This window comes from Pleurodeles waltl, chromosome 5 (genome assembly GCF_031143425.1).
Source record: "Pleurodeles waltl isolate 20211129_DDA chromosome 5, aPleWal1.hap1.20221129, whole genome shotgun sequence".
In the NCBI taxonomy this organism is placed as follows: domain Eukaryota; kingdom Metazoa; phylum Chordata; class Amphibia; order Caudata; family Salamandridae; genus Pleurodeles; species Pleurodeles waltl.
The window spans coordinates 1,702,424,004-1,703,000,719 of NC_090444.1; the positions used below are offsets into that span (position 1 = coordinate 1,702,424,004).

Below are 576,716 nucleotides of genomic sequence, written 5' to 3' on the forward strand. Positions count from 1 at the left end.
ATGAGGCTGGATTAGTACAATGATGGATGGTATGATAATAATGCTGCAGGATGTAATTGTTAATATATGGGTTTATTTGAATTCCTTTATTTTATTGGAAATGTTCCTACGTTCAGCTCCGCGGCAATAATACATTTTTATTAACGATATTAAGGAGAGTATGAGATTATGGCTTGTTTTTTCTTTGCTTCCAGCTTGAAGCTTTTTTATAGTATCTGTGCATAATATTTGCACTGGTCAGGTGGGCAGATGTGCCACTCTAACATATCCAAGTGCCTGCGGTACTCACCACTTTCATCCACTTAGACAAGGGCATGAGTATGCCAATCCCATACATTTGTTCAGCTCTTCTGCTGCCACTAATTAGCCTGCAGTTAATTACAATATCGAAGTGCCACAAGCAGCATTGAAGGATTCTCGTTGCAGAAGTACCTCCTTGTAGCAGGACTCTCAGTCATCTATGCTCTCTATTGCCAGTCCTGGCATCTGCTCTTTAGAAAGTGCAATCACATAAGCACCACCACACATCTATGCCCTGGGAGAACACACGCCTTCGTTGTATGCCTCCTAATCATCAGTTTGTGCTTGTGCGCTCTATTCGGATTATAGCAGATGGTCAGATTACATGTTTTAGATTAGAGCGTGCCAGCGCTCTAGCCTGCTTTAATCTCTATGTGGGCTTTTAACCATGCCCACTGTACGCCCATCAGTTTTGTTGGTTCGTGGACTTGCCTTTTAAAAATCGCTTGATTTTATTTGTGAAAAGCATGCATACGTCATGCCTTTTCCTGGTGTTTAGCCCTCCTCGAGTGCACTGGCCAACTACTGAAAACATACGAGGCTCCATGTTTTCAGCATGGTTTCTGGACTATTTTTTCTTTTTATTTCCTACGCAGCACGATCTTGCTGCACATTTGCTGCTACGTTTGACTGCAGTGAACTTCTGTTTCATTTTGTGTGCTCCTTCACGCTCATGGCGTGGCGCTTTAATTCGGTTTCCTTATGTAAAACTGTATTACTTTTCATTTTTATTTTATGTGGCAATAAAAGTCCGGGTAGGACTTTACAACTCTAATAGCTCTAAGTCGAGCAAATAAGAGACCAACTGTATTGCAAATGCTTGTTTTAATTAGCTGCTGCACAGTTTAGGAAATGTGTCCTAACTGAGATTATGGCAAAAGGCTTTATTGTACTCTAAGGCATGCAAACCTTCCCAAAGTGTGCATTACCTGACAACAATCTCAGAGGGCGTGTACGCAAGTCGGTGATGGTGTGCATCAATTACAGTAAATCAATTTGAACGAAGGTGCATAAAGCCATTTTTGCACAGGTGTTGTAGATCCTTATGTGGCTTTTTGGCGAGGAATGCCCTATGCAGACTGTGCAGATGTGACGCAGAAGAGCCCTAGCACCAACAAACATCTTCCCTGCACATCCCTGGCTCGAAGGCGTGTGTAAATTAACGACCTAATAATGAAAGACCTGAAGAACAATATTCGAACGAAAAGGGGCGATGTCATGATCCTGGAAATGGATTCGAAGAATAATGATTATTATGACCTACATAATTATTTTGAGCTTTTTTTTAATGGCCACAGCACAATGCCTGTACAGCAATTAATTGCGATTGCTGGAGGGGAGGCTTAATGAATTATGGTTAATGTAAGTGATAATGTTCATTGGGTATCAAAGTTGAATTGTTCTCGATTATTTATTTCCCCGAAAATGGTAACATACATTCGAGTAGTGTTCTTTTGGGAATTGGTAATTATGTATTCTGTTTTCATGTATTTTAGAATGTGTCCTTCGGTTTGGTAATTTATTATGTGTATTGTGTAGGTTTTTGACAGCTGTAGCATTAACTAATATGTCGAGCTCCTGCCACAAACCCTGAAATGTGGCCCCATATTCCATACAAGAGCAGTGCACTGGCAGAGAGTACATCTTCCTGCCTTTTTCAAGGTTACTGCACAGAAAAGCTAAGGTTTCAGATCTCATTACACAAGGTCAGTATTACTGCCAAAGTGAAATTCATCAAGCTTCATTTCCATTTTTTCTCAGGAAAACGGACCTGATAAAGGTCAATGCCATCCCACGGCGGTAAAACAACCATGCCATGCGCAAAAAAGAATGCAGTATATCAGATAGCTCAGGGGGCCAAGTGGTGCTCAGAGGCTGCAGCTCACAAGTTTATACCTTAGCAGGTGTGGCTTAGCTTTTGTCCGAATGAGGGCTATTGAGTTATGCATGCATCCTGAACATTCATTTTTCTGAAAAGAAAGGAATAACGAAAGGTGCATCTTCTGGCTTTAGCCAATCCCTTTGTTAGCTCATTAGTTTTGACCTCCGGATTTGTGCCCAGACCCCCTTTTCCACCACTATAAGTTCTGACCCTTGTTTTGCTCCTACTATTGTGTTCAAGATCTACCAGGCCCTCCTCTAGTCACTCCCTGCTTTGCTACCTTTTCTGCTTCTCCACATTTCCTTTTTAGCTTCATTGTTCCTTAGATACTTTCCAGTGACCCTTTCTCCCCTTCCCCTAGCCTTTTTTGCCACTTTGCTGAAGCCCTGGATCTTGAGGCCATCTTGAAGTATTTTTGGTATACTTTACTGTTAATTTACTATTGATGGCTGACTACCATTGTCAAAGAGTAAAGTATAAAGCAAAGGTGGGGTACCACCCACATAGCCACAGGTGAATTACCCTGGAACAGAGTATCGCTACAAGGAACTTGAAGAAAAAATATATAAATAAACGAAAAATAAAGCAAGCAGAAAAGGGGTTGAGGGAGAGGATCAGAAAGTGAACAGGTAGCTGGAAGCAGAAATAAACACACCAAGGGTCAGTTAGGTGGAGCAACTTTTCACGACTATGCCTATAGCAATGTATCTTCCTTAACATCTGACCATCTTAGGGACCCCTTAGAAATAGCACCTCAAACATTATATTACCCAACTCTGGCAATTATGGCCCTCATTCTGACCCTGGCGGTCGGCGGAGAGACGGCGGTCGGACCGCGAACAGACCGGCGGTATTAAAAATGGCATTCTGACCGCGGCGGTCCCCGCCGCGACCGACCGCTACTTCTCCACTCCGACCGCCGCGGCGGTCATGACCGCGGGGCTGGAGTTTGCGCACTCCGGCCCGGCGGTCGTCCCAAGACCGCCAAGGGTATTATGACCCTGCCTACCGCCGCGGTTTCTTGCGGGCGGGAACCGCCGTGCGAACCATGGCGGTAAGCACTATCGGGGCCAGGGAATTCCTTCCCTGGCACTGATAGGGGTCTCCCCCACCCCCCACTACCCACCCGAGTCCTCCCCCCACACCCTCCACCCCCCTGCCACCCCCCAGAGGTGGTACGAACCCCCTCCCCACCCCCACCCCGACATGCACATACATGTACCCCGACATGCACACACCCCCAACATGCACATATACACACCCCCTACACACACATACACAACGGGGACACATACCCGCACACATACATGCCGACATGCGCACCTGCCGAACAGCACACATTACCCATAGACACAGCAGCACCCCCCGCCCGCATACACGCACTCACACACCCCCTCTACACACTCACACGCACACCCCCATGCACGCCCACATCACACAACACCCCCCCACCCCCTCCCCTCACGGACGATCAACTTACCTTGTGCGTTGGTCCTCCGGGAGGCGACGGGAGCCATAGGGACGTGACCGCCAACAGAAGACCGCCAACAGAAGACCGCCACACAGAAATGTGGGTCGTAATTCTGTGGGCGGTGTTCTGCTGGCGTGGCGGTGGAGGTTGACCAGTCTCCACTTTCCCGCCGACCGCCAGTGTGGCTGCTGGCGGTTTTCCGGCGGAACGCTCCCAGCGGTCAGAATGCGCACAGCGGCACACCGCCGCGGTCGGCGGTCTTCACCGCGGCGGTAACTCAGCGGTCTTGCGAAAAGACCGCCAAGGTCAGAATGAGGGCCTATATTATTAGCCAGTCTTTATTAAAAGCTGCTATAGCTTTTTCAAAAAATTACATTTTGAATTTTTGAGCTGTTTATGGTGAGTTTTGCTTCTACTGCATTATGATTCTACACCACTCAGCTAAGAATGGAATTCTGTCAGGGTTTGATCTAAGATTAATACATCATTGACATAATAATATGCTGTACATTCACTCCTGGTGGGAAATCTTGCTCCGCAGAGAGCGGTGGGTACATTAGTTAAGCATAACAAAAAAGAAGGGAAGGATGAAGGTTTCTTTCACGTACTTTTGACATACTATTTGTACTAGAAAGCTATCATTCATCCCATAACTAAATCCTTGTCTAGTTTCTCAAAGTAAACAGTTTAACCAGAATCAGTAAGGGGAAATAAATACTGTGAGAAAAGGGCCTTCTGCATGGTCACTTCCATTTTTTTGCTGAATTTTATTGCTGATTTTAGGTTTTGTTCCCTTGGCATTGCTGATCCCTAAAACACGTACAAATTAGTTAATCTCTAATTGGCTTTTAATGTTTCTATTAGGCCATAGTATGTAGCACAAAAAGACACCCACAGCTGGAAAATGTAAATGTCACATGTGGACTGCAGCGCTTTTTGGTCCATCCACTAATGTTACTAAGGAAAGGCTTCAGGCATAACATAGTAATCTTACTGCTGCAGTATAAAACCTGCAGTAAGCCTGTTAAAATAACCATTTTTAACAGGTAGGTATAAACCTCCCTTTTAAATATTAGTAAGTCACCTCAATGTAAACTTTGTAGCCGACAAGGTAAGATTCATGGTATTTAAAAGTGGGACATGTAGAAAATGTATGTTACCTTGTCTCTACAGTGGCCAGGCTGGCAAGGCTGCTATTTTAGAAGTGGGGCAAGCTGAAAAAAAAATTAAACCACTATTTTGAATAGTTATTAAAAATCCAGTTCAATGGTTGTCAGATATTTATGAAATATTGAGGAAAATAAGTTTTAGAAAGTTACTCTTTACAGGCCTGAACTGTCAGCAGGCTATTTAGCATAGGCCTTCTGCCAGCTTGTGCCCAAGTCTGGGAATAATTATGGAAGAGATGTGAAAGGCATACCAGGAGCAACAGTAGGTTGACCTGAATGGGCAGGAATGACTCATCTGAGGGCAACAGAATATTCAGAGCGGGGGCTGTGAGCATCCTCTAACACCACACAGTCAAATCCAGCTTGACGGTTCTATCCAGCCACCCTAACACTTGGGATGCAGTGGAAAGAGAGAGAACAAAATGTCAAGATACTTCTTGTGCTTTCCGTGCCTCGTTGCTGACGGACCCTGCTTGTTTCGTACTATATGCCTGCTTCTGGGTTTGTTGTCAGCACAGTGCTTGCTTCACTCTGGATATTAATGTTAGTTGTGGGAGGACACTGGTGGTTTTATATGTGACACTCCAACATGCACCCTCAGCCCTCCAAGTCCATGTTTTGTGTAGACAAGGACGTTCTTGAAAATTCCCCATTAAATGGTATTTTGGGCCTGTTTCCAAGCAAATGGGAACTACTTCAAAATGGGTACGGTACCCCTCCCCCAGGAACGTTTACCCCAATCATTAGGGAGTACTCAGGAGTCCCACTTGCCCACTAGCTGACTAGCTGGTGTCATGCATAAATGTAGCGCCCCAAGGCACCTTTATCAGTACACTGCTGGACATGTGAAAGATACCAGGTGGACTGGACCTGCTGTACTTGGCTTCTGTGACCTGTTAGGAGGACCTCAGGAGGTTGGACCCCCTTCTAATTGAAATCCTAGGACAGAAAGATCTCCATGGATCGTAATTTGATCCCATGCGTGGCTCCAGAAACATAAAAAAGCTGAAGAGAACATTCTTGTGAAGACTCCCACCTGACCAATGGCAACTGGACCAGGACTGGGATTTGCTGTTGCCCTCTGCCTGACACCCTGAGAGTCTGTAGGTACTCCCCCTGAGGGCCTTGGAAATCTACTACTATGATTGTGCTGGCATCAAAAGAAGTTTTGGAACTTTTTCAAAACTTCAGAGCTTCATGGAAGCTGACCTCAAAACTAGCCAACTGGTTGTTCCTTTTCAGAGGGGGACCTAGAAACATTTCAAAACTTCTCTACTTCCAGACCCTAGCTTGGCCAATCTGCATTGTGTCTCTCTCCTGCAGTACATAACATTAGGCGTCAAATCACCACTTGGTTCCCATCTTCCAAGGCCACTGACTGCAATTGGCACTTTTAGAAGTTTTTTTTACTCAAATGTTTTAAAGTCATATATTTGGTTCCCCTTATTTGCTTTTTGTCATTTTGTTCATTATATGTTACTCTACATTTTATAAACTGGAGTGATATTTTTAATTTGTTGCGATTTCAAAATTGTAACTGTTTGGTACTTCTAAATGCTTTACATTAACCTACAGAAAACGCTTTACACATTTTCTGTACATGAAGCCTGTCTACTCTGTGCCACAGCTACCCGTGGTTGAGCTCAAGTTTCAATTACTGGAATTAATTACTGACACCTTTGATTGGACTTAAGAAGATAGCAACTTTATTACATGTGGTGGACACCCAGCAACCTTGACTAATTAATCATATTTTCAGAGATACCAAATGATTAAAGCCCATTCCATGCACTATAGTGATCCACCAAACCAAACATTGCCTGGATGTCCACACACCGCAATAGAGGATTCTCCTCTAATGTGGAGATTCATACAGGATACCATAGCAAAGATGATAAGATGGCCCAGATTCTGATTAGAATCAGAGGTGGTGGTATTAGTAACTTATTAAGCATACAGAGGCATACACAAGTCCTCAATAAACTGTTTTTAAATAGGTTGAGAGTCTATAGGTGGTATAGATGCATTTATAATGAAGATTGTTTGTAGACAGAACCAGTCATATAATATTTTGACCAAATGTAATTGAAGACTTCTTAAGATACAGTTATAAGTTCTGTGGCCAGATGTATATATAGTCAAACACTTCTTGGAAGAGAGTTACAGCCTGGTTCTGATCCAAAGACCCCCAAAACTCATAGATCCTTCCCCCAGTTGAGCAATGAGGGGCCCTTGGCACTACATGTGGAATTACAGTGGTTCTATTGTAGTGACTTCCAGTGCCCCTTCCTCAAGATGAAGACAATGAAAGCCCCAACAAGGGTAGGTGAGGTCTGTCAGCCCACAAGGTTTAGTGGAGCAACTGCATATAAAAACAGAACAGCAGGTGAATCACCATTTTGTGTTTCTATGCTGGGGTATCTGCAACTCTAGGATATAACATATACACTGCAGGAACAAACTGCCCTAGCAAGCACAACCCCAATCTTTGCTGGGCACTTCGTGCTAACACTAGCCCAAGATGTCCTGTGGTCTAGTGAAACTAGGTTTTCTACCTATGCCCTTCTGTGTGCAGTCCTCACAGTGCTGGTAAACCATGACAAAGCTAGACAATCATCAACTCTGTGAGGGCCATTGCGTTTTGTGGAGCAGTGAAGATGATGGATAGGTACATTCGAGTGAGTGCATCCCAAAACTAAAGCAGGCATATTTGCTTTGTTTTGCTTTGTAACCTATCCCAATGCATGTGTGAAGTTAGAACAGTAAATACACACTCCATCACAGTTAATGACCAGTCCTCATAGGTATGTCATATTTTGTGTTTGTATCCATCAGCAATGGGTATCTATTGGTAGTGAAGCACTTTATAAAAGACAGGCAACATTAAAAAGCCTAATAACTTGTTTTACTCTACAAGGAGTGCAGTCACCGACATTGCAACTTCATTATGTGGTATTATCAGCTGTATTATTGCTGCAGCAAAAATGCAATTGGTTGGTCGCATTATTTTGTTCTTTTCACCATCTATCATACTGATTTTCTTAGCACTCACTAGAGACCTTTACCCAGGTGATCAGTTCAGGCAGTGAAAGCTGCTTCTGCTTTTGACATTTAATCCATATTTAGAGTTGATCTTATTTCTCATAGTAAGTACATCAATTTTTGGATAGTCATATTTCATTTAATGGAAATCGCTGTGGCAATGCAATTACCACCAACAGTAATTTTTCACATAGCAGCAATCTGGTTTTATTTCTGATGTAAGGCTGTGAGAGGTTTTCACTTGTAATTAATTGGAAATGGCACTATGGGGGTTATTACAACTTTGGAGGAGGTGTTACTCTGTCCCAAATGTGACGGATATACCACCAGCCGTATTACGAGTTCCATAGGATAAAATGGACTCGTAATACGGCTGGTGGTATATCCGTCACTTTACCGTCACTTTTGGGACAGATTAACACCTCCTCCAAAGTTGTAATAACCCCCTATGTTACTGTTGATGATATTTTTAGCATCATTCTGGATAACAAGCTAACCACGTCGACTGAGGTCTACTCCATCTTCTTCTCCTGGATCTTCATTATCCACATGCTTCTAAAGATATTGAAATGGCTACCCCAAAGCTCCAGACACGGCATCACCCAGGCAACATCTCCAGCCAATGTGCTCCAGCGCAGGAATCGCAGCTCACATCCTCTTCAGACCATACAGAATTCTGCAGCCAGACTCACCCTGGAACTCCCTAGACTAACCCACATCCCCTTCTACCTCAGGGAACTCCATTGGCTCCCTGTACAGGCACTCTTTCCTGTGGGTCCCTCAGAAACTCTCAGGGTGTCAAGCAGAAGCCAACAGCAAGGTCCAGTCAATGTCCAATTATCACAGGTCAGCTTGGCCCTTCAGGGAAAAGGCCTTTTGCAGCTTGTTCTGTCCCTGTAGCCACACAGTAGTCAACCAACTGACTCTTAGCATCTACTTGTTTGTCCTTGGCATAAGACGGGCTCCTTTCAGGTCCAGTCCTCTCTGATCTTCTGCAGGCAATGTAAGTGCAATGCAACTTTAACGTCTGGCATCAGCTAGTGGGTGCAGGTGGCTCCTGGTAAATCCCTAACAAATAGAGTGAAAATTCCCATGGGGCAATGCTACCCACTTTTTCAGTAGTTCCTATTTACTGCACTGCAGAAAATCACACAATGCCCCTCACTTTCAAAATTCAAGACAAAGAAAACATTTCTCCCTTGTACCTAGCCTGTGTGCTTACTGGAGGTATTGCCAGGATAAAGCCCAGTCACCTTCTCTGTGGTACCTTAAAATTGGTCTGGGTATTTCTTTCCTCCCATTAGGTTTGGTAGCAGCCTGACTACAAAGACCAAGGTTGGGCTAACTATAAATTGCTAGTAACGGGGCAAGTTAAGGGAGTCCCTAGGTCCCCCTATCTGATCTTGTTTCAAGGTGAAGAAAATATGTCCCCACATCCAGGTTTTTGTCTCTGTTCTGGGAGCAGTTGTCACACCTCATTCAGGCAAACTACAGACTGGGCAGATGATGGGGATCTAATGCAAATTATCCTTCAGGAGTTTTAGGCAGAGTAGGGATAACTTTCTAAAGGTTACATTTCTGATATATTTATTAAATATTCAAGTTCATCATTATATTGGATTTATTATAAATAAAAAAATATTTGAATGTAGTTTGTAGTTGATACATGTCAAAGGTATAGATTAAAATATATATTATTTTTAGTTGACTTTTGTATGTACTAGTTACAGCCTGAGCTGTGGCAATGTTATTTTGGGCCTAGTCCCTTGTGGCACAATCAATCTCTAATATCACATATGTTCTACTCTAAAATAATATGCAGCATACCTTGTAGGTAGCAAGGTGCACTTTGGGGTGACATTTAAAATTGAATTTAAGGTTTTTCAACCTGCCTATAGGGTGATTTCGACAGATGTTTGCAGCAGGGTTTCAAACAGCTGCTGTCAGGCTGCACAGTGTAGGCCTGAAGCCATGTTTTTACTCCCCTCACTCTGGATGGCACAATAGGTGCTGCAGTCCACAGGTGGCATTTAACTTGCAGAAAAAAAAGTACACTTTCTATACCATATACTAGGGGCCTATAGACAGGTTAATTGGTCAGTTTGGAATACACCAATTTAAACATGTTTAAAAACCAAGCACAGGCACTTTACTCCTGTTTAGCAGCAGTAACAGTGCACAGAGGTCTACATCCAGCACAATGTCCAGAAAAAGATACAGAATATAGGGTGATGATGCAGAAAAAACAAAAAGATTACTGGCACTTAACCTACTGGCATCCTGGATTAAATATTGTATTTTACACATCAAGTTACATTTTAGCAGTGATTGTTTAACTCACTGAAACAAACTGCCTACCATAATGGAGAGTCTATAGGCAAAATATTATGAAGTGGACATTATGCTATTTTAGCCAGTGCTTGTAACTTTCAAGGTGGGGCATTTGGCTTTAAATGCACCAGCATCTGTTGACATATTTAAAATAAACAGCAGAACATAGCAAGATAGCATACAAAAAGCAATATAACACTTCACTTAAACATAACAGGGCACAACACAACAATTCAAACAAAATAGAATGCATCACAACATTTACAATAAACTACAATATTACATTTTAAGAATGCAGCATAGAATTGAAGCAGTACAAAAAATAGAACACACCATCACCACAACAGAATGCCACATACCAAATATGCACAAATGTTCTTGTCTTGTCAAAAAGTTATATATTGCACTGCCTTAAGTTGCCACTATGCAATAAGAGCTAGTCAAAATGTTTTGTAATCCAAGAGTATTGAACCAGCGGTGTACCGCAGGACCTGCAGCCCCTTTGCCACTAGGGGCTCCCCAACTCTCCAGGTGGCCGTCAACCATTCAAAGGATCCCATTCAGCCCAAGACCAACAAATAGCTGTAGGTTGTTGGAGATTCTACCGCCCCCTCCTCATTCTGCAGGGAAAGTCCATAATTTTGTGTCACGCCACTACAGTGAAATTTACATTTCTTCTTCCACAAATCAGAAGGATTCAGGCTAAATTGCGAGGTAACCAGCCATTTTACCAGGAATGCAGAAAATGTTGATAGTGACATTGCTTCTTTTTAGGGCTCAGACAAAACTCACCAAAAACATTTTAATAACCCAGACGACTTCTCCCTTGAATTGCACAGTTGATGATGTGTGGCAATCTGCAACACCTGTTTGCATCACATTTGTATTGGTTGACATGAGAAATAATAGTTACTTAGATCTCCCTCAGTTTCAGCACGCACTAAATCTAATTCTGCCATGTGAACCAGGCTAGCTTCTATGTTTCTGTAGCGTAGCAAAGATAAACTACTCTTCACTCCTCTTGAATCAGAAGTGCCCTAGAGTGAATATAGTGCAAAAGCAAAAAAATAACCCGTTGCACTCAGTGGCGTAATGGAGGTCCCTGCAGCGGCGCAGGGGGCCCAGCTCTTCAGGAGACCCTATTTAGCCCAATGCCACTGAATATCTATGACATATGATTCGGTGGTGGAGGGGCGGCACTCATCACATTTTGCAAGGGGGCCCATCATTTTGCCCTATGCCACTGGAAGCACTAATCAGAATTAATTCTACAATGGGACTGCACTTGGTGTCTTTCTTAATTTCAGTTCTGCAAATAGATATAGCTAGAGTTTCTGGTGAATTTGCACATGTTTACTACAAAATATTCAGGAATCTAAAAATTGCGCTCTAAAATGTTCTAGGGGAAAGCAATCTATTTGTAGTAGAGAACTAATGGTAAACACAGAAAATGCAGCCTAGAAGGAAATTCACATTTGACAGTGCTCAACGAGCTTGCCTCTTCAACATGAGACCTTTTCAGGTTTTCCAACAAGTTTTTGCAAGTTTTCCTAATAAGTAGGTAGTCCATCCATAAAGTTTCTAGGCGTGATCTAAATATTCATTATTCCAAAAGCAAAAAACAAGAATCTGGACTTTCCTAATACATTTATATGAAACCCATGTAATCTAATCAAAGCTTGAACTACAACACATTCTAAAGTTACGGTGCAAATTATTAACAAAGTCAACTGCGTCAAAGTAATCACATGGATTAAGTTTAGCAGAGAAATTCATCAAGCATTAATTCTCTGTTAGCACAATTTCATTAGTGATGATCCTTAACTAACACCACATTAGCATCAGCATGTTGGGCTTCATGCAAAACAATTTAGTAACACAAATTTGGAAAAACATCTAACTATGGCTCTATCAAAACAATGCGGATGGTACCTAAAAAGAAAAAGCAAATATGCATAATAATCTACAGTCTACTTTATTATACCTATCCTCAATGTGGATAAGCAAGCAGAGTCAGTCTTCGTCCTCAGGACATCAGTCGATTAGCAAGGCATCAGGATTCAGCATCAAAGTTCAAAAAACGCATGCAAAAAGTCTTTAGGCAACTCGAAAGAATGGAGGTAAACCCTCCAGAAGAATAGAGAAAATGGTGAATCTTTCCCCTGTGCGGTGTCATTAAATTAAACTCCTAAAACTACTTCCCAAATCCCTATTGGTCATTTAATCGCATGTTCATACTTTGTCCAATAAAACTAAAACTCAAAATCTATGAATTCTACTATTACTCCGTTCACATGTCGTTGATTGCTTTGCCCTGCAATGTCCTCATTATCTGGCTTGACAGGTAACAATATTGTTGCAGCTTCCACTCCAGTCAGTATTTCCATTGTTCTCCTCCGGAGAAAATCAGTCTCACATGCATTACATCCAAAATGTTACATTGAAAAGAACAGCATCTTCTAGCAGTCGTTTCTCATGAGAAAGGTCTCTCATCTACGAGCACATAATGCAAAATGGAAAATCACAGTTTAACTCTCTTGGCCAGCCATTTATTAAACGTCAAGAAATACATCTTTGACATAAGCCTGGCAAACTAGGCCAAGACATTTGCTAAGTTAAGGCCTACAGTTAATAAAGCTAGAGCATAATGCATAACCCTCAATATGACATACTAATACATTAGTCAAACATATATTCAACATTTCACAATATTATTTAACTAGTAAGTACACTTTGTGAACATTGACGGCCACTCATCGTAATCACATTTTCAAATGCGTACATTATTTTTCTACGCTATTACATTTGCTACACAGATCATTTATTCGGAATACATGAACAATTGTTAATAATTTTTTATTAAAGCACCTGCGCTAGCACATTTAAAGGAATCATTAGGTTCAAGGTTGCTTCTGTAAGCTTCAGTCTTATAGTAGGAACCTCTCACTTATACTGTCTACTGCTGTGCAGACAGGGTGAGCTGCCACATGTAACTCGAAGCTGCAACTATAAAATATGTTCCTTGAAAATAATTGAAACATTTTGTTTAAGTTTTGCCAGCACAGTGATTGTGCTGTGCTTGAGAAATCACTTGTAATTAAAAAGGGACTTACAGCCCATCCATCAGTTGCCTCTAGTAGGCTTTGCGGTCCCTCTCATTTTTAGTGTCGAGCCTGCAAGTGCATGCACTAGCACGTACGTCACACTTGCTCAGTAAAGGGCTTTGAGCCCGCCTGTGGCTCACCATTTGTTGGTTTGGGTGGCACTCTGCTATACAGCCTCGTAATTGACCAAAGCACACCTGGCATCATATCCGTTCCTCTGTGTGGAGCAGGGATCAAGCACTAATTAATTTCAACTTAATTAGTTCCCGTCCGCTGCTCCTTACTTGATCAAGGTACTATTTTGTTCTTTTTAACATTCAGTGCCCCGCAAACAGAATGCTTGTGATTGGCAAAAACGTGCCCAGCAGGACATACAAAATTGCAAAGTTTTAGTTTTTTTAAATGAACTTTCTTTCATTTTGTTAAGTCGTCTTTTCTCATTTTCCACTCATGTTTTCTTTTGTTTTTGCTCGTGGGAGCTCTTCTCAAAAAATTACAATTGTTCGAAATATGCAAGACCAATTGCATGGCAAATGCTTGTTTTGCTTCTCACTGGTCAGCAGCATCATGGTCACATTGTTAGGTTTCACTTCCTCTTTCCTCAGCTGTTCCCTGGAGCTTGGATCAAGTACAGTTTCTGAATGAAGGCCAGTGGCTGGCCACTACATATTAGCGTATGTGTTTGTACTCTGTTGTCTTCCTTCACCACATTGCCTTTTAACTTTTTATCAGGGCCTTTATTTATATGTATTTATTTTTAGGCACATTTATGTACCATAACCAACCCAAAGGGATTGAAGTGCTCTAAATGAGGAACCCTTAGTGAGCACTCTATAAAAGTGCATCTGCAGCCCTCTTCTCTTCTTCATGGCATGTTAACCCACCACCCCACCCCTGCCTGCCACCGTTGTTCTGAACCCTCCTGCTTCAGCCACCTCTTATGACCTCCCTCATGTCCACCACCCTGCTCCCATGTGTCCACTACCCTCCTTCCTCATGACCCTTTTACCTCAATTCAGGGCTTTTTATTTAATTAATTATTTGGGCACTTGTATGTTGCACAACCTTGACTCAAAGGTATTCAAGCACCACTTCCATTCCACAGGTACACTCATTTTGAGTTTCTTTTGTTTTGTTGGGGAGATTAAGTGATTTGCCCCAAATCACAATATGATAAGCAGATGCCGAGACTCTGACTGTAGTGCCACATCCTCTCACCATTTTACTTGAAGCCATATTGGACAGCAGCTCAGTCTACTGTACAACATGTCTGAAACACATTGACAAAACCAATAGATCTTGCGTTTGCGAAACCAATGCTTGTTTACTATAGAACACCAACATCTTTCTTTTGGAAGTCTAAAATAAAAACACCGTCAAGGTACTCAGCTTCTTAAAGTAGCACCAGAGGAAGGCATTGGGGTAGCTTGGCACTGCTGCGGGTCCTAAGGTTCAGTCTTGTGTCAGTGCACTAAGAGGTCAGAAGGACTAATCAAAGATGACTTTACATAAGAGAATAAGGTCCCTATTGTAACTCGGGCATTCATTTCTAGCCAGCTGTAAATGTCAGTGTTTATCTAAGTCCGCATTATGAGTCGTGTGCAAATTGTACACCAGACAGACTTTTAAAAGCACACTTTTTGCCTGATAAAATCTCGTGCAAATCTTGGGACACATAACACCGATTGTGGACTTTAGAACAGTGAAAAATACACACTCGCCAAGGCTTCTACCGCAAATTGATGTGAGGAAGAAGGTGGGATGAAGTAATTTATCTTCTCATGATCGGTTTCATGGATTGGTCCTAAAGTGGTTTTGCCTTTCCATTGAATGTTGTTGCTGGTTTGTTGATTTTTTCAAAGAAGAAGATTTCCTGCGCATCCATTTTAAGTTGTTGACTAAGATCATCCTCACAAAGTATCTACAGGAAAGTTAGCATGCCCAGGTCAGTCAGATCCGTATTTTATAGAAAGCAGTACAGAGGCATGCTGCATATCCTTAAACGCTTACTTTTCCATTTTAACCAGCTAATTAATGCTCACCATTGACAAAATATGGTAGCCTGGAGGTGAGGAATCCCGGCAAGAACATTCATTCCCTCCTCTTCCTGAATGAATGTCTGTCATTTTAGCATCATGAATTAGTTAACAGTAACATTTGTTAGTTACAGTGCTCACAAATGTCGGGAGCACAGTAACCAACTATATATAAAGGAAGAAATTCTCACGGGTTTAAACAAACTCTCCTTCTTGAACTGTGAGCTCTCATTAATTTATGTCATTTGTCCACACTCTGCACACTTAGCATTTTGTAACCTAGGTACACAGCCTTACGGTCCTTCGTGAAAAATTATAAAAAAAGGAATTTGACAAGAATGTATGCCTTTCTGACGCAGGTGAGGCAAGAGCATGGCAAACACCTTGCCATACTGGGCATACATATTGCCTGTAACCATACTCTCCGGGGCATCCTGCAAGACCACCTTACTCCTGGCACACAGTGTCAGTCACATAGAGTGTAAATTGGGACATAAATCCCTTCTATGAACATCCTAGGGTGTTGCAACCTCTGCTTCCTGCAAAGTGCCACGTCCAAGGGTGTTGCAACCTCTGGTTCCTGCAAAGTGCCAAGGAAGTTATGGATCTTTCTAATTGTACTACTACTTGTTTGTACTGTTAGCGTTGGAACAGGATGTAGGAAAGAGTCACTGCGTCCCAACTAAAGACATTTCACTGAGCACTGAAAATCCAACAATGCCACGGTCACTCCAGCAGAACAGAACATTCCTGCTTGGCAACCCTTGCCTCTTTCCCTCACACATCAGATATGCGCCAAATCATTTTCTATCATATCGAAGATGGACCCTTCATCTTATGCCCCACCCACATGGCTATAACATTATTCACCTATCAGAACAACAAATCTTTTGGCAGCCTCGATATCAATCGTCATTCACAACTTTCCCCTTTCAAATGTTTTCTAGAACAACAAAGGTCCTGAGGTTCTGTTCATGTGTGATTTGTTGCAGTCTTCTGGTCGTGTCTGCATACACATTATGCGGTCTGACCTTGAAAAGCATTTAAATTGTGATATAGGATGTGAAGACGGTGGAGTGAAAATTCTTCATAGTCTATAACATAGCATAATAACCCTCCCACCAACACTGGTAAGTAACACTGGTGAGTAAACACATATCCAGAGACCAGGGGCTGTGGAGTGTTGTCATTGGTCAATAAAGGAATGAAAGGACTTAAGGGATAGGAGGAAGTGCTTAATTTGTGCAGGTGGTGGCCAGTGACCTCCACCAGCATTTATAATTTTAGGACTAGGGCTCTTTATAGCAGTGCTTAATTTTTGCCAATGTTTGCCGATGTTCAGTACTGGCATTTAATTCATAACACTGTCACTTTTTTAAGACAGTCCATTAGAGCTGTCTTCCGTTTTTTCAGCAGAATACATTAATTTAGCAAATTATTATACAACAAAACATAAAAATAGTAGCGTATCTAGGCCACTGTATTGGTCTTTAGTAGCACTAGCAGGGGCAGTGGGTTCTGCAAGCTGCAGTGGCGTCCTAAGCAATAGCTTAGGCCCTGGCACTGATATCTTTACAATGAACTCTTTTTATCAGCTTCATAGGTGGCAGTCACAATTGTACTCTTTCAAAAGAGGAAAATAACCCCAGAGAGTCTTGGTCATGCACTCAGAGACAGACACGTAGTCAGGAGTTCAACCCAGAGACAGCAGCAGAAATAAGCGCTGAGGTGAACAACATAACTCTGTCGACAAGTGCTCATTACAAACCATACTTGGACTAAAATAGATTCAATGGATGCAAGGCCCTTAAATCATGCCACTAGTGCCCACAAGTTTGGAAAATAGTGCCTTGAATGGGGGGTTATTCCTAGTGGCTGCAGAACGAACCCTCCCTGCCTCGGTTGATGATCCAGTGTCTAATCTGGACGTAGTGTATGTGTTCTGTCTCTGTCTTGCATTGGAAAAAAATCTTGGGGGTCATGTTGTCAAACATGACTGGGATCATGTGGCACCCCCTCCCTCTAGTGTCAAAAGGTCTGGCCCTCCAGAGTGGGGAGAATGCAATGATTGTGTACATGGCGAAGGGGGTGTTACCATCCCTTGGGACGTGACACAGTTATCCCAGGTTTTGAAGGTGATGCTCATGGGGTGCTGAGGTAGACATTGATGAGCCTATGTTGTTTAACCACCTAGACTAGATCCCAGAGAGGTCAGCAGTTTACGGCTTGGTGCATCTGGCACCAATGCTTCTCAAATTTGAACGTAGACCATTCTGTTTCGATTCACAGGTGGGTGGCAGCATAGTCGTGAGGTATACTGAATGATGTTATTCCACCCACTAGGCCACTGGGTTGGATCAGTAGCCTTTGAGGAATCCTAGGTGCTCTATTCCTTCAGATAAAGCATAGCAATTGCTGTTGGATTTGTTTTAAGTGCACCCTATCTAACCAGATCAGGAGAACTTGGACCATATATAGTAAATGCAGTAGAGTGGACATTTTTATGTCACTATTCCTGCTTGTCCAGGATGAGTTTACCGCATGATTCCAGGTCCTTCTTTGTACTTACCATCACTGGGAGGAAATTAATGGGAAACAATTCACCGGGGGAACTTCGAAATTCTGACTCCATGGTCTTTAATGGACTTTTTGGCCCACTTAAGGGGGAGTAAAGCTCTGAGCATCAGTCAGGGTTAAATACAATGCCTCAGATATTTCTTAGTTTATTTTATACCCAGATACCACCTCAAAAGAATGCAAGAGGGCTAATATGATTGGCAGGGATGTGCCAGGGGAGTCCAGTTACAAGAGCACATCATTCGCATAAAGTAACATTTTATATTTTTATGCCCAGAACGGTACTCCAGCCACTGACTCGGTCTCATAAACCAAGCAGGCCAAGTGTTCAACAAAAAGGGGAAAGAGGAGTGGACAGAGGGGGCATCTCTGACTAGTACCCTTTCAGAAAGTGAAGGGTGCAAAAATCTGTCCATTCAGGGTAACTTTCACTGTCAGTCCTGCATAATTGGAGGAAATCATTGAATTGAAAACAGGGCCTATTCCCATTATTTGTAGTGTAAGGTGCAGAAATGTCCAATCTACTTCGCCGCAATTTCCTTTTGAGTAAGCCATTTCAACCAGGTGACTAGCAGTACGGATATTATCATGAATCTGGGGTCCCCTGACAAATTCACTTTGGTTTTAGTGGAGAAGGGATGGGAGCATTTCATTGGGTGAGTGGCTAACGTTTTGGTATATCATTTTGAATCTTTGTTAAGCAATGCAATTGGGTGATAGGACGCACAAACCTTGGGGTCTTTGCCAGCCTTCCAGAGACCTACAATGATGGCTTCCTTCATGGTAGATGTGAGAGAGCCAACACCAGAGAAACCAATTTAGAGGACAGTTTAGATGCAAATGTCTTATAAATAATAGACAAACAGCCCATCTGATCCTGTACCCTTTCTATCTTTCAAAGATTTTATAGCCTGTTTACCATCCTCTAATTGGATTGGTTGCTTCAAAGTTTTCCTCTGTATTTTTGTGATTTGGGGGAGTCTGGTATTTTGCAAGAAGCTCTCCTGTCCTAATGTGGAGACTGGTTCACCAGTGTAGAGGGCAGGGTAAAAGTGATCATCAGATTTATCTGAGTCATTAGTACGTTTTTTGCCACTGCTATTAGACATTTATTTTAGGTATTATTTATCTATTTTGCTTCTGAGTTTTTTGGCAAGTTGAGTTCCCCCCTTAAGCCCAGGAATGTGTAAGCGTTTTGTAATGTCGAGAAGGGGGTGTAATGCATACTGAGTTGTCGTCTTGCTGCAATGAGCTTGGCTTTGGTTTAGCAAGAAGGATTCAGTGTTCTGTCTACCAACTCCTTGAAGGTATTCCAAACTCCAATAATCTATACCTCTCCGCCCTTGTTAATTTCAAAATAGTCGTCGATTTGGTGACTCATTTCTTGTTGTAGGAGCGAGTTGCGCATTATTGAGAGCTGCAGACATCAATCCCCCAGTTGCTTTGGTTAGCCAAGAATGCAACCAGTTCTCATTGGTATCATTCCAAGAAACCATAAATTATAAGAGGTCAATTAACCTCATGCAATTAATGCTTATATAAGAGACCCATGTTGTACTTTTTTGGTAATTTGGTTTTGGTTTTCTGTAAATACTTGCTATTTTGTGTCATGTATAAACTCGTGGCTTACATAAACTCAACTGTTATAATAACTATATTTATATGGTGGTTGCCTCTTATATAAGCATTCATTGCATGAGGTTATCTAACCTCTTATCATTTATGGTTTGTTGGAATTATACCAATGACACCTGCTGTTGCAGATAAAATACGGATTTCCCTGGTTCTCATGGGTTTAGGGGATTGTTTTTGTTGCATGTTAAGCAGGCTGCAATTAGGTGGAAACTGAGATTACTCCAACGTCTATCTAACCGGCCCATTTGGGTAGATCCTACAAGGTTTTCCTACAGAAAATAACAGCTGAATTAAAAACATATTGAAATTGAGGTGAAAAAAACAACCATTTCTCTCCACATTTTACTCTGTAACTTTTTCCTGCAATGTCAGATTCTTTAAAGCAATATACGGTTATGTCTGCTGGACTCTTCTGGTTGCAGGGGTATATAGGGCTTGTAGGTTCATCAAGAACCTTAGGTACCCAGAGCTAATAAATGAGCTGCACCTTGCAATGGGTTTTCATTCTATACCGGTTAAACAGCAATTCATTTACTGAAATATAAAGAGTGAAAAATAGGTATCAAGAAAACTTTTGTTTTTCCAAAATGGGCACAAGATAAGGTGTTGAGGAGCAGTGGTTATTTGCACATCTCTGAATTCCGGTGTGCCCATACTAGCATGTGAATTACAGGGCATTTCTCAAACAGACTTCTTTTTTACACAATGTCTTACATTTGGAAGGGAAAAATGTAGAGAAAGACAAGGGGCAATAACATTTGTTTTGCTATTCTGTGTTCCCCCAAGTCTCCCGATAAAAATGGTACCTCACGTTCGTGGGTAGTCCTAATGCTGGCAACAGGAAACACAACATGGACACATCACATTTATGCAAAGTGCCTACCTGTAGATTTTGGCCTCTAGCTCAGCCGGCACCTAGGCAAACCCACCAAACCTGCACATTTTTTAAAACTAGACACCTAGGTGAATGTAAGATGGGGTGACTTGTGGGGCTCTCACCAGGTTCTGTTACCCAGAATCCTGTGCAAACCTCAAAAGTTGGCAAAAAAACAAACACTTTTTCCTCACATTTTGGTGATCTGAGAGGAGCCACAAATTTCCTTCCACCCAGCGTTCCCCAAGGTCTCCCGATAAAAATGGCACCTCATTTGTGAAGGTAGGCCTAGTGCCCATGACAGGAAATGCCCCAAAACACCACATGGACACATCATATTTTCCCAAAGAAAACAGAGCTGTTTTTTGGAAAGTGCCTAGCTGTGGGTTTTGGTCTCTAGCTCAGCCAGCACCTGAGGAAACCTACCAAACCTGTGCATATTTGAACTTTAGACACATAGGGGAATCCAAGATGGGCTGACTTGTGGGGCTCTCACCAGGTTCTGTTACCCAGAATCCTTTGCAAACCTCAAAAGATGGCCCAAACAACACTTTTTCTTCATTTCTTCACATTTTGGTGACAGAAAATTCTGGAATCTGAGAGGAGCCACACATTTCCTTCCACCCAGCATTCCCCCAAGTCTCCCGATAAAAATGGTACCTCACTTGTGTGGGTAGGCCTAGCGCCTGCGACACGAAATGCCCCAAAACACAACATGGACCCATCACATTTTCCCAAAGAAAACAGAGCTATTTTTTGGAAAGTGCCTAGCTGTGGATTTTGGCCTCTAGCTTAGCCGACACCTAAGGAAACCTACCAAACCTGAACATTTCTGAAAACTAGACACCTAGCGGAATCCAAGATGGGGTGACTTGTGGGGCTCTGACTAGGTTCTGTTACCCAGAATCCTTTGCAAACCTCAAAATGTGGCTAAAAAACACTTTTTCCTCACATTTTGGTGTCTCAAAGTTCTAGAATCTGAAAGGAGCCACAAATTTCCTTCCACCGAGGATTCCCTCAAGTCTCCCGATAAAAATGGTACCTCACTTGTGTGGGTAGGCCTAGGACCTGTGAAAGGAAACACTATCTGGACACATCAAAATTATCAAATACAAATCTATCTGTTTTTGCGGGGCGGGTCACCTGCGTTTTTGGTCCTTGGATCAGTAGCCATCTAGGGAAACCTACCAAACCCAGACATTTCTGAAAACTAAAACACCCGAGGGAGTCCAGGGAGGTGTGACTTGCGTGGATTCCCCAATGTTTTCTTACCCAGAATCCTCAGCAAAACTCAAATTCAGCTAAAAAAATCAAATTTTTCCTACATTTCTGTGTGGGTTCACTGCACCAGGACCAATTTCCTACCACCCAACATTCCCCTCAGTCTCCCGGTAAAAAGGATACCTCACTTGTGCAGGTGGGCAAGTGCCTGTGACAGGAAAGAGCCAAAAAAATGTTGAAATTGAGGGGGGAACCAAAGTGGGTCCAAAAGGGCAGTTTGTAAAAAAACATTTTTAGGCTGACAAGTGCAGCAGAATTTTTACCGGTATAGATGAGACAATGCTGGGTGGTAGGAATTTTGTGGATTCCACAAAAATGTGGGAAAAATGTGTGATTCCAGCAAAGTTGGAGGTTTGCAGAGCATTGTGGTTAAGGACATGGTGCTGGGTGCATGTGAAGCATTCCATCCAGGAATGACCCAGATGTTTAGTTTTCATATGTGTCTAGGTCTTGTGGATTATTCTACATGGCAGCGTCCCAAAGTCCAAAAAGTGCAGTCCTCACCATTCCAAGTCTAACAATTTTGAGAGTTAGCCAATCTCTCATTGCCCAAATGTAAAACCAAAACCCCAGATAATCAAATGTCCTCTTGCTTACTGCGGGATAAGATGTTTTAGTGTGTGGAGGGAGAGCTGAAAGACTGTTACCCCATTCAGTTGGGGTGGGGGCATAACCAGGCCCATACTGGTTGGTAGCCACCACCCCACTATTTTATATATATTTCTTTATTCCCTGGCATCTGGTATGCTTTCTGCCCCCCGGGGAGTGGATCCAGGGTAATTGCCCCATCTGCCCACCGGTGGGCAGAACAACTTTGGCCCCATTTATTTGGGATGGGGGTATGGCCATACCCCACCCTTTTATTTTGAAATAAAATCTTCCCTGGTCTCTGGTGGGCTTTCTGCCCCCCAGATGGGCCTTCCAAAAATAGGCCAATCTGCCCCCGGTGGGGGCAGATATGGCCAACAGTAATGTGCCCCCCCATGGGGAGTGACCCTTGCCCCACCAAACAAAACACACACATACATACACACCAATCCCTGGTGCCTAAGTGGTTTCTGCCCCCCGGGGGTAGATCGGCCTAATAGAAATAGGCTGATCTGCCCCCAAGGGGGCAGAAATGGCCTAAAATAAATTTGTCCCCAGGGGAACAACCCTTGCCTAAGGGGCCGCCCCTTGTGTGAAATTGATGCAAACAAATAAAAATCCCTGGTGTCTAGTGGTTTCTGCCCCCCTGGGGGGCAGATTGGTCTAACAAAAATAGGCCGATCTGCCCCCAAGGGGGGTAGAAATGGACTGAAGACAATTTGCCCCCCAGGGGAGCCACCCTTGCCTAAGGGGTCGCTCCCCATATATAAAAAAAAAGTAAACATAAAAAAATATATATCCCTGGTGTCTAGGGGTTTCTGCCCCCCCTCGAGGGGGCAGAAAAGGCATAAAAATATTTTGACTCCCATGGGGAGCGGCCCTTGCCCAAGGGGCCACTCCCCTTATGTATAAACATAAATAAAAAACAAAACTCCCTGGTGTCTAGTGGTTTCTTCCCCCCTTGAGGGCAGATCGGCCTAATAGAAATAGGCTGATCTGCTCCCAAGGGGAGCAGAAATGGCCTAAAATAAATCCCCCCCCCCCAGGGGAACAACCCTTGCCTAAGGGGTCGCTCCCCTAACATAAAATTGGTGCCTAGTGGTTTCTGCCACCCTTGGGGGCAGATCGACCTAATAAAAATAAGCGGATGGGGCAGAAAAGGGTCTAAAATAAATTAGCCTCCTAGGGAACAACCCTTGCCTAAGCGGTCACCCCCCTTTGGTGAAATTGACGCAAAAGAATAAAAATCCCTGGTGTCTAGTGGTTTCTGCCCCCCTTGAGGGCAGACTGGCCTAACAAAAATAGGCCGATCTGCCCCCAAAGGGTGCAGAAATGGCCGAAAAACAATTTGCCCCCCCCCGGGGAGTGACCCTTGCTTAAGGGGTCGCTCTCCACATGCATAAAACCAAAAAAAAAAATGATCCCTGATGTCTAGCGGTTTCTGCCCCCCTGGGGGCAGATCGGCCTAATTATAATAGGCGGATCTGCCCCGGGGGGGGGCAGAAATGGCCTAAAAAGAAATTGCCCCCCTGGGGAGTGGCCCTTGCCCAAGGGGCCGCTCCCCTTATGCCATAAACAAAAAAACAAAAAACATCCCTGGTGTCTAGTGGCATTTTTGTTGCCCGATCGCATCGTGATCGGGCAGCAGAAATGCTGAGAAAGACATGAAGGGAGAGGAAAGGCCTTTCCTCTCCTTTCATGCCTCTCTCGTCCCCTCCACATGATCGGAAGAGAAATGCTTTTGCATTTATCCTGTGATCTGAGCTTCCAGCATGATGTGGGCAGCCTCTGATGAGGTCAGCGCGCGATCGTGCGCTGACGTCATCAGATACCACAGGGGGCCAGGGGGGTGGGAGTGGAAGGGTAAGCGATTCCCCTTTCCACCCCTGCCCAGGGGAGGGGAGTGCCATTCCCCCGGGGGGAGCACTAGCGCTTCCCCCGTGGGCCCCTGTCTGGACGTAACGGTTACATCCTGGGCACCTGAGCAGTGCTGCCCAGGACGTAACCGTTACATCCACTGCACCCGAGGGGTTAAAAATTGTTGCTGGGGAGCGAGGGTGGAGAACTCATCAATGAAGCACTTGCATGCCAAAGGATGAACAATGAGTAAAAAACTGCCTCTTTGAGTGTGACAATACAAGATTTGCTGAAATGTATTCAAAAATGAATCTGACAGAGAAGTTTTATAGTGATGGTACAGATATGCAACATCCAACATAAATCAGGACAACGTAATTTTGAATATTTTTTGTCAGTGTTGCTGAAATAATGGTGCATGATCTTTACTTAAATTTAAGAAAAATGTAACAATGTCCTTTCTGGCAGAGTTATAACAATTGCATTTTTTTAATTTATATGTAACTCAGTTAGAGAAATATTCAAAGAAACATCCTTGTCCATATTCTAGAAAGCAATGCTCTCAGAATGACAGTTTCCAAGTAAGATGTTTACCTTGGCTAATTGGTGCTCCAAAACTCCATTTGCTTCAGGCCTTACAGAGTACTGTGCTGAAATATCTTTCAAAATGTGATCTTTTTTCTTAATCCTTCCCAGCAGGGTGGAAATTGAAAAGAAACAGAATCTAGGAGGGGGACTCGTTTATCCAGCTCTGTTCTCTTAATCTGCAGACACATGCCATTATCAGTGCTCTCCAGATACTCCAGACATTACTCAGAACCAGTGCTTTTCAACTGCCTATTACTGTTAATTGGAATTCTTTGGAACCTGCTTGTTTAAACATTATTCAACTTTTTCAAAAGGAGGTTACAAACTTAGAAAACAAATTATACTAAACACCCATCTGTTCAATTAGCCCTCTGCAGCTTTGCGCAAGCTCTCCCTCTGTTTTCCTCACTGATCTTGTTACCGTAGGACAGCACAAGTATATCTTGACTGACATGCACGTTTATGCCATTGTGTGCCAGGGCTCCTCAACACTCTCAGTGCTAGTGAATAACATTAAGCACTGAACCCCTGCACATATACCTTATATTGTACTTTGGTATGTCATCAGTGATGTCACGTGAGATCATGCGCCCTGCATATTGGAAGAGAAAATCTGGTTTTCCATAACTTTATATAAGTGGTGTAATTCCAGAGATTATGCTGTTACACCACATCACATAATTACACTTTCTTTGTAGTCAAAATGTACCGCCAATGAAAATGAATAACATGATAACATGAACGATAGAGTATGAGCGACTGTTGTTCGCGTGCTTTTATTTTTCTGCTCTTCTTAGCACATCCATAAAATACAGTGCCAAATGCCAGTGTTGCACATTGCTTAGTTATGCATACATTTTCTGAAATTCTATGTAGTTACAGAAGAGCAAATTATGCAAATTTCCAACAACACTAGCTTTTAGGTTTTGCACTAGAGCCATAACATCATTTTCCATCATTTCTTTTCTTATAAAGTTTGATGTTTTTGAAAAACAAATATTACTAGGTTATGAGCTAAGCTAACCACACAATTCTCCAGCCAAGGAGACTCTGTGGCACTCAGGTGGCTGCTAATCAAATTTATTTGATCTATCATCAGAGATTATATCCAAAGTAATTTGACTGTGGCTCTGTCTTGCATTTCATTTGTGCACATCTGGTGGTGGCCCTTGGGCTTGCACCCAACTATCCGCAGGGAGCCAAGGTCCTCTCATGTAAAGTTTAGCATAAATCTGTTCAGTTGTTTTTGCTGTAGGCACAAGCAAACTTTCCTTTGACAGCTAAAATGTGAAAACACAACTTTATTCACCAGTCACCTTAACTGGTTTTCTTCTGCACAGAAGTCCACAAATATGGCATGCCAGACCTTAACTGACTATGCTGCATGATTGCCAAATTTGATGACATATTTGTTATGGTACTAAAATGAATGCAATTATGTGGTCCATTTACTAGTTAGTTGGAATAGCTGTAATAATAAACATGAATTCCCACCTTTACTACCACAGTGCAAAGGGCCAGATTTACTGATTGGTACCTTGCAGATAACACGTTGCAATTAATGTACTGAGGTAAATACCTTGTTTCTCACAGCATAGATTTAAGCCCATGTGCTCTGATTTTGGTTGAATACCATTAGGAAACCAGGTTGTGAAACTATAGAGGAGAGAGGCTTCAGTCTTGATGCAAACTGTGAATGAGCTCCAACACAGTTGCACCAGTCAAGTACGTAGAAATAATCACTAGTTTATGTAAGGAATTCTACGCTCACCATTAATAGCTTGTCAGAAACAGCAAGAATTTCTCTTAGTGAACATACACCTTCTGTAATATAAAGTACTCTAAATAAATACAAAAACAAATCCAAATCAATTTTGTTAACGTTAAATACATTTCATTATTAAAATAAAAAAATCCTAAATTATGCCATCGGGAACCATGGTCCTAGGGCCGAATGGGGGGTGGGGGGGTTGACAGTCATTTGGTGCTCCGACCCCCAAAGTCATAATTTGGTGGTCTGACCGTCAAACCCACGGCGGTCCGACTGCCTCCGCGATTCTGGTGGTCTGAAGATCACCAGACTCGTAATGAGGCCCTTAGCCTTTCATCAGTGAGACCTGCAGATAACTAATACTTATCAATTCACAAAGAGGGACTGACCTTAGGAAGGTAGTTGTCCTAGGAGAGACACAATTATGTTGGCCATTTACTCCTCTCCCCTCTTTTGGTCCTGTTGGGAAGTGTGATTAAGTCAACATAAAACAGACTAGTGAAGCGCCCAAGTAGGAGCTGCAGCTGGTAAATTGCTTTTAAAAAAGAGATGAGAAAGACAGTAGTCTAACAGCTCTTCTAGAAAACGACCTTGTGTAATTTATAATACAAACAGATGTTTACCAAGTATTTTTATTTATCTTAATTAGCAAAATGTCTCAATATAGCTAAAAATAATAATTACATCTGGGGAGGCGTGCCCAAGAATATTGCTGCCTCACCTGCAAGCTCTGCTATGCTGCTACCTTATACTCCTTTTCCTCAACACTCACCAGCTGCTAACCCCAGAAGAAGGTGGACCACTTGGGGTGACCGCACCTCTCTGATTACAAAATGCCAGACACAAGGACATTGCAATACTTCTTAATACAAGCCAAACGATGGTGCCCCTTGGCTGAAATGACGAGACCAATGCGTACACCTCACCAGCTTACTCTGAACTCAAGGGTGGGCAGCCTATTCCTCCCATTTGTTCCTGCAATGTGTTATTGTCAGTCTGCTCTGAGGCATGGAGTAGTAACACGTGGCAGTCAACTACTTTTAAATACTTGGCGTTCCAATGGCAGTCTTTACGAAAAGTTAGCTGGAGTTTTGGATAACAAATCACCACACCGTTCATCATTTTATAATTGTAAACCTGCCTTGTCTTACAAAAAGTAATCTTTCCTTGTACTAGACTAGTTGCTGTTCTACTCTGCTACCGCAGTGTTCAGCCTAATATGCACTCGTCGCCTTCTCCATGAGTGCCTTAATCATCACGCATCTCCAATTTTAGAAGCACCTGCAATTTTTCTATATCTCATTTCCCCTATATTACATGATACGGTAACCTAGAGTATGTTGTGACTGTTAAGGACGCTATCACTGTCACTAATACTGCCTGCTGAGAATACTGCTTTTTTACCAGCACTTTATTCCACAATGGGTGATAAAAGACCTCATGAGTTTAAAGACATCAAGGCGGGTTCACAAGGATTCAACCAGGGAAAAAAGAGGTCTAAACAGAAGCCCCCAATCTCACCTCCATAAATTGAATCTAAGCTGCACAATAGTCCCTCTCTGGATCTCATAATGGAAAAACTTGAAGCACTCCAAGTTCTGGCACAATCCACAAAATCAAGCAAAGACGTAATGTAGTGCGACCTTGAATGCATTAAACAAGACCTTCACTGAGAGGAAGAATGTCAAATCTAAATCACACATAAGCATTCCCGAGGGTCACAGACAAAAATCATCCAAAAACCAAACTATTGTCACTCATATAATTGCACAACTGGAAAGAAACATCACAGAACTGGAAGATCAACACAGAAGGGGGACTCTCTGCATATTTGGGCTTCCTGAAGGCTCTGAAGATCGAGCCGTATTCTGCTCTTCCTTTGTGGAAAAATGGATCCCCAAAATCTGGGAACTCATTTTGAACAAGACTTTGAGATAACTTGTGCTCACAGGGTTTGAACATTTACATTTTTGAACCTCTCATACCCTAGAGCCCTTATTTTCAGACCTCTCTACTACTCACACATGAAACAGATTATCTCTCATATATAAAAAGCTCAGAAAATCATCTGGCAGGGTGCTTCAATAGAAATTACTCAAGAATAATTCATAGACACAATAAGAAGAAGGAAAGCATTCCTCACAAAGAGAAAACTCCTCAGAGACATGGCTGTACAATTCTCCTTCATTGGTCCTGCTTGTCTAAAAATCATTTTCAGTGTCAAGCAAACAATCTTTGATGAACCTAAAGATCTGGACCCATCATATCTGAAGTACTAGACTACCTGATATTTGATATCTGCTGTCAGTACATGAGCCTAATATCCTAATTTGGTAAGATACTAGTCACACAATCCTTACTAACTACTAATAGAGAAGGGGACCTATTTACAAATGTTGGGGAGTGCAATTTCCTAATTGTGATTCTTTGCGAATTGCAATTCCTGATGCATGAAACCCATTAGGTTTCATTTAGCAATTGCTAATAGGGTTTCAATTGACCTAATTTCTGAATATTAATGAGGTAGGTCACAACTTGTGATCCATTAGGAATCGCAGCCATCACAGGGATGGTGGCCTGGTTGGGTCAGCAGACCACCTTTTTAATAAAGCATACTTTTTTTAATGCGGCTAGTTTTCCTTAAAGAATTGAAAAAAATGAAGCTTTGAAGTTTCATTTTTTAAGAGTAGCCAATATCCCTTGAGCCACTGCCTGCTCTTAAACAATATTTGGTTCAACAATCACAAAGGGGAAGGTGTTCTGTGGCGACCCTTTCCCATTTGCAAATGGTTACCACCTCCCTTGAGGTGTCTGTAAAAAATGAATGTATAGCAACTGTAATTTGGTTGCAAAACATTCTTGCATACCACTGCATTTAGGTATTAGGAAGGGACGCCCTAAACACTCCCCATGCCAAATATCAAATTGCTAAACACAAATTGCGATTCGGTTTATGTTACCAAAATACAATTGTTGCTCTGTACATATGTAAAAGCATTTTTGCTGTTGGAAACAGCCCAGTTCTGAAGATCAAGCCATTACTGACTGCAAAAATGCTTTAGTTCCTGTGGCCTGAGGTCTGTAGTGATTCCTCGTCAATAACCTCAGAAATGACATATCTGATATTCTTACTTCACATATGCTCTACCAGTCACCATGTGGTAAGCATAACTAAATTCAACCTAACACAACTCAACAAATACTACTTTACTCCCACAAATAGCTTTTTCCCTAATACTTCTACTGCTGTAACCTGGAGACATTATCTACTGTCACCTATCGGTCTTCTCAAACTGACTCTTTAAACTAAAATCATACGATGTATCTTCCTCCAGAAGTATAGCCTGCTTATTTCCAGTGTTGGTGCCCCAGCTACCTACCCAATTGTGTGGAAGGCTCCTAATATGCTAGCCTTCTAATACTAAACTACTTATTACATCTCCTACTGAACACATGGAGTTGAGTTATAGCAGTATACATACCTCTCACTAGACTTATTACTACACTTTCTGTGCTTTTGTATCTGGCATTAACAATGCAAACATAACTGTTAGACATGCCATCCTTATAATGGTTTTCTCCAAAACTTTTTGCCTGCTTGCCTCATATTTTTGTTGATTCATTTTTTTGGCCTTAGTGCTGTGAGCACTTTACCACTGCGGATCAGTTCCAAAGTACATGTGCTTCCCCCCTACACATGGTAATATTGGTGTATCCACAATTGGCATATTTAATTTAGGTGTAAGATCATTGTAAAGTGGTAGACGATATACCCAGGGCCTATAAATTAAATGCCACTAGTGGGCCTGCAGCACTGATTGTGACACCCACTGACGTAGCCCTTTAAACATGTCTCAGGCATGCCGCCTGCAGAGCCTGTGTGTGCAGTTAGACTGCCATAGACTTGCCATTTAAAACCCCTCACCAAGCCTGAAGCTCATCTTTTATTACATAGGTCACTCCTAAGGCAGGCCCTAGGTAGCCCACTTACTACTGTGAGGCCTACTTCTCTCATAGGTTAACATTTGGAATTCCTGATTAAAAGGAGTAGCTCTGTCATGTTTCAGAACTCTGGAATGGTAATGATAAATCCTCTTTATTGGTAAGGTCGTATTTAACATTACTATTTAAAAAAAAGCCACATTTAGGAAGTGGGCATTTCTCTGCTTTAATATCTCTGTGTGCCTGCAGTCTGTCTCCAATACACGTCACAGCTACACTTAGTGCAATTCTTCTAGTCAGCCACAAACAGTAAGATTAGGTATTTCTGATTGCTCGTCTTTAGTCATCTGCATTCTGATGGCTCTTCCTGGGCAGGAAGGCGGAGAGGGGATGGCACACAAGAATAGGCAACGGCTGTCCCCGCACAAAGGATTGATCACCCCTCAGCCAGGGCTGAGGAAGAAAGGATAGTTGTGCAGTTCAAAGTCCCTTCTTTGAAGTTACCACACTTCAAAGGACCATTTGGGTATAAGTACTGGGTCTATGACCCCACCAAATCAGGCACTTCTGGACCTACAGCTGGACTCTGTCAGAATAACTGGTGTGCTGCATCAAGGACTGTCAATCTGCTGGACTGCTGAACTGGAAGGACTGCTTTTCTGCTGTGCTGCCCTGCTGCCTGATGCTCTCTGACCTTGCTGAGGGAGAGCTGGATGCTTGCATCCCATAGTGATCTCCAAGGGCTTGTTGGCATGCCTCATGTTGCCAGAGACTCAGGCATATCAAAATCTCTACCCCTGCTCCTGTGCCTGGTTCTCTGGAAGTGGACCCAAATACTTGCACCAGCGAAATCAACACACCCCCTGCCTGCTGCAAGCAGCAACCAGTGCATCAACTCTGTTGCAGGAGTAGAACTGGTGCATAGCACTCTGAACCAGTGCTTCGCCATCGCATCATCGCTGCATTGGAACAACTGCAACTCTTCACTGCATGGAGAAAACCCGGCGGATCCGCTTGGGAACCAGTGCATTTACATTGCATCGAAACCATTGCATTGCCGCCACTCCTGAAGGAAGATTGATGCATCCCTTCACTGCGTGAAGAAACCCATCTCATTGGCTTCGGAACTGCATTGCAGCATCACCGCTTCTCCTTAGGAACCACTGCATCGCCAGCACTGTGTGAGGAAATCAACGCGTCTTGTGACTGTGAACAGGATTAAGATACTTTGCTCACTGGGCTCCATGTGGATCCTGCAGCCAGCCTCCCGTCTATCGCATTCTAGCGCATTCTATCGCCGGCAGCTTGAACTCCTAACGTCGTCCTGTCTAGTGCGACCTCAAGTAACCATTAAAGCGCTATTTGCTTCTAAGCATTATAGTTCTTTTTATTCATTATAAATTCAGAAATTGGCTTCTACTTATTTGATTTTTTGTCATTTTGGTTTATCTTGATTTATGTATACAAATATTGTCTATTTCTCTAAGCATGTGTGGAGTCTTTTTGTGGTGTTTTTATTGTGTTATTGTGTGTGTGAGCTTCAGAAATACTGTACATATTGCCTCTTTAAATAAGCCTGACTGCTTTGTGCCCAGCTGCCAGAGGGTGAGTACAGGTTATCTTTTTTTAGTGTGTATCCGATTTACTCTATCTGGAGTGGTGGTCCCTACTTGGACTTGGTGCATACCCCTGCCAACTAAAGACTCCATTTCTAAAAATAAGCTCTTCATTGGAGTGTCTTCCCATTTCCTTCACACTATCACATCCTTATTTCTTGCGGCCAGTCTCTTATCACTACCATTTACTCCTATCTCCCATACATAATGAACCTCAATTCAGAAAAGTTGAATGCCATTATCCTAGTGTTAATCCTCACCATGCCCACCACTCTAGACACTACTTATTTAACATAACAAAGATTTGTCCATTCTCTCTCTCTTACCTCCATAATCACAACCAAAAACAAAATCACTGAACCCTCCTCTATAGTCCTCTCTGGTGCATCCCAAACCCTTCTGAAAGTAGACAACAAACCGTTAAGTATTATGAAATACTTCACACTGGCCTCAGTATGATACATAAATATCAAAGTGTACAGAGCGTTTATTTATTGTGAAGACTGGACAAGGAGAGATATCAATATTTAGGCACTAACTCATACCCTCTTGCCTTCTGCATATTAAATGCAAATTCAACCATTTGACTATTGACCTCTATAAATTTCTGGAAATCAGTCATTCTTTCCAAACACAAACCCTCAACATCCCCTGACCTCCCTTCTTTAAGCTACAAACTGGCTGTCGGTGGACATATAATGGGCCTGATTACGAGTGTGGCAGTCTTATGACTGCCGCACAACATTTAATTGGCCTGATTACGAGTGTGGAAGTCTTACGACTGCCACGCTCATGGTGGCAGTCTGTACTATTGCCTATATGGCTGTCCGACCTCCACATAACAACCCTGGCGGTCGGACTGCCAGCTCCGCTAGTATCTTGTATTCCAGCAGTGGCAGAGATCCTAATCTGCCAGGGCAGCGCTGCAAGCAGAGCTTCCCTGAGGATTGCGATCTCATTCTCCACCAGCCTTTTCATGGCAGTAACACTGCCATGAAAAGACTGCTGAGAACAGGTGCAGGGGGGCGCAGGGGGACCCCCTGCAATGCCCATGCACTTGGCATGGGAAGTGCAGGGGCCTCCCTGCTGAGCACCATGGCAATGTTTACTGTCTGCTTTGCAGACAATGGACATTGCAAGGCTGCTGGTGCATCCTGCTGGCTATAACATTGCCGTCGGCTCGATTACTAGCCAGAGACAAACACTGTAGCTTGTTTCCCGCTAGGCCAGCGGGTGGAAAACTGGGTTTCTGCCTGCCAAACTAGTGGGAAACTCATAATAATTCCGGCGAGGAGGTTGTCGTGGATGCAGCGGCCACCCTGTTGCGAGTTTGGCAGACGGAGTTTTCCATTCACCAAACTCAAAATGACCCCCTCAGCCTCTAAACTTCACTCCATACTCTCACCCAAATCATTTAACTTTATTAAAACAATCCGGGAGAAATTGGATTCTGTTATTTACACTATCTCTAATCCCTTCCGCACTACCTTAGACTGGCCCTCCGTTTGGACGAACATGACAACTAATAAAATTGCCCCTTCCCTTGCACAAGGCAGACTGCAAACTGCGAACATTTCATACTGGAGCATATCCAAACTCTTTAAACTAGGCCTTGCAGACTCAGACTGCTGTTGGAGTTGTAGAAAATATATCAGGGGTCCATGGCAAATGTTACTGCACTGTAAGTTTCTAACAATTTCTGTACTGAAGTCAGCAAAACATCTCACACACTAATTGGTCTGCCAAAATGCCTCTATAACTTTAGGTGCTCTCTCATACAAAGTAAACCCTTGTTTTAAGTAGAGAGAAACTCCTATTGTTAGGTATGCTACTCTTAATTTGCCTTAAATCCATTTTGTCAGAGTGGAAGACCTTTCCAAATTACCAGTTGAGTCATGGTGGTTGTGGCCACAATTCATTAGAGGTGCTGACAACTTCTTTAACACTTTTATGAAAAATACCCCACGGAAAAAATTGAAAATTTGGGAAAGATTAGACAAATATGTATCTGAACCTATCCCCCCTCAAAGCTAACTTCCTCCACCAGTTGCCACTTAGCTCTTACATACTCATTGCACACACCACCTCCTGAACCTAGATTTCATAATGATATCAATCATTACCCCCTAGATACTATCTAGATGCCCACCCCTGCCCAACCCATCCCCTTTCTCTCTCTCCCTCCCCAAACCTGCCTTCAGTACCCTACCACTTCACTTTGAATCACTGACACAATATTATGGAAAACAATATAATTGACAAAAATATTGTGTCAAAAATATTGTACTCCTATTCTTGTAATGGTAAGTACAACAATATCCGAAAAATATCGTTGACACTATTGTCAAAAAATAGACAAAAATATTATTTAATATAAATGTAGAGTTAAAAGAAGTAAATGTTATTATATAAATGGAATATAATATAAATTAAATATATTCCACTAAAATATAGAGTACATAATTATACATTTATGTAACATACACATATAATAGTGTTTGTAGTGCTATAACACACATGCACATACATATATTTATATATATAGTGTAACATAATAAATATAAATATGTATTTTACATTACATTACGAAGTCTAATTTTAGTTTTTAAATACTTTAAATGTGTATATATAGTCATCATATTGTCATATTACATTTCAAAATTAAAATACAATTAATATACACGATTAAATAAATATTTGTATTAATTACGTATACATATATATATATATAGATTCTCACTACTTTCTCCTGGCTTTATTCCCCTGTTTTTGTATGCCTTCTCCTTGCTTGTCCCTCATTCTCCCTGCTTTCTCCTTGCTTTCCTCCCATTTTTTTGAGTGCCTTCTCCTTGCTTTTCCCTGGTGGTGTGGAGTTGAATGCATGCAAGGGGGTTGGTTGCTGTGGAGAGGCCCTGCGGCCAAACCCCTACAATGCACGGCAAAAGGCCATGGCTGGCTGGTGGTGGATGGACATGGGGGGTGGTGTCAGGCACTGCTGCCAATAGCCAGCTGCATTAAAAAATCCCATAGAAATTCACACAAAAATATAAAGGTTACAGGGAAGTTATAGTCAGACATTAGGTTTCAAAAACCGTAGAAATTCACAAAAAAAACTAAAGGTTACAGGGACGTTATAGTTAGGATCAGAATTTACATGCACAAAACCATGGAAATGTGTCTGTTATAGTTAGAGTTATCTCAAGTAACTATAACTTGTGCCATAAGGTAAATATAACTTGTGCCCTCACCATGCACTGCTAATTACCCCACATATTAGATCAGTAACTGCAGCTTCTATGACATCATGGATAATATCATTACAACTTTTACAGTAAAATTATTGATCTGAAAACTGTGAATGGAGAGGGCACGAGTTATAGTGACCATGGGGAACAAGTAATATTTACTTGAAATAATTATAACTATAACAGCTGAATATCTATGGCTCTATGGTTTTGTGCGTGTAAATTCTGATCCTAACTATAACGTCCCTGTAACATTGTTTTCAAGGATATATACCGTATATATATATATGTATATATATGTGTATATATATATATATATATATATGTATATATATATATATATATATATATATATATATATTTATGTATGCATATATATATATATTCTCAAAATGCCATAGAAGCAGTCACTTCCACCTGCGTACGGGTGCTCCATTACCAGTACGGCCTCCGATCACAAAATTATCCTCACCCACTCACAACATCCCAGTGGGAAATACGGGCACTCCTAGAGATATAGAATAAATATCTTTGTTTCACCAAATGCGGACCCAATCACTCCGACACGTTTCGGCTGTAACAAGCCTTTCTCACGGCAAACAACGTCAACTTCCCATTGAAAATAAACCCAGTGTTTCACCACCATGGAAGAAAGACTGTTACCATTGTCACAATTATTTCAAATTATAACATTAACATATTAGCAAGTTCAAAATTGTCTCTACCCCAACTAAATTTAATCACAATTTGGAGGTTTTAACTAATTCTAAATTAATCAAAAAAAGAATATCAACATCAGCATAATTATTATACAAAAATATAAATATATGAAAAAATACATACATCCTTAATCACTATAAATCTTACGAGATAAATACAGGGCCAGTGCCCAAATCAGAACTTAATGATAAGTTCCACTAACTCAGAATAGTTCATTTCCACCCCTCATTGTTTGTGGAGAGCCTTATCACAATGTCTAATTATAGCCATGAATTCATTAATTCAGATGACATTATCAAAAATAGGAACAATGTCATACAAAACCTTGATCTGAAACTTCACTGAGACTAACAGATCCGCATTAACAAAAGAGGTAAATGTTTTCACCATTAACAAACATCCCTTAAACACAAATCCCTAGGAAAAACAAATCCCTAAAGAAAATACAGCATACCTAAAATAAGATCAATATCATAGGAGTTATCAACTACCCCACGTGTACCTCCATCTCCCAATCCTTATTTAATCCAAATGGAAATTTAGTATGCAGATTAAGAATATATGTGGACTCCAGTTTTCTCAATTGTTCTCAATTACCTGACTCTATCACCATCCCGTACATTTTTCTCCATCCGGTCTAAGGCAAAAAATCCCCAAATAAAACATCTTTGTGATGACTTAGGGAAAAAGGACTTGCCACTGGATAAGTGAAAATCCAAATTATGTATAGCCCATTAGTGCTCCAATATACACTTACGCAATGGAAAAATAGTGCTTCCCACATATAGGAGGTGGCACGTACAGTGGAGCACATATACACAAAAATCAAATTAAGTTAGACTCTTAGATATTTTACACTTATGTCCTTCAAAGGTATGAAAATCAGTTGTGTTACCAATATACTTGCATGCCTTACAATGGGCACAAAGAAAAAATCCATTCCTTTTAGTCAACCGTGCAGTAACACTTTGTGCCCCATGGTAGCTGTGTGTTAAATAGTCTCCAAACGTCTTACCCTTTCTATATGTAATAGCTGGATAGTTAATTAGATCCGAACCAATGACCGAATCTGTTTTGAGAATAGCCCAATACTTGGACAATATTTTCTTGATTTTATCCGAGACAACACTGAATGTTGTGATAAATCGAATACCCATCACCTTCTTCTGGGAGCGTCTATTAGGATGTAACAATTGTTCACTCATCACAGAACTCGCTTTCTTTTGAGCCCTATTAAAACATTTTGGTCTGTACCCCCTACAACACAATCTCTTTTTCATTGTGTCAACTGGTTCCCAAATTCCTCATCCATACTACATACTTTCTTAAAGTGTAATATTTCCCCATAATGAATATTGCCTTTGAGGACTCTGGAATGATGATTCCTATAATGCAAAATAATATCCCCAGCTGTGGTTTTGCGATAAATAGTTGTCTGTAATTTTCCCCTATTTACCCACAATCTCACATCTAAGAAGTTAATTTCACTATCACTAATTGTGGTGGTAAACTTCAAATTATAGGGATTACCATTCAATTTTCGTACAAAGGACTCAGCTTTTTGCTAGGACCATTCCATAATATAAACAAGTCATCAATATATATTGTCCATATTAGGACATGTTGTATATATTTATAGTTCACCTCTGCCCATGCCACCTGCTCCTCCCACCAGCCTATCATGGGTTCCCATTGCAGTACCAATCTTCTGGCAATGCAAGGTACCATTATATACAAAAATATTTTCCTTGAGACAGATTCTTAACATCTCTACAAGTGCCCAATTATGTTAAAAAAAACCATCATAGATCTCATGCGTAAAAAATGGCCACAGACACGTATCCCAAATTCTTGGTCTATACAAGTGTATAGTGACACCACATCCATGGTGACCATCAGGAATGTATCCTTCCAATTAATATCATACATTTTGGTTAAGAAATGACCACTATCTTGACAATACGAGGGTAGTGCTTTAACACAGGGGACAAAAACTGGTCAATATACATAGCTGTATTCTCCATGAGGCTTTCATTAGAGGAAACAATGGGGCACCCAGGGGGGTCTGATACACTTATATGAACCTTGAGTAGGACATAAAATGCTGGCAACCTAGGGTGGTCTTTCCTAAGAAAGGCATATTCATCATCCTCCAACATACCCTGATTCCTCCAATCTGCAAGTAACTCATGATAAGTAGATATTCCCTGCCTGTATCTATCATAGGACACAAAATCATAACATTCTATTTGGTTTAATTGCCTCAAAACCTTCCTCTCATACATCTGTACATCCATCACAACCACATTACCCCCCTCATCTGAGGGCTTGATTGCAATACCTGAATCTGATTGCAAGGTCTTGAGGGTTCCCTCTGAGGGACTGTTAGATTATCCTGGCGATTTCGTGATATGTTCCGTAATGTGACTTACTCTTTAACCAGAATGCCATGAAATACTTCTATGCTATCATGCGGGAGAGAAGGGATCAGTCTAGATCTGAGTTTAAACCCACACCCACTCGGCACACTCATGTCCACACCCAAAGTTTCCTGCATATTCAAGATCTCTCCATCGCTCTCCTACCTATTGGCTTCTCTTTGTAAAGATTTCAATGCCATCAAGCCCTTCACAACTGCTATTGATAATTCAGAAAGGGTGACCCTAGGACTTCTCTGGGTCATAATATTTTTTGAAAGCTCATGCAATTTCTTAAATTTAAATTTTGTTATAAACAAGTACACATCAGTCCTAGTTTATGCATGATCCCAAGTCATGGTGTGGCACATATATGTCTAAATATATACATAAATAAATATAAATTATGTGTTTGTATTAAAATGAATTTTGCTTTTCCTTGAATCCTGAGTGTGCGAATACTTTTTATTTTTGTGTTTATGAATTACCGGCTTGCTCGTGCCGGTTCTCGCACCACCCCTCTCGGGCCGATTGTGTTCTATTTTTCGAGCACTTGGATTTAATTAAAATTAATATATATATATATATATATATATATATATATATTCCATAGGAAAAGCATTTTTTTTACTTATATTGTGATGAATTCATTTTATTGGGACTCAGGAGTTTAGCTTAGCCTTTAGCTTGCGGACCTCTGCCCCATTACCTTGTGACTTTTAACCTACTTAGCTTGCTCTGTTTTAATTCATTTATTTTATTATTTCTTCAAAGGTGGCTGCCATTGTTTATAGTTTATAAAGATGTTTTGATTGGCATTATCAGTGCCACTCTGAGAAGGTGTCATTATCAGCGTCATGATAGTGATGTTGTTAGGCATTGTTATCATGTCTCTTTCTCATTTACGTGTGACAGGAACATAATGTACACTTGTTGGGGATTGTTTATATAATTACAGCCACAAGTCTGCCTCCTTATCAGTTGTTTAGGAACATACCTGCGTCAGGGATCCTACATGATCTGTATAAATACATCTCACGTGGACAAGGTCATTAGAGAGGTTCCTTCCAGATGGCATCTACACTGCACGCCACCTTGCTGCAGAACTCAGCCTTTTTGTCACCACAGAGTCTGACCTAGAGACCTCATTCCACGTAACAAGTGTTGGGTGGTGCTTCTCGTGTACATGGTACTGGCAGATTAGGTTTATCAGAGTTACTCTCTTTAGGTTAGAGATTAGGTTCTTTTTGCTAGGAATTTTACATCTCATTCTGCTTTGTTTACTGTTCATTATCCTAATCATTGCAGCACATGCATTTTTATCATATATTAGTCTTTTCAATAAATATATTGAAAACTCTCCTGCATCTTCTTCATTGCCTTTGTGTGACTGAGACTTGTTGCTAACGTGAGAAAAGGGTAACTTCCGTTCCCCCAGGACTTCCCTGAGAGGTGTTATCTAGAATCCATGCGTAAGGCTGCCAGAAATCACCTTTTTTTTTAGTTTGGTGAGGTACTGCTTGTGAGCCTGAAGCGTTGGGTCGACAGTTTTGACTTCTAGGAGTGACTTAGTCACCCATAAACAAAAGTGCTGTCATCCCTAAACCATCAGTCTCGCTTAGGAGTGAGAGTCCAGCTGCCACAAAATCTTTGGCTCACTTTGACAGATGTTCACAAAATGTTCAATAAAAGTATGCTGGTGATTCTTGTTTCACATGAAAAGTTTTGGGGTGATCCGTCAAGTGTCAAAAGTGTGTTTCCAGTGTCAATTGCCGTAGGTGTTTTGAACACAATTACAGACCGAACCGATGGACAGAATTAAATTAGGCAGAAAGCTATATTTTATATATTGTACTTTTTGATATTTTGTGCAAATCCATTCCATAGTTTTCAAGATATTAAAGGGGAATTAAATGTGTAAATCTAGGGCCGCGGATCAGTCACGCTTTCACAATTATTGTGGCAAATTTGCTAACAGGAATGCTGTGATTGGCTGGCTGCAACCTGACCAGAAAGTTGCAGCCACCGTTTTAGGCCGCGGGGCATGGTCCCCGGGGCTGAAAAATAAAATAAATTAAAAAGTGGTATAGGGCATCAGAATGAGAGTATTTAACCCTGAATGAGATCTGAAAACTGCTCCCTGAGCAGGAAACAAAGGCTTGGGTATCAGGAGTTGTTTCTATTCCTCTGGCAGGAAGACCATTAGCGTAGTGCCCAGGAAATTAAATACCTTCACAGGGGCTTCCTGCATCATAGGCAGATGTCAGATAACACCTGTCCATGCTCCTTTTCTGTTCCCCCAGTCAGCTAGGCTCCAATCATAGTGGGGAGATAGCTGTCCCCAGAACTGGCATGAAGTGACCACAAAGGGAGAAGTTGCTCACTTCCCTGGACACACCTCTGGGGTGGACACATAGCTTCTAGACAGGGAAAGAAGGGTTTCACTATCCTGTATTTTGGCAGAAATTATCTGGGGCTAGTGTCAGGCATAAATGTGGCAAGCCCTTTACCCTCTTCAGAATACTCCTGGATCTGTGTAAGAATCAGAAGAGGACTGCCCTGGTTCTCCAAAGGTCCACAAATCGCAAATCTCAATATGATGTAGCTGTTGTAAAACCTGCTCTTAATCTCTTCATAGAGACGACTCACAGGGTCTGGTGCAATCCACTCCTATCAGGGCATGTTTTCCCCTAAAGAATATGACCTTCTTTAGTCCTTTTGCCCCTGACAAACCCTTTTTTATGGCTCTGGGAACAGATTTTCTCTCAGTGGGAGGACAGACAAGGTGTTGTCTGGGAGGGATCTCAGTTCAAAGGCCTTATTCACACCAAGCCCTTTTTAGTGTAAACATGTAGCAGGACCTGGCCAGATTAGTCGTTTAGGATGCCATCTGTATTCTTGACAACTCACAACTTCTACATTCCAGAATAACTGGTGAGTGATAACTCCCTCACTGGCTGCTCCCGGAAGCAGCTTACAATGACAAATTTCACACCTTGGGCCTCATTACGATCTTTGTGGATGGGATACTCTGTAACAAACGTGGCAGATATCCGGTCAGTCATTTACAAGCTCCTTAGGATATAATGGACCTTGTAATACGGTGGACGGGATATCCGTCACGTTTGTGGCAGAGTATCCCAATTGTCAAGGTCAATGCAGTCCTAAATACCGTCAGCAGGGGAGCCCAGCATAACTCTGTGAATTACTGCTAGGGATTAGTAAGGTAAAGTAGGTTTTTACAAAGGTCACTTTACTTATATTCAAAACTGTACTTGATTTTTGGTAAATATTAAAAAGAAATGTGTAGGTAGCCACTATAGTGACATAATTATTATAATATTTTGGCATAACCCACTTGTATTCATGAAGCGTCTAACCTTGTGGGTTACAGGGAATGCTTGGGGTGACTTAACTAATGTATGATTGTAGGTTGCCCTCAATGCAAACCCAGTTTCTTTTTTCATGTTCTACTGCAATCCATTAGACTGAGGCTTTCAGGCTGCACATTTGCCTTATTTTTCACTTACCCTCGTAGGTGGCACTAGTGCACACTGCAGTCTACATGTGACATTTAACTTTCATACTACATGCACATTTCCAGTACGCTTTACTATGACCATACTTTAAAGGCTAATAACCTGGGTTTAGTCACATGTGCTTCATGTTTAAGAATCATACAGCACACACTGGGAGACTAAAAAACAGTATTATAGTGCCCAAACTCAAAATGTGAATGTGACAAGCAGGGGCCCTCGTATATCCCTCATAACCTTAAACAAACAAATTGATCCAACAGTGAACAGTGGTTCTTTGGATTGATTTTGTGAGTAATTTTTATGGTTATTTTATGAGTAACTTTCAATTGCAGGACCATACAATTCGAGACCCAAATATCTGGAGTAGAAGTGGGCTAGCCAACATATTACCAGTGAGAGATGAGCTAGAGCCGAGCTAAGGGTCGGATTTGGCTCTTGGAGCACGAGCTAATCCTTGAAAATATTTGGCATGTAAATCATGCAACAAACATCATGATAACATTTGATAAGGTGTCTTTAAAATTCAAAAAAGGGTAATTCTTTTACATTCAGAAGTGTTTCTCCCCGTACATCTGATTATGTCTGTGCATTGAGATAAAGTGTTTATTGGAAGTGAGAGTATTTAAAAATGAATGGAGAAATATTCAAGCCCTTGCCCTGACAACTATCTATTAGGGAACTAAGAGGCAAGTCAGTTGTCAAGTGGAACTTGTATGTGGCCTCAGTACTTGTTATAGATGGATCAACATTATAGGCTATTATATAAGTGAGGTTTTTGCAAAGCACACATCCTGAGCGCTCATATTTGGAGGTTCTCTCATATGTGAGAAAGAACTAAAATGAGACTCAGTGAAATAAAGTATTTGCTTGCGATCATACAACTTATTCAATTAGGAATCGTTCCCAGATTTTCCACTACACAATTTAGCTACTAAATGGGTATCTCATCCTGATAACAAAGGTTAATGCTTTCTCTTAATTCTTAGAAAGTGCGACTAGAGTGTGTGACAGGCAGAATCAAAATTTTGTTTTTGGAAGTTTTACATAACTCAAACATTGCTCATGCCCATAAGAGCACTACACATGTGGCTCAGGCTAGTTACATCTCTTTTTTCTGTACAAAGATGACAGAATGCTGAGCTGAGGCACGGATTCGAACCTGGTTCCCCATGTTGCATTGTCAGAAGGTGTAGCTACTAAGCCACGCCTTCTCCGATGAAAGCTCAGCTTGTTTGGGCTTGAGGTTCGAAGAGGACCACAGGCTATGCCAGAGTTCTGGCTCAAGCCTGGCTTGAGCTTTCAGGGGCTTGCACACCTCTTCAATTATGATGACAATTCTGGTTTATCCTAGATAGAACATTGGCCAATATTCTATCTCTCAAATTGTACTTGTTAGACCTGACAGCCTTAGGGTTGTCATCCCCCAACTTTTTGCCTGCCTCCCTCCACTTTTCTGACACTGATTTTGCTGGTTTTAGGACTCTGCAAATTAAATCCTGCTAGTGGGCATGCAGCACTGATTGTGCCACCCACATAAGTAGCCCCTTAACCATGTCTCAGGCCTGCCATTGCAAGGCCTGTGTGTGCGGTTTCACTGCCACTTCGACTTGGCATTTAAAAGTACTTGCCAAGCCTTAAACCCCCCTTTTTCACCCCTAAGGTAGGCCCTGGTAACCCATAGGGTAGGGTGCAGTGTAAGTAAAGGGCAGGACATGTACATATGTGTTTTGTACGTCCTGGTAGTGAAAAACTCCTAAATTTGTTTTCCACTACTGTTTCGCCTGTTCCTTTCTTAGACTAGCATTAGGACTGCCCTCATCTATTTTTTGAGTGGTATATTCTGATCTGAAAGGGGTAACCAGGTCATAATTAGTATGGCCAGAATGGTAATGGAAAATCCTGCTTATTGGTGAGGTTGGATTTTATATTACTATTTTAGAAATGCCACTTTTAGGCAGTGAGCTTTTCTCTGCACTTAAAAACCATCTGTGCCTTACAGCCTGTCTCCAGTCAACGTCTGGGATGGGCTGGTTGACAGCTCCCTGGTGCATTTCACCTAGACAACCACAAACACAGGACACTCAGTCACACCTGCACTCATCTGCATATTGAATGGGTTTTCCTGGGCTGGAATGGTTGAGGGCCTGAAACTTACATTTCAAAGGCTAGTGGCTTGCCCTCACACAATGGACAGCCAAACCCCCTACTGGGATCCTAGCATGCAGGACTGCACTGAAAGGGGAACTTGTGCACTTCAAAACCACTCTTTGAAGTCTTCCCCACTTCAAAGGCATTTTGGGTATATAAACTGGTTCTCTGACCCCACCAACTCAGACACTTCTGGACCTACACCTGCACCCTGTCAAGAGGAACTGCCTGGCTTCCCAAAGTACTCATCTGGACTGCTTTGCTGAGAAGGACTGCTGCCCTGCTGTTGCCCTTCTGCCCTGGTGGCCTTTGACTTTGCTGAGAAGGACTCTGCCTTCCCCAATTGTCTCAGGGCCAAAAAGACTATGCCCCTCATTACAACCTCAGCGGTCTTCACAGAAGACCAACGAGGCTGCGGGCTCCAGAATACTGCCAGTGCTGGCGGTATATCTGGCTCCCTATTTTGACATTTCCGCTGGGCCAGCGGACGGTAACAGTGTTACCGTCCGCTGGCCCAGCAGAAAAGTCACATCAACATTGCTACCGGCACGTAATAGAGCCAGCGGCACTGCTGATGTGCAGCGGGTGCAGTAGCACCCGTCGCCCATTTCACTGCCCAAAATTCGGTCAGTAAAATACCAAGTGCATGAACAGTGCAGGGACCCACAGGGGCACGCCAAGTCCCCCTTACCGCCAGCCTTTCCATGGCAGTGTTTTACCGCCATGGCCAGGCTGGCGGTCGGAGACTCATAATCCCCAGGCGGAAGCCTGGCGGTATAGTGGAGGGGCCTGCGTTATGGCTGTGGCTTTTGCGCCACGGAAATAATAGCTGGCGGAACACTGCCCTTAATCTCTTCAGGAAACTCCTTGTGCGTCGAAAATCAACACACCACTTGCCAGAATCAGTGCGAAGCCTACATTGCGACCAAGAAATCTTTGCACAGCCAAATGGAACAACGCAGCATTACTTCCCGAGTGGAAATTCTACACAGCGCCTGCCTTGCAACATACAATTTGATGCATCGCCTCCCGGATCAACGCAGAGTCATGCCTTCTTCCAGCACGTCAAGGATCTTTCTCCGCTTCATCCCAAGGCATTAAAAAACCCTCATCGCATTGAAGAACCAAGACTGCGCGCTGAAAAATGAAGCAAACCTCTTGCAGCGTGGAAAGAAAGAATGCATCATCTGTGCGGCGTTGGAGAAATCGACGCGCCACCGTATTTTTCCACGCATCTACTCGTCTGCGGTCTCCGTGCGTCATTATTTGTTTACGCATACCAGGTACTGTGTGTAACAAAGAGACACCTGTTTATTTCCAAGGATTAAGACTCTATTAAACATTATAAAAGTGATATTTCAACTCGTGGATCTTTGCTGTTCTGATGTTATTTTATTTAGATAAATCTTATCTATTTTTCTGAACCTGTGTGGTGTATTTTTGTGGTGTTTTCATTGTGTTACTGTATGATTTATTGGACAAATACTTTACACATTGCCTTCTAAGTTAAGCCTGACTGCTCAGTGCTTAGCTACCAGAGGGTTGGCACAGGATAATTTGGAATGTGTGTGACTTACCCTGACTAGGATTGTGGACCCTACTTGGACAAGAGTGTATACCTCTGCCAACTAGAGACCCCATTTCTAACATTGGTGATCAGCGGTGAGGATAGGACTTGTGTATGTGCAGTACCATACAATAACTACGTGTACACTACCTACCCACAGTTAAAGGCCAATTTGATTTGTTTTTATTTTTGTTTCAATTTCCCTGCTTGTCATTCTAATCAGTCCTATACAACATATCTCTGGCTGGGTCCACAAGTGGAGCTGGACAGTTTGACTTAGCCAAGCTGAAGGCATACACTGTCAGCCAGCTGAAAAGGTTCTGCAAGAGGATGGGAGTATCTGCCCAAGGAGTCTCCAAGAAGGAGGAGTACCAAAAGGTGCTGAGGGCCTGGGCAGAAGCCCGTTCACAGGAAAATGTTGAGTTGGGAGAGCCAGTGGATGGCTCTCCCGACGATTTACCAACAGTAGTGGGGGGTGACACCTTTGAATTTCTGCCCCCTGAGAAAGCAGGGAGCAGTGTCTCAAGTCACAGCCTGACTTCAGAGGAAAGGAGAGAGGAGAGAGAATTCAGGCTACAGCTGGCCAGATTGCAAATGGAGGCAGAGCAAAGGAAGGCTGAGAGGGCCTTGGCAGAGAAGAAACTATTGCTAGCTCATGAACTGAGTTTGAAAGAGCTGGAGCTCAAGTCTAGGCAGTCTCAGTCCAGCAGTGATTGTGTCAGCATACAGACAGGACCTGTTGGAGACAAAAAGATTTGTATGCGCAAGGATTTGGTGCCAAGTTATGTGGTGGGAGATGACATTGATAAGTGGTTTTCAGCATATGCAGTTGCACTAAAGGCTCAGGGGGTTCCTGAAGAGCAATGGGGGGTGGGCTTGTGGGAACACAAGCCAACACTTGGGAGGGACACACTTCTCACATTAGAGGTTGGGGACCAGACCAAGTATACCAATGAAGGCCATCTTACTTCCCAAATTTGGACTGACCCCTGAAAAGTATCGCCATAGATTCAGGGACAGTAGCGAACTCCCCAACCAAACCTGGGTAGACATTATTGAATTTTACATTAAGGCGCTGAATGGCTGGGTACGGGGCAGTAAAGTAAATGATCACATGGGGTTGTACAATTTGATCCTGAGAGAGCATATGCTCAGTATTTGCTTTACAGAGTTGTGCCAGCACCTAGTAGACAGTAAGCAGACTGATCCCAGGAAGCTTGCTGAGGAGGTGGACCTCTAGGCTAGCACTAGAGTGTCCAAAAAGGTTTCTCGGGGGGACACCCACGAAGGTGGCTAGGGTCCTCAGAAGAAAGAGGGGGGAGAAAAACTTTAAATAAAGGCTCCCCAAAAAATTCTCAAGGGAATAGTGGTAACCAGTCCCATTCTGAGTCTAAAAAGAAAGGGTTCTTTGACAATGGGACAGGGAGGTTTGTACCGCAATGCATAGAGTGCACTAAGTATGGTCACTCTAAGAGTGACTCCAAATGTCCAAAGAGAGCACAGCCTCCACTGGAGGGCAGACACCTGGGTTGGCTAGTGTAGCGCTTGGGAAGGAGGTAGTCTCAGTAAGTTTTAGGGAACAGATAGAGGTAACCCTAGTGTCCCTGTGGGAAGCAGAAATGGTGTCAAAAGCCCACATGCCTGCTAATGCTTCCAGGTATAGGCAGTGGGTTACTATTAATGGGTAATGGGTGGGCGCTCTGCGTGACACAGGAGCCAGCATCACTATTGTTGGTGTCAGCATAGCAGGTCCTACAAAACACATTCCACCAAGTCACAGTTGCTGACAATTGTGAGAGCCACCTACCAGTAGCTCTGGTTCCCTTTAAGTGGGGGGTCTCTGGTACTCTGAAAGTAGCTGTGAGTCCTTCCATGCCTGTAGATTGTCTGTTAGGAAGTGATCTGGAGCACACTGCCTGGAGGGAGGTAGAGCTAAGGTCTTACTTGGAGATGTTGGCTTTGCCTGAGTGGGTCTGCGTGACCACAAGTTCCATGGCTGCCCGGGAGGGACGTGAAGGGCATCTGGAGCCTGGAAGAATTGCCCATGTTTCTGCCAAGGAGAGGGGCAAGAGGTGCAGGAAACCGGTTTCAGAGGTTCCCTCAGTGGTTTACGGATTCTCTGAGGAGCAAGCCCCTGAGCCAATTGAGGAGGACATTCCTGCCCTCAGTGACTTACCTGAGCTTGCTGGCTGGCAAGTTGAGGGTGGGCCAACCAGGGAAGAATTCTGCAAGGGGCAGAAAGAGTGTCCCACTGTTGAGAGCTTGAGGCAACAGGCCTCATCCCAAGCATCTAGTGAAGCCTCTGGTGATCAACTTATCTATTGGGAGAATGATCTCCTTTATAGTGAGCCTAAGGTACCGGAGGCTGGGCAGCACATGTGCTGGTGGTCCCCCAGTATTTCCAGGCCTTCCTACTGGTCCTGGCTCATGACATTCCTCTGGCAGGACATTTAGAGCAAGACAAGACCTTTGCCAGGCTTGCACCCACTTCTATTGTCCCCGAATGTGGATGGCCTCAGATGCATTTTGTAGGTCCTGTCCTACCTGCAATGCCAGTGGGAAGACAGAGAAAAGGCTCAAGGCCCCCCTGATCCCACTGCCCATCATTGGCACCCCTTTGAGAGGGTGGGCATCGACGTCATTGGTCCTTTGGACCCCAAAACTGCACTAGGCAACAGGTTTATCCTGGTTGTGGTGGACCATGCCACCCACTACCCAAAGGCAATCCCTCTTAGGACGGTGACTGCACCGGTGGTGACCAGAGCTCTGATGGGGCTCTTTACCTGTGTGGAATCCCCAAAGGAGATTGTGTCTGACAGAGGTACAAACTACATGCCTGCATACATGAAGTCCATGTGGGATGCATGTGGGGTGACCTACAAGTTCACCACACCCCATCATCCTCAATCCAATGGTCTTGTGGAGAGATTCAACAAGACCTTGAAGGGCATAGTCAGAGGCCTCCCTGAGACCATGAGATGTAAGTGGAACTTCCTCTTGCCAGGCCTTCTCTTTGCTTATAGAGTTCAGTCCCTTTGAGCTTCTCTTTGGGTACCCTGTAAGGGGACCCCTAAGCATTGTCAAAGAGGGGTGGGAGAAAGCTCCCAAGAACCTCCCCAGGATGTGGTCAGCTACATGTGGGCCCTCCGCAACCAGATGCAATGCTTCTGGAAAAAGGCCAAAAGCAACCTCGAGGCCAGTCAAGAAATTATGAAATGCTGGTGTGACCAGAAAACCACCTTGGTGGAATTTCAGCCTGGATACAAGGTTTGAGTGATAGAGCCAGTAGAGCCTACAGCTCTCCAGGACTACTGGACTGCTCCATTTGAGATAAAGGAGCGCAAGGGGAGGCCACCTACTTAGTGGACCGCCAGTCCCCTAGGAACCCTCTAAGAGTGCTCCATGTGAACCGATTAAAGCCTCATTTTGAGACGACTGAAGTCAACATGCTTCTGGTGACAGATGAGGGTGTGGAGGAGGGTGTCAATCCCACTAACTCCCTGACCCTGGACCAAAGAGGGGACTGCTACCAGCTACTGGGTTATATTACTATTTTAGAAATGCGACTTTATGAAAGTGAGCATTTCTCTGCACTTAACAAACATCTGTTCCTTACAGTCTGTCTCCAATCAACGGCTGGGCTGGGCTGGGCTGGTTGAGAGCTCTCTTGTGTGTTTCACCCAGACAACCACAAACACAGCACACTCAGTCATACCTGCACTCATCTGCAAATTGAATGGGTCTTCCTGGGCTGGAAGGGTGGAGGGACTGACACTTGCATTTCAAAGGCTAGAGGCCTGCCCTCACACAATGGACTGCCAAACCCCCTACTGGATCCCTGGGAGACAGGACTGCACTGAAAGGGGAACCTGTGCACTTCAAAACCACTCTTTGAAGTCTCCCACACTTCAAGGCATTTTTGAGGATATAAACTGGGTCTCTGCCCCACCAGCTCAAACACTTCTGCACCCTGTCAAGAGGACCTGCCTGGCTGCCCAAAGGACTCATCTGGACTGCTTTGCTGAGAAGGACTGCTGCCCTGCTGCCCTGCAGGCCTCTGACTTTGCTGAGAAGGACTCTGTTTGGGTCCTTGAGGTGTCTACAAACTTGATCCAAAGTTCCAGAAACTCTGAGTTGCTCCTTGGAAGTTTGGACTACAGTTTCCAGAATGCACCTGGTCAAAATCCTCAAATGGCCACTGGATGCTGGGCAGCTGGGCTCTTCTTGCAGGACTTGCTGCAGGGGACTCTGGTCAGCTCATGTGTACCTGTAACTTATAGAGAGTCCACTCCTGGAGTCACAAAAGCAAGACAACATCATTTTTGTGGTGAAGCCCAAAGTGTGAAGCTGGTGCAGTCCTTGTAAGTGCAGTCTCCAGGTGCAGGCCTGGGATCCAGCAGGGAAGTCCTTCTTCTCCAGTATCTTCTTCCAGCAGTGATCTGAATTGTGGGGCAGCTCTGTCATAGTTATCCATGCTTCTGGGTTGGGAAGCAGGGGGTGCTCCTATCTAATGGGGTGCAGTGCGACACCCTATGGGGTGACTACTTCCTGTAAAGTGTGGCAAAAAACAATCCCAGAAAGCAACATTCACTAAAAATCCAAAATGGCAAAAATTCACCCTTGAAGGTTTGATCTGGCTGAGTCTAACCACTGGTGTGGTCGTCTCCCTTAACACACCCACTCCAGCCCCTCTTGTAATCTAATCAGTGGGGATTGGTTTCGGGGTATCACCCCTCATCAGCCAGGCTAGGTTGAATCCAGTGGCTCAGTGAGTCTGGGACCCATATCTGTTAATACCCGGCTGTTGGAAAGTGGGTTATTGGTAAGGGCAGGTACGTACCAACATTTAGCAATAGGCCACAAACCCCGCTAGGTCCAGTAAAGGTCTCAGTAAATTAATCCTTGCTCAACCTTTGGTAGCTTGGCCCACAAGCAGTTATTCTTAACTTAGGAGACAGGTATGTAATGGATTTAAAATCTACAAAACAGTAAATAAGTAAAATACAACACACAATAAAAATCCAACACCAATTTATTAAAAAAAGGAAATATTTTTATCTTTAAAATGACACCAAATTACAAAGGTCCAATGTAGGCAACCAGAGATATGAATTTTAAAGGATTACATGAAAGAAATGCCTTCTAGCGCCTAAAAACCAAAAGCACCAACCGGGGACATCTGGTCACATTCGTCCAGGACAAAGTCAAAAGTTGAGGCTGACCGTGAAGGAGCCCAAATACATGCAGCGGGAATCCTCAGTCAAAGTTTTACCTTCACACTTATAAACTATTCTCAAGCTTTTCTTCCTTGATGTCGTGTGGTCCTTCTCAGCAAGCCGATTTCGATGTGACGTCATCGTATTGTCTTTCTGCGAGCCCCCGGTCAAATCCTGGAAGTCTGGAGCTCTGGAGCTTTTCAGTGGGACAAACCTGAAATTTAGGTCTTGAACTGAAGGAACAGATGCATTTTGAGCAAGCCGTATCCCTCAAATTAGTGCACATGGGACATGTAACAACTAGGCGTCGGTGGACATCACAAAGTTTCACTCTGCTGAATTTTACAGAGTTACATAAAAACTGTGTGGGAGAGTCCATCGAGTTCCGCCAATGGAGGAAACTATACACTTTGCATTGCTGTTGCTGCTTTTTAGCACCAGTTGTGCAAGCAGCGCTAAAAAATCAGTGTGAACTGCATCATGTTGTGTGCAAGAGCATGCGGCAATGTGAGTTGATTTAGCTGCTGCTTGAGTAGAAAATCTACTTGAGCTAAGGCAAATCTACTCAAGAAGCAGCCCTCTGATCGAGACCATCAGCAACTCCTTGTGTAAGAAAATGGAACTAGTGGACTCCAAATCTCATTCGCGCTTGCATTTCTAAAGCTTTGCTGAAAAAGATCCTGCCATGACATGACTAGCAGTATTTGGCCAGAACTTCGCATTCCAAGAGTAACGCAGGTCACCAAATTCTGCCAATTCCACCCCTAGTAACAATCTTCAAGAAACTGCCAGGCATATTGATATCATTGTTGTTGTATGGTCTACATCCTTTACCCACAAGTACATATACACAAGAAAACTACACTGTTTTTTTTCAAGCAATGTTCTGCCGGATAAATGTAACATAATAATTTCAGAAATCAATATTATTATAGATAAGTTGAAGGCACATATTATGAAAGCAGAAATTACACGATGCATTTCAAAGCTCCATGCAGGCTAATGTATGAGCATCAAGGGTTTGCCATAACGAGTGCTCAGTATGTCGACAGTCCATGCACATTCATAGCTAAATGTCATATGTTTTTTTCCAGTGTGTGGGCCCATCTGAGAGTTCAGTATTTCGACAGTCGGCACACATTTATACCTGAATGCCATGTTTTTCTATTCTATGGGCACCTCTGCAGACAAGGCCAAGTTATATCTCTGCAGGAAAATGTTATGAGACAAATGGCACAGATTACAGTGGTGTAGCTCCACTGGGAGCCACACTGCTCTGCTGTCTGAAATGTCTTTGAAGTCGTCCTCGCTTTCACACAGACTATGAACAACTCATTTATACCATTCGAAACATGTATTTTCAGAAATGCAAACATTGTGATAATGATGTCAAGTGAGAGAAATGATGTGAGAATTTTCTTGCACACTCATGTTAAAGCCTTGGACCCCTATGTATTTTTCTAAGCACTAGATAATCAAAAAGATATATAAATTAGAAGCATATTATCTAATCACACAAAACGGAATGCACATTATTGTTATTGTCAATGAAAATCAACTTCTATGGGCTTGGGTCTCAGTGAGAAACTAGGCAAAAATATAACATAGGATAGGCCCCAAGACACACATAAGACCAAATATGTGAAAGCCCTGGAATGCTAGTAAGATTTGTAGGGAATATATGAATCATATTTCACCACATTGTAAGCTAATTATATATCACCAACCTAACATACCCATTGATAAAAGATTGGGCAAGCTTTGACCATACAGCAAGGGGCAATTGTTTACAAAAATCAGGTGAGAAGCTGGAAGCAACAGAGAACAACAGCAATCCCTAAACATCCTTTTCCTTTTTACATGGCTGTATGCTATGAAGAGTTCTAGAAGCTCCAAACCCAAAGTGTCAAATGACGGGAGGCGATAGAGAGAACCATGAAAGAAGCTGGTGCTACAGTAGACTGTGCAATCAGCAAGCAATGTCTGAAGCTTGCAATTAAAAATGCTGCAGGTTAACAAGGCATCTGATTGGTTGCAGATGTTGTTGGTGCTACTGAAACAACAGGAGCACCAGTAACCAATGAGTACAATTGAGATGTCCAAGCCATACCATATGTTGGTGCTACATAAGTCAGAAGCAAAGATGCACTGCAGGAAGCAGATGTGATGATGATAAGTAACACAGCTATACACAGTAAATTAAGAATGATCAGCTCCAGCAGATCAGGATGCACAGCCAGATGTTCTCATGTAATGGTTAGAACAATTGTATGAAAGCAGTTGAGGCATTGGAAGAGAAGTCTTTCAGCCTCTAGAAGATGGATATGTAAGGACAGAGGTCAGTGCTCCTCCAAAATTGAGAGTAGCTCCACTTTCAAATAGGAAGCCATTGCATGAAGCAGAAGGATACTGCAAATTCATCTTCTTAGCAGGATGATTAGGCTGACTGCACCTACAAGAAACAAAACTGTTATATATCTGCTACATATATGCAAAACTATGTGCCCAAACAGGAAGGTCTACCTCCAAGGGTACTTTGAAACCAGTTAATAGTCTACAGCCCACTCTCTTGAAAACAGTTGCAATGCCGGTTATGTTAGAAGTAGGAAACAAGGCACCAAACGCGTTGGCGAACTGTGTTAGAATGCTTGAAAGGCATTGTAGCTCCTCTCGAAAATCTGCTGTGTGAAAGTCAAAAGTCAGTGCTGCTGAAGTTAAAAGAAATTATATGCATGATATTATTGCTAAAAGCTTATTTATTTTATCAAAGTGTAACTGCAGAAACCCTCACTTGAGGAGGGTACAATGTAACCCCTCAACATTTTCTATTACTTTGCACAGTAAGTAGATAAACATAACCTTGAATCATTTCACGGCATGGGACTATGACTCTGAAAACATATCTACAATTGCTGGTATGAAGCAATAACAGAGGTGGGGCAACAAGTAATGTGCTGGCAATGTTGGGCTCCTGAGAATTATCTGAAATCATGTGTTGTGATAGTGTCACACAGCAATGAATGTCCTAAAGACTTAACACATAAGGTACATTGTGGACAGAAGTTTCATCGTGTTATAAATGGAGTTGAACGGACTATTCATTGTGCATAAGCTCATACCAGTGCTTAATTTGAAAATAAAAATGTGCAGGTGCCCAAAGCTCTCCTTTGAAACACATGGCTACTGCAATTAAATGTAAGAGCACTGAATTCTGAGGCAGCGTAATCATAAGGCCATCTCGGGCCTCTTTAATCCATTTCCAGCCACTCCCCACCCCTTCAGCTCACTCTTGTAGCTTTCTGCCTGCTCCCTTTGTGAATCTTTTCCATCTTTCTTTGCTCCATCTTTCCCATATATGTCTTTTGCTTGCAGTAAATGCTTGATGCAAAAAACTAAGTCCCGGCCCATTGAAGTTTGTGTGTACAGCCATAATGGTAAGAAGCAGTGATGGGCAAAGAAATAGTTTGGTATGTCAATCACATTAGGTTAGAATCATCTGCAGGATTAAAAGGCAGCCAGTCTATCTGTTGGACAAAAAGAAGAATGTAGCGTGGGCCTCTTTTAGGCGAAGTATCACTGACAGAATGTAACATTGTATGGTACAAAGAGTGCAGCTCCATTAAGAAGGGATCAATGCACCCTATGTGATTTAAGCATTTGCAGATCCCAGTAAACCTGAGTAATACCACATCTAAACTTTGACCTGACAAAATGTTTATGCTTTCTGTAATTAGCTTTAGAGCTGATAAACTGGTAGGCGAGAAAGAAAGACCTATTTAGATATTATTCTGTAGCACTTCCTTATTATATCCCTAGTAAGGAATTCAGCAAACAAAATATATTTGTTCTGGTTGACAATTGACAATGGTCCAATATGCCAAAATGCTTAAGGTGTCCTTGAGGAAGGTGATACGAGAAGGTCTATTAAACATCATCAAAGATGTAGGAGTAGAATATTTCATTTGTTGGTAAATGACCTGATTAATTGGAAAGATGTGTATCTTGTATTCCAGATATAAACAACATAGGAATATTATCCTCTGTCAAAAAGTATGAGTTTTTAACAGGGAACCCTTCAAGACGTTTAGCATCTTTAACTATTGCTTGTATCACTACCATGATATCTTCATCAGTCGTAGTTTGAGAACATGCAACAGCAACAACCATCCAGCTGACTTTCCTGCTAGATCACTTACACAGTTATGTTTAGCTTGAACTTTGTCACTTTTTTGGGCTATTGTATTTTGTGAATGGCCAAAGGAAGCCTATCCCTAAGGACAGCCTCCATTCTTCCAAACTGTTTGGCCTTTATTGGTTTCATCTTTGAATTTCTGAATCTGTTTAAGCTCATGTGGTCTAAGTCAATATGGTAACACTGAAAGCAGAGTCCAGCAAGATAAGTGTGCAAGTGACGCGATTTGTCATCTAAATAGCTAGGAGGTGGTCCTGAATCACAGCTATATGTGGAGTGAAATCAGCTGATATTTTACTGTGTCTTTAGCTGCTTGAAATCTCCATCTTTGAACACTACCTGTTCATGACCGCACCCACGATGTGAAAAGATGCAATTACAAATGTCATGAATAATCTTTCAAATTAGATCACATATCATGACATTCTTCACACCAGGAAAAGTGAAACATTGAATCTAGTATTTATAGGTTTGAGTATGAGTTGTTTAGTGATATATTTGTGGTGCTATTACTTGCTGGTATAAATATTGTGAGGTTATAAACATTGAACCCGGTGTCAAAATCAGCATTGTTTTTATTTTTCAACTCGGGTCCTGTTGTTGGCACCCCATCCTTGCCATGGGGTTAGAGTATGCTCCTGTTACCCCCTCATGGCTCCATCATTTTTATCTTTTAGGATGTGGGGACCGAGTCTCTGTGTTTAGTATTGTCAGTCACAACATTTTTCTTTAAGTTGCGACCAGCGAATCAGAGAGCTACAGTCATGAAATAGGCAACTGGAGAAAAAGCTCCCCCACCTTATCACATCGCAATATTTTTCAAAATATGGGCCTTCAAAAGGTCTATGAACCCTGCGTCCACCTCAGCCGCAGGCACCCAACCCATCAAAGTGGGTAACCCACCCAACCCCCGTGCGAATGGCTTAAGCATCTGCACTATATTTATCATTTTGGTTACCACGCGACTCCTGCTGGACAACTTTCCAGATACACCTATATTTTTAACACCTTCGAACCCAATCCTAGTACCTCTTTAAATGATAATTTCACAAAAATTGCGGCACAGTTTATATAACATCACAGAAAACATGCTGTCTGAGAAAAGTTCTGATGTTTGCCAAATTTAGTGCAATTACAGACAGCCATTTTTTTGTATCGAAGAGAAAAATTTCCATTTGATCAAGTTCTGCTTGAGAAGATTGCATTTGGCGAATTTAAAATGTATATAAAACATGATTGGGAATCCTATAGGTCTGTGAAGAAGGAGGATGGGGAAGACCAATTAAATTAAAATGATTGGCAGATGTCTCCTCTGATACACAGATATACCATACTGTTTGGCAGACTCGACTTCAAAAGACACTATGCACCGTATTTTACACTCCCTGTTATATTTACAGATAGAATTGCAGTGCCCGAGATCTCAAAGAGTGTGTTCGACAAACAAATCTTTTGGTATATTTACAATGTATAGGTGATATTGTGCCTCACAATATTCTCATAAACCAGAGTGTAAGTATGTGTTTGGCTAGTCATTTGTAGCATCTGCGAAGTGCATGACGACTGGATGGACTCCACTGGGCTTATGCTCAAGTTGTGTTGCTTGGGTTGACTGCCTACAGTTTTCACTACAGTTGGACATGGATGTCACCTGCTATCCTGATTTGCTATTTAGCTGTCTGGGACTACCATTTCTTCCACTAGCCTCAGAGATCACAAAAAAGAGAATGCTAAGATCATTAAGGGTTTCCTCATGATCCACCAGAACCGAGGCTGTTGGCTGCCTTTTTTGTAACAGAAATGAATTATGAAGTGTGATGTACACTCTGTTGAGTAAGAAATGTGCTATCCTGCATGCTGATAGGGATGTAGTTCATTATACAGTATATGGAGTGGAGCACTGAAGAACATTGCTATGGAAACATAACATTGGTTTTACGTGTTTAGAAATCATGGTTTTGTTTTAGGTCACCATTTTCGATTCAGTTTTTCACATTTTTTTGGATGGAGAGTGTGCAAGTGCTTGTTCCTTTTCCTCCGCCAACTCGGCTCCAAAATGAAATGAGACAAATTAGCAACTTTTTTTAATGAGAACTCTATGAGCCGATGTTGGCCTTGGGGGAGAGTTGTGTTGACCTCCCTATTGACTGATAAGAAAGCTGGAAATTAGTTTGCATCTCCACTTACCTCTTGTTCCAGATACATTACACCAGTTTTCCCAAGCTTGAGCCAGATTTGCTTGACAAGGAACAAGGGTAGCTAGAGAGGGGCCGGTTCCATTTCCATACCTATACGGCTCGACGATTGAGGGGAACAGCCAGAGGAAGTCACACAGAAAAAAAGATAAAACAATAGTACCTTTAATGTAGAAGGTGCTTTTAATGATGTCCATTCAGTTATTCAATGCGTTTTACAAAATGTTTCTGAGCACAAGCCTAGGATCTATGTAGTTAAAATTAAAAAAAATTCACAGGCTGGAGAGTTTAAGCAAATAGTTTAATGGGAGAAATATGCTCCGCGGCATTGCATTATGGACACTGTGGTCCAAAAAAGTATGGGAGAATGGAGAAGCAAACTATCAGTGAAAACATAGATTTAATTGTTTTTGTGAACTGTGAATAAAATCAACAGAGTTATGATTAGTTTTATTGAGATTATTACCTCTAAACAGTGTGTATATTCAATGATTCTCTATATAACAATGTCACTAGATTGCCAATGATGATTTGGTGTTGAAGTCACCTCACCTTCAGTCTCTCTTCACTTTTTATACATGTTAACTTTAAAAATGCAAAGTAACTCACCTGTTCTGCATTGCCATATGATTAAGACCTGAGAGGGGTTGAAACGTGTTATGGAAATGGACTCTTCACCAATAAAAACTTGCGAATTGTGAACGGATGGAGGGATTGTTTCAGGTTCTTGAAGTATTGCATATTTTCCTTTTGGAATATGTAAGTGGTGACGATCTGCTTTACAAGCCCCGACTCAAGTGGCTGGGTGTCAATCTTTGTGTCATTGTTGAATGGAAAACATATATTCATTGAAAAAAACAAATGTTACAGGGACATTATAGTTAGGAAATAGAATTACAAAAACCTTAGCAATTAAATAAAAAAAATCAAAGGTTATAGGGATGTTATAGTTAGATTCTGAATTTACTAGTACAAAACCATAGAAATTCAGCAGAGTTCTTTCAAGTAACTATAACTCACCCCCTAAGGTAACTATAACTCATGCCCTCACCATGCACAGCTTTTTCTTCAAAAACTTTACTCCTAATGTTTCATTTATAGTTTTAAGGATGGTATAGCTGTTGTCATGACTGCTGTAATATCTGGCGTAATTAGCAGTGCATGGCGAGGTTGCAAGTTATAGTAACCTTGGGGCGTGACCTTACCTTGCTTTTTTCAGTAAATTTCAATGTTTTTTTAATGTTAAGTAATTTTCATTACTATACGTTACTCCAAGCACCATCATGCATTTTAGCCTGGAGGGGCTCCCATTGGGACCCCAGCACCAGAGCTAAGGGGTCAAGGTGTCCGTAGCCTGGCCCCTTTTGTTTTTTTTTATTCTTTTTTTGTGGAACTCAACTGAAGCGAAGTCCCAACATGGCTGCCAACATGGCAGCCAATCAGATCTCAGTATGAGATCGGGAGGGGTCGCAAATTCTTTGCATCCCTATATATGCAAACTTGGATTTCCTTTAATTTCTCAAAAACTACTGAACAGATTTACACCAAATAACAAAAGGGGATCCCTTTCTGCCAAATTTGGTGTAATTTCATCAAGTGATTTTGGCGCTATCACTGTTCAAAATCCCTATGGAGAAAACGTGTTTTGAGACCCCCCTTTTTCTTGGACCCACTTAACAGGTCACCCCAAAACTTTCTAAACAGCAGCTGAAGTTGTAGTTTCTTGGAAAATTTCATGGCGATTCATCAAACGGCGCCAAAGTAATTAGCGAAGCAAATAACGATCGGTCCTAACTAGAACTACCTATTGGCGACCGCCTTTATGTTATTATATATATATATTTATTACCTACTGGTGGTCGCCAGTACGTAGTTATAGTCAGAACCATGTTGCCATAAAAAAAGCATTTTTTGACTTGCCTATATCCATGGCAACATTTGATGAATCTTTACAAGATTTTCCCCAGAAAATGGGCCGGTAGTTCTTGTTGCGCACAGGAAGTTTCAAGGTGATCCGTCAACCACGGGCCAAGGAAAAAGGGGCTAAAAAAACACTGCGTTTCCCATGGTAATTCTCATAAGACCGATCAACACATTTACAGCCCGAGCCACTGGATGAAATTACACCAAATGTGGCAGAAACCTAGCTGACTGTACGCAGATTGTGCTTTTTGTTTTTTGTTGTAAATCCGTTCAGTAGTTTAGGAGATATTTAGGGGGTAATTCATTTGCATATCTCTGGCTGTGAATCTTTCACAAAAATATATATATATTTGTATTTTGTGCTGAGCTCCAAAAAAGGGAGTGGGGGATATTGCACATTCTTGTCCTCTACCTGCTCTGGGGCACAAGCAGCAGACTAATGCCAATGCAGGCACCCTTAAGCCATTGAACAAGGGTGCCCACGTTACAGGGAGGATTCTTTTGTGCAGGAAGGGATACCTTCCTACACAAAAACAATCCTTAGATGTGCGTTCTCCTTTCTAAGTGTGCTGCAGAACGCACACTTAGAAAGAGGAAACAATGAGGAGGAATACAAATATTTCTCCTTGTTGCACGTCTGGTAGTAAGACATACAATGGGTGGATACTTGTCCGATTCATTCAGACTATGAATGCTCTTAGTCTGGAGAGAGTGTTGATGGCTGCCAAAGCTGAGGAACTTGCCAAGAAACAAGCTGCTGACATGGAAGCCGAGGGTGCCCAGAGCGAGTCAGTTATGAGTGTGAAAAGTAATTTGAAAGAAGACAAAGTGACGTCTATACGTAAAACGAAGTTGTGTTTCAGATTTGGATTTTCATTTCCACATAAAGGAAAGTGTCCCACCATTAGACAGATATGCAATGGCTGTGGTAAAGAGAACCATTTTGTGATGTTGTTTAAAGCGAAGGGAAAAGTAAGTGTGTCACAGCAAGAAGACAAAATGGCCACCAGAACGTTCCAGAAGCAATGGTCTACGCATGCCCGCAAGGCCAAGTGGAGACATCAGATGAGGCCAATAGATACTAAATGAAGTTGCTCATCATCTAAATGATCGTCAAACAGTTTTTCCTCCTCAATAATAAGTGAAAGTAAAGAAAATTATTGTGCCATGTCAATGTTTACCATAGGAAAACATGGAAATGATGGATTGTTTGCATGTGAAGAAAAACGTCAGTCAAAGAAAAGTCAACATGTCAAAGCAACAAAATCATACAAACACAGTCTAAAAATTACATTCAAAATAAATGGATGTTCAATACCTTTCATTATCGATAAATATAATGCCTGAAGAGAAGTAGAATGAACTGTCTCAGTTACCGTGGCTTATGCCGTCACAGACCCAGGTGTAAACGTGGGCTGCATCGACACCCATGAAGAGTGTATGTTCATTTGTAGTGACATTGAAACATAAGAAAACAAAAGTACAAGCACCGATCCATGTGCTTCAAGGTACAACAGCAAGAGTCTGCTTACTCATCTTCAACACGTCTGCTGACATGGGACAGATTTATGTGAGTGAATGCTCATAACAAAATAGTAAGTCCATTCCCTTCATTAATTTGTGCTTTTAGAAAGTTAAGGCTCATATTAGTGAGAAAGTCTGTTCTATTGCTCAGAGGCATAGATGAGTTGCTTTTCAGTTACAAGAAGCTGTTGAAAAAGAACTTGAACTTGAGAATGATAATATTGAATGTTCCACTGGTCGAATGCCATGGTTTTCTCCATAGTAGTAGTGTCCAATAAAGATTGTGAAGGAGCAGTGTGCATATGCATTGACATGCGCAAACAAAAATAGCAACTTAACAAGAACAACATCCAGGTCCGCATATTCCTGACATGATAACGAAATCGAATGGCGCCAATGTCTTCTCTTGACTTGATTTGAATAAAGGTTATCATCAATAGAAAGTTGAAGAAAATTGCAGGTATATTACAACCTTTTCGACAGATGTTGATTTGTTTAGATAGAAGAGACATAGGCCCTCATTCTGACCTTGGCGGTCGGCGGAGAGACGGCGGTCGGACCGCGAACAGACCGGCGGTATTAAAAATGGCATTCTGACCGCGGCGGTCACCGCCGCGACCGACCGCCACTTCCCCACTCCGACAGCCACGGCGGTCATGACCGACGGGCTGGAGTCTGCGCACTCCGGTCCGGCGGTCGACCCAAGACCGCCAACGGTATCATGACCCTGCTTACCGCCGCGGTTTCTGGCGGTCGGGAACCGCCATGCGAACCATGGCGGTAGGCACTATCGGGGCCAGGGAATTCCTTCCCTGGCACTGATAGGGGTCTCCCCCACCCCCCACTGCCCCCCCGAGTCCTCCCCCCACACCCTCCACCCCCCTGCCACCCCCCAGAGGTGGTACGAACCCCCTCCCCACCCCCACCCCGACATGCACATACACGCACCCCGACATGCACACACCCCCTACATGCACATATACACACCCCCTACACACACACATACACAACGGGGACACATACCCGCACACATACATGCCGACATGCGCACCCGCCGAACTACACACATTGCCCATAGGCACAGCAGCACTCCCCGCCCGCATGCACGCACTCACACACCCCCTCTACACACTCCCACGCACACCCCCATGCACGCACACATCACACAACACCCCCCCACTCCCTCCCCTCACGGACGATCAACTTACCTTGTGCGTTGGTCCTCCGGGAGGTGACAGGAGCCATGGGGAGGTGACCGCCAACAGAAGACCGCCAACAGAAGACCGCCACACAGAAATGTGGGTCGTAATTCTGTGGGCGGTGTTCTGCTGGCGTGGCGGTGGAGGTTGACCAGTCTCCACTTTCCCGCCGACCGCCAGTGTGGCTGCTGGCGGTTTTCCGGCGGAACGCTCCCAGCGGTCAGAATGCGCACAGCGGCATACCGCCGCGGTCGGCGGTCTTCACCGCGGCGGTAACTCGGCGGTCTTGCGAAAAGACCGCCAAGGTCAGAATGAGGGCCATAGTTTTGGTGTGTCATCAGATGCAGAACTTTTCCAAGATGTCATTTGACATGTCATACAACCCGTTGTGAATGCATTCAACTATAGTGATGACATATTTGTTCTCAGAGCTACACAGAAGGAGCATGATAAAGCTCTCACACAAGTATGTCAATTACTCAGTGATACCGGTTTGACTTTGAATGCGGAGATGTGTGAGTTCAACAAAACAAAACTGAAATTCTTTGGCCTTATCTTTTCTGATGAGGCATGATGCCTGTTCCTGCAAAATTACAAGCTTTGACAAATGCTGAATCCCACAAGATACTTCAATGGTATGTTTCTTGGAATGACCAGTTACTGCTTACTCACAGCATGAGAAAGAAAGTTTGTTTGTGGTGTTGGCTTGTGAACATTTCCATGTGTTCCTGTATGGAAAACCATTTACGATGGTGACTGATCATCAAACTTTGCTGACCACCTTTGGCAATGCAAAAGCCAAGATGCCTCCTAAAATTGAACAATGGGGATTAGGATTGCAAGAGTACGATTATACAACTGTGCATCGTCCAGGAAAGGATCAGAATCCTGCTGACTACTTTTCGAGAGTACCCACTCAAGGTCATGATACTTCATCCAAGACGGCTGAGGCCTACATCAATTTCATTGTCAAGTACACCAGCTGCTATATTGTTATCCCAGATTGTCATTGCTACGAGTCATGATAGTGACCTGCTGAAGTTAAAAGACATTATTACATACCAGTCATGGAACAAACACATTCGATCTCTCACTGATAATGGTGAAAATTAAAATACAAAAATTTCAAAGATTAATTGTCCATAACTCAGGAAGGAGTTATATTGCGAGGATCCTGACATCGGGTTATTGTTGCAGCAAAGATAGCTCTCAAAGACTGAGTTTGGTTTCCATACCTAGATGAAGAGTTGAAAAGGAGCTCAAGGCCTCTTACATATGCAATTATCTGTCAACCAAAGTTACTCAACATACTCTAAACATGTCTGAACACCCTAAACATGCTTGGGAGAGAGTAATTATCAATTTCTTTGGCCCATTGAAATGGATATCATTTAATGGTGATTGTAGATGAATACTCAAGATTCCCTTTGGTTGAAGATCTCTCATCCACGACTCATGAATGAGTAATAGAAAAGCTTGGTGGCATCTCCACAACATGGGGCATACCAACCATTGTGAAGTCTGACAATGGTCCTCCCTTCAACAATAAAGAATTTAAAGAATCGTTGGAGTATCTAAACACAAAGCATCAAAAGAGCACACCTTTATGGCCATAGTCCAATGGACTTGTTGAGCGTTTTATGAGCACACTAATGAAAGTGGAGTGTGCAACTCTTGAGAAGCTCAATTTGAAAACAGTATTGAAGTCTACTCTATGAGCTTATCGCTCGACACCTTACTTGACCACAGCTGAAAGTTCTGCGACCTTGCATGTTTGTGAGAGCAATGACAACCAAGTTACCCCAATGAGCCATCGTAAGAGATAAAAATGAAAACATGCTTCGTAAAAGGGACTTGGTTATAAAAAAGAAAATGAAAGTTTATGGAGACAAGAGCCGACATGCAAGTGACGTCTAGTTCAGAAAAGGAGATGTGGTGATCGCTCAACAGATATGCAAAAGAAAATCTGATGCTTCTTATGATGCTGAACCTTTTCAAGTGGTATCTACCAAAGGACACATCAGGCCTCAAAAAATCATAAAAATTTTACTAGACCTGCAGGTCGAGTAGCTTGGATAATCTACACGACCTAACTGTAATGTACTTGACCCAGAAACGGGTCTCAAATTGTGTGATCCCGATGCTAATATTGCAGTTTACAGTCGCCTTTTTCTTCATTCTCACATATGAGTGCACCTTCAAATATGAGAGCTCAGCATTTCTGCTGTAAAAAAAAATCCTCTTTTGTTTGATTAAGTACACTAAACGTTTGCTCCATATATAATAAATCTAGTCCACAAATAAGTTACACATGATCCATGCATGACTTGCCTCTCAGTTTACTAATAGCTTTGCCATCAGGGCAGGAGTGTTTCTCAGTTTATGTTTAAACACTCACTTTAAATAAATATATTACGAAAACATGATGCGGTAGTGCATTGTCATTTACAGACAGTACATTTCAACGAAATGTCCAAAAACATTCCCACTAACATGCAGCTTTACTGACAAAACTATAGAGAGTATTAACAATAATCTGTGAAAATTGGGTTTCAGAAAACATTTATCATTTTCACATCACCAAATAAAGTGTTCTCACTTTTTTTCATCCTATTAAAATATTATTTTCATCACACAGAAGTACAAAAAATGGTCTTTCACAGTTACTGAAATATATTTTTAAATGTTTGTAAAGTTGACTTAGTTATATAAATGTGTGTTAGGAAAAACCTGATACCAAAAGCCTTTCATTTCACATAGGTCAGACAGTTCACCTTACAAAATGTTGGAACTCTGCAGTCACAAGGAAAATAATTTGCAATACAAGAAGACAAACTGACTTTTGACCTCTATCTCTGAACACAGAGCAAATGTGCCAAGAATACAATTTAAAGGCATCTTAATTGCTAATTCAGTTTCTGACTGAACAGAACACCTATTCTTTGTCCACTTGCCAGAAGGGTGGGTTGGTGGAGTGCAATCTAAAAATAGGTCGACCTCATTAAAAAAAACAGTGGTTGAGTAGATTTTTGGAGCCCTGCACATGGTGACTGCCCAGGGCCCTGGGAAGTCGATTACCAGAGACTCTTCTTACTTCAGGCCTGTGTTTCATCAGTATTCAACTCAAGATGGTGAAAGAAAGACTGAATCTGAAAGCTCAGCGACTGTTGCTGAATCGTTACCATCTTTAATATTTTCTGACTCTGAAGATGACAATCTACAGCTTCCAGTAACCAGATCGGTTTGGACTGATCAAAGCACCAAAAAGATTGATGGAAAAGATATAATTGTATATGTTTTTATTAAATATATATGTATGACTAATAACTTTCTAAAAATGTGTAATTTTTCATTTAACAGAGGGGGATGTAGTGTCTTGCATGATTTAAAGCACAACTTTACTGTCTCCCAGCAGACTCTGTGTCAGTGTGAAGTGGTCGCTCCAATGGAATTTAATGAAAGCTTTGTTTAGAATGTTAGAGTTCACAGGTACAGGCAAAGAAATAAAGAAGTGTGATTTACAGCTCAGTGTGTGGCTTACTCATTGGTGGGTTCCCAGGCTGGAGAAGACGCTACAGCATTCAACATATCAATCGCTGTAAGGACCTAGCCAATGCTAGCCTTTGTTGTTAATTGTTTTGTTTTATAAAAAAAAATAAGTTGTCGGGCTTTGGCATGCTGCTGCAATGGTTAGTTTTATATATATTTATTGGAAGCATGCTACTACTTAAATGTGGCCACCGTACGCGTTCATTGAAAAATTTGCAAATGTATACATTTGTGCTGCAATATCCTCTTCAGAAATCAGATTGATTTTTTGTAATTACATAGCTGTATAATGTTGAGAATTAACCATCCTCCACTAATGACAAATTTTGTGACCACAATAGTTGGTGTACAGAGTGTCATTTTAGTGATTTTTTATGTGGGCATTCACTGTGATACCCAGGCTTTGACTGGGAGTGGAAGAACTGTAAAAAGTCTGAATTTGTTGATTTTGTAGAAATCACCAAATTACTTTTTAATAAGGACCTGACTTGTAAAGCCTCTCATCAGTCTCAGACAGTTCCTGTTTCCTCAGAATGATGTTCATAATACATAGCCATTATTACCATTCAAAAGTGTCTTAAAGTACTCATAGCACTCTCAAAGGTAACATCAAATTCCCCATGTACAGTTGAATTTCCCTTAAACACTTCCTGATGAGGTAGGGATTTCATTTCTGGATGCTTGTGTTTCGCTGTAGAAGACATATTCAAATTCTCACATATCAATTCCGAACTATCTAGGCGAATTTGGGAGAAGAAGGTATTCAGACTTTATTGGTCAAATTTATTTTTGGTAAGCTTTGGTCAAGAGTGTCTACAAAAAATGGTTTTACTTTTAGGATATATTTGTTTATAGCCCTTTCTGCCTAATTTTAGGGTGATCATCCTCGAGAGCAAAGGCCTTTGTCACCAAGCCTTTCCCAATGCTCTCAATTACTTACTTTCATTATTGCGTTTCATCAAGAACCACAGATCTGAGTTTTTTTCTATTGACTGGAGCAAGCTATCAACTAGTGATAAACCAGAAATAAGGAAGAAATAGTGGAGCCTCTGCCATGTGTGAGTTATTGCTGTATTGTTTATGATTATGTTAATAGCAAAGTATTTTAAATCAATGCAGAAAGCAAAACAAGGTAATTTATTCTGCAAATAATCACAATATGTTCATTGCATGAGAACATTACATATGCTCTGCAATTTATTTTTTACACACTAAATTAATTTCATTGAATTATCTCAACGAGAAAGTACTATTCACACAAGCCAAATATTCTGCATAGGCCACAACAATCTGATAATATTTCATTAGATGTGAAGAATTAGTTATGCTGGGTATGGCTACCGTTGTTAACCATTAGCTAGATAGCCAATTTAAATTCCAATTATTCACTGCTTTTACATCAAAAAGTGAAAATCAGATACTTTTAGCGATATGACATCGCCTGGGGAAGCACTTGCTTTCTTTTCTTGGTTTTCCTTGCCTACCTTAGTGGCTCAGCAAGCTAAGTGAAGCAGTAGAATAGCGTGTGTCATTTTATCCTTCCCTGCATTACCTGCTCCTCTCTGATCCTTATAGACCTGATTGTGGTGAGGGAATGTGGGCTGCACTCTCTTGCTGTCTTCCCTGTGAGCCGCATGCCTACGTATACTAAGGGCTGACACAGAAGGCTGTGCTACTGAATATCAACCCCCAGAATATCATGGAACAAGAATGTCGAGGGACAAAATATCAACAGGTAAGTGTACATAGGGAAGTAAGGATTTACTTTTCCCAACTCCACATTTAAATACCTTAAAGATATATATTTCGCCAAGGTACATATATGTGGAGTTAGGCATAGAAAATATAGAATAGACTTACCTCTTTATATTCTATTTTTGATATTTTGTTCTTGATATTGTGCCCATCGATGTCTGTTGTCCATATTCACAGTGGCTCTACCCCAAGATTATCTAATACATCGCCTGAATAGACCCCTCCTTAAAGGTGGAGGAGTCGCAATCATTTATAAAAATTCTAGCAATTGCACTTCCCAGCCTATTGCTTTACCTGATAGTGAGAGTTTATTCTTCTCTTTGGCAATCAGCACTACGTGTACATTCTCTGGAATTCTATAATACCATCCCACTGGTCCATATGGGAGGTTTCTACAGGCTCTTCCAGAATTGGTTGCAGATTTGGCCTGCAAACACTCCAACTTTACTATCCTAGGTGATTTTAACATTCATATGGATAAGATGCACAATACAGCTAGCATAACTCTTTTGATGGATATGGCATCGTTAGACCTTGGACAGTTGATCACTGCCCCCACTCATGCCAGAGGTCACACCATTGATTTAATTTTAAGCAACCTCCAAACGCTATTTGTACATCCCCCCCTTCCTTTGGTCTGGTCTGGTCATTTCTTATTTCTCTTTAATATTACACTCACAAACTGTACACCAACATACCACCCTTTTAGGAAGCTGTCTTTGCCGCAGTGGTCTAAACTTAACTGTAGGGATTTATCAGACACCCTAAAATATTCCCGCACTTTTCCAATAGAATCATGTTCAGCAGAAAGATTTAATGAATGGATTTCTAGTTCCTTAGACATCATTTTGCAGACCAAGACGATGGTTAAAAACGGGGACTACAGAAAGCCACTTTGGTTCTCCCCTCAATTGTGCCTTTTAAAAAAGGAGTGTAAAAGACTTGAAAGGAAATGGAGGAAAACCTACAATGATGTTTCCAAATCAAATTGGAATACAGACAATCGGTCAGATTATATCATATGGAAATCAAATCTGTGCAGGCAGTTTATTATGCTTCTAGAATAGAACACTCCTCTAATTCTCCTAAGGAGACCTTCTCTATATTTAAGGAAATGACTCAGGAACCTGTTGCCTCCAGTCTTATGGAAGCTTCCAAAGACCCGAGCAATAATTTAGCTTTCTTTTTTCGTAATAAAATTTCTGAGATCCAGTCAACCTTTTCTAATGACTCCTCTAAAGAGCCTAAAAAGTTATCTCAGACTGAACACCATCACTCCAGACCCTCTCTCTCAGTCATCCAACCAATGACAGGAGATCTACTTGGAAATTATTTGTTAAGAATAACATCGGGATCTCCTTTGGATCCTTCTCCTCCAGCCATTTTAGTTCAAGGTTTGGATGTTATAGCGCTGATTTTAACTAATATTTTCAACTATTCTTTTATAGTTGGGAGGTTACCCCAAATTTGGAAAGACACTATTAATAAACCTCTACTGAAAAAACCTAAGCTGAATGCATCTCTACGAAGCAATTATAGACCTATTGCTCTTCTTCCTATAGCATCCAAAATAGCAGAAAAGGATGTTAACAAACACAGTTCTGGCTTCTTAGAAGAACATAAGCTCCTACATCCCACTCAGATGGGTTTCAGACCTCAACATAGTACGGAAACTGCCCTTTAGGCAGTGACAGAAGAAATTCAACAACGACTAGGTACTGGTGGCTATGCAGCAATTATTTTATTAGACTTAAGTGCAGCATTTGACACAGTCGATCATAAAATCCTTCTTCAAAGAATTACTCAAGTGGGATTCGAAGGTACTATTTTTAACTGGCTTTCTTTCTTCTTATAAGGTTGGTTGTTTCAGGTTTTGGATAGGTCTTTTTTTCTGATATCCATTTCTTTAGCTGTGGGGTTCCTCAGGGCTCCTCTCTAAGTCCCACTCTTTTTAACATCTATATGTCTCTCTTGTCTAAAATTGTGAAACCCTATGGTCTCTCTCTGATATCTTATGCTGATGATACCCAGCTGGTCTATTCTTTTAGCACCAATGTAAACTCTGATCAAGAAGCTCTGTCCTCCTGCCTTACAGACATCGCTAACTGGATGTCAGATAGTAAGCTCAAGCTAAACGATGAAAAAACTGAAGTAATGTTGGTTGTCAATTTTTCCCTACTTAAATCTCCCGTCTCAATTCCTGAAGAATTGATAAGACTTCCTCCCCCATAGGAAACCATAAAAAGCCTAGGAGTATGGCTTGACTCCCATCTATCGATGGAACAGCGTGCAAAAAAAAGTAGCGGCTTCTTGCTTCAATCTTCTAAGAATGCTTAGAAAATGTTTCAAATCTCTCCCCCTTCTTGCCAAAAGACTCATTATTCAAGCCCTCATATTATCCCGCATAGACTATGGGAACATGCTTTTCCTAAGTTCTCCCATCTGTGTATTAAGGAGACTGCAGATAGTGCAGAAAGCGGCAGCCCGGCTACTCATGGCCATCCCCAGAACTGCATCGGTCAAACCAGCCTTAGCCTCCCTCCATTGGCTTCCTATCCAGAAAATGATTAATTTCAAAGCTTTGTGTATCGTACATCGAGCTCTTCATGGTAGGGGACCTTCTTTTATCAAGCGCATGATCACACCCCACACCCCCCAGAGATCCCTTAGATCCTCATCTACTGCTCTAATTAACACCTGCCATGTTAAAAAAACAAGATTCGGAGGTAGGTCCTTCACATTCAAAGCAGCAAATCTATGGAATTCCCTCCCCCGTCACTTTGAATGGACAATTCTGAACTGTCTTTTCGAGGTAAATTGAAGACTCTACTCTTTCCAGCTTAAATTCTCACTGTGATGCCTTCGTCCTCTTTCAGTACTGGGAGGCCTTCGGGTAGCCATGAGCTTTATAAATCTATTAAACTAAACTAAACTAAACTAAACACAGAGTCACTCTTAGGGGCATATTTACAAGCCACTTGCACCACCTTAATGCCACGATAGCATCATTTTTTTAATGCTAAAGGCTGCGCTAAGGTGGCTTTTCTGCTGTGCCATATTTAGAGTGGCGCAATGCTTGCATTGCACCACTTTGAAACCCCTTACACCTCATTATGCCTGTGTCAGACATAATGTATGCAAGGTGGTGTTCTGGCACAGGAAGACCTGAAAAAATGGTGCAGTGAAATTTTCAAGCTATCACTGTGACATTTTTTCCGTCATTTTTATCTCCTGCTCAGAGCAGCCATTAAAATGATGTACCAATTATATTCAATGGGCCTCCCTGTGCTTTGCTGCACTAGCATCAATATCTTTGACACTACTTGAGCAAAGTGCCACAGTAACGTCAAAAAGTTTGACACTATTGTGCTAACGGCCGCCATAGTGCGTTGTATTTTAAATACAGCACAACCATGGTGTTGTTAGGTGCCAGTAAATGGGGGGGTGAAGGCACAAGAAAAGTGGCTCATCATCCATGATGCGCCACTTTCTTGTAAATATGGCCCTTAGTCTTTCTGTTTGGTGCTTCCCCTCTGCTGTTGCATTCACAGCAGAGATCACAACTATCGGGTCGGAAGGAGAAAGGAAGGCACAGAGCAAGGTGGGGCAATAGTGTCAGGATAGCAGGTATTTTAAGTAACATTTGGGTGACGAAGAGTGCTAACATTGGCCATGGTCGTGGTCGCTTGCAACGTGCTTTCTTTTATATTTGGATGAGGAGAGAGCGCTATCATTGGTCGTGGAGGAGGGTGTTAGGTATTTAATTTTATTTCTTTTTAAAGGTGAAAGTGTTGGCCGAGGGTAGCTGGGTGATGGACAAGGTATGCGTATATAATAAGGTTCAGCTAGGAGTCTGAGCCTGAAGGAGGCAAGGTCATGCTGTGTAGGGCTCCCCGTGACTTCTCTAACTCTGCCAGCTGATTTTAGGAGAGTGGATTTTGAGGCCATAACCAAAATAAAATTGGAGAAGAGTAACTGTTAATAGAGTATAGTATCCTATCTCTGCGTTCCAAGTACAATCATACACAACTTGAGTTTAACTCCTGTTACATATTGAAACCCCTTAAGACTCCTTAAACCCTTTATTTGATGCGATGCAATGTAATGCAATCCTATGTTGAGTATTGTGCTGTTATGTTATGTTTACTCTGCTATCGATTTTAAAAGACCTTGCATGCTATTATTTACCAGTAGTATAGTAACACACCTTGTAGTTTCTAGGCCTGGGCATAATTTTAATTATGCTGGCATAATCTGAGTAATTTTGGTAATTCTGCATTGCTCTTTGTTGCAAAATTACCAATAACAAAGCAATTAGGCTGCTCACATACTTAACAGTAATTTGGGAGAAAACAATCCTACCATGAGAGCACATGTAGCGATCGTGAGTGGCCACTTGAGCTCACTATTTGTGTTCTAGTAATTTTGCTCTATTTCTTAATGCAAATGCATCCTCATGTCCATTTTTGACACAAGGGTTAATTTTGTGCCAAGAAAATAGCACTAGATGCCAGAAGTCAGTTGGTGGGAATATTCTATACCACTAGCAAAATTTTGTACTATTGCGCACAAAATGCCTTCTTGCGCCCATTTTGGATTCAAGGAGGGCATTTTGTGATACAAAATAGCTTTAGATACTGGGGTAAATTGTGTAAAAATCCTACCTCAATTGCACATTTAGCGAGCGGCTGTTCATGCTTGCAAGTCGTGTTCTTTTACATTAATCCCTATTTCTTAGCGCATAGTGCATGCTTGCACCCATTTTGGACTCCAGGGAGCATTGTTGCATCAAAAAATAGCACTAAACACAAATACTTTACGCCTGGTCTCTGAAGTTAAGCCTCCCTGCTCGTGCCAAGCTACCAAGGGGTGAGCGGGTGTTAACTGATGGTGATTATGCACACCTGACAGTACGTTCAACAGACATTCATCTTATACTAGGAGAAATGGGCTTTGAGGTTAAAACTGCTGTTGGTTTCAAGTGGGTTGGCAGTTTATATATTGATGGGGCTATCTCACACATATCTCTTTGCTTTGTAAACAGCGTCCTTCTAGCTTTCTTACTAAAAGAGTTAAGGAACGAATATCTGTGGACCTATAAATGCTTGATCATTGCAACAAGACCTGCACTGATATTGATCCTTCATACATCCTTAACGTTTCTGCAAGTATATAATATTTCCAGGCCTGTGTTACAAGACACGACATGGAGGAATGTCATGAAAGCATCATAGGGTCTTACATCATACATTTAAAGATCATAGACATATAGATGATCAATTCTAACAAATAGATGATAGACGATTGGTGCTTCAATCTTCAATAATTTTTTAGCTATAATACAGGGCTTAATTCACAAAGTTTGTAAACTCCTCACTATCATTAAAAAACGTATATGTTGAATTGTATGGTCATAAAGTACACTGATAATAGTGAATGATCCACCTTTGTTGCAGATTTCTCACTGTTGTAAACGTAGGGTAGGAGACAGGTCACTGTTTCAAGGAGGGCAACCGTGCAGAAGCAGGTGAGCAGCCACAAACATGTATGGTTGCTAGCGGGTACCTACTTCTTGCAGGTAGTTTACTGCTGAGGAAATGCATGCTAAGGACAAAAGTGGGCATAACTAGACCCGCACACCTTTTTATACTTGTTGCCATTCCTAAACTCAAATACAACTCTTTTTGTTGAAGACCTGGTCCCCTTCATGAGTGGGATGGGGAGCATGCCACTCCCAGCTCTGTTATTTGTTGTGGTATATGCTGATACGGGTTATAAGAGGGAAGGATTTTTTCCCACTGCCATGTTAAATATAACATGCTTTCTGAAACTGCATGTTTGGGGTGTGGCTGGAATGGCCAAGATGACTTGTGCTCATTCCTGAGGTTCGAATCGGGTCTAAATCCTGCCATAATTCTACTCATCACCAGCTCATCGAGCATCAAACAGTCATCCAAATCCTGATAGAGTGCTGACTCTGTACCTAGGGGCTCCCTACAGGAAATATGACCCCTTTCACAATCGTGAGGGAGATCAGACATATGCAAGCAAGTTTGGTATTCTGTAATGGTATTCTGTATTTTGTAACATCATGCATTTATTTCTGTTCTTGTAATGTTCCATTGAGTGCATCTTGCAAGTGTGTTCCAAAGTCTGCATTCCTGCCCTGTGGCACAGTTGTCAGTTAGGCAGTGAAAGAAGGATTGCAGAGCTAGAAGGACACTGGTCGATGGGCTCTGTTATCTGGCTTGCTTTTACAAATAAAGCAATTTCTTTCAACGCTTATTTGCTTGGATTATTTGGGAATTCACTGCAACAGCAAGTTCACCGTAGTTGTGGAGGTCAGGCAAAAATTGCGCTGAACTGTGTTGCTCTGTGGTCGCCAGGAAGTGTAGGTGGCAACACCACAAACAGGGAAGTGGATGGACTAAAAGGGGTTTGTCATTTCATCGCACCATCTCTCCATAGAATAAATACCTGATAAAGAACAGTCACACTAAGTTAATTTCACCTTCTTGGCAGGACTAGGGAAGACAGTTTAGTCTGGGGGAGCACCCTTTCCTGAGAGAAAGAGTGGGCTACTATGGCCCCAGCAAGACCAGGTGAGGCCTTCACCCTGCCTGTTTGTCCTAGGTAGACAGGACATCTTTTGGAGTGGCAACTGCACACCTTGCCCCTATCCACCAGCGTCCACGTTGATTGGGAGTCCAACCAGGTTGACTCTGCAACACAAGCAGCTCAGACCGGGATGGGTAACCAGTAGTCGATCAAGACCCAAACCTTTCTGAATAAAGATAGGACATCTCCCGGGGCGGCAACTGCACCCTTTGCCCCTATCCACCTACATCCATATTGATTGGGTGTACAACCAGGGTGAGACTGCATCACAAGCAGCTCAGACAGTTATGGGTGGCCAGAGGAGGATCAAGACAAAACCTTTCTGAACAAATACAGCCTTCATATTGACACCAAAGTGCAAGGACATAGAGCTGGGAGGCCTGGTGGCGAACACATGGTGCCCATCTTTCAGAACAGGGTCACTGCTGTCTCAAGAAAACGTATCAACACACTTGAAATATGAGAACATCCCACCCTTAAAACTCAGGAATACATACCATCTGTAGAAGTCATTTTTTTGTTAGAAAACTACACCAATTTGATTGCCACCACCCGATTCACAACTACTACCTCTTTCATTTTCCTACCCGAACCCTAACATACTCGTGCAGAAAAGTGAGTTGAGATCCAACAACTTTCTTTGAATAAAGAAGTGGATTTCCACAAGTAAATCCTCCATTAGTCAATGAGGTGTTTGTTCTCTTTTAGCTGCAAATGTAACAACCGCAAACTACAACTTCATGTACATAAAATTATATAAACCGAGCTCACAGTAGTGACCCATGTGCACCATGGAGCCCCTTAGCGCCCCCCCTAATGCCACCATGTGTTCACCGTATTTAAAATACTGCGCACCATGGCGGTAGTTAGGGGACTCGCGTCTGAATTTTTTGCAGTAGTCCGGAGCTTTGCAGGATTAGCATCAAAAATGTTGACGCCAATCATTCAAAGCTCATTGAGTCCCATTGTAATCAGTATTGTGCCTCCTTTTAACGCCTGCTCTGAGCAGGGGTTACAAGTCCCGAAACAAATGACGCATTTTTTCGGCCCCCCTAACAGGGGAATGCCCCCTTTGCATACATTATGCCTGTCGCAGGCATAATGTAGTGCAAAGGGTTACAAAGTGGTGCAATGCATGCATTGCGCCTCTTTGTAAATATGGCGTGGGGATTTTTGCCTCGCTGGGCCACAGTAACGTTAAAACAATGACGCTATTGTGGTCGAAGGAGGCACTAGGGGCTCTTAAACATGCCCCATGTTCATCGGGTGACTCCTGGGCAGGGAGGGGTGGCGCCACATGCATGAACACTTGCCCTGGCTCAGGGCTGCTTAATGAGACTCAGACGGGCACTGGAAGAATATCTTATAGGAAAGGTGGGGCGAATCAGGACAACCCTATTCACCTGATAAAATCTTAGGGCTGGTACAGAGTCAGTCACGTGTTGCCTAACCCCACTAAGCCTACTATGCTGGGAGCACAACCAGCCACGTCAGCCAGAGCCTGAAACATGACTGCCTGTGCCACAGCCTTGTCAGTCAGTTTTAGAGACAGTTTTTTTGGCATAATCCTTTTATAAGGGCCTTACAAGGGCCCATTCTTGTAGTTTGTATTCTTCCTTTATAAGAGCAAACTCCCCTGTTACATATCAGCCAGCCTCATGCATCACTGCCTTTACACTCCACAGTGCTTCACAGATAACTGTAGAGTGAATACACAGGGGCACAGCATCATTGGCACTCTTATCTAAAGGCCTAACCTCACAGTAATGAGGTTTTCTATGCACACACCCTTAGTGTTGCTGGCTGTGTTTATTAGGCAAATTCGTTCAATTAGAAGGCTAATTGGCAGATCAAAGTGTCAAAAATAATGAAGCAAAACAGACAAAGGGGTGCTTGGCTACTCAGTCCTGTTCTCATGCAGACCCTTTCTCCAGCACCAGAAGAATGACATACTTTTCTTCTGGGAGCTAACTCGCAGATTCAATTATTAAGGTGTGATTTCATTGACCTGATTTCGGCACCTGACATCATGAGCTATTTTTAGCGCGCTCAGATCAAACGGAACATCATTTGCATCTCAGAGTCTGACGAGGCTATTTCCATCTGTGCAATAGACTCCCCTGCCCAGTTTCAATGCCATCTGTCACTCTCATGTTAATCTAGGTGTGTTTTGGAACTGATTAAGGTATGACTTTTCGGTGATCACCTCCCTGCCCCTCCCATGAGAACGTTATTTTCTCGACCCTTCCTGTAAGCGTGGTAATAGGAAATGCTTTTTACAGTGACTGATATTCAGTTGCATTAGGTTCCATCTGCAGACATTTAATTTCTGCCGATTCCCTCCTAATAAGAGAATAAAGTTTAAGATTTATTCCCTCTGACGTTACTTTTTTCGGGCAGAAGTTGGATTTAGGTGCCCCAAAATGTTGTGCATTTGACCCTTTGTATTTATTGCTGTTGCCAGCATTGTGTCTCATGAAGAATGTTTCCATGACAACTACAGGCAGGTTTTCTTGTCCCCCATTTTCATTAACTTTCTTATGTACAAACAAGAAAACATATTTTTCTCTCTCGGCATACTTGTAGAAATCAGCACAAAAAAAAAACTGACACAATTGAGCCTGAAGCATAAATGTCATCATAGCTTTGAAATTCCCAAAGGGTTATATGTGCCTGTCATTGTGATGTGTTAGTTATGCCGTTTGGACTAGGTAACCCTTCCCATCTAGCCCCTTCTGCCTACCTTGACATTTATATAAACCAATAAAACTCTGTATCTCCAGGATGTAACTACCGTGAGAGAACATAGATTTGTTTCATGCTAATTCTCCTATGACTAACCGATTTTTGTCCACCATGTGCTCTTGGTCTCATGCAATGTTCACGTAGCTCATTGTTTAGGACAAGACGATTTTTTTTGTTGAGTGACTTCCCTTATATTAATTTATAAAACCAATATGAAACGTCCCCTGTCTCTTTGTTTTTGAACAGTGTTGTGTGGGGCCCCAAATTTTTTAGCGGCCAGTAGAATTGCAAATTGTGCTCCTCAGGGTCACTTTTTTGGTGAGCCTTAAAAGGAGAGACCCCCCATTGGTCTCCCTCCCTATTCTCTATTGGGAACAAGTATTTTAACCGTCTCTGCCCCGCCCTGGCCGATGGCAGCATATTTGTAGTTTTCAGGGTGAACAGTTTCACCCACGGAATCTGCCCACTGGCCTCCTAGTGTAAGTTCTAGATGCCCAGGGCTGCTGGCTTCCCCTTTGCATTCATTAGGATGTGTCTAAAATGTTTGGGCACATAAGGAGACATAATCTGTGCAGTACTTGTTCATGATCAATGGAGCAGGTGCACGTGGAACATGCTTTGCAAACACTATGATACACCAGTCGTTAGGGTCACCAGTAGCTATTTGCGAACATTGATTTTACATGAATAAATGTTGTAGGTGGAGCATAACTGCTCCCTACAATGCACATCCCATCTTCTTCCTCTGCTGTTCTTTGTTTTGCGGTGTGTGCTGCCTAGAGGTGATACACATGGTTTAACCCAAGGTTGTCCCCCAGACAATGTGTATTGTATGGTCATCTGCACACACAGCGTGACCAGTGCATCCACTCTTATGTGGTGGCCTCTCAAAACCACTCTTTGGTGAGGGAAACTGTGCTGCTGTCTCACTGACTAGACCCTTGAACTTGAGGATGCACTGACTCAGCAACTGTGAACTGCTGCACGCCGTCCTATACTTGTAGATATAAGCAGGAGCTACCCTTCATCATGTGGAAGACCTCAGGATAATTGCATTGTAATAAGATTGCTCTTGTTACTGCCAGAATCTGCCTTTTAAGATAAGGCTGCTAAGATGCAGCTAGAGTAAAGGGCCCTGAGCTGGTTACATATGAACATGTGTACACATATGTGTAAGCCCTTGTGTGTTTGCACGTGGGTCTATAGTTGTGTGCAGCCTGCTAGCTGCACAGAGGCACCCTGCCTGTGGCAGCTTTATGTTGCAAGTTTGATTTGTCAAAATACCCCTTTTCACCAGCCTAGACCTTCTTTTTAAATATTATAAGTCACCCCTATGTGGGCCTTATCGCCCATCAAGGCAGGGTACAGATATTTAAAAGTAAGACATGTAGAAATTGATGTTGAACCTTTCCTTATACTGAAATATCTCCAAAGACCATTTTCAGCTTCAGCAGACTGCTGCTATAGAGAATGAATGGGCTACATTGTTACGTTTATTAAATTCTAGATTCAGATTGGTAGCAGCTAAAGAAATACTTCTTTTACTCATTCACATTATAATTTTAAATCCTTTATAGTGGTATGGTGGGATTCTAAATTGATATTTTAGAAATGCTACATTATAAAGTCAGCATTTCCCTGCCTAAAGTTTCTGTGGCCTGTCTGAGAGTTTCCTCTGGCCTAGGCTGGTGACAACTCTCTCAGTGGGAAATGTGCATTGAAGCCATACAGTGAAAAAAGGGATGGGGTGTAGAGAGAAGTGTGTCTTCTTGACAGGAAGGCTAGGTAGGGGTTTTACCCCTCCCTGACTATACTTCAAAGGAACCTATCTCTAGCACACACAAAGGAACCTGGCACCAGGTCTGTCTTTGCCTTTGTTTTACCAACCAGCCCAGAGAACAACTCAGGGAAATGGAGAAACCGACCAGATTAAATAATAATGGGGCTTCCCAGGTGAAAATATTGTGGATTAAGAACATCAATAAACTTCATTTTATTTTCCTAATTTAGCTGGAATTTGTAGGAAATCAAATTGTTAAGCTGTGTTGAGACAGACCATGGTTTTAAAGTGAGCTGTGAATGTGTTGTCATACATTTCAAGAAATCTGACAAATGTCAAACTGGCTTCTATAAGAAGTGGCTAGTTCACACAAGGCTTTATTCAGAGAAATGTATGTTGTACATGAACATGGATAACGAGTTATGACAAAATTAATTCTACCATTAAAAACAACGGAAAAGTGAAAAACCAATGCTATCTTTGATGTGCAATGGACCTAATCTTAGGCACCTTCCATGGTCAATTTGTGCTTGATAACATTTGAGGAAAGTCTGTGGTGCATCTCAATCAAATGGGTTGCCTTTAAATGTAGAGCTATTTCTAAAAGTCAGAAACATAAGTAGGGTGTGTTTGGAAGCTGTAGTTTAGAATAGCTTCATTAAGATAGATACTTTTGATGAATATAATGTATTTAGCCTTGTAATTTGTGTCAAAAATTCAAAGAAGAAAAAAACACTAAGAAAAATCTGCTGTTGTCACAAGGCTTCCTCAGGTATGTGGGGCACCTTGCCAAGATGTTCTAGTGATTAAATCTGTTCTAAGAATTTAAGAAAATGTTCTCTAATTTTAGTTTCTGGATTCCAAAGTCTTCAAACATTACCTAGCTGTAGGAGAGCTGCTTACAACTCTAGCTCAGGTCTGCAGCAAAATGTCCCGTTCCAACATGTTATTGGGATTTCCCTGCAGCAACTCCATTTTCTGTTTCACATGAGCAGAAATGTCCTGTTGAAATGGGTGTAATGGTTTTATTTCAAAAAGTCTAAAGCTTTGTCTGTTTCAAGTTCTTCCTCAGCCACAGGAGAGAAGAACCACCACGACAAACATGCCATACTGGAAGCAATTTGGCCATATGTTATTGCGGCTCGGAAAAGGCTCTTGCCACTAGCTATTATAGGTATGTCCTTCCTGAGAGTGGGTCAACACTAGCCCTTTAAAGGTTAAAATCATTCAGCCTTGGTGATGACTTTTAATACAATCAAATTAAAATGCCCATTCTCCCTAAACCCGTTTTGTGCAGCAGTTTGCTCCAATGTCTGGTTTAGCGATACACATTTGAACAAACGTTATCTCATAGTCCCCTTGTTCACTTTAGCTCACTTTTTGCTTTTTCAAACTCAATGGCTAATGGCAACTAAATAATCCTACCAAAGTTTAATAAAAGGTTTACCACCAAGCCCCCATCTGACTATCTGACACTGCAGTGCTCATACTCCTCGACCTTTCAGCAGCCTTTGACACGGTCTCCCACAGCACGCTATGCAACAGACTCCACGACATAGGAATCTGCCAAAGAACCCTGGAACGGATCCACTCCTTCCTCTCTGGGAGGATGCAGAAGGTCAGACTCCCGCCCTACACATCCAAACCCACTGGAGTCAATTGCAGAGTCCCCCAAGGATCCTCACTGAGTCCCACACTGTTCATCGTATACATGGCCCCTCATGCAGCCATCGTCAGACGCCACAGTATGAACATCGTGTCATATGCCGATGACACACAACTCATCATTTCCCTCAACGAAGACTCGGACATGGCCAAAAGGAACTTTGCCACCTGGGTGAGAGAAAGCTGCCTCAAGCTCAACTCTAACAAGCTTATCTTCTTCGGAAACGCTACCTCAGCTTGGGATGACTCCTTGTGGCCCACATCCCTCTGTGCCCCCCCCCCGCACCGACTAAGGACGCCCACAACCCAAGCATCATCCTTGACTCTTCCCTATCCATGACCTGCCAGGTAAACTCAGTCACCTCCTCCTGCTGGCACACAGTCTGCAAACTTCGGGAGTTCTTCAGATGGATCCCTGCCACCTGTCGCAGGATAGTCACCCATTTCTTAGTCACAAGCAAGCTCGAGTACCTCGACTAGAAACATAAAAAAACTACAACTTATCCAGAACGCCGCTGCCAGACTTATCCTGGACCTCCCATGCCGAGAACACATCTCCCAACACCTGAGGACCCTACACTGGCTCCCGGTCGAGAAACTAATCATCTTCAAGCTACTCACTCACACGTACAAGGCCAAACACAATGTAGGACAAGCCTACCTGAACCACCGAGTCTCCTTCCACACCCCCACTTCCCTCCGCTCTGCCCAGATGGCCCTGGCCACCATCCCTCGCATCTGCAAAACCATCGCCGGAGGATGATCCTTGACCTACATTGCAGCAAAGTGCTGGAACAACCTCCCCCTGCACCTCAGACAAAGCCCATCGCTCACCATTTTCAGGAAGAACCTCACGAAGTGGTTCTTCGGATGAGGCCCCTCTCCTCCCCCTGAGCGCCTTGAGACCCTAACGGGTGAGTAGCCTCCCTTTACAAAGGCTGATTAATTGATTGATTGATTGATGATTGATTTATGACTCTGCTGGCTCTAGAATGGCCTCCCACCTCAAAAGAAATGTGTTTTACAAGGGCCATTCTTAAACAGATGTGGCTTGGGGTGACTTGTGGTCATTTTGTCTGACTGGATAGGTATTCTTCAACATATCAATTGAAGGTTCACTCAGAAAACAAATTGTATGTGAACAAGAGGAGGTCAGCCAGGATTGTGGATGGCCTCTTGTTAAACACTAAAGCTGTGCATTAGGTAGACGACGTTTATTATGTTACAAAAATATAAAGTGTTATAAGCAAACAAAACCGGATTTTTCATTTGTTTTTCACATATTGGTTTACCGCTACTCTGTAAATGTAATTTTGATAGTTGATCCTGTCAAAGGTGAGTACAAAATAATTGTGTTACTCGGTGACGAATAAAATGATGCTGCAGCCTCGCTCCAGAAACCATGCACATCTAAAAGCGCATATTACGTTGTAGGTGCTGGTAGAAATGTGTTTGCTTATCTCTGACACCTATATCTGTGATTAAAACTTTAGCTCACATACAGTTTATTTATCACATTGGCATGTATGGCACAGTTAGACTAAAAAGGGGTATTAAAAGAAGCAGAGCACATTTAAATGAGACCTGGTGATCAGGCATCAGCGACTTGTGGGGTTACAACTTCAGAGTTACAGAGGGAAAAATGAGAACAGCAAATGGAAAAGAACGATTTCAACCGTTTTCAAACTGATAGGCGTGATGAAGTGCGGTTGCACTTACACCCCTGACGTGGAAGATGAAGGCTGACCATAATAAACTACTTGGCATGATCTTGATGTGCCTAAGGGTAGCAGGGAGTGACGTATTTATGAGCACGTATGCAATCGATAGCAAACAGCCGCGGGGGTTCGGATTCTTGAGACAAATGTGTGAGATGCGAATGTTTTCACGTGTGAAGAATTTCATTTTCTGTTGGGGAATATGTTGAGGAAAATTGCTGAGACAGATTATTTTTGAGTGCTGTGTTCTAATCCCGGATTATACACTTCATAAAGGGCATGGAAAGACAGTTTGTTAGTATAAAAATGTTCATCCCTTTAAATATTGGGATTACGCACAAGAAAACGAATATATGAAAACATTTGCATTAATGCCTCAAAAGCACATTGTAAAGAAACCGTAACATTATTTTGAAAATCGCGTGAATATAAATAAGCATAAAAAAGACAAATTTAGCAGATTAATTAATTTAAACGTGTTTATCGTTGAGAAAATATTCTCATTTGTGTTACATTGATGAGGGCATGATCGCGAGTCCAGTGGTGGCATGATGGTTTACAGTCTTTAAACCCTGGTAGTGGGGTACTGTACTTTGTTGGACTTTCACAAAGGCCATAATATCACGCTCCACTGCCATGTTACGGTCAAGGAAAGAAGAATCGTCATGTCTGGGTTGTCAGCAGAATTGAGACTTCCAGACTTACAATGCCAAACGTCCATTATTGGAGACCTTTTTCGTCAAAGCTCAACACTTGGTTTATACACAGTCTTTCACTCAGCAACACCTGAAATTTTTTTAAAAAGCTGACAAAGCCATGTTTATAGCAGAGGTTAGACACCTATGACTCACTGCAAATCATGGAATTTATAGGTTTTTTTTTTCTTCATTTTAGTGGTCTTCCCCTTAAGGGGCGTCATTGAGGTATGCATTCACTTACTGTCACTTTGTGGTGCCTAAAGAGAGTGCAGTAGCTCATCATCAGGCTCAAAGCTTTTGTACTAATAAGGCTGTTTGTATTATTGAGTCATTAAAAAATTACATCATAATCCGTTTTATGGCGTAGCCCGTAGGCAGGAAGATCTTCATATAAGAGCCAGTACAGTCTTAGTTTGTAACTTGGTTCATGATGTCTATGACTCCTCTTCCTCTGTCTCTAAAAGATTCTCTTGGGTAGCAACATTTATTGGTAACTTTAGCTCCTTTTTTAACCCATTCCGGTTCCTACATTGTAAAACATTCAACATAAATGCTATGGCAAAGGCAGATAATAAACTTGGTGTGAACTGTTGCTGAGGCCCAATAACTGTCCAAACACAAGGAAGCACAAGACTGAGACAATTTCAAACTAAGTGCACTCTTGCATGCCCTTGGAACCTTCTCCTGAGCAGCAATACAAACACCTACTAGTGCATGACTAAAACATAAGCAACAACAACAATTGATGCAAGGTGGTCACTTAGAACTCAGAGGTATAGAAATCTGTAGATGTTTCTGGCTAAAAGTCAAAGTTTTTTGATCCGAAGAGTCAAAATTAGTCTGAACATTGACAACACTCAAATTAAGGGAGTCTCATGAGAAGAATATTATTTCTTTAATTTTTTTCTCAAATGGTTCAAGAGATTGCAGTCCACTTCAGGATAGTTGTAATCCTTCTCCACAATGAGGAGCAATATTATGAAATGTTTCCTTTACTCCAACAGCGAAAGAGGATTTCACGAATGAACCACAGACGTCTACTATTCCAGGTCCGTGTTCAGATGCAGCATTCAGATTTCTCAACAGACCAAGCCTCTGTATTTCTGGATGTCTGTTGAGAAGACTGTTTGCTAAAATCTTTGACACATATCTTTTTCAGGTAGACATTCAAGGTCAAGGTTAATATAACATTCCTTGAATTAGGCCCCGCAAGGACACTCCTTCTCAATCATTACCAACTTGAAATGAACAACTTTTCACTTTGTGTTGGTTTTTATAGTGTTCAAGCTAGACTTTCATTGTGTTCATCCCTAACCCAATACCTTATTATTGTTTAATTGTCTGACTTCCCTTTTATCAAGAGTAGGCGGAAGCTTCATTTCTGTGAAAGTTTCCTTACTATTAACGAAACATGTAGGGCATAACCTCTAAATTCTAACAGCGTGTATGCCTCCCTTTTTGATGTGGAGCACTGTGGCACATCTCCCGTTCCCTTTGTGCAATTAAGGCCTACCTCATAGCTGGTTGAAAACGTGAGACAAATAACCAGTGAAAGAGCAGGGATGGAAAGAGCAGAGTATAAACGGGAAACATCCATTGCAACACATGTGTTTCCACGGATTACCTTTACCACGCATGCATTACAACGCATGCACCATTACCATGAATAACCTTCACCGTGCATACCATTACAATGCATTATCTTGTAAAGGCATGCATGTTAAGGCCTATGCATGGTAATGGTGGTAAAGGCTATCAGTGTCGTTATGGGAAATGGATAGATGCTTCCTTTTCCCCTGAACAACCTGCGCCACGCCCCAGAAGGGCTGGCTCTTCGTTGTGGAGAGGGAGGTAAGGGGGGATGGCCCGGGGGCACTATTTTAGGGGGTACAGGTTTAGGGCAGGGAGTAGGGACGGCTGGAGACGTTTTTTGGGCTTGGGGTGGGGGGACGGTTTTAGAGCTCAGAGCGGGTGGGTACTGTTATAGGACTCAGGGCATGGGACGGATATTTTTTAGAAGGGCTGGGGAGCAGGGGTCTGGTTTTACGCCTTAGGGCAGGGGTCGGATAGTTTTTAGAAGGGCTGGGAGTTGGGGGGTCACACCGGGGACCACGTTTAGGACTCAGGGCAGGGGTCAAGAAAAACCCTTACCAAGCATATGTCTTTAACATTCATGCTTTTACAACATAATTCATTGTAAAAGCATGCGTGGTAGAGGGTATGAGTGGTAAAGGCATTACACACATGTGCTAATGGCATGCGTTGCAATGGAATGCCTTGTTCTGGCATACAACCAATATAAACACATGTTCACATCTCGTTCAAAGTGTGAGATAAGTACCAGGAAATCTATTCCCGGATGATTTCTTTATTGCGTAGAAATCTATAAAACTACAGCAAAGCAGCTGATTCTTATTCAAAGCAAAGCAGCTGCTAATCATTAATTTTACTTTGTTCATTTAAAACTTCTGGGTTTTATAAAGGTGTATGCAGATATACATAATATAGATGCTGATAATGCTACATTCACATTTGTACATTTTCTCTCATATGTATTGTATCTAAAAGTTCCACAGTAATCTTACATGACAGTGTTCTCACTTGGCTGCCATGCCAAGCCTGCTTATTGTATTCAGGTAAAACATAATTCATACTATTATCTTTCGCACCAGGAAGTGCTGCCAAGATGAAGTCATGGGTTTCTGTAGCAAAGACCTCAGAAACATATTGCAAATTTGGGAATAAGTGTGAACATGAAATCACAAAATAATTTAACCTTTAAACCTCACCTACTTTAGAGTCAGCTACACACTAGAGGATACTTCGTAGGGGCAAAGTGAAATATTGCTATCTTTTAATGTTTCACTGTCTGATTCTGCTTCATAAATGAACCTCCATTAAAGCACATGTTGATGAGCAAGTGATGTAAATCGCTAATATTGTACGTCAATGAAAATTACACATACAGTTTTCAATATAATTTCAGCTATTATTCAATACCCTTACGCCAAAAAAGTGTTGCAATTTTTTGATCAGTCATTTACAATTCCTTATATAATTAAAGTTAGGATCCCAGACATTATTTTTAATAACATTTGGAAAGTGTATTCTGACATGAGAAAATAGTTATAATAGCATTTTCTCCTTGCATTCTGATCTTGCATTCTGTCATCTCGGAGTTATGCTGGACACTATTCCACATGCACATCCTAGTTATCTGTTTATTATAACTATGGCAGAGATTTTTATTTCAAGAGCCCTGCCCAGTTAATTCCCCTCCATTTCCTTCTCATGAAAAACATTCTCAGACTTTCTTTATCCCTAAGAGGAGGGGCGTGTGTGTGTGTGTGTGTGTGTGTATACGTGTTTGCAAGTGTGGACGTCTCTCTTCATCCTCTAATCTAGAGGCCTCCAAACTTCTTTATGCCAGACCCCCTTGAATAAAAAAATATAGTAGTTGGGCCCCAGGTGTAATTTAGGCCTGATGTAGAATTTGGTGGGCAGGGTTACTCTGCCACAAACATAATGGAAATCCTGTCCTCTGTGTTACAAGTTCATTATATCTTATGGATCTAGTAATACGGCAGACATGGCATCCCTCATGTTTGTAAAAGAGTAATCTGACCACCAAACTCTAAATCTGGCCCCTAATCTGCCAAAATGTTTAATTTCAACATTAGCATAGTGCATAAGAAGTCAAATGACATTTGGGGCTTAACCCCAAGATACATAAGTAAGATATTAAGGGGTGCATGCGCCCAAGTTCCTTCTAAGAGTGTGTCAATATGTGCAGCAACTGCCGGCAGGGCAAGCTTTTTTTTACACACATCCATGCACAGGCAGTGAATATTTACAGCACAGGAGGCTGTGGTGTAAAGAGGGTCCTGCCTGTCATGAGTGCTGCAGGTGACAGTACACTAAAGCCCAGAGGTTTGTGGGGCCCGTTGACCCTAATTCAGACCAGCCAATTTATACTTTTATTTCACCAGGTGAGGAGTAGGGGGTGAAGCCAAAGAGATGGTGGGGCCTCAGGCCGAGAGCTACACAAGAGGCACTGTGCCTCACACCAAGCCTCCAAGACAAACTATGAACAAAGTGCCTCTCAGGCTCTTGCAAGGCCCCTGGATCGTTTTCACACTAGTTAATGGACATCGGCTGCTCAGAGCTTTCAAAGAAGAGCTGAAAAGCCACCTTGTGCAGTGGATTCCAGCTTTTTTTCTCTGCCACCTGGTGATTTTGGCTACCCACCAGGTGACCGTTTGAAGGGATCTGAAATAGTGCGGCACATGGTGGCACAGTGTAAGTTGGTAGGTCTGCTAATTATAGCTGCCTTTTACTACCAACTGGGGACATCAGTCTCAATTATTTTTCTTTCACCAGGGTGCTTGGTGCCTTTAATACACTACTGAGTAGTACAATTATACAGTACGACTGATTCGGTCACAAACAAAATAGGTACACAGTTATATCTCTTGTGAAAATGCATTGTCTTGTAAATGACTTGTAATTTATTAGCCAATATCCCTTGTGCAACACTGCATGTAATATGCAGAATACCTATTTTAATTCTAATGAGATAGCTGGTAGGGTTCATGCATTTGTTTCAGAGATCCTTCTGTACCGAACTGGCCACAAGTTTAAATCCTGGTGCATATTTCAGTTTGTTAGGCACCTGCTGCAAACCTCCACATGTGGCCTGCTTGGCAGAGGTTTGTGTCTTTACAGGGATTATTAAAAATCATAACATTAATTCATTTGAGTATGTTAGGAATTTGTGTGACTACTGTTAGAAATTGGGCCTCTAGTTGACAAAGATTTGCACCCTGTTCAAAACGGGACCACAGTCCTAGTCAGGGTAAGTCAGATACACACCCTAAATCATCTTGTGCTCACCCCCTGGTAGCTTGCCACAGAGCAGTAAGACTTATCTTAAGAGGCAATGTATAAAGTAATTGTGCAACACTTAATTACAGTAACACAGTGAAAGACACCACAAAAAGACTCCACACCAGGTTAGAAAATGTGAAAATATTTATATGAGTAAAGCAAGACCAAAACAACAAAAATTCCAATAAGTAGAAATTGAGATATGATTTTTTAAAGATTCAGGTGAAAATAGTGCATAGAAGTGCAAAGCACAAACTGGGGTTGTCTGGTCGTACTGGACAAAGTCACAAGTTCAGGTCGACCTCCTTGGAGTGTGGGCTGGCAACAGGGACCCACTTGAACCCACTGAACACAGAATCTCAAGTCCTGGTATTTGGTCTGCGTGGTGTTACTTTGCAAGGCTTCGTGATGGTTCCGATGAAAGTTAAAAAAGGCAGAGCACCTTAGGCCCACTTCCTGCAGAGTCCAGGTGCTGTAGCAGGTGAGTTGAGAGCAGTCTTTGATGGCCCTGAGACTGCAGAAGAACAGGGGCAAGCCAACAAGCTCTTGGAGAATCTTGGGTTCAAGAATGTAGAGACCAGGTCTAGTCCTTCTCACTGCAAGCAGGAACCAGCAGGCAGAAGGCCAATACAGCAAAGCAAGTAGCAAGCAGCCAAGCAGTTGGCCAGCACAATAATACAGTTGCAGAGTGGCAACCCCTCCTAGCAGTACAGCAGTCCTTCTTCCTGGCAAAGCGTCCGTGGTTCCAGTAGAGTTCTGAGTTGGTGGGGTTTGGGATCCAGTATTTATACTTTGATGCCCTGGTTTGTTAAGCCCTATTGTGGGTACACAGGACAAGTCTACTCAGGTGTAAGTGAGGCAGTGCTAAGCTCTGCCCCTCCACCAAGCCAGTTAATGGCCCGATAAGGTCCATTAAGGCCCATCAAGTCACACCTAAACTTCCACCGTGAGTGGCTGTCTAGAGGGAATGCACAAAGCCCAGATATCACCCAACCCAGACGTGTATTCACAAGCAAGCAGAGGCACAGAATGGTTAAAGTAAGAAAATGCCAACTTTCTTAAAGTGGCATTTTCAAAAGTGGAATTTTCAGACTTACATTTTAAAATCCGACTTTACCATAAGTTGTGATTTTAAGTTGTGAGTCAAGAGACACCAAGCTGTACATTTCTATATTTTCCCAATTGGGAGTTACACTTAGATGTTTTAGAGTAATCCCAATGTTACCCTATGGGAGAGATAGGCTGTGCAATAGTAAAAAATGAATTTAGCGGTTTTTCACTATCTGGACATGTTAAACTTAAAAGTAAATGTCCAATAGCATTTAGTTTACAAGGACAGGGCACAGGTAGTGCACTTTACTAGGGACTTGCAAGTAAACTAAATACACCAATTGTGGTTAAGTCAATGTTACCGTGTTTAGAGGAGAGATCACATGCACTTTGGCACTGTTTAGCAGTGGTAAAGTGCCCAGAGTTCTAAAACCAACATACATAGGGTCATAAAAATAGGAGGAAGGCAAAAGGTTTGGGGATGACCCTGCAGAAAAGAGCCATTTCCAACAAGTTTTCAGTGCTTGGTTTGTAAAAGATTACATTTAAATAGAGGAAAGCTATTTTTTGCCACTTTTTGCTGTGCCTGTCATTTCTTGTAAACTTATGTGACAAAACCACAGTTCACATAGCTCTCACACTTAACAAATGTCTCCACCTCATGGAAATACAAACCCATATATAGCAAAGAGTTTTAAGCTGCTGTCATTGTGAGTCAGATGGCTAGAGAAGAGGACATTGGAAAAGCGGAGGGGCCTTAGACACAGGAGGAGTGAAGGCATTGTTAGGCAATGGAGGAACTCTGGTGTGTGTTTTCTATGTGATCACAATAAATGCTAGGGATTGTCTCTCATAGGATAACGTTGCTCATGTGCTGGAAATTCGTTTCATGTATCTGTGTGCAAGTGTAGTTTAAATCACCTGGAGGGATGTTTGGGCAGCTGCACCATGTCGGACGATAGGAAATATGCATACTACTGGACTCCTTCGCCCAGTTCCTTTGTTTCTGGGGAAGACGTCTTGATTCCGTGCAGGTGGGCAGTGACAGACAATAGGTCGAGGCACCAAATTAAAAGTGCCCCCCCCACCCTTGGGAATCAGGTAGATAAAAATATGTCCCACTTTCCACAAATGGGGGCAATTATGTACTTGCAAAGACAGGCTCCATAGCTGTTTTGCTAGGTATGAGAGACTGTGCATGTATGCTTCCTACGGGAAATGTTTGTGGTAACATCTTGAAAACCAACAGTAAAATAAACGGCTTACCAGATAATAAAACAGGCCAGAAACAGCCAAAAAACTGGCCCACAGACAGACCTGTCAGATCTGACCTTCAGACATTGCCAGATTGCCCTATATGGCAGTTCAAATCTGATCCTGTGAATTTTCTGTTGAGAAGAGTTACTTCTGTATTCTACTTATTGGGGGAGGTGGAGAGGGCAATCCTGGGCTACAGTTGAAGAGTGGAAACACAGCCTGTACTGCCACAAAAAGAGCATACACTCTGCACAGATTTCTTTTCGTTTACAAGTGTGGCTCCTCCTCCTAGGTGATGCTGTGACTGCCGCAGGCCGCTTGCTCTGAAGTTTAAAGATAACTGTGACAGCAGTCTGTCTGTAGCATGCTTTCAATACAGCCCACAAGTCTGATCAATTATAAACATTACTGGGAGCCTAGTGGGGCAGACTCCTCAGCAGCAAAATGTTTGCTCTAGAACGCTGGCTGCAGGGACGTAGCTTCAAGGGGGTGTTTGCAGTGTTACACCTCCTTAATAAATTTGGCTGTGGTAAATAGTTGGATACAGGTGCTTTCAGTCGGTTATGCCGAAGTGTGTGTCAGATTTCACCCAAGGTTTTGCATTCATACAAAGCCTAAAATACAGACACACACACACACACACACACACACATACCTCTGTTTTGAAGTTCTTAGAAACTGTTGGGTATTTTAGAAAATATTTTGTTTTAAGTACCGCTACAAATCTACACTGTTCTTCCTTTCCACTGCCCCTTAAGCCCTCCTCATGTCCGCTTCTCTGATAATTTATTTTACCATGATATGTGATGACGCAGAAATGAAGGTTTTACATTTATTAGCGCATAAACGTAGTGCTGCAATAATCAAGTGTGACTTTAACCGAACTAATAAAGATTGTACGGGGACAAATGTGCCCTCAGAGTAGTTCGCCAACATTTATAAGCGTGCTTTATATAACGTGAGGTATTAGAATTGTACTAATCTGACATAACCGTAAACGTGTGCCATGATTTGCTTGTTTGAAATGTTTTAACTTAGCATAACTTTAGTGGAGGCTTTGGCCTAGTTGCCTTGTCTCACGGTTTAGATGCTCGTGTTTTTCTAATATGTTAATAAAACGTGTATTCCTGCTTGAAGCTGTACTTTTCCAGTGAGATCGGTTCACATGCTTATCTTTAAGGTTCCGTGCCAGCCTGGCATCTTCTTCTTCGCTCCAAGGTCAATCTGCAGGTGCAGACAATGGAAGCTCTGAAAGTGAGTTAATTGGTAAAATATGTTGCAACTTACATTCCCGACTCCAAGGATAATGTATGCCTAGGTAGAAGCTTGTGAATTGTAGTTTTTGATTGGACAATTTGAAGCCAACCTATGAACCCTCCAATGGAAGACCCTACTGGATTTGAACTGTTGTTTATTTAAACGCGATTACCTATTGGGCATCAGCCATTAGCCATTCTAGCCATTGCAGCCATTTTAGCCATTTTTTTTGACATTAGACATTGGACATTAGCCATTTGCAGGACATTGCAGCCATTATGGCCCATCTTGCCGACTTCGTCATTTTGCCATCTTCTACGATGCCAATTGATGTTCGACGTCATTTTGAATGAGACTTTGATGCTTTCTCTAATCGAGAGAAAGAGACTTTAAGTAATTCTCGTCCTAGAGACTTTAACTTTGATCTGCCCCTTTGCATGAAGTAGTAGTTTTTTCCTTTTATCTTGCCGCTGTGAGGCAATTGCCCCGTCCACCCTGCCCCTTTGCCCCCGTCCCATGCTGATCGGAAACCGGTACCTGTGAGACGAAGACTTCCTTGAATGCTGATTGAATTTGGTAAATATGAAAGGAAATTGTACAATTGCATTGTGTTTCTTTTAGGTAACCAACTGCTGATTTTTGATAAGAGCCCTAGTTAGGAGTTTTCCAAATCAATGTTGCTAAATTGTTTTCGCATGAAGTCCCACATGCAGATTCTAATTTGAGGTTAGATGAGGATCCATTTGTTGCACGATGCAATTTGAGACCTTGTTATGCTGACTAATATATGCAATTAGCTCATTACAGATTATAGTTTTAGTGGTTTGCGTTGCTATTATCGAATGCATTGTTATTCAAATGCTGCATAGATTGCATCTTTTTCGCCGTTATGGACAGCTATTAATGTTCATTTACATATATCATTTGGTGTTGAGACACATTTATATTGTGCTAGCTTTGTTAATATAGGGAAATAAATTCATTAACTTTGAATAAACTGGTGTGGTTATTCATGGCCGAAAGGTCATGGTTCGCCGAAATGTTTTCTGGATTAATTGTGAAGTGTTATGTTGATCAAGGCATTGCTTATGTTCGTTATTGATTATTGATTTGATTAAATTGATTGATCTCGAGTGAAGAGAGCCCCACTTGGTCAAAAGATTCATCGACCCAAGAGCGTCCAAATACAGGTAATTTATTAGTACGGAACGCTCTATCAGTAGATGGTAGCAGAGGACGGTTTCGACTTTGGGACCCCACTCGAAAGGTATATGGTGTTGAATTAGATTTTTCTTGGGTAAAACAGATTGAGAGAATGATGATGCCCTAAGTCCCCCGCGACTTTCCCGGGATCTCGGAGCTTGCGAATGGAGAGAATGGAGGTGTGAAATCGGCGTTGGCGGTACTAGTGACGGTATGAGTGAAGTCAGGGTTTTGTGCTTGCACAGCTTATTGCCGCAGATTGTTTGAAAAGGTTGCGAGGATTTTTAGAGAATAGCGGAGGTGCGACTCCGAGTGTGAGAGTAGGGAAGTCGTCGAACTTCATGTGCATGTGGCGCTTTGTGCAGAAAAAGGTCCACGTGGTTGTTGTTGTTGAGACGGGCCCTGCGAGGTCAAGAGACTCCGGAGTATGTTGAAAAGTGTATGAGACACTTGTTTTATGTTGTGGTCTGGTCGGTTTAGTAGGTTGACCGGGCGTGGTCAACGAGTCGGTACGTGTGTTAAGGGAGTGAAAGAAAACTTCGACTTCGGGCTTTGACAAATTCTAAGTGCACTAGAATAGATCATTGACAAGTTGAGAGCAGAGTCTGCGGGTCAGGATTTGCTTGCGAAAGTGGGGACCGAGAAAGATGGAATAACTGCCGAGGCTAGTGAAAAATCCCTAAGGTCCTGAAGCGATTGTGTTACCCTTCCTGTAGTAAACCGACAGATCTGTTTTATTATTATTTGGTTGCTCGCGATACATGCCAGAAGTTGTTACGAGAGATGCTGAGTGAAGGAGGACTAGCCGCAAGGCTTTGTCAGCCGCAGTGTGTGTGAGTGTGACGTCACTAGGAGCCGCGCTGGGATAGGTTGGTTGCAGAGAAGGGTCGTGCACGGATTGGACGCAGTCCGTGGGGCTCGATTGGAAGGGGAAAGGCAAGCGAAGAGTATTCCGGGAATTAAAGTCACTTATTGATTACAAACTTTGTGAAATAAAAGACGAGAAAATGAAATTTTTCAAAGCATTAAAGAGTGCGATGAAGGGGGAGTCTTACATTAAAGCGAGCGTAGGAGAGGAGACGCCACCCGAAGGTACACCAGCTTACATTGTAATGGAGGAAAAAGGGGTAGCTCCGTGCCTTTGGCTAAAGCAATGGCACAAGCTGACAGAGAAACATGGGAGCGTAGCGTTCCCGATCCATGGGACATTCAATATAAGGATCCTAGAGAATTTGAGATTCGCGATGTACGACATGAAGGTACCTCCAAGGCCAGCACAGTTTGAGGCTCTAGCGATTTGGGAACTAATGGCTAGACAGCAACAGCAAAATAAGTTCGAGACCAGGATAAGAAAGGTAGAAAAGACACTAGCGGACGCTAGGTGGGATAATGCACAGAAGGTGTGGAGGTCAGATGTATTGCAGGGGATAAAATTGTTTCCCGCAATTGCTAAGGAAGAAGAGGCGACAGGCAAGAAAGTTACCTGTAAGACAAACAGGAGGTGTTCCAAAGATAGAGAGGACGAGGAAGAGTTAAGGAGAGAAGAGGAGTTAGAGGATGAGGAGTTAATCATGCAATTGCTGAACGACCGTCCACCACCTTATGCAGAGAGTGGACAAGGTCCAAGTACCAGTTCTGCCCCTCCGGCACCGGTACAGAATAATGAAACTCCTAGTTCAGAAACGCCATCGGGATCTAAGGACCCGAGTTTACTGTTCACCCCGCAGATACCGCAGGTTAGGAGAATATATCCAGATGTGCCTATATTGAAAACAGCATAAAATTATCAGCCGCAGGTCCCAAGGTACTACAGCAGTGACAACAGTACGGGAGTGATTCTAGATCCAACCGTAATGGGAGTACAGAATGGTCGCAACCCAACATTGGCACAAGCTGAATCAACCCAGTTTTTGATGCCTCAAAAGCAGACGCAGGGGGGAACCGCACATGCTCAGATGACGGGGAGTCAGACGGGCATGCCAGCAATGATGACCCATAGTGTGGGAATGAACATGCCTCAGAACATGGGGAATGGACAGAACCCAGATGCGATATCCCTACCTATTACTGTAGGTCCACCGGTACCTTTGTACATTCAGCCTAACTCAGGTATGAGCGGTCAAGGATCAATGGTGCAGAGTGGGACGGAAAGGAGGTGCATACAAAACACTCCAGAGACAACTCCGATAGCGGCCCTGCCAACTGGATCTGGGTCCTTGATGGAGTTCAGTCCCATATGTGCTCAGTCAACAGTGGTGAGGTCGAGTCCCCCACTGATGATACCGCTATCATCGAACACTGAAAAGTTGCCGCAACCATCAATGGCAGTCGATGTGAATGCTACACTGATGGGGTTGAATGCGCAACAGCTGACACAGTGGGTCAACAGTCTGAATTCCACACAAAGCTCAGCCAGTGGGAAGGGAGAAGACTATCTGAATAGGGTCAGGTTGAACATGGAAGCAGAAGAATTGGTGGAAGGGACTATGGGTTTGAATAGGTTAGAGTGCTACTCGGAAGAAGAGCTGAGGTATCTATGTCCCAGGATTACGAGAGAAGTGAACAAGGTACATAGAAGGTTGCAAGAAATAGCTGACAAAAACGGGGTTGAGATAGACAAGACAAAACACTTGAGCAGGAGCTATAGATTGGATTTTGGGACCACAGACTTTGAACACATGAGGTCAGCAGGCATGAAAACGCACCTTAGAGAATTGCTGCAGAGTGCGCAAGTGTGGAGGTGCTTAGACAAATGGGAAAGCAGATGGGCAAAGAAACAGGAAAAGAGGAAAGACAGTGTCCCAGAGCACAACGAGAAAAGACCGCAGAGTAGTGATGCAATAACCATGTTACCAATGAGGGAGACAGCAGGGGGAAAATGAATACATGTACCGTGGCACAGAAGCGACATTCAGTCTTTTACGGATGATTTTCCCAAACTGAGAGAGAAACCGATTGAATGGTATCAACAGACTGATAGGTTTGTGAAGCTTGCAAAATGTCTTTGGGAAGACCTGAACACCCTCTTTGAGATTGTGGTTCCGGCAGATTTGTGGGAAGATTGCAAAAGGGCTGTAGGTTGGCCGACAAGTGAACCAGAGAGAGACAGGGATACGGGTGCACCATCACCTATGGTGATGAGCTTGTACTATAAGGTGATTGAGCATTTGAAGACGAAGGTTGCCGCGAAAAATGTGGATTGGCAGAAGATTGATCGAACTGCCCAAGAGGCTAAAGAGTCGATTCACGGTTACTATGAGAGGTTGTTGAAGGCGTTCAAGAACTACAGTGGCACGGAAACAATAGAGGCGAAGGACATGCTTCATTTTGTGTTTAGATTTGTGGAAGGGGTGAGACCAGAGATAAGTCAGATGATAAAGACGCATTTGATTTGTTGGCAGTCGAAACCTATTGATGAGGTGTTGAATTATGCGAAATACTGTAGCGACGAAATTGAAGTGAAACAGAAAAGGTTGAAGGAGAAAGTGATGGTGATGCAACTTAAAGCAGCTCAGACAGGTCTGCAAGGGTTGCAAGGGTTCCAACAGCAGATACCGCAGCCGCAGCCGCAGCCGCAGCCGCAGGGAAATATGGTGTTTCAGCCACAGGCGAGAGGCAGAGGCAGAGGAGGTTTTGGGAGTAATGGTCCGGATTTGAACACTGTTGTGATTCCGAATGGTGTGCAGGCAATGAAAAGGGTGATGCCGTGTCATGTGTGCGGAATCGTCGGTCATTGGAAACGCGAGTGCCCGATGGTGGTGCAGGAAGTTGCAGGTGTTGGTCAGCAAAACAATGATGTCAATGCATTCCAGACAATGAGGGGACCGAAAATGAGAGGTCCAAACCCAAATTTTCAGACCATAAATCAGCTGCAGGGATTACAGCCCATGCAGCCGCAGCAGATGCAGATGCCCCGTATGCAGATGACGCAAATGCAGCCAATGCAACAGCAGTTTCCCATGGTACCTAATCAGCAAATGCAAATACCTTTGGCACCAGTGAGTCAGCAGCAAGTGATGGTTCCTCCACAGGTCTCGGGTCAGGTGATGAATACAAATGGCACCGTACAACAGTTCCCATTACACAGTGAGAATGGAATAAACAATGTATGGGAGAGTGAAAGTTCAGATGAGGAGGGAAATTGTGTGCTTGCAGCATCCTTGGAAGTTGATCAGAAGGGTCCATATGTGGAGGGAAGAGTTATGGGTCATAGTGTTTCATTCTTGGTTGACACAGGAGCCACACGTTCAACTGTTAGGAGCATTGAAGTACCAAATTTGCCACTCTCAGGGAGAACAGTTCAAGTAGTGGGAGTAGCAAACAGACACCTGACGAACCCAATCACAGATCCAGTACCAGTCAGAATTGGTAACTATCAAGGGTCCCATAAATTTGTGGTATGTGACTCAAGCCCGATAGCACTGTTAGGGAGAGACCTATTGTGCAAATTGGGATGTTCGATTATGTGTTCAAACGATGGAATTAGAATTCAGACGAGCAGTGATGGGGAAGAAGAGGACAGTGTAGAAGGGGAGGAGATGGAAACTGTCGATGAAGAATATCCTCTGATTAACCTTTTTCCGATGATAACTGAAGAAGATATTCCAGCTGAATTACGGGAAACAGTCGGAAAGGAAGTGTGGGATATGACAGGAAAAGAGGTGGGATTGATGAAAGGAGTGGAACCAGTGAAAGTGACCGTAAAGCCCAATGTAACCTTTCCCCAGACCCCACAATACCACATGGCACAAGACACCCTCATGAAAGTCGCCCAACTCATTGACAAGTTTGTAAAACAGGGAGTACTGAAAGAAGTGTTAAGCAGTCCATGTAATTCACCAATCATGGGACTAATAAAGCCGAGTGGAAAGGTCCGAATAGTGCAGGACTTGAGGAAAATAAATGACATCATAATTAAATGCTGCCCTGTAGTACCGAATCCAGCTGTGATAATGTTTCAAGTCCCTTGCGATGCCGAGTGGTTCTCAGTCATTGACTTGTCACAAGCATTCTTTTCGGTGCCTCTTCATGAGGACAGCCAATTTCTCTTTTGTTTCAAATTCTTAGACAGAGTTTACAGTTGGTGTCGAATTCCTCAAGGGTTTTCGGAGTCACCGTCAATCTTCAATCAGATTCTAAAGAAAGACTTGGAAGCGTTAGAATTGCCATTCGAGTCAACTCTAGTACAGTACATCGATGACTTACTGATTGCATCTAAGACAGAAAGTGGCTGCACAGCCGACACCATTGCCCTACTGAACCATTTGGGAAGGAATGGACACAAGGTGTCTCCTTCAAAGTTGCAGTTCTGTCAGAAGAAAGTAAAATACTTGGGTCATCAAATAGAGAAAGGGTCACGGAGAATAATGAAGGAAAGAATAACAAGTGTGCTTCAAATGAGTCCACCAAAGACGAGGAGGGAGGTGAGGAAGTTTTTGGGGATGGTGAGCTACTGTCGCCAGTGGATTCCCAACTTTTCAACTCTAGCAAAGCCTTTACTGAAACTGACCCAGAAGGATGCCTTGGATCAAATTGAGCTGAAAAGAGATGAGATGGATGCTTTTATTGAATTGAAAGAATGCATGTGCAGGGCTCCAGCTTTAGGTATGCCTGATTACACAAAGCCTTTCACATTGTTTTGTCATGAACGTGATGCATGTTCTTTGTCTGTCTTGACTCAAGCCCATGGTGGCATAAACAGACCAGTAGCGTATTTTTCAGCTACTTTGGATCCGGTCGCAGCAGCACTGCCAGGGTGTTTGCGCGCCGTAGCAGCAGTTGGTATCAGCCTCACTCAGAGTGAAGGAATAGTGTTGGGACACCCATTAACAGTCATGGTCCCTCACTCAGTTGAGATACTTTTGACCCGCTCCCGAACGCAACACATGACTGGAGCAAGACTCACAAGGTATGAAACAATAATTCTGGGCTCACCGAATGTGCAGCTGAAAAGGTGCACTACGTTGAATCCAGCAACCTTGCTTCCCGGTGAAAATGCTGAAATTGAGAACGCTGAAGACGTCGAGCACGACTGCCTTCAGGTGACTGAATTTTGCACAAAACCCCGACCTGACATTAAGGATACTAAGCTTGATGAAAATGACCAAATTGTTTTTGTTGATGGGTCATGTTTAAGAGATGCATTGGGAATTTTGAAAGCAGGATATGCTGTATGTACTGTAACAGGTGTCTTGGAAGCATCCTGGCTTCAAGGAGTCTATTCCGCACAAGTAGCAGAGCTTGTAGCCCTTACAAGAGCATGCCAACTGTCTACATTGATGAAGGTTACCATTTACACTGATAGTCAGTACGGGTTTGGAATTGTGCACGACTTTGGGCAACTATGGTCACAGAGAGGTTTCCTGACCTCTTCAGGGTCCCCAGTGAAAAACGGGGAGAGAATAAGGGAATTGTTACACGCCATTCAGATGCCAGCCGAAATTGCAGTGGTAAAGTGTAGTGCTCATACAAAAGGACAGGACTATGTTTCTCTGGGAAATGCATATGCGGATCAAGTCGCAAGATTTTGTGCCTTGAACTGTATATTGCTCAGGGATGAATGGAATTTGATAAGTGAACCAGAACTCGAACCAGCTGAAGCATTTGCCTTGAAGGTCGTGGATACAATGGATGAACTAAAAGCATTACAGAATAGCGTCAGGGAGGATGAAAGAGTTTCCTGGATTAAGTCACAATGTACAAAGAGACCAGATGAGTTATGGGTTTCAAATGAGGGAAAATTTGTTTTACCAAATAGTCTCTTATCGCAGCTAGCGCGGTTCTATCATGGGCAGGCTCACCTAGGGAGAGATGCCATGATAAGATTGTTCAAAACTGATTGGTTTAACCCCAGATTCCGTCAAGTTGCAGAAGCAGTTTGCCATCGATGTGTCATTTGTCAGCAGATGAACCCAGGAAAGGGAACGGTTGTGAACGTGAGCCACATTGGTGGAGGCCCGTTCAGCAGAATGCAGATGGACTTTATTGAGATGCCTGTGCATGGAGGTCTGAAGTATGTGTTGGTGATTGTGTGCATTTTTAGTCACTGGATTGAAGCATACCCCACACGTAGAAATGACAGCCTTACAGTTGCAAAACTATTGTTGAGGGAGTTGATACCACGTTTCGGATTCCCGATCTCTTTAGAATCAGATAGGGGAAGTCACTTCAATAACGAGGTGATAAAGTTACTTTGCGCAGCGCTGAACATTGAGCAAAAACTGCATTGTAGCTATCGCCCAGAGGCCTCAGGACTGGTGGAACAGATGAATGGTACACTGAAATCAAGAATGGCGAAAATATGTGCATCGACAAATTTGAAATGGCCTGACGCATTGCCTTTGGTGTTAATGTCAATGAGAAACACCCCTGACAGAAAGACTGGACTGTCCCCGCACGAAATTCTCATGGGCAGGGCCATGAGACTTCCTGCAGTTCCCGCAAACGCGCTTTTGAATATTACAGATGATATGGTGTTAGACTACTGCAAAGGTCTGGCTGACGTGGTTCGCTCTTTCTCTCACCAGGTGGAAGCAACCACCTTGCCACCGATCCAAGGGCCAGGACACACACTGAAAGCAGGTGACTGGGTCGTGATAAAGAAGCACGTGAGGAAGTCGTGTCTGGAACCCCGTTGGAAAGGCCCTTTCCAAGTGATCCTGACGACCACTACCGCTGTGAAGTGTGCGGGAGTTCCCAACTGGATTCACGCCAGTCACACAAAGAAGGTGTTGTGTCCCACAGATGAGGAAGTTGAAGCGCTGAAACTGCCAGTACCTGATAACAAAGTGCCGAGCACTGAGACAGAGCAAAACAGAACTAGAAGCGAACAGGCAGAAATAGAAGAGAGAGAAATATTCTCTGAGGACGAAACAACCGATTCACTTGGGGAAGACCAAGGAGAAACCTCAGACAGCGACGAAGCAGCTGAGGGTGACAAAGAGCCTGAAGCAGCTGAGGGTGACAAAGAGCCTGAAGCAGCTGAGGGTAGCAAAGAGCCTGAAGCAGCTGAAGGTAACAAAGAGCCTGAAGCAGCTGAAGGTAACAAAGAGCCTGAAGAAAGTAACGGTGACAAAGGGCTCGAAAGAGGTGAAGAAGCAGGAGAGCCTGATCAGAGGAGGGCTTTCCCAGAAGCAGACGGTACAGAAAAAGAAAAGAAAAACCTGATTGACTCCCCAGAAGGAGGGGACAAGGCAGAACAGAACAAAGCTGTTCAAACTTCCTCAGAAGAGCTCGCAGGTCCATCAAGTGGACACAGTGCAAAGAGGAGACCAAGTGTATCACCAGTAAAACTAAGAACTAGAGAAAAATTGAACGACAGTGAAAGGCCAAGAGTGAAAGAGAAAAGAAAGGAAGTGTCTGTCGTGGTACCAACATCAAGTGAAGAAAAAGACTTGGCCAAAGAGGAAAGTACCAGTGAGGCAGAATCGAAGAGAGATGCAAAATTGAAAAGGAAAAGGATACCAAACAGGAGATATTCCGGTCCAGAATGGGCATATGTAGTCAATGACGATTGGACTGACGAATTTGTATCTCTTAGCCTCGAGAACGAAGAAGAAGAGATACCAATAGAAAAGAAAAGTTTTATGGACACTATTGATTGAAAGGGTGATAAATGACATTGCTTGCTATAATCTAACGTGATACAACCAGCTGAGACATTGCTAAACCGGATGAGACATTTGCTAACTTGATAAGACTTTGATAACCTGATTGACTTTTAAACCCGATTTGAGACAACGTTGCTAACTGGAAAAAAAAAAAAAAAAAAAAAGACTGAGTTATTGCCGAATTGAGACAAATGCTGCTAACCGATAAGTGACTGGGCTCCTGAAGAAAACTGTGTGAACATTGTGCTCGTTCAGCTTTGTAACTAATTGCTAAATCGTTTCTTTATAGGTGCTTCTAGCTCTCTGATTCTATACAGATCATGGCTACACAAAACAGTAGAGTGAAATATTGTAAATATGCATGTATAGGCTTGATAACTGCATGTGTACTAATAATAATGGCAATAGTGCTTGCAACACGTGGAAAGGGTGAGAATGAGAAAATTGATGCTTCTACTTCTGCTCCTGTTATTGTCACTGAACTAACCGCATTGAAAAGACTAGAATTAGATGAGAGACACTTGCATGATAAGAAGGAACTTTCGTATAATGTTTTCTATCGCCTACTAACAGAATATGTTGAGACTATGGATGCGAAAGATTGTTATGTGTGTACACAGATACCGACATCGGTAACGGAAGGGGTGACTTATCACCACATGCCTCTTACATATGGGATTACATGTAGTATAGTAACTTCTAGATTTTATGGTCAAACTAACATACAGTATTTTTATTCAAATTATGATGTTACCTTTGCATATGTTCCTATAATAACGCAACTAAGCCAGATTGCTAAAGATTGGGATGCTAAAATAATGAGGGAATTTTTCGAGCCAATGCAACCTTTTGAAACAGCTCACGCACATAGGGAAAACCTTACATGCTCGCTCACTGCAGTAGAAATAAGCTTTTTAGATCGCACAGATGATAGAAGGACACAAATGAATGCGAAATTAGAAAAAGAGCTAAGTAAGAGGACTTCAGTAGATAATTATGCTTTTGCCGCAATAAAAACACAAGGGAGAATAGCTTTAGACGCTTGGCATGTAGGGAAATTTTGTATATATCGTGGTGAATCCTATTATGATAACATTTTCGTGGGAGCGAGTGAATGTAAACATACGTTTATCTTTAAGGCCAAATGGACATTCATGCTGAACGGACTAGACCCTGTCATACCTGGTGTATATTACATTTGTGGGCATAATGCCTATTATCGTCTTCCAAAGGGATGGTGGGGGAGATGTTATTTGGGTATAGTGTTCCCAAAGGTTTATCAACTGGATGACCTATCGGTGATTCCAAAGACGTCTGGATCTCATCATATCCAGAAAAGAGAGACCGCAGCTGCTGTGGTAGGAGATATATTTGGAGCCATGATTCCTTCATTGGGAGTTGTGTTGAATTCCATCAAAATAAGAAAGTTGTCTACTATAGTGGATAACATGTTGACAAAGTTTTCAGGTGCTATAATCCTGATGGATGCTGAACTTGCAGCAGAAAGAGCTATGACTCTTCAAAACAGGCTTGCCCTAGACATTTTTTTAGCAAAGGATGGCGGCGTTTGCAAAATGCTTGGTGCGCGTCACTGTTGCACGTATATACCAGACAACAGTGTGAAGATTAAAACAATGCTTGCAAATCTAACAAAAGAGAGTGCAGACTTGAAGGAATTGAAAGAACCAGGAGTTTGGGAGAAGGTTGGAAAGGGAATTGCTTCAGTGGGAAATTGGCTTGGTGGCATTTGGAATGGAATATTACTAAAAATAATACAGGGAATACTAATAGTACTAATTTGCATCTTTGGGATTTGGGGAATAAAGAGGGGAATACTAATGATCATGGCAAGAATTAAGAGAAGGAAGGAAGAGAAAATGATGAAAAGAATGGCAGAAGAATACAAGGCAAGAACAAGGGGAACCAAAAGGCAAAGAGAACTGACAGAATTTTAATGGAATAAAATTTGTGGGAATAGTTTTGTGTGATGACAAGTAGTCATCAGAGGAGGGATTGATGACGCAGAAATGAAGGTTTTACATTTATTAGCGCATAAACGTAGTGCTGCAATAATCAAGTGTGACTTTAACCGAACTAATAAAGATTGTACGGGGACAAATGTGCCCTCAGAGTAGTTCGCCAACATTTATAAGCGTGCTTTATATAACGTGAGGTATTAGAATTGTACTAATCTGACATAACCGTAAACGTGTGCCATGATTTGCTTGTTTGAAATGTTTTAACTTAGCATAACTTTAGTGGAGGCTTTGGCCTAGTTGCCTTGTCTCACGGTTTAGATGCTCGTGTTTTTCTAATATGTTAATAAAACGTGTATTCCTGCTTGAAGCTGTACTTTTCCAGTGAGATCGGTTCACATGCTTATCTTTAAGGTTCCGTGCCAGCCTGGCATCTTCTTCTTCGCTCCAAGGTCAATCTGCAGGTGCAGACAATGGAAGCTCTGAAAGTGAGTTAATTGGTAAAATATGTTGCAACTTACGTTCCCGACTCCAAGGATAATGTATGCCTAGGTAGAAGCTTGTGAATTGTAGTTTTTGATTGGACAATTTGAAGCCAACCTATGAACCCTCCAATGGAAGACCCTACTGGATTTGAACTGTTGTTTATTTAAACCCGGTGCACAAGAAGAAAGCAGCGATTACCTATTGGGCATCAGCCATTAGCCATTCTAGCCATTGCAGCCATTTTAGCCATTTTTTTGGACATTAGACATTGGACATTAGCCATTTGCAGGACATTGCAGCCATTATGGCCCATCTTGCCGACTTCGTCATTTTGCCATCTTCTACGATGCCAATTGATGTTCGACGTCATTTTGAATGAGACTTTGATGCTTTCTCTAATCGAGAGAAAGAGACTTTAAGTAATTCTCGTCCTAGAGACTTTAACTTTGATCTGCCCCTTTGCATGAAGTAGTAGTTTTTTCCTTTTATCTTGCCGCTGTGAGGCAATTGCCCCGTCCAACCTGCCCCTTTGCCCCCGTCCCATGCTGATCGGAAACCGGTACCTGTGAGACGAAGACTTCCTTGAATGCTGATTGAATTTGGTAAATATGAAAGGAAATTGTACAATTGCATTGTGTTTCTTTTAGGTAACCAACTGCTGATTTTTGATAAGAGCCCTAGTTAGGAGTTTTCCAAATCAATGTTGCTAAATTGTTTTCGCATGAAGTCCCACATGCAGATTCTAATTTGAGGTTAGATGAGGATCCATTTGTTGCACGATGCAATTTGAGACCTTGTTATGCTGACTAATGTATGCAATTAGCTCATTACAGATTATAGTTTTAGTGGTTTGCGTTGCTATTATCGAATGCATTGTTATTCAAATGCTGCATAGATTGCATCTTTTTCGCCGTTATGGACAGCTATTAATGTTCATTTACATATATCATTTGGTGTTGAGACACATTTATATTGTGCTAGCTTTGTTAATATAGGGAAATAAATTCATTAACTTTGAATAAACTGGTGTGGTTATTCATGGCCGAAAGGTCATGGTTCGCCGAAATGTTTTCTGGATTAATTGTGAAGTGTTATGTTGATCAAGGCATTGCTTATGTTCGTTATTGATTATTGATTTGATTAAATTGATTGATCTCGAGTGAAGAGAGCCCCACTTGGTCAAAAGATTCATCGACCCAAGAGCGTCCAAATACAGGTAATTTATTAGTACGGAACGCTCTATCATATGCCAGCGTGATTGCTGGGAAATCTGAAGCTCATGTCCCGCCCTCCCAAAACCTTACTGACCAAGCTGCCCCCCTGACTGGCTGCATAGTCTCTGCTGCCCTCCAAACAGGGCGTGCCTGGGTTTATTCATGGCCCATTATCGCTCTCTCGAAATCTGGACTCAGTAGATGTATGTATAACTTGGGAATAATACAGTGCCTGTCCATGCCAGCAACCTTATGTGGCATAGGTCTGAGAACGCACCAGTACGGATCTAGGGAATAAACTGATAGCATAAGTGGGAACAGTGGCGTAGCGTGGGTTGTCAGCACCCGGGGCAAGGCAAGTAATTTGCGCCCCCTAACCCGTGGGTTTTAGCACTCGCGAGTGCGAGCGCGCCCCCCCCAGATGTTGCACCAGGTGCGGCCGGCCCCCCCTGCACCCCCCACGCTACGCCACTGAGTGGGAATACACCTCAGGGGGGTGGGGCAGCATGCGGTACCGATGTAATAAGGAAAGTTCGGGGTACAATGACACAGGGTGACCAAAACACTGATGTGGGGACAGTGAGAAGCATATACTGTAGTCAGATGTACAGGCACTTGATGATAATAATAATGATAATAATAAAATTAATAATGATGATAATAATACGTTATTATTGGTATTATTATTATTACTGTTATAGTTCTTGCTCGTGATATTCTTTCAAGCCGTGGACTATCCATTTATAAATCCTAGTTATTAGGTCAGTCCAATTAAACCACGCCCATCAATGAAGTAACTCAGTAGCCCCAGCACAGCTCAGAAGTGGGAAGAATTTCTTTCAATAAACAAATATGAAAAGTAGAACACTCGCGATGCCCATTTCAGTCTGGAATGGGGGGGGTGCATTAGCAGGTAAATCAAGTCATCTCCTTCTGTTAGGTTTCCCTCTCTTTCCATCACTTCCCCAACGGCTGCAACTATAAGCGTCTTTAATGTGCACAATTATCAGCAAACATGAGCTCCTTTAATGTAAAAATCAGCTGGTCATAATGAACACATTAGCACCTAACATGCAGCTATTCATATATCCTGTTTTTTTTTCTTTTCTTTTTAGTGCTCTAGCTATTCGCATTCGCTGTACCTGCGTCAAAAACTGTCAGGCTCATAATGGACCTTTAAGGTTGGCCACAGCAGAGAGCAGCAAGGCAGGACATACTGAAGAACTCCATTGATTGGCCACACATTCACACAGCACTGAGCAGCAACTTTACCTGCAAAGCGATAAACAGCTTTTGGAAACCTTTCCCTTTGTAACATGCATTTCTTTTAGAATTTAGCGTGTCCTACTTTCATTTCTTAGGCACCCAGCCCTGCGAGATTGCAGGGCACTCTTTGGGACGATTGAGCTACTGCATGAATGTAGTTGAAAAATAGAGGAGCCCGCAGGTTTCCTGTGTGTATGAATGTTTGTGTGTGTGTGTGTGTACGTGACAATACTGCACAACTGGGAACCTGCAACTCCAGAAGGCAGGTGATCCTCAAATCCAGTCAAATGCAAAGTTATGCAATCAACATGTGACAAAGATACAGCACCATAGGTGACCGCCTATGCAACCTATGTATTGCAGCAGAAATTGTTTCATCCATAAAAGATTCAAAAGGCTTTTGCAAATGTGGTACAAAGAAATGGATGGTAGTAATTCATGAATGCAAAAGTATAAAAACAAATGGATTCCAGGCACAACCCTCAGAAAACTAACACAGATACATTTGGATAGATTTAATCAGGCACCTCTTTATCTGTCTAGTCCAATAGTCTAAACTTTGCATCAGATCTATGAAAATGAATACACCATTAACCCTAAATAATAATAGACATAACCGTGCATTGGTCACTCTCAAACAGCAGTTTCATCTTTGGGTGTCATTCACATCTTGGACCACCCAACAGCACATCATACACAGAAGGTGTGCTAGAGATCAGATTATTTATTTGGAAAGGTGATAACCTTACCAGTTTGGTAAACACAATATGGTTGGGCCACAACATAGTAAGAAATTCTGTGAAAACCCTGTAAGTCTGGCACAAGCAGCAGCCCATTCCCCAAAGAAATGTTCCTTAATTTCAAGTAGTACTAAACTTCCAAGAAAAACACAATAACATACTGATCCCAATTTAGGAAAATAACAAGAACTTTGATATGAAGAATGGCACAAATTTAGTGCAAAACATATTAGAAGAACCAGAGGTGCATTACTAACGTTTTACAACAAAAAGTACCATAAAAACAGCAAAATGCCAATCAAAGACAATGTTTATGGAAAACTGGTCCTTGACGTAATTTCAGGTCAGACCCAAATGAGTGGGGCTCAGGTAAGCCTAGTAGGTCACACCGATGGGACTTTGTTACTTTTCTGGTTCTCAAAATCTTTTACCCGGACAAGACAGAATGAGGAAACACTCTCCATCACCCTGACCTGATAGTTAAAGACACCTGGACATTGTAGGTGGATGCAGAATAATTTAATGAGATCAGCAGTAACAACCCCTGAAACACATCTTCTCTTCTCAGCAACTGCCTGCCTCTGCCACTGGAATCTACACTCTAGAATCCGGCAAAGAAGCATCCAGTTGCTAAGATACAACTGATAGGACCTTCCTATCTTGAGATGGGCTGGGAAGAAGATCAGCGGGACCTTGCTGGAGAAAACTGTTTCTGTTACGTGAGTCCCTGTTGGACTTTTGCTTATGCAGGGTCATCCCCAGACTTTTTTGCCTCCTGCCTCCTATTTTTTTCTGACATGTTGCTGTTGGCTTTTCAACTCTGAGCACTTTACCACTGCTAACCAGTGCTAAAGTGCATATGCTCTCCTGTTTAAATTGTATGTAAGTGGTTTATCCATGATCGGCATATTTGATTTACTAGTAAGTCCCTAGTAAGGTGCACTAGAGGTGCCAGGGCCTGTAAATCAAATGCTACTAGTGGGCCTGCAGCACTGGTTGTGCCACCCTCATAAGTAGCTCTGTAATCATGTCTCAGACCTGCCACTGCAGTGTCTGTATGTGTAATTTTACACTGTAAATTCGACTTGGCAAGTGTACCCACTTGCCAGGCCTAAACCTTCCCTTTCCTTACATGTAAGGCACCCCTAAGGTAGGCCCTAGGTAGCCCCAAGGGCAGGGTGCAGTGTATGGATAAGGTAGGACATATAGTAATGTGGTTTATATGTCCTGACAGTGAAATACTGCCAATTTCGTTTTCACTGTTGCAAGGTCTGTCTCTCTCTCATAGGATAATATGGGGGCTACCTTTAAATATGATTAAAGTGTAGATTCCCCTAGAGAGTAGATGGACATGTGGAGTTTGGGATCCCTGAACTCACAATTTAAAAATACATCTTTTAGTAAAGTTGATTTTGAGATTGTGAGTTTGGAAATGCCACTTTTAGAAAGTGAGCATTTTCTTGCTTAAACCATTCTGTGACTCTGCCTTGTTTGTGGATTCCCTGTCTGGGTCAGTTTGACAGTTGGGTTGTTTTTCACCTCACACCAGACAGTGACACAAAGGGAGCTGGGGTGTGATCTGCCTTTCCTGATTAGCCATCTCTGCTAGGAGGGAGGGGTGGAGTGGTCACTCTCATCTGAAAGGACTGTGCCTGCATCTGACAATGCTGTCTCCAGCCCCCTGGTGTGTGTCTGAGGCCTTGCCTGGGCAAGGCAGGATTTCACAAGAAGGTGTGAGTCCCCTTTGAAGAAAGGTGACTTCAAAGACTAAAATGGGTATAAGAAGGGCACCCAAACTTACAAACTTTAGAAACACTTCTGGAACCAAGAGGAACCTCTGCCTGGAGAAGAGCTGATAGCTGAGGAAAACGTGCTGCCCTGCCTGTGACTGTGCTTTGTGGAGCTTTCCTGCAGTGCTGCTTCTGCCAGAGTAAGAGGGCAAAGACTGGACTTTGTGTGCCTTCCATCTTGAAGAAGAAATCTCCAAGGGCTTGATGTAGAGCTTGCCTCCTGTTGTTGAAGTCTCAGGGATAGCAAAGACTTCTTCCTGCCAGCACCTGGAGTCTCTGGAGAGACCCCTACTCTGCTCTGTGGTGCCCTTCCAGTTCCTGGGACCCTGAAAGGAGAGGCTGGCAGCCTAAGGACAAAAATACACGCACCGAGCGCCGTGCGGAGAAAAGATCGACGCGAATCCGATCGCGGCTGAGAAAACGACGCGACGCCGGCTCCGCAGCTGAGAAACGACGCCGCAGGAAACGCGACCGGAGAATCGACGCCCGGAGCAGGAGAAACGACGCGCAGCATCGCTGACGAAGGCTGAGAGATCGCAACCTGCGCCGCGGGACTTTCGGACCGTCGCGTGGCTGGCTTTTTCGACGTGCATCGCCGTGCCCAGTTGTTTTCGACGCATATAACCGTGCAGGGTTATTTTCGACGCACACCGCCCGTGCGGGGTTATTTTTGACGCAAACCAGGTACATTTACACGCTAGCAGCGCTAGTGTGTTGTTACAACTACCTAAAGACTCTTTTTATTTTAAACCTTTTAAAAATCATAACTTGACTTGTGTATGTTGGATTTTTGTCGTTTTGGTCTTGTTTTGTCTAGATAAATATTTCCTATTTTTCTAAACTGGTGTTGTGTCATTTTGTAGTGTTTTCATTAAGTTACTGTGTGTGTTGGTACAAATACTTTACGCCCAGCACTCTGAGGTTAAGCCTACTGCTCTGCCAAGCTACCAAGGGGGTAAGCAGGGGTTAGCTGAGGGTGATTCTCTTTTATCCTAACTAGAGTGAGGGTCCTTGCTTGAACAGGGGGTAACCTGACTGTCAACCAGAGACCCCATTTCTAACATTGGTGACCAGCGGTCGGGATTGGACTTGTATTTGTACTTGACATACAGTAATTAAGTGTACACTACTGTTTTGATCTCAGACCACTACGTGACCACATACTACTTGTTTGGTGATCTTTTGATTTTTCTCTTAAGGACTCTTTTTATTCTACTTCCATGATTTTGCTGATCCCTTGACTGATTCTTTTCACTTCATTGGGAAATTATTTTTTTCTGCCTTTTGGAACTTTGCACTTGTGACCATCATGTCTCAATCTGGAGATGCAACAGCTGGAGCTGTGTTTGAAATGGAGAAACTGAAGGAGTACTCAGTTGCTCAATTGAAACAGTTCCTTAAAGATCTTGACTGTCCCACTGAGAGCTCCCCCAGGGAGGGGGAGCTGCAACAGGCACAGAGGGCCTGGGTGACAATCAAGAAGGCTGGAAGGCACACAGAGGAGGAGAATATGGGGGGGGAAGTGCAGAGGATACACAGTGGTGTAGTGGAGGAACCTGTTACGCCTGGGGGGAGGGTCCCCAGGAGGGATGGCAGGGTGTCACCCAAGGGTCTGACTCCTGAAGAGTTACAGGACAGACAGGCAGAGAGGGAGTTCCAATGGGAGATGAAAAAGCTCAATTGGGAGTTGGAAGAAAGGAGGAGGAACTTAGAGATTAAAAAAATGATTTATGCTTACGAGCTTAAATTGAAAGAGCTGGAAGTCATGAGGGCTGAGTCCAGCTGGAATGGTGGCAGCAACAATTGTATATCCAGTGATGCTGCAGAAGTGCACATGCCCAGAGAGGTGGTGCCCTACTTGAAGGAGGGAGTTAACACACGCCAGGAGGTTCAGGGGTATGAGGTAGCTCCAGTGATGCACAGGGTCCCTGAGGTGGATTGGGGAACTGGCATGGGGAGTCATATTCCTACTGGTGGGAGGGACACTCTACTGACTCTAGGTGAGAGTGACAGGGAGAGGGGTTCCCCCCAGGTAGAAGTCCTGGTTATGGAGTGTGAAGACATCCCAGAAGAGTGTGGGTTGAGTGTCAGGGACAGTCAGGTACTGTCCCACCAGTCTCAGGAGGGTGATGTGGGGTGCTTTGTCAAAGCAGAGTCACTGGATGGTTGGGTGAAGGGTACTTTGGTTAATTCATGTGAGGGGCTGAGTGATGTAATTGCTGGAGAGCATATGTCTAGTCCTTATTTTCCAGAGCTATGCCAACACCAGGTGGAGTGTGAGTTCTCTGACCCCAGGGAGCTTACAATGGAGGCAGACTTCTGGGTGAGTACCAGAGAGTCTGAAGAGGCATTTGGGGGTGCTCCTGAGAGGAGTGGTCTAGGTAGTTCCCAACCAGGTGAGGTAGGGAAGGATTGTAGTGTCCCAGGTAGGTCCCAGTGTAGTGGGATGGGTGAGGGACCCCATGTCCAGTCTCAGAGGAGAGGGAATGGGGATGGGTTGAGGCCCAAGGTGCCCGAGATCCGGTCCCAGGTCCAGGAGGGTTCCCTGCGGGAACACCAGGAAGGGAGCCTAGCCTGTACCAAAGGGCCATCTGTTGAGGGAGACCCCACAGTGTCAGGAGAACTTGGGGGGGCGGCTGTAGCCAGCGTCCCACCAGTTCTGGTGTCTGGCAGTACCACTCCTAGTGAGGGGGTGCAGAAGTCCAGACAGAGGGTTGAGAGGGGGTTGCGGACCCCAGTGGAGAACCTGGAGGGTCAGGGGTCAGCTCTGAGAGCAGAGCCCCCCATGAATGACCTTGGTGAGACCATTTCTGGGTTGGGGGGAATCCAGACTCTGTCAGATGGGCAGAGGTCAGGGGACCTGCGCCAGCCAGACTCTTGTGTGGCCCTTCGGGACAGTGTGTCCCTTGAGGGGGGTAAGTGTGCCCCCCTGGAAGTCCTGGTGTGCCAGGCAATGGTTCAACCGCAGGGTGGTGACTCTGGGTTGAATGATCAGGTTCAGGGGGTAAACTCTGACCTGATGGGGGGTAAGTGTGCTCCCAAGGAAGTCCTGGTGTGCCAGGCAGTGGTTCAACCGCAGGGTGGTGACCCTGGGTTGGATGACCAGGTTCAGAGGGTAAACTCTGACCTGGTAGGGGGTAGGTATGCCCCCCAGGAAGTCCTGGTTTGCCAGGCAGTGATCCAGTCTGTGGGTACAGACCCTGGATTGGGAGGCCAGGTTAAGGGTGTCCCCCCTGACCTGGAGGAAGGGGCTACTGCTAACAGTGCCCCTACCATGTTGTCTTCTGGGGGGGCCACTCCTAGTTGGGTGGTTCAGGACCCCAGAAGAGAGGGCAGGGGGAGGGAAGCCTCACCCCTGGCCCTGGTCCAACCTGAAGGTACAGACCCCAGGATGGAGGATCAGTTGCAGGTTAACATCCCTGCACTGGTGGAAGAATTGTGCAGGACTGCTTCTAGAAGCACCCTGACAGTTTTCGACTCTGGGGGTGCCGCTTCTGCAGGGAGGTTACAGAGCCCCAGAGGGGAGGACCAGGGTCAGGTTGTCATCCCTGACCTGGTGGAAGAGAGAGTGGTCAAAGGGTGCCAGGCACCTGGGGCTACCACCCCCCACTCTCCACAGTCACAGTGGTTAGAGAGGCCTGAGGTCGGGCTCTCATCCCTGACAGTTGTCTGGGGCCACTGTGGCTTGCTGTCCTGGTGGACAGAGTTGCCCCTGGGGGGGGGAGGACGAGAGTCACACCCCGGGGGTGGAGTGGGCAACACCACTGTGTTGGCCCTGGTGGTACTATCTGCCCATTGCAATACATCTGTGAGCAAAGTAAAGTTAGGTGTTGCACAGATGGTGTCTGTAGATGTGGAGAAGGGTTCCCCATGGGTTAGCTTAGTGGGCCCTGAGAGTATGGACAGAGGGATCCAACTGGAGTCAGGAAGGCGTAGAACTGGAACATGCCCCTGCTGTTGTGGGCCTGGGTCCTTGTTCTATCGCCCCAATCAGGGAAGTACATCAAGGTATTGATTGTTCTCCCCTGGCTTTAGGCTGGTAGGGGGTCGTGTTGGACTTTTGCTTATGCAGGGTCATCCCCAGACTTTTTTGCCTCCTGCCTCCTATTTTTTTCTGACATGTTGCTGTTGGCTTTTCAACTCTGAGCACTTTACCACTGCTAACCAGTGCTAAAGTGCATATGCTCTCCTGTTTAAATTGTATGTAAGTGGTTTATCCATGATCGGCATATTTGATTTACTAGTAAGTCCCTAGTAAGGTGCACTAGAGGTGCCAGGGCCTGTAAATCAAATGCTACTAGTGGGCCTGCAGCACTGGTTGTGCCACCCTCATAAGTAGCTCTGTAATCATGTCTCAGACCTGCCACTGCAGTGTCTGTATGTGTAATTTTACACTGTAAATTCGACTTGGCAAGTGTACCCACTTGCCAGGCCTAAACCTTCCCTTTCCTTACATGTAAGGCACCCCTAAGGTAGGCCCTAGGTAGCCCCAAGGGCAGGGTGCAGTGTATGGATAAGGTAGGACATATAGTAATGTGGTTTATATGTCCTGACAGTGAAATACTGCCAATTTCGTTTTCACTGTTGCAAGGTCTGTCTCTCTCTCATAGGATAATATGGGGGCTACCTTTAAATATGATTAAAGTGTAGATTCCCCTAGAGAGTAGATGGACATGTGGAGTTTGGGATCCCTGAACTCACAATTTAAAAATACATCTTTTAGTAAAGTTGATTTTGAGATTGTGAGTTTGGAAATGCCACTTTTAGAAAGTGAGCATTTTCTTGCTTAAACCATTCTGTGACTCTGCCTTGTTTGTGGATTCCCTGTCTGGGTCAGTTTGACAGTTGGGTTGTTTTTCACCTCACACCAGACAGTGACACAAAGGGAGCTGGGGTGTGATCTGCCTTTCCTGATTAGCCATCTCTGCTAGGAGGGAGGGGTGGAGTGGTCACTCTCATCTGAAAGGACTGTGCCTGCATCTGACAATGCTGTCTCCAGCCCCCTGGTGTGTGTCTGAGGCCTTGCCTGGGCAAGGCAGGATTTCACAAGAAGGTGTGAGTCCCCTTTGAAGAAAGGTGACTTCAAAGACTAAAATGGGTATAAGAAGGGCACCCAAACTTACAAACTTTAGAAACACTTCTGGAACCAAGAGGAACCTCTGCCTGGAGAAGAGCTGATAGCTGAGGAAAACGTGCTGCCCTGCCTGTGACTGTGCTTTGTGGAGCTTTCCTGCAGTGCTGCTTCTGCCAGAGTAAGAGGGCAAAGACTGGACTTTGTGTGCCTTCCATCTTGAAGAAGAAATCTCCAAGGGCTTGATGTAGAGCTTGCCTCCTGTTGTTGAAGTCTCAGGGATAGCAAAGACTTCTTCCTGCCAGCACCTGGAGTCTCTGGAGAGACCCCTACTCTGCTCTGTGGTGCCCTTCCAGTTCCTGGGACCCTGAAAGGAGAGGCTGGCAGCCTAAGGACAAAAATACACGCACCGAGCGCCGTGCGGAGAAAAGATCGACGCGAATCCGATCGCGGCTGAGAAAACGACGCGACGCCGGCTCCGCAGCTGAGAAACGACGCCGCAGGAAACGCGACCGGAGAATCGACGCCCGGAGCAGGAGAAACGACGCGCAGCATCGCTGACGAAGGCTGAGAGATCGCAACCTGCGCCGCGGGACTTTCGGACCGTCGCGTGGCTGGCTTTTTCGACGCGCATCGCCGTGCCCAGTTGTTTTCGACGCATATAACCGTGCAGGGTTATTTTCGACGCACACCGCCCGTGCGGGGTTATTTTTGACGCAAACCAGGTACATTTACACGCTAGCAGCGCTAGTGTGTTGTTACAACTACCTAAAGACTCTTTTTATTTTAAACCTTTTAAAAATCATAACTTGACTTGTGTATGTTGGATTTTTGTCGTTTTGGTCTTGTTTTGTCTAGATAAATATTTCCTATTTTTCTAAACTGGTGTTGTGTCATTTTGTAGTGTTTTCATTAAGTTACTGTGTGTGTTGGTACAAATACTTTACGCCCAGCACTCTGAGGTTAAGCCTACTGCTCTGCCAAGCTACCAAGGGGGTAAGCAGGGGTTAGCTGAGGGTGATTCTCTTTTATCCTAACTAGAGTGAGGGTCCTTGCTTGAACAGGGGGTAACCTGACTGTCAACCAGAGACCCCATTTCTAACAGTCCCTATTTGGGATCTTCAGGTGAAACAGGAGTTTGTTGCCAAAGTCTTGACCATACTCCTTCCATGTGGCTCGTCCCAGGAAGGTCATCAGTACAATAGCCTTCTTGGATATGTAGAAGTCGCTAACAGGTGAAGTTTTCACCACAAAGTGCTAACTATAGCAGAATGTATTTGCATTCAAATTCAAAGGTTTTAAATGTTAGGTTTAATTATACACCATTGTTATTTAATAGCTCTATGTTCAATGTTTTATTTCTCGTAATCTGAAGTAATATGTTCTGTACTGAAAACTATCTGAATTCCATATTTTATACATCAATGAATTGTGCTAATCCTGGACTGTATACCCACAACATGCTCTTCATGGGTAGGAAATTTAAGAAAAACCCTAATTTATGAGCACTTTATGAAGTTCTGTAAAGAGACACCAAAGTAACAATGTACAGGTATTTACACATTCAACACATTTCTACCTATTAGCTTGTTTTGATTAGTTGGTAGATTTGGACCTCTCTGAACACGGCAGAAAGAATGTGAGTCCGTGCCTTGTGTTATCTAGTTAAATGCCAACAAGCACTTGAAGACTCAGACAGTGGATCATTGTTTCTTTATTTCAAAGTTGCATAGTGACGTCATCTGCGCCTGGCATGGTGCGGTAAAGCCCTTCTTCACTTTCCTTCATATTGGAACTGCCTGATAATGTTTTGTAGTCTACCTTACACGTTTTAGCTAGGCCCTGACCGTTGTCCGTCGTTACTTTCTTGTGTCCATATGTAATACTCTACAGTTCATAAAATATTGCATTCCATTTGCATACACATTGCTCCTGATTAGATCTCTGAGTGACATTCTTAAATTGTTTGTGAACCAACCATATTTTTGTCTACCTGAATGCTTGAGCCATAACTGAAGTAATGTGCGACGCAAATAAAATGCTCGGAGACAAAGTGGTCATAGGGCATGCTGTTTTACAATTGAAAGTAAACATTATGAGTTATGGTATGTTAGGAAATTATGATGTAAACATCTACTGTGCTCCAAGGTGAAGTAAGGCGTAATTAAGTACTGTGAAAGAACTAATTTCATTCAGCATAATTGGCAAGATATTACTTCATGTATGCAATCCATCACATAGTACTCAAATTAAATGCATAACATTTAATTTCATTAGTTGCTACATAAATTTGAAACGACCATTCTCGATATTTAAAGCATTTAGAGGTAAACAGACTCTCAAACTATTGCACAGATAACAATCAGTTTAGGCTGTGTGTGAGCAGTAGCCACACAAAACATCGAGTAGTATGTGTACTGACAGGGCTGTACAAACCTATGCAGCCCACACATCACACACCCAGACATGCCCTGGAAAACACTAGTCTTAAAGTTGTAACAATAATGGCTATTTAAATAGAGCAAGTGACAATCTGACCTCAATTGGAAGCTGAAAAAATAAGATTCACCAACTCCCAACTAGATGGTATTCATTTCAGCAAAGTCAAAAGGGTGAAAGACAAGCGGTATGAGTTTTTTAGGTCAGGCTTCAGGGCACTGAGCTATTTTACTGTCTTATGATAGCTACATGCGCTTAAGGTGAAGAATAAAGCTTATAGGCTGGTGAATTTATATGTTCGCAAATATTTACATTTGCTCCCTAGTATGACTACTGGTTACCTTTCCATGAAAAAAATAAATTATGTCATAAACTAAAAAAAATGGTTCACAAAACACTGCAGCTTCATGTGCGCTGAGATATTTTACCAGCCCAAGTTCTAGGAGCTCATATTGTCCACCGAAACTGATGACAGCTTCTGTCCAATCCCTTAAGGGTCATACTATGCTTACCTCCAAGGGACGCAGTCACACTAATGGGCATATTTATACTCTGTTTGCACCGAATTAGCATAATTTCTTTTACTCTTATTCAGTGCAAAACTAAGTCCACATTTATATTTTGGCGCAAGACCCGTCTAGCACCAAATTTATGGAGTTAAAGCCATTTTTGGACGTGGAAACCTATCTTGCCTTAATGAGATGCAAGGTAGGTGTTCCTGTGCAAAAAATGACTCTATGGCCTTAACACCATATTTATACTCCAGTGCAAAAATGGTGCACGGGAGGGACGAGGGGTCAAAAATGGTGCAAAGCTTGCTTTGCACCATTTTTAACTCCTGGGTCAGGGCAGGCATTAGGGGATCTGTGGGCCTATTTCCAGGGTGGAACACCATGGAATAAGCCCACAGGTGCCCTCCCCAGGCCCCAGGGACACCCCCACCTACACCAGAGGGATTGCGGAGGATGGGGGACCCCGTCCCGGGTAAGTACAGGTAGGTATTCCATTTTATTTTTTTAAGTGCCATAGGGGCCCCGAAATGAGTCCCCATACATGGCATAGGGTGCAATGGCCATGCCCAGGGGACCCTTGTCCCCTGTGCTGGCCATTAGGGTGGCGGGCATGACGCCTGCCTTTTCTAACGCCGGAGTCATGTGGCATGGTAGGTTTAGCGCCATAAAATGACGCTAATCTGGTTAGAGTCATTTTTTTTACTCTAACCTGCCTTGTGTCATTTTTTGGTGCTAAACCCCCATCTCTCATACCGCCACCCCCACCCGGCTAGCGTCAACATTTTTTATGCTAGCCCACCCTTTGCACCCGCTAGCGCCACTCCTTAAATATGACGCCCAGCCGGCGTCTAGGAATGGTGCTATACTTTTTGCTGCAAACCTGTGCTAACACAGGTTTGCGGCAAAAAGTATAAATCAGGGCCTAAGTGGCACATGCAGTGTGTCACAGGAACTAGTGCAAAGAAGACAACGGGGCTAGCTGATCGCCGTGGAAATGTGGAATACAGAAATAATCCTGGTTCAAGGGGCCCCTCAGGCCTCTGTGTGCTGGTGCCACTACACTTGCTGCACCATTGGAAGCGCACGCTGCCCGGAATACACACAGGTTCAGCGAGACTGTAGCTCCAGCAACAGCGTAGAGACCAGGACGGGACTGACTGGACTTTAAACCCTGACACCCAGAGCTTTACATTGGCCTATTATTGGAAACACTGAGATGTAGCAGTACCATCTGCACCCCAGGGGTGGTTGTGTGTCTGTGGGACAGGGAGAAGGACTGGTGCTTACAAACTGAGAAACCAGCAAGCCTTGCCCACGCCTCGCTCTTGCCGCTATGCCTACCTTGAGCCCGTAGGAGGTGGGGAGTTTGTCTTACACAACAACCTGCGTAAACAAGGGGGCAGGTGAGGCCCAAGGGAACAGGGTTGCAGAGGAACACCGGACCTGCTAAGGAAACATCTTCCCTGCAAGTCCTCAGAGGCAGATTATTAGGAAAGTTTTGTAATCCAACCCACCCCCCACTGCTCACCACTGGGATGCTGTCTCCTCCAGATCCATATTCTTATTACTGTCCTCTGCAGACATGGTCTTAGAGCACTTGTATATACTCAGTCCTCTCATCGCCTCTCATGATCTTATTGCAGTTGAATGCACCCAGTCCTGTCCTCTAGACCCATGGTGACAGTTTTATCCTCATGTTTTCAGCTATACCCACATGAACCCAGTCATGCCCTCTAGAGCGGAGGAACCCATTGCTGCCCCCATGATCTCACTGCTGTCCTGAACCCAGAGCTGCTCACACAAACTCACCATGCAATTTCTTCTAGCTCGATGACCGCCATACTGCCCACCCCGGATCCTGGTGCTGCCTCCCATTCTCATGGTCATTGTGCTGCCACTTGTCTCTAACATGTCAATTCTGTTCTTTGCCAACAGGGTTATGGTGTAATCTTATGCTCCCTTATTACAACACTTTCATGGGAGGATGTTGTTTCATTCTGCTCTTTCTTCCATGCGGTTGCTCATGTCCTGTGCTAGTGCTTTGACACCTGTGGGTATAATGCACTCTAAGCATACTAAAATACAAAATTCTAAAATTTGGATTGAGGGCTCCTTCCTTTTCTGATTAGGGCCCCTGTCCAGGGAGTTGTCTTTTGGGGACTCTCGTCTAGCTTCTTGAAGCAACCTAACTCATGCAATGAGAGTGCCTTCCAAGGGCTTTTCATCAATCTCTTGCGGGCCCCTGTACGACATCTGCTGTCTAACATCTGAGGGCTTCAGCCAGTCGTTTGAGGGCTCAGGTGAAGCATGGGGAAGACTCCTGTCTGTTGTGAGTTATTCTCGCTGAGCCAGGGAATAGGTTTTCAAGTGCACTTAACATCTTGGTAATGCCCACAAACTAGCAAGTTTATTGATATTAACAAGGCATGTTTTGATGCTGGAAATGCCCAGAGATTTACTTCTGTCAATGCCAAGAGTAAATATGTGCCCAAGTTGGCAGTAGGGTGTAGTAGGGTGTAATAGAAGAACCTACTTCATGGAACAAACATTTTCTCTCTCTGGAGAAAATATGTTTTCAAGTGAAGATTGGTTACCAGGCCATCACTTGTCAAACAACAAAGTATCAAAAAACAAAATTCTGAAGGGTTTCATCTTGGGCAGCATGGTTTTCTTAAACTTCTTTACCTTTTGTGCGCTATATTTTAATGTGATCCTGCCCTACATCTCATTTAATTTTGAATACAGTGAAATTAAATTTAGAGACATAGAATATGTAATTATACAATTTCACAGTGATAAATCCAATTATTTTTTTTAAGTCAGTACGTGGGTTATTGTATTCCACCTATATACTACTCAACATGAACAGAACTTTCTCTACATGTAATAAGGAAATAGGCAACATATTCAGATATTCAAATATTCAGTTGGGTTGCGCTTCCATACCAAGGGTATAGAATATGGCTTGGTACATTATAACATGAAGCCTATGATTAGTAGAACTTTCATAGTGTGGGTTCTCACGTGGCGAAAGTGTGGAGCCCAGTCTGATAACTATAACTGATAATGCAGGGAATTCCACAGAAGATGGAATAAGGCATCACTTTCAATAGACAGTGGGGTGATGCATAGCACTATGTGTTTTACTGGAATAATTGAACTGCATGGTTGCTGACTAACCACAGTTCTCACAGTTAATGGGTGCCTTTACAGTGACTGGTACTGGAAGTAGACCCATCAATCAATCAATCAAAAAATTTATTAAGCGCGCTACTCACCAGGAAGGGTCTCAAGGCGCTGTGGGGGGAGTTGAGGGGGATGCCATATTACTGCTCAAAAAGCCATGTTTTTAGGAGCTTTCTGAAAGTCAGGATGTCCTGGGTCTCGCGTAGGTTGTGGGGAGGGAGTTCCATGTCTTGGAGGCAAGGTAGGAGAAGGATCTGCCTCCGGAGGTGGTACGTTGGATGCGTGGGACTGTGGCAAGGGCGAGGTCAGCAGAGCGGAGGAGACGAGTGGGTGTGTGGAAGTTCACTCGTTCGTTGAGGTAGGCTGGTCCAGTGTTGTGGAGGGATTTGTGAGCGTCGATGAGGACTTTGAAGACAATCTTTTTTCTGATGGACAGCCAGTGAAGGGATCTGAGGTGAGCGGAGATGTGTTCGTGGCGTGGGAGGGTGAGGATGAGATGTGCGGCTGCATTCTGGATACACTGGAGTTTCTGCTGAAGCTTGGCTGTGGTACCAGCATAGAGGGCGTTTCCGTAGTCTAATCTGCTGCTGATGAGTGCCTGCGTGACATTTTTTCTGGTTTCTATGGGAATCCATTTGAAGGTCTTCTGTAGCATGCGAAGGGTGTTGAAACAGGCGGATGATATTGTGTTGATTTGCTGGGCCATGGAGAGAGATTAGTCTAGGATGATGCCAAGGTTGCGTGCGTGGGTGGAGGGTGTTGGGGTAATCCGAGGGCGGTGGGCCACCAGGAGTCGTCCCATGGTGACAGTTTTATCCTCATGTTTTCAGCTATACCCACATGAACCCAGTCATGCCCTCTAGAGCGGAGGAACCCATGCGAAGGGTGTTGAAACAGGCGGATGATATTGTGTTGATTTGCTGGGCCATGGAGAGAGATTAGTCTAGGATGATGCCGAGGTTGCGTGCGTGGGTGGAGGGTGTTGGGGGTAATCCGAGGGCGGTGGGCCACCAGGAGTCGTCCCATACCGTCTTGTTGGGGCTGAAGATGATGAGCTCGCTTTTGTTGGAGTTGAGTTTGAGGTGGCTTGCTGTCATCCATTTGGCGGTGTCGAGGAGTCTGGCGTGGAGGTTTGTTTTGGCGGTGGAAGGGAGATGACGAGCTGGGTGTCGTCTGCATACGAGATGATGGTGATTCTGTGGGGGCAGAGGATTTTGGCGAGCGGGGCCATGTAAATGTTGAAGAGGGTAGGGCTGAGGGAGGACCCTTGGGGGACCCCGCAGATGATCTTGGTTGCTGGGGACTGGAAGTGTGGGAGGCGGACTTTCTGGGTTCTTTCGGTGAGGAAGGAGGTGAACCAGTCTAGGGCCTTGTGCCGGATTCCTGCGTCGGAAAGGCGTGCGCGGAGGATTTGGTGGCCGACAGTGTCAAAGGCTGTGGAGAGGTCCAGGAGGATGAGAGCGACGGTCTCGCCCTTGTCGACTCTGGTTCTGATGTCGTCGGTGCAGGTGGTTCTTGCGAAATCCAGACTGGGAGGCGTCAAGTGCGTTGTTTGTGAATAAGGACCCATGGGTCCTTATTCACAAAGCTAAACTTACACTTTTGCTGAGAGTTTTCAACTTTTTTTTTTTGCTATTCACAAACTCCGAGTGTAGTTTTACGTGTAGTCAGGGGCACCCCCCCTCCCCAGCTAGCAGCAACTGCAAACCTTTAGAAAATAAAATGATAATAAACAATGTGTATTATCTTTTTATTTTTAAAGGGGTGGGGCCATAGGCATATGACAGCCACCTCAGTGCACACGTATATTTGTCTGTCCGTCTCGGGCCGGCCAAACACACATGTGCACAGGGCTCTCTCCAACCAGGCACTGTATTGCTAGGTAGAGAAAGCAGGCAGAGGCTTCCACTGTGCCTCAGAGCGCTCCAGCCAATCGTAACGCTCCTCTGACCAGCGTCAGGATTGGCTGCGGGGCAGGCTGGGAGCCTATGCCTGCAGGGCAGCGGAGAGCGGTGGTGCAGCGGTGCAGCAGTGCGCTCAAGATAAGTTTTTTTATGTATGTATTTATATATATATTTTATTTTGTTCCTCCCGCCCGCCACTTTGCCCTGTCACCAGCCGTGACTGCATGTAGTATCTTTACAACTGCAGAGAGCTCTGCACATAAAAGTGTAATACAGTCTCTGAGATACTACACATAAAAGTCAGATTTTGTGAATAGCACAAAATACTAAACTTACAACAAAAGTATAAGTCTACCTTTATGAATAAGACCCACACAGCCCAAAGGCAAATTTCTTTTCTTGGGCATCGCAGTGACTCGCATCGACGAGGTGCCCTAATGATGCACCATTAAAAGGGCTGCCATCAAAAAAATTGCTGTCAAATTACCCAGATAAAATGAATTGCCTCTGTTCTTTAGGAGCAGGGTGGCATTTCCGAAAATCCCCATAGAGCCTGTGGGTGTATAACATCATGGACAGGGTTATGTGAAGTTGTGCTTGCGAAGCAACTGGAGTGAAAACGGCATACTTTCACCCCCAAGACATCACAATAGTACTGGTAACACAAGCCTAAAACACAGCCAAAGAAAGACGAAGTTTGAAAACACGTGGAAGTAGAGAACAAAGTAATGCAAACTGCTCATTTCACAAGCAATACAAGACAGTCAGTGTAAATGCATGTAAGGATTATCCAGCGTTAGGAGTGGGTAACAGGCGGGATCAGGAGGGCGCAAGAGGTACAGAGGGTATAAAAAGGGACACTGCGGGGAAGGCAAGAATGGCAAGGTGAAGAGGGCCTGGATCTGAAGGGTCAACCAGCCACGGTGGGAAAGGTGAGGGGTGGGTGAGTCAACGGTTTTAAATAATTGACTTTTTAATGCCTGCTGTCAAATGGGATCACAATATCGTTGCTAACGTGTAAACAGATGATCACAATTTGAGCAATTCACAAAAAAGTAAATTTGTTTTTTTCTTTTGCAGTGTTTCACGAATTGTTTGCTGCAGTAGGATTTTGAAGTTCGCACTCCCTTTCTCCATAAAGCGATGCCTTAAACTGCACATGCTATTTATCACTCACTACTCACACCAAGACCCACTTGTATTTATGGATGCTTTAAGGGGGTATACCAAAGACGTAATTTTTGACCTGATGAATGCTCCCAACATTGACATTATTCTAGGTATGCCTTTACTCACTTATGGATTGGCTAGATTTAACCTCAACATATCTTCGTCCTGTCACATGCCATACCTACCTTCAGCAGTCCTGAGCAAATTTACACAGAATGAGCTCATATCTTCAATAAAAAAGCCGGTGACTCATTGCCACCCCATAACAAACAAGATTGTCATATTGATTTCATTCCCAGAGCAAAAATACCTCATTGACGTGCCTTGATAGAGGTTAAAGATTTATTTCCTGAAAACAGTACATCAATGACTCAGTACATTCTGACTCATCATTCTGGTTCTCCTAAAAGGAAGGGAGTTGTGCCCTTGTCTTGATGTGGCAATGGATTTGTACCCTTCCCATGAATGCCTAACTGCACTGTTGTCTGGATACCTAATGATGAGTTTTGTTGTCATAAACAAACACGGATAATGCATGTGTGCCATGACATAGGACTGTCTGAGTGAGCACTGAAAGCACTACCTTCATAGTGGCGGAAGGCTACTGATTTCACCAGAAGTTAAGCAGCACGAGCGAGGTGGTAGCAGCATACTGTGTAGTGATCAGTGGGAGTGAACAGATCCTGTCACTGGAGAAAGACCTGAAGGATCACTCACTTTTTAAAGTTCCGCTGCTGTATGCTTAACGCGCTCCTTGGCCTACAACGGTTAGATGTGAACTGCTGCGTAGTGCATGCATGGGCTGTATGTGTGCCTGGGAAAGGTACCCTGCAGGGTTAGAGCAGTATATTGCAGCAGGATGTATGTGTAATTGTGAAGAGGGCAGTACATTAGAGACGTAGTGTTATGCAGCACGTGCATGGTGGGTGCATGTACTGGGTGTATGTGCACCTGTGAGAAGTACTGTACATGAAGGGCATAGTGTTGTGCAGCATGTGCATGGTTAATGTGAGTACTGGTTGTATGCATGCCTGCAAGTGGCAAAATAAAGAAAAGTTACAGTACTGAGCAGTGCACACAGAGTGAATGCATGTGCTGAATGTATGTGTGCCTGGGGTGGCAAAATACATGGAGGTAAGAGTGCTGGACAGCGTGTGTGCTGTGTACATACACTGAGTGCAAGTGTGTCTTTAATGCTACATTACATGAAGGACTCTGTGTTCCATTTTGGGAAGCCCAGGCCTACCTGGTGAAGACATGAGGACTCAGAGGAATCCCCAGACAGATTTGTGTATTGCTACATTCCTGTGACCTTGGAGGGACACCCAGGGGAAGGGAGAGAAAAAGAACCCCAGTACACTTCAAAGGGTGATCTTTGGTTCTGTGAGAGCTCACAAGGGAGGGGCCTTGACATATCGTAGGAAGGAGATGGGGCTGATACAGGAATAATAAAGAGTAGGGCTGGAAGCCTAGGATTAAACTTTCACATATTTCTGTGGCTTACATCCAGGTGTGAACTTTAGACACACCCATGGCATGTGTTGTGGGACTATCTGATTTGGAGTCCCTTCTGCTGTGACAGACAGCCTTGCAAGAGGAAGAGGGAGAGGAGAAGTGTGTGCTTCAAAAGAAGAAGAACTCCAACATAAAACTTGAAAGACCCTGACCCTAAATCACAGTTGGTGCTGGAAATGGACTATAAGAAAGGGAGGATGAGACCCCAAAAATTGTCCTCTGCTGAGCAACCAAATGGGCTGTGTGTGGGCTGAAAGACTTTTGCCTGTGACCAGGACTAGGATCTGAGGCCTGCTAGTCTGCCTGCTGGGTGAGGGGATATCACTCAAGGGAACCCAGACCACCTGCTCTAGAGCCTGAAGCATCAGTGCCTGTCTGCTGGCCAAGACCAGTGTACCCTGTAAGGAAGAGAAGAGCTTTGGAGGGTGAGAGGTCCAGTAAGCAACCCTGTCTAGTAGACTCCTGGTGCGAGGAGATGGCTGCTGCCCCACTCACATTGTCCCCTCTGTGCAGATTAGCGTTGTATGCTGGGAGAGAGCCTCCATGAAGATAGCCATGACACGAGTACTGTGTGATCACTGTGAAGCCTGTATTGCAAAGTTGCAGGTGGACGGCCACACCATATGCCAGTAGGAGCTACCGTGGATGATGCTGCCTTGCGGATTGTAGTGGTGAACTTGTATGCCAAGAGGGGCCATCGTAGTGCAAACTGTCATGCAGGAAGGGCCGGTGCCTTAGGTGGCAGTGGCTTGGCAACCCAGAATGTCAGGAGGGCCTGTCATAAACAACTGTGCCTTGCAATTCAGGCTTGAGCCCGAGAACTTTGAACTGTGGTGACTTGTGAGTCATGAGGAGCTACAAGGACTGCAACTGAGTTGACTCAGTGGTTTGAGTGAGGAAACCATGGACAAATTGTCTCATTACTGGGATCAATATCAGGAGCATCAGATTCACTCTCTCAGCCCCTGAGGAACACAGAAATTTACCTTGCAGAAGGAGCTTGTAAAAATCTCTGATCCCTGCTGGAGCTGACTGTGTGGAACACAGAAGTTTACTTGCAGGAGGAGCTTGGAACAACCTGATCCCCGACTGTGTAGGCTCAGAGGAGAGCCTGTGCTTGATAAGTGCTGCCAAGCCTCCTGCGTGCATTAGCCTCCCCAAGCAGGACTGGAGCAGTGAAAGTGTCCACGGACAGGGCACCCTTCAAGACAAGACACTGCATGATTCCTCTCTGGCTGAGTGGGTAAGACTGAGTACCGTCCTCCCAGGGCCCAGGTGAACTTGCTGCTACGAGCACTGTGGCCCCAAGACACTTCTTTCTGTTTGCTAAGAGTCAGAGTGGTCTGTTGAGTTAAGAAATGTGCTGTAAATTGGGTTTTTGGTTGAGGGGGGTGAAACCCTACTTAAGCAGCAGCCACTATTTCTGTCAGGGTGAAGTCACAAGCAGACTCCAAACTAACCTGTGTTTAACTTGGCACAAAGCAGTCAGGCTTAACTTAGGGGCAATGTGTAAAGTATGTATGCACCACTTTAAGCAGGAAAGAAGTAAAAAGACCACAGAAGAAAAATCCCATGAACATTAGGAAAAATAGAGTAAAATCTAAAAAAATATTTGATTTCACACGGACAAAAATCCAATCAGTAGAAACATAAATAAGCAATTTTTAATATTTCAGGTAGGTAAAGCACCTAAAAGCATAGAGTGCTACTCATGGTTATCTGGTCATGCAAGATCAAGTGAAAGTCACAAGTTCAGGCTGACTGTCATGGAGTGTGGGCCTGATACAGGGACCAGGTTAGTCCAGCTGAAAAAAATGCCACTTTACTAGGGACTTACTAGTCAATTAAATGTGCCAGTAGGTGTAAGCCAGTTCTACTACATGAGCACACGCTCGTTAGCACTGATTTTCGCAGAGCATAAGGCCAACAAAGCAAAACCAGTAAAAATGGAGGAGTAAGGCAAAACGTTTGGGGGGAGACACATTAAGGCTGTCAGGTCTAACAGCTTGCTAATGACTGACCTGCAGAGCTCTACATCGGCCCACCTGGCTACACCACCATGGCCTAGGGAACTCATTCATGGGTTGGGCTGCACGTTAGAGGAGAGGGAGGCAGCCTGTACTGCCCCTCATTCACTGCTTCCTATTGGTGGCTGGACAGTGGTTGCAGAGGGGACCTTGACCTAGCTGCCCCCTGGGACGTGCGGACTGGTGACCTTTGTGTGATGCAGGACTCTTGCAGGAAGCGAAGTGAAGCGCTCCCCGCTAACATGAACAACCACAGCCCTTGCCTGCAGCTGAGTGGTGTGAAGGAGGGCTAAACTACAGCTTGTTTCCTGGGTGTGTAAGCCAACCCCACCTAATCCCCATGAATATTTGTTAAAGCAGAGAGGCAGAGTACAAGCAACCTCATAGGTTCAAGGGCACATCTTAGTACTGCACGACCGGGGACTTTGACGCACTCCATTAAACCAGCTCCTCACCCTGATCCACCAGCGTGTCTCCAGGGATATGGCACAACAAACTCCCAGACGACAATTAAGGGCTCACCTTAGCCAATCAAGATCTGTAATCACATACTGCCTCCACCATGGTGCGTACAAAACAAGATAGGACCCAGGTAGGTCTGCCAGGTACACAGCACAAGGTGGTAGCGTGAGCCGTGCCTCCCTTTGCAGGAATGTCCATTGAGATCACTCTAGCCACTCAATCTTGCAGATTTGATGAGATCCTGTTGGCTGTGTGGGATGTCAAGACTACATTAGGACCGAAGATTGATGCCCTAAGAATTGATATGGGCCCACTATGAGAGGACCATAAAATGTTAAAAGAGCGGGTTGCAAATGAAGAATCTACACTAGCAACCATTAGACCGGTGGTTACAGAAATTACAGCATGAATTAAGGCCCTCCAAGACAAAGTGAACCACCTGGTGATTACCAGGAAGGCAGATCCAGACGTAACAATGTATGGATAGTGGACCTACTGGAAAAGAAGAGGGCCCCAGTATAGAATTATATTTGGAGGAGTGGTTTTTGACAACGATCCTGCAGGGTAGGCATTCAACATTCTTCTCTGGGGGAAGGGCCGAGAGGCTGCCGGGTAGACCACCCCTGCCTGGAGCCATATCACGTACAGTGGTGGCCCACTCTTTAATTACAGAGACAGAGATAATATCCTACAGGTCACTGGAGCTAAGGGACCATGGACAGGGGATAAACCACAAGTCAACATTTTCACTGACTACACAATGGAGGTGCAGTGCCGAAGATCCTCCTTCCTCCCTGTGAACATTGTGTGTGTATTATTCTGGTTGTGTCAGAGGGTGAATGGAAGGATGAGTCAGTGGGTTGAGTGCATGAGTGCAAAGATGAGTGACAGAGTGCATTTAGGATTACTTACTGAGTGTCTACACCCATTAGTGACACCGAGGCACTTTCATTCGTAAGCCAGGCCTACTAGCATTGCCAATCCTTGTTTAAATTTACTAATAATTTGGGAATGAGGAATAATATAAAGGTTGCTTGTTCTTCCACTTACCTTTCACCTTTGTCATTTAAGCTTGGTTACTTCTGGGCAGGCTTTTTGAGAGAATATTACATCTCAGCATTAAGCACATTTTGCCTCAATGCCTTTCACTTTCTTCATACTAATGCAATCTTTTCTCAGCAATCTCTTGTGGGTAGAGAGAAGGTGGTGTCTCATTCACGTGCAAGCTCTTCCTTGAACTTGACTGTGTAAAAGCTTGACATAAATTTGCAAGCACATGTATATCAGTTGTCCCTAGGCCACTATGGTACATAAAAAACGGCCTGACAATTGTCAGGAGGCAGTTAAGATAAACAATGGCTATCAGAGGATTTGGTTTTTCTGTGATTAAAATAAAAGTAGGTGTTGTAGACTGTAATAAATCACCCAGCACAATGCACTACCCATGTAATTGTGTAAAAATTGCAAACGTGGTCAGGAGGTGGCAGTTTTGCTTTTCTTTGAAGAAGGCATCAGGAATGCCCTTCCTGGGTGTATTTTTGTTGGATGGAGAAGAATGTCAACAGGAGTCATTAGTATCTTTGCTTGAATTGCTATCTCTGGTTAGTTACTGTGTGGGGGAGGTCAACAAAAGAATTTAATCAGTGGAACATCTAAAGCATTATCGGAAAAAAGAGGGATTAGTATCTAGGTATCGTGCCTCCATAACATTTTTCCTCTACTCAAGGCCCAGCACAGTGTGGCACTTTAAAGACCATTGATCATTGGATGTCTTGAGTACTGTAGAGTCATCTACTCAGGACTCCCTGAGAAACTCATTAGCTCATTGACAGGCTCCAAAGACAGCAAAGCAGACCATCATGAGGTGACTGAACCTTCACAAACTTGACCACATAAAAAAATCACTGAATATGATTCTTTTGTGCTAGGTGGCAGCATAGATTAACTATAGTATCCTCTGCATTGTCCGCAAAGGCTATTTATGGAAAGGCCCAAACATTTCCAAATTATTGTCTCTACTATTACCCTACAAAGAACCTTCACTCCATGACTGTGGCTAGTGTAAACAACTTAGAAACAGGCAGATCTCTGGGAGTACAGAGCTCTAAACCACTAAATGATGTGGACCCAAATCTGAAAGCTGAATAGTTTGAGATTTCTATGCAGCAAAGGGTCTCCATGGTGTTACTTTAATGATGATACACTTACAAGCATAAGAAGCCGAATCTTTTGTTTGAGGCAGTATGTGCCATGGAGTAACTGGAAGTTGACCTGATGCAGCACTTTATCAATATCAATCTCACCAAAAAGAATACACACACACATATATGTGTGTGTGTGTGTGTGTGTGTGTGTGTGTGTATATATATATATATATATATATATATATATATATATATATTATTATATATTTATCCAAAGCAAAGGGGCTAATTTCAGTGGCGCCGCGCCCGCATTACCGGTGCATATGCCGAGGGCAAGACGAAACCTCACTTAATTCTGTACAAAAACATTTGGCAATGCAATCCATCAAGGTACCAAAATTAAATGTTTATTTCAAGACTGCAAACAAACAACGCGTTTTTTTTCCGAAAAATACCTTTTGGTCGAAACGCGTTGTTTGTTTGCAGTCTGTAAATAAACATTTAATTTTGGTACCTTGATGGAGTGCATTCCCAAAAGCTTTTCTACAATGTATATATATATATATATATATATATATAACCTAGTGGCAGTAGCCAATAGGTAGTTATAGGTAGGACCAAGTTTCTATAAAAAAGCGTTTTTTTACTTGCCTATATCTTTGGCACCGCTTGACGAATCTTCGCGAAACTTTCCCAAAAAATTTGCCAGTACTGTCAGCTACTGCCTGGAAAGTTTTGGGGTGATCCGTCCGAGGAGGGCGAGAAAAAAGAGGGGTCCCAAAACACATTTTACTCATTCATTTTTCCATAGGGATTTTGAACAGCGATAGCACAAAAACTACTGGATGGAATTACACTGATTTTGGCAGGAATGTAGGCCCTGTTCCAGAAAGAGTGTTCTTTTGTTTTGGTGTAAATCCATCCAGTAGTTTTTGGAGAAATTAAGGGGAAATCAAATTTGTATATCTAAGGACCTGAAGGATTTGCGACCCCTAACAATCTCGTGGTGAGATCTGATTGGCTGATAACAGAAGCTGTTGAAGTGTTGTCAGCCATCTTGGGACTCAACTTCAGCTGAGTTCTAAAGTAAAAGTAAAAAAAATACAAAAGGGGCCAGGGTACGAACACCCTGAACCCTTAGCTCTGGTGGTGGAGGGGTAAAAAGCATTTCTAGGGGGCTTTTTAAAAAAAAAAAAAAGCAGTATGACCACCACCTCCCCGGGGCTCATTTTTTTGGACGCGAGGGGGCTGTGGCCCCGCTGCTGCCCTGGGAACCGACACCTTCCAAGGGCTTTAATGATATACGGGGGGCGCCGTCTGAGATGTCATCAGTAATGTCACTGACCATGTCAAGAGTGATGTAATATATGAGGTCATAAGCAGTGCAATACGGGAGTGCCAGTTATAGTTAGCTCAGCTAACTATAACTACTGAATTTCTACGGTTTTGTACGAGTAAATTCAAAACCTAACCATAACGTCCATGTAACCTTTGTTTTTTCAGTGAATTTCTAAGGTTTTTTTAAATTCTATTTCCTAACTATAACACCCCTATAACCTTTCTTTTTCAGTGAACATATATATTTTATATATATATATATATATATACATATAAATATATATATAATATATATGTTTGTAGTTACATTCCACAATAATTTTCTTTTTTTGTGTTTCCATTACAGAAGACAACATTCTTATTGAATTGAGCTGGGCAGCTTTCCACAGTTACTGAAATCTTGTCTTGGGCTATGAGCAACCTACGAAATGTACCCGCACCCCCGTTCAGTTAGTCCTTCTTTCGACATAGTTTACTTATCTTGATTACTAAAAGTTTCTAAATCATAATGCACATTTCGAAAACTCTACCCTCCCAATAAGTGTGCACATGTATACATTTCAGTGCAGATCTAACCAGGCTGCCAGTATGCAGATGCATGTCCTGGGAGATGCGCATCAGCCTGCCACTAATGCTAAACACAAACACATTACTGAAATTGTTAAAATGCTGCATTGGGCAGGTAGTGCTGTGCACACGTACGCAGACTAGCTTACTTCAGAGCTTGCCGCATGTCGATGTCATTACATTACCATGAATAGGAACAAAAAAAACCTTTTGTGAACTTCCTCTCTTGCTGCAATGCATATTCAGAGCAATTAGTTAATTTTCAATCCATCTTCCTCTGATTTATTGACTTGTAAACCTGTGCCATTGAAAGGCTCGTGAAGTCACCCATCAGGGTTTTATTCTCGCTCTCTCTTTCTGTCGCCCTCCTTCTCTCGCTCTCCTCATCCCTACCTCTGCTTTTTTCTATCTCTTTCCCTCCTCCGTACCTCTCACTCCAGCCGCTCTCTCATTCCCTGCCTCTCCTCCCTTCCTCCAGACCTGCGAGGCACGTGGTTAGAGAGTAGTATATAATTCAGCTGGCACTGCCGGGTATCCCTGGCATGGCAGCGCGTGCTCACGGGGAGCGTTGGTGCTGCAGCAGGAATTATCCATCACCTAGTCTGAGCGCTGCCGAGGGGATCCGACGCCGGGCTTCCTTTATCAGAACCCCCGTGCGGCCACTTGCTGGGGCGGTGAGTGCGCAGCCGGTGTCACTGAGGAGGGGCAGTCCCACGCACGCCCAATGTACTTTTTCCGGCGCTCCGGAGTGTACGCCAGCAGGATTCGGAGAAGGATGCTGCAACAAGCAGTCCACAGAGGGCTCGCTGCGTCCTTCTACAACCTGGGCTTGTTCGTCAGCAGGCACCCCGTCTTCTTCCTCACTGTGCCATCGGCGCTCAGCCTCATCTTCGGCTTGCTACTGCTGCACCGATTCAGGACAGAGGCCGACCTAGAGACCCTGCTGGCGCCCACCCACAGCCTGGCCAAGACCGAGAGGAGCCTGGCCAGCAGCCTCTTCCCGCTGGACCAGTCCAAAGCCCGGCTCTACTCGGCCCTGCACACCCCCGGGCGCTATGGCAGGGTAATAGTCGCGTCCAAGCCAGGGGGGAACATCCTGCTGCAGGCGGAGCAGGTGCTGCAGGTGCACCGCTCCGTGCTGGACATGAAGGTGAACTACATGGGATACAACTACACTTTCTCTCACCTGTGCATGTTGGGGGACGAGGACCGGAAGTGCGTCCTGGATGATATTGTGTCAGTGATGGAGGGCCTGAGGCAGGCTGCCCTCTCCAACAGGACCACAACCAGGCTGCAAGTCAGCTATCCCAGCACCAGACTCAAGGTATGCCCTCGCTGCATGCTGTTGCACACTCAGAGGGGCAGAGTCTTGCACGTGGCCTAAGCTGTAAAGAGGAATACAATTTATGTCGTTATGTCCCTGATTATCAGTAGGTAGGAGGGAGGGTCCAATTTTATTGCATGAAATAAAATCCAACTCCTTGGGTTTCGAATTTAACACGAGCGATACATTGCAAATGTTGTGACTTTTTTTGGACTTGCGTGGACTTTTGGTTCTTGCTGCTCCAAAATCTGCCTTTGAGGGTAAATACTGTCCACTTTTTCCCTTGTAAAATTTCGCGGGTTTGACCTGGTGGAATTTAATAAAGAGTGAGGGGTTTATCACACCTGGTATTTACTGGTTGCGGTAAAAGGCACAAAAATCGGAATTCTGACCACTCATAATCGAATCCATAGGTATGAATAGCTGTCCAAGTGTGGCGAGAATGTAGTAAGTAAAGACCGCCATAAACCAAACCTTCCAAGTTTAGTCTGTCATATATTCAACTATTCACTAACACATAGGGGTTGGGAGGATTGACTGTAACCAGTTCAGTCCTCCTCACAATAATATAACACAAATACAAACTGGCTGAGGCTTCTACTCCTGAACACCAATGTGTGATTCTAGACAAATCTCCGTATGATCTTTTGCCTCGGGGTGTATGCCTGATGTAAAAATCCCAAAAAGATATTGGTTTCTGTTGAGTACTAGCCCACTTGCACGTTCCTGTCGCATGCTCCAAATCACATTTTGGTTTCTGTACATAGGGCTGAAAATGACTTTCAATAGTTTCTTCCTATAACTAACTCACAACTTGCTCCCTTGAGGTCAGTCTCGAGTACATTGTGAGTCCACGCTGTGGGTCTGCTGCAATTAAAATATTTTCTTGTATTACAGATGCCCCCCCCCCCCCCCCCCCCCCGCCTTGCAGCATTATGTATGCGTTTTGCTAGGAGGACACGTGTAAAATTAAACATGAAGAAAAAGTGTGATTTTAAAGAACAGACGACACGCAATTTGAACTTTTGAACATCTTGGCGGTGCTATTAAAATTAGTTTAAATTGGAGAATAGTTGCGAATAATAATTGCGAACAAGTCGTTCTGTATTAAGTGCTATATAAATGGAATTTGCATTTGTTAAAGAAATAACCCGTCTCTCTGATGTGCTTATTAGTGCGATGTATTTGCTTCCTGCTGTGTTTTTCTTTGACATAACAGGGTACAAAGTGCCCGCCCTCCCCTGCAGGAGTGATGGCAGCCCGCATGTTGTTTAGCCTCATTCACGTTGTACAAGTGCCCCACGTGTCTAAAGCCTGTCTCCATTATTATTGTATGAGGCTCTCCCTGGTTCTTCGGGTAGTTCTCCTTGGCTCCCCAGGCATGGTCAACACCAGGATACCCGTCGGGGTGATAGCTCTACAAATACAGGTAACATAACATAACATATAACATGGGGAGTGCCTCACAGTGTGTGACCCAGGGTGATGTGTCTTCTGGTGGCCCGTCCTTACCTAATTCTGTAGTATATCAAATACCTCAAAAAGTAATTATCCAGAAGACGTGTTCACTGTCTTTAAAAAGAACATCACCTTGTAAGGATTTGATAGAGGGATCAATTTTTTATGAATGTTGGACTTTTTCCCTTATGCAGGGTCATCCCAAATCTTTTTGCCTCCTGCCTCCTATTTTTCTGACCTGTTGCTGTTGGCTTTTGAACTCTGAGCACTTTGCCACTGCTAACTAGTGCTAAAGTGCATATGCTCTCTGTGTAAATTGTATGTAATTGGTTTATCCATGATTGGCACATTTGATTTACTAGTAAGTCCCTAGTAAAGTGCACTAGAGGTGCCAGGGCCTGTAAATCAAATGCTACTAGTGGGCCTGCAGCACTGGTTGTGCCACTCACATATGTAGCTCTGTAATCATGTCTCAGACCTGCCACTGCAGTGTCTGGGTGTGCAGTTTTAACTGTAAATTCGACTTGACAAGTGTACCCATTTGCCAGGCCTAAACCTTCCCTTTTCTTACATGTAAGGCACCCCTAAGGTAGGCCTTAGGTAGCCCCAAGGGCAGGATGCAGTGTGTGGTTAAGGTAGGACATATAGTAATGTGTTTTATATGTCCTGATAGTGTAAAATTCCTAAATTCGTTTTTCACTGTTGCAAGGCCTGTCCCTCTCATAGGTTAACATTGGGGCTACCTTTAAATGTGATTAAAGTGCAGAATCTCTTTGGGAGCAGATGGACATGTGGAGTTTGGGGTCTCTGAGCCCACAATTTAAAAATATATCTTTTAGTAAAGTTGATTTTAAGATTGTGTGTTTGAAAATGCCACTTTTAGAAAGTGAGCATTTTCTTACTTTTACCATTTCTGTGACTCTGCCTGTTTGTGGATTCCCTGTCTTGGTCAGTTTGACGGTTGGGCTGGTTGCACCTCACACTAGACAGTAACACACAGGGAACTGGGGTGTAGCCTGCATATCCTGATGAGCCATCTGTGCTAGGAGGGAGGGGAGGAGTGGTCACTCACACCTGAAAGGGATGTGCCTGCCCTCACACAATGCAGTCTCCAACCCCCCGGTGAGTGTCTGGGGCCTGGCCTGGGCAAGGCAGGATTTCACATTCAAAAGAGATTTTAATTTAAAGTAGGCCTACTTCAAAGAAGAAATTGGGGATAAGAAGTGCACCCAAAACCACAGACTTTAGATCACTTCTGGAAATCAAGAGGAACCTCTACCTGGAGAAGAGCTGAAGAGCTCAGAAGTGCTGTCCTGCCTGTGACTGTGCTTTGTGGAGCTATCCTGCAGTTGCTGCTTTTGCCTGTGCAAGGGGACAAAGACTGGACTTTGTGGTATATTCCTGCTTGCAAAGGACTCTCCAAGGGCTTGGACTGAGCTTGCCCCTGTTCTGAAGTCTCAGGGCCATCAAAGACTTCCCTTACCAGAACCTGGACTCTCTGTGCTGAGACTCCTACCCTGACAAGTGGTGCCCTATCCAGTCCCTGGGCCCTTGAAAGGAAAAGCTGGTGAAAATTCAAGGAAATCGACTTCAGACGACTCCGGACCAATGCCGCTGCTGAATCCGGTGACGCCACCTGCAACCGACTCCGTGACCTTCGTCGGAACGCGACGACCTTCACAGGCCCGACACCGCTGCAGCCTTGCCGAAGTCCGCGACTCCGTGGAAGTCGCCGCACCACGTGGTGACCGATGCCTTTCGAAGTGCGCAGATTCAACGTTTCGCATGGACACCGCAATCCCTGACTTTGCGCATCGGCTTGTTTTCACTCTTCACCAAGGTAATGTACCTGGGGGTGCACGTGACTCTGCGGCCGGCGCCGCTGGTGTCAGATTGTTGAGAACGACTCCGTCACGACACCGTGTTAACACCTCATCGAAGCATTTTGTGTTTCTAAGCGCTATTTTTTAATTTAATCTTTAAAGATTCGTAACTTGACTTGTGCATTGTGGATGTTTGTCGTTTTGGTCTTGTTTTGTTTAAATAAATATTTCCTATTTTTCTGAACATGTGTTGTGTCATTTTGTAGTGATTTTATTAAGTTACTGTGTGTGTTGGTACAAATACGTTACACCTAGCACTCTGAAGTTAATCCTACTGCTCTGCCAAGGTACCAAGGAGGTAAGCAGGCGTTAGGTGAGGGTGATTCTCCTTTACCCTGATTAGCGTGAGGGTCCTTGCTTGAACAGGGGGTAACCTGACTGCCATCCAAAGAACCCATTTCTAACATTGGTGATCAGCGTTTGGGATTGGACTTGTATTTGTACTTTACATACAGTGATTAAGTGTACACTACCGTTTTCAGTGCAGACCATTACGTGACCACATACAGGGGGTCATTCCGACCCTGGCGGTCATGGACCGCCAGGGCCGGGGACGGAGGAAGCACCGCCAACAGGCTGGCGGTGCTTCAGGGGCAATTCTGACCGCGGCGGTAAAGCCGCAGTCAGAAAAGGGGAACCGGCGGTTTCCCGCCGGTTTTCCCCTGCCCCAGGGAATCCTCCACGGCGGCGCTGCAAGCAGCGCCGCCATGGGGATTCCGACCCCCTTCCCGCCAGCCTGTTCCTGGCGGTTTACACCGCCAGGAAGAGGCTGGCGGGAACGGGTGTCGTGGCATGGGCACTGCAGGGGCCCCCTAACAGGGCCCCATTCAGATTTTCAGTGTCTGCAAAATCGCGACGGGTGCCACTGCACCCGTCGCACACCAGCAACTCCGCCGGCTCCATTCGGAACCGGCTTCATCGTTGCTGGGGCTTTCCCGCTGGGCGGGCGGGCGGCCTTTTGGCGGTCGCCCGTCCGCCCAGCAGGAAAGTCAGAATGACCGCCGCGGTCATTTGACCGCGATGTGGTCTTCTGGTGGTCTCCGCCCGGCGGGCGGCGCCCGCCGCCCGCCGGGGTCGGAATGACCCCCACAGTCTTTTCTTTTTGTTCTCTGGTGTCCTCCTGGATATATTGTTGATATTTTGGACTCTGGTTTTTGGTTTGTGAGCCCTTTGCAGAATGGAAGTCAACTTCTGGCACCTGCAGTACTATACATTGAGGCAGCTAAAAGTTTTCTGCAAGGAAAAGAGGCTGGCTGTGAAGAGAAGGTCCCCGAGGTGGGTTTTTGGGAATGCCCTGTTTCAGTATGAGATGAAACAATGGGAAGCAACCATAATAATCAAGTCTGAGGAGGAGGGCTACTCTGAGGAGGAGGGCAGTGGCCTGGAGGGGAGAACAAGAGGATATGACGGTCTCCAAGCTCAAAAGTGGTGGATAAGAGAGCTAGATGAGGAGCTTGAGAGGGATGAGGTGGAGAGAGCCTTAGCCCTGGAAAAAGAAAGGGTTACAGCTCAAGAGCTGAGCTATGAAGAGCTGAAGCTGGAAGAACATGAGGGCTGATGGTGGCAGCAAAAATCTTGTATCCAGTGCCGATGAAGAAGTGCACATGCCCACAGACTTGGTGCCCAACTTGAAGGAGGGCGTTGACACACACCAGGAGGTTCAGGGGAATGAGGTAGCTCCAGTGATGCACAGGGCCCCTGAGGTGGATTGAGGAACTGGCATGGGGAGTCATATTCCTAGTGATGGGAGGGACACTCTATTGGCTCTAGGTGCGAGTGACAGGGAGAGGGGATTCCCCCAGGTAGAAGTCCTGGTTAAGGAGTGTGTGAAGAGAGGTTGAGTGTCAGGGACAGTCACATGCTGTCTCACCAGTCTCAGGAGGGTGATGTCACTGGATGGTTGGATGAAGGGTAGTTTGGTTATTTCATGTGAGGGGCTGAGTGATGTAATTGCTAGATAGCATATGTCTAGTCCTTATTTTCCAGAGCTACACCAACACCAGGTGGAGTGTGAGTTCTCTGACCCCAGGGAACTTACACTGGATGCAGACCTGTGGGTGAGTGCCAGAGAGTCTGAAGAGGCATTTGGGGTACACCTGAGGGGAGTGGTCTAGGTATTTCCCAACCAGGTGAGCTAAGGGAGGATTGCAGTGTCCCAGGTAGGTCCCAATGTAGTGGGATGGGTGAGGGATCCCATGTCCAGTCTTAGAGGAGAGGGAATGTGGTTGGGCTGAGGCCCAGGGTGCCCGAGATCCAGTCCCAGGTCCTGGAGGGTTCCATGAGGGAACACCAGGAGGGGAGCCTCGCCTGTACCGTAGGGCCATCTGCTGAGGTAGACCCCACAGTGTCAGGAGAATTTGGGGGGGGGCGGCTGTAGCCAGTGTCCCACTAGTTCTGAAGTCCTGGTGTGCCAGGCAAGGCTTCAACCGTGGGGTGGTGACTCTGGGCGAATGATCAGGTTCAGGGGGTAAACTCTGACCTGATGGGGAGTAGGTGTGCTCCCAAGGAAGTCCTGGTGCGCCAGGCAGTGGTTCAACCGCAGGGTGGTGACTCTGGGTTGGATGGCCAGGTTCAGGAGTTAAACTCTGACCTGATGGGGGTTAGATGTGCCCCCCAGGAAGTCCTGGGTTGCCAGGCATTGGTACAGTTTGAGGGTTCAGACCCTAGAATTGAGGATCAGATGCAGGGGGTAAATCCTGACCTGAAAGGGGGGGGGCGGGTTGCCCAATTACCCCCCTGGTGTGATTTCTAGGGGTACTCTCCAGGATGGGGGGTGCAGAACCCTGGGAGGAGGGGCAGGGGAGGGAGAGACTCTCCCCTGACCCCAGTTCAATCTAAGGGCCAGGAGGGAGGGGCTACTGCTAACAGTGCCCTTACCATGTTGTCTTCTGGGGGGCCACTCCTAGTTGGGGGGTGTAGGACCTCAGAAGGGGGGGCAGGAGGGAGGGAAGCCTCGCTCCTGGCCCTGGACCAACCGGAAGGTACAGACCCCAGGTTGGAAGACCAGTTGCAGGTTAACATCCCTGCACTGGTGGGAGAATTGGGCAGGACTGCTTCAACAAGCACCCTGACAATTTTAGACTCTGGGGGTGCCGCTCCTGGAGGGACGGTACAGAGCCCCAGAGGGCATGACCAGGGTCAGGCTGTCATCTCTGACCTGGTGGAAGGGAGAGTGGTCAAAGGGTGTCAGGCGCCTTGGGCTACCACCCCCCACTCTCCACAGTCACAGTGGTTGGAGAGCCTTGAGAGGCTGGGGGCCTGGCTCTCATCCCTGACATTCAGAAATCCATTTCAAAGTAGCTGGATGTGTGCAAGTGACTTGTTACGCAGATTCCTATCATTCCTTTGGAATCTTTGTGACGAGCGGTGCGCTTATTTTTTAAAAATTAGAGGCCCAATGTTATTTCTTCCATCTACAATTTATACTGTGTTTGTGTCAGCACATTATAACCAAGAAAGAGAAGGGGGAGTGGCCAGCTGCCTAAGATGGCAAGCTCATAGTTGGTGAGCTCCTGGGACTATTCATCCCCAATTATCCAATGCGATTGGGGATCCCTACTGATTATAAGATGCCCTTTGCACTGCTGAAGGCTGAAGAGTCAAGAATCAACCAGTGGCACTTTTGGCTACCTCTCAGCAGGTAATTCTGAATTCACCAAGCCTTCTTGTGCCTGACCCTGACTCATTTTACAGCCCGACTCAGTAAGGCTGCTGCAGTTGCTGAATGATGCCGGCTCCAGAGGCGCTCCTGGGTGTACTTCAGTCATTCATGTATGCCTATGAACAGCATCTCTGAGGTGGAGGCACCTGTGTGGAGGCGTGGTCCGGAAGAGAACGACCCCTCTAATCTGAATGGCTGGATCTGGAGGCCAGAGCTGCACTGTGAGAACAGCCTGGGGCCTTCGCTTGCCTGTGAGTCTGACTGGGCACTTACTGGCAGAACATTGTTGAAACCGACACTGTAGAATCTGACACCTACATAGCGGCCGACTACTGGGGGATTGTGGCGGCCTGGACACGCACCATGATGGTGAGCCTGCAGGATTGAGGGGAGTGAGGTGATGTGCACAGGAGGGAGGACTCATAAACTGCACTAAAACATGGAAGGCCTTATAGGGGAAGAGATTACCAAGCCATAATCCAGAGGATATGGGGTTTCTCCTTTAAAAACATTTGACAGCTTCTGTCACCAAGATAAGAAGGAGGAAATATTGCTGTAGCCCACACCCCCCCCAGGATACATTAGCACTGCCTGCTGTAATTGGCAAATTTGTTTGTACCACTGAGTGCACGATTATCACTGCCATTGTATGTATTGTGTCTGCGCTGAGATGGTGCCTGTGACCTCTGAGCCTGCCACTGATAGCTGATGTGTAACACTGAGCTGCGACCCACTGGAGATCAACCTTCACTTCTCAGAACTAATTCACTGAGACTTATGGATACCTTTAATGACCGTCCACTGAACAATTCTATACCTGGGGAGATACACTGAACTAACACTTTCTGGATCCTCCAGAGTTTGAGTTTGAGACCTTTCTTGTGCTTGCCTCTCTTGGATTCTCCCCTGTATTGGAACAGATTCCACTACATATTGGCATTGCCTCACACTTCTGCACCTTATCTACTGCCCTTAACAAATTAGCCATTGGTGGACTGGGAGGTAACTTTTGTTATAACTATTGGTGGACTGGCAGTGCTCGATTTCCAAATGCAATGGGCCACACGAGGTAAAAACACGGATAATAGTGATCAGATTAGGTCTCAGTCTACCCAGGGCTCCCCCATGATGAATATAGAAGACTGCATCCCTCTCATTTGTATAGATCCCCCAGAGGACAAATTGGAGGTACTCCTAAGAGAGATCCGCGAGTCCAGGATGGCGATAGAAAAGTGAATGGGGAAAATCACAACTGATTTTAGCCTTTTCAAGGATGACTGTAGAAAACTAGCATACAGGCTTAAAACCAACGAGTCAGCCCTAGCAACCCTCACCCTACCTGGCAGGCAGAATGCACCTCTACCATGAGACGACTCCAACAACAACACACTGCAGGAGTGAGCAGAAGACGCAGGAATGATGCCCAGATAATTGGCATGCTGGAAGAGGTCAAGGACCACAAAGCCATGCACTACATTAAAAACTGGTTGCCGACTGGTCTCTGGGATCTCTTCACGGGTTGAAAGAGCTCACTGTGTCCCAACAAAGAAACCACCCCGAGGCGCTGCCAGGCTTGTTGGTGGCCCCAACTTGAATTATAAAGACCATGATATCTTTTTCCACAGTGCCCAGGAAGCACCACCTATCATGGTAGACAATGTTCATGTATCCCTGTTCCTTTATTACATACTCTTGGTCCAACGACAATGGGTCTCCTACTATGCGGTCAAACAGCAGCTGAAAGCTGAAGGGCTTTCCTATGCATTGCTGTTCCTGGCCAGACTTAAAGTGATCAATGGCAACAGGAGTAACTTCTTTGAGACACCAGAAAGAGCGTGGGACCGGCTGGAGCTGCACTTCCCTAACTCACGCAGACCAGACACCTCCCAGTCTTTGCCACCCAAGAAGCAATGACCTCCTCTGAACAAACAACAAGGCTTAGGACAGAGACTCCAATTCGGACAGTGTGGCGTTATTCCCCTCCATTACCCTGCAGTCTGAGAATGACCTGTTGGGGTAAATCCTGAGTAAGCACTGACATCACCAACAGGAGAGGGGGAGGAAGGATTTCTAGGGTATGTGGTATGCGAGGACTTGGGATTGTTCTCTGGCACGTAGGGGACTCTAATGATGATCTGAAGGAATTTCCTCAAGGAAATATTGTGATGATGCCCTAGGTACTGAGACATTGGAGCAGGAGATTTTCCCTGTCCGTGCCACAGAGCAAACATTATATGATGACACATTACTGTCTATTATATAGTAGGAGGCTCCCCCCCTTTTTTTTTCCCTCTCACAAAAATATATATATATATATATATATGTTGTGAAATCTAGATGGCAGGCTCGGGCCTAGGCACTCTTTCATAATCACTTTACTCATTTGCTTAATGTGACAATGTTTACACTATGTAGGATGAACTCCCCATAGGCAACTGCACAAACTGTTCAATTGTTTACATGTTTTACATTGCAAGTTTGGTCAAACGAGCTCCGCTTACTGGACCTTGTACAGGGGGTAATTGTTGGGGCTTGTCATGTTAACACTACATCGGCACCAATGGTGAATACGTGTTGTGTTACTCACAATTTGCACTTTTGATTGTCTGTATCTTGACAGATTGAATAACAATGCCTGTAGTACATCACTATAACATACTTACTTGGAATATGCGTGGCATGGGTTCCATCCATAAGCAACAGAGAATACTGGCACAACTGTACCATCACCAAACACATGTGGTGTGTTTACAGGAAACCCACTTAACTGCACATGAGGCCCCAAACTGCATAAAAAATGGGTGGGACAATTGTTTCATACCACGTATTCTTCACATGCGTAGGGAGCTGTGATATGGATACAACTTGGGGTTCCCTTAATGGCCCAAGACATCAAGCTTGATATGCATTGTAGATATGCCATGCTCCAAAGCACTTTGGATGGAGTGCTGGTGGTATTGGGAAGCATACATGCTCCAAATATGGAGTATGATGTGTTCTTAGCCCATTTATCCATGACCTTTGTAGACTGGGAGCAGTATCCCTGGATCTTGGGTGGGGATTTCAATGCTGTTCTCGATGTGGACTTAGACCACTCATACCCTTACTCCTAGGCACTACCTCAGTTAGACAAGCTAAGCCAGTACAGAATTGGGTGCAGGGTTGGACGACATCAGGTGTGTGGAGGAGTAGAAATGAGTGAATTTGTGAATACTTGTTTCTCCCCTGCATATGCTACATGCACGCCTGAACCGAATCCTGTGCACCATACCATTTCAGACTGCCATAACAAACACAACATACCTAGGGAAAACCCTATCTGACCACAACCCACTGGAAGTGACACTGACCTGGGGCCAAGTGCCGACACCTGTGTCCACATGGCGTTTACAGCCACAAGTTTTGGAAGATGTTGTCCTATCCTGTCTATTACTGGAGTGGGAGGCTTTCCAAGTGGTGATCAGAGAAGCAATAATAGTCTAATTAGTGGGTGCCCGTCAGACAGTCACCCGTGAGATTTCTTGTGTTGAGGACAGTCTTGGCCACCTGGAGAAGGAGGTAGCAAGGAATACATTCCATTCACTAGACCTACAGACAGCTAGAAATTAGTGTCTGCATCATATAGACTTACTGAAGCGAATAAACCTGGCACGCTCCTGGCCCAAATGATTATGGAAATGCCACCACCCACACCCATACTTAAAATCATTACCCTTCAAAAGACTGAAGTCAATATGCAACCGGGAATAAACATGGTGTTTCATGACCTTAACATAAACGCATATACTGCCTCCCTCTGGCCACCCCTGAGGAGACTCAAGCATTTCTACAGATGTTGACCTTACCAGTATTGCAGGCCTAATAAACGGAGCCACTGGACGCCCAACTAAAAACTGATGAGATCCGCGAGGTCATTATGGACCTAGCGCGGAATAAATCCCCAGGCATGGATTGCCTTTCAGTTGAATTTTAAGCCAAAGGCAGGACACAGCTGGTCACACAGCTAGAACAGTCATGTAAGACTTCCCTGGAGGAGGGTATGTTACACCCTGCTACGGAAAAGACCTTAGTAACTTCCATACTGAAACCATGTTAGGACCTGACAGATTGTTGTCCTTATTAAATACTGAATATACATTTTTAAGCAACATTTTGGGGCACAGGCTCCTTCCATGATTAACCAAAATTATTCATATGGACCAATGCAGATTTGTCCCTAATCGCAATACCTCCCTGAACATCCGCCGATTGTAATGTATAATGGATGCAGTCCACATCCATTACTCCTGGGCTGGCTGTCTATCTTTAGACCTATGTGAGGCTTTTGACACGTTGGACTGGGATTACATGCTGGCAATACTCAGAACATGGGATTCCCCCATCATATATACAGTGGGTTTGACAGTTGTACACTTCTCTCAATAGTGAAGGTGCATACTGGAGCATGCATCTCGGATCCCTATCCCATTTTCTGTGGTATGCAACAGGGATGCCCATTGTCCCCTTTATTATTTGTAATAGCGCTAGAGCCATTGGCACTACGCATCAGGCAAGAGGCAAGAGACTCTATCTGGGGTTTCAGATACACAGGTCACCACTGGATTTATTAGAGGGTAACATATAAAAAGCTATAGCATTCCTCAGATCCCAAATCCACTTGTAGATTAGGCTACCTTTGTCGATACAGGCCACTTAGCGCTTACCATAATGGTGATGCTACCCTGCATCCTTTATTTCTTTGTTAACTTACCAATAGTGGTTCCCAATTTTTCAATCCCTAAATACACTTCTTGTAGAACTGGTGTGGGGTAATGGCAGACGGAGGATGAGCCTTGCTAAACTACAGTTATCATCAGAGAGGGGGAGACTGTGGGCTCCAGACTTTAAAGCCTATTGCAGTGGCATTCTTACTGGTTGGGTGGGTGGAACCTACAGGAGATTGGATACACACAGACTATGTTGGATAGGGTTGAGTTCCATAGCATGGTTCTCCTGCACCTTGCATGGCTCCCATATTGCTGCGAGTTGCCCATATATATTGAAAACTGGCCATTAGCTACACTGTATCAACAATACCATACGCTTCAAATATACCACTTTTAGGTCTTCCCAACTAGGCGGGGGCACTCACAAGGTCCAGATTGCGCTCTTGGGAACAGGGTGGAGTTACAACAGTTGGGGCCCTGTTCAAAGACCATACCCTTTTGAGTCAAGCAGACTTTCCTAATGTACTGAATATATTGCCCTCCTTAACGCATGCCAGTATTGTAAGATACTTTTAGCGATTTTAGGCCCGATAGGGCAGGAAAATCCCCACATTTGAGCTTCTACCAGCAATGAATACCATGGGGCAGGGCAGACATTTGATCCGTTGGTTGTACAGAGGTCTCATCGAACACATACTGATATCACTGGCACACTTACACTTTAGATGGGAGGAGGGTCTGGGCCGGGAGTGTCAGGGGAAAGAATGGGCCTTTCAACTCAGATACCCAAAGAGACTATCCCGCAACTCCAGTTTTAAATTTATCCACACCATTATATTACAAAAGCGTACTTTACATCCAACAAATGTTTTACTTTGTTCCCTGTAGTGTCCTTGTAGTGTCCCCATTGTTTGCTACTGATGCTGATTTGGTGCACATGTTGTGGAGCTGCCCGACCCTATCCTCCTATTGGATGCAAACCCCGAAAAATACTGACGGATCTGTCCGGAAGGGGCAATAGGCATACTTTTGACACTTACATTTTGGGTCTGTTTCCAGGACGCAAGTAAACAAAAGTGATGGTCCGATACACAGATGTATTACTAATACTATCAAAGTGACTTTTGACTAGGCGGTAGCACCTAACATTATGCAGTGGAAAGATGGGGTGGAAAGGTGGGGACTGGCGGAGAGCACAGCCCTACACAGAGAGCAGTACAGGGGTCTGAAAAAAAGACTGACAGCAATGAAGAGATCCTTTAAAGCCCACAAAGAGATTGATAATAATGACAATTAGACCATTGCCGGGTGGTAGACCCTGGGCTCAGTGCTGTCCTGGCACACCAGTAGTGCTGAGGTTGCCTCGCCACAATGGGTGACAAGATTTAACCCCAGGAGATGCAACGACTGCTGTGTTATCTGACAACGCAGTGCCACACCATGCCATAGAATTCTAACACTTAGGCAATATCTTCATATTAAAACTAAGACCCTGAGTCACATGGCAAGCTGAGAGACAGTTCATGCGAAAGATGTCTAGTTTGGGAAGAGGGGGATGCTTGAATTGTGTGACTTACAGGATTTAACAGACAAATATCATGTGTGATTTGGAGCTGTTGTGTTTTCTACTTACCAATTGCTCCAAATTTTAAATATACCAATGTGTAACTTTAGTACTGTCATGATGCTGTGAGGTCTTGATTACCACTGCTGTTTATTTCTGCAAGAGAGACTGTTTGCATCTCATTGGTCACAGGTTTACAAAATGTAATAACATTTCTTTAAAAAAAAAACAACCATGAATGAGAAGTTGGTGGCATAATGTAGGTATTTTAAGACATTGAGGTTGGTATCTCACATCAATATTGTTAGACTTTTCATCCTTGGCGTGGTCTCCCTTAACTTTTTGCCGCTGTTCCCCAGGTTGTTGATGTGTGCTGGACTCTGATTTTACTGTTTTTGTTACTCTGGGCACTTTACCACTGCTAACCAGTGCTAAACTGCAAGTGCTCCTTTACAAAATGTGTATGTGTATGTAATTGGCTTATCCGTGATTGGCATATTTGATTTACTAGAAAGTCCCTAGTAAAGTGCACTGGAGGTGCCAGGGCCTGTAAATCAAATGCTACTAGTGGGCCTGCAGCACTGGTTGTGCCACCTACATAAGTAGCTCTGTAATCATGTCTCAGACCTGCCACGGCAGTGCCTGTGTGTGCAGTTTTAACTGTAAATTCGATTTGACAAGTGTACCCACTTGCTAGGCCTAAACCTTCCCTTTTCTTACATGTCAGACACCCCTAAGGTAGGCCCTAGGTAGCCCCAAGGGCAGGGTGCAGTGTATGGTTAAGGTAGGGAATATAGTAATGTGTTTTATATGTCCTGGCAGTGAAATGTTGCTAAATTAGTTTTTCACTGTTGCAAGGCCTGTCCCTCTCATAGGTTAACATGGGAGCTACCTTTAAATATGATTAAATTGTAGATTCCCTAGTGTAGAAGCGGATGGACATGTGGAGTTTGGGGTCTCTGAGCTCACAATTTAAAAATACATATTTTAGTAAAGTTGATTTTAAGATTGTGTGTTTGAAAATGCCACTTTTAGAAAGTGAGCATTTTTTTGCTTATAACATTTCTGTGACTCTGCCTGTTTGTGGATTCCCTGTCTGGGTCATTTTGACAGTTGGGCTGGTTGCACCTCACACTAGACAGTGACACAAAGGTAACTGGGGTGTAGCCAGCATATCCTGATGAGCCATCTGTGCTGGGGGGGGGGGTGGGAGGAGTGGTCATTCACACCTGAAAGGGATGTGCCTGCCCTCACACAATGCAGTCTCCATCCCCCTGGTGAGTGTCAGGGGCCTGGCCTGGGCAAAGCAGGATTTCACATTCAAAAGAGACTTTACTTTGAAGTAGGCCTACTTCAAAGGAGAAATTGGGTATAAGAAGGGCACCCAAAACCACAGACTTTGGATTCTGGAAACAAGAGGAACCTCTACCTGGAGAAGAGCTGAAGAGCTGAGGAAGAAGAGCTGCCTGGACTGTGAATGTGCTTTGTGGAGCTATCCTGCAGTTGCTGCTTCTGCCAGAGTAAGAGGGCAAAGACTGGACTTTGTGTGCCTTCCATCTTGAGAAGAACTCAAGGGCTTGAATTAGAGCTTGCCTCCTGTTGTTTGAAGTCTCAATGACAGCACAGACTTCTCTCTGCCAGCATCTGGAGTCTCTGGAGAGACTCCTACTCTGCCCTGTGGTGCCCATCCAGTTCCTGGGACCCTGAAAGGAGAAACTGGCAGCCTAAGAGGAGGAAATCCACGCACAGACCGCCATGCGGGGAAAAGATTGTTTCGACTCCGATCTGTGGCTGAAGAAACGACGCACAACCAGCTCTGTGGCTGAAAATCGACGCTTGCCGGAAAAGCGACCAGAGAAACGACGCACGGAGCAAGAGAAATGACGTGCAGCATCGCTGACTGAGGCTGGGAGATCGCAACCCGCGCTGCATGGTTTTCGGATCATCATGCAGCTGGATTTACGACGCAAGTTCCGCTGGGCGTGTAAAAACAATGCAAAGCCTGGCCGGACCCGAGAATGCTGACCGGACCAACGCATCGCTCTCCTGGAGAGAGGAGAAACAACGCAAGGTTCAGCTCGTGAGTGGAATCGACGCATCGCAAGCCCTTTTTGATGTGCACTTGCCCGTGCGGGGTTATTTTTGACGCACCAAAGGTACATTTTCACTTTAACAGTGTTAGTGTGTGTTTGAAACTACTTAAAGACCCTTTTTGATTTTTAATTGATAACTTGACTTGTGTATTGTGGATTTTTGTCATTTTTGTCTTGTTTTGTTTAGATAAATATTTCCTATTTTTCTAAGCCTGTGTTGTGTCATTTTTGTAGTGTTTTCATTAAGTTACTGTGTGTATTGGTACAAATACTTTACACCTAGCACTCTGAAGTTAAACCTACTTCTCTGCCAAGCTACCAGGGGGTAAGCAGGGGTTAGCTGAGGGTGATTCTCTTTTACCCTGACTAGAGTGAGTGTCCTTGCTTAACAGGGGGTAACCTGACTGTCAACCAAAGGCCCCATTTCTAACAAACATGTACATTGAAACAAATATGTATTTAATGGTGAACCTAAAACAACCGCAGTTATTTTGCTATGAACTTATATGCAAGCTTAGTTTTACCAGTTATAAAATGTAACTATAATTCAGTCAGATCTGAAACATATTGCTGTGTCTCCAGTTGATTTGGGCTGTATGTTATCCAAAGAGTTTTGTTGTGACCTTTGTCGACCTAAATCATTTCATAATTATGGCTTACTTTTGATGTATGTACAATTGTAGTTTTTGATCTATTTAAGCTATGTATAATTAATTTAAAACCAGTACTTGTTTTTGTTTCATTAATGTATTTAAATCACATTTTCATACCGGAATCTCTTATAAACCATATCTAACAATCTGCAACATAGCCTGATGCACACTACTTGCTGAACCCTCAAAATGGTAAATAAAAACGAAGCGGCAGGGAATTATTGTGCATGCAAAGCCATTAACTACACTACCTCCTAGAGAGGGAAACACCAGTCAGTAAATGTAGGCTTCTTACACACATGTGAAACCAAATCGTTGTCATCTATGGATAAATCCAGGAATCTGTGAACCCCAAAAAAACATGTTGTAACCCCCCCCCAGACCCCCCCACCCGGGGGAGACTTCCAATTCCTTCATGGTAAATGGGAAAATGTTTATAAAACCCGAATTGACTAAAAAGATATGAAAATAGTCAAACAAATGAAAGCAAAGCTTTCACAGCTAGTCCATACAACAGTTAACACACCTCAAATCAAATTAGCGCAAATCCCCAAAAATATGGAATACAAGTGCAAATAAATGCATGAACAGAGAAAACCAACAAGCGAAAAATACCCTGACGCTCAGAACTCAAAACAACGATCCAGGTCTCATAACCGATGCACATCCGTGAAAATGGGAAAACGTAATAAGTTATGAGATTGATCTGTAGCTCGTATATAACATTTTTTAGTTATCAGGTTTAAAGTAGGTGTCGTGGCAGCTGATTGCACTGCTTTGGAGCTGAATTGCTTTTAGGACCCAGTTGTAAATTTCACAGAAGTTAGATATTATATATGCTGAAACCTCTACTACAACTCTGTAGGAAAGTCATCTATACCAGGGGATTTCCCTAACCTGGAACCTTTTATTACTTTTGTTGATCTGAAAAAGGTTTTATTACAGAGCTAACAGATCAGACGCCTATACAGAATCTGCTAAACCAATTTAAATACATTAGGTGACATGAGGGAATCCTACAACACTTCTGCAGCTGAACATTATTTGTGCAAACAAACATCTACATTAAATTTACATAATTAGAAACTTACATATTGTTATAATATCAACCAACTCACGTCAGGGATTTGATTTGATTATAAAGTTCTTGTGGGGTCAATTGCCCCAACACTCATCGCCCTGGTTCCTCACACAAGTTTTATTGTAATCGATTTTTTAACGTTTTCATTGAATGAACCATTTTTCAAGAAAATTATCCATCCACTGCTTTTGACACATTTAAAAAAATGTTCTAATCTCTCAGGGATAATCAAACTCTCCACCAAGAAAAATGCTTCCTGACACGTAAAACATACACATAGTGAGTTTTCAAAAGTGAACACAATATCATAAATCCATACACATTTCAATGTGTTTATAACTAAACAATAAGCAAAACAATCCTTCAAATGCAGTTAATTACAGATATGCTTACTAGAACCTTAAAACAGCCAAAAATGTAGGTACTATTTGGATAAATGTTCCCACACAGTGTGAACAGCTGAACCATCATGTACTATTTAGGACTTGCCAATAGACAGCTTTGCTAGTCCACACAAGTAATAAAGGGCCAGATGTATCATTAATTCCAATAGCGATTACCAAATTGTGATTTTTTGTGAATTGCAATTAAGTAATCGCTATTGGAATGTATGAAACTCCAGGATTTTCATATAGCGATTCGTAAGAGCTCGCAAATGGACCTACCTCATTAATATTCATGAGGTAGGTCGCAATTTGCGACCCATTGCGAATGGTTACAATCACAAGGATGGTGGTCTGCTGGGCTCAGCAGACCACCATGTCTGTGATTGCTTTTAAATAAAGCTATCTTTTTTTTTTAAATGCAGCCCATTTTCCTTAAAGGAAAACGGGATGAGTTTAAAAAATAAAAATGAAAAGTTTTCTTTTTATTTTTTAAGAGTAGGCAGTGGTCCGTGGGACCACTGCCTGCTCTTAATAAATGTTTTCGCATGCATTGACAAAGCGGAAGGGGTCCCTTGGAGACCCCTTCCCTTTTGCGAATGGGTTACCACCAATTTGAAACTGGTGGTAACTGCGATTGTTTTGCAACCATATTCACAGTCACAAAACAATCATACATACCTCTGCGATTCGGTATTAGGGAGGGACACCCTTGACACGCCCCTTCCTAATACCGAATCAGTATGTAGTCGCAAATCCAATTTGTAACAAGTTACTGAATCGCAAATTGGACTTGATACATACCAAAATGCGGGCCGTTTGCGATCGCACAAATGTTTGATACATCTGGCCCAAACCCTCTATCTTATTAGGTTCACGCAAAGGTTTGAGTAATTTAAACCTGAGGTCAAACCCTGGTAGCTATGGCACAGACCGGACAAGCTTACAGAAAATGTGTAAACCATTTTGAAATACCAAAACAGTTAAAAAGTCAAAAACTCAACATAAGTTCCTCTCTGATGTATAAAAATGGAGAAAAATTACAAAAATCCAGTAAGGTGAACTGAAGAAATGAATTATTAAAAATGTAAGCTAAAAACGCAGTGAAAAAGTAAGCAATAATCAGTAGTCATTGCTCGCAGCTGGCCAGGACCTACACGTGATTTCGGGCTGGCTGTGATGCAGTGCGTGTAGGACACATGAAACATGTTTGCCCAAGTCAAAGGTTCCACCTTCCGGCTTAGTTTCTGAAATGGAAGACAAAACCCTCCAACAGAGCAAGGTTTCTGGTTGTATCTGCTAAGGTTCTCTTGAAGCTGGATAGCCTCTGGACAAGGTCCTGCTGAAGCCATTTTGGTGGGAAAGTCTTTAAGTGGGAGTAATTCAAATTGTGTAGCTGACAAAGTACTAACATTAGGCAAGTATTTTTATGCCTTCACCATGTCAAGATTTCTACCTTTGGACTTAGGGCCTGATATAGAGTTTGGGGGCGGGTTACTCTGTCACAAATGTGACAGATATCCCATCTGCCGTATTACAATCTCTATAGGCTTTTATAGGATCATAATAGGGCAGAAGGGATAACCGTCATTTTTGTGACTGAGTAACCCCCTCAGCCAAACTCTAAATCAGGGCCTTAGTCTTTTTTATAGAGCTCAAAATCCTCCAGCAGCATAAGCTTAGGCAATATTCAATGAAATTGCACTGGAGGTCTTAGAAGTCCAAACATTTCCTAACTCCCAACTTTTCAGAGTTTGTTAGAGAAGTCCACCCGAACACAGTCAAGGGAAACAGGGCCTCAGGAACAGTGCTTAGGGGTCAGGACTTTCCAGAAGACGCCACCAGCAAGGTCCAGGCCAGGTCCAGTGGTAACTGGTCATCTGGTCTTTGCAGAAAAAAGCTCTGCTACAGCTTGTGAAGACTCTGTAGGCATACAGGAGTTCAGGCAGATTACTCCCTGGGTCCACTTCTATGTCCTGGGTGCAAGTGGAAGGAGAGCCAGCCTTTCAGGTCTTTTCCCAGATCTCAAATAGCAGGTGCAGTCCTACTTCTGCTCTTACACAGGTTCAGAAAGTGTTCTGAGGAGCAGATGATGATGTCCATTTTTGGGCAGTTTAGTAGCTGGTTAGTGAGGGTCCCTCCTGGAGACTTACTAATCAAGGGCGGAAAAGGTTCCTGGGGGCAACATGACCCACTTTTACAGCACACACTGTTTGCTTGAAACTATCCCAGAGTGCCCCATTCTAAGGGAAAATCAACATGACATAGGCCTTCTGCCCCTGAAAGGAGCCTGTGGGACAGCCAAGGGATTGTTTAGCTAAATGAGCAGTCTCTGCCTCCTCGACTACACCAAGCTGGATCTAGGACCAACTCCCCCTCCCACTAGACTGGTGCCTAGCTGGCTATAGAGAGATTCAAGAAAAATGCCTTTCCTTCCTTGGGTGTCCCCTTACACGTAACTGTGAATGGGCAGGCTGTGCCCTTGCCCCTTTAAAGTAAATTATAATTCTGAACTCTCCCAGCTGCTCTTCCTGGGCTGACAGGTGTCACAAAAATCACCCTAGCCCCTTCTTCCCACAAGGCCAGGGTATTTTGACAGGTAGGATTGCAGGTTTAAAGTGCAGCAGTCAGTCTACATTAGTAGGACTGTAGTAGTGTTTTTCTTGTCACATTGATGAATTGCAAAATAAGTGTTGCAGCACACAGGTGCCATTTAACTTTCCCAGCCATGGCTGTCATTTCTACACCATATACTCCCTGGTGGGAGAGTTAAATGTGACAGCCTTTTTAGTTCTTTCTTCTAAATACTTTTTACATGTTTTAGGGGTCAAAGCATATAAACTAGGCACTGGATGGCAGTGCCCCGGTGTGCACAGTCTACACTCAAGGATTCAATTCAGCATAAAATGGGGACAACCACTCAAAAAGGCTCATTTTCTCACAGGCATCCAGAGGTAACTTATCCATGCTTGCCATGTCTGAACATGGCTTTACTAATAGTCATTAACACTGCATTCACTGGGCCCATTCTTCTGTTTTATTTTTGGAAATGTCTGAAAAAAGCAAAGCCCACTTTCTGGAACTCTCAAATGCCTCTCCTTGAACTGCTATTCTTAAGACCATTTAATATGTGCTCTCTCACCTCATTTGTGGAAATGTTAGGGAAGAAGTGGCTAGTTATTGATTTTGAGCATGACACAGCCCTAGAATTAGAAATAGATCACCTAAGGTATTTGAATCAGAAACTTAATTATGACACAAGACAAATGCATGCATTTTCTGAGCCCACACATGTGGGTTGTGTGAGTAGTCATTTAAAAAGGTATACCATGTCTTATAGACAGCAATTGCCTGATATGGTATAATTTTATTGCAGTAAGGGATCCATTGTTTTATAATACAGTGTGAATGTTTAGTCTGCAACATAGGTCACCTGACCAGAGCAAATAACTGAACTGATATGTTGCACCAATGACAGTGGCCTCACAAGAGCTGTATCTTTGATGATGTAGGGCTCCACTTTGCCCTGATGAATGTCTCAGTACCACATATGTTATGGACAGGACAGACCCATGTCAACTTGATTTTAAAGACAAAATATTTTATAATAACATGCTTAGGTCACTCCTGCCTGTTGGACTTGGTCCTCTCTGCTGAGTCACGGCCAAACATTTTGCCTTCACCCCTTCTACTTTTGCTGAATTTGTTTCTGTTGGCATTAGAACCACGGCAAACAGTGCCAAAGTGCTTGTGTTCACTCCCTAAACATGGTACAATTGGTTTACACCTAATTGATATGCCTCATTTACTCATAAGTCTCTAGTAAAGTGGTATACCAAATACATAGGGCCTGTAAGTTAAATGCTACTAGTGGGCCTGCCGCACCTATTGTGACACCTGCTTAAGTCGCCCCTTAAAACATGTATCAGGCCTGCTATTACAGCCTGAATGCAGATTTATACTGCCAATTCGACTTGGTAAAATAACTCCCTTGCCAAAACATAAGCCCCAAGGTAGCCCATAGGGTAGGGAGCATTGTAATTAAAAGGTTGACACTGTACATTTAAGATTTACATGTCCTGGTATTGAAAAACTGTTACATTGATATTTCACTGTGGTGAGGCCGATCTCTCCCACTTGATAACATCAGGTTCCCTTATTGTTTTTAATAAGTGGTAACTTTTGGTTGGGTACTGTTAGATTTGTCATCCTTAGGGTGGTAGTATTCCTCCCAACTTTTTGCCTTCCTCCTCCATTTGTTCTGACTTTGTTTCTGATGGCCTTAGGACATTAAGTGGTTAAGTTACAATTTTGAAAATGTCTTGTTTAGAAAGTTTACATTTTCCTGCCCTATCTATTTCCTGCCTGCAGGCTGTTCCTGGGTCACAGGACTGGGTGTACATTTCAGATGGAATTTGTTTATTCCTCTCGGACAGTCAAATAGAGGAATTAGGTGTGCCTGGATGGGCCATTAACTGGCTGGATGGGTGGACGGAGCTCAGTAAAGTCCCACTTGCAACTGATTAGGCTGTACCCTGCCTTCACACAAAGGACTTGCCACCCCTGCTTTGTTCATGCAGCCCACTTGGAGCCAGGGCAGGGGAAATAAGAAACTTCAAGCACTTCAAAGGAATTCTCTAGGAATGTCTCCTACTTCAAAGAAGGCACCAGGTATAAAAATAGGACTGTCAGACCCACTCTTCAAAACGCATCTGGACCAGTGGAAGCATCAGAAGAAGGACTGCTGTGCTGCTTAGCTGCAAGAAGGACTACCACCCTGCTGCCCTGCTGTGCTGCCCAGCTGTCCTCCTGCTTGAGTGAGAAAACCTGGGCCTGCATCTTGAACTCAGGACCACCAGAGTGACTACAATGGCTAGTTGGCTGGCCTCTAGATTAGAGCTTCAGAGACAGAACAACCTTGTACCAAGCAGCAGGACTCTGCCAGCTGTGAGTCCTACCCCCCCACAAGTGGTGACCCCTCAGTCCTTGCCCCTTAGACATGGGCCTGAAGGTGCTCTGTCAGCCCAGGTGTTGTCCCAGCAAGACAGACACAACACAACACATCACCTCACAAAACTCAGCATATTAGTATCCACTGAGTGACACAATCCCAATTCAGTTATTCTCATCGCAAGCTCCTCGCCAACGGCATCCTTGATGACGTTGCAGAACTAATTGCAAGTCTCACAACTTCTCTGGTATGAGCCAGTGCACAGCGCATCTTTGGCACAGGATTTTGCTTCACGAGCCCCTCTTCTATGACATCCTCAATGATGATGCAGGACCGCCCATTGCAGCTCTTCTGAACCACCGCTGCATGATGCATCCTCAATGCAGGATCTTGCAAAACTCTACAATAAGAATATAAGGGTCTTTGTTCAACAGGCCTAACTGGGTCCCAGTAGCTGGCCCAAGCTCCGTCTCAGTTGGCTTGAACTAGTGACTTTCTACAGTTGTGGTATGACTAGATAACCACCATTAGAGCTTTGTGGTTTTTGGTGCTATTATCACTTAAATATTTAAAATTGCATATCTCCAGTTCTACTGATTATATTTTTGTTGTTTTGGTCTTAACTAATTTATCACACTTTTCTCTATTTGTCTAAATCGTTATGGGGTTTTGTGTGTGTTATGTTTTAATGTATTACTGTTTGAATTGCTGCATAAATACCTTACACAATGCCTCTAAGTTAAGTCAGAATTATTTTGTGTAAAGCTAACAGAGGGCTATATATTGGGGGGGGAGGGGCGGTTGATTGTGTTTCACCCAGACAGAGATTGTGACTGCTGCTTGAGTACTGTTTTACCCTCCCCCCTCAACCAGTTACACAATTTCTTACAATGCCTTGTGTACTAAATAAAGATTGTCTTTTATCTCTCATTATACAATTTTACCAGTATTGATTGCAATGATATCAACACACATTCCACAATCACTACCTTCAAGAAACAGTTGAAGCATACCATGGAAAATAGTTTGTGGATAGTAGTGGACTCCATAATTAAGCATGCCTCTTAACTCGGGCGAAAGTTCAGCGTCATATAATAATAGGAAAGTAGAATAGAAAGAGAGAGCAAAGAAGTATTGGCATCACTGCTAATCATACAAAGTTCACTGAATCAGATATTATGCAAATAGTCTTAGGTGCTCTATGTGTAGTCACGATTCAACAGAGGGTCACACCTTAGGTTGTTTCCTTGTATTATTATATAGGAAATCCCCCCTCCCTAAATTGTTGAGGCATAGCATTGGAATTGCCTTGCTATTATGGAAGTGCACTGGATAAGAACTATCGCTATGTGACCAGTTTCTTGCATCAGCTACCTGTTGGAGAGCTTCTGCAGTACCAGAAGGGCGAGGCATAGGACCAGGAATATGACTCTTTGGTTTCACTCCAAGGCTGGGCTCAAGCCTAGAAAGAGAGATTGTGCTTTAGGTGTCATTATGGAAGATTATAGTTTTACTACCCTGTAGAATAGAAAACACCCTGATCCTGAATGCTACAGAAATGTATAGCAATCTGGTTTTGTGCGGAGGATGTTTCAAGGAAAGTCTGGAAAATGAAAGGTTGCAGCTAATTAAAGAGACAGAACCCCAAAGACATCCTCTTCACCTGAAGGTTTCAGATATGCTTGGACCATTGAATGACTGTCCCTTATTGTGACCTATATTGTCCACTTATCTTCTTGACCATGTTGGCACCAGTGTCGGAAACAAAGAAAGTGGAAGTTTTAGAATAGCTGGATTCTGATAAAAATCCTTCAGTGCGCCAAAAAGGGTGACTTTTATAAACTTAATGGGAGAGTCCTTCCTGGGAAATAATGGTGAATATAAGAAAGACAAAAAATATGGTTGTCTTCATGTCAGGTGCTGTCTGGAAGTTATTAGAAATGCCTTCTTAACAATGTACCCTGTTTTACCTAATTCCTAATGCAAAATATATACATTATAACAAATTATGAGAGACTCATTCCTAACAACCAGGGAAATAATAGAAGGTAAACAAATTAGCATAGCAATAACCAGTTTTGTTAATGATTGGGCTGTGATGACCCTATGAGGGCAATAGGATATTCATCAAACTCTGAAAAAACCTGTTTGGGGAACATAGCAGCATAAATTCCACAACCAAATGTTCAAAGTCAGAGAGAAGGGAAGAACAACAGTGAACAACACCAAGAGCCAAATGGGGAAGAAGGGAACAAGGGAGTAGAAAGGTATTAGGGAGAAGGGAAAAAAGTGCATATGAAGCATGCAAAGATGAATGGAGATGAACTGCTCACGAGCAGGAACAATGCACTAAACAGAAATTGCCACACATCTACTCACTGGTTCTGTCCCTTTTTATAGAGACCCAGAGGCAATGCATGTGCCTCTCTGGCTCTTCATGTCCCATCCCTGAAGTCATTGAACCCGTCTTGTCCTGTTAGTGTTCCCCAGCTGCCAAGAGTCTGTGTTTAATACTCTACATTCAGTACTATTAATCTGATGACAACTAAGATCCTTTAGACTGAAAGAAAGAGATTGGTAGGCAAACCATAAACCCAATATGTACGTTCAAATCTTCACATTATCAAAATGTTTTTCATTAATGCGCTGAGTCAAGTCAATCAATCCAGTGAATATTTATTATAACACATTTAAAAAGCGACAGCCGACACGTGTTTCGCCCCCTAGGGTGTATATACATGGGGCTTCCTCAATCCAAATATTTAGAAAGATGTATCAATTTTTTGGTTTCCAAGAAAATATGTATCTCTGTCCCCAAAAATGCTAGATTATTTTGGTTTATTTTGTTCCTCAACAGTTTAACTGCTCAATATGACCTATGTTTAACTAAAGTCTACTCTCTCTAAAAGAAAAAGAAAGCAATGGCTGTTGAGATTATTGTGCGAGGTTATGGAGTCATACTATGTCTGAGTTTTAATACTACCACTGCTAGCTGGAGCAAGCCTTGACTGTTCTCCCGAGCAACCTCTGTTTGAGCTAAGTGTACAAACAAAGTTATGTGGTTATCCAAATGGAGTACAGTCGTAGTAAATGAGACCTTGCCACTTCAGCAGTACATGATGGAGCCACCATGGATGCTGGTCAGGACTCACAGTTTAACCATATGAGCTACAAAATGGCCGATATAGACACCAGAATCTCATTCCCTTAAGATGTAAGAGATTGTTTCTTTTGAGACTTTGTTCAGCACTCCACATCTAGTGAGGAGACCCTCCTGTTCTGTGGTGTGATAGGCTTCAGACAGCTCTAGCTTTACAACAGGTGTTGCTCAAACACTGCCCATGCCAGATGACAGGATTGGAGGTTCCATGTCTCTCCCCGAATAAAAGTCTGTCACTCAGCACATCTCTATTCTGTAACTAAGGGCTTGATTTAGAGTCTGGCAAATGGGATACACCGACGGATATCCTGTCTGTCTTATCATAAGGGCCATTAGATAAAACGCACTTGTAATAAAGCAGACGGGATATCCATCACATTTGTGAAGGAGTAACCCATCCGCTAAACTCTAAATCAAGCCCTAAGTTCCAAGTTGCACTGTAGCAACATTTTGCATATTTTGCCACCAAAGAGACTTTGGCTAAAGATTTACAGTTGGTCCAGTCGATTGTAGCTAAGAAGGTTTGTTTTTGAAGTGGAGCTATCCGTGACGTTTTTACCAGGGGAATAAGTTGCTCATTAAAATAGGGAGGCGGGGGTATTTCAGACTTTCGGAACAATAACACTGACATATCAAGGTAAAATATGTGCATGAGAAGTAGGGCTTAAGGGGCAGTGGAGAAGGAGAGCAGTGTTTTTAAAAAAACACTTTGTACAATAACCAGCCTTTTTTAAGAACTTGAAAAGAGAGAGAGAGAGAGTGTCTGTGTGTGTGTGTGTGCGCGTTTGTCTGTATGGGCATGTAATAATCCTAGGTGAAGTCTGACAGACACCACACCATACCCAACTGAAAGCACCTGCACTCAACTATTTACTAGGATATACACTTACTGAGTGACACTCCAAGCACCCCCCCCTCCCCCTCCCGAACCTACGACACTGGTTTTAACTACTACAGGAACCAATTTCTGCTGCGTGTGAGCATTGCTAATGTCTGTAATGCCAGGTGCAAAACGCTTTCAGTTACTAACAACCACTTTCGAGGCATGGACTCTAATTTACATTCCACTAGTATATCTTTATGAGCAGAATTATGTCCCCAAAGGGTCCCATTTACAAACTTCTAGAAAGTGCTTGAGTACATAGACTAAAAGCAAACATGTTGTTTTCTTTAATGATGTACTCTTTTTTGCAGTCTCGCGGCAGGTGGCATCGAAGAAGTTTTGATCTATGCAGTAAAAAAAATTGCAGAGGCAAATTCTGGTGCAAAATGTCCATTTCATTTTACCATCTCAGTGTGCTGCTTCAGATATTGTTTTTGAGTTCGGTGTAAAACAGTAATATAATGTGTGTAAGAAACGACGCAGAAAAAAATAATGAAGTTTCGTTTTTCTATACTAATATGCTTCAAGAGTTGATGTTCGGCTCCTGTTACTGCCTTTCTGTATGAATAATCCTGTTCTGCTGGGTGTGGGCTATTACCTCTTCAGAGTTCTGACTTGCGCGTGGGAGCCTGCAAAGAAGGATGACGTCAGTGCTTCTCGTGCTGGTGCTGTCTCATTCCCCTCCCCCATACAAGGATTGCTCTCTATACGGCTCATAGGTTTCCTTATTCCACTTGTATGCAAGGAAGAAGGAGGAAGTCAGTGCTTCTTCTGGTCCAGTCTTTTTCTTCAGGCGCACAGAAGGCCTTAGGGAACCTGATGATGTCGCTTACTTTACACCTGTTCTGACAATTAGGCTCAGGGTCACATGCCTCCTTCTTTTGCTGGGTGGGGTTCTGGTTAATACGGGTTTTCTGTGGGGGTTGCCTTGCCCTATTTCCGTCCAAGTGTGTCCCCTCTCTTCTCTCCCTAGTAGCTGGTTTGGGTGGCGTATCACATCTCCTTGTTTGACCTCTCTGCAGTCAACAAGAATTATTGTTGGGAACACAAAGGTGAGACAGGATGCGAATGGACAATTTATATTGTGATGGAAAGGGTTAGTGTCTTGCCCTCGCTGTTAATGCTAGCGTCTCAATCATTAGAGTCTACAAAATTGGAGAAGTTACCATTATTTATTTCATCTTTCATCCTCTTGATGGTGTAAAGTTGCTTGTTGGCTGATGGCCTCCTTGGAGGATTGAAGTCACCGACTGTATGTACTATGTCTATATTGCTATGTCCTGAAAGCAGTGATCATACCGAAAGTAGGGAATGAAGCCCCGTCTGCTCTACTGTGCACTGTAAAGTACGACTGCAGCCACAGGTAAGTCAAATACTTTATTTGTAATAGCAGCAACACAACCATGCCTCCATCTGCCCCTAAAGCCACTAACCATCCCAGTTTGAACACCGTTGCCCAAAACATTCCACCTCCAATGTCACCAGTAATGCTCCGGTGCTCACACTCTAAGCTTACATAATAGACATTCTAGGAAAGGAACAAAACACATTTTTCCCATTTTAAAAAATTGTAAACAAAAAACAAAGAAAGAAAGAGAAAAAAATGTAACACTCAAAATGGTATAAGAACTATGTTGTCCTTAAATAACTATAATTGGAAGAATAATACAATAATTTACTAAACTAATGCAGAAATTTTCAGCCGTATAAAGTGCATCTTAAACTCAGATGAACCAAATAAAAATCATTTTATTAACATAAATAACATTCTGTCAATATTCAGAAATTCAACAATGGAAATCCTTAAATTTGTTGGGCCATATTACAGAAAGCCTACTCCTTGCCTTCCTCTCATCAATAGCTACCTTGTCACCTGCTCATCTAACATCTGAGCCACCAACTTCATCATTCAAACTATTTGCTCTTACAACTGACCTTACACCCTCTGATACTTCACATAATAAAAAAAAACAATGCTAGCAACTTGCAGGACTTGCTTCTCCATGCACAGTATCTCCAACCTTACATTTGGACAACCTACTGAAGTGCCAAACTTTCCCATCAGTCAATTTGGCTAAATTGTTATAGATCCTGATTACTCTTAAAGGGCATGTAAATGTGTTCTTACCTTTAGAGACTAGTCTTGGAATATTGACTTTGAACATATCCCGTCCATGAGTTCCACCTTAGTTACTCAATGTTTCTGATCATAGTAACACTTATAGACCGTCTGTGCGTTCCTGATATTGGACCTAAGTACCTCCAGGGACCACTCCCAGAAGCTTTATTTAGACATCCAGTAAAGGTTGTCTTTGGTGGTTGGCTCTTGCCCTCTCAAGATCTTAAACGGGGAAAATCTAGTTACAGTGGGTGTAGTTCAATAGGCCCACAGTAACATCACAAATTCCAATTGCCATGAAACTCTTTTGCTGATTGAATTGCAAACATTCCCCATAATGACTCTCTTCAAATGCTGAACGCAACCGTTCCTGGCTATATGGTACATTGATGCGAAATTGTGCTCTATACCATTTCTGTTTAAAAATGTCCGGAGATAAACTGTGGCCCGTTGTCTGTGTGCAACTTCTTTGGCAAACCCTCCCTGACATCTACTTTGTCTATAAAGTGCACTACGGAAAAGGCATTAACCCTTGTTGTAACTTTGATTTGTGGCCGTTTTGATCATGTGTCCACCAAAACTATTACATACTAGTATTTCTCTTCTAAATCTTCAACTGGACCTAAAATGTCTATGCAGACTGTCTCCCATGGTTTGTGTGTTATTTCCAATGTTTTCAAAGGACACAGAGAAGGCCTCGGCGTGAACTGTGACTTATCTGCATTCGCACAATCAACACACTTGTGCACACATTTCTTGACATTCATATCCAAGCCGGGCAACCAAAACATTTTTTTAAACCTTCTCTTGCTCTTTACAATGCCTAAATGTTCTCTGTGGTTAATGTCAAGAATTATTTTCCTTAAGAGGCAGGTGGAATGAAGCAATAACCTTACAACACATGGCCAACGTCATCCATGGACAACTCATCTCTAATTTCTCCCAAACTCTTCAGATAACTTTGGAGATTCTCCTTCCTTCCCTCCCCAAGATGTTGTTATATTGTTTTTGACTTCACACAAGGCATTATCCATGCTATTAGCACTTTCTCACTTTTCTGCACTAATAGCATTAGGCTAAGAAACGTCTGCTACACAGTATTCACTCCACTCTTCTTCTTGCTCATGAATAGAGGCTACAGGAGCTCTACTCAGAAAGTCTGCTTTTTGACATCCAGTAAATCCTCAATACAATAGCTGTAATCCATTAGATGTAATGACATTCTTACAATCCGCAGTGTGGCTTTTGTCAACCCCCTTGTGGTAAGGAGTATTACTAATGGCTTGTAGTCTGTTTTTAATGTGATCCTCGTGCCCAGGACAAACTGCCTAAAGTAATTTACTCCCCATACTCATGCTAACACTTCCTTTTCAATCACAGAAAGTTTCTCTTATGAATTGGTGAGTTACTTTGTTACTTCTTTGCCATTATCCCCCACTTGGGGAAAGCACCTCATGCAATCCCTTACTGCTTGCACCTGTAGTAATCAATTTTTAAGAGTGGGATCTAACCCACTCAGTGGCATCACTTTGCATACGCCTGACTTATTAGTGTCCACATTTGATTATAAACCACTATTCCATTCAAAATTTGCATTTTTCTTTGAAAGTTGTCTGACCCTCTAAGTTATTTCCACACATTTCAGAACTTATTTTGTGTAGAGTTCTGCCAAACCTAAAAAGGACCTGATATATTATTTATTAGCTGGAGGAGGTGAATTAGTTATTGCCTCTACAAGCTCTGGCTTAGACATAATGCTTTTGGCACACACCAGATATCCTAAGTAGGTCACTGACTCTTAGGCCACTTTGCATTTTGAGAATTCTGCTATTAACCCTCTTTTCTTAAGTAATTCTAGCACATTCTTCACTCTAGCATCGTACTCCTTCCTAGTCTTCCCCATAAGCAAGATGTTATCCTGGAATAATGCAATGTTCTCCTTTTCTATAGCTATTTTAGCCATTTTTTAGACACGTTTTAGCAAACTAGACCTGCCGCTGTGCTCTTTAACCTAGTTATATTTTATTCAGCATTGCTTTATTTTCTAGCAATAGCTGCAGTCTTGCGGTGCTGTTTTATTTCTCTCTATCTCATTATCCTTTCATCTAGGAAAGCATTACGTTTTTAGTAGGACATTTATTCTACTCTGTGCTTTCTCCAAGGCTACAGTCAGATAGGGTTGCCAACAAACGTGACATGCTGTGTCTCCAATATTTACAGAAAAACACACACTCATACTTGGGACCATTTCTTAGAATGTCAACTGTTTTATTATAAAAACACTCCTTTGTCCCAAACATGTTAGAGGGAGATTCCAGTCAGATGACCAAGACTATGGGGGTCATTATGACCCTGGCGGACGGCGGAGAAGCGGCGGTAAGACTGCCAACAGGCTGGCGGTAAAATTTTTGCAATTATGACTATGGCGGTTACCCCCATGGTCATCCGCCTCTTCTCCGTTCCGCCCACCAGGGCGGAGACGACCACTGGGCTGGAGACCTGGGTCTCCAGCCAGGCGGTCGTCACTATACCACTGGCGGTATTTAGACCCGGCTGACCGCCATGGATTTCATGCGGTTTGGAACCGCCATGAAATCCATGGCGGTAAGCACTATCTGTGCCAGGGAATTCCTTCCCTGGCACTGATAGGGGTCTCCTCCACCCCCCACCCCCACCCCGACTCCCTCCCCTACACCCCCCACCACCCCTGACACCCCCCAAAGGTGGCAGGACCACCCTCCCCACCCCTACCCCCAACATCACATCACTCATTCACACCCGACACACACGCAGGCACCACCAACACACATACACGCACACACACCGACATACATGCCAACAGCCACACACACAGTCAGACACGCACATCCACATTCAAACATACACGCACACATCCATACAGACATACCTACAGACATACACGCACTCATTCCCAAACACACAACACCCCCGCAAGTATACACGCACTCACACACCCCCTCTACATACACACACCCCCATGCACGCACACAACACCCCCCCACCCCCCTCCCCTAACGGACGATCAACTTACCTGGTCCGTTGATCCTCCGGGAGGGGACGGGATCCATGGGGGCTGCTCCGCCGACACCATCAACAGAACACCGCCACGCTGAATCACAGGACGTGATTCGGTGGGCGGTGTTCTGTTGACATGGCGGTGGAGGTGGAGCAACCTCCACTTCCCCGCCGACTGCCAGTATGGCTGTTGGCGGCTCTCCATCCGAAAAAGGACAGAGGGCTGCCAACAGTCATAATACGTCGAGCGGAAAACCACCTGCACTGTCGGTCTTCAGCACGGCGGTCCCTCGGCGGTCTTGACAAAAGACCGCCGAGGTCAAAATGACCCCCTATATGCTGATTGCTTTGGGAGGAAACCTGAAGGGCAGATTAGGCTTATTATGGTGTGGTCAATCATAGTGTAGGGAGAAAACATACATACAACATTATTCTTAGTGTCAAGATGGTTGGGCTATTTTTGTGTCACCTGCTTGCTTTTATTGTGTTTTATAATCCTAGTTATTGCAACACATGCCTATTTATCTAAGATGCAGTTAATTCAATGAACTCTTATTGAACTATATTCTGCCTCTTGTCTTTGCCTGTGTGAGCCCTGGGTAACCGGGAGAAAAGGATGAGATCTGATTGACCACGATTCCCCTGAGGAATGTTTCTTGTCATGCGCTTGGTCGCCACAATCATCCCTGTTCTTGGAGAGAGATGAGGTGCTGCTAGTTAGCAGGAAACTTCAAATTAGTCTGGCAGACGTCATATGATGTGGAATTGTACTAAGTACCCACAATCTGTGTGATTCTGCTGCCCAAATCCAGCAGCATCAATAGCATAAAGAGAACCTGCTTGGCACTCCAACCCCTTAATTATCTTGTGCATACGATACTGAAATAAGGCTGCAAGTGATGCCAAACCAAAGGGCATTTTGAGAAATTGGTAGAAACCAAATAATATCATGAGAGCAGTCAGTGATCTACTTCAGGATGGAGCGAGATCTGGTGGTACACAGACTTCAAATTGATTATACTAAACCATTGCACCCCTTTGGTCGATGGTAGCAATTCCCCTATTTGTGGTAAAAGGAATGTATTAATTTGTATGTTTTTGTTAAGGCCTCTCAAATCAATACATAACCTAATCTTCCCATTCTGATGTCTCACAACCACTAATGGGGCCGACCATTCTGAAGACTCATTTTATTGTATTATTTTGTCCTTTTCCAATTTGTTGAGTTCTTTTTCAACTTCATCCCTGATGGCAAAAGGAATGTTCCTTGCCTCATGTTGAACTGCCAATTCATTCTTTTTTAAAACAATCCAGTGTGAAAACCCTGCTAGTTCGCCCACCAGAGAAAACTTCTGGAATTTCTGTCTTAATATTAAACACAAATGACTCATCTTGATTTACCAATAATACGTCTCCTGGACTATTAGGGTCCAGTTTGATGCCTAAGGCACATTGGCAGAACAGCCCCAAAAGTGAAGGGCCTTGTTCTGCAAAATACAGTTTCCCAGTCGCACTTCTGTTTTTTAATTGAAAGGTTAAAAGCGTGTACCCTCTGATGGGTATAAGTTCCCCAGTAAAACTCTCAGGACGTATGTCAGATGGTAATAGATATGTGCCTGAAGTTCAACAAATGTTTCTTCCCATAAGGTCTTATTGATGATGGAATAAAGATATACTGAATCTACTACCATATTCACAGGGACCACACTCCCCAAATCTATTTCACAAACAGGCTTGCTTATTCCTGGAATGGGGATCAACATTTAACACATCCGTATTGACACATAAAACCCAATCATTTGACTTTCCATCATTATTAGAAAACTCGAACTCTAAGTCATCTTGCACATGATTGATCTTAACTATAGACAATTTCGTTTGCACACTCTAGCAAAAGTGACCAATGATTCCACAGTGGGAATATCTCTGCTTTGCAGCTGGGCACTTTTGTCATACGTAAGGTGTTCAGTACTTCCACAATGATAACATTCCCTTGTTTAAGGTTTGGCAAACCTTGTTGCCCTTCGACACCTTAATAGATCCACTTATGCCACTAAAGGTATCGTCTTTTTGTTGTGGGTGGGTTTTCCTCTTTCCTACCTCACATACTTGGTCAACTTCTAAAGAGTTAATATTTGCACTTGGGAGCACCTCCTGGATAACTCTGCTTTCTTAACAAATGTGATGACCTCCTTAAAAGGAGAATAACCATACACCCACAGGTTTTCCTGGATATGTGTGTTTGTGTGCATGATGATTTGGTCTCTAACTAAGTCATCATGAAGGTTGCTAAACGTACAGGTTATGGCGGGCTTCCTTATATTGGGAACATAGGGCCTCATTACAGGTTTGTCGGAGGCGATTACTCTGTCCCAAAAGTGACAGATATCCCGTCCGCCTTATTACAAGTTCATTATACCCTATGGAACTTGTAATATCTGTCACTTTTAGGACTGAGTAATCCCCTCTGCTAAACTCATAATGAGGTTCATAGTCTTTAACAGGCTCAATCTTGTTTTGTTTTCTCTGAAATAAAATAGCAGCGATTGATAGCTATGCATACTGTGGGTGAAAAGTAGTTGTCTAAATCTTCCAATGCATTTTTGTAAACATCTGTTTCCTTGCTTAGTCTGAATTTCATCTGATTGTAAAGTCTCAAACCTTCTGGACCTAAAGTGTGAAGGAGCGTGTTATTTTTTTCCTTAAAGCTATGAATTCGTCCTCATTTTCATCTTCTAAGGTAGAGATGTAATTTTCAAAGTATTCTCTCTATTGTGGCCATTTCATCACCGGTTCGCCTGGTGTGGGTAGAAATGCTTGAGGAGGTGTTAAAGAAAAGGTTTGTGATGCACACATGTTGCTTACAAGAAGTTTATTTATATAAGTCAACATTTCACTATGGCCAAAATAATTGTTACAAAGAACACTTTTGTAGGAGCTCCTATTTCCTTTGTCCGCTCACAGACTGATTTGTGGTTCCGGTTTGAATAGCCAAGAAAATATTGGTTGCACATACACAGAATGTACTGACACATTGTCCAGTATTGCTGCTGTCAATCCCATATGCACGCAGCACTTGTAAAGCACCTAAAGTTTCCCAGTTCAAAATGGCGGCTGCTTGTCTATGTTGGCCAAAATTTGGCCAAAAAGTGCTTTGAGAAACACGAAGAGAAAGGGACCAACCTCATTACCTATCTGCCCGAGGTGCATCCACTGTCAGATTTAGCTTGCGGATTCTCCCACTACGTTCCTCTCCGCAGCAGCAAATCCATTTCAGCATCCTTCATCAAGCGGTATCTGACCTCATGGAACTATCTTCTGCTACATCCTTCAGCTTCTTCCCATTGGAACTTTTCGACTTCCATCTTGAGAACTAAGTCCGAAAGTAAAATACTTCATCATGGCTCTCTCGATGGCTATCTGACAACAACGCCCCCTCCTTGGACACTCCTGCAGTCTTTCCCTGCTGAATTTCTATCTTCCCAGAGACTTTTTCTTCAAAAACTTTCGAAGTCCGAAGGTAAATGCTGACCGAGGCCAATCCACTTCTTGTATGCGAACCGCGCTCCATCCCAGCCAGCCTTAACTTTTGACTTTGCCCTGGTCTGGGACAACATGATGTCCAGGGTTGGCATTTTTTTGCTTTTAGGTGCTATTTTGAACCTTAAACTTTGAAAATTCCTAACTCCGGTTCTACTGATTAAACTTATGTCATGTTGGTGTCAAATAATTTATTAAAATGCATTCTGTTTTTCTAAATTTGTTTGGGATTCTTATTGTGTTCTGTTTTCAATGTATTACTGTTAGTGTGTTGCATAAATACTTTACACATTGCATCTAAGTTAAGCCTGGCTGTTTTTTGTGCCAAGCTGGCCAAGGTTAAGCACAGGTTAAATGAATGCCTTTTCGTGGTTCACCCTGCAAGGGATTGTGGCTGTTGCTTGACCAGGGCTCACACCTCCGTCAACCAATAACCCAATTTCTCACAGGAAGTCTCTTCTGGTGGAAGCCTTGGGACCTGTGGCGCTGAGGTCCTTGTTGATGGTGAGATGTGGTTTTGCAAGTCGGTAAATAATTCCTTCAGCAACTCCTGTCTGTCTGTTCTTCTGATTAGCGGTTTTCTCTTAGTCATTCCCTGTCAGCGTGTCAGAGAACAGTCAGTGTAGGAGGTACAGACAGTCCTGATATTCTTGGCATAGTTACATCCAGCTCTCTTTTCCAAACCTTAGCAAACACATTCTGCCCAAGAGCTTCTAGAATGCGTAGCAGCAACAATACCACTGTATTTCATAACGACATTAGAGGCAGTTTGTAGATTATTTAAGGTCATATTAAAGAATTACCAGAGGTCTCATGATTGCTGCTTGACGTGTTTATTCGGTCGCAAGTTCAGCACTGGGGTCTGCTCATTCTGCGTTTGGGTCATGTAGGACACTGTTTTTTCAAACTTCACCACTTCATCTAAAAATAACAAAATATCCCTTGGATAATTGTCTGTTGCCTCTTTCACTCAATAAATTACAGTAACATTGAAAAAATGTGCTTTCACTTAGCAAGCTTTAAATTTCATCATAGAAAAATGGCTTATATAACTCTCACAAATAAAGATGTCTACTAGCGTTAAGATTCAACTTAATTTCACTGATTTTATTTTCTTCAGGAGGATGAAACACTAAGTGAGCCCTACCACTGCTCAGACCTGTTACGGGTGAGGTTTATGGCACATGTTGAAGATACTGTAATACTGGAATTAGACAGCATGCACTGCGTGAAGCCTAGCATGCTTATAAATAATGTCATCTATTTAAACTCTTCTTCCGGAACCACCTTAATGCAAAAACCTGATGGGAGGCTTTCTAGTTTAGAAGGCCTAAAATGCTTAATGTATACACCTCAACACTTGATTTAAAACGGGGTGATAAATGGATATCTCACTTGTCTCCTTGTCACGCAACTACAAATCAAGCCATTAGTCTAGAGGAGTAGAGGTCCTACAACTCAGTCATCACTGGTTGGGTAAAACCCGGTTACCCAAGACAGTAAACACAAACAGTGGCCACATCCATGCAGGCATATTTCAAAGATTGAGATGAAGCGTTCTCCAACGTCATGTCAGCAGCGGCCTTTCCCAAGGGTCCTGTGTGGTTGATTGAAACCGGTTAGAGCGAACACATGTAATTTCAATCACAAAGTCATTACACAAAGGCTTTTCAATCAATGTTGACAATTTGTCAAATGGCTGAAATGAGACTCGGGAGCAATTCTTGGCTCCTTAATGCCCGTCTCCCTTTGAAAAAGATCTGCAGGAAAGTCTTCTGGGGACTTTATTAATCCTGGTTGTCATGTGGGACCAAGGCTGCCCTCGCTGGGTAGATTCATTAGAGTCTTGTGCAATTAGCTTAAATAGTGCACATCTATCTTCATCTGGGTAGTTTAGCGTCAGGAACTGTCATCTGTGGACATGAGCTGTCAATTGAATCAGCAGCGTAATTTGTTGGACTGCATAGTTCATGGAGATTTCAGAGCGCCCCCTGCCAGCAGCCAGACTCTCCTTGGATGATCCGTCCTGCTTTAAGTTTGGTGTCTATTAAAGTAAGCCTAAAGGCTTCCGTAGGGGACCTCTTTGCCATTTGGAGAAACACGGATTGCTATTCAACCCTACATATACACCGGGAAGGTAATAGCCTTTTTAATATATTTTTTGCAAATATTTAGCGGACACACTGCATATAAGAGAACAATTTCGGAGACATCTGTATGCCATGACCTGTTACAAGGGAGAAAATATATTTTTTCTTTTTAGTTCAAAGTGCGTAAGTATGTTAAATTCTCCATTATATCTATTGTTTTCTGCAATAATCGTAATAATCATTAGTGATAGGCTTCTCGGGCCACTGAATAGTAAAATCGAGTCCGATTTTCATGGTATAGACTATGAATATGTGTGATGCTAATTTACATATAATGAATTTCAGTTGTGTTTACCGAACGATTTGTTGGCAATTCCGAACACTGACTTGATTTCGGTGTGTCGACAAGCCTGGCCCTGAGGGCAGATTTAGGAACATGTTATCCAGATCCACCCCAGTTTACATCGGGGAACAGTATAACTTTCACATGAGTCAGCTTATGAGGAGAACTTGCTCAGGTACAAACTGACAGTGTATGAGAGACCTGCATACTGAGCACACAACTGCGCATGCGGTGCAAAATCTGCTCTCAGCGGCGTCCCAGGGACGGTGACAGGCACGTGTCAGGGCACATCTCCCATTCACAGAAGGATGTGCTGAGATCAGTGCTTTAAATGGGCCGGTACTGTACGGTACTGAGTACCGGCACTTTTTTATTTTGAGAGGGAGAGTACCGGCACATCTCAAGAAAAACGTAATACTTTTAATTGGAGAGTACCGGCACTTCTCGGAAACAAGCAGGTACTCTGGCACAGAGTACCTGCACTTTATTTTTTCCATTTCAAGCACTGGCTGAGATCTGCCCCTGACACAGATCCTTTTCCCCATTGCAGGCCCTCCTTCCACTCTCCATGTAAATGCGCGTGAGGGAGGGTGGTCAGGTGCGCGGTTTTGTTGCAACAGTCCAGTCTTTTCACCATCTGTCCTACAAATGAAGTAGGTAAATATGTTATTGTGTGAAGCCTCTAAAAACTATCGCAAAATACAAACAGACACATAAATAGACATTATTCTGCGTGTGAGTTTCGACTGGTGTGTGTGGCTAGACCAACTCAAACAGCCACATAAGTGAACGATGTTCTACATTTCAAAAATCACCTGTTAGGTACAGCAAAATGGAATGAAACTAAATTTAACACATTTCCCAATTTTCTTACAGGGATGACTGAGGCAAGATTTTGTGTGCGCCAGGGCAGGATTAGTTTGCCTCTCTTATCAGAAACCAATGTAATTAAACACAGCTGATACTACGTGTAAAAATTGCATTAATTAACATTAGAGCCTGATTGTCTGTGGTTTCATGTTTGTGAGCTCTGGCAATAAAAGTTACTCTGCACCCCTTGATCGATGCAAAACATTTGTCCTGCCTTCTGTGCTTGTGGAGTTATTTTTTGGGGTTTAAAATCTGTCTGCCCAAATGAGCAATGAGGGACATTGTCACAGCCGACATAGCACTTTATGCTAATGTTTTTGTCTCTGGTTTTACAGCACTGCAGTGTTATCTGCTGCTTGTCCAAACTTGTCAGAACGACACTAGAGCTGCAAAACCGACCCCCAGTCACAGAACCGCCCCCGCCGCTTTAAAACCGGCCCCACCCTTCCAGCCCACCGGGAAAACGCCCGATGCCCGCTACGGCCAGTCCGGCCCTGATTCTACTGCAGAAAACATGACTTTAGGAGCTGCAGCCCTGCGCTCACGGCATGCTGTTACAGCTAAAACCCCTTGTCTGTCCGCCCTGCAAAGCAATACACCTCCTGATTTAATATTTATGGAAAGAGTGATTTTTTAGAGAGTATGTGGGAAGATAAGTGCCGAGAGAAATGTTACTCATCTCAAGCCCAGCAGTTTATTCCTTAGTATGGTGCATGTCACTTTTGTGTGGTATCACTGCAAGCATCTCAAAGTCTCGATGGCTCATGAATTTTATTGTGTCAGTTCAAATATGATGCTCAATTTATGTGACTTTTCATAGCTTCCAATTCAATTACCGCAGGAACAAAAACCTCCATGGCAATGTTAAAAGACTGCATTGTTTTCCCAGTATAACTCTGAGCCTCCGAGTCGCATAAGATTTTGATTAGTATGTTCTTTGCAAAAGTGAAAAAGTGCAAGTATCTTAGAACACTTGAATGTATACAGATTCTGCAGGGTTAATGCATGTGCCCTAAGAGTAAGGCTTTATGTTTTGTGCGGGAAGGGGTTGATAGTTAAGTTATTGCCAGTGCACCTTTTATTCAGTCAAGGATGAGTTCAGAAGTTCATTCCCATTTGCCCAAATTCCTTGTGCTTGCTCTGTTTAGGGGTATGTGCAAGGTGCTTACTTTGGCAATAAATACATAAGTAAATGAATAAATACATTAAATGAAATTAAAAAACGAAACAAATAACACAACCAAGTACAGGGTGCCAAAGTTTGTGTTAGGAGCTGGCTATCCGACGCTGACTAATATTAAGGCTAACATACACGTCTGAATTTGATGCCTTTTTTTTTGGACCACCCTCAAAATCATGTCTCTTTATTTTACTCCTATGGGTTCTTTTTCCTCATTTCTTACGACATATTTCTCTGTGTTTATACCTTTCTCTTCCTCCTTCTTAATATCTTTGTGCACCCCCACCCTCACTCCAGGTCAAGGTCTGGTGAGGAATAATCCACCTCATTCTTCAAAGTGGATTCTGGTTAGCTGAGCCATCACCTACAACACAATAAGCCATTTTGGATCCCTATCATCTTAGTAAAGTTGTCTTTATAACAAGGCATATGCAGTTTGTACTCAAAGCCATACATTTTTACGTATTTTAAAGGATGACCACTTTAAAATACCACTGGACATGTGCTCACATCAAATGTGTGTGGAGGGCAAGAGGTCATTCTGCCATGTGAGTGATGGGAGCCAATGAGTAATGCATTGCTCCATTAACTACATTAGTTATTGATGGAAGGCTAACAGTCACGCCTTCCTTTGACCTGCAAGTCTTCTTGTGAATTGAAGGGACTTGCATGTTTAGCATCCCCAGCAGAGAACCAGTGAAACGTTTGCATATCACAACCTTCTTACTAACAATGCCAAAAGTTTTCTTCACTGTGAAACAAATCTCTGCTTTATTCAGACTACTTTTTCAATCACTGGCCAGCTGTCACGCTTAATATACATTCCTCACATCAGTACAGCACTGATGCACGACCACAGTCTTTATATTATATCTAGTGACATTAGATCTTACTAACATATTACTTAAATAGCAGTATTCACTGTATAGCAAATTATGCCTACAGCTAGTTATAAATATAAAGGACCTAACTACTTTACACAACTGAAACATTGGTATCACTGTACTCTTCTACGTTCGAGATCTCAAAACTTTTATTTTTAAAACGCTAAACAAACTAGAAATAAGGGCCGGTGGGTCACGAATGTTCTTACTAGTGACTGAGAGAAGAAAAACACTGATTTAGATTTTTAGTTAAACATCCCTTTAATTTCCCACTAGTACGTTTTCCCAGTATAACTCTGAGCCTCCGAGTCGCATAAGATTTTGATTAGTATGTTCTTTGCAAAAGTGAAAAAGTGCAAGTATCTTAGAAACTTGAATGTATACAGATTCTGCAGGGTTAATGCATGTGCCCTAAGAGTAAGGCTTTATGTTTTGTGCGGGAAGGGGTTGATAGTTAAGTTATTGCCAGTGCACCTTTTATTCAGTCAAGGATGAGTTCAGAAGTTCATTCCCATTTGCCCAAATTCCTTGTGCTTGCTCTGTTTAGGGGTATGTGCAAGGTGCTTACTTTGGCAATAAATACATAAGTAAATGAATAAATACATTAAATGAAATTAAAAAACGAAACAAATAACACAACCAAGTACAGGGTGCCAAAGTTTGTGTTAGGAGCTGGCTATCCGACGCTGACTAATATTAAGGCTAACATACACGTCTGAATTTGATGCCTTTTTTTTTGGACCACCCTCAAAATCATGTCTCTTTATTTTACTCCTATGGGTTCTTTTTCCTCATTTCTTACGACATATTTCTCTGTGTTTATACCTTTCTCTTCCTCCTTTTTAATATCTTTGTGCACCCCCACCCTCACTCCAGGTCAAGGTCTGGTGAGGAATAATCCACCTCATTCTTCAAAGTGGATTCTGGTTAGCTGAGCCATCACCTACAACACAATAAGCCATTTTGGATCCCTATCATCTTAGTAAAGTTGTCTTTATAACAAGGCATATGCAGTTTGTACTCAAAGCCATACATTTTTACGTATTTTAAAGGATGACCACTTTAAAATACCACTGGACATGTGCTCACATCAAATGTGTGTGGAGGGCAAGAGGTCATTCTGCCATGTGAGTGATGGGAGCCAATGAGTAATGCATTGCTCCATTAACTACATTAGTTATTGATGGAAGGCTAACAGTCACGCCTTCCTTTGACCTGCAAGTCTTCTTGTGAATTGAAGGGACTTGCATGTTTAGCATCCCCAGCAGAGAACCAGTGAAACGTTTGCATATCACAACCTTCTTACTAACAATGCCAAAAGTTTTCTTCACTGTGAAACAAATCTCTGCTTTATTCAGACTACTTTTTCAATCACTGGCCAGCTGTCACGCTTAATATACATTCCTCACATCAGTACAGCACTGATGCACGACCACAGTCTTTATATTATATCTAGTGACATTAGATCTTACTAACATATTACTTAAATAGCAGTATTCACTGTATAGCAAATTATGCCTACAGCTAGTTATAAATATAAAGGACCTAACTACTTTACACAACTGAAACATTGGTATCACTGTACTCTTCTACGTTCGAGATCTCAAAACTTTTATTTTTAAAACGCTAAACAAACTAGAAATAAGGGCCGGAGGGTCACGAATGTTCTTACTAGTGACTGAGAGAAGAAAAACACTGATTTAGATTTTTAGTTAAACATCCCTTTAATTTCCCACTAGTACGTTTACCTGCACACTAAGGGCCAGATTTAATGGAAAATGATGGTGCACGGCGCTGCACCAAATTTGGCAGCGTTGTGCACTGTCATTTTCACAACGCAGGGATGCGCCGTATTGACAATAATACACCGCACCCCTGTGTTTCCCCCTGCACCAGCACTAAATTTACAGCCATGCACCAAAGAAGCCACTCTTGCTCTTAAATATGCCCCTAAAGATCCATATTGAATAAGTCACAGCTGTTGGTCTGAAAATAAAGTGCATGATTAAAAATGCTCAAAAATGAACATAGTCACAGGTGCAAATAGCAAAGATTTCCTACTAAAACAGAGATGGTCGGAATAAATGATCCTACCTAATTTACTCACTGCAAATGAAAACAGTCTCGAAATTATTGTTGGACTTTTTCCCTTATGCAGGGTCATCCCCAAACCTTTTGCCTCCTGCCTCCTATTTTTTCTGACCTGTTGTTGTTGGCCTTTGAACTCTAAGCACTTTACCACTGCTAACCAGTGCTAAAGTGCATATGCTCTCTGTGTAAATTGTATTTATAATTGATTTATCCATGATTGGCATATTTGATTTACTAGTAAGTCCCTAGTACAGTGCACTAGAGGTGCACAGGGCCTGTAAATCAATTAAATGCTACTAGTGGGACTACAGCACTGGTTGTGCCACCCACAATAGTAGCTCTGTAAACATGGCTCAGACCTGCCACTGCAGTATCTGTGTGTGCAGTTTTAAACTGCCAATTCGAGCCAGGCCTAAACCTTCCCTTTTCTTACATGTAAGACACCCCTAAGGTTGGCCCTAGGTGTCTTACATGTGTTGTGTCATTTTGTAGGGTTGTCATTGAGTTACTGTGTGTGTTGGTTCAAATAATTTACACCTAACACTCTGAAGTTAAGCCTGCCTGCTCGTGCCAATCTACCAAGGGGGTAAGCAGGGGTTAGCTGATAGTGATTCTCTTTTACCCTGACTAGAGTGAGGGTCCTTGTTTGACAGGGGGTAACCTGACTGCCAACCAAAGACCCCTTTTGTAACAACTATTGTTTTAATTAGTGTAGCAAATTCTCTGGCGGTCTCAGAGCTCAAATACGAGTCATGTTTTAATTCACATTAAACCATCGGTATTACAAGTCCCGTGGTGACCTCGTGGACCCAGACATTTCAGCCAGGGTCTCCACTGTATTAAGCAGGTTCAAAATTACCAGTACCGCTGGTAATTTCTCATTTGTAATTTACAGGTGGATTCTCAGAGCCCAGCTTGTCTTCTCCTTGTTACTCTGCTCCGCAGGTTTCCAAACAATTTTTTGGGCGCCTCTAAGGAGACCCATAGTTGGGAGAAAAGCCCAATAGGTTTATGTGCAAAGGATGACAATCCACAAAAACGGAGACAGTGGGACCCTTCAGGTTCAAACCAAATTCTCCTTAAAGCTTCATTGTGTTTCAGACTCAAGCCAAGATTTATACCTATTGAGTTGTAGACATCCCTGGATGGCCGACACAAGAATGTCAGATCTCCAGGGCGGCTGGTGGCTTATACTAAGCTATCTCTCCAGGGGCTATAATGGTGGCTCAGCACAGTCAAGTCTCTTCTGCCTCATTTGCAGCCTGATGGAGCTTGTGGGTGAGAAGTTTGCAAGTATCAACTGTAAACTTCGTACTTGTATAGCACACTACTCACCCGTTAGGGTCTCAAGGCGCTGTACACATACCGCTCTGGAACCCCTCCTGGCTTTTCCCTGTGAGGTGCCCACTCCTGGGCAACCTCCAAGGTGAAGCCAGGCATCCCAGCACTGTTGGGGGCCGTTGTGGAGATTAAGCAAGCTATTGCCCAGAGTTACAGAGTGGGACCCATGAATTAGATTAGGCACCAATGCGAGAATTATCAGGTCAGAGGAAATTGAGCCCAAGACCCGCCAAGGCGGGAATTGAACCCTGGTCCCCGGTCAGATTTCTGCATCAGGGTCTGCCGCTCTAACCATTGAGCCACACTTCTCCACAAGCATTGACAAAGCCAAAAGGCTTTGCATTAGCCTCCAGGCTCCTGGCAATTATTTAGTTTTGTCATGTTTTTGCTCAATTTCATTGTTTTGTAATATGCCGGCCCCAAACTCAATCTAAAAATCACACATTAGACTCCCTAGCACTGAAGCAATCTGCTTTGTGTGTGGATGTGTTCCATGTGAAAGGGTGACATGATCTAACTCGTAGTGTAGTCAGCCAGTGGCCGAAGTGGACTGATGATACATTACCCCTTAAGGAATGCTGGAGTGGGTGGAAGAAAATGTAAATGACATCAGCCACAGACCAATGGATGAACTCTGGCTGAAACCCCTATAAATAAGTACATTATACACATCATTTCAGTATAATCAAAAGACCTTGGCTAACACATACCTAAAAATGTCAATTAGCCTGGCATTGGCTACAAGCCCCTTGCCTGAAAGAAAGAAAAAAAAAAGGAGGATAGAAAGAAATAAAGAAAGAAGGAAGGAAAGAAAGAAAGAAAGCAACAAGGAAAGAAACAAGGGAAGAAAGAAGGCAGGTGAGAAAGAAAGCAAAAAAGGAGAAAGAAAAAAAGCGGGTGGAAGGGAAAAAGTGAAAGAAAGACGGAAAGAGAGAGAAGGAAAGAGGAAGAAAGAGAGAACAAAGGAAAGAGAGAAATAATGAAAGAGGAAGAAAGAAAGAAAGAAGTTAGGAAAGAAAATGGAAAGAAGGAAGGAGAGAAAAAAGTAAAAAGAGGATAACAATACAGAACAGTTTCAAATGTATACAATCTGATCTGGTATGCTTTGAAATAGCAGCAGTCAGAAAAGCAAAACACTCTAAAAGTAATTTACAACAGCACTGGCAGGAAATGGCATCTAAGAAAAATGGAGTGTGCATCAGAAACACCCTGCTATCACATTAGGCTCTAAACACAAAGGCAACACGAAAGTAATTATAGAGAAAAATAGAAACACTGTCACTGAAGGGAACTAGCTTATGTGTGGTTGTGCTCCTCATGATGGAGCAAAATGCAGTCACTCAAAGTGTAGTTAACTAGTGGCTTCGATAGGCTGACTCACCGCCCCCATGCTCTATGCTATAGTGGGCTGAAACAAAATGTGAAATGCACAACAACAGACATACAGAGGAAGAGAGGTGGCTGAAAGCCCCTAAATGTAGGTATATTATACTTATTTTAGTAAAATCAAAAGGTCGTGGCTAACGCCAGCCCTAACAAAGCTCCACACTCAGGCATGGAACTGTTGCAGCCTTGTTCTTGTAGGGGAAAAAATCCAGCACATCAGAAAAGCAGTGGTGCTGGCAGTGCCATTCTTCCTTTTTTTTATATTCAAAACTACTTTATTGACAATTGTGAAGTTTACATCAGTATAAGTACAACATAAATGAAATAAGATGAATAAAGTAAATTAAAACTGTCATTATATCTCAACCAGAAACAATGGTTGATACCAGAGGTACCTATATGCGAATCCAGTAAGTGGATATTTTAGAGAACAATAAGTAACCTAACCAAGCATTCTCTAATGTTTCTAACGGGTTGGAGGAAGGCAGAGGGAAGGGATGGAGGGAAAAAATAAATCAAATGAAAGGGAAAGGAATAAAGCTATATAGGTGTAGGTATGTAGAAGTCACATGAGGTACAACTGTATCATATTGAAAATCAGTAACCATGAAAGAAGTCAAAATAGATTATGTGGGTTCAAACTGATGATTAACAGCATGGAAAGTAAGTGGTTGTTTAGAGAGAAAAGACGAAAGAGGCATCCATAGAATATCTCATTTGATTTAATTAGTTGGTGTGTTGTGTTGAAGTGACTTTAGCACAGTCTGATCTGTGAGGATAACAGAGCATGCTCTTCCAGCTGGCAGTGATGACCTGTAAAGCAATGACAATTGACATGCCAACAGACTTCCCCGTCATAACAGCGTTATGCCATAAAGTGGCGGAACCACCAAGAAAAATATGTTATTTATCAAAAAGAAAGGAAATTGAATAAATGTCTTTGAGGATGGCCCATACTTGTGTCCAAAAGTGGGCAATAGGGGGCAATCAAAAAAACCATATGAATAATATCCCTATTCTCTTTACAGGTCCAACAGTGATTATGAATAGATGGTTTGTACTGGTATAAGAAGGAGGTAGGTACGTAAGACCTGTTAGTTATAGTTTGTACTCGTTTAAGAAGGAGGGAGTGAGGCAAAGCCTGTTAGAAAAGAAAAATTATGTCTATGTTGTGCTGGCAGAACAAGAGGTGGTATGTTACTAAGCCCAAAGTCTGTGACGAGACTGTACTGAGATAGAGTATTGTAGATCAGTTTCCTAGTGGGTTTCGAGATTGCTTTGTGGTCTGTCTAATGGGTTATTAAGGTGATTAAGGCAGTTATTAACATTTTTGTGAAAACAAGAAGCTTTAATATGACCAGTGAAAGTGAATTGAGGAGAATTAGTGCCTGAAATTTTTATTGAGAATGAAATTAATGAAGGTAATTGTAAACAGGAGGCTTTAAAGCATTTATAATTTGGAAGGGAGAAGGTGGCTAACCCAAATTAAGCCTGAAATGTAGAAAAGGAGAGGAAACCGGAAAGAGACAAGACTTGGCTCACTGTGTCTCTCCAAAATATAATTCTATAGCGAAGAAAAAAATTTGAGAGGCTGTGAAATGTGGACCAAATGATGAAAAGAGAAAGGGGAGTAAATAGAACATTCAAGCCAGTGCCAAATGGTAGGGAGGGATTCAGGATCCTCATGTAAAGTGGTCCAAATTTACATCAGAGTGTAAGCAGAATAATATTTGTCAAAGTTGGAGAAATTAGGTAGTTGATGTTTTTTTGCAAGGAAATGTATGCTTTCTTACCTTGGCACAAAAATGTCCTCAAAGAACTATTTAAGGATTGAAAAACCGGTAACATGGACAGGTACAAAGTAACTATAGGCAACAATACCATCTCAAAAGTACCTAATTGACCTCATCATGATAAAAATAATAGTGACCACTGGGAGAACATTTTTTGCTTAATTGTTGACATATTATACAGTACAGTTTCTTGCAAAGAAGAGAAGTATCTAATACTTAAGCATTTGGTCGAGGTTGAGTGTTAGAAATGGGGTCTTTGGTTGGCAGTCAGGTTACCCACTGTCCAAGCAAGGACCATCACTGTAGTCAGGGCAAAGGAGAAACACATCTGGTTAACCCCCACTCACCCCTTTAGTAGCTTGGCATAAGCAGGCAAGCTGAACTCAGAAGCAACGTGAAAGTATCTGTACCAACACACACAGTGCAAACACTACAAAATGGACAGCACACCAGTTTAGAAAAATAGGCAACATTTATCTAAATCAAACAAGACCAAATTGACAAAAATCCAACATACGCAAGTTAAAATATGAATTTTCAAATGAATAAGAGCCTTACTCCATAGAAAACAATGGAAACGATGATTTTGCACAAAGTACTTGGTTTACATCAAAATAAAGCCACACGGGTGAGCGTGCGTTGGAAAAGTCAGCAATACATTGATTCCTTCCTCAGAAGGGAGGCTGTGCGTCCTTTCATCTCCGGTTGGGTCGGCGATGTGTTGTTTTTCTCCCTTGCAAGAGAGCGATGCGTCGATTTGCAGACGAGGCACTTCGGATCCGCGCAGAGTCAGGATGACTTTGACACCCATGGGCAATGCATGAGAAATCTGGTCGCACGGTGTTAGAAAACCGTGCTGCGTGAGGGTTTGCATCGTTAGCAGCCGCAAGGAATTGATGTGCGTTGTTTCTCCAGCCACAATGCCTCGATCTTCCAGCTACGTTGCATCGTTATCAGCAGCCTCGAGTGAGTGTTGTGCGTCGTTTCTCCAGCCATGATGCGTCGATCTCCCTGATGTGATGCAGGTGGAGCGTTGATTTTAGCCTCGAAGACTGCAGCGGATTTTTTATCAGTCACGTTGCAGATGGTGCATCAAAAATTTCCCAGCACGGACTTCTGTGTGTAGATTTCAGTTCTTGTTCTGCCAACTTCACCTTTAAGGGCCCAGGGTCTGGATAGAACACCACGTGGCAGGGCAGGAGTCTCAGCAGAGAGTCCAGGTGCTGGCAGAGGAAGTCTTTGAAGGCCCTGAGACTTCAAAGCAGGAGACAAGCTCAGTTCAAGCCCCTGGAGATTCTTCTGAAGCAGGAATGCACAACAAAGTCCAGTCTTTGTATCCTTTCACAGGTAGAAGCAGCAACCGTGGGATAGCCCAACAAAGCACAGTAACAAGCAGGGGCAGCACTTTTCCTCAGCTCTTCTCCTTGGCAGAGGTTCCTCTTGGTTACAGAAGTGATCTAAAAGTCTGGGGTTTTGGGTCCACTACTTATACCCCATTCTGCCTTTGAAGTAGGCAAACTTCAAAGGAAATTCTCTGTTGTTCATAAGATCCTGCCTTGCCCAGACCAGGCCCCAGGCACACACCAGGGGGTTGGAGACTGCATTGTGAGAGGGCAGGCACAGCCGATTCAGGTATAAGTGACCACTCCTCCCTCCACTCTAGCACAGATGGCTCATCTGGATATGCAGGATACACCCCAGCTCCCTTTGTGTCACTCTCTAGGGGTAATTCACAACAGCCCAACTGTCAGTCTGACCCAGACTGGGAATCCACAAACAGGCAGAGTCACAGAATGGTTAAAGCAAGAAAATGCCCAGTTTCTGAAAGTGGCATTTACAAACACACAATCTTAAAATCAACTTTACTAAAAGATGTATTTTTAAATTGTGAGCTCAGAGACCCCAAACTCCACATGTCCATCCGCTCCCAAAGGGAATCCACACTTTAATCATATTTAAAGGTAGCCCCCATGTTAACCTATGAGAGGGACAGGCCTTGCAACAGTGAAAACCGAATTTAGCAATATTTCACTGTCAGAACATATAGAACACATTACTATGACCCTCATTTCAACCTTGGTGGTCTTTTTCCAAGACCACTGAGATTCCGCCGGGCCGAAGACCGCCAGCGGTGGCGGTCTTCCGCCAACCATAACATGATTGCTGGCAGCCCTCCGCCCTCGCTCTGAAGTGGAGGCTGCTCCACCGTCACAGCCACGTCATTAGAACACCGCCCATCGTAATATGACCCAGTATTCAGCGTGGGTGTGTTCTGGTGACGGGGTGCTGGAGGCGGAGCAGCTCCCATGGATCCCGTTCCCTCCCGGAGGATCACCAGAACAGGTAAGGTGATTGTCCGTTAGGGGTGGGGGGTGGAGGGGTGGGGGGTGGCGTGTGCGTGCATGGGGTTGTGCGTGTGAGTGTGTAGAGGGGTTGTGTGAGTGCGTGTATGCATGCAGGGGGTGTAATGTGTGTATGGGAATTGTGACGTGTATGTATGTGTGCATGTATGTGTGCGTGTATGTGTGTGAGTGGTGTGAGCATGCGTATGGGGTGTGTGTGTGGGGGTTTCTGTGGGTGTGGGAGGGTAGGGAGGGGGTCCTACCCCTACCACCTTTGGAGGGTGGTGGGGGGTTGTGGGTGTTGGGGGAGGACTCAGGGGAGGGGGAGACCCCAATCAGTGCCAGGGAACGAATTCCCTGGCACTGATAGTGCCTACCGCCATGGATTTTGTTGCAGTACAAAACCCCACAAAATCCATGGCGGTATGCAGGGTCCTGATACCGCCGGTGGTCTAGTGACGGCCGCCGGGTTGGAGACCGAAGTGTCAATGAGTTGCAAGGTAGGTGTTCCCATCTAAAATTGGTGCTAACCCCATATCCCTATACTTTCCCCTCCATGCTAAAATGACGCAAGGGTGGGAGGAGGGGCTAAATAATGGTGCATAGCTTGTTTTACTCCAATATTTAGCGCATGGGTCAGACCAGCTGTTAAGAGACCTGTGGACCCATTCCATGGTTAAACACCATGGAATGGGTCCACAGGTGCCCCCCTCAAGCCCCAGGGACACCCCAACCTACACCAGAGGGACACCAGAGGATGGGGGACCCCAACCCAGGTAAGTAGGGTAAGTATAGGTAAGTCATTAAAAAAAAAAATTAAGTGCCATTGGGGCCCAACTTGGGGCCCCCTGCATGGCTGAGGGTGAAATGCCCATGCCCAGGGGACACTGTTCCCCGTGCTGGCCATTGGAGTGGTGGGCATGTGTTATGGATGGTTTTGCGTCAGAAAATGATGCTAGGCTCTTTAGAGGCATTTTCTTTGTCTCTAACCAGCCTAAAGTAATTTGTTGGTGCAAAACCCCCTTCTCCCATACCGCCAGCCCCACCCGGCTACCGTCATTTTTTTTTACCCTAGCTCACCCTTTGCACCGGCTTGCACCATTCCATAAATATGGCACCCGGCTGGCACTCAGGAATGGCGCAAGCCGGTGCTAAGATTTTCGATGCAAAACTTTGTTAGTGCAGTTTTGTATCCAAAAGTATAAATATGCCCCTTAGTGTCTTTGAGATTATTTAGATAGAAGTTGAGGCCACAGAGGAAGATGTAGTGCTTGAAATCAATAGCTAGTGGGGCAATGAAGTTGGGGGATGGCATTGCAGAAGCCACAGAATGGTCCTGAGGGGTCTGTAGTCGAGGGTGCCTCTGATGGTCGTTCTGCCATCGGTGTGGAATTGGAAGTTGGGAAGTTCCAGGATTGATGTGATGTCATCTCCGGTGATGGTGCAGCGGATTATTTCTTTGTGTATGATGGCGATGCCTCCTCCATGTTTGTTGGTGTGATCCCAGTGTGTCATCTTGTAGCCATTGGGTGTTGTAATGGTGATGTAGTGGTGGAAGAGGGGGTGAGATAAGTCTCTGTGATAAAAATCATGTCGGGGAGAGGGTGGTGATGGTGTTGTGTTTGCAGAGGGATCAGACATTGAGCAAGAGGCTTTGCAGTAGTTCTGGGGTGGTTGAGGTCAGCGAGGTGGATGTGATGCAGCTTTTTGTGGTGGCGGGAGGTCCTGAGTTGCAGGCAAAGAAACAGCAGAGGCAGGTGAAAGGTCCTACTGTTGATAGAGGAGATGCGATGCAGCAGTTATTGGAGCTGCATCTGGCATTCAGCTCTCAGAAAACTGCAGTGGTGTATCTCTGGGTGACTAGAGGGCCAGGGTTCCTGGTGCTGGATTTGATCCAGGCATGGAAGGGTACAGAGTGGCTTGCCTTTGGCATACCTTTGGCTGCTGCACACAACCGCCTCCATTAACTAGGTCCTGGAAGGAGGGCGGGGTGCTGGGTGGCAGGAAGCGGGAGCAGTGAGAAAAATAGAGGGAAGCAAGCAGGCTAACGGCACAGCAAATGAGGATACAGTAATCAAAACAACTCAAATACAAGTCAAATTAAACTTGTAAATGGCAAAAGAAACAACAAAGCAGAATACAATGTTAAGGGCTCAGCTTGACAGGAACAGTGGGCTGACATAGACACTATGTTTAACAAGAACAAAGGCTATGCTGAGCAGAACACACACAGAACAATAGTGCAAAAAAGCAGTGAAGGGTGCAGAAGGGGCAGGTGCAGCAAGTGGTGGAAAGTGAAATGAGCAGTAATGTCATACAAAGAGGGGCCCGGGGGACCTGCTGGACTGAAGCAAGGGGAGCTGGTGCAAGGACCTGCTCAATGGGGTTGTACTGCGGCTTCCATTAAGTTGGTTCTGGTAGGAGGGAGCAGAGTTGGGTGACAGGAAGTGGTAGCAATGAGAAAAATGTCAAGAAGCGAGCGGCACAGTGTGCTGGCTTGCTGCACAACAACAGAGGATACAGCAATGGCACACAGAGGAGGGTCAGGAGACCTGTTTAACTGCAGCGAGGGGAGCTAGTGCGAGGACTTGCAGAGAGGGAAATTGGTGCCAAGATTCATTTCCTCTCCTTTATTCAAATGAATGCATTTTTTCAAGTCTTCTGGGTCTTCAAAAATATGGGATTGCTCTTGTATGTAACTTTAAAGAGGCAAGAATGTATAAGACCATAGCATGCATTCAAAGATAACAGGGCTGGGCGCAGATCCAGGAGTTCCTTCTGTCTGAGAGCCATTGAGGGAGCTACTTCCTGGATGATGAAAACCCTGAGGCCAGACCACATTGTTTGTATAGTTTAGAGGCTGAGAGCACTCTGATTAGATCTGAGTATTGCAGAAAAAAGGCAACTACACCTTGTAGGCAGACAGCCATGCATTTGGATGGTGAGCCAATGAGGTGTTCTCTTTGAATGCTGAGGGTAGAGCAATCCTTTAGATCCACACGTTTTGGAATAGTATATTAAGAGAAGGTAATCATATCCAATCCCTCAAGGTCTCTAGGTAAGTCGTAGGTTCTGAGGTTGTTGCACCAATTGTGATTTTCCAAGTCTACTGAATGTTTATTAAGTTAGAAAATGTCCTTAGACATGAGATCCACACATGCCATATCATCTTGAGTATCACTAATCAGTTGTTCAATATCAGATACTCTACAGTCCAGATTGGACCACGTCTCCTCTAGCCTCTGAAGAGTAACATCTGTTTCCATGACAAAAAGTTTCACGTTCCTGATTTCATCCATAAGGTCACCTAAAGTGAGAGGCAAAGGAGTCTTAGAGGGAAAAAGTGGGTCATTTTGTGCCTTCATGTTGATATTTCCAAATAGTTCTTTCCTAGGAGCAGAGAAGGGGATAGGCAATTAAAATGCTTAGATGTGGATGGTACCGGAGGGTCCATGATGAATGGTGAAGGCAAAATGCAGGATAATATTTGATCGTGTTATTCAGATGAGAAAAATAAAGAGCACCAATAAGAACAAGCGAGGAAAATGAATACATGTGCTGCAAATACATTTCCAGTGAGGAATGACAATGAGAAATAATCCAGAAATGAATGCGAGCATATATAAATAAATGCCTCAAATATTGCACTGCTAAATGTGTAAAACCGTTCTGGAGTGAAGGTCAATACATTGTGAAAATATAAAGAAGTCTATTTTCCCTCCGACAGATGGTGTAGGAAGTATGCCACAGCACGCTCCCAAGGCAGCTGGAATAATCTGCATAAAATGGCGTGGGTCAATGTTGAATGAGACCATGAAAAGGTCTGGAAACTTACCACACCACGCCCCTGCTGCTCAGAGTCTGCCACATACTTGTTGCAATGAGGGGGTGAAGCGGCGGAAAACTGTCCGGCAGCTCCAGGAATGACTGGGGCTCAAATAGCAGGGGCTGTCTTGTTGCTCTCCAGCACATGCTCTCCTCCATTCTTGCTTTTTAATCTGAGGTTCCTTTACAGTTTTTCCTCTTGGCACCGCTTATAGGACCCTGTTCCCTAAAGTCCCTAATTTTGAATACATGATGCATCTCAATGAAAACGCATGTTGTGCCGTGAAGTTGGTGAGGTCCAGCACTGGTGACCCCACCCTGTAGTCTTTAGCAGTTAGACTTCTTGACAAGGATCTGGGCTAGGTAGACTCATGGTTTGCTAACAACCCTATATTATGACTTATAATCTCATTTAGGTCCACAATTACACAGAAATCAAGCAACACAGAGCAGCAACTAAAGTTGCTGTGTTGCATTGCGCAAATGGGAGAGAGTAGATCAGCGTCATAGTAAACTAAGACATGATACTGTTTTGCTCTATCCCTATGCTGGCGTACTTTTGGTTACCATGCATCCTCACAGACACTTTTGCACCATAGAGCAAGGGCGTCTGCATTGCAGGAAGCATAGTTTTGGTGCTTGAAGGGGTCCCTTCCAGTACAAAAACTATGCTTTATCTTGTTGTCCCCTTTGTACGTGTGCTGCACAATACAGCACACATGCAAAGTGAGAAAAAAAACAAAGAGAAATTAACACTTTTCTGCTTGTTATGCCTGCCTCAGGGAGGAGGCACCGGATTTTGATGCAAATTCCTGTCTACAGTTTTTTGTAGATAGGGCTTTGCTTCAAAACACATGGGTAGCTTCAAGGGAATGTTTGTGCACCATCTATGGACCAGCCCATTGACGCCATATCAATATATTGTGCAGGTTTACACTCCACATTGCGATTTGCATTGGATTGTAAATTCCACCACAACACTTTGCATCATATTTGTGTTACAAAGGTAACGCAAACTTGATACAAAGCATTAGTAAGTTGTTATGCCTCCATGGAATGAAGTTGAATTGCCTCACTCAACAGTGTTCTGATGTTTATTCCTGAGGTGAAGGTTCCATGCCAAGTCAATTGTTTCCTGGGTGGCTGAAGAGAATCACACTCAAGCAGGTTGCTACAGATAAATCTACATTCCACATTTCCCTGGAGTCTGCAGCATTATTCACTGCAATATGGGGATGAGCTGCCAGCCATGCAGCCTGCGAAGTGATTCATGAACCTTCTTGGCTACATTTACTCTATTGGTTTTCTGCTCTCTAGTGGACATCTCATCACATCATCACACCATTCTTAGATAAGTGACTATTCAGTAAAATCTTTGTTTCAACGCCATAGACCATATTTATTTTACCAGGATAATTAGTTCCTCTGACCTAGAGGTTACTTCGGTTGGGTTAAACTAATGGAAGCCAATGATAATTTGTTTACATCATTGTCTCTTTGTGTGTGACCTCCACACACATTAGTCCTTACTTCATTAAGGATTAGGAGTGTACTTTGTCTGATGACTGCTGCTGAGACAGGATTAAAATTTACTGTCTCAGCTGCCAAATTATCGTTATTGTGTACTCAAGCCTCCCCTGCTGTGTTCCAAGTGTCTCTGATGCTCTGAGGGAGAGTACACTGTGTTCCTGCGAACTCTGTTAGAAGTAAGATGTGCTCCAGAGACTGGCGGAAGTACACTCTTCCACTTTACAGTGCAGTGCGGATTAAAGTGAGACGCGCTCTTGAGGCCCAGTGCCGGGGACCACAGGCAGCTACAGCAGACCCTTAAACAACAACTTTCACTGTTTCTCTTGATGCTCAATTAATACAGATGCAGTGTACTCACATAAACAAATAGTAAACAATTCTCTGAAACAAGGATGTCTTTCCTCTCTCCATGCTTTATTGCCCCTAGAGTCTCCTGTTACGAGACCCACCCAATGAAATCACCTAAAATGTTAGAGGAAGGCACCATAAAGCATAAACAATAAAGGGCTTTGGTTTACAAAAAAGAGGTAATTCTCTACAATGCATACTGTATTTAACTTTGTATTAGATGGTTCTACAATACTAACAGTGAATACTGCCACTAGGTAATACTCTTCTGTTATTGCTCTTCCTCCATCCCTGGCACAGCAAGATCCTCCACCCATTCAATGGGAGGACTGGATTGATATGTTAGAAATGTCCATCCTTTGCATAGTATTTCCCCAGATTCTTTCCTTTACAACTCTATTTTTGCTGAACCCATTTTTGTTGGCTTTAGCGCTCTACACTCTTTAGTCCTGCTAATCAGTAGTAAAGTGCTTGTGCTCTCGCTTACAAACATGGTAAAATTGGTATACACCTGATACAAGTATTTAATTTACTGATAAGTCCCCAGTATATGGTATTAAATGTACTCAGAGCATGCTAATTAAGGGGCATATCTCTTGCATCGCCCTTGCCCCACCTAACAACACCATGGTTACGTCGTATTTATAATACTGAGCACCATGGCGGTTGCTACAACAACAGTGTCAGAATTTTTGATGCCGTTGTGGCGTTTTGCTGCACTAGCGTCACAAATTTTGACGCTAGTGCAGCAAAGCACAGGGAGGCCCGTTGATTTTAGTGGGTGCGTCATTTTAACACCTGCCTTGAGCAGGCAGTAAAAATGCCAGAAAAAATGGTGCAGTGAAGTCTAGTAAACTTCACTGTGGCATTTGTTCGGGCCTCCCTGCATCAGAATGCCCCCCTTGCATACATTATGGCTGGCTCAGGCATAATGTGGCGCAAGGAATTGCAAAGTGGCACAATGCATGCATTGTGCCACTTTGTAACTCTGGTGCAGTGGAAAGGCCACCTAATCGCTGCCTAAGCATCAGAAAAATTGCACTATGGCAGCGCTATGGCGGTGCACAGGGCTTGTACATATGACCCCAAATGTTACAAGTGGGCTGTAACACTCATTTTGCCACCCACTATAGTAGCCCTGCAAAACATGTCTTAGGCCTAGCCCTGCAGCCTTTGTATGGAGTGTTAAACTGCCATTTTGACCTGGTAAAATAAACATTTGCCAGGCCTAAACCATCCTTTTTAATACTTATAAGTCACTCCTAAAGTAGGCCCTAACAGAACATAAAGCAGGGTGGCTGCATTTTAAAACTAAGATGTATATTTCATGTTTTTCATTTCCTGACAGTGAAACCCCCCCCAAAGCTGTTTTTCACAGCAGTAAGGCTAGCTGTCCTTAGACTAATACTACTTTAAATTATTACCTTATTACAATTTATAAGTGATAAGTTTAGTTTGGGACCAGTTAGAGAGATACTTTGTCTAATCATTTTAAGCATAATTGAAAATCCTGTTTTATGGTAAAGTGGGATTTCAGATTAATATTTTGGAATTGCAACTATCAGAAAGTTAGCATTTTATTGTCTAAAGTAAATTTGCCTTTCTATAAGTGTCAAGGGTCACATGACTATTAATGGTTCTTCTGTGGTGTGATGTTTATTCCTTACAGGCAGTGGACAAAGGACCTAGGTGTAGTGTTCCTCTCCTGAGTGAACTGATCTGGGGGGCTGTACCCACCTGTTTCTGAACTTCAAAGAATAGCCTAAGGACTGTACTCAACCACCTTCCTGACTTCAGAGAACGCCTACCCTGTCACTGGCAAATGCACTTCACACCTGGGCCTGCCTACCTTCTGTTTCACTAGACAGACTGGCAACACATCCAAAAAAAAGAGAAGAACTGACCAGAACCAGTGTTAGGGTTAGACAAAGAGATGACCACAACTCACTGACTGGCACTGAGTATAAAAGTAGCACCTTCAGAATCTGACTACAGAACTCTCCTGAAACTGAGAAGAATCAGAAGAAGGACTGGCCTGCTACCTGTAGAAGAAAGATTGGATTTGCTTGTCTTGATCCAAGGAACCCAAAAAGGACTGCAAGGGTCAGTTGGCTGACCTCTTATTTGAGCTACGGGGACACAACAAACTTCCAGATCCCTTTCCTACTTTGCAGCTGACCAGTCCCAACTAGACCTGACCTAGTCCACTTTGCTGGCCTCTGTGGGAGTCCTACCCACCCCCTCCAAGTGCTGTCCTCAAAGTCCTAGATCCTTGGCTGAAGTCAAAGTGCAGTTCTCCATGCCTAACTGAAGCTATCACCATATACGATGCAACACAATGTAGAGCAGAGCCCTGCAGCACCTCCCTGTTCCTGATTGACAGCTTCAACAGACCCAAAGCAGAGGCACAATGAACCTCACATCGCAACACTGCACAGCTCTTGATAGGCGGATTCAACTGACCCAACACAGTGCCCTGCATCACAGCACTATGCACCTCCTGAGCAGCAGCTTCATGGACCCAAACCACAGTCCTGCATTGCAGCTCTGTGCAGCCCCCACTCCAAGGGCAGAATGTACAACTCCCAGTTCAAATCTGGTCTGGTACCTAGCCTGCGCACCATCACAATTAGCCTGAACTTGTGACTTTGTTCTTGTCCATTGAGACCAGATACCCGCAGTAGGTGCTTCTCGCTTGGCACTATTGTTACCTAAAACGTTAAAAACATAACTCTTTTAATGACTGAATGTTGGTCATTTTGGTATCATTTTAGATTTTAACAATTACTTTATTTTTCAAATTTGGTTTGGGATTCTTCCAGTGTTGTGTTTTCACATAATTACTATTTGAGTACTGCATAAATGCTTTACATATTGCCTCCAAGGTAAGCCTGACTGCTTTGTGCCGGACTACAAGTTTTATTTAGTGACTGACTTCTGACAAGAATTGTGATTGTTCTTTGAAGTGGGTTCTTACCTCCTGCAACAAATAATCACATTTCTTACAAAATGTTTGACAACTACTTAATAGCTTTTGCTTTTTAAAAGAAAAAACTGTGCTATCAAGCACACAAGGGTAGGAAGGGCAATATATTTTTAATTTGTTCGTGAAAGCGTACACAGAGACAGATCCTAGGACTCCTTCCCCCAATTGGAGGTTCATTATTTGAGTGTTTATGCTTTTCTTCACGAGAGGCATGTTCTCGAATGATTTGTTGTTAATGTAGCTGAGAATACTTTCCAGCTTCTTGTGCAAAAGCTTCATGCTTATGCTTTGATTTCTCTCATCGGAAACTTTTAATGAGAATCTGAACTGGAACCTTTTTATTTTTCCCTAATGCATATTAATTTATAATATATAATAAGGAGTCTCTTTATGGAACATGCTTGTTGCATGGTGTTATTGACTGCATTTTTTATTGAAATTAATATTTACCTTTTAATGAATTAAAATATCATTGATGTTTTAAGCCTAAATGATTGATATCTGATGACAAATACAGATCAATGACTAATGAGATTTAAAAATAAAATCCTTTAATTCACCTCTGTCAAGGTGCGGCCACTCACCTGAAAAGCAGGATGTCTGCAGGGGTGATGAGATGCCCCGACCTCCTAGTACACCTCTCAGCATTACTGGTGACACAGGAGTCCTGGCAGGTGTCACAAAAGGCAAGGGTGATTGGAAGAGAAAGAGACAAACACTGCTTTGACATGCCGCCAGGTCCAGCCGGGTGCCCAATATCATTGGGAGTGCAGGTCGTTCATGTCAGTGTCACCGTGGGAGTAAGTTCTGAGTGAGAGGTGGAAGAAAATGTGTAGGAGTGACATGAACAATCAATTGATGACATCAAATTTAGTAACATACAACCAGATAAATAAATACATGCACATTCACCTTTAAACTCACTGAAGAATTGCTCTCTCTTCCCTGTATCTATGACTGGAAGTGGCTCTAGGTTTCTATGTTGCCAATGAAAATCCATTTTCTGCTTCTGATTCTTATGTTGTCAGGGCAGTTCTTGCACTTTCAGTGTTCTTTACTAAAAGCACCAATATAGTCTGTTGTGCTGCCTGTACTCTTCATCAAATATTATCATACCAATATTAAAAGAACTGCCCAACTATTGCAGAGTGCACTGATTTAGATTCACTACACATTCCAACATACATCAGAAATAATAAGTATAACTATAACAGAAAAGAAACAGATGGTTTGGAGGTCTCGTTGCACCTCAGTGAAGATCCAAGATACCTAAATCAAAATTACAATGATTCACTAAGTCCGTTCAGTAGCAAGTTCCATACATGTTCTGAATCATTCAAAGTTGAATATACACAACCACTTTGAAAAGCCCCAGAGAAAGCGTGCTTTGCTAGTAGAAAATCAAAGAGTAGAGCGTTTAAAAGCAAAATGCCCCTGAGTAAAAATGCTTCACTTAGCTTTAAAGTTCAAACGCAGATGGTGTCAGGTGTAAAGAGTTTGCAAGGTCATTGAAGATCAGACAGGCTGCCAATGCTGGAGATGATCCGACTCTGGAGCTGGAACTGGGAAAAAAGCCAAGCGCAGAGATACGCTCAGCTTGGCTATTTATAGCTAATCAGGAGAACATCTAAAAGACCACGGGTTGAAGGAGCAACCTGGAAGGTTTCCTAGCAACGAGCCACACAACAAAACTGTGCACCTTCATAAATATGTGGCTTACACAGCAAGCTAACTCCAGGAAAAAACAAATAAGCATTGCTTCCAACACAAACAAGCATTGGCAAATGCAAGAGTAAACATACAGTAAATATGGCATAAAAGTCAATGCTTGGCAAACGCAGGGGAAACCTAAATAAGGACATGATTAAACTCTGACCCTTGAGAATGCTGACAGATTATGCAGGAGGCACTCTGCGGATTCCTGACAACCTCCAATCACATCATTGACTAAAATAGACATAATAATTATCTGAAATGACCATATTTGAATAAATATCTCCTTTCTTATGTCCGTCAATGACAAAAAAAGATTCATCATCCCGATCTAAGCAGGGATTTCTTGTTAAGAAACTGATGAGCTGTTGGCCCCGGAGATAGAATTGTTGAGATACCAGCACCAGCACAATTAACAAGGAGTACAAGAGTCCATTTCTCATGTTTGTGCAGAGAAAATAACAGATTGAGAGTAGCTGTCATGGCGGAGTTGGATAACGGTAAAGCATCTGATTGCATTTTAAGTTTTGGTCAGGATGAAGGGCACAAGGGGACGAAGTTTAGACCAAAAGCAACCTTTCAGGTTCAAGGGGACAATATTGAGCTTATATTGTGATTCTGGTCAATGTACACCACTGTCCCCTCAAGTTTGACTGTGAGAGAAAGGCCTGATGTGTTATTATCTCCAAAGCACAGCTCTCCAGTGGAAATCAGGGGAAAAGAAAATGAGATATTACAGTACTTCCTTCCCACTATAAAGTTCATTACTAAAGTATTTGAGGGCAAAGTTTATATTGCAACGGAAGGGCTACCAGTATTTTGGTTTGATGCTTCAATATGAATTCATATTGTCATCAATTTGAGAGCTTCCCACCAAGAAATAGTGGTGGATGAAATGAGATGAGCACTGATGATATACTCAGAGGAGCGATGAGTGCGTTCAGGGAAGACTAGGTCAAGGATATGTGCATAAAATAGTTGTTAAGCCTGGAGCTGTCTCAATGAAGCACAGAATGCAACAGTTCCAGTAGCAGCCAGGGAAGAAACCAAAAAGACGCTGGATGAAATAGTCAGGAAAGGAAAATCCAATCAGTAGAAGTCTTGAGGTGGGTGTAGCCTGTAGTAATAACTTAAAAGGCAGATAGTCACTTAAGATTTTGTGTAGACATAAGGAATGTAAATCAAAATATTGTCACTGACAATTTCCACTTACTCAACATTAATGAACTGGTTTTGCTGCTGTCTGGGCAAAAATCCTTGCCAAAACTAAATTTGAAGAATCCATACTATCATATTTGTTTACATGAAGACCTTAAAGATCTGATGGAATTCCCCATTATAGAAGGAACATTTACATTTATAACGATGCTGTTTGGGTTGCCAACCATGGCACGTGTTTACCTGTGCATAATGTCTGAGGTTTTCGAGGGCTATTCAGCATAATTTATTTTCAGGATGCAATACATATTTTGATGAAACAGTGCAGGAACACAATCAAGCTCTAAACAGATTTTAGACAGACTATTGAATGCAGGTTTCCTTGTGTAAATGTAAGTCTTTGTCAGAGAATTTCAATACAATACTCACTATATTCCCGGTTGGCATGCCTTTTGCCTGTAGACTGGTGTTGTGTTGATAAAGATGCAGAAGCAAGGTTGGCCCTTTACCATAATGGTGGTGAATGTAAAGGTAGTATTAGAAAGAACAAATGTGGCAGAAGAGGAAGAATTGAAGCTTGACCAAGGCAAGAATTGAAGCATGACAGTACTTATGTTTGCAGGCGACTATGCCATTCCTACAACACAGTGCAACTGTTGTCCCAGCTCTTCCGGCTCACAAGCAGCACCTCACAAAAAAAAAACCAAACAGTAAAAGGTGATTTGTGGCAGCCTTTACGCATGGACTCAAGAGTGCGACATGTCAGGGAGTGTCGTGATTACACTGATATTACCCCTTTCTCACACGAACAATATATCTCAGTCAAACACAGGCAATGATAGAGATCCAGTGACGTTTTTAATAGGTTTTATTAACAAGAAATTGCAAGGGCTGCAATGATTAGGATAATAAACAGTGCAAGAAACAGAGTTGTGAAAATGAGAGTCATTAGTACAATGACCCCCATCATCTTGCAATAACATAAAATGACATGAGATGTGATATATGTCCTAATAACCTAAAATGATGAACCTAACCCCTAGCCTAAAGAGAGCTAGGTGTGATAAACCTAATCTGCCAATGCCATGTCCATGAGAAGAACCCCCAACCCTTGTTACCTTGGAATGAGGTCTCAAGCTCAGACACCGTGAGGACATGAAGACTGGGTCAGCGTGAAGACGACGTGCAGCATCGATAGCAGCGATGGCATCTGGTTGGAACCCCTCTGACTATCTGTCTATGTAAGGTGCATTTATACAGATCTGCTCGGACCCTTGACATAGATCTGTTCCCAAACAATAGATAACAGGACATGCTTGGGGCGGCAATTACATAATCAATTCCTCAAAGCAAAAAGGGGGAAAGGACCTATTGTGAAAACCTATATCTTATCTATCTCTGATGCTGATAGTGACGCCTTAGCAGAGTGGCACTGATAGCGGGAAACTAAAAACAATGCAGCCATCTTGGAAGGATATAATTAAATAATTGTGCTAAAACAGAGCAAGCTAAGTAGGGTAAAAGCCACTGGGTGACGGGGTCACAGGCCTGCAAGCCAGAAGGCTAAGCTAACTCCTGTTTCCCATTAAAACAAGATAGGATTCACTACAGAAGGGAACATCTAACAGGAGAGTAAGCGGTAGGGATGAACCCAACACTGAGACATTACAGACCTCCTGTGTATTTAGAGGATTATGTCTATGATTGATACTCCTCCTCAGATTTTACTTTTGCATTTGCTCAATCTAGTGTTGCATTTTCTGTTATTTTGCTATATTTTTTATTTGAATTCCACTTTTAAGGTCTTTATTCATGCTTTGTAAAGAAATAAGGGAGATATGTTATGCCTTTAAGGCAATAAGTTGATTTTCCTCACTTTGAAGTGTTCTGTTATTTATCCCTGGTGTGAAGATACCATACCAAGTCAGTTGTTTCCTGGATGGCTAAAGGGAATCACGCTGAAGTAGACTGCTATCAATAAATTTACATTCAACTCTAAGATGGAGTCTGCAATGTTATTCACTACATATATCTGGGTCTTTAAAGTTTAGCAGACAGGAGCACCGTCGTATATCAGTGGCTCCCCTGTCCCGCCAAACTTGTGGGTCCCCGCTCTATTAACTGTTAGGGAATAGTAGTGTTTACACCACAGGTGTGTAACAATAGTGTAAGTTGCATTTGCATAATTAGACAAATCAGAAAAATTACACGCAATTGTGGAAATACAAAACCAGTATTTCACGCTATGCTATGGTGCCAATTGCATCCTTGCACTTATTGAACTTGAAGCATTTCAAGCAATAAACAATCTGCATAAACCTCAAATGCCATAAAGAGCAGCCTTTCACATTGGTTGTTTATGCTGTTCATGTGCCCTCACACCAACATTTTGCCTTGAATGATGGATAATTGCACTACCTGGCCTAAAAGTGTAATTTTAGGGAATTTCACATAACATCCTGCGTATTGGGCCATTTATTATTTATAAAGTTGTTGCTGTATGTTGTGTGAAAGGGAGAGAGAGCAGAACAGCACTGTACCCACTAAGATATGGCACTGCTTCTCTTCCCAGGCGCTAAAGCACACTGCCTTGCCTTGTGCCACATACACACCTCTGCAGTATAGTGCGAAGGTGAGTGTGAATGAGAATAGCAGAGTCTTTTTGTGGAACATTAGCCTTCCAGAATAAAACACTATAAAACACTTCCACTTTGTTTGTGTGCTATAGCGTGAAGCACAGACACAGTATATTGGGTGATAATAAAATTCTCATACTTTACACATGCCTCAAGGAGCCCTCAAGGAAGCATATTTTTTATTTTTCTTCCAAAAAATGTGAATTAGCATGGAAGCGCCCAAGTACACCCATGGGAAACCCCCTTAATGCAAAGTAATGAATAGCAGTGCATAGAGTTAATGTGCATTACTTTTAGGCATCTTCCAGGACACAAAATCCAAAATTAACACTTTGCACATCTTTATGTCAGTTTGTGGTGACTTTACACTGTCTCAAAATCTTGATAAACTTGACCCTTTGTGTGCAAGCATAGGCTGCCCAGTATTAACCTCAAACTCGCAGGCAGTTGGTGACAATTACATTGGGAAACAATTGTTCTGTGTCATTTCTGTGTCATGCTTCCCCTCACCTCTTCTGATTTACCCTCACCCATCTCTCTTAGCCACTCTCTCTCCCTTTCTCTACAGCTTTATTTTCCTACATTTTCTCTCTCTCTCAATCTCAGAACTCTTTTGTCTATCTCACCTCTCTCTTAATGTACCGATTACACCTCACTCAGCTTTCTCTTTCTCTACTGCTTTTTCATGATTCTAACACTCTTAATCCCTCCTCTATTCCTCAACTCTCATACCTCAACCCTCCCTTTGTTCGTCACTGCTATTTTTCCATATGAGCTTCCTATATCTGTCCTCCATCTACCTCACTTCTCATACACCCATAGTGGTATATTTGCCTCACCTCTTTATCTCTCTCTACATGTATCTACTACCACACCTCTCTATAGCTCTCTCTCAGCCCTTCCTCTACCGCAGTGCTCCCTCTCGCCCACTTCATTCCTCTCTGTACCTTACATCTGTTACAAATAATCTTCCTCTACACAATAACTCTCTCTGTCCACAAAACCTCTTAATTTACATCACCATTAGTTCACTACCTCATCTCTGCACCTTCTCTCATTCTACCGCTATTCCTATTCATCACCTCCTTAAATGTCTTATTCATTTTTTGCTATCTCTATCAACCCTCCTCCCTCTTTTTCTCTCTCACTCTCTTTCTCTTGCTGTCTCTTTCACACACACAGAGAAACACGTCTCTCTCTCTAGACTTCCTGCTACATTTTAACTCACCCCTTCCACCTAAATAGGGAAATGGCCTACTATGCAGACGTAACCACGCAGGCCATAACCATGCAAGCATTTCCACGCTTGCCTGAACCACGCATGTGCCTGAACCAGTCAAATGGCTGGTTAAGGCACCATGCATATGCGTGGTGTACGTACACAGTGGGAACAGCTGGGAGAGGAATGTGGAGGCTGGGTAAGTGGGACTGGGGTTGGTGGAGGGGTTTTAGGACAACCCGAGATAGGTTTTAGGGTTGAGGGCGAGGGAATCAGGTACTTTTTAGGACAGGGCAGGATAGGTTTTAGGGTTCAGGGTGGTGGAGTCAGGGTAGTTTTTAGAGCAGGGTAGGGTTTAGGGTTCAGGGCAGGTCAGGGGGTCTGGGTAGTTTTTAGGACAGGGTGGGGTAGGTCTTAGTGTTTGGGGCAGGGGTGGGGGGCGGGGTAGTTTTTAGGACAGGGCGGGGTAGGTTTCAGGGTTCAGGGAGTGGGCGGGGGGTTGGGGTAGTTTTTAGGACAGGGTGGGGTAGGTTTTAGGGTTCAGGGTAGGGGGTCGGGGTAGTTTTTAGCTCAGGGTGAGGTAGGTTTTAAGGTTCAGGGAAAGGGTGTGGGGGTCCAGGTAGTTTTTAGGACAAGGCAGGGTAGGTTTTAGGGTTCAGGGTAGTTTTTAGGACAGGGCAGGGTAGGTTTTAGGGTTGAGGGTGGGGAGTCAAGGTAGTTTTTAGGACAGGGCGGGATGGGTTTTAGGGTACATGCCAGGGCTGGTGGGGACGGGTAGTTTTTAGGACATGGTGGGGTCGATTTTAGGGTTCAGGGTGGGGGGGTCATGGTAGTTTTTAGGACGGGGGGATAGTTTTTAGGGCCGGGTGGGTGGGTGTTCGGGGTAGTCTTCAGCACAGGGCAGGGTAATTTTTAGGGTTTTGGGTGGGGGTGAGGAGTCGGGGTAATTTTTAGGACTGGACTGGGTAGGTTTTAGGATTTAGGGCAGGGGTTGGGGTCACTTTTAGGGCAGGGCGGGGTAGGTTTTAGTGTTCAGTGCGGGGGTGGGAGTTTGGGATAATTTTCAGAACTGGGTGGGGTAGGTTTTAGGGTTCTGGGCGAAGGGTTCAGTGTAGTTTTTAGGCCAGAATGGGTAGGTTTTAGGATTCAGGGTGGGGCCAAGGGGTTTGGGTAGTTGTTACGACAGGGCAGGGTAGATTATAGGGTTTTAGGGCGGGGTTGGGTAGATTTAAGAGCAGGGCAGGTTTACTTTGTTGCTATGGGCTGGATAATGTAGGCCTCAGGGCAGATGGTGGAAGGGGCAGTTTTAAGGGCTGGGGCGGGGTGGATTGCAGAGTATGGTATCAGGTGTAAGGGCAGCTATTTTATTTTTATTGAGGAGACACCAAAGGGTATATTGTTGCACTCCTCTTCTCTCCATGGATTATCTCGGTTATAAAGGCTTCTCATGAATACATCAAACTATCTAGTACAAATCAAAGACTGTGAAGTTGAATTTAAACGAGTCGGGTACCAAAACAACCATGCTCAGCCACAGATCAAGGTTAAAGCCCCATTGGAAAGAGACGAGTAACAATATAATCTGTTATTGGGGTCAAAACATCAAGAGAACTCATAAATGTGGACTGTTTTTTAATTTTTAATGTGGATAGGGATATCTGATGTACAGACATCCCATACAATATCACACCATCTCTTTCAGCCTCATGTATATGTATGTATATATACCACCAGTGCACTTTTTTCACCTCATCACCTTGCACTGCGCTGTGACTGTATAGGAGAATATTTGATATTATTATATTTTGGTTTTGAAATTGTTTTTTGGAATACAAAACTTAAACTGCATTTAATGTCTGAAGAATTTCCTTGTTAAAGGGGTTCTAAAATAAAATAGTGGCTGTGGAAGTCAAAGGCTACACTTCTCCTTTGGGACCATTTGAGTCTGATACTGTTTATACCTGGGTACCTGGGTTATGGGTTATTACCCTGAATTCTATATTATCAGGCATAAGGGGGCAGGGTGGGGGACAATTTAATACATGTTCCTTTACCAAACATGATTTTACAATGACATTTGCTGTAAAGGCATGCTTGGTAAAGACGTGGTTGCTGTTGTGACTGCGTTCTTAAGGCAGGCATGGTGCAGGAATGCATAAATCCATCATACAACCACCAAAATATCTTTCTATACCGTCGTGTTTATTGAGGTCTCTATCTCACTGTAAGAAATTGGATTACTGATTGAGGGGGTGAAACTCTACTCAAACAGGAACCACAATCCTTGTCAGGCAAGCAATCCCTAAATTAACCTGTGCTCAGTCCTCAGGCAGCTTGTCACAGAGCAGTCAGGCTTAACTCAGAGGCGATGTGTTAAGTATTTGTGCAACACATCACACAGTAATAAAGTGACAACACACCACAAATGGAATCCTACATCAATTAGAAAAATTGAGTACATTTTAATAAATGAAACAAGACCAAAACAAAAAAAATCCAGGGAGATACACTTTTTAGGATTTAAGTGAAAACAGCACCGAAACACACAAAGCACCAACTGTGTGTATCTGGTAGTGCCGAATCTTGACAAAGTCAAAAGTTCAGGCGAACCGCGATGGACCACGGGCTGGCTACAAGGACCAAGTTCGGCCAGCTGAACAAGAGTACCTTGAAACCTGGTTGCCTAGTGTTCCAAGTTCCTCCAGTTGAGGATGCATCATGCAGCTGAGGCGATGCATTGGTTCCAGGCAGCTGGAAGGCTGTGATGTGGGGTCCTGCATTAGCATCAAAGAGACAGTCCACATGGGAAGCTTGCGATGAAGAGTCCTGAGTCCAGGATGCGTAGCACACCAGCTGGTTGCAAAGAAACTGCAATGCAAAGTATTGTGTTGTCATTGAGGCTGTCTGCCATGAGAGATTTGTGATGTGAGGGCCTGCGTAGATAATGCATCATGCAGTGGTGGTTCTGATGTGGGATACAATGCTGATGCGGAATCCTTGCAGCAGAGGCAACTCCAATTCTGCTCAGCAATTCTGCTCAGGGTTGCACCGTGCAGTAGAGGTGATGCATTGGTTCTCCTGGATGCACAGAGCATCTTCAGGCCCACTTCCAAGGGTCAAGGACTGAGGTGGCATCACCTGACAGGGTAGGACTCACAGTTAGAGTCCAGGTGCTGGTTGCAAGAGACTAGCCCTTGGAGTCACTCTGGTGGTCCTGGATTAAGGTTACAGACCCAGTCCTTCTAAACAAGGCAAAAGGGCAGCAGGTCAGCACAGCAGGCAGAATTCCTTCAGGGTCTTCCACAAGTCTAGAAGTGTACTGAAGAGTTGGTGTCTGAGGTCCAATATTTACATCTGGAGCCTCATTTGCAGTGAGAAAGGGTTCTAGAGGTTTCCTGCGTCACCTCCCCTGGCTCCATGTTACTTAAAGGGGGTATGCAATCCTTGGTGTGAAGACAGGCATGGCCTATTCAAGTTTAAGTAAGCCTGTGCTCAGCTCTGTCTTCCCATCCTACCAGTGATGGCCCATCCAGGCCCACCTAAGCTTCCTTTTGTATGTGGCTGTCTAGGAGGAATACACAAAGCCCAACTGCCAACTACAGCCAGCCATGTGACCAAGAGACAGGCTACAGGCACTAAATGGCTAAGGCAGGAAAATGCCAGATTTCTGAAAGCACCATTTTCAAAATTGTAATTTAAAATTGTAATTCACTACATAAGAGGAGTTTTCATTATAATTCTGAAGACACCAAACATGAACATTGTTCTGCTCCTATTTGGAAATTACAGCTTATTAAATGTACTAAAGTCTCTCCAATGTCATCCTATGTGAGAGGTAAGCCTTGCAATAGTGAAAAATAAATTTTAGAATTAACTTAAAGATACTTCATGTCCTACTTTTTAAATACATTGCACCATGCCCTGTGGGCCGTTTAGGGCCTACCATAGGGGTGAGGTGACTTATATGTATTAAAAAGGAAGGTTTAGGCCTGGGCTTATTTTGTCAGGTCAAAATGGCAGTTTACAACTGCACACATAGGCTGCAATGGCAGGCTGGAGACGTGTTTAAAAGAGCTGCATAAGTGAGAGGCATAATCTGTGCTGCAGGCCCACTAGTAGAATTGAATTCACAGGCATAGGGCATATATAATGCTGGGGAATTACAAATAAACTAGTCAAACCAATATTGCAATGTTTTAAGGAGTGAGCACACACATTTTAGCACGGTTTATCAATGGTAATGTGTACAGAATCCTAATGCCAACAAAAATGAGATCAGTAAAATATGGCGAAGGCAAAATGTTTGGGAGAAAATCAATCTAAGGCTTACAGGTCTAACACTCACTGTCTCTTCTTTCTCACAACTCTACCTCTGTATTAACCTCACTTCTCTTTCATATATCTCTCCACTTCCTATTTTTGCTCCATACTTAATTTCACCTTCCACCATTTACCCTCTCCTAACTTTCTATGTCATCTCTGCCTCTTTAGCCTTCTCCCTCTACTACTTCTCTTGTTATGCTCTCCTCTTTCCGTCTCTGTTCTTCTCCAGTACATTGTCCTGTTCAATTTATCTTTCTCTGCAGGGTCACATGTAAATGTCTAGCCAGAGATGTGCACACATATAAAGAGGCAAAGAGGGATAAGGCAAGTGAGATTTCAAACAATGGAATGGTGAATATTCTCATGGCAGCACTTTGATTTTTACTGTATGCTGCACTGTATGTAGCAAGAACACCAGTGATGAAGGGGAACATATTTATGCATACAAATATCTAGCAACTAAAACTAGAATTTGTAGTGATATGTGTATATGTCTGCTAGACCTAATGTCCTTGGTACGATATTCCTCCAGAATTTTTGCCTCCCCCCCTATTTGTTTGCTAAACTAGTTGTTTTGGAATTGGGACTCTGCACTGCTAACCAATGGTAAAGTGCTTGTTCTTTCTCCTTTAAACATCCTAAAAGTGGCTTAGCCCTAATTGAGACATTTAATCTACTTATAAGTCCCTAGTAAATGGTACTACACATGCCCAAAGCCTCCAAATATAATGCAACTAGTGGTCTGCAACACTCATTGTACCACCCACTAAAGCAGCACTGTAAAACATATCTCAGGCCTGCCACTGCAGCCTGTAGTGAAGTTTCCAAATTGCCATTTTGACCAGGCAAAACAAACCTTTTGCCAGGCCTTTTGAATACTTAGAAATCACTGCTGTAGTATGCTGTAAAGGCTCAACGGGCAGGGTGCATGGTATTTAAAAAAGGTGGATACCTGTGTTTTGGTTTTACATTTTCTGATAGTGAAAAACTCCTAAAGTTGTTTTTCAATGGATAAGGCTATCTCTCTGGGATACCTTATTACCCCTAAAATGAGCCATCCAATCATTTTAATTGTATTCAAAATCCTCTTTAATGGCAAAGTCAGATTTTAAGTTACTCTTCTGAAAATGACACTTTTAAAAATTAGGCATTTTTCTGCCTATACCAAATGTGCCATTCTGCCAGTGTCAAGGTTCACATTACTGTGAATGGCTCTTCTGTGGTGTGTTGTGTATTTATTCTAGATAAAAGGAAAAAGGGTCTTGGGTGTGGGGTACGGTGATCCTCTCCTGTGCAGGTGGTCTGGGGAGTTGACCTCAGCCCCACCTGGGCCCACCATATTCCTGAACAATAAGGGCTGTCTGCCCGGCCACTGACAAATGCAGCTCACTCCTAGGACTGTGTGCCCTTTTGTTAACCTACATCGTTTGGAGTCAAATCCAAATGTTTGACAAAGAGGGTGTCTCCCACCCACAGGCTGGTCCTGAGTATAAGAAAAGCACCTTCAGAACACTCCTCTACATGTGGAAGATTCAGACGAGGAACTGCTCTGCTGTATGAAGAAAGAAGATTGGGCCTTCTTGCCTTGAAACCGGGTTCCGCAGAAGTGCATCCACAGGACCTTCTATTTAACTTACAGGGACCTAACAAGCTTCCAGAGGCCTCCCTGCAACTGCCCAGCTGAACAGCACCAAGTGGACCTGCCTCAGCCCCGTTGCTGGCCTCTGTTGGAGGGAATCCTGCTCCCTAAGACGTGCCCCTCACGTCGTAGACCCTTTGCTCGAATCAGAGTGTACTCTTCCTGACTCCAGGTGAAAATACAGACGTTTTTGGCTCTTAGTGACTGTAAATGGACTCCTCACAGCAACAACATTCATCAGTGATGACCACTAACACATCTCCAGCGATATGTGCTCTTTGCATCTGCCAGCAGCGGCAGTACCACCGACTGCCAACACAAAGCTTCAGCAATGACCTACTCTTCGCACCAGAACAGTGACCATCCACAATGCTTGACCTGGTCCTCGGGCCAACAATGATCTCTATGTGGCACAGACAACACAAAACTCCACTTGCAGCTTGTCACTTGGACGTGAGAAGGTAAACTCTTCAGTAGACTGAACCTGATCCCTGTATTGGACCCAGGCTCCATCACTGTCAGCCTGAAGTTGTGCCTTTTCCCCAGTCTAGTTCAACCAGATGATCATGAGTTGTAGGTTATGCTTTTAGGCATTTCTTCAATCTAAAACTTTTAAAACTCATAACCCTGGTTCTACTTATTAGATTTTTGTCATTTTGGTGTCATTCTATTTATTAAATTTTTCTATATTTGTCAAAGTTGTTTTGGGATATTTATTGTGTTGTGTTTTCACTTTAATATGGTGTCAATGCTGCATAAATATGCTACACATTGCCTCTAAGTTAGGTCTAGCTGCTTTTGTGCCAAGCTACCAGGAAGTTAAGCACATGTTTATTTACTGACTTTTGTCATTCACCCCGCAAGGGTTGTGTTTAGTACTTGAGTAAGGCTCTCACCTCTCTCACCTAATAACCCAATATCTTACAGTCTCACTTTAAAATTATGCACTAGTCCACCAAACATCCACTGAGTCACCCTTAGCATGTGTTTTCAAGGTTGGAGTAACGAACTGCTTAGGCACTGAGCTTCACATCAAACGGTGCAAGTCAAAATATTTAGAATACTTAGAAAAAAGAAATGGCTTTATCAAGGCTTTTTCTAGTTGTCTTTTGGTACTATTTAGCTGGTGAACACATGGCAGCTTGAGTTTGTGGCTGCATCAGAGTCTTTTCAGAAGGTTTGACATATAACTCAGTACTGTTTAGCATCACAAGGGCTTGAATGAGCAGAATAGAAGTAATACATTAAATGTTGTTACAAAAAGTGGGCCCTGAAACTATCCTGATATATAGAATAATTCATTTTTTGAATTTTTAAGTGGGCTTTATTTCCAAATGTAGCAGGGCTAAAGTGCACATTCTGAAATTTATGAATAGGTGCACAATACCTGGCTCTCAGGCTCCACTGTTTATTGAGCAGAAAGTGAATACATTAACTGTGTTTGTCTTCTTTCATATAAAATAAGAATTAATTCCCTTAGGACTATACATATCTTCCCTATGAAAACACATTTCACCCCATTCTATCTATACCCTTTGGGTGCATTATTGGACAATGAGCTAAAATGTGAAGGGATTTTATGGATTGTTTATGACCAAGTCTTATTACACTATGCTAAACAGTATTTCTCTTGAGTTTGCCATTTTTTGTTTATCTATAACTACACAGAAGAAATGCAAATCTTAGATCCTCACGTGAGTTGTTCCTACGCTACTATATATGTTATCCTGTGCTTTAATTCAAATGCAAAAAGTGGGGGGTCTCTAAGATGGTCGTGAAAAAAGAAGTGTTACAGGAATCTTTCACAAGGTGTGGCACTTATGTAGTTATGGGCATGGCTTAAGGCATGAACTAAAATCCTCTGCTTGACACACCGTGCAACCTGACTAGTATTTGGTACCAATATCTGTGTTTTTGTTAGTACAGCCAAATATAAATACATCACATACCAATTAACACATACACCTATAAACAGTCAGGTTTAATGGCTCCACATTGGGTGGCACCAATTTTTATGCAGTGTCAGGTACATGAGAAAAAATTGCTTTTCTTCATTTCACATCACTTTTCATCCATATCTCACACTCGGGGCCAACTTTAGCGCTGGTGGCCCTTGTGTTTTGGCATCCCCCATGACCACCTTCTCCAAGCATTCCATCACTACCACCCTCCAACAATGCCCCTCATCTCTCCATAGCCTCTCTCACATACATTTGATTTGTTTTAAAGCGCTAGTTGGGGTTGGTTTTTACTACTAATAAAGTATGTCTGCCCAAACAAACCCTCTCAGCTGTAGGAATAGATAATGAAATACTGGGGGAAAAGAAAATGTCCTAACCTACATTATGCAGTTTGCATGCAGCTCTTTGGTGACAGCTCATAAGTCACTGTGCTTTATTGATATTGTAACTTATGAACTCCAAGTAACAATTGAATCCCTGTGACAAAAGCAGTAACCCACTGATCTATCCATATAAAATACAGCTCTGTGATGTGTGTAGTACATGTTCTATCTCTGCTACTTTATGATGAGTCAAACTGCCACTTGACAAAACTTCAATCTCTCTCCAGCAGGAACATTAATCACCAGAGTTATATTGCCATTTTTATTGTTGCCTTAAATTTGCTGGACACCTAGGAAACTGTGCAGCAGGTGCTTGTAAACCCATAAGTTATTTCTAAATGCAGGGCCCCACCAAAGTCAGCGCCTGGCGTCTCTGCGCCGCTCATGCTGCCTTCATGCCGGCCCTACTCACACTCCACCTCCCTCCTCTGCCTTGCTGCACTTTCATTCTCTCATTCTGCATATACTTCTTTTGCTTTCCTCTGCTTCATCGTCCCCTCACACAAACACATACACATGTACATTATTGTTTCTTGTCACTTGACTCAGTTTAAATTCGGCAGAAGTTTACCTTCTTTTTTACACCTGACCAAAGAATCACAATTACAATGGGCACATATATAACCTTTGCTCTCAGCACTCTGCGGAGAGCCAATGGATTGGATAAACATTTAGGGCCTGCTTTAGATCCTGGCGGGGTGAATACTCCGTCACAAATGTGACGGATATCCTGCGTGCTGTATTACGATCTACACAGGATATAATGGGATGGTAATACGGCGGATGGGATAACCGCCATGTTTGTGATGGAGTATTCACCTCCACCAAGATCTAAATCAGGCCCTATACCAGGACAATTTATAATTTGCACTTTCAGAAACTCACACTGCTTTCAAAGCTCTCAGTTCTGGCCAGTCATGAACACTCATTCACTTCTTGAACTCACCCAGACTCACAGATGTGACCCAGTGTGCAGTGTGCATTATAAAAAACTCATGTTGCAGGAAGAACAAAACTATAGAAACACAACTTACCAAAGAAAATACTCATAGGAAATAGGGGCTTATATGCCATTCAACATGATGTAAAACATGAAATGTAGCAGGGAGTGCATCACCGAAATGGATCATCTTAAGGGTTCTTGCACACATTGTTGAGAAAGAAATCAGTGCTTTTGATCGTAAAGTTACAGATATGAATACAAGCACTCGTAAAGATATTAACTGCTGCCGGTGGTGGGCACTGGCAGGATCCGCCCCAATTAAATTCCTTTTTTCATCATGCATATATGTTAATGCTTGCTAGCATGCAAAACAGTGAACATGAATTGCCTCAGGAATCTTTAAGTGCATCGGAGGAAATTATTTTTTGACATTTTTTTCAATTGAACAGTCAAGTGATTTTGTTGTGATGCTGTGTCAGAATGCAGGGCTTGCAGCTGAGGGGATAAGGTCCTCTGAAATTATGTGGATCTGGGTTGGAAGACCAATGGACAGTGAAGATGAGCACAGATTGTGCATCTGGATCTCTGAGATAGCTTCGGTCTAAGCTTGCGACAGATGTTAGTGACATTAAAGTTTAATTCAAAATTGGATTAAAGATTGCATACGGATCGATTCTACAGAAAATACCCTTGTGTGGAAGGTGATATCATGTGACCTGTACATACCTGTGATTACATCTGAGGAAGTGCTCTCACATGATATTTACAGTCTGATAACATCATGGTATCTGATATCCCATGACCTTTGATCATGATGGTACCACAGGAAGTGTCATTATTGAAGTAAAAAAAACTAAAATAAGTGCAAGATGATTAATAAATAAAACAATAATTAAAAAACAGTCAATGCAAGACTATAGAACTCTACCTTTGCTATTATAATGTTTGGACAAATTGTTGAGCCCAAATATCATGTCAAGGATGTAGAAGACAAAAATATTGTGAAAGTACGTTTCTATAGATATACCAAGTTTTACTATACTTACATTCACATCTATGTACCTTGAAGATATGTATATATCTTCAAGGCACATAGACGTGGAGTTAAGAATAGCAAATCGATATTTACCTTTTTGTATTTGCTTTCTTGATATTTTGATCCTTGATGTTTTGACTAGATATTCAATTTCTGTCCACACAATGTATCTGCCATCAATAGTCTGTCAGTGATCAATTATTGCCCAGTAACTTGGTACTGCTATATGCCAGGGGGTCTGCAATCACATACATCAGTAATGTGATCAGAAACTCAGGTTTGATCTCAAATGCTTAATTGTACCCCCAAATGTGAGCATGCAGTACACAGCTTCAACTGTTCACACACAATTCCAAATACCCTGACACAACTGTCCTAGGCCCAGAAACAGACTCAAATACACAAGTACACTAGCAATTGACCAGATAAAGCTTCAATTGTGGCACAACCACAGTTTCCGACCTATGGCTCTCCTTACGGAAGTGTGAATGCTGACAAGAAAGTAAGCTCCATAGTCCATAGTCAGATAAGAAAGAAAGCATTATTATCCATATTCCAACATGAAAGAAAAACCCATTTACTGTATTCTGACGATAAAGAAAGCGCCAGTGTCCATATTGTGACAAGAAAGAAAGCACCATAGTCCTCATTCTGACAGAAAGAGAGCACTATAGTCCACATTCCTTGCTTGAAATTGCCATTATGCTGTAACAATGTAACCTTTGATGCCTAGCATGGTGGGAAGAATAGGGTGAAGATACCGTAAAGCACAAGCCACAGGCAATGGAAGGCAGTAGCGAAGACATAGTGCTACTTGTTAATAAAGCCTCCAGTTGTGAACCATATACGCATTGTTCAGATCTGACAAACTGAATCATAAATTTTGAAACAATGTTGTATCCAAAAGTAGTAAAATAGGACAACTAGGAAATCAAGGCACTGCTACAAATTTAAAATATTAAGGTACTTTTTTTTAACTCCGAATAACTTATGATTTCTCTCTTTTTTAAGGATGGTCGGCAGAGTTTTATTGGTCATCAACTAGGAGGAGTTTCAGAAGTACCCAACAGCAAGGACCAGCGTGTGAAATCAGCCAGGGCCGTTCAACTCACTTACTACCTCCAAACCTATGGCTCTGCCACTCAGGACACAATTAGCGAGATATGGGAGAATGGTTTCTGCAACCTTATGCAAAAGCTACAGAAGAACCACACTGACATCCAGTTGTTCTCACTTACATCCTTCAGCCTGATGAGGGACTTTCAGAAGACCATTAGCCTGGCACACACCAAGATCCTGGTGAGTTTGATGCTGGTGCTGATGAGTGCTACCCTGTCCAGCTCGATGAAAGACTGTCTCCGAAGCAAGCCCTTCCTAGGACTTCTGGGAGTTCTTACAATCTGCATCTCCACTGTCACCGCAGCAGGGATCTTCTTCGTCACGGATGGGAAATACAACTCCACCCTGCTGGGAATCCCTTTCTTTGCCATGGGTAATTTTTTATCTCCCTAATAGAAGTCTGCACTTAATGACATGTTTTTATAAATTATGATCGAGGTTGTGTAAAGGATTGTACTCTTAAGGAAATGTGGGGATTTCCTTCAGGTGAAATTGATTGGCTTGAACACAGAGATCTGGATCCAACCTGTGGATGTTTGCAGAATTTAATACAGTTTTCAATACACAGACATATTGATCCATGCTCCAAAATGTAATAATGACAACAGTAAAAGTTAATACCAATGATTAGGGAGAAGCGTATAAATGAGGGATAAAGAGAAGATGGGAAGAGAGTATTATTGGGGTGGAGGAAGAATGGAAAGGAGGGTGTTGGATGACAGGATGGGAAAGAAGACAAGGGGAAAAGAAGGAAGACGGGAAGTCATAAAAGAGGAAGAACGCATGGACTGCTAGAGGGAAGTAAATGGTGGAGTAAAAGGAGGGAAAGATGAAAGCATTGAGATGATGGAGGGTAGGAAAAAAGGAGAGAGAATGAAAGATGAAGGTAAGGGAGTTGATGAGTAAGGGAGGAGAAAAGTTAGGAAAGATACAAGTTGAGAGAAAAAAGAAGTGAAGGAAGGGAGTGAGATAATACCTGAAGGAATGAGTGATGATAAAGTGCAGGACAAAGATGATAAGGTGGTAAAGTAAGGAGCGAGCTACGTGGGAGACTGGATGGAGGTCAGAGAGGGTGTGAGTCAGAGGGAGCGAGATAGTGTATGGTAGAGGAAAGGAGCGGGGTATAAAATGTAGACTGCACTAATGTTATGCAAAATGTACTTTTAGAAACTGATTATACTACATAACATATCATTGGTTATAATTCTGGACCATTTATAAAGTGTGTACCCGCCTTAATGAACGATGCTCAGGCACAGCATTACCTACCATTAACTACACCAGTAAATTGTAAGCAAGCTGCTTATCTACATAAACTCTTTAGACATGAATGACACAAATATTTTGTTTTAACTGCGCTTTCTAATATCAAGTTGATCCACGAAGAACAGAAGAAGCCAGCAGCCCTACAGCTGCAAGCACTTTAAGTCACCAGGGCCACCGTTAAAAGACTAGGGAGGGACACATGCCAATTGGACTAGAGCTAATGATGTCTTTACCTTGTTCGTTTTAATTGAATTGTGCCACATAACTCTGCAGAGGGGAACAATTTCATAATATTGTTAAATTAGTAGCACAAAATCTATCTTCCTGGCCAATTTTCATAGTAAAAATACTAATTAATCAGAGGAAAATGCCAGTGTTCATTGATCATTGTCCTTTAATCAGTGACCAACTATTGCAAGTCATTTTTTCATCTCATAGTTGTTTGGTGCTTTCACCAGATGTTAAAAATATAGAGGCATATTTATAAAAAAGTGATGCATTCCTGTCTTTGTCTCTGCGCTGGTACTGGCATCGTTTTGGCTGCCTAGCACGAACACAGACACCCTTGCACAATAGTGCAAGGGTGCATGCATTGTAAGGAGGATTGTTCTCATGCTGGAACCTTCCTCCGCAAAATAATCCCCTAAGGTATTTTCCTTTTTCTATCATAGAAAGGAGAAAAAACAAGGAGAAATAAACTGGGAAAGCATAGCATTTTTGTGCATTCCCAGGTCTACCACTTCTGTTAAATCTGGGAATGCCTCCCTGGGGCAGAGAAACGCAATGCAGCAATTTGCACCAGATTTAAGAAGCCACTCAGGACCACGCAAGTGGCCTTACGTGGCTACATAAATCACATTTTGGGCTTGTGTCACGTATGCATCACGTTGCATGGTGCAAGAGCAACGCAACCCAAGTTATAAATATGCCCCTCAATGTGTAAAGCAAAGTAATAAACCCCAGGGGCCCAATGTGCAAAGCCTTTTTTCCTCAGCAGATGACACTTGCTCCTAGGAATTTAAGAGTAAGGCAATAGTAAGTCCAGCCTACTAACAGAAGAATATTTTTGGCTGAGTTTGCTATGGTTCTCGAACTATACAGAAATATTGGAAACAGGAAATGTATGCATCTTTCAAACATCCATGTGTGTTTACTTTGGTTACAGTTATTACGAGCTAATCTAGACGAAAGTTAAATTATGAAAAAGTCTTCTCCAAAGGAAGAGTAACCTAAGGTTACCTGTAAAAAGAGAAAAAAGCATAAGTATATAGGAGCCCAAACAATAATATTGTAGAACATTTTAATTAATCAGTGTCCATAACACAGTGTGGATTTGTTATTGTTATTGTTACCCCCATTGCATTATACTACAAGGTAACAGGGAGTCTCCTGTTTAGCCATGTGTTTCCACCTGGGATGTGCAGCTCTGTACCACTGCTACCATTGTAATAGTATATCTGTAAAAAGAGGCCAGAAAAGGAGGATCAGTATTCAAGTTACTGATTAGGAGTAGCTTTGCAATGTGGTTTACCTGCAGGATATCAAACCATTTTGACAGTGTTTTACTCATGAGTTTAACCTCAGATGTGCCAATGAGAAAATAAAAAGTGTGATTAAATGAATCTATAGCCTGAAGAATCTTTAATCTGTCTGTCCAACAGGTCGTGCCACAACTTTCACAAACTTTCACAAACAATCATCACTCCATCTTCAATAGCTCAATCCATTATAAAACACTTCTAATTGGAAAATTTACTTTTGTCAGCATAATACTACCAACATGGCATGTTAGGCTACTCTTCATCACTGTTTTACTGGTACCTGCTTGCTTTCCAAGCTGTTCCATAGCACTTCCTTAAGTAGTGTTCACTTTGAATAAACATTAGCTAAGTGACTAAATGGTTATTGCAATTATTCCAAACTACACAAGTTCACTTCCATTGAAGTCTCCATACAATTACAAGTATAGTTTAGTTGTTGGCTTTGCACTAACTATGAAGTGTATACAAGTTGTTAGCAAGCAGCATATATGAAAACTCTTATCAACTGTGGGGGTGCAGTCTTTGGAATTATTTTTTTATTAAAGTTTGAGTTTATTGGGAATAACAATTTAAAAAACAAACATGAATTAATATAAGTCATATGAATGAGCTAAAACAAAGCAATATGCTAAGATACATAATTGAGATAATATTACTATAATTATATATAAGCATAGAGGAATATAGAAACCATGCTGTCAAAACTGTATAAATACCTAGGGATTATAGGGGGGAATGCAAATAGAAGGGAGTCATATTTTATAAATGTCGGGAAAATTATAACGTCAGGAAAGTGTGCATGTTATAAAAATAAAGAAAATGCAAAAAACATCATATAAAAAGCATATGAATGGTAAACAATCTCTGATAATAAAATAAAAGCAGTAGGGTGACTTCATGGTGGTTTTGTTACTTCATCTGATCTTTAATCATTTTATTAACAGGGGTCGTAGAGTGAGATAAGTATGTTGTTAGTGGAGGCCATAAAAGATGTTTGCTTATATCTAAAGATATAAGAGAGACAAAATCGGTGTCTGTAAAAGTTGTATTCTGATCTTGTTTCCAGTTTGATGTGATTAAGTGAAAGGCAACAGCCAAAAGTAAATCTATCAACTTATGATTTTGAGTTGTATGAGACTAATTAGGTGCTAAACTACCCAAAACGATATTATATATGGAAAAGGGGATAGTAGCTTTGAAAATCCTATTAATTGGCCACCAGATCTTTTTCCAAAATGAGTTAATAGGAGGGCATTCAAATATTATATGTTTTAAATTCATAAGTGGATAAGCACAAGACCAGCAAGAAGAGTCTGCATTAGGAGAAAATTATTTTAGTGTCACTGGGGTGAATAAAAGTCAACAATAAAGTAGAGAGTTTGGATAGTATTTGCAGCTCATCTTATTTTATGACGTTTAGGCCATATTGTGTCTCAGAAATCAGTATGTCAACATTCTACTAAATCTTTTTCCCAAGCTAATTCGGTTTTCGACTTATCTCTGCTCGGGTCTGTTTGTAGAAATGTATAAATAGTAGATGATGATGGTTTACTGTGTATTAATGTAATCTCTGCTTGGGCTGTTTGTAGAAATTTATAAATAGTAGATGCTGATGGTTTACTGTGTATTAATGGAAAAAGTATAGTGGATATAGCGGGGAGGAGAGATGCAGATGGCAATGTAGAAATATATTGATTAATAGAGGCGCATACGAGGTGATATTGTGTTTGGCATGTAAATGGTAAAGAGAATTGTGTTTGGAGGTAAGTAAAGGATATAAATTGGCCATTTGTGAAAAGGTGCGATATCCAGCACAAACCTTCAGCTTGCCAAGTTTTCCAGTTTAAAGAACGATTCTGGATTCTCAAAGGCTTATTATACCAAATAGGTTGTTGCTGATAAGTATTAATCGAGGGGGATGTGAATAAAAGAAGGGGTCTCAGTATTTTGCTGGAATGGGATTTGATTGGAGAACGTAATTGAGAGATAGAAGTTGTGAAAGCAAGGATTCCCGTAAATTCAAAAGCAATGATAAGGGGTTTTCCCAACTTTAGCCATAAATGAGGATGTATGTGTAGATCTGAAGAAAGCCATCTGGCTGATTGCTTTAAAGAGAAAGCGTAGTGGTATTTTTTTAAATCAGGGAATTTGAGGCCTCTGTTTGATTTATCTTTTTTTAGGAAGGACAAGGCTATATGAGGAGACTTGCCTTTCTAGAGAAAATTGGATAAAATAGAATCTACTTTCTTAAAATAATAATTAGGACATTCTTTGGAATTTTAATCCCTATATAAACTGCGGTCTGCACAGGAATCGGAAAGGACTCAGGTTGGAGATTAGTGTGTTAGTGCTACACGAAAGATCAGTGGTTCTGCAACAATTCTCAAAGCGGGGGTGCCACCATCAATGTTACATCACTGAAGTCACAGGGATTGTGAAAAATTTAAGGATCACAGAAAGAGCAAGTGTCACAAATGAGCCATGTCCATTCAGCAGGATAGTGGCAAGGGTATGGTGTGTACCTGGTGGTGCATTTTATAGCTTAGCATCCGAAACATATTATTAAAGCATGATGTGTTAGTGCTCTATCACCTACAGACAGCCCAATCTCCATTGAAATGACTACTCACTCATTTTGCAGTTTACTGATAAAAGTCTGTAGTGCACAAATGACAATGTGTGGAAATTGAGTTTCAGCCAATAATTTTTATTTGCGCATCACTAAGTAAAGTGTTTCTTTTTTTATCCTAATAAAAATGTTTGTTCCCTTCACACTTCAGAATTTAAAAAAGTGCTTTCCTTTGTGCTCTTTTTTGCTGGCTTATTTTGGAATATTTGTACAGTCTATTTAGAGGTATTTACATTTTATTGTGTTAGAAACAATTACATCCTTCAGCCTTTCCATTCATTCTTCTTGTACTCCGGCAAGATTGTCACATATTTCAATTTACAAAATGCTGTCAGTTTGTAGTTGGAGAATCAAAAGTAACCCTCAATCTCCATGTTAAAGAATTCAGCAGTAATTTGTCATAGCCTGACATTTGACCTCTGTCCTTGAATGCAAAGTAAATGTAATGAGGCAAAATGTACAGACATCTTTACGGCTCACTCGCCTGCTGAACTACTGCATGGTTACTTGTTAGGGGTGCTGCAGCACCCTCGGCATCCCTACTTCATTCAGCACCTATACCATAGATGCAAACACATTCACTGATTGCAGAAGAATAAATCAGCATCCATGCAGGAGTTGAAATTAAGAAATCACTATTCCGATCTAACATATAAAATGGCAGGAATACCTGTGACAGAAAATATAATAGAGTTGTTGCCTGATGAATAATGACAGGTACTTCTAGCAAAGAGCCGAAAAGGAAAATTAGGTCCATCAATGAGGAGGTGGAGGTGCTGGCACAAAAGGTGTTAAAGGGGGATCCAGACATATTGGACACTTTGTAAACATAAAAAAACAAATGATACCAGGGTGTAGGAGGCTGGCCTGGCTTGTAGTGGATACCAGAGGTACTTACACCTTGTGCCAGCTCCAGTTATCCCTTATTAGTGTAGAAGAGGTGTTTCTAGCAGCTTAGGCTGATAGAAGGTAGCTATGGCAAAGCAGCTTAGGTTGAACTAGGAGACATGTAAAGCTCCTACTATACCACTGGTGTCATATGCACAATATCATAAGAAAACACAATACACAGAAGTACTAAAAATAAAGGTACTTTATTTTTATGACAATATGCCAAAAGTATCTCAGTATGAGGATAAGATATATACACAAGATATATGTACACAAACCAAAATTATGCAGGTAATAGCAAGAAAATTAATGCAAGCAGTGTAGAATTACAATAGATTGCAATAGGAGCACATAGGTATAGGGGCAACACAAACCATATACTCCAAAAGTAGAATGCGAACCACGAATGGACCCCAAACCTATGTGAGCTTGTAGAGGGTCGCTAGGACTGTAAGAAAACAGTGAGGGTTAGAAAAATAGCCCACCCCAAGACCCTGAAAGATAGGTGTAAAGTGCACCTACTACCCCCAGAGAGCACAGAAGTCGTGATAGGGGGATTCTGCAGGAAGAACAAACACCAGTAATGCAACAACAGTGGATTTCCAGACCCGAGTACCTGTAAGACAAGGGGACCAAGTCCAATAGTTGCGACAGTGTCGCGAGTGGGCAGGAGCCCAGGAAATGCCAGCTGAGGGTGCAAGGAAGCTGCCACCTGTTGGAAGAAGCTTGGAGTTCTGCAAGAAAGAAGAGAGCTAGGGACTTCTCCTTTGGAAGACGGATGTCCCACGTCGCGATGAAGCTTGCAGAGGTGTTCCCACGCAGAAAGACCGCGAACAAACCTTGTAGCTGCAAGGGTCGCGGTAGAGGTTTTTGGGTGCTGCTGTGGCCTAGGAGGGACCAGGATGTCGCCACTTGGAGGAGGAGACAGAGGGGGTGCCCAGCAAGCCAGGGAGCCCTCACAGAAGCAGGCAGCACCCGCAGAAGCACCTGAACAGGCACGTGGAAGAAGAGTGAACCAGAGTCTACACAAAGTCACAAAAGGGAGTCCCACAATGCCGGAGGACAACTCAGAAGGTTGTGCACTGCAGGTTAGAGTGTCTGGGACCCAGGCTTGGCTGTGCACAAAGGAAATCCTGGAAGAGTGCACAGGAGCTGGAGCAGCTGCAAATCATGCGGTACCCAGCAATGCAGTCTAGCGTGGGGAGGCAAGGACTTACCTCCACCAAACTTGGACTGAAGAGTCACTGGACTGTGGGAGTCACTTGGACAGAGTTGCTGAGTTCCAGGGACCACGCTTGTCGTGCTGAGAGGGGACCCAGAGGACCAGTGATGCAGTCTTTTGGTGCCTGCGGTTGCAGGGGGAAGATTCCGTCGACCCACGGGAGATTTCTTCAGAGCTCCTGGTGCAGAGAGGAGGCAGGCTACCCCCAGAGCATGCACCACCTGGAAACAGTCGAGAAAGCCAGCAAGATGAAGCGATATAAGGTTGCTAGTAGTAGTCCCGCTACTTTGTTGCGGTTTTGCAGGCGTCCTGAGCAGTCAGCGGTCGATCCTTTGGCAGAAGGTGAAGAGGGAGATGCAGAGGAACTCTGATGAGCTGTTGCATTCGTTATCTGGTGAGATCCCCAAAGCAGAGACCCTAAATAGCCAGAAAAGGAGTTTTGGCTACCTAGGAAGGAGGATTGGCTACCAAGAGATGTAAGAGCCTATCAGAAGGAGCCCCTGACGTCACCTGCTGGCACTGGCCACTCAGAGCAGTCCAGTGTGCCACAGACACCTCTGTTTCCAAGATGGCAGAGGTCTGGGACACACTGGAGGAGCTCTGGGCACCTCCCCTGGGAGGTGCAGGTCAGGGGAGTGGTCACTTCCCTTTCCTTTGTCCAGTTTCACACCAGAGCAGGGCTGGGGGATCCCTGAACCGGTGTAGACTGGCTTATGCAGAGATGGGCACCATTCAATGTCCATCTGTGCCCATCAAAGCATTTCTAGAGGCTGGGGGAGGCTACTCCTCCCGAGCCCATCACACCTATTTCCAAAGGGAGAGGGTGGTACACCCTCTCTCAGAGGAAATACTTTGTTCTGCCTTCCTGGGCCAGGGCTGCCTGGACCCCAGGGGGGCAGAAACCTGTCCGAGGGGTTGGCAGCAGCAGCAGCTGCAGTGCAGACCCTGAAAAGGCAGTTTGGCAGTACCCCTGGTTCTGTGCTAGAGACCCAGGGGATCATGGAATTGTCCCCCCAATGCCAGAATGGCATTGGGGGACAATTCCATGGTCTTGGTCTGTTACATGGCCATGTTCGGAGTTACCATTGTGACGCTATACATAGGTAGTGACATATGTATAGTGCACGCGTGTGCTAGTGCCAGGGTGCCCACACACTAAGTAACTTTGCACCCAACCTTCACCAGGTGAAGGTTAGACATATAGGTGATTTATAAGTTACTTAAGTGCAGTGGTAAATGGCTGTGAAATAACGTGGACGTTATTTCACGCAGGCTGCACTGGCAGGCCTGTGTAAGAATTGTCAGAGCTCCCTATGGGTGGCAAAAGAAATGCTGCAGCCCATAGGGATCTCCTGGAACCCCAATACCCTGGGTACCTCAGTACCATATACTAGGGAATTATGTGGGTGTACCAGTATGCCAATGTGAATTGGTAAATTTAGTCCTAGCCTGTGAGTGACAAATTTTAAAGTAAAGAGAGAACATAACCACTGAGGTTCTGGTTAGCAGAGCCTCAGTGAGACAGTTAGGCATCACACAAGAAACACATATAGGCCACAAACTTATGAGCACTGGGGTCCTGGCTAGCAGGGTCCTAGTGACACATAACAAACATACTGACAACATAGGGTTTTCACTATGAGCACTGGGCCCTGGCTAGCAGGATCCCAGTGAGACAGTGAAAACACCCTGACATATACTCACAAACAGGCCAAAAGTGGGGGTAACAAGGCTAGAAAGAGGCTACTTTCTCACAAGGGGATGCTCATATTATTCTACGGGGCCCTTCTCCTCTGCTTTCTTCAACTTATATGGGCCAAAGAAAGAGTTTCAATGTCCATCATATGTTCCAGGGACAGGCAATTTACTACTGTTTAGCAGTGGTAAAACACACAGAATACAAAAACTGGCATTCTTTCAATAGCTGATTATGTAGGAACAACATAATTTGGTGGCCATTCTTAGAGGGTAACTTTTTTAACCATGTGTGCTGGCTCAATAGATGAATGCATTTTCTCCAGGGATCCTTGTTTGACCTTCTAGTTACAAGCTTAAACCCCTTGGGGTCCACTCCACTCTTTTTTCCAAGATTAATAAAATGAATGTAATTGAGTTTGATAACAGTAAACATTGGTTATCAGTCAATAGCACCAAGAGATCCCTCAGAAGTCAAAGTTCACTCTACAAATGCCTGTTATGTTTTACATATACAAATATACACACTTAAAAAAACAAAGGTTACAACGATGTTATAGTTAGGTTCTGAATTTACTTGCACAAAAATTCAGCTGTTATAGTTAGAGTTATTTCAAGTCACTATAGCTCCAGGCCTAAGGTAACTTTAACTCGTGCCCCTGCCATGCATAGTTTTTTCTTCAATCATTTGACATCTAATGTTTCATTCTTATTTATATTGACACTACAAAAGTAGTCATGAGTGCTGTAATATCTGGGGTAATTAGCAGTGCATGGTGAGGGCACGTTATAGTTACCGTAGGCCACGAGTTGTTTGAAACAACTCTAACTGTTGAATTTCTCGGGTTTTGTGTGAGTACATTCAGAACCTAGCTATAACGTCTTTTTAAGGGAATTTATATGTTTTTTTTTAACAAAAAGTAATTTTCATTACTATACGTTAATCCAACCACTGCAATGCATGGCCTTGGGCCATGCATGGCGGGGGTTGGCTGCAGGCCTGGCCTGTGGCCAGGTCCTGCAGTCACCCCCCTTTAACCACCCAACTGTTTACGGCAGGAGTTGTCTGCAGGGCCTAGCCTATGGCCAGTCCCTGCCGCCAACCCCCCAAACCACTCAATCGCACTCTGTGCACGGCCTTTGGCTAAGCACAGCGGAAGCTGGCCGCAGGGCGTGTCTCTTTGGGTGTGAGAATAGGTATGAGAAGGTGTCTCTGGTGTGAGAGTGGCTGTGAGAGTGTCTGAATGTGCTCCATTAGATGAAAGATGCGTTCACCTCCATGAAAGATTTCAGATTGTTTTTCAATATGAAATCACAGCTTAAAAACACTTGTTTTGCCTTCACCAAGCACAAAAGTAGACCATTTGTTCTTTCCAGAAGTGGAGCTTCAACTCGGGCACCTGCTATGTTTATAGTTGTAAGTGTTTAATTTCTGTGAAATGAGCTTCATGCCCAGAACAGAAGCTCACCTCCGAGTTTATCCAACAAGAGTCTGTAGTTTTGCACAAAATGTCTATCCAACTGGAGTAATTTCTACAGGCTATTTAGTTAGTGCTACCTCGTTGGGTAAATCCGCCAGCCGATTTTGGCCCTGGGGGGGCCACGCTACCCCCCCTTCCCTGGGCCAATCTCAACCCCGGGGACCCCATCACCCGGCTTCAATAAATGGAGGAGGGGACTGCATGGCCACGCTCCCCTGGCCAATCTTGTCACCAGGGACCCATCCCCCAGGGCCAGGCCATCTGTCCTGGGTACCCCAGAGGGCACCCAGTGTGCAATTAGACCGCAGAGGAAGCCTGAAGACCCCTGTCGTTCCAGCCGGCTCCCTGCCTCCTGCGGTAGCCGGCATTGCTTTTTGAGACAGAGAGCTGCTAAACAAGCAGCTCCCTATCTGCAAAAGCAATCCTTTCCTGTGTTTCACTGCCCGCATCTCAGTGAGCAGGGAAACAGAGGAAACCTCCACTCCTAGCAAGCAAAAGCTGTTTGACATCTCGGCTCTTGCTTGCTGGGACCAGAGTGTTTGCTCTGATTTGGCGGAAGCTGACAATGCTCCCGCCAAGTCAGAGCAAACAGCTATGTCTTTAGGGTGAGCACCCCGGCACATAGCTGGAGCCAGCCCAGTGCTTTGGTGGTTGCCAGGGCCCTCCTCCAACATTTGAAATTTGCCCCAGGTAGGTGGTGGTCCCCAGGGGTCCGCAGTGGACCCCCTTCCTTATCTTTTTTCAGACCTGGGGAGGTGGCATCCCCAGACCTACGGGGGCCCCTGTTAATGTGAAATGAATTACCCCAGGGAGGTGCTGGTCTCCGGGGTTGTGGAGGGGACGCTCGTCCCCCTGAAATAATGTAACCTTCTCCCCGGGTAGGTGCCAGATAGATAGATAGATAGATAGATAGATAGATAGATAGATAGATAGATAGATAGATAGATAGATTTATATATGTATGTATACTCACTGGTCATCAGTGATGCCATCAATTATGTTAATTGAGATTTCTTCATTGAAATAATCAATGTAGTCTTTTTTTATTTTTCTTATTGATAATCAAGTACACACCTTAATTCATAATTCTTAAACATATCACATCAGACAGAATGCCGGACAAATACAAACACGAGTGTCGTCTACATATCTCAAGCAAAACCATGATTTCTCTTCATACATCACAATTCCACAAAAATGCTATGCATCCTTGTTAGAAATTGGGTCTTTGTTGACAGTCAGGTTACCCCCTGTTCAAGCAAGGACCCTCACTCTAGTCAGGGTAAAAGAGAATCACCCTCAGCTAACCCCTGCTTATCCCCTTGGTAGCTTGGCAGAGCAGTAGGCTTAACCTCAGAGTGCTAGGTGTAAAGTATTTGTACCAACACACACAGTAACTCAATGAAAACACTACAAAATGACACAACACTGGTTTAGAAAAATAGGAAATATTTATCTAAACAAAACAAGACCAAAACGACAAAAATCCGACATACACAAGTCAAGTTATGAATTTTTAAAGATTAAACTCAAAAATAGCGCTTAGAAACAAAAATGCTTCAATGAGATGTTAACACGGCGTTGTGACGGAGTCGTTCCCAACAAGCCGACACCAGCGATGCCGGACACGGAGTCGTGTAGACCCCCAAGTACAGTACCTTTGGTGAAGAGTGAAAACAAGCCGAGGCGCGAAGTCAGGAATCGCGGCGTCTGTGCGAAAAGTTGAATCCGTGCACTTCAAGCGGCGTCGGTCACGACGTGGTGCAGCGACTTCCACGGAGTCGCAGACTTCAGTGGGGCTGCTGCGGCGACGGGCCTGCGAAGAGTGTCGCGTTCCAGCGAAGGTCACGGCGTCAGGTGCAGGCGGCGTTACCGGATTCAGCAGCGGCGTCGGTCCGGAGTCGTCCGAAGACGATTTCCTTGGATTTCCACCAGCTTTCCTTTCAAGGGCCCAGGGACTGGATAGGGCACCACTTGTCAGAGCAGGAGTCTCTCCAGAGACTCCAGGTGCTGGCAGAGAGAAGTCTTTGCTGTCCCTGAGACTTCAAACAACAGGAGGCAAGCTCTAAATCAAGCCCTTGGAGATTTCTTCTCAAGATGGAAGGCACACAAAGTCCAGTCTTTGCCCTCTTACTCTGGCAGAAGCAGCACTGCAGGAAAGCTCCACAAAGCACAGTCACAGGCAGGGCAGCACTTCTTCCTCAGCTATCAGCTCTTCTCCAGGCAGAGGTTCCTCTTGGTTCCAGAAGTGTTTCTAAAGTCTGTAGATTTGGGTGCCCTTCTTATACCCATTTTAGTCTTTGAAGTCACCTTTCTTCAAAGGGGACTCACACCTACTTGTGAAATCCTGCCTTGCCCAGGCAAGGCCTCAGACACACACCAGGGGGTTGGAGCCGGCATTGTTAGAGGCAGGCACAGTCCTTTCAGATGAGAGTGACCACTCCACCCCTCCCTCCTAGCAGAGATGGCTAATCAGGAAATGCAGGTTACACCCCAGCTCCCTTTGTGTCACTGTCTGGTGTGAGGTGAAAAACAACCAACTGTCAAACTGACCCAGACAGGGAATCCACAAACAAGGCAGAGTCACAGAATGGTTTAAGCAAGAAAATGCTCACTTTCTAAAAGTGGCATTTTCAAACGCACAATCTTAAAATCAACTTTACTAAAAGATGTATTTTTAAATTGTGAGTTCAGGGACCCCAAACTCCACATGCCCATCTACTCTCTAGGGGAATCTACACTTTAATCATATTTAAAGGTAGCCCCCATATTATCCTATGAGAGAGACAGGCTTTGCAACAGTGAAAAACGAAATTGGCAGTATTTCACTGTCAGGACATATAAACCACATTACTATATGTCCCACCTTATCCATACACTGCACCCTTCCCTTGGGGCTACCTAGGGCCTACCTTAGGGGTGCCTTACATGTAAGAAAAGGGAAGGTTTAGGCCTGGCAAGTGGGTACACTTGCCAAGTCGAATTTACAGAGTAAAAATACACACACAGACACTGCAGTGGCAGGTGTGAGACATGATTACAGGGTTACTTGTGTGGGTGGCACAACCAGTGCTGCAGGCCCACTAGTAACATTTGATTTACAGGCCCTGGGCACCTCTAGTGCACTTTACTAGGGACTTAACAGTAAAACAAATATGCCGATCATGGAGAACCAATTACGTACACATTTTAAACAGTAGCACTTGCACTTTAGCACTGGTTAGCAGTGGTAAAGTGCCCAGAGTAACAAAAACAATAAAATCAGAGTCCAGCACCCATCAACAACCTGGGGAACAGAGGCAAAAAGTTAAGGGAGACCACGCCAAGGATGAAAAGTCTAACACGTGTCCCCCCCAGCTAAAAGTGGGGAGCAACTACCCAACCTCATGGGAGTTCTCATCACTAAGGCGGAAGAACCTGGACAGACCATCAGCATTGGTGTGCTCTGTACCAGGACGATGTTCCACCGTAAAGTCCATCCCCTGTAGGGAAATGGACCACCTCAACAGTTTTGGATTCTCACCCCTCATCTGCATTAACCATCTGAGGGGCCTGTGGTCGGTCTGAACTCGGAAGTGAGCCCCAAACAAGTAGGGTCTTAGCTTCTTCAGTGCCCGGACCACAGCAAACGCTTCGCGTTCTATGGCACTCCACCTACGTTCCCTGGGTAGTAACCTCCTGCTAATGAAGGCTACGGGTTGATCTAGGCCCTCTTCATTAAGCTGTGAGAGTACTGCTCCAATACCATGCTCTGAGGCGTCTGTTTGCACAACAAACTCCTTGGAGTAGTCAGGTGCCTGCAGCACAGGTGCTGTGCACATGGCAGCCTTCAGGGCATCAAAAGCGTTCTGGCAAGCCTACGTCCAGATCACTTTCTTGGGTTGCTTCTTAGAAGTCAACTCTGTTAAGGGGGTAACAATGGTACCATATCCCTTAACAAACCTCCTGTAATATCCTGTGAGACCTAAAAAGGCTCTCACTTCAGTCTGGCTCTTGGGAGGCTCCCAAGCCATAATCGTGTCAATCTTAGGCTGTAGGGGTGCCACCTGGCCACTCCCCACCTGGTGTCCTAAGTACACCACAGAACCCTGCCCTATTTGGCACGTGCTCGCCTTAATAGTGAGGCCTGCCTTCTGCAGGGCCTCTAACACTCTCCAGAGGTGTTGCAGGTGTTCCTCCCATGTGGAACTAAACACAGCAATGTCATCCAGGTAGGTGGCGCTGAACTCATCCAGTCCTGCCAACACCTGGTTGACCAACCTCTGAAAGGTGGCAGGGGCATTCTTCATCCCAAAGGGCATCACATTGAAGTGGAAGTGCCCATCTGGGGTAGAGAATGCTGACCTCTCCTTTGCCCCCTCAGTTAAGGCAATCTGCCAGTACCCAGATGTTAAATCAAACGTACTGAGGTACTTGGCAGCTCCTAACCGATCAATGAGCTCATCAGCTCAGGGGATGGGGTGTGCGTCAGTCTTGCTGACCGCATTGAGACCCCGGTAGTCCACACAGAACCTAAGTTCTGGAGTGGCACCAGAAGCAGCAGCCTTTGGGACCAAGACCACTGGGCTGGCCCAAGGACTGCTGGAGTGCTCAATAACCCCTAGGGTTAACATTTTGGAGACTTCCTCCTTAATGCAAGCCCTGACCCTGTCAGTCACCCTGTAAACCTTATGTTTAACAGGTGTACTGTCCCCAGTGTCCACATCATGTGTGCACAGGTGTGTGACTCCTGGGATCAGGCAAAACAGCGAGGCGAACTGTCCCCTCTGCTGTTCCTCAGTCAGGGAGGGGGAGAGGATCACTCCCTCCACAGACCCATCTTTCTCTCCTGCAGACAGGAGGTCAAGAAGATGCTCACTCTCTTCCTCCACCCCGTCATCTGTCGCTAGGAGCATGGATAGCTCAGTTCGCTCAAAGTGTGGTTTGAGGCGGTTGACATGTAGGACCCTCAAAGGGTTTCTGGGGGACTGCAAGTCTACCAGATAGGTGATCTCGCTCTTTCTTTCCACCACCTCAAAAGGCCCAGTCCACTTATCTTGGAGAGCCCTAGGCTCCACTGGTGCCATGACCCACACTTTTTGTCCAGGCTGAAACTCAACCAGAGTGGCATTCTGGTCGTACCACCGTTTCATATCCTCCTGGCTTGCTTCCAGGTTCTCCTGAGCGAGACTCCTGAAGCGGGCAGTCTGGTTTCTTAGTGCCAGCATGTAGCTAAATACATCCTGGGGTGGTTTACTAGGAGCTTTCTCCAAAGCCTCCTTCACCAGACTGAGCGGTCCCCTCACAGGGTGGCCATAGATGAGCTCAAAGGGGCTAAAGCCAAGTCCCTTTTGAGGCACCTCCCTGTAAGCGAACAGAAGGCATGGCAAGAGAACATCCCACTTACGCCTCAAGGGCTCTGACAGGCCCTGAATCATGCCTTTCAAGGTGCGGTTGAATCTCTCAACCAGACCATTACTTTGGGGGTGGTAAGGGGTGGTGAACTTGTAGGTTACCCCACACACCTTCCACAGAGACTTCATATAAGTGGATATGAAGTTTGTACCTCTATCAGATACCACGTCCTTGGGGAACTCCATGCGGGTAAAAACCCCCATCAAGGCACGTCCCACCACGGGGGCAGTGACCGTCCTTAGAGGAATGGCTTCTGGGTACCGTGTGGCATGGTCCACCAAGACCAGGATGAACCTGTTGCCCATGGCTGTCTTGGGATCCAGAGGCCCCACAATGTCAATTCCTACCCTTTCAAAGGGAGTGCTGACTACAGGTAACGGTTGGAGGGGAGCTTTGCATTTCCCCCCACTCTTGCCACTTGCCTGACAAGTCTGACAAGACCTACAATAAGCAGCTGACTGCTTGTGCATCAAGGGCCAGTAAAAGTGGGAGACAAGCCTCTTATAGGTCTTGTCCTGCCCTAGATGTCCTGCCAAAGGCACATCATGAGCCAAACCCAGTAGGAAGGCCCTGAAGCACTGGGGTACCACCAGCATACGAGCTGACCCAGGCTCAGGAACCTTAGGCTCACTGTACAGGAGGCCATCCTCCCAATAAATCAGGTGAGTACCTGGCGCCTCACCAGCTGTCTGGGCTGCAGCCTGCTGCTGCAGCCCCTCAAGAGTAGGGCACTCCTTCTGCGCTGTGCAGAATGCTTCCCTGGTGGGTCCCCCTTCCTGCTGCCACTGCGACAGCTCAGGGATCTCCCCCAGTTCAGCCACCTGTATCCCTGTAGGCTCCGGGGCATCACCCTCAGGCTCTGCCTCCTCCCGGACCGTGGGAACTTCTGGGGCTGGTTTCCTGTGCCCCCTGCCCTTCCTCTTCTTGGCGGTCCCCTGGGCCACTGTTTCAGGCTTCAGGGGCTCTTGACTACCCTGATTGGCTGCCCTAGACCGGGTGGATACGTATACCCACCCAGGCAGACCCAACATCTCCAAGTGAGACCTGTGTTCCACCTCCTTCCAAGGGGAATCCTCCAGGTCGTTACCTAGCAAACAATCAACAGGCATGGTTGGACTCACAGCTACTTTCCAGGAACCTGAGACCCCCCCCCCCCATTCAAAGGGAACCTGCGCCACTCTGCAGAGGAGCTCAGAGTTGTCTACCGCAACTACTTGGTGAAGTACCCGGGGATCAATCTGCTCTTCAGACACCAGGTGACTCCTCACTGTAGTCACACTGGCTCCTGTGTCTCTCAGAGCCTCCACCCTCTGTCCATTGATGGTCACCCATTGCCTGTACTTCTTAGTGTTATCAGGCACTAGGTTTCTCTGGACCATCTCACTGTCCCCTAGTGAGACAAGGGTCATTTCTGCTGGTTCCCACCCACCTGAAACCAACTCCTCCCCAAGCGCTACACTGGCCAAACCCTGGGACGGTGCACCAGTGGGTGCCGGTGTACTTTTGGGGCATTTGGGGTCCCCCCTCACATGACCCACCTGGTCACATGCATAGCACTTACGTGGGGGACCACCTGCCACTGGCTTCCCTTTGGACAACCATGGCTTCTTTTCACTGGGGGGTTGGGAATCCTTACCCTGGGAATCAGTTTGGGGCCCTTTAGAGAACTCCCCCTGTTTGCCCTTACCCCCCCCTTTCTTCTGAGAGGGACCCTGCCCACCCTTGGCGTGGTCTCCCCCATACCTCTTTTGGACCCTGGTGCTCTCCCAGCGGTCCGCTTCCTGCGCAAGCTTCCTGGGGTCAGTCAGCTTGCTGTCAATGAGGTGCTGGCGCAGCTCTGGAAAACATAAACTGTACAAGTGCTCCCAAGCAATTAAATTGTAAAGCCCCTCATACGTGTTTACTTTACTGCCCTTCACCCAACCATCCAGTGACCTGCAAAAAGAATCAACACATTCCAACCATGTTTGGGATTCCTTTCTCTTGTAGGATCTAAACTTCTCCTTGTACTGCTCAGGGGTGAGACCATACCTGGTGAGTAAGGCCTCCTTCATGACAGGGTAGGTGAGACTCTGAGCATCCCCTAAGGCCGTCAGTGTGTCCCTCCCCTCTGCCTCAAAATGCTTCCACAGGGCTGCCCCCCAATGAGCTTCAGGGACCAGGTTCATGTGGAGAGCTGACTCATAACCCTTGAACCACAAGTAGATATCATCCTCCCTCTTATAATACCTCACAAGGTCTTTTGGGATGTGTACCCTTCTCTCAGGCTGCACTGTAGGATTGCTGCCACCATCTCTACTGGACTGGCTTCTATGATCCATCTCTTTCAAGCTAAGCTCATGAGCCATTGCTAACTTCCTCTCCTCAAGGGCTAGCCTCCTCTGCTCCAATTGGTACTCCCTTTCTGCCTGTCTGTCCTGTAACTTTTCAGGTGTCAGACCCTTGGAGGATACACTGCTACTTGCCCTAGAGACTCTTTCCCTGGGAATAACAGGCCCCCCCACTATACCATTATGTACTGATTGCTCTCCCTCCTCATCCTCATCCTCCTCCTCATCCTCAGTGTGCCCTCCAGTGCTTCTGGTTGTCACCCAGGCCCTCAGCGCCTTTTTCACCTCATCCTTCTTGGAAGAGCTCTTAATGGGACAACCAAAATTTTTACAAAACTGCTTTAGCTGAGCCTTGTTATAACTATCCAATTGCTTCAGGTCAAAAACGGCTTCAACTGGTGCATCTCCAAGTAGAGACATGATAAAAGGTTAAAAGAGTGCAAAGTTCCAAATGCAGAAAAGCAAGTTCTCAAATGAAGTTCCAGAAAAGTCAATCACCGGATCAGCGAAAAAGGAAACTGAATGCAGAGCAAAAACAGTCCAAATAGAGAAAAACAAAAATCACAAGACTAGTAGTATGTGGTCACGTAGTGGTCTGAACTCAAAACAGTAGTGTACACTTAATCACTGTATGTCAAGTACAAATACAAGTCCAAATCCTAACCGCTGATCACCAATGTTAGAAATTGGGTCTTTGGTTGACAGTCAGGTTACCCCCTGTTCAAGCAAGGACCCTCACTCTAGTCAGGGTAAAAGGGAATCACCCTAAGCTAACCCCTGCTTATCCCCTTGGTAGCTTGGCAGAGCAGTAGGCTTAACCTCAGAGTGCTAGGTGTAAAGTATTTGTACCAACACACACAGTAACTCAATGAAAACACTACAAAATGACACAACACCGGTTTAGAAAAATAGGAAATATTTATCTAAACAAAACAAGACCAAAACGACAAAAATCCGACATACACAAGTCAAGTTATACATTTTTAAAGATTAAACTCAAAAATAGCGCTTAGAAACAAAAATGCTTCAATGAGATGTTAACACGGCGTTGTGACGGAGTCGTTCCCAACAAGCCGACACCAGCGGTGCCGGACACGGAGTCGTGTAGACCCCCAAGTACAGTACCTTTGGTGAAGAGTGAAAACAAGCAGAGGCGCGAAGTCAGGAATCGCGGCGTCTGTGCGAAACGTTGAATCTGTGCACTTCAAGCGGCGTCGGTCACGACGTGGTGCGGCGACTTCCACGGAGTCGCGGACTTCAGTGGGGCTGCTGCGGCGACGGGCCTGCGAAGAGTGTCGCGTTCCAGCGAAGGTCACGGCGTCAGGTGCAGGCGGCGTTACCGGATTCAGCAGCGGCGTCAGTCCGGAGTCGTCCGAAGTCGATTTCCTTGGATTTCCACCAGCTTTCCTTTCAAGGGCCCAGGGACTGGATAGGGCACCACTTGTCAGAGCAGGAGTCTCTCCAGAGACTCCAGGTGCTGGTAGAGAGAAGTCTTTGCTGTCCCTGAGACTTCAAACAACAGGAGGCAAGCTCTAAATCAAGCCCTTGGAGATTTCTTCTCAAGATGGAAGGCACACAAAGTCCAGTCTTTGCCCTCTTACTCTGGCAGAAGCAGCACTGCAGGAAAGCTCCACAAAGCACAGTCACAGGCAGGGCAGCACTTCTTCCTCAGCTATCAGCTCTTCTCCAGGCAGAGGTTCCTCTTGGTTCCAGAAGTGTTTCTAAAGTCTGTAGATTTGGGTGCCCTTCTTATACCCATTTTAGTCTTTGAAGTCACCTTTCTTCAAAGGGGACTCACACCTACTTGTGAAATCCTGCCTTGCCCAGGCAAGGCCTCAGACACACACCAGGGGGTTGGAGCCGGCATTGTTAGAGGCAGGCACAGTCCTTTCAGATGAGAGTGACCACTCCACCCCTCCCTCCTAGCAGAGATGGCTAATCAGGAAATGCAGGTTACACCCCAGCTCCCTTTGTGTCACTGTCTGGTGTGAGGTGAAAAACAACCAACTGTCAAACTGACCCAGACAGGGAATCCACAAACAAGGCAGAGTCACAGAATGGTTTAAGCAAGAAAATGCTCACTTTCTAAAAGTGGCATTTTCAAACGCACAATCTTAAAATCAACTTTACTAAAAGATGTATTTTTAAATTGTGAGTTCAGGGACCCCAAACTCCACATGTCCATCTACTCTCTAGGGGAATCTACACTTTAATCATATTTAAAGGTAGCCCCCATATTATCCTATGAGAGAGACAGGCTTTGCAACAGTGAAAAACGAAATTGGCAGTATTTCACTGTCAGGACATATAAACCACATTACTATATGTCCTACCTTATCCATACACTGCACCCTTCCCTTGGGGCTACCTAGGGCCTACCTTAGGGGTGCCTTACATGTAAGAAAAGGGAAGGTTTAGGCCTGGCAAGTGGGTACACTTGCCAAGTCGAATTTACAGTGCACATTTACACACACAGACACTGCAGTGGCAGGTCTGAGACATGATTGCAGGGTTACTTGTGTGGGTGGCACAACCAGTGCTGCAGGCCCACTAGTAACATTTGATTTACAGGCCCTGGGCACCTCTAGTGCACTTTACTAGGGACTTAACAGTAAAACAAATATGCCAATCATGGAGAACCAATTACGTACACATTTTAAACAGGAGCACTTGCATTTTAGCACTGGTTAGCAGTGGTAAAGTGCCCAGAGTAACAAAAACAATAAAATCAGAGTCCAGCACACATCAACAACCTGGGGAACAGAGGCAAAAAGTTAAGGGAGACCACGCCAAGGATGAAAAGTCTAACAATCCTCATTCATCAATTACTTCCTCGCAGGACGAGACCCCAATTCCCTTGGCTTTCATTAAAGCTCCTACCCTCAGAGCGTAAAGCTTGTCAAATTTCCACACGTGATCCATTTTCGGTGTCCAACTCTCAAATGTGGGAGGAAAGTAAGATTTCCACCTTTGGAGAATGAGCGACTTTACAGCTAAAGACCCAATACAGAAATACCGTTGCAGTCTCAGGTAACAGTTGGCAGGCGGAATCCCATATAGTGCTCCCTGCAAATCGGGTTCAATTTGGACTTGCAGTTTTCCGCCCAGTGAGGCCATGATTTTGTTCCAGAACTTCAATAGTTTGTGAAAACGAAACCCCACATGTGCCCAATCTCCACACCGATGCACACATCCAAAGCATTAAGCAGACAAAGTGGAAAACATCTGCTGCAGACAATGTGGGGTACAATAAAAAGTCTCTTTCTAATAAAAATCCATATGTTTAAAGTTTGCACCACGTACGGTCTGATGAGCCTTACAATTGTATTTTCCCCAGTTAGCGAAGATGATTCTTCCCTTAATATATTGTGAAATTGAGACAAACATCTTACGGGCAATTGGCTTGTGTGAGTACAAATATAAAATACGATACCAGTTTTCCTGTGCAGTCGACTTATCCACAAAATGCACTTTACTAATATGCTCGTGGGCTGGACTGGACATTGAAATATAAACCCGAAGATGATTTCGGATTTGAAGATAAGAAAAAAAATGTTCCGATGAAATATGCACATTATATGCCCTTATCTGCTCCCAAGTTTTTATCTACCCTGCGAGAAGACATTTGGCGAAAGTAGAATACCTCGCCTTCTCCCATTTCTTCCTAGTGTTATTATACAGTGTCAGTGCTAATAGTTCACTTTCTTTTAAGGGCATCGAAAGGTGCATCGAGGGGAACTGGTACTCTCCTTGAAGTCTCATATTTTTGTACTAATAGCTGCCGGAACTTATATCAAGATCATTTGGACAGCTTCGGGATTTTGAGAAAAGTTGGTAACTGAGTGACATCTTCGGCCAGCATCTCCTGTAGATAGAAGCAACTTTTGGAGGACCTACTTGCAAAAACATGATTCAGCCAATCAAAAAACGTGGCTTGATAGTATTTCTGCAGGCTAGGTAGAGCCAGCCCACCATCCTCAACTGATAACTGAAGCCTAGAGAGTGTAGTGTGGGGTTCCTGCCCTTGCCATATACAATAACGGAGCATTCGATCGATCTCTGTAAAGAATGATTGCCTAACTGAGATCCCATATTCGAAAAGACAAAGACGAATAGGGGAAGGATTGACATTTTGACTATCGCTAACCACTCAATAATGGATAATGGCTAGTTATGCCAGCTAGTTAACATAGGGAGTGCATTTTTAACAATAACAGCATAATTTAGTTTAAATAGGTCTAGAAAATCGTGCAAGACAACAATCTCCAAATACCTGATGGGGCAAGTTATTGAAAAGTTCAGTTGCATTTCTACAGGAAGAATCAATGGTGGGCAGTGATACAAGAGCACCTCGGATTTTTCATGATTGATCTTGCAGCCTCCAATATTCGAGAAAGATTGTATTTTACAGAAGGTGTTATGATAGTTGTCAGTAGTACCTGCTAGATAAAGAATCAAAACATCAGCAAAAAGTATAAGTTTGAGGCATCAGAGAGTGGTGTCTGGATCTCCAGATCCTGCCTAAGTGCTGCCGCCAAGGGCTTGTCTAAGAGAAAGCAAACAGAAGCAGGCATTGGATAGCCCCGCCACGCGCCTCTAGATATAGGAATGGTACCTACCGTCAGAGAATTGATGACAATTTTTGCCGCTGCCCTGGCACATAGATTACTCTGCAGCTCTATGAATTTAGACGGAAATCCAAAGCACTTAAGGATCGCAAATAAAACTTCCCACTGTACGCGATCAAAAGCCTTCTCGGCGTCTAGCATAATTATAGATGCTGCTATATTGTTAACTTAATAATAGTCTATCGCCTGTACCATGAAGTTTGTATTTACTGCCATCGATCTTTCTGATAGAAAGCCACGCACCTCTGACAATGCAGCAGGGGCCAGCCCTGGCATAATGATTTTAGCGAAGAATTTGTAATCTGAATTCAAGAGGCTTATAGGACGGTACGAACCAGGCTGGTCCAGAGGTTTATCTTTTTTAAGAAAAGTGATAATTGCTGCCTCCGTAAATTCCTTTGTAATTTCACCCCATCCAGAAATTCATTAAATAGTACCACTAGAAAATCCACCAGCAGTGCAGAAAATATTTTATAAAACTCTGACAGTTAGCTGTGATTAACGGATGCTTTGACGTTTGGAAATAGTTCAATTGCCGCAGTAATTTCAGTCCGTGTGATGGGAACTTCTATCCCTTTACGCAATTCCTCCTCCAAATGGGGGAGTTTAACTGAGTTTGAAAAGGTTTCAATTGCACTAGGAAGAGGTTTGTTCCTAGAAGTTTAAAGATCAGTATAATGATCTAAAAACACCCTGTTTTCTGGTCCATGTCTGTCATGGCTCCCTGATTATCTTTCTTTTTAATTGAGCAGGCTAAAAAGTGCCTCATGTGTTTGCTTTCTTCGTAGAATCTCTGAAAACTGTCTTCAAGCCACTGACTTGCCACTAGCAGATTTGCAATAGACTTGTTCAGTTTGGGGGGCATGTAAAGCTTTTGTACCGGCAGAAGTTATGTGTTACACAGCTGAATTAAATAGAGTTAGGCACAGGTGAACAAGGTCTGGTGAGACCGAAACGCGTCAGGGGATTCCTGTTTGTTTGTTTATGATCTCACTAATGTATTAAAAGTTAAGGTATTTTTGGCACAACGACAGAGTGCGGTTTTCTCTTGCTAAAACAGAAAGAGAATCTTGTTTTTTGAAAATATGGTTGTCCTGCCTCAAACCAGCACCACCGGAGAATTAAGTGCGCCGTAACACGCAGATCAGGACATCTTTTCTTTCATATATATATATATATATATATATATATATATATATATATATATATATATATATATATATATAAATATACATATATATCCTACATCCAGCTCCCATGCCTCGTCTCCCTTCTGTCCTAATGGTGGTGATGCAGGTTCTGGCAAGGCTTCCCAACAAAATCAACACTCATAGGTCACAGAATCATGGCCCCCAGTGAAAAGAGTAGCCTGCACTCAAGAGGCGTTCAAAATGTAAATTTATTAAAAAAGGAATCATCTCAAAGATATATACAGCAAAACAATTGGAGGAGCATCACCCAATGCGTTTCCACATGAACAAGGCCTTCTGGGGCTGAAACACGTTGGCGCTTTCCGACAGTTGTGTACAATAAACTCAATATTTTGCCACCATCAGGAGTGCTGCCATTGGTGTTCGTTATTGTAGAGAGGAGGACTGTTGAAATACCTGTATATATATATATATATACATATATAAATATATGTATATATATATATATATATACACATGTGCTCACCAGTAGGTAATTATGGTTAGGTCCTAATTTCCATAGCAAAAGTGTTTTTTGAGTTGCCTATATCTTCAGCATCATTTGACAAATCTTCACAACATTTTCCAAAAAAAGTGCCATTTAGAGTCTTGTTGTGCATGAGAAGTTTTGGGATGATCCGTCAAGCAGGGGCTGAGAAAAAAGGGGTGGTCAAACAAAGTGTGTTTCCCATGTTAATTCTCATGTGCTCACCAGTAGGTAATTATGGTTAGGTCCTAATTTCCATAGCAAAAGTGTTTTTTGAGTTGCCTATATCTTCAGCATCATTTGACAAATCTTCACAAAATTTTCCAAGAAAAGTGCCATTTAGAGTCTTGTTGTGCATGAGAAGTTTTGGGATGATCCGTCAAGCAGGGGCTGAGAAAAAAGGGGTGGTCAAACAAAGTGTGTTTCCCATGTTAATTCCCTCAGCCTGAACTGCTGGGTGGAATTACACCAAATTTGGCAGAAAGGTAGCTTGTGGTTCAAAGTTCACGCTTTTTGGTATTTGGTGTAAATCTGTTCAGTAGCTGGATCTATTAAAGGAAATCCAAATTTGTATATCTGTGTGGAGTCTAAGCACAGATCTCATGGTGAGATCTGATTGTCTGTCAGCACTTCAAAAAGCAAGTGATGGCAGCCATCTTGGGACCAATATACATGATAGTACACCATTAAAATGCATTGTAGTGAATGGCAGGTTTTGAGGATCACAAAAAGGAGAAAGCATAAAGGGTGATAACAAATTTTAGTTACAATATAAATAATTTGTTTGCGGTACCATAATAATTGTAGGAATAGTGGTATGTTCTAAGGTGATTTTACCCTGCTGGGATTTCAGAAATCATGCTTGAGAGAAAAATGCTTTCTCATGAGTTTCCCATAGAGGTTATAGAAGGTGCTCCAGAAGCTAAAATGAGAGCATATTTTCTGTAAATTTACACTATCTTTCTGAGCCACATGAGTCTGACATTTTCAGTAAAACATGAACTTCAAAAAGGAACAATCTGTCAGTTGAATCTCTTGTGTCCTACCGCAGCCTCCCAGGGTGTTCTAAGTAACAGTCTTACTAATGATAAAATTGTGACACACCTAAAGCCTTCTTGATTGAATCAAACTGGTAAACGTTAAAACATTTAATTTAGAAAGGAACAAAATGAGGGGGGTGATTTTGTCATAGAAATCATGGTTAGTGCTGTAAAAAAAAAAATAGGACATGTTTTAGGTGCGTTCTCAAATATCTGCCTCTTTTATTTTATTAAAATATTCTGACATGCATACTGAAATATGCACTTTGAAGCCCAGCAGCAAACTGACAGTTAACTCCCTGGTGATCAGCAGCTTTACAACAATATTCTAATGAACAACTACAGTGCTAAAATTCTGAATTTATCCCAAGGGTGACACATCTGAATGCCATCTTGATGGAATCATTTTCTACTAAGCATACTGCAGTAAATTATGGAGCTTCCTAACAAATAAGTGTCCCAAGATGTCCACTAGAGAGAAAAAAGAGCTCAAATGTAGCACAAAAACCACCCAAATGCTGCCCAAGTCCATTCCAATGACAGAAGTGTGCAAAACACTTATTACTTTGTTTTTTTGTAGTTGTATATAGAACAGATGACCCAAAGGTACTGCAATGTTTTACATGAGCATCAGTTACATTACACAAGGACACATTCATTTTGGTTTCAGGCATCTGGAGATTAAGTGATTTGCTCCGAATCACAGGATGTTAAGCTGATGCTGAAACTCAAAACTGGTTCCCCAGTTGCAAAGTCTGTAGTTGAGGCCATAACGCCACATCCTCTCCCCTAAGTGAAACATAATCAAGTGATAAACTATATAGAAAAACATAGATAGCAAAGAATGTAATAGCGCTTTGTCACTATTTGGGATCTCAGACAGTATGTCCCCCATTTTATTTTTTTAGAGCAGTAACCATAATTTCTATAGAAGTAAGGCCCTCTCATTTTTCATAATTTCTAAATATAATGCTTTAGGTATTACAGTTTTGATTACATCAAGATGACTTCAGGCGTGTCACTCTTGTAATAAATATAGAATGTTTGCAATCTAGTTGTTTTTTAGAACACTGTGGGGAGGCAGAGGTCAGGGGCACAGACTCGGATTACTGAGGGCAGGGAGGAAGGTGCAGTGGCAACAAGTTGACCATGATGGTAGGGCTGGAGGGGAAGTGCACTACAACTGACCATAGAGGGCAGGGGAAAAGGGGCAGAAGCAATAAACCAACCATGTAGGATAGACAAGAGAGATTGTGGCAATATAAAATACCATTGAAGGCAGAAGGAAGTGGCATACCGTCATAGATGCCAATCGACCTGATTCAGGTAAGAGACTCCCAATGTTGTTTAGCCCACGGGGCTTATTTTATCTGCCTCCTGGCTAAAATGTCCTCTTTTTCATTGTAAGTCAATGGGGAAAATCAATTCCCCTGTTTTCCTTTCCAAAATCTCCCTCTTACCAAGTTCAAAATGTTGGAAAGTATGATGCATTGGATCACACAGGGCAGGAGAAATGAGGTAGGGACATGGACTTGAATAACAGGCCAGGAGGGAGATGGGCAGTGGCATCCAACTAGCCTTACAGGGAGGGTGATAGGGGTTGGAGCAGCACATAAAATGGCAAGCCGGACAGCACAACAGACCACGGAAAGTAATAGGGAGGGAACAGGGCCATGCACGTGGAAATCAGAGAGCAGAGGGGAAAGAGGCAAGAGGCAAGTGCACCAGAGAGGAGGGACAGTTGCAGCATAACGGACCATGAAGGGCAGGAGGCAGGAGCACAATAACAGACCAGACAAGGCAGGAATGAGGGTGTTAGACCTGACAGCTTTAGGGTGGTCATCCCCCAACTTTTTGCCTGCCTCCCTCCACTTTTCTGACACTGTTTTTGCTGGTTTTAGGACTCTGTGTACTTTACCACTGCTAACCAGTGCTAAAGTGCATATGCTCTCTCCCTTAAAAATGGTAACGTTGGTTCATACCCAATTGGCATTTTTTTTCTACTTGTAATTACCTAGTAAAGAGCACTACATGTGCCCAGAGCCTGTAGATTGAATGCTACTAGTGGGCCTGCAGCACTGGTTGTGCCACCCACATAAGTAGCCCTTTAACCATATCTCAGTCCTACTATTGCAAGGCCTGTGTGTGCAGTTTCACTGCCACTTCGACGTGGCATTTAAAAGTATTTACCAAGCCTTAAACTCACCTTTTTCTACGTATACGTCACCCCTAAGGTAGGCCCTAGGTAACCAATAGGGCAGGGTGCTATGTAGGTAAAAGACAGGACATGTACATGTGTGTTTTATATGTCCTGGTAGTGGAGAACTCCTAAATTAGTTTTCCACTACTGTGAGGCCTGGTCCTTTCTTTGGATAACATTAGTGCTACCCTCATATACTGTTTAAGTTGTAGATTCTGATCACAAAGGGGTAACAGGTCATATTTAGTATGGCCAGAATGGTCACGCATAATCTTGCTTATTGGTGAGGTTGGATTTTATATTACTATTTTAGAAATGCCACTTTTAGAAAGTGAGCATTCCTCTGCAATTAAAATCCATCTGTGCCTTTTAGCCTGTCTCCAAACCACGTCTGGGCTAGGCTGGTTGACAGCTCCCTTATGCATTTCACCCAGACAACCACAAACACAGGATACTCAGTCACTCCTGTGCTCATCTGCATACTGAATGGGTCTTCCTGGGCTGGGAGGGTGGAGTGCCTGACACTTACATTTCAAAGGATAGTGGCCTGCCCTCACACAATGAACTGCCAAAGTCCCTACTGGGACCCTGGTAGGCAGACCTGTACTGAAAGGGGACCTTGTACACTTCAAAACCACTTTTTGAAGACTCCCTCGCTTCAAAGGCATTTTTTGGTATGTAAACTGGGTCTCTGACCCCTCCAAATCAGTCACTTCTGGACCTGAACCTGCAAACTGTCAAGAGGAACTGCGTTGCTGCCCAAAGGACTCATCTGGACTGCTTTGCTGTGAAGGACTGCTGCCCTGCTGTTAACTTGCTGACTTGCTGCCCTCTAACTTTGGTGAGAAGCGTTCTCCAAGGGCTTGGATTGAGCTTGTCTCCTGTTTCTGAAGTCTCAGGGCCAAAAAGACTTAGGGGGTCATTCCTACCCTGGCGGTCCGAGACCGCCAGGGTAGGGGACGGAGGAAGCACCGCCAACAGGCTGGCGGTGCTTCTGGGGCTATTCTGACCGCGGCGGTAAAGCTGCGGTCAGAAAAGGGAAGCAGGCGGTTTCCCGCCGGCTTCCCGCCGGGTTCCCGCTGCCCCTGTGAATCCTCCACGGGGATTCCGACCCCCTTCCAGCAAGCCTGTTTCTGGCGGTTTTCACCGCCAGAACCTGGCTGGCGGGAACGGGTTTCGTGGGGCCCCTGGGGGCCCATGCCACTGGCATGGGCTCTGCAGGGGCCCCCTAACAGGGCCCCACATTGATTTTCAGTGTCTGCTTGGCAGACACTGAAAATCGCGACGGGTGCAACTGCACCCGTCGCACACCAGCAACTCCGCCGGCTCCATTCGGAGCCGGCTTCCTCGATGCTGGTGCTTTCCCGCTGGGCGGCGGGCGGCCTTTTGGCGGTCGCCCGCCAGCCCAGCGGGAAAGTCAGAATGACCGCCGCGGACAGCCGCCCGCCAAAGTAGGAATGACCGCCTTAATCTCTTCAAGGAAACTCCTTGTGCACTGAAAATCAACGCATAGCCTGCCGGAAATGACGCACAGTCTGCCCTGCTATGAGAAAATCACCACACAGCCAAACTGGAACGACGCAGCCCCACTTCCCAAGCGGAGATTGACACAGCGCCTGCGTTGCGACTGGAAATTCGATGCATAGCCCTACTAGATCCATGCACAGCAGAGCCAGAACAATGTAGCCCGACTTCCTGAGAGAAGAATCAAGCAGCGCCTGCCATGGTACAGAAAATTTGAAGCATCCCCATACCGGATTGATACAATGCCTGTGACTTTGTCCCGCACGCCCTGGATTTTCACGTATCGTCCCTGGGTTTTAAAGAGAAATCTGCATCACAGTGAGGAACCAAGACTGCATGCCGGAAATCAACGCAAAGCCCCTTGCAACATGAAAAGAAATGACGCATTGTCTGTGCTGCGCCGGAAATTCCGACGCACACCCTATTTTTCAACGCATCTCTTACTCTGCGGTCTCCATGTGTGTACATTTTGACGCAAACTGGGTTTTTTGTGAAACCAAAAGACAACTGTTAATTTCTAAGATTTAAGATTCTTTTTAAACTTGCAAAAGTGATATTTCAGTTGGGGCTTATTGAATGTTTATCGTTTTGACCTTAATTCAACCAGATAAATATCATACATTTTTCTAATCCTGTGTGGTGCATTTTTGTACTGTTTTCACTGTGTTACAGTATGATTTATTGCACAAATACTTTACACTTTGCCTTCTAAGTTAAGCCTGACTGCTCAGTGCCAAGCTACCAGAAGGTGAGCACAGAAGAATTTGGATTGTGTGTGACTTACCCTGACTAGGATTGTGGTCCCTATTTGGACAAAGGTGAATACCTCTGCCCTCTGCCAACTAGAGACCCCATTTCTAACAGAGGGGATAGGGGCCTGCACATGGAAAATGGAGGGCAAGGGGAAAGGAGGTAGGAGCTGTCAGCTGACCATCGATGGCAGGCAGGATGGGCACTGGAAGCACAACACACCTTGGATGGCAACTGTGAGACTATAATGGCATACACACAGACAATGCAGGGAAGGTTGGAGAGGCAGTAAGCTAACCACACAGGGCAGGTGGAAGGGGCTGTGGCAGCACAGAAGACCATGCATGGCAAGTGGGAGGGGTAGTGTCAGCACAACGACCATGGAGGACAGAAGGGAGGGGCTAAGAGCTAGGCACAGACAGGAGAGAGGACATAGGTAGGGGCTTCACAACAGACCACGCATGGCTGGCAGGAGGGGCAGTTGCAGTATGACAGAGCATGGAGGGCAGAAGGGAGTGGCAGCAATAGGATCATGGAGGACAGGAGGGAAGTGCTAGGGGCATGGAACTTGGGCAGACAGGATAGAGGTGACAGGGAGAGTCAGCAACCATCTGACCAGGCTAGGCAAGTGGGAGAGGCAGTGGCAGTTCAATAGAACACTCAGAATAAATAGGAGAGCTGTGGCAGGTCTGTGGAACATGGTGGGCAAAAAGTAGAGTGCAGGGACATGCACACAGGCATCAGAAGGCAGGGGAAGGACGGTAGGGGCACTAAGCAAAGCACAGACGCTAAGCAGGAGGGCAATGATGGGGAATAGAATTGGGCAACAAAGGAGGAGTGGGCGGAGACACCAAACTAAATGGATGGCAGTAGCAGCACATCGGACCAGACAGGGCAGGAGGGAGGGGGCTGGTGCTTGGACTCGGACAACAGAGGATAGGGAGGAAGTGGATGGGGCAGCAAGAAAACTATTCATAGCAGGTGGGAAGGGCAGTGGCAGAACAACAGCCACACAGGGCTGTAATGAGGGAACAGGGGCATGAACTTGGACAATGGATGGTAAGGAGGAGTGGGAGCAGGAGCAGCAAGCTTGGGTAAGGGGAGCACAGTGCCAGGCCAGGCGCTGCATTTTGAATCCTGCCCCCATGTAAATTGCAGTGGGCATCTTAATTAACATTAAAAAAACTAAGAAATTCACTGAAAAAACACAGGTTACAGGGAAGTTATAGTTAGGAAATAGAATGAAAAAAACCTTAGAAATTCACTAAAAAAACAAAGGTTACAGGGCCGTTATAGTTAGGTTCAGATTTTATACACACAAAATCATAGGAATTCAGCTTTCTTACGTGTAACATCAGTTAATACTTTGAATGAGGGTTGCAACACAAAATGTATTGAATTGACCCAGCTTAACCATTCCCTTTACAAGGAACAGAACAGTGCTGCTCCAAAACACGGAGTAGCAGCTATTGAAATATATAATTAGAAAACTAAGTTGCACTGTGTTCCATGGATACAGGAGGTTAACCCTGATATTCCAAAAATGCTTAAAAATACATTTACCTTGCAACATCTACTATTTCCTTTAGGTAATCCCTGGGTGCCTCCATATTGCCAGTCAGCAATAGCCTTGAAGTCTGCCTTATGTAAAACATTCACATTTACTGTCAAACGTGTTGTTTTTGAAGTATAGGCAATTTGAGAATTTTACGTAGCACAAATGATCAAAGAATTTAAATTGAAAACTACACAGAAAGATTTGTTGCACTAAGCAGTCTCTCTGAAACTAGCGAAGTTACAACAGCAACATCATGCGGAAGGGTATTTAGAGAAAATCGATGAAGTCGAGCACATTTTATTCTCTATTTTCAGAAAAAACAGGGGAGTGTAAAAGGAGAGCAAAATTGGGAGAAGTACATGCCAGAAACACACAGACCCTGAGCTATCCTTCATAAATAAAATGCTCCATATATATATTTCTTAAATAAGTGTTTAGTAGTGGTAACCAAGTTTTTAGGAATTATTATGTATCTATAATGATATAAACACCATATGTGAAATGTATTGCGGTTACAACTCCAGAGCCCGAGGCAAACTTTATGTTTTGTATTTCGGCACTCCTTGTCCCACATCACAAGGTCTTTTTTCAGGCCATTCATTGCAATTTAGCAACTTCTTGTGGACATACCTGTTAGTTTCTGCAAGGCAGGCGCCTGACCTCACTTCAATGCATCACCAGAAGGAGCAGCTGCAAACAATATAAAATAGATCTGTCAAGGAACAAACTACAAGCTACAATTTGAACTTTTCGCAAATATTGATTTACACATTAATTGATGTGCTTATGTGTTCATAACCACTGGGATCAGAATGTTGGCAGCACATATGCATTTTGTTAAGTAATGTGTAACTATCCACAATAAGTGATTCCAGCTTTCCCCAGCTACTCCCCAATACTTTGTTGTTAGCTGTCCACTTGACACGTTTCTGACCCCAAAAACCTAAGGGAGAAAGAAACTGTGTGGTCGCCGAGGCTGGTCCTGAGAACAGGACTGCAAAGGCTATTCGTGTACGGAGTAGGACGTCACCACAGACAATAGTGCAATGAGGGCAGCATTCAATCGAAACATGCAGTTCAATCTCCCCATCACACCCCAGAGAAGACACTTGTTAGCGAATCTGACCTTAATAAGTAAACATACAAGGGGACCCAAATAGGTCGATGAACCTTTTGACTTGCAATTAAGATATACTTACCATAGGTCCAGTGCATACTCAATAACCCATGCACAATTTCAATAATCAACAACAAATCAATAACAATAATAATCAATGGAGTCAGTAATTATCACACACCATGACCTTTTGGTCATGAAAAACCTCACCTCTTAGTAAAAGTTAGAATATTTATTACCCTATATTAGCAATGCTAAGGTCATGTAGATTAATCTAAATATCAAATGAAACACGTACAGAAAGAATACTGGCTGTCCAAAGCGCAGAAGAAACGCAATCTAATCAAAGCTTGAACTACAGCACATTCTAAGGTTACAGTACAAATTAATAACAAAATCAACTCTGTCAAAGTGATTACATACATTTAAGTTTAGCAGGGAAATTCATCAATCATGATTCCCTATTAGCATAATTTCATTAGTGAGGATCCCTAACTAACATCAGATTAGCATCAGCATGTTGGGCTTCATGCAAAACAATTTTAGTAACAAATTTGGAAAAAAATCTAACTATGGTTCTATCAAAACAGTGCAGTTGGTACCTAGAAAAGTAAAGGAAATACACATAATAATCAACAGTCTAATTCATAATACCTATCCTCAATGTGGATCAGCAAGAAGAGTCAGTCTTCATCCTCAGGACATCCGGCGGTCAGCAAGGCATCAGGATTCAGCATCAAAGTTCAGAAAACACAAAGGGGGTGATTCTAATTCTGGCGGGCGGCGGAGGCCGCCCGCCAGAATTCCGCCCCCATAATACCGCTCCGCGGTCAGAAGACCGCGGATGGTATTATGAGTTTTTCCCTGGGCTGGCGGGCGGTCTCCAAAAGACCGCCCGCCAGCCCAGGGAAAAACTCCCTTCCCACGAGGATGCCGGCTCGTAATCGAGCCGGCGGAGTGGGAAGGTGCGACGGATGCAGTAGCACCCGTCGCGTATTTCAGTGTCTGCAAGGCAGACACTGAAATACCTTGCGGGGCCCTCTTACGGGGGCCCCTGCCGTGCCCATGCCATTGGCATGGGCACGGCAGGGGCCCCCAGGGGCCCCGCGACCCCCCCCTACCGCCATCCTGTTCATGGCGGCTTTCCCGCCATGAACAGGATGGCGGTAGGGGGGGTCAGAATCCTCATGGCTGCGGAGCGCGCTCCGCAGCCATGGAGGATTCCAACGAGCAGCGGAAAGTCGGCGGGAGACCGCTGACTTTCCGCTTCTGACCGCGGCTGAACCGCCGCGGTCAGAATGCTTGTTGGAGCACGGCCAGCCTGTTGGCGGTGCTCCCGTGGTCGGTGGCCGCCAGGGTCAGAATGACCCCCAAAGTCTTTAAGCAGTAAAGTTAAGCAAGTCTCTTTTTAGGACGCAAAATGGGTAAGAATGAGCTATCACTCTCTCCGTGCAGTTCTGTTAAATTACAACTACTAAAACTATTTTGAAAACCCCTATTGGTCAGTCAATCGCATGTTCACACTTTGTCCAATAAAGCTAAAAGTCCAAATCTATGAATTCTACCATTACTCCATTCCCATGTCGTTCATTGGTTTGTCCTGCAATATTCTCATCATCGGCTTGTCCGGTAACAATATTGTTGCAGCTTCTACTCCCGTCACAATCTCCATTGTTCTTGTCCTGAGAAAGTCAGTCTCACACACATTACACACAAAATGTTACATTAGCAAGAACAGCATCTTCTAGCAGTTGGTTCTCATGAGAACCTTCCTTTGTGAGCACATTTAAAGAATGCAAAACGGAAATCACAGTTTAACTCTCTAGGACAGCCATTTATTAAACATTTAGAAATACAGCTTTATCATGAGGCCTGGCAAGTAGGCCAAGACCTTCGCTAAGTTAAGGCCTACAATTAATAAAGATAGAGCATAATGCATACCCTTTAATATGACATATTACTACATTAGTCAAACATATATTTAACATTTCACAATATTAATTCTCTAGTTAGTACACTTTGTGAACATTGACGGCCACTCTTCTTAATCACATTTTCAAATGCGTGCATTATTTTCTATGTTATTAGATTTTCTACACAAATCACTTATTCAGAATACATGAACACTCATTAATAATTTTTGTTAATACACCTGTGCTAGCAATCCCTCCTCTGATGACTAAATGTGTCATCACACTAACTACTACCCACAAATTTTTGCATCCGCTAAAATTCTGTCAATTCAGTCCCTTCATCCTTTGTTTCCCCTTTTGAATTTTCCCAATACAATTTTTCCCTTTTCTTTTCTTCCCTCCTCTGATTATTCTTTGGCCTTTTCAATTTAATTCTTTTGCATAATTTACCCAATCCCCATATTCCAATTAGACAAACCACAATAATTAATATCCCCTTCAAGAATTTCAGTAGTATCCCATTCCAAATGTTGCTGAGCCAATTTCCCACTGAAGCAAAACCTTTGCCAACCTTTTCCCCAACACCTGGTTCTTTCAATTCTTTCACATCAGTACTTTCACTAGTCAGATTAGTAATTAAGTCTCTAATTTGCTTACTGTTATCAGCAATATACGAACAACAATGCCCAGAATCTATCATCCTACAGACTCCACCATCCTTCCCTAAAAGAATGTCTAAAGCAAGACAATTCTAGAGAGTCATAGCTCTATCAGCAGCTAACTCAGTATCTATCAGGAGTATGGCTCCTGAAAAATTTGTCAGCCTGTTATCCACAATAGTAGATGTAGGAAGTTGGCTCTGTATGTACTATCTCAAAGTAAGAGATAGTGTGAAAAGAGTCCAAGGGTTCCCCTTAGAGGTTGATAGTGGCAATATTAGATAATACTAATGCTCTATTTTGTGGTAGTGTGGTCGAGCAGTAGGCTTATGAGAGGGTAGTGTTAAGCATTTGTTGTACACACACAAGCAATAAATGAGAACACACACTCAAAGACTTAACTCCAGGCCAATAGGTTTTCAATAGAAAAATATTATTTTCTAAATTTATTTTAGAACCACAGGATTCAGAATTCAAGTAAATACATGAATTGTAAGGTACATGGCATAGGTAAGTATGGAGCTTTGAAGTAAAATAGTAAGGTACACAGTTTTGGCAAAAATTTCAGTAAGCTATTTTAACAGTGGACACTGCAAAAATCGACAGTTCCTGGGGGAGGTAAGTACAAGTTAGTTTAGTAGGTAAATAAAGCACTTACAAGATCAGTCTCCAGGGCATAGGCTGCCCACCATTGAGGGTTCAAATTAACCCCAAATACCCAGCACCAGCAATACAGGGCTGGTCAGGTGCAGAGGTCATAACATAGGCACCCATAGAGAGTAGGGGTGCTCCTGTTCTAGTCTGCTAGCAGGTAAGTACCTGCGTCTTTGGGGAGCAGACCAGGGGGGTTTTCTAGCGCACTGGGGTGGTCACAAACAGGCCTACATAAAACACCCACAGCGGCACAGGGGTGGCCAGGTGCAGTGTGCAAAGTAGGTATCGGGTTTTGAATAGAAATCAATGGAGGGACCCGGGGTCACTCTGGCGATGCAGGCAGAGCACAGGGGGGCTTCTCTGGCCAGCCACCAACTGGCCAATGATGAGGGCTACGTGCTGGTCACTTCTGCACCGGTAGTTGGTTCCTCTCGGGCCTTGGGGCTGAGGGTGCAGTGCTTCTTCCAGGCATCGGGTTCTTTGGTACTGGGCAGTTGGGGTCAGGGGAGCCTCTGGATTCTCTCTGCAGGCATCGCCGTGGGGGTGCAGGGAGGTCATCTCAGGGTGTCCACATCGTGGGAGTCGCCTGGGGGTCCTTGCTGCAGTGTTGTTTTCTCTGGACACGAGTCAGGGGCGTCGGGTGCAGAGTGTTGGGGACTCACGCTTCCGGAGTGAGGCTGGAGTCCCTTTAAAAATGGTTTCTTCTTGGTAGTTTAGACAGTGCCGCTGTCCACTGGAGTTTCTTGGTTCTTTGGGGTGCAGGGCAGTCCTTGGAGTCCTCAGAGGTCTCAGGTCCCGCTGGATGCGTTGCTGTTGCAGATTCTTTGAGTCTGGAGACAGGCTTGTAGGGCTGGGGCCAAGTCAGTTGTTGTCTCCATCGTCTCTGCGGGGCTTTCAGGGCAGCAGTCCTTCTTCTTGTTCAGGTGGTCAGGAAATCTGTTTTCCTGGGTTAAGGGTTGCCCCTAAATACTAAATGTAGGGGTGTGTTTAGGGCTGGAGGGCAGTAGTCAATGGCTACTGTCCCTGAGGGTGGCTACACCCTCATTGTGCCTCCTCCCTTTGGGGAGGTGGGCACATCCCTAATCCTATTGGGGGAAATCCTTGAAAGCAAGATGGAGGATTTTCTAAGGAAGGACTCACCTCAGCTCAGGACACCTTAGGGGCTGTCCTGGCTGGAGGGTGACTCCTCCTTGTTTTTCTCATTATTTCCCGCGGACTTGCCGCCAAAAGTGGGGGCTGTGTCCGGGGGCGGGCATCTCCACTAGCTGCTGTGCCCTGGGGCACTGTAACACCAGGCTTGAGCCTTTGGGGCTCACCACTAGGTGTTACAGTTCCTGCAGGGAGAGGTGTGAAGCACCTCCACCCAGGACAGGCCTTGTTCCTGGTCACAGAGTGCACAAAGGCACTCACCCCATGTGGCCAGAAACCCGTCTGGATGTGGCAGGCTGGCAGAAACTGGTCAGCCTAGCACTAGTAGTTGGGCTGGCATGCAAGGGGCATCTCTAAGATGCCCTCTGTGTGCATTTCTCAATAAATCCCACACTGGCATCCGTGTGGATTTATTATGCTGAGAAGTTTGATACCAAACTTCCCAGTATTCAGTGTAGCCATTATGGAACTATGGAGTTTGTGTCTGACAGACTCCCAGATCATACTCTTTATGGCTACTCTGCACTAACAATGTCTAAGAATTGGCTTAGACACTATAGGGTCATAGTGCTCATGCAGCTATGCCCTCATCTGTGGTATAGTGCACCCTGCCCTTGGGCTGTAAGGCCTGCTAGAGGAGTGACTTACCTATGCCACAGGCAGTGGGTTGTGGGCATGGCACCCTGAGGGGAGTGCCATGTCGACTTAGTCTTTTTCTCCCCACCAGCACACACAAGATGTGAGGCAGTGTGCATGTGCTGAGTGAGCGGTCCCCAGGGTGGCATAATACATGCTGCAGCCCTTAGAGACCTTCCCTGGCCACCGGGCCCTTGGTACCAAGGGTACCATTTACAAGGGTGCCAGGTCTGTGCCAACTGTGGAGACAAAGGTACAGTTTTAGGGAAAGAACACTGGTGGTGGGGCCTGGTTAGCAGGGTCCTAGCACACTTTCAATCATAACTAGCATCAACAAAAGGCAAAAAGTTAGGGGGTAACCATGCCAACAGTGGCATTTTCCTACAGTAGACAACTTTCTAATCTTTATCGAATTCAGAGTGACTCCCACTGAAGGAATCACTGCTCCAAATATATCTCTCCCACTATTCCAGAAGAGGACTCCCTCCTCTGTCTCATATGTTGTAATTCAGTCACTTTCGGAAACTTCTTCAAATCATCCAAATAACATGTCCCATACCATCCTCTTGGAAGACAGTAATAAGCATTAAGACCACAGATGTAAAAATATGCTGGGAATCGCTGGGTCCTGTCCATTCAACATAAACGTCCATTTACTCTGAAACAAAAACACATGCCTGCATTCACTCGTTCCCACAAACAAAGTGTCAGTGCGTTATTTAGGCCTGTATATACAAAGTTTCTCTATGTGTTGCGCATTCATGCTAATTTCCCTTGCGTTTTAATTTCACTATAAGCATTATCATTTCTCTACTCCCTTTTCTCTAAGCCTTTTTCTAACTTCTCTTTCAATGCCTTTCTCCTGTCATCTGTGTGATCTAAAAATCTTTTCTCTAAAGGTGTAAGCAAGCATGTCAGGTTATTTCTATGTGCATAAGCTGTGCCAAACGTCAATGTAGGCTCAAAGAAACCTCTAACTATTACTATGTCATTATCCTTGGCTACTCTACTCCGATACCTAATTATAGGAACAAACGAGAACACCATATCATAATTTGAGTAAAAGTACTGTATATAATCCTGGTTAAAAAATCTAGTTAGTAGCAGACTACAACTGATTCCATATGTTAAGGGCAAGCCATGATATGTAACTCCTTCCTCAGCTGATGAAGGAATCTGTGGACACACATAACAATTCTTTGCATCCATCGTCTCAACATACTCACTCAATAAGTGATAGAAAACATTAGAAAAAGGTTCTCCTTGTGCATTAGTATCCCCATGCAAATACTTCTCACCTAAACTTCTCTATTGTTGTTAGTGTAGTAATTGTCTCAAAAGCAGAAGTATGGTTGGCTTCACTCTTGCTAAGAATAGACATATCTACAATCAGCACCACAAACAATATCCCACACATAATCGCCAAACCAATGATCATATATATTACAGCACCTAGTATTCCTACCTTGCTGATTAATGTTACTCATGATCTGTAAATAATCAGAAAGCATAAGAAAATGTCGGAAAAAACTGCAGTAAAAATAAAAAAAAATAGACAACTCTTCTTTCAGTGATTATTTACAGCTTTCAGTCTCAGTTCCAGGATCCCTTGTCAAAATCGGTAAGCAGCTTGTCAAAATCAGGTTTCAAAAGTCAAATCAGGTTATCAATGTCTCCTTCATCAGTCTCTTTTTCCCAAAAATGCTCTCCCAGATTGTTTCAACAGTTCAGTTCATCAGCTTCCTTCAAGTGACAACATACTGACCCGGAATGTCTCTATCAAAACAAAAAGACAAAAACTCTTGCTGCCATTCACTTGTAGATGCATACACCCATTCAGAACCTGCGCATCTCCGACTTGCTATTCTCGTTCTTTTCAACTTTCGATCACCATTTAATTCTCCTTCACTTAGATCTTCTTTCTTTGTTGTATCTACTTCTTCCTCAATTGTTGTCTCAACCACCACTTTTTTCGTCTTTCGACTTGCGACTCTGGCCACTTATCTCCTTTCAGTGGACCTTTTGTCAGTGTTCTCTTCAGAGTCTAACTCAAACCTTCTTCTTGTTCTGTGGTGTTTTCTCTCGATAAACCTGCAATCGTTTCAGGAGGAGTTCGATTAAAATGGGTTTGATCCACCTCAACTCCTTTCCCCTCTGGGTCTGTCAATTGCTCTGTTGGTCTCTCGAGATCATCTACTTCTGGGAAAGCCCTCCTCTGACTAGACTCCCCTGCTGCCTCAATTGAGCTAGGCTCTCCATCATCCTCCTGGAGGTCTTCTCCTTCGTCTCTCACAGGAGTGACTGAACCGTCCTCAACAGGTTCAGATCCGGTCTCATTTCCCCTTTGTTCTTTTTCCGTCCCTGAGACCTGTTTCGTTGTTGTTGGTACTCTCAACAACTCTTCATCCTCATGACCCCGTGGACATGCCACTTTCTTTGTATGACTCGCATGAATCCAGTTCGGAATTGATGGCACACTTCACAGCTGTTGTAGTTGTCAGAACTACCTGATATGGTCCCTTCCAACAAGGCTCCAAACATGTTTTCCTCATGTGTTTCCAGACCACAACCCAGTCTCTAGCTCTCAGATTGTGGATATGTGGCAGTGTGGTGGCTTTCACCTGCTGAGAGAAAGAGCGAACCACATCAGCCAGACATTTGCAGTAGTCCAACACCATATCATCTGTAATGTTTACAAGTGCATTTTGCAGGCACCGCTGGCAACCTCATGGCTCGGCCCATAAGGATTTTGTGTGGCAACAATCTTGTCTTCCTGTCGGGTGTGTTTCTCATTGACATCAACACTAAAGGCAATGTGTCAGGCCATTTCAAATTCATGGACGCACACATCTTTGCAGCTCTTGACTTCAAGGTACCATTCATCTGTTCCACTAGTCCTGATGCTTCAGGGCGGTAACTACAATGCAACTACTGCTCAATGTTCAATGCTGCACTCAGTAATTTAATTACTTTATTGTTGAAGTGACTTCCCCTATCTGATTCTAAAGAGATTGGAACCCAAAACGCGGTATCAGTTCCCTAAGCAGTAGTTTCGCTACTGTGAGACTATCATTTCTTTATGTAGGGTACGCTTCAATCCGGTAAATAAAGATGCAAGCAATCACCAACTCATATCTCAATCCTCCACACACAGGCATCTCAATAAAATCCATCTGCATTATGCTGAATGGACCTTCCGCTCTTCCAATGTGGCTCAAATTAACCACTGTCCCTTTCCCCACGTTCAACTGTTGGCAAATGACACAACAATGGCAAACTGCTTTAGCAACCTGTCTAAACTTTGGGTTAAACCAATCATGTTTGAACAATTGAATCATTGCATCCCTCCCAATATGTGCTTGACCATGATAGTACATCACCATTTGAGACAACAGACTATTTGACTAAACCAATTGACTCTCTTCTGAAACCCACAATTCATCTTGTCTTTACACACATTTCATTTTGCTCCATGAACGTTTTTCCTCCCTGTCAGCATTATTTTGCAACATTTTCAATTCCTCCAAGATGTCAATTACTTTCAATGCATAGCTTGTACATGTTTCATCTTCTTCAGATAACAGTTCCCACTTGCCTTTCAATGATATACAGTTCAGTGTGCAAAACCTTGCTACTTGATCTACATATCCATTTCCCAATGACACAGAGTCTTGAAACTTCAGTTGTGCTCTGCATTTCACCACAACAATCTTTTCTGGCATTTGAATAGCATGTAGCAATTCTTTAATCCTCTCACCATTTTTCACTGGTGAACCAGAAGAGGTCATGAAACCTCTCTGTGACCACAACTGTCCAAAATCATGGACTCTTCCAAATCCATACTGGCTATCCGTATAGATTGTAACTGTCAGCGCAGCAGAAACATGGCACGCTTTAGTAAGGGCTACCAGTTCCGCTACTTGAGCAGAATACACTCCTCGAAGCCAAGAAGCTTCTAAAATACCAGTAATTGTGCACACAGCATATTCTGCTCTCAGTCTCCCTGCATTGTCTCTCAGACAAGAACCATCAACCAAGATAATTTGGTCATTTTCTTCCAATCGGGTGTCTCTAATGTCAGGTCTCAGTTTTGTGCACAAGTCAGTTACTTCAAGACAATAATGCTCAACATTTTTCATCCCCTCAATTTCGACATTTTCATTTGGAAGTAAGGTTCCCGGGTTCACCACTGTACATCTTTACAATAACACATTTGGTAACCCTGGAATACTCGTTTCATATCTGGTCAACCTCGCACCCGTCAAATATTAGTTTTTTCATCCTGTTAAGTAGAATCTAAGTAGGGTGAGGGACCATTACAGTCAGGGGATGTCCCATCACAATGCCTTCACACTGTGTAAGGCTGTGACCAACTGCTGGAACTGCGCACAAACAACCTGGTAAGGCTGATGCAGCTGGGTGAAAAGTAGCAGAAAAATATGCTAGTGGGTGGGTTACACCTCCATGGACCTGTGTCAAGACAGACAAAGAACATGCATCACTCTCATGACAAAACAATGTGAAAGGTTTCGTGTAATCAGGCATTTCCAACGCTGGAGACTTGCAGTCTCTCTCTCAATTCAGTGAACGCTTCCATTCCAGCCTGGTCTAACACTATAGGATCAGTGACTTCCTTATGAGTCAGCTTCTGCAATGGTCTCGAAATTACTGAAAAATGTGGAATCCATTGGCGACAATAGCCTACCATCCCTAAAAACATCCTGACATCTCTCTGTGTGGTCGGGGGATTTATCTGCAATGTGGTTGTAATCCTTTCTCTGAATATCTTTCTTGATCCCTTCTCAATCTGGTGACCCAAATATTTCACTACTTTTCGACAATATTGCAATTTAAGTGGAGACACTTTGTGACAATTCTTTCCCGTTTGGTTCAGCAGGGCAATTGTATCATACTTGCACTCGTCCCTTGTTTTGGATGCAATCAGCAAGTCATCAAAGTACTGCACCAAGGTCGATTGGAAAGGCAATTCCAACCACTCCAAATAGTTTTTCAAGATCTGATTGAATACGGAAGGTGACTCTGAATACCCTTGAGGAATTCTGCGCCAGCAATAAACTCGATCCAGAAATTTGAAACAAAGGAGAAATTGGCTATCCTCATGAAGCGGCACAGAAAAGAAGGCTTGTGACAAATCAATGACAGTGAACCACTCAGCATCACATGGAGTCTGAAACATTATCACAACTGGATTTGGCACCACAGGACAACATTTGACCACAATCTTGTTTATGTTCCTCAAATCCTGGACAATTCGAACTTTCCCACAGGGCTGTTGCAAACCCATAATCGGTGAATTACATGGATTGCTCAATACTTCCTTCAAAACCCCACCTTTACAAAGTCTGCAATTTTCTGGGAAACCTTCATAAGGACATCTTGTGGCATGTCCTACTGTGGAAGTTGAGGAAAAACTGCATTCAGCTTCACAGTGACTTTAACTGGCTCAACTCCCTTTATCAGACCTTCTTCTTTTCCTGTCAAATCCCACACTTTCTCTTTAACCGTTCCCTGCAAATCAGGATGAAGCTCTTTCACTGTGAACATCGGGAAAAATTCAATCAGAGGGTATTTCTCATTTGTAGTTTCACCTTCTATCTCTGGGGCTTGGTCATCTTCATCATCACTATTCGTCTGAACCTCAATTCCCCCCAGTAGGGATACCAGACTTGAATCGCAGACTGTGAATTTATACAGCCCCTGAAAGTTGCCAATCTCAACTTGAACTGGATCTGTAATTGGGTTTGGCAAATACTGGTTCACTACTCCCTCAACTTGAAATGTTCTATCTGAAAGGGGCAGGTTTGAAACTTCTGTACTTCTCACTGTAGAGTGTGTAGTTCCAGTGTCAACCAAGAATAAAACTTTGTGACCCATAAGCCTTCCCTTCACATAGGGACCTCTTTGATTTACTTCTAAGGAGTTTGAATGCACACACGGCTCCTGATCTGAACTGTCATTCGTCCAATCATCATTTATTCCATTCTCACTGTGTACGGGGAATTGGTGCACTGTGTTGTTACTTTGGTTAACCCTTTGACTGGTGACCTGTTGAGAAAGCATCATCTGTTGCTGTTCCATTGGGGCTTGAGGTATTTGAATTTGCTGTCTAGGTACCATGGGAACCTGCTGTTGCATTGACTGCAACGGTGTCATTTGTACACGTGGCATTTGCACCTGCCGCATGGGCTGCAAATTCGGCATGTGATTCACATTATTCTGAAAATTTGGATTAGGACCTCTTACTCTCGGCCCTCTCCTGTTCTGGAATAAGTTGATGTCATTACTCTGCTGAACAACACCTTCCTGCACTATCATCGGACACTCCCGTTTCCAATGCCCAACAGCTCAGCAAACGTGACATGGCAATAACCTCTTCATTCCCTGCACATCATTCTGAACCCCTACAGTACCTAAGTCCGCACTACGATTCAGATTTCCTCCAAGACCTCTACCTATCATCTGGGGCTGAAACATCACTTTTTCCCTGCTGCTGCTGCTGTGGTAACTGTTGTGGAAAATTCCCTTGCACTCCTGTCTGAGCTGCTTTAATCTGCATCACCATGTCCTTCCTTTGCTTCCTAAGCTGTCGTGTCAATCCTATGCCAATCAATATTCTTGGGGGAAATTCTTGTTTTCAAGAACTCAATCACCTTATAGTAATTTCATTACCTCAGAGATGGTGCAACTGTATTCTTGTCTCTCTCCGGTTCCCTTGTTGGCCAATCTACACTCCTCTTACACTCGATCCATAGATCAGCTGGAACCACTATCTCTAGCAATGTGTTCAGATCTTCCCACAGACACTTCGCAAGTTTCACAAACCTGTCTGTTTGCTGATACCACTCTACTGGCTTTTCTCTCAATTTTGAATAATCATTTGTAAATGATAGAATGTCACTTCTGCTTCAAGGGACATGAACAAAATGTCCCCCTGGAATCTCTCTCATTGGTAAGATTTTCATTGGATCTTTGTCCTGCTGCACATTTGTAGTCAGCTCCACAGAATCCCTTTTTCTTTTGTCTCTCTTCTTTACCCATCTGCCTTCCCATTTGTCTACCCGGTCTCCAGGTCTGGGCACTGTGAAGCAATTCCTTAAGATGTGCCTTCATTCTGGCAGATCTCATGTGTTCAAGTTTTTTAGCCTCAAAATCTAATCAGTAACTCCTTTTCAAATGCTTTTTTTTCTCTATTTCTATGTCGTACTTCTCGGCCAAGTCTGCTAATTTCTGATGCACATTGCTCACTTCCCTCGTAATCTTCAGGCACAAATATCTCAATTCGGCCTCTGTGTAGGATTCTAACCTGTTCACCCCCATAGTTCCCTCAATGAGTTCACCTGCTTCTATGCTTAGCCTAGCATAATTCAAATACTCCTCTCCCTTAGGAGCACTCTGTGGGGTATTCAGTTTGTCAAATGATTCAGTCACCTGCTGAGCTGTCAATCCTTGTAGCGAAATGTTACTTGCTTGGACTGGTGGCACCTGCTGTGCAATTGCATTCGGGGTCTGTGGCGTCAATAATTTCAAACTCTGGCTAACATTTGACCCTGCCATAGTATCTGGAAGTGCTAAAAATGGACTAAGGTCTAGCAATGATCTTGATCCGTCAAAAGTCTGTCCCTCAGGAGAGACTATTCGAGCACTTTCATTATGTCCTCCCATCATTATACTCTGTGACTTGACTCCCTGTTCACCTACAGTAGTTTTTTTTTGTGCAAATAAGGGTACGGCTGGACCAACTGTAATAGGTAGCGATATAGCATTGGGTTTGGTCTGGCACTTACGCTCTGTGGGAGATTGATCATTGGAGTCATATCTGACTGCATCCCTGTTACTGGAGTAAAGCTTGGCATTACCTGCGGCTGCACTTGGGGCAGTAAAATTAGAGTTGGTTCCATTTGAACTAGCATCGGTCTCGGGTAAACCTGTTCCGTAGGCACCATTAAGTTCAAAGTTGTTTTCATAATGGGCACATTAGGATACAGTCTCTGAACCTGGGGCGATTGCATCTGCTTTTGCACTACATAAGTAGTAGGCACATTAAGACCACTCTGCATCGCATTCTGTGTCAGGCTAGCATTTTCTGTTTGCTGTTGCTGTCTGGCTACTAACTCCCAAATGGCTAATGCTTCAAACTGTGCTGTCTCGGAAGGGGCTTCGGTTCAGATAGCACCATCCTTTAATGTTCCAAACCCTCAATTTGCACCACTGCTTTAGCCAAAGACATGGCATAACACCCTTCTCTTCCATTACAATGCAAGCTAGTGTACCTTCTGGTGGTGTAGCCTCACCTACACACGTTCTAATGTACATATCTCCCCTTAAAGCACTCTTTAAAGCTGTGAAAAATGTAATTTTTTCGACCTTTTGGTTATTCAAAATCAAATCAGGAAGTGACTTTTAATCCCAAGATTCCTTTCACCTACTTTCTCAACCAATTGCCTCTCACGGACGGTGGCCAATCCGTGCATGACCCTTCTCACTAACCGGCCTATCCCAGCATGGCTCCAATGATGTCACACTCACACGTAGTGCGGCTGACAAAGTATTGTGGCTTGTCCTCCCAAACTACAATTCACACAAATTAATGCAAAAATTTAGAGCACTAATCAAAAAACAAAAAACAAACTGCTGCTTTACTACAGGAAAGGTAACACAATTGCATCAGAAACCCTACAGATTTTTCACTGACGGCTCTTCCCGCACTTAGAGCTACTCCTTCTTTCTCTGTCGCCCATATTCTCAAGCAAAATTCGACCCGCAAATTTTACTCTCAACTGATCAATGGGTCTGTCCTGGTGAACAAAGGACTCGCCACATCTCATTCAAAATTTTCTTTCACTCACTTTGACTCACACTCTGACTTGTTGATCATGCCAGATCAACCTACTAAACCAGACAGATTACAACATAAAACCAAGTGTCTCATACACTTTTCAATATACTCCAGAGTCTTAGACCATGCAGGGTCCATACATCAACAACCATGTGGACAATTTTTTAACACAAAGCACCACTCACATATAAAGTTCGACAACTTCCCTACTCTCACACTGGAGTGTAAACACACTCCTTCTACAACTTCATTTGGAGTACACAAACTCCTTAAAACCTCACAAACCCCACAATTCACCTGTGATTTGCATAAGCTGTGCAAGCTCAACCTACCTTATTCACACTGTCACTAGAACTACGAGAACACCCGGAAACAACCATTAGCATGATCCAAGATTCTGGGAAAGTCATTTTCGGACTAAAGGGAACATCATTTTCTCTCCAATTAGCATCATTGAAAAACAAAATCCAAATCTCAATAATAATGAACCTTCACCTCTGTTACTAGCTCTGGACATCTATAATGGGCTCTTAAGGAGTCAAACCTTCACCTCTCTTTACCAGTACTGTTAACACCTGTTACCCTGTACTGGGCGTCTATGATAAGCTCTTAAGAAGACTAACCATTACCTCTGCTACCATCTCTGTTAGCGCGACTGACCTTAATAAGTAAGCTTACGAGGGGACGCGCATAGGTTGATGAACCTTTTGACTCGCAATTAAGATGTTCTTACCATAGCTCCAGTACATAATCAATAACCCATGCACAATATTATTAATCATCAACAAATCAATAACAGTAATAATCAATGGAGTCAGTAATTATCACACACCATGACCTTTTGGTCAAGAATAACCACACATCTCGGTAAAAGTTGGAATATTTCTTACCCTATATTAACAATGCTAAGGTCATGTAGATTAATCTCAAAATCAAATGAAACACGTAGAGAAACAATAATGGCTGTCCAAAGCGGCAGAAGAAACGTAAACCTAATCAGCTTGAACTTCAACAGATTCTAAGGTTACAGTGCAAATTAATAACAAAATCAACTGCGTCAAAGTGATTACATACATTTAAGTTCAGCGGAGAAATTCATCAAACATGATTCCCTATTAGCATAATTTCATTAGTGAGGATCCCTAACTAACATCAGATTAGCATCAGCATGGCTTCATGCAAAACTATTTTAGTAACACAAATTTGGAAAAACATCTAACTATGGCTCTATCAAAATAGTGCAGTTGGTACCTAGAAAAGAAAAAGAAATACACATAGTAACCAACAGTCTAATTCATAATACCTATCCTCAATGTGGATCAGCAAGCAGAGTCAGTCTTCGTCCTTAGGACATCAGTCAGTCAGCAGGGCACCAGGATTCAGTAAGTTCAGAAAACACAAAGGCCCTCATTACAACCCTGGCGGTCGGTGATAAAGCGGTGGTAATACCGCCAACAGGCCGGCGGTAAAAAAAATGGGATCGCGACCACGCCGGAGACCGCCAACATATATAGCCACTTTAACACACTGGCTGCCATGGCAGTAGCAACAAACACCGCAGTGGTCACCCCCAACAGACAGGCGGAACACAATGTACCGCCCACCCTATCAAAACCCGCCAATCCGCCAGCTTTTCTGGGGCGGTACCAACGACATCAAAAGCACGGCAGAAACAGAACTTGGAAGGGAAACCACTCACCTCTCGACAACCAAGGAAGAACCAGGACACCATGGAGCCTGAGCTGCAAGTCCTGCCGATGCTGGTCTACCTCCTCATACACGACAGATATCAAAGGCGGCGGCAACAACTATGGTGAGTACTGCACCTAGCACACAGGGGAAGGGGGAGGAAAAAGAGAGTGACACACACACTCAGCATGCAACACCCCCGCCCCCACCCTCACCCACAACACCATACACACAAAAACATGCATCAACATTACATTTACACCCCAAAATCCCCTGGAAGAATGCAAGGACAAAAGGAATTGAGTTCAAACAGTGATATTTTGAAATGTGCAGATATAGTTAACGATTTGAAAAACAGTATATACAAATATTTACAATATGTACAGAAGGCTGTACCCTGTCCCTTGCAAATGTCCATGGCCCACTGGGCCAAAAAATCATGGGCAAAGCCCACACTTGACTCCTACCACAAAACGGAGAGAACACTGCAGGGGCATCAGGTTGTAAACACACAGTCACCTCAGGGGGAAGGGGACGGGGGGGCGCCTCAGCCGGAAGGTGGTACTACGCCACTGCTCCTGGAGGGGGCAACATGCCCACAGCGATGTCCTGGGGAGTGCAAAGCCACAGTCTCTCAAGTCTCTCCAGTGGGTGGTTTGCCCACTGCTTGGTCCTGGGGAGTGGTAAGCCACAGTCTCTCAAGTCTCTCCAGTGGGTGGTTTGCCCACTGCTTGGTCCTGGGGAGTACAAAGCTACATTCCTTCTCTCCTTTTCAACTACCTTTACACTTCTAAACAAAAATTGTACCAGCACCTCTTCCATATTCTCCATATAATCTGTATTAGGAGGACATATTTTTTTTCTTCAGAGCTACAGAACATGATATATACAAATTTATAAAAACACCCACCCCTTAAAGATCACCATTCAGTACAAAAATAGAAAAACGTAATCTACCAAACACTGCAACAAAATCATATCCTATATTACACAGATGTCATATGTTTTTTTCATATGGCTTGGACTATATATATTTCTCAAATCTTTATTTACACACCATACCACATGCTGACATTTTTAGATTCTGTATGGGCATAAATGGCAAGTGATATCTTCAGCTCTCCCTATCATCAAATTACAGAGTCATTCTCCTCATTTTGTTTTAAATTACACCAATCATGGTATCTAGTTACATATCTGTACATTGTGTGTTAATTGCTGCCCACCATCCCAGTTGCCTAATCAGAGGTTCACACGTACAGTATTTCATGACAAGTAATCATTCCAGATCATCCGAGTGCATATCCATATGTTGACAGGTAAGAATAGTTCTCCCCACATTAAGTCTCCCACAATCATATAGAACACATTGGTATTGTGAGCGCATCTGGCCTTATTTGGTCTTTTATAATGTATTTATAAGGGGACACATTAGAGGTTCAATGGAATTTTCACTACACTTAGAGTGATACCACCATCTACACAATCTTTACTCATTATCTGACAAACAACAACATAACATAATCAACAAATTAATTATCAGAACTTTGAGTCAGTAATCTTTACACACCATGACCTATGTGGCAATGAATAACCACCCCTATGAGTAAAATTTAGAAAGTTTATTTCCCTAAATTAATAATGCTAATATCACGTAAATTAGTTTCAGTACCAAATGATATGCATATACAAACAACACCAGCTGACAAAAGCGTTGAAAGAATCTCAATTTAATGAACACATTTATAATTAAGCATTCAAAAGTTACAGTGCAATGTAGAAAAACTAATAATTGAACAACAAAGATAGCATACATCTAGATTGAACAGGTGAACAAAATCAACTCTGTGTTGATAACATTTGTCAACATTTGGGCATACTAACTAACCCTCCAATTAGAATATCATGTTTGGGCTTCATGCAAAATGATGTTGTCAAAAGTTAATTTGGAAAACATCTAACTAGGGCTTTATCAAAACAGTGGTTGGTACCTAAAAGAAAGAACAAAAATCTACAACAGAAACAATAGCATTTTGTTATACCTCTCCTTAATGAATCAGCAAGCTGTGATTTCTCTTCGTCAGTTGGACATCTATCTGGTCAGCATCAGTAATGGGACAGTGAAAGGATTGGCTCTAAGTTAACTGAACCAACTCAGAAAATGTTAAACTAAGGAATCAGCATCTACCATTAACAGATTAATCAATGAAGCTAAAGTTAGGAAGGAAATAATCAGGAACTGCTCAGCTCCACGAACAGCATTACTAAGGAGTAGAGAATGGGATAGAACTACTGAACTGTTAGACAAAGGACAGGGAATAGGTTCTAAAAGGGCTAAAATAGAAAAGCATCTGTGCCCCTTCTGCAAAGTGTAGTCTCGATATATCAATATCCATTAAGCATTTTCTCATGTCCTCATTGGTCAGAAAATCACACGTTTACAGTAGGACCAATAGTCTCTGAATTCTAAATCTAAAATAAAACTAAACAGTCTTTCACACGTCGAGGATTGGCTCCTCTTCTTCCGTTCCCATCGTCAGCTTCGTCCGGTAACTTTTTAGTTGCAATCCTAACTGCAGTCAGTGCTCCATTGTTAGCTCCTGGGAATGTCTCCTTCTCACACATCACGTTTACAAAGTAGCAACTTCTAGTACAGACCACCTCCACCAGCAGTTCTCATGAGAAAGTTTAAGAGAATTACAAATCGCTTGGTCAGCACAGTGTGACAATGAACAGTATTAATCCTCTGCTTTCACAAGTCATTTACAAACATTTATTAGACCATGGAACTTGAAATGAGGCTTTGTCGACTAGGCCCAAACCCCGAAGTTAATCAAAGCTCAATATTATTTAAGCAAATACATAACAATAATATATTAGTATTGCCCAGTAATACATTTTATTTTATGTGTGTACAAAATCTAACTATAAGTGTGAATTCATTATTAATTTTCATACGCGTGATAGTGGCCACTCAAGTGGGAAAATTTTCCAAGACGCACATTATTTTCTATGTTATCCTAAGTCATGTAAATTCTTAACCATTAATGAAAACAAATTGTATTAGTAAGTAATTCAGCTTTCACAGTATCTCTCTATTTATCCACAAATAACTGTAAAAGTGCCTATCCAATAAACACAGATTATTGCAACATATGGTGGCTGAAAATGTTTCACCACGCATTCAATGTCCATAAGTAGCGTAGGGCCACAGATATTAATATTGGCAAGGCTTACAATATTCCACCATATGGATGTTGAAGCCCATGAATACACACAGAATATTTCCACATTCTTTTTTACCTCTGTTTCCTTAACGCACAGATCTTTCAGCGCATCGTTGCAAACTTGCTATGGCATATATCAGTCAGGAAAGTCAAACACAACCCCAAATTAGATGACAAAAACAATGTCCCATGTAACCCATGAGGTGATGCACATTAATAATCACAATATGTGCCTGATGTATGTAGTACTCGATTCTGCAATCTCCAATCTGTGTCAAAAGTTGTCATGCTTTGTCCTTTCGTCTTTTTTTCCTCAAGCCCAGGTCTATTTGCACATCATCATAGACCCACTCAGACCAACGCACAGCCCTAAAATACCAAAACAACATTCCAAAGATCACTTGGATTGGTCAGGGCACCATAAAACCACCTTTGTTACCTGGATCTTTGATATTCATCTTCTATGCGTACCCCCCACCTGTCAGGCAGAGCTTTCTAGTTCCTCTCACGGATATTCTTTCATCTCCATCTGGGACAGAACCTAGACTTCAAAATGTCCAAATAATCTTTAAATCTAATTTTGTCTCTGATACATCAAGGCCCATTTCAAATGTTTTAATCCACAAGTAGGCACAACTTTCCACCCCACTCATGTGGGAGAAGATATATCATTTTAAGCAACAAGCCGCATACTGAAACCCAAGTATTCCCCCCAAACCGTAGGCACTCCTCACCTGTGAGTACAAATCGGCACAACTTCACTTGGCTTTACAAGTTCCCTCCCCACACATAAACAAATAACTGCATACTGAAACCCAAATATTTTCACCAGATTGTAGCCACCCCCTCACCTGTGGGTACAAATCGCCCCAACTTCACTCGACTGTAGTATCACTTCGGCAAAGAATTGAAGTATACTTCCGCAGCATCTTTCAAAGTTGCCACTAATCGACTACACCTTATTCCCCATTGTGTGTGCAAATCACATGACAAGTCGTCCGTGGCCACCATCTTTAAATGTCCAAATTACATTATAACATGACTCATTATATGTGATTGATTCACAATCTCACCGGGAATAATTACTTGCAACCATCCATAGCACAGTACAAAACAAATATAATTTTTTATCCCAAGTTAGACCAACCAATTCAGCCAACAACCAGGACACTTTCTCGAGGTGCCTACTACTGGAGTACATCTATTCCACCAATCTTAATACATACATAACTCATGTGACCAATCTTGGTTGCCATCTTAGAATATCCGATACAATTCACGAAAGGGCAAAAGCTACCCATCCCACACAATTAATGGGAAACAAATTAATGTACATTGAATCTCTAATACTAAATCTACGCTAGGACATAGCACACTTGTGGATATAAATCACCCCACCCTAACCAAAACTACAATATCTCTTCAATTCAGTTAATTATTGCGGCAAAAATGTTATGACCACCATCTTTACAGTACAATATCCATCTTTGACTGTCATGGTTCTGATATTCCTCTGACAGTAAATACTTGCTCAATATGCGGTTAGTCATAATTCATGGGTAAAAGTTAATTTACAACTCAATGTCCTCAGCAATGCCTTAACCAAAAATCAGTTGGACAGATGATCAAAAGGTTGCCCTCCAACAAACCATGTACTTCTCTTTTCTGACAAATCATTATAATAATAGTGACCCACTCAATGTATAAGGTTGTCCATGTATTTGATCTTAATCCAGAAAACTCGTTTCCAACCCTTTTTGTGGAGAGTGACACATATGGTTGAATTGGCTATTGTCCACATGATCAATAGTCCCCAACTCATTTTACAAAAAAGTATGAAATTCATTATTTATGTTCAATGTGAATTTAAAAATCCATCTTGATTCAGCGAGCCTCAAAGAAATTGCTCTGTTGTCCCCCCCTATGTTCCAGTGCATGACACCAAGTGTCAACATTCCTAGTTTGGGCTTCATGTATTTGTTGTACAACCGGGTACTTTTCGTCTTGATATCTAGTGGCACTAAAGACATCTTTGTGTCCCAGTTATGTACAAAACTTTGGGGGAGTAGGACCTGCTACCACATGGATCCCTAACAAACAGAATGGTTTTTACATGTGACGTGTGTAATGTTTGCCACTTTAGGTGCGATAGAACTGCAAGATTCAGGTACATCACAGGAAAAGATTATGGCCCTCATTATGACATTGGGGGTGAGTGATAAAGGGGCAGAAATACCGCCAACAGACCGGCGGTAATTACCACCAAATTATGACCATGGAGGTGAGAACTCCCATAGACAACCACGCACCACTGCAGTAGCCATCAACAGCCAGACGGAAGACAAAGTACCGCCCACCATATTATGACATAGCACACCGCCACGATTTCCGGGCGGTGCCAACGCCATCAAAAGCCTGTCGGAAACCAAACACAGAAAATGAAAGACTCACCAACAAGTACACAGAGGACTCTGCCGCAGCTATGGAACCGGAACTGCAAGTCTTCCCAAAGCTCTTATATGCCATGCTCCACCTAGAACACCAACGCGGACGAAGACGACGACCGTGAGTACAGCTGACTAGCACACAAGGGAGGGAGGGAGAAAAATGAGAGTGACACACACACACGCACAACACACACCAGACACACACCATACACACAACCAGCTGCAGACGTAAACCAATCGCACATACGCCACAATAAACCAGATTTCATAAATACAGAAAATGTATTAGCAAGGGAAAAGCCACCAAATGAACATGATATGTACAATTGTCTACAAAGGTCCAATGCCCAGTCCAAAGGGCCCACATAGCCACAGGGCACAGATCAAGGCCCAACTTGTCTCTTGACATCAACTGCACAGAACTCTGCAGGGGCATCATGTTGGAAGTGGGCAGGCACCTCAGGGGGAAGAGGGGCACCTCAGCTGAGTTGGTGCACTTGCCCACTGGTTCTGGATGGGGCTCCATGCCCATTTCTCTGTGCTGGGGACTGCAAGGCCACAGTCTCTGGAGTGTGTGACTTTCCCACTAATTCTGGAGGGGGCTCCATGCCCATTTCTCTGTGCTAGGGAGTGCAAGGCCACAGTCTCTCAGGTGGGTGACTTTCCCCCTGGTTCTGGAGGGGGCTCATTGTACAGCAGTCACAGGAGGGTAGCCTACAGGGCCTCAGCTGGAGGTGAGGGCTGCACTGTCTCACCTGGAGGCGAGTGCTGCACTGTGTCAGCAGGTGAAGGTGCCTCCTGGGCAGCCTCTGCTGGAGGTGAGGGCTGCACTGTCTCTTCTGGAGGTGTGGGATGCACTGTCTCAGCGGGTGAAGGTGCAGCCTCTGCAGGAGGAGTGGGCTGCACTGCCATAGCTGTAGGTGAGGGCTCCATGACCAATGGTGGTGGTGGTGGTGTCATCCTGCCAGCCTCTGCTGTAGGTGACGGCTGCACTGTGTCATCAGGTGAAGGTGCCTCCTGGGCACCCTCTGCTGGAGGTGAGGGCTGCACTGTCTCAGCGGGTGAAGGTGTAGCCTCTGCAGGAGGAGTGGGCTGCTCTACCTCAGCTGAAGGTGAGGGCTCCATGACCACTGGTGGTGGTGGTGTCACCCTGCCAGATTCTGCTGGAGTTGAGGGCTTCTTCCCCTTCATGGCAGAAGTCAAGGGCTTCTTCACCATCATGGCAGGAGGTCCGGGCTTCTTTCCCTTCATGGCAGGAGTCGAGGGCTTCTTCCCCTTCATGGCAGGAGTTGCAGCCTCCTTCCCCTTCATGGCAGGAGGTGCAGCCTCCTTCCCCTTCATGGCAGGAGTCGAGGGCTTTTTCCCCTTCATGTCAGTGGCGGTGGGATCCTTACCCTTCCTGGCTGGTGGTGTGGGAACCATCACTGTCTTGCCTCCACGACTAGGAGGCACCTCTACTGTCCGTGTGGACTGTTTGGCTGAGGTGCTGGGCTGGGTCATTAGGACCCTGCTCCTACGGGCAGGACCGGGGATGAGTGGGAGGGGAGAGGTCAAGTTGGACAAGGAAAATCTTTTTAGGGACGGTGGGGTGGGAAGAGGGAGGAGGGATGGGAGTAAGGTTGAGGGAATGGTTGTTGGAGGAGTAGGTCTGCTGGACTCGGGTGCAGGTGCATGGGGAGTGTGCTGATGTGAGGTGGATGGCTGTTGGGTGTCTGAATGCTTGCGTTTGTGTGCTTTAGAAGGGGGGACAGACAGGGTTGGAGAGGACACAGGGGACGCGTGCATGGATGTTGTGGAAGTGTCTGCTAGTTAGGTGTGTGTGCTGCTTGGTGTGGTTATGCTGGTAGTGGTTGTTGAAGCACTGCATGCAAGTGTGAATGTGGACATGACTGTGAGGGAGGCAGAGGAGGAGGAGGACGGGGAGACAGTGGACGCAGTGGATGTGGTTGTGTCTGCAAATGTCTGGTGTTTGCGTGAGTGCTTGTGTGTGGAAGTTTGGTGCCTGTGTTTGACTGCTACTCTTGTGTGTTGTCTTGTGTGCATGTTCATTTGTATGTGTGTATGGGATGGGGTGAGGTTGAGGAGACTGGGATTGGGAAGTGGTAGTTGGAGGGGAACGGTAGGGACAGGGACAATGGCTGCCATCAGAGAGAAGGCCAGAGCCTCAATCAATCTCTGTTGGGCCGCCATTCCACCGTGGATGCCCTCCAGGAATGCATTGCATTGCTGCATCTGAGATGCCACCCCCTGGATGGCACTCACAATGGTTGACTGCCCTACAGAGATGGATCTCAGGATGTCAATAGCCTCCTCACTCAGGGCAGCAGGGCTCACTGGAGCAGGGCCTGAGGTGCTTGGGGTGAAGGAGATGGCCACCCTCCTGGATGAGTGGGCACGGGCAACTCGCTGAGGGGCTACTGGGAGGGCAGTGCTGGTACGAGGGTGGCGTCTGTACCTGAACCTGGGGTGGTCACAGAGGTGTCTGCCACCACCAGAGAGCTTCCATCGGAGGAGGTATCTGAGTCTGTGTTGTCACCTCCTGTCTCCGCCGTGGTGATCCCCTAGCCCTCTGTCCCACCAGTTCTCTCTGCGTTGGTGGACTCTGCCTGTGGGATGCAGCTCTCTTTGTCGCCGGTGCCCCTGCTCCTCTGCCAGATGATGCTAACACACACATGGACAGGATGACAGAAGATAAAGGGGGGAGAGAGAAAGAGAACACAGGGTTAATTACTGCATCAAAACCACTGTTGGCATACACAGCACCGTCACACACAGGGATAAGGATTGAGCCCTATACATTGCACTGCCATTGATTTGGCTAGATGCCACAGCAACATGAGGGCAAAACACCACCAACTGCACACCTCCTGGGACCCACTAAGCCCTGTCTGACATGGAATGCAACCTGGCTAGGTTACCTTATTTTCCCTTTCAACCATTACCCTTGAGCTGCAATGCATGGCCTGGCATTAATGAGCACCCACTAACTGACACTCAACACCCTGATCCCATGCCACTTACCAATTATTGTAGTAATGCCCACTGTACTCACCCCCTTGTGGCTTCGGTGATGCCCTCAAGCACCCATCCAGCTCTGGGTAGGCCACCGCCAGTATACTGGCCATCAGGGGGGTCAGGTTCTGATGGGCACCCCTTCCTCATTGGGAGGCCATCCCCAGCTGGGCCTCCGCAGTCTTCCATGCCCAGCGTCTCAGGTCCTCCCACTGTTTCTGGCAGTGGGTGCTCCGCCTGCCATAGACCCCCCACGGTCCGCATGTCATTGGTGATGGCACGCCATAATCCCTTCTTTTGGTGGGCGCTGAACTGCAGAGGCGATGCAGACGGGAGGACACAATTACACATACAATCCAGCCTGTCACACATATGGCCCACTAATCCCTATTCCGTCACCATTGGCACACACATCGGCCGGCGCATACCATGTACCTCCGCCACATTACATCCCCCCCAATACTCAATGATTGCACACACATCCCCCTGCATCCTTCCCACATGTATTGTGCCCAAGGTGTACTCACCTGTTGGTCTGGAGGCCCATGCAGCAGTGCGTACTGGGGTAGGACCTTATCCACCAATGGCTCCAACTCCTCGAAGTGAAGGCAGGGGCCCTTTCCCTAGTCACACGGGCCATGATAGGTTCCAGACACAGGTCACAGCAGCACACACAGTGTAGGTGTTCTCCTGTTGAAGGTCAGTAAACAATTGAGGAATCAGATAGAAAATGGTGGTCATGCCGGCGCTGTTCCCCATTGGCCACTGTACTCCATAGAGTCCCATATTATCCAATGAGGAATTGCACAGCGGTGCAAGGCTGCCTTCTGCCACGATACCCAACGTCGGTGGAGTTACCTCACTTCCACCTGTCCCTACATACAGGACAGGAGGACGCCATGTCATGGAGATGGACAACCATCAGATTATCCTTGACTGCCTAGATTTGCACATGCCTGTCATTACCACTGTTCCATCAAATAAATGCAACATGTACAGTGAGGTTGTGGTTCCATTGTTCAAATTATGACAGCCTACTCACTCTTGTTACCCTTAGATACCTACGGCTGCGGATGAATCGGAGGAGAAGACGAACCCCCGTGTACAGACCCCTGGTGGACTTGGCTACACTGGAGGACAGGCACATTATACTCACCTATTGACTGGACAGGGCCACAATCACAGAGCTGTGTGCCCAATTGGAGCCTGGCCTGATATCAGCTATCCATCATCCCACTGGGATCCCCCCTCTTGTGCAAGTGCTATCAGTGCTCCATTTCCTGACAACTGCTTCTTTCCAAGTGACAGCAGGATTAGCAGCTGGAATGTCACAGCCAATGTTTTCTATTGTGCTGGCAAGGGTCTTGTCTGCCCTGGTGAAACACATGTGCATCTACATTGCTTTCCCCAAGGTGGAAGATTTGGCCACTGTAAAGGCAGGATTCTTTGCAATGGGCCATATCCCCAATATAATTGAGGCGATTGACGGTACACATATTGCGTTAGTCCCCGCCCCGCCATAATGAATAGGTGTTCAGAAATAGGACGAGTTTCCACTCACTGAATATGCAAATGGTTTGCCTGGCAGACCAGTACATCTCCCAAGTCACTGCCAAGTATCCTGGGTTGGTGCATGACACCTTCGTCCTGAGGAATTGCAGCATCCCAAATGTGGCCCAACTACAGAGGCACAGGGTGTGGCTAATAGGTGAGCCAGATCCCCACCCAATATATGTCAATGTATGCCTTCAGGTGTTCTCCCCATAGGATTGTGTAAGGCTAAATGTTGTCTCTTAATACTTGCAGGTGACTCTGGCTATCCAAACCTATCTTGGCAGCTGACCCCTGTGAGGAATTCCAGGACAATGGCTGAGGAACTTTATAATGAGGCACAGGGGTGAACCAGGAGAATTATTGAAAGGACCTTTGGCCTCCTGTAGGCCAGGTTCAGGTGCATCCATCTGACAGGTGGATCCCTGTGCTACTCACACAGAAAGGTCTGCCAGATAATAGTGGCATGCTGCATGTTGCACAACCTGGCCCTCAGACAACATGTGCCTTTTCTGCACGAGGAGGGGACTGGAGATCACCCTGTGGCAGCAGTGGACTCTGAGGACAGTGAGGATGACAAGGCAGTGGATGAGGATGAAGACACCAGAACATCAGTTATACGACAATACTTCCAATGACAAACAGGTGAGACAGTGGAAGTGACCATTACTCTGACTACTGATTTATCTGTGTGCCTGTGGCATGATGGCATTTCCCTTCCTTTGTATCTCAATTTACTGTCACCTATGGCTTCTCATCTCCCAGATGTGGGTGATATGACAACATTGTCCTGATGTGATCACTACAGACTGTTCCAGGTCATTAATTGTTAGCTATCACATGTTCAGATTATTTGCACTCGATGTGACTGTTCCCACAAATGCACATTAAAGACACATAAAACAGTGTTACTCAAATCGTGTTCAAGGGTGTTTATTGTAGTGCTATATAATTGAGGGTAAAGTACAATGGAATGCAGTGATGGTGGAGGAAAATCCAGGGTATTGTTCCAGTCAGGTCCAGTGTCCAAGGGGCCATAGGAAGGGGAGCAATGTCAGTTCAGAGTGGACAAGGTGACTGGGTGGGACACAAGGGGGATAATCAGGAGAGTCTCATTTCCTGGCAGTGGTCTTGGTCTTGGCAAGTGTCTCTGGCTTCTGTGTGGCTCGCAGGGAACGTTTGCGTAGTGGTTCACCTTTTGCAGGGGAAGGGTGCTGGTGGCCTGTGGGTCCTGTGGCAGGGTCTCCTGTCCACTAGCTGCAGCAGATGTGGAGGGCTGGTCAATAGACTGGCTAGTGGTAGGGGCCCGCTGCTGTGCTGTCTGTTCCCCCATGATGTTGGCCATGTCTGCCAGCACCCCTGCTATGGGGATCATGGTGGTGTTGAGTGCCTGCAAGTCCTCCCTGATCTCCTGATGGTGTTCCTCCTGCCTTCGCTTGTTCTCCTGCATGTTGTTCAGGATTTGGCCCATTGTGTCTTGGGATTGTTGGTAGGCACCCAGAACATTGATTTACGGCATACAATGGTCCTCCCAGTGTCCCTGTTGCCCTGTGCCCCTGTCTGCTGAACGGTGGCCCACTGCCACTGACCCCAGGTCCCTGATTGTCCTGGGTATGAGGCGTGGACTGGGGTCCCTGTACAGGTAGGCACACTGCTGATTGACCTGTCCTGGGGACAGAGGTGTGGGGATGCTAGGTGGGTGCTGTGGTGTTGGTGACTGATGGGGGAGGCTATGTGGTGGACTGTGAGTGGGCTGGGGTGACCGACTGTCCAGTGGTCCCTGATGGGCCAGTTTGTTGATCCAGATCCCGGAGTCCAGAGTTACTGTCGTCACTGGGGGTATCTTCTGTTGGGGGACTGGATAGTTGTGGCACCTCCTCTCCACTGAGATTGGTTGGGGCACCTGTGGGTATGTAAGAGATGTATTATGCTTCATGCCTATGACATGTTGTACATCCCTATCTTCCTCTTTATGGTTGCTTTTGCCCTGCCACCTTTGATTGTGTATGGTGATGTATTGTGGGATTGTTAGTTCCCTTATGCTGTGTATGCTTTTGATGGGTGTCCTTGCAGGGCTGGGAGGCTGTCCATGTGTTGGTATGGCATGCAGGGCTTGGCATTGGGGTTATGTTGTAAGTGGTAAATGTTGACTTACCAGTGTCCAGTCCTCCGGCTACTCCAGGGAGTCCCTCAGGATGCAGTAATGCCAAGACTTGCTCCTCCCATGCTGTGAGCTGTGGGGGAGATGGTGGGAGTCCACCGCCAGTTCTCTCTATGGCGAGCTGGTGCCTCGCTGCCAAGGAACGTGCATTCCCCCTTAGGTCGTTCCACCTCTTCCTGATGTCGTTCTTTGTTCTTGGATGCTGTCCATGGCTTTCACCCTGTCCATGATTCTCCGCCATAGCTCCATCTTCCTTGCAATGGATATCTGATGGACCTTTGCTCCAAACAGCTGTGGCTCTACCCTAACTATTTCCTCCACCATGACCCTCTACTCCTCATCTGTGAAACGGGGGTGCCTTTGTGGGGCCATGGGTGTAGTGTGATGTGTGAGTGTGTGGGTGTTGGGTGGTGTGATTGGGTGTGTGTAGTGGAGTGCGTGAGGGATGTATGGGTGTGTGTGTATTTGTCGCAGTGGTCTTGATGTCTGGCTGGTGGCATAGATGTGTATACGTAAAGGGTTGTGGGTAATGTGGGTGTGTGTTTTATAGTGGTGTGTGTGGGTGGGTGCGATGTGTGTATGGGTGTCAGGTGGGTGTTGTCTGAATTGGTCAATGTTATGTAGTTTAGTTTTGAGGTGTCCATTCTGAGTGCAGCGGTTTGTACCGCCAATGGTTTACCACTGTTGAATGTCCGCCGTGGTGATTTGTGGGTCATGATGTTGTGGGTGTTGTTCTGTTAGCGTAATGGTATCGGTGTGGACTGCCACTTTAGCACTGACCTTTGGACTGGCGGATTTGTGTATGTGGCTGTATTCTGTCAGTTTGGTGTGTGTGTGTCGTAATATGGAAAACAGTTATCCGCCACCACGTCGGTATGTTGGTGGCCGTCAGCGTGGCGGTAAGTGGGATTTACCACCAATGTCATGATGAAGGCCTATGTGATTACCTCCTTTATTAATTGCAAAACCACACATACCATGTACATTCTGGGTTCTGCTTGTGGGAAAGTACATGTGGGGAGTAGTATACACCCTTTATAATTGAGGAAACAGGAACATGTTAGAGTTATTAGACATTGAGATGAAAAGTAATGAAAAGTACACGGTTACATAATTCCTGCCTCCACCTCTATTTCCCTCTTGACCCCCTCACCATCAAACCACTCCAAGATCAGAGGCTTTTTAAAGTCAAGCAAGTAAAATGGAAATAAGGGGGATGTCGCCCCTATGTCAATGACCAGATTGGATCTTAGGCAGTAAAAGTACTGAAGTACCAAGTAGAGAGCAGAGTATTATTTCCTATGGTGTGTATTGTACAAGCTTAACCAACTTTTTCCAGACCCATTCATTAACTACTGACCACTCGCACGGCAGCATATCACTTCTGGAGGCTGCTTTTGGCTATTCTCTTTCTCCCTCATTGGAAGCAGAGTTTGTAATTGTGGGTTTAGGTGAGGGACATTTCAACAGGAGCAATCTACCAAGCTGTATGGTCAGCTATTGGTTGACAATATTACCTATCCCTCCAACTAAAACCAATGAACTTATTTAATAATTCACAGTACAGGATATTCTGCTTGTCAATTAGCCCATTCTACCCTATTAAGTCCAAGTAAGCTAAATTTGTTGACCAACTCACTTAAATTTTATAAAAATTATTATTCCATCCAGGAACGTGACCAGCAACATTCTCATAGGTGGGAACCGGGGCACTCATGATATCAGCTCTGTGGGACATTCTTAGCTCATGTCTTCATAAGAAGAATGTAATTCACCAAACAATTCTTCTAGCAGTCGGCCTGGAGAAAAGTCCTAACAAAATGTGAGTGTCAATCTATGGAGTGCCCTGCTTAATAACCTGGAGGAAGTACCTGCATCGCTGATGTACCATTCTGATAAACCTGATATGCAGGTGGATATTTTAAACTCCTTGGCTGCCCAAATAGTGGGAATAGATGCTAAGCTTTTGGCCTTGAATAATCTAATTGCAAGAGTCCAGCCTGATCCAGCAATCATATACAATGCAGACTTGACTCCATCAACCAGCAAATAGGGCTTGAAGAGTACTGCTGAAACAAAAATGTACTTGATCTTTCAATGTAATTCAGCATCACAGCCAGAACAAAATGCTGACAGAGAAAGTAGTTGTAAAACAGAGCTACAGAATGATCAGCCCACTATCAGTGTTCTGTCATCACTACCTGCTACTGCTTCACTAACTATGAAGAGGCACACTGTTAAAGTACACCTCAAGAACCCTATTATTGCTCCGTCAAGACCCACCTTGCTCACCACTTTGAATGAAAAGCCAATACCAACCATAATCAACTACCAATGCAGCTGTCAATGGTTCCAGCAGCAATGTCAGATATCGTCCTCCAATTAAATCAACCCACTGTTGACCTTGTGTCATCAAACCTGCATAACGATCGTCAGTTGCCTAATTCATCATTGACCTACCCTTCCCTTGTTAGGAGTATGACAAATCCAGCAAGAAATCAGGAAAATAATATTGGGGGAGTTGATGTGGTAAAACATGTGTCTACATCTAGTTTTGTTTTCCCAACCAAAAAGTTAGAGTTTATTCGGCATTATGCATCCAAAGGCAAGTATGGTGCCTTAAATAGGAACACAACACTAAAACAGCTAGGGACACTGGAAAGCTCCAGACATATTAATACAAAACATCTCAAGGTAATAGAATTTAAGGCAAATCTAAATCTGAGAGAAATAGATCATGCTAAAATCACCTGTTGTTCCTCAGAAATAGCCAACCTTCTTTGGCATTTCAAGGACAAATTCCTCTCATGGACATTGAGCTATTTTAAGTGCTCCCACCTCATTACCCCAGTCCATTGTCACCAGGCACTATCAACCTTAATGTTCCAGGTGTTGGGATCTTGAGAGGCGCCATTGGTTTCAATTTTTAAAGGCATCAACATGCACACTTGAAAGTTATCAGTGTGCACACAGAGGCTTAGAGGAAATCTCTCAAATACAGAAGGCTTACAGAGAAGGATCATGGATGAGAATTATTCAATCAACTATGTGTGCATGAAGTTCCCCTGAGAAACATCAAGCAGGCCTCCATGAGCACAACCCCACCTCTTGCTGTAAACCAGGTGAAAGCACAAGTATGTCATCTGGACTTTTTCCAACTTCGTGCAAAACTTTAGATTTGGTATAAGGAACTAAGAGCAGCATGTCTGTTTTATATCCCGTCAGCATGTCCAGGACATCTCTCATAATCTGACATAAGGCCTGTCTAATTAAAGAACAGTGATGTATTAAACCAACTAGCATGATGAACTGATCCATTGTTTGGCTATGCTAATAACATCAGCAGTACTTCCAATTGTTTTTCCAAATTTTTAATGTTTAAGGATCACTATGTAGGTCAACTAATTGGTGTTCAGAGAAGAGAAGGGTTTGATACAATATGCTCCAGATCTCAGAAAGAACTAATGACCTCTCTCCACAAAAACCTACGACAGTCCCTGAAGTAGCACATTGTCGGAACCCTATAAGAAGGTTATTGTGGACAAGAAAAATGCACTTAAATTGATGGCTTGGCAAGAGCTACATGAAGCCAGCCTCAAGAATGAACAGAAAGCTTATTGGAGCGTTATAAACCAATCATTTTTAAAGACCCTGAAGAACCTCTGATTGAAATAGCCATAGCCAGTCATGAGTGGGCCTCCTTTCTGGGGGTGTCTATTCTATCACTGATGGGTAGGGCGGTGTAAGGGAGTTATTTTGTTCAGCAATGGAACAATTCTTCCCCAAGTACTGCCCGTCCCTGGAAGAAGGGATGGAGGCTATAAAATCTACCCCTAGTGGGAAAGCCCCTATCACCGAGGGGGTTCTCTTATGTCTATTAAAGTGTAATCTTGATTTATGGGCCTCTTTGTTAACTAACGGCTTTAGGGCGGTAAGTCTCTCTGCTAACATTCCTTCATGGTCGGACTCGTTAATTGTCCCAATCTTTAAGAAAGGGAATTCTAGAGGATCCTAGCTGTTACCGCCCAATTTCTCTCTTGGACTCTACAGTAAAAGTCTTGGGCTGTGTCTTACTCTCCCACCTTGAGGTGGGGGCTGAGGAGACTGGCACCTTTTCAGATATCCAGTATAGGTTCAGGAGAGGGCTGGGGAACCTCTCCTACTTGCTGGAGAAGTACACAGTTGCTAAATGAGGTTCCCTGTTATTGGGTTCATGAATCTATCCAGCGCCTTTGATTTTGTATTCCACACCGAACTGTGGGATAATAGAAGATCTGGTCGCCAACAGATCCATCATTGACATCATTAGGTGTTAGACTTGACAGCCTTCAGGTGGTCTTCCTCAAATATTTTTGCCTGTTTGCTTCACATTTCTGCTGTATCTTTTTGTTGGCCTCAGGACACTGAGCACTTTACCACTGCTGACCAGTGCTAAAGTGCATGTGCTCCTCACCTAAAGGATGGCAGCAGTAGTGTATCAACAATTGGCATATTTAATTTACTTGAAGGTCCCTTGTAAAGTGGTGTACGATATACCCAGGGACTGTAAATTACATGCTACTAATGGACCTGCAGCACTGATTGTGCCACCCACAAAAGTAGCCTTTCAGACCTTTATCAGGCCTGCCATTGCAAAGCTTGTGTGTACAGTTTCACTGCCACTTCAAGTTTGCATTTAAATCTCTTGCCAAGCCTTAAACTACCCTTTTATTACATATAATTCACCCCCCAGGGTAGCCCGTAGGTAGCCCATGGGGCAAAGGGCTATGTAAGTAAAAGACAAGACATGTACTTTTCAGTTTTACATGTCCTGGTAGTGAAAAAATCCCAAAGTCATTTTTCACTACTTTGAGGCCTACTCCTCTCATAGGCCAGCATTAGAAAATATTTAATATATTTTTAAGCTGTAATTCTTCATCAGTTGTCATGTTTCAAATCATTGCAATGGTAATGATACATCCTCTTTACTGGAAAAGTCAGATTTACCATCACTATGTTAGAAATGCCACTTTTAGAAAGTGGGCATTTCTCTGCTGTAACTGCTCTGTGTGCCTTGCAGCCTGCCTCTAATACCTGTCTGGGCTAGGTGACAGCTACACGTTATGCATTTTCTCTAGATAGCCACAAACACAGGACAGGTGGGTGCGACAAAAGACTCATCTACATTCATCTGCATTCTGATGAGCCTTCCTGGGCAGGAAAGGTTGAGGGGAGCTGATCCTTACGTGGCATTTTGAAAATGATGAATTAAAGTCAGACATTAACATTAAAGAGGATTTTAAACTACAATCCATTTGAAAACAAACACCAAACCTCTACCTGCATTCAATCAAAAGTTATCACTTATTAAATGTAATAAGGTAATCTAGTGTTAGTGAGTGGGTGATACAGGCCTTGCAAAAGTAAAACATGACTTATGGAGTTTTTTGGTGTCAGGACATGTGAAACTAATGTACACATGTCCTACCTTTTAAATACAATGCACCCTGCACTATCAACCTTTAGGGCCTACCTTAGGGGTGACTTGTAAGTATTAAAAAGGAAGGTTTAGGCCTAGTAAAAGGTCAAAATGCAGGTTAGAACTGCACTACTGGCTTCTGTGGCAGGTCTGAGATGTTTTAAAGGGCTACTTTAGTGGGTGGCACAATGAGTGCTGAAGGTCCACTCGAAGCATTAAATGTGCAGGCCATGGGCACATGTAGTACCATTTGCTAGGGACCTAAAAGTCAAATACATGTATCAATAAGGTATATGCCAATTGTAGCATGTTTTTAGAGAGAGAGCACAAGCGCTTTAGCACTGGTTAGCAGTGGTAAAGTGCACAGACTACTAATGCCAACAAAAATGGGTTCAGCAACAAATAGGAAAAAACCAGGGGAGACCCTGCAAGATGGGCCAGGTCCAACAGGAATGCTATCCACTTTCCTTTCATTGCCCTTTTATCTTAGATGAACAGATTTCTACTATACCTATTAGTGAGACACTAGGTTCTGACTCATTTCTCGCCTGGTCCTGTCAGACTTTGTTAAACCTCTGGTTCCCTAAACCTATACTGTACAAGACTGTGTTCAAATGCCATTCCCAATGCTATCCAATTCAGAAACTGTTTCAGCTCTCTTCCACGTTGTGTTCTGTTGTCCAGTATGCTAATAGTGCCTCAGTCTTCTACATAAGCCTGTCTCATCCTGATATACACACTCAATGCATGATGTTGTCTTATTTACTGTTCTGTGACATTGCGTACCTCGGAACCCAACAGACTTTGTAATAATACTTCCAGGAATAACGTCTTGCGGTAAAAATACAAAATTAAAATCCAGATCATTATTGAATTTGTTTTTCTGTACTGTGCAATATTTGGTGCTAGAAGCCAACCCAGTCTATACATTTCTTGCGGCCAGCACCTTCGCTTTGGTAACTCGGACAATGTGGTGACACAGGAGTAAAGTCTTATGTTGATCTGATCTCAACTCTCTCCTTGCGGGTGAATTCAGGTCCTTGACAACACAATGCCTGACTGTATGCAAGTGTCTGTAGGGTGTTAGGGAATTATTTTGTGCAAAATGTAGACAAAGTTGATTGGTGAGGCATACACCTGGTGACATGTACATTAGGAATCTAGGGTCAGATGTATAAACACATTTACTGGTCACTGTGAGAAAGTGGATTATTAGTTGGGGTAAACAATAGTCCACCACAAGTAAAATGTCACTATTCTTAAGTACAGTAAAGGCTTTAGTGATTTTAACCTGAACACATCCTCTGGTAGCTATAGCACAGATCAGATAGGTTTACAAAAATGTGTAAAGTATTTAGAAGTAATAAAATAGTTAGAAAGTTGAAGCCACACACACAATAAGAATCCCACTCCAATTAACTAAAAGAGAACAAAGGGCCAGATGTATCAAAATATTTTGCACTCGCAAACGGCGAAATCGGCCGTTTGCGAGTGCAAAATCGTGGTCTGCAATGCATCAAAGGCATTCGCAGACCACAAAATGAAAATCGCAAAAATTGTGATTTTCTGCGTTGCAACCTGGATTTTGCGAATCGCAATTTGCGATTCGCAAAATCCAGGTCGCAAGGCAATTCTGCAAAAAATCGCAAATTGCGATTTTTCGCAGAATGGTATTTTGCACATGCAAAATACCATTGTCTGCAACCAGGTGTTAACCTGGTGCAAAATTTTAAAATGCAGTAAAACTGCATTTTTAAATTTAATCTGTAAAGCACACATGCCCTTTTGGCATGTGTGTACTTTATATGGTAAAAAAAAATTTTTTTTTAGGCCCCCAGCACCCTGGCCTTTTGCATCTCCCAAATTGTGATTTCTGGTTCAGAAATCGCAATTTAGGAAATGCTAAAAATTCGCAGCTATGGGCCAGCAGGCCCATAGCTGCGAATGGGGCCAGTATCTCAATTTGCGATTCGGTAATTGCATTTGCTATTTTTAAGAAATCGCAATTACCGAATCGCAAATGCGATACATGGCCCTTTGCGAGTCGGTAATTGCGATTTCTTAAAAATCGCAATTACCGAATCGCAATGGGCCACAATCATACATCTGACCCTAAATGACACTTAACAACAGAAATTCAACAGGGGAGACCGGAGATAAAATCTCTCTCCAATGTATTAAAATAGACAATAATTTAATGAAAAATATGACACCGAACAACAAAAAATCAATACAGGATACTGGAGATATGTATTTGAAATGTTTCAAATAAAAATAGCGCCAACAAGGGTTAAGCGCCAACCGCAGTTATTTGTTTGTGTCTGATTTAAGTGGGTTTGGGCGTATTTTTTAATCCTGCCAGCAGAATCAGAGGAATTTAGTAATTCTGCATTACCTTTGTAATGTTGAACTAATGTTAACGCCTGGTGCTCTGCTGGTAGAATTATTTTCAGTGGTTGGTTTCTAAATAAAGGCTAGAGGAGGGAGCTGTCCCTCTATGTTTTAAACCCACTACAGATTAAATTTTTATCAGCAGTGGTGTTTAAACATAGAGGGACTGCTCCCTCTTCTGGCCCTGTTTAAGAACTACTGCCCAGCAGTGCGTACCCCTAATCGCCCATACATATTCTGTGGTAATCACTTAAGGTTTAAGGGTGTAAGGGTACCTAGAGGTCTGCACTGCAGTGTATTTGCTACTTGGCTGTGCTATTTCTTAGTGCAAAATGCCTCCTTGCATCCATTTTAGAAGCAAGTATGCATTTTGCAGTAAGAAAATAGCGTGAAATGCCCACTACACCCTGTTGTGGAATTCCATGGAACCTCACTGAATTTTAATGTAATTCCACAGAATTCTGCAGAATCAAACTCTGCCCACCCGTAGATTTAAGGTTGACCGCGTTGGAGCGCAGTTCAGATACAGAAACTAGATTTAGCCTGGTCAGACATTTTACCTACTGGCCTAGTCTCTGAAATGGAAGTCATAAATCGTCAGTGGTGCAAGGCAGCAGGCTGTGGCTGAGAAGAGCTCCACAAGTCCAGGTAGCCATTGAATGACATCCGAGTGAAGCCGTTTACTTTCAGTGAGAAAGCTTTATGCCCAAGGAAGGTCCCTTGCAGGCTGGATGCTTTAGGCACATTTGCATTACTGCTGGTATCTGGAGCGTTGAACACTTAAGCGTTTCTCTCCAAATTTTGCAAATGAGTTCCTATATTTGAAACACTATTACATTCACATTTACATGCAGCGCATTTCCTAAATATACCATGTTATTACTAGATTTGTTTTTGTCTGCAGGTCATATTTCATTGCGGAAATGCCTTGGGCTCAGAGACAAATTGTGGCAATATTGTTTGCGACTCCGCTGACAGCAATTATTCATATCAGTGAAACAGAGAACCGCACATTGGTTGTTACTTACCCTTGACATGAAAGAGATATTGAAGCATTTTATTTGGTCTGTCATTCATTATTCTGGTGTACCAACAGTTCTTTACCACTGCCTGAAAGCCTGTGGCGTGGTGCCACTGTTGCCTCGATTAGTTTCCAGCTCACAGAGAATATACACAATTGCTAGGCAGGAGGGGACAACAAGCAAACAGGACACAAACGCAAGCATTACAAAGAACCAAGTCCAAGAAAATTGCATATGCCGCAGAAGACCATAGAACACAGTCTTCCAGCAGCGCCTGGAAGACGTCTCCTCGGGTGAACCTGCGCACCAGCCGCCTCTAGGTCCTGGACTAAGAAAAGACGCTCCCTTCTCACAGCTGAGACAAATCAAGGCCTCTCAATACTGTACCTGTTCTCACTCCCGCAGCTCCCCTCACAAGGACGGACATGAACCACCAGGCTGGGCCTTACTTCATAATAAACAGAGGCTGCAGACCACAGCCTGCTAACAATGACGTATGTACAATTCATAAAAAGCAAAACACACCTGCTAAATTATAGATTCATCACTGCTGCCAAGTGATTCTATTGTCATGTATGACACGTTCAGTCAGGCCTGGATTATGCCAACATCACCTTGTATTCTGGGACTTGTATTGTGCCAATAAACTATTGAGTTCATTCCAGCATGAAAAATGTCTGTGGATGGTAGCTACGAATGGACATGTCCTGGTAACAATACCTCTTGGCAGCTAATGTTTTATAGAAGCACAAGGGGATGTTTAATTTCCTCAATGTAAGTAGCAGACATCTGGTGTCAAATAGTGAACACGTTGCTCTGTTTAGCACCAGTGCATGGACCTGCAGTGTCATTCTGCAAGTGACCCACATTTATTTCAAAAGCATGTTAGTGCCAGGGTTTTGCCCCCGGTGTTCCGCTGCTTTATAATGCTTTGTTTGTACTGTATGTCTCATGTGTGCTGTTTTGCAGTGCCAAGTTTCATCTGTGCGCCACTTGTTTTTGAGGCTGTATAATTCTGTTTTTGTACACAAGGTCTGCTGCTTGGTTCTACATTTGTTGTACACCCCAGGGCAGGTTGTATGATTGCGCACCCCATTCTTGGGGCTATTTGTAGCATCTTTTGTACACTCCAAGGCGGGTTGCTTTTTGGTGATATCTTAGTGGACACATAATTTTAGTTAACCCAGCGGCAGGTTGCTTTATTCTACTATGTTTGTATACCTCATCCTTGCACTCAAATGGCTGTATAGGAGAATGCAGTAATTAACTTGGTTAATTCTGGAAGCGTGCATACCCATGTCTTCTGCTAGGCTTACTGTGGCTCAAATGTTTGTACATACACCTCATATTTGTACATACATATTTGAACGCCCCATATTTGTGCACTGCTGGGTCAGTTGCTTTATTGTGATACTGTAATCCCTGTGTTTAAAATAAACCAACTCACCCAGAATTCCTGCTAGGCCACTCCATGCCATGCACACCACACATGCACCCAGCCACTACTCCTGCTGCTGGGATCCACAACGGATAATGTGGAGGTGGAAGTCAGCTTGTCGTTATGACGTTGGTGCAGATGCATGCAGTGAAGCCGTAAGAGCTGATACTGGACAAAGGCACTGAGGCCCTGATTTACACTTTTTGACGATAAACTGCGCTAACGCAGTTTGGTGTCAAAAAGTATACCGCTGGCTAACACCATTCCAAAACGCCGGCCGGCGTCTTATTTATGGAATGGCGCAATCCTGCGCAAAGGGTGGGCTAACGTCATGGAGAATGAAGTTAGCTGGGTGGGGGTGGCGGTATAGGGGTAGTAGGATTAGCGTTAAAAAATGACGTTAGGCTAGTTAGAGTAAAAAAGTTGACTCTAACCAGCCTATCATAATTTATTGACGCCAAACCTACCATACCACATGGCTCCTGTATTGTAAAAGACAGGAGTCATGCCCACCACCCCAATGGCTAGCACAGAGGACAAGGGTCTCCTGGGCATGGCCATTGCACCCAGTGCCAAGTATGGGGGCCCATTTCAGAGCCCCCAATGGCACTTTTAAGAAAATAAAGAAATACTTACGTATACTTACCTATACTTACCTGGGATGGGGACCCCCAACCTCCACTGTCCCCCTGGTGTGGGTGGGGATGTCCCTGGAGTCTGGGGAGGGCACCTATGGGCTTATTCCATGGTGTTCCATCATGGAAATAGGCCTACAGGTCTCCTAAAACCTGCCCTGATCCAGGCGTTAAATAATGGCGCTAAGCAAGCTTAATGCCATTATTTAGGCCTGCCTCCCTCCTGTGCACCATTTTTGCACAGGAGGATAAATAAGGTCTTAGAGTCATTTTTTGCCTAGGAACACCTACCTTGCATCTCATTGACGCAAAGTAGTTTTCTGCAGGCAGAAAATGACTTTGACTCCAATATTTTGACGCTAGACATGTCTAGCGCCAAAATATAAATATGCAGTTAAGTTTGAGCTGAATTATCATTTTAAAAAATGACGCTAATTCAGCACGGAGTATAAATATGACCCTGAATGCATCCAATTAGAATAGAAGTGGCTCTGTTAAGCTGTAACAGGAACTGTGTACTGTATCACCCACTCTATAACAGTATCCCAAGCATCCTGCCTCTTTGCTACTCTACCATTGGCCATTTCAAACTGGCACCACATGAGCTCATTTGTCAATGCCCTTGCAGCATCTTGGATCTCTCCAGCCATTTGCAGCTGACTTGTCAGTGAAAAAACAACACTGCCAGAAATCCTGCACCAGTAAACTCTGCTACGGGGCAGGATGCAGAGTTTTTGCCGAACTCCAAGCTCCAAGCAAAGCACAGAGTGGCCAAACTTCCCAAACTCTGTCGGCGGAGGAGAATCCGCTGCCCACTACTACCAGAAACAGCACTTGTGGGTCAAGACTTAGAAGAAGCCACCTGTATGGTCCAGGGCAGGTCCAGTTGGAACTGGTCTACCGGGTTCTTCAGGAAAACAGGCATCTTGTAGCTTGTTGTGTCCCTGTAACATAACAGAAGCTAGGCCACTGACATTTGGAGTCCACTTCTTTGTTCTGGGAACAAGTGGGAGTAGGTACAGCTTTTCAGATCTCCTCACAAATATCAACAGTAAGCACAGTCTTTCTTCTGTCTTCCACAAGTCCTGTACCGTTCTGAGGAGGGTGCCCAGTAGTGCCATATTTATGCCTAGCACTAGCCTGTGGGTGGCAGTGACTCCTGACCCCACCCTAACCAACAGGGAAAAGTTACATAGAGGTAACCCTACTCACTTTTGCAGCAGTTCCTGTGTACTCTACTGCGAACAATCCAACAGTGCCTAACTTTACCTAAACCAAGATGGCAGAACCTTTCTCTCATAGTGCTTAGTTCCTGTTCCAACCCCAGAGGTGTGTGAAGGGAAATGAGCAACCCCTCCCCTCTGGTCACTTCAAACTAGTACTGGGGCAGATCCTGTCCCTTAGGGATTGGTACCTGCCCAGGTATCAGCTAACATTTTCTGTGACAAGGTAGGCCTCATTGAAGTTAATTAAGTTCTTTGGCACAGCTCAGATGGTCTTCCTGCCAGAAGAACTGAGCACCTTCCCACACCCAAAGTGTGTATGTCAGCTCTAGGAGCCAGTTCATTCCTCATCAAGGGGGTTATTCAGTTCCTTGGTGTCAGTTGAAACCCTTGTAAATGGGCTTGTAGAGGCTTTAGGAAGGAACCAGTTAACCTCTTAAAAGATCTTTTCCAAAATAGTTATTACAAATCTAACTTTACTAGTGAAGTTGGGCTCTAATAATATATTTTTTAAGTCAAAGAATTACTTTTATAGCTGTTACCTAGCCAGAGATAACATTATTGGATTGAATATTGTATCCCAGTGCTTTCTTTTGGCACAGTTAGTCTTGCTACCGTGAAAAGGGCTGTTGGGCCCTTTTCAGTGTAAGGACATGTTTAACATTATTTATTTACATCTCCTTCTTTTAAATATAATGCACCTGGTCTCATGGATTATAAGGCCTTTAGTCAAGTCTGCAATGTCACTGAAGTGGGTGGCACAATGGGTGCTGCAGTTCACTTGTGTCATTTAACTTACAGTCCCTGGCTACACTTAGGACAGACATATTTTTATGTGTGGAGTTCTCCATTCCAACTACTTTAGACTCCAGAGCTGTAAATGTACTATTAAATTGAAATTTGTGGCTAGCAAGAAAATAGTAAAATTACATAAATGTGTACGTTTGTAAGTTTTCCTTTGTAAATCAGACCCTTTATCTCAACCAGGCAAGTGTCGAAAGTCTTAGACCACTGAAAATTACCAATACTGGGAAACCTGGTAATTACAGGCGCAGGCAAATAAACTGGGTTTCAAGATTTTGGGGAACAGCATGCAGGAATTGATGCTCCCCTGCTGAATCCCCCATGTTTTTTGTCAGACTGCCACATGAAGATTCACAAAACAACAAACTCCGATTGACACAGTAACTCGACCAGAACCATCGGAATTATCGAACCACACGGTATTGAGGCCACAGTAGTGGATATACAAAGGCAAGTCCTCAAAGTCAGTCGCAGTACTGCAAACCCCAATTGATTAAAAGAACACGTTTTACAAAACACATGAATCGGGAAAGGGGTGGAAAAGCGAATTATCAATTAATTTATGTGTAGTATATAAAATGTGCACCACACTATGGGCCATTTGTACGAACACATTTTCCCATTGACACAGAATGGGGAAAACCCTTTGCTACATCTGGCCCTATGGCCCATAATTCAGATGAGAATTGTTGAGATGTGGCACTCTTCAATTATATATGTATAGCTGCTCGAAAGATTCCACATGTTAACGCTATATGAGAGCACAGATAACATATCACATAGAGACACATAGGTTTTCATTCAGAACTGGAAAACGCCCTAGGGTACTGTTTCATTCTTTGAGTAATGCCTTTCATTGACAAAGGAAACATAGTAACAAATGTGAGTCAATAGAGCTCAAAGGTTTTCATTTTATAATTCAACACAAGCCACATTCAAACAACATTCTTTAGTGCCTGCAGTAACCTGCATTTCACACACAAGAACAGGGTGGACAGTGATATATTGGATCTAGAATGCAAGCTACAGTACTGTATTCGTCCCAGTGTACCAAATAAAATTACAATTTCATATGAGCCCCTTCCTATAATTAAATGTATGCCATACTTGGCTCTGCACAGGAATTGAGTTATTGCAGAGTACTGCACAACTGGATAGAAATGACTTCTGAGATGATTTACAATGTGCAATATCCCCAAATAATAACCTAACAATTTACACGCGTTTCTTGCATTGCAGAGTATGAGAGCGGGAAAGACCTATAGTGCTGCGCAGATGGATATTTACTTTGGACCATTTAGAAGATGAAGCACTTTTTTCTTTCATATTAGCTAGAAGCAATGATTCTTTCCCTTGGAAGCTTACTTTTTAAAACTTCTGGATAAACTGAAAGTTCAACATAGTAATTACATCAAGGGTGAAAATGTGATCACAAAGGAGGCAGGCCCGCCATTCACCAGAACCACCACCACCCCCCCAACCCCCCCACCCACACGCCTTAACCCCTTCGCTGCCAGGCCTTTTCCCCCTCCTGTGCTGAACCTTTTTTTGGCTATTTGGGGCAGTTCGCACTTAGGCACTCATAACTTTTTGTTCACATAAGCTACCCACGGCAAATTTGCGTCCTTTTTTTCAAACATCCTAGGGATTCTAGAGGTACCCAGACTTTGTGGGTTCCCCAGAAGGAGGCCAAGAAATTAGCCAAAATACAGTGACAATTTCGTTTTTTTTTTAAAAATGGGAAAAAGGGGCTGCAGAAGAAGGCTTGTGGTTTTTTCCCTGAAAATGGCATCAACAAAGGGTTTGTGGTGCTAAAATCATGAGCTTCCCAGCGTTCAGGAACAGGCAGACTTGAATCAGAAAACCCAATTTTTGAACACAATTTTGGCATTTTACTGGGACATACCCCATTTTTACGATTTTTTGTGCTTTCAGCCTCCTTCCAGTCAGTGACAGAAATGGGCATGAAACCAATGCTGGATCCCAGAAACCAAAACATTTCTGAAAAGTAGACAAAATTCTAAATTCAGCAAGGGGTAATTTGTGTAGATCCTACAAGGGTTTCCTACAGAAAATAACAACTGAAAAAAAAGAAAATTGAAATTGAGGTGAAAAAATCTGCAATTTTTCTCTACGTTTTACTCCGTAACTTTTTCCCGCAATGTCAGATTTTTTAAAGCAATATACCGTTACGTCTGCTGGACTCTTTTGGTTGCGGGGATATATAGGGCTTGTAGGTTCATCAAGAACTCTAGGTACCCAGAGCCAATAAATGACCTGCACCCTGCTTTGGGTTTTCATTCTATACCGGGTATACAGCAATTCATTTGCTGAAATATAAAGAGTAAAAAATAGCTATCAAGAAAACCTTTGTATTTCCAAAATGGGCACAAGATAAAGTATTGAGGAGCAGTGGTTATTTGTACATCTCTGAATTCCGGGGTGCCCATACTAGCATGTGAATTACAGGGCATTTCTCAAATAGACGTCTTTTTTACACACTCTCTTATATTTGGAAGGAAAGACAAGGGGCAATAACACTTGTTTTGCTATTCTATGTTCCCCCAAGTCTCCCGATAAAAATGGTACCTCACTTGTGTGGGTTGGTCTAGCACCCACGAAAGGAAATGGCCCAAAACACAACGTGGACACATCCCATTTTTTGGCAGAAAACAGAGGTGTTTTTTGCAAAGTGCCTACCTGTAGATTTTGGCCTCTAGCTCAGCCGGCCCCAGGGGGGGCAGAAATGGGCTAAAATAAATTTGCCCCCCCCCGGGAGCGACCCTTGCCTATGGGGTCGCTCCCCTTGCGGGAAGGCGCAAAAAAAAAGATCCCCAGTGCCTAAAATCTGCCGATTTGCCCCCAAGTGGGGCAGAAATGGTCTAAATACAATTTGCCCCTCCAGGGGAGCGACCCTTGCCTAAGGGGTCGCTCCCCATCTCTAAAAAAACAAACAAACAAACAAAAAAACACCAAAAAAAATTAGCCGTGGCGCCTAGAGGTTTCTGCCCCCCCCCCACGGGGGCAGATCGCCTAATGATAATAGGCTGATCTGCCCCCGGGGGGCAGAAATGGCCTAAAATAAATTAGCTTCTCCCAACCCCCTGGGGAGCGACACTTGCCTACGGGGTCGCTCCCCTTGCGTGACGGCGTAAAAAAAAAGATCCCTAGTGCCTAGTGGTTTCTGCCCCACTTGGGGGCAGATTGACCTAAAATCGGCCGATCTGCCCCCAAAGCGGGCAGAAATGGCCTAAATACAATTTGCCCCTCCAGGGGAGCGACCCTTGCCTAAGGGGTCGCAACCCATCTCTAAAAAAACTAAAAAAACAACAACAAAAAACATTTTTTTTTTTTTGCCCTGGCGCCTAGCGTTTTCTGCCCCCCTGGGGGCAGATCGGCTTCATACCAATAGGCCGATCTGCCCCCAGGGGGGGGCAGAAATGGCCTAAAATAAATTTGCTCCCCCCGGGGAGCGACCCTTGCCTACAAGGTCGCTCCCCATGCGTGACGGCGCAAAAAAAAAGATCCCTGGTGCCTAGTGGTTTCTGCCCCACTTGGGGGCAGATTGACCTAAAATCGGCCAATCTGCCCCCAAAACGGGCAGAAATGGCCTAAATACAATTTGCCCCTCCAGGGGAGCGACCCTTGCCTAAGGGGTCGCACCCCATCTCTAAAAAAACAAAAAAAAACAAAAAAAATGTTTTTGCCCTGGCGCCTAGAGGTTTCTGCCCCCCTGGGGGCAGATCGGCCTAATAACAATACGCCGATCTGCCCCCAGGGGGGGCAGAAATGGCCTAAAATATATGTGCCCCCCCATGGCCTAAATATAATTTGCCCCCTATGGGAGCGACCCTTGCCTAAGGGGTCGCTCCCCACACCTAAAACAAAAAAACTAAACAAAAACAAAAAAATTATCCCTGGTGCCTAGAGGTTGCTGCCCCCCCTGGGGGCAGAAAATGCCTTTAAAAAAAATGGGCCCCCCTGGGAGCGACCCTTGCCCAAGGGGTCGCTCCCTTATGCCGATTTCCTTTTTAAAAAACACATCCCTGGTGTCTAGTGGGCGTTTTGACAGCCGGATTGCTTTCAATCCGGCTGCCAAAACGCAGAGAGAGACTTCAAAGGGAAGGAAATAAATTTCCTTCCCTTTGAAGCCTCTCTCGGCCTCCCCCACGTGATCGGAAGAGAAATGCTGCGCTGGAAGCTGAGCTTCCAGCGTGATGGGGGAGGCTCTATGACAATCAGCGCGCGCTTGCACGCTGATGTCACAGGGGGGGTGGAGGGGGTTAGGGGTGGAAGGGGAAGGGCTTCCCCTTCCATCCCTGACTTGGGGGGGCGTGGGGGGGAACCCCACAGAGGGAGCGCTAGCGCTCCCTCTGGGCTGTGTGCCCAGGACGTAATGGTTACGTCCTGGGCACAGCAGCACTGTGCCACAGGACGTAACCATTACGTCCGCGGCACAGAAGGGGTTAATAATAATTATAAAAAATGCCATCATCATACAGAACTACGAAAATGTAGCTATCAGGTAATAAGACTCAGTGGCCATACAGACCTAACAATTTTGGCTTCGATTTCAAAGCGCTGCCAGCAGTCCACACATTAATAAACAGGGGCGTTTTCCTTTAAATGTACACTGCTTCCTCCTGCAACTGTGACTGACATCCACCTCGAATTTCAGAAGAGAATGGTTGTATTCAGGAACCTTCCCTTCAACCTGGATGAAGATCCCAAACACACCTTCCTAATCTTGCCACGTATTCCTGGCCTGCATCGCTGACAGCAAGTTGTGCTATTGCAACGAGGTAACTCAGGTAACCTAGTTGCAGCCCAATTTTTACTGCAGGGAAGTATTTTTCTCAGAAAGAAAGAGACTAGACAGGACATGCTCAATGTTTGTTTGTTGTTTATTTTTTGTGTATATCTGATTATTTTTCTTTTAATATAAAACATTGAATACAAAGTGAAAGAAAAAGAGGAAACAGGGTTAAAAAGGTAAATATAAGGGTAGAAAAATAATGAATGTAGTTTAATACAAAACACTAAAAATGAAACTAGAATATTAAACAATGATTATCAAGTAGAGTTGATGCAGTCAAAGTGAGATCTGAGTAGAATATTAATTAAAAGCAACATAGATTAGTTCTTTGCCGAGAAATAGATTATACCCAATTGGCATACACTATCTTACTTACAAGTCTCTAGTATATGCGACCAAGGGCACCCAAGGCCTTTCAATGTGTTATTCTTGGACTGCAGCACCTATTTTGCCACCTGGAGGGTGACAAAGTAAAACGTCTCCCAGCTGTTTTAGACTGCTAACTCGACTTTGCCATTTACACTAATACCAAAGTCCAGAGCTTCGGTTATAATATCTATAAGTCACCCCTAAGGTAGGCCTGTCAACCACTAATGCGGGGAGCTGTATATTAAAAAGTAGAACATGTATTTTTATTTCTTAATAGTAAAAAACCCAAATTGTAATTTTTACTGTAGAAGCATTGGCACTGGAGTGAGGACTGAAGGACTGCCCTGCTGTTCCCTGGACTGGGCATAGAGAGACCCCAATGACAACTGGACTCCACCTGCTGATTCTTGGGTTAGTAAGGAGAGGACTGTCCTGTGGTGCCCTGTTTGAGGAAAGTCATCCCAAGCCACGGTCAGAAAAGTTGAACTCCAAGAGTCAGTTGGCTGACTTCCAGGTACATCTCCAGGGCCATAAAAGCTGTAGAAGCCTGCCCTGGTGAGCTGATAGCAGCAATCACCCAATCACCTGATCACCACTGACTGATGAAACGCAGCCTGGGAGACCAAGTCCCATTACTCAAAAGTTGCACCAGAATCTGTTGGACCCAAAATAGTCTTCTGAGCACAGTTTTGTCGCCCAAAACGGACACTAGCCTCTCTTAATGTGAACTGCTGGTTTCGCTGTGACTGGAGACCAGTAGACCAGTGTCAACTGGTGTTTGGCTGAACTTAACCCAGACTTTGAGAGACTTCAACCTCTGTAACTGAAATCACCCCACCATGTTTGTGGACCAAGGGGTAGCCCCAGGGGAATCCACATCCACAGCAGCATTCAGCATCTTTAGCATCCGGTATCCCTTGCATCAGGACCACTTTATTGATGTCTATGGTCATTTGCCCATAGAGCCTTAAATAGGCTGAATCAAATCATGAACATTTATAAAGCGCGCTACTCACCTGTGCGGGTCTCAAGGCGCTAGGGGGAAGGGGAGGGGGGGTACTGCTGGTTGAAAAGCCAGGTTTTGAGGAGTCTCTGGAATGCGGAGTGGTCCTGGGTGGTCCTGAGGCTGGCGGGGAGGGTGTTCCAGGTCTTGGCTGCCCGGAAGGAGAAGGACCTCCCACCCGCCGTGGAGCGGCGGATGCGAGGGACGGCAGCGAGCGCGAGGCCAGAGGAACGGAGGAGACGGGTGGGGGCGTAGAAGCTGAGGCGACGGTTGAGTTATTCCGGTCCCTTGTTGTGGACGGCTTTGTGTGCGTGGGTGAGAAGTCGGAAGGTGATCCTTTTGCTGACTGGGAGCCAATGCAGGTGTCTCAGGTGTGCGGAGATGTGGCTGTTGCGGGGTACGTCGAGGATGAGGCGGGCTGAGGCGTTTTGAATACGTTTCAGGCGTTTTTGGAGTTTGGCGGTGGTCCCAGCATAGAGGGTGTTGCCGTAGTACAGGCAGCTCGTGACGAGGGCGTGGGTCACGGTTTTTCTAGTGTCGGCGGGGATCCAGCGGAAGATCTTGCGGAGCATGCGGAGGGTGAGGAAGCAGGCGGAGGACACGGCGTTGACTTGCTTGGTCATGGTGAGAAGAGGGTCCAAGATGAAGCCGAGGTTGCGGGCGTGGTCTGTGGGGGTCGGTGCGGTGCCGAGGGCCGTCGCCCACCAGGAGTCGTCCCAAGCGGACGGGGTGTTGCCGAGGATGAGGACTTCCGTTTTGTCAGAGTTCAGCTTTAGGCGGCTGAGCCTCATCCAATCTGCGACGTCCTTCATGCCCTCTTGTAGGTTGGTCTTGGTGCTGGCGGGGTCCTTGGTGAGGGAGAGTATAAGTTGGGTGTCGTCGGCGTAGGAGGTGATGATGATGTCGTGCTTGCATACGATGTCGGCGAGGGGGCTCATGTAGACATTGAAGAGTGTCAGGCTGAGCGATGAGCCTTGAGGTACGCCGCAGATGATCTCGGTGGGGTCTGAGCGAAACGGTGGGAGGTAAACTCTTTGAGATCGGTTTGAGAGGAAGGAGACGATCCAGTCCAGGGCCTGACCTTGGATCTCGGTGGAGGGGAGGCGGGTAATTAGGGTGCGGTGACAGACGGTGTCGAAGGCAGCCGAGAGGTCGAGGAGGATGAGGGCGACTGTTTCACCATTGTCCATCAGGATTCTGATGTCGTCTGTGACTGAGATGAGGGCGGTTTCAGTGCTGTGGTTGGTTCGGAATCCGGTTTGTGAAGGGTCGAGCAGGTTGTTGTCTTCCAGGAAGGTGGCCAGCTGTTTGTTGACGGTCTTCTCTATTACCTTGGCGGGGAAGGGGAGGAGCGAGATGGGGCGGAAGTTTTTCAGGTCGCTCGGGTCAGCCGTAGGTTTCTTTAGTAGGGTGTTGACTTCGGCGTGTTTCCAGCATTCGGGGAAGGTAGCAGAAGAAAACGAAGAGTTGATGACGGCCTGGAGGTGCGGGCTGATGATGTCGTCGGCTTTATTGAAGATGAAGTGAGGGCAGGGGTCCGATGGGGTGCCGGAGTGGATAGAGTTCATGGTGGTTTTGGTTTCTTCGGTGTTGATGTGGGTCCAGTCGTTGAGGTTGATGGTCGGTGGTGTGGGTTCGGTGATGCTTGGTTGGGTCTGGTGTCCGAAGCTGTCGTGGAGGTCGCAGATCTTGCGATGGAAGAAGGTGGCGAGGGAGTTGCACAAGTCTTGTGAGGGCGTGACGGCGTTGGCGTTGGCATTGGGGTTGGAGAACTCTTTGACGATGCTAAAAAGTTCTCTGCTGTTGTGGGTGTTTTTGTCCAGTCTGTCGGTGAAAAAGTTCCTTTTGGCAGCGCGGATCAGGTGGTGGTGTTCACGGGTTGCGTTTTTGAGGGCGGTCATGTTGTCGGCGGTGTGGTCCTTGCGCCAGGCCTTCTCGAGGGCGCGACAAGTTTTCTTCGATTCTTTGAGGGTGTCAGAGAACCAGAGAGGTTTTTTGGTGATGGCCTGTTGATGCGTGCGTCTGAGGGGAGCAAGGTTGTCTGCGCAGTTGGAGAGCCAGTTCGAGAGGCTGAGGGCTGCGTCGTTGGGGTCGGTGGTGAGGGTGGGTTGGTTGACGGCAAGTGCGGAGAAGAGTTGCTCTTCGGGGATTTTGTTCCACTGTCGACGAGGGATGGGTTGGGTGCGGAGGTGGCGAGTCTCGAGTCGGAATGTGAAATGGACACAGCTGTGGTCGGTCCAGTGTAGAGCGGAGGTGTGGCTAAAGAAGACGTGTTTGCTGGCGGAGAAGATAGGGTCAAGCGTGTGTCCGGCGATGTGGGTGGCGGTGTTCACCAGTTGCTTGAGGCCGAGGTTGGCGAGGTTGTCGAGCAGGGCGGTGGTGTTGGGGTCGTTGTTTTGTTCCAGATGGAAGTTGAGGTCGCCTAGGAGGATGTAGTCCGGCGAGGCAACGGCGTGCGGGGAGATGAAGTCGGCGATGGAGTCGCTGAAAGGGGCGCGCGGTCCGGGGGGATGGTAGACGAGGGATCCTCTGAGGGTGGTCCTGGGGTCGGTGCGAATCTGAAAATGCAGATGTTCAGCGGCGAGAGGGGTGTCTTCGGTGGAGGTGGTGACGCTGATGGAGTCTTTGAAGACGATGGTGATACCTCCTCCTACTTGGTTGGTGCAGTCTTTTCTGGAGATCTTGTAGCCTTCGGGGATGGCAGTGGCGATGTCCGGGGCCGAAGAGGCGTTCATCCAGGTCTCCGTGATGAAGGCGACGTCCGGTGCTGTGGAGTCCAGGAGGTCCCAGAGTTCAACGGCGTGCTTGTGGACAGAACGAGCGTTGACCAGGATGCACTTGAGGTGGTTGATGGCGCGTGGGCTGGTGGTCGTGGTGTTGCGTGGTGGAAGATGCGTTTGCAGGAGTTGCAGGCAAAGGGTCCATGGGTGCGTTTGGGGTGAGCTTGGAAGCAGGTGTTGGAGCGCCCTGGGTTGAGGGCGTGGAGGGTGGTGGGGTCGTAGTGGATCAGCGGGGCTTGGGAGAGCTGAGGACCAGGGGTCGTGGCGCTGGGCGCGGGCCAGGCGCAGACGGGCACAGACGGGCTTGCCTCTGGCACGCTTCCGGCGCGCCAGCGGCCTCCATAAGAGGGAGGAGGGGGGGAGGGGTCAGCTGGGGGCGAATGGGAGCTGGGGGGCGGGGGCGTGCAGGAGGTAGCGGCGGGAAAGCGCGAGGGAGGGGGGGACAGGTAGAGTGAGAAGAGCCAGGGAAGGGGGCTTTAAGGGTGGAGGGGGGTGAGTGTTAGGAGGTTTAGGAGATTTAGGGAGAGAGATAGGAGTAGGGTTGGGAAGATAGGGGAGGGGGGGTTGTAGAGGTGGGTGAGGGTGAGAGGTAGAGTGAGAGGATAGGAAGATAGGTAACAGAGGGGGTGGCGGGAAGTGGGGGAGAGATAGAGAAATAGATAGATGGAGAAATAGGTGGAGAGATAGAAAAATAGGTAGATAGGAGGAGGTGGTGAGTGAGGGAGTTAGATAGTGAGATAGAGAGATAGGTAGATAGGAGGAGTGAGGGAGGCAGATAGCGAACGGGGTAGATAGGGGTGATAGAGAGGGGGAGGCGAGTGAGGGAGGGGGATGAGGCAGGAGCAGGAGGGCAGGCGCGGGAAGAAACAGAAGACGGAGGAAGGAGAAAGCAGAAGAGCAGAAGACAGAAGACAGAAGAGCAGAAGACAGAAGAACAGAAGAACATAAGACGAAGGGGCAGAAGACAGAGGATCACAGAAGAAGATACAGAAGACGAAGAACAGAAGGCAGAAGACCACAGAACAAGATGAAGAAGAAGAGAGGCGACAGGAGAGGCTGAGAAGCACACAGAAAAAGAGAGAAGACGGGGAATAGAAGAGTACAGAAGAAGATTACAGAAGAGGAGCGAGGAGGAAGAACAGAGAGGAAGAAAAGAAGCAGGAGCAGGAGAGCGGGTGAGTAGCGCGGGGCAGGGCGAGGGGCTGGGAGGTGGGGGGTACTTACTGCGAGGTGGGTCTCAGGAACCTGGAGGAGCTGGAGGAGCTGCAGCGGCAGGGGGAGCGACCTACCCTTGGGTCAAGGGTCGCTACCACTGTCGCGCAGCGGCCACCATAAGAGGAAGGGGGGGGGAGGGGTCAGCTGGGGGCGAATGGGAGCTGGGGGGCGGGGGCGTGCAGGAGGTAGCGGCGGGAAAGCGCGAGGGAGGGGGGGACAGGTAGAGTGAGAAGAGCCAGGGAAGGGGGCTTTAAGGGTGGAGGGGGGTGAGTGTTAGGAGGTTTAGGAGATTTAGGGAGAGAGATAGGAGTAGGGTTGGGAAGATAGGGGAGGGGGGTTGTAGAGGTGGGTGAGGGTGAGAGGTAGAGTGAGAGGATAGGAAGATAGGTAACAGAGGGGGTGGCGGGAAGGGGGAGAGAGATAGAGAAATAGATAGATGGAGAAATAGGTGGAGAGATAGAAAAATAGGTAGATAGGAGGAGGTGGTGAGTGAGGGAGTTAGATAGTGTGATAGAGAGATAGGTAGATTGGTAGATAGGAGGAGTGAGGGGGCAGATAGCGAACGGGGTAGATAGGGGTGATAGAGAGGGGGAGGCGAGTGAGGGAGGGGTATGAGGCAGGAGCAGGAGGGCAGGCGCGGGAAGAAACAGAAGACGGAGGAAGGAGAAAGCAGAAGAGCAGAAGACAGAAGAACAGAAGACGAAGGGGCAGAAGACACAGGATCACAGAAGAAGATACAGAAGACGAAGAACAGAAGGCAGAAGACCACAGAAGAAGATGAAGAAGAAGAGAGGCGACAGGAGAGGTTGAGAAGCACACAGAAGAAGAGAGAAGACGGGGAATAGAAGAGTACAGAAGAAGATTACAGAAGAGGGGCGAGGAGGAAGAACAGAGAGGAAGAAAAGAAGCAGGAGCAGGAGAGCGGGTGAGTAGCGCGGGGCAGGGCGAGGGGCTGGGAGGTGGGGGGTACTTACTGCGAGGTGGGTCTCAGGAACCTGGAGGAGCAGGAGGAGCTGCAGCGGCAGGGGGAGCGACCTACCCTTGGGTCAAAATAGGCTAAATAGGCTGAAAGGTACCTGTCTTGCTATGCCTTGTTGACCCCTGTGACTTTCTACCTGCTGGGGTTGGTCAGAGTACCTGAACACAACTTTGTAAATGTGTTTAATAGTCTTCAAAGTAACCGTTAACTGGAACTGGGGAGGTTGCCTATGCTTGCTTGCTATTGAAGTGTAAACTAGTGATTTACAGTTTGCTTAATAATTTATTTCTCTGGAACCCTCGAGTGGATTTTGTTCAGTTTGGTGTCTACAAATTCATAAAAATAAGATGCTTGTTTATAAATTGGTCTTGAGTTTCCTTTGTATCGTGATTCTTTCTTATTTAATTGTTCTCTCACTTCTGAATACTTTCCACTTTTTGACCCGATAAAGCCTAGCTGTTTAAAACCACAGCTCCTCAGGGTTTAATTTAGGTTTTACAAACAAGCCCGACTGGGCCCAAGATGGATTAGGGATAATATTACATGGTGAGGTCACACATCCAGACCACTAATAAACCACTTCCCACTTGTCATATAATAATCAACTTCCCACTTCCACTTTCAATGAAACCTCCAAATATTTTGTAATAGAATATGAAATGTCTAGGTGACTGCTAAAATATGCTATATAAATTTCAGATTGTGGATTTAGAAAGACAAAGGACTATATAAGTGAGAGAAGAAATAAGAGGTGGAAGAAGAAATTTTAAATGGAGATGGAACAACAGTAGCCTTCTTAAGAGAAGCACAGTGATGCATGAAGTAAAACAAGTCAAATTAGTTAAGAAATTGAAATATAAATTAGCAAGGAATGTGTAAGGAAAATAGGATTCAATTGAGAGAGAAATGGAAGAGGGGAAAATAAGCTATTGCAAACATTTGGAACACACCTGAAAATTAAAACACAGCACAGTAACAACACAGGTACTAGAACCTTGGAATGGTTGGAGCAGCCTTCGCAGACATGCCATTTGTTATCACAATACTGTCAAATGGAGGGTCACAACCCTTCTACAATAGCTGAGTTAATGTTTGTATCGGTTTCACATATCTCTACTATTTTCAAGAACATGGCCACCAGAAAACAAAATGAAATAAAAGTAACACAGTAGCTCAACTGCGCTTGATGTAGTTTTATGTGTCTGGCTTCTTCTGGCTTCTTGTGAGTGGTGGAGAGATCTACAAGATGTGTTTACATCCCTTAATTGTGTGTGTTGATTAGGAGCTTCCATATATGTGTGTAGGTACATTTACCTGAGGGGGGAGTCTGATAAAACAGACATGCAGAATAAAACACTTATGCACATATTGATCCACAAAAGGTACAACACAAAACAGTGGTAAAATGTTTGAGTTGGGGGCCACCTGTATTCATAACAGTGTCAGAAACAAAGAAAACTCTGCCATCTGTCAAAGCATGCATATGTTCAACTCGCCATACCACTGGACTGGTGCACAGAGAGCACCACTTACTCACAAACTGTGCTGTGTTTCATAGCTTATTGTGAACTGATAATGTGCATCTACATGGATATATGTCATAATAAGATATACCGTGGCCGAAAAATAGTTGAGTATATAACCTACTATAGAGAAACCTCAATAGCATTTTGTAAATTAACATTAAAAGGAGTCCTGACACAAAGCTGCTGCATGAAATATCTATACAATGGAAATGTATTTCATTCCCCTTCTCCTAATTCCACCTTGCCCCTTTCCACAATTGAACTAAGCTCTAAAAGTAACCATTACCCTTAAGTAACTCCAACCCTTACATTAACCTTAATCATAACCCTATCTTGGACATAACCTTAAACCTAATTTCTAACCATGACCTTGAGCCTAGCCCTAATTGATAACCCTAACCATAATCCTAAATTTAAACATAACCTGGTAGCATTACTTTAAGCCCCAAACTAAAAACCCATACACTTATCCTAAACATTGCTGATATTCGTTTTGGAAACCCTTAGCTTAAAGTAAAATAATAATTTCTAAGCAAATATTTGCCAATGGCCTTCATGTTTTTTTAAATAACCACAAAATATATGTTTTGTTTTTCACTTTAATGTTTTTTCTAATTAGGTATTTTCCTGTATAAACGTGTATTTACATATGTTTCTCTGTAGAAGTATTTTTCTACTTAGGTTTCTCTGTACCTGGATAACCGCGACAATGTAGGCCCAGGAACAGGTCTGCATATGTCTATATGAACGCTAATGTGCTTCTTGGCACAAAGGCAGAACACAGGTCATCATGATTATCAAAGCTGTGAAAAGCTAGGTGGCTGATGTCTTCGCAAAAGTCAGATAGCTGGACGAGACGTGAAGTGTTGAAACATAATGCACTGATACTTTGGCAACACCCATAACTAAATAAATTCATTCACACATGTACATTTGTGCACCCAGAGATGTGCATAAGTAACACCACTTTTGTAAATCATTTGTTGAGGACATGTTAACTCTAACATTACACACACACATACACCTACACACGCACTCACATACACGCATGTGCGCGCACACACACATTTTGTAAGCAGTAATTTAACAAGTGATGCTACATAAGCATCTTTGTTACGCCTTCTCACAACATCCAGTGACTATGCAGCATTTTCGTTTTCAGAAAATGGAATTACTTCTTTATTTGGGCACATTATAGACTCTTTTTGCTGCGGAAAAAGTGGTTGAATGACAGTGGTATTGCCCACTTTGGAATAACTAGGTGTTGAAATCCCTGTACCTGTTTTAACTGAGGTGGAACGCAATATAACCTATTTATTGCTTAGCTAGTTAGTTATTGTGTTCTAACCTTGAGAGGGCCGGCACCTACAGATTGTTCTAGGGTACTTTTAAAAGAATATCTTTTCCCTTCTGATTTAATGTAGGAATTGGTGAAATCCAAGGAGCAAATATTGTGTGCAACGAATGTGGATTTTACTTTGCAGAAAAAGAAGGTAGAATGGTACAGTCTGCTGCTCACATACACTGAGACCTGGGGTATAAATCATAAAAGGCTTTAGTATTGCACAGGTGAAAACTAAGGGCCTGATTTAGATATGTTGGGCGAGTTACTTTGTTACAACAGTAACGGATATCCTGTCCGCTAAAAACTAAATCCCATTATATCCTATCAGATTTAGATTTTGCTGGACAGGATATCCATCACCATTGTGACGGAGAAACTCGTCCACCAATATCTAAATCAGGCCCTAAATCTCCTGTGTAACCTGTCAGATATATAGTACCCTACAATATGTGGTGATGCACATCCTGGAGGACAACAATATACTCGACGTCTCCCAGTGTGGATTCCGCAAAAACCACAGCACCAAGACCACCCTGATCGCCTGCACAGACGACATCAGGACCAGACTGGACAAGGGTGAAACCGTCACCGTCATCCTTCTAGACCTCTCTGCAGCATTCAACACCGTATGCCACCAAACCCTTCGTACACGCCTTTTCAATGCCAGAATTATCCACAAAGCCATGGACTGGTTCACCTCCTTCCTCTCCGAAAGAACCCAAAGAGTTTGCCTCCCCCCATTCCGTTCCAAAGCAGCCAAGACCATCTGTGGGGTCCCCCAAGGATCCTCACACAGCCCCATACTCTTCAATGTCTACATGGCTCCGCTCACCAGCATCGTCCACCCCCACGGCCTCAACATCATTTCTTACGTCAACGACACCCAGCTCATCCTCTCCCTCACGAGAAATCCATCTACCGCCAAGAACAACCTACATGCTGGACTCCTCGCCATCGCTATTTGGATGACGGCAAGCCACCTCAAGCTAAACTTGGACCCAACAAGACAGCATGGAATGACTCTTGGTGGCCTACTTCCCTACGACCCCCACCACGCACGCAATCTCAGCATCATACTCGACTCGTCTCTCTCTATGACTCACCAAATCAACTCCATATCATCCTCGTGCTTCAAGATCCTCAGCATGCTATGTAAGACCTTCAAATGGATTCAAATAGAAACCAGAAGAATGGTCACCCATGTCATCATCAGCAGCAGACTTGACTACTGCAAGGCCCTCTATGCAGGGACCACTGCCACGCTTCAGAGAAACTCCAGCTCATCCAGAACACTGCTGCACGTCTCATCCTCAACCTCCCTCGTCACAAGCACATCTCCACCCACCTCAGATTCTTACACTGGCTGCCCATCAACAAAAGGATCACCTTCGAAATCCTAATCCACGCACACAAAGCCCTCCACGACACTGGACCGGCCTACCTCAACGAATGAATCAACTTCTACATCCCAACATGCCAGCTCCGCTCCACCGCCCTCGCAACAGTCCCCTGCATCCAACACACCACATCCGGCGGTAGATCCTTCTCCTACCTCACCGCCAAAACATGGAACTCCTTCCCCACCAACCTACGCAAGACCCAGGACCTCCTGACTTTCAGAAAGCACCTCAAAACTTGGCTCTTCGAGCAATAACTCCCCCCACCCACAGCGCCTTGAGACCCTACCGGGTGAGTAGCGCGCTTTAGAAATTTAATGGATTGATTGATTAATTGACTCACTAGTATTAGCCAATGTAAAATAAACAAAATACAATTGTAAACCTATAGCAGTATTTTTTTTTTCCGTTTGGTTACGCTGCTGGAGTGTTAGATGTAATATTATGTTTATTTAAAGCACACTTTCGGATATGTGTAACCCCTTTTACATCTGCATACACCCACAAAAACTGTGAAAGAACAATTACATACAATGTCACTTTTTAGATTATGTGCAGAAGGACAATACTTTTTATGCTGTGTTAAACTCCCAAGGTATGTCTGTTAGGATAACACTATTTTTAAGAATTTAAGGGCCTGATTTAAGAAAAGTGGTGCTGCACCTAGGGCAGCGCCACTTTTCTTGAGCCACTAGCTCCCCCCTAACATCACCACATGTGCGCCGTATCTAAGATATAGGCATGGGCAGTGCAGGGTCCCCCCTGCTGCCCTCTGCACTTGTTCTCCGCCAGCCTTTTCATAGTGGTGAAACCATCATGAAAAGGCTAGCGAAGAACAAGTTTGTGATCAGCAGGGCGGTGCTGAGTTCAGTGCTTCCCTGGCTGATTACAACCAGGCCTGCTGTCAGCCCACCAGGATCTTGGATTCTGGCGGGGACAGCAGTAGGTTGGCGGGTCTGCCTGGCATCCTCATAATGTGGCAGTCGGACCGCCACAGTTGCAGTGGTCCGACTGCCACTGCAAGTGACCACCAGACTCGTAATCAGCCCCATAGTCTATTTTTAGGTATGAACCTCAGGATTGTGTTTTATCCTTTGTAGTTTGATCAGTCACGGCTCGCGCAAATTCAAAGGGGTGGGGCAGCGCGCAGGGGTAGTGGGAAGAATTAAATTAAATTTTAAAAAAATAAAAAATGAAACAATTACATGCGCTCCCACGTTGCTCCTCTGCCTCACCCCGTTGCGCTGCATGCAGGCATAGGCTCCCAGCCTGCCCTGCGCCAATCCTGGCGCTGCTCATAGCAGCGGCTGGATTGGCTGGGAGCGCCCAGCCAGGGTGCTCCCAGGCAGACTGGAAGCCTGTGTAGGCTCTCTCCAGCCCAGCAATTGCATTACTGGGCTAGAGAGAGCCCACAGCACATGTGTGTTTGGCCGGCCCTAGACCGCCAGTCAAACACACATGCACTCTGAGGGAGGAGTGCTGTGCACTCCCCATCAGTGCACGTCACTCCGTGGCCCCTCCCCTTTTCCCAAAAAACTATGATAAACACAGTTTATGATTGTTTTTTGGGAAAAGGTTTGCAGCTGCTTGCGGGGGTGGCGATGATCCTCCGCCCTATGAAGGAGCTGCCCCCGTGTTTGATATAAGTAACTCTTTCTCTTCATTTGTGCCTTGGGTTTGCACCAATGGCTACAGATGATGTGTGGTCGAGTGCCATACTCTTCAATCATCCATGTGGGTGTGTCATTATGCAACTGTAATTGCTGGAAGTGTTTTTTTTAGCTCGTCATTTATAGTTGGCAAAGATCTTTCTATTGGTGATCTATAAATGGAGGCTAGTTTTTTAACTTTATGCCATCTGCATGATTTGCTGGATGCTCTTGACTGCATATTTTCAACTTCCTAATCAGACCAAAGCAATTAAATCCCTCAGGTCCACTGCGAGATGTGAGTTTTCCTTTATCAATCCGCACCCATCGTTACTGCAGACTCCATGTCGAAAACATTGACCTCAGCCGTGGTGGATTAATCGTTTTATTTTCCCACTAATATGTAAATCTTACACCATAAATAGCAACATTTCTAACTATCAATGAACCATTTTTGGCATATTTAATCCATCAGATTTTATTTTATGGCGGGCAATTTCCAAATCAGTTAAAGCATTAAATGATTCAGCTGTATGCAGAATTCATAGCCAGACTTCAAAAACTAACTCTGTTTCTTAAACATGACATTAAAGGGAATGGTTACTCTTACACGTAGATCTGCATTTTGCTGTTGATGAGATATGTCACTCTATATTGGCATGTTGGTTGTTCTACGACCAGAGAAGATTGCATTGTTAAGGATGCAGCGTTTGAAGGAGAAAGTAATGAATGACCTGAGCGCAGACAACCTTGTGTCCGTGATAGTCTATTTATAGCCCATGAAACCATCTAGCAGAGGGAAGGAACTGTATATAATGCAATCTTTTGCTAAATAGACATTGATGTCAAGTGAGGGGCACCAGACCCACTAGCCTTCCCATTTCTCTGCCTGTTCAAAATCAAGGGCTCTTCTACCTCCCATGCCATTTTTTTCTCTTACTCTGAATATAGTGAGACTGTTAATTAACATTTTCTGTCTTCGGGCTGAGTCTTATGACACGTGCTCCTAGTTCTAAAAGCGACTTCAATTTACACAAACATATTTGAATACATAGCACTGTGCTCAACGCACATAGGATTTTTTTACCATATGCACAAAATCAGACCTATGTTTTCTACAATGTCTTAAAATTAATTTATCTATTATATTCATAGACAGTGGCTACCTTGATGTTCATGGTGAAGGTAAGGGATGCATCCTCTTGCATTTTTGGAGTATATAAAGTGCACATTAAAGGCCTTCTTCATTTGTAAATCCAGATTCTGATTCATGAAATCAGATGTGTAGATGTGTTCACGCAGAAGGAGCTCAATGCCTCAGAAAATCAAATCTACAAGTATGCAGTAGTGTTCTGTGACTGGACAGCCATAATTCAGCTATAGTAAGCCCATGACTCCCCGGGCCCAGGTGCAGCTGCACCTGCTGCAATAATGATTTTTATGCACAGTGACAAACTGTCCCTTCAAATAGCATTCAAATGTTTGTGTGGCAGTGTCCATTAGGCACCTGTTTGAGGAATAATCAAGGACAGTCTTAGAAAACACTGACACTTTTGCTCAAACCTGCCCACCCCAATTTTTAGATTGCTTTTGTTAAAATCACCAGGAACTACAGTGTGCCCCACAAAACCAATCCCTAGACCACACCTTGGGAGATAGTATAGTCCACACTTATCTTTAACCTCCACAATGTGCCTCAATCATATGCACTAAAATTTCTAACCGAAAACTGTTTATGTTACTTTTATGGCCAGGGACCGGTACATCTTTGGCCATCTCTCAAAACCTTTGTTTTCTTATTTACTGTACATGCAAATGAAGTATAAAGGTGGCGTGCACTCTGTTCCTTCTACATCTTTAGTGGCCCCTGACAAGACAATTGCTGCTGCTCATGCTTTTATCAAGCGAAAATCAGGAGATATTTGATTTCTTAACATTGTCCCCTTTAAAACTCTGCAGTGCTACTGATAGTTTTAATAAACTTACTTTGTGAAGTATTGGATGAAATGGGTGGCAAAGATAGTTTAACTGCATTACTGCTGTCAGCAGCTGCAGTGCACCTGCAACTTCCCACGATTTTCAGGCGATCAGAGACAGATCTAGGATGAACAGTTATTTTATACCTTAAGTGACTTATGGCCTTATTTAGAAATTGGCAGACGAGTTACTCCGTCACAACAGTGACAGATATCCTGTGCACCGAAATCTAAATCGCACAAGAAAAGTGGCGCATCACTAGTGATGTGTCTCTTTCCTCTAAATATGGCTCTTAGGCCCTCATTTCAACCTTGGCGGTTGGACGAGGCCGACCGCCAAGGCTGAACCACCAGTAGCCGCCCAATGCGGCCGGAAACCCGCTGGCCGCATTTGGACCTCCTCCCTGGGCCGGCAGGCGGAAATAGAGTTTCCGTCCGCCGCCCCACCGGGGATGTCGGCCGTAACATTGCAGCTGGATCCTAATGGAGCCGGCGGCAACGTGGCGGTGCGGCGTGTGCAGCAGCACTTGGCGTGCTTTTCACTGTCTGCCAGGCAGACAGTGAATATCGCGACAGGGCTGTGCCTGGGGGCCCCTACACTGCCCATGTCAAGTGCATGGGTAGTGCAGGGACCCCCAGGGGCCCCACGACTCCCCTTACCGCCAGCCTTTCCATGGCGGTGTCTACCGCAATGGACAGGCTGATGGTAAGGGGAGTCAAATTCCCCTGGCCAGCGCCCAAGCGCAAGCAGCGCTGCCCTGGCGGATTCTGACCGTCGGGACATCCATGGTGGTAAACCGCCGGTCCCGGCAATTCGGATCGCCAGCCTGTTGACCGCCAGGGTTGTAATGAGGCCCTTAGTGTCTTGGCATCACACACCAGTGAGTAGAAGTAGTGCTTCCTATTAGCAATTGGATTCCAGAAAGACTCGGACAAGCTCAAAACGGGTAGTAAGGATTAAATAAATGCAATTTAAAATGGTAAGGTGGTGACACACAACTAGTGTGGTGACTGAACTGGCAGAAGCGGCCGACAATATGAGATGTCAGAACTGTGGTACAGGTATGGGGGGAGTTTGTGTGAGACTTCGATGGCCCTGTTATTTACTGCATTAGTCCAGACCTGTACTGAGACATTTAATTTCTCTGTTTCCATAGTTAACGCTTACCTTGAAAGTCTTGACAGTGTGACAAACAAATGAGGACACGCTGTCTTAAGATTTGTCACTGTTATACCTGCTGCATATCTACAAGGGTAGAGCCGGCCAACCACCTCCAAGAAGTCTCGCCTGCAGAACCAGGTGGTAGTGCACCTCAGTGCTCCCACACCCGTACAGGTTTGAATTGTGCTGCTTCGTAACTGGGTGTCATGAAGTAATATGGGACACCTGTATTCCAATTAACCTATCTGATATTTGTCACACCTTTTCTTATATTTATGATTATCATGTATATATTAATACGATTTGAATTTCGAAATATCTTGCTGGCTTTGAGTTTGTTGAGTTTTCTATAGTGGATGCGTTATTCCACTAGCTACACATTCATGCGTTGAAAGTGTATTCAATTACTCAGTAGGATTCCTTGTTTATATTGTCATTGGATGTCTGCTCCTGCACTCATCAAAATGCAAAGCAGCACCCAGGCCATGACGAGGAGCTTCCAGGTAGCCAGTCTCGTGCATTCAGTCACTTCCTTGTAAATGTACTACTGCCTGCTGAGATCCTGTTGCACTTTTCATGACCATGACCTATACCTCCACCTATTCGCTGGGCACGAACAGCAAAGATCTGCCCTACTCGCCCTCAGGCAGGTGCACCAAGTACAATTCTCAGCTGGCTGTCTGCCAACTAACTGCAGCCTTTTTGGAGAAGGCTTGGCTTCCTCTACCTTTTGACTTTAGTGCCACTGTACAACCAAGAGCAACGCCCCCCAACCTGGTATGTTGTCACAGTACTGAACTTTGAGGTAAGAGGGACTTACTGCTTCCTTTGATGTGCAGGAAGTTATTCAGGCAGTCTGACCTCAACACCCAATGGCCATTTGAGCACCAAGAGATGTATGTTGCTCTGAGGGTGATGCACATTTGTGCCCATTTTTGTGCCTAGTGGGCACTATGCATATACATAAGGGCTGGAGACACTTTGAACTTCTCTAATATAGAGCACACATTTAGCTTTGGAGTGATTCCACAATTGCATGGGGGCATTGCACCATGCGAATGAGGGAATCCTTTACCTTTGCGTCTGTGCTATATTAAAAAGGTGAACTGAGGCAAAGAGGCCACCAGCAACTGCACTGCCTGTACACAAAAAAAAGGTGGACAGTCCCTGCGTCTCCAAGGGCAGCCATTTTAAGGGTGGCACCTGTCCCCATAGGCAGCCAGGTATCACACTGCTGGTGGGTTCAGCCGCTCACTGCACCTCCCTATTGGGGGATCTCTGCCCCACTTTGATACAGAGGCTTGGCCAGGTCCAGATATAGGCAGGTGGCCTCGAACAGGTTTTCCACCTTTCACTAATGTATTGTTCCGAAAGCAGTGTGTGGGGTTTCAAGACTTAAAACTAGACTATGTAGGAAAGCCCAGATTAATTTCAGTCTATTTAGAATGAGCTAGCCATCTTTAACCATCTAATGGAAAATAACATTTCTTTGGTGTAAGCCATTAAATAAATTACATCATTAAAGCCTGTGATCGCACCTGTAATTCATAATTTTAACTCTGAATGTTATAAAACAGCTATAAAGCACTTTTAGCAGCATTTCTTGTCAAGCTTTGCAATTAGGCAATAGATACTGGCTCAGTTGCTATTTTCCGGAAATCATCATAGGTTTTTCAGTTGCTTAAACGAGATAAAACTCTTAAGATCGTTTGCTTTAGATTCCAATATCCCCTAATAATCAGGTCACAATATTTTTCAGTAAAATAAGTGTAGAGGTGAATGATTATAACAGGATTACCAGGAACTGATTAAGCAGGTTTTCAAAATGTCTTTCTGTCTTTTATCAACTTTAGAACTCTAACAACTTGCTATAGTTTGTAGTCGTTTGACCTGTGCATTAAAATTGGAAATACGGAATAGACTGCTCTTTACTAATGATATGCAGGTTTATTACCCATGCCTTTCCTCCAAACACTTTTCAGAAGGGTAGAACGCTTTGTTTACACTGACCGAAGCAGGTCCTGATGGTATTCTCAAAAGTTTCAAAGAAAATGAACAGTAGGAATGATCAGATTGTGCTACTTAACCGATGAACAAAAACATGATTTACTCCATGCCTCTTTAATTAACCCACATTAAACAATGGTACTTTTAAGCGAATATGTTTACCCCAAGTGGATGGCGATATTAAAAGTTGCTCTGTATAATATTCACTTTCATGCACTATGTTTTATGCAGAGTTTAAAATATATTACCACCTGAAGAGAAGATTAGGAGAGGTCACTCTAGGAATCAGCGTGTGCTCAGATCCATCGGTGCTATTATTACAACAGGGAAAAAAAACATTCCTCCAGTCTGCGCAGATTCACATAGAAGAACATTAGACTTGTTTACAATAGGATAGATAAGACTGGGAAAAATGAAGACTAGACATGGTGGAGGTATATCAAAACAGAGGTAATATGCAAGTAACAATAGGCTGCAGAACACTAACTTAATGGACTATTTTGAAGATGAAAAGATAGGGGATTTCTGGAAATGATGACTTCTGAATGCATGCGCACTGTAGCAAATCATAGTCAGTTGTGAAATTGTATTTCACACTGGTGAAACGTGAAAAAAATAAATGAAACTGTGGATACATGTTTCAGCAACCTTTTGCTAAAACATTCTTTTACCAAAATGTAAGAGGTATCAGCACCTGCAAATAAAATCCTGGAGTCAAGGTTTGATCAATTTAGCATCGATGAATCAGATCTCCTATAGGTTTAATTTATAGAATGGCTATACATGCAATACAGAATTATTTTCAATAGGTATATGTCTAATGAACATTGAAACCTAAACCTAATTGCATAGCTCACTGTATTTTTAAAATAGTCTCTACAATAACTAAGGCTGGGTGGTTGTTTATATTCATGGATATGTGGATAGAAATCATTGTAAAATGTGCATTTTACACTATGCATCCACATCCTACTATTGAAAAAAAGATTACAAACATGTAAGTAGAATGTGCTCACAGTTCTGCTTCTGCTTTCTCTTTGAAACACTGTGAAATTGGAGTACACCTAGTTGGCACAGTTAATTTACTTGTAAGACCCTAGTAAAAGGGCAAAAGGCCTGTAAATTAAATGCTACTAGCGAGCCTGTAGCACTTATTGTGCCACCAAATAAAGTAGCACATTATAACATGTCTCAGGCCCGCCAATGCAGCATGTAATGCAGGTTTAAACTGCTATTTCCAACTGGTAAAATAAACTTTCTGCCAGGCCTAAAGCTTTCTTTTTTAATTCTTAGAACTCACCCATAAAGTAGGCCGTGAAGGCTCATGGGGCAGGGTGCATTGTATTTAAAAAGTAGACCTAAATTGTATATGTTCTAAAAGTGTAAAAACTCCTAAAGTCGTTTATTCATTGTTGTAAGGCCTACTTCACACATTGACTAACACTGGTTGCATTCTTATATTTAATAAGTGCTAACCTTGGTTTGGGAGCAGATAGAAATAAACTGTTTACACTTGAATGAATTGTAATAAAAAATCCTCTCTAATGGTGACGTCAGATTTTAAGTTACAATTTTGAAAATGTCAGTTTTAAAAAGTTAGCATTGTTTTGTTCCAACCAACTGTGCCTTTGCACCAGTGTTCTGGTTCACATGTTGTGAATGGCTCTGCAGTTGAGGTTCGTGTATTCCTCCCCGACATTGGCACAAAGAGAACTTAGGTGTGAACAGGATGGGACTCACTTGCACTTTACAGGGCCTTGCCTACAACACACACAAAGGAACCTGACACAGGTCTGCCCTGCCTTTTGTGACCCCAGACAGTTTGGAGCTTTGACAGGGGGGAGGGAGGGAACTTTCCAGAAACATTGAAGGGGGTAAGACAGAAAGCCTAGCCCACATAAAGTCTGGTGACAGGTATGCATTTTGGATGTCTCGAGCCACTCTTCAGAACACTCCTGGACCTTTGGAAGATTCAGAAGAAGGACTGTCCTGCTGCCAGGGGACTGCTTTGCTGCTAGAAGGACTGCCGTGCTGTCTGAGAAGGAAAATTGCACCTGCTTGCTTTCATCCCAGACAAGGCTACTCAGAGTGACTCCAAGGACCTCTTGTGTGAGATGGAGGGACACCACAAGCTTCAGAGGCCTTCCTGCATCTGCCCAGTTAACATTCTAAAAGTGGACCTACTTAGATCTGCACCTGCCTGAACCCAGCTGCTGACCTCAGCTGGAGTGAGTCCTGAACCCCAAGAGATGCCCCCTCCAGACCCTGGACCTTTGGCTGGCATAAGTGGAACCTCCTCCACAATGAAAATGTTAAAATTCTGAAGTTTGGGCTCCTCGCAAGTGTGAATGGACCCATTGATACCATAACTCTGCCACCCATGACTACTGACAATGTGGAGCTCCTGTGAGACCTGCTCTTCTCATCAACAGCAACCATCCGTGATGACCAGCAACGTGAGACCACATGAATGGCATTTTGACTAGAGGGATTCAAGCCATGACGGAGAATTTTGACAAGAATACTTACTTCGTAATATACAAGTCCTTGTAGGATTTCATTAAAATCTCATGAGCCTTTGAAAAACCCCAGGCAATACAGCCACACAGGAGGTGAAACACGTGTCACCTGTTTGTGATATATCCGCATTGTGATATACCAACAATGTGAAATATATAATGGAATGGGACTTTCCTGAAAAACTGTATGATACAAAGCATGCAATGAAATATATTATCTCCAAGGATATATAGACGAATAAAATCCTAACAAGACAACAACAAATTTATTCTTCTTTAACCCAGTGGGTAGACACGCTCTACTTTGGTTTTCTTACTTGGCTGACATAAGTAGAAGCTCCTCCACAAAGAAAAGGTAAACATTCAGAAGCTTGGGTTTCTAACGACTGTGAGCAGGATCACTCACCCCAAAGCTTTGCCGCCCATGATGATCGCCAATACGAAGCTCCAGCGAGACCTGCTCTTCTCACCAACAGCAGCCATTCTCGATGACTGGCAACATGAATAAGTCACGCTACAGCAATGACAGCCAGCGATGACTGCCAGTGTGAAGCTCCATGGCACTGGATCCTCACATTATAGCAAAGACCATCTGAGACCCTAGACCTGTTCTTCACTCTGAGACCCTCCTCGTCTAGGAGAATGAACTCTTCGTCTCGGATTTGAGAAGGTAACTCTTCAGCAGGATTAACTTGGTCACTGTATACAGCTTGGTCCTCATTGTGGTCAACCTCAATGTGTGGCTTTCCCCCAGTCTAGCAAGACCAGATGAGCATGAGTGGTGCTTTGTGCTTTTAGGCTCTATTTTCACTATAAATTATAACAGTAAATTCTACTGTTCGGATTTTTGTCATTATAGTATCATTTTAATAATTACTCTACTTGTGTACTATATTTCTCTAAATTGGTTTGAGATTTTTCTTGTGTTTTCACTTTATTTCTGTTTGTGTGTTTCTGTTACACAGTTAAGCCTGACTTCTTTTGTGTCAAGCTACTAGAGGGTTATGCATAGATTAATTTAGTGATTTTTGGGGTCAGCCTATAAGGAATGTGCTTGATGCCTGAGTGGGGCTCCAACTTCCCTCAACCAATAACCCACTTTCTTACAGAGAGAAGCTCACATAGGGTCAAAACGTAATCAACATTGATAGCAAACAAAGTAACAATGGGGGACCAACTATAGCCAATGGACTAATGAAGATCATCGCTAATAGTTGTTTGTTCTAAAACATTTAAGCACTTTTTGTACTCCATATTTGTTGTAACTGTTTATATTTTGTTGTGGTTTCCTCTCACTGGGGGCACTATGCACAGGCTTGAAGTTGTATAATTTTTTCTAATTTATAATTGATTCTGTTGTATTGTTGTAATAGTGTAAGTAAAATATCTTTATATGTATTTTGAATAAGAGGGGCTGACTTGCATGTTTTTGACTGAAGCAGATTTTCAAAGTAGAGCATTAAATGTGGGAGGCCATTTTGCCTCTTGAAGCTATATGTTTATAAATAATACAGATGGGAGCCATTGTTGTTTAGTAATCAATTGATACAATTGATACCTGGGTCTTGTGGGTATAAGGGTTGCTCTTGTAGCACAATAAGATTATAAGCACACAAAGGCTGGACACTTCATTTAAGAAAGTGGGAAATGCTACATAGTACCATGTCTGTAGGTGAAGCTAAACTTTCCATGTGCGTGCCTGGTTGTGTGAAAAGTCAGAAGCTAGGACATGTGGCCTGTGTTCTCCAGCAGCTATACCTTAATATTGAAACGCTGCCCTAAGATCTGCTTCTGGGCTGAATGCTACCTCTAAAATGATTTAATAAGGCCCAGCCTTTCATGTTTCACACCTTGACCACTCTTTCTGACCATAAAGGTTGGATGGGGTGTGAGTTGAAAACATTTTCTTCAATGGGAGCTTGGTACAAAAAAGGTTTGAAGTCCTTGTGGTCTGGGTGGAGGGGCAAGGCTCTGCAACTGGAGGTAATTATGGATGAAGCATTCTAGGAAGGTTTGCAGTAAATTAGGAAAGAAAATGTTGTAAAAGTAGATTGGGTTTTGTCAAGAACATTGCCAGGATTAGGAGGAAGTACATCTCCAGTCACTGGCTAGTTCACAATATAAGGCTGGCACTTCACCACTACTTCCTCGTAAAATTCTTGAACCTTGAAAAACATCTGGAAGAAAAGAAGACTTTGGCCCTCATTACGAGTGTGGCAGTCTTCAGACCGCCACACTCGCAATGGTGGTCTTACCACCATGAGCCTGGTGGTAAAGACAGAAGCATTAAGAGTATGGTGGTTTACCTGAAACCAAACCGCCATAACGCTGCCGATACCGCTGGTCCGGTCGGACTGCCGTGACCAGCGATGAGCTCCTCCGGTCCGGCGGCATGCCTAGGACCGCTGGCCATATTAGGAGGCAGCAAACCACCATGCTTTTCGCTGCAGTCACCCTGCCACAAAAATCCTGGCTGTTATGCACCTGGTGACAAGAATCCCCATTTCTGTTGCCAGCACATGCACCCCACCCGTCCACACACATGCAAACACCACCACCCGTCCAAACACTTGCAAACACCCCCATCTGTAAACACACTTGCAAACACCCCCACCATTCCACACACTAGCAGACACTCTTCACCGACCGCACACATACATACAAACAGCCCCAACCGACTGCATGCATACATTCAAACACCCCCACCCGACGGCACGCATACATACAAACACCCCCATCCACATGCACGCATACATACAAACTTGCACCCTCACTCGCTCTCACACTGCCATACACACACCCCCACTCATCCACACACCTTTATACATGCACCCCACTTATCTTCACACCTTCATACATGCACCCCCACTTATCAACACACTGTTTGACATACACCCCCACTCTCTCACATGCACCCATACACACCCCTACTCACATGCATCCTAATACATACACACACCTACTCACTCGCACCCCGATACACCCCTCCGCTTGCATTTAGACACACACACACCCTCCACACACACATACACATGCACTCACACACACCCATACTGCAACACATACACATACATGCACATACATGAACACAACACCCTCTCCTCCCCCCCTTTCGGACAATCCACTTACCTGTCTGGACAAAGTGGTCATCCAAGAGGGAATGGGTGTCGTCATTTCCACTGCCAGCGCCACACCACCGTGCCAACCATGCCGTATTACATCTCATAATACGGCATGCTGAGCCCTTTTGGGGTGGCGGTGCTGGCGGTGGAAATGCCTCTCACCCACCCTTGGGTGGCCTGGCGGTGTTGGGTTTGTGGCTGTAATCTGGATGTCTTTGGTCTCTGACTCGTAATACAGCAGTCATGAGACTACCGACACTGGCGGTCTTTTGGTGGCCACCAGCACGGCAGTCTTTCAAAAAGACCGCCAATGTCATAAGTTGGGGCTTTGTCTGACTGCTTGGGAAAGAAACCTGCATGACTCCCGACACTGAGATGGGGTCTGCTCTCCAAGGCTCGAATGGTTGCCCTACTCTCACTTTTACAGGGACATAAAAGGTAGAAGTGCTCCCTCTTCTGCAGATGTCCCAGCTGACTACTTGAAAATGTACCTTGAGAGAGCACTGACTGGAAAGGTACTGGTGGCTGGAAGCCTGACCTGAGGACCTGACTCTTGATCATAGAAGGAAGGAAGGATAAAGGCATTAGAGTGAACTGGCATAACAGACAACTGATGCTTACCCTGACCTGCCAATCACAGAAAGGCAGAGCAATTTTCTGGGAACTTTTAGTTGTTTTTGTTTCTGATTTGAAAGCATTCTCTAATGGATGATTTTGGGTAATGGGGATAAAGGGACTTTTATAAAAAAGACTCTGTTTCTATGGGTATTTTTTCCATCTTTACCTTAAAAATGTAACCATTCATATTTCTAGTTCTCCTTATTTAATTATATCATTTTTTGTGCATGTTGATTATTACATTTGTCTTGCTTTTTCTAAATTAGTCTGGGCATTTTACTGTATTGCGTTCTTAACTTTTGCTTAGTGTTGCCTGGTACTGCTTAAAACTTAATAAACATTTCAGTGTTAAATTGTGCAACAGCTATCAAGAATTAAGTGGAGATTATTTTGGAACTTTATTGTGACCTAATCAGATTGTGTTTAATAAAAGCATCCTTCCTCCTAAATTAATAGCCTAAGTTGTGACACCAAATATGAACCTGCAGCAGCATTATTAGATATCTACAGAGGCCAACTTGTATTTCCAATAGACGTGGTACAATGTGGTCATCTTCATATGTATCACTCGATATTTATGCGGTGCAAACACAACTGTGAAGCAAACGTTAACTGTACATTAAAGAAAGGGCAATATTTTACAACATATTAAACTGCATTGTATTACCTCTCACATGTTTATCATTTTTTTGAAACATTGAAAACATTCTGTTTATTGTTTTCAACATTAAGACAATGTGATGAAGAAAACACCAAAAGACTACAATAAGGTAAAAACACAGCGATATTGATCTACCTTCCCCCAAACGTTCATAGCATCTCTCCAATTTCTTCTCTCACCTCCTCCACATTTCCCAGTGCAGCGTGTTGTTCAATCATTGAAAAATCCACCCCAGGTCTAGTTGGATTCTGAAGGAGGCTGGGCTGGTTTGTAGTGGGTACCTTGGGTACTTCCACCTTCCACTAGGTCCAGTTATCCCTTGTTAGTGAATGTAGTACTGTTCTAGCAGCTTAGGCTGATAGTGGTAGCTATAGCAGAACAGCTTAGGCTGAACTAGGAGACATGCAAAGCTCATGCAATACCACTTATAGTTCCACAGTACTTATACACAAATAAAGACAATACTGAGTGTTACCAAAAATAAAGGTATTTATTTGGGTGACACAGTACCAAAAATATCTTAGAGACAATACTCCTTCTGGAGGTAAGTATTATACACAATATATACACTAGACACCAAAATTAGACAAGTAAATAGTCATAGAACAATGCAAACAGTAGGAAATCCTATAGAATGCAATGGGAGAAAATAGGTCTAGGGGGCAACACAAGCCATATACTAAAAAAGTTGAAAGTGAATCACGAATTCCACCCTAGACAAGTGTAGTGTGTGCAGAATCGCTGGGAGAGTAAGAATACAGTAAAGGTAAGTAAATTACCCCACCCCAGATCCCAGAAAAGCAGGAGTAAAGTACTACAAGTTTCCTTAGGACACACTACACCTTGTTTTTTGTTTTTTGCAGCAGCCAACCAAATCTGCAAAGAATAACTGCTGGATTATTGGACCTGAAGACCTGCAAAGGAAGGGGGCCAAGTCCAGAAGTCGAAATAAGTTCCAGGAAGGACAGGAGCCCCTGCCAACCCAGAAGAGGGTGCAAAAGAAGAGTCCTTGGTTATTAGAAGACTGCAGAAATGCACCCTAGGAAGATGCCAGCGGGTTCCTGCATGATGCAAAAGATGTCCAACGGCGTGAAGATCGTTGCAGACGAGATTTCGTGTTGGAAGGCACCAACAAGCTTTGGCTATGGCAAAAGTGCGTTTTTCATATAAATGGCGCTGGGTGGACCCAGGAGGGACCTGGGGGCCTCAACTCTGTAGAGGGGGCTCTCAGCACTTTAGAGAGCCCTCAGGATGCCAGCCAGCACCCCCAGAAGCTGCAGGATCTGGGTTCAAAGGAGGTGCAAAACACAGTTGATGCAGCACAACAAAAGAAGGTCCCATGCCACCGGAGAACAACTCAGCGAGTTTAGTGTCACAGGGTGGAGTGCTGGGGACCTGGGCCAGGCTGTGCATGAAGGAATTTTCCAAAGAGTGCAGACGCCTCAGGAGGCGAAGAAGACACAAAACACAGGGGTACCATCGTTCTCGGGTAAGGCAAGGTCTTACCTCCTCCAAATTGCATCAGCAGGACCTCAGGACAGTCTATGTAAATGATATCCACCCTATGTGCCCTTAGGAGCACGCTCGTCACCGTGAGAGGAGTCCCAGGGTACCGGTTGTCACCTTGGAAAGGGCCTGCTTGAAGCAGGGGAGTGATTCCGTCACTCCACTGGAGATTTCTTTGGTTCTTCTGGTGCAAGATGAAGACAGGGAGTCCCCAGAGCATGCACACTGTGGAAACTGTTGTAGTTGCTGACTTGGAGCTGAGGTTGCTGAAGAAAAGTGTCTCTTGTACACACTTTGTTGCAGTTACAGCGTTTCTTGGAGCAGGCTGCGGTTGATCCGAGGTCAGAGGATGCTGAAGTTGTTGCAGAGGATTCCTGAAGGAAACTTGCAAGCAGAATCTGAAGAGAACTCACTGGAGAGACCCTAAATAGCCCTGAGAGGGGCATTGGCTACCTTATCAGGTATGGACCTATCAGGGGAGTCTCTGATGTCACCTGCTGGCACTGGACACTCAGAGCCCTCCAGAGTGCCCCCACACCTTGCAAAGAAAGATGGCTTAAGTCTGGGACACACTGGAGGAGCTCTGGGCATCACCCCTAGGGTGGTGTGGACAGGGGAGTGGTCACTCCCCTTTCCCTTGTCCAGTTTCCCGCCAGAGCAGGGGAAAAAGGGTCCCTGAACTGGTGTAGACTGGTTTATGCAAGGAGGGCACCAACTGTGCCCTTTAAAGCATTTCCAGAGGCTGGGGAAGGCTACCCCTCCACAGCCTGTAACACCTATTCCCAAAGGGAGAGGGTGTAACACCCTGCTCTCAGAGGAAATGTTTGTTCTGCCTTCCTGGGACTGGGCCTGCCCAGACCCCAGGAGGGCATAACCCTGTCTGTGAGAGGGCAACAGCTGTAGTTGCAGTGCAAGCCTCAGAGAGTTGGTTTGGCAGTACTGGGGGTCCATGGCCGAGCCCCCAGGATGCATGGAATTGGCTCCCGAATACCAGATTTGGAATGGGGGGGACAATTCCATGATCTTAGACATGTTACTTGGCCATATTTGGAGTTACCATTGTGAAGCTACATATAGGTATTGACCTATATGTTGTGCATGCGTGTAATGGCATCCCGGCACTCACAAAGTCTGAGGAAATGGCCCTGAACTATGTGGGGCACCTTTGCTAGTGCAAGGGTGCCCTCACACTTAGTAACTTTGGACCTAACCTTCAGCAAGTGAAGGTTAGACATATAGGTGACTTATAAGTTAATTAAGTGCAGTGAAAATGGCTGTGAAATAGTGTGCGCACTATTTCATGCAGGCTGCAATGGCAGTCCTGTGTAAGAGTTTGTCTGAGCTCCCCATGGGTGGCAAACAAAATGCTGTAGCCCATGTGGATCTCCTGGAACCCCAATGCCCTGGGTACCTAGGGACCATATACTAGGGACTTATAAGGGGGGTCCAGTGTGCCAATTGAAATTGGTAAATGAAGTCACTGGCCTACAGTGACAAATTTAAAAGGAGAGAGAGCATAAGCACTGAGATTCTGATTATCAGAGCCTCTGTGACACAGTTAGGCACTACACAGGCATACACATTAGGCCACAAACTATGAGCACTGGGGTCCTGGCTAGCAGGATCCCAGTGAGACAGGCAAAACACACTGACATATAGGTTTTTATCTATGAGCACTGGGGTCCTGGCTAGCAGGATCCCAGTGACAAAGTAAAAACACACTGACATACACTCACAAACAGGCTAAAAGTGGGGGTAACCATGCCAGAAAGAGGCTACTTTCCTACAGTATCGTACATAGGTTGCCTCTGTATGTACTCCACTTCTCCCAGATCTTTGCCCACTTTTGGCTGCTATTCTTTCAACAGACATGCACCCATCCATATCATCTTTCCAATCCCCCAAGTGTGGCAATGCTCAGCTACCCACAGTCGTTTTGCTTGGCTACCATCAGTCCCAACTACATAGATACAATATAAGGAATAGGGAGATTATGCGACATGCCAAAAATCATGCGTCTTCAGTTAAGTACTGATACTGGGATTACACCTGATTTCTATTCAATTCTCTTTGAAACTAGATATGCATTTCAAGGTCTTGGAAGTGTGCTTCACTAGCTAACCTAACTCTAAAAAGAGAAACAATTTCTCTTCCTGCCTTTTGCATCAGCTCTGTGGCTTTTAATCAGATTCTGCTTCACAGAGATCTCAAAGGAAAATTTAAGATTAGAGAAAGTGAGACGTTTATAAACACTGATCCCTCAACAATGCACCCACCATGAAGACTTCCAACGCCAGATCACACATGGGCAGAAGTGACACAGATCACGCAGAGGGAACGACTTTACAACTCAGGTTTAGAATGCCTACAAATAGAGAGTAAAGACAAATTCATATCAGGTCAATTTTCATTTTCTATTTCAAGTGAAAGAGCAGTCAGAACCTTTCAAATTCTTCAACCATATCACATCTATTTAAAGTTACGAATGCACCAATTTTTTATTTATATTGTGTCATCATATTCACATATGAACACAATATAAATATAAACACAAACTCAGGTATGATAGGAATTGTAACCTTCCTTACTAAAATATTGGAAGGTTGAAGACAATGGAGTGCTCCAGGCTTCTAATGGCTGGTAAAAGCCTGGAGCGCCAGCATTCTAATGTTTGTCTCACAGCAACAGCTGTGAACAATCCCCTCAGGGTCTGCGAGGTCTTTGTTCTATTTGTTAGAACATTCTTCCCTCTACAGCGGACTATGAGGCCATATTAGTGAAAAAGATTTAGAGGTTCCTATGATGTTGTAACAGCAGTGACCTTTGTCACACAGGCATTCATTTTTTGAACACCCAATCTTCAAATAAATAAGTAAATATGATAGCATGAATATACAAACATGAACAAAGTTAAGGGAACTTCAAGGATGAGGAAAAGGGTGAGGCGGGACCTACTGAATAAAATGTTTTTTGAGGTTTTCAGAATTTCATTTTCTTCTGTGTATAGGTATTTGTTTCAGGAGTGGTGTACCTGACACCAATAAGAAGAAGTATAACTGGCGAATTAGGTTGTCTGGTAAATTGGTGAATGAACAATCAAGCTGTAGATCATAATTCATACCTGGAATGATAAAATAGCTTTTTTCTTCTGAATCACACTGAGTCAGGTCTGCACATGAATTTATGTATGCAGCAGAGTATTAAAACATTCAGACTTTCTATCATGCTGTAGGTAGAGAGTGCAGATATTCAAGATGCGGACCATTTGAAAAATTAAGCAGAAGGCATCAATATTTGAAAAGCTGAATTTTTTTATCATGGTAGTTGCTGACGGACTACTTCAGCAGTTGTAGCAGTAATCTAGACCAGAACGAACAGTGCTTTACAAGATGTTGATTACTTGAGCAAAGGAAAGATGTGAGAAAATATTTTTAAGTTTATGTTTCTATGAATTTTTACTAATAACAGAGGCAACATTGCTGATTGGCGTGGATAGGGGAGTAGAATCCGTAATGCTTCAGTTTCATACATTTGAAGAAAAAGTTAAAAGGTCACCCAGAAATGTCTCCCAAAGAAAGCAAGGAGAGAGATGCTGATTGTTAGTGAACAGGATTATTTCCAAATTTAGATCCATTTGTTTTGAATCATTGAATTGATAGATATGAAGGCACATGCAACCATGTGGGGTGCACTGTGGAAATATTATATCCAGACACATCTATGGTTGATGTGTGCATAGGTATGAAACTGTAAGTAGGAGTTACTGATCAAATCAGCAAGTGGTTTACAAAAACCATTGAAAAGTATTTGTTGGGAATTCCCCGTTTATGTGCCATGGATTTTCTTTTACCCTCAACAATTTGTTTTTTGGCCTCTGCGTAGTTCAGCCATGCTGTGAGAAAATGCTCCTTTTGGTGTGGTCACCAACATTTTCTTTTAAAATCTGCTGCTGTTTTTTTTGCTGTGCACTTGGACTCTGCTAATCAGGCCTTGTGTGTGTGCTCTGATTCATAATATCGGATAAAATTGGCTGTCTCCTAATTGGCATATTTAACTTTCCTATAAAGCTACAGTATATGGTGTAAAAATACACCCACTGAATGGACAATTAAATATCAAATCTGGACTGCAGCCCTCACTGTATCCACTAGTGTGACAAGGAAAACATGGCTTCAGGCCTACCATCGTAGCTTCCCTACAGTTTAAAGTGCAGCCCAACATGTTGCAGTAACGCTTTGAAAGGGGAAAAACTTATTTTTAAATATTATTAACTCATCCCTATGGAGGACTTGCAACCCACACTGTAGGGTTCATGGTATTTAAATGTGGGACCTGTGTAACTTTAATGTTGACAGTCCCCCTAAAGCTATTTTCACTGTGGAAGCCTCTGGCTGAAATACAAGGAAAACTAGAGTTCAGATTGATATATTAATTTTGCTATCTCGGGTTTAGGACAAACTAGAATAATTTTTTTAATATTTATTAAAAAGTTTAATTAAATGATAATGTTAGATTTGTACTTAATATTTAGGAAAAGTAACTTTTAGAAAGTTACCTTTTATCCTTTCAGAAGCACCTGGATGCTAATTTCCATTAGACTCCCAGTAGCTGTCCTTGAGGGTAATTGACCTATATATGGTGAGAAAGCTGCTCCCAGATTTGGAAAATGACTTAGGCCTTGTGATAGGATGGTCTACATGCAGGGCATGATATCCTTATCAGCTAAGGAAGGGAAGCTGGGGAGTTTCTAGAAACATCATGAACTGGAAAGGATCAGAAGTGAGGACTGCCCTTTCATAGTTCAGTGTGTGGGTAGACCTGGTATCGGGGAACTCTTTGATCCTAGGACACATGGTAGTCATTATGACTTCCCAGAGAAATGGGGTACATAGTTCCAGGATCAGAGTGACTTCAAGGGCTATTCAGCAGGCCTCCTGATCTGAACCTCAGGAATATAGAAAGCTCCCCAACCAGAACTGAACTTTTGACTTTGACACTTTCTAGCACGACCAGATGGCTGCAGCTGGTGCTTTGAGCATTTAGCCACTATTTTACACTTTATTCTTTACAAATTCATAATTCTGGTTCTACTGATTGGATTTTTGTTATTTTGGTTTTGTTTTATTTATTAAATTCAACTCTATGTCTCTTCTATTTTTTTATTTCTCTTTTTGTGAGGTGTTTTCACTGTTTTACTGTTTGAAGTGTTGCACAAATACTTCACACATTGCCTCTAAGTTAAGCCTACCTGCTCTGTGTGAAGCTACCCGGGGAGCTGAGAGCAGTTTAAATTACAGTTTCCTCATGCCTTACCCTGACAAAGATTGAGGTTGCTGCTTGACCAGGGCTCACACCTCAGTCAACCAACAATCCAATTTCTCACAAGCAGCATACATTTTGAATATTATAGACTAGAGCATGCACATTGTGGCAAGCTGAGAATACAACCGTAAGTAATGAAAGAGAAATTCAGACCTTGGATGGTGACCCGCCAGTTCACAGAGATTCTTGCTTCTGCTCCCCTGGAAGAGGACTGCCCGCCCTGTTATGAGATCCCCACATGACTTGCGTGGACTTCGCTGACTTCAGTGTGACATCTGAGGCAGCAGATGAAGAAAAGGCAGAACACTTTGCTGAGCTGGCACTATGTTATTATGGCCCCTTTCAGCTAGGTTTTGTGTTTTTGAAAAACAACTACAAAAGCAGACGTTTATTGTTAAGGACTTTTAAGGACTGATGCTCAAGAATTCCCTGGCCCGTTCCATAAAAACAGAGACCTAAACCTTCTTCAATTGGGAATGAAACTCAAAACCTGTGATTGGTTTCTTGTGTTTGGTTAATTCTGCTGGTCTATAAATGAGGTGTAGTCATTTCTGTTATTAATTTCTCCTGCCAACCTTTGCTATCCCTTTGCCTCCCTCTATCCCCATCCTTTCCCCACCTCTCATATAGGGACTCCACGTCTACGCTCCTTGAAGATATTTGTGGATTTAGGTATAGAAAATCTAGACTTACTTCCCAATATTTTATTTTCGGCATTGTGTCTTCAATATTCTGTCCCATCGATATTGTTGACTCCACATTCAGGGGGAATGTCGTAGGAAGTTATAAATGAATAAATATTTTGCAAAATAGCGTGAACATCAAGCACTGCACAATATACCTTCAACAAATGCAAGAGAGTTTACTTGATCCAGTTCATGGTATTTTTCTTCAGCATGCCCACTTATGTGTAGGGATTAAATAGCTTTAATGCAAAGATGTTACATGTGTACATACGGTCCACTCAATACCTACATTTAAAATTCATTGCCGTTTTGCAACCTTCGCTTTGCTGTTCTCGGCTAGATTACCAATGTAATTATAACGTTGAAAGTTGGAGTGTTTGTCATTTTTTATGTGAAAATCTAAAGGGGGGTTTCCATCCAGCAAATAAAAAGCACGCCTGATAGGAAGCAATAAAAAAATCAATCAAGGCATTCCCCAAAGCAGTATTTAATGGAACTGATGAAGGAGCCCCACAGTATTATTTGCCTGTTACTCAAGGGGGAGATTATTTCCTGTAACCGCTCTGTCAGCTCACAACCACGTCAGTAACCTTCATTTAATGCAGACCTTGAGGCCTGTGTTCTCGCGGGGCTTCGCTTCACTCAGGACATGTTTTTCTGGCACCGAACGTTTTGTGTAGCCCTGAGTAAAATGCGGATGCGGATGCAAGTGTTCTAAGAATACAGCTCTTTCGGGACCGCCTGTTTTAACTATTGTCTAAACATACATTTGAATGGAACTATGAAGATTAATAAATCAGATTATTTTTTAAAAATTTGATAATCCATATAATAGATGTAACATATATTTTACTTAAGGTTGTATATCCTTTAAAAAATGACCTGGTAATGTGGCGCATTGCTTTATAGTATGTAATTGTGTGCCGTAAATAAAGAATGCAGATTACTGCGATATTTCAAAAAGGCAGCAAGGTTATGAAAACAAAAGTGAAATATTGCAAACATGGAAATGTCTATACATTATTAAAACTTTCATACTTGAAGAGCATAAAAACAAGTGTAATATTTAGATGCATACTATATTAATCATGCTTCCAGTCGGATGGTATACATTTTATTTTCGAAGCACAGTCAAATAGATTATAAGCGTATTTACAAATGTATTTTTGAATATGTAAAGTTGTACCCTTGTAGTGATCATTTACATACTCCTACATGCCTTTGCAAATTAGCTCCAAAACATCGAAAATGGGCATATTCATGGAATAGTCAAATACAATTTGTACAAAGAGAAACCAAGTTTGGACTTTTATGAATATGGAATTGGATGTTTTGGGGCTGATTTCATGTACTCGTAAATGCTTTTGTGACTAGACCCGTGTTATTTTAACTAATACCTAGATCTTATATAGAAGTTGGACCAATGGTTCTCAGGTTGTTGGTGTGTCACACTACAGTAATAAAAATATGTGAACACTAATAAACAGCTCTTAACTCAGGGATCATATTATTAGTGCATTACCTCCCGTCCCTCCCTTGCCTTCCTTTTAACCAATGAGGCCTCCTGCCTCCCCCCTAGACCCTCCCTTCCCCTTTCAAAAACCCCCCCCACCCTTATCCCCTCCTGTTCTTTTGTCTAGCCCACGCTAGACGGTTTTCTTTCCCTTTCTTACCTGCACGGCGGGGCCTGGAGGTCGTCGATGGAGGCACTCCTCGGGACGCGGAGCTCCGCGAGGAGTGCTACGGCTGGGGCGCGTCTTGAACGAGCAGCATGGTTGCTCGAGAGGCGTGTCCTGGAGGCCGGCTGACGGGGTCAGCCGGCCCTCTGTGGCTGGGGCGTTAGTTTCCGGGTTTCCGCGCCGCGGAGCCGCGAGGACCGAGGAACTTCAATTTTTGGATGCTGGTCAGGTAGGACGGGCAGAACGCCCGTCCTACCTGACCAGCATCCAAAAATTGAAGTTCCTCGTGGTTTTTTGGATTTTTACAAGGATTGTGACCTTTTTAGGGTTTGGTGGAGCCCTGTTAGGGAGGACCAGGGTCCTATATGTAGGGTAGTGTTTTGGAATGAAAGGCAGTGTTATTTTGGTTACCATGCCTAAAGCTCCAGCTAAGAGACGTGGTTGTCTCTTCTTCCTCCTCGGAGGTGGGAGGGGAGGGTAGCATTGCTCTTCCTGAGAACCCACAGGTACCTGGCAGGGGTACTCCCCTCATGTCTAGTGAGGAAGTGCAGGATATGGGTGAAATGGCTGTCACCAGGGCACTGCAAGCTGGCGTTGCCAGGACTGATCAGTCTAAGCGTGCGCAATCATCGGTAGCGGCAAGAAAATCCTCATCGGAGAGTGAGGATGAGGCCCCATCAACGTCATCTGGGGGGAAATAGGTTTCCAGAAGAGGTAATGTGGGAAGTGATGACACATGTTCGGGACAGTTTAGGTTTCCCTGTGTTTCAACCTACAAACTCAGAGTCTCATTTATTTCCTCAAATATCAGACGCCTTTTATGTTTGCCATGCCTTTCCAGGGACCTGTGAAGGATATGGTGTTTCGTGAGTGGAAGGATGTGGAGAAGGCTCAGGTTCCACGATTCCTTCAGAAACTTTACTTACTTGAGGGTGAGGGGGTTTTTCCTCCTTCAATACGCCTGGACTCTATTCTGGCTACTCTAATTGGCAAAACGGCAGTCAATCCGGAGGATTGTGTGCCTACGTATGCCACAGACCGTAAAGTGGATTCAGGTCTTAAGAGGGCTTTTGCGGCGGAGAATCTGGCGCTGAAGGCAGGGATTTATTCTGCTTCTGCGTCACAATCATTGGTTCAAGGCTTTGATAAACTGGCGGTGGCTGTACAGGAAGGGGCGGAGTGTTCGGAGCTCCTGGCTGGTATGGAACAGCTGGCCAGATTATTGGCGGATGTGTCTTCAGATATAGTCCGTACTTCGGCTCTGGCATCTGGGTCTTTGATTAGGGCTCGTAGGTCCCTCTGGTTGCGTTCATGGAAGGCTGATCCAGGGGAAACGGCGGCCTTGTTGAGACTGCCGTTTGAGGGTTGTAACTTGTTTGGAGAACTATTACCATCCATACTTTCCAAGGCGTTTAAGGAGCGGAAGCATGCCTTACCTTATAAAGGGGTTTCTTCTTCGGGTAAAGGGTGGAAGAAGCATTCCAGATCTTCTCCTACTAGGGTTGCTAAATCCTTTTCGTTTAGGAGACGGCGTTTTCATCCGCGTTTTTCACCTAAGAAGTCTACTCCTGAGACCCGGGGTGGTTTCAAGAAGGGGTCCTGGCATTCGCTGTGGGCCTGGCAGAGGGCCGGTTGGGGGATGACTGTGTCACTTTCTTTCAGCTTGGGAGGACAGTGTAACCGATCATTGGGTACTAGACATGGTGACCAATGGTTATGTCATAGATTTTGTGGCGGTTCCTCCAGATTCCGGGGTGCATCCCACACCTCTGCCTTCAGAGGGGTCTTGGAGTGGAGCATTATTGGACGGAGTGCGGGACTTACTGGTCATGGGGGCCATTTCCCATGTTCCACTAGACGACCGAGGTCAGGGCACTTATGCGGTCTTGTTTCTTGTGCGGAAAGTTTCAGGGGGATTTTCAACCGGTGCTCAATCTGAAGGAGGTGAATACCTTGATCAGGACAGTGCATTTCCGCATGCTGTCCATTCGGACTATTTTTCCATTGGTCAGGCAAGGGGATTTTCTGGTGTCACTGGATCTGCCGGATGCTTACCCACACGTACCGGGGGCATGGTCCTCTCAAAAGTTCCTGAGGTTTGCTGTGGGGCAGGATCATTTCCAGTTTTGCGTTCTGCCTTTCGGTCTGAAATCTTCTCCCCGAATTTTCAGGAATATGCTGGCTCCTCTAGTGGCTTTGCTTCATTCAGAAGGGGTGTTTCTGCACCCTTATCTAGTCGACATTTGGATTCATGCCCATTCACGAGACCTTTTGCAGAGGCAGGTGGCCCAAGTTCTGGGGGTCCTGCAATAACACGGGTTTTTGATTAATTGGGTGTAATCAGACTTTGTGCCGTCCCAGGATCTGGTTTTTCTAGGGGCTCGGTTTCAGCCTATTCCAGGGTTGGTGACTGTGTCCGAAAAGAGGTTGGATGCTCTCCAGGCTTTGGTAAAGAAGGTATGGTTACTGTCTGCTCCCCGAGCTCTTCTATGGTTGCGACTGCACATTTGGCGTCAGTGATATTTTGGGTTCTTGGGCACGTTTCCATCCCCTGTGCTTGATGACGTGGTTCTTGAGTAGGTGGGATCCAGGGTCCGGTTCTCTGAAGTACGGGGTTCCAGGGTCCGGATTGATTCACAGAGAGTTGCAATGGTGGTTGGATGCAGACCGCCTGAGGGTAGGGGTGTCTTTGTCACCTCTGAGACCCGTGGTGGTGACGACGGATGCCAGCCTCTCCGGTTGGGGGGCATGGATGGGGTCAGCTCAGATTCGGGGGTTTTGGTCCCCTCGGGAGGCGAGTCGGTCATCTAATTGGCGAGAATTGCGGGCTATATTCCTGGCTCGGGTCCATTTCCAGGATTCCCTGAGGGGGTTGGCGGTTCTGGTTCGCACAGACGACTTAGTGGCCGAGGCTTATGTCATTCGGCGAGAGTGGTAAATGTTCGGGCGGATCTACTGAGCAGAGTGATTCCTTCCTCTCAACTTTTCTCTCTCCGGAGGTCTCTGTTTCGGCATCTGGTTCGGCTTTGGGGTCTTCCAGTGCTGGATGTGTTTGCGTCAGTAGAGAATGCGATAGTGGAGTGCTTCTGCTCCCGGTTTCGGTGTCCCCAAGCATGGGAGGTGGACGGGATGTCATGTCCTTGGCCGCAGGGCCTTTTATATGCGTTCCCTCCGTTTCAACTATTCAGGGCGTTTCTGTTAGGTGCCAGTGGCTTTGAGTTCTACCTTGCTGGCTTCATGGAGACGTTCAACTTTGCTTTCTTATGGTAGACAGTGGAAGGTGTTTTCGTCTTGGTGCTTAAGTCGTGAGTTGGATCCTTCCTGCGCTTCTCTCTTTGAGGTGATGCAGTTCCTGCAGGACGGTGCTCGTTTAGGGTTGTCAGTGGCTTCTCTTCGGGTACAGTGGGCGGCTATTCAGGCATTTAGGGACCATGGCGTAATCTTCAAGTTGAAGGGCGATTGATGCCTGGATTTTTTCAGGGGCTTATTAATTTATTTCCTCGCCCGGTCCGTTCTTTTCCCTCATGGGATCTGTCCTTGGTTTTGGATGTGTTGACGGGGGCCCCTTTTGACCCATTGGGGGACTATGATTTGCGACGTCTATCTTTGAAGACGTTCTTTTTGGTCGCCATTACTTCGGCTCGTCGGTTGGGGGAATTGGGGGCATTGGCATGTTCCTTTCCTTTTTTGTAAGATTTTTCCCGATAGGGTGGTTCTGGTTCCGGTGCCTTCCTTTATTCCAAAAGTCAATTCTTCGTTCCATTCCAGGCAGGCGGTCATCCTTCCTTCATTTTGTCCGGATCCCTCATCTGGGGAGGAGGTCCGTTTGCATTTGTTGGATGTACGTAGGGTTTTGTTGGAGTATCTGCGGGTGGTGGCTCCTTTTCGTACAGGGGATTCACTGTTTGTTACTTTTGGTCCGGCGCGCTAAGGTGAGAAACCTTCCACGGCTTCCTTGAGTCGGTGGGTTCGATCTTTGATTCTGTTGGCCTATTCCTTGAAAGAGGTGGTTCCTCCTCTAGGGATTCAGGGGAGGTCTTCCAGAGGCATGGCGGCGACGGTGGCAGAGCTTCAGGGGACTTCAGTGGTGGAGATTTGCAGGGCCGCCACTTGGGCTTCTCCTTCGGCGTTTGTGCGTCATTATAGGCTATCGGACTTGGGTGGTTTGGAGTCGGTGTTTGGTCACCGGGTCTTATCCTCTATGAGATAATGTTTGGGATGTTCTTGGTGCAGGATATTAACTAAGGGTCTTGCAACTCGATGTCCGTCTCCGGTGTGTTTTTCTTGCTATGTCTCATTGGTTAAAAGGAAGGCGAGGGAGGGACGGGAGGTAATGCTTCCATTTTCTTACGATAATGGCATTACTCCTAGTCCTACTCCCTCGCCTTCCTTTTCCGTTCCCTCCCACCCTCCCGGTACGGACTGTCCGAGTTGCGGCTTGGGCTTGGTTTTTGTACAGGAGGGGATAAGGGTGGGGGGGGGTTTTGAAAGGGGAAGGGAGGGTCTAGGGGGGAGGCAGGAGGCCTCATTGGTTAAAAGGAAGGCGAGGGAGTAGGACTAGGAGTAATGCCATTATCGTAAGAAAATGGAAGCAATAGGCACAGCGACACTAGGGTCAAGAGGTATGAAGGGCTCACTGCATCCTTACTGTTGCCCTCTATTGTTACCCTAAGGGGGGTTAATGGGGCTATTGTTATCGCTTGCACTAGATCTCAATAAAGCATTGCTTTGCCACTGCTTAATGTCTTAATTTTAAAAAGACGAAATGCTAACTCTTGGCAGCTGGGCTTCAAACGTGTGACCTGAAAGTTGTACACACTTCTCACCTCAAGTTTATAACTCGTACTGATTGATCATAGAAATACCTCAAGAAATGGCCAAACAAACTCATTATGTAGAGGATAAAGTTTCCCCAACCTTGGATTACGAGGATATTGCAAATCACTCAGGATTACTTCAATTAAAAAGAGGCCAGCCACTCAAGGCCAAATGTGTTTGAGGCAATAAGCTTCTTACATATGGCAGGGGTATTTAAATTCCTACAATATATGGTCACATCATCAGCCACCCTAGCCCGCCTAATCAAAGACATAGCCTGGTTTCAGATAAAGTATAATAAATGTCTGTACTTAATTTGTAAAAAATAAAAAATAACAATAACTTCCAGGGCCCTTGTCAGAAAGCTACTGTAGCTTGCAACATCCATTGCCCCCAGAAGTTCTGCCAATGACAGTACCATTACAATTCCCCATCACACTCATTCAAGTGTGACAAGTCAGACATTAAATATACATTAAAAATTACTAACAAATGCCGCCAAGCTGTTCTTATAGCTTTGGGTGAAAGATATTAGTTATTTTAATGCATATTTAAATACTCCCCTTGCTGTTGTTTTGCTCCTCATAAAATCAGATAAACAGCGCCACAATATAGCAGGTTGTTAAAGAGCTGACAATAAAGTGCTGGTGCTGATCACCGGAAACCACCGGCTCAAATTAAGCACTGATAAACTCAGAACCTGTTACATGATACTAAAGACACCAACAAGCAGAGAAACCTATTCAGGAAACGGGAAAGAAGTATTCCAATGTGTGGTTTGCCTTGAGAATATGTGTTTGTGGGCATTGTCAAACTCCAGTATGATCTTTCCCATTCTAGAATACGTCAAAGATTTAGGGGCTGATTACGATCTTGGCGGGCTGGCTTAGTCCATCACAAACATGACGGATATCCCATCTGCCAAATTACAATTCCATTATATCCTATGAAACTCTCAATACATTGGACCGAATATCCATCATGTTTGTGATGGAGTAGTACATCTGCCAAGATCGTAATCAGGCCCTTAGTCTCCCTAAATTGTGAAGTAACGTCCCTTCCAGGATGGGAAGCAGGATGGATCGTCTCACATTTACTGCAATGTAGTGAAAAGGAATTGGAAACATGTTTTCCACACTGAAAAAGTGCATGTATGCACAGGGGGCTCCATTTCTATCCTGTGCAGGATTTTATGTGATATAGAATCTGCAGGGGTGAATAGGGCCACAAGTGTGTTTTTAGGAATGTTTGAAAATGTTAAAAACTCTCTACACATACTTTTCATGAATAGGTGCTGCTATTTATTGTTTTGTTTTGACCCTCCCAACATCCCACCATACTTCAGAATTACAAGTTAATGTTGAGCATTCTGCTCAATAGTTGGAAATGCGCTGAAAGTTTAGTTAACGTGGCTGATGATCCCTAACTAGGGCTAAACTGGCCCTGGATTGCTTTTGTTTCGGTTCAGAGATGACTTGGCTTTGCAATTCGATCTGGACTGTTCCCATTAGAGCAGGGTCAAGACTGATTTGCATGTGGCTGGGTCCAAACTGAGCATTGTGTGCAAAATAACAATGGTTTGTGATGTGGCCTGAGTAATTACCAATGGCTGAGATTAATTTGAGTATTCAATCCATCACTTTTTTGTATATTTTAGACAGCCTTTGTTCTAGCCTCACTCCATTGTAAAGTTCTCCGATATTATAGCACTTTCCAAAACCCCAAATAAATGCATAATTAGGCCTTCTTCTTTCAAACGTTTCTACACCACCAGATCAGAGTTACAAAAATCCCTCACTTAGCATAAAAAAATTAACTGACCCATACCTTTGTTTTAAAATAATTCTCATCGGTTTGTCAAGATAAGTTAACTGTCTTTGAAAACACTACAAGTGCTGTTGGAAGAAAACACTTCAATGTCTTGAAAGCTTATCCTTCAATTCAATGTTAGTTAGTTACTTTTATTGCTCGATTAATAAAAGCCATTGCAATACGATCCAAAAAGAAAAAGGCCAATTTTGGACTATGCTAAATTTTACCAAATTGTCAGATACAACAGCTAAAATCTTAAAACAGTATAAGAACAGTAGGGAAAGGTAATTATGGTCGTTGAAAGGTCAACCTGACCAGGTTCATTATAGTCATTAATGGAACTACATGTTCAGAGAGAAAACAATTTATCTGCAATGTCATAAGAAAGCAGAATTCCTGAAAGAATGACAGCGCCTGGCCCATCAGGTATAGGTTTTCAATCAATCCCGACCCTCTGAGTGTTTGACCAAAAGACTCTATACTTTGTTTGGCAGTGTTTCCTGATCAAATCCAAAAGGAAGCAGGTAATTACCTGGACTGGTTTAGAAAACTATTTTCCTGAGGAGATGATAAGGCATATTAGGTGACATTTATGAATTATCAACGTTTGATTTATGAAACAGTTATCCCTGGTTGACCTTAGTCAGTTTCTTATGGAACTGTTGTAGGAGCTTCATCCCCCTGCAACAGAATGAAATTGACTTGCCCTTGAGCCAAGTTATTACAGTCAGTCTGCATGAGCGAATATTATGGGTTAAGAACTGCTGTTTTAGTAGCTTTCTTCTTTCCAAACCCAGTGTCGGGCAGGTGCAAAAGACGCGCAGCCGGGATTCTTGGCTGTAGCCACATAGGCGGCAGAGTTGATCGTTCCAAGAAGGACGAGCATCTTTGGTGTCAGAGAATCACATTCTAGAATGCTTTTAAGATAACCTGGTGGCGCTGCAGCACCTCTTGCACCCATAATACCAGCTACCCTTTGAATAAAATTAATGTTTAATGCATCTAAAGATCATTTATTATTTTAATGTTCTTTAAAAAAAACTCTAGAAAAGAAGTATTTCTTCTTTCTGGTGAAAGATCTTTCCATTATGCATGCATCTTCATAATTTATGTATGGCCAAAAATGACTGCATTTCCATTCACAAAAGGAATGTTAGCAGGTATAAATGGGTTTGCTGCGGTATGTGTCTCTGCCTCAAATACAGTGAAATATGCAGTAGTAAATCCCCGGCAAGGGTGGGAAATTGGTGGAACTCGACATGGTTAGAATCTGGGCATTCACAATCTCTGATGCAACCCTTCCCTCATTGGAAATAGCCGGAGATTAACTCAAGCAGAGGGCTGGATTAAAACCCCTTTCCGCATGAGAAAGAGAATGGACCACCTCCAAACTTGGAGGAGATGTATAGGACGTGGTTTCTCCACTGGGAAAATGATTTCTCTATGGTGAATAGAAAAAAAAGAAAAATATGTGCCAATTGCATATCTTACTCCATTTCTCCAGTCTGCGAGAAAGAGGAGCCCAGGAAATATGTTACAGAATATCCTCATTGTGTGTCTGGAAATCAACACCTGGTGCAGATTTCTAGATGTGCTATATGGAATATTTGTGAATACCAAAAAGATTCCCCAGTTTATATAAGTAGGTTTATAGATACATTTCTTTCCTTATCCGTTGCCCGTTCATAGTTTAGGAGAAGCCCAAACATGTAACATTTCTTTTGAAGGTCAGTGTTGGATCTTACAGTGCCTTCTGGAGACCTGTTTAGAAAATACATTGAATGGTGAGCAAGGCTGTTTCCAATGAAAATAGTTGCTTCCAGGAGCTCTCTAGTGTGAACACGGGGTAAACCCAAAACTGAAGACCAATTTAAAAAATAAATGTGATAACTTAAAAAATGCGCACATTTGATTACTAAAAGTGTTCAGATCATGCCATGTTTTCTGTGAATGCAACTTAAAATTTTACAGCAAGGGTGTCACTCTGCAAGTTTGAAAGTGATAAGGAGCCCGTGTTGCTTTTATCCATAGAAAACATTACTATTTGTTGGTAAACACCATTTTCAAAGGTTCTGCCGATTATCTTTAGTTTTCTCTCTCAATTCATCTTTGTACGCTGTAGAATGTATGAATCCATTTTTTACCAATCTGCGTTCAAATGTCAAAACTGTATCATAACAACACCACATAATGTGCTGCTTAATGTCGCATACCTTGCCTTTTGTTTCCACATAATTTCACCAATCATTCTGCATTAATGGGTCCTCCATTTTTTGAGCAAACCCAATAGCACTGGTTATAGCGGTGCAGCTGTGCCTCTTTCTTATTACAGGTTGATAATGACGTCAAGCCAAGACTGTAATATGAAAATTAGAAAGCGATTTTTTTAATTGCAAAACATTTTACTAAGTATTTTCCAAGATGATACAGACGGAAAGGAAACAGAGAAGGATAAAATAAAGGTCTGCGTGCAAAGGGACTGTGCATGCTCTGCCTACAAGCTCACTGCACGCCTGGATTACATCCAATAGAACAGATAGCTTTGTTGGATTAAAAACAATGAAAAAATAATAATAGCGTTGAACAAGAGACTAAGGTACCAATAGCAAAATTATTAGCAGGATCAAGGGATCATCCAAAGAAACATGTGGGTAAACCAAAGACAGGCGGTGGGTGTTTTTGTTCCCAAGCTTCAGCTAAAACAGATGGTTCTGTCTCATAATAACCAGGCACGCAGTGGACTCGGATACATCTCACACCGAAAAGCTGCAACTCCCACTCAAAATAGCTGCTCCTCAAAAATAGATAAAGCACATAGTTTATTAGGGGGAGGTAAAATTTAAGCTCCTCAGTTGTTCCTTCCCATGATCTGCTCCCAGAGCAGCGACTGAAGGCACGCGGATCTGTCACACAGCACCAGTCGTGTGCACCAGGACAGACGTAGTGCAACACAAAACTTTCAAGATGATAACACACAGAAGGAATCAAATCACAGGTAAGACGCGGATCTCAATCTGGGCAGTCATCTGGGACACTTGAAACTGGATCGCATTCCAAGTGAAAAAATGTGCACCGGGGGATTTTTTCCTGTACAAGTGTCATCAGGTAAAATCCTGGTGACGAATTCGTGCACTTCAGAAAGCTGAAAATGTGAGCTATTGGCGAGCTGTCCCTCATTTTAAATCAGCTGTGAATAGCACATCCAATAAATAAGGAACAGTTTAGGGCCAGAGTGGCCACTACTCCACTGTGGCATTTTCCTAGTAGACTGCAGGCTAGGGCGCTGCTTTGGGAGAAAAATTAGCTGCTACGACCCAACCATGTCCCTGGGCACATTTCAATAGTAGCATCCTGCCCTGTGGGGCTGGGTTGGTTTTTTTTGTCAGGGCTGATTTCGTTTGACTCAATACCACACAATTGGTATTTTTCTGTGTTTTGCTCCGGTATTGTGCTCGCATTATAATTAGGGGATTAGACTGGCATCCTTCTCAGATTGCTAGCAGAAGTTGCATTCATGGCCATATTTACGAAGCCCTTAAGCCCCTTAGCCCCACATTTGCGGCAAAAATGTTGCCGCAAATGTGACGCTAACAGGCCGTTAACATAGCGCCATATTTACAAGGTGGTGCAAACTAGGGCCCATATTTATACTTTTTTAGCGCTGCACTTGCGTCATTTTTTACGCAAAAGCGGCGCAAACTTGCAACATACATTTGTATTTTGCAAGTTTGTGCCGTTTTTGCGTCAAAAAGTGGCGCAAATGCGGCGCTAAAAAAGTATAAATATGGGCCTAGGTTTGTGCCACCTTGTAAACTCTTTGGCCCATATTTATACTTTTTGACACAAAAATGGCGCAAACCTACAAAATACAATTATAATATATGAATAATGTATGCAAAGGGGGCGTTCACTGGTTAGAGGGTCGCTAAAAATGGTGCAATGGAATCTACCAGATTCCATTGCGCCATTTCTAGCATCATTTTTAACGCCTGCTTAAAGCAGACGTTAAAATGAGGCTCCCATTGATTTCAATGGGCCTCTTAACACTATATTGGATTAGCATCATTTTTTTTACTCTGATCCAGTATAGTGTTACAATAACGTTGTTGCCCCTAACATGCGCCATGGTGCGCCATATTGTAAATACGGCGCTACCATGGTGACGTTAGGGGACGCAAGAAAAGTGACGCATCACTAGTGATGCGCCACTATCTTGTAAATATGGCCCTCAGTTTGGTTATAAAAAGAACAAGTGGCAAGTCATGGTTATGTATGAAGTTAAAAGCATACAAATAACCATGATATTGTTAAGGGAGCGTTGGAGAATCTAGAACCCTAAAACCTGGGAAACGTGCCCCCACACTGCAAGCCCAGCGTTTACCACAGTGCCTGTCACTGAAAACTGAGCAACCTCAGAATCTCGGTAGTTTCTGCTTTCTGTTGACATATTTGGAATTTGTCGTGAAAATGAGGTAAAGGTTTCATGGTGGAGATTCAAGTAGGGTTTCACATTTCTACACTGGCATATAAATACATTCACAAAAAAGAGCAGAAGCCATGCATTAGTGTCAGAATATGTAGTGGCTAATGTTGGGGGTTCACTAAACATCTGCATGTTTGTTATGCTGTTGTCGCCATATCCAGAGTTGGGAACCAAAAGCAGCTAAGACGGCAAAAGTTCCAAAAGCAGCTCCCTTCACCTCCTTGCTCTATCTCTCTTTCCATCCATCCATGCTGTCCCACTCGTCTCGTTCGCGCGCGCGTGCGTGTGTGTCGCAATCTCTTGAAGCCTCGCCCTGCCGATAACCTCGGGGAGCTGGGAAAGTGAAAAAGTCACCGGAAGAGGGAAATGTCCGATGGAAATAACATGCTTGTCCACATACGCACAGTAACCGTGCGGCCCAATAATACTGCTCTACTCCAAGCACGCAACTCCTCTTGACGTCATGGCCGACTTTCCACTCGCTGCTTCATCCATCAGGGTGATAGACCGACAGGTGGAGCACCACAGCCCAGCGGGCACGCCTCCGGATCAAACTGTCAGAGCGTGACAGGAGGAGCTGGGAAAGATGCGCCAAAAACCTCGTGGATTTACCGCTGGACTAGGTTGTCAAAAGCTGCCTCAACCTGACAGTTAGGCTACTTCTCTCTGCCTGGGCCAAGCATATGCACGCACCACAGGCACATTTATTATTTAAACAAAATAGCTGCGAAAAGAAAGCAAAGATTAAGCAGTGTAAAAAAGTAATAAAAGTGAGAACAAAAGATAAAAATACATGAAAACTAGAGACAATTTACGCAATTAGGAGGATGAAAGAAGGAATGTAATTAAAAACAAAGAGGGTGGTTTTAGATAAGAGGAACTAAAAATAATTGGAAGGAAAATATTGTTGTGATGAGCAAACAAAAACTAAGGCTATAAGAGGTATAAGGAAATACTGCAGACGGAACCAGAGCATTAGAATTAAGGAGGCGGAGAGGAGGAAATGAAATGGAAAAGTTTGAAAATATTAAGCAATTCAGCAGAAAAATAAACTAGGCTCGTATGTTGCAGGTTAAAATGGGAGTGAGATACCAAATGGGATCAGTGTACCCACTGCAAAGAACTATGTACAAGGTTAGTAGTTCAGAAGTTCCAAGCGATGTGAGAGTTCAGTGGGTTAATATACTGATCGCAAAGATGTACGTGTAACCTGCAGGTCACAGTTTCTAATCTCAATCTGGAGCTTTGGGAAACGTCCCTCCTAAAGAGGTCAGTGTGTATGGTGGAGGTCAGGGACTTTATCTTCAGCAACATCGATCAGGGGTTATTTCACCCACCGCCGCAGTCTTTGCCATACCCGTACGCCACAGTTTCCAGTTTACTCCTATAATGAGATCGATCCTTGCAGCACCTCAATTTCCAAGTGAGCTCTGTGTCGGCTGTTTCCTAGACTTGACAGGAGGAAGCTAAACAAGCATTGGCAAAGCCAGTAATACTGCCCTGTGTGAAAGCTATTGGCTTTGTTAATGTCTTATAGCCATGTTATATTGCAGCGCGGCTCTGCAGCATGGCTGAAAGAAAAGTTAGAAAAAAGTCACTATGATGCAGCCAACGCAGGCTACGTCATAGCACTTTTTATTATCATGGTGGCTGGGTGTGAGACAACAGGAGGGAGGGTGAGAGTGTGCAACTTAGACAATGAGAGAGAGGGTGCTAAGGATCAACACGGACAACAGGTGGATGGGGGAAATGGCAGTGGGACGGTACAAAATGAACTGTGACGCGGTCAGTGCTGGCGGTGTCTTAGTGTTTTTTTTCATATGGTGGATCGAGTTGGGCAACACATACAACACTTGTGTGGGAGATGAGCGGGAAGAAGCAACACTGACAACGGGAGAGTGTGGATTGGAGTTAAAAAGCAACACAGAGAAGGATGGGGCTATGAGGGTGTAAGAAATTGGGCTACAGGTTGATGGAGGGTGAAACCATACTACACCAGTCAACACAATCCTTCACAGAGTGAAGTCACGCGCAAATCCCAAATTAGCCTATGATCAACCCTCTAGTAGGTTGGCACGGAACAGTCAGGCTCAACTTGGAGGCAATGTGTAAAGTGTTTATGCTGCACTTCAAACAGTAATTATGTGAAAACTCAGCACAAGAAAAATCCCATACCAATTTAGATAAATAGAGTAAATGTAAATATATCAAGATTAAAATGACAAATATCTAATCAGTAGCACCTGAGAAATGCAATAGATTTAGTGAAAATAGCACTCAAAAGCTCCAAGCCCCAACTGTGGGTATCTGATCACACCAAACCGGGACAAAGTCACAAGTTCATGCTTACCCCAATAAAGCATGCACTGGCTACAGGGACCCATTAGGCCTTCTGAAGAAGAGTACCTTAAATTCTGGTTGCAAATGTTTGGAGTGCTGTGGCAAGGATGTGTTTGCACACTAGAGAAGATAAGGTCTGGGCGAGGATATGAATTGTGTAGCAGTGGTCCCTGGGAGCTGCGATGGGCTGGGATGGCAATGCAAACTCCTTGCAGCAAGGAAGTCCATGCAGTACAGGCAATGTATCAGTACAGAGGGCGATGCTTTGAACAACAAAGGCGATGCACTGGTTCTGCAGGAGCTGTCCCATGTCAAGGAGGAGATGTGTCAGTTCTGCTGAATTCACAGATGGGTTGGCAGAGCCCACTTCCAAGGGTCAAGGAATGGGGTGGGCACCACTTGAAACGGCCTGACTTAGAGACGGCAGAGTCCATATGCTGGGTTCAAGGTTGTTGGAAGTCTGTTCTGACTCTGAGGCTTCTGCCAAATAGCCCTTGTAGTCACTCTAGGGACCTGGGTCTGGAGATGCGGGTCCCATTGTTCTTACCAAACAAGAGGACAACAGGGCAGCAGGTCAGCACAGCAGTGCAGCAGTCCTTTCAGGCAGAAGTCTAGCAGAGTGGCAGTCCTATCGATAACACAGCAGTCTTTCTTCCTGGCAGATTTCCACAGGTCCTGAAGTGTACTGAAGAAAGAGGTCTAAGGGTCCAATAGTTATACCAGGTGCCCGCTTTGAAATGGAGGAAGCAGCTAGAGGTTTCCACCATCCTGAGGTGTCAGGCATCCCTTCCTCCCTGTCCTGGCCCCAGTGAGACTAGTTTCACAAAAGACCAGTGTCAAACCCTTTGTGAGAGTGCTCAGAAAGAGCCTTTGTGATGTGAAAGTGTGGTAGATGACACCTCCTTAGCTTCTTCATTTCAGAGTGTCCCATCCTGCCACCACCTAGCTTACCTTTGTCTCACTGTCTGGGAACAATGCACAAATACCAACTGCCAGCTATACCTAGTCATGTGACCCAGAATCTGGGTGCATGCACCAAATAGGTAGGACAAGAAAATGCCAACTTTCTAAAAGTTGCATTTTCAGAATTGTGATTAAAAATCCAACTTTATCATTAAAGAAGTGTTAGACCTGACAGCCTCAGGCTGGTATTCCCTCAACTCTTTGCCTGCCTCCCTCGATTTTTCTGATCTCGTTTTTTGCTGATTTTAGGACTCTGCGTACTTTACCACTGCTAACCAGTGCTTGTGCTCTCTCCCCTAAACATTGGCTCCTACCTAATTGACATATTTGATTTACCTTTAAGTCCCTAGTAATGTGCACTGTATTTGCTCAGGACCTGCAAATCAAATGCTACTAGTGGACCTCCAGCACTGATTGTGCCACCCCTATAAGTAGCCCCTTAGCCATTCTCAGGCCTGCCATTGCAAGGCCTGTGTGCAGTTTCACTGCCACTTCCACTTGGCATTTAAACCTACTTGCCAGTCTTTAACTCCCCTTTTAATACACATATCACTCCTAAGATAGGTCCTAGGTATCCCATAGACAGGGTGCCATGCAAGTAAAAGGCAGGATATGTTTTACATTTCCTGGTAGTGAAAAAATCCCAAAGTAGTTTTTCACTATTGTGAGGCCTGCTCCTTTCATAGGCCAGCATTGGAAATTCACTTATATACTTTTAAGTGGTAATGTCTGATCTGAAAGGAGTGGCATTGTTATGATTGGAATGGTAGTGAGAAATCCTGCTTACTTGTGAAGTTGGATTTAACATTGCTATTTTAGAAAAGCCACTTTTAGAAATTAAAAAGATCAGATGATGGACGGAATGTGGAACAAATCAAACACTCACCCTCAGTCACAGATCTGGGTTTAACCCATCATTTATTTTGCTCACCATGCCATTCCAGTTTGGACATAACCATATGAAAATCAGTCTTGACCCTACTCCCCACGGGAACAGTTCAGCCCGAATTGCTGGTCAGTGCCACATGGAGCCCACCCCGCGTCGTACCGCCGCCTTGGGCCTACCGATGTCAGCACTTCAGCAACGATGCTGCCTGCACCATGACCTGGAGACATTACACATCGTACTGCCCGCTTCACACTGCAGCCCTGGTCTCACCAATGCCACAGGACGCTGTCATTGAGCCGCTGCCTGCACCGTGACCTGTGGGCACCACACATTGCATCGTCCCGCTTCGCACCGCAGCCCTGATGCCATGCACACTAGCACTCCTGACTTCATCAACCTGGAGTTCAATCTGCAGCACGTGTGACTTCAAGGTCCCGATGACCCCTCACTGACCTCTGGAACTGACACCCGCCGATGCCGGCTGACGCCAGCGACTCCGCACTTGGGATCTCATCATGAGGATCACAACGCCCTACATTTCCAAGGTACTGTTTGCGGGTCTTCCTGACACCGTAGCTGGCCTGCAATGCCACAGCCGGCCTGAACTGTTAGATTTGTTGTTCACGACACTGTGATAGACCCAGATGAAGCTATTGACTTGAAAAACTGTATTTTTAAGTAAGTCTTGCAAAATTCATATCTTTATTACTGTATGCTGGATTATTCTCATTTTGGTCTTGTTTTACACAGATAAATATTGGTTATTTTTCTAAAACTGGTGTGGTGTCCTTTTGTAGTGTTTTCACTGTATTACTGTGTCTTATGTGCAAATGCTTTACACATTGCTTCTGAGATAAGCCTGACTGCTCGTACCAAGCTACCAAGGGGGTGAGCGGGGATTATCCGAGCTGGGTATCTCCTTATCCTGACTAGAGTGAGGGTCCCTACTTGGAGAGGGTGCAAACCAAGTGCCAACCAGAGACCCCATTTCTAAAACCTCTGATGAATCTCCTGTAGTACCTGACAAGGCCCAGGAAGTCTGGGTCTTAGGTTTGGTTCCCAAGCCTGGAGGGGCTGCACCTTGTCTCCTCCCACTTGGTGGCCCAAGTAGACCACTGAACCCTGGCATCTCTGGCATTTACGAGCCTTGATAGTTAGGCCTGCTTTCTGTGGAGCCTGACGCGCTTCACTTAGGTCGCACAGGTGGTCCTTCCAGCTAGAAGTGAAGACAGCAATGTTGTGTTGGTACGCTGCACTGAAGTTCTCAAGTCCAGCCAGAATCTGCTTGACCAACCTCTGGAAGGTGGCAGGGGTGTTCTTCAACCCAAAGGGCATCACCTTGGACTGGAAGTGATGTTTTGTGGTAGAGAACACAGACCGCTCTTGGCCCTCTCTTTTAGGGCAATCTGCCACTACCGAGATGTTATGTCAAACATTCTGAGAAACTTAGCAGTTCCTAACTGATCAATTAGCTTGTCAGCTGAGGGATGGGGTGTACAACAGTTTTAGAGGCTGCATTGGACATTGAGACCCTCAAAGCAGAACTTAAGTTCAGGGGCTGTACCTGGAGAGGTAGCCTTAGGGACCATCACCACTGGCCTGGACCAAGGACTGTTTGAGGGCTCAATGACCCCTAGCTCCACCATTTTGTAGACTTCCCTCTTTATGCTGGCTCTCACCTTATCAGATAGCCCATAGATTTTACCCTATGCAGGCATACCATCCCCAGTATCAATATCATGGGTGCACCTTGCATTGAGTCCTGGGGAGAGAAAAGAGAGGCAAGCTACCCCAACAATTTGCTCTAAGGTCAGGGTAGGGGAGAGGCTGACACCCTCCACTGACCAATTCTGCTTCTTGGAAGAAAGGAAGTTGGGGAGAGGTTCACTCTCCTCTTCCACTCCCTCAACAGAGTCCAGAAGCATGGTAACCTCTGACCTCTCAAAGTTGAATTTGAGGTGATCGACATGTTAAAACCTTTAAGGGTTCCTGGAGTCTTGAGGTCCCCCAGATAAGTGACCTAATTATTATGCTCTTTCACCTCATAGTGTCCAGACCAGCAGTCCTGTAGGGCCCAGGGCTCCAGAGGCTCCATCACTTGCACTTTTTTGGCAAGGCTGAAATTTGACCAGAGTGGTCTTCTGGTCATACTGCTGTTTCAGGACCTCATGGCTGTCTTCTAGAATCTCCTTGGGCTTCTTCCAGAAGTGCTTCATTTGGATACTGAGTGCCAGTATGTAGCTGATCACACCCTGGAAGAATTTCCTGGTAGCTTCCTCCCAACCCTCCTGCACCAGACTGACAGGCCCTTCCAAAGTGTGCCTATATAGAAGTTCAAAGGGGCTGAATCCACCCCCTTCCGTGGAACCTCCCTATAAACAAACAACAGGCATGGCAACAGACCGTCCCATTTCTACATCAAGGACCCCTATAGGCCCATGATCATGCATTTCAGGGTCTTGTTGAACCCGTCAACAAGCCCATTAGTTTGGGGATGGTAGGGTATGGAAAACATAGGTTACCCTACACTCTTTTTACGTGGACTACATTATGCAGACATGAAGTTGGTACCCTGGTCAGGTACCGCAATCTTGGGGAATCCTACTCAGTTAACAGAGGGTAAGAAGCAACAAGGACAAGGGTGGGAGTTGTGTGGGGAAGAAGCAACATGGAAAAAGGGTGTGGGGTGAAAGGGGAAGAAGCAACATGAACAAAGAGGGTGCTTTGGACAGGAGAAGCAACACAGACAACGGGTGTGGGGTGTTAGGGGAAGAAGCAATATGGATGGGAACTACAGAAAATAGCACTTGAGTCACAGTGAGAAGTGAATGGATAGTGGAAGGACTCTAATTAAACAAAATCATTCAGCACTTGATCCATGCTCCAAAGGAAAGAACAGGAAGTGGCATTGGCAATTGCTGGTTAATTAAGAGGCAGAAAATAAAAGTGACAGTGAAGCCAATGAATGGTAAGCAAGGGGTGAGCTCCAAGCCCCTTGTAATAAACAATACATCTTGCAGCCACAGTGCATGAAAAATCCATTGAAGCTGTCACTCCTAAAATTTCAGAGATTCCGCACCGAAGACCATCTCAAATACTGATCATCTCATGCCCTTTATGCCCAGTGCACCCTACACATTCCTCAGCACATTTAGTTTAATTCTGCTGCTGTCTGAGACCACCCAAAGCATGCTTCAATGACATTAATGACTTGTATAGTTGCCATCAGGGGTCCAAAGTGACTAGTGGTGTGCAATAATCTCTTGATATTGCTATATCTTTACCTAACTTGCTGTTGGGATTGAAAAGTCCTCAGCTTGGGTTTGGACGTGTACCCTTCCCCTAAGTGCCCAACTGTATTGTTGTCTTGATCCCTAATGTTGATTTTTTTGTCATAGGCAAATGTAGATCATGCATGTGTACTATGACATTGGCCTGCGTCATGGATTGCTGTCTTTCTGTACTGGCAGGAGTTCCCAAAGCACTACCCTCATAGTGGTGAAATGGAACAGCCTGCACTAGGAGTTAAGCAGTATGAGCACATAGTGGCAGTATACAGTATAATGGCAAGTAGGAGTGAACAGGTCCCTTTTAACCTGTCTGTGGAGTGAGGCCTACCAGCTCACTCAAACTTTTAAAGGTTCTGCTGCTGTGTGCTTAACTCACCCTTGGACTACACCAGTTAGATTTAAAGTGCTGTGCATCACAGGAGTGGTGACACTGTGCATGACTTGTTTATGCCTGGCAAGGGTACAGTACAGGAAAAAAACAGTGTCTATGGAAGAGGAATACATTACCTGACAGATGTAGTGCTGTGCAGTGTGTGTGCAGTGAAGGCATGTACTGGGTATATGTGAGCATGTGAAAAGTACATTAAATGAAGGTCAAAGTGTTGTACTGTGCACACATGGTGAATGTGTATGCTAGCAGTGTGTGTGTTTGAAAGTAGCAAACTATGGCACATTACAGAAAGGCTACAGTACTTAGTGAGCGAGAGTGAATGTGTGTGCTGACTGTATATATGCCTGGGGTGGGACACTACATTGAGGTAAAAGTACACTGAGTGCAAGTGTGCTTGTAATGGTACATTAGATGGGTACACTGTGTTCCATTTTGGGAAGCCCTGGCCTGCATGCTGAAAACATGAGGAGCAGAGAACCCCACCCTACAGATTTGTGTGTTGCTGCATTCCTGTGACTAGAGTGGGACACACTGGAGAAGGGAGAGAGAGAGACTCCCCCTGTTCAATTCAAAGGATGCTCTTTGATTTAGTGGGGGATCACAAGAAAGGGGACTGGGCACATCTTAGGAAGACAATGGGTTTGATAAGGGATAATGAAAAGTAGGGCTGGTATCCCAGAATTAACCCTATGATGCACATATCACAGTGGCTGACAAACAGATGTGAACTCTAGTTACTCCTATGGCCTGTTTTGTGGAACTATCAGTTTCAGAGTCTCTCATGTTGTCATGGGCAGTCTTTCAATACAAAGAGAGAGAAGAGAAGTATGTAAAAATAACTTTAAAATAACTTTAAAAGAATCACAATGGCAACATAAAACTTCAAAGACCCAGACCCTAAATCACATTTGGTGATGGGTACTATAAGAAAGGGAGGGTGAGACCTCAAAAATGTGTTATCTGCGAAGAAGCCACGCTGGCTGTGTGAGAAGGGGAAGCTCTGCTAAACTTCTGCCTGCGACCAGGACTGGGGGCAGAGGCCTACTACTCTCCCTGCTAGGTGAGGGGACATCACTCAAGGAAAAAAAAGACCACCTGCCCTGGAGCACCAGCACCTGACTGGTTGCCAAAACTAGCTTGCTTTGTGGGGGAGAGGAGAGTGTTGGAGGGAGTGAGATCCAATGGGAGGCCAACCATATGGGCTCCTGGTGCGAGGTGTGAGGAGATGGCAGTTGCAGTGATCGGGTCATTGCCCAAGTGCACATTCTAGTCAGCGACCCCTGTATGCCAGTAGAGGGCCGCCATGAAGATAGCCATGACTGGAGTGTCATGCAGGGCAAGTGAAGCTTGTGCAGGGACTGTTGTGACAACCCCATATTCCAGTAGACGGTGCTGTGAAAACACTGACAGAGTACAAGTGCTGAGGCCTGCATAGAGCCTAGCAGCTAACCTATACTCCAGGAGGGGCCAATGTAGTGGAGACTACAATGTGATGAGTTACGGTGCCTTGGCCGGTAGCGGTATGGCTTCCCCGTATGCCAGGAAGGGTTGCTGCTATCAAGTGGTTGACTAGGAGCTGTGAATTGCATGACTTGTGGATCACCACCGCGCATCGAGGATTGTGCTGGAGTGCCCCTGTGAGCTGAGGAGGATGCTGTGAGTGCATCACCTCATCAGACTTGCCATGCAAGAAGAGCACCTCCAATCACAGCTCGAGACAGCTGAGTAAGCTCAGGAGAGAGAGCTTGCATGCAGGATGGCGCCGCTCCTCCTTCATGCAGCCAACACTTCCACCAGGACCGGAGCAGTGTGAGTGCCCATTATTGGAGCACCCGCTCAGACACTGCAAGCTTGCTCTCTGATAGAGCCGTTAAGACTGGTTATGGTTCTATTGGTCCCTGGGGACTCGCTGCTAAGGGTGCTGCAGCACCAAGATACATTTACCTATTTTGTTAAGAGTCAGAGTAGACTCTTAAGATAAGGCCTCTTACTGAGCATTTCCTGAATGCAACCACCAGTAAATGGTAAAAAAAAACACCACATTACGAAGAGCGAGTAAGACTGGGATTTGTCAGTGTAACACTAGAGCCCCGACCCCAAGGGGAATATATTATTGTTCTGGACTGGTGATTGATTTATTGATGCTGCTGTGCACTCTTGGAGTTATGAGTCAAGTTCTCTAACCTGTATTCAAACTAGCAAGCCTGAGGAAGCATTGAACTGCTCGACCATATCTACCACTTAGAGGTAAGTGCAGAAGGGGTATTTGGCCAAGTTGCTCAGGATCCCAGGTAGATCAGGCCCCAGGACATCATGAGTAAAATGCCTTAACCCCCTCTGTTGTGCTCAGTAACCACTGTGTGCACAATGACCCTCTGAAAGGGGTTCTGACACTTGCACATAAGTATGTCTTTTTACAGAACTTACAATTTGTTTTTGCAGTTGAATTTAACATCAGTGACAGGCAATTAACTCATAAAATTGGTATCTCCGGACATAACACGCCTGTGAATATGTGGATCAGCACAGTGTGTAGGTTAATTTTTCAATTTAACATCGGGTAGGGGTCCCCTTACTCAAGTGTCAAACAATTTTCTCATTATATTGCTGCCTCCCTACATGACTTATGCATAAGTATGTCTTTCAACACAGCTTTCAATTTAATTTTGAGAAAAACCTCTGACCACCTACAAGCAAAACAAGAGGTCCGATGTATTTGGAAATGAACAAATAGTGGTTTGAATCTGCCCTACGGATCCCTTTTGTAGTGTGAGGTCATGCATTCATTAAAACCTGCAGCTTTAGTTAATCCGTATGTTGAACTAGATCAATTTCAAAGCTAGTCAATTAGTTAATCCTGAAGACAGGCTATCAAACACCCTATAATCACCAATGGTGGCAGCAGCCCGTCTGCTAGTGTCAATGCAGAAGTACGAAAACTTAGTTTTGAGGAATGAATCTCTGGCGCATTATTGCAAGTTTTACAAGCGTATTTTAAATATAAATGGAACGCTAGGCATCCTTTGTTTTACTCCATAGGGCCTTCTAGTTCATCAACCCGGCTTGGCCATCTGTCTCTGAAAATTACAAGGCACACCTTGCATTTGAGAAAGCACACATTGCATTCTGCAGCAGCAATTACTCAATCACTTTAATTAGGCAGAGCAATAGAGACCTATTGATATATGTAATCGAAAGACCCCCTAGGACAAGCAAACAAGCGAACAAGCTACAGTAAATGTGTACTGGATTTAAAATGGATAGAAAGCCCACGATAGATGATGCAGTGATTTCTAGTTTCATGTAACACTGGCATTCCGTTCCCTAGTCTCACATTAGTTTACTGTAAATGATGGATAAAACATTAAACCAGTTGAGTTGTGCGAGCAGTTACCCCCACATATACAATATAACATAATATAAGGAATATTATCATATGTTGCCTACTGTGGGAGGAATCTAAAACATTTTATCATTAATTCAGGCATATTTGATTTTGTTTTCATTTCTGATTACTGTTAAGAGCTGTTTCCCTGGAGGTTTAAACATAGAACAGGAAATGAAACTTTTAGATTAGTGACATCTGATTGTTGTACAACATATTTAGGGGAGCAATCCCAAATGCTGTAGAACAGAGGTGTCGAAAGTAGGTCCAGTTCAGGTAAAGGTCGGATTTACAGGATATCCACATACTAACATTTTACATACACTGAATCCAAATGAAAATCATTTGCACGTTAGTAGTCACATTAAACATCCTGTATGGATGCTCAGACCTGCTCTCGAAAGATAGTCAGTAGAACCTTAATGACATCCACAGGCAGGAGAGTCAATATCCTTCATCCGGGTGGTTCTAATGTGTCCTCGTGCTCACAACTTTTTTGCATTAGCAAGTGGCCTTATTTTAAAAAATAATTAATAAACACAATATAACTTTTAGAAGTTATATCACTATTTAGACTCTCTATTGTGAGCTGTCACAATGACACCAAGAAGCCGAGAGAAAACATGCAAATTTTCTAAAAGGACAAGTTAGCCCTAAAAGTGTCCTATGTAAATTGATGACACTGGTCATTTTTCTTTTGTGAAGAGATTTAGAACCTGTGACCATGTCTCTTTCACATCCCAAATGTGTGTCTAAGGATGTGGGGTCACCAAATCTACCTCAAGCATAGTATTAAGGGATAGATCAATGACTCTTCTGAATATGGCTCTATAACAGAAAGGATTCATCCATCATCAGTCAATGAACGGGAGAAGTTTCGCTGGGTCATCGCACTACTGTCATGTAGACAAAACTTGTAGTTATTACATTAACCTTGCTAAAGGACCAGTGAGTTAGAACAAATTGGATATACTGAAACATGGAAGTATCTTCAGTGTAATTCTAGTTATGTTGCCAACTAGGGAAAATAGAAGAACTCGCCATCATGGAAACTGAGGTCTGGTAAAACCACCGGCAGCCATGTTGGGAAAATGGCAGGTTGGTGAAGGGGATTTGACCTAGGTGGTTATGGTTCCTCTGTCAGTATCTACATGGAGGATTTAGCAAGTTGTTTGGAATTAGGCAGTAAAGGGCTTCAGTAACAATTTGCCAAATGCCTTTTCCAAAGAGCTCATGATTTCCATGCTTCATTTATGGTTGTATGTTGAGGGAAATTGTAGAACACACTGCTGCTGAGGAAAGGGCATCCTGGCGCTAAGAATACAGCGATCACAGGAACTTATCCAAGCACAGGAAAACAAGGGGAATAGGATGGGGTAAAGAGCTAAGGGCCTGTTTTAAATGTTGGGGTGTTAACACCAAGCCACATCGGGTGCGGCCCTGAGAAAACCATCAAGGCAGTGGTGTTCCGCCTGCCATATTTAGATGTTACAGTCCAGCATGCGGTGCACTGGCAGCAGATTGCTGTTGGCGGGAGGTGTCTGCAGGACTCAATGGACTTCATACAATGGCAGCAGCTATAGAAGGAAAGTAAGTGACACACTCACACTGTCCCTTAGCCATAGGTGCACCTCCACACTACACACTACCCAACACATATAAACATGTACCCATTGCCAGTCCAACACAACACGACCCATACATGTAGAAACACACATCCATGCCACAACATACACACACCATTGACACTGCACCCACACACCAGACAACCACAATAAACAACACAACTACACACTTAGCTACACAACCACACTCACCCACACCTCACCCTGCCAATCGCACTGCATACATGCATACATGTACTGACTCACACACACAACTCGCAGCACAGCATGACAGGTACAGATCACCTGCCAATGTGCATACATGGACACAGTTGACAGGTGTGCATGTACCGTAATTGTGTCATTATTCATTTTCCAGTTAATACTGGCACCATAATGACAGATGTGTATGTGTGCGATATGTGTTGTGCAGAGTGTCTCCACCTGTTTCCGACCAACTTGTGCCCCCCACATATGCATGTCACAGTGATTAAAAAATATCTGTTGATGTATATGTCTCCAGTGGTCCCCTCTCCCAGGCAGTGCCCATCCAACCTACCATGGCAATGCGGTGTCCCTACCTTGTAGTCTGTCAAGGGGGGTTGTGTTTTCCGCGTGGGTCGGTGACAGCAGTGAGGGCAGGTTTTGTCCAGTCATGGTCAGTTGAAGACGAGTTTTCAACCCCTTCCCACTCCAATCCATCAAGTAATGAGTGGCGGTCGGGCCTCCACTTTTTCCTTGGCGGCAAGGCCCATCTAAATTTGCCAGCATCCTTTTTTTCCCTTTCCGGCCATCGAGATAGCGGTTTGTTAGAAATGGGGTTTTTGGTTGACAGTCAGGTTACCCCCTGTTCAAGCAAGGACCCTGACTCTAGTCAGGGTAAAAGAGAATCACCCTCAGCTAACCCCTGCTTATCCCCTTGGTAGCTTGGCAGAGCAGTAGGCTTAACTTCAGAGTGCTAGGTGTAAAGTATTTGTACCAACATACACAGTAACTTAATGAAAACACTACAAAATGACACAACACCAGTTTAGAAAAATAGGAAATATTTATCTAAACAAAACAAGACCAAAACGACAAAAATCCAACATACACAAGTCAAGTTATGAATTTTTAAAGATTAAACTCAAAAATAGCGCTTAGAAACAAAAAATGCTTCGATGAGGTGTTAATACGGCGTTGTGACGGAGTCTTTCCCAACAAGCCGACACCAGCGGCGCCGGACACGGAGTCACGTAGACCCCCAAGTACAGTACCTTTGGTGAAGAGTGAAAACAAGCCGATGCGCGAAGTCGGGGATCGCGGCGTCTGTGCGAAATGTTGAATCTGCGCACTTCGAGCGGCGTCGATCACGACGTGGTGCGGCGACTTCCATGGAGTCGCGGACTTCAGCGAGGCTGCACCGGCGTTAGCCTGCGAAGAGCATCGCATTCCAGCGAAGGTCACGACGTAGGGTGCAGGCGGTGTCACCGTATTCAGCAGCGACGTCGGTCTGAAGTCGTCCGAAGTCGATTTCCTTGGATTTCCACCAGCTTTCCTTTCAAGGGCTCAGGGACTGGATAGGGCACCACTTGTCAGAGCAGGAGTCTCTCCAGAGACTCCAGGTGCTGGCGGAGAGAAGTCTTTGCTGTCCCTGAGACTTCAAATAACAGGAGGCAAGCTCTAAATCAAGCCCTTGGAGATTTCTTCACAAGATGGAAGGCACACAAAGTCCAGTCTTTGCCCTCTTACTCTGGCAGAAGCAGCACTGCAGGAAAGCTCCACAAAGCACAGTCACAGGCAGGGCAGCACTTCTTCCTCAGCTATTCAGCTTTTCTCCAGGCAGAGGTTCCTCTTGGTTCCAGAAGTGTTTCTAAAGTCTGTGGTTTTGGGTGCCCTTCTTATACCCAATTTCTCCTTTGAAGTAGGCCTACTTCAAAGTAAAGTCTCTTTTGAATGTGAAATCCTGCCTTGCCCAGGCCAGGCCCCAGACACTCACCAGGGGGTCGGAGACTGCATTGTGTGAGGACAGGCACAGCCCTTTCAGGTGTGAGTGACCACTCCTCCCCTCCCTCCTAGCACAGATGGCTCATCAGGATATGCGGGCTACACCCCAGCTCCCTTTGTGTCACTGTCTAGTGTGAGGTGCAACCAGCCCAACTGTCAAACTGACCCAGACAGGGTATCCACAAACAGGCAGAGTCACAGAAATGGTATAAGCAAGAAAATGCTCACTTTCTAAAAGTGGCATTTTCAAACGCACAATCTTAAAATCAACTTTACTAAAAGATGCATTTTTAAATTGTGAGCTCAGAGACCCCAAACTCCACATGTCCATCCGCTCCCAAAGGGAATCTACACTTTAATCAGATTTAAAGGTAGCCCCCATGTTAACCTATGAGAGGGACAGGCCTTGCAACAGTGAAAAACGAATTTAACAATATTTCACTGTCAGGACATATAAAACACATTACTATATGTCCTACCTTAACCATACACTGCACCTTGCCCTTGGGGCTACCCAGGGCCTACCTTAGGGGTGCCTTACATGTGAGAAAAGGGAAGGTTTAGGCCTGGCAAGTGGGTACACTTGCCAAGTCGAATTTACAGTGCACATTTACACACACAGACACTGCAGTGGCAGGTCTGAGACATGATTGCAGGGTTACTTATGTGGGTGGCACAACCAGTGCTGCAGGCCCACTAGTAACATTTGATTTACAGGCCCTGGGCACCTCTAGTGCACTTTACTAGGGACTTAACAGTAAAACAAATATGCCAATCATGGAGAACCAATTACATACACATTTTAAACAGGAGCACTTGCACTTTAGCACTGGTTAGCAGTGGTAAAGTGCCCAGAGTAATAAAAACAGCAAAATCAGAGTCCAGCACACATCAATAACCTGGGGAACAGAAGCGAAAAGTTAAGGGAGAACACGCCAAGGATGAAAAGTCTAACACGGTTCAAATGCGGTCTTTCCTCTGTGGGACCGCCAGTATCTAAATATGGTGGATGAACCGTTGTGGACCGTCGTGGCGGCAGGACTGTTACCGTCAACATCTAAATCAGGCCCTAACTACTTAATTTCTTAAATGGCTGAAAGTTGGATTACTAATGAACAAACAATGACAGCTCATTCCATTTCCTAGGAGCAAGATGAGAGATACCCTGACCTCCCCATCTGCACAAAATAATTTGAGGAATGGCCACAAAGTCTGCAAAGGAGGCCTATCTAAGCAATAAGAGTGAATTTTCCTTAGAAAGTATTTGAAATCATTCCCAGTGGGTATTTATGAATCAGACAAAGGTTTTTACAAATGGCTCTTTTATCAATGGGAAGCCGTTGTAAGCTCTGCCAAATCAGAGATATTTGATTATTCAGACTGACTGGGGAAGGTTCAGAATTATACTAACTGCAACAATCTGTATCACTTTGAGAAAGATCTTTTCGCAGTATGCTGAAGTACAGAAAATGGCTGCAGTCCAGTTTTAAGATGACGAGGACATGGATTATGGCTTTTCTCATCTCAAGGGGAAGTATATTAAAAACTTTCCTGAGCATTTTTAATGTGTGAAAGTAGATGATGGCAGTTTGTCTCGCCCGCACAGTCATCAATAGATCACTGTCTAACTCATTCCCTAAGTTCATGACTGACTAGACAGGGTTGAAGGATGGATGAGAGTAGTGGTCCACCATTTAATCAATCAATCAAACATTGATAAAGAGTGGCAAATCACCTGTGAGGGTTTCAAGGCACTGGAGCTGCATGCTGCTGGGTGGAGGGATGATCATTTGAACATCCAGGTCTTTAGTTCTCTTCTGAATTGCTGGAGTGATGGTGCAGTCTGGTGGTGCAGGGAGGGTTTGTTCCACGCCTTGGCTGACAAAAAGGAACGTCCTTCTCTGTTGGCTTGACAGATTCATAGGGTATCTGCGAGGTAGAGGGAAACTGATCACAGGTGTCTAGTCAGTTGGTGGAAGGTCAGGTTTTTCTTGATGTATGCTGGTCCTTTATTATGCAGGGCCTTGTAGGTGTGGGTCAGCATCTTGAGCTGGCATCTCTTCTGAATTGGGAGCCAGTGTAGTTTTTTTGAGATGGGGTGTTATGTGGGTCATTCTGGGGAGGTCGAATACGAGTCTTGCTTCTGAGTTCTGTATTGTCTGGAGTCTCTTCAGGAGCTGTGCTGTGTTTCGTTAGCCCAAGTAGCACTGTATTAACATTGTATAAGCTCTGTATTATCTGAGTTCAGCCTCAAGCAGCTGGAAAACATCCAGCTGCAAATGGCAGTCCTGCATTTCTGAAACTACATTGTGGTGTTTTTTTTAATGGAGATGACAATTTGCATGTCATCAGCATATGAATGGACATCACAGCTGAACAAGCATACCAGTTCAGCTGAAGGTATAAAATAAATATTAAATACCATTGTATTTAAGGATAATAATAATAATAATAATAATAATAATAATAATAATAAGACTTGTATATCCCATGGCTACTTAAAAAAAAAAGTGCCCATGTGCCGAAAGTCCAGCTCCCAGAGGTCCTGTACAAAACTGATATATTGTAAAATCAGCCTCAACCAAATCCCCAGGTTTTTAATTTTTTACAGAAAAGTGATTCAGTCGGGACCTGCCGAACTAGGAGATGTAGAGAGTTCCACAATTTTGATGCTAAGTAGCTAAAGGAACTTCCCCAATGTGCACTATGTTTACTGTGGGGATGCTAACCAGCATGACCACAGAGGATCTGAGGCACCTTGCGGGGAGGTACGACTTGATAAAGGGATGCAAGTAGAGAGGATTTTTGTGCAAGCCTAGTGACAATAGCACAAGTCTTTGAAGGAAAGTCTCCACTTCAGAGGCAACCAGTGCAGCTGGGAGCCCATCTGGGAAGGTTCAGCAGAAGGTGGCCCACTGCATTCTGCACACGGTGAAGACTCTTCAGCCTGGATTGTGACACCCCTAAGCACAGGACGTTACAGTAGTCCAGGTGCCTAGACTACTGTTTTTTGTAGATTCTGGCAGAAAGCAGAAGATTTTTCTGAGGGTCTTTAAGATCCCAAAGCAGTAATTTAGCAGTTGAATGTGAGCTTCTTGTCAAACCACATGCCCAGGGTTTTAACCCTGGGTTTGGGCAGAGGTAGAGGGCCAAGAGAATCCGACCACTATGTGGAGGACCAGATAGAGGGTTGTTTGCCCAAAATGAGAACCTCAGTTTTCCCTGCATTCAACTTGAGACAGTTGAGGTCCATTAAACAAGCGACCTCTGTGAGGAAAGACCTCAGCGATGTAGTCATGTTGACACAGTTCTGTGCCAGGGTGATAGTCAGCTAACTGTCATCAGTGTACGTAATGATGTTAAATCTGTGCCACTCACTGGTCTCTACCAGGGGGCGCATGTATAAGTTAAACAAAGTTGGGCTCAGGTAGGGGCCTTGAGGCAGTCCCTGCTGCAATGGGAGAACCTGATAATGGAAAGGTTTTTGAAAAACATGGAAGGCGCATTCTTTCAAAAAGCAGGCAATCCATCGCAGGCTTTGCTTTGTAGCTGACACCACAACTCCACAAATGCACAATCAGGAGGTTGTGGGACATGGTGTCAAATGCCGCACTGAGGTCCTGCGTAAGCAGTGCTGCAGTGTCACCTCTATCAAGAATTTGGCAGATAGATTCTGTGGAAAGCAGTAGGGCAGACTCTATACTATAGGAGGGGCTGAAGCCTGACTGTGTCTTGTAAAGTAGGTCATTAGCCTCAATGAAAGTAGAGAGCTGCTGGTTGATATACTTTTCTATGACCTTAGAGGAAAAAGGACTCAACAAGATGGGCCGATAATTTTCAGGCTTGGTAGGGACTAGCAGAAGTTTAGGTTTTTTAAGCATGTTTCCATTGCTGTGGAACCCAGCCTGACAGTACAGAACTATTAATTAGCTCACAAAGCACAGGCTGGAGAGCTTCCACCCCCGGCTCTAAAATGGAGTGGGATGATGGGTCAAATGGAGACTCAGACTTGACCAGTGCGATAAGAGGAGACAACTCATCAGGTTCAAAAGGTTGATATGTAACTGTCACCAGAGGGTTCAATTCAAACCATGTGTTGAGACATAGGGCGTCTCTGGAGTTCACTGGGAAGGAAGAGTAGATAGTTGCCACCTTGTCACAGAAAAATTGGGCTAAAGCATTACAGCCAACCTCAGAAGGGGAGATGGAAGCTGAAACTCGGGACAATGAGAAGAGGGACTTGATGATGGCAAAAATTTCTTGAGGGGAGTTCTGGCAGCAAGAAGTTTGTTAGTGCAAAAATTGTGTTGAGCATGTAGAAAGGGACCATGATATGCTTTGAGGGCCATTCAGATAGCTAACTTTGCTGATAGAGTCATATTCGCCCCACCAAGAACACTGTAAGCACTTGCAGTTCTTTTTTAGTGTGAGCAATTTATCACTAAAGTACTTGGCTGATGGTTTATGTCTTCGGAATGTCCGGTTAACAATCGGGGATATTTGATCTAAGGCACTGGAAATCTAACTATCCAATTGCGAGTTGGCTTTATCAATACAGTTCTCAAAGGTAGCACTACTTGAGTCCAGTGCCTCAGTGAAGCTGGCAGGGGTCAACTCAATCAATCAATCAATCAATCATTGGATTTATAAAGCGCACTACGTACCCGTGAGGGTTTCAAGGCGCTGGGGGGGGGGGGAGCAGGTGTTACTGGTCGAAGAGCCAGGTCTTGAGGAGTCTGCTGAAGGTGAGTAGGTCTTGAGTCTGTCGCAGGTGTGTGGGGAGGGTGTTCCAGGTTTTGGCGGCGAGGTATGAGAAGGATCTGCCGCCGGAGGTCTTTCTTCAGATGCGGGGGATGACGGCGAGGCCAGAGGAGCGGAGCTGACGGGTGGGGGTGTAGAAGCTGAGTCTGTTGTTTAGGTAGGCTGGTCCGGTGTCGTGGAGGGCTTTGTGAGCGTGGGTAAGAAGCTTGAAAGTGCTCCTCTTGTCCACGGGGAGCCAGTGAAGGTTTCTCAGGTGGTGGGAGATGTGGCTGTGGCGGGGTACGTTGAGGATCAGTCGGGCGGAGGCGTTTTGGATGCGTTGGAGGCGTAGTAGGTCTTTTGCTGGGATGCCTGTGTAGAGTGTGTTGCCATAGTCTGGCCTGCTGCTGACGAGGGCCTGTGTCGCTGTTCTTCTTGTTGCTGTCAGGATCCATTTGTAGATTCTGCGGAGCATGCAGAGTGTGTAGCCAGTTTACGTGCCCATTGTTCCTGAGCAGTGTGGAGGCAGGGCTGAGGGTTGGCAAAGGGAACCAAAATAGAAATAGCAAGGGGGTCGGACCACATGAGTGGAAGAGTGGGGTCAGTATACCATGTTAGAAAAGATAAGATCAAGCATTTGCCTGAGTCTGTGGGTGGGGGAAGAAACAGTTTGGAAAAGCTGAAGGCTCTCCAGATCAGTGACCAAGCCCGCTACCATGGGACTCCTGGCGTCATTGAAGTGCAGGTTGGAATATTTGATGACTAAAAAATTGGAAAAATGCAGAGCGAGTAGAGATAATGTCTCGGCTAGAGATGTAGTGAAACTAGAAGACGGGTGCGGGAGGCGGTATATTAGACTTGTAAATCTCAAATTTGTGTTTGACCAAATATCTGCAACTAAGGAAGAAGAACTGGGCAGCACGCAGAGTTGTGGTGTATTGCTTACCTTCACACTCTAAACCGACGCAGTCCCGAGTGCAAACCCACACATTCTACAGGGAGTCGCTGCTTGAGTAAGGGCCAGCCCAAGGTAACAAGCATTGGGGAGAAAAGTCACCACATTCATTTGCTCGATGAAGGAATACTGCCAGTGGGCTGACTCTGACTGGCTAGGGGTCCTGGCCTCTGGCACCGTTCGGGCGTTGATAGGAGCAGACAGGCTTGCCTTAGGTGCACCTTCAGCGTGTCTGCTCCACGTGTGCTGCGCGGACGAGCACCTTGCATATTTAAATAGCCAACCTCTAAAGGAGGCATAGCTATGACATGAAAAATTCATAAACCAATGGGGGGGGCAAAATAAGACATACTGGAGTCTAGGAGCTTCTTTCCCTCCGGGAAGGCTTCACCACCAGGAAGGAGTACTGGCAAAAGAAAGTTAAAACATAACAAAAGGTGAGAAATAACTCATACAAATATTAAAACAGTGTGGTTATCCTATTCTAAAATGGCTCCCACGGAGTATGGAGCCAGGCAGTTCCACAGTAGAAGACTGCTACAAGGAAATAAAGTACGGTGGTAACAATGGCAACAATGTAGCAGCTGTGAAGCCAAGCGTTCCTCATCGGAGCTAAGACGTACGCGGACTTGCACCTTCCATGTTTAAATAGCCTGTCTCTAAAGGGGGTGTGGCTATAGCAAAAGAAAGTTACAAATAAACAATATAGGTGGGATATCATGCCAAATACCCCGAGCTGATCCAGGAAGACTAGTGAGGCATGCTCGCTCTGGTTCATAATCATCCAGCTATTGCCTGTGGTAGTAATAAGAGCATTTTCTGCATTCTTATTAACACGGAGTCTAGACTGAGGAAAGTCAAGAAGTGCGTTAGATTCAACACATTGTTCAGCTGTTTATTAATGATTTTGTCCATGACTTTAGCAGGCAAGGCAGGTAAAGTCGTAGGCATTGGAAGTAGAGGTGCAGAGGGTGCTGCAGTACCCCTAAACTAACCATGCCAAAAGGTGCATGAACCTTTACATTTAGGCCCTCATTACCACCCTGGAGGTCGGTGTTAAAGCGGCAGTAATACCGCCAATAGGCCGGCGGTAAACAAATTGGGATTTGGACCATGACGGTTACCGCCATCCAAATCCGGCACTTTAACACACAGACCGCCAGGGTGGTAACGGCCGTTGGACTGGAGACTTCGCTCTCCAGCCCGCGGGCCGCCACAATCCCACCCTCGGGATCACGACCCAGCCTACCGGCATGGTTTTCGTGCCAAAGTTACTGCCACAAAAACCATGGCGGTAGGCACTACCAGTGCCAGGGAATTCCTTCCCTGGCACTGATAGGGGTCTCCCCACCCCCTCTCCCCAGAGTCCTCCCTCACCCTTCTCCCTCCCCTGCCCCCGCACATATACACATCGACACGCACACCCATATACACACATGCACACACGCATACCCACCTCCACCCACGCATGCACACATACATACCCACACACCGCAACACACACCAACATACCTTGTCACACACATGCATTCACAACACACAACACTAACAATCACTGATTCACACATGCATCCTACGTGACTCACACCCGCATGCACGCATACCAATATATACACACAACACCCCCACATACACACAACACCCCCCACATACACACAGCACCCCCCAGCCCCCTCTACGGTCAGAGAACCCTACTTACCTGCTTCCAGGGGGTCCTCTGGCTGGAGACGGTCCGCGGCGCTGCTGTCAGCAGCAGCGTCCGCCAGCAAAACACCGCCAGGCCGTATCATTGGTCATGACACGGTCGGCAGTGTTTTGCTGGTGTGGCCGTGCTGCTGTCAGCAGCGCTGCCTTACCGTTGTCCACCGCCATGGCCGTCGGCGGTGTTCCACCAGCATTCTGGTGGAATACCGTTGGCGGTCATGATACCGGTAGACAGTGGCGGCGGTATGTTGGCGGCAGTTGCCTTGGCAGTAGGCGGTCAATACTGCCAATGTTGAAATGAGGGCCTTAGTTTTTAACATGTCCCATATGCTGCGTGTTAAAGACAGGGGTCAAATGTCGAACTAATTCCTCTGACAAATTAATGCTTATTCTTTTAACATAGAGATTGTTGTTTACATTTCTTTATCCTACTGCAAGTTAGAGGATTTTGTCAAGTGAGCTATCTGACAATCTTGGTAGGTTACAGAGAGTGTGAGAGGAAAGCCTGTATGATGTCAGTTGTTTTCTAACACACAACAAAATTTGAATAACTGTAAATGAACAGTCCAAATATTTAAAAATATGACAGGCGTTAGAAAACTACAAACAGAACACATTTTTGTGAAATTCTGAAGAGTGATGGACACAAAAATTTCAACAAGATTTATTAAAATCAGGATACTTTGCTAGATGATGTACAGGTAAGTATTTTCTGTAATGTTGCATGTTACTTCTAATTTTGCACCCATTACATTGGAAAATGTGCCAACAGTGCTTTATCACACTATGCTTTAGTAATATTCGTATGATGCTGTGGTCCAAAACACCCCCGGCAACATAGCTCGCCAATACCACTCTCCTGCTGTATTGGCTCACTTGCTGCACCACCCCCACTCTGAAAATTGTTCTAGCACCAATGTGTGAAGTGCTGTATCTCTGAATGAAAATCCACAGCTATCTTGATGGAAACACCAACTCTGCTCATGGATCGCTAGCTTGGGTGCAGTCAGAATGATCACCCTATTTATGGCAGGCCTTCCAATGTCCTGTCAACCTTTTTTTTGCTTGTGATACCCATGAAAAGCGTGGTGGTCTCAGGCAGTCAAAACAAAATAAGTCTCGAAGTGCTGGGAGACAATTCACAGCACCACAGGGACTCGGTTTTATCCCTGCTTTTGAGGATTTTCTTTGGAAATTAAAAACAATGACAGCTGGTCTGACATCACGCCGATTTGGGACCCACCTGCCTGGCACTAAAAGAGGCCTTTAATATCCTCATGTAGAAAATACATAATTTAAGGCAAGATTGACCAGGAGGGCACGTGGCTTAGCCACTTTGGGGTGAGTCTATGTTTATCTGAGAAAGCAGGTGAAGGCAAACCTCTGATATGTTATATTCCACATTTTCACTTTGAGACATGCATTTAAAACACTGTATAAAATATATGGGTCCAGTTGAAGAGAGTCCATAATGCTGTGACCACTTTGCATCACCATGTCTGGATTGCATACATTGCACTGTTTCACCAGACCTGGGTTTTACCTTGATGGGCACGAGTTCAGACTATTTTGAGGTGGTGCCTAAATCTGAATGAAAACTGATTCCTCAACTATGCATGGGTGGAATTTCAATTATTCTGGAATAATCAGAGTTTATATTGTAATTCTACATTACTCTTTGGCATGGAATTACCGATAGTAACACAATTTCTCCTGTTTATGTAAATAAGCATAATTTGGGGGGGAAATCCTATTGCAAGAGCACATTTAGTGAGGGGTCACTCACTATATGCATTCTGGTGCATTTAGCACAATTTCTTAGCACAACATGCCTCTGTGTGTAAATTTTGGATGCATGGGTGCTTTTTGCGTTAAGAAAATAATGATAAATGCTCGGAGTAAATTGAGAAAAAATCCTATCCCAAGAGCACATTTAGCGAGTTCAAGTGGTTGCTCGTATTCGTCATTCATCTTTTGTAGCATTTAATATAATTTCTTAGAGCAAAATGCATCCTTCTGTTCATTTTGGACAAGAGGGAGCTTTTTTGCACTAAGCAACAGTGTTAAACGCAGCATAACTCTTCTTGCGTAATTCTGAGTAATCTTGGTGAATTCTCAGGTAACTCCATGTAATTACGCTAAACGAGATTATGAGAGTTACACCAACCCCTAGCCTCAACTCTTCCTCAGTGCTAAAATGGTTATAACAAGTCACTTGAAAAAGATGTAACCCCAACATTGAGACTTTGCATAATGCCACTGTGGCAATTGAAAGACTCATTACTCATTTAAAGAATAGTAAAACAACTTCCTCAAATATGACAACCACTCCCAGTCAACCCTTCCTGACAAAGCGCTCTGTGGATGTTGGACTGACTTCTATAACTCAGTGATGCTGGAGCTGAGCCCCTTGAAAGGGACGGGCGTTCGGCATCCCTTATGCTCTGTGCCTGGTATGCAAATTGTCTTGAGACCCTCGGTGGAGGGATGGAAGGACGGATCTGGGGGAAGGCGATCTGTTGGCAGGTGCGAACATACCAAATTAAGGGGAGGTGGGGATGCTGGCATACAGAATAACAATGTAATATCGTAATGGACGGAATACCCTCTTAGCTCTGCTTCTGTTAAACTAATAACGTTTTATTAAAAGAAACGCCATTTGTACACTGGTCATATGATCAGTGCTTAATTTGTACTTGTTGTTTCCGGTGCTGAGCACCGGCACTTATTTTTGAGGGCCGGGGCTTATTCTTCAGCCTCAAGCATTTTCTGCGAGCAAAAGACAGATATGGGAAAGATGGAGAAAGGAAAAAGCGTCACAAAGGGAGAAAGTAGAAAGCTGCAAGAGTGAGTTGAAGGGGCAGGGAGTGGTTTTAAACGGATTAAAGAGGCCCGAGATGGCGTCAGGATTACGCCGCCTCAGTATTCTGTGTTCCCACAATTAAATGCAGCAGCCGCGTGTTTAAGAGGAGGGCTTTGGGAACCGGCACCTTTTCATTTACAAATTAAGCACTGCATGTGATCCTATTTCTTCTAGGCCCTTGGTGGTTGGTGAACTTGTCAGAGTGAAAATGCATGTCCGGCAGTGGCCATTTCCCAGTGCAAGAACTAATACGGCACAGTGAAGAAATACTATCACAGATGAGCCCCAACTAAAGGTTAAATGTGCAGAATATACTGCCAGTTACCTCATTAACACAACGTTATTCCTCTCTCCTCTGGCTGCCAGTGGTAATTGCTCGCAGCAATGTATTTACCTACTGCACGGGGCGTTTCTGCTGCATTTATCAGCATAATGTGACCGAGGGCTCTGCTTTGCTGTCTGAGCCCCCTGACGCACTGTGATAGAAGCCTTCATAAATTACTATGTTACAATATGTTACATGCAGCTTTGTTTCTAGGGAAAAAAATGCTCGTAATCCTTACCTATTGTGAGGTATTAATCTTCGGGACAAGTACATGGAATGTATTGTAATATAAAAAAACATCTTTCTATATGTAGCTATTGATTCGAAATGCCAAAGCAATATTTGCTTGCCTAATTTATTAATTAGCAGCTTTGGCAAGGTAGTTTGTGTTGCATACTGCAATGCGCCAAAGTGTGAGTCTGCCCCATCCCGGAGAATCCTAGCCTTCCCTATAAAGTGCATCCGTATACTATTTGAAAGTAAGTGGGAAGGGTTTTTAATCTTCGTGATTAATGGCGACCTTTGTCATTATTCAGTACATATGGTATGTGAGCCCCTTGTGACAAAAAAAAGCTGTTTCAGAATATTGGCTATTGTGCAAAGTAAGTTCAAATAAATTAAAAAATAGCAGTGCATCCCCTACTGGTGTTTGCTAATTAAATGTACTTTACAGTCACGCTGTCCTACTCACCTCTGTCCTGTCCAGTGCTTCATTTGTAAATAAAAAATAAAAAGGTGCTGGTGCCCATAGCCCTCCTCTTAAACACGCGGCTGCTGTAATTAAATGTGCGAGCACCGAATACTGAGGCGGCATCGGGCCTCTTCAATCCGTTTAACGCCACTCCCTGCCCCTTCAGTTCACTCTTGCAGCTTTTTCCTTTCTCCCTTTGTGACTCTTTTTCGTTTTTCCCTTCCTCCGTCTTTCCCATATGTGTCTTTTGCTCACAGCAAATGCTTGAGGCAGAAGAATAAGCCCCGGCCCTCAAAAATAAGTGCCGAAACAACAACCACAAATTAAGCACTGGTCCTGTCCATTCCGCACCTCACTGGATGCCACTCTCCACACACTACCACATTCTAAGAACTCCGTCTTCCATACAACTCTCCTAGCATGAGTGCAATTTTTGTGTTACGATGTGTAGACCGCTTGGCTTTAGGAATACTCTGCGCCTCTGAGATGCTGTGTCTGTGAACCATCATCGCCTTGGAAAGAGACTTGCCTTTGTCCTTGTGTTGTGCTTGGATTTATTAACCCCTTAGCTGCTGGGCCGTTTCCCCCCCAGTGCTGAGCCCTTTTTTGGCAATTTGGGGTAGTTCGCGCTTAGGCCTTCATAACTTTTTGTCCACATAAGCTATCCACGCCAAATTTGCGTCCTTTTTTTCCAACATCCTAGGGATTCTAATGGTACCCAGAGTTTGTGGTTTCCCCTGGAGGAGACAAAGAAAATAGCCAAAATACAGTGAAAATTTCGTTTTTTCCAAAGAAATGGGAAAAAAGGGCTGCCGAAGAAGGCTTGTGTTTTTTCCCCTGAAAATGCCATCAACAAAGGGTTTCTGGTGCTGAAATCACTATCTTCCCACCTTTCAGGAATGGGCAGACTTGAATCAGAAAACCACATTTTCCAACACAAATTTGGCATTTTACTGGGACATACCCCATTTTTACTATTTTTGGTGCTTTCAACCTCCTTCAAGTTAGTGACAGGAATGGGTGTGAAACCAATGCTGGATCCCGGAAAGCTAAACATTTCCGAAAATTAGACATAATTCTGAATTCAGCAAGGGGTCATTTGTGTAGAACCTACAAGGTTTTCCTACAGAAAATAACAGTTGAAATAAAAAAATATTGAAATTGAGCTGAAAACAACAGCCATTTTTCTTTATGGCTTACTCTGTAACTTTTTCCTGCGATGTCAGATTTCTGAAAGCAATATACCATTTTGTCTGCTGGACTCTTCTGGTTGCGAGATATAAAGGGCTTGTAGGTTCATCAAGAACCCTAGGTTCCCAGAGCCAATAAATGACCTGCACCCTGCAGTTGGTTTTCATTCTATACTGGGTATACAGCAATTCATTTGCTGAAATATGAAGAGTGAAAAAGAGGTATCAAGAAAACCTTTGCATTTCCAAAATGGGATCAAGATAAGGTTTTGAGGAGCAGTGGTTATTTGCACATCTCTGAATTCCGAGGTGCCCATACTAGCATGTGAATTGCAGGGCATTTCTCAAATAGACGTCTTGTTTACACACTCTCTTATATTTGGAAGGAAAAAATGTAGAGAAAGATAAGGGGCAATAACACTTGTTTTGCTATTCTATGTTCCCCCAAGTCTCCCGATAAAAATGATACCTCACTTGTGTGGGTAGGCCTAGCGCCCTCGACAGGAAATGCCCCAAAACACAACGTGGACACATCCCATTTTTTGACAAAATACAGAGCTGTTTTTTCCAAAGTGCCTACCTGTAGATTTTGGCCTCTAGCTCAGCCGGCACATAGGGAAACCTACCAAACCTGTGCATTTTTTAAAACTAGAGACTTAGGGGAATCCAAGATGGGGTGACTCGTGGGGCTCTGACCAGGTTCTGTTACCCAGAATCCTTTGCAAACCTCAAAAAGTGGCTAAAAAAACAAGTTTTCCTCACATTTTTGTGACAGAAAGTTCTGGAATCTGAGAAGAGCCACAAATTTCCTTCCACCCAGCGTTCCCCCAAGTCTCCCAATAAAAATGATACCTCACTTGTGTGGGTAGGCCTAGCGCCCTCGACAGGAAATGCCCCAAAACACAACGTGGACACATCCCATTTTTTGACAAAATACAGAGCTGTTTTTTCCAAAGTGCCTACCTGTAGATTTTGGCCTCTAGCTCAGCCGGCACATAGGGAAACCTACCAAACCTGTGCATTTTTTAAAACTAGAGACTTAGGGGAATCCAAGATGGGGTGACTCGTGGGGCTCTGACCAGGTTCTGTTACCCAGAATCCTTTGCAAACCTCAAAAAGTGGCTAAAAAAACAAGTTTTCCTCACATTTCGGTGACAGAAAGTTCTGGAATCTGAGAGGAGCCACAAATTTCCTTCCACCCAGCGTTCCCGCAAGTCTCCCGATAAAAATGATACCTCACTTGTGTGGGTAGGCCTAGCGCTCGCGACAGGAAATGCCCCAAAACACAACGTGGACACATCCAATTTTTTGACAAAATACAGAGCTGTTTTTTGCAAAGTGCCTACCTGTAGATTTTGGCCTCTAGCTCAGCCGGCACATAGGGAAACCTACCAAACCTGTGCAAATTTTGAAAACTAGAGACGTAGGGGAATCCAAGGTGGGGTGACTCGTGGGGCTCTGACCAGGTTCTGTTACCCAGAATCCTTTGCAAACCTCAAAAAGTGGCTAAAAAAACAAGTTTTCCTCACATTTCGGTGACAGAAAGTTCTGGAATCTGAGAGGAGCCACAAATTTCTTTCCACCCACCGTTCCCCCAAGTCTCCCGATAAAAATGATACCTCACTTGTGTGGGTAGGCCTGGTGCCCGCCACAGGAATAGATCACACAACGGTCAATGTTGGTCCTTACGTGAGGCAGCTGTTGACCCTGGGGTGATCCATTCCTGACACAGGCACTAGGTGTAGGCACTCAAGTGGGATAGTATTTTTATCAGGACAGGTGAGGAGTCACTGGGTGGTAGGAATGTTGTGGATTCCAGCATATTCCTGTAGTTTGTGTGACAGAAATGCGAGATAAATTGAGTTTTTTTTCAACATTTCAGCTTTGCAGGGTATTCTGGGTAAGAAAACTTTGGGGAATCCACACAAGTCACACCTCTGTGGACTCCCCCGAATGTCTAGTTTCCAGAAATGTTTGGGTTTAGTGTGTTTCTCTATATGGCCGCCGATCCAGGACCAAAAACACAGGTGCCTCCTTACAAAACCAGTTTGTTTTGCGATAGATAATTTTGATGTCTCCACAATACGATTTGGGCGGTGGAATTTGGGGCTGAACTAAATTGGGGAGCTCCCAAGAGAGCACTCTCTCTCTCTCTCTGCTTGCCGCCGCATTCACCTGCTCTCTGGGTTGGGCTAACCCACTATTACCCAGTTGCACAAACAGCTTGCGAAGGGACAGCAGGACTGTCCTCATCACCTTCCTCATAATGTACTGGAAGAGGAGTTATCGAATGGGACTCCTCCGACTGAAAAATCACTCCCAGAGTCTGCGCCATTGTCCTATCCCTCAGATGCTGTCTCAGTATCTGATATCTCAGTCTCTGATCCTATGTCAGAGCGGTCCTCTATAACCCGAGTGCAGGCAGCAGTCATCCATCAAGATGCCATCTCTGCTATTGGCTAAACTGTTGCTCTAAAATACTAGCCTACGTAGACATTCACAAAATCGGTGGTGTGTGTGAGATACGTGCAACAGTAGAGGCCACCTTACCTGCGCTTCTTCCCTCAATCAGCACGTTCTTTCAAGACACTCAAAAAACACCTTGTCACATACCATTCATCACAGTCTTTAGCACCTCCTGCGCCCAGTCCAACAATCATTATGGGTGCTCACACTCCCTCCTCCTAGGATTCCCTTATTACCACCCAGCAAAAGTGCCCTTCATCTCTCCATAGCCGCCCTCCACCCTGCACATACATTTCATTGGTATTATAGCGCAGGTAATGGCTGACTTTACTAATGTACTCAGCTATTTACATAAAATACAGATTTGCTCTTTGCAGTAGGCATATAAAACTTCTGCGCTTCTTTATGGCACTAAAACTGCCACTAGACAAGTCTGACCCTTTTCCCCCCAGGGAAACCACACACATAGCCGGCCCAGCGGGAAAGCCCCTTCAACAATGAAGCCTGCTCGGAATGGAGCCGGCGGAGTTGCAGGGGTGCGACGGGTGCAGTGGCACCCATCGCGATTTTCACTGTCTGCACAGCAGACAGTGAAAATCTTTGTGGGGCCCTGTTAGGGGGCCCCTGCACTGCCCATGCCAGTGGCATGGGCAGTGCAGGGGCCCCCAGGGGCCCCACGGCACCCGTTCCCGCCATCCTGGTTCTGGCGGTGGACACCGCCAGCAACAGGCTGGCGGGAAGGCGGTCGGAATCCCCATGGCGGTGCTGCAAGCAGCACCGCCATGGCGGATTCCCTGGGCCAGCGGGAAACCGGCGGGAAACCGCCGGCTCCCCTTTTCTGACCGCGGCAGTCAGAATCACCCAGGAAGCACCGCCAGCCTGTTGGCGGTGCTTCCGCCGCCCTCCGCCATGGCGGTCATGGACCGCCAGGGTCAGAATGACCCCCATATTGACAAAAGTGATATATATATGACAGCCAACCACCTGAAACTCAACTCAAGCAAAACCGAAATAATCCTCTTTGGCCCACACAAAAACACCTGGTACCCCTCATGATGGTCCACCACGCTAGGCCCTGCACCCACCCCCGCCAACCACGCACGCAACCTCGGCATCATCCTAGACTCCTCCCTCTCGATGACCCAACAAATCAACGCTCTCACCTCCTCATGCTTCAACACACTCCGTATACTGAAAAAAACATTCAAATGGATCCCCACAGAGACCAGAAAAACTGTCACTCATGCACTCATCAGCAGCAGACTTGATTACGGAAACGCCCTCTACGCCGGCACCACTTTAAAACTCAAGCGCAAACTACACGCATCCAGAACTCAGCAGCACGACTCATCCTCGACCTCCCCGGACACATCTCTCCACACCTCACATCCCTCCACTGGCTCCCCATTGACAAAAGGATCACCTTCAAGATCCTCATCCTCGCACACAAATCACTCCACAACACAGGCCCTGCCTACCTCAACCAGAGTCACCTTCCACACCCCTACACGAAACCTCCGCTCAGCTGACCTCTCTCTCGCCTCTGTCCCCCGCATCAAACACACCACCACCGGGGGCAGATCCTTCTCCTACCTTGCACCCAAAACCTGGAACGCCCTCCCAACCCACCTTCGCAAGACCCAAAACCTACTTCTTTTCAGGAAGGGCCTCAAAACCTGGCTTTTCGAACAGTGAACCTCTCAGGCCCTTTCCTTCCCCCCCCCCTCCCCCAAAGCGCCTTGAGACCCTCACGGGTGAGTAACGCGCTTTATAAATCTCTTTGATTGATATATATAGATCTATCTATATATATATCTACATAGATATATCTATAGATATATCCATGTACATAGATATATCTACATAGATATATCTATATAAATATATATAGATCTACATATATTTAAAAAAATTTTTTTGTTGTTGTATGGTTCCTTGGGGGCCAAAATGGCCCCCAGGGAAACCCTACAACATCTAAAAAAAAAAGATTGCCCCCACAGGGGGTCACCCTGCCCACGGGCGACCCCCTGTCTTTTTATTTTATTCATTTTTATTTATTTTTTAAAATACAATTTCCCCCGGGGGTGGGGGGGGCGATCGCAGGGGGCCAGGAAACAGTTTCAGAAGGCCTCGTAAGAAAGGGGAGAGTCTCCCCTTTCTTACGAGGCCTTTTGAAAGTTTTCCTGCTGCGATCGGGGGGCCAGGAAACCTGAAACTGTTTCCTGGCCCCTGATCGCAGCACAGCTGCGACCGGGGGCCAGGAAACACTTTCAGGAAGGCCTCGTAAGAAAGGGGAGACTCTCCCCTTTCTTACGAGGCCTTCCCGAACGTGGGGAAGGCCGTTTTCCCCATCGAAGCAGGAAGCGGCCGCAAGGCTGCTTCCTGCTTTGATGGGGAAAACACCTTTGAAACGTCAGCGCGCCTTGCGGAGCGCTGATGTCACAAAGGGGTGGGTGGGGGGTGGGGGGGAGACACGGAAGCTTCCGTGTCTCCCGGGTAAAGGTAAAAAAAAAAAATACATCCTGGGGTGCGACGCACCCGAGGATTTATTAATACCCTTCCTGGTGTCGGCCACTGGTCGTGACCCGCACCAGGGAGGGTGTGTGGGCGTCGGCCAGTGGCTGACGCCCGCACCAAAAAGGTTAACACTTCAAGAATAGACCAGTTAAAGGATATTCGTAACGAGGTTTGCTTGTGTTAATCACTGATGTCAAGTAAACATGTTAAAAACGAAGTAACTAAATTACTTTCTCTGTCCTGAGAACCATAATATCTTGAATCGTGTACACTGTACACTGAGGTGTGCATCCTACCCTAGTGTATAAAGAGTGCTCACGTTGGAAATGAAAATAGTTTTACGTTTCATTTAAGCCCCAGAAATATAAATATTAAATAAATACTGCAACTCAATAAAAGGAGTTTAAATACTTGACATAGTGCAGATTAATGTACAGCATTTACATTACCACGTATTGCTAACCCGCCTTCCGCATTTACCCAGAAATCTTGAGCTGTAAAGTTGAACCAACCAAAAGCACCTTTCTCCCAGAACAAAACGAATGGTAAAATTGCCAAGCAATAAAAACTTGGTGTAGCATGTGGAGTTCATTCAATTTTCCAGCCCTTCATTCCTTACTGGTCCACCCCCCCACCCTCCAAGGCAGCACTATAGAGTGATGTGTACATTGCATTAGGCATGTAAGAACATATTAGTTAATGGAATCTTGGTGTGATGCATTTCAGGTTGCATTCATATTTTAGTGTGTGTGGGTTTCATGCTTATGAGGGGTGTATGGTAAATTTGTATCTACGTTGGTTTTATTGGGTATGATAGACCGCTTCCTTGATTAAGATGATTGATGTGGTACGAAGTTTGCATCATAAGGGGGATCAATTAATCTACAGTAAAGTAAGATCCATGTATTAACTGTTGAAATTTTTGCTAAAATAGTGCCCTTGGCCTAATTATAGCCACTGCACACCCACTGCATGCACCTAATTTACATGGCCAGTTTTGGAAACTGTCCATACAGGTTAAAAAAGTCGACAATGTAGCACATCTCTGTTTGTGTCTTTAACCCCTTCGCTGCCAGGTCTTTTCCCCATCAGGTGGCAAGCTTTTTCTGGCTGTTTAGGGCAGTTCGCGCTTAGGCCCTCATAACTTTTTGTCCACAGAAGCTACCGATACCAAATTTGTGTCCTTTTTTCCAACATCCTAGGGATTCTAGAGGTACCCAGACTTTGTGGGTTCCCCTGAAGGAGACCAAAAAATTAGCCAAAATACAGCAGAAATTTCAGTTTTTTCAAAAAAATTGGAAAAAGGGCTGCAGAAGAAGGCTTGTGGTTTTTTCCCTAAAAATGGCATCAACAAAGGGCTTGCAGTGCTAAAATCACCATCATCCCAGCTTTCAGGAACAGTAAAAACCAAATTCTTCAACACAATTTTGGCATTTTACCGAGTCATAAACTATTTTTAATATTTTTTGTGCTTTCAGCCTCCTTCCAGTTAGTGACAGAAATGGCTGTCAAACCAATGCTCGATCCCGGAGAGCTAAACATTTCTGGAAAGTAGACACAATTCTGAATTCAGCAAGGGGTAGTTTTTGTAGATCCTACAAGGGTTTCCTACAGAAAATAACAGCTGAAAAGAAAAAATATTGAAATTGAGGTAAATGGAAATTGAAACTGCCTTTTTTCTCCAACGTTTTCCTGCGATGCGATATCAGATTTTTAAAAGCAATATACCGTTACGTCTGCTGGACTCTTCTGGTTGGGGGGATATATAGGGCTTGTAGGTTCATCAAGAACCCTAGGTACCCAGAGCCAATAAATGTGCTGCACCTTGCAGTGTGTTTTCATTCTATACCGGGTACACAGCAATTCATTTGCTGAAATCTAAAGAGTGAAAAATAGGTATCAAGAAAACCTTTGTATTTCCAAAATGGGCACAAGATAAGGTGTTGAGAAGCAGTGGTTATTTGCACATCTCTGAATTCCAGGGTGCCCATACTAGCATATGAATTCTCAAATAGACGTCTTTGTCTTACATTTGGAAGGAAAAAAGGTAGAGAAAGACAAGGGACATTAACACTTGTTTTGCTATTCTGTGTTCCCCAAAGTTTCCCAATAAAAATGGTACCTCACTTGCGTGGGTAGGCCTAATGCCCGAGACAGGAAACGCAACATGGACACATCACATTTTTACATTGAAATCTGACATGTTTTTTGCAAAGTGCCTACCTGTAGGTTTTGGCCTCTAACTCAGCCGGCACCTAGGGAAACCTACCAAACCTGCACATTTGTGAAAACTAGATGCCTAGGGGAATCCAAGATGGGGTGACTTGTGGGGCTCTCACCAGGTTCTGTCACCCAGAATCCTTTACAAACCTCAAAATGTGGCCAAAAAAAACACTTTTTCCTTTCATTTCGGTGACAGAAAGTTCTGGAATTTGAGAGGAGCCACAAATTTCCTTCCACCCATCATTCCCCCATGCCTCTCGATAAAAATGTTACCTCACTTGTGTGGGTAGCGCTAGCACCCACAACAGGAAATGCCCCAAAACACAACTTGGACACATCACATTTTCCCAAAGAAAACAGAGCTGTTTTTTGCAAAGTGCCTAGCTGTGAATTTTGGCCTCTAGCTCAGCCAGCACCTAGGGGAACCTACCAAACCTGTGCATCTTTAAAAACTAGACACCTAGGGGAATCCGAGATGGGGTGACTTGTTGACCTCTCACCAGGTTCTGTTACCCAGAATCCTTTGCAAACCTCAAAGTTTGGCCAAAAAGCACTTTTTCCTCACATTTCGGTGACAGAAGGTTCTGGAATCTGAGAGGAGCCACAAATTTTCTTCCACCCAGCGTTCCCCCAAGTCTCTTCATAAAAATGGTACCTCACTTGTGTGGGTAGACCTAGTGCTGGTGACAGGAAATGCCCTAAAACACTATCTGGACACATCAAAATTATCAAATACAAAACTACCTGTTTTTGCTGGGGGAGGAGGCCACCTGCTGTAGGAGGCTGGCCTGGCTTGTAGTGGGTACCAGAGGTACTTACACCTTGTGCCAGGTCCAGTTATCCCTTATTAGTGTAAAGAGGTGTTTCTAGCAGCTTAGGCTGATAGAAGGTAGCTATGGCAAAGCAGCTTAGGCTGAACTAGGAGACATTCAAAGCTCCTAGTATACCACTTATATCATATAGCACAATATCATAAGAAAACACAATACTCAGAGTTACTAAAAATAAAGGTACTTTTTTTTTATGACAAAATGCCAAAAGTATCTCAGAGAATACCCTCACTTAGAAGGTAAGTTATATACACAAGTTATATGCACACAAACCCAAAACAGGTAAGTAATAGTAAGAAAAGTAATGCAAACAGTGTAGGATTACAATAGGATGCAATAGGTGAACATAAGTCTAAGGGCAACACACACCATATACTCCAAGAGTAAATTGCGAATCACAAATGGACCCCAGACCTATGGGTGCTTCTAGAGGGTCGCTGGGACTGTAAGAAAACAGCCAGGGTGTTTAAGATACCCCACCGCAAGACCCTGAAAAGTAGGAGTAAAGTACACCTACTACCCCAATAGAACACAATAGTCGTGATAGGAGGATTCTGCAAGAACCACAAACACCAGCAAAGGACTGAAGACGGATTCCTGGTCCTGAGGACCTGCAAGGCAAGGGGATCAAGTCCAAGAGTCGCAATAGTGTCCAGGGGGGCAGGAGCCCAGGAAACCCTGGATGAAGGTGCAAGAAGGCTGCCTCTGGATGGAAGAAGCTTAGGATTCTGCCACAACGAAGAGAGCTAGGAACTTCTCCTTTGGATGGAACATGTCCCACATCGTGCTGAAGGTTGCAGAAGTGTTTCCACGCAGAAATACCACAAACAAGCCTTGCTAGCTGCAAGGGTCGTGGCAGAGGTTTTTGGGTGTTGCTGGGGACCAGGAAGGACTAGGATGTCGCCGCTTGGAGGAGGAGACAGAGGGGGCACTCAGCAACTCAGAGAGCCCCCAGAGAAGCAGGCAGCACCCGCAGAAGTACCAGAGCAGGCACTTAAAAGATTTGTGAACCAGAGCTGGCTCAGAGTCACAAAGGAGGGTCCCACGACGTCGGAGTCCAACTCAGAGGGTTGAGCACTGCATGACAGAGTGCTGGGGACCCAGGCTAGGCTGTGCAGGAAGGAATCCTTGGAGAAGTGCACAGAAGCCGGAGCAGCTGCAAATCACGCAGTACACAGGTTTGCAGTCTAGCATGTGGAGGCAAGGACTTACCTCCACCAAACTTGGACTGAAGGATCACTGGACTGTGGGAGTCACTTGGATAGAGTTCCTGTGTTCCAGGGAGCACACTCGTCAGGATGAGAGGGGACCCAGAGGACCGGTGATGCAGTCATTTGGTGCATGCATTAACAGGGGGAAGATTCCGTCGACCCACAGGAGATTTCTTCTTGGCTTCCAGTGCAGGGTGAAGGCAGACAGCCCCCAGAGCATGCACCACCAGGAAACAGTTGAGAAAGCCAGAAGGATGAGGCGCTACAATGTTGCTGGTAGTCGTCTGGCTACTTTGTTGCAGTTTTGCAGGCGTCCTGGAGCAGTAAGCGGTCGATCCTTGGCAGAAGTCAAAGAGGGAAGTGCAGAGGAACTCTGGTGAGCTCTTGCATTCGTTATCTGAAGAATACCCCAGAAGAGAGACCCTAAATAGCCAGAAAAGTAGGTTTGGCTACCATGAAAGGAGGTTTGGCTACCAAGAGAGGTAAGAACCTATCAGAAGGGGTCTCTGACGTCACCTGCTGGCACTGGCCACTCAGAGCAGTCCAGTGTGCCCCCAACACCTCTGAATCCAAGATGACAGAGATCTGGGACACACTGGAGGAGCTCTGGGCACCTCCCCTGGGAGGTACTGGTCAGGGGAGTGGTCACTCCCCTTTCCTTTGTCCAGTTTCGCATCAGAGCAGGGCTGGGGGATCCCTGAACCGGTGTAGACTGGCTTATGTGGAGATGGGCACCATCTGTGCCCATCAAAGCATTTCCAGAGGCTGGGGGAGGCTACTCCTCCCCAGCCCTTCACACCTATTTCCAAAGGGAGAGGGTGTAACACCCTTTCTCAGAGGAAATCCTTTGTTCTGCCTTCCTGGGCTGGGGCTGCCAGACCACAGGAGGGCAGAAACCTGTCTGAGGGGTTGGCAGCAGCAGCAGCTGCAGTGGAAACCCCGGAAAGGCAGTTTGGCAGTACCCGGGTTCTGTGCTAGAGACCCGGGGGATCATGGAATTGTCCCCCCAATACCAGAATGGTATTGGGGGGACAATTCCATGATCTTAGACATGTCACATGGCCATGTTCAGAGTTACCATGGAGACGTTACACATAGGTAGTGACCTATGTGCAGTGCACAAGAGTAATGGTGTCCCCGCACTCACAAAGTTTGGGGAATTTGCCCTGAACGATGTGGGGGCACCTTGGCTAGTGCCAGGGTGCCCACACACTAAGTAACTTGGCACCCAACCTTCACCAAGTGAGCGTTAGACATATAGGTGACTTATAAGTTACTTATGTGCAGTGAAAAATGGCTGTGAAATAACGTGGACGTTATTTCACTCAGGCTGCAGTGGCAGGTCTGTGTAAGAATTGCCTGAGCTCCCTATGGGTGGTAAAAGAAATGCTGCAGCCCATAGGGATCTCCTGGAACCCCAATAGCCTGGGTACCTAGGTTCCATATACAAGGGAATTATATGGGTGTACCAGTGTGCCAATGAGAATTGGTAAATGTAGTCACTAGCCTACAGTGACAAATTTAGAAAGCAGAGAGAACATAAACACTGAGGTTCTGGTTAGCAGAGCCTCAGTGATACAGTTAGGCACCACACAGGGAACACATATAGGCCACAAACGTATGAGCACTGCGGTCCTGGCTAGCAGGATCCCAGTGACACATATCAAACACACTGACAACATAGGGTTTTCACTATGAGCACTGGGCCCTGGCTAGCAGTATCCAAGTGAGACAGTAAAAACACCCTGACATACACTCACAAACAGGCCAAAAGTCGGGGTAACAAGGCTAGAAAGAGGCTACCTTCCTACACCTCTTTCTGTTCTAACTGTATACTGTAGCAGTGCCCTCACTCAGGTGCTTGTATGCACAGCAAATACGTAGCTAACATGCTTTACACTGGCAACACACTCCTACTGTGTTTACCCACAATTTCATATGGAACCTCAGCTCACCAGACACAGAGCTACCCAGCCTCTATTTGTCTTCAAAGGGTATACTTACTTGTGTGCACTAAACAGATATACTTGCACCAGCATCCCAACTACCATCATTTGCCCCCCCCCATACACCAAATCAATAGCTCACTGGGTCTATTTTGAAAGATTCAAGTTTCCCAAACATTACCCAACATAAGCATATCAATAATTCTAAAAACAACAGCAAATCTTGGTTTTTAAAACATTGCAATGGCTTCCCTCTGCAGCCACCCTCAATGCCACCAGTCCTCAACTAGGTGCACCTTGTTGCCATCACTAACAGACCGACAACAGACCGTCCTAAACCCCTGCTCTGACAGCAAACAATGCCCCTCCCGTCCACTGCCCCCTCACTTGTGATCCAGATGTTTGTCCTCTTTTTCTCTATGTATGTAATTTCTCTTTAAATGCTTTATTCACATGATTTAAATGTATTCAATACAATGATTTTGTGTGTTTGTCTATACTAGCTTCAGTTCATCTTGTTCAGTTGGAAAGGCACAAAATGGCCTTAGGTGGCTGGCCAATCAATCACCTGCCAATGGTCAAATACTGATTCCAAATAACGTCATGGCCCAGATTCTGGTAGGTAACGGGACACGCAGCGCAGCACTCACAGTTGCTGCGCTGCGTTGCATGACAAGAAGAGAGCAGGAGAGCACCATATTCTCATAGAAATGGCACTCTCCTCCCCTCTCCCTAGTGCCAGTGCTGATTTCAGCTGCCGTGCACCATGCACACCTTAGCGCCATAGTGCTAGGGTATGTGCGTGAGTCTAGCATAGGTTTTGTACAGGAAGTGCATCCTTTCTGTACAAAATATTATGGCTAGACAAAAGCAAATGCTTTTCCCACTACTTATGTTTGCTGTACAGTGCAGCACAAATGTAAAGTTGGAAAAGCAGGGAGAAATAAAATAATTTCTCTGTTTTCCACTTGCTATTCCAAGGCGTTAATTTTTGCCGCTAAACCCTTTCTTCTGATGTTTCAGAATCAGGTTTAGCATCAAAAAGCATGGGTGGTAACACAGGTATGCCCATGTACCACCCATGTAATGCCCCCTTGACGCAAAGTAACGTAAAGCAGCGTTGTGTGCTGCTTTGCTTTACTTTGCCACACAAACCAACGCAAATACCTATTTGCGTTGGTTTGTAAATGCCCCAAAAATGTTAGCGTTAAAAAAGCAATGTTAAACCGACGCTAAACCTTTGAGAATCTGGGCCCATGTCTTTACTGCAGTCTTCATTCAACCGATGTTTTGCATTCATGCTGCATCACACTGTATCCAGGATCCTGTAATTTCATAATATAGTCTTAGAAAGCAACTCATGGAAATGCTGCTTGATAAAATGCCAGGGCTGGCTGAAAGCCTCACATTAGAAACAGGCCATTTGGCACCTGTGCTTCCACCACGAATGAGCTGTTAGAGGTGGCCAACATTGAAGGAGGAGAAATGCAATTGAGTGAAGGAGGAGAAATGCAATTGAAAATGAAACACACAACCTGCAGCCTGTACTTGCAGTATGGGCTCCCAAGTAAAGCATATGATTGTGTAGTATGACAACAAAACAAAAGATCTTTATGTCCGTTGTGACTTTCACCACCTACCCCTTTTGTCTGCCCAAAGATAATCAGAGGGAGAGTTACCGAAACGTCCCATCCTAGCATGCAAGATAGATATTTACATAGATCTTTCCAGAAGAGCTCCACCACTAGACACTCCTAAAACACATGAACATCAGAAGCAAGCTGTAAGTCACATTTAGGACACTTACTTGCCTTGTTACTGCCTATTTTAGAGACCTTCCGGGGGATAGGTATGCTCTATGTATCGTAATCAAATGATTCCTCCTCAAAGATGCCGGCTTTACTATCCTAAACAGAGTTAACATAGAAGGTTCCCACCACTGCACATCTTTTCTTTGCGGCATAACCTTCCCCCAGAGGGAGACGGGCTGTGTAAATTTCCCATCCAATACTTCTGATATCTCCCAATACCAATTTGAAACACTCTTGAGCCTGGGGGACACTGCTAACATACACTCCTCCAAAAATCCGTCAGCCCCACATTATACTCAGGATTCCCGTAACCAGTCTTTTATTTGAGCATACTTCAGTCTAGAGAAAGCACCCCCCATCTTAACCTCAAGATCTTTCAGAGAGATTACCACTCCTTCACTGAATAGATTCCCCCAGGACACTGTACCTGCGTTCTTCAGTGGCAGTGCTAAGATGCCCTTTAAGCATTCACCAGTACCAGGGGAGTCCCAAATCAGAGCATATATGCTTTAATAGCTGGCTCCCGCTGCCACCCTCAAATGATACCAACTTGTTGCAAGATCGTGGAGGATTTTCAATTTTTTTTTGTTGAAGAATTTTGGATCTCCAAACTTGTAAAGATATCCCTTAGAGGCTCCCTTGACAGTGCCCAACATAGCTTTAAACATTACGCCAATAGCCGAGGAGTCAGGAATGGAAAACAGCATTTTTACGGGGTTCAACTGGAATGCCCAAGCATAATAGGTTAAATCCGGAAGCGCCAACCCCCCTTTTTCTCTCTTTCTCCTCAATTTTTTTCCCATGAGATACTACAGCCTTCTGATGCCCAAATAAAGGAAGTAATAGTCTGTTGAAGCTTTAACAAATACTCCTTATGCATTAGTAAAGGTATAGAGGTATACAAAAAATTAAGTTTAGGCAGAATCATAATTTTTACCAAATTAACCCTCCCTACCAATGTCAGGGGAGATACATCCATCTCTGAAGAGATCTACACCCTTCCTCTACCACTGGTTTTAGATTTGTCATTGCAAGCTGATCAATGTCTTGAGTGAATGAAATCCCTAAATATTTCATTTCTCTCTTCAGTTGTATTTGCCCCACCGACATATGATTCCAAGCCATAGCCTCTGTTTTCTCCGTATTCACCCGAAACCCCAAAACTTTACCAAAGTCTTCAGCTAAGGTCAACAGCATGGGCAAGGTGGATAACAAGTCTGCCGTATATACTAAGAGGTTGTCAGCATACAGGGCCATCTTTTTCACCCATCCATTACACTTGAAGGGTACGATAGCCGAATTCCCTCTAAATTTCCTAGGACATAAAGCTCATAAGAACTTAATTTTTTATTCCATTTTGGTGGCCAGGAGGGAAATATGTTGAAAATGGACAGTGAATACCCATCCTCTGCTCGAGGTTTGGCTGCAAGCCCTCTTCTACTCTGCAAGAATGGATTTGGCGGTGGGAGGCTCAAGTAAGAGGAAAGAGGAAATGTGGGCCCCTCTGCTCAAGTGGCAAGGAAGTTAAGTATGCCCATATTGCAATAGGGAGGGTATAAAGTGAGGCCTTGTATATTAACATCCAATGATTATTTCTCCTCCTCCCCCTCTTTCGTTAGACTGGTTGGTGTGGGTATACCATCTACCGCTCGATGTCTATGAGAGGAAATGGAGGCTCCTTGGCATGATCAGCTTCTCTCTGGAAAGGGTGCCAAGATTAACTATGGGGCTGATATAGGAGTTTTCGTGAGGTGTGTGAGGACAAAAAAAAGAGAAAAAAGAAAGAAACAAAACAAAACAAGAGATCCAATTAAGGAATGCATAACTTACATGCTATATACATATATATATATATATATATATATACATATATATATATATATATATATATATATATATATATATATATATATATATATATATATATATATATATATATATATATTCCAACAATATCTCCACACAAAGTGAAGCGCCGTACTCAGGCTCACAGGGAAAAGAGGCACTTTATTTTTCATTTTCCATCACAGAGGCAAGAGTTATTTCATTCCTCAGAAGCAAATTATTTCATTTTCTTTCAAAATATCTCCCATTTTCCTGACGCATTTCGGCTGCTGATGTCAGCCTTAATCATTGGTCTCTCCTGATATGAAAAAACAACCACATGTTTAGCCTTCCATTTAAATCATGGCTTTAAAGCCACAGAGTCTCTCTTCACGCTTTTCAAAGTTTCACAGCTGCAGTGCATTAATTAATTACGTAGGTCAAAGAACACTAATACACAATATTATACTCAAAATATTGCTTCTAATGTTAGCTTCTCTAAATCATCACTGTATTTTCATACACAATGTTTATATCCGTTTTTTGAGTGCTTTTAGCAATAAAAATCTTCCTCTTTTACTTTGAATATACTTTCCTTTCATTTGCATTGCAGCTGACCATGTTTAAAATGTCTCGTGAATACATTTGAGTTTCTGCGCTGCGCCTTCCTATTATTTGTAACATAGTTAGAAATCACTTGTCGAACAGCTGCACCACAATGCGCATCCATAGCTTCAATATTGCACTAAACACAACAGCCATTTGATGAATCAAAGTGATATAATTTATTATGAATAGCATTCCGTTCCCAATCAGACTGGAATGTCAACACGTTTTGGCTGACGCCTTCTACTGGAGACTCCCTCCATGAACATAGTTACCTCTTATAATATACAAGTCTTATATCTATTGTCTTAGTTGAACATTATGGGGGTCATTCTGACTCCCGCCGGCCGCGGTAACCGCGGTGCCGGCAGGAGCCGCCAGAATACCGCTGCGCGGTCAGAAGACCGCCGCGGTTATTCTGTGTTTCCCGCTGGGCGGAAACCCCTTTCCACGAGGATGCCGGCTCCGAATGGAGCCGGCGGAGTGGAAAGGGTCCGAATTTCAGTGTCTGCTATGCAGACACTGAAATTCTCAGTGGGGCCCTGTTAGGGGGGCCCTGCAGTGCCCATGCCACTGGCATGGGCACTGCAGGGGCCACCAGGGGCCCCACGACACCCCATACCGCCATCCTGTTCCTGGCGGCCAAAGCCGCCAGGAACAGGATGGCGGTATGGGAGTCGGAATCCCCATGGCGGCGCAGCAAGCTGCGCCGCCATGGAGGATTCCCCTGGGCAGTGGTACCGCCGGTTTTCCGTTTCTGACCGCGGCTGTACCGCCGCGGTCAGAATGCCCTTGGGAGCACCACCAGCCTGTTGGCGGTGCTCCCGCGGTCCCCGGCCCTGGCGGTCCATGACCGCCAGGGTCGGAATGACCGCCTATGTGCTTAAACGACCGCATTCTTGTAGTGTCACAAAGTTGATAAAATATCAAATATTGCATGTGCTTTCTAATTAAACAAGCCATTGGCCCATAGAAAACCTCTAACATCATAAATATAGTTATTTGTGATCCATATATATTTATATATATATATATAAAAACTGCTGACCAATAGGGCATATTATGTAATACATAATTAAGGTAAAGTGGCATGTGCAAAAATAGGTAAGTCCACCTATATATCTCAATCTTAATCGGACATAAAACATATAAAAAAACATATGATCTCACGTCCTCCCCATTGTTTAAGTCTAATTACTTTACTAGGGACTGTGTGTACTTGTGTTCAACTTGTCTATTGGTTTTCAAATCTAGCTCATAGGAGCTTATCCATATATCTTGGAAAACCTGGGACAGCTGCAATGTATAAATACAGATGGCCATGTCTCAAAAAAGATAAAAGAGGCAAATTATCACATTTTCAGTCTTGCACAAATAACCTAAACATGGTAACTGTATGTACTTTACAAAGAGGATTTCTATTGAAACACAGAAATAGGAAAACAACGTGCATTTAGTTCATCGTGCCCAACATGAATCCTATCTGCTGTGCTCTGTGACCGCAAATCACATGAAATCGCAGAATCACATAGGCGCAACACAATTGGACAACCGTGTTTGATGTTAAACATCTATGATAATACAGATAGTAGACTCGAGTCTGACTACCAGTTTAAACTATAATACCTTATTATAAGAGGATGTGCTCATAATCTAATAAAGTGCTAATGAATAGTTCAATTAAAGCAATTTCTTGAACATTTCAGTGAATCTGATTACGATATCTATGTATCTGTTGTTCCAGTATATTATTGTCAAGTGATACTCATCAAATAGATCTTATACATAATCATATGCATAATGGGCTGAACGTTCAGAGCCACTTATCTGTAGTGGAGCATATCTCCCAATTATTGAGAGTCCACTATAGGGCATTGTATGATTTGTTATAAATGCACATGTAATTCAGCATCTAAGTTATGACCCCCTTTCTTTTTGAGCCCAACAGAAGAATAATCTTAGATTCAATGCATTTTAGTTCCAATGTCTTATCTCCGAGACGGGGACCTACTTAATTGTTTTAATACCATAGAAGGTATGTGTACTACAATCCCGTCCATGTGTGTCTTAGAAGTGTTTGGCTAGTGGATAGGATCTGTCCTGATTTTTTTATGGCTCTAAGGTGTTTCAAAAAACTGAACTTAAGTTTATGAATAGCACTGCCTATATATTTCTCGTGACAGCCACATTGTATGACATAAATCACATATTCAGTTTCACAAGTGATTCTATCTGTAATGCAACCCTTTCTCCCTTCAAAGGTTTCAAAACATTGCATATTAACAGCATATTTACCGGCTTTACAATGTCCACAGTTCCAAAACCCAATGCTCTTTTTGTCAACCAGGATGTGTTCTCCTTAATCCTTTTCTTCAAAAAAAGAATTTTGGTCAATAGATCACCCAGCGAAAAAGCCTTTCGATATTCAATTTGGGGATGTTGGTCTATTTTCATCCTAATATGCTGATTTCGTTGCAAAACATGACAGTTATGAGTCATAATCTGTCTAAGAGCTGAGTGTTGATGATTATATTCTAAAAAGAGTCTTGTTGTAGATGGGTCATCTGTCTTATCTGGAATCAGATGCTGACTCTTGAAGAGTACCTCTTCTCTCTTCTTACACTTAACTCTATTATGTGCATCAATCAAAATATTAAATGGATATTGTCTTTCCTCTGTGTCATAGCCACTACTTCTTTTTTTAATGTATTGTCATCCAAACAAATCCTGAGAGCCCGCAGGAATTGACTATACGGGCTGCTCCATTTTAAAGTCTTTGGGTGCCCATTATTGCCATAATATGGAGTTACAGGCTGTGGGTTTGCGAAACATGGAGGTTTCTAGTTTGTCATTTTTTACTTTGAGGAGAACATCTAAGAATTCAATGGGACTCCTATCCCACTTTGTCTCTAGGTGGATCAATCAATGTATTTGTAGAGGATGTTGAACTCATTCTCATTGAGTACATCTACATATTGTTGTAAAGCAGTTTCAGAGCCATCCCAAATAAGGAAGAGATCATCTATAAATCGTATCCATAACACAACTTTCTCCATATGGGTATCAATAGCTTCAGACCATGCTATTTCTTTCTCTCACCATACTGTGTACAAGTTAGCATATGTGGGAGCAAAAGAAGCCCCTATCACAGTACCCTGTTTTTGGAGATAGTATTGATTGTCAAATTTAAAAATATTGTGTGTCAGACAAAATGATAACATCATCATTAGCATCTCAGTGTGTTGTAAATGTTCAATAGGGCGTGTTTTCAAAAACTATCTACAAGCTTCCATGCCGTACTGGTGCTTGATGGACGTATACAAAGAGGCAAGGTGACCAATAAGTAGCTGTCTTGCCAAGGGATGTTCTCAATTTTAGACAGGAAGTCCATTGTGTCACATAAATAAGATGAATGCTCAGTGACGTAAGGACATAAAAACAAATCTAAATATCTAGATGTATTTTCCAAAAGAGAATTTGTCATACTAATAGTAGGTCTACCCGGCGGATGTTGTATGTTTTTATGGATCTTGGGTAGAAAATAAATTCATGGATTTCTTGGAGAAACATTTTTAGTTATTGATATTCTTCCTGTTCAAGCAATTGACATCCAACCATTGATCTGACATCTCAAGGTAGATCTTCTGATGGTTCTCAATGGGATTTTCCCGTAGCCTTTCAGAATGATCATCATTGGTTAGTTGGCGATATGCTTCCTGCCATACATATAGTTACCTACATCCATAGTGTATATATATATATATATATATTTAGCTCACTCTTGCAGCTTTCTGCTTTCTCCCATTGTGACACTTTTTCGTTTTTATCTTCCTCCGTCTTTCCCATATGTGTCTTTTGCTCGCAGTAAATGCTTGAGGCAGAAAAATAAGTGCTGGCCCTCAAAAATAAGTGCTGGTGTTCCGCACTGGAAACAACAAGCACAAAATAAGCACTGGTTCCCAACCTTTTGACTTCTGTGGACCCCCACTTTATCAGTACTGGAACCTGGGGATCCCCACTGAATCATTATTGGAATCTGGGGACCCCCCCAACGATTCATTACTGAAAGCTGAGGATCTAATTTGTTAATATTATTACATTTCCAAGCAGCTGCAGACCCCCTGAGGAGTCTTTGTGGACCCCCAGGGGTCCGCAGGCCACAGGTTGGGAACCATTGCATTAGAGGGTTTCGTCTAATTTTTCTGTATTTTTTGCATTTTTGTATAGCACGGAGAAGAGGCTAGGGCGTTAGAGTGCTTTACATAGGATTATTTTTTTCATCTTGTAGTATCAATAACAGTTACTACATTCACATAAGTAAAACGTATGATCGAGCTACGAGAAGATTACATTCCTGATTCAGACAAGCAACCGAAAGGAAAATTATACACTTATAATTGAACTGGAGGACACTGATCTAAACAACATGATAACTTAGTTAGGCTTCAATTGCAGACGTTTTAGGTCTCGAGTTTAAAGGTTGTGCATCTACTGCCAGCTAGCTGGACAATTTGCGTAGGTCTGACATCTTTAATTAGTAGTCTCATTGAAATAGTATTTTTTTCCCATTGCCCTTCAATGATTCATAAGAAGGAATAGCCCTCATTGTGGGAGGTATAGGGTTTTATATCCTTTTGTACTCTGGTGCATTTCCTTAGAATGATTATTTGAGTCTTACATTTCTTCAGGACTAGTGTGGTTAAAAGGAGGAGAGTGATGGAGCTCCTCAGTTGATGCTGACCTACTGAATTCTACAGTTTCATATCGTGTTAGTGTAGGGAGCCATCTTGTACCAACTTATGAGTGTTTCATGCTAATTTGAAAACACTTCTTACTTTAATAGAAAGCCACTTCAGAGAGTTAAGAATGGATGGGAAGTAGTCAATGGTTTTAGACCTTGTGAACATTCAGGCTGTGGCTTCTCATGATGCTTTGAGGGGGCGAAGTGAATTTGGGGAATACGTACCAGTATGAAGTTGCCATAGTTTAGCCTCAGCAGAAGCAGGGCCATAACAACTTGAATCAACTGAGCCTGTGATGAATTGCTTAACACCTTGTAGAAGTCTGAGTTAAAATTGAGCTCCATTAGCAAGGTTATTAATGTGTAATATTTTGGTTTATGAATAAGCTGGCTGGGTATGGATGTGCGCCTATGTATAATGCTAAAGCATTTGCACTTGAGGTGGTTCTTCATTGTGTGCAAGTGGAGGCTGTTTCATTCTATAGACAAATGATCTCTTTTATAAGATAGTGGGAACATGTCCTTCCATATCTTGTGTTAATATTGTGTGCTGCCTAACGTCTTAGATATGCGATTGAAAAATACAGACATTCACATAAACTAAATGAAATTGTGCTGCAGATATGTTGATCACTGCATGGATCATATTCTTGTATGTGGCTAGATGGGAGTACACAGTTAGGCCAATATGTGGAACATAAGCCTTCATAGCACGCTGTGCATGTGTAAAGCCAGAGTTTCTTACATTGTGCACCAATGTTATTATTTCTCTGAAGATACCAAGAGCCAATTAGGGTTGCAGCTACCAACCAGTGTTAAAGACTTGGCAGGGTGGATCTTGCTAGACCTGTCAGCAACAGGGGACTCTTCCCCCATAACCCTTTTACCTTCCTCCTCCATTTTTGCTGATCTTGTGTCTGTTGGCCTTAGGACTTTGTTCATTTCACCACTGCAGACCAGTGCTAAAGTGCATGTGCTCGCTCCCTAACACATGGAAACGTTTGCTTAGCCCCAATTGGCATATTTAGTTTGCCTATGAGCCCCTAATAAAGTGATGATACATGTGCCCAGGGCCTATAAATGAAATGGTACTAGTGGGCCTGCAGCACTGATTGTGCCACCCACTTAAGTAGCACTTCAAACATATCAGGCCTGCCACTGTAAACTCTGTGTGTAGTTTCAAATATCCATTTCGACCTGGAAAAATAATCATTTTGCCAAGCCCAGACCTTCCTTTTTAATACATATAGGTCACCCCTGGGGTAGGTCCTGGACAACCCAGAGGCATGGTGCAGTGTATTTGAAAAGTTGGACAAGTTATGTTTTACATGCCCTGGTAGTGGGACACTGTTAAACTAGTTTTTCACTGCAAGGTCTAGGTCTCCCATTGGATAACACTGGAATTACCTTCTAACATTTAATAATCTGCAACTTCCAAATTGGAGTAGGTAACTCATGTTTGGTGTCTTTGGAATTGTCAAGGAAAATCCTAATTTATGGATGAAGTCAGATTTTAAACTACAGTTTCAAAAGTGCCACTTTAGAAAGTTGACATTTTCCTGTCTTAGCCATTTATTGCCTATAGTCTGTCTCTGGGCCACATGACTGGGTATAACTGTCAGTTGAGCTTTGTGTATTCCTCCTAGACAGCCACAGGGAACTTATGTGTTGCTGGATGGGCCATCACTGACAGGATGGGAGGGAGGAGCTAAGCACAGCCACACTTACACTTAAATAGGTTGTGTCTTACCGCCACACAAAGGACTGCATGCGCCCTGTTTTTAGTCTGGAGCCAAAACACAGAAGGCAGGATTACTGGCGATTTCAAAGGGAACTGCTAGAAGCTTCTCCTACCTTCCAGAGGAAGGGACCCAGGTATAAATATTGGACCTCAGACACCATCTCTTCCATACAGCTGTGTGGATACTCTGCTAGGAAGAAGGACTGTTTTCTGCTAAAAGGAACGCTGCTCTGGTGGACTGCTTGTCTAAAGGAACTGCTGCCCTGCTGTGCTGACTTGCTGTCTACTGCCCTCTTGCCTGGATAGGATGAGAAGGACTGGACCTGCATCTGTTGAACTCAGGACCCCAAAGTGACTCCAGTGTCGGGTACAGAAGGCTCAAACAACCTCGAACCCAGCACCTGGACTCTGCCATCTGTGAGTCTAACCTAAATGTGGTGCCACTCTGGAGGTGGGCCTGAGGTACTCTACCAGCCTCTGTGGATCCTGCAGAAATGTAGCATCTTCCCTGCTGCACGTTGTGACCTCAAACACAACTGTTGCATCGCTGCTGCTGCGTCAATCAGACCTGTTGCAAAAACCCACATCACCCTCGCAGCCCACAGCCACTTCAGAGCTGCTGCTGTGTGATGCACCCTCGGTGAAGGCCTTTGCATCCTTGATCAATGGCAGTCTTGACAATGATGCCCAACTCCGAATCATAGCCCTGCACCTCCGGGAAACCGAAGCATGGCCCCAACTGCGCAACATATCCGCAACACTCAAGTTCTCATCGCAAGCCCTTGTGACAGGATCTTTGATGATGATGCAAGGCCTCTCACCACAGCCTCGCTGCATCTCGGAACAGATGCATCACTTCAGCTGTGCAAGGTATCTGAGGCATAGATCTTCACAACACTCTTCAAACCAGGATTTAAGGTACTTTGTTCAGTGGGCCTAACTGGGTCCTTGTAGCCAGCACACGCTTCATCATGGTCAGCCTGAACTTGTGACTTTATCATGGTCCGGTTCGATCACATATCCATAGTAGGCGCTTTGTGCACTTTGGCACTATTTTCACCAAATTTGTTAAACCTACATATCTCAGGTTCTACTGATTGTATTATTGTTGTTTTGGGCTTGTTGATTTAATAAAATTTACTCTATTTTTCTGAACTGGTGTGGGATCCTTTTGTGGTGTGATTTTACTGTGTTACTGTTTGAAGTGTTGCACAAATACTTTAAAAATTACCCCTGAGTTAAGCCTGACTGCTCTGTGCCAAACTATTGCAGGGTTGAGCACAAGTTATTTTAGGGTTAACATGTGTTTTCACCCTGAGAAGAACTGTGGTTGCTGCTGGCCAGGGCATTCACCCGAACACAATCTCTTACAGATCTGAAATCATTATTTAAATTGATCCATTGACATGTTTAGTCTTACTAGTGGATGACGGTCATTAGCATATGACAGGAAAGTGATTCTGTGTTTGCTATTGGTGCCCAAATATTGCTTTATAATGATATTTAATTTGCTTTTAGAAAGAGGAAAACTTGCAGAATTCTTTAAGAAAATACGTTGCAGGGTTATGACTTATGGTTCTTTCAGGTCACTATTTATAGTTATTTGAGATAGGTGTAAGAAGTGAATTTCAGTGGTTTTATATAGAATTTTATTTTTGATATTCTCACCTAAGTTTAACGTCCCTTTAACCATTTTTTGAGTGAATTATAATGTTTTTTTTTTTTGTAATGGAAAGTGACATATTACAATTCCTAACTATAACGTAACTTTATCCTTTGCTTTTTTCAAGCATATATATTTCATGAATACGTGTGTGTGTGTGTGTGTGTATACATATATATCATTGTAACTTGTGTGGTACACTGCCATCAAAAATGCATACTCCTGGGCTTCAGGAGCTGTTATGATGACAGTCCTTTATTTTGAAAACCACAAAAACACAAGGCAACTGACTTGGGTCACGATACCTCAATTTTACTTTAAGTGTATCTGTTTAGGGACACGTGGGTCTGTCTGATTTTTACCCACTGCTTCCGAATGGTTGTGTACGTATCTACGCACTGGTTCATAAAACATTACCCTCCTGTCTTAATAAAGTTAATATTATAATTTTACCATCATATTTTAGTATTTGCTGTAATTAGTTTGGACATGGTTGTGTATATATTTTCTCATGCATTACACCAGTACTGCTTCTCCTAAGGATAGTATGCACCTTCTATTGTGGACAAACTGACTCAATTTTATGACTGTGTAAAATCTCTGTTTTTGAGTACATGATATTCACGTCTTGAAAGGACAACGCATGTCAATAGCTTGCAGTCGATATTGTTGCAGGTCGATATTCAGGCAAAAGAGAATGTCAGTGGTGGAGGAATGTACTTTTCTGGGACAGCCTTTGACCCTGAATTAATTATAAACTCTCATGACCATATTCTTTTCTCCAAAGTAGTTCCATGTTCACAGAATACCTTGTTCATTTCTAGACAGAGTTATGATAGTTTGATGGTCTTCACTGAGAGGAAACATACCAGGATCTGCATATTTATCTGTTTGCCTTGGATACATTGGATACATAGAATTTACCTAGTTATCTGATCTACCACTTTGCCTTGAGTAGCAGTTACTTGCAGCCTCATTTGGAGCATAGAATGACCTGAAAGTCCTCCAATTTCTGAAATGCCAGATGAAGGTCCTCCACCATAGGGATAGTGTTGTAAGTGAAATTCAGCTGGTGGGTTCTACGCCTTGCCAGTGTTTCTTGCAGAGAATGGAAGAAGCCTCTCTGAACTTTAAATGTGGCCATAAGTCTTTTCTTGGCTCAACGTGGATGGCACGTGCCTGAACTAAACCTGAACGAATCTTCCCCAAATGAGATACATGAGAAGGAAAAATAGAGATAGGTCTGAGGTGCTCTAAGCAGCACAACCTTGTCACAGAGACTGTATGGAGAGCGAACCCAGACATACAGACGTGAGTAAGACATTATCATTTAAATATTGAAATCCATTTCTGTGGAGAAGTGTGGCACAATGGTTAGAGCGGCAGACCCTGATGCAGAGAGCTGGCCCGGGACCAGCAGGTCTTGGGCTCAATTCCCTTTGACCAGATAATTCTCGCCTCAGTGCCTAACCTAATTAATGGATCCCACTCTGTAACTGTGGGCAATAGCTTGCTTAATCTCCACAATGGCCCTGACAGCGCTTGGATACCTGGCTTCACCCTGGGGGTTGTCCAGGAGTGGGTGCATCACAGGGAAAAGCCAGGAGGGGTTCCACAGCGGTATGCGTACAGCGCCTTGAGACCCAACGGGTGAGTAGTGTGCTATACAAGTGCAAAATGAACATTTACATTTATTGACTCCAAGGTGCCTGCACCCTTCATGATCCAACACTAGTCCGTCAATAAGAGGGACGTAAGTTGAATATTGCATACATTGTCTGTCAAGACAAGCCATAGGTTTACGAAGGTAGTATCTTTGGACGCAGAATGAAATGATGCGAGTAGGTTGTATATTTTTACCATTGCAAACTATGTTACATTTAAGAAGACGAAGTGCAGTGCCTGCTTCCTATCATGTCACCAGAAAGGAAGTGGCCTGCAATTCAAAACTGTGACTATTAGGTTGATTAATTTAAAGGTTCTCACTTATCAGGCCACCTGCTGAACCTGATAAACGACGCAGTTCGCACATAAATCCACTTCTCTTATCCTCGGTAGTGCTGCCAGCAAATGTTCCATGAAGCTGGTGGATCAAAGCTCATGTTCTTGTCACATCTTTGTGGCTTCCATCACTCAGGTCTAGAACGCTAATTACAACCTGTCCATCCTCCCCGCTGGCAAGTGCGCACCGATAAGAGCAGTGCCATCGGCGCAAGAAAGAGGAAAATCAATAGGCTTCCTTCTGCCAGCCGGCAGCTGTGATTAGTAGCAAAGTCGATACAGAAACTTTCTGACCTCAACGCTAGATACGCCAGATTGCAAGTTCTTGGTGGTCTCTTAACAAATGTATTGCCAGGGTAGCTTCGCTGCTCTAATAGGTTAGTTTTTACAGCATTTGTGCTGATTCTATAAATGAAGAATTAAGTTCGCCTAGGAACAATTGTATTTATTCGGTTTAATTTGTTGTGGCCTGATATTGTCTGTCTTATTCTGTTTACCTGCAACATCAGACTTTAATCAAATGACTGTTGACAAACAATATTCTTTCAAAGCTAGACCGATGGGCAAAGAGTTATTAGAATACTTACTACTGAACTACCAGTGGAGAAAACATTAGCACTGAATTTCTGAGTCAGAAATGCCTTTTATACTGACTTACTAGAGGGAAAATGTTTTTAATCAGTCTGTAAGTGCAAATTTCATTTTTGTGCGCGGGACACCAGGGCAACATTACGCTGCATCATAGTTGTTAGAAATGGGGTCTCTGGTTGACAGTCAGGTTACCCCCTGTTCAAGCAAGGACCCTCACTCTAGTTAGGATAAAAGAGAATCACCCTCAGCTAACCCCTGCTTACCCCCTTGGTAGCTTGGCAGAGCAGTAGGCTTAACCTCAGAGTGCTGGGCGTAAAGTATTTGTACCAACACACACAGTAACTTAATGAAAACACTACAAAATGACACAACACCAGTTTAGAAAAATAGGAAATATTTATCTAAACAAAACAAGACCAAAACGACAAAAATCCAACATACACAAGTCAAGTTATGATTTTTTAAAGGTTTAAAATAAAAAGAGTCTTTAGGTAGTTGTAACAACACACTAGCGCTGCTAGCGTGTAAATGTACCTGGTTTGCGTCAAAAATAACCCCGCACGGGCGGTGTGCGTCGAAAACAACTCGGCACGGCGGTGCCTGTTGAAAAAGCCAGCCACACGACGATCCGAAAGTCCCGCGGCGCAGGGTGCGATCTCTCAGCCTCCGTCAGCGATGCTGCGCGTCGTTTCTCCTGCTCCGGGCGTCGGTTTTTCGGTCGCGTTTCCTGCGGCGTCGTTTCTCAGCTGCGGAACCGGCGTCGTGTCGTTTTCTCAGCCGCGATCGGATTCGCGTCGATCTTTTCTCCGCACGGCGCTCGGTGCGTGTATTTTTGTCCTTAGGCTGCCAGCCTCTCCTTTCAGGGTCCCAGGAACTGGAAGGGCACCACAGAGCAGAGTAGGGGTCTCTCCAGAGACTCCAGGTGCTGGCAGGAAGAAGTCTTTGCTATCCCTGAGACTTCAACAACAGGAGGCAAGCTCTACATCAAGCCCTTGGAGATTTCTTCTTCAAGATGGAAGGCACACAAAGTCCAGTCTTTGCCCTCTTACTCTGGCAGAAGCAGCACTGCAGGAAAGCTCCACAAAGCACAGTCACAGGCAGGGCAGCACGTTTTCCTCAGCTATCAGCTCTTCTCCAGGCAGAGGTTCCTCTTGGTTCCAGAAGTGTTTCTAAAGTTTGTAAGTTTGGGTGCCCTTCTTATACCCATTTTAGTCTTTGAAGTCACCTTTCTTCAAAGGGGACTCACACCTTCTTGTGAAATCCTGCCTTGCCCAGGCAAGGCCTCAGACACACACCAGGGGGTTGGAGACAGCATTGTCAGAGGCAGGCACAGTCCTTTCAGATGAGAGTGACCACTCCACCCCTCCCTCCTAGCAGAGATGGCTAATCAGGAAATGCAGATTACACCCCAGCTCCCTTTGTGTCACTGTCTGGTGTGAGGTGAAAAACAACCCAACTGTCAAACTGACCCAGACAGGGAATCCACAAACAAGGCAGAGTCACAGAATGGTTTAAGCAAGAAAATGCTCACTTTCTAAAAGTGGCATTTCCAAACGCACAATCTCAAAATCAACTTTACTAAAAGATGTATTTTTAAATTGTGAGTTCAGGGATCCCAAACTCCACATGTCCATCTACTCTCTAGGGGAATCTACACTTTAATCATATTTAAAGGTAGCCCCCATATTATCCTATGAGAGAGACAGACCTTGCAACAGTGAAAACGAAATTGGCAGTATTTCACTGTCAGGACATATAAACCACATTACTATATGTCCTACCTTATCCATACACTGCACCCTGCCCTTGGGGCTACCTAGGGCCTACCTTAGGAGTGCCTTACATGTAAGAAAAGGGAAGGTTTAGGCCTGGCAAGTGGGTACACTTGCCAAGTCGAATTTACAGTGTAAAATTACACATACAGACACTGCAGTGGCAGGTCTGAGACATGATTACAGAGCTACTTATGTGGGTGGCACAACCAGTGCTGCAGGCCCACTAGTAGCATTTGATTTACAGGCCCTGGCACCTCTAGTGCACCTTACTAGGGACTTACTAGTAAGTCAAATATGCCAATCATGGATAAACCACTTACATACAATTTAAACAGGAGAGCATATGCACTTTAGCACTGGTTAGCAGTGGTAAAGTGCTCAGAGTTGAAAAGCCAACAGCAACAGGTCCGAAAAAAATAGGAGGCAGGAGGCAAAAAAGACTGGGGATGACCCTGCATAAGCAAAAGTCTAACACGACCCCCTACCAGCCTAAAGCCAGGGGAGAACAATCAATACCTTGATGTACTTCCCTGATTGGGGCGATAGAACAGGGACCCAGGCCCACAACAGCAGGGGCATGTTCCAGTTCTACGCCTTCCTGACTCCAGTTGGATCCCTCTGTCCATACTCTCAGGGCCCACTAAGCTAACCCATGGGGAACCCTTCTCCACATCTACAGACACCATCTGTGCAACACCTAACTTTACTTTGCTCACAGATGTATTGCAATGGGCAGATAGTACCACCAGGGCCAACACAGTGGTGTTGCCCACTCCCCCCCCCAGGGGCAACTCTGTCCACCAGGACAGCAAGCCACAGTGGCCCCAGACAACTGTCAGGGATGAGAGCCCGACCTCAGGCCTCTCTAACCACTGTGACTGTGGAGAGTGGGGGGTGGTAGCCCCAGGTGCCTGGCACCCTTTGACCACTCTCTCTTCCACCAGGTCAGGGATGTTAACCTGACCCTGGTCCTCCCCTCTGGGGCTCTGTACCCTCCCTGCAGAAGCGGCACCCCCAGAGTCAAAAACTGTCAGGGTGCTTGTAGAAGCAGTCCTGCACAATTCTTCCATCAGTGCAGGGATGTTAACCTGCAACTGATCCTCCAACCTGGGGTCTGTACCTTCAGGTTGGACCAGGGCCAGGGGTGAGGCTTCCCTCCCCCTGCCCTCTCTTCTGGGGTCCTGAACCACCCAACTAGGAGTGGCCCCCCCAGAAGACAACATGGTAGGGGCACTGTTAGCAGTAGCCCCTTCCTCCAGGTCAGGGGGGACACCCTTAACCTGGCCTCCCAATCCAGGGTCTGTACCCACAGACTGGATCACTGCCTGGCAAACCAGGGCTTCCTGGGGGGCATACCTACCCCCCACCAGGTCAGAGTTTACCCTCTGAACCTGGTCATCCAACCCAGGGTCACCACCCTGCGGTTGAACCACTGCCTGGCACACCAGGACTTCCTTGGGAGCACACTTACCCCCCATCAGGTCAGAGTTTACCCCCTGAACCTGATTATTCAACCCAGAGTCACCACCCTGCGGTTGAACCATTGCCTGGCACACCAGGACTTCCAGGGGGGCACACTTACCCCCCTCAAGGGACACACTGTCCCGAAGGGCCACACAAGAGTCTGGCTGGCGCAGGTCTCCTGACCTCTGCCCATGTGACAGAGTCTGGATTCCCCCCAGCCCAGAAATGGTCTCACCAAGGTCATTCATGGGGGGCTCTGCTCTCAGAGCTGACCCCTGACCCTCCAGGTTCTCCACTGGGGTCCGCAACCCCCTCTCAACCCTCTGTCTGGACTTCTGCACCCCCTCACTAGGAGTGATACTGCCAGACACCAGAACTGGTGGGACGCTGGCTACAGCCGCCCCCCCAAGTTCTCCTGACACTGTGGGGTCTCCCTCAACAGATGGCCCTATGGTACAGGCTAGGCTCCCCTCCTGGTGTTCCCGCAGGGAACCCTCCTGGACCTGGGACCGGATCTCGGGCACCTTGGGCCTCAACCCATCCCCATTCCCTCTCCTCTGAGACTGGACATGGGGTCCCTCACCCATCCCACTACACTGGGACCTACCTGGGACACTACAATCCTTCCCTACCTCACCTGGTTGGGAACTACCTAGACCACTCCTCTCAGGAGCACCCCCAAATGCCTCTTCAGACTCTCTGGTACTCACCCAGAAGTCTGCCTCCATTGTAAGCTCCCTGGGGTCAGAGAACTCACACTCCGCCTGGTGTTGGCATAGCTCTGGAAAATAAGGACTAGACATATGCTCTCCAGCAATTACATCACTCAGCCCCTCACATGAATTAACCAAAGTACCCTTCACCCAACCATCCAGTGACTCTGCTTTGACAAAGCACCCCACATCACCCTCCTGAGACTGGTGAGACAGTACCTGACTGTCCCTGACACTCAACCCACACTCTTCTGGGATGTCTTCACACTCCATAACCAGGACTTCTACCTGGGGGGAACCCCTCTCCCTGTCACTCTCAACTAGAGTCAGTAGAGTGTCCCTCCCACCAGTAGGAATATGACTCCCCATGCCAGTTCCCCAATCCACCTCAGGGACCCTGTGCATCACTGGAGCTACCTCATACCCCTGAACCTCCTGGCGTGTGTTAACTCCCTCCTTCAAGTAGGGCACCACCTCTCTGGGCATGTGCACTTCTGCAGCATCACTGGATATACAATTGTTGCTGCCACCATTCCAGCTGGACTCAGCCCTCATGACTTCCAGCTCTTTCAATTTAAGCTCGTAAGCATAAATCATTTTTTTAATCTCTAAGTTCCTCCTCCTTTCTTCCAGCTCCCAATCGAGCTTTTTCAGCTCCCATTGGTACTCCCTCTCTGCCTGTCTGTCCTGTAACTCTTCAGGAGTCAGACCCTTGGGTGACACCCTGCCATCCCTCCTGGGGACCCTCCCCCCAGGCGTAACAGGTTCCTCCACTACACCACTGTGTATCCTCTGCACTTCCCCCCCCATATTCTCCTCCTCTGTGTGCCTTCCAGCCTTCTTGATTGTCACCCAGGCCCTCTGTGCCTGTTGCAGCTCCCCCTCCCTGGTGGAGCTCTCAGTGGGACAGTCAAGATCTTTAAGGAACTGTTTCAATTGAGCAACTGGGTACTCCTTCAGTTTCTCCATTTCAAACACAGCTCCAGCTGTTGCATCTCCAGATTGAGACATGATGATCACAAGTGCAAAGTTCCAAAAGGCAGAAAAAAATAATTTCCCAATGAAGTAAAAAGAATCAGTCAAGGGATCAGCAAAATCATGGAAGTAGAATAAAAAGAGTCCTTAAGAGAAAAATCAAAAGATCACCAAACAAGTAGTATGTGGTCACGTAGTGGTCTGAGATCAAAACAGTAGTGTACACTTAATTACTGTATGTCAAGTACAAACACAAGTCCAATCCCGTCGCTGCTTCCAATGTTAGAAATGGGGTCTCTGGTTGACAGTCAGGTTACCCCCTGTTCAAGCAAGGACCCTCACTCTAGTTAGGATAAAAGAGAATCACCCTCAGCTAACCCCTGCTTACCCCCTTGGTAGCTTGGCAGAGCAGTAGGCTTAACCTCAGAGTGCTGGGCGTAAAGTATTTGTACCAACACACACAGTAACTTAATGAAAACACTACAAAATGACACAACACCAGTTTAGAAAAATAGGAAATATTTATCTAAACAAAACAAGACCAAAACGACAAAAATCCAACATACACAAGTCAAGTTATGATTTTTTAAAGGTTTAAAATAAAAAGAGTCTTTAGGTAGTTGTAACAACACACTAGCGCTGCTAGCGTGTAAATGTACCTGGTTTGCGTAAAAAATAACCCCGCACGGGCGGTGTGCGTCGAAAACAACTCGGCACGGCGGTGCGTGTTGAAAAAGCCAGCCACACGACGATCCGAAAGTCCCACGGCGCGGGGTGCGATCTCTCAGCCTCCGTCAGCGATGCTGCGCGTCGTTTCTCCTGCTCCGGGCGTCGGTTTTTCGGTCGCGTTTCCTGCGGCGTCGTTTCTCAGCTGCGGAACCGGCGTCGCGTCGTTTTCTCAGCCGCGATCGGATTCGCGTCGATCTTTTCTCCGCACGGCGCTCGGTGCGTGTATTTTTGTCCTTAGGCTGCCAGCCTCTCCTTTCAGGGTCCCAGGAACTGGAAGGGCACCACAGAGCAGAGTAGGGGTCTCTCCAGAGACTCCAGGTGCTGGCAGGAAGAAGTCTTTGCTATCCCTGAGACTTCAACAACAGGAGGCAAGCTCTACATCAAGCCCTTGGAGATTTCTTCTTCAAGATGGAAGGCACACAAAGTCCAGTCTTTGCCCTCTTACTCTGGCAGAAGCAGCACTGCAGGAAAGCTCCACAAAGCACAGTCACAGGCAGGGCAGCACGTTTTCCTCAGCTATCAGCTCTTCTCCAGGCAGAGGTTCCTCTTGGTTCCAGAAGTGTTTCTAAAGTTTGTAAGTTTGGGTGCCCTTCTTATACCCATTTTAGTCTTTGAAGTCACCTTTCTTCAAAGGGGACTCACACCTTCTTGTGAAATCCTGCCTTGCCCAGGCAAGGCCTCAGACACACACCAGGGGGTTGGAGACAGCATTGTCAGAGGCAGGCACAGTCCTTTCAGATGAGAGTGACCACTCCACCCCTCCCTCCTAGCAGAGATGGCTAATCAGGAAATGCAGATTACACCCCAGCTCCCTTTGTGTCACTGTCTGGTGTGAGGTGAAAAACAACCCAACTGTCAAACTGACCCAGACAGGGAATCCACAAACAAGGCAGAGTCACAGAATGGTTTAAGCAAGAAAATGCTCACTTTCTAAAAGTGGCATTTCCAAACGCACAATCTCAAAATCAACTTTACTAAAAGATGTATTTTTAAATTGTGAGTTCAGGGATCCCAAACTCCACATGTCCATCTACTCTCTAGGGGAATCTACACTTTAATCATATTTAAAGGTAGCCCCCATATTATCCTATGAGAGAGACAGACCTTGCAACAGTGAAAACGAAATTGGCAGTATTTCACTGTCAGGACATATAAACCACATTACTGTATGTCCTACCTTATCCATACACTGCACCCTGCCCTTGGGGCTACCTAGGGCCTACCTTAGGAGTGCCTTACATGTAAGAAAAGGGAAGGTTTAGGCCTGGCAAGTGGGTACACTTGCCAAGTCGAATTTACAGTGTAAAATTACACATACAGACACTGCAGTGGCAGGTCTGAGACATGATTACAGAGCTACTTATGTGGGTGGCACAACCAGTGCTGCAGGCCCACTAGTAGCATTTGATTTACAGGCCCTGGCACCTCTAGTGCACCTTACTAGGGACTTACTAGTAAGTCAAATATGCCAATCATGGATAAACCACTTACATACAATTTAAACAGGAGAGCATATGCACTTTAGCACTGGTTAGCAGTGGTAAAGTGCTCAGAGTTGAAAAGCCAACAGCAACAGGTCCGAAAAAAATAGGAGGCAGGAGGCAAAAAAGACTGGGGATGACCCTGCATAGGCAAAAGTCTAACAATAGTGCTAATTCGAGCCAGTGGCTGAAGGGGACCTGGGACTTATTATTCATCAGCAGACTTCGATCCAAAATAAGAGCGAGTAAAATGCAGAAAAGGAGAAAGAATGAGGGAGAGAAAGATGGAAACATAGTGACAAAGGCGAAAGCAGGCATACAAATGACCAGTAATAGTGAGATTAAGGGCAAGGGAGTGTGTGGTGATGGATTAAAGATGCACGAGGATAATACATGACTAGATAGCCTTGGCAATTAGCAAGAACAACTTTAGACCCCAGAACTTACTCTTTTACAAGCTAAGCAATGCAAGTGTTCATAATCTGAGCCCTGCTCTCTAGAAGGGTGGTCTTCAATGCAGCTGATGTAAGAATGCATGAAATCAAAAGCAACAGTGCTCTTCAATGAAATGACTCCACCACCAAACACTAAGGAATCCCTTAGGTTTTAGAAGGCTTTTTTTTGGCAGATACAGTAACCTAAAAAAAAAAAGAAAACCATGAACAGGGGTTATCCGGCCCTGATAATGTAATGTCTCTGAATGTAGTAGTACCGTTGTAGTGCCCCACATTTCAGTGGCTTGCAAATCACAGAACTGAACACAAGTGACTACCTGACAGTGCCAATTACTATTACCTTTGCATCAAGCTAAGCACCAGTGAAAGAAAATAACGATGTAACGATCCACAACAAACAGCAAAAAGAAAAACAATGAATAGGAAAAAACTATAATGAAGATGGTTGGTCAGGGGTTTAAAGCATGTAATGCAAACTCTAAAAACGATATGGTAGGCAATAGAGGCACCAGTCCAAATTTATTTAATAAGGTAAGTCAGTAAACTTTTAATAAACTATGCATCTACCAACACAACCTTATCCAATGTGTTAAGAACTCAGGCCAAGCCGCATAGCAATAGCCCCAGTGCACGGTTTGTGGCAAAGTATCCACACTGTGGCTTAGAATGATTCTTAGGGCCAGATGTAGGAACCGTTTTGCATGGCGCAAACTGCAAAATTCGCAGTTTGCGCCTTGCAAAACGGGCATCGCGATGCACATTCCCACTTGCAAATAGAAAGGGGTGTTCCCCTTCCTATTTGCAAGTCGCACCGCGATGCAGAATTGCTTTGTGACCACGAACGCGGTCGCAAAGCAATTCGCAGTTAGCACCCATGTGAAGTGGGTGCTAACTCATTCGCAAAAGGGAAGGGGTCCCCATGCGACCCCTTCCCCTTTGTGAATGTCACCAAAAATATTTTTTCAGAGCAGGCAGTGGTCCAATGGAACACTGCCTACTCTAAAAAAAAATGAAACAAAATGGTTTCATTTTCCCAAGTGTTTTGCAACTCGTTTTCCTTTAAGGAAAACGGTCTGCAATACAAAAAAAAAAAAAAAAGCTTTATTAAAAAAGCAGTCACAGACATGGTGGTCTGCTTTCTCCAGCAGGCAACCATCCCTGTGAGTGCAGGAAATCGCAAGGGGCACCATTCTGCAAATGGTTTTGCAACTCGCAGTTTGCGAGTCGCAAAACCCTTACTACCTACATCTGGCCCTTAGATCCTACAGCCAGTGGGTTAAATCAGAAGGCTGCTATCCCAAAATCAATGTTGAATCCTAATACAAGAGGCGTCAAGTGGCGATACATGTGGCATGTTGTGCATAAGTACTTCCGTGTTCGAAATGCACAGATCACAGGTCAGATTCCGATTTTACGGCTCATAAAAATAAAGTTGTGTGAAGTAGTTTTTGAATAATATATCCCAGAAATAACTGAAGAACATTGAATTGCCTTATGCTAATTGACCTGGTATTAGCTGACCTACCCACTGACAAAGGCTAAAGTGAAGCTGTTATAGGTTTTTATCTTTCAGCCTGATAGCTGTGAACCGGAAAAAAAAGAAAGTTAAAGGGACGTTTTAATTAGGTGAAAATGTCATTTAAATCATGCTATTTTAAAAGATCAAAACCACTGAAATTCACCAGTTATAGTTATTCCTAGTAAACATAAATTGTAACCTAAGGTAACTATAACTTGCACCCCCCTCCCATGCAAAGTCTTGTCATCAATGATGTCACTTCAGATGTTGCAGTGATGAGCTCAATTATGTAATTGAACACATCTAAAGTTATGTAATATGTTGGTTACTTCACAGTGCATTGCAAGGTCACAAGTTATAGTCACAAGAGATAACTATAACTAGTGAATTTCAATATTTGATAGTTCAATATTGTTAGAAATGGGGTCTCTAGTTGGCAGAAGTATACACCCTTCTCCAAATAGGGATCACAATCCTAGTCAGGGTAAGTCACACACAATCCAAATTATCCTGTGCCCACTCTCTGGTAGCTTGGAGCAGTCAGGCTTAACATAGAAGGCAATGTGTAAAGTATTTGTGCAATAAATCATGCAATAACAAAATGAGAACACCACACAAAGACACCACACAGGTTTAGGAAAATGTAGGATATTTATCTGGTTGAATTAAGGTCAAAACGATCAAGATCTAATAATCACAAGTTGAAATATAACTTTTGTAATGATAAGAAGAGTCTTAAGTTCTTAAAAGCAACAATTGTCTCTTGCAAGCACAAAGTACCCGGTTTATGTCAAAATTACACGCACGAGGACTGCAGAGGAGGAGATACATGGAAAAAGGTAGATGTGCGTCAGTTTTCCGGGCGCACATCGACAGTGTGTCGATTCTTTTCCACGCGGCAAGTGCTTTGCATTGAGTTCCGGTTCGCAGACTTTAATCCTCTTTGCGATGCAGAGTCTTTTGACGCCCAGGGACTATGCGTTTAAATCCTGGGCGTTCGGGGCGAAGTCACAGCTATTGCGTTGATCCGGCGGGAGATGCGGTTGAATTTCTGCCGGCGCGGCTGGTGCTGCGTCGATTCCTCTTGCAGGAAGCTGGACTACGTCATTCTGGCTCAGCGATGTGTTGATGCAGTGGGCTGTGCATCAATGTTCCAGTTGCAACGAAGGTGCTGCATCGATCTCCACTCAGGAAGCCGGGCTGTGTCATACCGGTTCAGCGATGTGGTGGTTTTCTCACTGCTGGACAGGCTGTGCATTGATTCCGGCAGGCTTTGCGTCGATTTTCGCCGCACAAGGAGTTTCTTTGCAGAGATGAAGTCTTTTTGGCCCTGAGACTTCAGGAAACAGGAGGCAAGCTCAATCCAAGCCCTTGGAGAGCACTTCTCAGCAGAGCCAGAGACCAGCAAGCCAGCAGGGCAACAGCAAGGCAGCAGTCCTTTACAGCAAAGCAGTCCAGGTGAGTCCTTTGTGCAGCCAGGCAGCTTCTCTTTGCAGGTCGCAGGTTCTGGTGCAGAGTTGTTTTCTCAAGAAGTGTCTGAGTTGTTAGGTTCAGGGACCAAGTTTATATACCCAAAAGTTCCTTTGAAGTGGGGGAGACTTCAAAGAGCGGTTTTAAAATGCACAAGGTCCCCTTTCAGTACAACCCTGCATGCCAGGGTCCCAGTAGTGTGAGAGCAGGCCACTGTCCTTTGAAATGTAAGTGTCAGGCCCTCCACCCTTCCAGCCCAGGAAGACCCATTCAGTATGCAGATGTGTGCAGGTGTGACTGAGCATCCTGTGTTTGTGGTTGTCTGGGTAAAATGCACAAGGGAGCTGTCAACCAGCCCAGCCCAGATGTGGATTGGAGACGGGCTGTAAGGCGCAGAAGGATTTAAGTGCAGAGAAATGCTTACTTTCTAAAAGTTGCATTTCTAAAATACTAATATAAAATCCAACCTCACCAATTAGTAGGATTTTGTATGAGCATTCTGGCGATACTAAATATGACCTGGTTACCCCTTTCAGATCAGAATCTACCACTCAAACATTATATGGGGGTAGCCCTAATGCTATCCTATGAAAGGAGCAGGCCTCACAGTAGTGGAAAACGAATTTAGGAGTTTTACACTATCAGGACATATAGAACACACATGTTCATGTCCTGCCTTTTACCTAAATAGCACCCTGCCCTATGGGTTACCTAGGGACTACCTTAGGGGTGACATAAGTAGAAGAGGGGGAGTTTAAGGCTTGGCAAGTACTTTTAAATGCTAAGTTGAAGTGGCAGTGGTTAAGGGGCTAATTATGTGGGTGGCACACTTAGTGCTGCAGGCCCACTAGTAGCATTTAATTTACAGGCCCCCATGTAGTGCACTTTACTAGGGACTTACAAGTAAATTAAATATGCCAATTGGGTATGAGCCAATGTTACCATGTTTTAAGGGAGAGAGCATATGCACTTTAGCACGGATTGGCAGTGGTAAAGTGCTCAGAGTACTAAAGCCAGGAAAAATGAGGTCAGAAAAAAGAGGAGGAGGAAGGCAAAAACGTTTGGGGGTGACCCTGCAGAAAGGCCATGTCCGACAAATATGTTATGTTGTTACTGAAATCTTTACCTAAATATCATGTCATTTGTTTTTATTATTGAATATCTAGTGTTTCTTTTTAATGTAAAGTATTATTTTATTACCATGCATAAAGCCAGTCCCCTTATTTTTAAATTAATATTTGGGACACAGGGCCCACTCCTCAAGCCTCTATAGGCCTGGGAATCCCATCTCCTGGGGCCTTCTTTGTTGAAAAAGGGGATAGGGGCATACAGCCCCCCTCTCCAAGCCTCTAGTTGCTCTGGGGACTCCAAACCCCTGGGACCTGTTCTATTGTAAGTGGGTGACCTGGTAAAGCATAATGTTGGATGCCATGGGGGGAGCAATAGGACCCCTGCGGCCTCAGCCAGCTCAGCGTAGAAAGCTGGAATTACTCATGCCCAGTGGGAGAAGCTGTTTGTGATTGTGCCTAGTGTGAGGGACCAATCAGAGTTTCTGTACCTGCAAGAGTGTGGGTGGGGAAACAAAAGTGTGCTTCCACCTGGTGGGAGCATTTTCAAAGCTCCCTTTGGGTGGGCACACACTTGCTTTCCCTGCCCGTGCTCCTGCAGCTAGGGAAAAGTACTGTGTCCTTCTGGTGGGCTCCCTGGGACACAGTGAAACAGCTAGCCCAGGAGGATAAGGTCCCTGGGGCCTTTGAAGACTTGGCCCATAATTAGTGTTTTGCCACTTGCCCCCTCCCCTAATAGAAAAAGTTTTGGCCCCAGGGGAATTGGGTCCCTGGGGCCTCTTCCAGCTCAGGGAGTGGGGCTGCATGCCCCCTCCTCTAATATTACATATATTGGCCCCTGGGGATGAGAGACCTGGGGCCTTTTAAGGCTTGGGGTGGGGGTCCATGTGCCACCTCCCCTTTAAACTATACTTACCCCATGTATATGAGTTCCCCAGGACCCTGCATGGCTCAGGGAGAGAGGAAACATGCATGCCCCCCATCATGTCAATACGTGTAATTCATGTAAAAAGCCAGTGGGTGTTTTCTGTTTTTTTAAGTCACAATGCCGTTGGAGTCCCTCAGGATTCCCACAGCATCACAACTTTTTTTTATTTTTCTAATTGGGACCCCCCCAGAGGGCCAAGAGGTGCAGGGTATCCCTACCCTGCTAGCTTATATTATTTTTAAAAAACTGAACTCAGGGCACTAAGGCCAAGCTCATGTAATGGGTGCTAGCAACAATATTCCAACATAATGAGGACAGCCAATCAGAGCCTTATATATAAAAAGATCCCTGGGCCAAATCAAAATGCCTTATTTTTTCAAATTGGGACCAAGGGACTCTTGTCTGGGTCTCTCAAACCTATCTGTTCAGATATACAAATATTTATGAACTATTGAGCAGATTACATAAAATCACAAAAAGCACAGTTGCTGAACCAAGATCTAGCTTCTTGCCAATTTTGGTAAAATTAATTTCATCGGTTTTCGCAGTAGCATTCCTGAAAAAAGTATATGAAAAATTATTTGCGATTTTGCATTTTGGGGCCCATGTTTTTTTTTTCTTGTCCTGCTTGGCAGATCACCCTGAAAGTTTCCATGTGCACACTAGGCAACAAAGAGCACTTTTATGGAACGTTTTGTGAAGATTCATCAAACTGCCCCAAAGTTATCAGCAAAACAATAAAGACACTTCCTATTTCCTATGGAATTGCTGGCCTGACGATAAGTACCCCTTGGCAACAGCCGCTGGGTAATAGATATGTAAACAGCATTTCTTGACTTGCCTATATCTTTAGCACCGTTTGATGAATCTTCACAAAATTTTCCCAAAAAGTGTTACTGTGATTCTTTTTGCGCACAATTTTTTTTAGGGTGATCTGTTGAGCCGAGGCCAAGAAAAAGGGGACTTACAAAATTGCTGAGTTTTCCATGCTAATGTCCTTAGGATTCTTTAGACATGACTACATGCCATACCACTGGACAGAATTACCACAAATTTGGCAGAAAACTAGCTGTTGGTGCGCAGATTACACTTTCACTTATTTGGTGTGAATCTGTTCAGGATTTTTTGAGATACTGAAGGGAAAATACATTTGCATATCTCTGGTAGTGAATAATTCACAAAATTCATGAATTTTTCGAAATACGCATGGAAAAAGAAGTGTTGCAATTGGCTGACCGTAACTTGACTACAAAATTGCAGCTGCCATTTTATTTCACAGGACACAGGCCCTGGGGGTGAAAATCGAAATTGAAAGTGGCATAAAGGTCAGGGTGAAGGTACCCTGACTCCAAGGGTGTGATATAAGTGAGTTTTAGGTGCAAATTATGGGTTTAAAATATTTTTGCGTCACCAGGCACGGTATTCATGAAAATTTGCTAATTTTTGCAAATTATTCGCGATTATGGAAAAATGTGAAAGAAAAACCACAGTCATTCATACAGTAATTCAATCACTCATACATGCTTTCAGAGACTCATGCGTTCACTCACACACCCACTCAGACACCCATGCACCCCCTCATACCCACTCAGACTCAAACACCCACTTTCAGACCCACTCAAACACTCACACACCCATTCACAGATCCACTGACAAAGACAGGCCCTGTGGCCAACCTGTGCTGCCCACAGCCAAAATATGTGTGAGCTATGGTGTTAGGTGGTTATAAAGGCTTTGTTGCAAGAACTGGCTGCAGGCTAGGCCTTGTGACCAACCCCTGACATGCACGGCCGAGGGCCATGTGCAGCAGGGGTTGAAATAAAGTATCGTAATTAAAATTGCTTTACGTTATAAAACCATAGAAATGTACTGAAAAAACTAAAGGTTACATGGGTGTTATAGTTAGGTTCTGAATTTACTCGTACAAAACCATAGAAATTCAGCAGTCATATTTAAGGTTCTTTTAAGTAACTATAACTCGCACCCTAAAGTGACTATAACTTTGCCATGCACAGCTAATTACTCCACATATATCATTGATGAGATCTTGTATGGCATCTTTGATGTTATCACTGCAACATTTGCAATACAATTATTGATAAAAAAACTGTGAATGGCAAGTTATCGTTACCTCAGGGTAATGTATATAGCTAAGCAGGCTGAGGTGTTGCAGGTGATAAGAGGCAGCTGATGGCTTGAGTGTAAAACTCACGCCTTTGAGCTTGCCTTCTTCTTCTTCGGCGATGCTTGCATGCTTGCCTCAGTTATGCAAAAGCTCAGTGAATATGATGTGGAGGCAGTAGAGGAAACACATAATCTTGGAAAGAACTCATGGGTACAGTGCTAAGAGGAGGTGGACAGGGTGGGCCAGGTGCCGCCTGAACTGCTTTGCCAAATTACTTGCAATTCAGTTCATGCCATTAACACCCAATACAGCACACCCTGATCAATCAGGATTTTCACCTGGCCGTAACATGTCCTACAATCTACGCACATTGTGTGCACTTATGCACTCCTTACATCCGCAACTGAAGGTGGCAGCACTTCTGCTCAACGTCACTAAGGTGTTTGACTCTTTGGAGTGGCCCTTCTTATTTCAGCTGCCCCGGAGGCTTGGTCTTAGACCCCACTTTTGTAGCTGAATAAAACCTGTCTATATGTTGCCGCGCCCTAGTTTACTTACCAACATTCAGATTATGGCCCCCATTACGATATTGTAATGGGGGACCTAGGCAGAGGTGCCCACTATTACCCACCCTTTTTTCTATTGCAATGGAGCCCACCTACACCAACATTGCTTGGGGTGGGGACTTGCCTTCCACACTACAAGTATTCTAGTCTCTATGTACACAGACAATGTCACACAATATCTGTGTACCATCACATTAACATATATCCCCATAATCTACAAAGTCATCCAAGTTGGCAACCTCACTGGTATTCATATAAACGAGTCCAAGTTTATCATTTTTCCCCTCACCATTTTGACAGACAGTTTTACTCCTGAATATCCACTTTACTGGGTTCATGGTATGGTTTCTTACCTGGGAATATGGCCCAGATGAGATATTGATGAACTATGGAGAGCTAACTACGGCACACTGATGACATGGCTGGAAGATCGAGTGCCAGTCAAGACCCAAGTGCCACTTTCCATGGCAGGGAGAATTGACATTGCTAAGGTACTAGTCCTTCTAAATTCCTATACTTGTTTATCAATATTCAGATACCCTACTGACCCATTTCTTTCAGAAGCTACACACACATCTCATCGCATTGGCCTGCGCCAGCAAACAACTGAGGGTCTCTTTGGAAACACTAACTCCCATCGCTTAGCAGGGTGGCCTTTGTGCTCTAGTCATATAACATAACCATTAGGGATGTAAAGGCATACTTTACACTTTACTGGATACAACCACCTCTAGACCACCCACATCTGGCTGTTGAAGCAGATGGTGCAGACTCCTGCCGGTTGACTACTGTGATTTATACGTTTGTTCTCTCTCCCCTAGTGCTGAAATAGACACTGTAATGTGCATTACTTTGGCATAGGATAAGCTGTGCCTTTGTGCCCACTTGAACAAGTTATACTCACCTAATATTCTCCTGAGTGGCCACCCGCTACTTCTAATTGCCTCTGACAATGGAGTATGCTGCTAATAAACTCAACTGCAGCTCCTGTGGCTGGGGTATTGATGCAGTATATACTTGAATTTCCACAGCACAACCCACTTGATGTTCCACATCATTTAGGTTCCGAGCAGCACTCCGCACTGTACATGACACACTCTCTACTACACCCCTTTATTTCGTGCACTGGACATGTGTCTGACCAGTTCATCTTCTCAAAAACTGATCATCACAAGTTTATATGTGATCATGCAGGACAATTCACCTATTTGTACACCCAGGGACTAGTTCAGTTGGGAAGCCCAAGCTCAAACTTCCTCTCATCACAGCACAATGGAAATATTGCTGTAGACTGACTAATGCACTGTACCCCAATTATAGATTGCAACTGTTTCACAATAAATTTCTTAACAAAATGTACCGCACCCCCGCTCAGATGCATCACATGAGCCTCTCGGCCGATGAATGTTATCACAGATGAGGTCAAGATAACACCTTGTTTCTCTACCTAGCGCCGAAAGGTCCTTCAGTGGTCTGTTATCTGACCTCTCTTTATGAAGGAATTGCCTTGATCACTCATTACTGTCTCTAGAGGTCCCCATTGGTAGCCGTCCTGGGATGATTTTGAAACTGACGTCCAGCAATTTCTATGTATTTGTTCTTCTGGATTTATTTTTAGATTCCTCAAATTAATTCTTCTTTGTCACTGTAGTTTGTCCCAACTTTTCTTTTAAAATAAATTTGAGGTTTTAACAAAATGAGATATTAACCAAGATGAGGAATATACCTGTTTCATAAATGATTATGTTCTGTTACACAGCTACTGTCTGTATTAATTCTGCCATTCACAAAAAACAGGCTTGTTCTACGATATCTGAGGAATTCTCTCAGAGTGTTTCTTTGGGCACACTTTTTCTTCCCTCTTTAGGAAGCATGGCAAATCGCCTGGATGCCCTTATGTAAGAGAAATCTAGCCTCCACAACAGGTGGCTTCGGAGTCGTGCAGGACATAATGAATAAGTAAGTGAGTATAGTCTCACCATTAACACACCTGTACAATATCACCTAGATACCGCTCTTTTTTCTGTATGGAGAAGATTATGTGCAGTCCTGAAGTAGCGCCAAGAGATCTGTTAAGACGTAAGTAGGCGCGAAACATGTTGACTTACTTGGCAGTGACAAAAGAAGCACTCCCAATCACCTTTTTGGATGAGTAAAGGGACATTATTCCCCTAAACTCTCAGTGTTGTTTTTTAATCTTGACCAACATCCCCTATTATCAAGTAAAATAAGTTTCTAGAGGATAGTTGAGTCAATTTTACTTTACGTTTATTTTACACCTTTTTCTTTTCTCTCCACTGGTCCGTTCAACACAATCCAGAAGTTGGCCTAGCGACCCCTTCAAGGGTCCCGTCAGACATTGCAGTGCCAGTCTGGGGTGGAGCAAGCCTGATGATGATACCAGAGGGCCCTTGCTTCAGAGAGGGCTCATACCTCTGATTTACTTATATTCCACAGCACAGTCTTTTTGGAACTATTTGTTGCCTTGTCTTGGAACAGTGTACCTTTTTTGAAGATTATGTATTAATTCTTGTCTTATCAAAATTGGTGATACACAGTCTTGTAGGTTTTTAACTCGAGAAAGTGCAATGTATACCATTCTCTCTGTAAATACTGTTGACAAGTTAATGAGTGCATAATCTTAGCTTATTCCTAGAAATGTGTGTATTGTTACCACATGAGCCAAATAAAGAGGAAACTGTCCTCTGAGAATGTATAAATCTTTCAGATGTAAGCATCATGCTGCACATCCAGAGATATTCTGGCTAATGTTGCCAAATTTAACCATACCAACCATACTAAATTCAATGCCTTCATTTTTTCCAGACGTAACAAAATCCGCAACAATTCTCATGGCTAAATTTAGTAGTCCTTCGTGTGCATGTACATTTTGATGTAAAATTACATATCATTTTTTACGTAACTGTAAATCCTTCTCCAATTGTGCTGTATTTGAAACAGTTTTTTTCAATTTTTCATTATTTTTTAGCTAAAGTTTTACTTCTAGGCATGTTTAGTCTGTGATTCTCCACACAATCTCAAGAAGGATGTAGATTTGTTTTCTTTGTTCTAGATTAAGCATTTCATAGTTCATTTGTCCACATTCTTCTACAGTTGGCATTAAAGAAGCAATGGGTAGTGATTTTGAGCAAAGGTAATTCATAACTTCAGCAGGTGGTGAAGGTTGAGAAATAATTTTCTTTTATTTTGTCTCTTTAGCATAATCTTTGTTTCATTTGTTTCAATACTAAGGCTCATGTTTTTCAATATCTTGGCATATTCCTCATTGTGAGCTTGCGTCATATTTTGTGTTAATTCTATATATGTGAAATGCAACCAAATGTTGACATTGACTATACTTTCCAAACAATTCCAAGTTTTGTATTGCAATGTTTGTTGACAGTCAGTTGACCTTTTACAGGTGTTAGTTGTATTAAGCTTAAAGCTTCCAAACACAACCATGTTTGCCTCCAAACACCACATCCTAGGACGTTTTGAGTACCTCTTGCATACAAAGATGAACAAATGCCAACATTAAGTTACAAACCATACTAACTTCATCTACCATCCAAATGTTTACTATTTTAATGACTCTATTCAGTTCTTTGTTTGTATCAGTATTTAATTGTAATTATTCTACTTTATTATAACGCTCCACAGGTAATAGTAGTAGATGATGTAAGGTAATTCATTTGATGTTATGTACTGCCAAGCCTCTAAGAGCTCTAACTACACAAGATAAATTAGATAAATCAGTGATTACTTTTATTCAAAATCTTGTACCTATTTCTACCTATTTCTGCCTCTCCACTCACAGATTGTAATGTAGGTTTAAAAGCACTACATTGACATATTCCATTTTCACATTGAAGTACATGGTCTACTGATTCTTTTATGTATTTGTACATTTGTAGTGGTTCACTATTTAATTGAGATACTAAGGACGCAATTCATTAAAGTGTGTGTACTAAAGTTACATGGTGGAATCTCCCCACTCACGGCAAACTCTCTGCACAGCACACTCTCTTCAGTGTTTGAAATTCAGGCAATAGAATGTCATTTTTTAAAAACATTAAACACATCGTCATAGCATTGAAATGGACCTATACTATTTTTTTCTTTGTGCCATAGTTTAAATAATTGAACAAGTGCTAAATAGTATAATTCTTTATTTTCTCTGTGTCACAACTTAATTTACAACAATTAAAAAGAATAGGTTTAATATGGCACATTAAACGATCACTGGTACCTTCTACTTGAAATGTGCTAGCATTTGTGTCTTCTGTCAAATTATTTCTATATGTGTCGAACTAAGCCAATTCGTAGAGGCATCGTTTTTCTAACAATTGATTTCTCCTTGGGTAGTATGAGTCCAGCATATTTGTTTTCAAAATGTCTTCGTTTGTGCAATGAAAATGTGCAAGGTATACATTTTGGGTAGGCGTTTCAGAACTCTTCAATGTGATGATGACAAGCCTAAACTAAGCCACATGATTGCCCTTGGTTTACCATATACGCTTGAGGAACTTAAGTGATCACAGGCTTCGTAGCTGCTAACCTCACAGTGAGGTAGCATTTGTAAACTAAATCTGTATAATATTTTACTTAAGGATTGCTTGGCAGATATTTCTTCCCATACTTCCTTCATATCAGTTGTTTCTGTCCTTGTAATGTAGGAAGTAACATGGCATGCAATCGCTGTTGAGTTATCTGCAACAAACTGTATACCCATGTTAGCAGTTTTTGGTGATTTACCTCATGTTTTACAGATGACATTAAATTGTTGACTCTTCCTTTCTTTAGAATTTCGCTTAGTAATCCAAAGCGACATTTGAAGTAATATTTATATATGTTCTGATATTTTCTTAAGTAGTATTTACTATACTTATGTGATTGAAAGTGTAAAAACCTGTTCAGATACTTTCTTTTTGTTCTCTTTTTTTGGGATGTCACATGCCACATAATGTTCAATAAACTTTAGAACTCATTCAATTCCATTAGACTCCAAACTTGGGTGCATCTTTGATCCAGAGAATCATATCAATGTTTGCTGCACCACTTACTTGAAACTCAAGGGGCCAGATGTACATATCTCAATATTTATGATTGTCTAATAGAGAATCTTTGCCATTCCCTATTAGGAAATCACAAACAGGGATGCACCAAAGTGTGTTTCACACTGTTTGTGATTCCCAAAGGGTTGCAAATGGACCGGCCTCATCAATATTCATGAGGTAGGTTTCAATTTTGCGACCTGTTGGGAAAGCTGAAAAATCACAGGAACGGTGGCCCGCTTAGGTCAGCAGACCATCATATCTGTTATTGCTTTTTAAATAAAACATTTTTTTAATGGATCCCATGTTCCCTAGAGGAAAATGGGATGCATTTCAAAAACAAAAATTACAAGTTTTCTTTTCATTTTTTTAGAACAGGCAATTGTCCATGGGACCACTGTCTGCCCTTAAAAATGTTTGCACCCACATTCACAAACAGGAAGGGAGCCCTAGGGGACTACCCCTTTGTGATTTTGTTACCTCCTCCTTCAAGGAGATGGTAAACTGTGAATGTATTGCAACCACATTTCGGTCACAAAACATTCACCCATACCACTGTGAGTCATTGTTACCAAGGGACGCCCTTCACACACCTCTTCCTAATACCGAATCATAGTCCATTTTGCAATTTAGTAGTAGGTTACTGAATCGCAAAAGAGGGTTTGGACATGGAAAAATGCTTTTTAACAACAGCCTGATTCTCCATTTGCTGCCACTAAAAACTTTTGTACATCTGGGGCCACATGTAAGAAGAATCCCATTTGAAACTTCTTAATTGTGTAACTTGTTGATTCACAATTAGGAAGTCGCAAACAGGGATGTACTAATGTATCTCAGACACATTTAGCAATTCCCAGTGGGTCACAAATTGACCTACCTCATCAATATTGATGAGGTAGGTCGCAATTTGTGACCCATTGGGAATGGCCTGAAATCACAGGGAAGGTGGATTGCGGGGTTCAATAGACCACCATGTATGTGACAGCCCATTTTTCTCAAAGAAAAAAAAAAGGATGCATTTCAAAAACAAAAATGTAAAGTGTTCTTTGCATTTTTTAAGAGTAGGCCGTGGTGTGTGGAACCACTGCCTGCTTGTAAAAAATGTTTGCACTCACATTCAAAAAGGGGAAGTTGTCCCTTGGGGACCCTGCCCCTTTTGGGAATGGGTTACCAACTTGAAGTTTGTGGTAAACTGTGCATGTTTTGCGTCCTCATTACGGACACAAAACATTCATATATCCCCCTGCAAGTCGCTATTAGGAAGGGATGCTCTTAACAAGCCCCTTTCTAGTACTGAATCACAAACACTATTTTGTGATTCAGTAATTGGTTACTGATTTGCAAAATAGGGTTTGCACATTCCCACGTGGGTTTTAGGGGTTGCAAATGGCTGTGTGAATGAAACCATCTGCGAACATGAAAAAGCTTTCTACATGTGACCCTTAGTGCCAAAGTAATCGCATACATCGCATGGGGATTTTTCACTTTGTTTGTTAAGTACTGAAGCATGCTTTGAAATTTGTGGTTGGAATATCAGCAAAGATTAGCAGGATCCAAAAAACATACTTCTGTGGGTGTTTTAAAATATTAGCTTTGAAAAGAATATGATGCAAATTGTCTCATCCATTCTGAGTGCAACTTAAAGTCATAAACTAAGTAGGTGGCCCTAAATTTCTGAGCATACATTTCAATTCCCTGTGTCTCTGATACCAATATTGATTTGTCCATCATTGACATGTCATAATTTTGATTACGTTATATTTTAGATTTTCATCTTATTTATGCCCCCTGCCTGACAATACCCTGTGCAGGTAAATATGTAAATGAGATGTATTTACAACATCAAAACTTTAATGCTGTTTGTTGTTTTTTATTTCCCCCGAAGATAATGTAGTGCTTTCTGAACCTTTTCTAGGCCACGAAATTCTTGCCAAATTGTTTTCTCTTTTGTTGGTACTCCATTGACTGAACCACTAAATTGTCCTCTAGTTTGCATTCAGCCCTAAAGTAATTATGTTTTTGCTGAAATCTGATGGGAAAAAAACAACTTTTCCTTTCAGTGCATGTACTAATTTGTGTGGCTGAGGTTTTCCAGATATGGTTTGGAAAGGATGCACTGTTTGTATTAAAATTCTTTCATATAAGTTAAGTTGCTGTAGTTCTGAAGGGATTGGATATATTTCCAATTTTTTATCAATTCCACATGAAGGCATGAATTCATGGTCTAGTTTTCAAAGGCAGTATCTGCAGATTACATAGTATTTGCAGAGATTGTATTTTTTGACAAATAAAAAGTGAGTCAGATTCTTCCTTGACAATTTAATGTAATTTTCTGTTTTTTTTCAAGGAGATCAATCATTTTTAGTTGGTTCTTATAATGTGTTCTTCAGCAAAAAATGCATATTCCCTGATTAGGGATTACAGAAAATGTTTCTTGAAATTCAAGAAAATCCATCAGGAAGCTAGCCAACCAGTCTTGGGAGTCACTCTGCATTCTGGGCTTAAGAGATGCAGGCCCAGTCCTTCTTAACCAGGCAAGAGGACAGCAGGCAGCGGTTTCTTCAGATCAGCAGTCTAGTGTAGTGGCAGTCCTTGTAGCAGTCCCGCAGTGCTGCTTCCTTGCAGAGTATCCACAGGTCCAGAAGTGTACGGAATTGGTTGCGTTTGAAGTCCAGTTTTTATACCAAGTTGTGCCTTTAAAGTGGGGAGAAGCTTCTAGAGGCATACTTTTGAAGTGCAGAGGTGCCCTGCCCTCCTGACCCTGGCATCAGACTAACGAAAGGGGGTATGCAGCTCTTTTTGTGGAGAAAGGCCATAGCCTATTCAAGTGTCAGTGGTTCTGGGTCCTGATCCTCCCTCTCATCCTGCTGGTGATGGCCCATTCAGTCACAACTAAGCTCCCCATTGTGTGTGGTTGTCTAAGAGGAATACCCAAACTCCAATTGACACCCACACCCAGTCATGTGACCCAGAGACAGGCTGCAGGCACCAAATATCTATGGTAAGAAAATGCCAACTTTGTAAAAGCAGCCTTTTCAAAACTGTAATTTAAAATCCAAGCTTCACCAAAAATTAGGATTTCAAGTTACAATTTAAGAGACATCAAACATCAACTGGTTGCCAGTTACCATTTGGAAATTACACTCATAAAACTAGGTCACTAGGTAACTCCAATGTTATCCTATAAGAGAGGTAGGCCTTGCAGAAGTGAGAAACTAATTTGAGAGTTTTTCAGTACCAGGGCATAACAAACTTAAAAATACCTGCCCAACTTTTTCAATAAAATGCACACTGCCCTCTGGGCTGTCTAGAGGCCAACCGTAAGGGTGACATCTATGTACTAAATGTGAATGTCTGGGCCTTGCAAAAATGTTTACTTTGCCATGTCAAAATAGCACTTTAAAACTTTACATACATGCTCTGCCATGGCAGACTAGTGTAGAGTGCTTCTTAAGTGGGTGGCATAATCAGTGCTTCAGGCCCACTAGTAGCATTTAACTTACAGGTAGTGCCACCTAACTAGGACTTATAAGTAAATTAAGTATGTCAATTAGGTACAAACCAACTCCACCACATTTTAAGGAAAGAGCGCAAGCAATTTAGCACTGGTTAGTAGTGCTAAACCACACAGAGCCCTAAGTCCAACAAAAAGGAATTCAGGAAAAATAGGAGAGGCAAAGGCAAAAGGTTTGGAGATGACCCTGCAGAAAGGGTCAAGTCCAACAATAAGGTCTACACACGTTTTCTCACCATTAAATGATGTGTGGAGAGCATTTTGATATGATGAACTTTGTTGTCACACATGTGAATTTTCAAACAAAAGAATGTTCTTGGAGGTTAGCAATGGTCTGAAATTGGCAAACATCTAAGGTTTGTAGCAACTTGATTTTTTAAAAGTAGCGATGAAGTTTTATATGTAATTAGAAATGTCCTTAGCTTCAAAATGAATGCGTCGCTGACATTACAAATAGAAGTACATTTCCATTCATACACGGGGTTCTATTTTTTTGCTGCAAATCTTTTCTCAATATTGTTTTTTGTGTATTTTGTTTTGTTCCCCTACTACATTTTCATGTAGACTTCATAACACTAGCCTTCATGTATGACTGAAAGCACACAATTATTCTGTTGATGGTAACTTTCTTCAAGAAAGTATGGCTCAGTGCTTGACGTATGTGTCCAATGTCATTGAAATATGTTACAGAACTTTAGTCTTCATAGTTGTTTCTTGTGTAGTTTGTGTATTTTATAGGTTGTAAAATAATGGCCTATTATGAAATACACAGTTATTAAACCATTTACTACTAGGGTTAGGGTATGTAGAGCTATATGAAATGTTTATTGTAGTTTTACCTATAATTTTTTTTTCTGTAGGCATCATCCTTCTCTCTGTTGAATATTTTTCTCACTTTTCTCTGTTGTGCAATTTCATTTTTTGCATCTCCTGGCAATGTGTTCAATGTGGGTATATAGTTTGTAGATAAGACATAAACAATACTGGTTACAGTATCAATTGTCCTGATACAAGAGTTGTTTTTTAAATGTATTATTTTGTAACAGTGTTCCATAAAGAAATGTACCTGTTTTTTGTTGAACTATAGAAATGAACAGGTATAATATTAATTTTTTCTTCAATGTCTTTCAAGAAGAAATAGAGCTGCATTGCTTCCCAACAGCCAAAAGAATGTCTATGATTGTTGGTATTATTTACTTGTACTGGGCTGTGTTTAAAGTCCACCTTGTGGTTTTAACCATCATGTAATACTTTACTTCCTAGTTTTATTCCTTACTTACTTTTTTATCCATTTTGGTTGTCATGTGACATACATGTGTGCTTCTCGTGCCTTTCTAATGCTTTTTATACATAAGTACTGCAGACTAGCTTATTTTCTTACCTCATCTTGTTTTTGGTATTGTTGTGCTACATTAAAAGCTACACTTTTATTGCAGCCGTTACCTGCCCTTTTCAAAATTAAGGCCCTCATTACAACACTGGCGGTCAGTGAAGAAGCGGCGATAATACAGCCAACAGGCCGGCGGTTAAAAAAATGGAATTATGACCACAGCGGAAACCACCAACACAGACAGCCACTTTAACACTCCGACCGCCACGGCAGTAGCAACAAGCACCATGGCGGTAACCGCCAACAGCCAGGCGGAAGACAATGTACTGCCCACCCTATTACAACAAGCCAATCTGCCAGCTTTTCTGGGGCGGTACCAACACCATCAAAAGCACTGTGGAAACAGTACACAGAAGGGAAACAACTCACCTCTGGACACTCAAGGAAGAACCACGATGCCATGGAGCCCAAACTACATGTGTTTCCAATGCTGGTATACATCCTCCTACACCAGGAACACGAACAGAGGTGAAGACGACCATGGTGAGTACCGCACCTAGCACACAAGGGAGGTGGGGGAAAAAGAGAGTGACACACACACGCAACACGCAACACCCCCACCTCCACCCCCAATACCATACACACAAACAGATGCAACAACATTACATATCCACCCCGTAACCCTCAGGAATAATGCAAGGACAAAAGGAAATGAGTAAAGTCAGTGTAATAATATACATTTCGAGAAATATGTCCTCAAAGCACAAAACAGTATGTACAAAATATACAAATGGAGGGACACTGCCCAGTCCAAATTGTCCATGGCCCACGTGGCCCTATCACATAGGCCAAGGCCCCACTTGACTCCTGCCTCAATACGAAGAGAACACAGCTGAGGCATCAGGTTGAAAATACAGAGGCACCTCAGGGGGAAGAGGAAGGGGAAGGGGGGGCACCTCAGCTGGAGGATGGTATAACGCCACTGCTCCTGGAGGGGGCTACATGCCCAGCACTCTGTCCTGGGGAGTGCAAAGCCACAGCCTCTCAAGTGTGTGGTTTGCCCACTGCTTGCTCCTGGGAAGTGCAAAGCCACAGTCTCTCAAGTGGGTGGTTTGCCCACTGCTTGGTCTTGGGGAGTGCAAGGCCACAGTCTCTCAAGTGGGTGGTTTGCCCACTGCTTGGTCCTGGGGAGTGCAAAGCTACAGTCTCTCTAGTGGGTGGTTTGCCCACTGCTTGGTCTTGGGGAGTGCAAGGCCACAGTCTCTCAAGTGGGTGGTTTGCCCACTGCTTGGTCCTGGGGAGTGCAAAGCTACAGTCTCTCTAGTGGGTGGTTTGCCCACTGCTTGGTCCTGGAGAGTGCAAAGGCACTGTCTCTCAAGTGGATGCCTTCTTCCACTGGTTCTGAAGGGGGCGTTGTGCCTAGTGTGCTTCATCCTGGCAAGGAGGGGGTGAGTGGATGCCTTCTTTCACTGGTTCTGGAGGGGGTTTTGTGTCCAGTGTGCTTTATCCTGGCAAAGAGGGGGTGAGTGGCTGCCTTTTTCCACTGGTTCTAGAGGGGGCTTTGTGCCCAGTGTGCTTCATCCTGGCAAGGAGAGGGTGAGTGGATGCCTTCTTCCATTGTTTCTGGAGGGGGCTTTGTGCCCTGTGATGCAGATCTTGGAGGGTGCAAGGTCACAGTCTCTCACCTGGGTGTCACACCTAGAGTTGTTTTAGGGGCCAGGAAGCACTACAGCCCATGGAGGCACGACTACACACTGCCAGCCAGCGGGCACAGCTGCTCAGTAGTGGCAGTGGTGGTGCTGGCGGCAGTGCTGCCTACGGTGGGGGTAGGCCCCAGCCCTTCCCCCTCAGCCTCGGATGGCTGCCCACTGGGGCTGCAGCTGCTGGCAGTGGTGGTGGCAGTGGTACTTGTGGCTGGGCTGGTGTTGGTGCTGGGAGACTTCTGTCCTTCCCCTGCAGCCTCGGACGGCTGAAGTGCCATGGCTGGAGTTGTGTGCCAGATGCTGCTCCAGCACCAGGCTCATTATCCATCCTGGCATCGGTGTCTGTGCCTTTCTCATTGTCCTTGGCAGCTGGTGTTCCCTTCCTGTCCTTGGCAGCTGGTGTTCCCTTCCTGACCTTGCCTGCTAGTGGTGCCTCCTTGCTTCTGCCAGCTGGTGGCGCCTCCTTGCCTTTGCCAGCTGGTGGTACCTCCTTGCCTTTGCCAGCTGGTGGTGCCTCCTTGCCTTTGCCAGCTGGCGGTTCTTCCTTGCTTTTGGCAGCTGGTGGTACCTCTTTGCCTTTGCTAGCTGGTGCTCCCTTTTTGCCTTTGGCAGCTGGTGCTCCCTTTTTGCCTTTGGCAGCTGGTGCTGGCACACTGGCTTTGTGGATGGGTGTCTTCTCGGAGCCTCTCACGACTACAGTGGCTGCAGAAAAGACAGTGGCCGTGGACTGGGTGGCTGAGGTGCTAGCCTGGGTCCTGACCACCCTGGCCCGAAGAGAAGGATGGGGGGAGGGGCAGGGAATAGGTCAAGGGTGAAAAGGAAAAGCTTTTAAGGAACTCTGGGGCTGGAGGAGGGTGAAGGTTTAGGAGTGAAGGAAGAGGGAGTGGTGGTAGGAGGTGTTTGGGTGCAGGTGCATGGGCTGGATGCTGTTGTGAGGTGGATGGCTGTTGGGTGTCTGAGTGCTTGCGTTTGTGTACTTGTGGAAGAGGAGGCACAGACACAGTGGGAGAGGGCACAGGGGACCTGGGGCATGGATGTAGGGGTGGTGACTGCCAGTGAGGGGCGTGTAGTGATAGGCGTGATGGTGATGGAGGCAGTGGGTGTGGATGTAGTGCATGCACGTGTGAGTGGAGACACTACTGGGAGGGAGGTGGATGACAAGGAGGAGGGTGACACAGTGGAGGCAGTGGATGTTGGTGTGTCTGCATGGTGCTGTGTGAGTGCCTGTGGGATGAAGTGTGGTGCTTGTGTTTGCCTGAGCCACTGGGTGTTGATTTGGGTACATGCTGGTCTGAAGGTGTGCTTGGGATAGGCTGGGGTTGAGGGGAATGGGACTGGGTGGAGGAAGTTGGAGGGGGGAGGCTAGAGACAGGGACATGGCTGCCATCAGGGAGTTGGCCAGAGCCTCGAATGATCTCTGTTGGGCCGCCACGCCAGAGTGTATGCCCTCCAGGAATGCATTTGTTTGTTGCAAATGCCCTGCCAGACCCTGGATGGCATTCAGTATGGTTGACTGCCCAACAGAGATTGGTCGCAGGAGGTCAGTAGCCTCCTCACTGAGGGCAGCAGGGCTAACTGGGGCAGGACTTGAGGTGCCTGGGACGAAGGAGATGCCCACCCTCCTTGGTAAGCGGGCACGGGAAAAATGCTGAGGGGCTGCTGGGAGAGCGGTGCTGGTATGGGGTGGGGGCTATACCTGTAGTTGGGGTGGCCACAGAGGTGTCTGCCACCGCCAGGGAGCTTCCATCGAAGGAGGTGTCGCTGTCAGAACTGTCCCCTCCAGTGTCTACCGTGGTGCTCCCCTCTCCCTCCATCCCACTGGTGCCCTCACCGTCAGTGGATTTGGCCTCATGGTCCATGTGAGATGCAGCTCCCTCCATCACCTGTGCCTCTGCTCCTCCACCAGATGATGCTAATACACACAAAGACAGGGTGACAAAACAAAAAGGAGGGGAAAGAGACAGGGGATACACTTGGTCAATGCCAGCAACAACACCACCGTTGACGTACACAACACACGGGGAACAGCCCTATGCACTAGGCCATGCACTACCAGTTACCATGCTAGTCCCCAGGCCAAGGAGTACAATGCCTTACTCCAATAGCAGCACAGCCGAAAGCCACAGGACCCTGCCCAGTAGGAGATGCCCATTAGCATATTTGGGGTTGGGGTGCATCAGACCCTGCCCATCATGGAACCTACCCTGCCATGTTCGTCCTGGCCTAGGGGCACCCACAGACCCACATCCCCCACCCAGAAAACACCTCAACACATGCAATTTGCTGAAATTGAACTCTGAAACTTGCGGCTGCTGTGATGCCTTCAAGCGCCCATGCAACTCCGGATAGGCCACGACCAGGATGCGGAACATGAGGGGGGGTGAGGGTATGACGGGCACCCCGTCCTCGTTGGGAGGCCATCCCCATCTGGGCCTCCGCAGTCTTCCTTGAACAGCGGCGCAGGTCCTCCCACCGTTTGCGACAGTGGGTGCTCTGCCTGTCAAAGACCCCCAGGGTCCGCACTTCCTTGGCGATGGCACGCCAAATACCCTTTTTCTGATGGGTGCTGACCTGCAGAAAAAGGTGCATAGAAAAAGGTATGAGTCGTACCGTCCGGCCTGTTACACTAATGGCCCACCATATCCCTCCCATCTCCTTACACACAGACATTGACCACCAGACATACAGCACTCTGCCCAGGAACCCTCAGCCACCCCTCACTTGCACGAGGCTGCACACACAGCACTCAATACATTCACGCCCCATGCATCGTGCTCACAGTATACTCACTTATTGGTCTGAAGGACCATAAAGTAAACCGTACTGGGGTAGGACCCCATCCACCAGTCTCTCCATCTCCTCCGAAGTGAAAGCAGGGGCCCTTTCCCCAGACTCACGAGCCATGGTCGCTTCCAGACACAGGTCACAGCAGCACTTGCAGTGTAGGTCCTCTCCTGTTGAAGGTCAGGTAGCAAGTGAGTGAACAGATAGAAAATGGCGGTCACGTTTGTGGCGGTGCGTACCGTCACCGCTAGCATACATAACAATTGGCCACTCTAAGACATAGGGCCCAATGATAACCAATGAGGTGTTGCACGGTGGACATCGACCACCTCCCGCAATGGCGCACAACGCCAGCGGAATTACCTCATTTCCACTTGTCCCTCCATACAGGTCAGGCAGCCGCCATTTCAGAGGGGAACAGGCCATGGCACCTAACTGCGTCACAGCAGACATAGGCACATTAACAGAACTACGCATTCACATACTGTTTCTGTCACAACATTAAAGGCATTTTACTCTGAGGATATATATGAATAATGCCATCTGCTCACTGTTTTTCATACTAGAGTTCAACCGCTGCAGATGAATAGGAGATGGAGACATCCGCCCGTGTACAGTCCCCTGGTGGACCTGGCAACAATGGAGGACCGGCACATTATCCTCACCTACAGACTTGATAGGGCACAATCCAAGAGCTGTGTGCCCAATTGGAGCCAGACCTGATCTCCACTATCCGTCACCCCACTGGGATACCTCCTCTTGTGCAAGTGCTATCAGTGCTCCATTTCTTGGCACCTTCCAAGCGACAGTGGCCAAGGCATCAGGGATGTCACAGCCTATGTTCTCAAATGTGCTCACCAGAGTGTTGTCTGCCCTGATGAAACACATGCGCAGCTACATTGTTTTCACCCAGGTGGAGGATTTGGCCACAGTAAAGTCTGACTTCTATGCACTGGAACATATCCCCATTTCATTGGTGCTATTGATGGTACAGATATTGTCTTTGTCCCCACCGGAGAAATGAACAGGTGTTCAGAAATCGAAAAAGCTTTCACTCTATGAATGTGCAGATAGTGTGTCTTGCGCTCCAGTACATCTCCCATGTCAATGCTAAGTATCCTGGGTCTGTGCATGATGCCTATATCCTGAGTAATAGCAGCATCCCATATGTGATGGCTCAACTCCAGAGGCACTGGGTGTGGCTAATAGGTGAGCCCATGGTCCCCACCCAGTGGATGTTGGTATATGGGTGTGGCGTTGGCACTAAGGGTGAGTGTCTGGCTAGATGGTATCCCTCGGTATTTGCAGGTGACTCTGGTTACCCCAACCTCTCATGGCTACTGACCCCAGTGAGGAATGCCAGGATAAGGGCAGTGGAATGTTACAATGAGGCACATGGGCGAACAAGGGTGATCATTGAGCGAACCTTTGGCCTCCTGAAGGCCAGGTTCAGGTGCTTCCATCTGACAGGTTGATCCCCGTGCTACTCACCCAAGAAGGTCTGCCAGATCATCGTTGCATGTTGCATGTTGCACAACCTGGCTTTGAGATGCCAGGTGCCTTTTCTGCAGGAGGATGAGGCTGGAGATGTCATGTGGCAGCAGTGGATCCTGTGGACAGTGACGAAGAGGAGGCAGAGGAAGAGGATGTGGACAACAGATCAACTATAATACAACAGTACTTCAAGTAACACACAGGTAAGACACTGTAATCTCACCTTCCATTGCTGGTTTGTGAAGTACATTTTTTCTGCCTGGCTGCTGTTCCCACTACACAGCCCACTTATTGTACCCTTTAACATGTCCATTTGCAGATATTTGTGCCCTCCAGTGGCTCCTGGTGTATTGACTGCAGCACATTACAGGTCATAAATATGTTTACATCACTGTACTGTCTTTTTTAATGTCTGCAGATTGTTAAACAACTACATACTTAAATCATTTGACATACTCCATAAGAGTTTATTCCAAGGGTGTTTATTTCAGTGCTGAGAAGTAAATGGGGATGTGCAATGGGCTTGGGTGATGGTGGAGGAGAGTCCATGATATGGATACAGTCTATTGGTATCACAGGTGCATTGTCCAAGGGGGCATAGGAAGTGAAGCAATGGCAGTTCAAGGTGGACCGGGTGACAGTGTGGGTCAGAAGGGTGACAATCAGGAGAGTCTTATTTCCTGGTTGGGGTCTTAGCAATGTTCTCTTGCTTCTGCCTGGATCACAAGGGCCATTTGTGTGGTGGTTCTCCTTCTGCAGGGGGTTGGGTGCTGGTGGCCTTTTGTTCCTGTGGCAGTGCATCCTGTCCACTAGTGTTGGCAGAGGTGGAGGGCTGTTCATCGGTGTGGCTAGTGTCAGGGGCCCGCTGGTGTGCCACTGCCTCCCTCATGGTGTTGGTCATGCCTGCCAGCACCCCTGCAATTGTGACCACCTGGTGTGGATGTCCTTCAGGTCCTCTCTGATCCCCAGGTACTGTCCCTCCTGCAGCCGCTGGGTCTCCTGCAACTTGGCCAGTATCTGGCCCATCGTCTCCTGGGAATGGTGGTATGCTCCCAAGATCCCTGCAAGTACCTCGTGGAGGGTTGGTTCCCTTGGCCTGCCCTCTCCCTGTCTCACAGCTGTCCTCCCAGCTTCCCTGTTGTCCTGTGCCTCTGTCCCCTGAAACGTGTGCCCACTGCCACTGACCCCAGGTCCATGATCGTACTGTGTTTGTGGGGTTGCCTGGGGTCCCTGTAGTGGTGGACACACTGCTGCTTGACGTGTCCTGGGAACAGTGGGATGGGCCCGCTGGGTGGGTGCTGTACTGGTGTTTCCTGAGGGGGGAGGCTCTGTGGTGGTATGGGACTGTGGCTGGGTAACCGACTGTCCAGAGATCTCAGATGGGCCAGGTCGGCCATCCATATCAAGGCGTGCAGAGCTGCTGTCATCACTTTGGGCCTCTTCTGGGTGTTGACTGGATGTTGCTGGCACCTCCTGTCCAGTGACGTTTTGTGGGGGTCCTGTGGGTATGTAAATGCATTGTTATTATTTCTGTGTGTGAGATATGGTGCATGGGTGTGTTTCCCTCTATGGTTGTTATTACCAAGGCAGTTTTGTCTTGTGTGAGTTGTGATTTGGTTGACTAAGTGATTGTCTTTACTGTGCATGCTGTGGTGATGGGTGTCCATGCAGGTCTATGATGGGTGTCCATGCATTGGTGTTGCATGCAGGGCTTTGTTGTGGGAGGGGTGGGTTGTGAGGGTGGGGTGTGTGGGAGGTGGTGGACTGATGGGAGTGAGGGTGAGGGTGAGTGTGGGGATATGTGATGGCATGCAGGTAGGAGGGTAAAAGTAGTAAAGAGTAGACTTACCAGAATCCAGTCCTTCTGCTACTCCTGCCAGGCCCTCAGGATGCATTATTTCCAAGACTTGCTCCTCCCATGTTGTTAGTTGTCGGGGAGGAGGCGGGGGTCCACCGCCAGTCCACTGTACAGCTATCTGGTGTCTGGCAACCACAGAACGCACCTTCCCCCGTAGGTCCACGACTCTCCGCCATAGCTCCATCTTCCTTGCAATGAATGTCTGCTGCACCTGTGATCCGAATAGCTAGGGCTATACTCGGATGATTTCCTCCACCATGACCCTTAGCTCTTTGTGGTGCCATAGGTGTAGTGTGTGTGGTGTGTGAGTGTGTGGCGGGTGATGTATTGGGGTGTGTGCTGTGAGGTGTGTGTATGGTGTGTGTATGGTGTATGGGTGATGGTGTTCTGTGGCTGTGGTTCTGTGGGTGATCCTGGCATGTCTCTCGCTCTGTTGTAAATTGTTAGTTGTGGTAAAGGGTTGTGGGTAATGTGGGTGTGTGCTTTATAGTGGTGTGGGTGAGTGGGTGTGGTGTGTGTATGTATGTCAGGAGTGTGTAGTTTGAATTGTCCAATGTGGTGTAGTTTTGTTAGTGTGTGTGTATTTTGAGCGTGGCGGTGATTCGTGGGTCATAATGCTGTGGGCGTAACGGTGTGGGTTTTGGTACCACCATTTTATCACTGACCTTTGGGCTTGTGTGTGTGTCTGTATAGTGGCAGATTTCTATGTGTGGGTCATAATACGCGTAACAGTATACCGCAGCGGTCGCGGTATGTTGGCGGCAGTCAGCATGGGTAAGAGGGACTTACCGCCAATGTCATAATGAGGTCCTACGTTGTTTGTATGAAATAATTACAAAATGGCCAATCATGTAACTCTTTATATATTTATGTGTCTGTGCTCCTTTAGCTTGTATGTCAGTACATGTGCAAAATGGCCAGGGTTTTGTTGGTTGGGAATAGTTAACTTTATAACTTTTTCGGGCCAAAGAACATGCAAAGATAGTAGGTGTCCAACCTAAAAACTTTGCTTTACAAGCATATATAAAATATGTTAGTTTTGAAAAAACAAGGGCTCTTTTCAGAGCCACCAAAAACAAAGCCTCTTTTTAGAGCACTGTATTATGTGTGTAATTATACTTTGTGTTACATATATTGTGTTTTTAATTTTCATGGGTACTGCTGTACTTTCTAGATACTTTGGGGAATATGCCACATTACTCAATAAACTTTTTTAAAAATGCATAAATCAATAAAAATAATTTTCCCTATCTATGCAGAGTTTGCTAAACTGCCTTATGTCTTCATATCCATTTCAAAAACACTAATAAGCTAGACTTGACATGAAAATCCAAGACAAACAGAAAGTGTGGTCTAAACAATATGGTTGCCTTTTTATTTTGTCAGGGCTTTCAATAACCAATAGTAGAGTGTTTTGTCATCACTATATACAGCTGTATACCACAAAGGTACTGTGCTGTTTCACGGCTCAATATATCATACGTTTCTGTCCCTAATAAATTAAAAACTACTGAACTCATTTTATAGCAAATATCAGAAAGGATCCTCTCCATCATCATAATCTACATTCCTGCTCACATTTGATTTAAATCCATTCAGCCGTTTTACCGCTATGTCTTACACAAAAGTAGATGGAAAATGAAGTGGGGGACAATGTATTTTGGAAGCCCCCTCTTTTCTTTTCATCCCCTTAACTATTCACCATGGAACTTTGCATCTTTTTCTATGGAGATTCCTCAAATGGTGGTCAAGCTATTAGGAAGCAAAAATCTGAGGAATTCCACACTTTGGAAAGCTTAACCATAAGTTCAAAGGGAGTGATAACTATAGAGTGACAAAGTGGCTACCACCCACTCTGTAATATATGTATGTTTGTCATAAGCTATTATCTCATTGATTTATTTAAGCTATAGAAAACAGGAGTTCTACATTGTTTGGAAAGTGTGAAACGTCAAACTACTGGACAAAATTACTTGGAGATTGTTTTGTTTTCTGTTCCCCTCTGTGGAGGAATAGAGCTTACAATCTGAATATAGAAACAGAATAAATGCATTTGTTTTTGGATATTGATATGATTTGTTTACACTATGTAAGAAACAGATACTTTTTGACACGTGTGACTGAGGGATACTAGAATGCTATCCATGCAAATTATTTACTTTATCTTGTTACAGTCATAATGCAGGCAGTTGAATTTGTGAGCTTTTATTTCTGTCCAAGAAAAAACTACTAATGTCCACCCTCTTCTCTCTGTCAATAAATGCCCATGTCAAAGCAATGTAAAAATATTGTGTTGCATTAGGAAAATACCAAGGTATATTCATCATTACAGCATGTTTCCATTGTTCAAGGGCAGTGGACATTGAGACAATTCAATTTTGCATTGTTTGCCGTTGGTGCTTGCTCACATGGCCGTTGTTTGAAGGAGGACATTTTGAACAACAAAGGCACTTGGCATGAAGTGAACTGGATGTTTTTTGATGTGAGCTTTCCAAAGGAACAGGTGGTGTTTTGAAACAATGTTGTTAATTGTTGCAGCATTTTAAGAGTCACCGTAGGCACCAGATTGCTTCCTTCATAACTGTGATTATTTTCAGTCCAGGGGAAAAACAAGGAAGTAAGTGGGAAATCACTTGCATACGTCAAAGAAAAAGTAATAATAATAATGACACAATCATACTTAATATTCTGAGTTAATTATGTAAGCTACCTTCACAGAACATCATGTAACAGTTGTGAGATAATTAACTTACACTGCCCTCTAACTGAAAGACACATTTTTTCACTTGAGAAAGTGAAAATGTGAGGATGAAATGTATGGGTAGTAAACTTGTTGGTGTACTAAATACTGTGAGGTTTCCGTAAAATAGCCTTATCATCCGCTTCTACGGGTTGATAAAGGACCTGAACTTGAGTTAAAATGAGAGAGAGAGCCTTTAACACTCAGTATACCCCAAGGCAGAAGGGTTATGAGGCTATCAGAACATTCAACCAACTAAGGGTAAATTAAAAAGAGAGAAACATAAAGACAAGTATTGGAATGTTGGAACAGAAGGCTTATACCAGCCATTATGAGCCAGGATCTACTCCATTGTCTCCGGTGTAACTCTTGACATTTCTATGTTCTAATGAAAAATAGAGTGGAAAAGTCAGCACCTCAAAATGCTGGAAAGCCATGCTTGATTCACAGCTATCAGTCAAGTGTCAGAACACTGCGCAAATGACTCACTTAAGTGCCTTCTCCATGCTTGATCAAAAGTGTAAATGTTGAAATATCCAGCATTGGTGACATTTCTTATGAGTAATTTTCAACACTTTTACACCAAATGAAATAGATACCAGTCAGCTGGAATTCCGAAGAAGAAGGCAAAAGGCTTATCCTGCTGGGATTAATGGTATCATCCAGAGCTAGAAAAGCAATGAATCCAAGGATCAGCGTGCTCTGTGATAGTGACAGCATGATACACCAAAATGTTTCCATACATCTCAGTGGGAAGTAGGGATGTAAAAAGTGTTATCTAAGACTCCAAAATGCAGTACCTGATTCTTAGATTCAGAATCTCTTGATATTTACAGGTGAGGTGTCTCTTCTAACTGTGAAAAATGAACCAGAAGTCTAAATTCATGCAATCATAAGGTTAATATGGGGGCAGCAAACAGTGTTATAAGAGCACTTGTGAGTGTCCTATCCATAGAGGGAAAACTTCAAAACAATTACAACTTTGGGAGAATTCAAAATCACAAATGAAGCTCACAAAGCAAATTTAGTGGCCAGGCAGACTCATGAAAATTCTCCTGCGGCATAGAGTCGATCCCCAGGAGCAACACAACACTAAACACGAGGGACATCCACTGTATGGGCCACTTAAAAATTATATTTGAGGCGTGGTCCCCCAATTGAGTGGGAAATTGAGCTAGTAGGGCTCTGCTACAATATTCAAATATTCAAATATCCCCCCAGAGTGGGTCAAGCTCCTGGGGGGATTGGTGCAACCTTCCTGTTTAATTTTGGGCTACATCCACAGAGCCACATTCAACTTCGGGACCCCATCTCCCGCAGACTGCAACAAAAGACCTGTGGACCCTATGTACCCAGAGCAAAATCTTGACAGGACTGCTGTGTGCCTTCCTGCATTTCCATGTCCGTGTCTGGGGAGAGCAGGAGGCATCCGGCACTGCTGTTGCAACCCACCCTGACCGCTGGTGGGGAAAAGAATCCGGCTCCACTTTGGCACACAGCAGCTGAGTCTGTAGGTCGAGTTGGTGGGCTGCATGGAAGTGGGCTCCCTGTGAGGCCCCTGAATTGTGCATGAGCTGGGTATTTCATAAAAGGACCAGGTGTACAAGTAGTAAATCATGTACAGCTACTGCATAAGGCTACTTTTGGTACAAAAACAATAAAAACAAAAGTGGAAAATGGAGCTCGACACAGCAAACAAAGAACAATGTCCACAGCAAAGCTGCTACTAAAATATTCATGGCTCGGAGGGAAAGGATTGCCCAAGAATCCTCTGGAAAACAAATTAAAATGCCCACAGCAAAGCTACTACTTAAATATTCATGGCTCGGAGGGAAAAGATTGTTTGAGAATCCTCTCTTCTCTCCTTGTGGTGCTATCAGAATGGACAGAGGCAACACCTCGTGATATAATTCGTTTTGGGGGCTGCTAGGAGCCCAGCAGCCCCCTCCTGAGCCCCTCTCAAAAGTTGCTCTAAGTCTCCTACAGGGTGAGATTGATGCCCACAAGAGATGTTTCAAGTGTTTTTAAGCAGTCTCATAGCTTGGGCTTTTAAACAAAGGCTCTTGAGTGTACGGACCTCTGTTGGTTGGTCCTGTGTCCTCAGTAGCAGCTTTGTATAAAAATAAGTCACTCATTGAAATATTTGACTATGCTTTAAAGACAGTGTTAACATATGACAACAAAATGTTATATGTTTTGAGGAAATATGGCATCATCCCATTGTCTTCAGTGGTGCTGCACAGGATATTTTCAATATGTATTGTCTTTTTATTAATGTGGTGACATCATGACAAAGCCAATAGGCTAGCTCTAGCCTTTTTGAGAATGACAATCCCTATATTGTGATACAGTATTTAGTTTAAGTAGGGTATTGTGGCTCAATGCTTGTTGCACATGTAAACTTTTCTGAGGGTGTCACCACAGGTATTTGATTTAACTAAACATACATATTTGTAATTTAATGTGTAGTATTTCATAGTGTGTGTAATAAAGTACTTTTTCATTCTAAAAGTAAAAACATTTACTGGACAATGCTTTATTTAGTGTTGTGATTGCGTACCAGAAAGCTGGGGGTACTAAACTACACCACCTCTCCTGAGTAGGCCTTAGACTACTCCCCTTCTTTCCAAAGGACATATTACCTGTGATGGACCCTCAACCTTTGCAAATAATAGCTGCATTTTTTACACTGTTCCACTAAGTTCTTGTTCATACTTGATTTGAACATTACTCCTCTTTACTCCTGTAGCCCTCACATCCTCCTCGCAGGCTTCAAGACATGGGTTCTCTCTCCAACTAGGGCTGTCTCAGGGTTCAGCCCACAGAGGCCAGCTGGCCCTGCTTGATGTGTGAGAGACTTTCTGCCTTATATATGCCTCTGGTAGCAACAGAAGGCTAACCAGCAAAAGGAAGTCAACTACTTGGCCCATGGAGAGCAGATCTAGACTGTGGGTGCAAGCATTGAGACAGAGTGGGTTTGTGGTTATTCTCCCCTCTAACAGTCAGGCAGAGTGTTCTTTACTTCAGATGTCCCCTCTCAAGTCCAGCAACATTTGGCAGAGCTTGTTGTGATGTGCCAGCCAAATGCTGAGTGTTAGCCAATGTTTGCATCCTCGCAACCAATCCTGGTAGCTTGTCTATGTTACTCAGTTTATTGCAAATTGTCTTATAGTTTTTCATCCATAATTGGCACAGCGTTCCTTTAATTTCAGGATCCTTGTCCCTCCTTCGAGCCACTGCCATGTGTAAATGTGATTTTGTCCCTCTGCATGTTCTGGAGCTCATTTTCCCTCATGCCTGGAGCACAGACAGAAAGTCCACAGTGGGTAAGAGCACAGATAGTTTCATTTCCTGGTATTTCCATTCAGGATCTTCAGTTCAAAAGTAAGAGATCTGAAATCTGCCCTTTGTTTTACCAACTGTTCCTGTATCCATCCCACATTGCTAATCCCTGCTGAGAGGCCACTGTTAACCACACACTAATTTTCCTGCTGCCAGAACAAGCGTGTTGTCCTCCAGAAGAAAATTCATTAACAGCTAGCCAGGTGTAATGCACTTTGCTCCTCAGCAGAACAAAGTACACTTTTACAAAGATTGCACCTGATTTACATCTTGGTGGTATTGCAGCCAATCCGTTGCTGCGGCAGACCAAAGAACACTGTCAAGTCGATGTTGTTCTGCCCACCATATTTAGATGTATTGCACCAGAGCGGCACACCACAACAACGGAGTGATCTTCCTAACCGTCAGGCTGACGGGTTCTCGCCAACGATATTTAGATGTTACATTCCTGCATGCATGTACTGGCAGTGGATTGTTGATGGATGGAGGTCGTCACTGGGCCCAATGGACATTGTAACATGGCAGTGGCTATGGAATAGAGGTAAGTCTCACACACACACACACACACACTGTACCATAATCATATGTGTCCACCTTCACAACACACAACACAGCACATATACACCGTTAGCCATTGCCATCCCAACACTACACAACACACACATGCCAAAAATACACAATGGCATATATCCGCAACACAACATATACTCACCATGACACAACAACAACAACCAACACAACTACACACTCATCTACACAAACACACTCACACAAATGCACAACTACACACATCACCACAGTAACCACAACACCACAATAACACTCACCTGAAAGTTGCACATAGCAATACAACAACATCAGACCCCTATGCAAGTGACCCACATACTGACACAACCACACCGCTCACTCAGCTCCATCCACCTTAACCAGCCAATCCACTCTAACACACACATACGCATACTGACTCACATACTCAACTGGCAGCACAACATTACTGGTACAGGCCCCCTTCCAATGTACACACATGGACATATTTGACAAAAGCGACTGGAATGTTATTGTGATGCCAGAATTAATTTGGCAATGAATACTGATATCCTACTGACAGATATGTATTTGTGCAATATGTGTCTTGTACCAGTGTGTCCCCATCCATGTTGGACACAATTGTTTCCCAGACATATGCTTGTCAAAGTAATTTTAAAAAATTACTGTGACATATACGACTGCAGTCGTCCTGAGCTCATGTGCAGTGACCACACAACGTACACAGGCACTGCAGGTTCTCTACCTTCAAGTCCAGTGATGGTGGGGTTTGTGTTTTCTCTGTGGTCCAGTGGCAGCAGTGCCGGAAGGTCTTTTCCTGTCATTTCCAGTCAAAAACGGTAGTGGTGTCAGGAAAAAAGGTACGTTTTTACATAATTTGCCCCCAATCCACTAACTCAGAAGTGGAGATCAGACTGTTGCAGTTTACTTAGCAGTGAGGCACATCCAAATCTTCACGGCTTTAAGGGTGGCTGTAGACTGACCTCCAGCCACTATTTCCAATGGTGGCATTGACACGGAAGGGGATTCTTGGTGGAGTCAGCGGGACTCAGGCAGTCTTTTGTCCATGGGCCAACCAATATCTAAATCGGATGGGCAGACCGCCAGGCCAGTTGATAGGTTTCCGTTGAAAAAGTGGCAGTGGGACTAAGATACAAATCAGGCCCTAAGTATTCTGCTAACTTTTTCAAACATCTACTTTCACCCTTGAATCTGATTTTCAATATAAAGTGGATAATAATTTTGACTGAAAGCTCTAGGACTTTCCTGAGAAAAAGCTTTTAGTCGTAACCAGACCTGATTCAAGTTCATTGTTCACTGTTCACTTTGTGGGACATATTTTTTTATGAAAATCTACCATGTCCCACTTTCATATATTAAGTAACCAGGATTGGTGGCTTAAGAGCTATACTTTAGGGAAGACATACAAAATATCAAAAAGTAGGTCTCACTGCATGGCTCTCTGGAGTCACACACTTTGGTCAGAAATGTGAGTGGTGGAAATGCAAACTACAGCCCACATAAGACATTCAACTACTGCTTCACTGATGTGATTGATGGACTGATTACTATGCCTTAAATGAGAGTAAAATTATGAGATTTACACTTCATGTTTTAGGGTAAAACTGCATACTTTGTTTCTGTTTAGGAATGTAATAGCTCACGGTTTCTTAGAGTCAATAAACCAAAACAGAAAGAGCTAGATACACCTGCAGTAAAATTCTTTCTTATAATGAAGAATTCTCATTTTGTGCAGAAATGTGTGTCAAATAGGATGACACCATGTACCCTGGTTGAGTGTTCAAGGCAGGTTTAAGATATGTAATTGTGGAAGAGTGAGGGATATTGAGTGGTGAAGGCAGATATGTGATATATTTGATGTGTTTTTATTTTCTTATATGTTGAAAAAGCTGGGTCACTACCTCCGTTTCCAGCAACTACTGAATCCGGGACGAGGTGTACAAAGCAATTTTGTCATCGGGAAGCCTAGAATTTTTAAATTACGGGACTTGCAACCACAAAATGGCTATTTTGTATGTACAAAACCTATTTTACTATTTAATTAAAAAAAGCTTCATTAACTTATAAAATCTGTCTTCTGACTCATATGGATTTATAATTTGTAAGGGGAATAAATGGGAACTTCCCTGAAAATTATGATTTGGTAGTCAATATATCAATGGTTTGTGAACGCAATTTCGGTCCCTAACCATTGAATAGTTACACTTTCAAAGAGGTGGTAACATATGTAAACAGAAGGGGTTCCTTTGGGAGGTCCTTTTGGAATCATGTTTGCAGTTTCAGGGGAAGCATATATTTGTCCTTCGCCTACCCCCTCCTGATATTTTCCCGAATGGAAAACTAATTTTTTAAAAGCAGCACGAGTTTCTTTATGGAACACAGACTGCATAACAAATAGATTTCAATTTTGGAATGCATACACAAGGATGGGGGTTTGACGTCCTTCGTGAGCCACCATACCCATGTTTGTAACCAATTACAGGGCATGCAAACTGCAACCTGCCTAGTTAAAATTCACTAAGCATATTTTGAGACCTGGCAGCTCTTGGCATGGTTTCCCTGTACTTTGTGGTTCTGGTCTGATTTTGATACTCTGGCCACTCTGCCATTGGTAACCAGTGCTAAAATGCCTTACCAGTGCTACAATGCCTAAAATATGCTAAGTGTCTAAATGGTGTTGGTAATTGGTTTTCCATGATTGACATATTTGATTTAGTAGTAAGTCCCTAGTAATGTGCACTAGAGGTGCCTGAGACCTGTTAATCAAATGCTAGTAGTTGCCTGCAGCACTGATTGTGCCACCCTCATGAATAGTCAGACTTGTCCCTGCACTGTCTGTGGGTGAAGCTTTAAACTACAAAACCTTCCCTTTCTCTATATATAAGTTACCCCTAGGATAGGCCCAAGGCAGCCCCAATGGTAGGGTGCAGTGTGTTTAAAAGGTAGGACATGTACTGGTGTGTTTTACATGTCCTGCAGTGAAATACTGCAAACTTCAGTTTTTAGTATTGCAAGGCCTATCTCACCCATAGTTTAACACAGGGTTTGCCTTTAAATATATTTTAAGTGCAGTTTCCCATTGGGAGCAGATAGAGATTTGGAGTTTGGGATCTTTGAACTCACAATTTAAAAATACACCTGTTGGTAAAGTTGTTTTTCAGAGTGTCTGTTTGAAAATGCCACTTTTCGAAACTGGGCATTTTCTTGCTCAACCATTTTGCGCCTCTGCCTGGCTTTTGATTGCACATCTGGATCAGACTGACATTTGGGCTGTTTGTGAATTCACTGTAGACATTGACACAAAGGGAACTGAGGTGTATCCTGCATATCCTGATGAGTCTTTCTGGGTGAGAGTCAGAGGGAGGACGTGTCACCTGCACTTAAAAGGGCTATGCCTTCCCTCACACAAAACAGACTCCAACCCCATAGAGTGTGTCTGGGGCAACGCAAGGAAGAGGCAGGGTCTTATACACTAAAAAGACTTTCTTTGAAGTTTGCATACCTCAAAAGCAGAAATGAGTATAAGTATTGAACTACTCGCCCCACAATTTTTGATTACTTCTGGATGAAGAGGAACCTCTGAATAGGAGAAAAACGTCCTGCTTGAGGAGGACTAGCCGCTCTGCCTGTTGCTTTGCTGGGCTGGCCTACTGCTGCTGCTTCTGCCTTAAGAGGGAAAGGATTGAACTTTGCTTTCTGAAATCCGGCTTCTGAAGTTTCTCCAAGATCTTGGGCTGAGCTTGCCTCCTGTTAGGAAGTCTCAGGGATGTCAAAGACTTCACCTGCCAGTACCTAGGTACTCCTGCTGAGGACCCTGACTTGCCAAGTGGCTCCAATCCAGTTCCTGGGCCTTTGGGAGTGAAAGTTGGCTTGAAACCAAGAAAAAGCAGGCACACAGACTTTGGATGACTCCAGACCTAGCGCCGCTGCATGACTCCATGCGGCGCCTGCTACTTGAAGCTGTGGTCCCCAGTAGAGTGCGATGACCCTGACCGACGTCACAAGCCTCATGCTGCCACAGCCTCACTGAAGTCCCGCAACATTGTGAATCCTGAATGCTGTGTCACCAACATCTGTGAACCCGACTCCGACACTGCACCTGTAGCCCCATGGCTTCACTGCGACCCCGAGAGGTCACCCCACCGTGTCTTGACCCACTGGATTTATCATCGCCGCCAGATCGTAAGGAACCGATGCCCCGCCCGATGCTGCATCACGTCCCCCTGTTCTGCAGTAAAGAGCTGACACCGCACCAAATCTAGTGATGCCTCAATTCCTTGACTCTGTGCACTAGCTTGCTTTCCTCGTTACCAAAGATACTGGTCCATGGGGTCTATGTGACTCTGTAATTGGTGCTGTCCTCCCTGTGAGTAGTGTCTAACTGTTGCGAATGAAAGTTTTTATATTGGGATTTAGGGCCAGATGTATCAAAGGGTTTTACCCATTCTGTGTCTATGGGGAAATGTGTTCGTACATATGGCCCTTAATCTTCTAAAATTAATATCTCTGTTGTGGATGTTGGATTTTTGTTCTTTTGATCTTGTTTGATTTAAATAAATATTGGCTATTTGTCTAAACTGGTGTGGAGTCCTTTTGTCGTGTCTTCACTGTGTCACTGTGTGTGTTGGTACAAAAACTTTACACATTGCCTCTGAGATAAACCTTACTGCTTGTGCCAAGCTACCAAGGGGGTGAGCAGGGGTTATCTGAGCAGTGTATTCCCCTTATCCTAGCGTAGTTGTGAGTTAAAGTTTTTAACGTGAGCTAAAGTCATTCCCTAGTGCCATCCTTGTGCCATATTTAAAAAATTGCACACGATGACGCTAAGGAATGGTTAGAGAGAATAAAAATGACGCTAATCATTGCAACATGCCATAAGGAAAAATTACTCTAATGCTGCAAAAGTTGCGCAGGACCATTTTGCAGCACGTATTTACCAGGCAAAATGGGTTAGCACCATTTATTACCGCATTAGCGTAAAAAAGAACGCACAAACAAGAAAAATACAAATACAAAGACAAGATGAAAATTGCAGGCCAGAAGAGACCCCAGGGAGACACCAATTATCGAAGTACCAGCCAGGAAGGTCCAGCAAAGTCCCAGGAGAAGGAGAAGAGGAAGAGCAAGGGTCACTTTAGTGAGGAGGAGCACGAAATCCTGGTCAGACAGGTGACACATTTTCAGTTGGTGGGAGAGACACAATATGGCAGGCAATAGTAGACAAAGTCAACAGCATGGCAGAGGTGAAGAGGACTGTCACCAATTTCAAGAAGCGCTGGCACGATTGCAAGCGCAGGACTAAGGAGAAACTGGTCAGGAAATGAAAGGCAGCACTGCTTACTCGCTTTGGAAGTCCCGCACCACAGTAGGACCTGGATGAGCTGGAGGAGATGGTCGCAGCGGTGATCCCAGAGGAGCTGGTCACTGGAATCGCAGGACATCGCAGACATCCAAGAACTAACACAAATGCAGGGTGTGTTGCAGGGGGGGAATATCTGGAATCTCACAAATGGCAGAAGGGGGAGGCACATAAGGTACACTCAATGCATGCTAAAGGGTAACATTGAGACACATAGGCCCTGAATGAAGACGCGCCGTCCCCAGCCAAGCCACACATGTACTGATGCTTTGGTTGTGCAATGCACTCCAACATATACACAACATGGACATAAGCCACTCACTATGGCTATACTCCACCATGTAAATATGCAGCACAGAGCCTGGAAGGGACGTGCAAATAGTGTGGATGTGCCACAACAACACCTATTGCATATTGTCAAAACCCCTGATCCTGCACAACTTGTACATCAGAGACTAGGACTGAAGTCAATACCACCCTAGAGGTGGTGTAACAGGCCAAAATGAATCCCTTCCTCCTTGTCTCATTGCCCTTCTCATGTGTGCTGCATCATGAAGCACAAGTTGAAATACCACCTTAGCAAAAATAGCCTGGTCATGTGCAGGAAGGAACACCTGCCTGCACATAACCACATTATCCCCTCAAGCAGCCACCCCTTCATCATGCTGCAATAATGCCTGTGTTGGTGCAGGGAGAACAAATCTAGGCGCAGGGGGAATTGCAAGGCTGTATCGGATTCCAGTATACATGGCACATCTCTGTGTTTCTAAACAGGTGCAGCGTCACGCAACACATATAGCTGCTGCACTGAGCTGTGACACTTGAGAACAAATCAGGCATAAAGTGTGCAACCTGTGGAACGCAAACCACACAGGGTAAACCCGCAACTCACACACAACTCCATGCGTCATATAGAAATGGCCACAAAATACAACCCATACAACGCTTGGAGCATGTCTGTGAACATCATGCGTGCAGCTGTACAAATAGCTGCAGTCTCACCATCCAACAAGATAGAGTGCCTTGTGTGAAAGATTGGTCTGCAGCTTAATGGTGCAATCAACATGTGTGAGAAATGGCACAAGGAGCATCAATGTAGCACTACCGGCACAATATCACTAGCCTGTAATGCAACTGCGTCCTCATTCAAATAATAGCCCAAGCTGCACATTCCCCTTGTACCACATCTACAAAGTCACAAAAAGCAAGCATTGATCCACATTCAACATCCTTACACCAACACATGCCTGTTGCTGATATGTGTGTGCAAGGACCTACCTGTACTATGCTGCACTAGTCCCATCATTCATTCATGGTGCCAATGCATCATTGCACCAAATGAGTGACAGCACACATTACACTACTGTGGCACTGTCCACCATGGTGAATAGGAAGGCTAATTACATGCCACCATTGTGTCAGTGGCAGGGACAAGGAGCCTGTAAGGAAGTAGGTGGGGGTGGGATAAATTCATAAAGGCCCAGATGTTATAGGAAATGATGGTGTGCCACGCTACCCCAAATTTGGCAGCTTTTCACACCGTCATTTTCTAAACTCACTCATGGCCAGTATTGACCAGAATATGGGGCACCCCTGTGTCAATCCCTGTGTCCGGGCTAAATAAGCTTACGTGGGCCATAGTGCAAGGATGGCTGCATTGAGGGAGAGATTGTTTTTTTGCAGGAAGGAACACCTTTCTGCACAAAAACATTCTTAAAAGGCCATTAGCTCTGTCTATGTGTGTTTCTAAAAGCAGCACATGTGGAGCAGGTTCATATTGAGGAGAAAATATGTCATTTTACATCATTGCACCATGCCAACACGTTTGGCAAGTACTCTGGTTTACAGAAAGTCATCAATCTGAGGCACTATCAAAAAGCAATGGGTGTTGCTGTGGCATGCCCACAGCAACACCCATTGCACGCCACTTCCAAGCAAAGTGCTGCATGTGAAGGGACCCTTCTTACAAGATGGTCCTAAGCCACAATAAGTCACTTAGCGCCACGTTGTAAAACTGTCACAGGGCATTGCTCTACCCAAGGGTCACAAAAAGGAATGCTCAGGTGACACTAGTCTCCCCACAATATGCCCCAAAATACCTCATGTCACTGAGCCTCCAGTAGCAAGTAAATGATGTGCATTGTCAGCAACCACCACAATTCAAGATTGACCTTTCACTATCTCATTGCAGAGGATGATGGCTTACCTTCTGCCAACCTGCCTGTCCTGGATTTTACAGAAGACGTGGTTGACGAGCTGCCAACCATCAATGAAGAGAGTCTCCAGGTGTCACCAGACACCACCTTCAGTCGGATGGAAGACACTCAGCATTGTGGGGTCTCCCCATGAACCACCCAGCTACCAACACATACCACCAGCCAGTACTGACACAGCCCTGGACTCCGGGGACCCAAAAATCACCTTGCAGAGGACAGTGGTAGGAGTCCAGCAGGAGCTGGCCAAGCTGGTGCGGGTGGGTATGTTGAGCATGGCAGGCAACCTAGTAGGGGAGTTCAGAGGTGCCTCAGTCCAATTAGGGACGACTCAGCTGCCATCAGAGACATCTACTCCCTGCTACATCATCTCCAGCAGTCCCTGGCCGACATAGCTGTTGTCATGAGACAGAGGCTTCAACAATTGGCCTCCCAAAGCGGCAGCAGGATGGTAAACAATAGGCCAGGGGCTAAACAGAATATCCTGGAGTCCATACAGAGGGAAGTGCCTCACTCAGGGGAACATGGCTGCCTAGCACCATGATATTGCTGCAGTGTTGAAAAATCAGCAGTTCCTCCTTGCTGCAGTGATGCCTTATGTGTTCCCATAAATGGCCGCTGCCTGGACCTTTGGCTCCACATCTCTATAATCCTATGTGTGTGTGACCCCCTCAACAACAGCACCACCTATGGCACAGGAGGCACTACACACATCAGAAGATGAAGATGTGGAAGGAACAACATTCACAAGGAAAACCACCCGGTAGCACCAGTCTGTGCCGCATGGACAGTATCTCCTTAGTTCTGGGCTTAAGATCATGCTAGTGTTGTGACAACAGGAAATGTGCTTTCTTCACTAAACCACTGTTGTCTTGTCTGCTGTGTACTGCCATTGTTTCCATTCTCACCTATTGGCAATTTTAAACCTCCTCACTAATGCACACTTCTCATAACCATGTTTCATGACATGTCCCTCACCCTTGGACTCTGATTGTGCTACAAATGGGGTCTGTGAACTGGACATTGTATAGCATTTGAAATTACACTTGCACCTGTAAATAAAGCACCTTGTATAGATTTCTACATTTACTGTGATCCATCTACCAAGCTAAATGATTGCATTGTGTGAATCCATGTTAATGAGTACAGAACATAATTACATGAGTGCATTACTGTCAGACACAAAGCCACACACTAGGATCCTAACATGAGAAAGAGGAATGATGGTATTGTGGGCTACAGCCAACTTACAGAGTATTCCAGACATACATTGAGCAGAAATCATTGGAAGTTGACATATGGCATGTATGGCTCAGAACAAATTCAATGGTAAGTTACCTAGATGGGAGTACCAGTACAACTAATATGTGTGGTACAGAAGAGGCTAACCTTATCCGTGATGGGCACCTGTCAATGTTGCAGGATACAGTTCCAAATGTGGCTGTTGTCATATGTGCCAACTTGCCTACAATGACAGTTAAAGTTCCATACTTACCTGTTCAAAATAACATATACATACACAATGTGAACGGCTGGAACAGTGGATGGCAAATGTATGGACTAGTTGATGATATGTAGCAGCCAATCTGACAGCTCCTGGTCATAGGGGATGCACATGGTAATCCATGGAAATTAATATAGTAAGCATTCCCTAAGCTATTCCTCTAACTTGGCCAGTGCACACATGAGAACACCCAGACACTCAATCAACATGGCAAAAAAATAGTCTTATACTAACAGGATTTTATTTTAAAATAATTAAAACTACATACCTAAATCTAGTCTACACTAAACTAACCTAAACTAACTTAACTTAACTTACACTTACACCTATCTAACCTATTCTAAACTAATCTAACACATATAACGCCACACTCTAAACATTGCCCACCCACTCCCCTTAAGTGGACAACATAAACAAATGATACACATGTACTTTCTTAACCTATGGCCTAAACAAATATATATATTTTTGTATGTTATATTTTTTTATTTTTTTGCACATAGACCCAACCCCCACAGTTAAAACAATGTACTAAAACCCACCCCCAACTATACTTATTCTAATTTATGCCTACCCTACACAATTTTGCTAAACTAACACTCCCTATCTAAAACCCGATCTAAAAAAATGAACAACAGTAAATGGGGGTGGGGTAGAACTGGGAGGTCGTGGCACTGACACATCACAATTTCTTCATTTTTCTTCAACAGTACTTAAGTAATTTACAATTTCTGCCACTTTCCTGCTCCAACCTGTCTAATCTAGCCATCATGGCAGCCATGTCCCATCTCATGTCACTTTCAAAGTTTGGGCTGAAGACTGCAGAAGGTGGCTTCAGGGGTGCCTGGCTTTGGACTGGGGCAGCACATTTTTTGGAGGGAATCAGACCCGCAAAGGCCCCCTGGACCCATGATGTTTTCCCCAATGTTGCCTGCTTTTTTTGTGGCTGCTGTGGGGGTCTCCCATGTAGAAAAGGACACCATGCCCCTGTGGCCTTTTCCTTTCAGGACCTCCTCTCCATCCTCTGGTACCCGGCATTCACATCCAAGATGTGACGGTATCTGTTTGCTCTTTTGTGGAATGCATGTTGTTCTTCAGGTGTCATATTGGCAGTTGAAAAATGAGGAGAATAAAGCATTAAATACAGCATTGGGTGGAGGTAGAACAGACATATAATGTACACTGCATCCGCGAATGACACATGTAGTCCACCACACATTCCTCAAAAATGACTTACTCCTAATCTATGACTATTTTCTACCAGCCATCTACGGTATCATGTACATGTCACTGGGTTGATGGATATCCATTGTTGACCATCAGGGCCCAGAGGTGAGTGGACTAATGCGTCCTTCCTCAACATTTGTGTCAACAAACTTGTGAGGATCACGTGGCCCATCAAGTCTAGATTTCCTTTGTCCTTGTCAATATGGGGGCCTTCGTGTGCAATCCACCTCTTTGACACCCCTGGTGCTACATCAAGGCTTGCCCAGCATTCATGGATGCAAGGTGGGGGTCTTCTGATAGGGGGGCTGGGAACTTTGCACTAGCTATTCTAAGGTTTGGTAAAGCTTCATTCATGTGTCCTGGTTTAAGATCTGGTCTGAGCATATGTTACAAGGGGGCACACCATTGCTTAGGATGTGCCCACATGTACAAATAGTGCAATGCAATGTCTCCATAAAGTTTGGCCAAAGCCTGACCAGCACATCAAAGTTGTCTACAGATTATGTAACTAATGCCCCCTACCCTGTGCTATGTTGTGCTAAATGTGTAATGCGGCACACACATGGTGACTGTATTGGTGTCCTTAGGGCAACAGTAAGTTTGGCACTGCACTGGGTGCTGTCACAGTATTCTTATATATTGAACATCATGTGCACATGCATGTCAGACATCATCAAAGTACCAGGTATGCGCTCAGAATTCACATTGTATGCACACATCATATGCAGGTGACCAAGATCACTCACAAATATCATGATGGCAGGACCATGTTGGTAATTCTGCTGAGATCTAGCTTGGGAAAATCCATAGACATTTCCCATAAACATCTGGAGGTGAGTTTGTACTAATTGTGTACTCTACTGAATGTTGTCCATCACAATATGGCTCCTGGCACTATTGCAGATTCAATTTGTATCTGAAGGGCAATGAGGCACCAGTGGTGCAAGTTTCTCCTACATAACACCCCATAGGCCCCTACACATTTCCTTCATCTGTACTGTTTCTTTAGTAAGTGTAAGCTATGTGTGGCACATAGTACTGTCGAAAGTGCTGTGACAAAGTTGTTGTCAACAGACATGCTAATTACATGAACAGCTGCTCTGACACCTATCATGACAGACTTCAATGTTGTATATGTGGCCATGCATTCCATTTCCTAACAGCCACAATTCCATACCAGCACACATTGCCACTTGTGCAACAATCAAGTCATTCTCAATGCTCAAGATTGCAACAGACATGATGTCACCATCCTAACTCCAATAATATCATAACATTGGTCACACAAAACCTTTATTCACTGCTTTGCACATATCAGACTGTCTCATACCAAACCCTGCATTTTCATACATGACGCACAAGGTGACACTTACTGGCATCTTTGGGGTCTCCAAATCTGGCCACCTCTCCAACGGTGAAGGGTTGAGGTCCACCAGCAATAAATGAAAGGAAAACATAGCTTTATGATATTTGGACATTTCTGTGATTGGACAACAGTGTTAAAAATCTACTTGTTAGGCTGAGTGAACAAGTCAACCTAGTGGTAGGTCAGACCAACTGTCAAACATCTATGGTCAGTCAATCGCCTAGTCTCAGATAATGGAGACCCTGGCACCAACAAACCATCACTTTACGTGACACTCCTGTGGTGCTTTTCACTGCACCATATGTACATGGAATTGTCATGCATGTGTTTTGTAGCTTTACACCTCCATGACCATGTGGGACTGCATGAACTGTATTCTACATCTGAGGGGCATGCAATGGTTATTGCAGTGGCCATCCCTTCATGACACCCATAGCTTTTGAGCCTGCCCGAGATGTTGAAGACATCTATCTCATTGTCACCGCAAACTGACAGATAACCGCCCAGGGGTTGTGTGAGTATTCCAGAGGAATGCTTTGCTACATCCTTGTTTTTAGTTACTAATATGTGTGTACCAATACAAGGCACACACACTTGAGCTATAATGCCATGGCAGTTTACTTATGTTCATTTAGTTGTTCCTACCTGCACATTAACTGATTGCAATAATGGATGTCTTGCCAATACTGTGTGGCCAGCCATTGTTGGCACGGTATTCCATTATTTGTCCAGGAAGGGATAAGATCATGCTCATAGAAATATGCCTCAAGACAGACAAACTTGCTCTGTGGTCCAAGGATGCATGTGTAGGTGCAGGATCTGAGTAATGTGCCAATTGCTGGTGTAGATGCAGGATAGCCCCATACTGTCAGCAAGATGCGGCAGGCCTGTGGTACAAAATCAGCACGTGTGTGGCATAATAGACAAAGTCTAGGCTATATGTGATGCACAATGTACTGGAAGAGGAAAGTGCGTGTTGCCTGGACCCAGTGCATACTCAAGCTCCCTTAAATGGCATTGGCCAATGACACAAAGGTGCAGATTGAAGGAAAGTGGTGCTGCACCAAGTGCATCACTACAGAGAAATAAGGCACACTATGGTGCAGGTAGGGTCCAACTGCATTTATTTATATGGAGGCAAATGATTTACTCAGCAGGAGTACCAACAAAACAGATTATCACAACTTCTGCTGATTACATAGGGGCCCATCATATACAATTATATGCCCCCTTATAACACCTGCTCTGAGCAGCCGTTCAAAGTGCAGAAAATATGGCATTAGGTAATTTCTCGTATTTCCCAAAGGCATGTACTTTAGCCCTACAAACAGCTGGTGGGCCCCCTCCCATACATGATGCCTGGCGCAGGCCTTGTTGTGCTGGTATAGAGTGGTACAATGCATGCATCACAACACTTTGTTATGATTGCGCAGGTAAGACGGCACTTCTGCCCCAGCCCTGCTTCATAATTGTTTATTACAATGACAGTCCTAAGGTGGCGCTGGGGCTCTTAATACAAGCACAATACTGCATGTCCAGATCCTTTGACAAAACATGCTGCACTCATCCTTATCAGCACCTGTCATGCACATACAAATAATGGTGTTGCTGTAGAAATGGGACACTTACCAACTGCTCCACCAATCTCAATTTCCAGGTTATCCAGTAGTTCTTGAGATCAGGTCAGCCCTATGGTGTTTGAGTTGGTGGTCATTGCGTCCGGTGCCAAACATTCATGTCAGGTGGAGCACCGTGCCCTACTGCAGCTTCCTGGCCTCCGTGGGGTAGGCCTGGATTACGTGGTCACCCAGTACAAGAATCAATGACAGGTAATGCTGCAGAAGTCAAATAAAGCCCCCAGCTCATATGCCAACATCTTGCACATCCTCCATTTACCTTGACATTATACAGTGTATATACAGGGAGTGCAGAATTATTAGGCAAGTTGTATTTTTGAGGATTAATTTTATTATTGAACAACAACCATGTTCTCAATGAACCCAAAAAACTCATTAATATCAAAGCTGAATATTTTTGGAAGTAGTTTTTAGTTTTAGCTATGTTAGGGGGATATCTGTGTGTGCAGGTGACTATTACTGTGCATAATTATTAGGCAACTTAACAAAAAAAAAATATATACCCATTTCAATTATTTATTATTACCAGTGAAACCAATATAACATCTCAACATTCACAAATATACATTCCTGACATTCAAAAACAAAACAAAAACAAATCAGTGACCAATATAGACACCTTTCTTTGCAAGGACACTCAAAAGCCTGCCATCCATGGATTCTGTCAGTGTTTTGATCTGTTCACCATCAACATTGCGTGCAGCAGCAACCACAGCCTCCCAGACACTGTTCAGAGAGGTGTACTGTTTTCCCTCCTTGTAAATCTCACATTTGATGATGGACCACAGGTTCTCAATGGGGTTCAGATCAGGTGAACAAGGAGGCCATGTCATTAGATTTCCTTCTTTTATACCCTTTCTTGCCAGCCACGCTGTGGAGTACTTAGACGCGTGTGATGGAGCATTGTCCTGCATGAAAATCATGTTTTTCTTGAAGGATGCAGACTTCTTCCTGTACCACTGCTTGAAGAAGGTGTCTTCCAGGAACTGGCAGTAGGACTGGGAGTTGAGCTTGACTCCATCCTCAACCCGAAAAGGCCCCACAAGCTCATCTTTGATGATACCAGCCCAAACCAGTACTCCACCTCCACCTTGCTGGCGTCTGAGTCGGACTGGAGCTCTCTGCCCTTTACCAATCCAGCCACGGGCCCATCCATCTGGCCCATCAAGACTCACTCTCATTTCATCAGTCCATAAAACCTTAGAAAAATCAGTCTTGAGATATTTATTGGCCCAGTCTTGACGTTTCAGCTTGTGTGTCTTGTTCAGTGGTGGTCGTCTTTCAGCCTTTCTTACCTTGGCCATGTCTCTGAGTATTGCACACCTTGTGCTTTTGGGCACTCCAGTGATGTTGCAGCTCTGAAATATGGCCAAACTGGTGGCAAGTGGCATCGTGGCAGCTGCACGCTTGACTTTTCTCAGTTCATGGGCAGTTATTTTGCGCCTTGGTTTTTCCACACGCTTCTTGCGACCCTGTTGACTATTTTGAATGAAACGCTTGATTGTTCGATGATCACGCTTCAGAAGCTTTGCAATTTTAAGAGTGCTGCATCCCTCTGCAAGATATCTCACTATTTTTGACTTTTCGGAGCCTGTCAAGTCCTTCTTTTGACCCATTTTGCCAAAGGAAAGGAAGTTGCCTAATAATTATGCACACCTGATATAGGGTGTTGATGTCATTAGACCACACCCCTTCTCATTACAGAGATGCACATCACCTAATATGCTTAATTGGTAGTAGGCTTTCGAGCCTATACAGCTTGGAGTAAGACAACATGCATAAAGAGGATGATGTGGTCAAAATACTCATTTGCCTAATAATTCTGCACTCCCTGTATACTGCAAATGCAATTGCAGAAAAAAAAGTAAACTACCCTAACTACACCAAATACCCAACAAACTATCCTACCCCTAGACAAACATCCCACAATACAGCTACGGGACACAGCACAAAAACACTCCAAAACCTCCAATCCACCAACAACTCCAGCTCCACACACCCTCACACAGTCACAGACAATAAGACTGTGAAGTGAAAGTTAAAGTGAACTCACTATACCATGTATGCAGGCAGGATGCTGTCCTGTTACATCACTACCCGGGGCTGTGTATCACGTTTTTAGTTATGCGTCATGCATTGATTTTGTCCCATTGTGCATGATAAGGACTGTGGACTTGCGATAGATGCTTAGGGGTCGGAAGTCTTTTTTCTGCATAGAATAGTATGAAGTTTAGGCGTTCATGTCTAACTTTTTGACACATGACGGTCATGCATCGATATTCGTGAAAATGCCTTTGGACATGCAACAGCCGCTCAGAGGCCAGGCGTAATTTTTCTGGCGTTGTGGAGCATGGAATTGAGCCATTTGTGTCAAAAAATGTTAATGCATGACAGGAATGCGTGGAAATTTGCCATGTAGGGCTAGAGTGCACACAGATTTACATACCATGCCATGGAGGCTATGCAATAATGTTATCATTATGGTATTGCTACATGTGTGTGCCTATCCATTCATATCTTGACTGTGACATTGGTATGTGCAACCTATATGTTTGTTTATGTGTGTGATGCATGCGATGTCTTGTACCTTGTGCATATGTGCATATGTAGATACAAAGGGCCTGATTCCGAGGCCGGCCGGCGGCGGTCGCCGCCCGCCTGGCGGGAACCGCCATATACCGCAGAGGCCATTCAGGCTTTCCCGCTGGGCTGGCGGGCGACCGCCAGGAGGCCGCCCGCCAGCCCAGCGGGAAACCCCTCCCCACGAGGAAGCCGGCTCCGAATGGAGCCGGCGGAGTGGGTATGTGCGACGGGTGCAGTTTGCACCCGTCGCGTATTTCAGTTTCTGCATTGCAGACACTGAAATACACAGTGGGGCCCTCTTACGGGGGCCCCTGCAGTGCCCATGCCATTGGCATGGGCACTGCAGGGGCCCCCAGGGGCCCCACGGCACCCCCTACCGCCATCCTGTTCCTGGCGGGAGACCCGCCAGGAACAGGATGGCGGTAGGGGGTGTCAGAATCCCCATGGCGGCGGAGCGCGCTCCGCCGCCATGGAGGATTCTCCCGAGCAGCGGAAAGTCGGCGGGAGACCGCCGACTTTCCGTTTCTGACCGCGGCTGAACCGCCGTGGTCAGAATGCTCGACGGGGCACCGCCAGCCTGTTGGCGGTGCTCCCGTGGTCGGTGACCCTGGCGGTCACCGAACGCCAGGGTCAGAATGACCCCCAATGTGTCCACATACATGTTAGCACATGTGTACTATGAGTGTACATATGTGTTTTAACACGTTTGTGCGTGTACCACATTGTTATGTCTGATATGCAAATGTACACATACCAACAACACAATAGATATGATGCGCTACGTCCAATACATGGTAAGGCATGTGACAGCCATGACAATTTGTACTCAGAGGATGCAGTAGACTACAGCTGGTTTGAAATCACATTACCCCTGGCAATTTGTGTGTGCATGTGTGTCCACTCTGTGCTGTGTTGTTGGTTTAGCCTTCATGATGCTCTGCTACATGTGTGACATTTAGTTCCCCATGCATCTTAGTTGCAGGAGATGGTGTACACATGTGTCAATGAAGGTTGCTCTATGCGTGTGTGTAAAGCTATGTGTAGTGTCATTTCAGTAACATATGACCACAGTGGTATGTTCATGTGATATGAAATCTCACAAATCTATCTTCCTGCATGGACACATTTTGTACTTTGACAAATGCCTGTGTAGCCATATCAGTGCCAACTATGTTTCTGTGTGTCGGAAAACAGGGGAAGGTCATTTATTTCTGTCAATGATCTTGTGATACATATGCACTTACATTTGTGGCAAGTTGCCTTTTGTTCAGCCTCCAATACACATTACCAGGCCATTGCCATTTTATGTGGTACACGTGTGCTGTGTTATCTGGTATATGTGTGCATGCCACCAACTAGGTACTCACAATCGTCCACATCATGTTTGTTATGACTGTCACATACAATTGTATACCACTGTATAGCAGTGTTTCAGTCTGGCAAAGATGGCACCCTACTCTTCGTCACTACTGTGGGAGTTTCTATGCCGACACAGACCCATGGTTGCATGTGACAGCACAGATTTACGGAGCTCCAGACTACTCAGTCCACTGTGCACTTGCATCAGGCCCCTGATAATGTCAGAACGTCTATGTAGCCAGAGCAGTTGTGTTAGAATGTTTTGGACAGGGATCTAGCCTCTTCGTGATTGCTAATCAACAGAGCAATGCACAGTCCCATGCAGACAGACACATGCACAATTGTGATCAAACGGAGTGGGATATACATTTTTCCTCTAGGGTACATGATGCTAACCTTCCCCTAGCATGTACTGAGGACTTCTACTTTCACATGTAGGACATGTCTCATTATTTGATCTCCTTAGGAATTTCCATGGGCAGCTTGGTTATGCGGTTGTATCTCTGTTGTCACTTCTATTTAGGAAACGGACCAGGGGACATATGGTGTTATCTGTCACTGCCTCCTCTCATGTTGGCATGTGATGGGCAACTCCCAGGTTATAGTAGTGGCAAACATGACTGGGTTATGTACTGACCTAGCCACCCTCTCTGTACATGTTGGGTGATCACATGTAGACATTGATGTGTTGCACATTCAGTATTATCAATGAATGATCCTTCTCAACGTTTTACCGCATTACTTGTAAGGAATATTTTGTGTCCTATATTGCTGCCATTCTTTAGGCTGCTTACACTTTGTACACATCTTCTACAGCAACATTGTCTGGTAATACATGGACAGGATGCAACGTGTGACTTGTGTAAATTGTAGATGAACACATCTTCTACCACTGACTACATGGTAGTTTCCCTCCCATTGCTGGGCTTTGCAAATGTAATGAGTGCCACACACACATGTCATTACACCAGCCACAGCACTTGTTTCATCCCCACGTTTTTTCTGAGTATCTGTAGGTATCTCTCAGCTGTCCAGCTCATCTTCCGTTGAACATGGGTATGCATTTATTCCTGCATTCCACAACCTATGTAACTCTTACCATGACTGTATGATGTTGATGTGTGAAATCATCTCAGTCCTGCTTTTTTCATTAGACAAGTGCAACATATCTGAATACTTCTATTCCATTCATTTTTCTAATGGGTCTCTGACATGTTTGGACATTGCCGGACATACTTGCACATCCCACACCTGATTGACATGTTGGAGAACAAAACATGTTTGGAAAATTTGTCACTGTTGGTACCTTGCTCTTGGTCTGGCATGTGAGTGACTATGAATGGTCTGTATGGCTATGTGCTGTGTGATGTTGTTGTACACAGCATACTAGGTTACCATGCTGACACATGCCAACCATTGTTGGTACTTGCAAACCCTTTGCTACCTAAGTCATACACCCGTACATCAGTCTTCACATGTATATCTAGATTTGCTGTAGGCATGTGTCAAGACAGCAGATTTGTGTGACAAGACTGTATATTATGTACATAGGGCGTGGAACACACTCCACCCTGATAATAATTTGGTGGTGCATTGTCCCATTTTATTTTTAGATCCAGACAATGGGTCAAATGTTTGGATAGTGATTCAGCACCCATTGCTGTTTGATTTGTCTGGCAACCCATAGTGCACTCCACAGCCAACGTGTGTGTGCCAAAAGTGAGGTACCACGCACCATGTGTCAGAGTTGTGCCCAATGGCACTGCCAGGACATACGTCAATGGATACACAGTGCAGGCTCTCCCTCTAAAATTGGTCCATAGTTACCAATGATGCCCCACCCCTTGTCACACATGCACAGTGCTGGTGAAGCAGCAATCCCCCTGAGATGTGACACAGTTCTGTTCCTACATTACTTAAACACCATTTGATAACAGCCCCTACCTTATGTATGCCCGCCTTGCATTCATCCTGCCAAGCAAGGAGATGATGTGGGGAAAGGGCTAGGAATTGTCACATTGGTGACTTGACGCCATGTCATATGCAGTGGTGCATGGATATAGGCCTTCAAGAGTCACATGCCAGTGAGTTACGTGAGACTGATGTGTGATATGGAGATACTACACCCTCTTACATCACAAACTATGTTGCTACTATACTTATAACTGTTGTGTAACAGTTACATACTTGTAACTGTTTTGTAACTGTCTTATCTGCTCTCTGAGGTTAAAGATACATTCCAATGGTATATGTAGTGGAGAATGAGTAGACAAAGCACATTCATGTGCACAGTGTTTTATTGGTGATATTTACAAAGTGATAATAATTGTACAGTGACTATGTGTAAAGGTTCTGTAGAATTCGTAGCCTCGTGTGAAGTCCTGCAACAGTGTTACGTAGTTCCCCCTCCAAATGTGCTGCACCATTGTCATCCTCCTCCTTGTTGGGGATATCTACCTGTTCAGCCCAGGAAACATTGGTCCGTATACATATATTGTGCAGGATTGCACATACCAGTATGGTCTTACATACCAGTGGTGGTGCATACAACAAGCTTCTTCCTGTCAGGGCCAGGCATCTGAACCTTGACTTCAGAAGACCAAATGTCCTCTCTACCACATTGCGTGCTCTTCAATGCCCTTCGTTTTATACACGCTCTTCCACCATTGTAGGATTGGCAGATGGAGTCATGAACCATGGCTGTATGCCGTAACCTTGGTCAGCTACAAAGGAATGAGAGACGATGTGTTTGTAAAGCTTGATAGTGGTTTGCTATATAACATGGCAGTTGTTAGTTTTAGGTGGAGTGGTGAGTCAGACTTGCTTCTGGTATTGTGTATGTTCCTGTTTTGTGAAATGGTTTAATAGGTCTGTGTTGATGGACATGACAATCTTGGGTTGTGGCTCAGGGACCTGGGGATTGAAATATTCTATCCAAACAAATGGTTCAGCCCTTGCAAATATGTGTTGTGTTGTCCATAATTGTGCCAGTGTCCTATTATTGGTGGATCCTTCCACCTCCTTGCAACACAGTAGTGTCATATGTAGAGGCACCATGGTAGCCCTACAAAGCCAAACACTGGCCTCCATGTTACCATGTGGCACTATGCATGCAGTGCAAGACATAGTTACCCTTTGTGGCAGGTGATAGGTGTGCCAGCCATCAATTGTATTAGGGTGTGAATCACACATTTGTAGCATAATCAAAAGTTGGTACAGTGGAATCTCCAAAATTCATACACATGATTTATCACGGACACTTTCAATACATTCACAGTGCAGGCATTGTGAGGGGGCACACCATTCTTTTACATGGGCCCCTATGCACAGTGTATAAAAGGTCAGGTATGTCCACCATACTCCTACAGAGTCCTACAATAGCATACATGATCTTTACAGCATTGCACAAGCTCTGTACCATGGTGGATAATTTCTTTTATACGGCATTAGGGGGCGCTAAGGAGCACATGCGAGGTGGCATTGGAATAGATTCAGCACGACTTCTCGTAATTCTGCTCCATTGTCTTTAATGGCAGGTAATGTTGTATACCTATATGTGCATCACAAAGCAGCGGCCAGGTGACTGTGCAAAATACATATCTGTGAGTTATGTGTAGGTGATATTTAGTTTGTCGTACCAACACTTGGGTGGCATCTGATATTGGTGCTGCTAGATGCTTGTACCCCATGACTGATGTAATTCACATTGCTGAGCTAAATATTGTTAGGTGTAATGTGTGTAGGATCTGTACTTAGTTGTCAACCAGTGGACACTTGTCGTGGTGTGTGCCCAGCTTCTGTATGCAAAGGGGACATAGCTCCACCTGTGCTCATGTGGTGTGCCAGTCAGGTTGTGGCTGTATTATATAGTGTGGCATGTGGCATATGTGTTGTTGTCTGTACATCTGTGCTCCCTGCCCATGTGTGTTTAGTGTGGTGTATGTCTTGTTTGTCCTACATGATAGGTGTGTTGTCTGTGTACTGTTTTGGTATTGTGGCTTACTTACAAGAAGGCCATTGTCATATTGACCATCCTGGAACTGCTCGTTGATGGTGGATGCTGGAATATGTAGGCATCATGTACACTGCCTGGGTATTTTGCAAAGACGTTTGTGACAAGCGCTCAGTGGTCCACAATGGCCTGCACATTTATGCAGTTCTTGTGGAGGTGTTCAGTTGCTGCAGGTGGCACCAGTTGGACGTGGGTGCAGTCCATTGTACCCAGCATGTGCGGGAACCCAGCAATTAGATCCTTGCTTAGTCCCCTGCTGCAGTTGCTGGGTGTTCGGGAAGCAGATGTGATGGGGTGTGAGGTGTATGATTGCGTCCAGAACCTTTGAAAGGAAGACCGACAAGGATGGCTGGGAAATACGAGCCACTTGTGCGCCCGTTGCCTGAAAAGATCCTGATGTTAGCATATGGAGGACAGTGAGGAGTTTGGTCATGGGTGGTATGTTTTTGGGTGTTACCACCCTTGCAGAGATGTCTGGCGCAATGTGGTGCAGCAAGCGTACAATTGACTACCAGTTCAGATGGTAAGTCCTGATGACATTTTGTTCCCTGAGCCCAAGAATGGTTGTTTGCCATCCAAAGATCCTCTCCGTCTTCTGTGCTGCCTTTGTGGCTGCTGTAGTGGTGTTTGGGGTTGCTGCGGTGGTGGTGGAAGGATCTGTTGGTGTCGCTGACATCTGCGGCATATGCCAAGCTGGAGTAGTAACACTTCCATGTTGTCCTGGAGGTTGCAAATGCTCCTTCTGTGTGTTTTCCTTAAATGGTGGTGTGTGGGCCTCTTTTTAATGCCTTGTCTGACCAGGCGTTACATTTTGATGCTAATCGGCCTGTGCATCATTCTGTGGGTCCACATCCTTAGTGTGCATCATTTTTGCTTTGGGAGTAAATATGGCGCTGGAGAGCCAGCGTCATTTTTTGGAAGGGAATGCCTCCTAAAAAAATGATGCTAACTCAGATATTTTTACACTAAATGGGTCTAGCATCAAAATATAAATATGGAATTAAGTTAGCGCCTCTTTTGCATCAGAAAAAATTAGGCAAAGGCCGTCCAAACTTTTCATAAATATGAGCCTTAGTATATAAAGCAATTCATAGGTTTGCCTCACATTAGCTCAATCACTGAAGCCTGTCAGATAAACTGAAGCAAGAAGTCTAAGCTTGATTCCTTCTATAGTGCAAGTCAAAACGAAATCTCAATCTTGTGCCTCTTCCACATTTTGGTCCTTTGGCTCTTTAGGGTCCTTCATCTGGAAAAACCTTGCTATTGCCATGGACGTCATTACTGCCATTCTATCTTTTAAGGCAGTATTAAAATTGCAACTGTGAAAGCTGAATGCCCCTATGAAAGGTCTTCTTCTTCACTCTTTCTGATCTCAGTTATTCACGAAAGAATAAGCAATGTGTCAAGCTTTATTTTACTCTATGAGTCAAATTGATACCTCCACTTACTAAACATCACCTGCACCTAACTCTGAAAGTTTTCACTCAATCAATCAATAAATCAGGGGCTAGTAACCCCTGAGGGTATCCATGGGCTGACATATTGCTGATTCAGCTGGGTTCAGTTGAACACCCAGGCCTTGAGTGACTTCTGGAATTTTAGGAGGGAGGTGGAGGTCTGAAGGTGTGGTGGGAGGTCATTCCAGGATTTAGCCACAAGGTGGGAGAAGGAGCATTCTCCACTGCTGCTTTGGCAGATGCCAGGGGTGTGAGTGAGGGACAGACAGGCGGAGTGCAGGTGTCTGGATGGTTGGTGGAAGTTCAGGCAGTGGTTTATGTAGGCTGGTCCTTGGTTGTGCAGGGCTTTATAGCAGTGCATCAGCATCTTGATTTGACATCTCTTCTGTATAGGGAGCCAGTAGATTTCTTGAGGTGAGGGGTGATGTGGGTTCATTTTGGTAGGTCAAGGATTACTCTGGCATTGATGTCTGGGTGGTTTGCAGTCCCTTTAGATGGTGTGTGGTGATTTCCTGCAGAGTGTGTTGCCATAGTCCAGGTGGCTGGTGACTCTAGGGCTTGTGTGATGGTTAGTCTGGTGGTAATGCAGGGCAATTTGAAGATTTTCAGGAGCATGCAAAGAGTGAGGAAGCACGAGGATGAGACTGCATTGAAGTAAGTTTTCATAATGAGTTTGCTGTCCAGTATAATGCCGAAGTTACAAGCATTGTCTATCGGTGTGAGTAAGGGTCCTAGTCCAAAGTGCCACCAGGGTTCAATCCACAGGGAGGTGCTGTTTCTGAAGATCAACTCTTTCATTTTGTCTGTGTTGAGTTGCAGGCAGTAGTTTTTCATCCAGTCAGTAACTCTGGTCATACGCCTGCGGAAGTTGGTTCTTGTGGTGGCAGGATCTTCTGAGAGTGGGAGGATGAACTGGGTGTGGTGTTGAACAGTATGGGGCTGAGCCTTGAGGAATGCCTTAGAGTTTGTTCTTGGGTTTTGAGATGAACGGTGGTAGGTGGACTCTCTGGATTCTTCCAGTTAGGAAGTAGGTTATACACTTGAGGGTGTCTCCTTGTATTCAATACTATGTAGTCTTTCAATCAAGATGTGGTGGGATATGATGTCAAACGCTGCTGAAAGGTAAAGGAAGATCAGGGCTGCCATTTCTCCTGGGGTTAGGAGGGTTCTGATGTTGTCAGTGGCAGCAATCATGGCGGTTTCTGTGCTGTGGTTGGTGCAGAATCCAGGTTAGGAGGTGTCTAGAAGAAGGTAGTTCTCAAGGTGATTTGTGAGGTGGCAGTTGATGGCTTTTTCTAGAACTTGTGTGGGGAAGGGGAACAGAGAGATGGGATGGTGGTCCTTGAGTTTGTTGGGGTCAGCTGACAGTTTCTTGAGAAGGGGTTTGACTTTTGTGTGTTTCTAGACTGCAAGGAAAGTGGCCGTGGTGATAGAGGCATTGAAGTGGGTAGTGAGCTTGCTGCTGATCTTCTCGCTCCCAAAGTTCAAAATGCTGTGAGGACAAGGGTCTGCAGGGCTTCTGAGAGGATGTAATTAATGTTATCAGTGGTGTTCTGTGTTGTAAGGTGGTACCATGTGGTGAGTAGGTGGTCAGGGCTTGCTCTTGTAGGAGCAAGGTGGCCGAAGACATCATAGGGGATAAGCTGGGGTTCAAGGCTCTTGTGGATGTTGGAGATTTTGTCATGGAAGAAGTCTGCCAGGGTTTCCCAAACTTTCTAGATAGGGGTGATGATGTTTCTGGTAGTTGAGGAGAGATAGAACTCTCTGAAAATGTTGAAGAAGCCTTTGCTGTGGATGGAGGTGGCTTCGATGCAGTAAATCAAATCATTTTTTGTCTCTTTCAGGAGCAGGTGGTAATGGTTGAGGGCTGTCTTAAAGGTGTCTATGTCTGCGGAAACCTTGCTGTAGCATCTAGTTGTTTGCTGTTGCATTTCGCGATTCACAGCTCCATGGTATACCATCTGGTGTGCTTGTTGGATCTTTTGTGCTTGCTAGGCTTGGTGGAGGTGACTCTGTCAGTGATCCAAGCAGTAAAGTTCTTGACAGCTTGTTCCAGGTTGGGTGCTGTGTCAGGGTGGGAAGTATTGAGGGCGTCAGTCCACTGGCACTCTGAAAATTTGCTTCAGCTGTAGTGGGGGGGAATGTGTGGCTCAAGAGCAGTGCCAGGGGGTTTGATGATGACTCGTGGATGATGGTGTGGTCTGTCTAGGTGAGCTCGGTTACATGACTGTACTTGACTCTGTCACTGGCTGTGAGGATGGGGTCATGTGTGTGTCCTCAGTTGTGTGTGGGTCTGGTAACTAGTTGGGTGAGGCCGATGATGTTTATGCTTTTGAAGAGGTTGGTAGTGTTGGCATCATCGAGGGCATTGCAGTGAAAATGTAGGTCTCTGAAGAAGATGTAAACCTTGGAGTCTTTGGCGAGGAAGGTAATGAAGTCGGGAATAGTGTTGCAGGAGCTGGGGGCATGGTCCTTGAGGTCTGTAAGCGAGGGTGCCTCTGATGGTCTATTTGCCATCAGCTTGGATTTTAAAATTGAGGTGTTCCATGATCGGGGTGGTGTTGTCTGCAGTGGTGGAGCAGTGCATGTTTTCTTTGTGGATGATGGTGATCCTGTCTCCAGGTTTGTTGAAACAGTCCTGATGTGCTATTTTGTAACTGTTGAGTGTCGCTGAGGCGATGCTGGGAGCGGATGCTGGGGTGAGCCAGGTCTCGGTGAGGAAGATGACATTGCGGGTGAGGGTGGTGAAAATGTCCTGATGTCTGTGTCATGCATGCAGAGTGCTCGTGTGTTGAGGAGGAGGCAGTTGAATTGCTCCGTGGCAGTCGTGGTTACCGTGGTATTGGTCATTAAATGTGCAGGTGCCCCTGTACTCAAGGAGAAAAGACAGTACCAGTAGGACTCTTACTAATCTGAAGCATACTTACATTTACCTATAAAAGGGCATAACTAAGCATGATTCTGAGCTTGGAAACACAATCATATTTCATGGAGCTTACGGAACGGTTTTCCTCCACCTGCCCCACAACTTCCTGTTGGTTAAAAAAAGGTAAAGTGTGACGTGTACAAAACACATCACCTATACCTTCTGATTCACATTTTCGACCATGTCCTGTGTCCAGGCAAACATGATTATGAACCTTTCACAGAAAACGACAAAAATTAAAAAGGTTCAAAGCATGTTACATTTTGTCGTGTTATATGTTAGGCTATTTTACATATTACATTATGCTATGTATTTGTCTTTTGTGTCTTTTGATTTTTTTTTTACCTCTTCTGAGTTATAGGGCTGGCCATGATGTGACCTTTGTTAGGATATGATTGTGGGTAAATTATTCTTTCTCCCCTCCCAGCTCCAGTTTTCATGGTACTGTCCTGACATTATGTAAGTGCAATGGCAGGACTGTAGGAGATGACAAATATTAATCACTTGCTTATTGTAACTCCAAGAACACAGATCACAAGAACACACAAGAACCTAGCTCATCTGCACATGTTTTGCTATGTGCCTATGAATTAGGATAATCTTTCACAATAATAAAATATGTGTCAGGAGACATGTGTACATTTATCATTATATATATATATATATATATATATATATATATATATATATATATATATATCTATATGAATGAATATATATATATAGCTTAACTTAGGGTCTGAATTAATTCACATCAGGCAGCCTGCCATTCCACTATGGGGACAGAGTAAATTACTCCATCCTCATGATGGAGAGACAGTCATTAATAAAAGCATTGCCATTAATAAGGAACTGACATCAATGACCTGTAGCACTGAGTAATCCTTTTTTCTTTTCAAAAAGAAAATCCCACAATGGGAAAAATGTAATGCTCCCCTCACAATGGAATTCTTCCATGTCTAGAGGAGTATTATAACAATTTTACTGTTCCTTACCAACATGTTTGACTTGGCGGTAAGAAAAAGTAAAACAAAAATTACCACATGTCCACCCATCTAAATTAGGCAGGTAGATATGTAACCACTTGTCCCATGGCCATTACTCCCCAGTGTGGTCAGAGAAGTTTGGCAATGGCAGAGAAAGTAGTCTCGGCCGTGGCTAAACTGAAGGTTTGTCTGCATTTAAAGCAGGCGGACCTTCATATTGGTTGTATGTATACTCTGTTACCATTGTAATAGAGTATGCATACCGCCAGAATATAAATTGGGCCCTTAGTTATTCAGGCCTGGTGTCAGTTGACTAGAAATGTGTTCGAAAGAGGGACATGTGTGCCACATAGAAACGTAGAGGCCCATCTTACAGAATGGCATATTTACCTAAATATATTTGGTCCAAATAAGCAGATGAGTTCTTGTGATAGCTATGAGCTTGATATTTTAAAGGTTGGTTCAATGTACGTCAAATCATCTAAATTTACAACCTGATTTCAAATAGTGCTTTTGGAACAAATGTAGGACAGATGTACCTCTGAGTACATTTCTCGCCAAGGCGAATTACTTGCTAATCAAACCTCTAATCTATGAGAGAAACTAATTAAGTCATGCATAGGTACATTTCAGTCTCTACAGGGTGCTGAAAAGGGCTCAGGGAAAAAAGATTAGAATTTTACATAAGGCTGATCACAGCAAAGGACAAAGCAAAATCTCCTCCAAGTCTAAGCTTACATCACAATATTAAAGTCCCAAAAAGTAACTAGATACTCTGCCATTGGTTAAACTATAGGATGATTTTGGAGAGGACCAACTGAAATTAAAACACTTTTCTTCATATTCAACTTTTTGTGTTCTTTTTTCCCTCATTGGTTCGGCTCCTTTCACTGCCATCACCAGTTTTGCAGAAATAAAATGTTTCAAACTACAAGAAAATTTCTCTGGGACATCAGATCATCACACAGGATGTTTCAGAAGGAACAGAAAACTTTCTAAGCATCACATTTATTTCATTCTGAATTAGCTGAACATAAGCCTTTTCAAAAATATAGTAAAATGTGCAGTGTACAACATTTCATAAAACTCAAACTATTTATTTTCTGAACACGTAATTATTATTTTTCATTACTCTCAGTTAGTAGAACATAAAATGCATGTAAATAGACAGTGATTTATTTTCATTTTCAAAATATCTGTGTCAATTATCATTGTAGGTCTCATTTTCATTTCAGCCTTGCACCTTTAAAGCATGCTTTTCTTTCAAATAATCACACAATTGTATTAGTAATTTTCACACTCTGACATCATGGCTCTGTTGATATATTGATGTAGATTCTGAAAAAGAGCACACTTGCTATTGTTACAAATAATAAATGCCTACAAAGGCAGCTGACAGCTTATATGAAGTAAGCCGCTGTATAAGCCTGCCTGCATGCTGTAGGCGTGCCTCCATTAGCACGTTCCTCAAAATCATAGCCGCAGTCAAACTGATGCTGCCTGGACAGCTTTTCTCTGCGGAACTCTGCTGCTTTCAGATTGAACCTACACTTTGGAATTTTACCTGTGATAGCTTCAAGTCCAGAGTGAGGAACCAGAAGCCGCCCTGGCAAAAATACTCAAACCAGTCCTGCCCCCTTTGTCTCCTAGCCTCCTTTTACTCTGTGCTATATTTCTCTTTCCATTAATTCTCTCTCCTCTTTTCACCCTCTCTGATTTTATTATTTTTATCTTCCCACTCCCTTCCTCCCTTTCACTATTTTTAAAGCCTCCCCCTGCCTGCTGCAATTAATCTCCAGGAGGAGGGGAAAGTGACAGGGGCAACAGGAGGCGCCCTGGTGTACAAAACAGGCCTTCAAGGGCTGCAGCCCACCAGGGAAATGCCCGGTGAAATACATGGGCGTTCCGGCCTTGACAAAACCACACTTAGGGGCTCCTTCTCTCTTGTAAGCAAATCCCGATTTAGGCACAAGTTCATGTTTGCAGCCAAATTGTCTTTATACTTTCGGCGTTAATTACACACCTCATTGGCGACTGTTCCACAATTTGTGAAAGATACAACGTGATACCTGTTGTGCAGGGAAATAACGCACATTCCATGTTATAAATTGTGAAATAAATGCTCATGGTGCGTTATGCCCCGCTACAAGGTCTGAAACTCGGAATGGGGCAGTAACTAGCCACTTTGTAAAAGTCAAACCTGGCAGTGTTGCACTGTATCACAATTAACTCCTGGGCACATGGGTTATGATGAGGCCCTCAGACCGATTTTAAGGTATGTCTTGATCAAAGCTGCCATACATACCTTGAGCAATTTCTGATAAATATAAATGGAAGCTGGAAAAAGTGTCACGTCATGGACAATCTGACCAATTAGTTTCTGCCATTCAAACTCCCCATTTAGGTAAAACAGAATTTTTTTAATGTCTTTCAGAATAGGTTATCTGGAAATTAATTATTTTGAATAATCAGTGCATAGAAGGAATAAAGCGGAGATAATGCATTTAATAAATAGATTATGTACTGCTAGAAATGCTAAAAAAAAAATATTTTTTAAAGTTACCATCTAAATGAACGCTGACTGCAAGAAGAGTGATGCTAAGCTGTACACTCCTAATAGGAAATGCAAGCACTGCCAGTGCCCTGTGGCAGACTGGCTATTCCTTAACGTTACAAGTTTATGTCGCTGAGGTTCAATTAGTTCTTTGCAGCAAATTACCACCGAGGGCCTTTTTTAATCAGTGCCTTAAGTAGACATTCTTTGTTATTAGAAATCTTCAATGAATAATAACTAGTTCATTACACAGCATTGTGTTAACTTATGAATTCCGAGAACATGTCTTTAATCACTGATGAATATTTAAAGATTGCCTCTGCTCTTAAAAGGAACACGGTGCTGCAACAAACTACTGAAGCGTCTGGAGTTTAAAACTCATGTCTGAATGCTGTCGGAGTCTGTGCATATTTTGGAGTTTGCTGGGTTCAGCATTGACTATGGGCAGGAAAGAACATGGTCATTCACAGAAGGATAACAGCTGGAAAAAAAAGTTCTGATTATAGCCCGGTAGCTAAGCACCGTCCAGGAAGCTATAGGAAATACATTTATATCAAAGCAGGGTCGTGGCAACCTTTCATCGTTTCAAGGTTGAGCAAATTATTACCATTTTAGAAGAGTAATATTATTCTTTAAACCCCCAAGACAACCTATGTGGTGTGCAGAGTGGGACAGATTTACACAAAATAAGTAATTCGTGCATTATTATATACCACAACTTGCTTCATTTCCCTACAGAATCCCATAATGGACGTTGGAAAGTGCATCATTTTGTGTAGGTACTCTTTCTGGGAACTTGGCATATTTTGAACTCTGGGCAGTGAGAGACGGCTAATCAGCTTCCTACTGCATATGTGTACCCTAAAACCATTTGGGAAATTTGGCTTTGGGTAAGCACATGCCAAAATCTGTGCAATGTACCCAAGGGCCCTAAATGTGAAAAGGCAAATATGAGATGCAGTGGGACCTTATACCACTCATATGTGGGATTTTAGAAACGTGGCAGAGTGAAAAGTTAGCCTTGAAGCTCACATGGTCCAGTCGTCCCTCAAGCGCTAAATCATGTATGTTTTGTTAACCTTTTTGCATCTGCATTCGCAGTTCACTTATAGAGATACTCACTGAATAGTCTCAAAGTGTCTTTTTGTTAGACTTTTCATCCTTGGCATGATCTCCCTTTACGTTTCTCAGTTTGTTTGTGTGTGCTGTACTCTGTTTTTGCTGTTTTTGTTAATCTGGGCACTTTACCACTGCTAAACAGTGCTAAAGTGCAAGTGCTCCTATACAAAATGTGTATGTAATTGGTTCATCCATGATTGGCATATTTGATTTACCAATAAGTCCCTAGTACAGTGCACTAGAGGTGCCCGGGGCCTGTAAATCAAATGCTACTTGTGGGCCTGCAGCACTGGTTGTGCCACCCACATTAGTAGCTCTGTAAACATGGCTCAGGCCTGCCACTGCAGTGTCTGTGAGTGCAGCTTTAAACTGTAAATTCGACTTGGCAAGTGTATCCCCTCGCCAGGCCTAAACCTTCCCTTTTCTTACATGTAAGACACCCCTAAGGTAGGCCCTAGCTAGCCCCAAGGGCAGAGCGCAGTGTATGGTTAAGTTACGTCATATAGTAATGTGTTTTATATGTCCTCACAGTGAAATTCTGCTAAATTCGTTTTTCACTGTTGCAAGGCCTGTCGCTGTCATAGGTTAACCTGGGGGCTACCTTTAAATATTATTAAGGTGTAGATTCCGTTGGGGAGCGGATAGACATGGAGTTTGGGGTCTCCGAGCTCACAATTTAAAAATACATCTTTTAGTAAAGTTGATTTTAAGACGGTGTGTTTGAAAATGCCACTTTTAGAAAGGGAGCATTTTCTTGCTTAAACCATTTCTATGGATTCCCTGTCTGTGTCAGTTTGACAATTGGGCTGGTTGCACCTCTCACTAAGCAGTGACACAAAGGGAGCTGGGGTGTAGTCTACATTTCCTGATTAGCCATCTGCACGAGGAGGGAGGGGAAGAGTTGTCACTCACACCTGACAGGGCTGTGCCTGCCCTCACACAATGCAGTCTCCAACCCCCTGGTGTATGTCTGGGGCCTGGCCTGGGCAAGGCAGGATTTCACAAACAAGAGAGACTTTTCTTTGAAGTAAGTCTACTTCATAGGGCAAAATGGGTATATGAAGGGCACCCAAAACCACAGACTTTAGATCACTTCTGGAAACCAAGAGGAACCTCTGCCTTGAGAAGAGCTGAAGAGCTGCCCTGCCTGTGACTGTCCTTTGTAGAGCTATCCTGCAGTTGCTGCTTCTGCCTGTGTTAGAGGACAAAGACTGGACTTTGTGTGCCTTCCTTCTTGTGAAGAACTCTCCAAGGGCTTGAATTATAGCTTGCCTCCTGTAGTTTGAAGTCTCAGGGACAGCAAAGACTTCTCTCTGCCAGCAGCTGGAGCCTCTGCTGAGATTCCTACCCCGCCAAGTGTTGCCCATCCAGGTCCTGGGGCCCTGAAAGGAGAAGCCGGCATAACAAGAGTGAGAAATCCACGCACTAACCACCGTGCTGGGAAAAGATCGATGCAACTCTGAGACGTGGCTTAAATCGACACTTACCTGCAGTGCGGCTGGAAGATCAATGCACGCGCCTGGAGAAACGACTCGCAGCACTGCTGCCCGAGGCTGGTGAGATCGCAACCCACACTGGGTGGTTTTTGGATCATCGTGCAGCAGGGTTTCTGACGCAAACATTGGTGGGTGTGTAAAAATGAGGCAAGGCCTCCCCGGACCCGAGAGTGCTGTTCGGATAGACGCATCGCTCTCCTGCGGAGAGAAGAAACAACGCATGTTGACCCGACTGAAGGAGAAACGACGCACGGTTACGCTTGTGAGTGATATCGATGCATTGCAATCCCCTTTTGACGCTCACTTGCCCGTGCAGGGTTATTTTTGATGTGCCCAGGTACATTTCAACGCTAAGAGCATTAGCATTGTGTTTAAAATTACATGAAGACTCTTTTTGTTTTTTAATTGATGACTTGTGTATTGTGTCGTTTTGGTCTTGTTTTGTTTAGATAAATAGTCTCTATTTTTCTAAACCTATTATGTGTCATTTTGTAGTGTTTTTATTAAGTTACTGTGTGTGTTGGTACAAATGCTTTACACCTAGCACTCTGAAGTTAAGCCTGCCTGCTCGTGCCAAGCTACCAAGGGGGCAAGCGGGGGTTAGCTGAGGGTGATTCTCTTTTACCCTGACTAGAGTGAGGGTCCTTGCTTGGACGGGGTAACCTGACTGCCAACCAAAGACCTCATTTCTAACACTTTCCAATGATGGAACTTACAATACATTTTAAAAGCATATTTTTGTATCTCAGTCTAGGTAACAGATATACAGCCTGACTTAGATTTTAATGGATGGGTTACTCCGTCACAACGTGACGGATATCCCATCTGCCGAAATATAAATCCTATTATTTTACATGGGATGTACAGTATATTTCAGTGGGAGAGAAATCTGTCTAAGTTGAGATGGAGTAACCCATTCACCAAAATCTAAATCAGGTCCATAGTTTTCATTCTTGTGACATTCAAATGCACTTTAGAAATCTAATTCAATAGTACAGTTAGATTTATAGCTCAAATGTCACAAATGGGGTTTCTACAAAAGTTGTTATTTTTCTGACTCGTGAACCAAGTGTCATCAAACCAGATCTGTTGTGAAAAGCCGTTTTCTGTGCCACTAATTAGACTTGTTACTGAAGGGCTTGGTTAGGCTTTTGGTGCAATTGTGTGCTCAATTTCAGCAAGAAAACTAGAATAGGATTATAGTTACAGCAGCGGTATCTCCAGACAGAAAACATCTCTGCTGCACCTATGAGCTGGCTGTGAGGAAAGAAAGGGAAGAGGGTAAAGGTTCGACGTCTGTTACACAAATGAAGGCATGATGGTTTGACATCTTCACTCATATTCCAATCACTATACCAAGAGAGAAAGTTCTTTATATCAAGTGGGAAAGGCTTTTGATGTAAGCCTTTGCCTAGTCAAACTGCTTCCTTGGAACAGGGGAAAAGGTGTTCCTCAGGGAGGGTTTTTTGTGTTTTAATGTAATTGGAGGCACCTTGCCCTATTTTGAAAGAAGAACCGGCATGCCAGTGGTACTGCTTTTTGACTACAGACACTGTGGCCAGGTATGCTGGAATTTTGGAACGTGTAGGAGTTTATCATATATCACACACATAGATTGATGAAGAAGTTCAATCTGCCTTTTAGTGAAATCCCTCCATTTTGAAACCTATGCCCTCACCCACTTTCATAGCATGCTTTATTATCCACCGGTCATGTTTCTACAATCCCTATGCCATAGTGAATAGGAGTGGTGCTTGATTATATTTTTAAGCTCTATATTAGAGTTATGGGATCTGATACTTACCGATTAAAACTGCCATCAAGAATAGCCTTCAGGAACACCCAATCCATTTTGGTCTTTAAACCAGGGTTCCTCAGACAGGATTAAAAACTAGACTCCTGGTCTCTGGGCATTATCACAAAAGTTTTCAGCCAATCCTAATACTCAGCTCAGGGTCCATGGCCTTTGTCAGGGCTATGAGATCCCTCTCTTTATTCTCCCTTCTAGTAAATCAATCTTTGTTTTTTTCATGGACAAAGTTTAAGTGATACACCATACAAATACCTTCCTATTGCTATGTATAGATGATTATGGAACTTTTCTCTGTAAAATAGGGCCCATGAGCATCAGAATTATACTCAGAACTAGAAGGCACACAAGCCATGCCACTACAAAGAGCGCAGGGGTAGGAGTGGCCAGAAATAGATATTTATCATTCAGTGAAACATTGGGAATATTTTTCAGCCAAGGCTATCCAATAAAGGTGCACCCTAAGAAAGACAAAATTAAGATGTTAAAAATACACAGGATTTCAAACAAAGTTTCAGCAATTAGGGACTTCAAAAAAGCAAAAAATAAACTTTGATTTGCAATTTATTTTTCTAGTTATTTGTTGGCTCCATTATGTCATTATTTCCTATGGGCTGGTATTTTAAGTCTCTTTAAGTCATTATGTCATTATTTTCCATTGGAATGTTTTGTAGTACCAGTGGTTGGCCACTAGTGATGCTGGAGTGCTGACGCTGAGCTGAAGTGCATTTATTGGTGTTTTGGGTCCTTATTGGCAGTACTAAATATAGAAGAGCTTTTTATGAATTGCAATGGTCTTATTGCTTGTAGTTAGTTTTTCCCCATTTTCCAGTCATCTGTCACCCTTTCCACATTTACTACAAAAACATATGCAAACAAACGTGCAGAGCTCCTCAGTCAGGGTGGAGATATCTGCACAAATTAGACAGAGTAGGCAGAGGGCGAGAACTAAGGGGAATATTTACACGCCCCTTGCTCCACCTTGCACTGCCTTACCGTAATTTTTTTACTCTAAGGCAGCGTTAAGGAGGCCTTTCCCCTGTGCCATATTTACAAAATGGCGCAATAACTGCATTCCATATTTACCTATGAACCGCCCTGTGCTTTGCTGCACTAGCATCAACATTTTTGGTGCTAGTGCAGCAAAACACCACAATAGCATCAAAAGGTTTGATGCTATTGTGCTAACCACCGCCATGGTACCATTGTGTTGTTAGGTGGTGGTAGAGGGACGCAAGTAAAGTGACGCATCGCGACCGATGCGCCACTTTCTTCTAACTCTGCCCCTAAGTGTACTACAGAACACAGTTTGTGAATTGACCCCCAAGTTTCAATTTTTTTTTTTATTTGCAGTTTTATACAGCACAGACTTGGCCCAAGAGCATTAGAGCACTTTACATGGGTGCCACATTACATTATACAGGGTCATATTACCAGAGTCATGGGATATTGAGCCAACACCAGGAAACAAATCTGGTTGCTCGGTTTCAAAACTAGTGGTTCTGGAGGTTAAAGTGGATACTAGAGAAGGGCGAGAATCCTTAGTATCAGTGGACAATGAAAAAAAAATTCTGCTGTGTGGCAGCATTCTGGCACCTTAACAAACTGGGTACTGTACATTTCTGAAAGTGAAACACTCTTTAGAATTTAGGGCCTGATTCTTAATACTTCCTGCAAGCATAAATGGCAGATCTTGTTTCAGAGAATCAATATATGTGGATATTAATGTTCACCATAATTCCCAACTTGCTACCAAAAGAAATCAATCAACATGGTTGTCTATGCACAGTACTAAATCTATTGGTTGGGTTGTAAACATGGGTGGAAGAGGACTGTGGTTATTGGGAATGTAGCTTTTCACACACAGCATTGGTTTGTGTGCCATAAAGGATACTTTAGTGCAGAGGTTTCCAATCTTTGGACTTCTGTGGTCACCCACTTTATTATTACTCGAACCCGGGGATCCCCACTAACTACCGGCCTAAACATTGCAGATGATTTGAAACGCAAAACAATACACAGAAATGCAGAAACAAGCATTCATCAAACACATACATAAAATATAACAGATTTGTTTAATTTGCAAACAAATATAATTTATGGGAAGGTTGGAGGTGGTCTAAATGTTATTGAAGACTCACATCCTCCATCCTATATTCTGTTTGATGCACCTGCACCTCTCCCACAAATCAATTGGATGATACTAATTTAATTTTTAGCCTCCAGTTTCAAATTCCTTGACATTAACAGTCATTTTTAACTTTTTCAGTTTGACATATAGCCACTTTATTTATGTATTCTTTATTAATCTGTTAATATTATTTAATTTTCTAAGCACTTGCGGTTTGTGCACTTGCACTGTGTGCTGTCAGGCCCAAAATGAGCAATTACATTCTGGACCCGGAATTACCTCGTCCAGTGCCAAATTCAGTTCAGTTATGAGCCTATTTTCACACAAATTTTCCTCCTTCTTTAAGTAGGAGATAACATCTTTGGTATTGAGCACTTGGAAATATGCAGGTTAGTATCCCCCATAGAGATACCACTCCCATTACACATAAAATAGGCCTTATTTTTGTGAAGAATGTACCCACATTTCATGATGTGTAGGAGAAGTTAGGAATCTTATGAGAAAACTATTCATAAACAGTGTTTAATGTAGCAATGCACAAACATGTAGATCGTCCGGAACCGGAAAGAGAAATAATGCACAGGAGTAAAGGCAGGAATACTCAAGAAATCTAGGGCTTAAGTAGATCTCCATGAGCAAACCCCAAAAAGCCTGAAAGCACAACGATCATTCAAGTACGTTCCGATGTTCCAAAAATATGTTTGTGAACTGCTTGATCCAGCGGTGCTCAGACCACAGAAAGCTGTATGAAAAAATGATAGACAACTGCAGAGAGATAGTGCACTTGTATGTCGTACATGTAATAGCATTTATATTTCGGCGGCTGGGCTATCCCTCACCATTGTGCCGGAGTAACTCATCCACTGATATCTAAATCGGGCCCTTAGTGTGGAAAAGGGTACACGAAATGGGCTTCATTTTACATATGAACATTAGAATGATCGACCTTGTCAAGAAAATTCATTACTTGTTGAAAGCAAAATCATTAGTCTCTAAAGACAAATTCTAAATGCAGGCAAACAAGAATATTTCTTATATTGCTTAGATAATTTTCAAGATGTTCAAAATAAAAAGTTTGTATCTGCTTTTTAATTGATAACCTTATCATGTGCCTGTTTGGGGTCCATTATTCTCTGTATTGCTATAGTGACAAACTGTGTCCTTCATAAGAAGCAGTCAGTAGATACCATGACAATAGACCACTGGTGGTTCTTTGTGCTTGAATAAGTCAGCTGTCTGCTGGTTAATGCCACCAGGGTGCTTTGGTTTGAGGGGAGGATGGACCTCTGGGAGCTACATTCATATCTCTCAGGTTTTACTACCTGTCAGTGAATGCTCTCTGATGCTATAGGCCCCTGATTCTAATACAGAAATATAATGAGATTGCAACAAACGTATACCTTGTTAGTACAATATATGGCGTACCATGCTACAATTTGTTAATAACTAATATTTGGGATAAGGTATAGAATGACTTTTTTATTTTCACATTTTAAACACTTTGCACTCATGTCTATGTCCATTAAAGTTATCTCACCTATTGCACAATTAGTTATTGATAGATGAACAATCATGCTATTCGAATATGTGATGAAATATGTGGTAACAAGCTTTATTTCAAATAAATTATAGATACATTTTAGAGTAAATGTACCTGAAATGTCTACAACCTGATTTTTATCTAGCTTTTTAATTATCGTAACCCATCAAGTCATCAGGGAAGATGAAGTTTGTAAGGCCTATGACAGTGTGTAATTTGAGAAGGTGACTTCGGGTCCTTGCAACCGGCACTTGTCAATACTGACACGTATGACAGTCTGCTACATGGTAGCGCTGGCTGTCTAATTCAGAGATGAGCAAAAGAACAGTTGTTTAATAATTATATATAAATTAAAGACAACGTATAAATGCCACCGCAGTCATTCCTATAGATCTGGGGGCTTGGAATAGTTTGAACTGTCACACTTGTAACAGTGTGATGGTTAGTGGTTTCCACTGGCAGTGCTGGCAGGAGTAATTGGTGGTACAAGCTGCAGTGGTTTAATGACGAGGGCAATGGCATTTACAAAATTACAATAATTGTTCTTCACACGTATTTAAAAAGAAAGCTTCATGTAAACTGTGTATCAACTGATGAAGAAAATTAATTTTCTGAATTTTGCATTCTATATGTTAATTTTTCTGTTCTGTGTTTTTGTTTTAGGTCATGGAACAAAAGGTGTTTTTGAGCTTCTTTCTGGCTGGCGTAGGACTAGAGAAACATTGCCATTCAAAGACAGAGTTGCCGGGGCATATTCCGATGTCATGGTTTCCTACACAATGACCAGCTCTCTGTACATCATTACATTTGGAATGGGTGCCAGCCCTTTCACAAACATAGAGGCTGTAAAAATATTTTGCCAGAACATGTGCATTACCATTTTATTGAACTACTTCTACGTCTTCTCATTCTATGGATCTTGTCTTGTCTTTGCTGGCCAACTGGAACAGAACCGTTATCACAGTGTCTTTTGTTGCAAAATTCCCTCTGAGGATTACTTGGATCGGCAGCCCATTTGGTTCCAGACCATGATGAGTGATGGGCATCAGCATTCGTCCCATCACGAGCCGGATCCATACGAGAATCACTTCATCCACCATTTTCTGCGAGAACACTACAATGAGTGGATTACTAATACCTATGTCAAGCCTTTTGTGGTCATTTTATATCTCATTTATGCATCGTTCTCCTTCATGGGCTGCTTGCAGATCAGCGGTGGCTCAAATATAATCAATCTGGTAGCGAGTTACTCCCCCAGTGTGTCCTATGCGGCCAGCCAACAGAAATATTTTAGCAACTACAGCCCTGTGATAGGATTTTATATCTATGAGCCCCTGGAATATTGGAATGCTACAGTTCAAGAGGACCTGAAGACTATCAGCCATGGGTTCAACACAGAGTCCTGGATTGAGCAGTATTACCAATATCTGAAAACTGTAAACATCTCTGCCTCTAACAAAACAGATTTTATAGCCACCCTCCAAAATTCCTTTTTGAAAAAAACTGAGTTTCAGCACTTCAAAAATGACATAATAATCTCGAAATCAGGGGATGACATTAACATTGTTGCATCTCGCATGTACTTGGTGGCCAAAACAAGTGAAAATACTCAGCGAGAAGTTGTGGAGTTGCTTGAGAAGTTGAGACCTCTTTCTTTGATACAGAGCATTAAATTCATTGTGTTTAACCCCACCTTTGTTTTCATGGATCACTACAGCTTGACGGTGACTATGCCTGTCCTTATTTCTGGCTTCAGTGTCCTTCTAGCGTTGATATTGACGTTTTTCCTGGTTATTCATCCTTTGGGAAATGTCTGGGTAATTGTCACAGTAACCTCCATTGAGTTGGGGGTCCTTGGTTTGATGACACTGTGGAATGTTGACCTAGATTGCGTTTCAACCATGTGCCTTATATACTCTTTGAACTTTTCCATAGATCACTGTGCACCTCTCCTTTACACGTTCGTGCTAGCCACTGAACATACACGGACTCTGTGCATTCAGGACTCCCTCATGGAGCACGGGACGGCCATCTTTCAGAACATCACCTCTTTTCTCATTGGGTTGATCCCACTTCTGTTTGTGCCTTCAAATTTGACCTACACGCTGTTCAAATGCTTGATGCTGACTGGCAGCTGCACACTGCTTCACTGTTTTGTCATTTTACCAGTATTCCTAACATTTTTCCCACCATCCAAAAAACGTCACAAGAAAAAGAGACGAGCAAAACGGAAGGAGCGGGAAGAGATTGAGTGCATAGAAATCCATGAGAACCCAGAACCTGTGACTGCAATTTGAAAGGTGTTTATAAATAATGCAAAATAAGGAGTGATGCAGAGATGCAAGGTAGACGTGGTGGACCAGAGATGCTTGTGCTGGCCAAGAGTAACGTGGCAATGATCAGGAAGAGGGTCACGAGACAAGGTGGTGCAAAGGCAACCACAGAAAACGGAGTGATCCAAGTTCACTTTGAATGGGTGTCAGACAGTTTGGTTGTCCACTAAAACTTGCCAAAATACAGTCTACTGTTATAGATGTGAAATGAACAGTTTGGATATAATTGACAGGCAAGGTTCACAATTACTTAAAAACAAACACACACAAGAGCAAAAAATGCAAGGTTTGATTATGGAGCTTAAATTTTAGAGCTAACTTTAGATAATAGAGAAATCTATGCAAAATGCTGCCCGGTTTGTTAATTGTCTGTGTTACAATTCTGTCTTTTATACAATTCGCATTTCTAAAAATATTTATCATCAATAGTGCACTGATGATAGTATGTTCATCAATGTTCTTAGAATGTTTTATAAAATGATGCCTACCCCAAAGACTTCAAATCTACTGCTTATTTTCCAATTGCAAAATGAAACCCAGAAAACAATGAACACATTGCCCATGTCTGGTTGATCTCAGCCTGATACTTAAAAAAAATATGACAGAGCTAGGGCAGCAAACCACAGGTATATATGTCCGAGACACTGCACTCCTTATTATGGAAAGGAATAATCACTGAGTGAAGAGATTTATGTAGAACAAACTTGAAAAACCTAACCGCCTTGAGGCATTCAAAGCCACTCATTCACTCTCTCCTCTAAAAATAAAAAAGTTGGTTCAGCAGCATTGCGTTCACCTCATTTATACATGTAGTTGCATATTCTGTTGCCATGAATTCAAAGGTAAGCTATTTGCTAAGAAATTCCAACAGTGTGGTGCCTGGCAGAAGAAAAGAAAACTGCAAAGAAAAGTGAAAGGAGTAGATAAATAGCCTAATTACACAATACGACCGTATACAGATAGCCATTGTACTTTTAATCAATTGAAGATACATTCAGTTATTTTGTCAAACAGGAATCTGTGTCTTTCAAAAGTGTGAAGAGAAGCCTAAATGGCAACTGATCAATCATTTGAGTAGTAAACAAATTCCAAGTGACGTTGTGTCTTAGACAGCATTTTTTAAATTAGTACAGAAAAAACACGCGTAGGGAATGCTCTATTTTCTGATGCTTTTCAGGCCTTGTGTATACCCATTCGGAAACCGGGCAGGCAATAGACAGGTTGATTGGTGGGAGTGACGCTTTGGAGTAAGTGTGACTACAAGTGCACCCCCACTAGAGGATCCATGACATATGATCCTATTCTCTAATATGTAAAATACTGAAGATCACAGATAAGGTGTAATATGGTTATGTATTAACACATTAGGGGTGTGTATTGGCACATTCCCCACATAAGGAGTGGCACCAGTGAGACACTATTAGTCCTGGACGAAAAGACAAGAGGTACGCTTGAAACATGTAGGAAGGTAGGTCCATTGAACACCCCCCCCCCCCTTCCAATCACCCAATTTGTAACCATATCGCCACTAGGGCAGATATTAAAAGATTAGTTTACTTAGGGGGCAGGTATTTTTAATTTATTTTATGACCCCCCTACTCCTATTACACACCATCATAGTAGTTCACATATAAAGTGCTCCCATATAGTTAGTCCGTCGTAGCGCACCCCGTTCAGTAGCGGAACAGGAAGGACCCAAAGATGAAGCATGCCACCATGGGTTAACTTTGTGGGTGAGGGTTTTCTAAGGAAACTAATCAGTTTCCCAGAGATTTATCCTGGAGGGTTAACCTTGTAGATAAGGGCTGGGCTTGTGTTTGGCTTTAGGTACATAATCGTGTAGGAGGGTAAGACCCTGCCCTAAAAACATTCCTCCTTCTCCCCTTTTAGTTCCTTGTTACCCATTTTAACACTTGTCACTACTGACGTTTAACACAAGTGCTGTTTTGTTATCTGTCCTTTTTTTTCATTTGACTTTAAGTCTTCTAATCATACTTTTCGCAACATATTATGGTCCCTTCTTACATTGCACTTGAATTTAATTTCAGGGATGACACGTGTTTTTGCAGGGCCTGGATCAACACACGAAGAAGGCTCTCCAAAGGACAAGGGCCTTTTTCAAAGGTTAAAACATATGCCCTGAAGGGAAAAATAAAAGTGGCAGATTCATCATCTGGCTCCATCTGCTGGTACTAACTAAGCATGTTAGCTGCCTTGCCTTCAATAAATAAGGGGGGCTGTTTTTAAATCTATAAAAATGATGCAATGCAAGAGTGGTGCACTCGGAAAGCAATTTCCAGCAAATAATGATGCCCCCAGTAGTCTCTGCCCCTTCTGATTTTATTTGATTAGTGTATTGAGAGCATAGCAAATACATATAGTGACTTCTCAAAATGCACTCTGTTGTAAGGTCAGATGTTCAAAACAAACCTGGAGCACTTGTCAGCAGCATTTATCAGTGTGTGAACAGTGCAGTCACTTAGTTTTCCTTTCTACTGGTTGCAATTTTGCTATCACAATCACAATAAGGATTTAGGACCATATTTACAAGGCCTGTGGCTCAGGGTGGTGCAGCAAGTGCCTTGCTTCGCCATTCTGCGCCACCTGGAAAGGGCAGAAATGCACTTAATCTACAAAGTATAACGCATTTCTGTCCTCTCTCCCTCCACTGGTGCACAAATTGCACCATGGTGTAAGGGTGCCTGCATTGTGGGGATGATTGTTTTGTGCAGGAAAGACACCACATACAGCACACATGGAAAGAGGAAAAATGGGGAGAAATAGAGATATTTCTCCCCATAAAATCACTCTTATGCCACCCCTGGGGTGGCATAGGCTTTTCGGCGCATTCCAAGGTTTACAAATCCTTGTAAACCTGGTAATGCCTAAAACTCCATGAATGTTACATGGGAAACCTAAGCAACACTTATGTAAATGAATCCATGACTCAAAATAAGGCAACACAGCACTGTGTTGCCTTACTCCATTTCTACAAGGCCATGAAAAACCACACAGAATGGCTTTGTCCGGCCTTGTAAACAGCCTGCCCTGCTGGTGTGTCACTAAAAGTGACACACCAGCAGCGCGGGCTGCTGGTAAATATGGGCCCTAGTGCATACTTAAGAACTGTATGCACGCCTGCTAACTGCTACCTTCACTTACTTAAAAAGAACTCTGTGTATCGAGCCATAAGAATCTTCTACCCATAAATGTTAGGCTTGAGTGAAATAGGCTTGAATGCACTACCAAAAGAATAAAATGCCCTTCTGTCTTTGGCATGTCTAGAACCTATGTAATTCAAATCCATGTAGTACAATGAATTATAAAAAAAATACAATAATTTTAAAGTTTTCAATTTTGTTGATACCTCATTATAATTCCTATTTGAACCTGAATTTGAAATTGCAGATTTAGAGACATTCCCACAGCCTACTTCTTTCCCCGTTCAAATTTTGAAACAGGAATCCTATAATGCGGTCCTTACTGTATAGGTTTATGTTAGCCAATGAATGCTGGCATACCTTTAATGCTAACTTTGTACATTTATAAACTTTTCAAGGTGTGTGTTGTGACACTGAAGACCTTGTGGTAGCTAAGAGCCTATCAAACCTAGAATAAAGCCTTGCTAATCTCCTGCGAAGAAAGATAAGCATAGATGCATGGCTAAATACATACTAACATTAATATTGCAAAAATGAAGTATTAAATCCTCATGTACTGGTGTTATTTTGGCTTGTGCCAATTTGCACCAAGAAGCTGCATAGCATGTATGATTGTCTTTGTTTGTAACACACAGGTAAAAAAATAACCTCAGAAATTCACCTTAAATAACACACAAAGTGCAGTTATGTTTACAAAGCAAAACCTAAAAAACACTGACATTTGCCACCTATGATTCAGTAAACTAACCATAATTGGTGCTACCATCAGGCACTGCTTATGACCTCTCATATTACATCAATCAAGGCATGTTAAATGACATTGTTAAAGACATCTGTCTTTACTATCTCAACTGGCATCATTAATGACTACACTGATGACATCATCTAAAGGTGGGTGCCACACTCTGCCCATTATGCCCTAAAATGATTACATCTAAGTGAATCATTGTTTACTAAGCATCTTGCCTAGGTCTACAGAAGGCTTACATGCAAATCTGCAAAGCCAGGTTCAAAGACTATCCTCAGACTAATGATCCAGATATTTCTAAATGTGAATGCTTTTCGGCCCAATTAAACAGTATTATAAATCTACTTTCTTGAAAAGTACTGAACAGATCTACAACAATCAACTTTTCTATAAGTCCAACTTCCTGTATAAGACCACGGAACTCCACGGTGTCCTGCAATATCCTTTAATAAACATCAGAAGACATCTTATTCATTATAAAACATGGTCATACCATCACTCTTCCCATAAAATGCTTCAATTCTTACTGTCTTTGTCTTTCACATTCAGTCCAGACAAGAGAAACAAGAGCAGAATCTCTACTGTGAAATTAAACATGCTAAAAATCAGTTAGTATTCTTGCATAATGATATTAGAATCAGTTTAACGGAAGTAGGTTAAATATTTTGTAGCTCAGACTGAATTCAGATTGAGTAGAAAAATACAGAGATTCTAACTTCCCTCAATTATCTATATATTTGGAGACATTAAAATGTTGTCATAAATATCTTCTTTTCACTTATCATTATTTATTTTTGCAGAAAAAGATATCTGAAGAAGTAAAAGCCAGTTTTGGGTTTCCTTGTTTAAACTACAGTTGTAACTAGGCACTATGACCTGCCTTCCATCTTGTCTGCTGGCTCTAGAGGCAGGCATTGTGACATCAGAACTTAACTGTAATAATGTATTCTAGTTGAGCAGATACGTCTTTCCTTTATTAAAGGTGACTAGAGGTGTCATAAGTCGCCTATAATAAGGAAATTAGAGATAGATTAAAGATGGGTTTTCATATAAATACATTATAAAAAACAAAGGTTAAAGCATAGTTATATACATATACTATAAATAAGCTTTAACCTTTGTTTTTTTCTTACATTATGTATATTCACTGAAAAAAACAAAGGTTAAAGTGCTGTTATATTTAATTGTTGAATTGAGCTAAACGTCACAGTTTTAAAACCAAATAAACTACTGAAATTCACCAACTAGTTTACTGAGATAACTATACATTTCACTCCCACCTTGCACTGCTTATGACCTCATAAAGTGCATTACTCATGGCATTTTATATTACATCATTGATAACATCTCTGATGAAATCCTAAATTACACAATTCTTGACATCACTGATGAGCACTGATAACACCTTAGTCATATACCAGTGTGAGCAGCTGGAGATGTGTCCAAAGCCCCATGTAAGGCCAACACCCCAGTTGACAGCCTTCAGCCAAGTGCAGAGGTGTAGAGTACAAAGCCTAGCTTTCAGTTGGACACTTCAGCCAACCCAAGAGGGTTGCCAAACCCCCTGCAGTGCACAGCCTTGATCGTTTGCAGTGGGGAAATGGCCACTTGCCATGGACAATCCTACTGTGGGCACCAATCCCCCCATAGACACTAAACCGACAATTGGTTTTGTTATTTTTTTTAAACGTTTTTTGGGGGGTGAGGTGGCTCAATGCTTCTTCGGTAGCAGTGAGCTTCCCCCCACAAAAAGTTAGACATTTAGAAAGCCTTTTGTTTGTCATTTGGTGTAAACCCATTTTGCTGTTTTTGAGTAATTATAGTTTTGAAAGGTGCTTGGGACTGGCATGAAGTGGTTAACGCTGGTAAAAACGTATACATGTCTGGAATTTTAATGTCTATTTACGCTCTGATTGGCCCATTCAAACTATATTGGTGCATCCGGATTGGCTAACCACAACATGGAGCATTAGTTGTGTCAGTCATTACATGCCTTGGGGACTTAAAAAAAACAATCAGTGGCCTAATCAGAGAACAGTGTGGGCACACCCTGACCCCTAGGGATGTGTGGTGGTTCCCAAAGGGGCTCCCTCAAGTCAAAGGGTGTCACTGGTAGTGCGGCTCTAGTGTGCGGTACAGCAGTACCCAGCATGTTACCCCCTGTAGTTCCATGGAGGCCAAGCTCTGCACCTAACTCCTACCCTGCACAGGAGAAGGCAACAGAGGATTTGGCACCTAATTTACCACTGTGCATGGGACAACTGATGGCAGGGCCTGACTGGAATGCAACCCCCACTGCCCATGGCCAAAGGCCATGCATTGTAAACCATGAGGAGTCGGGTGCTCGCAGGGGCTTGGATGCCCACCAGGGGATGGGCATACTACCTGGCTAAAGGTTGAGGGCCTGCAGAAAACTGGACACAAAGGCCGAACATTGTGGTCAACATGGCACCATTGTACCTGCAACCAGTACTGTGATACCAAGAATGGCCCCCAGTGAGGTACCACAGTACTAGTACTGCAACTGTGGAACTGTGAAAACATTTATAAAAGAAAATGAGAAGGAGAAGGGTCTTGTTATATATAAGGTGCCCATGGCTGACATCAACGCGCAGCAGTGGGTGGGGCTCCCATGAGGGGTTGGAAAAGGGTCTGACAGAGCATGCAATCATCAATGATTTCATTAACATATGATAAATCAAGGATTATGTGAGAGCGTATTCAGTGTATAATGGGGTGCAAGTTATAGTTAGCTCACTAAACTATAACTGACAAATTTCAGTGATTTTTCAGTTTTCAAACAGTGGTTCTTATCTAATTTCAGTACCTAACTATACCATCACTATAGCCACTTTTCAATTATACATATATTTCTAGGTCAATACCTATATCTACAGATATATATAATTATATATACGTGTGTGTGTGTGTGTATATATGTAGGGATAGAAATAGAGATAGAGACAGAGATACATATGCAATGGTCATGTGCACTTGTGGTTGGCCAGCAACAGCAAGACTAGTCTTATGCTAAGTCCTGCATGCAATGCTTGCTGTGCATGGCCAGAGGCCTTGTGCTGTGAAGGTGGCCAATTATGTGCCAGATTTTGCACACAAAAAATCATTTAATAAAGATTTTCTCAATGATGTCACATGATGCCATCCAAGATCTCATGAGCAGATTATGTCTTACGCAGCACAAGAGCGTGGCCGATGGTTTGTACTATGACCCATAAGTTGGGAATTTATAATGTTGGTATGCATTACACAACTAATATCTGCCCTGGAAATATATAGCACTCATTCAGTGCTAACATAATTTGTATGCTTCTCATACATTTTGCATTCTAATTTATTACCAACCTTTAATGTGCTTTGAATAATCCAGGAGATCCACAAAAACTGCTCTGCAATTAAATGGCCATATGTAATTGTAATTTGCAATTGTGCATTTTAAATTTTAAAAGCCCTTTTTAATAAAGTGATACAGCGTGAATGAAAGAGTAGAAGGCCTACTTCATACAATTTTCCTGATTTTAAGTTTAAACTGATACTACCTGAGGTACAAATTTGCTTAGCCAGAAAAAACGCAGACTAGATTCATGCATGAACTCCGCGTAATTCACAAAGGAAAAGTACCACATGTGACTAAAATCTATATCTATATCACTATGTAAGCACATGACACACAATACATTTTAAATGGAATTGGAAAAGGAGAGTCAGTGCATGCGATAAAAATTAAGTTCACACTGAAGTAGACTTTGTAGCATTAATATTTGGTATAGAATGTACTGACAGCACTTACTTGTGCTCCTTTGAGTGGATATTGTGCACATTGAGTAAGAATTGGCAAAAGGCACCAATCACCTTAGTGTTAATAGAATGTGTGTGGGGAGACGTAGCACATGTTTTTCTATTTATATATTTATCAATTTAGTAATTTTGCATGATGCTATTTGGCTGCCAAGGGTTGACAGAGTACTTCATATATATATATATATACATATATACATGATCAATAATTACCACAGAGACATAACCAGTAAGCTTATCAACGGATGAAATACATTCAACTAAACCGAGTTACATTCACATAAGTTATGAAGAACAATTTAAGGCAACTGAGTCCTTCATTAAAACAAGTCTAAATAATCTGTGATTTGAAAAAGCTGACAATGTGGCCAAATATTGGGTGATTTGTAGATAGCATTTGGATATTTAAGAATATCATTTTTAAATATAACTTCATAGCGATTCTGCCATTTCTAAGTACTGAAAATAACAGATAGTAACATTACCTACTGCTGCACTCAATTTACTGACCTTTGGGAGGATAGAAGACTAAGTTTGCCTTGCTGGGTTTCAAACTCATGACCTGCTGATTAAATCATTGTTCCTGTAGTGAACGGTCAGCTTCTTGATCTTTTGTTCCAGATGTAGTGGTAAAAAGCATAAAATGGGAAAAATAAAAAACATTGAAATTGAAATATCACTATACATAATGTACACACCAGATGTCTGCTCCCAATTAATGGCAAAAAAGGACTCAGCTGGCTTGATTCACATGTTCAGATGCTGGAACATTTGTGAATTGACCCTTAACAGAACATATAATTTTCACTGCTACATGGTTATAAATCATGTTGTAATACAGAGAAAATAATTTAGGAGGAAAAAGTAGATTTTTTTCTTACATGAGTATTGCAACGACTGAATGCATGTTCCATGCACATGGCTAGGGAAATTAATGTAAGTCTGCATACATAATCATGCCTACCTTACACAATGCACACATTATACATGAGTGAAATTTAAATTGGACTAACAAAAAAGTGCAAGTAATGCTTACGAGTAAATGTAAGTTATAATTTACAAATGCTGTTATTGTGTCCTAACCGTTTGTTAGTCTTCACATTGTATGTACATTTAGCTTATCAATATTCATTGTGACAATCCTACTGTATAAGGGCACCAAGGATGACCATTTAATACATCTAAACCTTTCACTGGACTTTCAGAGACAACTTTCAATAAAGCAATAAAGCAAGATGGTGGTTTGGCTAACATTGTGGAATGCACTTATTTTGCCAGGAAGATATCAATCTCAAACAACATTTTCCAAAATGTGAATTGTTTGTAAAATTTGTTTTTAAGACCTTAGGGCCTGATTCGCAAGGCATTGTTGGACTTATACAATCACATAACCATGTTTATGAATTAAATATGCAGTTTTATGCTAGAAAAAAAGATGTACCCTCTCACACCTTTTCGAATGAGTACATCTCCTTGGAGTCAGAAAGGCACTAGGAAGTTTGGGAGCAACCAGGAACATACCTGTGTGGCCCAAATCCACCCTAGAAATGGTTGATGTACTCTTGCCAAAATCAAGAGACGATATGTTCTAAATGTGAAATATGAAGACAAGAACTCAAAGTTCTTTGAGTTTTTCCACTGGACAAATGTATTTTCCACATGAAGGAAATATAAAATGTTTAACTGTACTTCCAAAAGACATTTTTCATATGCAGAACAGTGCAGAAATGCCTCCACATTATGGTATATGATAATTCACATATTGTACCCAGTGCACTACTGGAACCACATACTTGTTGCAGCTTCCCAGACATACTCTTGGAACTCTTTACGCATTTCAAAAGAATCCAAAATGTGTGGCTAACTTATAAGAAAATGATGGGAGGATATTTCCTTTTTTGTGATTCTTGGCATTAATACAGCAGATATACAATATATCAGTTTTGAAGCTGAAGAAGGTGAGGGATTTTCAGTGAAGTCACAAAAATCTATAGTCTAAAGGATGGGAAAAAAGGGGAAATAACGATGAAAAAAATAAAAAGTAGCAGAGAAGCAAGTGGGCTGAGGCTATCTCATCCCTATAAAACTGTAAGGAATCACATCTCCTCTGAAAAATAGAGTTATTAAAATTTGAGATGAAAATTAGAACCACGAAAAATGACAAAAAATAGGAAAGACGTACATGTGTGCTTAAAGTTATAGAATGGTCAGCAGTAAAAAACAGTTGCTGTCAAACTACCATCATTTAGAGGGATGCAAATTTTTCTGAGTAGCAAAAGCCAAAAGCATAAAAATACAGAACCAATGGGTGGCTTCAAAAGAGAAAATTGAAAAATAAAATGGTGATATGCAGGGAGAATCTTCTCAAAAATAAATATGCTTTACTGGCCTCAAAACAATTAAGTAACCACAGGCAAAATGTTTCTTCTGTAGCCTAAAATAGTGGATTCCAATTAAAAAAATCATTATTTATAGAAATCTACCACAACTGCTGGAATTTATGACTAAATAAAACATGCAATTACAGCAGATTTCGTGAATACTTCTGTTTAGATGATGGAGAGAATATGAGATGAGATGGCCATTTGTATTATATTAAGCACCCGTAATCTCACATCTTTCTGGATACTCATGTATGATCACATTTGCAAACATAGGATAGCCCTCCAAGATGTTGGAGAAAAGTCAAAATTGGTTCAAAACATTCCCTAAACACCTCAATCTTTAAATATGATTTAAGAGAAGAATGTTTAATGTGCTAATGCATTTTCACATAGTGTACTCCAATGGATTTCCTTCATTGCCAATACCCCTCAATAATAAATGCAAAATAGCAAGGGTACGAATACTTCTTCCATAAAGTAACAGGGAGTATGCATAAAATCAGAATAAGTTAAAAAATCTCTGCAAATTATAGGCATAAGTTTATAATTTGTAGATGTTTAATTTTCTAAAAAATGATTGTGAATCAGTCCCTTTAATGCTAGAGTCAAAGATCAGGCATTCCACCACGTCCTCTACACTTCCAAAGTTTTCCAATTCATAGTTGTTAGGTAGTAAGATAAGGTAGAACACTGAAGAATATATATACAGTGAATCAAACAATCAAAAAAATACTTTTTGATCAATTACTTTGTAGGGTTATTATTTACCAGGACTGAATGAACTTGGTTTCTATTAGAGGTAAAATCTAACAAGTTCAAATACACTTTGTTCCTTTAACATATCATGGATACACCTTTCAAAAAAGTATAGGTCTCATTTTTTAGTAGAACTATACGTTCATATCTTGGTAGATTTCCAATCCAATGGCAGCCAAATCTAATTTCTGGGATTAGGGGTGTGAGGAGTAGGGCAAGAAGGCTCAAGTGGTGAAACTAATTGTATACTTTCTAATTGTATACTTATCATTACTCCAACACAGATTAATTTGCCCATCGGTATAATTGTAATATTCATAACCTCTAATATTTCCACAAAGTGATTATACATTTGAAAGCAACAATATCCCTAAATATTGCTGTAGATTGATTAGTTTCATTAGGAGTTACTGCACAGCCATTAGTCCCCTCTGAGCTTTAGTACTGCAATTAATCTCAATGGAGCTATTTTATATTAATTAGCTCAATTACGTAATCATGTAGTGCTTCCTCCACCTGAGCTATCTTTCAGGGATTCCATTATTTGCTTCCCTGCTCTCTCTGTCTCACTTTCACTTTTACTCTGTCATTCTCATTCTCTCTCAACCCTTCTTGATCTTTTTCCTTCTTTTCTCCTCAAATGCATCAATAATTCACCACCTGCAACTTCTAATTTGCCATGCCTATTTTTGTGCTTCTGAATGTTTTGTCTTTGACTGGTTTGGTGCTCTTCATAAACCCCAGATTAGACACATTCCTTTGAGTAACATCTCTGCCAGTACATACAGTATTTGAAATGTGCATACTCTCCATATGAAATTAAATGACATGACAAAAAGGGTTTATTACAGTTCATAATCAATTAATAACTACATACAAGGGGATTTTTTTCCTTAATACATGATTCACTTCTCTGGTTTTCTTATGGCATTCATTTCCGTCCAAAAGTATCTTAAATGATAAATTGAAAGTGTTCAAACAGACAAACATCCACATATAAACACTAAGTAGGTGTATCTGTAATAAAATATAAAGACACATAGACCCCCCTACACACACACACTCTAAATAAGTGTACTTATAAAATAATATATTATCAAGGCACTAAGACAATGGTGGTGCCAGATGAAGTTATGAATCTGTGTTTTTATTAGTACACTGATGGTATCACATTCTGTTGGAGTTATCTTTTCATTATGAGCAGATATGGAAAGTGGAATCTATGACAAACTCCTCTGACATGCTGGAGAAAACCCACAGGAAAACACTGTTGGCTTTTACTACCAATGTAACTTGGCAGCAAAATTTCAAAAGGAAATGTTGTACCTTCTCCGGTACCAAGACAAATGCAGAGAGGGAGAGAAAACATCTGCACATAGGACTCTAGCAGTTAACCTGAACTCTATTTTAGGTGCATACAGGGTAGATAGTTTGTTCCCATCATAGTCATCATTGTAATAATGAATGTATAATAGAGTCACACAGTGGAATTTCATCCACTATGATACGCCTGTGATGGTGAAAGTACAGACTGTGAATTACCCTAAATATTTATCATTTTCTGTACAAACTGGAGACTTTTCAGCTATCATGAAAGTCCAAATCAGACCCTTAGTTGGAATGTAATATTTGGAATGGCTGACAATTCCTGAACAGCAGATGTGCTTACTTGAGGCATTATCTTTACCCAGAAGTTACAACAGAAGCCTGATGACTCCATACACTTTCCAAATTACCTAATAGTCCTTTGTCATCTTTCTTGTACTGCTATTTCATGTTTTCTACAACCAGTATCCTATGTCCTCACATTTTACATAGCATGATATAGTTCTGGTACTTTTTTCTCTAGTCATAAAAATGTCTTACTTTGAAATCATTATTATCATTACTTAATTTTTAATTAGTGCATTCACATCCCATATTACAATCTCGTACTAGTCTCTCTTGTTTATTAGAGACTCACAAATTTAATCAGACAACCAGTATTATCCAATAATATCATAGCATCGTTACACTAACAGAACTGAAAATGCGCAGATTTATCTGCAACTGTGCATTTTATATAAAGTCAATAGATTCATCAAGAAACATAATTTAACTTATACATTGATCAAGAGAAACAATGCTACTTTGCATGAAAAATTCAAATTGAAAGCATCACTAAAACTGTTACATTTTATTCTGTTATTAAAACTGTGAAACATATAGACGACCACTAAAGATAATTAAGTAGCAATGGCCAGCAATTATTCTTAAGGGGCTTTAGCCCTAACATTCCAATGCTTGCCTGCTTTGTTCTCCCTCTCTAATTTAGAACCTCAGTGAGTGGCAATTAGTGATATCATTATATCTGTTATGTGTAGAGCTACAAGAGTCATTTAAGTAACTTGCCTTCATTACGTATCCTCACTGGCGTCTCAGGCCTACAACTCAGATAGAGGGATTTACCAAGCCTCCATAGTAACTGATAGTAGACCATAATGTTTTGTTAAATGTTGGTATCTGGAGATTACATGTGCCTAATATAAATATATATGTGCAAATATATTTTTAGGCACTTTGAAAGCTCTGAGAAAATTGATAATGTATGTAAATGTTTCATCAAAGGTTTAACTACCAATATACACATCATTAGAAAGGCCACACCTCCAAATCAACAATATTATAATGGACTAAACCATAATTACATTAGGAAAGGTCCGAAGATAAATATAGGGCTTATTCACAAATGTTAATTTACACGTTACTTTAAGCTTAATCTTTTTCAGCATCCACAAAACTGCAATTTAATAGTAAGTTTATGAGTGTGGAGACTCCGCATTTGGGCCGGAGACCTCCGCACATAAGCTGAGTGTTTGTAATGAAGTTCATACCCCAGATCAAAACTTAAAAGTAGGTGTAAAACCTGTTTGTACCATTGGTTTATTCTTCATTGGGGTATGTTTACTAAAGTTTGCATGTGCGCACACACACACAATGCAAAATGTATCATACTTTTTAAAAGCCTGCCAACATAGCACAAAATTTCACTACCCATGAACACCCAAGTAAACTTTGGAAATGTACCTCAGAGCCTCCTGTAAGATACCTGCACTAAAGAGAAACAGGCAAATTAGCCCATGTTCATAGGATATTGGTTAACTAACCTTGAGAACAAGAGTTTAAGAAGAAATAAGGATTAATGGCGTACCTTTGGATGTCCTGTCAGCTTCCAATATTGGAAATAATTGTTGTTATCCTTAAAAATATTTGGTCCAATTCACGCAGTCTGCAATCTACCCCCAACCTTTCAAGCTTTTAGGGGATTCAGCAAAGAATAAATTCTCAACGTACTTCAACTTCACATAACTTACTCATGTAGATGTTTCCCTAGATGGGAAATTGACATGAACAAACATTGTGAAAATGCTCATTCACACATGAAACCGTTTATTTTTACCACAGAGAAAATAGCATGCCTGTAGAAACACACCCTTTACATATTAGTTCTGATTTTATTAAGGGTAAGTTTGCATGCAGTAAGTCGCTGACCTTGGTTCAGAGTTTGAAGTAATCCATGTGCTTTTTATGACACCAGATAAATAACATGCACTGGGATACATCATTAACCAGGTACGATAAACAGCACAGAATGAGAGTTTCTGTGGAATAACATGAGGGTTTTAGTCCTTCCTACACCCAAACCTGCATGATACAGTAGATACCATACACTTTATACCAACCCGCTACTTATCAGGGTCTAAATATTTCTGAACTCGAGCAACATACTTGCCTGTGGGTGTTTTCTGAACTTTGCAGGACTAACTTTGCAGGACTAACCACCCACCACAACACCCATGGAACCCCTATGGGCAGAATAAGACAATGGACAGATTTGCAAGGCATTGCCTTACTCCATATTTTTGGAGCCATTCAAAGCCACAGAAAGTGGCTTTGCGTGGCTTAAAAAATATGACTTATTGGTTTGCGCCATGCATGAACTACATTGTGTGGTGCAAGCATGGTCAACCCATCAATAAATATGCCCCTTAATTTAGTTAATGTCCTATTCATTGTAGGAAAAGGCATATTTTCATTGCAACAGTGTCATAAACTAATAAGGCATTAGGTATTAGGTTGGGAAGAACCCTGACAGTGTAAGTTTTTATTTCTATGAACTGGTTTCTTTTATTTCTTAGATTGATGTCTATTCAAAAACAAGTGACTCCTGTTGACCTACTAACATACTAGTCCATTAAAATCAATGTGCTTATCTAACAGAGCTGCTAATACACTCTGGCCCTCATTACAACTTTGACGGGCGGCGGAGGCCGCCCGCCAAAGTTGGGCCGCAGGAATACCGCACCGCGGTCTGAAGACCGCGGCCGGCATTCTGAGTTTCCCGCTGGGCAGGCGGGCGGCCGCCTTAAGGCCGCCCGCCAGCCCAGCGGGAAACAACCTTCCCACGAGGACGCCGGCTCGGAATCGAGCCGGCGGAGTGGGAAGGTGCGACGGGTGCTACTGCACCCGTCGCGTATTTCACTGTCTGCTATGCAGACAGTGAAATACAAGCGGGGCCCTCTTACGGGGGCCCCTGCAGTGCCCATGCCATTGGCATGGGCACTGCAGGGGCCCCCAGGGGCCCCGCGACACCCCCTACCGCCATCCTGTTCCTGGCGGGCGAACCGCCAGGAACAGGATGGCGGTAGGGGGTGTCAGAATCCCCAAGGCGGCGCAGCATGCTGCGCCGCCTTGGAGGATTCTGACGGGCAGCGGAAAACCGGCGGGAGACCGCCGGTTTTCCTGCACTGACCGCGGCCAAAGCGCCGCGGTCAGAATGCCCTAAGGGGCACCGCCAGGCTGTCGGCGGTGCTCCCGCCAACCGCGAGCCTGGCGGTCACAGACCGCCAGGCTCGTAATGAGGGCCTCTGTGTGTTCTTCCTTAAATGTATGCCCTCTCTCTACCAAGCCCTTTTGAGTGTTGTCAATATGATAGCTGTATGTGTGAATGCTGAGCTACATTTTTAATTTAAATAAATCTGGGTTAGAATTATTTAAATAAAAAATATAGAAATATGCGTTCTTATAGGAGAATTTGCATGCTGCATCCCGAGAGATAGGAACTGCATACCACAGTGTTCCAATCAGTGTGCACCTGCTGAAGTCCCATTAAAAATGGTAAACATTCTTACAGGGTCGCAACAAACTTTTCAATATTTAAAGTGCATCTTATTGCAGTAGCATAAATAGTCAAGACAATTTTATTGCATTGGAAATGCATGGCATTTTGCATGCATCATTTTATGAACACGGAAGTGTAAATTCAGGAGGAATATACCCTTTTACTACAACAATTAACTTGAGGTGAGTTCACAAAGCAGTATTTTTCTTGGATAGAAAAAACAGTGTTTCAGACAGATGCCCAAATCTCAAATCAAATCACATATTACCTCACAATAGCATCCTAAATAATTTAAATATGCCAGTATTAGTAATCATTTTTCAAAGTGTATTTGATGGCTTCCTGCATATCACACACACTTTTATTCGGGATGCAAATGTCATGCACAGGTATGCTTGAAATGAATGGATACTGATTATACAAAAGAAAATACATCATAGTGCCACGTGCATTATGAAAACATATAATATATAATTGGAGACCCGTCTTGTTCGTTGATGTTTTTGTACTCTTGAGCATGTTCAAGCATACTTGACCATCAAATCGGAAACCATCATTAGTTTGTGCTAGAAACCCTTTCATGGTTGAAAGGTAAGCATGAAAAAATGAAAATTCTTTGGATGGCTTTATACCCCCGAGGGTGAAGTCGGACCTGCATTATGGCATCATTGCTTACAGCCTTACGAGACACTCGGATTTTTCTATACTTCTGCCTCAGAAAATCTTAAATCCCTATGTCATGAAACATACCTATTAAAGGTTATTATGTGCTGATGCACTGTTATATTGTACCAATATAAAGTCAGGCTGCACTGATATTGCATCTCAAGATGCTAATGATACTAGGCTAGTACTTATCCATCATTCAGAAAAACTGGTTTTAAAGAAAGTATTTTTATTACAAAATATGAGAAGTTGGTGTTAAAGGAAACAATTAAGCTCGTGATTATTTGGAAATAAAGCTTTTTTTATTGTCAACCCCCCAATGTGTCTATTTCAAATTTGTTACATGATATTACATATGCATGTTACTTATTCAAACACATGCTGCATTTCTCTCTTGCATAATGGTTCTATTTATTTAATATATTTATGTAAAAATGATTGTATCTTAGCAACTGAATGCTTTCTCTACTGGATTCCAGAGTGTGGATTCTAGGAGCAGAAGGCAGGCAGATGCGTGCGGAAAAGAGAGGATGTATCAGGGGTTGTTGCCCTTGGCTAATAAAACAATTTTATGTCTATATTTTGGGTCCCTGCTTCCTAAAAATGGCGACGAGGATTGGATACTAAAGCCAAGCGATTAACATCTATAAAGATGTGGACAGTACAGGTTTCTTGTCTTCATGTAACGCACTTAATCACAGCTGAAATGGGAGAACTACAAGGATAGTGGAGAGGTCAAGAATTTTATGCAGCCTATTCTGCATTCTCCAGAGGTATATTTATTGTGCTTTCCACAGGTTCCCCCATGGGACCTCAAAGACCAATACTGATTGGAATGAGAGGTACACGAATTTAAACAGGAAAAGAGAGAGTAGGCAACTTGAAATGACAAGTATATATGCCATCAATATTAACCAAAAGTGCATCCTGCAAGATCTTGATGAGTACATGCTCCCATTATGTAAAGAGATGTGTGCATTGGGTAGACAGTCACAAGGGGAAGGACAGGTCTGTCCCAACACTACAGGGATTACGCTGTACTACTCCCCCTGAAGCGTTTAGGAATTGGCAGAGGGAATGGAGATGAATGGAGGCGTGGAGAGATTTACATACAGAAGCTGTTGAATATTCCTTTTTTTCTCCTATATATAATGTTTACATGTCTCAATATGTTTTTAATTAGAACGAGGAGGTCACCTAATCATGCAATCTACACATTATCTAGTCTATACTACATCGGATCACAACCTTCTTGAATTCACAATAAACATAGACGAGTAAAGAGCCCCATATCCGCTTGGTGACTTTGGCCAGATGTACTGTTGGATTTAGCTTCTCGAACGGAAGTGGGAGAAGGCATAGGCAACTATTTCCGTGAGAATGAGGGCAGAGTCACACCAAAAGCCAGGCACAAAAGTGGGACGCATTGAAAAGTGTTATTAGGTGGGTGTATATTAAGACACAATAATGGGTCAACAACGTGTTGGCCAGTCAGATCAAGGATAAGGCAGAGGAAATAAAATGAATTGAAGTACTCAAGGTACAGCGTGCTGAAGCCCGCACACAGAAGAAGCAATTATGAAAGAGCTGTCAGAGATGGCAGAGAGTGCTCATGAAGACTACATTATAGGGAGTATGTCTCCATGCAGCATTACCAGGGTGATAATTCAGAGAGACTGCTTGCCTGGCTGGTGCGCTGAGCGATGGACAGAGAACCAATTTGTGATTTGCACTCATGTCAAGGTGGGATAGTGCTGACAGAGGATGTGATAAATTCAGAGTTTACTCAGTGCTACAACAGTCTATAATCACTACAGAATATATGGGACCCACAGGTACAGGTCAATACCATGTACAGATTGCTATGTCTAGCCTAAACATTTTGCAGAAAAAGTCTTTGAATGAACCACTGCCTACTGATGAGATTGCTATTGACCATCTAGCCAGAGGCAAGGCACTCGGTTTGGACAGGCTGCCTTACATTTGTATGTTACTAAAATAAACAGGTTGGTCCTGAAATTGCTATCACTATACCAGGATGCCTAAGAGCAGCACAGGGAGAGGGGGGTCCACCTGGGGACAACATGGAAAGCTACTTGTAGATACCCATAAAGTGCTACATCCTATTGTTCACTCTCAGTTTTAAACTCAGAATATAAGATACTGGTCAAGGTTTGAGCCAATAGTTTGGCCCCGCTGATATCAACTCTTGTGCATCCAGACCAAAACAAGTTTACATCTGGTGGAAAGCCTCACATGAACTTGCATCATCTTTTCCACATTTTAGACCATCACTGCACCTATCGAAATGTGCTGTGCTGGGTTCCCTTGATATAAGGTTAACTCCTCAAGGAATGACTTAGAGAGCCTCGAAGTCATAAAATACTGCTGGCAGAAATATGCTTATAAAGTGAGGGTTACACGCTTGTACATATCTGAAATCTCATTGTAGTGTCTCCTGCAGTTTAGAAGTCTAACCAAGTACTGAGATAAGCAGGTTTGGAGTAACACTGGTGTGGGTGTTTAGGTTGTTGGTCTCTTGCAGGGTCTTGAGAGCATTTGAAGAGGTCAGCGTACAGAACAGATTACCATCATGTCAGTTTAAGGCACATGAGGCTGTGACAAGAGTGAGAGGTGTGTCTCCAGACCTCTCTTATATACTCATACTGGATAACTGTAAGCATGCCGTTCCCCACTCCCTCAAAACAAATTATCTTAGGCCTTTCTGGTTGAAACTCAAGGGGTCAAGTATTAGTAGGACAACATACGTCATACAAAACACACAGATGGTATGTGGGAAAATATCACAAACACACAGATAGTATGTGGGAAAATGTCATAAACTATGTGCGCTCGTTTTTTAAAAATGTAAGATTTTGTTTTACACAGATGAACCATTTGCAACAGACGTATCTTTCTCCCACAGGATTGCCAGAATGTATGATGCTACCACTCATATTTGTCCTAGACGTACTCTAGGGGTGGGTGGAACCAGTTGTGGCCTCCGCATAACTCAATGAGGTAAAATAATTAAAAGAAACCTCTTACTTTGCCCCTGTCCCTGCCGCCTCCTGCCGTCTCGTGCTCCTCTTCTTCTTATGTCCCAGCATTCACAGCTGGGACCCCAGAACAGGCTCCCCAGCAATCCTGGTGCTGCCTTCATTCAAAACTTTGCATGAGAGCAGCGCCATGATTTGCTGAGAGGCAGTGACTGCCGCTCAGACACTGCCCTGGGGTCTGTGTAGTTTCTCCAGCCCGGCTATTAAACACAGCTAGGCTGGAGAAACCTAAGTATGCATGTGTGTTTGACCGGCCTCAGATGGCCGGCCAAACACACATGCGCACTTAGGTACACTTGCTCCTTCTCCCCCCTCCCACTGCCTGTGGCTTAGCCCCACCCCTCCATGCACTGCTGGCTGTGCCAGAAGCAGAAAAATAAAACTTAGTAATCTATAGTTGTATTTTTCTGCTTCTGGCACAGCCAGTGCGGCAATGCTCCTTCACCATATCGAAGGAGATGCCCCTGCGTGGAACTCGCAGAGTTTTACCCCAAGGAATTCTGGAGAGCAACATAAAAACCCGGCAAGCTTCCGTGGAGTGGCATCCACCCCAAACAAAGAATCCAGGCAGCATTACAAGGGTGATTGTTCAGAGAGACTGCTTGTCTGGCTGGTGCGCTACTTGCTCAACAAGTACCAAGAACAAAGATGAAGTTCTGGCAACATTTAAACAAAGCTAGGAGGACGGACGGGCAACAAAGTACTGCACAGCTGGCATGTATGCATCCTGACAGGAGGAGGAGTTTTGTGGGTGTGAGGCAGTTGACTACAGTACAAACACCTGATGCTCCACTCTACGCTTTAGTTTCCCCTCTTTGAACCAACATAGAACCTCGATTCCCCCCCACCACTCCCTCTCCCTCCAGCTCCCCCTCAGGCTCCCTCTTACTCTGCTCTTCCTCAGTCTGGTGTAATGTTGCTCTTAACAGTGTTATACACGTGCAGCTCCGGGGCTATGCCCTTGCTGTTGCCCCGAAGATGATCTTGAACTCCTGGATGGCCACTGCATGTTGCCCATGATGGGAGCTTGGCATGGGGCCAGTGAAGTTCAACCTATTCCAATTAAGTGGGGGACCTTCCAACATGTTCACCAGTTCACAGCCGCTTCCGGTTGTTATCATTACCCTCTGCCAGTCCCAGGTCCGCAGCAGGCCTCCATTGGGCACTTCCACATCTGGGGAACACTAGTCCGTGCCATATACATTACTTGTGCATGGTCTGCAGGTCACAGCCATCTTGAGTGTTGGTATACTATACTGACACACCTGACACAACCAGTCTGGTGTGTCTCGCTCTGGGCAGTCATGAACACTTGAATCAGAAGAGGGAGCCATAAGTCCTGCTCTCCTTAGGGGCCGAGTAATCTTTTCTATTCTTCATTCACAAAACTCAGATTGAGTCAAAGGAAAGAGCCCACTGTCCTAAATGTTGTGACAAATATGTTAGACATATGCATCTTTCCCATGTCTGTCATAAACACATTGTTACCCAAGGCGCTATGCCATGTGTGTGTTTGGAACTAACCTTTGAGGGTGAAGTGAGCAATGGCTGAGCAGGCACATATGTCCCACTGGTTGTTATGTCCCATTGTTGCTCAGTATGAAGGTGTTTGTTTACAGGTACTTCTATCTACTATTAAGGGGTTTGCCCTAGAGAGCACACGTATGCAGAAGTGCTGGTGGAAAAGTAATGAAAGGGCATGCCGACATCTAGAGGATGGGGTGACCTTTGGAGAAGAGTAATGCAGAAACACAAAATGGATTGACAATCTCAGATATCTAAATATTTAAAATCTCAATCCCCCGTAGGGGCCAATCCTTTCATTGCATGCGTAGTTGTGTTAATATTTAGCCAACTGAAATGTATCATATTGCACAGTAGTGGATATTGTGGGTATTTAATGAAAAAATGACTGACTGCCACAACACAAATCAGGATAGACATGAGTGGAATGACCACTCTCTGGATTTGTAGTGAGCGGGTACTGCTTCCTCTTTGCCTGAGGCAGATGGAGGCTGAAAGGTGTTCGTAGTTGTATGTTGTGCCACACCACCACAACTGCTACCATATCTGAGCCTCACTCGTATGCGGCAATAGCATATTTTGTTGCAGCACACCCTCCATATTTTAGTAACTGAAATGGCTGTTGACCTCGCTGTATGGAAGCCTTACTGTGTGTGACACTGGGCAGAGTTTGTCTGGCGCTCTCTAAGATCTGATGTAATTGCAGCATGAGCCAGGTCTGAGTAGAGCTGCATGTGTATTCAGCAGCAGCCACTGCAGGCACAGCACAGAGCTGACAGGAAACTGAGAGGTAACCGCATGGAAAGTGCCTGCACAATCCAGTGGCATTGTGATTTGTTCATAATTGCTCTCACTGTGCCCATAAGCCGAGTTGGCCATTAATTCTGCCGTTCTGAAAAGGAGATTAAGTAAGGCTCCTCTGCACATGTGGAAGGTAAACTCCACCACGCGGTGGTTGGCCGAGTGTTTTCAGAACTCCGCACTCCAAGCAGAGCACAGAGTGGCAAAACTCAGTGAACTCCACTGGTAGAGCAGAGTTTACTGCCCACCTCTAATGTACACAACTGCAGGCGCATTTCTCCCATGGGGTGAGACTGCACTGTGTTACGAGGCTACCGTCAGGATATATATATTAGATATGATTGAAGAACTTGTTGGATGAAAACCCACAATGAAATCGGTACAATGCTTACTGGAACAATTTCTTAGGCATAAAACAGTCAAGGAACAATGTAGGTTCATTAATCTGGCATTAGTTGTCGCAAAAAGTAATGTAGCTATGAACTGGAAAGTGCATCATGATCCGAGTGTGGGTCAGTGGGTAAGAGGTTTGTGTAGTAAAGTGTCCTTTATGTTGCTCCTTTTAGGTATTGTTGCAGATGCATAGTATGTTTATACATAACTCTCCTATGTTGATATGACCCATTTAGAATGTTAGAATGCTTGTTTTTAAAGATAAACTGTTGCTGAGCAGTGATACGGCTGCTGGGTTATGGTTGGAGTTTCTTTTTTCAAATAGAAAAGTCACCTACTTTTGCCACCACTACAGTCTTATTTGTTCCTACATGATGGACTTCACATTTGTGATAATCTGATTTGGAACCTATTAATTCTAGGAGAAACTTCAACACTTCAATATTTGCTAAGCATTTGTCAAGGAAATATCATTTCTTCATTTGAATTAAGGTACTGTTTGTATACTTATTCAGATACTTTCTTTTTACACATTACAGGAGTATTTTAGTTTTTGTTATTGTTGGAGTGCTCATCTATTTCCATTTTAGTGACGTATCTCATTCTCAACTGCACATTGGAGCAGAGCACCTTTGATGTTAAGACTGGAATGTCCCCTAACCGTGCGCCGCTTACTGCGTTACTGAGAGGATGTATATCTGTATACGGCTGGGTGAGCAAAATCATTCAACTTAAGACTGGGAATTAGATATTGTACAGCACGTGTACCACAGGAGCAATAGGTTTCATACCTGCTCGGCTCAGTCTTCACTGGAGTGTGCAACTCCACCACAAGGCCTTCACACGTGAATCTCATCAGACTCCATTGTATAGTGATATCACAGCAGGTGCTCAGTTTCCTTGGTGTGACAAGCATGTGCAGTTCTGCCGCGAGGCCCTTGCATGTGGACCTCACCAGACTTTATTATATTCATGGCGCTGGTACCCCTTTCACGTAAACCTCATCAGACTCCATTGTATAATGATCTCTTAGAAGATGCTCCGTTTCCTCAGTGTGAAAAGCACATGTTTCCACTGCGGGCCCTCGCACGTGAACCTCATCAGAATGTATTGTATTTATAGCACTGGGACGCCTAAGGGTAGCTACACACTCTACAAAAGTTGATGATGATGACCATTTCATTATAATCTCTGAGAGACGCTCAGCTTCCTGCCGTGTGGCAGAATTCTCTTCAGACATTTCAGTTAATATATCTTTCAACATTGCACTTACCTTGCTTCAGCCTGCTCCAGTTTCTCTGCGAGGTCCCAGAGCACATTGTAGCCCAATGTCTGATGTCTGTTGATGCTGCACCTAATTAACTTTGCTCTAATCTACTTTTATGGCAAGGAAAAGCTACAGGGAAAACTACAAATTCTGAAACACTGCTATTTTAATACTATTTCTTTAAGAGGTGGACTTCTTGTACTATATCAAGTAGCAGTGATCTTTCTTAAACATTTTATTATTGTTGTTATTTATTTTAATTCATTTTTATTCCTTTTGTATCTTCTTTCCTTATTCAATTTTTTCTCTTCTTTACTTCTTTTCCTTCATTTTTTCTCTCCTTTAATCGTTTCACTCTACATTACTCCTCTTTGTTTCTTTTATTAACTTGTGATATACAAAATATTATCCCTTATCTGTTGAAGAATATGTAACTGCTCTTCACAAGTTGGCATCTTCATGTGATTTTGGTGCAAATACTGAAGAGAGAATTTGTGACCAATCTACGTAAGGGTGTAACTCTTATAAAATAAGAGAGGAACTTTGGTCTAGAAGTGACCCACGCTCAATGAAGTTATATGTACTACTAAACAAATTGAACATTTGATGATGTGCTGGTGAGCGGCAAAATAAACAAAGAGATTACTTCTACTATTCAATCTATTTCCAGTAAAAGCAAAAAAAACGGACTTTTTCATTAGCTAAACCTAAGATTGTATGCTTTATATGTGGTAACCTGATTCACATGGCCAATTTTAAAGATTGTCCAGCAGCTAAAGTAGTGTGCAAATGATGTGGGAAAAGGGTCACTTTATGAAATCCTGTAAATCTGCTGGAGTTCAACAGAAGATACATGAGGTAAATGGAGAAGAAAATTAGATGGTTCTACAAATAATCAATGATGAGAATTGTGCCTCTGATGTAAAGTGTGAACATACATCAAATACTGTGACTCTTAATGGTATAGCTGTATCCATGAGGATGGACTTGAGAGAGTGTAGCTTCTATAATTTATATTAACATGAAATGTTTATGAACTAATGTGTGATAATACCGCTTAGAAAATGTACTAATGTATTTTGCCATAAACGTGCGTTTTAAATGTGCCAACGGGGAGTGGCTGCCAATGTATACGGGGTCTAATGAAAATGACTAATGTTGATGAAATTCTTATATTAAATGTGATTTACACTAATTATTAAAAGGTTGTGTTGCTAAAATGCTGCTAATAAATCATTAGGCCTTAGTAAGCATGAGTCGAGGCCTAGCTGCCTGACTCTCATATTAAATGTATTTTTTCTAAACGTGCATTGGGCTAACTTGCTAAAGGACATGAACTCTTGTTTTCTTCAAACTAGAAGCTGAATGTATCTATAGTAGATCCGTTCTCATGAAGTTCACCGCGCTTGTAGAAATGTATTAACTGATTGCAACAGTGTAGACTAATGTTAAACACAAGGTCGCCCAAACGGGTACAGACAATGGAGCTACTGACTGAAGATGCGCAAAGAATTACAAAAGGATGAAATCATACCGGACATTCTACCTCTAAAGACGTCAATCATATGAACCAATAAAATGCCTGAGAACTGATGCCGGGTTAAAGATTCAATTACATAATGTAAATTCAATTGGTTAAAGATAGTGGGGTGCAACCCCTTGCCCAATTAGATTTTAGGGGAATGTACAACGAAAAAGGGATAAAAACCTATGACACAGGGAGTTACTTAGATTTTTGTTAGGGAAATGCTGATGATATGATCCAGAAACGTTGTCACTCTGTTTGGTGACTTGCTGATTTTACTTAGAACCATCCTTGAGCTTAGATTTCCCATTTACACTTTACCTCCTTATGAGGGAAGTGCCCCTTTGCCCTTTCTGCCTGATCTAAGTTCCTTGCTGATGGCGAATCAACTGATGTCCTGAAGACGAAGACAGAACCTGAGTGCTGACCAAACTTGGAGGGTAACTATATGACAATGAAATTGTGATTGTCTGTTTGCTTTTCCTTTCTAGGTACCAACAGCTTTTCTTTTGACAGGAGCCATAGTTAGATGTTTTCCAAATTGGTGTTGCTAAATTGTTTTGCATGTAGCCCAACATGCCAATGCTAATTTGAGGTTAGGAGAGGGGTTCACTGAACTGACGCAAATAGACAAATGACTCAATCTATGTTTTGTGGAACAATGCGCTAATATACTCTGCTTGGGAATAACCTATGTTTGCGCCGTGTTATATTCTAATGTTTGTGGTTCTTGCATTGATGAAATCTTATCAGAGTTGCTATATTGTGACTATGCTATTGTGCTTCTTGGTTTTGAGATTAATAAATTTGCTGGTAGTATTATAACCAAATAGGGAATAAATATCACTAAATTCATACTAAACTGGTGTGATTATTCATGACTGCAAGGTCATGGTGGTGTCTTGAGTTTGATTAATGTCTTTGACTAAAGTGAAATGCATTGTTGTGATAAATATTGATGACATTGTTGACGTATTGATTGACATGTTGATTAGCTATCTCGTCCTAAGGTGTCTCTCAACAGGGTCAAAAGATTAATTGGCTTACAATGTGTAATAATTTATCATAAAGGGACGCGTTAGCAGACTCAAGTGCTAGACTGACTTTAATCTCTGACAAAGACTATGGGGTTATATTGACAAGAACCTTGTGCTGCCAGTGTGTCATTTTTTTTGACCCACCGGCAGTGCAGAGTGCAGACCCATATCTACGAAGCTACGCAAAGCCACTTTGTGTGGCTTTTCGTGACCTTGTACATATGGTGTAAGGCAACGCAGCACAATGACGTGTAAACCAGGGTATGCGTCAAAACTGAATGCCTCTCCTAGTTTTTTCCTCTTTCTATGCATGTTGCTTTCTGCAGCACACACAGAATGAGGAAAATGTCTCCATAGATTGTTATTGTTTTTGTGCAGGGTGTTGCCCCTTCTTGCACAAAAAAACAATCCTACCTACCCACTAGGTATCAAATTGTGCACTAGTGCTGGCTCAAAGGACAGGAATGCACTGTATCTCGTAAGAATAGTGCATTGCTGCCCTTTCAAATTGGAAAAGGGCAGCACAGCAAAAATACTTGAGGGTCTGGTCTACGCCACTTTTTTTTGCATATTTGCCCCTATGTGTGTTTATTTCAAGGAAAGGCCAAACTGTGAGCGGATATCGCCCTGTATAGTTATGGGGCAAACCTATAGAGTTAATTGGTTATTTTGTGGCCTCTATTGAATTCGTTGGTAATCTGACCTCAGGTAAAATGTATGTGGTTGTCAAAGGTGATACAGTTTTAGGCTGGCCCCATCAACGACTGTTGGGTGTTTATGTTGACCCAAATTATGTTCTTCAAGTTAAGATCAGAAAAGTAGATGTCCTACCTAATGTAATACAGCACAATTGTCCTGATGTCTTTGCTAACCAAGTACGATGTACAAAGGTATATGTTTATCACATAAAATTGAAAAGTGGAGCCAAACCAGTAGCTTGCAAGTTCAGAAATATTCCACAAAGGGGCTTATTTACAAGCCCCTAGCTCTTTTCAGTGTCACATTAGCATCAGTTTTTTACACTAATGTGACATTAGGAAGGCTTTTGTTGCCACGCCATATTGACAAAGTGCCGCAATGCTCAAATTAAGGGGGTCATTACAACCCTGGCGGATGGTGCTAAAGCAGTGGAAATACCGCAAACAGGCCGGCGGACAAAAAAAGGGAATTATGACCCAGGCGGAAACCGCCAACAAAGACATCCACTTTAACACTTCGCCCGCCACGGCGGTTCAGACAAGCAGCGCGGCGGTCACCGCTAACAGACAGGCGGAAGACAATGTGCCACCCACAGTATTACAACCCGCCAATCCGCCACCTTTTCCGGGGCGGATTCCCCGTGGATAAAAGCACAGCGGAAACAGCTTATGCTATGGGAAAAAGCTCACCTGAACATATCCCACGAGGAACGAGGAATCCATGGAGTCGGAACTCCAAATACTCCCTGCCCTTGTGTTTCTGCTCCTCTACGACCAACAGCTACGTAGGCGCCGCAGACAACGGTGAGTACTGCACCTACGACATGAGGGAGGGGGAAGGCAAAAGTTAGGGGGACACACACCAAACACCCCCACCCTCGCATATTACAACATACACACCAATGCATTCACAAAAAATCTCAGTAACAACTCACAATTCCCCCAGAAGAATGAATACACAAAGCGAAAATCGGTCAAACAATGTAATGTGCCAATATACATGTCATGCAAAAATATACAGATATATATTTGAAAATCAGTCATAATTATATACAATACGAGAAGTAGTGCAGATATGTACATAACAATGTCCGTGCACCAACAGTCCAAAAATGCATGGGCGAGGCCCACAAACGATACCTGACCACAATCGGAGAGAACACTGCCGGGGCATCAGATAGAAATACTACAGGCACCTCAGGGGGAAGGGAAGGGGGGGCATCTCAGCCAGATGACTGCAAAGCCAGATCCACGACGGGGCTCCATGCCCATTTATGCCATCCTGGGGAGTGCAAAGCCACAGTCTCTCAAGTCAATACAGTGGGTGGTTTGCCCACTGTGCCATCCTGGGGAGTGCAAAGCCACAGTCTCACAAGTCAATACAGTGGGTGGGTCGGCCACTGTGCCATCCTGGGGAGTGCAAAGCCACAGTCTCACAAATCAATACAGTGGGTGGTTTGCCCACTGTGCCATCCTGGGGAGTGCAAAGCCACAGTCTCTCAAGTCCATACAGTGGGTGGTTTGCCCACTGTGCCATCCTGGGGGGTGCAAAGCCACAGTCTCTCAAGTCTATACAGTGGGTGGTTTGCCCACTGTGCCATCCTGGGGAGTGCAAAGCCACAGTCTCTCAAGTCTATACAGTGGGTGGCTTGCCCACTGTTCAATCCTGGGGAGTGCAAAGCCACAGTCTCTCAAGTTGATGCAGGTCTCTACTGGTACTGGGGGGGACTGGTGCCCAGACTGGATGAGTCTCCCCGTGAAAGGTCGTGTCCTGTCACTGTCCCAGCTGCACATGGGATAAGGATGCCTGATGTGGCGGTCCATTCATTCCTACCCGGTGCATTGCCATGTTCAGCGGTGCTTTGCCATGGCGGTCTTTGTCCTGTTCAGCGGTGCTTTGCCATGGCGATCTTTGCCCTGTTCAGCGGTGCTGTGCCATAGCGGTCTTTGCCCTGTTCAGCGGTGCTTTGCCATGGCGGTCTTTGCCCTGTTCAGCGGTGCTTTGCCTTGGCGGTCTTTGCCCTGTTCAGCGGTGCCTTGCCATGGCGGTTCAGGACTGTTCAGCAGTGCTTTGCCATGGCGGTCTTTGCCCTGTTCAGCGGTGCTTTGCCATGGCGGTCTTTGCCCTGTTCAGCGGTGCTTTGCCATGGCGGTTCAGAACTGTTCAGCGGTGCTTTGATATGGCGTTCTTTGCCCTGTTCAGCGGTGCTTTGCCATGGCGTTCTTTGCCCTGTTCAGTAGTGCTTTGCCATGGCGGTTCAGGACTGTTCAGCGGTGCTTTGACATGGCGGTCTTTGCCCTGTTTAGCGGTGCTTTGCCATGGCAGTCTTTGCCCTGTTCAGCGGTGCTTTGCTATGGCGGTCTTTGCCCTGTTCAGCGGTGCCTTGCCATGGCGGTCTTTGGACTGTTCAGCGGTGCTTTGCCATGGCGGTCTTTGCCCTGTTCAGCGGTGCTTTGCCATGGCGGTCTTTGCCGTGTTCAGCGGTGCTTTGACATGGCGGTTCTGATAAGGACATTGGTGTGTGGCATGACGTTCTCTACACTGGACATTGGTGTGTGGCATGACCTCTTCGACACTGGACATTGGTATGTGGCATGACGTTTCATCACTGCCCAGCGGGGCTGTGGTAGCCGGGGCCCTCCTGGGCACTGACTCCGGCGGTGGCGGTGGTCTCCTGACCAGTGACGATACTTGGGCCCTCCTGGGCTGTGACTCCGGCGGTGGTCTCTGGACCAGTGACGATACTTGGGCCCTCCTGGGCTGTGACTCCGGCGGTGGTCTCCTGGCCAGTGACGATACTTGGGCCCTCCTGGGCTGTGACTCCGGAGGTGGTCTCTGGACCAGTGACGATACTTGGGCCCTCCTGGGCTGTGACTCCGGCGGTGGTCTCCTGACCAGTGACGATACTTGGGCTCTCCTGGGCTGTGACTCCGGCGGTGGTCTCCGGACCAGTGACGATACTTGGGCCCTCCTGGGCTGTGACTCCGGCGGTGGTCTCCTGACCAGTGACAATACTTGGGCCCTCCTGGGGTGTGACTCTGGCGGTGGTCTCTGGACCAGTAACGACGGTGCTGTTGGTTGTTTCTCGACCGCCGGAAATGATGGTGCACTTCTCTGCCGTGACACTGACAACAGGCTGGGGAGACTTCCTCTGGCCCTTCCCCACCTCTGGTGGAGTCACAGCTGACTCTCCAATCCCCTTGGAACCCATGTCAGTTGTTTTCTCACCAGGAGTCTTAACACGGTCCCGTCGTCCACTCTCCAATTTTAGAGCCTTTACAGGGGGTGGGCTGCCAGTGCCTTGGCTCCGGGACCTACTGCCTGCCCTGGTGGCCGGTGCACTCCAAAAACCTTGAACAGGCACCACTGGTATTGGAGGCTTTTTGGCTGAGGCGCTACGATGGGACTGATGAATTGGAGGGGGGGTGGGGGCAAAAAGGTCAACTTTACAGAGAGACAGTTTCTGACGAACACTGGGATGGGTAGCTGGAGGGGGTCTGGGAGTGGAGGAAGAGGAGGTGGTTGTAGGAGGTGTCACTTTAGGTGTTTTGGGTGCAGGTGCAGGTAGTGGTGGCTGTCGTGAGGTGGATGGATGTTGGGTGAGTGATTGCCGGCGTTTGTGTACTTTGGGAGGGGGCGTCACAGACACACTGGGAGAGGACACAGGGGACGTGTAAATGGCAGTGGAGGTGGTGAGTGCAGGTGAGCGGCTTGTGGTGCTGGGTGTCCTGGTGCGAGTCATGGTGACTGTAGATGTGGTGCATGCAGGTGTGTGTGTAGACGAGACTGGGAGGGAGGAGGGAGAAGAGGAGGAGGAGGACACAGTGGAGGCAGCGGATGTTGTTGTTTCTGTATGTGGCTGAGGCTTGCGTGAGTGCCTGTGGTGTGTGTGGTGCCTATGTTTGCTTGAGCTACTTGGGTGTGTTGACTTGTGTGCATGCTGGTCTGTAGGTGTGCTTGGGATGGGCTGGGGTACAGGAGATTGGTTCTGGGTGGAGGAAGTTGGAGGGGGAGGCTAGACACAGGGACAATGGCTGCCATCAGTGCTGAGGCCAGAGATTGCAGGGTTCGCTGAAGGACAGCCTGACCAGAATGAATGCCCTCCAAGAATGCATTACCGTGTTGCAACTCTCGTTCTACACCCTGGATGGCATTCACAATGGTAGACTGCCCAACAGTGAGTGACCTGAGGAGGTCAATGGCCTCCTCACTGAGGGCAGCAGGGGTGACTGGGGCAGGGCCTGAGGTGCCTGGGGCGAAGGTGATGCCCACCCTCCTGGGTGAGCGGGCACGGGGTGAACGCTGAGGGGCTGCTGGGAGGGCGGTGCTGGTAGGGGAGGTGGCGGCTGTACCTGTAGAGGTGGGGGGCACAGATGGTGCCGCCACCACAAGGGAGCCCACATCAGCGAACGAGTCTGTGTCGCTGCTTGGTGATCCGGTGGCCGACGTGAAGCTCCCCTCGCCCTCCGTCCCACTGGTGAATTCAGAGTCCGTGGTGTGGCCCTCCATGGCCATGTGGGATGCAGCTCCCTCGTGCTCCGGTGCCACTGTACCTCCGCCTGTTGATGCTAATGTACAAAAGGACAGGGAGAGCAGAAAAAGGGGGGGAGACAGAAGAAAGAGGGTTTTAGTGCATGGCATACCGCTACCGTTGGCGGACAAGACAAACGCAGCTGCCCCCTGCATTACGCCGTGCTCCTGCCCTCTGCACATGCAGTTTCTAGGATATGGCCTATATGGCAATGGTGGACATATGCGCACATGGATGCCACAGGGGCAACTATACATCGACTTGGCACTCTGCAGAGGTGGGGTAGAGTGCCACATGGCCTACATTACAGAGGGGCCTTGCCTACCAACTCGCCCTGGCCTAGGGACACCCACAGCCCACCTCCCCCACCCAGACACCTCCACTGCACACAAAGTCAGCAGAATGAGGTTGTACTCACCCCCTTGTGTCTGCTGTGATACCCTCAAGCGCCCATCCAACTCCGGGTAGGCCACCGCCAGGATCCGGAACCTCAGGGGGGTCATGGTGCGACGGGCACCCCTCCCACGTTGGGAGGCCATCCCCAGCTGAGCCTCCGCCGTCTTCTTGCTGCAGCGGCGAATGTCCTCCCATCTCTTACGGCAGTGGGTGCCCCGTCTCTGGTGGGCCCCCAGGGTCCGGACCTCCTTGGCGATGGCACGTCAAATTTCTCTCTTCTGGTGGGCGCTGACCTACATGACATGCACAAGGAAAGAGGAACAGTCATTACCAACTTCACCGTCGTTGTGAGTGGCCCCCTCCCTACTCTGGCCATGTGGCCCATTCATTCCCATGCATTAATGTTCTATGAACTCTGCACCCTTCCCTCTTCCAACCAGCCCTCTCCACCCAGGCATAGCCCATACAACGTGCTCCCTGTGTACTAACATGTTGGTCTGGAGGACCGTAGAGTAGCGTGTACTGTGGGAGGACCCCGTCTACCAGTTTCTCCAACTCCTGTGCAGTGAATGCAGGGGCCCTTTCCCCAGACGCAGCAGCCATCGTCGCTTCCAGACCGAGGTCACAGCAGCACTTACAGTGTAGGTCCTCTCCTGTCGAAGGTCAGGTATCTAGTGATTGAAGAGATAGAAAATGGCGGTGACGTCCGCGGCCGTGACATCCGCGGCGGTGCACATCATCACCGCCAGCGTACCTGTTCATTGGCTCCTGGGACCCATAGGGTCCAATGTTAACCACTGCAGCATTGTGCCGCGGTCTACGACCGCCTACCGCGACGGTGTGCAACGCCAGCGCAGTTACCCCACAATCCCATTGTCCCACTTTAGAGGTCAGGCAGCCGCCATTTTAGGGGCCCACATGGCTTCATTTACTACTGCGTCACACATAGCTAGGCCTACACTCAAAACACATACAGGAAGGGTTTTGTGAGTGGTGTAGTCTTGTGTGTGACTGTGGGTACATACCTGGAGGATTAATGACTGGTTCTTCGCTGTTGTCCTTCGTAGGCACTGTTTGCTGGGACATATGAGAGGATGGCAGAATCCTCTGGTGTACCGACCGCTGGTGGACCTGTTGACAATGGAAGAGCGACATGTTATCGTAACCTACTGGTTTGACCGTGCCACAATCCAGGAACTATGTACCCAGTTGGAGCCAGACCTGTTGTCACCAATCCGCCATCCGACTGGAATCCCCCCTGACGTGCAGGTGCTGTCAGTGCTCCATTTCCTTGCAAGTGGGTCTTTTCAGACAACTGTGGCCATGGCATCAGGGATGTCCCAGCCTATTTTTTCCAACGTGTTGTCCAGAGTGTTGTCTGCCCTGCGGAAACACGTAAGGAGATACATTATTTTCCCTGAGGTGGAGGATTTGCCTACAGTGAAAGGTGACTTCTATGCCCTTGGACATATCCCCAACGTCATAGGTGCTATTGATGGGACCCTTGTAGCTCTGGTCCCCCCCACAGGGGTGAACAGGTGTACAGGAACCGGAAGAGTTATCATTCGATGAATGTCCAGATGGTCTGTTTGGCAGACCAGTTTATCTCGCAGGTAAATGCTATGTTCCCTGGCTCTGTGCATGACGCATACATCCTGCGGAATAGCAGCATCCTTGATATGATTGGTCAACTCCAGAGGCACCGTGTATGGCTATTGGGGGACTCTGGTTACCCCAACCTGTCCTGGCTATTGACCCCAGTGAGGAATCCCAGGACCAGGGCAGAGGAACGCTACAATGAGGCCCATGGGCGGACTAGGAGGGTGATCGAACGCACCTTCGGCCTCCTGAAGGCCTGGTTCAGGTGCCTCCATATGACAGGTGGATCCCTATTCTACTCACCGAAGAAGGTGTGCGACATCATCATCGCCTGCTCCATGCTCCATAATTTGGCTTTGCGAAGCCAGGTGCCTTTTCTGCAGGAGGATGATCCCGATGACGGTGTTGTAGCAGCTGTGGCAGCTGTGGAGCCTGTGCACAGTGATGAGGATGAAGCTGATGAAGAAGACAACGACAACAGGGAGTCAGTCATACAGCAATATTTCCAGTGAGACACAGGTGAGAACATTTTCATTTTTAGCATTACATTAACTTTCACACGTCTACCTCTTTTCTGTTTTTCGATTTAAATCACTATTTGGTAACTGAGTTGTACCCTCCCATTACGGTTTCACAGGTGTGGTTACCTACGTGTCAACTGCTTGCATCCTTCAAGGGCTTGTGATGTGTGACAAAGGTATGTTAGCTTTACAATGTTACACCCATTATGACACTGTCATTGATAATACATTTTTACTAAATCACAGACTGACTCCAGATTGTTTTGTGTTTCAAGGGTGTTTATTGAAGTGCTCAGAAATGTGAGGGGTTTGTAAAATGAGGATGGGTGATGGCGGAGGAATGTCCATGGCAGATTCCAGTCTATTAGTCTCACAGGTGCACTGCCCATCTGGGCATAGGAAGTGGAGCTGGGGCAGTTTAAGTATGGACAGGGTAACAAAGTGGGACAGTGCGGTGACAATCAGGGTGGTCTCATTTCCTGGCGGGGGTCTTGTCATCTTGCTGTGTCCTGTTCCAGGATCTCAGGGGCCACTTGCTTGGTGGTTGTCCGTCTACAGGGGGTGGGGTGCTGGTGTGTTGGTCCTGTGGCGGGGCGTCCTGTCCACTAGCGCCGGTGGAGGTGGTGGGCAGTTCGTCGTCCATGCTAGTGTCAGGGGCCCCTTGGAGTGCCACGGTGTCCCTGAAGGTCTTCTGTATGTCCTTCAACACCCCTACGATGGTGCCCACGGCGGAGCTGATGGTCCTGAGCTCCTCCCTGAACCCCACATACAGTTCGTCCTGCAGGCGCAGGGTCTCCTGCAACTTGTCCAGGACCGTCGCCATCGTCTCCTGGGAGTGGTGGTATGCTCCCATGATGGAGGATAGGGCCTCGTGGATAGTGGGTTCCCTTGGCCTGTCCACCCCCTTTCGCACAGCAGCCCTCCCAGTTCCCCTGTGCTCCTGTGCCTCCATCCCCTGGACCGTGTGCCCACTACTACTGCCTCCAGGTCCCTGTTGTTGTTGGGGTGGTGGGTTACCCTGGGTGCCCTGTAGTGGTGGACACACCGCTGATTGACCTGTCCTGGGTAGGGAGGTTTGGGCGCGCTGGGTGGGTGCTGTGCTGGTGTTACCAGAGGGTGGAAGGTCGGTGTTGGGCTGTGCCTGTGTAAGGGGAACAGACTGTCCCGAGGCCCACGATGGTCCTGGCTGGTCATCAGGATCCAGTAGGGCAGAGCTGCTCTCGTCACTGTGGGCCTCTTCTGGGGGTGGAGTGGTGTTGTCTGGACCCTCTGGTGTGGTGACGGTCCTTCGGGTTCCTGCAGGGGCATAAGAGCTAGATTATTGCATGTGTGTGTGTAATGGTGTGCAATGGGTGGGTGTTTGTGTACCCCAGTGCAAGCATTCCTGGGTGTGGGTTTGTGTGGTGATGGTTGGGGGGGTGTACTGGGTATGTGCAGTGGGCATGCTTTAGTGATGGGTGTCCATGCTTAGTTGCATCATGCAGGGCTTGGTGTTGGGATGGGTGGTTGGTGTCATGGGTACATTAGTGAGGAGTTGTAGTGATAGGGGAGGGGATGAGGGATGGGGTGTGTGATAGCATGCAGGTATGGTGGGGGATATGATAGTTAAGAATTGACTCACCAGTGTCCCATCCTCCACCGACTCCTGCGAGGCCCTCAGGATGCAAGATGGTCAAGACTTGCTCCTCCCATGTTGTTAGTTGTGGAGGAGGAGGTGGGGGTCCGCCGCTAGTCTGCTGTACCGCGATGTTGTGCCTGGAGACCGTTGAACGCACCTTCCCCCGTAGGTCGTTCCACCTCTTCCTGATGTCCTCCCTATTTCTTGGGTGCTGTTCCACGGCGTTCACCCTGTCGACTATTCTGCGCCATAACTCCATCTTCCTGGCTATTGATGTGTGCTGTACCTGTGAGCCAAATAGCTGTGGCTCTACCCGTAGGATTTCCTCCACCATGACCCTGAGCTCCTCGTCGGAGAAGCGGGGGTGTCTTTGGCGTGCCATGGGGTGCTGTGGGTGATGTGTGGGGTGGTGTATGTGGTGATGGTTGTGGTGAGTGTAGTGGTGTGTGGTGTTTTGTGCGTGGATGTTGTGTGGGTGATGGTGTTGTGTGCCTCTGTGTAGTGGGGTTGTCTATTCTGTGCTCTCTCTCTGTTGCCTTTGTCTCTAATTTTTGGTAGTAGGGGTTTGTGGGTGATGTGGGTGTGTGTTTTATATTGTATTGGGTGTGTGGGAGTGGTGTTTGTATGTGTATCAGGTGTGTGTATTTGTAATTGTCCAATGTGGCGGTCTTTTGGAGATGTGTGTGTATTTTGAGCGCGCCGGTGTGTACCGCCAATAGTAAGACCGCCGCGTGGATTCGTGGGTCGTAATAGCATGGGCGTGTTTCTGTTGGCGTGGAGGTGGAGGATTTGTTTCCGCCAGTTTATCACTGACCTTTGGTGTGGCGGTCTTGTGTGGGTGTCTGAATTTCGGCAGATTCCAAGATGTGTGTCATAATAGCTGTGGCGGAATGCCGCCGCCGCAGCGGTGCATTGGCGGTCTTCTGCGCAGCGGTAAGCGCCTTTTACCGCCAATGTTGTAATGACCCCCTAAGCCACTTTGCACTCCCTTGCACCACATTATGGGGGTCATTATGACACCGGCTGTGAGTAGTGCTGTGGCGGCAGTACCGCCAACAGACTGGCGGTACATAACCACCACATTATGAGAATTTCGGGTTGGCTGCAGCCAACCCGCTACTTATCCACTCAGACCGCCATGTCACTGGTAAGTGGCTCACCCACCCCCCAACACTCCCCAAACTCCCCTCCTCTCCACCTCCATCCACACTCGCTCCCTTATGATCCTCTCACCCCCCATACATGCACACACCCGCAGACTTGCACCACGCATACACCCACTCACTCACACTGGCATACATACATTCATACATCCATACATCCAGTCCTACTCACACACATTCGTACACACATTCACACTGACATGCAGAAACATACTCACATTACCATTCTTACACACATTCATACACATGCATACACCTATGCAAACGACACATGTTGGAAAATGGGTTATTGGTAGGGCAGGTAGGTACCTACACCTAGCAACAAGCCACTAACCTCCACATAGGTACAGTTAGGTCTCAGTAAATTAATCCCAGCTCTACCCTTGGTAGCTTGGCATCGAGCGTCAAGGCTTAACTTAGGAGACAAAGTGTAAAGCATTCAAATATCACAAAACAGTAATTAAATAAAACACAGGAAACCGTTTAAAAATCCAAAACCAATTTATAAAAATAGCTTATATTTTTATCTTTAAAATGACACAAAAACGATTAAAATCGGTTCAGGGGAACCGGAGATATGAATTTTTAAAGTATTGTTATTTTCTAGCGCTTAGAAACAAAAAGCGCCAATCGGGTCATCTGGTTGCACCAGGACCGGGGCAAAGTCAAACTTTCAGGCCGACCGCGTTGGAGCCCTGCTCGGCTACAAGTCGCGGGAGGCCTCGGTTAAAAAGTTACCTTCTGACTTAGTCTCTTTTTTGATGTTTTTCTTCCCCGGGACGAACCTGCCAGTTGAATCCGACCTCCTGGAGCCCTTGTCCGGATACGCGAAGTCGGTTTCCTCGGTGGTGATTTTTACCTTCGGACTTAGTCGTTTTTTCGAGATGAAAATCCTTCGACCGGGGTAAACCTGGATCTTGATCCGACGTCCGTGGAGCCCTTCTCGGATACGATGGCTGGGAGGTCCCGGTCAACTTTTTACGTTCGGACTTAGTCTCTTTTTTGGATGTTTTTCTTTACCGGGACGAACCACGAAGTCAGGCCGGGTCGTGGTTGAGGCAAGCCGGCTAGAATTTCCGCGTCGGGTCGGTCACTTTATGGAGCTTTTTTTCAAAAATTCTCCAATCTTTTCCAAACTTCTGGGGCTTCACCCAGATGTTCTCTTAAGGTTCTTTTGGGGTCCACAGCTCACCCCAAGGGTCCAGAAGTTCTGTGATGGTCCTTGGGGGTGCGGACTTCAACTCCCAGAATGCACCTGGCGCGAACTCCTTTTTGGCCACTGGACAGTGGTCAGCTGGTCGCTTTCTTCAGGAGTTGGTGCAGGGGACTCTGGTGTAGCAATTTTTCACCTGTAGCAAACAGGGAGTCCCTCCTTGAACCAGTTGAAGCCAGGCAAAGTCCTTCTTGTGGTGAAGCCCAAGTGTGCAGCTGGTGCAGTCCTTCTGAGTGCAGGGTCCAGGTGCAGGCCAGGGGTCCAGCAGGGCAGTCCTTCTTCTTCCTTAGTTCCTTTCTTGTTGAATTCTGGAGGGGATCTGAGGCGTGGGTGCAGGTCTGCCAGTTTTATCCTTGCTCCTGGGTGAAAAGCAGGGGGGCCCTGGTTCTCCAATCAGGGACAGGGTCGTCCCCCTGTGATGACCACTTCCTGGGAAGTGTGGCAAAAATCCATCCCAGAAGGCAACAGTCTCTAAAAATCCAACATGGATGAATCTGATTTTTGGAGGTTACATCTGGCTGAGCCCACCCACTGGTGTGGCTAAAAATCATAAACACACCCCTCTCCTGCCCTCTCCTAATCTAATCAAGGGGGCACCTAATTGTCTGGGGTTGCAGGATGTGGGGGTGTTGCTGGGTGCTCCAAATGTCCTTCTCTGCCTTTGAAGACCAGTTTGGCAGCCCTCCCCCTTCCTGCCTCACCATCTGCTGAGGGGAGATTCTCTCCCCCAAGCACATTCCTTTGTGTTAAACCTGGCCACTTCACACCTCATCAAGGCAGCCTGGCAGAAGCTGCTGCAGGCTGGCCAATCAGAGCACAGCAGCAAAAACAATGCAGAGCTGAAATTGGCAACTTTTTAGGTAAAGTCTAAACTTTTTACCTGAACTAGTTATATTAAATCCAACAACTGGAAGTTGTAGGATTTATTACAACAATTAATTTGATACCAAATTCTTGGTATGCAACATTTAAGGAGACTTTAAAATTTAAAATAAAGTCTGCCCATTCTAGCCTATAAAGGCCATTTACTTCAATGAGGGAAAAACGAATTTGGCTGTTTTTACCTCACCAGGGCTTATAAATCTATTTTTATAAAGTCCCTGCTTATAGTTACATGGCACCCAGCCCTAGGGGCACATAGGGCACACCTTAGGGGTGACTTATATGTAAAAATAAGGTAGTTTAAGACTTTGGAAGTACCTTTAATTCCAAAGTCGAATTTGCATATAACTTTAATTTAAAAGCAGCCAGCAAGGCGGGCTTGCTTTTAAAATGACACTGGGCACCTCAGCAATGCACCTAGGTGTGCACCACCTATGCTGTGGTCCCTAAACCTACATGCCCTACCATATACTAGGGACTTATAGGTAGGTTAACTTAGCCACTTATAATTAGCCTAATTTGCATATCCATTTTACACAGAGCACAGGCCCTGGGACTGGTTAGCAGTACCCAGGGCACCATCAAAGTCAGGAAAACACCAGCAAAAAGAGGAAAATGGGGGCAAAAAGTTATGGGGCCTCTGCAATCAGCCCTGTTTTCTCACAACACAACACACACAGACTCATGCACGCACACATTCATGCACACAACCCCACACACACACACACACAATAACCCCCACTCCCCTCCCCTGTCAGAAGCCCAACTTACCTTCTTCCAGGTGGTCTTCTGGCAGGAAACAGGAAGGGGTGCTGCTACCACCAGTAGTGCCCGCCAGCAGAACACCCCCAGGCTGTATCACAGGTCATGATACGGCTGGCGGCGGTCTACTGGCGTTGCGGTGCTGGTGGTAGCAACACCACCTTACCACCATCCGCCACTATGATCACTGCCGGATTTCCACCCCTCTTGGGGCATAATATGGCAGAAGGATGGTAGCCGCTGAGATGGTCTTTTGGTGGGCACCATCGTGGTGGTAGGCGGTTTTTACCGCCAATGTCATAATTAGGGCCTATGTCTGCATAGGCATAATGTATACGAGGGGGCGTTCTGAAACTAGGAGGCCTGCAAAAATGGCTCAAAGCAGGCATTAGAATGACGCACCCATACAAAGCTATGGGCCTCCTTTCACTTTTCTGCACTAGCGTCAAAATGTTTGACTTTAGTGCAGCATAGTGCCACAATAGTACTGAAAATGTTGACGCTATTGGCCTAATGACAGCCATGGGGCGCCGTATTGTAAATACACCACACTCATGGTATTGTAAGGTGGGGGAGGGGTGACGCAAAAAAAACTGGCGCATCAGCACTGATGCACCAGTTTATTGTAAATATGCCCCAAAGTTTGCAAGATGCTGTAAAAGCAGAACTGTGCAGTTGGAAACAGAAGGAATAATTGAACTGGTTGAACCTACCTAATAGGTAATGCCTATTGTGTTAGCCCCTAACTCTACTGGGTAATTTTATTAGATGTTTATCTCAGGCACCTGAATAAGGTAGTCATTGTAGACCGGTTTCCTTTGCCCGATAGAATTGAGATGATCACTTTGCTGGGATAATCAAAATACTTAACCACGCTTGACTTACTTTCAGTTTACCATCATGCCAGACTTTGTGAGGAATCAAAAAATCTCACCTCCTTTATGAAACCGTGTGGAGTATATCTATTCAATAAAATGCATTTGGTCCCTGTTCAGCAAATTCCATTTTCCAAAGACTCATAACTGACATTCTAGTTGGAATGCCAGGTGTGTAGGTTTTTCAGGATGATGTGCTAATTTTTAATTCTATCACTGAATAGTATTTATTGACTGTCAGGGAGGTATTACAGATTTTCAGCAATAATGGTATAAAACTCCCAAAATTGGGAAGTGCAAATTTAGTTGTTCTGAAATTCCATATTTAGGTCACATCACATCAAAGGATGGCATCAAGTGAAAAGGTGGTCTTGTTAAAACCATATCTGATACCACTTCCTTTCAAGAAGGAGGAAGTTCAAGCATTTCTTTGCATGCCAGATTTCTATGTAAGGTATGTCCCAAACTTTGCTAGTTGCTCTTATGCCATTTCTTTGCTTTTTTAAAAAGGAAATCCAATTTCATTGGAGTGAGGAATGTAATCAAAAGTCTCTCAATCTGAAGTCAAGTTTAGCCTCTGCACAATGTTTAAAGAGTTTTATTCCAGGTCGGCCTTGCTGGATTGTGATTGATGCAAGTGAGAAAGGTCTTGGTGATGTGTTAAACCAAAACCAACAAGGGGTAGAAGACACTATTTCCCTCTAGGTCTTTGAAGGTTGTGGAGACAAGTTATTCCACCATTGAAAAGGAGGATTTAGCTGTGCATTAGGTAATAAGAAAATGTAAACAGATCTTCTGGGGTGTAAATGTTATGGGTCTGTCTGATCATAAGCCTCTTCAGGCTATTTTTGGAAGGAAAGGATTTCCCCCAGAATTTGTAAGTGGTAAGTGTCACTGCAGGAATGTCACTTTGTTGTTTCATATTTGCTGGACATTGATAATGAGGTAGCAGATTACTTGTTACTGCTAGTTGATGAGACTCGTGGTGGACAACAAGAGGAAGTTGGTGGAAGGAAGAGCAGTTCAGTTTGTGTCATCACTAATGGATGTGTCACCAAACAGGAATGTTTGAGGGAGATTGAGAAAGATATTCCCTTTTAGAGGGTGCATGATTTAGTTTTAAAGGAAGATAAATCTTTGATTTGTAATGCACTCACCTCACGATATGAGGTTATAAGAGAGTTGCCAGTTGTTGTTATTGAAAGGCAGTAGATGAGTCTCCCCTCAGGGTGTAAGAAATCCTTTAATATGTCTTGCTCGTTATAGCCACCAGGGTATAAATATAATCACAGAAAGACTGAGAGCAGTCTATTGGTTGCCAAGAATTGACATCCACGTAGAGAGAATGGTCGGAGATTGTTATGGATGTAAACTAAGCAACAAATCTCAGAAACCACCCATGGCGTGTTTTGACTTTCCTATAGAGGTTGGGGATGAAATTGCTTTGGACATTGTTGGGCCATTGAACTTTGGCAATTCTCCAAGATATATGTTAGTATTAATGGGCATGTGCAGAAGGCCGGAGGTGAAAATAGTGAGTGATATTACAACTTCTCCGGTTATTAAGTTTTTATCAGATGTTTTCTTGAGAGACAGGAGTCTGAACAATGAAGTTCAGTTAAACTCTAGGGAGATGGAAAGGTTTCCACTGGAGAGGGGCATTGTCCAAAAATGCTGTGCTTTATAGCACCCAGAATCAAATGGAATGAGAGATTTAATAGAATCTTGAAGGAAAGCATACAAATTGCCAAGCACAAGGGGGTTGGAAGAGGGACAATTGTGATGAGTAGGGTGGAGGAGTACAGGTTCACAGCTCATTCTACCACCCAGTTGAATCCCTTTGAACTTTTAAAGAAGCAGAAACCATGAATACAAATATGCCCATCATCGATGGGTACTTATAGTCAAGAAGACAGGGGCAAGTAAAAAAAATGTGATTTGCTAGAGAAAAGAAAAGTAAGGTATGACCAAGTCAAAAGTGTCAACATGTTTATCATCAATGTTAGAAATGGGGTCTTTGGTTGACAGTCAGGTTACCCCCTGTTCAAGCAAGGACCCTCACTCTAGTCAGGGTAAAAGAGAATCACCCTCAGCTAACCCCTGCTTACCCCCTTGATAGCTTGGCAGAGCAGTAGGCTTAACTTTAGAGTGTTAGGTGTAAAGTATGTGTACCAACACACACAGTAACTTACTGAAAACACTACAAAATGACACAACACCAGTTTAGAAGAATAGGAAATATTTATCCAAACAAAACAAGACCAAAATGACAAAAATCCGACATACACAAGTCAAGTTATGAATTTTTAAAGATTAAACTCAAAAACAGCGCTAAGAAACACAAAATGCTTGTTAACATGGTGTTGTGACGGAGTTGTTCCCTACAAGCCGACACCAGCGGCGCCGGACACGGAGTCGCGTAGACCCCGAAGTACAGTACCTTTGCTGAAGAGTGAAAACAAGTCGATACGGGGGTCGCAGCGTTGGTGCGAAACCTTGAATCCGTGCACTTCGAGCAGCGTCGGTCACGATGGCGACTTTCACGGTGTCGCGGACTTCAGCGGGGCTGCAGCAGCGTCGGGCCTGCGAAGGCCATCACGTTCCAGTGAAGATCACGGAGTCGGTTGCAGACGGTGTCACCGGATTCAGCAGCGGTGTTGGTCCGAAGTCGATTTCCTTGAATTTCCACCAGCTTTCCTTTCAACGGCCCAGGGACTGGAGAGGGCACCACTTGTCAGAGCAGGAGTCTCTCCAGAGACTCCAGGTGCTGGCAGAGAGAAGTCTTTGCTGTCCCTGAGACTTCAAACAACAGGAGGCAAACTCTAAATGAAGCCCTTGGAGATTTCTTCACAAGATGGAAGGCACACAAAGTCCAGTCTTTGCCCTCTTACTCTGGCAGAAGCAGCAACTGCAGGATAGCTCCACAAAGCACAGTCACAGGCAGGGCAGCACTTCTCCTCAGCTCTTCTCCAGGCAGAGGTTCCTCTTGATGTCCAGAAGTGATCTAAAGTCTGTGGTTTTGGGTGCCCTTCTTATACCCAATTTCTCCTTTGAAGTAGGCCTACTTCAAAGTAAAGTCTCTTTTGAATGTGAAATCCTGCCTTGCCCAGGTCAGGCCCCAGACACTCACCAGGGGGTCGGAGACTGCATTGTGTGAGGACAGGCACAGCCCTTTCAGGTGTAAGTGACCACTCCTTCCCTCCCTCCTAGCACAGATGGCTCATCAGGAAATGAAGACTACACCCCAGCTTCTTTTGTGTCACTGTCTAGTGTGAGGTGCAACCAGCCCAACTGTCAAACTGACCCAGACAGGGAATCCGCAAACAGGCAGAATCACAGAAATGGTATAAGCAAAAAATGCTCATTTTATAAAAGTGGCATTTTCAAACACACAATCTTAAAATCAACTTTACTAAAAGATGTATTTTTAAATTGTGAGCTCAGAGACCCCAAACTCCACATGTCCATCTGCTTCCAAAGGGAATCTACACTTTAATCAGATTTAAAGGTAGTCCCCATGTTAACCTATGAGAGGGACAGGCCTTCCAACAGTGAAAAACGGATTTAGCAATATTTCACTGTCAGGACATATAAAACACAGTACTATGCCCCTCATTCCAACTTTGGCGGGCGGCGGTCGCCGCCCGCCAAAATTCCCCCACCATTTGGCCGATCCGTGGTCAGAAGACCACGTAGGCCATTCCGACTTTCCCGCTGGGCCGGCGGGCGACCGCCAAGACAGCGCCCGCCGGCCCAGCGGGAAAGGCCCTGCAACCCAGAAGCCGGCTCCGAACGGAGCCGGCGGTGTTGCAGGGGTGCGACGGGTGCAGTTGCACCCGTCGCGATTTTCACTGTCTGCATGCTGGGGCCCTGTTAGGGGGCCCCATGACACCCGTTCCCGCCATCCTGTTTCTGGCGGTAAAAACCGCCAGAAACAGGATGGCGGGAAGGGGGTCGGAATCTCCATGGCGGCGCTGCTTGCAGCGCCGCCATGGAGATTCAGCCCAGACAGGGGAAATCCGTTGGGAAACCGCCGGATCCCCTTTTCTGACTGCGGCTTTACCGCCGCGGTCAGAATGGGCAGGAAAGCACCGCCAGCCTGTTGGCGGTGCTTTCCGTCGGTAACGAAAACCGCCAGGGTCGGAATGACCCCCTATATGTCCTACCTAAACCATACTCTGCACCCCTGCCCTTGGGGCTACCTAGGGCCTAACTTAGGAGTGTCTGACATGTAGGAAAAGGGAAGGTTTAGGCCTGGCAAATGGGTACACTTGCCAAGTTGAATTTACAGTTAAAACTGCACACACAGACACTGCAGTGGCAGGTCTGAGACATGATTACAGAGCTATTTATGTGGGTGGCACAACCAGTGCTGCAGGCCCACTAGTAGCATTTGATTTACAGGCCCGGGCACCTCTAGTGCACTTTACTAGGGACTTACTAGTAAATCAAATATGGCAATCATGGCTTAACCAATCAACCATACAATTTACACAGAGAGCATATGCACTTTAACACTGGTTAGCAATGGTAAAGTGCTCAGAGTTCAAAAGCCAACAGCAACAGGTCAGAAAAAAATAGGAGACAGCAGGCAAAAAGATTGGGGATGACCCTGCATAAGCAAAAAAAGTCCAACAATCAAGGTGGGAGATGTTATGAGGGTTAAATTGCCAAGAAGTTGTTTTCCAATGCTGTAAAACTGGATGATAGACGCTTACAGAATAATAATAGATTGGTGCTCCAGAATGTTCGTTAACTTATGAAGATAATTTAGTATTTATTGTCATGTTTCTTTGGGGATATTTATTTTTTGTTGATATTTGGGATGGTGTATGGTAATGTATGACTTGTGCTATTCCTCTGAGGTTTGGTTGTAGATGTATAGTATGTGTAGACATAACTAGCCTGTGTTGGTGTGACCCATTTGGAACATTAAAATATTTTTGTTTGAAGAGAAGCTTTGAGAACTGTTGCCGAAAGGTGATCTGGCTGCCAGGCTGAAGTTGGAGTTTCTTCCATCAAATAGAGAAATCATCTACTGTTTCCACCTCTAAAGTCTTATTTATTCCTACATTTTGGACTTCATAGTTTGACTAAATGGACACACCTAGGATATCCGCAATAATGGCCCTAAATAAAGAACCATCACTCCAGCACCAAGGGACATCTGAGATACAATATGAATATCTTTGAAAGTTAAATCTGATACTCGACTTCCTAGAGGTTGAGGATGGCATTAGGCAAACTTATGTTCTCTGTGCACATTGCAGGTGATGTTTCACTTAAACAGTAACATGGCTGCAGCTCCCCCTGGTTTGGATGATATAGCACACAATTAGCAGTTTGGGTTGGGGGAATTTGTTAGTTGATGTTATGTCAGTTCTATGCTCATTTTCTTAAAAGGTCATCATTGATGTCTTGATAACGTATACGTGTGGATGAATATAAGATAGAATACCAAGTGATGTTTTTTTTTTAAATGCAGTTAACTACTCAAAATCAAGAAAGAAGAATTAAGAAAACACACTGACATCCAAGAAACCTATCTGATCCACTAAGTGAGCCTCTGTTAATCTGCAGCATGCTTTGTGGCCTACATGGTGCTCAATAATAGTGCATCACTGTGCCTAGCATCCAAGAACAAGCACCTGATGAGAATTGCAGAATTCACATAGCAGCATCACCGGACCAGAAACAGGAGAAGGCCAGAATCTTCAGCTATGCCCCAACGGCTTGGAACTCACGCCAACCAAATTTCAACTGGTATCTACCATCCTCCACTTCATGAAGTAAACCAAGACTCTGCTTTTCAACCAACACCTCTTCACATTGAAATACTTGTATTACTAGATTCTTTGAGAATTGTCCTCATCCAGTTCACCTTTTCCATTACTGAGCCAACCTCTGCCTGAACAACACAAATTAACTCTTCATAATCGTAGTCATAAGGCTTGATCTGATTCCATGCAATTAAAAAGTGGTCCCATGATAATTTAAGATGTTTTCTGTCTACAGTGTTTTGATAAGTCAACTAAAGAATACGTAGAAATCTGAAGCTCATCTCTACATTAACCACAGAAGAAAATACTATTGGTTCTTGGCAAGGATCATAGGTCACCTGGCATCACCCAATGAGAGAGCTAACTATTACCCTCAGTCTTAACGGTCCTAGTTCTTTAAAGTACACTAGGAGGCTTATGTCTTAGTGATTGAAAATAAGTGTAGAAACTTTCATGGAAGTCCCCGGGCTATCAGGGGTTTCTGGGTTCAAATTGAAACAATGAGAGCCATTTACCATTGGTGTCTTGGGGCTGACGTTAACACTGAGCCCAAAGCTGAGGGCCAAGCTCACCCCATTTGCAATTGACACTTAGGGTGGTGAAGTTGAAAGGTCTAAGGCTGGTCAGAGGTATAAATTGACAACTCAACAAAGCATATTGTAAAAAACAAAAAATTATTGCACTATCAATAATTTTCTACAAAGTATAAGGGGCTGATTTAAGAAAAGTGGTGCTGCACCCAGTGTTTTACAAAACGACTTTACTGATGTTCATGACCATGTACTCTTCAAGCTATGTATCACTGCAGTCTGTGACTATTATCTAACTTTACTCTCCACTACACCCTACTCGGAATCAATCATTCTTCCTTCCTCACGTTTACCCTTGCCCCTTTTATTACCTCGCTTCACTATACCACAACTTGGTACCACATCACCAGCATGTTTTTAAGTCCTTACTTAGCTTGGGCCTTTCTCTCTTCACCAAACAGTTTCCCCTGTCTACCTACTTCCCCCCCCCAACCTGCCCCCTCCGCCTTCTCCTCCACTTTTTGTTTCCTTCCTTCTCCCCATATTTTCTTGTTTTGTCTGTTTAGATTCATCACCCTAACTTTTTAACATTACAGGATGGCCGCCAAGTGACTAGCTTCCCCACTTGATCTAGTTTCTTTTTTCAGACATACCGGAACTCTTTTAACACTCCAAGATGGCCGCCATGCTACCACTTGTTAACTTAGTCCCTTTTCTATGTCCTGCCTTTTGCTTATTTCTATTTTAACACATGAGCTCGGGCCTTCACGGACCATTCTACGCGCCGACTACTGTGTGCCGCACCTCTCCGTCCCTGCTCCCAGGTATGCTCGCATGCGTTTTACATTAGTTTTCATCGTCTTACCCTACACTTTACAACGCTCAAATTAACTTGCCAGGTCTTTTACTGCAACTCTTGGCCGCGTAGCGCTACGCAATTACTACTGTTGCCGTGTTCATCACCTTTACTCGCGTTTTCCTTAGCTTAAGGCCGTTCACCCACTACTTATCCTTTCTAAATTTTTTACACATGTCGGTTAATTTTGACATTGTGTACTGCACTCTTCCTTTACATTTTTTCTAGACATTGGCCACTTTTACAATTTACAGCGTTTTACACGTTACTGGCTTTTTTGCTACTGTACTCAACTGTTTACCTACAGTAGTACATCTACCATCAATACATACTAGTACCTAGTATTATTGACATCTTTTCAGCTTACACTTGCTCTCATAGCTTAGTCTTTCTCATCACTTAAACCAGGATACGTACTCCTGTCATCACGTCTAACATACCTACGTCTCTTTCCCCTTCCCTTTCCCTTCTCACCCTCTCGCAGGGTGGGACTCCAGGCTTATCAGGGCCGCCTGTATTTCCCTAACCCTACGCGGTTACCATTTGTACTCACCTGCTGCTGTTTGGGCACTATTGCCAACTAACAGTTCCACAATATGAAGGTATGTACACAGTGGCTTACATCTTTCATTTTTTCTCTTTTTATTATAACTTTTCTTCTTGACAGTGCGTCTTTGACTCTTTGTGTATTGGCTACTCATTGCCACTGACCCTATTTTCCCAGATTTAACCCACCACCCAAGGCCTACTCACCTTACCGCAGGGTTCTTTCGCAACCTACCTTTCTGGACGGACAGCCCAGGTATGAGCAACAAGCCCGGGGTTTTTTCGTTTTATGTTCTACTCTGTGCGTTTCTTTCCTTATGGGTTCTTACTTACCAGTCTTCTTTCCAGGTTTTTCTCAGACCTGTACCACCCACTTTTGTATCACACTTTGATATGCAGTCTTTGCTCATTGACTCCTCGGTAGCACTCTCTTCACCTAATAGATACTCTTAATGTACACTTTCCCACATTCAGGTTGTGCTGTGACTCACGTGGTCACAGTGAGTTGCTTTTTCCTCCATTGTTTGCAGCTAGGGTCCCATTCGTTCACTTTGCTTGCCATGTTCATTCATTCTCACCCACTCAAGCTTTCACAGTGCTCACTGGTCTTTGGTTATTGGCTTTAGTACTATTGTTACACGGTCACTCACTAGGCCGCACTCAAGTCTAAGCACAATTACATGCTATCTTTGCTTTCATTATTGTTGTACAGCCATGATGAAGTCACCTGAGTGACGAAACACGTTTTGGCTGTATCTCGAGGAAGGCACAATCCTACAATAGTACCTACAAATAAAGACACTTTCTACAAACAAGAATTGGGACTTTTACAACTTTTTGCTTTCTCCGACCTCAAATACACCATCAAGGATATTTATCCTTGCTACACGATTGGACTATTCACTTCTGTGTGCTGTGGTCATCTTGTTCTCTTCACCTGACTGCAGCTGGTTATTTCACTTCTTCCTTACCATGCTCCTCACTGTTCTTCTTTTCTAAGCATCCTTTCCTTTGTGCTAGAGTACCTCTAGCATCTTTCCTGCCCTCGTAACCAGTCAGGCACCTCTTTCCAGAAATGTAGTCCTAAAACAGCTCTTCCTGGCAGGTTGCAGCACTTCCAGAGAAGCAAATTCACCTTTTCTGTATGGTCACTCCAGGTTTTCCTCCTTTTCCATTGCACTATTTTAACTTGCGTTATGACTCTGTGCGCTTTGCCGCTGCTAAAAAGCAGTAAACTGCCTGTACTACCATCTAAAACATACACTGTACATTGGAACTCCTCATTTGGTTAATTAAATTTCTTTATGCGTCCATGGTAAATGGTGTATAAAATGCACCCATGGCATAGACAATTAAATGTCAAATGGGGCTGCAATGTACAATGTACACCACCCACAATTATGACAAAAGTATATATCTGCCAGGACCACCACTGTGCTATGGCTGGGCAGCAGCTTAAATTCCCAGCAGTTACATCTGGCATGGAAAAATACCTTTACCATACTTGAGAACCTTAGCTTATGTATGTATATGTCTCTCATAAAGCGTGCCTTACAAAACAAAGAGTAGAGAGCTAATTTATAAAAGATAGGGAACACTACATCTTGAGGTTACTTTGCTCTCACAGCAAAAAAAACAAAACTGTTTCAATGTGTAGGCTGTGCGAAAAAAGGCCTAGGTGGGAATAAAGGCCAGTTTTGTCCCTTAGTCCCTCCACAGCTGGAGTATACATCCTTGGCTGGGAGTGTTGGCAAAACTTTTTAAAGGTCAATAGCCTTTCTCCGACCACCGGAAGAGCAGATTGGCCTTAGCTGCAGTCCACTAAGCACAAATGAGCTATTTGCAAGTGGGCAGAAATAGTTGACATGGAGATGGCTGAAAAGGCTTCTCCTATTCATTCATCAAACCTTCCCAGTCAGCCCAGCTCAAGTCACAGCAGAGGAGATAATGTCATGACCACACAAACTTGCCAAGTCAAATCAAAGAAGTGCATGAGAAAAGCGAAGAGATATCCTCAGTGGAGAGAGCAAAGCCCAAACTGGAAGAAGGTTTGCAGAGTAATCTTGCACTTATTTCAAAGGAAGAATCAAGAAGAGAAGATCCAAGATGGCCGCTGTAAGTCCTGAAGGTTAGTTACAGTTCTAGTCTTGCAATCGGTTGGTTGCTAGGTTACAAGCTCTCCAGCTGGAAGCCTTGCACTTCAACTGAGGTCTGACAGGAATCAGCTGTGTGGAGAGAGAGCACGCTTCAGAACAGAAACTCCTGTGAGGTAAAATTACATTTGAAGATTATATTACAGAAAACGGATAAGTATTGTCAAGGTTTATTCGAAGAGTTTGATAGTAGACCGTTCCCGTGGAAGTCGGCAAGGCTACAGAGTTAATCTATGAATTAACCTTATGTTTGCAAGGTTCTTGTTTAAGATATTAAAGTCAAAGAAAAAATGAACTTTAAAAGAGCAAGTATCTACAAATGTCAAGGTTATAAACAAAGGCCAAGTTTAAAGGAGAAACGAACTGTTAACAAATAAGCATTTACAAATTCAATGGTAATAAACCAAAATAGAGTTTAAAAGAGAAACAAACTTAAATAAACAAGCATTTACAACTACAAGTTATCGACAGATGTTGAAGTAACGAAGGAGAAACTAACTGTAATAAACAAGCATTTACAAATACAAGTTATCAACAAATGTCGAAGTAAGAAAGGAGAAACGAACTTTAATAAACAAGCATTTACAAATACAAGTATTGACAGAAGTCACAATAAGACAGGAGAAATTAAATAACATCAGCTGATTTGAAGAACGCATTATCACCAACTATATATATATATATATATATATATAGCAACATAAAACCAATCTCTAACAAAGGTTGAGAAGTTCTTCCAGAATCAGTAATAAGCATTTTTTTAAGAAGAGCTATCATTTATAGAGAGAAGCAAGGCTACAGAGAACTCAGGGTGAGTGAAGAAATAATAGAATTAAAGAGAATTAAGTGTTGAGAGTAGAAAGTGAAAAACTGATGTTGTATGTCCCTAGTAATTGCGACTGTGACTCTTGCAGGTGCTGTATCCAATCATAGATGTGAAGGGGCAGACTGAGTACTGGTGTTCATCATCTCTGTGGCATTCTCTCTACCATCCCATTCCCCTTTCCCCCTCCGGGGTACTCAGCACGAAGGATTAATATTTGTTGTGAGTAGCTCGGGTCGGGACTGAGGAGTTATCTTCTGCTTCTGAGGAAATCGAAATGAAGTATCCTGACAGATTGAAGTGCCATCACCCTAATTTTAGGGAAAAAACAGATTTCCTCCTGAGCAGAATGGCACAAGGAATTGATATAAAAGCATTAGCCACCGTTTTGGAAGGGTTACAGAAACAATTAAATAACACCATAGAAGAAACAGTCCAAATAAAACAGCGAATAAATGAGTTAGGGAACACCACTAAATCAAATGAATCTGTGTTTTCACAAATCCCTAGCCCTTCACAGTCTGCAGGTATATCCACTCAAGTAATTCATGCGGTTTCCCCTATTATTCCTTTGGCTCAACCCGAGCGCTTCGGTGGGGATCCAAATAAGGCGCAGATTTTTCTGACCCAATGCTCATTGCATTTTTTATGTAGACCAGTCATTTTTTCCGAAGACCAGTCCAAAGTAGCATTTATATTGTCTTATCTGACAGGAGATGCGGCCGCATGGTCCATGCCAATAATTTCCAGAAATGATCCTGTTTTATATAATTTCCAAAATTTCAAGGAAGAGTTCTTAAGAATATTTGATGGGCGAACTGCAGCTCAAGCCACTGACAATGAACTACTGGAAATCAGGCAAGGTAATAAAGATCTAGTAGCCTATCTGGCTCATTTCAATAAACTCATTGTAGAGACTGCCTGGCCGGAGTCAAAAAGAGCCGCCATATTTTATCGTGGACTTGAGAGATGAATTGAAAGATGCCTTAGCACAAGTTCCAAATAGACCCACCGAAATTTCAGAGTTAATTGATCTTGTGTTACAGATTGACCACCGGTTAACTGAACGAAGAGCAGAAAAGAGAAGAGAGTATCGACCATTTCCCCTGAGAATTGATCGTGTAAGAAATGATCATACGAGAGCCGGAGAAGGGATAACAATAGAAGAACCAATGCAAATTGGTTCCATCCGAGGTCCTTTATCTAAGGAAGAAAAAGAGAAAAGAAGAGTGAATCAACTATGTTTATATTGCGGTGCATCTGGGCATTTTGTTAAAAACTGTCCCAAGAAACCCAAAGCTCTTCAGTCGGGAAAAGGCCAGCTTCATCAGTAGAGGGAGTTGCCCTGATGAAAGCAGAACCCAAGACAACTCCTTTAGATCAACGAGTGGCGAATACCTTACAAACCGCAGCGCCACATTTGGTACAAACAGTATCAGTTAAGACCCTTGAGAAGGAAATTCAAGGGATCTCAGTTATGATAGACTCTGGAGCTACGGGCAACTTCTGTGATATCAAATAAGCTCGTAAAATGGGTATTCGATTTATCAAGAAATCTACTTTGGAATTAGTAAGAGCTGTGGATGGAACCAATCTTTCTTCAGGACCCATTTCCCATGAGACCGAACCAATTCAGATGTAAGGTTTTGGTGGACATCAGGAGCAGATAATCTTTAATTTGGTAGATGCTCCACAATTTCAACTCATTTTGGGTCTGCCCTGGCTTACAGAACATAATCCACAAATTGATTGGAGCAAAAGAACGATCAAGATGAATTCCTCTTACTGCAAAGAGAATTGCTTTCATGATGGAGTGGAAGTGTCCACCAAGTCCCAAGCGGCCTGTTTATCATCACACTCTTCCATGATCTGTGCACTAAAGACAGCAGAAATCCCAAAAGAATATGAGGATTTAGTCGCCGTTTTTGATGAAAAGGAGGCTGAGAAATTGCCACCACATCGACCCTACGACTGCAAAATTGAACTGGAGCCAGGTGCGATATTGCCATGTAGCAGAATATACGCATTGACCGAAGCAGAGAATCAACATTTAAAGGAGTATTTGGATCAATATCTTGCTAATGGTTTTGTTCGTCCTTCTGAATCTCCAGTGTCATCCCCACTATTTTTCATACCAAAGAAGGATGGGAGTCTTCGAACTTGCATTGATTATCGAGCCCTCAATCAGGTTACCATGAAGAATCAATACCCACTGCCTTTAGTGTCAGTTTTATTAGATCAAGTAAAGAATGCTAGAATCTACACCAAATTGGACCTGCGAGGAGCATATCATTTGATTTGAGTGGCTTCAAGGGATGAATGGAAAACCGCTTTTCGGACTCGATACGGATTATTTGAATATCAAGTGATGCCTTATGGGTTATGCAATGCTCCCTCTGCCTTCCAGCATTTCGCTAATGATATATTACAATAATTCCTCCACCGGATTGCCGTGGTTTATATAGATGACATTTTAATCTTTTCCGACAATCTACAGGAGCACATTTCCCATGTTCGATCCAACCTCACAAGGTTGCAAGAAAACCATCTCTATGTAAAATTGGAGAAGTGTGCATTTCATGTGGAACGAGTTGAGTTCTTAGGATTCATTTTGTCACCAGAAGGAGTTAGTATGGATCCTGCCAAGATAAAGACAGTGCAACATTGGCCTTCTCCTTGCAATGTCAAAGAGATCCAGAGTTTCTTGGGGTTCGCTAATTTTTATTGAAGATTCATATCCAATTTTTCTCAAACAGTTACACCCATTACCCGATTGTTGAAGAAAGGAGTGAAGTTTGAGTGGACAAAAGAAGCTGAAAATGCTTTTAATTTTTTGAAGAATTCCTTTGTCTCAGCTCCAATCTTGCTCCACCCCAATCCAGATGAGCCATATTATGTGGAGGCAGATGCTTCAGATGTTGCCATAGGAGGTATCCTTTCCCAGCGTCATAAAGATACAGGTCAATTACATCCAGTGGCCTATTTCTCTCGAAAATTAACACCACCAGAGATAAATTATTCAAATGCGGATAAGGAGCTATTGGCAGTCAAAGGAACTTTTCATGAGTGGAGGCATTACATTTTGGGAGCTAAGCATAAAGTGACCGTTTACACAGACCACCGAAATTTACAGTTTTTAAAATCAGCTCGAACTCTAACAGCTAGACAACTGCGTTGGTCCCTATATTTTGCAGACTTTGATTTTGTTATCACTTTCAGACCAGGAAAAGTCAATGGGAAGGCAGATGCTCTATCTCGAATTGATACCGGTGCAGTTAAAGAGCCTCCAGAAAAAGAATTGATTATTCCACAAGAGAAGTTCATATCTGCCATATTGTATGAAAATTTAACCAAAGAAATTCAAGAAAACTTAACATTCAAAGGAATGCTGAAGTGGTCCAAAGAAGGCCAAGGAAGAGAAATCAAAAAAGGTTTGCCATACTTTAAAGGTGCACTGTATGTTCCGACTGTGAAGCTGCAAGAAAGAATTCTTCAGGCTTATCATGACGATCAATTGGCTGGACACAAAGGAATTCAAAAGACTCAAAATCTAATACAACGAGAATTTTGGTGGCCAAAAATGAAAACTCAGATAAGACAATATGTGTCAACTTGTGACAAATGTCAAAGAGGGAAATCAAATAGAACAGCTTCACAAGGTCTGTTAAGACCTTTGCCCACTGCACCCCATGCCTGGCATACTGTTACTATGGATCTTATAGTGGACCTCCCTAGTAGCCAAGGTTTTAACACTATCCTAGTTTTTGTAGACACTTTCACTAAAATGGCGCATTTCATTCCTTTGAAAGAAATCCCTCGAGCCCCACAGGTTGCACAGTTGTTTACACAACACATAGTACGCGCCCATGGTATCCCAAAAATTCTAGTTTCAGACAGGGGGTCCCAATTTGTTTCTCGCTTTTGGAAGGCCTTTAGTAAAAGATTAGGAATTGATTCTCGTTACTCTACCAGTTACCATCCTGAAACCGATGGGCAAACAGAGAGAGTGAATCAAGAGTTAGAACAGTATTTAAGACTCAATTTATTCGCTAAAGAGAAGGAATGGCTCGAATTGATGTGGGCAGCTGAATTTGCTTACAATAATGCTGTTCATTCCACCATTGGGTTCACTCCCTTTTATCTGAACCATGGTAGACATCCTAATGTAATGTTGGGTAAAGAAGATGATTCAGTGCCTGCAGTAGAAGAGATGGTGAGGGATTTGCAGACCACGTTAGTTAGGGCTAGAAAAAACATAATTCAAGCAAAAGACTCATATAATAGACTCAGGCTGATAGAAAAAGAAGAGAGAGCCCCATTTATTCGAAAGGAGACAAAGTTTGGTTATCCACTCGTCATTTACGTCCCAAAGGAAATCGCAAATTTCAGCCACGATTTATAGGCCCATTCAAAGTTGACAAGATGATCAATCCAGTGGCAGTTAAATTGCAGTTGCCAGCTCATCTAAAGATACATCCTGTTTTCCATGTCTCCTTGTTAAAGAACAGTCCTCCAAATTTACGTCAAAACTCCCCTCCAATTCCTATCCAGATTAGCTCTGCAGAAGAGTATGAGGTCAATCAAATCTTAGATTCCAAAATCCGTAATGACCAGCTTTATTATCTAATTGATTGGAAAGGTTATGGTCCAGAGGAACGATCCTGGGAGCCGCACAAGTATGTACATGCTTCAAGATTAGTGAGAAACTTTCATAGAACCTACCCAAGCAAAGATAAATTGGAGAACTGTTCCTTGAGGGGGAGTACTGTCATGACCACACAAACTTGCCAAGTCAAATCAAAGAAGTGCATGAGAAAAGCAAAGAGATATCCTCAGTGGAGACAGCAAAGCCCAAACTGGAAGAAGGTTTGCAGAGTAATCTTGCGCTTATTTCAACGGAAGAATCAAGAAGAGAAGATCCAAGATGGCCGCTGTAAGTCCTGAAGGTTAGTTACAGTTCTAGTCTTGCAATCGGTTGGTTGCTAGGTTACGAGGTCTCCAGCTGGAAGCCTTGCACTTCAACTGAGGACTGTCAGGAATCAGCTGTGTGGAGAGAGAGCGCGCTTCAGAACAGAAACTCCTGTGAGGTAAAATTACATTTGAAGATTATATTACAGAAAACGGATAAATATTGTCAAGGTTTATTCGAAGAGTTTGATAGTAGACCGTTCGCGTGGAAGTCGGCAAGGCTACAGAGTTAATGTATCAATGAACCTTATGTTTACAAGGTTCTTGTTTAAGATATTAAGTCAAAGAAAAAACGAACTTTAAAAGAGCAAGTATCTACAAATGTCAAGGTTATAAACAAAGGCCAAGTTTAAAGGAGAAACGAACTGTTAACAAATAAGCATTTACAAATTCAATGGTAATAAACCAAAATAGAGTTTAAAAGAGAAACGAACTTAAATAAACAAGCATTTACAACTACAAGTTATCGACAGATGTCGAAGTAAGGAAGGAGAATCTAACTGTAATAAACAAGCATTTACAAATACAAGTTATCAACAAATGTCGAAGTAAGAAAGGAGAAACGAACTTTAATAAACAAGCATTTACAAATACAAGTATTGACAGAAGTCACAATAAGACAGGAGAAATTAAATAACATCAGCTGATTTGAAGAACGCATTATCACCAACTATATATATATATATAGCAACATAAAACCAATCTCTAACAAAGGTTGAGAAGTTCTTCCAGAATCAGTAATAAGCATTTTTTTAAGAAGAGCTATCATTTATAGAGAGAAGCAAGGCTACAGAGAACTCAGGGTGAGTGAAGAAATAATAGAATTAAAGAGAATTAAGTGTTGAGAGTAGAAAGTGAAAAACTGATGTTGTATGTCCCTAGTAATTGCGACTGTGACTCTTGCAGGTGCTGTATCCAATCTTAGATGTGAAGGGGCAGACTGAGTACTGGGGTTCATCATCTCTGTGGCAGTCTCTCTACCATCCCATTCCCCTTTCCTCCTCCGGGGTACTCAGCACGAAGGATTAATATTCGTTGTGAGTAGCTCGGGTCGGGACTGAGGAGTTATCTTCTGCTTCTGAGGAAATCGAATTGAAGTATCCTGACGGATAACCTGTTTTTGTCATTTGAAATAGGTGGGTAAGGCCAGCTAGATGGGGGTAATGGCTAAGCTTCTGAAGATAGGCCTGTATGATAGCAGATGGAGGTTGCCATATTGAAACCTGTGCTCTTGTTTGATTTTACTGTAAAATAAAGAGAAAGTGCAGCAAAACTAGTTGAAGAACTGCAAGAAAATAGCGAGGGATAAGTAGTAGAATTTTGCCAATGACTATCTAAGGGCAAATAATAAATAAGGCTCCTCAGTCACCATCTCCTAAGAACATTCCTAGCCCTGGAAGGAAGACTGATGATGCCTCCTGGAAGAAGAATACTGACTTAAGAACTCCAGGATCCTGAATCCTTCTGTCACTATAAGACTGAAAGGTGAGGTGGCAAATCTACCACCAACCTATGAAGTGACCTCAGTAGGTACGGAATCCCGATTTATCTTGCTCTGAGCTTTTGGTGCCAAACCCAATTTTTTCAGACTTTTGTTTCAGTTGGATTGGGAGGCAGCCTAAGTAATTACCAGAAGTTGAGATTAATTCAAGCATTTCACCCATCACATTTCTGTTTACTTTAGTATTTTAATACTGTAGCACTAAGCATTCTACCACTTGTATTGTTTTACTTACATTAAATGTTTAGGATCCCATGACGTTTAGTGTTGGGGATTATGAAGCTAGAACTGGTTGAGGGTGCCAACCAAGGCAGTTGCCACGTGGCACCCAGGAGATGCTGCAATACAATACTGTTAAAATAAATACTAGTTCAAACAAAACTTTTAGATTTCAGGTACACTTTGAAAACATATGTGTTCCTCAAAAATAACTTTAATCATAGGTCAAAGACACGTCCCGTTTACAAATTAAGATAAGTGATTACTCCATATCGAGCAGTGCCATCTCTTGTGTGGCACATATGTTCATGATTGATATGTACAAAATACAGTGTCATCATGCCACCAGTGACCAGTCTGCCTTTGACTTTTTTAACTGTGCTTGACTGCAGACCCTTTTGATTCTATCTTCAGCAAGTAAAAATGATCATTTTCAGTCTCTCTCTTATTCCCTAAGAGACAGTGCCCTTTGATAACGTTAATGACTACTGGGGTGAGTGGGATACACAGCTTGGCATGCACTGCTGAGTGCTGCTCCATTCTTTCATAGCATGTCACTTGGACCACTCAAACAATCACTCAATCAATCAGGATTTGTAGAGCGTGGCTAGTCACCCTTGAGGTTAAGCAGGTACTAGGATACTGCTGTGAATGGTCAAAGAGCCAGGTATTGAGTCCTTTCCTGAATTATGTGATTGAGGAGGCTGTTTGGAGGGGAACGTCATTCCATGTTTTTGTGGCAAGGTAGGAGAAGGAGCATCCTTCGCTGTGGCTTTGACAAATGCAGGGAGTGTGAGCAAGGGTAAGCTAGGTGGAGCGCAGGTGTCTGGAGGGCTGGTGGTAGTTCAGGCAGTGGTTGATGCATGCCTTCTAGGCGTCTACCAGCATCTTGAATTGTCATCTTGTCTGGATGGGGAGTCAGTGTATGTTACTAAGGTAGGGGGTGATGTGGGTCCATTTGGGGAGGTTGAGAATGAGTCTGGCAGCTTAGTTCTGTATCGTCTGGAGTCTCTTGAGGAGTTCAGTGATGATTCCTTCTTAGAGCATGTTGCTGTTGTTACGTCGACTGGTGACTAGGACTTGAGCTACTGTTTTCCTGGTGTAGTTAGGGAGCCATTTGTAGACCTTTCAGAGCATGTGGAGGGTGTGGGACTGAGTTGATCTGTTGCTTTATGGTGATTTGCTGTCAAGTATGATTCCAAGGTTGCAGGTGTGGTCTGTTGGTGTAGGTGTGCATCTGAGTTCAGAGGGCCACAAGGTGTCGTTCAACGGAGAGGTGTTGCTTCTAAAGATCAGCACCTCAGTCTTGTCTGTGTTGAGTTTTAGGCTGTGGTTCTTCATCCATTATGCAACGCTCGTCATGCAGTTGTGGAACTTGGTCCTGGTGGTGGAGGAGTATTCTGAGAATGAGCTGTGTGTCATCTGCGTAGGAAATGGTTTTGAGGCCATGGGTTCTGGAAGATGTTGGCCAGATCTAGGTGTTGAGCAAGGTGGGACTGAGGGATGAACCTTGCAGGGTGCTCAGATAATGCTCTTGAGTTCCGATGTGAAGGGTGGTAGGCAGATTGTCTGCGTTCGTGATGTATGTCATGCTATCCATTGGAAGGGGTCTCCCTGGATCTCAATGTGGTGGATTCTCTTGATGAAGGTATGGTGAGAACAGTGTTGAATGCTGCTGATAGGTCGAGGACAATCAGTGCCGCTGTGCTTCCCTGATTTAGGAGTATTACAATGGCATCGGTGGCAGCAATCAGGGTGGTTTCAGTGCTGTGGTTGCACAGATGCCGGTCTGGGAGGTGTCCAACAAGTTGATGTTCTTCAGGTGTTCGATGAGTTTTCGGTCGATTGCCTTCTCAAGGACTTTGGTGTGGAAGTGGAGCAGAGAGATGGGGCTTCTGTTTTTAATATTACTGGGGTTGCAGAGCATTTTTTGAGGAGGGGTCTGACCTCTGCATTTTTCCAATGATCTGGGAAGGTGGATGAGGTGATTGATGCAATGAGAATGGAGGTGGGTTCACTGCTGATTTTCTTACTCCTGAGGATGAAGAAGTGGTGGGGGTAGGGATACGTGGGTGCTCCAGATTGGATGGAGTTCATCATGTCCATGGTGCTGTGTGTGGTGAGATGTTCCCATGCAGTGAGTGGAGGGTTGTGAAAGGAGAAATCTCTGATGATGATGATGAAGAGTTCCTTGCTGTGACTGAAGCTAGCTTTAATATGGTCTGCCAGGGTGCTTTTTGTGTTCTTTAGGCATGGATGTTATTTGCTGTGGGCTGATTTGAAGTTGGCTCGGTCTGTGGGATCTTTGCTGGTGCATGATCATCTCTCTAGACATATGCAGGTGCATTTGGTAGCCCTGAGTTCTGGTGTGTATCAGCTGGTTTGTTTGGTAGATCTGCTGGACCTGGAGGGCTTGATTGGGGCAACTCTGTCAGCACATTTGGCGATCCAGGCAGAGAGGTTCTTGATGGCCTTATTGACGTTAGTTGCGGGGTCAGGATGAGTATGTGTTGAGGGCGTCCATCCATTGGATCCCTGTCACTTTGTTCCAGCTGTGGTGGGAGGAACTTGGCATCTTGGTGGTGGTATATTGGGTTCCTTATTGGTGAAGTGACTGATGGTGAGGTCGGTCCAGGTGAGTTGGGTGACATGGCTGTACTTGACCCAGTAACTAGCAGTTAAGAGTGTGTCCTGCACTCTGTGTGGGATTGGTGACCAATTGGGTGAGGCCGGTGTTGCTCATACTTTCCAGGAAGTTGGTGGTGTGAGTGTCTTTCGAGTCATTGAGGTGGAAGTTGAGGTCACTGTGGAATATCTAGTATTTGAAGTCGGTGGAGAGTGGGGCGATGAATTCTGGAATGGCATTGCAGAAGCTAGGGCATGGGCCTGGGTGTCTGTGTGTGAGGGTGTGTCTGACTGTCATTCCTCCTTCAGTTTGGAGCTGGATGTTGAGGTGCTCCATGATGGGTGTTGTATCTCCTTGGCTGGTGGTGCAACGGATGGTTTCTCGTTTTTGCTGGTGTGATTCCGATATATCATCTTGTATCCACTGGACTTTGTGGTAGTGATGTCGGGGATGGCGGAGATATTGGGCCTGGTCTCAGTGATGAAAACAACATCGGAGGTGAGGATGGTGTCCAGATTTTGGGTGTGTGTTTGCAGGGTGGTGGGGTGTTGAGCAGGAGGTAGTGGACTGGTTCTCTGGTGGTTGCAGTCAGTAAGGTAGGTGTGGTGAAGGATTCCATGATGGTGGGAGGTGCTGAGTCTCAGTAGAAGAGGCAGTGGCTGCAGGTGAAAGGTCCTACCATTGAACAAGGTTATGAGAAGCAGCACCGGCATCCGGAGTTCAAGGTTCAGATTTCTACTGAGGAGTATCTGTGGGTGGCCAGAAGGCTAGAGTTTCCGGTGCTGGAAGCACAGTCCAGACATCGATGGGCGCAGATGGACTTGTCTTTAGTGAACCGGCAGTGTGCCTGCGCTACAGCCTCCATTTAGTAGGTCTTTGAAGAGGGGCACGGCGCTGGGAGAAGAGATAGTAAAAAGCAGAGATCCGCTTAATGATGTCATGCTGTGCCTCCATTAAGTCAGTGCTGGGAGGGGGTTGGGCGCTGGGAGGCGGCAGAGCAAAAGGTCAGAAAGGAAAGGGCAGAAAAAGAGGGAGCAGCTCCTAAATGGCACAGTGCAAAGAAAATGCAACAGTAGGAAAGTAAAAAGGCCAAATGAACTAAGACTAATTACATGAAAAAAAGATACTGGCTGTACAGTCTCTAAATAAGCACAGGCAAAACACAGGCAACACAGACGACACAGGCAAGCGCAGTGACCATGGCAGAGTAAAGGAGACCAACTGCCGGGGGCGCAGATCTGGGATCACTGACATGTTATGAATGCATAAAATATCCACACACAAAAATATTGGAAAATAAATATCATCAACAAAAATATTGCCTTCCTGTGCTTAACTAATAAAACCACAAATATCAAGAACACAAAATATTGATTTTTACTGATATCGAAAACATGAATAGCAGAAACAAAAATATTGTCACCTTCAAACTAATGCGTCATAAATATTGATTAACACAATATTGACTACAATAAGATTGCCCCAAAAAATTAAATAATCAATAACCACTCAGGTGCCCTGGACGTAGTGGTTACATTCTGGGCAGCACTGCTCGAGTAACCAGGACGTAACCATTACGTCCAGATAGGGAGATAGCGCTCCTCCCGGGGGCCTCGCACCCACCTCCCCTGTGCAAGGATGGAAGAAGAATCGCTTCCCCTTCCGCCCCCGCCCCTCCAACCCCTCTCCCATGGCTTCTGAGGATGTCAGCGTGCAATTGCGCGCTGACCTCATCAGGGGCCTACCCCTCTGCACTGGAAGCTCAGCTTCCAGCACGGATTGGAAGAGAAAAGCATTTCTCCTCCGATCATGTGGAGGGGGCGAGATAGGCATGAAAGGAGAGGAAAGGCCTTTCCTCTTCTTTCCTGTCTCTCTCAGTATTTCTGCTGCCCGATCTCAATGCGATCAGGCAGCAGAAATGCCACTAGACACCAGGGAATCTTTTTTATATGTATTTACACATAAGGGGAGCAGCCCCTTGGGAAAGGGCCACTCCCCGGGGGGCAAAATATTTTTAGGTCTTTTCTGTCCCCCTAGGGGCAGATCCGCCTATTATAATTAGGCCGATCTGCCCCCAAAGGGGGCAGAAACCCCTAGACACCGGGGATCTTTTTTGTTGTTGTTTGTGGTTTTTTTTTTATATATATGTGGGGAGCGACCCCTTAGGCAAGGGTCATTCCCCTGGTGGCAAATTTAACTCTAGGCCATTGGCCTATTTTTATTAGGCCAAACCACTAGAAACCAGGGATTTTTTTTGTCAGTTTCATGTCAGGGGACAGACCCCTTAGGCAAGGGTCGCTCCACTGGGGGGCAAATTGTCTTCAGGTCATTTCTGCTCCCCTTGGGGGCAGATCAGCCTATTTTTAGGATACCAGCCTGCCCCCAAGTCAGACAGAAAGCACAAGACACCAGGGATTTTTATTTTTTGCGTCAATTTCACGCAAGAGGTGCAACCCCTTAGGCAAGGGTCATTCCCCTGGGGGACACATTTATTTAAGGCCATTTCTGCCCCCCTTGGAGGCAGTTCAGCCTGTTTTTATTAGGCCGACTAGGCCCTGGGGATTTTTTTTGCGCCAATTTCACGCAAAGGGGAATGACCCCTTAGGCAAGGGTCGCTCACCTGAGGGGGGGGGCAAATTTATTTTAGCCCATTTCTGCTTCCCTTGAGGACAGATAGACCTATTTCTATTAGGCCAATCTGCCCCCGAGGGGGCAGAAACTACTTAAGCACCAGGGATTGGTGTGTGTGTATGTGTGTGTTTTGTTTGGGGGCAGCCCCTTGGCCAAGTGTCTCGCCCCAGAATATGCAGGAATCCACGAAATTCTTACCACCCAGCCTTGTCTCACGTATACCAATAAAAAGTCTGCCCCATTTGTTGGCCTAAAAGTGTGTTTTTTCAAACTGCCCATTTGGACCCGCTTTGGTTCCCCCTCAATTTTGACATGTTTTTGGCTCTTCCCTGTCACAGGCACTTGGCCTATGTTAGAAATGGGGTCTTTGGTTGACAGTCTAGTTACCCCATGTTCAAGCAAGGACTCTCACTCTAGTCAGGGTAAAAGAGAATCAGCCTGAGCTAACCCCTGCTTACCTCCTTGGTAGCTTGGCAGAGCAGTAGGCTTAACTTCAGAGTGTTAGGTGTAAAGTATTGGTATCAACACACACAGTAACACAATGAAAACACTACAAAATGATACAACACAGGTTTAGAAAAATAGGAAATATTTATCTAAACAAAACAAAAACCAAAACGACAAAAATCCACAATACACAAATCATGTTATCAATAAAAATGCAAAAAGAGCCTTTAAGTAGTTTTAAACACACACTAGCGCGGCTAGCGTGAAAATGTACCTGGTGTGTGTCAAAAATAACCCCGCCAGGGCGAGTGTGCGTCAAAAAGGGCTTGAGATGCATCCTCGCGCCGTTTCCCCCTTCAGTCGAGTTGGCGTGCGTCGGTTCTTCTCTCAGCAGGAGAGCGATGCGGCGATTCGGTCCGCACACGGGTCTAGGTCTTGTGTTGTTTTTGTCCGCACACGATGGTTCGCGTACAAAATCCAGATGCGATCTCCCAGCCTCCGTCAGCGATGCTGCGCGTAGTTTCTCCTGCTCCCTGTGTTGATTCTTCGGTCGCGTTTCAGCTGCAGATCGGAGTCGCATCAAACTTTTCCCCGTACGGAGCTCTGTTCATGGATTTCTTCCTCTTACACTGCCAGCTTCTCCTTTCAGGGTCACAAGAACTGGATGGGCACCACAAGGCAGAGTAGGAGTCCCTCCAGAGACTCCAGGTGCTGCCAGAGAGAAGTCTTTGCTGTCCCTGAGACTTCAAACAACAGGAGGCAAGCTCTAAATCTAGCCCTTGGAGAGTTCTTCCCAAGATGGAAGGCACACAAAGTCCAGTCTCTGCCCTCTTACTCTGGCAGAAGCAGCAACTGAAGGATAGCTCCACAAAGCACAGTCACAGGCAGGGACGCTCTTCTTCCTCAGCTCTTCTCCAGGCAGAAGTTCCTCTTGTATCCAGAAGGGTTTCTAAAGACAGTGGTTTTGGGTGCCCTTCTTATACCCAATTTCTCCTTTGAAGTAGGCCTTCATCAAAGTAATGTCTCTTTTGAATATGAAATCCTGCCTTTGCCCAGGCCAGGCCCCAGACACTCACCAGGGGGTTGGAGTCTGCATTGTGTGAGGGCAGGCGTGAGTGAGCACTCCTCCCCTTCCTCCTAGCACAGATGGCTCATCAGGAAATGAAGACTACACCCCAGCTCCCTTTGTGTCACTGTTTAGTGTGAGGTGCAACAAGCCCAACTGTCAAACTGACCCGGACAGGGAATCCATAAACAGGCAGAGTCACAGAAATGGTATAAACAAGAAAATGATCACTTTCTAAAAGTGGCATTTTCAAACACACAATCTTAAAATCAACTTTACTAAAAGATGTATTTTTAAATTGTGAGCTCAGAGACCCCAAACTCCCCATGTCCATCTGCTCCCAAAGGGAATCTACAGTTTAATCAGATTTAAAGGTAGCCCCCATGTTAACTTATGAGAGGGACTGGCCTTGCAACAGTGAAAAACAAATTTAGCAATATGTAACTGTCAGAACATATAAAACACATTACTATGGCCCTCATTACAATATTGGCGGTAAATGCCGCTTACCGCCGTGCAGAAGACCGCCAACACGCCGCCGCGGCCTCGGAATTCCGCTACAGCTATTACGACCCACAGCTTGGAATCCGCCAAAATCCAGACACCTACACAAGTCCGCCACAGCAAAGGTTAGTGATAAACTGGCAATAACAAAACCTCCACCATCACGCCAACAGGAATACGCCCACACTATCACGACCCACGAATCCACACGCTCAAAATACAGACACATTTATAAAACACAACCACATTGGACAAATCAAAATACACACACCAGATACACATACACACACCACTCCCACACACTCAATACAATATAAAACACACACCCACATCACCCACAATCCCTTACAACCAGAATTGTGACAGAAGGCCAGAGAGAGACACCACCACCAACAAACTAGCATCCACAGGCACTCAACACCATCACCCACACAACAAGCACGCACCTCACACAACACACACAAACACATCCCCTCACACATCACAACACACACCACCTCACACATCACCCACACCACCCCATGGCACTGCAAAGACACCCCAAGATTTCTGAGGAGGAGCTCAGGGTCATGGTGGAGGAAATCATCCGGGTAGAGCCACAGCTATTCGGATCACAGGTGCAGCACACCTCCATAGCTAGGAAGATGGAGATATGGTGCAGAATCGTGGACAGGGTCAACGCAGTGGGACAGCATCCAAGAACACGGGATGACATGAGGAAGAGGTGGAACGACCTACGGGGGAAGGTGCGTTCCGTGGTCTCAAGACATTAGATTGCAGTCCAGAGGACTGGCAGCGGACCCCCACCTCCTCCTCCACAACTAACAACATGGGAGGAGCAGGTCTTGGTTATACTACATCCTGGGGGCCTCGCAGGAGTAGCTGGAGGAATGGACTCTGGTAAGTCAAATCTTTAACTACCATATCCCCCACCATACCTGAATGCCATCACATACCCCCAACCTCGCCCTCACCCCAATCACTCCAACTCCTCACATATGTCCCATTATCACAAACCACACATCCAAACACCAAGCCCTGCATGCAACAACAAAGCATGGACACCCATCACCAAAGCATGTCCAGCCCGGCCCATCTGGGACCTCGGGACAGACGGTTCCCCTGACACAGTCACAGCCCACCACAGATCCTCCCCCTCAGGAAACACCAGCACAGCACCCACCCAGCTGGCCCATACCTCTGTCCCCAGGACAAGTCAAGCAGCAGTGTGTCCACCACTACAGGGAACCCAGGCAAACCCACAAACCCAAAGAAGAGCAGGGACCTGGGGGCAGTGGCAGTGGGCACACGGTTCAGGGGACAGAGGCCCAGGAAAACCGGGGAACTGGGAGATCTGCTGTGCGACGGGGAAGGACAGCCCCAGGGAACCCACTCTCCATGAGGCCCTCTCCAACATCATGGGAGCTTACCATCATTCCCAGGAGACGATGGCAACGGTCCTGGCCAAGTTTCAGGAGACCCAGCGGCTGCAGGAGGAACAGTATTTGGGGTTCAGGGAGGAACTCAAGTCCATCAATACCACCCTGGGCACCATTGTAGGGGTGCTGAAGGACCTTGTGAACACCAGGAGGGACACTGTGGCACAACAAGGGGCCCCTGACACTAGCCTGGACGATGAACTGCCCACCATCTCCGCCGGCGCTAGCGGACAGGAGGCATCACCACAGGGCCACGACACCAGCACCCCACCCCCTGCAGATGGGGAACCACCCTGCAAGTGGTCCCTGAGATCCAGGACAAAGACAGAGAACGATGCCAAGACTCCCGACAAGTAATGAGACCACCCTGAATGTCATCCTCCTGTCCCACTTTGTCACCCTGTCCATCCTTAAACTGCCCTAGCTCCACTTCCTATGCCCCTTTGGACAATGCACCTGTGAGACTAATAACTGGACTCTGCCATGGACATTCCTCCACCATCACCCCTGACCATTTTACAACCTCCTCCACCATTTAGCACTTAAATAAACACCCTTGAATTACAAAACAATCTGGAGTCGGTCTGTGCTTTCACAGATGTGTATTTGCAATAACTGAGGAAAATATCAATGTCCATTCTATTGTCAACATACCTATGTCACACAGCTCTAGTCTATGAGGTAACATAGCAGAGGTCACACAGTGGGAGCCACATCTGTGAAATGGAAAGGCAAAGTGACAATTCAGGGTCCATAAACTGGGTGAAAGTGAAAGACAGATGATAGGTCTAACAATTTTATCAGATGTAGGAGGCAGTGATGTCTTCTTACCTGTGTCTCACTGGAAGTATTGCTGGATCACGTTGTTTCTGTTGTCTATGTCCTCTTCTTCTGCCTCCTCTTCTTCACTGTCCACAGGCTCCACAGCTGCCACAAGACCTCCTTCTGGACCATCCTCCTGCAGAAAAGGCACATGTCGTCACAAAGCCAAGTTGTGCAGCATACAGCAGGCCACGATGATCTGGCACACCTTCTTTGGTGAGTAGTATAGGGAACCACCTGTCATAGGGAGGCACCGGAACCTGGCCTTAAGGAGGCCGAAGGTCCTTTCTATCACTCTCCTAGTTCGCCCATGTGCCTCATTGTAGCGTTCCTCTGCCCTTGTCCTGGGATTTCTAACTGGGGTCAGTAACCATGACAGGTTGGGGTAACCAGAGTCACCTGCAAATGTCGAGGGAAATCTGTTAGACACACACTAACCCTTAGGGACAACCCCAGACCCGGACAACTATTCACAGGGTATAGGGTCCTTGTCCTCACCTATTAGCCACACACAGTGCCTCTGGACTTGCCCCATCACGTAAGGGATGCTGCTATTCCTCAGAATGTAAGCGTCATGCACTGAGCCTGGAAACTTGGCATTCACATGGGAGATGTACTGGTGGGCCAAACACACCATCTGCACATTCATTGAATGGTAGCTCTTCCGGTTTCTGTACACCTGTTCACTCCTGCGGGGAGGACCAAGGCCACATGTGTCCCATCAATGGCACCTATGATGTTGGGGATATGTCCCAGGGCATAGAAGTCACCTTTCACTGTTGGCAAATCCTCCACCTGAGGGAACACGATGCAGCTACGCATGTGTTTCAGCAGGGCAGACAACACTCTGGACAACACGTTGGAGAACATAGGCTGGGTCATCCCTGATGCTATGACCACTGTTGTTTGGAAAGACACACTTGCCAGGAAATGGAGTACTGACAGGACCTGCACTAGAGGGGGGATTTCTATGGGATGGCGGATAGCTGACATCAGGTCTGGCTCCAGCTGGGCACACAGTTCCTGGATTGTGGCACGATCAAGTCTGTAGGTGACTATTACATGTCTCTCTTCCATTGTTGACAGGTCCACCAGCGGTCTGTACACCAGAGGATGCCGCCATCTCCTCACCTGCCCCAGCGGACAAGCCCTATGAATGAGAACAGCGATCACAGAGTCAGCCAACACTGAGGTAGTAAAAAAATATTTTTATTGCACACATTTGTCAATATATATGTGCCTGTCTCTGTGAATATGCAAGGCCTATATATGTGTGACGCATTAAAAATTTATGCCATGAGGCTCCCTCGCGGTGGAGGTGTGCCCACCGCATCTACAGGTACAGCCGTCACCCCCCCTACCAGCACCGCCCTCCCAGCAGCCTCTCAGCGTGTGTCCCATGGCCACTCACTCAGGAGGGTGGGCATCTCCTTCGCACCAGGCACCTCAGGCCCTGCCCCAGTCAGCCCTGCTGCCCTCAGTGAGGAGGCTATTGACCTCTTGAGATCCCTCACTGTTGGGAAGTCTACCATTCTGAATGCCATCCAGGGTGTAGAGAGGCAGTTGCAACAGACAAATGCATACCTGGAGGGCATTCATTCTCGCCAGGCAGCCCAACAGAGAGCATTTTAGGCTCTGGCCTCAGCACTGATGGCAGCCATTGTCCCTGTGTCCAGCCTCCCCCCTCCAACTTCCTCCACCCAGACCCAATATCCTGTACCTCAGCATATCCCAAGCACACCATCAGACCAGCATGCACACACCTCATCACACAAGGGTGGCGCAGGCAAACATAAGCACCACACATCCCACAGGCACTCACACAAGCATCATTCCCATACAGACATACCAACATCCACTGCCTCCACTGTGTCCCCCTCCTCCACGTCGTCCTCCTCCCTCCCAGTCTCCTCTCCACTCACACCCGCATGCACTACATCCTCAGCCACTACCTCCATCACCAGCACGCCCATCAGCACACACGGCTCACGTGCACTCACCACCTCCACTACCATTTACACATCCCATGTATCCTCTACCAGTGTGTCTGTGAGCCCACCTCCCAAAGTACACAAACGCAGGCACACACCCATCCAACAGCCATCCACCTCACAACAGCCTCCAGCCCATGCACCTTCACCCAAATACATCATTCGTACACCTCCTACAACCACTATCTTTTCCTCCACTCCCAAACTCGCTCCATCTACCTGTCCCAGTGTGTCTAAAAAAACTTTTCTCTCTTCACTGGTGCTCTCTATGTCTCCTGCATGCTGAATATTTAAATCACAAACCCTGTCGGGTGGGAGAACCCACCCGTCTGCAGTTTTGACTGCAATAAAGTCGCTAGTTGCGGTCGCATCCAAATGATCTTTCAGACGCTGGTGACATATCGTGACTTCTGCCGTGCTGTCTAGCAGTGTCACCGCCCACGTCTTGTTCAAGTTTACTGGCATTTTCAATTGACAGCGCTGCCACCTTTTTCTTTTTAAACTGTAGTTTTTGTTGCTGGGACATGTCTTCTTTTTCGTCTGAAGACTGAGGTGAGTCTTTCTTCTGTTTCACATAGTCAGGACATTGCTCTGACTGGCCCACTCACACTCTATGTCTATCCGGTGCATCCTGAAAAGAACGAGACGTGAATCAGTATATCTGTCAGGAACTTTTATATTGTCTCTATTTCTAAGATCATATCTCCATTTGGAGTTCTCAGGATGTGAAGAGTCTGCTTTCTGACTTCGTCTGTCTTTAATTTGCTTTTGTTTATCCGAGCACTTTTTAGAACCCTCTTGTGCTTGTTTGGTACCTTCCTTAGGGGTTTTTACTATGTATTTCAGGCTTTTTCAGCTTGGCTCCCAAGCTATCCCGTCCTATTCTAGTATAGGTATCGGAAATCATTTTTGGCAACTTTTTCTCCTCCTCCAAATGTGAAATCTCCCAGAGCCGCTGGCGTATGGCCAATGCTACCGCTTCCACTTCAATGTTTTTGAGTATGATTGAGGAGGCTGCGTTGAAGTTACACATCAGTCTCATCCCCAAGTCTAGGGCTGGAGCAGCCCAGTGCTCATTCTGAATCTGTTTTAACACTTCTGGTAAATTGGCAACTGTCGGAGTACCATGTGTGGTAGTATAAACCCAACGAAGACTGTACCCCATGTGGCACAGTCATTCACTGAGGGAACCATCCCAAAGGGCAAGCACATTGTGCGAATTCTATATTTTTCCTGTGGCCCTGTATGGGAAAACACAGCTTCCAGCTGATTAGTTTTCTCTTGTTCCATGGCACTTTTGATAGAATGTACTGTTTGTGGATTAATCTCAGTAGTGTCCAATTGATATCCAGCAGGTACTGCTGGTGCTGGACGCGCTGGTGTTGTGTTCATAGTTTGCAGTACAAACTGAACAAGTCATCTATATAGTGTTACTAGCTCAATGTATAGATTGTGCAGATCAGCTGCCTGCATGTTTTGTACACCGGGTGTGATTTATATGTGGCAAACCTAGGCCACGTTGGTCCTTTAATATCTGAGGAACATAGGGGGTGATTCTAACTTTGGCGGGCGGCGGATGCCGCCCGCCAAAGTTCTGCCGGCAGAATACCGCTACGCGGTCAGAAGACCGCCGCGGTAATTCTGAGTTTCCCGCTGGGCTGGCGGGCGACTGCCAGAAGGCCGCCTGCCAGCCCAGCGGGAAACCGCTTCCCACGAGGATGCCGGCTCCGAATGGAGCCGGCGGAGTGGGAAGGGTGCGACGGGTGCAGTTGCACCCGTCGCGATTTTCATTGTCTGCTATGCAGACACTGAAAATCTTAGTGGGGCCCTGTTAGGGGGCCCCTGCAGTGCCCATGCCATTGGCATGGGCACTGCAGGGCCCCCCAGGGGCCCCACGACACCCGTTACCGCCAGCCAGGTTCTGGCGGTCAAAACCGCCAGAACCAGGCTGGCGGTAAGGGGGTCGGAATCCCCATGGCGGCACTGCCTGCAGCGCCGCTACGGAGGATTCCTCAGGGCAGCGGGAAACCGGCAGGACACCGCCGGTTTTCCGTTTCTGACCGCGGCTGTACCGCCGCGGTCAGAATGCCCTGGGATGCACCGCCAGCCTGTTGGCGGTGCATCCGCGGTCGTTGGCCCTGGCGGTAGTCTACCGCCAGGGTCAGAATGACCCCCATAATCCCACTGGTTGTATTACATGTGGTAGGGTGCCATTAAACCAGTTCTGATTTTCTTGATAAGTAATTGGTATTTCAAGATACTGGAATGCTTGGCACTGTTGTGGTACGTTTACAAATCTGTATGTGTGGAATATAAATGTACTAGGATTTTCCACAGGAAAGGTAACCTAGGAATAGAATGTTTCTATTTGGTAAAATTCATTAGCTTCTACAATGAATGTAACATCCCCTCCCTCATCTGACAAGCCATGTGCTATTAGATGTAGTGTCAATTCATGTCTGACATTCTCTGGAATGTCTATGGCATTAGCCATATTAAGAGATGGAACACCAAATGGGGAGAAAGCCTTAGGAGTTCAAGCTTGAACAACCTACAGCCTAGTTAGGTCAGTTGAGGAGGATCTTCCCCAAGACCTCAGACATCTCCGTATAATAGTACTTAGGGTACCTGTTGTGTGTGAGACAGTACAACTAAGGGCATCCATAAATTAGTGCCAAACCTCATCACTGGTGGTGTGATATGGTAGTCGGACTCTTGTCTAGGCAGGACTGCTGGTTAAGGATGACAGCACTATTGTTTGTAGGTGACTAGGCCATTCCTACAACAAGTCACAACTGTTGGCCCAACCCTCCCGACTCACAACCAGTACCTCATCCAAAACCCAAATAGTAAAAGATGATTTGTGGCAGCCTTTACGCATGGACTCAAGAGTGAGACATCTCAGGGGAGTCGTGGTTAAATGGAGGTTACCCTTTTTTCACATGAACAACAAGTCTCAGTCACACAGGCAATGAAGGAGATGCAGTAATGTTTTCCATAGGTTTTATTAACAAGACTGCAATCTACTGTAAAATGCATGGTCTGCAATGATTCGGATAATGAACAATGCAACAAACAGAATTGTGAAAACGAGAGTCATGAGTACAAAGACCCCCACCATCTTGCAAAAACATAAGATGTGAAATAAATGTGGAATAGGCCCTAGTAGCCTAGCATGATGAACCTAATCTCTTACCTAAAGAGAGCTAGGTGTGATAAAGATCATCTGCCAGTATCATGTCCATGAGAAGAGCCCCACAAGCCTCGTTATCTTGGAATGAGGTCTCTAGATAAGATTCATTAGTGACACTAAGGCTGGGTCTGCATCAAGGCTTTGTGTAGAATAGATAGCGTTGATAGCATCTGGTAAGAATCCCTCTGATAACCCTGTCTGCGTGAAATGTATTTATACAGCTCTTGCAGGACCCCTTAGGCAGGTGTGTTCCCAAACAATAGATAAGAAGGCATGCTTGGGATGGCAATTATTTAAACAACACCCTGAAAAGATACATTATGGCCCTCATTATGACATTGGCGGGAAGTGCTGCTTACCGCCATGCTGACTGCCGTCAAAATACCGCGGTATACCGCTACGGGTATTATGACCCACACATAGAAATCCGCCACTGTACAGACACCCACACAAACCTACCAGCCCAAAGGTCAGTGATAAAATGGCGGTACCAAAACCCACACCGTTACGGCAACAGAAATACGCCCAGAGCATCATGACCCACGAATCACTGCGGAGGTCATTCAACCGTGGTAAATCATTGGCGGTACATACCGCCGCGCTCAAAATACACACACACTAACAAAACTACACCACATTGGACAATTCACAATACACACACCAGACGCACATACACACACCACACCCACACATACACACCACTATAAAACACACACACACACTACCCACAACGCTTTACGACCCAAAGATTTTGGCAAGTGAGAGAGAGACAATCCAGGAGCACCCACTGAATCTGAGCCACAAAACACCATCATCCATACACCATCCACGCACCTCACAGCACACACCCCGACACATCACCCCACACACCCTCACACACACCACTCACACTACACCCATGGCACCACAAAGACACCCCAGGTTCTCTGAGGAGAAGCTAAGGGTCATGGTGGAGGAAATCATCCGGGTAGAGCCACAGCTATTCCGATCACAGGTGCAGCAGACGCCCATTGCAAGGAAGATGGAGCTATGGCGGAGAGTCGTGGACAGGGTCAATGCTGTCCCCAGAACATGGAATGACATCAGGAAGAGGTGGAATGACCTACGGGGGAAGGTGCGTTCCGTGGTTGCAAGACACCAGATAGCTGTACAGAGGACTGGCGGTGGACCCTCACCTCCTCCCCCACAACTACCAACATGGGAGGAGCAAGTCTTGGCGATCATGCATCCTGAGGGCCTGGCAGGAGTAGCAGGAAGCCTGGACTCTGTTAAGTCAAATCTTTACTACTTTATCCCCCACCCTACCTTCATGCCATCACAAACACCTACCCCTACCGTCACCACCATGACCCCACCACCACACATAACCCCACCATCACAACCCACCCATCCCAATATCAAGCCCTGCATGCAGCACCAATGCATGGGCCCCTATCACATACCTGCATGCACACACATCACCACAGCATGCACACTAGTGATAATCACTGAGCCAACCAAATCACAACTCACACAAGCCAAAGCTGCCTTGGTAATAACAACCATGGAGGGAAACATACCCATGCACAAGATGGCACACGCAGAAAAATAACGCTGCATCTACATCCCTACAGGACCCCCACTCAACGTCACCTGAGAGGAGGTACCAGCCACATTCAGCCCTCTCCTCCAGAAGAGGCCCACAGTGATGACAGCAGCTCTGCACTCCTGGATCAGGATGACCAACCTGGCCCATCAGGGACCTCTAGACAGTCGGTTACCCAGGCACATTCCCGACCCACCATAAAGCCTCCCCTCTCAGGAAACACAAGCACAGCACCCACCCAGCGGGGCCATGCCACTGTCCCCAGGACATGTCAATCAGCAGTGTGTCCACCACTACAGGGACCCCAGACAGCCCCACAAACAAAGGACGATCAGGGACCTGGGGTCAGTGGCAGTGGGCACACAGTTTAGCAAACAGAGGCACCGGACAACAGGGAAGCTCGGAGGACTTCTGTGCGATGGGGGAGGATAGGCCCAGGGAACTGACTCTCCACAAGGCACTCACCAACATCCTGGGAGCATACCACCATTCCCAGGAGACTATGGGCCAGATACTGGACAATTTGCAGGAGACCCAGCGGCTGCAGAAGGGGGGCAATACCTGGGGATCAGGGAGGACCCGAGGGACATCCACACCACCCTGGTCCCCATTGCAGGCAAGGAGGGGGTGAGTGTGTTGCGTCTTGCATTTGTGTGTCACTCTCTTTTTCCTCCCCCCCCATTGTGTGCTAGACGGCAGTACTCACTGTGGTCGTCTTCGCCGGCGTTGCTATTCGTAATGCATGAAGAGGTATAGCAGCATGGGGAAGATGTGCAACTCGGGCTCCATGGCGTCATGGTTCTTCCTTGAGTCTCCAGAGGTGAGTCCTTTGCCTTCTTTGTACTGTTTGCGCTGTGCTTTTGATGTCGTTGGTACCGCCCTGGAAATGGACCATAGAGTAAAGGGTACTGGGGTAGGAACCCATCCACCAGTCTCTCCAACTCCTCCAAGGGCCCTTTCCCCAGACACTCGAGCCATTGTCGCTTCCAGACACAGGTCACAGCAGCACTTGCAGTGTATGTCCTCTCCTCTTGAAGGTCAGGTAGCAAGTGAGTGAACAGATAGAAAATGGCGGTCACATCCACGGCGGTGCATACCGTCACCACCGGCGTACATCGCCATTGGCTCCTGAGACCCATAGGCCACAATGATAACCAATGCGGTCTCGCACGGCGGTCGTCGAGCACCAACCGCAACGGCACAAAACGCCAGCGGAATTACCTCATTTCCACCTGTCCCTCCTCACAGGTCAGGCAGCCGCCATTTCAGGGGGGCACAGTCCATGGCATCACAGCAGACATTGGCACATCAACTGACTTACGAGTTCACATACTGTTTCTGTAAAGCAAAAACTGCACATTAATCTGAGAAAATAGTTGAATGTGACCTTCTTCTCACCGTTTTTCACCCTAGAGGTCAACCACTGAGGATGAATTGGAGATGGAGACATCCCCCCGTGTACAGACCCCTGGTGGACCTGGCGACAATGGAGGACAGGCACATTATCCTAACCTACAAAATTGATAGGGACACAATCCAAGAACTATGTGCACAATTTGAACCAGACCTGATTTCAGCTATCCGCCACCCCACAGGTATACCCCCCTCTAGTGCAGGTCCTGTCAGTGCTCCATTTACTGGCAAGTGGTTCCTTCCAAGCGACAGTGGCCATGGCATCAGGGATGTCACAGCCTATGTTCTCAAATGTGCTGACCAGAGTGTTGCCTGACCTGATGAAACACATGCGCAGCTACATCGTTTTCCCCCAGGTGGAGGATTTGGCCACAGTGAAGGCTGACTTCTATGAAATGTGACCTATCCCCAACATCATTGGTGCCATTGATGGTACGCATATTGCATTCCCCCCCCCCCCCCCAGAGAAATGAACAGGTGTTCAGAAATAGAAAAAGCTTTTACTCTCTGAATGTGCTGATGGTGTGTTTGGCGGACCAGTACATCTCCCATGTCAATGCTAAGTGTCCTGGGTCTGTGCATGATGCCTATATCCTGAGGAATAGCAGCCTCCCATATGTGATGGCTCAACTCCAGAGGCACAGGGTGTGGCTAATAGGTGAGCCCATGGTCCCCACCCAGTGTATGTTGGTATATGGAGTGTGGTTGGCCCTATGGGTGAATGTGTGGCTAACAGGTATCCCTCGATATTTGCAGGTGACTCTGGTTACCCCAACCTCTCATGGCTAATGATCCCAGTGAGGAATGCCAGGACAAGGGCAGAGGAACGTTACAATGAGGCACATGGGCGAACAAGGAGGATCATTGAGTGAACCTTTGGCCTCCTGAAGGCCAGATTCCGGTGCCTCCATCTGACAGGAGGATTCCTGTACTACTCACCCAAGAAGGTGTGCCAGATCATCGTTGCATGTTGCATGTTGCACAACCTGGCCTTGAGACGTCAGGTGCCTTTTCTTCAGGAGGATGACCCTGGGGATGGTCGTGTGGCAGCGGTGGAGCCTGTGGACAGTGACGAAGACACTGTAACTTCACCTTCCATTTCAGTTTTCTGTTCGACATTGAACATGGCAGCCTGATTTTCCTATTTCTATGGCCACTTACTGTACCCTTTGGCATCTCCTTTTTCAGATCTCTGGGCCCACTCTGGCTCCTGGTGTGTTTACTGCTGCCCACTACAGGTCATACCTATGTATATATTACAGTACATTTGAATTGGAATGTTTACAGTTTGTTGAAATAATACATATTTCAAAAATTGACAGACTCCATACTTGTAATAGGGTGTTTATTTCAGTGCTGAAAAGTCCAGTCTATTTGTATCACAGGTACATTGTACAAGGAGCAATAGGAAGTGGAGCAATGGCAGTTCAAGGTGGACAGGGTGACAGAGTGGGACACAAGGGTGACAATCAAGAGAGTCTTATTTCCTGGCGGGGTCTTGGCAATATTCTCTGGCTTCTGCCTGGATCTCAGGGACTGTTTGTGGGGTGGTTCTCCATCTGCAGGGGGTGGGGTGCTGGTGGCCTGTTGTTCCTGTAGCGGGGCCTCCAGTCCACTAGCGTCGGCGGAGGTGGAGGGCTGTTCTTCGGTGTGACTAGTGTCAGGGGCCAGTGGTGTGCCACTGCCTCCCTCACGGTGTGGGCCATGTCTGCCAACACCTCTTCAATGGTGACTAGGGTGGTATGGATGTTCTTCAGGTCCACACTGATCCCCAGGCACCGTCCCTCCTGCAGCCGCTGGGTCTCCTGCAAATTGTCCAGTATCTGGCCCATCATCTCCTGGGAATGATGGTATGCTCCAAGGATGTTGGTGACTGCCTCGTGGCGAGTCGGTTCCCTGGGCCTGTCATCCCCCTGTTGCACAGAAGTCCTCCCAGCTTTCCTGTTGTCCTGTGCCTCTGTCCCCTGAACCGTGTGCCCACTGCCACTGACCCCAGGTCCCTGATCGTCCTGTGTTTGTGGGGTTGGCTGGGGTCCCTGTAGTGGTGGACACACTGCTGATTGACGTGTCCTGGGGACAGAGGTATGGGCCCGCTGGGTGGGTCCTGTGCTGGTGTTTCCTGAGAGGGGAGGCTCTGGGATGTTATGGACTGTGCCTGGGACTGTGCCTGGGTAACCGATTGTCCGGAGATCCCTGATGGGCCAGGTTGGTCATCCTGATACAGGCATCCAAAGCTGCTGCCATCACTGTGGGCCTCTTCTGTGGGGGGACTGGATGTTGCTGGCACCTCCTCTCTGATGACGTTGTGTTGGGGGACCTGTGGGGATGTAAATGCAGTGGATGGTGTATGGGTGATGGTTTTATGTGGCTCTGGTTCTGTGGGTGCTCTTGGTGTCTCTCTCTCTCTCTCTCTCTCAATTTATTTGAGTTGTAAAGGGTTGTGGGTTGTGTGTGTGTGTTTTATAGTGGTGTGGGTGTGGTGTGTGTATGGGTATCAGGTGTGTGTAGTTTGAATTGTCCAATGTAGTGTTGTTTTGTATGTGTGTGTGTACTTTGAGCAAAGTGGTATGTACCGCCAATGGTTTACCGCGGTTGAATGTCCGTCGTGGTGATTTGTAGGTCATAATACTGTGGGTGTAGTTCTGTTGGCGTAACAGTGTGGGTTTTGCTACCGCCAGTTTATCACTGACTTTTGGGCTGGCGGACTTGTGCGTGAGGCTGTGTAGTAACGGATTGCTATTTGTGGGTCATAATATGGGTAGCTGTAAACTGCTGCGGCGGTGGTATGTTGGCAGCAGTTGGCATGGCAGAAAGCAGGACTTACCACCAATGTCATAATGAGGGCCTGTGTGTCATAGTATGGTAAATGGATATCCGCTGCCGTGGCGGTAAGTTGGTGGCTGTAAACGGGATATAACGTCAATATCATAATTATGACCTTAATGTTCAGTAGCTGCAGATATTCAACTGTGTCCACATACTCAAAATAATAATCCACTAAAAACAGGAAAAACTTTTTCCAAAAAACCCCAAAAATGCAAAAATAAAATAAGTCCAATAGACATCCCTCAAAGCAATAAACCATGATGAAACCACAGCACTCAACATTACTTGGATGTAGTATAAATGGTATGCAGGAAGATCTCAGTCCAATGCAGTCTTTACTGAGTGACGAATGCCATTGTCTTCTTACAAATTTGCTAGATATCAACAGTTTCAATCAGAAGGATGCAAGCATGATTAGGTGAATGCTTGGTTACTCTACTTCTAAGATGCATCTTTAAGGACATTTTCTTTATTGAGAACGGTTATTTGACCTGAGTGATTACATACTTAAAGTCTGCAGCATTCCTCTACTTTTTTACTTGTTGGCTTGAAAAAGTCACATGTTATGACGAAACACGTGTTGGCTGTTTATGAGTTATTTGACAAAGGAAGGATTGATTCATCTGATTGAAGCTGTTAATTTCTAGCAACCTTGCAAGAATACTATGACATTAGTCAATAAAGACTGCATTGGACTGAGATCTTCGTGACTTCCTGCATACCATTTACACTACACCGGAGTCAGGCTGAGTGCTGTGGTTTCTTTGTAGTTTATTGCATAGGATGTGCTCTGCTGAGTACATGTTTATCCCCTGGAGTAATAGGGCATAGGTACCCATCCAGCACCCCCCCAACTTTGATTGTACTGAATTATACAAATCGCTAGCAATATTGTTTGACACTCATAGGATGTGCAGTTTAATATACCACTACTACCCTCTTTTTCTCTTTGTTTGCATCCCTCGAAGCAATTCAAATAATGTATGAACGATCAAAAAACCCCAAAAGTGCTTAAAAATGTAAAGGTCCATGGAAACCTAAAAAAAGGAAATCAAAGTTAAAAATATTAGTTTATTATAAACAAAACGTTTCCTTAAAACAGAATGGTAACTTCCCAATGCCCATAGGATATGTCGTAAAGTAAACCACAAAATCCACCCTCAAAACACATTAGATTCTCTTCCCCAAAATAGATATACATTACACTTAATCATCATAAAATAAGTAACATGATACAACGTAACATAATATAACTGAACAATACATTACTAAAACACATGGTGGTAGGCTGTTGCAACCGTGGAGGACACAGGCATAGGATAATAATGTTGCGAGTGGTGGTCACAGGCCAATGACTGTGTCTGCCGGCAGTGACGGCCACATATGTGGTGGACGTGACCACCATGTTCTGCAAAATCTCTCACTTGACTTCTGACACTGCTGCCAGCAAGTCGTCTACTATTTGAGGTGCTGTATACTGTCTCTGGGAGCAATCATGCCACATCCAGAAATTGAAAGAGCCCCAGCATTCTCACCAGAGGATTTGGAGAAGCTGATGTCCAAGGGCCTACCCTTGTCTGAAGAGCCTTATGGTGCACCAGAGGAGCAAGTAAGTGCCTCATGTGCACATATTTTCTCGGTACGTCACCATATATTCCCTCTTCACAGGCAAGAATGGGCCCATTTGTGCCAGAATGTAAACTCAAGGCCATATGTGGCATCAATGGGAGAGTCAATCTGCAGCTATTTGTTTTAAGTGCCCGATGTTGCGTTCTAATACATTGTCGGGTGTGTGCATTGAGTGTTCCCTGATCCACTTTGTTTCAGATGCACATAACTAGTTGAGTTGACATAACAGCCATCCCCAGACACCTCTTATCTCATAGATGTTGGGATTGTAAGATAACATGTATTTGAATGACAGCATTAGCTGTGTATGAATGTTGTATGTGTCAGCTGTGTGTAAAGTGAGCAATGTGAATGTTGCCTCAAAGATTTCAAACCACATCTGCCCTTGCTAAACTGTTGTTTGGAAGGCATATCCTGACTCACTGTTGTAGGATGCTGGCCTGGCTTATCGTGGGTACCTGATGGTACTTACACCTTGTGCCAGATCCAGTTATCCCCTATTAGTAGAATAGTAATGTTCTAGCAGCTTAGGCTGATAGAGGTAGCTATAGCAGAGCAGCTTAGGCTGAACTAGAAGACATGCAAAGATCCTACTACACCACTTATATCCTATAGTACGATATCATAAAAAACACAATAGTGACAATGTGCCAAAAATATCTCAGAGGATATACTTCCTTAGGAAGTAAGTAAAATACACAAAATATACACACAAAACAAAATCAGGTAAGTAAAACAGAAAGTAGTGCAAACACTGTAGAGTACAATAGGATGCAATAGGCCTAGGGGCAACACAAACCATATACTAAGAAAGCGGGATGCAAACCACAAATAGACCCCTAGGCTAGTGTAGTGTGTAGAGGGTCACTGGGAGTGTAAGAAAACACTAAGGGTGTCCAAGATACCCCACCCCCAAGACCCTGGAAAGTAGGAGTAAAGTCCTACTAATTCCCCAGAAACACACTAAACTCCTGATAGAGGATTTTGCAAATACCACAACAGACTGCAAAGCACTGAAGACGGATTCCTGGACCTGAGGACCTGTAAAGGAAGGGGACCAAGTCCAAAAGTCATGAAAGTGTCCGGGAGGGCAGGATCCCACTAAACTCCGGATGAAGGTGCAAAATGGCTGCCTCCAGATGGGAGAAGCTGAAGATTCTGCAACAACGAAAGATGCTAGGAACTTCTCCTTCATTCAGAAGATGTCCCACAGAGTGCTGGCGGATGCAGAGTTGTTTCTTTGGCCAAAGACCGCACACAAGCCTTGCTAGCTGCAAAGGTCGCAAATGAAGAAAAAGGGTGCTGCCCAGGCCCAGGAAGGACCAGGATGTTGCCACTTGGGAGAGGAGACAGAGGGGGACCTCAGCAATGTAGAGAGCCCACACACAAGAAGGTAGCACCCACAGAAGTCCTTCAACGTGGGTTCAAGAAGACTGAACACAGCGGTTATCTCAACACTACAAAAGAGGGTCCCACGAAGCAGGAGGTCAACTCAGTGAGTTGAGCAATGCAGGATGGAGTGCTGGGGACCTGGGCTAGGCTGTGCATAAAGGATTCCTTGCAAAAGTGCACAGAAGCCCTGGCAGCTGCACTTCACGTGATGCACAGGATTACTGTCTGGAGAAGGAAGGCAAGGACTTACCTCCTCCAAATGTGGACATTTGGACCAGTGGACAGTCTGGGTCACTTGGGTCTACCACCTGTGTTCCAGGGCCACGCTCGTCAGGATGAGAGGGGTCCCAGAGTACCGGTGATGCTGAAGTTTGATGCCTGCTGGAGCAGGGGGAAGATTCCGTCAAACCACAGGAGATTTCTTTGTGGCTTCCAGTGCAGGATAAAGGCAGACAGCCTTCAGAGCATGCACCACCAGGAAACAGTTAAGAAAGCCAGCAGGATTAGGCTCTACAATGTCGCTGGTAGTCTTCTTGCCACTTTGTTGCAGTTTTGCAGGCGTCCTGGAGCAGTCAGCGGCCGATCCTTGGCAGAAGTCGAAGAGAGAGATGCAGAGGAACTCTGGTGAATTCTTGCGAATCGTTATCTGAGGACAAGCCCACTGGAGAGAGCCTAAATAGCCTTCAGAGGAGGATTGGCCACCTAGTGAGGTAAGCACCTATCAGAAGGGGTCTCTGATGTCACCTGCTGGAACAGGCCACTCAGAGGCCTCCAGAGTGCCCTCACACCTTTGGATTCAAGATGGCAGAGGTCTGGGACACACTGGAGGGGCTCTGGGCACCACCCTTGGGGTGGTGATGGACATGGGAGTGGCCACTCCCTTTTCCTTTGTCCAGTTTCCTGCCAGAGCAGGGACTGGGGGTTCCCTAAACTGGTGTAGACTGGCTTATGCAAGGAGGGCACCACCTGTGCCCTTCAAAGCATTTCCAGAGGCTGGGAGAGGCTACCCCTCCCAGCCTTTAACACCTATTTCCAAAGGGAGAGGGTGTAACACCCTCTCTCAGGGGAAATCCTTTGTTCTGCCTTCCTGGGACTGAGCTGCCCAGACCCCAGGAGGGCAGAACTCTGTCTGTGGGGTGGCAGCAGTGGTAGCTGCAGAAAAAAACCCAGAGAGCTGGTTTGGCAGTACCTGGGGTCCATAGTGGAGCCCTGGGGATGCATGGGATTGGCACCCCAATACCAGATTTGGCATGGGGGGACAATTCTGTGATCTTAGACATGTTGCATGGCCATATTCGGAGTTACCATTGTGAAGCTACATATAGATATTGACCTATATGGAGTGCACGGGTGTAATGGTGTCCCCGCACTCACAAAGTCCAGGGAAATTGCCCTGAACTGTGTGGGGGCACCTTTGCTAGTGCAAGGGTGCCCTCACACTTAGTAACTTTGCACCTAACCTTCACTAAGTGAGGGTTAGACATATAGGTGACTTATAAGTTACTTAAGTGAAGTGTAAAATGGCTGTGAAATAACGTGTGCATTATTTCACTCAGGCTGCTGTGGCAGTCCTGTGTAAGATTTGTCTGAGCTACCTATGGGTGGCAAAAGAAATGCTGCAGCCCATAGGGATCATCTGGAACCCCAATACCCTGGGTACCTAGGTACCATATACTAGGGAATTATAAGGGTGTTCCAGTGTGCCAATTAGAATTGGTGAAAATGGTCACTAGCTTACAGTGACAATTTTAGAGGCAGAGAGAGCATAAGCACTGAAGTTCTGGTTAGCAGAGCCTCAGTGACACAGTTAGTCACTACACAGGTATACACATTCAGGCCACAAACTATGAGCGCTGGGGTCCTAGCTAGCAGGATCCCAGTGAGACAGGCAAAAACAAACTGATATACATGTAAAAATGGGGGTAACATGCCGGGCAAGATTGTACTTTCCTACAATTATTCCCTTCAGGTTGCCACACTCACACCACATGCCAAATTGCTGTTGGCTACATGATGAACTGTCATGCATGGAAGTGATGGGAATGGAGTTTTATGTAGGTTTTGTCTGCTCCGACTGCAGAGACCAGGGCCTGTCAAATATATCTCACAGTATGGGTCATAGTCTAAGTTTGTGTTAAATCACTTTAGCAATGCAGATGTGGAACTGTGCCCACTCCCAGTATCCCAGAAGATTCTGAAATGAGGCCATATTTTGACTCTGTGCTAAGATGGACCTTAATGAGGCCCTTTTCTCTGATTAGAATGTAAATGGTTTTAGGGGGAGCTAATGATCTGTGACTAATGTGAACTTGGCATCATTGTCAATGTGTGTCTCTGACCCATGACAGGTCTTTTAATCCCACAGGTGTGTTCTCACCTTCATACAGGTCACATATGTCCTGTACAGGCTCATTGCATTCCTGACATTTCAAAAGTGCAAACAGTGTATTGTTTCCTGGGAACCCATGATATGCGACTCAGTAGTCTAGTCACATTGCAGGAAATGGACAATGCATGCCTAAATTGTTTCAAATGCAATCTATGTAATATGGACACATATGTCCAAAAGTGTGTTCTGTGTTAATGATAAGACACACAGAACCCCACCCCTGATGTGGAATGAATCATCATTTGTATTTGCACATGTCCACACATGGACAGGCTAGACTCTTTCTGTACCCACCATGCAAGTCCCTTTATTGTTACCCATTTGTAATGTTTGAGTTTGTACCCTGGCAGTAGCTTGTACAGACTGTATGCAGAGAACGATTCTCACAGATTGTGAGTATTTTTATGCATTCCTGCTTAAGGAGTCTATCTTTCAGAAGCCACAAAGGTGTGATGTATCACATAGTTTCTCTGATCTCAGTCAGATTGCTAGATCGTGTCCCACAAAATCTCAGTTGACCTACCTAGTCAGTGCAGGGCCTGAGCAGGGTTGTAGGTTTGTCTGCAGATTTGGAAGTGTTTGTAGTCATGTCCCTGTACTCAATGGCTAGTATGTGCCACACTTGGGCAGTATGGGCAAAACAAAATGCTCTCAGCTTGGTGTACTGACATGTATGTTACAGCCATTTTGGATGAAACTTGTGGACATAATGGCCCTCATTACAACATTGGCGGTAAAAGCTGCTTACCGCCGTGCAGAAGACCGCCAACACACCGCCGATGCTGCGGAATTCTGCCACAGCTATTATGACCCACAGTTCGGAATCCGCCAAAATTGAGACACCCACACAAGTCCGCCACACACCAAAGTCAGTGATAAACTGGCAATAACAAAACCTCCACCGTCACGCCAACAGAAATACGCCCACACTATCACGACCCACGAATCCACGCGGCGGTCTTTCAACCGCGGTATTCCATTGGTGGTACACACTGCCGCGCTCAAAATACACACACATTTACAAAACACAGCCACATTGGACAATTCTAAATACACACACCTGATAGACATACACACACCACTGCCACACACTCAATACAATACAAAACACACACCCACATCACCCACAAACCCCTACTACCAAAAATTCAGAAAGAAGGCGAGAGAGAGACAGCACCAGCAAGAACAACAGCATCCACAGGCACACAACACCATCACCCACAGAACTTCCACGCACCTCACACAAAACACCACTACATATCAGCACACTTATCACCACACACTCCACCCCACATATCACCTACACCACCCCATGGCCTGGCAAAGACACCCAAGGTTCTCGGAGGAGGAGCTCAGGGTCATGGTGGAGGAAATCATCCGGGTAGAGCCACAGCTATTCGGATCACAGGTGCATCACACCTCAATTGCAAGGAAGATGGAGCTATGGCGAAGAATCGTGGACAGGGTAAACGCAGTGGGACAGCACCCAAGAAATCGGGAGGACATCAGGAAGAGGTGGAATGACCTACGGAGGAAGGTGCGTTCCGTGGTCTCAAGACAGCACCTGGCGGTTCAGCAGACTGGCGGCGGACCCCCACCTCCTCCCCCACAACTAACAACATGGGAGGAGCAGGTCTTGGCGATTCTGCATCCTGAGGGCCTCTCAGGAGTAGGTGGAGGAATGGACTCTGGTCAGTCAAATCTTAACTATTACATCCCCCACCCTACCTGCATGCCAGCACATACCCCCACCGTCACCCCCATCACTCTAACTCCTCACAAATGTCCCTACATCACAAACCACACATCCTAACACCAAGCCCTGCATGCAACAACAAAGCATGGACACCCATCACCAAAGCATGCCCACTGCACATACCCATACAACCCCCTAAACCATCATTACACAAGGTCCCACACAGCAATGCAAGCACTGGGGTACACGGTCACCCACCCATTGCACACCATGGCACACACAGATGTAATAACCATCCTTTTATACCCCTGCAGGACCCCTACCCAACGTCACCGGACAGGAGCGTCCACACATGTCCACACCACCAACAGAAGAGGCTCACAGTGATGACAGCACCTCTGTACAACTGCATCTAGATGACCAGCCCGGCCCATCGAGGACCTCAGGACAGTCGGTTCCCCTGACACAGTCACAGGCCACTACAGACCTTCCCCCCTCTGGAAACACCAGCACAGCACCCACCCAGCGGGCCCATACCTCCGTCCCCAGGACACGTCAATCAGCAGTGTGTCCACCACTACAGGGAACCCAGGCTAACCCACCACCCCAACAACAACAGGGACCTGGGGGAATTGGGCACACGGTCCAGGGGACGGGGACCCAGGAACACAGGGGAACTGGGAGGGCTGCTGTGCGACAGGGGCCGGACAGGCCAAGGGAACCAACTCTGCACAAGGCCCTCTCCTCCATCATGGGAGCCTACCACCACTCCCAGGAGACGATGGCAACGGTACTGGCCAAGTTTCAGGAGACCCAGCGCCTGCAGGAGGAACAGTATATGGGCTTCAGGGAGGAACTCAGAACCATCAGCTCCACCCTGGGCACCATCGTAGGGGTGCTGAAGGAACTCCTGAACACCACGAGGGACACTGTGGCACTACAAGGGGCCCCTGACACTAGCATAGATTATGAACTGCTACCACCTCCGGCGGCGCTAGTGGACAGGACGCCCCGCCACAGGACCACCACACCGGCACCCCACCCCCTGCAGAGGGAGAACCACCCTGCAAACGGTCCCTGAAATCCAGGACAAAGACAGAGCACGATGCCAAGGCCCCCGCCAAGAAATGAGACCACCCTGATTGTCATCATACTGTCCCACTTTGTCACCCTGTCCATACTTAAACGGCCCCAGCTCCACTTCCTATGCCCATATGGGCAATGCACCTGTGAGATTAATAGACTGGACTCTGCCATGGACATTCCTCCGCCATCACCCCTCACCATTTTACTACCCCCTCCAATATTGAGCACTTAAATAAACACACTTAAAGTACAGAACAATCTGGAGTCTATCTGTGATTTCGAAATAGTGTATTAGCAATTACAGTGACAAAAATGCTCTTACAATTGTAATGTCAACATACCTATGTCACACAGCTCTATTCCATGAGGAATCTAAGCAGATGTCACACAGTGGGACCCACATCTGTGAAATCGTAAGGGAAAGTGACAACTCAGTGCCAACACACTGGGTGAAAAGGACAGACAGTAGAGAGGTAGTAGTGTTAAAGTACATGTAGTAGGCAGGTCTGTACTCTTACCTGTGTCTCACTGGAAATATTGCTGGCTCACTGAGTCCCTGTTGTTCATGTCCTCTTCCTCTGCTTCCTCGTCTTCACTGTCCACAGGCTCCACAGCTGCCACAACACCGCCATCAGGACCATCCTCCTGCAGAAAAGGCACCTGTGGTCGCAAAGCCAAGTTGTGAAGCATACAGCAGGCCACGATGATCTGGCACACCTTCTTTGGTGAGTAGAATAGGGATCCACCTGTCATATGGAGGCACCGGAACCTGGCCTTCAGGAGGCTGAAGGTCCACTCGATCACCCTCCTAGTTCGCCCATGTGCCTCATTGTAGCGTTCCTCTGCGAGGGACAACTGTTAGACACGCACTAACCTGTAGGGATATCCCCAGACCCAGACAACCATTCCCACTGTCTTGCTCCCAGGTGCTCACCTAATAGCCACACACAGTGCCTCTGGACTTGCCCCATCACATAAGGGATGCTGCTATTCCGCAGGATGTAGGCGTCATGCACTGAGCCAAGGAACATGGCATTCACATGGGAGATGTACTGGTCGGCCAAACATACCATCTGTAAATTCATTGAATGATAACTCTTCCTGTATCTGTACACCTGTTCACTCCTGAGGTGGGGGGGAACCAAAGCCACATGGGTCCCATCAATGGCACCTATGATGTTGGGGATATGTCCCAGGGCATAGAAATCACCTTTCACTGTAGGCAAATCCTCCACCTGAGGGAAAACGATGTAGCTCCGCATGTGTTTCAGAAGGGCAGACAACACTCTGGCCAACACGTTGGAAAACATAGGCTGGGACATCCCTGATGCCATGGCCACTGTTGTTTGAAATGACCCACTTGCAAGGAAATGGAGCACTGACAGCACATGCACTTGAGGGGGGATTCCTGTGGGATGGCGGATTGCTGACATCAGGTCTGGCTCCATCTGGGTACACAGTTCCTGGACTGTGGCACGGTCAAGCCTGTATGTGATAATCACATGTCGCTCCGCCATTGTCGACAGGTCCACCAAAGGTCGGTACATCGGAGGATGCCGCCATCTCCTCACATGTCCCAGCGGACAGTGCCTGTGAAGGACAACAGCGAGCACAGAGTCAAACAACTCAGAGGTACGTACCCACAGTTTACACAGAACACCATTCATACACAAAAGGTGGCCTGTATGTATGTTGAGTCTAGGCCTAGGTATGTGTGATGCAGTTGAAAATTAATCCATGTGGGCCCCTGAAATGGCGGCTGCCTGACCTCTAAAGTGGGACAATGGGATGTGAGGTAACTGCGCTGGCGTTGTACACCGTCGCGGTAGGCAGTCGAAGACTGCGGAGCAATGCTGCATTAGTTAGCATTGGACCCTAAGGGTCCCAGGAGCCAATGACGGTGTACGCCGGTGGTGACGGTACGCACCGCCGCAGAAGTGACCGTCATTTTCTATCTGTTTAATCACTCGATACCTGATCTTCGACAGGAGAGGACCTACACTGCAAGTGCTGCTGTGACCTCAGTCTGGAAGAGACAATGGCTCGAGTGTCTGGGGAAAGGGCCCCTGCCTTCACATCGGAGGAGTTGGAGAAACTCGTGGATGGGGTCCTCCCCCAGTACACGCTACTCAACGGTCCTCCAGACAAACAGGTAAGTACACTGGGAGCATGCTGTATGGGCTATGCCTGTGTGGAGAGGGCTGGATGTAAGAAGGAAGGGGGGAGAGTGCGGCGTGTATGAAATGACGGTGAATGCATGTGCTACATGGCAAGGGTAGGGATTGGGGCCAATCACTTTGACGGTGCAATTGGTAATAACTTACTCTTCCCCCTGTACATTTCATGTAGGTCAGCGCCCACCAGAAAAAACATATTTGGCGTGCCATCGCCAAGGACGTCCGGGCCCTGGGGGTCTACCACAGACAGAGCACCCACTGCCGGAAAAGATGGGAGGACATTCGCCGCTGGAGCAAGAAGACAGCGGAGGCTCAGCTGGGGATGGCCTCCCAACGTGGGAGGGGTGCCCGTCGCACCATGACCCCCCTGATGTTTAGGATCCTGGCGGTGGCCTACCTGGAGTTGGATGGGTGCTTGAGGGCATCACAGCAGACACAAGGGGGTGAGTACACTCTCATTCTGCTGACTCTGAGCACAATGGAGGGGTCTGGGTGGGGGAGGTGGGCTGTGGGTTTCCCTAGGCCAGGGCGAGTTCCATAGGCAAGGTCCTTCCGTAAGGCAGGCCATGTGGCACCCCACCCCACCTCTGTAGAGTGGCAAGTACACCTAATCATGCCCCTGTGTCATCTATGTGTGCAGATGTCATCCATAGCATTGTAGGGCATTTCCCAGAAATTGAACAATGGAGCCCAAGAGCGCGGCGTAGTGCAGGGGGCTTCTGTGTCTGTTGTGTCCGCCAACTGTAGCGGTAATGCATGCACTCAACATGTCTTTCTTCTGTCCCCCCCCCCTTTTTGTAGTCTCCCTGTTCATGTGTGCATTAGCATCATCAGGCGGAGGAGCAGTGGCACCGGAGCAGGAGGGAGCTGCATCCCACATGGCCCTGGAGGGCGAGACAACGGACTCGGAGTTCACCAGTGGGACGGAGGGCGAGGGGAGCTCCACTGCGGGGACAGGAGCTGAGACCAGTGACACAGACTCATCATCTGATGGGAGCTCCCTTATGGTGGTGGCAACATCTGTGCCCCCCCATCTACAGGTACGCCACCCCCCCTTCCAGCATCGCCCTCCCAGCAGCCCCTCAGCCTTCGTCCCGTTCCCGTTCACCCGGGAGGGTGGGCATCACCTTTGCCCCAGGCACCTCAGGCCCTGCCCCAGTCACCCCTGCTGCCCTCAGTGAGGAGGCCATTGACCTCCTCAGGTCCCTCACTGTTGGGCAGTCTACCATTTTGAATGCCATCCAGGGTGTAGAAAGGCAGTTGCACCAAACGCATGCATTCCTGGAGGGCATTCATTCTGATCAGGCGGCCCTTCAGCGAGCTTTTCAGACTCTGGCCTCAGCACTGATAGCAGCCATTGTCCCTGCGTCTAGCCTTCCCCCTCCAACTTCCTCCACCCCGACCCAATCCCCTGAACCTCAGCCTATCCCAAGCACACCTACAAACCAGCATGCACACACCTCAACACACAAGGGAAGCTCAGGCAAACATAAGCACCACACATCCCACAGGCACTCACGCAAGCATCACACACATGCAGACACACCAACATCCACTGCCTCCACTGTGTCCCCCTCCTCCTCGTCTCCCTCCTCCCTCCCAGTCTCCTCTACACTCACACCTGCATGCACTACCTCTAAAGCCACTACGTCCCTCTCCAGCACACCCACCAACACACCCCACTCACGTGCAGTCACCACCCCCACTACCATTCACATGTCCCTGTGTCCTCTCCCAGTGTCTGTGATGCCCCCTCCCAAGAAACACAAACGCAGGCACACACCCACCCAACAGCCATCCACCTCACGACAGCCTCCAGCGTATGCACCTTCACCCAAAGTCAGCAAACGAACACCTCCTACAACCACCACCTCTTCCTCCACTCCCAAACCCCCTCCAAAAAACTTTTCCTGTCCAACCTTGACCTCTTTCCCACACCTCCCCCACCCCGTCCATCTCCTAGGTCCCGAACTAGCACCTCAGCCACAACATCTCCTTGACCAGTGGTGCCTGTAGTCACCGGAATCTGGAGTGCACCGGCCACTAGGGCAGCCAGTGTGGCACGGAGCCACAACACAGACAGTCCCCCACCTGTGAAGCATCAGAAGTTGGCCAGTGCCCGGCGGGAGAGGGGGAAGACTCCAGCCACCAAAGCCGCTCCCAGGGGTCCCGGTGGGAGTGTGGACTCAGCTGTGACACCCTCCAAGGTGTGCAAGGGCCGCAAGAAACCAGGAAAGTCTGGGAAGACTAGCATGGCGGATAAGACCGCCATCATCCCCGCTGCCCAGGAGGCCACCTCCAGCACCAGCCCAGCTGCCCAGGACAGGACCGCCAGCACAAGCCCAGCAGCCTAGGACAGGACTGCCAGCACAAGCCCACTTGCCCGGGACAGGACCGCCAGCACAAGCCCAGCTGCCCAGGACAGGACCACCAGCACAAGCCCAGCTGCCCAGGACAGGCCCGTCAGCACAAGCCCACCTGCCCAGGAGGCCACCGCCAGAAAAAGTCCCGCTGGGCCATGAAGGACCGCCAGCAGCTGAGTCTCTGCAATGGAGACCGCCGCCTCAAGCACCGCTGCACAGGGCACCGCCATCTCAAGCACCGCTGAACAGGGCACCACCGTCTCAAACACCGCTGAACAGGGCACCGCCATCTCAAGCACCGCTGAACAGGGCACCGCCGTCTCAAGCACCGCTGAACAGGGCACCGCTGGCCCATGAGTGGCAAGGGCACTGACGCAATTGAGTCTGTCACGGGGTGAATGATGAACTCTGGGCACCATGCCCCTTCCAGAACCAGTGGAGACTGTCATCCACTACCTCTGTCCTTAGCAGGATGAAGCACTCTGGGCACAAAGCCCCCTCCAGAACCAGTGGAGTATCACATCCACTACCTCAGTCCTTGGCAGGATGAAGCACTCTGGGCACAAAGCCCCCTCCAGAACCAGTGGAGACTGTCATCCACTACCTCTGTCCTTAGCAGGATGAAGCACTCTGGGCACAAAGCACCCTCCAGAACCAGTGGAGTATCACATCCACTACCTCAGTCCTTGGCAGGATGAAGCACTCTGGGCACAAAGCCCCCTCCAGAACCAGTGGAGACTGTCATCCACTTGAGAGACTGTGGCTTTGCACTCCCCAGGATTGAACAGTGGGCAAACCACCCACTGGAGAGACTTGTGAGACTGTGGCTTTGCACTCCGCAGGATTGAACAGTGGGTAAACCACCCACTGGAGAGACTTGTGAGACTGTGACTTTGCACTCCCCAGGATTGAACAGTGGGCAAACCACTCACTGTAGAGGTAGAGACTTGTGAGACTGTGGTTTTGCACTCCCCAGCATTGAACAGTGGACACACCACCCACTGGAGAGACTTGTGAGACTGTGGCTTTGCACTCCCCAGGATTGAACAATGGGCATGTGGCCCCCTCGTGGATTTGGCGTTGTGTACTCAAGCGGCTGAGGTGCCCCCCTTTTCCCTCCCCCTGAGGTGCGTGTTTTCTTGCTCTCTGATGCCCCTGCAGTGTTCTCTCCGTCATGGTCGGGGATCTTGTGTGGGCCTCACCCATACCGTGTGGTCCCAGTGTTCCACGGACTTTATTAGAGCACTACCTGGACTACTATGCTTGGTAAATATTTTGTACATGGTGTATATATATGTTTCTGCCTACTTGCTTTTAATATATTACAATGGTTACACTAATTTTTCATTGTCTTTGCATTTTTCCAGGGGGTTTGGGGGATGTAACTGTGATGTATTAATATACATTAGTGTGTGTGTTGTGGAGGGTGAGGGTGGGGGTGTTGCGTGTCCCTGTTTTTTCCCTCCCCTGTGTCATAGGTGTAGTACTCACCGTGGTCGTCGCCGCCGGCATTCGTGCTCCTGGTAGAGGAGCAGGAAGACTATTGCAGGTAGAATTTGGAGTTCCGGATCCATGGCGTCCTCGTTCCTCGTGGGGTGTGTAGAGGTGAGCGTTTTTCCTTCGGAATTCCTGTTTCCACCGTGTTTTTATCTGTGGTGAATCCGCCCCGGAAAAGGTGGTGGATTGGCCTGCCATAATAGTGTGAGTGGTACATTGTCTCCCGCCTGTCTGTTGGCAGTGACCGCTGCGCTGTTTGTTTGTACCGCCGTGGCGGTCGGAGTGTTAAAGTGGCTGTCTTTGATGGCGGTTTCCGCCACGGTAGTAATTGCAAATTTTTTACCACCAGCCTGTTGGCGGTCTTACCGCCGCTTTAACACCGACCGCCAGGGTTGTAATGACCACCAATGTCTTGTCTATTGCATCCATGTAGGTCAACACCCATGAGAAGAAAGGGATATGGAGAGCCAATGCCAAGAAGTCACGGATTCTGGAGGTCCACAACCGGCAGAGCGCCCACTGTTGTAAGAGGTGGGAGTACCTGAAATGCTGGGCCTGGAAGATCACGGAGGCCTAGCTGGGGCTGTCCTCCCACCCTGGGTGGGGTGCCCGTCGGACCATGACCCCCCTTAACGGCCCGCATTCTGGTGGTGGCCTACCAGAAGCTTGGTAGGAATTTGAGGGCCGTACAGCAGTCACAAGGAGATGAGATCACAGTGAATTTCTGCCTTTTCCTTTGCTAGGTGATTGAGTGAAGTACTGACTGCTCCTTCTGACAATGAGGGATGAACCATGTGTCACACAGTATTTGGGATATTTTTTGTGTTGACATGTCAAGTTTATCAAACTGGTGTGCCTTGCCTTTTGGTCCTGGGACCTAGGACAAGATTGGGCTGAATCCTCAAACCACTTGCTCTGCAGGGAGCACAAATGACTGTGTACAGTGATCATTCATGAATTGTTTGTTGTTGTAGAGGGTGTAATTTGTATTCAAGAGATCGCTTCTCCTACATGTTACAGTCCAAAGGTAAGTAGGTTATGGATCACTGTGCTCCGCCATGTGTCTGGGTATTTGTGTGTGTAGACATCTGCCACCCAGAAGCTAGTTATCTTCAGTGAGCTATGGGGGCTGGTACCTCGCTGCAGCCTATGATGTGTAGGTATCTGTTAGAAATGGGGTTTTTGGTTGGCAGTCAGGTTACCCTCTGTCCAAGCAAAAGCCCTCACTCTAGTCAGGGTAAGTCACACACTATCCAAGATTATCCTGTGCCCACCCTCTGGTAGCTTGGCACGAGCAGTCAGGCTTAACTTAGAAGGCAATGTGTAAAGTATTTGTGCAATAAATCATACAATACCACCATATAGCACCACAAAAATACACCACACAGTGTTTAGAAAAATATATAATATTTATCAGGATAATTGTAGGTCGAAAAAGAATAAAGTTGCAATGGAAAATTGTAGAAATATCACAGGGAAGTGACATAAAGGGGGTGATTCGAATCGCCCGCCAGAATTCCGCCCCCATAATACCGCTCCGCGGTCAGAAGACCGCGGAGGGTATTATGAGTTTTTCCCTGGGCTGGCGGGCGGTCTCCAAAAGACCGCCCGCCAGCCCAGGGAAAAACTCCCTTCCCACGAGGATGCCGGCTCGTAATCGAGCCGGCGGAGTGGGAAGGTGCGACGGGTGCAGTAGCACCCGTCGCGTATTTCAGTGTCTGCAAGGCAGACACTGAAATACCTTGCGGGGCCCTCTTACGGGGGCCCCGCGACCCCCCCTACCGCCATCCTGTTCATGGCGGCTTTCCCGCCATGAACAGGATGGCGGTAGGGGGGGTCAGAATCCCCCATGGCGGCGCAGCAAGCTGCGCCGCCATGGGGGATTCTGAGGGCAGCGGTAAACCGGCGGGAGACCGCCGGTTTACCCTTTCTGACCACGGCCAAAGCGCCGCGGTCAGAATGCCCTGCGGGGCACCGCCGGCCTGTCGGCGGTGCTCCCGCCGACCCTCGCCCCGGCGGTCGAAGACCGCCGGGGTTAGAATCAGGGCCAAAGTGTCTTAAGTCTTTAGAATGCAATAAAGTGTCTTTCAAGCACAAAGTACCTGGTTTCTGGTGGAAAATCTCCTCAGAGGGCCACGGGAGAAGAGATGCGTGGAAAAAGGGGTGTGTGCGTCGATTTCCTCTCAGCACACACAGACTTGCGTCGTTCTTTTCCACGCGGGGAAGTCGGGCGTCGTTTTCCGGCGCGCAGACAGTCTCTTTTTGTGGATCGCGGGGATTACCAGATGTCCCGGGTCTGTGCGTGGATTCTCCTGCTTATTTTCCGGCTGCGCGTCGTTCTGCGGGGCTGCACGTCGAAGTTTCGATCTCACGGTAGGCGTCGCGTCGATTTCTTCTTGGAAGTCGGGCGGCGGTGTCCTTGCGAGGCCGTGCGTCGAAATTTTGGTCTCACGGCAGGCGTCGCGTCGATTTCTCCTTGGAAGTCGGGCGGCGTTGTCCTTGCAAGGCCGTGCGTCAAAGTTTCGCACTCACGGTAGGCGTCGCGTCGATTTCTCCTGGAAAGTCAGGCGGCTTTGTCCTTGCGAGGTTGTGCGTCGAAGTCTCGATCGTCCCGAGGGCGTCGCGTCGATCAGCGTCGGTGTGCGGCGTTTTTCTCGCCGCGAAACAAGCTGTGCGTCGAAAGTTTCGGCGCACGGAGCGTCCAAGTGAAAGGAAGAAGTCTTTTTGGTCCTGAGACTTCAAGGAACAGGAGGCAAGCTCTATCCAAGCCCTTGGAGAGCACTTTCACAGCCAGACAAGAGTTCAGCAAGGCAGCAGGGCAACAGCAAGACAGCAGTCCTTTGTAGAAAGCAGACAGGTGAGTCCTTTGAGCAGCCAGGCAGTTCTTCTTGGCAGGATGTAGTTTCTGGTTCAGGTTTCTTCTCCAGCAAGTGTCTGATGAGGTAGGGCAGAGGCCCTGTTTTATACCCAAATGTGCCTTTGAAGTGGGGGAGACTTCAAAGAGTGGCTAAGAAGTGCACCAGGTCTCCTTTCAGTTTACTCCTGTCTGCCAGGGTCCCAGTAGGGGGTGTGGCAGTCCTTTGTGTGAGAGCAGACCCTCCACCCTCCCAGCCCAGGAAGACCCATTCAAAATGCAGATGTATGCAAGTGAGGCTGAGTACCCTGTGTTTGGGGTGTGTCTGAGTGAATGCACAAGGAGCTGTCAACCAAGCCCAGCCAGACGTGGATTGTAAGGCACAGAAGGATTTAAGTGCAAAGAAATGCTCACTTTCTAAAAGCGGCATTTCTAGAATAGTAATATTAAATCCGACTTCACCAGTCAGTAGGACTTTGTATTACCATTCTGGCCATACTAAATATGACCTCCCTGCTCCTTTCAGATCAGCAGCTGCCACTTCAACAGTGTATGAGGGCAGCCCTAATGTTAGCCCATGAAGGGAGCAGGCCTCTCAGTAGTGTGAAAACGAATTTAGGAGTTTTACACTACCAGGACATATAACTACACAGGTACATGTCCTGCCTTTTACCTACACAGCACCCTGCCCTAGGGGTTACCTAGGGCACACCTTAAGGGTGACTTATATGTAGAAAAAGGGGAGTTCTAGGCTTGGCAAGTACTTTTAAATGCCAAGTCGAGGTGGCAGTGAAACTGCACACACAGGCCTTGCAATGGCAGGCCTGAGACAAGGAAAAAGGGGCTACTTAAGTGGGTGGCACAACCAGTGCTGCAGGCCCACTAGTAGCATTTAATTTACCAGCCCTATGCACATAAAGTGCACCTTACTAGGGACTTATAAGTAAATGAATAGCCCAATCAGGTAGGATTCCAGGTTACCATGTTTTAAGGGAGAGAGCATATGCACTTTAGCACTGGTTAGCAGTGGTAAAGTGCGCAGAGTCTATAAACCAGCAAAAACAGTGTCCAAAAAAATGGAGGGAGGCAGGCAAAAAGTTAGGGGTGACTACCCTAAGGCTGTCAGGTCTAACAGTATCCATCATACATGTGACATGGCTTACAAGACTAAGGGGGTCATTCTAACATTGGCGGGCGGCGGAGGCCGCCCGCCAATGTTCCCCCGACAAAATACCGCTCCGCGGTCACAAGACCGCTGAGGGTATTTTGAGATTTGCCCTGGGCTGGCGGGCGGCTGCCAAAAGGCCGCCCGCCAGCCCAGGGCAAATCTACCTTCCCACGAGGACGTCGGCTCCGAATGGAGCCGGCGTAGTGGGAAGGTGCGACGGGTGCAGTTGCACCCGTCGCGTATTTCAGTGTCTGCTTTGCAGACACTGAAATACTTTGCGGGGCCCTCTTACGGGGGCCCCGCGGCACCCCCTACCGCCATCCTGTTCCTGGCGGGAGACCCGCCAGGAACAGGATGGCGGTAGGGGGTGTCAGAATCCCCATGGCGGCGGAGCACGCTCCGCCGCCATGGAGGATTCCCCCGAACAGCGGAAAGTCGGCGGGAGACCGCCGACTTTCTGTTTCTGACCGCGGCTGAACCGCCGCGGTCAGAATGCTCGAGGGAGCACCGCCAGCCTGTTGGCGGTGCTCCCGTGGTCGGTGACCCTGGCGGTCACCGGCCGCCAGGGTCAGAATGACCCCCTAATTGTTTGCAGATGGAGCAAATTACTGCCCCTTGGTAAGTGGGGAATGTCTATTGACATGAATGATGTGTCATCACCATTGCCAAGACATTTGTGAGGAACAATTTCATGCATGTTCTATGTATGTTGATGCGATGATGTCTGTATTCCCTCACACACATGTGCATGGGAAACTGTTTGTGGAATTGAACATTTACAATGGGGTTACATTTCATCTTGTGCCACAAACAGGAGTGTATCACCATTGGCTTTTGTCTACTGATGACTTCATGCATCATAGTATGTCCTTTGTCCTGTAGAACTGCAGTAGCAATGAGGGACATGACAGGCAGGCCAAGAGTGTTGATCCAATTTGTGTATATCTATGCCCTTGATAAGGAATCAAGTGGAAAAGTGCACTGCACATATGTAATGGTTACGAATTGTGTCCTGACTGTTGGCATACATCATGGAGTGACTTGCAGTGATGTTGACATAACTTGTGTTTGGGAACAATCATTCATCTACAGAGAGACACCAGGATTGGCATGTCTAAGATGTGGATAGTGATGCTGCTTTTCATTGGGCAACAGGTTGAGAGCCTTCTATTAATCTTTGCACGTTTTGTGCCTCTCCAACATGCACATGCAAAGGACAGATGGCTTCCACAGAAACTGTTGGTGTGTTGCGGTGTGTGGGTATGTATGTGTGCATGCGTGGGTGGTTGTCGCTATGCATGTGTACGTGTGTGTATATGGGAGCGCGTGTGCGTGTGTATATGTGCGGGGGTCAGGAGAGGCAGGGGGACGGTGGGAGAGGACTCTGGGGAAGGGGAGGGGAGCGACAAAGACCCCTATCAGTGCCAGGGAAGGGATTCCCTGGCACTGATAGTGCCTACCGCCATGGTTTTCGTGGCAGTAAGTTTGGCACGAAAACCAATGCGGTAGACCAGACCGTAATACCGAGGCTGGGATTGTGACGGCCACCGGGCTGGAGACAGAAGTCTCCAGTCAAGCGTCCATTCCCACCCAATTACAATCCCATTTTTTTTACCGCCGGCCTGTTGGCGGTATTACTGCCGCCAACAGGCTGCTTGCAGGGGGTCCTCTGGCTGGAGACAGTCCGCGGCGCTGCTGTCAGCAGCTGCGTCCGCAAGCAAAACACCACCAGGCCATATCATTGCTCATGATACGGTCAGTGGTGTTTTACTGGCCTGGCGGTGCTGCTGTCAACAGCGCCACCTTACTACCGTCCGCCGCTTTGACCTTCGGCAGTGTGCTGCCAGCATTCTGGTTGAATACCGTCGGCGGTCATGATACACGTAGATGGCAGGTAGCCATAGCCGCAGTATGTTGGCGGCCGTCGCCATGGTGGTAGGCGGTCAATGCTGCCAATGTTGTAATGAGGGCCTAAGTGTACACACACACACACACACATATATATATATATATACATAAACACACACACACATATATATAAGTATATATAAAATATTATTTATTCCAATGGACAAAGACTAAGGTGGTCATTACAACCCTGGCGGACGGTGTTAAAGTGGCGGTAAGACTGCCAACAGGCCGGCGGTAAACATTTTGCAATTACGACCGTGGCGGAAACCGCCAACAAATACAGCCACTTTAACACTCTGTCCACCACGGCGGTACTAACAAACACCACAGCGGTAACTGCCAACAGACAGGCGGGAGACAATGTACCGCCCACACTATTATGACAGGCCAATCCGCCACCTTTTCCGGGGCGGATTCACTGCGGATAAAAACACGGCGGAAACAGCCATTTCAAAGGGAAAACGCTCACCTCTACACAATCCATGAGGAAGGAGGGCACCATGGAGCCGGAACTTCATATTCTCCCAGCGTTAGTCTTCCTGCTCTTCTACGAGGAGCATCAACGCCGGTGGCGAAGACCACGGTGAGTACTGCACCTACGACATAGGGGAGGCAAAAACACAGGGACACACACACTCAACACCCCAACCCCCACCCAGACTCTCACCCACTACAACACACACACCAATGCTTATCTATACATTATAGTAACACCCCCCAACCCCCCCCGGAAGAATGCAAAGACAAAAGGAAATGAGTGTAACCATTGTAATATATCAAAATACAGTAAGCAAATATATACATATATATATATATATATATATATATATATATATACAATAAACAAAATATACACCACGATTAGTAGTGCAGGTTTTGCACCATTCATAGTCCGTGGACCACTGGGCCCAAAATGCATGGGCGAGGCCCACACAAGATACTCGAACATGACGGAGAGAACACTGCAGGGGCATCAGATAGAAATACAACAGGCTCCTCAGGGGGTAGGGGGGCACCTCAGCCGGATGAGTGCACCACGCCAGATCCACGAGGGGCCTCCATGCCCATTGATGTATCCTGGGGAGTGCAAAGCCACAGTCTCACAAGTCTCTACAGTGGGTGGTTTGCCCACTGTACCATCCTGGGGAGTGCAAAGCCACAGTCTCACAAGTCTCTACAGTGGGTGGTTTGCCCACTGTACCATCCTGGGGAGTGCAAAGGCACAGTCTCACAAGTCTCTACAGTGGGTGGTTTGCCCACTGTTCAATCCTGGGGAGTGCAAAGCCATAGTCTCACAAGTCTCTACAGTGGGTGGGTTGCCCACTGTTCCATCCTGGGGAGTGCAAAGCCACAGTCTCAAAAGTCTCTACAGTGGGTGGTTTGCCCACTGTACCATCCTGGGGAGTGCAAAGCCACAGTCTCACAAGTCTCTACAGTGGGTGGTTTGCCCACTGTACCATCCTGGGGAGTGTAAAGCCACAGTCTCACAAGTGGATGCATGTCTCCACTGGTTCTTGAGGGGGACTGGTGCCCAGAGTGCTTCATCCTGTGCAGGACAGACGGAGTGGATGCATGTCTCCACTGGTTCTGGAGGGGGACTGGTGAGCAGAGTGCAGCACTCATCCCGGGACGGTCCCAGTTGTGTCACTGCCCCTGTCGCAAATGGGCTAGCGGTGCTTTCCATGGCGGTCTTTGCCCTGTTCAGCGGTGCTTGCCATGGCGGTCTTTGCCCTGTTCAGCGGTCCTTGGCCTGTTCAGCGGTGCTTGAGTTGCCAGTGTCTGACCTGTTCAGCGGTCCTTGCCATGGCGGTCTTTGCCCTGTTCAGCAGTGCTTGCCATGGCGGTCTTTGCCCTGTTCAGCGGTCCTTGGCCTGTTCAGCGTTGCTTGAGTTGCCAGTGTCTGACCTGTTCAGCGGTCCTTGCCATGGCGGTCTTTGTCCTGTTCAGCGGTCCTTGGCCTGTTCAGCGGTGCTTGAGTTGCCAGTTTCTGACTTGTTCAGCGGTCCTTGCCATGGCGGTCCGTCATTGCCCAGCTGGGCTGTGGCTGGCGGTCCTTCATGGGACAGCTGGGCTATGGCTTGCGGGGCCCTCCTGGCCAGCTGGGCTGTGGCTTGTGGGGCCCTCCTGGCCAGCTGGGCTGTGGCTTGCGGGGCCCTCCTGGGCAGTGACGATGGGGCTGAGGTGGCCTCCTGGGCAGTGACGATGGGGCTGGCGGTGGCCTCCTGGGCAGTGACGATGGGGCTGGTGGTGGACTCCTGGGCAGTGACGATGGGGCTGGCGGTGGCCTCCTGGGCAGTGCGATGGGGCTGGCGGTGGACTCCTGGGCAGTGACGATGGTGCTGGCGTGGCCTCCTGGGCAACGGGGATGATGGCGGTCTTCTCCGCCGTGCTGCTCCTCCCAGACTTTGGAGATTTCTTCTGCCCCTTCCCCACCTTGGGAGGAGTCACAGCTGAGTCCACACTCCCCCCTTAACCCCTGTGAGCGGCTTGGCTGGCTGAAGTCTTCCTCCTCTCCCGCTGGGCACTGTCCAACTTCTGGTGCTTCACAGGGGGGGGGACTGGCTGTGCTGTGGCTCCATGCCACACTTGCTGCCCTGGTGGCCGGTGCACTCCACATACCTGTAACAACAGGCACTACTGGTCCCAGAGATTTTTTGGCTGAGGTGCTAGTACGGGACCTGTGAGTTGGACGGTGGGGGGGTGGTGGGAAATAGGTTAAGGGGGGACAGGAAAAGTTGTTTGGACACACTGGGACGGGTAGCTGGAGAGGGTTTGGGAGTGGAGGAAGAGGTGGTGGTTGTAGGAGGTGTAACTTTTGTGGATTTGGGTGCATGGGCTGGAGGCTGTCGTGAGGTGGAAGGCTGTTGGGTGGGTGTGTGCCTGTGTTTGTGTATCTTCAAAGGGGGCGTCACAGACATACTGGGAGAGGACACAGGGGACGTGTAAATGGTAGTGGGGTGGAGAGTGCACGTGAGTGGGGTGTGGTGGTGGGTGTGCTGGTGCGGGACATAATGGCTGTAGTGGTAGTGCATGCAGGTGTGAGTGTAGACGAGGCTGGGAGGGAGGAGGGAGACGAGGAGGAGGGGGACACAGTGGAGGCAGTGGATGTTGGTGTGTCTGTATGTGTGTGATGCTTGCCTGCGGGATGTGTGGTGCTTATGTTTGCCTGAGCTTCCATTGTGTGGTGAGGTCTGATGGTGTTCTTGGGATAGGCAGAGGTACAGGGGATTGGGTCTGGGTGGAGGAAGTTGGAGGGGGAAGGGACAATGGCTGCCATCAGTGCTGAGGCCAGAGTCTGAACGGTTCGATGAAGGGCAGCCTGACCAGAATGAATGCCTTCCAGGAATGAATTTGTGTGTTGCCACTCCCTTTCTACACCCTGGATGGCATTCAAAATGGTAGACTGCCCAACAGTGAGGGACCTGAGGAGGTCAATGGCCTCCTCACTGAGGGCAGCAGAGGTGACAGAGGCAGGGGCTGAGGTGTCTGGGGCGAAGGTGATGCCCACCCTCCTGGGTGAGCGGGCACAGGGCGAAGGCAGAGGGGCTGCTGGGAGGGCGGTGCTGGTAGGGGTGGTGGGCGCTGTACCTGTGGAAGTGGGGGGCACAGATGTTGCCGCCACCACAAGGGAGCTCCCATCGGAGGATGAGTCCGTGTCGCTGTTTGCAGATCCTGTGACTGCCGTGGTGCTCCCCTCGCCCTCCGTCCCACTGGTGTATTCTGAGTCCGTAGTGTGGGCCTCCATGCCCATGTGGGATGCAGCTCCCTCATGCTCTGGTGCCACTGTACCTCCGCCTGATGATGCTAATGCACACAAGAACAGGGAGACCACAAAAGGGGGGGGGACGACAGAAGAAAGACAGGTTCAGTGCATGGCTTACCGCTACCGTTGACGGACAATACAGACACAGCAGCCCCCTGCACTACGTCGCGCTGTTGGGCTCTACAGTGCAATTCCTGGGAAATGGCCTACAAGGCTATGGACGACATCTGCACACATAGATGACACAGGGGCAAGACTAGCTGTACTTGGCACTCTACAGAGGTGGGGTGGGGGGCCACAAGGCCATTCCTTACGAATGGACTTAGCCTACGGAACTCGCCCTGGCCTAGGGGAACCCACAGCCCTCCTCCCCCACCCAGACACCTTCACTGCGCGCAAAGTCCGCTGAACGATAGTGTACTCACCCCCTTGTGTCTGCTGTGATGCCCTCAAGCACCCATCCAACTGCGGGTAGGCCACCGCCAGGATCCGGAACATCAGGGGGGTCATGGTTCGACGGGCACCCCTCCCACGTTTGGAGGCCATCCCCAGCTGAGCCTCCACCGTCTTCTTGCTCCAGCGGCGAATGTCCTCCCATCTTTTCCGGCAGTGGGTGCTCCGTCTGTGGTGGACCCCCAGGGTCCGGACGTCCTTGGTGATGGCACGCCAAATATCCTTCTTCTGGTGGGCGCTAACCTGCATGAAATGTACAGGGGAACAGTGAACTGCACCGTCAAACTGAGTGGCACACATCCCTACCCTTGCCATGTGGCACATGCATTCACAGTCTTTCATACATGCAGCACTGTGCCCCCTTCCTTCTTGCAACCAGCCCTCTCCACACAGGCATAGCCCATAGAACATGCTCCCTGTGTACTTACCTGTTGGTCTGGAGGACCGTAGAGTAGCGTGTACTGGGGGAGGACCCCGTCCACGAGCTTCTCCAACTCCTCTGCAGTGAAGGCAGGGGCCCTTTCCCCAGACACACGAACCATTGTCTCTCCCAGACCGAGGTCACAGCAGCACTTGCAGTGTAGGTCCTCTCCTGTCGAAGATCAGGTATCAAGTGATTCAACAGTTAGAAAATGGCGGTCACGTCCACGGCGGGCACGTCCGCGGCGGTGCGTACCATCACCGCCGGCGTACATCGTCATTGGCTCCTGGGACCCATAGGGTCCAATGCTAACCAATGCAGCTTTGCGCCGCGGTCTTCGACCGCCTACCGCGACTGTGTACAACGCCAGCGCAGTTACCTTACATCCCATTGTCCCACTTTACAGGTCAGGCAGCCGCCATTTCAGGGGCCCACATGGGCTAATTACCAACTGCGTCACACATACCTAGGCCTAGTCTCACAACACACATACAGGCCACATTTTGTGTATGAATGGTGTTCTGTGGTAGACTGTGAGTACATACCTCTGAGTTGTTTGACTCTGTGCTTGCTGTTGTCCTTCATAGGCACTGTCCGCTGGGACATGTGAGGAGATTGCGGCCTCCTCCGGTATACCGACCACTGGTGGACCTGTCGACAATGGAGGAAAGAAGTTTGATCATCACCTACAGGTTTGACCGTGCCACAATCGAGGAACTGTGTACACAGTTGGAGCCTGACCTGATGCAAGCAATCCGCCATCCCACAGGAATCCCCCCTCAAGTGCAGGTGCTATCAGTGCTCCATTTCCTTGCAAGTGGGTCTTTTCAAACAACTGTGGCCATGGCATCAGGGATGTCCCAGCCTATGTTTTCCAACGTGTTGTCCAGAGTGTTGTCTGCCCTGCTGAAACACATGCAGAGCTACATCGTTTTCCCTCAGGTGGAGGACTTGCCTACAGTGAAAGGTGACTTCTATGCCATGGGACATATCCCCAACATCATAGGTGCCATTGATGGCTTTGGTCCCCCCCCACAGAAGTGAACAGGTGTACAGGAACTGGAAGAGTTATCATTCCATGAATGTACAGATGGTATGTTTAGCAGACCAGTACATCTCCCAGGTAAATGCTATGTTCCCTGGCTCTGTGCATGGTGCCTACATCCTGCGGAATAGCAGCATCTCTTATGTGATGGGTCAACTCCAGAGGCACCGGGTGTGGCTATTAGGGGACTCTGGTTACCACAACCTGTCATGGCTACTGATCCCAGTGAGGAATCCCAGGACCAGGGCAGAGGAACGCTACAATGAGGCCCATGGGCGGACTAGGAGGGTGATCGAGCGAACCTTCGGCCTCCTGAAGGCCAGGTTCAGGTGCCTCCATATGACAGGTGGATCCCTATTCTACTCACCAAAGAAGGTGTGCCAGATCATCGTGGCCTGCTGTATGCTTCACAACTTGGCTTTGCGACGACAGGTGCCTTTTCTGCAGGAGGATGGTCCAGACGGCGGTGTTGTGGCAGCTGTGGAGCCTGTGGACAGTGATGAGGAGGAAGCAGAGGAAGAAGACAGTCATCTAGCAATATTTCCAGTGACACACAGGTGAGAATACATTCCTGCCTACTACAAGTACTTTTACACTTCTACCTCTATCCTGTCTGTCGATTTCACCCAGTGTATGGTCACTGAGTTGTCATTTTCCCTTACGGTTTCACAGGTGTGGTTTCCAACGTGTGTCATCTGCTTAGATTCCTCATGGACTAGAGCTGTCTGACATTGGTATGCTTACATTACTATTTCCTGGAAATGTTGTCACTGTAATTGCAAATACACTATTTCTAAATCACAGACAGACTCCAGATCTTTTGGTGCTTTAGGTGTGTTTATTTACATACAAAATATTGGTGGGTGGAGTTAAATGGTGAGGGGTGATGGCGGAGGGGTGTCCATGGCAGAGTCCAGTCTATTAGACTCATAGGTGCATTGCCCATATGGGCATAGGAAGTGGAGTTGGGGCAGTTCCAATATAGACAGGGTGACAAAGTGGGACAGTGGTTTGACAATCAGGGTGGTCTCATTTCTTGGCGGGGTCTTGGCATTGTGCTCTGTCTTGTTCCTGGATCTCAGGGACCGCTTGCGGGGTGGTTCTCCATCTACAGGGGGTGGGGTGCTGGTGTGGTGGTCCTGTGGCGGTGCCTCCTGTCCACTAGCGCCGGCGGAGGTGGTTGGCAGTTCATCATCCATGTTAGTGTCAGGGGCCCCTTGGAGTGCCACAGTGTCTCTCCTGGTGTTAAGTATTTCCTTCAGTACCCCTACGATGGTGCCCAGGGCGGAGCTGATGGTTCTGAGTTCCTCTCTGAATCCCAAATACTGTTCCTCCTGCATGCACTGGGTCTCCTGAAACTTGGCCAGGACCGTTGCCATCGTCTCCTGGGAGTGGTGGTATGCTCCCATGATGGAGGAGAGGGCCTCGTGGAGGGTGGGTTCCCTTGGCCTGTCCGCCCCCTGTCGCACAGCAGCCCTCCCAGTTCCCCTGTGTTCCTGGGCCTTCGTCCCCTGGACTGTGTGCCCACTGCCACTGCCCCCAGGTCCCTGTTGTTGTTGGGGTGGTGGGTTATCATGGGTTCCCTGTAGTGGTGGACCCACAGCTGATTGACGTGTCCTGGGGACGGAGATATGGGCCCGCTGGGTGGGTGCTGTGCTGGTGTTACCAGAGGGTGGAAGGTCTGTGGTGGCCTGTGCCTGTGTGAGGGGAACCGACTGTCCCGAGGCCCACAATGGTCCGGGCTGGTCATCTGGATCCAGTTGGACAGAGCTGCTGTCATCACTATGGGCCTCTTCTGTGGGTGGGCTGGAGATGTCTGGACCCTCCTGTCTGGTGACGTTGGGTAGTGGTCCTGCTGGGGCGTAAAAGCATGATTATTGCATCTGTGTGTCATGGTGTGCAATGGGTGGGTGACCGTGTACCCCAGTGCTAGCATTCCTGTGTGGGGGCTTGTGTGATAATGGTTTAGAGGAGTGTATGGGTATGTGCAGTGTGCATGCTTTAGTGATGGGTGTCCATGCGTTGTTGTTGCATGCAGTGCTTGGTGTTGGGATGTGTGGTTTGTGATATTAGTACATTTGTGAGGAGTTGGAGTGATGGGGGTCTGTGATAGCATGCAGGTAGGGTGGGGGATATCGTATTTAAAGGTTTGACTTACCAGAGACCATTCCTCCACCGACTCCTGCGAGGCCCTCAGGATGCAGAATCGCCAAGACCTGCTCCTCCCATGTTGTTAGTTGTGGGGGAGGAGGTGGGGGTCCGCCGCCAGTCCGCTGTACCGCCAGGTGGTGTCTGGAGACCACAGAACGCACCTTCCTCCGTAGGTCATTCCACCTCTTCCTGATGTCGTCCCGATTTCTTGGGTGTTGTCCCACTGCGTTGACCCTGTCAACTATTCTTCGCCATAGCTCCATCTTCCTTGTAATTGAGGTGTGCTGCACCTGTGCTCCAAATAGCTTTGGCTCTATCCGGACGATTTCCTCCACCATGACCCTGAGCTCCTCCTCCGAGAACCTGGGGTGTCTTTGCCGTGCCATGGGGTGGTGTAGGTGATGTGTGGGGTGGTGTGTGTGGTGATAAGTGTGGTGATATGTAGTGGTGTGTGGTGTTTTGTGCGTGGAAGTTGTGTGGGTGATGGTGTTGAGTGCCTGTGGATGGTAGTTTGTGGATGCTGGTGTCTCTCTCTGGCTTTCTCTCTTTGATTTTTGGTTGTAGGGGTTTGTGGGTGAATTGGGTGTGTGTTTTATATTGTATTGGGTATGTAGGAGTGGTGTGTGTATGTGTATCAGGTGTGTGTATTTCGAATTGTCCAATGTGGCTGTGTTTTGTGAGAGTGTGTGTATTTTGAGCACAGTGGTGTGTACCGCCAATGGAATACCGCGGTTGAAAGATCGCCGCGTGGATTTGTGTGTATTGATAGTGTGGGCGTATTTCTGTTGGCGTGATGGTGGAGGTTTTGTTTTCGCCAGTTTATCACTGACCTTTGGTGTGGCGGACTTGTGTGGGTGTCTGATTTTTGTCGGATTTCAAGATGTGGGTCATAATAGCTGTGGCGGAATTCCACGGCCGCGGCGGTGTGTTGGCGGTCTTCTGCACGGCGGTAAGCGGCTTTTACTGCCAATTTTGTAATGAGGGCCTAAATAAATATGATAAATATACAATTACCTTATTAATTATATAAAGATCTCAACAATAAATATGAAAAAATATATTAATCTAGCAACAATCAAAATAAAAATAAACTATAGTTAAATAAACTATGAAAAGTAAATATAACATTAAACCTAAATATATATATATATACATATATATATTTTCAGATATGTGTACATATATACACATGTATATAAACGTATATATGGGTGGGTGTGTGTGTGTGTGTGAACGCTAATTAGCATCCATCTTACAAAGACTAAAGTAGATTCAAACAATGAACAAAATAGCCAATAAAATACAGCTACAACTAATAAACCAATAGAAACATTTTCCCATTTAAATTACCAGTATACAAAGCACACACAAACATGTATTATTTAGTGACAAAAATACCAACAGTTCAAAAAAGCTTCAAAAAAGCTACACTCTGTCGGACTCTAAACACAGAAAAAAATCTAACTGCCAAAATGAAAGCCAACTCTAAGGAGGAAGTAGCATAACTTAAATGAGTTGTAACTAAATACAGCCAATACCCATGTTTAAACATTAAACACAAAAAATAATATCTCTATTTATATTTCCCTAATATAAGAACACCACAGCAGCAACCCTGAAGACATAAAGACAAAATTAACCAAATCACCCATCTAAACTACGAACTCCACAAACAGGCTATCACAAGTAAGTAAATATAACATAACTTTGAAACTCTAACCAGAGAATAGTTTTAAAGTAAAACCAGTATAAAATAGACCATTAGAATAATCACAATTATCGTTAAAACGCATATTCTATCAAACATTTTTTTTTCAACAGATCAAAATCACACACCTGTCTTGTAATTTAAAAAATAAAGAGAAACCTCAAAAACATTCCTTCAATCAAAACAACATCTCATCTTTAAGCATACAATGTAAACTATGTAATGCACCTCTAAACATCAATGGTAATTAAATATGTATTTATCACACACATTTAATCAATATACAGTATATCCCTACCATATACAACATATCTCAAAAAGGAAAACGTGTATTGTCTTTTATGGTCTTAAATAGGATATAGCTAGAGTCAAAAGAGCACAAGCATAGAAAATACATGCTGAAAAAGGTACAACATATAATTTCAATGCTTGTTCTCAGAGGGCTATAACTAGAAATAATGTTGTACTAAGCCTAGAGAACATAAGCATCCTGAAAATGTTGCAGAAATAGAAGATAGAAATGTTTACAAAACCTGAGAGAAGCAATTGCTAGTTCCCAAGGATCATAAGGACCATGAGGATTTATTTGAAAAATGTCATACCAAAGGTTCCTGACTACACTACAGGGCAACTCCCATGTATTCAAAACTTGACAAGACTTATAGGACAAGCCAGAAAATGTACAACTGAAAACACACTGCTCCTAAAATATTCCAAAACTAAAATATCCCTGATAACCTAAATACAAAGAACAGTTAGCAACCCTTTCTTGTGCATGATAACACTTATAACAACAGAGGTATAATATTTTATGCAACACAAAGTAGGGCATGGATGATGGATGGCACATTTAAATCATGAGCTCCACCATTCACAGAAATATACAACATACATTGTGAGTACCATAAAGGAAACATATGCTTAGTGTACACTGATTTTGTTTTACAAAGCCTTACATACTATGAATTACTGTTGGGCCTGGCCATCTCTTCAGGGTCACATCCAAATCTTTTCCCTTCACCCCTCCTGTTTTCGGAACCAGTTTTTGTTGGCTTTAGGACTTTGCACACCATGTCACTGTTAACCAGATTGAAAGTGCACGTGCTCTCTCTCCTCTAAACTTGGGGAAATTGTTTACACCCTATTGCCATATTTATCTTACTTTTGAGTCCCTACTAAAGTGGTATTACATGTACACAGAGCCTGTATTAAATGCTTATATTGAGTCTGCAGCACGTATTTTGCCACCCACATACATAGCCTTTTTAAACGTCACAGGTCCGCCATTGCAACCTGTATGCAGTTTTAAATTGCCAAATCGACTTGGCAAAATAATTTTGTTGCCAAGCCTAAAACCCTTTTTGATATAAATGTTACTTGTAGGGTAGACCCTAAACAGCCAATAGGACATGGAGCACCGTATTTACAAAGATGGATAGATAATAGTAAGCTGTACATGTCCTGCTAGTGAAAAACTCACAAATGTATTTTATACTACTGTGGGACCTACCTCTATCATAGGATAACATTGGGCTTTGTAGCTTTTAATTGGGACCAGGTAGAAATGTCATGTTTGGTGTCCGAGGAACTTTAATTTAAAACCCCCTTGAATAGTAAGGTTGAACTTTGAGTCACAGTTCTGAAAATGCCACTTTTAGAACGTTATCTTTTTCGGTTCCTAACCATTTGATAGCTGCAGCCTCTTTCCTGAGTCAGATGACGAGGTATAACTGACAGTTGGACTTGCGTACTCCTCCCAGACACTATCACAATAGAGGGCTTGGATGTTGGCAGGATAGGCCATTCTGACTTGGTGGGGTGGGGGGCGGTATCTGTCACTTGTTACTTGCACTTAAAAGGTACTGCCTCAGCTCATACACAAAGAGCTTCACACTAGCCTATAGGGACTGCAGACAGCCGGGCTGGACCAGGACAGAACATTTGAAAAACCTCTGTGGGAGGGGGGAAGCTTCAGAAATGTCTCCTCTTTTAAAGCTAATATCAGGTATAAAAATAAGACACTCAGACCCACTCTTCAGATCACTTCTGGACCTGTGGAAGATTCAGAAGAAGAACTGCTCTGTTGCCTTGCTGCTGGACTGCCCTGCTGCAGTCATGTTGCTCTGCTGCATGAGGAAGGTAGACTGGACTTGCTCCTTGAACCCAGAACCCCTAGAGTGACTCAAAGGGCTAGCTGACTGGCTTTGTGTTATAAGCTACAGGAACATAACAAACTCCAGAGACCTGTCCTGCATGTGCGCAACTGCCCAGAATCAACTGGACCTGCCTGTGCCCTGCTGCTGACCTCTGCTGGTGTGAGTTCTGATCCCCAAGAGGTGACTCCAGGTCTTGGACCTTTACCTAGCCTCAGAGTGTACTCCTCATGGCCCAACTCTGGGTTCCCTCAGAACCAATGCAGCTCAAATTCTTTGAACTAAGACTTTGAAATTGCAAATTTCCCATTCTACTGATTAAATTGTTGTCATATCTGTGTCAAATAAATTATTAAATTGTTTCTTGTGTTCTGTTTTTAGTTTATTACTGTCTGTGTGCTGTATAAATACTTAACATGGTTCCTCTATGTTAAGTCTGACTGCTTTTGTCCCAAGCTAGCTGGGGTGTTAATAGAGGTTAATTTAGTGACTCTTGTGTCCTTTTTCCACCCTGACAGGGACTGTAGATGTTTCTTGAGAAGAGCACATCCCCTCTCAACTTCCAACCTAATTTCTCACAAGTACTTTGCTACTTTTGTCCATCTTCATAATGCAACATTGCTGATTTTCATGTTAACTGCACTTTATTTTCATAAATCTGCTGATTAAAGTGGTCACACTGATAAGGGATACGTTTGTGAGTCTTGGGCTGCATAAAATACTTCTTTACAAAGAAATACAGTCCAATGATGTTTGAGGCTGGCTTGGTTTATAGTGGGTACCTAAGGTACTTACACCTTATACCAGGTCCAGTTATTCTTTATTAGTGAAATGTAGACAGTGTCTAGAAGCCAGGCCTTCTAGGGGTAGTCTGGGTAAGCAGCCAAGGCGTAACTAGGAGACATGCAAAGCTCAGGCAATACCACTGTAGTCACACAGTACTAACACACCAAAGGAAATACTCAGTGTTACAAAAATAAAGGTACTTTATTTTGGTGACACAAATGCCAAAAATACCATAGAGACTATACTCCCAAAGGAGGTAAGTAATACACAAATTATATACACTAGTATGCAGAAAACAGTTAGAAAACAGTGCAAATAGTGAAAATCGCAATAGTTAGAAATGGATCTAGGAGGAACACAAAGCATATGCTAAGAAAGTGAAATGCAAAAGTTGTTTTCCCTTCTAGGCAAGTGTAGTGTGTAGAAGGGTGCTGGGAGTATTAGAAAACAACAAAGGTAAGTAAAAGAACCCATCCCAGAGCCCAGGAAAGCACTAGTAAATCACAGTAATTTTCCTAGAACACACAAGAACATGAGAAAGAAGATATTGCAAGAACCAGAAGAGACTGCAAGACACCAACAATGGATTCCTGGACCTGAAGACCTGTGGAAGAAGAGGGCCAAGTTCAAGAAGCACTGAAGGGTCCAGGGAGAACAGGAGCCCTTGCTAACCCGGATGAAGGTGCAAAAGAAGAACCACCGGTGAAGAACAACAGTTATTACTGCACCCAAGAAGACGGATGCAGATTCCTGGTTGGTTCAGATGATGTCCCACGTGGGATGGATGATTGCAGTCTGGTTTGTGTCACTGGAGTCCGCCAACAAACCTTGGCACACACAAAGCATGCGGTTAGCAAAAAATGGCGCTTCCCGGGACCAGGAGGGACCTGGTGCACTCTACCCAGGGGGTGAGTCAGAAGGGGCTCTCAGCAACTCAGAGAGTCCTCGGAAGACCAGGCAGAGTGCTCAGGAGTCCCACAGCATGGGAACAAAGAATGTGCAAAAGGAAGCCCATGCAGCACTACAACAAAGGGTCCCACGCTGCTGGAGAACCATGCAGGTAGCTGTGTGTCGCAGGAAGGAGTGCTGGTTGGCGGAGTTGCACGGTGCATGAAGAAGTTTGTGGAAGGATGCCAACGAGCCTTGGCAACTGCAAAACACGGGGTACACGGGGGTACTTTCTTGCGTGAGGAGGTAAGGTCTTACCTCCACCAAAGTTGGAAAGTTGGACGCCAGGACCATCGGGACCACTTCAGTCCACTACCCGTGATGTAGGATCCAGGCAGCTCGTTGGGAGAGGGGTCCCACACAACCGGTCGTCATTGCAGCGAGGTGCCTGCTGAAGC

At 44.6% G+C, this 576,716-nt stretch overlaps 1 protein-coding gene across 2 annotated transcripts; it reads left to right on the top strand.

The window, feature by feature from the left end:
- Nucleotides 1-131,148: 131,148 nt before the first annotated feature.
- PTCHD4 (patched domain containing 4) lies at nucleotides 131,149-464,734 on the top strand. Of its 2 annotated transcripts, none has more exons than XM_069236782.1 (3): nucleotides 131,149-131,871; nucleotides 208,074-208,554; nucleotides 462,583-464,734. In XM_069236782.1, the coding sequence occupies exons 1-3, from the start codon at nucleotides 131,272-131,274 to the stop codon at nucleotides 464,214-464,216; spliced, it is 2,715 nt and encodes a 904-aa protein (XP_069092883.1). In that variant the 5' UTR covers nucleotides 131,149-131,271; the 3' UTR covers nucleotides 464,217-464,734. The 2 variants fall into 2 exon arrangements, with proteins under 2 accessions (XP_069092883.1, XP_069092884.1); XM_069236783.1 differs by having other exon boundaries at nucleotides 131,149-131,697.
- Nucleotides 464,735-576,716: the final 111,982 nt, after the last annotated feature.

What these genes read in the sequence shown, in the direction of transcription:
- PTCHD4 (XM_069236782.1), top strand. Translation starts at nt 131,272, where the DNA reads ATGTACTTTTTCCGGCGCTCCGGAGTGTACGCCAGCAGGATTCGGAGA. An exon ending in ATCCCAGCACCAGACTCAAG is followed by an intron (nt 131,872 to 208,073) that starts GTATGCCCTCGC and finishes CTCTTTTTTAAG; the next exon opens with GATGGTCGGCAGAGTTTTAT. An exon ending in AATCCCTTTCTTTGCCATGG is followed by an intron (nt 208,555 to 462,582) that starts GTAATTTTTTAT and finishes TTTTTGTTTTAG; the next exon opens with GTCATGGAACAAAAGGTGTT.